Source organism: Saccopteryx leptura, chromosome 1 (assembly GCF_036850995.1).
Source record: "Saccopteryx leptura isolate mSacLep1 chromosome 1, mSacLep1_pri_phased_curated, whole genome shotgun sequence".
NCBI lineage: Eukaryota > Metazoa > Chordata > Mammalia > Chiroptera > Emballonuridae > Saccopteryx > Saccopteryx leptura.
Genome location: NC_089503.1, coordinates 380,905,357 through 381,411,736, shown reverse-complemented (window position 1 = coordinate 381,411,736; position 506,380 = coordinate 380,905,357). Strand labels below are relative to the sequence as shown.

Sequence of the window (506,380 nt, the reverse complement as noted above, 5' to 3'; positions counted from 1 at the left end):
ACTGTCTCTCCCCGTTTCCAGCTTCAGAAAAATACAAAAAAAAAAAAAAAAAAAAAAAATGAGGAGCTCGAAGGAGCCGGCAGCGTGGCTGGACAGCCACACACCCCGTTAAGACTGTCCCGTGTGATCCAAGCTCTGTCAGCCGGATCCTTTCTCAGAGGAATGATAACTGGGTTGAAAGGCTGGTAGGTGGAGCAGCAGAGCTGTTCACTTCCATGAAAAAATGTGATCTGAGAAACTGATTATGGGACCAGGATGCTGACCTGAATCGGGTGACTCCTCTCCCTGGTTCCTCTGCACAGAATCAGCCAGGGGAGCACAGACGGCAAGCGGGGAAACAAAAGTCAACTCCTGCCTGACCTGTGGTGGCGCAGTGGATAAAGCGTTGACCTGGAATGCTGAGGTTGCTGGTTCGAAACCCTGGGCTTGCCCGGTCAAGGCACATATGGGAGTTGAAGCTTCCTGCTCCTCCCCCCTTCTCTCTCTCTCTCAATCTCTCTCTCTCTCTCCTCTAAAATGAATAAATAAATAAATATTTAAAAAAAAAAGGTCAACTCCTTGTGTGGTGGCGGGGAGGGGGGTGGCAGGGATGGGGACGGTGGGTCTGTGTGGAAGGGGCAGACCTGGCCGGGCCAGAGGCAGTCCATCCCCGCGATGGGGAACAAACAGGAGTTCTGTGAGCCTGGCTCCGGCTCCTCCCAGTGCCCTGGGCCTCAGCAGCCACCCCAGCTGAGCTCCTAACCTAAGACTTGTTCTGCGCATGTGAGGTGCTTCTCATTTTCAGGTCCCTGCAGATCTCTGCCCACCCTCTTCCGGAGATCACTAGGTTGTTAAGGACTGACGTGGCCTTCCCCTCATTCACATGGCCTGATTGACAGGAATAGCTAATAGTTGCACTAAAAAAAAAAAAATACCCCTGAGACCAAAATAATAAGAATTTGAGGAACAGATCCATAAAACAAACAATGATTATAAAATTCAAACAGAAGAGCAAATATTAGACTGATGGACCGCGAAATATTAAAATATGTAAAAGTGGGCTGTGGCTGGCTGACTCAGTGGTAGAGTGTTGGCCCGGCGTGTGGAAGTCCCGGGTTCAATTCCCAGTCAGGGCACAAAGGAGAAACAACCATCTGCTTCTCCACCCCTTCCCCTCCCCCTCCCCTCCCTCCCTCTCTCTTTCTCTCTCTCTCTCCTTTTTCCTCCCGCAGCCAAGGCTTGAATGGATCGAGCAAGGTGTCCTTGGTTGCTGACGGTGGCTCCCATGTCCTCGCCTCAGGCACTGAAATAGCTCAGTTGCTGAGCAACAGAGCAGCAGCCCCAGATGGGCAGAGCATTGCCAGGTAATGGGCTTGCCAGATGGATCCTGGTAGGGGTGCATGCGGGAGTCTGTCTCTCTGCCTCCCTGCCTCTCACTTAAAAATAAAAAATATGCAAAAGTGATGAGGAATACAAAATATAACCAGTATAAAATAAGAACAAGAAAAGTTAAAGGAACCAAGCAAAACCGAGGAATCAAAATTATAATTAGCTGAAATAACACCAGAGATGAGAACACAAAAGGTGAACAGATGCATCTGAGGAAAAGTTAGCTAACTGGCATGCCAACAGTTTGAAGAAATCTAGAAAGAAGGCAAGAACAAAGAAATAACAAACATAAAACGCTTCTAGAACAAAACAGAAGCAAACATACAAAAGAACACAAATCAGACAGTAGACTTTTCAACAGCAACACTGGATGGAAAACTAAGACCATGGAGTGCTATTTCCATGATTGAAGAGAAATAAACCTAAAATTCTATATTCAGCAATATTGCCACTCACATATACATACAAGGCTGCAGACATCTGTCTCGCAAACCCTCGGGAAACAGTTTGGGTGGAGGTACTTAAAATCTAAAGGTACAGAAAATCTAAAAAATGCTGTAAGAGGTATATGGAGAAAAGGTGATCTAATACCTTGATATACAGGTGTGGGCAAAAACAGGTTTACAGTTGTGAGTACGTGAAACACAGTTTATTTTTGTATTATTATTGATTAATTATTGCATTGTGTATTTGTTATTACAACTGTAAACCTACTCTGCCCACCTTTGTATGTATTATAGTTTTTAAAAAATCAACGCTATCCCAGTCTGGGCAATAGTAACCCGATGGGAGTAGATGGTAGCATGTTCTTTGCCTAATGGGGAGGATGTCTGGGTATTAAATCCCATCACTGAAAAAAGTAGAGAAACGGCCCTAGCTGGTTGGCTCAGTGGTAGAGTGTCGGCCCAGCTTGTGGATGTCCCAGGTTTGATTCCCAGTCAGGGCACACAGGAGAAGCGACCATCTGCTTCTCCACCCCTCTTCTCTTCTCTTCTCTTTCTCTCTCTCTCTCTCTCTCTCTCTCTCTCTTCCCCTCCTGCAGCCATGGCTCCACTAGAGTGAGTTGGCACCAGGTGCTGAGGATGGCTCCATGGCCTCTGCCTCAGGTGCTAAAAAAAGGGCTCAGGTTGCAAAGGAGCAATGGCCCCAGATGGGCAGAGCATCACCCCCTAGTGGGCTTGCCAGGTGGATCCTGGTCAGGGCACATGCGGGAGTCTGTCTCTTTGCCTCCCCTCCTCTCAGTAAAATAATTTTAAAAAGTAAAAGAAAGAATTAAAATGAAACAGTGAATGTTTCAAATGAACACTGAAATAATGAATTATGACAGCAAAAACAGAGCTAAGTAAAATAAATTATAATACATGAACATCCAATAAAATTCAGCTACATACTATTTCAAGAGACATATATACAATACACCATAAGGACAGGCAAAGGTTGTAAAAGATGAAAAAGGGAGGCCAGGCAATTATCAGCCGAAGAGATCTGGTACACGTGTATCACAACACCTTCTAAGGAAGTGATTTCCAGTGGCTAGGCAACACCTGCGAGAGAGAAAGCTGGGGGCCAGAGAGAGACGTGGCGGGCTCGCAGGGTATGTGACAGGGCCTAGGTCTTCGATGGCTCCCACATCCTGTGTCTAGTCCTTGTGAAGCCACCTCGTCACGGTCTTTCAGTTCCCTAACATAGGCAGGTATTCGCCCAATAGTATCCATTCTTTCCTTAAGCTGGTTGAAGTAGATTTCTTCAATGTTACTTGCCCCAAAGGGTTTTACTCCAACAGCACCCTCGCTGTGGGTGCTGAGACGTTCTGTACCTGGAGAGGCCTGAGAAACACGGAGCAGACTCACCATCATCAGGTTTCTTCACAAACTTCACTCCCAGCTCCTCAAATCTTTTACAAGCGCCGTGAACATCAGGAACGGCAATTCCGATGTGACCTTAGCGACCACCCCCCGAAACAAGGCAGAGAAGGAAGAAATCATTACTACAGGGTAGCCAAGTGCCACAAATGGCTTCCAAAACTAGTATATTTCTAAAATAACCCAAAACACACTGAATCAAGTACATTCAAAAACTATAATATACAGGGTGGGGCAAAAGTAGGTTTACAGTTGTTTGTTTGAAAAATAATATGCTAATTCATTAATAATAATACAAGAATAATACAAGAATAAACTGTATTTCATGTACTCACAACTGTAAACCTACTTTTGCCCCACCCTGTATTAAAGAACAAGAATCTAAGTCTGTCTGTGTGTAATAAATTAATTAGTTGCTCGGAATTATAAATTATTTAAAATAAGCTCAATATCGGCTCATACCACTGCTCACAATAATTAGGGGATATTTTATAGCTTCATATTCCTTTTGAACTATCTCCTAATTCTGCCCTAAAAATTAGAGCAGATTTTATCGCTACACATTCATCTGGAAATATCCCCTAATTTTTGTGAGCAGTATATATAGTTCAATCCATTAAAAATTACCTACATCAAAGAAGAGTAATCAGCCCTGGCCAAGTAGCTCAGTTGGTTAGAGCGTCAGCCTAATATGCCAAGATTGCAGGTTTGATCCCCAGTCAGGGAACATACAAGAATCAACCAATGATGCAGACAACTGGAAAACAAATCACTGTTTCTCTCTTTCTCCCTCCTTCCTTCCCTCCCTCCCCACCTACAAAAAAAGAAAAGAGTAATCATTTCCTCATACTTAATAGGGCTGTGGTTGACATTGACTATAATATAGTAGCCAATTTAAGCCTGTAATCCTGTCATCTTGACTGAGAGGTTTTAATTCAAGCCAAAAGTGTATGCTAGCAAAAATCAAGATTATTATTAACCATAGTTTTTGTTTTGTTTGTTTTTTTTAATTAAAAAATCTACTGGAAATATAACACAGACTAAAAAATAAAATCACTGTGAAAGAGTAGGTGTAAAGTTTAGACTGAGACTGTGAGATTAAACAACTAAATAAAATTATCTGTGCAAGTAAAAATAACCCTACCCTAATAAATTAATTATACGTAATGTTTTAGATCTGTTACAATCATAAACAGGTACACAATGCAAAAAGCACTCAAATCCATATGTGCTGCTCACAAAAATTAGGGGAGATTTCAAAATTAATATGAAACATAAAATATCCCCTAATTTTTGTGAGCAGTCTGTATTACAAACAATAGGGAAACATACCAAATCCTCGAGGGTCTGAGTTGCCGCTGTGGTAACTCTGGGTCTCATCAGCTTCAGTGCCCCAATTGCTATGAAAGGAGGGAAAGGGTAATTACAAGTGACCTTTAGAACGAGATACTCTGAAAACAGAGTTGCAATAATCTGTCTTTGAAATCTTACCATATATATATATGCTACTTAATATACTTGGTCTAATCTCTGCTATTGTAAATATTAAGTTTTCAAGTATAGAAAGGGCAAATGGGTGAAGTATGATTTTAACTCGATTTAAGGAGACTAAACCAGTTATCTGGATAACAATAAGAAAAGCAACTCTCATTTATTGCGCTGAGGATTTTATACTTCATTCCATCCTCACAACAGCTCCACAGGCTATATTTGAGTATCTCCACTTTATAAATGAGACTGTCACCTGCGGAGGTGACAGAACGTGTTCAGGGTGGCAGAGCTACCGTCAGAGGCAAGACTCGTGTTTAGGTCCGATTCCAGAGCTGTTTGGAATCAGGGGACCCACTAAACCGTACATCCTGAAACAGATGCTGTTTCTCTGGTGGTTAAAGAGCGCACAGAAACAACGTCAAGAATAAAAAGAAAGGAATGCCTAGTTCAACATTTTACAGACCCTGGTTCTAGTGCCTAAACATTAGCTAGCTGTAGTTTGGCAAATATCTTGCCATTTCAGTCTTTGATTCTCTGTAAAAACCAAATGATCTCACTTGTCCCGCCTATGCCACGGGACAATACAAAGACCAAAAGATCCATGACAAAGCCACTTGCACATATTGTTACAGAAGCAGCCTGCTTAGGTAGACCAGGTATGAAAAAATGGAGACTATGTAAAAAGATGAAAACCCATACTCACTGCGTCAGTTCGAGCGTAGCCTTTCTGGAGAACACCCAGGCTACCTTTTCATCTTTATCTTTTGGGATGTCATTTTTATCCTCATAAGCCAAAAAGTAGAGTGAAAATTTCATAGTGGGAAAATCTAATTTTTGGAGTAGCCTGAAATTAAACAGCAATACGCCCAAGTCAGTTAACAGCAGGACAGGCTGACTCACACTAAAGTCAACACAACAATATTCAAGTTCTAAGAGTAAGACCCATGTGCAGTGAGGCCATTTTAATAGGAAAAGCAGGGGAAACCAATGAAAAAGATCTCATCAAAAAATCAAACACCTATTCATCTGTAAATATCAGTGACATAAAAACAATTTTTAAAAGCTAATGTTTGCAAATGCCATCAATTCTTCAAATATAATGAAATCCAGCGGAATTATGGTACTTATTTTTATATGGCAAAGGTATCTTTAGAAAATAATTTTATTTTTATTGAAAAATATAATATATTCCTTTACTGTCCTTTCAGATACATGATATTCTGTTAAATAAAAGATATGCCCTGAAAGCAGTTGATCAGCCACTAACCTGGACATCTGAAACTAATACAAAATAATATGAAATGGAAACTGTAGTTGAAAAATAAAATTTATATTAAAAAATAAAAATTAAAAAATAAAGACATAAATAAATGTATTGAGTTCTTACTAAGCCAAAGCCCCCAATAAAAAACTCCAATAAATATGTGGTAAGGACTGAACAGAAGATAAAATGTCAACAATACGGTGGTTAACGGTATCAGATACTGCAGAGAGGTCAAACAGGACTGAGACTGCGAACCCGTGACCAGATACAGAAAGGTCCTGCGAGGGCGGGGCCAGCGGGGCTACAGGAGCTGGACCGCCCGGACTGGGCGTGACGGGGGGGGGGGGGGGGGCGGGGGGGGGTGAGCCGGTCAAACAGTGGGCCTGGTCCCCCTTCCTAGTGGGGGGTGATGATGGGAGGGAGGGCGGGAGCGGAGGGCAAGAGGATCCTGGAATAGAGAGGACTGAAGCTTCTCGCTAGGTTGAGGGGGAAGAGCCAGTGGACAAGGAGAGGCTCATAGGAGAGAAAGGGTGGATGAATTACTAATCCTGAGGTTTTCAAAAAGATAATCGAAGTTACAGCCTATAAAGTGAGTCTGGGGTGTAAGATTTCTTCCCAAGGGGTAGGGTCGAAGGAGGATGCAAACCATACAATATTCTCTAGATGACTGCGGGTTAAATGCTCCCAGATGACCTGACCTTAGGCAATAAGAGGGAATGAATGACTGAGGCAGAGTGAGGAAACAGTTCCAAACCTTTTCGTCATCACCGCTATGGAACACGCCCTGGCCCACTGACAGCGATGCGCTGACTGATCAAAACTAAGATTCGCTCTCATCTGTTTTTTTTGTTTGTTTGTTTTGTATTTTTCTGAAGCTGGAAACGGGGAGAGACAGTCAGACAGACTCCCGCATGCGCCCAACCGGGATCCACCCGGCACGCCCACCAGGGGGCGAGCCACTCTAGCGCCTGGGGCAGAGGCCAAGGAGCCATCCCCAGCGCCCGGGCCACCTTTGCTCCAATGGAGCCTTGGCTGCGGGAGGGGAAGAGAGAGACAGAGAGGAAGGAGGGGGTGGGGGTGGAGAAGCAAATGGGTGCTTCTCCTATGTGCCCTGGCCGGGAATTGAACCCGGGTCCCCTGCACGCCAGGCCGAGCTCTACCGCTGAGCCAACCGGCCAGGGCTCATCTGTTTATAACAAAGCATCAAGCGCCTCACACAGTCTGCTATCTCTGCACCCAAAGCAGACTCCCAGCCTCCCAGCCCAATCAGACGGGAAATGCAGGCAGCACAGGACCTGCTGAACTCGCTTTTCTCCGCTAAACTTATCTTCCAGTACCAGGCAGGCCCCCTACTTGGGGGCTCTTTACAAACAAGGCCAACACTGGAGCCAGTCAGACCTGCCTTCCAATTTGGGGCCCGTCACTTAATGTCTAAGCTTTGGTTTTTTCCTTCACATGTGAAGAGGGGATAAGAGCTACGCCGAGGGCCCGCTCTGAAGACGGAATGAATCACACGTAAAATGCCTGCAAATGGCACCTCTGCCACTGGCATCTGTGCGCACCCTGTCCTTTCAATCTGCCGTAAATACAGGCACAGCGCTCTTCCTGAAAAAACCTACAGGAAACTGTTCACGCACTTATCCTTGGGGAGAAGAACTGGGAGAGGGAGGTTATTACTCTTTATTTTGTATTTTTCTCAATTGGTTGGATTCTCTAAACATAGACATACACTGTATTACCTGGATTTTTCTCTCGATGTCAGCGTAGGCTAGCTAGGCAGTAAATTAAAGATCTTTATCTATATTACCAAAAACAGACAAAAAACTCAAGAAAAATAAACAAATACATTTTGAGAATGACACGATCAGTGGAGAGTGTCTATTCCACAAAAGAAAACACACCCTATAAAAACGGGGCAGATGGCCAGTTGTAGGTCAACTCAACCATTTTTTAAGTAATATGTATTTATATCTTTTCTGAAGTAAGCAAGAGGCTAAAGGAGGCTATAACATCAAAAGGGTCTGGACACACTAAGGACTTAGGTGGCAGCCCTCGGAGAGAAGGGAGTGAGAGAAAAGACGAGTGTGGTGGCCCATGGTACAGTGAGCCGTACCTGGCTGGGACCGAGGGGAGGAAACTGACAAGAACCCCCGCCAGGCAAGCCTCGTCCCAGGTGGCTCGCCAAAAGGACTTTTGTGTTTTATGAAGTAAACTTAAACCCATTTTAAAAAATAGATCTGAAAACATTCCCTACGCTTGCAAAGCTATGCATTTTAACATTACAGGGCGCCAATAAATGGTTCACTTACGTCATTCCAAGAACTCTAGTATAAAAATCCAAAGACTTCTTAGGATCCTTAATTCGCAGCATGGTCTGCTGCAACAGAAAATCCTAAGGAGAAACAGCATACATTAAACACCTTTATAAGCTTTACTACTTGTTACTAAGAGTAATTGTGCTTTCTGTAACAAGATGCAAACAGCCTGGCACTGTAACACATAAGAACAAAACTTGGACCTCTGCCTACCAGGGAAATCACCTGGAAACAGTTTCCATAGCTACTACCTACAATTTGGACTCTCTGTCCAAGAGTTTTTTCTGGTGACAAGGGTGGGGCAGGTTCAAAGTGCCAGGGAGGTCATATCCCAGGAGTGACCCTCAACCAGTAATGGATAAAAACCCCTGGCTTCGTTGCCCCTTAGTGGGACGATTCTGAGGCGTGTTCCACACAGTCTCAGGGGTTTCTCAGCAAGACTGAGCCCAAATGCCCTCACTCTTATCATTGCCTCTGTTCCCCACCGCAGAGAGTTCTCTGACTCCTAAACGAATGACTGAGAACCAAGCCCTTATCTCTAGTCAGCTTTTGGGTGACCCAAACTAAGACAGTGACATCACAAATAGAGTCCAATCACTCTATCCAATCACTTGTTGAATGAATGCATACATGCCCTTACAGAACTATTTATTGGTAATCATAGCAAGGAGTTATTCAAAGATCCTAAACTCCTAAATAACTAAAAGGGTAAAAAGTTACTGGCTTGCCCTGGCTGGTGGTGCAGTGGATAGAGTGTCATCCTGGAGCTCCAAAGTCCCCAGTTCGATCCCCGGGTCCCTGGCTCAATCCCAAGGACACTTGGCTCGATCCCGAGGGCATAGCTTACTCGATGGTTGCCTGTTCGAGCCCTGGTAGGGCAGGTATGAGAGGCAATCAATAGGTACACAACTAAGTGGAGCCGCCAGCTGATGCCTCTCTCTCTTTCCCCTTCCCTCTCTCTTCCTCTCTCAAAATCAATGGGAAAAAACAGTAACTGTCTCTAATACCATTGTGAAACTGTCCAATTTAAAATTTAGGAAACAAAAGCCTAGAGTGACTGATAAAAGGGTAGGGAGTATAAAAGCTCATGGAGTTAACATTACTATTATTAGCATTAAAATTTTCCTAGGGTCTGACATCAGGGGGGTTATTAACTTCATTAGTTACATAACTGTGAGGTTTTACTATAGGTATTAATATCCCCATTTAATGTATGAGAAACATACTCAGGATGATTAAATTAATTTTCCCAGCTTCCTGATCTAAGTTCAGGTCTACTGCTACCATAGGTATCTTTGAAGTCAGGAGTCTGTTAACCACATCCGTGCTTCCTAACAAACTTTTATTGTCATACCCGAGGACTTGACAAGACAGGGCTGAAAATTCCAAACTCGCCCTTCGCAGACACACAGACACCTCTCCCCTGGAACTCAGATTGTATATAATACAAATATATTATTCGTTCAGCACCCTTAGCAAGTTATAGTTTTCTATTTTGCTAAATTCTAAGTAACCAAGATGTACTCTATTTCAAGCATTAAAACCTCATTTAAAACAAAACCAGACTAAAAAGTATCTTAATAAGCTGATCTTAATGACTGTAACAACACAATTCTTCATTCACTGTTGTTTATAATCACATATGAGGCAGTTGGCTCTGAAGTTACATTTCTAGAATATTTGGACTGTGTTTCTCAGTCAGGTGCTACGCTCCTAAAAGTCTCAGTTTCAGCAAACAGCTGAAACAGAGAGAATCAGCTCCTGACACCCAGGCTCAAGTGGGCCTTGATTTCTCCCACTGGACATAACTGCATGCACACGGGCAAGGTTGTTCTGTGACTGAGCAGACCACAGTCCTGGCAGCAGAACCAGTTCCGCCCCGGTGCTCTCCTCCCAGCGGAGATCAAAGCGAGGCGCTGAGAACACTACAAAAGCAGCAAATACTCTCTCCCTGCAAACACAACGGAGACACACACTATCAGTTACAATGTTTGCTGGAGGAGACGGGCTCCAGGCCAGACTACAGTCGGACTGCATGCGATGACAAAGGCTGTGCCCGGCAGGCCTCCAGGGCACAGCTGCCGTCCTCCCACGAGACCTGGTGCACGGCCAAGGCACCTTGGCCTCTGGAGGGAGCTGCCGGCCAGGCCTGTGATCCCGGTGATCCCACCAAACACTAACTGCTGCTGTGATGAACCTTGCGGATGGGATGAAGATTACTCAGCAGTTGACCTTAAAATAGGGTTATCCAGGTAAATCCAACGTCATCCTACAAGACCTTAAAAGCAAAAGAGGAACAGAGAAGACTGAGATGGCAAAGAAGTGTGGCAGAAGAGGAAGGCAGACCCCAAAGGTGAGACGGACCCAATGTGCCCCTGCCCTCTCGGAGATGTAGGGGCTCGTGTGCTAGGAGCCCCCGCTGACAGCCAGCAAAGAAACCGGGACCTCAGTCCTGCAGCCAAAGGAACCGAATCCCGTCAATAATCTGAAAGCCTCTGCAAGGACCCCCCCCCCCCCCCAGAGTCTCCAGTACGGAAGGCAGGCCTGGCAGCAGCAAACGAACGCATCTCAATGTTAAGTCCATACCTTGCCGAGGTAGGCTTCAATCTTTTTCACAGGGTTTTCAAATGATTAGAACTCTTTGAGATGTAAGAATATGGAAAACCTCTGCCATCTACGTTCCTGCCTTAAAAAATGTACAGAATTGAATCTTATTTTGATGATTCAACGACATGTCCATAAATATCATTGTCTCATGCTCTGATACAGGAGGCTACTACTGGTACAATCAGTACCGCTTGTCCCTATATTGAGTACATCTCCAACTCCTGTTTTTATTTTACTTTTAAAATGAGTTTTCTCTCTTCCCTCACCATTGAGCGATTAATTGTCAATTCTACCAGCAAAACTCTTCCTGGGACACACACAGGCTCCAGCTATGTCCCCGAAATTCTCTGACTCTACTTGTCACCGCCTCCCAGCTAGTGGCAGACCCCTGACTGCACCTCCCCCCAGGCTGACTCGAACTCCTCTTCCGCCTCCTGCTGCGGGTTCTCAGAGGGGCCCTTCCTGCCACATTCAGGCGCCAGGGCCAGTCCCCTGCTAAAATGCTCCTCCCCAGAGCGACTGCTAAATCTGTTCAAATGCCATCCTCTCCATGAGGCCTGCCCTGCCCACTTTATTTAAAATCGTATCTCTCCACTTCAATCTCCTTACATTAGTCCATTTTCTTTTTTCACACTTTTATTGTTTTTCTTTCCCCATTAGAATAGAAGCTACGTAAGGGCGGGGAGGCTTGTTTTGTTGACCAATGTATCTCAGAACAGAACCTGGCCCAGAGTGAGAACCCACAAATATTTGTTGAATGAGTAAATGAACTCTCACTGGGTTTTTCCTTCCAATCAGGCTGTAGCCAACACTACCAGTCTTTTCTTCAGTTAAAAAAAAAGTCTAGGCCCTGGCCGGTTGGCTCAGCGGTAGAGCGTCGACCTGGCGTGCGGGGGACCCGGGTTCGATTCCCGGCCAGGGCACACAGGAGAAGCGCCCATTTGCTTCTCCACCCCCACCCCTCCTTCCTCTCTGTCTCTCTCTTCCCCTCCCGCAGCCGAGGCTCCATTGGAGCAAAGATGGCCCGGGCGCTGGGGATGGCTCCTTGGCCTCTGCCCCAGGCGCTAGAGTGGCTCTGGTCGCCGGCAGAGCGACGCCCCGGAGGGGCAGAGCATCGCCCCCTGGTGGGTAGAGCATCGCCCCTGGTGGGCGTGCCGGGTGGATCCCGGTCGGGCGCATGCGGGAGTCTGTCTGACTGTCTCTCCCCGTTTCCAGCTTCAGAAAAATACAAAAAAAAAAAAGTCTAAAAAAATTATCTTCTAGAATCTGTTCTGTAATGACCCAGTTTACCATTCCACACTGACACGTTGGTCACATTCATACTTTCTCTCTGCAACATCTTTGTAGTACTAACATTCGTATTGCTAGACTACAGATGATTTTGTAATGACCTCTATTCAGTCTAGACCCAAATCCTTGTATCTTAGGCACATACGAGTGTCTGTTTGTTTTCCTATAGATGCTGTACCAGGTACCGTAAGATAACTTCAACAACCCTGCCTAGCCTAGCCCTATCCCGCAGTTCTTCTGGAAAGCAATTCGGATCTTAAGTGTCTTTAAAAGTTCATATTCTTAACTGAGATGTTCCCCTCCTAAATATATCTAAAAAGAAATACGTAGAAAACTCTTCAAAGATTTATGTACAAAGACATTCATCACAATACTTACACAGTAATTATGTGCCAGACACTATTCTAAGTGATCTACAGAAATTAACTCATATAATCTTCACAACAACCTATGAGCTATGTGTTAGTACCATCTCCATTTTACTGCCCAGAGAGTAAGTCAGCCCGAACAGCGTGATTACAAAGTCTTGGCTCCCAATCACCCTGGCTAAACTGCCTCTAACAACAAACAAACAGTTAGATAAACTATGACACAAGCCTACTCTGTAACTCTTGGTACTTCTGGATAACACTTGAATTATCTTGACAAAAAAGTTCCATTTATAAAAAGGTTCCTTAAAATTACCGTTTATTGCTATGGTTCTAAAATAACTACATCCTGTGTTTAAAAAGGCAGGCTTATGTTCATGTCTTACTGCAACAATTTTTTTTTCTTTTATTAATTTTAATTTTTTTTCAATTATAGTTGGCAGTCAATATTATATTTATTTCAGGTGTACATCATAGTGGTTAAACATTTATATAACTTTTGAAGGGATCCTCCCAATAAATTTAGTACCCACCTGGCACCACACATAGTTACTACAATATTATTAACTACTATATACAGTCGTCCCTCGCCATATCGTGGTTCGCTTTTCGTGGTCTCACTGTATGGCGGATTTTAAAATTGTATACATCTAATTTTGTATCGCGGGATTTTTTGCGGTATATGGGTATTTTTATATATTTATTATTTTAATTATTTCTTTGCGGTAAAATAAGCATTTTCTAGCCTAAAAAAATGAAAAGGTTTATAAAGCCTTAAAAAATATATAAATAAAATAAATATAAGGTCGCCACTTCGCAGATTTTTGCCTATCGCGGGGGGTTCTGGAACCTAACCCCACAATAGATGAGGAACCACTGCATTCCCTATGCTTCATCAGACAATTCTTAACTTTGTCTTTTTTTCCCCTATCATGTTCTAAAGTGGAAACAATACATGTAAGATGTTTTTTATACCTAAACTATCATAGGTTTTCTGGGATGACTATTGGGTAACAAAAGTTTGTTCTTTTGCCTTATAAAAAGAATAGAAATAATTAGGTTTGGGGGGGGGCATTCTCCAAATTTAATTAACTCAAAACTAATGTGTGAAAACTTTAGAGGTATAATCAAGGATGTTTCTAGTGCATGTCTTATGTGTCTGCAATATAATTCTGAAAAAATTAAAAAAGCAGGGCAGAAACGTGAACCAAAGGGTCAAAGTCCCTTTGAGTACCTCTTAATGGACTTTTTTTTTTAATAAGATGTGAGATGGCTCTAGCCAGCTGGCTCAATGGTAGAGCATTGGCCCAGTGTGTGGATGTCCCAGGTTCGATTCCTGGTCAGGGCACACAAGAGAAACGACCATCTGCTTCTCTACCTTCCTCCTCCTCTTTCCCTCTCTCTCTTCTCCTCCTGCAGCCATGGCTCGATTGGTTCAAGTGCATCAGCCCCAGGTGCTGAGGATGGCTCTGTGGAGCCTCTGCTTCAGGCACTAAAAATAGCTCTGTTGCCAGCATGGCCCCAGATGGGTAGAACATTGGCCCCAGGCAGGGGTTGCTGGGTGCAACCCGGCCATGGTGCATGCGGGAGTCTGTCTGTCTATCTTCCTAATCTTATTTGGAAAAAAAAAGAAAAAGAACAAAAAATGATGTGAGACTTAGGTAAAGCTTCATTTGTAACTACGGATCTCCAACCATTCCAGCACCATTTGTTGAAAACGCTATCCTTTCTCCATTAAACTTTCTCATTTTTGTCAAGAATCTGTTGGGCATAGGAGTATGGGTCTATATATAGAAATCTTACTTCTCTTTACATCTCTTTACTCTCTCCCATTTATAATTGCCTTAAAATATTTCCGCTGCTGGGTTGGTGTGGAATTTCAGGTCTCTGGGCATCTCCACTGCCACGGCACAGGGGGGAAGCTCGTTACTCCCTGGCGAGATGAACGAGAGGAATGTCCGGCTCCCTGCTCAGCCTTCCGATGCCACGCTGGCTGGGGGAGGCCGGCCACCTCCTCACAGCCTGTTGGGCAGAAGCCCAGGCTGCCCACCGAGCCTTTGCTGGCACGGGGGGGGGGGGGGGGGCGCAGCCCGTGTGTTCCGTGGAGTCTGGCTGTGGCAGAGCAGTCCTTGTCTACAAGTTTGTCTCATCGGGAAATACTGCCCATTTCCCAGCCCTGTGGCCGGAGAGAGGCCTTCATGGGGTCCCTTTTCTGTCTGGCTCCACGCCTGGGCTACAGACGGCAAAGATAACTGAGCAACCTCGCTACCACGTTGTTCTCAGGGTCTCGGGGTTCCTAGCCAGTCTGCCTTTCTCTTCACCTGTCAGAGTCTTTCTATGTCAGTTTTATATACAATGCGCAGAGTTTTAGCTGTACTTATCATGAGGAATGGGGAAAAGTATTCCATTCCCAAAAGAAGTCTTCAAATGGGTTTCATACAACTGTCCCCAACTACGCGATGTCTGTTTTCAGGATGTACCAAAAATTGTCAAGAAGCCAGAACAAGGGCAGAAAAGTTGCCTGACTCGGTTTCCTACCTCTCGCGTTCGCTTGCTCATGAACTCACTGCTCTAGACCTGTTACTACGGAGCTCTGGAAGACGGGTCACCTTACTCAAAATCGGACTCTCCACTGCCTCTGTCCCCGCCAGTCTTCAGGAAAGAGACATTTCAAACTTGAATTCAGCACTAGCCAAATTTTCAGGTAATTTTACATTTTTCTGGCCCAGAGTGTGTGCTGTGGCCTTAGTAAGGGTGATGCCAACGCCCTTTGGAGCCTGTCAACACTCTCTTCCCAGGAAGTTTTCAAAGGGGTCGCATCGCCCCCAGCAGGAAGTCTTCAGGCTCAGCTAAACATTCAGACTCACAGGACCGCCACAGGCTGGGAGGGTCTCATCAGGAAAACGCCCTGTCCGCAGAGCAGTGTTAGGTGGTCTCTTCAGAAGTCCTTAAAGGAGCCAGACAGCTCCTGTACAGAAAGGAGAGCCACACTGGGCAGGGGTGGGGACCACCCTGGTGTAGGAACCCTAAGTATCAGAGGGGCCAACATCCCCCCGTGTCAACTCCACAAAAGACAGCGTCAGAGTCACTGCGTTCGTGGCGTCTGATTAGGTATTTATAATTCTCTCTTCTCCAGATGCAATTTACCAATAGAGTTATTTTTACCATAAACAATATTCCCAAATAACAAATAGTATTTTTAATTGTTTCCTGGGAAACAAACTAGAGACAACTAAAGGTCAGATTCCTATCACGGGGAAAGGGGTGAACTCTTGACCCTTAGTGTTGCAACTCCTATAAAACAAAAAGTAATAGTTTTGTTTTTTCCTGACTTTTTAAAATCATGACTGCCTTCAGGAAAAGATCCTTTTGGAAACACAGGTGTATCTGAGGGGAACGAGATTGTTTTACTGTGTGACAGCTGGTGCAGGGTCTAATACGATCTATTGTTTTCCTACCTTCCTCCTTCTAGTGTTAATTCCTTGACTCAACCTACATCTGAATGTGACAAATGTCCCAGGAAATAATTCAGCCACTCCCTTCACATTCACTCTATCTTATCTAAATTGGGTTCACGTGATCCTTTCCTGCCCATTCTATACCTTAACAGCCAACACTTCAGGTATACTTTCCCTATCGATAAGGATGACAAATAGGCAAGATACACGAAGGACATTTCTTAAAATTTAAAAATTACCTGTGATATTAGCAAACACACAGGCCAGACTACTCTTGCAACAGATAAGAGAAACAGAAACATTCTAGAAGCCTTCAGTATCATGAGGCTTTTCAAATCTCAGGCAAAGGGAGAAAAAACATGTAAGTTTGAGAGAAATGGTTCTTTAGAGGCAACATGGCTCCAATGCTGGCTCTCCCACTGTTACCCTGAGCAAACCATGACTTCTCTAAAGCCTGTTTTCACGTCTTTAGAAGGGGGCAATTATAGTTCTCAGCTCCTAGGGTTCAGCTGAAAAGTAAACGGGATAATGCGTGAAAGTGCTTAGCATAGTGCCTGGCCCAGAGCAAACTACTTTGCTTATGATTGTTTCTGTTATTATTATTACAAAACACACCCAGAGTTTCCACTACCAACTACAGCATTGCTTTTGATTCCCAAATTGCATTTCCTAGGTCTTACCTCTACCTCAGCTCTGAACTGATGTCCCATCAACCACCGGGTCAAAATATTAAATCCATCACCGCCGAAACAAACACCCCTTTCAATATTCCCATCAGGGAGCGCCTCTAGAATCCCTTGTGAGCCCAAGTCAGATAGCTGGAATCTTCCTAGATTTATACCACTTTCTAACGACCATTCCCTTGATCATGTATGTCTTCATTACTTCTGGCCTGGGTGACTGCAATAGCCTCTCTGGTCTCCCCGCTTCAGCAGGCTTTTCAACACAGTCCGGAGTGAGCTTCCTATACTACTGCCAGAATGTTCTGTATCATGAAAACCCAACTGTGTCATTCCTGGATTAACAAATCCACCCGTCGGGGCGCCTCCCAGCTTTTCCAATCAAGTCTCAACAGCAAGGTCCTATGGTTGATAAATGCTTCCTTAACTTCATTTTTTGTCACCACTCCCCTAAACCGGTCGTCTCAAACGTTTCACACCCTTATCATTTCAAAAAGAGCATGCACCCACAATACATGCGTATATATTTTAATTATGTACAAGAACACATATACTAATAAAACACTACATTATAAAACATTTACCAAATAAAAATCTTTACAGGGTGAGAAAGGCAAGTGAACGTAATGGGAGCGCCCCCGACTCCGTTCAGCATCCCCTCGGCTGTTGTGTGGACTTCCCTCAGCCCGCCCTGCCTCCAGTTTCCGTCTCACTGTATTACCGGAAGTCCCTGCATCAGTCCTCTGAAGTCCTTGGGCTCTTATCCATACTATGATGCTCTCTGCCCAGAACAGTCGTTCGTCCATCTGGTTACTGTCCTGCTTCCCTCCTCCTTTCCATTCTTTCTCCCCTTACCTCTGCATCCAAATCTACCTGGCTACCTCCTTCGCATTTGGTAAAACTCAGCTTAAATGTCACCATTTCCCCAACTCCATCACCTAGCACTCCAAACTACTGTATGAAAGCACGCTGATGGGAACAGTAGAAAAACTGAATTTCAGATGACCACTTGGGAAAAGAAGCATTTGGCCTTGTGAAGGTTAGCCAAGTGAGACTGCCCAGAAGGCGTTGCAGCTGAGCCCTCCCTGGCCTGCCTTTGTGACAGACGCAGACCATCGGAGAGCGAGATGGCTTTCCTCCACTGCCGCTCTCCCCTCTCCAAACAGGCCTTCATCACTATCTCACTTCCTGGAAGAGCCTTCCAGGAGTCCTCACCAGCTCCGGCTTGGATCCTCCAATCTGCTCAGCAGAATGCTTCAAAACCCTGAACGGGCCCTGGCCAGCTAGCTCAGCAGTACAGCATGGGCCCAGTGTGTGGAAGTCCTGGGTTCAATTCCCAGCCAGGATACAGAGGATAAGCACCCATCTGCTTCTCCAACTTCCCCCTCTCCTTCCTCTCTCTCTCTGTCTCTCTTTCCCTCCTGCAGCCAAGGCTCCATTGGAGCAAAGTTGGCCCCGGGCGTTGAGGATGGCTCCATGGCCTCTGCCTCAGGCGCTAGAATGGCTCCAGTTGCAGCGGAGCAACACTCCACATGGGCAGAGCATTGCCTCCTGGTGGGCATGCCAGGTGGGTCCCAGTCAGGCACATGTGGGACTCTGTCTCTCTGCCTCCGTGCTTCTAACTTCGGAAAAAGACACACACACACACAAAAATAAATAAATAAAACTGACCGGGTCCTCACTGCCCGTATAAAATACAGCTTCCTTAGAGGTGACAGAGCTATCTGGAGTCGGCCAACCACTCCCGCCTTCTCCACCACTGCCCCACTGCTCAGATGGCCGGGGTATCAGCCCAAAACACATAATTTACCTCTCTAGGACGCGCGCACACTGCATCTCCCTGATCTCTCAGCACCTTTATGCTCAGATGTTTCCTCCACCTAGAATGCCCTCCCATGTAATTCTGTCTGCCTTGTGGTATTAGAATCCCCTCCATCTTTCAAGAAATGGGCCCACCCCTACTTTCTGCTTGAGCAGTCCCTTATCCCCACAGTTGAAATACAACCTTAAATTGTATCACTTTTCATAGTTTAGAGAAGGCCAATGCCCTGGGTCATCATAGCAGCTCTGTACATGCTGCTTTAACAAACTCAGCCCAAGTGCCCTGCTAACATCACTGCCGCCAACGTCAGGACCGGGGATTCAAAACAAAGACTCCAGATACCCTGTGCACACACCATTCCACAGGAGCCAACTTCAAAAATCTCTACCTCCTGTGCTCCCAGGGTGCTTTCTAATTTCAAAAGCACATTACTCCCAGTTCCACTTTTTTTTTTGTATTTTTCTGAAGCTGGAAACGGGGAGAGACAGACTCTCGCATGCGCCCGACCAGGATCCACCCGGCACGCCCACCAGGGGGCGTCGCTCTGCCGCAACCAGAGTTGGCTGCGGGAGGGAAGAGAGAGACAGAGAGGAAGGGGGGGGGGTGGAGAAGCAAATGGGCGCTTCTCCTATGTGCCCTGGCCGGGAATCGAACCCGGGTCCCCCGCACGCCAGGTCGACGCTCTACCGCTGAGCCAACCGGCCAGGGCCAGTTCCACTTTCTTAGTGTTGCTTTATGTTTCATGAAGGACTGCATCTTCTTCATCCCAATATCCCCAAACGTTCTTTACACATAAGCAGGAGATCAGGGTGAATTTAATTTTCTTTCCTTCACGTCAACTTCCAAAATCAGTGCTAAAAATCAGTACTCCAGAAGCTAAAGAGGGTGGAGGCTGGGTGTGAGGGCTCCTCCCTGGGCAAGTGACTCAACCTAAGTGCCCGAGTCTCATTTGTAAGATGGAAATAATCGCGTCTTCCTGAACGCAGCACACCTTCGACCGCTGGGCCATTCTGAAGGTGAGGCTAATTATGCCTTCCTCATAGGGCTGCTGTGAGGATTAAATCAAGTAATGTGCTTAAGACAACAACCCAGGGCCTGGCACGCTCAATATATACCAGCTACTAGTACATATTTCATTTTATGTCCCCCACTTAGAGTACCTCAAAGGCCAAGAATTACTGATCTAAAAAAATACTCCAAATCACCAACAGACACTTAGACTATATGAAGTGTAAATTATGAATGCAAGGACGTGTACTGAAAAGTGATATTAAAAAGGTCTTCCTGAAATCTTTTTCAAAAAAATAGCCCAGTACACAAAATATCAAGTTATCTGGGAAATAAACATATTTAATGACTCTATATTATGTGAAGTAACTATTACTATTAGAAGGTATACAAGTGAGATGAATGTGAGAGATTATATGTATATACATATATAAATGTATTTCTTCCCCTTTAGTTTTGCGGTGACTAAGGTTCTGCTAAGCTAAGTACCAGGTGTTAAGTCAAAGGCTTTAGCAGTTAGAGGAGTATGACTCTTCACCCTGAAGGCAAAGAGCAAGCAGGAACCAAAGTCATGAAACCCTTCTCAGAGGGCTGCACAGAGGACTTCAGGAATTCCCCAGCCCATTGAATAAATACACAGAGGCGTTCACTGACACGGATGAGCCGCACACTGGCATAAACTCGCCCGCGCTGCTGTGTCACCTTGACAATGCACGGCTGCACCACACCTCAGTGAGCTAGTAGTTCGTTACACTGACGCTTAGTACAGACACGTTAGACAAGCTGGAGGGATGCAAGCCTTCATATGCAACACCAGGTCATTCCTCTACTGGGTCTCAGCTGCAAGGAGGAGATCAGTGAAGAATAAGACTCCTTTCCGATCTAAGCTTCGTGAGCTGCCATGGGGGGGGGGGGGGCACCACGCACAGGGAGGGCAGACATGCGGTAGGAGCAAACGTAAAAGTCAAGGAAAAGTGAAATTCTGGGTGCGGTTAAACCCCAGCCGACCAAATTAGCGGGTAGGAGGTAAGCCTGGGGTCAGGGCAGTTACGGAATAGTGATGCAAGCTGGGAGAGGCTGGCACGGATCAGGGACCTTTGAACCTGAGCTGGGAGTTCTGAAGCTGCTCCTCTTATACGCCACGGTTACTGACCGGGGGGATCACGCACACCAACCCACAGGCAAGGGAACTGACTGTGAGTTAGCTGGACTTCCAGTTACCACCCCGAAATTAAAAAGTTAATGCAAGCTGGGTTTGCAGGCCTTGTAACGACCTGAAGAAATGGATGCTCTCACGGATCCCCCATTGGACACCATGCCCCCTCTTCCTAGCCCACCCGGCCCGTGCAAGGCGGGCGAATGGGCTTGGAATCCAGTCCGAGACGGGCCTGCCTGAGCCCGGGGGTCTACCCCCCGTTAGAACCCCAACTGTACCACGCGGGGGACCCGACGCGGAAGAAGAAGGTTCTGCGCCCACCTTGGTGCTGGGGTCCGGGTCCGAGCAGCACCCGAGGGCAGCCTGGTCGGTAAGGCCGCCAGACGCGGGCTGCGGTTCTGCCATGGCTGCACTGCTGTATCACGGACGATGGTCCCCGGGAACCCGGCTGCCTCCGACACTCCATCCAGGCCCTGTGGGCCTTCGCCAGCCACGCCCATGGGGCGGATGGCCGCTGACTTCCAGCCAATAGCCGTGCGCAAAGAAAGTTGGCTCCGCGCTGATTGGGTGTCAGTGCCTCCAGCCACAGAGCTCTGTGCCCAAAGACTACAACTCCCAAGGTTTGCCTTGCGCCTGAAGGAGGACCGCTTGAGGGCCGGAAAAAACAAACAAACACAACCCTCACACACAAAATAACGGAACCAAAAAACTTGCTGGCTAGAGTGGCTTCTCTGCCTTGTTTGGTGACCTCCTTTCGTTTCTATTTAACTGTTGAAGTTCAGTGACCACCCATACATACCTCAGGGCTGCACCTTGGTAGGAAATCGGAATCTGAAGGAAAGAGAATAGGGAGTTACTCTTTGAAGTAGAACAATCCCAAGATCTTTCTTAAATTTAAACAGAACAGGGTAACAGTCTGGGCACATGCGGGAGCCTGCCCTGCCTCTCTGCTTCTCCATACTGTAAAAAAAAAAAAGGCCCTGGCCGGTTGGCTCAGCGGTAGAGCGTCGGCCTGGCGTGCGGGGGATCCGGGTTCGATTCCCGGCCAGGGCACATAGGAGAAGCGCCCATTTGCTTCTCCACCCCCACCCCCTCCTTCCTCTCTGTCTCTCTCTTCCCCTCCCGCAGCTGAGGCTCTATTGGAGCAAAGATGGCCCGGGCGCTGGGGATGGCTCCTTGGCCTCTGCCCCAGGCGCTAGAGTGGCTCTTGTCACTGGCAGAGCATCGCCCCCTGGTGGGCAGAGCGTCGCCCCCTGGTGGGCGTGCCGGGTGGATCCCGGTCGGCGCATGCGGGAGTCTGCCTGACTGTCTCTCCCCGTTTCCAGCTTCAGAAAAATACAAAAAAAAAAAAAAAAAAAATACTAGTCAAAAACCTAGGTTCAAGTTTTGGTGACACTATTTATTATTAGCTTGGAATAGCTAATCCCGCTTCCTTGCAGCGTTTTGGTGAGAATCAGGTGAGATGTAAGTAATGATTTCACTATTTATGAGCAAAAGTTCCGTAACTTTCAGTGTGTTTTATGTTAATTTTAATAAGGCACATAATTTAATTGTCTTCAATGGAAGACTTAAGTCACCACTGTTATTAATGGAGCTGTTGGTGCCAATTCAACACCAACAAGAATCCCCAATTTGGGGGACGGTGAAGAAGCAAACTTTAAGGAAACTGTATTTGGTACAAACAACTCAACTGTGCTACAGCACTGCTGACAGCTGTGGAACAGCACTGATGTGAGGCAGCCCTGGGGCCAGTCCCCTCTCTGGATAGACAGCTCTGCTCCACTTGGCTCAGTTCTGTTCCTGCACTACATTCCAACGAGGGAAACACAGTTTGCACTCTACTTCTACAGTAAGCTTCAGCCTTCTGTGAAAAGCGAAAAGATGCTCTCTGAACTAGAGGGAAGCTGACTTTTACAGACAGAAGTCTCTACCCTTTTCCCTGATTGGTTTGTCCTCATGCAAATGAAGGCTCAAAATCCTCTAAATGAGATTGGTCCAAAGTGCACTGTCCTGATTGGTCAAAATGGAGCCTCTCCGATTGGCCAGTGAGAGTACTCATGGTAATATGAACGCAAAGCTGACATTGGTTGGGGAAAGACTCAGTCCTATTGCTTGAGGAAATACTTTATGAGGGCTGGCTCAGGGGGCAGAAACACAATGCAGCGGGACAGGTCAATGCAGGAGGCAGGAAGCTTAGTGCAGGATTCTCCCTGAAGGGCAGTTTGCGTGACAGAAATGGCTGTGTAGAAATGGCTGCTAGGCTCTGTTTTTTGTTGTTGTTTTTTTTTTTTAAATTTGAGCCCAGTCAGGTGACTGAGAGCCCTCCTTTGTAGGTATCTTTTTTCTCAAGGTCAGGTCTCAAGGTCTTCACTGTGCTTTGATGGTTAGAACATCGTATATGCTCAATAAATAGTCCCTGTTATTAAAAGACTAAGTGATCATTACTGGTGTATTCATAACTTAGAAAAAACTTCATGTTAATAAATGAGTAATAAGATTTGAAGGAGAGTTTTTAAGTAAATAAGTGATTCTATGTAAATTAGCAAGAAGATAGCTAGATGTCAGGAATGTTGCTTGCAAGGGGTTAGGCAAAATAAAAACCTGTGGGCTCACCTAATCAAACGGAAGCAGGGCAGGGGTGCATCTGGTATCAGGCATCTGGCACCATGTATCTGGACACCACCAAGATGTCTCCATCTCTTATTTTAGCTTCTTTCTTCGTCTCAGCTTCATTTTATCAGACACACTTGCTCTGGTCATCTAGGAACTTGAAGGTCTCAGCCTCTCAGCCTCTCACCGGAGAAGGAGTGAACCTCTTCCCTGAATTTCAATTTGATAAAAATTCAGGGAGAAGCTATGATAGGCCTAGGCTAGGACCTGTGCTTACTCCTGTGGTCAAGGCATTGACATTGGCAGCTTGGATGAGAACTACCTGGTTGGAGTGGGGGCAAAGCGGTTCCCCAAAAGAAGAGGGATGTTGTTCTTATAGGAGGAGGGAGTTGCTGTAAATGAAACCATAGATGTCCAGTATAAAAAGGTAGGCAGGATAAGAATATCAACAAATTTTGGGAATACCTAAAACTAACTTACTGAGAGAGATTTCATCAAAACTCCATGTACTAGAACTATAGAACTTTAACATGGAGATAGACCTTAAAGTTGCTAAACCCAGAAAGTGAGACAAACACACACCTTCTATACCCTGTGTATTCCACTGAATTTTTGCATAGCAAGCCCAGACAAAAGAAATTTCTCTGAGAGATTTTATTAAAAAGACATCTGAAAAATTATTTTTCGTTATCCCCTCTGGTGAACTTCCTAGAATATGTGAGAGATAAACCAGATGAATGGATAGGAAGACACAGTGTCTCAAAATATTGATTTGTTTACAAATTAATTTATTAATGTAAAGCAATTTCAACAAAAATCTTATGGGTTTTCTGTAAACTGGATAAACTAATTCTAGGTTCTGTTTTTAGAGGCCCCAAAAGGCAAGACACATTTGAAGAACAAAGAAGTAGGTTCCCCAGATAATAAGACTTAATATAAAACCACAGTAACACAATGTGTGACAATGGCACTCCTATAATCAATAAATGGAAACTGTTTTAGGCAGCTGTAAGATGGCCCCATTGATCCCCACATGCTTGTATTCACATTGTTGTTCTATCCCCTTTCCTTAAGTATGAACTCATCTCTAAGAAATAGAATATTGCACAAGTGATGGGACGTCACTGCCGAGATTAGATTATATTTATATAAAGACTGTGATTCTTTTTTATTTCTCTCACTTCCTTTTTCTTCAGTCTCTCACTCAGAAGGCAAGCAAGCCATCATGTTGTGAGCAACAGTACAGTATGAAAAGACTCCTGTAGCAAGGAACTGATATCTCTTCTCTAGGTAGTGAGAATCTGAGGCCACACGAGGAAGCTGGGAAGTGGGTCCTCTCCCAGTGGAGCTTTGAGATGGCTGCTGTCCCAGTTGACAACTTAATTTTGAACTTGTGAGAAATCTTGAGCCAGAACTACTCAGCTAGACCATTCCCAGATTCCTAACCCATAGAAACCATGAGATAATACACATCTGTCATTTAGCTGCTAAGTTTTGGGGTAGTTTGCTGTGCAGCAATACACAACACACACACGCACACGCACACACTTGATATACATCAGAACTAGTTCTGCAGAGGGGAAAAGATGAAGTTTTCAATAAACTGTGCTAGGACACTGTAGTTTATATTTATGAAAAAAATTTGATTTCTCCATAAAGAAAAACAAGAGTCCAAGTATATTAAAAATATAAATGTGAAAAGCAAAACTTAAAAACATAAAGAATAAAAATCAGAATATATCTTTATGAATTCATGGTAGAAATTTCTCAGTAAGATGTAAAAGCACAAAATAGAAAAGAAAAAGTATCTTAGCCAAAACACACCATAAAAAAAAAAAGAAAATGATAAACCAGAGTGGAAGAATGTAGCCCACAAAGGATCAGGATCCACACTATGTAAAACTCTTACAAATCAATGAGAAAAAGATAAACAATTCAACAGGAAAAAAAAAAAAACCTAAAGAGAAAAACAATATGCAAAAGAAGAAACATAGGCCCTGGCTGGTTAGCTCAGTTAGAGCATCACTCCAAAACATCAAGGTGCGGGTTCGATCCCCCATCAGGGAACATACGAGAAATGACCAATGAACTAAATGGAACAACAAAATGAATGCTTCTCTCTTTCCTCCTTCCTCTCTGTCTCTCTAGAATCAATCAGTAAGTTAAAAAAAAAAAAATAGGAACACAAATACCTATAGATAGATTTAAAAAATGCTCCTGGTAAACAGGAAAATGCAATTTAATATAAAGATATGTTTCCTGCCTGACCAGGCCATGGCACAGTGGATAGAGCGTCAGACTGGGATGTGGAGGACCCAAGTTCGAGACTCTGAGGTCGCCAGCTTGAGCACGGGTTTATTTGCTTTGAGCAAAGCTCACCAGCTTGGACCCAAAGTCGCTGGCTTGAGCAAGGGGTTACTCGGTCTGCTGTAGCCCCACGGTCAAGGCACATATGAGAAAGCAATCAGTGAACAACTAAAGTGCCACAACGAAGAATTGATGCTTCTCATCTCTCTCCATTCCTATCTGTCTGTCCCTATCTATCCCTCTCTCTGACTCTGTGTCTGTGGGGGAAAAAAAGTGTTTCTTTTCATGCCCTTCAGGTTGACAAAAATTTAAAAATTTACAGTCTGTCAATATCAGATGTTTGTTTGGATGTGGAACAACTGAAATTCACATTCATTTGCTGAGATAAACCTAAGTTATTATAAACACCTTAGAAAATAATTGACCAGTATTAGGGAAGTTAAAGATAGTACATCCTAGGATCCATTACTAAACTAAGTATATATCCATAGAGGATTATTGTGCCTATACCCTAAGAATGAGAGATTTAAATTAAAAAAAAAGTTGATAAAGCCTAAATGTCCAACAGCAAGAAAATAGATTGTGTTATTTTCATACAAAAGTGAAAATAAATGAATCAGCGGAACATATTCCAACATGTATATATCTCACAAATAGAAATGAAATAATTAAAAGTTGCAGAAAAAAGCCATATGGCACAGTACCATTTTTGCTGTTTTAAAACGTGCCACAATATAGCCTTGGCTGGATAGCTTAGTTGGTTAGAGCTTCATCCTGAACCTCAGAGGTTGCTGGTTCGATCCCGGGTCAGGGCATGTGCAGGAATAGCTTGATGTTCCTCTCTCTCTCTCTCTCTCTCTCTCCCTTTCTCTCTCACTGAAATCAATAAAAACTTTTTAAAAATGTGCCACAATATAATGTATTGCTTAGGGCCAAAGACACATCTAGTGATGGGATCAGGGAGTGCCTGGGAACAAACAAGTCCAAATTCAGGAGCACCATTTCCTCAAAGGGCGGCGGAGGAAGCAATAGGGCAGGGATATAAGTGTTCTGACATTGTTCCATAACTTAAGCTAGATGTTGGGTAAATGGATAGTTCTATTATTTTTATACCTCTCTATGGTACTTAAATATTGTATCATATATATATATATATTTCTAAAGCTTAATAAGTACCACATATGAAGGGTGATAGTGCAAAAGGAGTCCAGATGTTCCTCAACTTACAATGGAGTGATAAACTAATTGTAAATTGAAAATAAAATTAATATACCCAACCTACCGAACATCATAGCTTAGCCTACCCAGATTCCACTGCAAGTGTATTGCTTTCGCACCATCCTAAATTTAAAAAATCATAAGTGGCCCTGGCCGGTTGGCTCAGTGGTAAAGCGTCGGCCTGGCGTGCAGAAGTCCCAGGTTCGATTCCCGGCCAGGGCACACAGGAGAAGCGCCCATCTGCTTCTCCACCCTCCCCCCTCTCCTTCCTCTCTGTCTCTCTCTTCCCCTCCCATAGCCGAGGCTCCATTGGAGCAAAGATGGCCCGGGCGCTGGGGATGGCTCCTTGGCCTCTGCCCCAGGCGCTAGAGTGGCTCTGGTCTCGACAGAGCGACGCCCCGGAGGGGCAGAGCATTGCCCCCTGGTGGGCAGAGCGTTGCCCCCTGGTGGGCGTGCCAGGTGGATCCCGGTGAGGCGCATGTGGGAGTCTGTCTGACTGTCTCTCCCCATTTCTAGCTTCAGAAAAATACAAAAAAAAAAATAAAAATCATAAGTCACCATTACCAGTCAGGGGCTATCTGTGGTTTAGAACACTGTTCTTCAACTGCTGGTCAGCAGACAGGTGCTACCCTGTCAAATTGTGTGGTTTGCAAAAGAGTTAACTACCCTGATATTGTATGAAGATTACAGATATTGTCAACAGTACCATCCTTCTCTCAGTTGATGAGGCTTGAAACCAAACTCACAGCTTTTTGGAACAGGAAGGGAGCTGAGCAATCGCCTCATCTCTCACATTTCATTTTACAAATAAGAAGACTGGGACTAAAGCAGTTGAGTTCAGAACCAATTAGTTGAGTTATTGGGTAGCACAGTCCCAGGGTGGATTCAGGTCCTGTGGTTACCAAATCAGTGTTTTTTTTTCTTTACTACATCCACTAATACTAATACTACCAATAATAACAACTAGTATTGATTAAGCCATTATCAAGCACTACTGTGCTAAGTGTTGTCATATACATCTATCTCCTCATTGTATTCTTAGGGACATTTAATTCCCAGGGTCTTGGGCAGTTTAAGCACTTTTACGTTTTATATATGCTGAGTAGTGTTTTCTTTCTATTAAGCCTCAAGAGAAGTCTATGGAAGGTGTACTTTTTCCGTGTCTCACACACTCACGGGGCACTATTATTGGGAAGTATTTCATGAACTGTGGACAAGTCTTGCCGGGGGTGAGGACGATGGAGATGCAGAAACCTGACTCCAGGGACCAGGTTCAGTGATACAGATCCGCTTTATTCAGGAAGTAAGCTAGCTTATATACATGGGTTCAGCCAATAGGATGTTATGGCCAAAAAAGGTCAGGAGGCTGCCTGGCTAGCGCTGAGTCATTTCCGTATAGCGGGCGAGCTCCCTCCTGGGTGTGCCTAGGAGGGTTTCAGGTGCTGGAGTGTTCTCACAGCATTGCATCAGCCACAGCTGCTAGGAATGTGCTCTTTGTTCTACCTACAATGAACCCTGTTTTCTGCAGAGTTAATGAAATTATTGCATGGATCATGGTGCTCCAAACCCAACAGTACAATGCACATTTTTAGAACAAAACCTCTGTCCGTGTTTAGTATTATTCCTTAGAATATATTTTCAGAAGAGAAGTTTGTAGGTAAGGACACATGGATATATTTAAAGCTCTTTAAAGGGAACAATATTCTGTAATTTGTTTTCTACTGCATCAGAATAGTATGTAGATATACCTCTGAGTGCGAAGATGGCAAGGATTAAACCTATCACACTCTCGTGCCCAAAATAAAGCAGTCAAAAGATGGACCAGAGAGAAACTATTACCCACAGCTCAACAAATAGCAGGACTATCACATGGGAGGCTAGCTCTGCTCCCAGATCCCACTGGGCAACAGGATAGGCCGATTGGCCCGGGTACAGGCAGGGGATGGGGAGGCAGCTGAGCAACCCGGGGCTAAGGGGGTCAGCATCTTTTGTAGCAAGCAGTAAACCAGCTCACTCGGGAAGTGAGCTCCTTAGTCGCATGGTGGTTGCTGTCACTTAACTGTTTACACACTAGCTAAAAAAACCAACAAACAGCTCAGGGGCAGAAGTTAGGTATTGCAGCTTGGCATACTCAGCAAGATGTGCAGGGGCCGCCGTGGGGCCAGAAACCTCGCCGCCCTGTATAACCACTCTGTGTTATTTCTTAGTATGGGTGGACCATGGCTTGTTTAACCACGTCCATCTCTGGGCACCCGCCCATTCAGTGGCCCTGGCCGGAAACAATGCTTCACTTCTAGGCTGTGCAGGGCACGCGCCCCTCTCCGGGGTGCGCGGGAGCGGGGCAGGGTGGGCGCCGGGTCCCTTCGGCCAGCGCCCCGCAACCCCCCTCCCGGAGCAGCGCCCTTCCGAGCCTGCGCGGCGCCCGGGATCTAACCGGTATCGGACTCCAACGGCCGAGCGTTGGCCGCGGAGAAGGTCAAGAGCGGTTGCCCCGGGCGGCGCGGCGGGATAGGCCGGCTCAAGGCCAGCGGGGGAGCCGAGGGCGGCGGTGAGTGCGCGGGCACCGATGCGGGAGCGCGGGCGCCGGGCTCCGCCCCAGCCGCGATCTGGCAGGAGGCCGGCCCACTGAGGCCCGCCGGGTTTGCTCCCTTTTTGGGGGGACTGGAGTCGGTGCTAAAATTCAGTCTCCTGCCTTCCAAATAATCCTTCCAACCAGCCCAGTAACACCCAGCTACAAACCCGAGCCAAATCACCGCCCTTTGCGAAGCCCAGTATCTTCACTGGACAGTTGAATAACTTCACACCTAGTTCCCATGGATTGATCGATTGACTGATTGATTGATTGATTTTAGAGAGAGAGAGAAACATTGATTTGTTGTTCCACCTATTTATGCATTCACTGGTTGATTCATGTACCTGCGCTGACCCATGGACATCAGAACTATGCTCCAAACAACTGAACTACCCGACCGGGGCCACTTTTTAAGAATTTAAAAGTAAAATAGACAGAAGGACTATCCCTCCAGGCTCATTTTCTGCTCTTCTCCTCCACAGTCCCCTCCACACTGAACGCCTCCCCTGCACTGACCACTTGTCCCAAGGAAGCTATGCCCTCCCCTGCTTTTGTATCACCTTCTGCCTAGAATACTCCCCTCTCTGTCACGTGTTTTCCAGAAGTTTCTTCCACTGCCAGTCTCTCTCACTCCTTCGTTGATTCGCCCTTTCTTGCTCTTGTCTGCCCTGCGTGTATTTAACAGTCTGTCTCCTCACCTGTGCGTTTGGCTGTGGAAGGGCTCCTTAGTGGTTGTATACAGCCACAGCGGCCAGGCGCGCAGAAGGTCCTCAGTGACCGCGGCTTAAGGGCAGCGTTATATACAAACAGTCTGAGAGAAAGGGGTGCGGTTGAAGTGGTGGTCCGCTTAGCACACAAGTGTGCAACGGGCTAACTTCAGCATTCCTACGCCTGGAGGCAGCCAACACCTTATTGCTCCTGAAAATGACTAGGACTGACTTTGTGGACATCCACTGACCCTCCAAATTCAACTACGGGAGAAGGGGTGGTGAGAAATGAAAATGATGGCATGTGGCAGTAAGTTGTTGCGGAGGAGGGGAGGGAGGAGAGGAACAAGTGCTTATCCTACATTCACTCAGTGCTCTTAAGGCCAGGAAAATGTGTAAGGACTTCCCTCTTCATTGCAGAATTAGTCTCGCTACACCCTAATCCTTGCTAAATCACTAGGAATTTTAGGCTCTAGAGTTTAAGTCCTAAAACAGGGAAAAATATAACACTTATTGTATGTTACCGTGTATGATATACACATGACTGTATTTTTTAAAGAACCATACAGAAAGTTATAAAATTGTACGTGCAGTTCTTTTTCTACTTCCTCTGGTCTGCCTCTTTCAGGATGGATCATTGTGGGGGTTTTTTGTTTATTTTTTGTGACAGGGACAGAGAGAGATAGATAGGGACAGACAGGAAGGGAGAGAGATGAGAAGCATCAATTCTTCTTTGGGGCACCTTAGTTGTTCATTGATTGCTTTCTCATATGTGCCTTAAGGGGGGAGGGGTTTCCAGCAGAGCTAGTGACCCCTTGCTCAAGCCAGCTCCCATTGGGTCATTTCTGATCCCACGCTCAAGCCAGTGACCCCGTGCTCAAGTTGGATGAGCCCATCACAAGCTGGCGACGTCAGAGTTTTGAACTTGGGTCCTCTGCGTCCCAGTCCGATGCTCTATCCACTGCATCACTGCCTGGTCCGGTAATCATTGTTAATAATTATTAAATTTCTTGTGAATCTTTCTCTGGAAAGCTTTTAATATAATTTATCAAATCTAAACTATTACTGGCTTTATGTAATAACATTAATTTTATATTTTTAATTTTAAGCTTTTAATTTTAACTTAAATTTTCAGATTTTAGTGCATTTTATCAAATCTAAACTGTTACTGACTTTATGCAAATACATATTTAGGCAATTACTTAAATGCAAATTACGTATATGTAACTACATAAAGGAAAACTGTGAGGAAAGAAAAAAATGTTGCCTTTTAAACCTTTTATTTTTTAAAATTTTTTTATTTTTTTTGTATTTTTCTGAAGTTGGAATTGGGGAGGCAGTCAGACAGACTCCTGCATGCGCCCGACTGGGATCCACCCAGCACGCCCACCGGGGGGCTCTGCCCATCTGGGGCGTTGCTCTGTTGCAACCAGAGCCATTCTAGCGCCAGAGGCAGAGGCCATAGAGCCATCCTCAGCGCCTGGGCCACCTTTGCTCCAATGGAGCCTTGGTTGCAGGAGGGGGAGAGAGAGACAGAGAGGAAGGAGAGGGGGAGGGGTGGAGAAGCAGATGGCCGCTTCTCCTGTGTGCCCTGGCCGGGAATCAAACCCGGACTCCTGCACGCCAGGCCGACGTTCTACCACTGAGCCAACCGGCCAGGGCCCCTATTAAACCTTTTAAAAGTGCATCTTAGAATAGACAAAATGGTATATATATGCATATATTTTTTAACAGTTTTATACAGTTGGTATCACTATGCAATGTACTGTACCTTGCTCTGTTTTTAAAATAACAATGTGTTCAAGATCTTTCTACATCTGTATACATTGATCTACCTAATTATTTTGTGTGTGTGTATTTGTGTGACAGAGACAGAGAGAGGGACAGACAGGAAGGGAGAGAGATGAGAAGCATTAATTCTTCGTAGCGACACCTTAGTTGTTCATTGATTGCTTTCTCATATATGCCTTGACCAGGAGGCTACAGCAGACGGAGTGACCCCTTGCTTAAGCCAGGGACCTTGGGCTCAAGCTGGTGAGCTTTGCTCAAACCAGATGAGCCTGAACTCAAGCTGGAGACCTCGGGGTTTTGAACCTTGATCCTCTGTGTCCCAGTCTGACTCTCTATCCACTGTGCCACCACCTGGTCAAGCACCTCAATCTTTTTTTTTTTTTTTTTAAATTTTCTACTGAAGCTGGAAACGGGGAGAGACAGAGAGACTCCCGCATGCGCCTGACCGGGATCCACCCGGCACGCCCAGCTCTGCCCAGCAGGGAGCGATGCTCTACCCCTCCAGGGCGTCGCTCTGCCGCGACCAGAGCCACTCTAGCGCCTGGGGCAGAGGCCAAGGAGCCATCCCCAGCGCCCGGTCCATCTTTGCTTCAATGGAGCCTTGGCTGCGGGAGGGGAAGAGAGAGACAGAGAGGAAGGAGGGGGGGTGGAGAAGCAAATGGGCGCTTCTCCTATGTGCCCTGGCCGGGAATCGAACCCGGGTCCCCCGCACGCCAGGCCGACACTCTACCGCTGAGCCAACCGGCCAGGGCTGCACCTCAATCTTTTTATTGCTAATGTCTGCATTAAAGTTTTATTGAACAGGGTATCACAGTACAATGAATACTTCCTTTATTAAGAAACATTTGGTTGCTCTCAGGAAATATGTTTGTTTTCTTGCTTGTGTTTGCTATTACAATCATGTTGAAGTGAACAACCAAGTTATGCTATGTATTCCTACAGCTATAAAAAGTACAGTATATGATATGTATATATAGTAACCTAATTTGTATTTACTAAGATTTTGTTTTCCCATTTCAACTATGTAATGTATTCAAGATTTTTGCTATAGTTTTAAGGCATTCTTCTAAATAAAGTAACGTAGTTGTATACATTTTCTAACTTAAATAATTGCATCAGTGTTTGGAAGTGATAAGCTGATGCTTTATAATTAAGAATTCATTACTTGCCAAGTACAATTTGATATTTGAAAACCATGAAAACTGTGAAAAGTGCATCTGAAATTATTTCATTAGCGAAAGAAGTCTACAGTTCCCCTAGGCAAAATCTTCCCCAAATGGCAGTGGTTATTTATTTAGAAAGTCTTGGATACATAATTCAGGTAAAAAATTTTAAACCATAGAAATTATTTAGAATTTATATGTTTCTCAGTCATGATAGTGATTAATACTTAGTCATCAGTTTCCTTATAGTCAGTATTCACAAACTACTAACCATAAACATTCTTTATGTTCACAAAGTAAGAGCTTACGCTGTCCTTAGTTTAAATAATATATGCCAGCACTTGATTAATAGAGCACAAATTGAATTCTTTACCTAGAATGTGTGCTCTGTGAATAATATTCTAATAAGTTTCAGAAATGTAATGCTGTTCCAAGGAAACTGAGGAAAGAAGACACACATAGAGGCGGAAAGTGTGTGTGTTATATTTAAATATGTTTAACTGAATTGAGGCTACAGATCATATTCTTGTATTACCATGTGAGCAGAGTGACTCACAATGACCTCTTTCAGTGTATTTTATTATAAATTTTCCAAATTCTTGATTAGAAAATTTTCAAAAATGTCCTAGAAGTGCGGGGGAAAAGCACTAAGTAGAAATAGCCTAACTGACATGTTAATATTAATAATCTGTGCTTGTATAAGACTCCTTTTATTATTATTTCACTATTTTAACTGATTTTTGAATCTTTGCTAGATTTGTCCTTTTTGGAAGGATAAATACTATATGACATAATTTTAAGCCCCCCCCCCCAACTAAATTCTTCCCTTTTTGACTTCTTCATGGCTTTTCTCTCAAGATTTCTTCCCTCTGCTTCTTATTGAATTCTACTAATCCTTCAAGGTCAATTTGTGTCCAAATCCTCCATGAAATCTTTGTTTATTTTGTCCACACTCATTTTTTCTTCTCTAAATTCCTTTTCCAGCAGAACGCCACAATTTTACACTCTAGATTGATTCATGAAGATTACTTTATCTCCCAATAAGATTGTGTATATTTTAAAAAGATTTTATTTATTGATTTTGGAGGATAGCGGAGGGAGAGAGAGAGAGAAAAGAGTAGGAAGCATCAGCTCCTAGTAGTGAGAAGCGGGGAAGCAGAGACAGACTCCCACATGTGCCCGACAGAGATCCACCTGGCATGCCCACTAGGGGGTGATGTTCTGCCCATCTGAGGCGTTGCTTCTTTGCAACCAGAGCCATTCTAGCGCCTGAGGCAGAGCCCATGGAGCCATCCTCAAAGTTGGCCTGGGCCAACTTTGCTCCAATGGAGCCTTGGCTGTGGGAAGGGAAGAGAGACAGAGAGAAAGGAGAGGGGTAAGGGTGGAGAAGCAGATGGGCACTTCTCCCATGTGACCTGGCTGGGAATCAAAACTGGGATTTCCATATCCCAGGCCAACCCTCTACCACTGAGCCAACTGGCCAGGGCCTAGACTGTGAATTCTTGAGGACAAGAGTTTTGTGTTTATTTTCCTCCCAGAGTGACTGGCATGCCTGGGGCACGTAATACTCAACAAAGTGTTGAGTTGCTACACTGTTGTTTTTTCTTCTCTTCCTACTCTGTTTTCCTCCCAGCTTTCCCTCTTCCTTTTTTCTTTTCACTTACTTTCAGCTTTTCTTCTCTGAGCCTATGGATTCAGCCTGACCTTGGTAACCACAGATATTGTATTTTAACCTATTGGAGGTATTCAGGATTAACTTTCGCATTTTTAGCTTTTAAAGTTCCTCTATGCCTAAACTGAATCTATCTTTTTACCTTTCTCTTGTTTCAAAATGTTTTCTTGTTCTTCTTTTTTTGAAATAACATTTAAGAATTGAGATGTACTTCACATAACAGAAAACTCACCGTGTTAAAGCGTACACTTCATTAGTCTTTGTCATAACCACTATCTAATTCCAGGACATTTCCATCACTCAAAAAAAGAAGCCCAGGCCTATTAGCAGTTAGGCCCCATCCTGCCTTCTCCCCACTGCTGGCAATCAGCTGTCTACTCTCTGTCTCTATGGATTTGCCTTTTCTGGACATTTTATATAAATAGACCCATATACTGTGTGGCCTTCTGCATCTGGCTTCTTTCACATAGTTTGATTTTCAAGGTTCATCCATACTGTAGCATGTAACAGTCCTTCATTCCTTGTCATGACTGAAGGATGTTCCATTATATGGCTATACCACATTTTGTTAATCTGTTCATCACTTAATTTGACATTTGGGTTGTTTTCACTTTCTGACCATTACAAACAACACTGTTATGAATATTCATGTACAAATTTTTCTGTGAACATGTGTTATTCATTTTCTTGGGTGGAATTGCTAGTGGAATTCCACCTGGAAGTGGGATTACTAAGGCAAATGGTAATTCTATGTTAAGGGCCTGGCCGGTTGGCTCAGCAGTAGGGCATTGCCTGGTGTGTAGAAGTCCCATGTTCAATTCTCAGTCAGGGCACACAGGAGAAGCAGTCATCTGCTTCTCCACCCCTCCCCATTCTCTCTCTCTCTCTCTCCCCCTCCTGCAGCCATAGCTCAAATGGTTAGAGCAAGTTGGCCCTGGACACTGAGGATGACTCATGGCCTTACCTCAGGTGCTAAAATAGCTCAGTTGCTGGGCAACAGAGCAGTGGCCCCTGATGGTCAGAGTATCACTTGGTAGGGGGCTTGCTGGGTGCATCCTGGCCAGGGTGCATGCGGAAGTCTGTCTCTCTGCCTCTCACTTAATAATAATAATAATAATAATAATAATAATAATTCTATGTTTAACTATGAGGAGCTGCCAAACTGCTTTCCTCAGAGGCTGCACTATTTTACATTCCCACCAGCAATATATGAAGATTAAAATTTTTCTACATGCTTACCGACATCTTTTATTATCTTTTGACTGTATATACATATATATTTAAATGTACATAAAGTATATATTTATTTCAGTGGGTATAAAATGCTCATTGTGGTTTTTATTTGCATTTCCATAGAAGCTAACGATGTTGAGCATCTTTCCATGTGCTCATTGGCCATTTTTATATTGTCTTTCAGAAATATCATAGTTTGATTCTTTGCCCATTCTTAAATTTCCAGTTTTAAATTGGGCTGTCTTTTCACTGAGTTGTGAGAGTTCCTTATATATTCCGGATACTAGATCCTTATCAAATATATGATCTTCAAATATTTTCTCCCATTCTATAGGATTCTTTTCACTTTCTGATAGTGTCTTTGATGCATAAAAGTTTTAAATTTTGATGAAGTTTGTATTTTTCTCTGATTGATGCTTTTTTCTAAAAGTTTTATAGTAATAGTTCTTACATTCAGATCTTTGAACCATATTGAGTTAACTTTTGTGTATGGTGTGAGCCAGAGATCCAAATTTATTCTGTATGTATTCGTATGTTAGTCCAGCTGTCCTAGTACCATTTGTTGAAAAGGCTATTACTTCTTATTTGATCATCTTGGCAACCTTGTGAAAAATCAGTTGACCATAAATTTCATTCCTAGCCTCTCAGATCTGTCTCATTGATCTATATGTTTGTCTTTATGCCAATAGCACATTGTCTTGATTACTGAAGCCTGTAGTCAGTTTTGAAATTGGTAAGAGTGAGTCTTCTAACTGGTTGTTTATTTAAAAAATGAAACCCATTATCTTAGCAGAACATAAATGTTGCAAGATTGAAATAAATTAGGTTTATTAGTATTAGAAAAAAATGCTCTAAATAGTATATTGAATATATATATGTTGAATATTAAATATATTTAAACTTAAATATATTGAATATTAATATGTATATGGGGTGGGCAAAAGTAGCTGGTAGTACAAATAAATAATATAATAATTAATAAGTAATAATATAAGAATAAACTGTGTTTCACTTACTCAAACCTATAAACCCACTTTTTGCTTACCCTGTATGTTTGTTTATCAAACACAGTACTGTATCTCGGCAAGCACAGAACTTGCCATTTAATTGTTGAAAATTAATATTACTTCCTGAGACTTGGCCATGGAACTCATATGTATCCTACTATCTTAAATGACAGATCTTCTTGATAGATTTTCCTCCCGCACTTTCTCTTCGAATACTACAGGTTCTTGTGCACACTGTGGCCGACTTTGATGAAACTCTAAGTGTTTGTTGGTGCATTTGCCTTTCTCATTAGGCTCCTTGCCAATGCCTAGCGGTGAGAAGACAGTGCTTGTTTCAGAAGCTGCTGTAACTGCAGGCAGCATAAAGCGCAAAGGCAAGAAAAGAAACTAGAGAGTGATTTGAACTGAGTCAGGAAAGTCCTGGAAGACACAAGAGTTTGCATTTGGCACCCAGAGGAGGACTTTAAGTAGGGTAGTTATATGAAATCATGTGAAGTTTAGAAAGGTCATTCTAGGCTGTGTACTTGGGTAAGAACTATAACTTTTCTGAATTTTAGTTTCACCATTAGTAAAAAGTGAGAGTTGAACTTATGATTTCTAAGATTTTTTTTTCTAGTTTTGAACTTATGTGTCACGAATCTCAACTATCTGGAATCCTTAGGGAATGAATTGTGTTGGATCATAACGTTTTCAGAAAAATTTAATCTGTGCCAACACTTAAAAAGAAGTAGGCATTTTTAGATGAAAAACTCATTAAGGTTTATGGCATACTTCCCTGATTTCTTCAACAAAATATCATTATTCAGTTTTAATCTTTCCTTTATGACTTAAATAAAGGTGGCTCTGTAGTAGCTTAAATAACTGTGGCTCTAGAAAGAATACTGTTTGCCTACAGATGAGCTCTCTAGTCAATCAGTATATTTGTTTTACCATCATATTGAAATTAAATTTTGCTTTGGTTTTAGAAACCAGACAAGCATGGCTATTAATATCCTTTGAGAGATGTCACTATTTTCTTACTAAGTGAAGTGAATTGTTTTGCAGAAATCAAAAGCACAAATTTGAGCAGAGTGACAGGCAGTTGATATGACTTCACTAATATGTTCCATTTTACTCATTCATAACTTATTATAGATAGCATGAGCAACTCTTTAAGACCAATTTCAAGTGTAAGAATGTAATATACACCCAACTGCTGAGTATTGTAGATTGTTATTGTGTCCAGTAATGCCTCAGAGATGTTTCATTAGCTGTTTCCCAAGCAAATTTACTCACATGTAAAGAAGCTAGACATTAGATTGTGGCCAAAGAACAATGTAAAAGAACAAGATTTGTAAAAGAGAGAGGAGAGAGGGATGAGGAATAAAAATGCCTCCTTGCCTGACCTGTGGTGGCGCAGTGGATAAAGCGTTGACCTGGAATGCTGAGGCTGCCGGTTCAAAACCCTGGGCTTGCCTGGTAAAGGTACATATGGGAGTTGAAGCTTCCTGCTCCTCCCTCCCTTCTCTCTTTTTCTCTCTCTCTTTCTCTCTCTCCCTTTTCTAAAATGAATAAATAAATAAAAATAATTTTAAAAAAATTACTTAAAAAAGTGCTTCCAGACAGTTTGGGAACAATGATTCTTGTTTGCACATCTTGACAGTGGGTGGATGAGCTGTGTAGCTGGCAGCTAAAAGATAGGTCAGTGTGGGTGTTTCTGTTCTTGAGTAGGCCAATTTTGAATATCAGGGAAAACAATTTAGCTGTTGATGAGTTTTTTGGAAAACCTGGAGAGGGCAGTATGGAATGCTGGCTCTGTGTCATATGGAGGGCTGCTGGTGTCCCTCCATAAGAAGTACCGTCTTACTTAGGTCAAGTCTACAACAGTGTCCTCAGAATTTGGGAAGGGAGCAATGGGGGGGGGCTGTGACAAAGGGGAGGAGCGGCGGTGTCACTAACCTGATTATTGTTTCCTTTACTTCAGATTATATATTTCTACACATACAGTTGTATCAAGAGATCAAGCCTAAATAAACATCTTTTGTCACTCCCCATCCCCAATGGATTTCTCATTAGAAAGCCTTTTTCTGACTTCTTCTTTTGAAATATCTGCTTTGACATGTTCTGTTTTGTGCTTCAAGTATTTCCTACTATTTGGGTATCTGTAACTTAGCCATATCCCCAAAACTTGTTTATTTTGATCAAAGTTTCATTATTGTCCTACAATATGATTTTTTTTTCCTGTAGCGGACATTTCCTCCCATTCCACTGGTGTCCCCTAATTTTCCTGGTTATGTGTTCGTGATACTTCCATACTCCTTTATAACTAGAGCTTTTCGAAATGGCAGGTTGGATTTATACTTTATATGATACCATTGGTTCAGTGTATAGCCACAATCACATTTTAGCACAGATTTTAAGTTTTGGGTATTTATTTTGACTGCTAAGAGAATGTTTTATGCTTTTGCTGGGTCCTTGGTTATGCTCATAAATATGAGATATCTGGGTAGTTGAGTGTCTGGTTCGTGAATTGCCTTGTATCACAGCGTTCCTCCAAGCAAGGAACATTTCAGTCCTCGTAGTGTTTGGGTGGATTTCTTGGAGAAGTCAGTATTTCCCCGGTGATCACCAATCAGTCCGCTAATACAGCAGCTCTCAGTCTTTTTCTGGCTCTGAGGACGGGTGCCCTGCCATCAGTTGCAGGTTACCATGACAAGGATGGGGTATGTGTGGTGCAGCAGTCCCCTACGGTGGTATCATAATCAGGAGAAGCTCTTATAGTTTGAAACCCCCCCCCAGGAGTATGTGTGTGCGCGTGTGCACACGTGCGCACTCCTTAAAAAAACAAACATCTTTCTGTACACTTGCAACTCATACAAAGTAATAGCGAAAGTAAACTGTAACTGAAAAATAAAATAAATCATTTCTCTAGTCCTGTAAATTTAGCTTCTCTAGATAACATAGTGAGGGAGAAATAGGTGATTTTGCTATGTGTCCAGCTTCAAGGGGAGGAATAGAAGGGCACACAACACTCAGTTCATTGTACAGTTTTAAACGAAAACTTTTAAATTCTAGGTATCGAAGCGTAAGGTGCTCTGCAAGAGGAAGGCGGGGTGAACATGAGCGCTGAGCAAGATGGCCCACCCCCTCCGGAAGAAGAGGCCCCTCCCCCTTCGCGAGAGGCCGCCCCTCCTGGTTCAGAAGATACGGGTCCTCCGGGTCCGGACGACCAGGCTCCGCCCCCTCGGGGAGAAGAGGCCCCTCCTCCTGACGAAGAGGGCGGGACTGAAGAGGCTCCGCCCGGAGAGGCCACCTCTGCAGGAGAGCCAGTGTCTGCAGAAGACGCGGCCCCCTTTCCTGGGAAAAGCATTTCTCCTTCTGCCAGCGACATTCTAAATCTCCTGCCTTTGGATGAAAAAAGTCTTCCAGACCATGTTGAGTCACCTGGAACTCGACCTAGGCCTACGGCCAGAATGGTTCAGTCAGCGGTGCCTGAAGGGTTTACGCAGTCTTCCAGGAGGTCATCCCGATTTCTCCGAAGTATGAGCGGCATTCCCAATCTGCAGGAGACATTGAAAGAGAAACAGGTTTTGCTTTAGAATGAAAAATTTTTTTTCCATCTCTGTCGCTTCTATTTCAAATGAAACATCTTGTTACTTTTTCCTTATCATTGTAATGTTTACAAGCGGTTTTTATTCTTCAGGCAAGATTTAGAGATGCAAGGGAAAGCCGAAAACAGAAAATTGACCCTTCATACAAATATATATTTGAAATTCTATCAGAATACCTTGGTGTGGACTCTGCGACTATCGAAGATTTAATTTTGGACTGCCCATCTGTAAGTTTCTCTTAATCTTTTTTTTTAATTGCTTTTTGAGAAGTGATCGATTTGAGAACCTGAAGTCCAAAACATTGAGAAGGAGGAGGTTGGAACTTCAGTGACTAGAAAAGTTTTATAGAATTAAAGCCAACTGAATAATACTCAACTAGTTAGTTCTAGAAATATTATTCAACTGTCTTTAATTCTATAAAATAAAGCTTTTCTAGTCATTGAGAAGGAAGGAAGAAAAGAGTGACTAAAATTTGGCTAAAATTCTATCTCAAATGACTTTAGAAGTTAGAGGGATAGTCAAGCATAAGTAGAGTATTGTTATAAAAAAACAGGTTATATGAACTCCATATGCAGATCATCTGGATAGAAAGCAAACTGCATAAATGAGCTAGGGAACAGTGACTCTTGCATGAGCATAGTAGAGAGCAGTGAAGTGGTGACCATTCATTTCAGTGTGCCAGGGACAGTCCGGGATTATGCCTGCTTTCCTGGCATAATAACAGTCCCTCCTTTGACTCCTAAAAGGGTCTTAGTTTTTTTGTTTTTGGTTTTTTAGATTTATTTATTTAGTTTGAGAGAGAGAGAGAGAGAGAGAGAGAGAGAGAGAGGAGGGTGGAGCAAGAAGCATCAACACCCATACATGCCTTGACCAGGCAAGCCCAGGTTTTCAGACCAGTGACCTCAGTGTTCCAGGTCAATGCTTTATCCGCTGCGCCACCACAGGTCGGGCCAAGGATCTCAATTTTGGATGATGACTTTGTATGGCCACCCTGGTTATTATAACATATGATAAGCTATGACTTCCCTAGCATCTCTCAGAAGCAGTATCATAGCTTCCTTTCTGGTACCTCTGGTATTAAATTGATTTTCTTTTTCTTTAATTTTTTAAAATTAAACTCAGTGGGGTACATTGGATAACATAATCATACAAGTATCAGGTGCTTAATTCTACAAATCTCTGTGCACCGTCTTATGTGTTCACCCCCCACTGCCCAAGTCAAGACTTTGTCCATCACTGTTTATCTCCCCGTACCCTCCTCTACCCCGGCCCCCACTCCACTGACAGTCACCACACTGATGTTCATGTCCGTGAGTTTTTCCATTCTTTGTTTTCTGTCATATTTTTTGCTCAGTGTCTCCACTACCTGGTCCCCCACCCCCACAGCTGTCATCCTGCTCTCTGTGTATGAGCCTGTCTCTATTTTGCTTGATAGTTCTTTTGTTCATTAGATTATACGCGAGTGAACTCATATGGTACTTGTCTCTCTTTGACTGGCTTGTCTCACATAGCGTAATGGCTAGGCTCCATGTTTGGCTAACCCCACAGTTGGAATCCCAGCGGCTCTGCAAAAGGTTTAGGTGCAGACATTGGGCCTGGCCAGAGCCTTCAGGGGAGGAGGACCCCTGCGAGGAATGAGTTGGGGGACTGAGTCAGCCTGCAGAGCTGGTCACCTCACCTTTCAGTATTTGTCACCCGGCCTTCCGGGCTGGCCCTCTGTGCTCGGGGGAAGTCCAGGCTCCACTGGCCAGCCAGGAGGTGGGGCTGCCATGTGCCCGCACACCCTTCCATTCGTCTCCCTAGGATGGGGCTCGGACTCTGGGTCTGGGTGGTTCGGTTCTTCCCTTCAGGTCATCCCAGACCAGGCCAGATGCTGCCTGTGCTGCAAGGAAGGGGAAGTCCAGCTCTCAAGGGAAGGACCGGCCAGGAAAGGTGTCTTCTGAAGAGTTATTTGTGAATTGCAAAGGCACAGTGGAGGGAAGACAGTATAGCCAGGAGGGGAACCAGTGTCAAATCTGGGAGAGATTAGAAAGAACAGAACAAGGACAGATAGTAAATTGGCATCAAGACCGGTGGACAGGTGAGCACGACGATGAAGCAAGGAACAAGGGTGTCATGGGTTGGTGTGGTGCTTTAGAAAACAGGAAGTGTCCCATTTATGCGAAGTCTAGTGTGTAATCCAGAACGAAAGCAGCTTTTTAAAGGCACTGCCAACCCGTGGACAGCCCAGGGTGTGCTGGTTATTTCGTTTGCCTTCAGAGACCTTCTCCCCTCTCTGTGGTCTGGAAGGCTGACCTCTCTGGAATCGTCACCAGAGCGCCCGCCTGTGCTCTGTGGCTTCCGAGCGACTCAGCCCCTGGGAAGCACCGGCAGGGGACTAGAGGGTGGAAGGGGAGGGAGGTCCGACATCCCCACCTGGCCTTGTTGCTGGCGGGGTCGTGTCCTGCCATGACCACAGCCGCTCCGGAGCAGTCCCCCTCCCACAGCTGCAGGTCGCAGCCTGCTTTCAGCTCCCCCTTCTCCCTGCCGGGCCTGGGGGGGGGGGGCACTGGTTTTCCTCCGTTGCTAGTCCTGTTACATTGCTGCTCGTGCGCAGCTTCCCGGTCCCTGCTCTGGGCTGGAGAGGTAGCCTCTTTCTCACACAGTGTCTTTGAAAACTCCTGTGATGGGCTCTTTTTCTTGCCAGGACCTTCATCAGTACAGATTTCTGCCCTCTTAGCGTTCCTGTGTTGGCCCCTTGCCCTTCTGTGGTTCCCCTTGTTCAGCACTGGGTCAGGGTCATCACAGACCTTGCTTTCCCTACTTACATGAGAGCGTTTTCCAAAGTCAAGGTGGCAGCAAAAGGAAAGAACACGGATCTGGGGGCACTGGGCTGGCGTTGGGTCTGGGCGCTGCACTGTGGTCGCGCCTTTGACCCTTCACTCAAGTTCTCTTTAGCTCCAGTTTGCTCGTCTGCAAGAGGCGCGATAATGCTGCCTTACCCAGTGCAAGCTTGTGCTGAAGCTCAGATGAACTACTTATAGAATGTCACATATCATGAGTGAATTTTTAATCCACTGTCATGATCTTGGCCCATGACAACATTCCCTCTGTTGGTCTCAGGAGTACAATGTGTCTAAAATAGAATTCGTTGCATTTGATATTGTGAACTCTCTTTATCACTGTCAAGTGCTCTCTCTACTTTTGAGAATTTATATGCTTTCAAAGCTGATGCGTCATAAAAGTCAGACACAGCCAGAAAGTATTTATGGAACTGGGACAGAATAGCTGTGCTGACGGCTTTTGTATCTTTCAGGTGATGGCCTGAAATAATTGTGCAGGAGAGTCAGGTGTGTGTGTGAGATGGAAGAGGAGAAAATTAAGGGCTAGTCTCTTGCACATCATCGCGGCTCTGCTTCACCTCCTGGGGGTGGTTCCCAAACACGGTCCCAGGACCAGCAGTGTCAGTGTCACCGGGGACCTTTTGGAAAAACGAATCCTCAGGCCCAGCACTCTGCATTGTGTAAAAGCTCCCCAGGTTCACTGCCCACGCGTGGCCAGGAAAGTGAAGAGAAACTCACTGCCCGAGGGGGACACTTAATGATGAAATCCGTGGGACTCGGTGAAGCGGGGTCAGTAACTGTGTTTCCCAAATGAAGTTTGAGGGTTTTTGTGTGCGTGACCTATTTGGTTATCTACTTACTAAAATATTATGCTGACTCGTAATTGAATAAGAACTTCATTCTCATAAATATGGAAGACTTTCATGATAATAATTTGGCTTTATATTAGTTTGACTATAATATGGATCAAGTTACAATAGCTGAAAACAAAGTTACTCACCCGACCAGGCAATGGTGCAGTGGATAGGGTGTCGGCCTGGGACGCTGAGGACCCAGGTTTGAAACCCCAAGGTCGCCGACTTGAGCATGGGGTTGCTGGCTTGAGCATGGGATCCTAGACATGACCCCATGGTCGCTGGCTTGAGCATGGGATCCTAGACATGACCCCATGGTCGCTGGCTTGAGCAAGGGGTCGCTGGCTCAGCTGGAGCCCCTCCTGGTCAAGGCACATATGAGAAAGCAATCAATTAACAACTAAGATGTTGCAAAAGAGTTCATGCTTCGCATTTCTCTCTCTTCCTGTCTATCCCCCGCCTCTCTCTTTCTTTCTCTCTCTTGTTAAAAAGAAAGAAAGAAAGAAAGAGAGAGAGAAAGAAGAAATAAATAAAGATAATTAGTCAACCAAAACAGTTAATCAGGCCCAGTTTTCTGTTCTCCATGCCAGCTTTTAAGAATAGATTCTCTTAACAGTGATTATTTGTATCTACCTCCAGTTAGACTCACCCATTTACTTGTATGAGAGTCTATGAGGAGGGTCAGGTAAGTGGCTATCCACTTACACACATATCTTATTAATGTCGGTTCAGAAATAGAACTCACCCTATATTCCACACTCATTTTGAAATTAAATTAGTTCGGCTTCTAATCCTGCCTCTGATGTGCCCGTCACTGTGTATCTTGAATAAACTCTTTGAGCCTCATTTTTTTTTTTTTTATCTACAAAGTGATGAGGATTAAACTATGTAAAATGTGTAGCACAGGGCTTGGTTCATTTTATTGTAGTTTTGTTTTACTGATCATCATTTTTTTCTTTTACTTAACAGCTGGAACCATTTGCTTATTTTTTTATGAAAGATGGTTGTAAGACATTGAAGTTATTGTACCAGGAGGGAGATGCTCCAGGTGTTGGTAAGGCTGTTCACCAGGGTCATGTGCTAGCTAACAGTTAATGGGTGTTAACTTTTCTCTCATACAGGGGAGATCTTATAAAGGAAATTTATCAGAAGCTTGTGTGTGTGTGTCTCTCTCTCTCTCTCTTTTTTTTTTTTAGTAGAAGCTTCCATCTTAAAAACAATACGTTTTCAAACCAAATATATATTTCAAGTATTACTATAATGATTTAAGGAGAAAACATCCTTGTAGAAATCATTGACCTCTCCTGGGGAATACGAATTTTCACTAGAATTTAATTGGATTTTCCCCGGAACTGGTGGAGCCATTTTGCACACATGTGTTCAGAGGACTAGAAAGAGTCGTGGAAGGGCCCCGGAGCTCCGCAGCCGCTCCCTGAGGTCCCGGGTCACAGCTGTCTGCTGCAGCTGGCAGTCGGAATGGCTGGCTTCCTCTGCTGTTCACAGTATTCCTAGAATGATTAACACTTGACTAAGTTGTTGTCTTAATACTAGGCCCACGGGCCATGATCCTTTTGGCCTGAGACGCCTCGCCTTCTACACCCTCTGGATTTGACCTTCCATGTGTCCCTCCTATCGGTCCTTCCCGGCTTCCCGCCTCTGCTGCCTCACGCCTGGACCCATATTTCATAGTGTTCTCGTATTCCAGACGGAAAACCAGCAGCTCTGTTACCAGACTTCCCCTCTGAAGTTCGCACTACTTACTCCTGCCAAGGCAATCTTTTCTTGTGCTTGCTAGTTACCGGGTTGGGTCATTTATCCGCTGAGGCCCACAGTAACCTGTACGCACAGTACCTGTTCAATCTGATTTCCGGTTCTTCCAGACACGAGTCTTCTGCACCCTGGAAGCCAGGCCCTTCAGCATTTCCTGTTCATGCCTGCGTCATTTTTTGTCTGCTTTTCTCTGCCCTCCTGACTCTTCGCAGAATACCTTTCTTCTAGGGGTCTATTTTTCTCTCATCAGAAGAAAGGCAGTGGCTAGCAGTGGTTCAAATGCTCAGCAATGCCATCAGAAAACAGATTCTTTTTATTCTACCATTATTTTTCTTTAATTGATTTTTAGCGACAGAGGAAGAGAGAGAGAGAGAGAGAGAGAGAGAGAAACATCGGGCTGCTTCTGTATGTGCCCTGACCGGGGACTGAACCAGCAACCTTTGCACTTTGGGATGATGCTCTAACCAGCTGAGCTATCCGGCCAGGGCTGTTCTGCTATTCTTAGCATGTTGGCTTTGTGTTCATGTTTGCCTCGTGGAGCTTTGGGTATCATGTCCAGGTGAATGTCCTGGGTTTGATTCCCGGTCAGGGAATATTAGGAGAGGCAACCATATGCTTCTCTTCCCTCCTTCTTTCTTTCTCTCTCTCTTCCCCTCCTGCAACCAGGGCTTGATTGGTTCAAGCACATTGGCCCCAGGCGCTGAGGATGGCTCCATGGAGCCTCTGCCTCAGGCACTAAGAATAGCTGGGTTGAGAGCATGGCCCCAGTTGGGCAGAGTGTCAGCCCCAGACGGGGATTGCTGGGTGAGTCCCAGTCAGGAAACGTGAGAGAGTCTGTCCTTCTATCTCCCCTCCTCTCACTTGGTAAAAGAAGGAAATATATCATTTATCATGTTTTAAACCGGCTATTGTTGTAAATAGAAAAACTACTGACTTTTGCATATTAATATTACAACTAGCCATCTAACAAAATTGTATTCTTAATAGATTTTTAAATTTTAAAAAGTTTATAATTAAATGACTAGTTTTCAATGAACTTAGATCAAGGAAGAATTTCACATGAATTGGGTGCTGTGAGTACATTTAAGAGGCAACTGGATCTTGTCAGGGGAGTTAGTGCGGCTTCACCCAAGATGGAAAGATAAGTTGGAATGAGGTAGGCAAAGGCTAGGGGTGGGCTTGAAGATGGCCAGCGGGAGGCCCTGCGTGAGGCCTGGCTCAGAGAGGCAGATGTGTGGAGCTCAGGGAGAGGAACCAGAGGTGGCCACTATTTAAGAACGTCGAAACTGACAGCTTTTTGCAAACAGAAAACAATTTATCCCACACTCACATCAAAAACCTCTTATAATAAAGTGAAGCAAGAAGCAAAGGTGCGAGATGCAGGGTCATTTATCACATTTGATCAGCTATGTGGCCGTATGCTGAATTCTTGTCTTTTGTTTGCAGAATGCGGCCGAACCATTGCTGGAGTAACCAAAGGGTCCAAAATGATGAGACTGTACATAGACAGTGCAGCCCCCGAGAGCGTGAAAGGGCTGTGTCTCATTTTTGTTCGCTGTCACAGTGATGTTGCCATAAATATTAAAAACGTTCATGAGGTACGGTTACACTTGTTTTGAAACAGACAGTTAAGCATTTCCTCAGCTTTCTTGGGATATAACAGACATACGAGATTGTATAAACTTATTGTGTACGAGTTGATTTAATGCACTTATACACTGAGAAATAATTACCACGGTCACATTAGCAGCACCTTTGTCACCTCACATAATTACCCATGTTGGTGACCATATTTAAGATCTCCCTTAACAGCTTTAAAGGATATAACGTGGCCTTGTTAGCTATCAGCCTGCGCTGTACCTTGGAGCCCCCCAAACTTACTCAGAACGAGGTCTGTACCGTTGGACCAGTGTTGTTTCCATGCAGAACTGTGGGCAGAGGGATAGTTTCATCGCCCTTTCCCTGGGCTGACGGTCTGTCTGGCCCCCTCTTCAGAGGCTGGGCAGCTGTGGACTGAGGACTTCCTTCAGGCAGGAGGCTCAGCTTTGTTTCCCTGGCAGGTGTATGGGCTGCAGGCCGCATCTGCTTCCCTCCACGGAAAGCAAAGCGCCAGGGAAAGTGTGGACTTGAGAGACGAGCATGTACATGGTTAAAATGAGGGCAGCATGTACATCTGTTGATTTTAGAGCCCTGGCATTCACAGCCACTTCAGTTTTCCGAACAGCTTATGAAATGTATTGTCTGTGCTTATTGTGTTGTAAAATCGGCGACAGTTTTCAGTCCTCCGGTGGGATCAGCGTGGAGAATGACATCTGAACGCTGCCCTTTCAGGAAGTGCTGTTCACCGTTCTGGATGCCTCGCAAGGACTCCTGATTGGGATTAGGAATATGCTGGCGCAGATATTCCTACCGGCTATTCTTGCAACAGATAATTGGGGTGCTTTAAACCAATCCAAGCAAGGAGAATCTGAAATACACATTTTCACTGAAATCATCAACAGATACCTTTCATTTTTAGATGGTAAGAATAACATTTTATGTTCAAGAAGTTTACCAAAAATGAGAAATTAACTATAAGATATGTTATTAAAAACAAGCATTTGAGCCTGACCAGGTGGTGGGACAGTGGATAGAGCATTGAACTGGAATGCAGAGGACCCAGGTTCGAGACCCCGAGGTCGCTGGCTTGAGTGTGGGACATCAGCTTGAGCGCAGAATTGCTGGTTTGAGCATGGGATCATAGACACGAGCCCATGGTCTCTGGCTTGAGCCCAAGGTCACTGGCTAGGGCAAGGGGTCACTTGCTCTGCTGGAGCCCCCCCCACCCCCGCTCAAGGCACATATGAGAAAGCAATCAGTGAATAACTAAGGTGCTGCAATGAAGAATTGATGCTTCTCATCTCTCTCCTTTCCTGTCTGTTTTTATCTGTCTCTCTCTCTCTGTCACTGTTACAAGAAAAAAAATGCATTAGAGAAAAAAATTTTCATTTTAAAGAAGATGTTAAATTAATAATCTGACCAGGAGCTAAGTTATCAAATCATTAACGCCTCTCTTTTCAGGGAATCTTTGCAGGAGTAAGATAAGTTTGTGTTTTCCATTATAGATTGAGAGTTTTCTTTCTATATTATTTGTGAAAATTTTCACCATATTTACAAATATATACCTTATTATAAACTCTCCTTGAAGCATATAATTATTTCATATTGTTTTTTTGGGTTTCTTTGTGTGTGTGACAGAGCGAGAGACAGAGAGAAGGACAGACAAGAAGGGGGAGAGATGAGAAGCATCAATTGTTCGTTGCGGCACCTTAGTTGTTCATTGATTGCTTTCTCATATGTGCCTTGACCAGGGGGCTACAGCAGAGTGAGTGACCCCTTACACAAGCCAGCGACCTTGGGCTCAAGCTAGTGAGCCTTGCTCAAGCCAGATGAGCCCACGCTCAAGCTGGCGACTTTGGGGTTTTGAACCTGGGTCCTCTGTGTCCCAGTCTGACGCTCTATCCATTGCACCATTGCCTGGTCTGGCTATTTCATATTGTTAAAGCACAATTTTATTAACAAACCATCAAGTCACAATCTAGAGATCAATTAGAATTACATTTCTATAAAGTGTTAGGTCTCTGACATGTTAGTGCTTACAGCTTGTGAAACCACACAGGGACGTTTAACACATTAACACTAAACACTCTTCTAAATTCCTTTTAGGTGCTAGAATCAGTATTGAGGGAACAGTTAAGTTAAAGAAGATAGACAATGTTGATTTTTCCAAACTGCACACCTTTGAAGAGGTAACCGCCGCAGCTAGCAATTCGGAAATGGTTCGTCAGCTAGAGGACACGCTGATGATATGGTATAAACAGATTGAACAGGTGAGCTCACTCAGGTTCACGTCATCAGATGTGAGTCACGGCCGCCTCTGTGTTCTCGTCACTGCGGGTTATCCCCAAAAGGAAAGGGTAGAGGAGTCTTCCGGATTCCGTTATGGAACTCAGCCTGTTCTCGACTCCAGTGCAGAATTCATTGTTCTCTATGGACCACTTACAATCAATTTTAGGATATTTCTCACATTAAGGGAGAAACTGTAACCATATGGGTTGAGAGTGAAACAAGCAAGAACCAGGAGTGGCCAACATTTATCTCTAATTCTTTATATATTGTGTATATGCTTCAGAAGATAGAGAGAGGAAAAGAACACACGAAAAAAAACACACCTAGTGTTGCAGAGCTAGGCTCTAAGTAAATACCACTTGGCTGATCCAAGGAACTGTCTGTGCTGACAAAGAGGTCCAAGCCAGGCTCATTTATATCAGCGGTACTCCAGACAGACAAACTCTCTCTGGCAGTAACACAAGCAGTGTTGGGGGTGGGGTGTTTGTCAACATTCTGAGAAGGGCCGGCTTGTTTTCTAACACTACCGAAAGTCATGTAACTGCCCGACACTGAAGGAGGACTGTCGGAGCCAGCTCTCAGATCTCCAGTTTGTGAGCACAGGACAGCGCACCTGGAGAAGAAGGTCTTCAGCTAAGTGAGGCCTCGGGGAGAAAAAGCTCGACCAGGCAAGACTTAGAAAAAAGCATCTCTGACACCACATCTCATAGAACTATCGGAAGGAGGAAGGTGCGATTGGAGTGGAAAATGGAGGACTTAGTGAACTGCACCAAGGCCTGGAGTGCTGGCCAGAGAATTTGCTTCCACGTGTCACTAGGTAATCGAAGTGCACAGCTGCCCAGCAGAGAACTCCTGCAGCCACCATTGTGCCACTGGAGGGGAGGGGGGAGGCGGGAGGGGGGAGGCGGGAGGCGGGAGGGGGGAGGGGGGAGGGGGGAGGGGGGAGGCGGGAGGCGGGAGGGTGTCACCCCCTGTGAAAATCCAGCCCTGTGCTATGCAATGGCCAGGGAGAGCCTCTCCAGTTGTTATGTGCAATCAATACAGAGTTTCTCTCACAAAAATGAGCCAGCAAAAGAAAATGGTTTGATGTAGGAGAATTTGGTGACTTGAAATGAGGAAATGAAGTTAGGCAATTGCAGCAACTGACTTCCAAATTAACCAGAATCGATGCAGGAAATGGGAGAGCACTCTTTAAAAAAACTACATTGAAAATAAATGTTGACCTCTTGTCATACACAAAAATTAATTCAAGATGGATTACAGACAGAAATATGAATACTAAAACTAATAAAAGAGAACTTGAACCAACACGAATCTAAAAAACATGTTGTGTGAGAGAGGCCTGTCTAATGTGGGCCTGCGCAGGCGGTGGCAGTGGATCAAGTGTCAGACTGGGATGCGGAGGACCCAGGTTTGAAACCCCCAGGTGGCCAGCTTGAGCGCAGGCTCATCAGCTTGAGCACGGGGTCACTGGCTTGAGCAAGGGGTCACTCGCTCTGCTGTAGCCCCCCCAGTCAAGGTACATATGAGAAAGCATCAATGAACAACTAAGGAGCTGCAACGAAGAATTGATGCTTCTCATCTCTCTCCCTTCCTGTCTGTCTGTCCCTATCTGTTGCTCGCTCTGTCTGTATCTGTCACAAAAAAAAAGTAATGTGGAAAACAAAACAAAACCTGTCAATGAAGCAGAGCATAACATGCACTCTAGTAATCTTCTCTTACGCTAGATACAAAACCCAGAAGCCATGAAAGAAAAAAAAAAAGATAGATTTGACTACATAAAAATTTTTAAAAATTTCATAACTTCCATATGGCAGAAATTACCATAAACAAAGTTAAAAGATAAATGACCTTCTGGGAAAAAAATAGCAGCATAATATGTAAAGCACTTCTATAAGTCATTAAGAAAGGGACAATTTAGAGAAAAATAGGCCAAGGATTTGAACACCATCATTCAAGGAGAGTACATGGAGATTCTTGACCTGGGAGAAAAGGGAGCTTAGGGGTGCCATGGTATTTCCCACTATTTGAAGGGATTTAACGTGAAGTCGAACTCGTTCTGTATGACCCTCGAAGGCAGAGGTCAGACGGGACAGAGTGATGGTTGTAAGGAGAGATGGGAGTGGAACGGGCTGACTCCCCGGAAGTATTCCGTCGGAGGCTGGATTACCATCTGTGAATAATGTAACAGGAGTTCCACATCAAAAAGCTTGTTTGATTTAAAATTTAAAATGTAAGATGATTTTAAGGCCCCTTTTTATTCTTTAATTTGGTTATTCAAATTATACAGACTTTCAACCATTTAAAAAAGTTTAAATTACGCCTAGTATCCTCCATTTAAGGAGCTGGGCAAGTCTTGTAATAAGGTTAGGAAAGAGTTCCATAAACCATGGTTAGAATTAAAAGCATTTTGTGGATAAAAGACAGAACCTTTGTAGGTTTGAAAATCACCTATGTATTTTATTTCATTTGTATCCTTAAAAGTTCCATCACAATTAAAGTTATGGAAAACCAAAAACATTTAAAAAGTACCGAGAATCATATAATGAACACCTCAGTAACAGATTAAACAGATGTCGTTTGGCATATTTGCTTCAATTCAGATTTTTCAAATTGTCACTGAAGGCTCTACCCTTCCTTCTCCCTCCCTCTAATTCACCACTGTCCTGATGCTACTGACTCCACCTGTTCTCTTAAAAGTTTTACACTTTTATTGCGTTTACAAATTTATTAGTTTTATACTACAGATGTAAATACATTATATACATATACACATACTATGTTTTTATTTATTTATTTATTTTTATTTTTTTGTATTTTTCTGAAGCTGGAAATGGGGAGAGACAGTCAGACAGACTCCCGCATGCGCCGGACCGGGATCCACCCAGCACGCCCACCAGGGGGCGACGCTCTGCCCACCAGGGGGCGATGCTCTGCCCCTCCGGGGCGTCGCTCTGTTGCGACCAGAGCCACTCCAGCACCTGGGGCAGAGGCCAAGGAGCCATCCCCAGCGCCCGGGCCATCTCCACTCCAATGGAGCCTCCGCTGTGGGAGGGGAAGAGAGAGACAGAGAGGAAGGAGGGGGGGAGGGGTGGAGAAGCAGATGGGCACTTCTCCTGTGTGCCCTGGCCAGGAATCGAACCCGGGACTTCTGCACGCCAGGCCGACGCTCTACCACTGAGCCAACCGGCCAGGGCCACACATACTATGTTTTTGTGTTTAAAATCTTCACACCTAAAGGGTATAATACTATTAAAGATCCTTTTACAGTTGTTTTTTGTTGTTGTTGTTGTTGTTTCTCATTGAACATTCTCTTTCATTCATGTTGGTACAAATAAATTTAATTCAGTCACTGTCTGGTATTCCTCTATGAAGAAATCAGTTTATTATATAGATGTTCAAATATCTGGGAGACATTAAAATTATGTCTAGTATCCTCTGTTTAAAGAGGTACAGAAGTATATATTCACATGTTTTCTCAGGAAGATAGCTGTTTCTACCTTTTTTTTTTTTTTTGCTATTGCAAATAATAATAAAAATGCACATTTAATGATATCTCTGTTTAGGTCTCCTTTGTACACATTTGAGAATTTCCCAAAGGAACTGATGGGAGCAGTACTGTATGGATATTTTCTTGGGTATTGCAAAGCCTTCAAAATTAGTGGTTATATTAACTGTAACATATAAAATATCCACTATAATGTTTTTTACAGAAGCATATGACAGTTCCCATGACTTCGGATCTCCCATCATACTTGCGATTTGCAGATTTTTAGTCGTTGCCGGTATATTGGGTGTGAAATGGGGTCTCGGTTTATTTTGCATTACACTGAAGACAGCTGAGATTGAGCATGGTTAATGGCTATTTAGGTTTCCTCGTCGAGCTGTCTCTTCATATCCTTGAACTACTTATATTTCAGAGTGCTTGGTGGTATCCCACTGAATTGTTGGACTTTAAGCAGTATTTTCTGGATGTTAATCTTCCTTGGTCCACATTGGGTCCTGCATTTTCGTTAGGTGCCATGCCTTTAGTCAGATGAAAGTTGCACATTTTAATGTAAATATATTTAGTACAAATGGTAGTCCAGCCTCAGCTTAGCTACCTCCAGTGTCTAGGAACTTGGTGCTCTCTGTATTTTATTCAGGAAACTCATTTCTACTCCAGTGTTATGAAGATATTCTCTGACATTATTTATCTAAGTGGTGAAATATACAGGAATAAATACAATACAATCAACCAATGATTGCGAAATTAACACTGGTATAAACTTTGCACAAGTTAAGAAATGGAACCTTGCCAGCATCTTACAATCCCCTTGCATTTCTCTTCCCAATTTAAATTCCGTTTTCTCCCCGCGGTGGTACTGATATTCTTGACAATTATGGCATTTGGTTCCATGCTTTTATTTTATATTTATTTATTTTTTAGATTTTACTTATTGATTTTAGCCAGAGAGTAAAGCAGAGAGAGAGAGAGAGAGAGAGAGAGAGGAACATCAATCTGTTCCTGTATGTTCTCAGACCGGAGGTTAAATTGGCAACCTCTGCACTTCAGGCCAATACTCCAACCAACGGAGCTATCCGACCAGGGCAATTCCATGCTTTTACCCTCATATTCTATATTTTCTTTAAAAGCTTTAGCATTTTGTTTTTAACATTTTGGTTTTTACTCCATCTGGAATTATTTTTGTGTGCGGGTATAATGTGAGGCAAGAATCTGATTTTATCTTTTCCATATGGTCAGCCGATTTTGTCCCAGAACTGTTTGTTCTTTCCTAAATAATTTGTAATATAACCTCTGTAGCATGTCAGAGTTTCTGGAACTCCTTTTCTCTCACTGGTGTACTTATTTTTTTGGTACTCATATGATGCTGCTTTTGTTTCTGGAGCTTTTTAATGAATGAGCATTTGGTATGGCAAATCCCTTAGTGCAGTGGTAGTCAACCTGGTCCCTACCACTCACTAGTGGGCATTCCAGCTTTCATGGTGGGTGGTAGCAGAGCAACCAAAGTATAAATAAAAAGATAGATTTAACTATAGTAAGTTGTTTTATAAAGATTTATTCTGCCAAACAGCGAAAATTGACATAAAGTACTTGGTAAGTAATTATTATTATATGCTTTAACTTGCTGTAACTCTGCTTTATAAATTTTATAAAGTAAAGTGACTTCCCTACTTTATAAATCACCATTACTGTGGAACTGGTGGGTGGTTAGAAAATTTTACTACTAACAGAGATACAAAAGTGGGCGATAGGTATAAAAAGGTTGACTACCTCTGCCTTAGTGTATTTTTCTCTAAAATTGCATTGATTTTTCCTGGTTAATTGGTCTTCCAAATTAATTTTAAGACTAGTTTGGCAAGTATCATCAAAAGCTCTTTTGAGATTTTGATTGAAACTTTATTGAATGTATACATTGATTTAGAGAAAAGTGCTGTCTTTATATTATTGAATTTTTCCATCCATGAACATGGTATATCTCTCCATTTGATTAGGTCTTATTTTGTGTGCTGAAAGTAAGTTTTCTAATTTTCTTCAAAAAGATCTTGCACATCTTTTGTTAATCTCTTTCTGTCTTACCACTGTTATTTATTACAGCAAATGCTGTATTTTTATATTTACATTTTTAGGTTGTTAAATAGTTTGTAAATAAATGCTACTGATATTTATGTATACATCCAGCAACCTCACTTTTTTGTGTGTGTGTGACAGAGACAGAGAGAGAGACATATAGGGACAGACAGGAAAGAAGAGAAATGAGAAGCATTGATTCTTTGTTGCAGCACCTTAGTTGTTCATTAATTGCTTTCTTATATGTGCCTTGACCAAGGGGCAGAGTGAGTGACCCCTTGCTCAAGCCAGTGACCTTGGGCTTCAAGCTGGTTAGCTGTGCCCAAACCAGATGAACCCGTGCTCAAGCCAGCGACTTTAGGGTTTTGAACCTGGGTCCTCTGCATCTCAGTTCGACATTGTCCACAGTGCCACTGCCTGGTCAGGCACAATCTCACTTTTATTAAATGTAAAAATTTGTTCTTGAATATTCTGGAAGTTTTAGAATGTGGTCAACCATATCAGCTGTGATTATTCTTTTTTTTTTCCACTTTCAATTTTCTGTATCTGTAATTCTTGCATCCAAATCACGCCAATTCTAAGAAAAAAAAGTGTAAGAATTCTATAATACATTCAAATACACAAGTGTGTTAAAGTTGAATCAACAAATTCAAGCTGTCTTCCCTCATCATATGTGAATATTAGAATCTTTTGGAATTCTTTTGTCTACTTATCTTGATTTGGGATCTTTATTACCAGGTTGAATGGAAGTGGGTGGTGATAGTGACAAAAGTTGTCTTGTCCTTAGTTTTAGTGATATTCTCTAAAATTTCACTTTTAAATATGTTGCTGTAGATTTTTGGTAGCTGTATACTATTTATCACGTTAAAGAAGTTCTCATCTATTCTTAGTTTGCTAACAGTTGTTAGCATTATTCAGTGTTGAATGTCATTTATACTTTTAGCTTCCTTTGAGAAGATGAAAGTATTGAGCTTCAAGAATGTAACATTTCAGTATCCAGTGAATTTTTCTGATTGCAGGTACTTATTGAGAGTGAGCAGATGCGAAAGGAAGCTGATGACTCGGGTCCACTCACTGAACTGGAGCACTGGAAACGCATGTCGGCCAAATTCAATTACATCATCGAACAGATTAAGGGGCCGAGTTGTAAAGCTGTCATAAATGTGCTTAATGTTGCACACTCCAAACTCTTAAAGGTACAGGGCCTTGTATTTTAAAGTCTGGTATGCCTCAGAACAACCAACTGGAAAATTACCCTTTTTGAACTGCTTCTTTGCATCATATATGGAAATCATTTATTTAGAAGTATTGAACTTCTAAATAAATATGAGTAAGGCTTTCTCATATGCTCCACTTCATTCCGGAAGAGGAAAGGGCAGTACAGAAATGAAGATTTAGTCTTCAGTATTTCAGACACCAATTTGACAGTACTACTATGGGATGATTGCCATTCATTTTAAAATTGTTGTTGAAATTGTAAACCAACAGAGGCTCACTAAGGTAGAGATCTACATAGAAAGTCAAAACCAAAAATACTCTCTCATCATACGTCTCATTCCCACTATTTTATTTTATTTTTTTCCCTAGATGTCATCTTTGTTAATAATTTGGCTTGATTCCTTCCAGGCCCTTACCTTTTTCTTTACTCTTCCTTAAATATATATATGTTCTGTCTTCCTAACTTGACCCATACTTGAATACATAGAATAAAGTAAATAGCTGACCTGGAAAAGCCACTCCAAGTAGAAGCAGATCCAGTTTAAACCTACAGACAGGATGCTAATTGCAAATGGAATTAATCTTTAGTTTTAGGGTGTTTAAGGTGTTTATAACTTTGTCTTAAATAATAAAATAAAAATATATCGCTAGCCATTAAGTATCTCCTATTTAGTATACACACACACACACACACACACATATCATGAGGGAAGACAGTTTGAATTTGTTGATTAAACTTTAACACACTTGTGTATTTGAATGTGTCAGAATTCTTACTTTTTTTCTTAGAATTGGCGTGATTTGGATGCAAAAATTACAGATACAGCAAATGAATCAAAAGATAATGTCAGATATTTGTACACTCTAGAAAAAGTATGTCAGCCTCTCTATAACTATGATCTAGTAAGTATGCTTTTAAAAGTGTAATTTGAAAAATTACTGCATTTAAAAATAATTTGTGCATGGGAAAATTTATACTGCAGGAAAGTTATTTGTTGTTTATTTTTTTCCTGTCTGTTGAATTTATTGGGGTGACACTAGTTAACAAATCATGCAGGTTTCAGGTACACATTTCTTCCAAGGTATTCTCTTAGTTAAAATGCTCTCAAAATAATTTATATTAGTTTCTGATACACATGTTCAGCATTATCCAGTCTACTTTTTTTTAAATTTAATTTTTTTTATTTTTTATTTATTTATTCATTTTTTTAGAGAGGAGAGAGAGAGACAGAGAGAGAGAGAGAGAGAGAGAGAGAGAGAGGAGAGACAGAGAGAGAGAGAAGGGGGGAGGAGCTGGAAGCATCAACTCCCATATGTGCCTTGACCAGGCAAGCCCAGGTTTTCGAACTGGCGACCTCAGCATTTCCAGGTCGACGCTTTATCCACTGCGCCACCACAGGTCAGGCTATACAGTCTACTTTTTGAAGAGATAGTCAGATCCTCTGCATACATGGCACCACTGGCCACATGACATGGTTGACTAATCTCTTTTGGGAGTAGGGTGAATGCTGGTTCCATCCTAGAACAGGGAAAGGGGAAGAGTCTATGTCCCATATCACTTAGATTTGGAGGAGAGGGATGGATGTTCATGCCCATCCCAAGAGGTTACTGATAGCCAAGCAATTTAATGTGAGTGGGAGGGAAGGATGGTCAAGAATCCTGGGTAGGTGCAATTTTTAGTGCTGTGTGGAACCCCATTGTCCATTAGGAAGCACCAGGAAAGCAGTCTTTTAAAAGAAGAGTCACAAAGAGATGATGAACTTTATTTACCACGTGTTTTTGTTTTACAAAGAAGAATTATGACTTCCTTAAAATTCACTCTGTGTGCTTCTACCCCTAGTACCAGCACCTGGACTTCTGTTGGGAACCTTTTAAAAGCTGTTTCACATTAGGTGTTTCTGTGTATATGACCATGAATGAAACAAACAAACAAAAACCCCAAATTACATGGTGCTGGAGAAATATGGCTGTTGCTTGGCTCACTCTAGTTCAATGACTCAATCCCTCAGCTTTATAACATGCAAGTGGCTCTTGATGTAAAATACAATAGATGAAGTGAATATAGCAAAACGTTAACATTAGTCAAGTCTGGAGATGGGGAATAGATGATCATTAGAAATTATTCTCTTCACTTGTCTATATAAAAAGTAAACTTTTCACTATAAAAAGTAAACTTGGGAAAAAAGATGCAATGCTTTTTATTGTTATCAGGACCTCTGAATTTTAAGGTATACTAATTTCAACCTCTAGGTTCAACAGACTTGCTTAAATTCCCATAATTTCCAAGTCTTTTAGTTCTGGTGTTCTTTTCATCCTACGTAATTTATGAAGCTTTGTTCAATTGTTCTATAGCCATGGCTGTATATTATTATTATTACTATTATTTTATTGTGATTGAACTTTATGCATTCTCTGATACAAGAATATTTCAAACATTTTGCTTTGAAATTATAGAAGTACAAATAGTATTGAGTCATATAATTGCTTCCCCCTCTATACTCATTAATTTTGCAGTTTTACAAATTCTTTTTTTTCCCATTTAAAAAATTCTTATTAAAAGCAACCATCAATTTCTGTCTAGCTTGTCACTGTCATTTGAGCAGGAAAAGTGTGGAGGACTCATATTCCATTTCTCAATAAATTTTATGAATTTTATGTAGACCGTTTTATTTATTATCCTGGTAATGCACTTTAGGCATATCTGTTATTACATATTTTACATATAAAATGTCTGAGTACTGTGTATAAATAGGTGAGAACTGTGTACTCAAAGAGTTACTATTGTAAATAATGATGTTTAAAATTTAGGTGAGGCCCTGGCTGGCTGGATCAGTAGATGGAGCATCAGCCCAGCATATGGACGTCCCAGGTTTGATTTCCAGTCAGGGCACATAAGAAAAGCGATCATCTGCTTCTCTCCCCTTCCCTCTCTTGCAGCCAGTGGCTCAACTGGTTTGAGCGTCACCTATAGTGCTGAGGATGGCTCAGTTGGTTTGAGCGTCAGCCTCAGGCACTAAAAATAGCTTGGTTGATTTGAGCACCAGCCCCAGATGAGGGTTGCCAGGTGGATCCTGGTTGAGGCGCATGTGGGAGAGTCTGTCTTTATATCTCAAGTAAAAAAAATTCAGAAAGGCAGTTTTCCTGGTGGACCCATTTGATGCTCCCCCTGAGCCTTCTTCATTGGAGTTAGGGGTACATCATAGCCTTGTCTTATTGAGGGTGGCAAGGACTCCTTCTGGACACATTTTGTATTAGAATCTTTTTTTGAATCATAGATAACACATATACTTTGAATTCTGACATACAAGGTTAATTGTGAAATAATGTAAATTTTCATAAGCCACATGCAATTGATTTAATTGTGTCATACCCCATACCCAGGACATACAGTACATGAATTAATAGTTGTTCTGCCTGGCTTTATTTATTTCATCACCACTACTAAAATCGTTTATATATTTTATATTCTCCTAGCAATTAAAAGGCATGCTCCTTGAGGGCGGGGATGCCATTGAACTTACCTGTCTTTCCATCATGATTTGCACAGGGTGAAAAGCAGGCCTCAAAACCCGCAGGCACACAACTGTGGTTATGTTACAGCTTTGGGACCTTGAACTAGGTACTCAGCTTCCCTAACTCCCTATTTTCTCCTGTGCAAAATGGAAACAATAATATTTTATTTATAGATTCTAAAACGCATTGTTGTTTTTTTCATGTTAACATCTGTACTCCGAGCACAGTCCATTGAGTTGTATGAATCATGTGGATGCGACACCATCTTACATTATTCATTCCCTCCACGGGGGCTGTTTGTTCTTTTGCTTTTGTACCAGCGATGTGAATTCAGACTGCAGTGAATGAGAACCAGCTTGTGGTACAAGTTCTCAGGGGAATTTCTTTTCCCTCCCTCCACAAGGAGCGGGGTTGGGACATGTAAGTTTTGTGCCTGTCTTTTTCTCCAAGGCTCCTTTGTTTCATGTTTACTTTTACAGAGGGGTGTAACCTTTTGATGGCTTAGTTTTATGTGGGAGTGAGTTGCTCCATCTTGGGCGTTGTTTTTTTTTTCCTTTCTCAGCATCACCTGGAGTATGCTACAGGCTTGCAGCCAGTGATATCTCAGTGGTGATGAAATCAAGCCTACCTTAAGTGGTCATTGTCAGCATAAATTAAGATGCTGAGCGAAGCTCTTTGCCTAGTACCCGGCACACAGTGAACGTTCAGTGTACATTAGCGATTGTTCTATGTATGTTTGCACTTGTTCTGCCAGTTCAGCTTGTTCGTGTACACCTCTTCCACTCTGCCATGGCCTCCTCCAGGATAGGTTCCTTATGATTGGATTTCACTCAATAGTCTCAGAACCCAGTGGCAACAAGCACGTTTGCTGAAAGGTGAACTGAGTGGAATGCATGGAAATGAGTTGTAGTCTAATCTGACCTAAATTAAGTCACTCTACCCCTCAAGATATCAGTTTCTTCATCATTAAAAGGGACAGCTTGAACTATTAATCCTTAAAATCCCTGACACTTTTAAAGTTTTATTTAGTTTAATTTTATTTTTTTATTCACTGAGAGAAGGGGAGGCAGAGAAACAGACTCCCACATGCACCCTGACTGGATCCATATGGCAGGCCCACTAGGGGGCAATGCTCTGCTCATCTGGGGCATTGGTCCATCGCTCGTCAACTGAGCTCTTCTTAGTGCCTGAGGTGGAGGCCATGGAGCCATCCTCAGCATCTGGGGCCAACTTGCTTCAATTGAGCCATGGATACAGGAGGAAGAGAGAGAGAGAGAAGCGAAAGCTGGAGGGGTGGAGAAGCAGATGGGTACCTCTCTTGTGTGTCCCGACTGGGAATCGAACCCAGGATGTCCACACGTCAGGCTGATGCTCTACCACTCAGCCAGCCGGCGAGGACTAAATTTTTATTATTAAATACACTTTTAAGCAACAATAATACCAAATTATCTTCACCCAGTTTCTCCTGTCAACGTTTGAATTTTCTTGGCAAATTTGTTAAAGCTGATGTCCCTTTTCTGTTCCAGGACCCAGTCTAGGATACCACATTGCATTTAGTAAAATTTGACTTTAAGGCTAAATTGTTATTTATGTATGTTCAGAGTTTTGAATACTATCGGATATTGGTTATTAAACCTATAACTGTATAATGGCATTCACTAAATATATTTTAATTTTAGGTTTCTATGGCACATGGAATACAAAATTTGATTAATGCCATCAGGATGATTCATAGTGTGTCAAGATATTATAATACTTCAGAGAGAATGACATCATTGTTTATCAAGGTAAGTTTTCAGGGGCAGAAGTCACACATGTAACTCTGTGGAAAAGTTAACAATCGGCCCTGGCAGGTTGGCTCAATGGGAGAGCATCACCCAGCATGTTGACCGCCCAGGTTTGTCCCTGGTCAGGGCACACAGGAGTTGTTGAGTTTACTGCCTCTGTTGTCACGTTTGTTTTCTTCAATTGCTTGGTGATTCTTGGTTGTCCTGCCATCTTTGTATTTTAGACTCCTAAATCGCCTCCCTGTTCTGTTTCTGGTGAGGGAGGTGTTGGACTTATGTTGGGAGGGGAATGTGAGTAGCATTTTCTCTGATAGGTGCTCCTGGCTTGCAGCAGGCTACTGGGGACAGCCACGCCTCTCTGGGTCTGTGGTTCACACTCACGCTTTGACCTTTCAGCCTATGTCACTTTAAATTCAGTGTGCCAAGTCCCCTCACATCCTCTCCCATCCTGAAAGTTCTCATAATTGCTCCACACTAACATTAACCTTCTCTGGAACTGGGTTCTGGTTTTCTCTAGTCTTTTTTCCCCTATAGATTTGATCCCACTGGCTTTCCATATTTTAGGAATTCTCCAAAATGTCTGTGTCAACCTGCCATCTTGATCTAACTTCCAGACCATTTAAATAAATAGCTCTCTTGGCTTTTTTCACTATTTGGGGAGGGGGGAGTGAGAAGGGGTTAACTTGATATTTGGTTTGCATGTTGAAGGGTGGTGAAGAATCACACTTAGGCTGGGTCAAGAGCTAAGTAGAGGAGAAATTGACAAGTGGAAATAGAGTTGATTTTGAAAGTTATGGCCCCAATTACCTGGACTTAAATGTAGTAGTTAAATGTCACTTTGTTTTTTGTTTGTTTTGACTGGAATGTATATTTCTTTGTGTTTTATGTACTGTGATTAATTCATTTAATAATTTTACTGTTTACCATTTTTATGCTTGTGATTAAAATTTTTTTTTAAAAAAAAAGTCTTTCTTTATTATTTTGGACTACTGTTTATTTTAGGTAACAAATCAAATGGTGACAGCATCTAAAGCCTATATCACTGATGGAGGACTCAACCATGTGTGGGACCAGGAAACACCAGTCGTGCTAAAGAAGATTCAGGTTTGTACAAGCAAAGCTTTCACCGTCTGGTCCAATTCTGTTTACTTTGTGCATGCACAAAGCATGATAGTTTTTGATAAAACATTGAACAGAGTAGCATGAGAATATAAAAGAACTTCATTAAAATTACCTACTTCCATTTATACTTCGTGCTCCTTTTAGGGTGTAATTTAATCCCCATCTTCCCCATGGCTACCTTTATCAGACACCCTGTGTGCTACTTCTTATCCTCTGGCCCCCACCTCTCATTCCTACCCCTGTTCACTTCATTGTCTGGCCCCTCATTGGCTAGGTCTGCCTGCATCCTTGGTGTATAGACATGGTGACCGATGGCATCTGATTTTGATGCTTCTTTTGAGACAGACTATTTCTAACAATTACCCATTTAGTCTGATGCTTTCGTAAGTTTTTAATACGTGGTCTATTAGATGAAGGCAATTTTATTTTGAGTTTTAGTACTAGGAGATATTTTTTAAAGTTGTGAAAAAAATTTTTCTGCCCGTATATTTTGAGATGCTTATAAGATTTTTCTTCTCAACCTGTTAATGTGATGGATGGAATTTTTTAGGGTTTTCTAATATGAAACAATCTAATGTCCAAAGGATAAGCTCAACTTGGTCATGGTATAGTAATCTCTTTTTGAACACTCAAATTCAGTTCGCTACCATTCTTTTTAGGATTGTTCACAACAATATTCGTGAAGGAGCTGGCCTGTAATTTTTCTTTCTCAGACTGTCCTTGCCCGTGTTTCAGCACTAAGGAGTCAGAATGAGTGCGGGTGGAGAGGGAAGGAAGGATTGCCCCCTTTTCTGTTCCATGGAAAGGTTTGGAGAAAATTAGAGTGATCTGATTTTTAAAAGTCTGAAAGAAATGACCACACCAGTAAGGCCCCATCTGGAAGTGGTTGTCGGCCGTCTCCACGAGCCGGTTCCTGAGCTTGGTAGAGCCGAGGCACGAGGCTGGAGGCAGAGCCAGCAAGGGTGCCCACTGTCCTCGACCGAGGACGTGAGCTGCTGTGCTCAGAGCCCTGGAACTCTGGAGGGTAAGAAGGAGTTGTCAGAGGAAGCAAAAGATGAAGAGTTGCAGTCAGGACGGTTTCTATTGCTGAAAATAACTGATTTCAAACCCTGGAAGAGCTAGGATCATTATGGGCTTCTTGGAGTTGGCTACATACGACACGAAGTTACACAGAGACAGACCAAAGCAGCTCGTTAAGCAGTGGTCTGAAAACATCACTGAAAGTAGCTGGTGAACCAATAAAAGGAGGAGATAATGACTACCACACTCGCTGTCCTGGCTGAGTAGCCCCCTTGGTTAGGGCGTCATGCTGATATCCCATGGGTGTGTGTTCAGTCCAGGTCAGGGCACATACAAGAATCAACCATTGATGCATAAATTAGTGAAACGACAAAATCGCTCTCTCTCTCTCTCTCTCACTCTCTAAAATCAATAAATAAAAGCTTAAAAACATGACTACCACACTTGCATTACTAAAGCTTATGAAATGTGCGTGCTGATCTAGTGAAAACAGAGAATTTAACAATGTAGATCTTCCTTTGGATAACTCAGTTCCTTCTAAAAGTGAGGCAAAGAACAATTTCTTTGAAGCATTTCCCCAAGTGTTTGAAAGGAGTTCCAGATAGTAAAATAAACAAACAAAGAAACAAACAAAATAAATAAATAAAAAAGAAAGTTTCTAAACTTGGTGATATGAATTTACCATTTGAAGATGTAGAGACATTTTATTTCTTCTATGGTATAATTTTTATGCTTGGAGAGAACTGTTTTATTTAAACAGAGAAGAAAAAAAGCAGAACATCCTGATGAGAAGGGAGAGGTTGAAAATCTGAACAGAGAGACAAGGGCACAGAGGGAAAAAAAAGAAGAAATTAATTGGACTGTGGTTGATCATGCACACAGCTGTGAGGCAAGGGCAGAAGGGGTCAAAGAAAAAGCCAAAGCCAGAAGAAGCAGAGGAGGAAGCAAAAGCAGAGGAAAGGAGAGGAAACAAGAAGTTAAAGAAGAAGACAAGCAGAATTAGAAGCTGCTTGGACAGCAGCTAAGGAGAAAGGAGAGAAAGTCGAATAAGCATAATTGGCATAATTGAAGGAAAAAGACATTCAGAAAAAGTAGCCATTAAAAAGGGAAGGCAGGCCCTGGCCAGTTGGCTCAGCGGTGGAGTGTTGGCCTGGCGTTCAGGGGACCCGGGTTCGATTCCCGGCCAGGGCACATAGGGGAAGCGCCCATCTGCTTCTCTACCCCTCCCCCTCTCCTTCCTCTCTGTCTCTCTCTTCCCGTCCCGCAGCCAAGGCTCCATTGGAGCAGGGATGGCCTGGGCACTGAGGATGGCTCCTTGGCCTCTGCCCCAGGCGCTAGAGTGGCTCTGGTCGCGGCGGAGCGATGCCACGGAGGGGCAGAGCATCGCCCCCTGGTGGGCAGAGCGTCGCCCCTGGTGGGCGTGCTGGGTGGATCCCTGTCGGGCGCATGCGGGAGTCTGTCTGACTGTCTCTCCCCGTTTCCAGCTTCAGGAAAAAAAAAAAATACAAAAAAAAAAAAAAAAAAAGGGAAGGCAGTATTAAATCCTTGGGTTGTACACGTGAAACTAACATAATGTTATATGTCAATTATATCCCGATTTTAAAAAAGGGAAAGGCAGCAAGAACTTTGCAATTCATGGAAAAGCTGATAATGAGAGGGAGCAGGTTATAATGATGACGATGAGAACAAGCTTTGTGATGACCTCAAACTAGCTGGCTTTCCAGTGCTTCCGTGAAACATGTTGCTCCTACAGAAGCAGGAGGGACGGCTGCTCTGATAAATAAATGAGCAAATTAGACAAGAGCAAGAGGAAGCAAGGCTTGCAAGTGATAAGCATCTAAGAATGCAGAGAAGGTGGACATGGCAGTAAAAACTGGTCAGGAGAGGCTCAATCTACAATTACTAATTAAAGCTGTTGAACCTCTTCCTTGCTGGAACAAATTCAAGATGGAAAATTATTACCAATTATATGAATTACATATTCTTCTTCTGGAGTCAAGAGACTTGACATATAATAGAGTCTCCATGCCTGAGCAGGTGATGGTGCGGTGGATAGAGCATCGGCCTGGGATGCTGAGGAACCAGATTTGAAACCCCGAGGTTGCCGGCTTGAGCGTGGGCTCATCTGGTTTGTGTGAGGGCTCATCCAGCTTGAGTGCCGGGTCGCCAGTTTGAGCATGGGATCATAGACATGACCCCATCATCGCTGGCTTGAAGCTCAAGGTTGCTAACTTGAGCCCAAGGTCACTGGCTCGAGCAAGGGGTCACTGACTCTGCTGTAGCCCCCTGGTCAGGGCACATATGAGAAAGCAATTAGTGAACAACTAAGGTGTTGCAATGAAGAATTGATGCTTCTCATTTCTCTCCCTTCCTGTCTGTCTGTCCCTCTGTCTCTTTTGGTAAAAAGAAGAAAGGAAGAAAGAAAGAAAGAAAGAAAGAAAGAAAGAAAGAAAGAAAGAAAGAAAGAAAGAAAGAAAGAAAGAGAAAGAAAGAAAGAAAGAGGGAGAGAAAGAGAGAAAGAAAGAAAGAAAGAATCCTTCATCCTCATCAAAAGGATGACACACTACATAGAGTAAAGTCCATGCATAGATTTTACTTCTTGGACACAGAAAAACAGAAGATTTTGGAACAAGCTTTGAAAACATATCTAATAAATACACCTGAAAGATGAGGGGAAGAAATAGTAGAGGCAGTGCTTGACAGGACATAAAACACCACTACCTGAAATGACAATAAGCAACAGTAAGCAGTAAGTCGAGGTGGTAAAAGCAAAGAGAGATGCTCAGAAGAAAGTACAGTACTTAGCCCCTGGCCAGATAGGTAGTTGGCCAGAGCATCATCTGGATGCGCAGAGGTTGCCAGCTTGATCCCTGGGTCAGGGCACCTGCAGAAACAGATTGGTTTTTCTGTCTTTCTTTCTCCCTCTCTCTCTAAAATCAATAAAATAAAGTCTAAAAACAAGAGAAAGGATTTAATGCAAACAGAGCTGCAGAATGACTTCATGATAATTGTTGTGTATGCATTTAAAAAATAAAACTGAAGAATAAAATACCTAGGAATAAATTTAATTAAAGAGGTGAAAGATCTCTATACTATGAAAACTATAAAACATAATTGAAAGAAATTGAAGAAGACAGAAAGAAATGGAAAGTTATTTTGTACTAATGGATGGAAAGAATTAACGTTGTTAAAATGTCCATATTACTTAAAGCAATCTACAAATTCAATGCAATCCCTTTTTTCACAGAAATAGAACAAAAAATTCTAAAATGTATGGAACCACAAAAGACCCCAAATAGCCAAAGTAATTCTGAGAAAAAATTAAAAAGCCAGAGATATCACCTTCCCTGATTTCAAACTATCCTACAAAGCTTTAGTGATCAAAATGGTATGGTATTGGCAGAGAAACAGACACACAGACCAATGGGACAGAATTGAGACCCCCCCCTAAAGAAAACCCGTACAAATATGACAACTAACTTATGACAAAAGAGCCAAGAACCATGCTGAAGCACCGCACAACCATCTCCGTGAGTGACACACTAAAGGGGTGGTCTCAGCAGGTACCAGAGCCCTGCAGAAGCAAGTCTTGCTGATGTACCAACAGCAATGAGGGCTAACTGCAACAGGAGGGTGCACCCAGCCCACCCTGGGGTGCACCTGGAGCACCCAGCTTAGGTGACCAGGGAAGCTATGCCAATGGGCCCTACCTACTGGACACCTATGACATAAGTCCACTGTACCAGGACTGGGGGACATAGAAGCTCTACCTAACACAGAAACCAACACAGGGAGAAGCCAAAATGAGGAGACAAAGAAACATGTCCCAAATGAAAGAACAGAATAAGACAAAGAATTAGATAAAATAGTGGCAAGTGATCAACCAGATGCAGAGTTCAAAACACTGGTTATAAAGATGCCCAATGAACTTAGGGGAAAAGTAGAGGAATTTAGTGAGAATTTCAACAAAGAGATAGGAAACATGGAAATGGAGCCAGAAAACAAAAAAAGAACCAGACAGAAATGAAGAATATATTACAGGAAGTCACCAGTAGAGTAGACGATGCAGAGGATCAGATCACTGATATGGAAGATAAGGAAACAGAAAACACCCAGTCAGAACAGCAAGAAGAAAACAAAATCCTAAAATATGAGATTTAGTGTAAGGAGTCTTTGGGACAACTTTAGGTGTACCAACATTCTTATCATGGGGTGCCAGAAGGAGAAAAGAGAGAAAGGAATTGAAAACCTATGTGAACAAAATCATGATGGAAAACATTCCTAATCTGGTGAAGGAAATAAATGCACAAGTCCAGAAAGCACAGAGAATTCCAAACAAAATGAACCCAAAAAGGCCCACACCAAGACACATCATAATTAAAGTGCCAAAGGTTAACGACAAAGCAACAGAGAAAAGCAGTTAGCTACCTACAAGAGAGCTCCCATAAGACTGTCAGCTGATTTCCCAACAAAAACATTTCAGGCCAGAAGGGATTGGCATGAAATATTCAAAGTGATGAAAAGTGAGGACCTACAGCCAAGACTACTCTACCCAGCAAAGCTATCATTTAGAATCAAAGGACAGATAAAGAGCTTCCCAGACAAGAAAAAGCTAAAGGAGTTCATCACCACCAAACTAGTATTATAAGAAATATTAAAAGGCCTTCTTTAAGAAGAAGAAGAAAAGGCCCTAGCTGGTTTGCTCAGTGGTAGAGCATCAGCCTGGCGTGTAGAAGTCCTGAGTTCAATCCCCGGCCAGGGCACACAGGAGAAGCACCCATCTGCTTCTCTACCTTACCCCTCTCCTTTCTCTCTTTCTCTTCTCCTCCAGCAGCCAAGGCTCCATGGGAGCAAAAATGGCCCCGGGTGCTGAGGATGGCTCCAGGACCTCTGCCTCAGGCGCTAGAGTGGCTCTGGTCGCAACAGAGCAAGGCCCCAGATGGGCAGAGCATCGCCCCCTGGTGGGCATGCCGGGTGGATCCCAGTTGGGCCCATGCGGGAGTCTGTCTGCCTGCCCCCCATCCCCCGCTTCTTACTTTGGAAAAATACAAAAAAAATAAAAAGAAACATTTAAGAATGTGAATAATAAAATGGCAATAAGTACATATCTATCAGCAATTAGTTTAAATGCAAATAAATTGAATGATTCAATCAAAAGACTTACAGTGGCTGAATGGATAACAAAACAAGATCCTTACATATGCTATCTACAAGAGACTCACTTCAGATGAAGGACACACACGGACTGAAGATACAGGGATGGAAACAGGTATTTCATAAACATGGAAACAGCGAAACAAACAAACAAAAAATGCTGGGGTAGCAATACTTATACCAGACAAAATAGACCTTAAAATAAAGGCTATAACAAGAGACAAAGAAGGACCCAGCAATTCCACTTCTGGGTATTTATCCTAAGAAACCCACAGCAATATATCAAAAAGACACATAGATCCCTATGTTCATTTCAGCATTATTTACAATAGCCATGATATGGAAGTAGCCCAAGTGTCCATGAAAAGATGAATGGATAAAGAAAATGTGGTGTAGGTGTACAATGGAATCTGACTCAGCCATAAAAAGAACAAATTCTTGCCATCTGCGGCAACATGGGTGACCCTAGAGGGCATTGTGCTGAGTGAAATAAGTCCGACAGAGAAAGATGAATGCTACATGATTTCACTTCCATGTGGAATCTAAAACACAAAATAAATGAACAAGCCAAACAAAAAGAAACTCATAAAGGGAACAAACTGATGGTTGCCAGTTGGGGGTTGGGTGGAGGAAGTGGGTGAGAAAGGTGAAGTACGGATTGGTAGTTACGAAATAGTCATGAGGATGTCAAGTACAGCGCAGGGAATATGGTCAATAATACTGTAATACCATGTGTGGTATTAGAAGGGTACTAGATCTGTTGGCGTTATCACTTCATAAGTCTGATTATGGGTTTGTATACCTGGAACTAATATAATATTGTATGTCAACTGTAATTGAAAAAAAAATATTTAAAAAGAAAAAAAGAATTTGATGATTTATATTGTAATTTAAAATTAATATCCTCAAGGTTACTAGCCATTTATTGACTGAATTAGAAACGAGAGCTTGGTTTTTTAGATTCTAATTTAATGTGGGTTTTGTTAGATCTTATTTTCTTTCAGAAAACTTTTATGGTGTAGTTTTTAGGAATAATTTTTAGGTGATTTGGAGGAAACAAGAAGAATTGTTATTCAAGGCCTTATTGTCCAACATGAAGGAATTGGTTGGTGAAGAGGAAGTTCTACATAGTAAATCTGATTAGACGGCGCAGTCCACGAGGGCAGGGATCTTATGTGTAATCCTAGTGTCTCAAGGAGTTACTGACACGTGGCAGGCAATGAGAAACTTTTGCTGAATGAGTGAAAGGTGATCAGGGACACTCTCTTGCAGAGAGTAGCAGTGTCATTCTGAAGATGGAGGTAGAAGAGGGATGGGATGTCTCATCATTGGAAATAGGTACGAGACCAGCAATTTACAAATCTGAGTGTTTGTGGGAATTATCTGGAGAATTTATTGAAAGTATAGACTTCTGAGTCCCACTCAGGAATTCTGATGTAGCAGTGGTCATGATAGGCAGAAATAATGCCCCCTCCCCAAATGTCCACCTGGCAATCCCCGGAACCGTGCATGTATTATGTGAAATAACAAGAGGAAGTCAAGGTTGCAGATGAAATTAAGGTGCTAATCATCTGAGTTTGAGATGGGGAGATTATCCTGGGTTGTCTAAATAAGCCCAATCACTTAGTATAGTGCTTTCGAGGTTCATCTATGTTGTAACCATAAGGATTCTGTATATGAAGAAGAGTCTGAACCGGAAAGATGTCATTATGAACGATTTAATTGTCCACTGGTGGTTTTGAAAATGTTTGACATTTTTTTGAATTTATTATTATTATTATTTTAGGAAATGTTAGCTTGACATAACAGAGAATACCTGCTGGACCCAGTAAACATGTCCTATTTTTTTTTCATTTTTTTATTTCTAATAGGTCCATTAGCCTGGTTCAGCTGGTCAATAGTATGACTATAGTCAAGTATTAGGATTTCAGCAATGTGCTCATCAAAGACACATGATGCATTTATGATCTCCTTGTGCAGAAATGATGTTTGGATAAATTAGTATTGCAGAGTATTAATATTTATATACTTGTATATAAGGAATACTTATTAAAAGTCAGATGCCAACTAAATAGGTGGCTAATTAATTAATAATAGATAGAATCTAACCTCCTGGAGTTCTAATTAGCGATGAAAGTATACAATAGTGCATGTTATATTTGATAAAGAGAATAGTTAAAGGGAAATGGTGAGAATAAAGAAGTTGAAAATATGATGTAAATTTAAAAATATTATTTTTACAGGCCTTTCAATATGTAGGCAGAGAAGTTGAGTCTTTGATGTTAACAGCGATAGCCCCTACTGAGGGGCTGATGTGATCCGCTCTGTGGGGGGGTAGAAGTTTTGACTCCTGAACAAACGACACATCACTCTTTCCCTCCTTTTAAAATTTTTTCCCCCCACAGGATTGCATTTTTCTATTTAAGGAATATCAGGCATCTTTTCACAAAACGAGGAAACAGATTTTAGAATCCTCAGGGGAAAAATCTTTCGAGGTTTCAGAAATGTATATATTTGGAAAATTTGAAGCTTTCTGCAAAAGGCTGGAGAAGGTAAGCATTGTGCTGGCAGCGTCCGCGGCAGCCGTGCCTTCCTGGTTGGTTAGTGCCTTCCTGGTTGGTTAGTGCCTTCCTGGTTGGTTAGTGCCTTCCTGGTTGGTTAGTGCCTTCCTGGTTGGTTAGTGCCTTCCTGGTTGGTTAGTGCCTTCCTGGTTGGTTAGTGCCTTCCGCAGCACCGCGGACGATGACTGTTTCAGATTCCTCCTCTCACTGCTGACACGGCTCATTCGATAATACTGCAATTTATTATAGCTTATAGTTTATTCCTGATTACTATCTTCCGCCAGACACACAGAAACTATTTATTGCCTTTCTTCTTCAAATCTACCCCCACCTGTGGAGCTTGGACTCAAGAGCCTCTGCTCTTACCACTGCCTTAGGCTGAGAAGGAGTAGGAGGTGGAATTCCGCGACACCTGGCAGAACCCACGGTCGCGTCACAGCTGGGTGGAGGGCACCTGCTCTTTCTAGGCCAGGGCATAGGGGGCATGCACAGACACTGTGTGGCCGAAGTCTTTGCCGGGCAGACATGGCTTAGAAACTTCTGTACCTTTGATTTCACTTGCTAAGACTGGCTGGGGAGGATTGATACTTTTTTTCTGGGTATATAGGGCAGCCCATTCTGGAGGCGTCTTTGAGTCAGCCTTTGAAAAGCCTACAAAGATACAGTGTAGGTCACCCCTCCACTCCTCTACCACCTTGCCAACTCCTTAGGTCCTGGTAGTATTTAGGATTCTGTTCATCATGTGTGGGAAGTTGCTGAGGGCGTCACATCGTGCAAGGGCGTTTCGCAGAGGTATCCAGAAGCCTGACTTTCATTTGTAACCTGACCCCCTGACACAGCCAGGCTGGGCAAGTCTGGGTGATGGAGAGACCCAGGTGGCTGCGTGGATCTTTCGTACATACTTCCGTGGGGCTGTTTTCTGTTGGTATCTTTAACAGCTTTATCGAGCTATAATGTCACACACCATACAATTCACCCATTTCAAGTGTACAAGTCAGCATTTTCTAGTACACTCACAGGGTTATGCAGCCATTACTACCGCCTAATTTTAGGACATTGTCATTCCCACTGAAAGACATCCTCTAGCTGTTAGCAGTCATACCCCATTCCCCCCCATCCAGTCCTAAGCAACCATTAATATTTCTGTTTCTATAGATTTATCTGTTCTGGACATTTCATATAAATGGAATCTTATGTGCTCTTTTGTGACTTGCATCATGTTTTCAAGGTCCATCGATGTTGTAGCATTCCTTTTTATTGCTAAATAATATTCCCTGTATGGCTAGACCACATTTTATGTATCTGTTTGTTAGTTGATGGACATTTTTAATTATTTTACTTTTAAGTGAGAGGAGGGGAGATAGTGAGATAGACTCCCACATGTGCCCTGACTGGGGTCCACCTGGCAAACCCCATCTGGGGCCAATGCTTGAAATAAATGAGCTATTTTTAGTGCCTGAGGCTGATGCTTGGACCAACTGTGTTATTAGCACCCAGGGCTGATCCCTGAACCAATTGAGCCACTGGCTGTGAGAGGGGAAGAGAGAGAGAGTGAGGAGATGGAGGGGAAGAAAAACAGATGATCACTTCTCTTGTGTGCCCTGACCTGGGATCGAACATGGGGCGTCCACACACAGGGCCAATGCTCTATCCACTGAGCCAATGGGACAGGGCTCATATCTTTAGTCTTAAAGGGCTCATCATGCCCCAAGGGCTCAGCAACCTAGAACTAATGCAGCACCCCCTAGAGGCCTTACTTGTAGTACATCCTAACAGTGTTATTGGAACTCTCCTGTAGTAAGAATCCCTTAGCTAACCGGTCTCCCTCCCAGGTGTAATTGGTGGATGTTGGTTTCCAGATTCTTAAAGAATGGGCTATAAAACTTATCCTTGAAGTATGGCCACGATTTTGTGTAAGCCCCTAGAGATGGTGACTGAGTTGCCTGAGTGGGCTTCCCCTGAGGAGTGGGGCACAGCAACACCACTGCTGGGGTGCCCCCATAAACTCCTACAGAGCGGAAGAGGAGAGTGGGAAGGGCAAGCTAGGCCAGAGCCTGTGAGGGAAAGAAAAGATTCAGGTGTCAGCCTGATCAAGAGACAACGTCAGAGGGCAGACAGGACTGAGAGCAGGGCTGGAGCACCAAGACCTCGGAGCTGGGGAGGGATGTGGGAGATCTATCATGAGTACATGAAAAAGGTTCTAGTGTGTCAGCTTAGGGTGCCCAAAATGTACCCTTCCTTCTGGTGGGTGGTGACCCGAGGTGCACCGAGGGCTGGTCTGTCCCCGAGAGCCGGAGTTAAACGTGCCCACAGTTCTGTGCTGCTCCCCCCTCTTCCTGCCGTCTCAGTTCCCGTGAAGGACGATGTCGCCTGGAGCTCAGTGTTGTTTTGTGCTCACCCGGACATCACCCGGACACTGGTGGGAGAGAAGGGAGGGGCGGGAAGCTGGGACTGCGGGGGCGAGGGGAGGTGAGGAACTGGAGCTCAGAGGAGGGGCAGGGCCTTTACCCTGGAGACCCTGAGCTGAGGGCGTCACAGCAAGTTGAGAGCTAGACAGGATGCCAGGGCCGGTGAGCAGAGAAGGGACTGTAAATTGCTTGTCAGTACCGACGGGTCCGAAGGTGATAGAGAGAGAGCTGGTAGGAAAGCCAAGGCCAGGACAAACCGCAGGAGCATGGCCTCGTTTGATCCCGTGACTGGCTTTCAGATTTCTGTTATGTGTACGGGGTGGGTGGGGTGCACCGGCAGAGTTTGGGATCAACTGCCCTCTCTGTCTCCTGATCACCCATTACCCACCAGAGGACAGAGTACAGGACGTGCCCAGGACAGGAATGTTGTCCCCGTCTCTGGCCTTTGGGGCCCGGTGGCAAGGTGAAGAATAAGGCAGTCTTCGGGCGGAATAAGAGGCCAAGCGGGTAGTTTGGTTCTTCAGTTTGTTTTTTAAAGTTTGTTTTGTTTTTTTTTAAGGTGGGTGGACAGTACGTATTACTAGGAGGCCCAGCTATTTCTCTTATTTATATAGAACATTACAGGATACTATAAATCCCAGGTGGTCCATGCGTCCTCCAGGCTTGGACTGGCTTCTTGGGTGACAGCAACTTTGGAAGTGTATGCAAGTAGTGACACGAGCGACAGTTGTTCAGAAAAGGGTCACTTTGAATTGACATGTGACTTCTGGCTCTGTGGGAAGACCAGCGATGTCGTCTTCACGGTGCGTGGCACCTGGGGCACTCCCGAAGCCTTGTTCAGTGGCCACACAGAAGACAAGCCTGTAGAGCCTGGAGCATTGTTCTCTAAAGCAGGAGTCACAGCGGGCCGGCACGGGCAAGATGGAGGAACCGAGGAGCCCGTGAACGTGAGGATGTTTTTGGTGAAGGACGTGGAGCTGGTCCCTTGAGACGGAGCCAGCCATTTCTGCAGTAAAGTCTATTTTGAGGGTTTCCTGGGGCTCCTCAGGGGTCAGAGTGGCTGCAGACAGTCTTCAGTCGTCTCAGCCTTCCCTTCACCTGCATGCAGAGGAAAGAGGATCTATGCTAGTGTTACAAGTCAGAACTGCAGGGGGGAGTGGGCCAAGGAGAGTGGGAACCTCCCAGTTACCCCTGGGAGGGGTGCCGGGCGGCCGAGGGATTCTGACTACAGGAGAGTTCCACTAACACACAATTAGAGTGCACTTCTTTTTTTTTTATTTTTTTTTTTATTTTTATTTTATTTATTTATTTTTTTCATTTTTCTGAAGCTGGAAACAGGGAGAGACAGTCAGACAGACTCCCGCATGCGCCCAACTGGGATCCACCCGGCACACCCACCATGGGGCGATGCTCTGCCCACCAGGGGGCGATGCTCTGCCCATCCTGGGCGTCGCCATGTTGCGACCAGAGCCACTCCAGCGCCTGAGGCAGAGGCCACAGAGCCATCCCCAGCGCCCGGGCCATCTTTGCTCCAATGGAGCCTCGGCTGTGGGAGGGGAAGAGAGAGACAGAGAGGAAAGCGCGGCGGAGGGGTGGAGAAGCAAATGGGCGCTTCTCCTGTGTGCCCTGGCCGGGAATCGAACCTGGGTCCTCCGCACGCTAGGCCGACGCTCTACCGCTGAGCCAACCGGCCAGGGCTCTAGAGTGCACTTCTAGTAAGGCCGCCAGGGGGTGCTGCTGTAGCTCTGGTTGCTGAGCCCCTGGGGTGTGAGGTTGTTAAGACTAAAGGTAGGGCTTCTCCAGAGGTGGGTCAGGGGAAGTAGCTAATGCAGCTGGCCGTTACTGCCCACTCTTTCTAGCATCAAAATGCTTGGGCTGCTGCAAATGGACACCCAGCCTGCCCAGCATTAGACCAGCCACTAGAGGTCTCTACTGCTAATGGGCTTTATCCAGTGATCCAGTGTCAAGATTTTCAGAAAGTTCTCAAGAATAAAAGGATAAAACTATTCAGACATCTGCAAGGGCTTTTACTAAAAAAATTAAAAATATTTCCCCTCCTCTTGAAAGACAAAATGATCAAATTCCGAGAAAGGTTGTAAACTCTCTGGATATGTGAGAACATCGTCTATCTTTAGTTGAAGATTAGTACTGATTAGTGACAGAGGTTTACCATCTATTTTCTCTCTTCTGGTCAGTTTTAGCTAAATGAGTCTAGGGCCTGTTTCTTGGTCTGTTTTTTAATCACTGATTTGTTAAAAGCTTATTCCAGGGAAGGGTGCTAATATCTCATTTTAAAAACAAAATAACACTTCTCTTTTTAAGATTACAGAAATGATAACTATTGTGCAAACATATTCAGCCTTGAATAATTCCACCGTCGAGGGAATAGATATATTGGCAATAAAATTCAAAAATATATATCAAGGGGTTAAGAAAAAACAATATGACATTCTGGATCCAAGAAAGACAGAATTTGACACAGATTTCTTAGAGTTTATGTCAAAAATCAATGCCTTAGAGGTAAGTAACTATACATACTTTTACTGGAGTAAAGCTGAAATGTAATCAATAATATTGGAATTCACATATTTACTATTTATTTTGTTACTCTTGAAAATGGATCAAAATATTTGTGAGTGTGAATAATTTTTTAACTAGTTCACAAACTATTCTCCACCTTTTTAAAATGAAAAAAAATGGGCATATTCAGGAAAAGATGTCATTGAATAAACAGAACCCCGGAGGACTCTTATAGTTAAGGTTCACTTGTAGTTTACATTAAAATTGGTACTTGATTTTTGTGTGACAAAAAGGAACCAACATCATTTTTCCAGTATAAGGGAAAATTTGTAATTTTTTTTTAAGTGAAAGAAGGGGAGATAGTGAGACAGATTCCCACATGTGCCCGACTGGGGCTGATGCTTGAATTACCAAGCTATTTTTAGCACCGGAGACTGACACGCTTGGACCACCCAAGCCATCCCAGGGCCAATGCTCGAACCAATAAAGCCACTAACTGTGGGAGAGAAAAAGAGAGAGTAGGGGGAGAGGGAGGGAGAGAGAACCAGATGGTTGCTTCTCCTGTGTGCCCTGACTGGGAATCAAACCCAGGACGTCCATATGCTGGGCCCATGCTCTATTCACTGAGCCAACTGGCCAGGGACAAATTTGTCATTTGTCTCATTCTTTGTTTTAAGTGTGAAAAGATTTGAGGACAGATCTTTTCTCTCCTCTTGACCCTGCAATTTGCAGCAACATCCTTTCTGCTGCACAGCAGACAACTCTGCAGAGGCTCTCGTCCGATCTGTCATAGCTTCAGGGGCACCCGAGGGGTGAGGGGTCATTAAAAAGTATGTCTGGTGAAGCCCTGGCCGGTTGGCTCAGTGGTAGAGCGTCGGCCTGGCGTGCAGGAGTCCCGGGTTCGATTGCCGGCCAGGGCACACAGGAGAAGCGCCCATCTGCTTCTCCACCCCTCCCCTCTCCTTCCTCTCTGTCTCTCTCTTCCCTTCCCACAGCCAAGGCTCCATTGGAGCAAAGTTGGCCCGGGCGCTGAGGATGGCTCCATGGCCTCTGCCTCAGGCACTAGAATGGCTCTGGTTGCAACAGAGCAACGCCCCAGATGGGCAGAGCATCGCCCCCTGGTGGGCATGCTGGGTGGATCCCAGTTGGGCGCATGCGGGAGTCTGTCTGACTGCCTCCTCGTTTCCAACTTCAGAAAAATACAAAAAAAAAAAAAAGTATGTTTGGTGAGACTACACCATATTTTTCTTTCACCTTTGGGCTTATGTAACCTCAGTCAACTCTCATACTGGAAACTACTGGAAACCCAGGGCTCACCCCGACAAAAGATCACCTCTTTGCTACACAACGTCTTAGAGACAAGGAGGGACAAAAATATTCTCTGCTTACTGAGCTTATAGTTCTTTCCATGAAGGTGAAGAAAAGTGTACATATATTTTTTCATTTGTTTTTTAAAGATTCTTTAAAAACAACAACTATATTACATGTAATCTGGGTAAAATAAGAAGAAAGATCCTAAAATCCTAACAACACTTTTCCTTTTTGGCATAGATCTCCTTTCAGTTTTTGAAAATGAGACTCTGATATTAAGATATTTTATTTTATTTTTAAAATTTATTTATTTATATTTTTGTGACAGAGCCAGAGAGAGACAGATAGGGAACAGACAGACATGAAGGCAGAGAGATGAGAAGCATCAATTCTTCGTTGCAGCTCCTTAGTCTCCTTAGTTCACTGATTGCTTTCTCATATGTGCCTTGACTGGGGGGCTGCAGCAGACCGAGTGACCCCTTGATCAAGCCAGTGACCTTGGGCTCAAGCCCAAAGGGTCATGTCTATGATCCCACGCTCAAACCAGCGATCCGGCGCTCAAGCTGATGAGCCCACGCTCAATCCAGCAATCTCGGGGTTTTAAACCTGGGTCCTCTGCGTCCCAGTATGACATTCTATCCACTGCGCCACTGTCTGGTCAGGCTTAAGAGATATTTTAGTTATTACTTTTAGTGTTTGGCTAGTTGGGCAGTGTGAAGTCTGCTTCTAAAATGCTTTGCAAATTATGTCTTTATGGTGATGAGAACTTGTGGATTAAAAAAATTTACTGATGAAATTACTTTTATGATTGCTTCATAAAGATTATTTGTTGTAAAGGCTTTACTGTGGTTTTAGATACAGAGTTTAGCTTCCAGGATATTTAGAGGCCGTATTAACTTTTAAATATTTTTTTAAAAAGTGTCAGTGTTTCAACTTTCCCTCCTTTCCTAATGTGTGAGTAGCCGATGTGGTATAGTTTAGTAGATCATAACAGTATAATTATATTGTTATATAGGTTATAGATGGTAGATTTAAGATTATAGATTATAGATTTAATTATAGATTATAATCTATAAGCAAACATAGTTTGCAAGGAATGCTTCAGTTCCATTGGTTGGGTACCAGGAGTTTGGAATTCAGTGCTTGGGAGGGTGGGAGGGTGGGATATTTTCTTCTTGTTTCTCCTTAGCTTGGTGAGGAGGTTTCTGAGAGCAGCTGTGTTGGGAAGTGACATCTGTAGACCCTGGGTGTCTGTAGTGTCATTACATTGCTCTACTAATATACTTAGAAGTTCTGAGTATCCCAAAGACATGTGCTTTGTAAGGGACACTCAACTCCTTTCATAAATTCTCTAGGTTAGTCATTTCCAATAAATAATGAGCAAATGCAAACCACTTATGTAATTACAATTTTTCTGGTAGCCATAAGAATAATAGTTAAAAGAAGCAAGTAAAATTAATTTTTAACAAAACTTTTATTGAACTTATTGAATGACATTGGTTCATAAGATGATACAGGATTCAGGTGCACAATTCTTCCGCACGTCATCTGTGTATTGCATCATGTGTTCCACCCCCAAGACAAGACTCCCTCCATTACCATCTTCTCCATCCTTCCTCCACTTCCAAAATTAATTTTTTTTTTTTTTTTGTATTTTTCTGAAGCTGGAAACGGGGAGAGACAGTCAGACTCCCGCATGCGCCCGACCGGGATCCACCCGGCACGCCCACCAGGGGGCGACGCTCTGCCCACCAGGGGGCTATGCTCTGCCCCTCCGGGGCGTTGCTCTGCCGCAACCAGAGCCACTCTAGCGCCTGGGGCAGAGGCCAAGGAGCCATCCCCAGCGCCCGGGCCATCTTTGCTCCAATGGAGCCTTGGCTGTGGGAGGGAAAGAGAGAGACAGAGAGGAAGGAGAGGGGGAGGGGTGGAGAGGCAGATGGGCGCCTCTCCTGTGTGCCCTGGCCGGGAATCAAACCCGGGACTTCTGCATGCCAGGCCGATGCTCTACCACTGAGCCAACTGGCCAGGGCCCCGAAATTAATTTTAATAAAGTATCTTATTCAACTCAACATATTCCAAATATCACCATTTTGAACATGTCACCAGTATAAGAATTATGAAGATATTTTGCTTTTTTGTGTGTGCTGAGTCTTTGAACTCTAGTGTGTGTTGCGACGACAGAAACTACTCGGAGACCAGATGAAATGCACCAGGGGGCGCAGGGGAGGCAACATCCTGGTCAGCAGACTGAAGGACTGAAGGACTGAAGCCCCGTCCCCAGCCGTACTCAGACATCTGTTAGCAAGTACAAATAACTCAAGGAAGCAGAAAGAAGAAGTTTTCAAGGGGTGAGGTAGAGGACAAGAAACATGCTGACTCCTAATCTCTGTACTGAAAGCCTAAACATCTTTTGTTGCTACATCTCATCCTGCTATTTTGCTGTTTCCAGCATGGGGTCACGGAGGCCCCTGGACTCCTGTCCGCTCAGGGCTTTCACCTGGGGTGCCTCCCTGTCTCTAATTGTTATCCTGACTCTGCATGTTTTCACAGCGTGTTCCCACAGTGTGCATTTTATACTCACAGCACACCTCACTTCCACGCAGCGCCACTTCCAGCTCACAGCCACCGTACTGGACAGTGCAGTTTTAGGTGCTCAGATGGTAGGTGGGTTGAAGGCTGTTTTGATTCTGTAGGGAAATCATTAGTGGTTGTTAAAACTATTCTCTTTTTTAATGCCCCAAATGAATAAATATCAATATTTTATTTTAGATCCAAATACAGGCATTTATGAACAGCACTTTTGGAAAAATCTTATCTTCTCAGCTAGCTCTTCAGCTGCTTCAAAGGTATTTGTAATTCATTAGGCAGTATGATTTCTAGTTGGGATAACTTTGTATCTGAAATTACAACTTTAAATAAGATGTTCTTGAAAATCTCTTCTAGGTAAACTTTACACTCATAAGTGTTACTCTTTCCATTACCATTAAATAGAATGGCAAAAATTTGAAATATGACATTTTTCATTGCATTTTTTTTTTTTGTAGCAGAAAGTCTTCAATAAGAAAATGAAATATTTTACACGTTTTTCCCCCAGCTATATAATATAGTGAGGTTAATATCATAGGTGTTATTGGGAAGGAAACAAACGATGTTTGATTCTGCATACTGAAAGGATTTCTGAAAGTGAAGTGAAGAGCAGGAGACGCCCAAACTCCCATTTCCCCTCCCGAGTGCCCCTGCCCCTCCCCCTCTGTTCCTGCCCACAGAGCCCCGGGTTAGAGGGGGCGCTGGGCGGTGGGGGGGTGTTCTCTTCCCCCCTCAGAGTGGGCTCAGGACCATTGTTAGGGACCCTTTGGGAACCCTCTCCGGAGATCTGTAGATCTGGTCGTGGATCCAGCCTTGTTATAGTTCCATGTCTCTCCAATGACGGGAGACCTTCCCCTGTGGGACTGTCCTAAGAGTCTAAGCAGGTAGAGGACTGCGACGAGTGACCGTACTCTGCAGGCAGAGGGCAGGTTCCGTTCTCTTGGTGATTTCTCTCTCTGTCTCTCTCTGTCTCTTTCTCACCTATAGTATGCTTGTGTTAGTTCACTTTATTATCCGAATGCTCTGGTTCTGCCTCTTCCCGGGCATCCCTTGGTCTGTAAGTGAAAGTGGTATTTGGCTGAAATGAGGCTGATGATGACGACGACTGTTTGGAATCGTGTGAGCATCAATGTTGGCAGAGGGAGAGTCAGTGCGCTCCCCTCGTCTTTGTTTAGCCAGCTCCCCACCCATCTTTCCCATCTCACTTTACTGTCACTTTCTCAGGGAAGTCCTTCTTGACTCCCCAGACCTGGCTGGGTTCCCCGTCAACATGCATTTCTGGCACCCTTGTAATTTAAACCATGATTTGGGTAACTCCTGACGGATACCTCCCTTTTTCACACGAGGACTCAGGATCCCCGAGGGCTGGCACCACACCTGTCTCGTTCAGCACTGTGTCCTCTAGGGCAGTGTTTCTCAACCAGTGTGCCGTGAGACATGGTCAGGTATGAGTATAAATACAGTTAGAAACTATATTATTAACTATATGTATAATATGTACTGTGTTAGAGTGTCATTTTGGTAGGTGGTGTGCCCCAGGATTTTGTAAATGTAAAAAAATGTGCCGCGGCTCAAAAAAGGTAGAAAATCACTGCTCTAGGGGACGTGGGAGGGCTGCTAGGAATATCTGTCAAATGAGTAAATGAATGGGTTTTGAGGACTGCAGCAGTTCTTAGGTATGTTTCCCATTTGATGTTTAATATTCACCTTTGATGACTGTTAGATTCCAGAGGCTGAACATTCCCTGTCTTGAGTTAGAAATAAATCACACCATTGAGCGCATTCTTCAGTGTTACGTGGCTGAACTCGAAGCTATTAAGAAGGCAAGTATTGTGTTTATGAACAGAATGGTCCTTGAGTACAAGGACAAAAGCATCCCGAAAGTCCCTGCCACCAGGGGGCGGTGCTGCGCTCTCGGGGAGCAGTCCCCTCCCAGCCAGGGACCCCATGCTCCCCTCCGTGTGGGAAGGTGCTGCGATGTGTGTCACTGGACAGCCAGGGTCACACCCCCCCCCCCCCCGCTCTCTGAAGACCTTTCCTGTGTGACAGCATTCACCTGTGCGTAGGAAAGCCCATTTAAGCTCACATTTTTGTTTATAGAAATATGGGCTCTGGAGACGACCATGGCAGATAATGAGCTAGCAGGGTGTTCCCTCTTTTGAACACCTCCTTATAAATTGGGATCAAAGGCAGGAAAAAATATATACATGTAATGGGAAAGAAGAGTTAAGAGAGAATCACCATATATGGTAATCATCCTTGTTTCTGAACCTTCCATTATCATCTCTGTTGTGAATTTATATATCTATCGGCTACCTCCGCTGTATAACACATGGGAATCATGGTAAAACATCATTACAAATACAGCTTTACGTGGTTTCTTTTTGTCCTTTTTGTCGTATTGGATTTCAAACACTGATACCAGATCTTTAATTGCAGCTTTATCATTCTCAAAAGGATGACCCCCCTCTGGCTCGGAACATGCCCCCAATTGCAGGAAAAATCCTCTGGGTGAGGCAGCTCTATCGTCGGATAAGTGAGCCCATCAACTATTTCTTTGTAAGCCAGCGGTTACCTCTACACTATGGGGGTTGTGGTGGTTTTTAACGCGAGACATACATTCTCTAAAATTTATGTCCAAGAGAGTAGTCAGAGCTAATGATTTAACTGGTGAAGAAGATTTAGTTTATAAATATGGTGGAGCGAGATACTGAGCCGATTCTTTCCTCTTTGGTCGATAAGCCTGTTCAATTACAGTTATCTCTAAGCGGGTGAATCTTAAACTTTATGACTTTTAATAATACAGGACACTTTATAAAGGCTTTTAAGAATTGTTTTCAGGAACAATAAAGCCAAGTGCTGAAGCTTACCTCTGTGTGTGCACAGGTGGGTCACTAATATGTGTTAGTGAAGGTGAAGATATGCTCAGTCAACTCCTGTATGATGAAATGAGAGAGCAGGGGATAACACAGAACATTCATTCTCTGTGTTCTTAAGATTTAGACTTCTGGACCCTGGCTGGGTGGCTCAGTAGTAGAGAGCACTGGCCCGGTGTGTGAATGTCCTGGGTTTGATTATCAGTCAGGGCACACAGGAGAAGCAACCATCTGCTTCTACACCCCTCCCCATCTCTCTCTCTCTCTCTCTTACTGTCTCTCTCTCTCTTCTTCTCCTGAAGTCATGGCTTGATTGGAGTGAATTGGCCCTGGGTGCTGAGGATGGCCCCATGAGGTGCTATAAAGAGCTCAATTGGGAGCATGGCCCCAGATGGGCAGAGCACCGCCCCCTAGTGGGCTTGCCGTGTGAATCCCAGTAGGGGCACATGTGGGAGTTTGTCTCTCTGCCTCCCCTCCTCCCACTGAATTAAAAAAAAAAAAAGACTTAGATTTCTGAAAAACACGAGGATAATTTTAGGTCGGGTGGTGTTCTGAAATTGTCAGCTTGTCTTCTCTCTCTTTTTTCTTTTCTGTTGTTGTTGTTGTTTGTTTTTTATTTTTATTTTTTTTTATTTTTTTTATTTTATTTTTCGTTTTTCTGAAGCTGGAAACAGGGAGAGACAGTCAGACAGACTCCCGCATGCGCCCGACCGGGATCCACCCGGCACGCCCACCGGGGCGATGCTCTGCCCACCAGGGGGCGATGCTCTGCCCATCCTGGGCGTCGCCATGTTGTGACCAGAGCCACTCTAGCGCCTGGGGCAGAGGCCACAGAGCCATCCCCAGCGCCCGGGCAATCTTTGCTCCAATGGAGCCTTGGCTGCGGGAGGGGAAGAGAGAGACAGAGAGGAAAGCGCGGCGGAGGGGTGGAGAAGCAAATGGGCGCTTCTCCTGTGTGCCCTGGCCGGGAATCGAACCCGGGTCCTCCGCACGCTAGGCCGACGCTCTACCGCTGAGCCAACCGGCCAGGGCGTTGTTTGTTTTTTAAAGAGATAGAGCAACAAAGTGGAGACGGTTGGCTTGGTTTTGTGTCTTATGCCTACCTTCAGAACAAAATACTACCAAAAAGTAGTCTTGCAAGTGACATTATTATTTAAGCATTATTAAATATTAAGTTTTTTGTTGTGTGTGTTGGGCTACTATCGTTTGTTTTACTGTTCTCAATCTTGGCAAAAAAACAACGACATTAAGACAGGAGCCAAGGATGGGTACTCGACTGCTAACTGACTCAGTGGTGGCAGAGCAGAGACCGCCCTGTCATTGACACCTGTGAATCAAAGCAGGGAACTTTCCGTCACTTGCACAAAGAACTTTGGATGTTGTTATTTGGCATAGGGTTACTGTTTTTGGTGCTGGAGTTTAGGAATTTGCCCTGATAACCACAGCTCAGGGGGAATCGGTTCACTGTATCTTGTCCAGAAAAGTGGGGAGGGAACAGCGAGCGGAGGCTCAGTGTCCGGGCCAGCTGCAGGGCTAGGGGCCCTTCTCTCTACATCCGGTGTTCCTTTCTCCGGTTTCCCTTCCTACAGACAATGTTTCCCTCCCTCCGTCTCCAGCCTGTGTAGCCACCTTCATCTCTGTTTCACTCTGAGGTGAAATCTGAGTGGGCAGCGTAATCACTGGATGTCATTTTGAATACAAACAGCTTTGTGATTTGGGTGAAAACAAAGCAGCCGTCCTTTAAAATAAATCTTTCTTTTTGTCCCTTAAAAAACAGAAAAACTCCAAAATTTTGTCAAATGCAGAGGGTAAAGCTATCATTCGTCACTATAACAAAGTTTCCTACATGCTGGTGGAATTTGAGGTGGTCTACCACACAGCCTGGGTCAGAGAGATGGTGCAGCTTCAGTACGGTGGGTATGGGCCGTGGGGAGCCCCGCCCAGGGGTGGGAGGGAGATGGTGCAGCTTCAGTACGGTGGGTATGGGCCGTGGGGCGCCGCCCAGGGGTGGGAGGGACGTGGAAGGGAGATGGTGCAGCTTCAGTACCGTGGGTATGGGCAGTGGGGAGCCCCGCCCAGGGGTGGGAGGGGCGTGGAAGGGAGATGGTGCAGCTTCAGTACGGTGGGTATGGGCCGTGGGGAGCCGCCCAGGGGTGGGAGGGGCGTGGAAGGGAGATGGTGCAGCTTCAGTATGGTGGGTATGGGCCGTGGGGAGCCGCCCAGGGGTGGGAGGGGCGTGGAAGGGAGATGGTGCAGCTTCAGTACGGTGGGTATGGGCCGTGGGGAGCCGCCCAGGGGTGGGAGGGGGCGTGGAAGGGAGATGGTGCAGCTTCAGTACGGTGGGTATGGGCCGTGGGGAGCCCCGCCCAAGGGTGGGAGGGGCGTGGAAGGGAGATGGTGCAGCTTCAGTACGGTGGGTATGGGCCGTGGGGAGCCCCGCCCAGGGGTGGGAGGGGCGTGGGAGGGAGATGGTGCAGCTTCAGTACGGTGGGTATGGGCCGTGGGGAGCCCCGCCCAGGGGTGGGAGGGGCGTGGGAGGGAGATGGTGCAGCTTCAGTACGGTGGGTATGGGCCGTGGGGCGCCGCCCAGGGGTGGGAGGGGCGTGGGAGGGAGATGGTACGGTGGGTATGGGCCGTGGGGCGCCGCCCAGGAGTGGGAGGGGCCTGGGAGGAGCCCATGGTTCTGGGGGAGGCTTACACCCTTCCTACACCATCTTATGATGGTTAAATTTAGGTTGGGGGGGGGTGATACAACTATTTTTTATAGTTATTAATAATATTCTGATTTTATGAGCAAAAGTTGTCATATCTTCAAGTTGATATACTTAGATTATGACTGACTTCTCTCCAAAAAACAATATTTCAGGGTAAATATCAAGAATCTATAGATATTTCTCCATAGATTTAGGAAAATTTTCATGTTTAGTTTTGCCATGCTATAGATTCAAATCTCAGTGTCAATAGGGGAAAAGGAATTATAACTTGCTTGTCTCACTCCTTCCCTCTCTCCCTCTCTCCCTCTTTCTCACCCTTCCCTTCTCCCTCCTCCCTCCTCTCTTGTTCCCTTCCTTCCTTTCTTCCGTTTTCTATAACTTAATTTAGCTTCCAATTCAAGCCCCAGCAAATTAGGAGTACTAAGGCTGTGTGTCTAAGTACCTCTGAGGGGTGCTGAGGCCTCGGGCAGAGTTAAGTGAGCAGCGGGATGGGTGGTTCTAAGCAGCCAGCCATGCTGGCACGGTCCATGTGGGGCTACTGTGTGGGCTCTATTGTCGCCCCTGCCCTGTCCCATCTGGGCCGTAAGCCCTTGCCTGCAGCCGTGGTGGCCACCTGACTGTATCCCCTGGCAGGAACGTGTCTCCCTCCCGCCCGGGGATCTCCACTTCAGCAGAGCCCAGCTGCAGGCCCAGGAAGCAGAGATTCTGTGGGCGGGTCACCAGGAGTGACAGTGAGAGAGGCCACTCCTACTCCCGCCTCTTGGTTCCGGACCCCTGTATTTTCCCTGCTGGGGACACAGCATAGACAGAGGCCATCGATTCCCTGCACACCTACATCCTGAAGGCAGGGCCCTGGCCCCGCAGGGTGTCTTCCCCAGCTGGCACCTCACTGAAACCCTTTTAGGCCACGGCCATCGGGCCGGCTGTTCCTGGGATATGTGGGTGACAGGACCCTACGGATCTATGGAGCCACTCTCTCAAGGGAGGTCAGGGAAGCTTAAAGGTCACATTAGGGAAAAGGGCAAAAGAGAATTTTTAACTGAAACATGGAACATGTACCATTTAGCTTCCGAAATACCATGTACTTGCCTACTGTGTGTGTGTGTGTGTGTCTGTGTGTGTCCTATTGGCTTTCTCTTTTATCTGCACATGCTCTAAAACAAGTTTAGCGGTCAACTGTTCCACAAAGCCCTTTCTTAAGTTTTGTGGCAGAAGGTAATGTCCTCCTCCCCTAGAGTCCTCCACACATTAGTTCTTTCTCAGGACACTTATTGCTTTATAGAGCTGTCTTTTATCCCCTACACATTCCAACAAAACTCTCGGTTTTATCTTTGCATCCTTTAAATAACAGTCATAGCCAACATTTATATAGCGTTGACCATATGCCAAGCTTTGTCTAAGTACTCGACATACACAACTGCCTTTACTCCTCAGGGCAACCCTGTGAGGAACCATTGTTACCCTCATCTTACGGATGAGAAAACTGAGGCACTGAGAAGCCAGTTAGGTCACTTGCCCAAGCTTACGCCACTTGGAAGAGGCAGGGCGGGGATTCAAACCTGCCTTTCACAGGAACACCGGCTAAGGGGCGGGTGTTGCTCGGGAAGGCTTCTTGTTGTGACGGCGATGTGACAGTATCCAACTATAAAGGAACTCCGTAATAATTGGAGTTGGTTGCTCTGGGACGTTTCTCTACTGGTGACTCACGTGGAATGAAGGTTTGCGCATCCCTGGAGGAGGACTCCCGGCTGTTAACGATTGTTTGCGGTCTTGCTCACCATGTTGTCCTTTCAAGAAAGCTTAGTACAGCCTTAAAAAAAAAGACAGATTTTATTAAGAGAACATTCAAAGGTTAACCTGGGCTTTACTCATGAGGATAAATGATTTCTAGCCCCATTTAAAAGAGATTTTAAATCGATTGGGTCAAAGTTTTAGTTGAAATCCTCATGACACTAGCTAGCATCATTGAGAACCAATCATATCAAGAAAAGTTTTATGAGTATAAAAAGCCCACCAACTTTAAAGGGATACACAGACTTTTATTTAACTAGAGATTTGAGGCAGCCACATTCTGTGCAGTGACGTGAGGTTGGGAAGAGACGTGGGGAATTCTTGTTAGTGGTGTTTGTGAATATAAGCTGTAATTCGGGCTAGCACGTGCTTGTCATTGGGGTGTCCCTAGAATTTGTTACCACATTGCGATGCATGCTACTCAGCGCCAGCCACAGGGATGCGTAATAAAAGGCACCTCTGACAATGCCTATTTATATAAATGATGCTCATGTAGTAGTAGTTCAGATGTAGTGTGAACAAGTCTTCCTCTACATTCTAGGAGTTCACAGTGCAATGCTGTTCACCAATATTTCTTACTGATATTGAGCCTTGTGATCAGAGGTTCGGAATGGAGATTTCATTCAGAGAAACCTCTCTAAAGTGGTTTGGGGTCAGGCACGGAACAGGGTTTGAAATCTCATGAGGCGCGTCCCGTTTTTGTGGTTGTGCACACTTTCCAGTTCCCTCCTAGGGGCTGGATCACCCGCCGCCTGTGAAACGGACAGACGCTGTGTTACAGCTCGCTCCGCCCGCTCACAACAGCGCGGCAGCTCTCAGCGTCAGGGCGGCCCAGCTTCAGCCCATTTCTCGCTCTCTCGAGATGGCCTTACAGACACTCGCGCTTGCGTATCTAAATTTGTCGAAGTTTTGAGCACCGACTGTGTGCCGGCTGCCCCGCCTTAGAACCCGGGAGGATCTCCACAGCTAGTGTTCCGCTCCCACGGAGTCGGTGGTCCAGCAGGGCAGAGGGGCAGCGTGGGAAACGGGGCAGGAAGCAGGAAGGAAGGCCAACAGCCCTAACGGCGGCGGGAACGGTTTTGTTCGTAGCTTTACAAGCCACACTCCTGGTGCGACATCCAGAGTCCGGGAAGTTGATGGTTAACTTTGATCCCAAGATCCTGGAGATTGTCCGTGAGACGAAGTGCATGATGAAGATGCAGCTGGATGTGCCGGAGCAGGCCAGGAAACTGCTCCAGCTGGAGGGCCGGCTCAAGGCCGACAAGCTGCATTTGCAGGTAAGGGATTTTTTAAAACATATTCTGTTACTGTGCCGATCCTTTTTATTTAGTTTTTTTCAGCTTTATTGAGGTATGATCTACAAAATTGTAAGATACATATTTAAGGTGGACTGATGGTTTGATAGACATATACATTGTGGAAAGTTTTCTCCCATTTAGTTAATCAAAGCATTTATCACGGTACACACATATATACATATGTATATATGTATTGTTTTACAATTTTTTTTCGGTGAGACCATTTAGGTTCTACGCTCTAAACAAATGTCACTTACACAATAGAGTGGTATCGACGACAGTCACCACGTTCTACAGCAGAGCTCAGACTTGATTCTGTCTCAGCTGAGAGTTTACACCACTCACCAGCCTCCCCCTGTTCCCTTCTTCCCCCAGTCCCTGGCAACGACTTCTCTACTCTCCGTTTTTATGAGTTTGGCTTTTTTTATATTCCACGTATACTGTATAAGTGATATCATACAGTATTTGTCCTTCTCTGTCTGATTTATTTCATTTAGTGTAAGGTCTCATGGTCCATCCCTGTTGTCGCAAATGGCAGGCTGTCCTTCTTTCTCATGGTGGAATAGTAGTCCATCATATGACTGTATATCCCATCTCCTTTATCCATTCATCTGCCGACAGACACTTGGGTCATTTCCATGTCTTGGCTACTGTAAATAATGCTGCGGCGAACATGGGGGTGCAGCTATGTCTTTGATCATTTCTACTGGATATATACCCAGAAGTGGGATTGCTGGATCATATGGTCGTTCTATTTTTTAATTTTTCAGGAATCTCCATACTCTTTTTCCATAGTGGCTGCACCGATTTATATTCCCAGCAACAGTGCTCAAGTGTTCCCTTTTCTCCACGTCTTCGCCAACACTTGTTATTTATCTTTTTTCTTTTTCGATTGCAGTTTGCATTCAGTATTATTCTGTAGTAGTTTCCATGTGTTTGGCAAAATGGTTAGATCATGTCCTTTACAGAGCGGTCCCTCCGCTGCTTCAAGCAGTCGCCTGGCCCTGTATATGTTTGTCTCCGTGTCAGTGACTGTATTCTTTACGCTGTAATCTGTTTCTCGCTGTGATTTTGATTTGCCTTGCCCTGATTATCAGCAACGCTGAGCACCTTTACAGCACCTATTGGCTTTTTGTATGTCATCTTTGGAAAACTATTCCTCTGCCCCTGTTTGAATCAGATTCGTTATTCTTTTTCTTTTCTTTTCTTTTCTTTCTTTTTTTTTTTTTTTAACAGAGACAGAGAGAGGGATAGATAGGGACAGACAGACAGGAACGGAGAGAGATGAGAAGCATCAATCATTAGTTTTTTGTTGCGACAGCTTAGCTGTTCATTGATTGCTCTCTCATATGTGCCTTGACTGTGGGCCTTCAGCAGACTGAGTAACCCCTTGCTCGAGCCAGCAACCTTGGCTCCAAGCTGGTGGGCTTTTGCTCAAACCAGATGAGCCCACGCTCAAGCTGGCGACCTCGGGGTCTCGAACCTGGGTCCTCCGCATCCCAGTCCGACGCTCTATCCACTGCGCCACCGCCTGGTCAGGCCAGATTTGTTATTCTTATGTTTTGCCGTGGAGTGGTGTGAGTTCTTTGTATATTTTGGATATCAACCCCTTTCCAACTACGTGATTTGCAAGTGTGTTTCTCCATCCCATAGGTTGCCCTTCCACTTTGCTGAGGTTTCCTCTGCTGCAGAGGCCTTTTCAGTGTAATGTAGTCCCACTGACTTATTATTGCTTTTGTTGCCTATGATTTTTGGTGTTAAATAAAATTTTAAAATATCATTGCTAAGGCTGATGTCAAGGAGCTTACTCCCCATGTTTTCTCCTAAAAGTTTTACAGATTTAGGCCTGACCTGTGGTGGTGCAGTGGATAAAGTGTTGACCTGGAAATGCTGAGGTCGCCGGTTCGAAACCCTGGGCTTGCCTGGTCAAGGCACATATGGGAGTTGATGCTCCCAGCTCCTCCCCCCTTCTCTCTCTGTCTCTCCTCAGTCTGTCTCTCCCTCTCCTCTGTAAAAAAAAAAAAAAGTTTTACAGATTTAGGTCTTAAATTTAAATCTTTGCTCCATTTTGAGTTGATTTTTATGTATGGTACAAAATAGGTGTCCAGTTTCATTCTTTTGCATGTGGCTATCCAGTTCTCCCAACACTTTCTCCATTGTACCTTTCTTGACTCCTTTGTATATCCTCGCTTGTTTGTAAATTAATTGACCAACTACGTGTGGTTTTCTTTCTGGGCTCTCTACCCTGTTCCACTGGTGAGTCTTGATAGAACTAAGTACTGACATGCAAACGCGGCAAAGACTGAGTTGGAAAGCAGGAAGTGAAAAGATGATCAGAAACCAGAGTTAGACTTCAGGGTAGTGACAGTGATGAATAACAAGTTTTAAAACATATTCTTAACATTATAATTTTATAGATTAAGTACATTTTATTTTATGATATGTTTGATCCTGAGGATGCTAATAAGACACACCTTCCCTTGGCGTTCACTAAATTCACTTTTTGTCTATACAAATTTGCCTTGTTTGGACATTTGAAATTGGCTTCTTGAACCTAGCGTGATGTTTTTAGAGTTCATTCATGTTTTTCCGTGGATCAATACTTTTATTTCTTTTATGATCAAATAACATTCTGTTGTACAGTTATACAACATTTTAGTTTTCCGTTCCCCCATTTATGGGACGTTATTTTCCCTTTTTGGCTATTATTAATAATGTTGTTATGAACATTTGTATACAAGGTTTTAAAGAAATATATGTTTTTTTGCCTGACCAGGTGGTGGCGCAGTGGATAGAGCATCGGACTGGGATGCAGAGGACCCAGGTTCGAGACCTCGAGGTCGCCAGCTTGAGCGTGGGCTCATCTGGTTTGAGCAAAGCTCACCAGCTTGGACCCAAGGTTGCTGGCTTGAGCAAGGGGTTACTCAGTCTGCTGTAGCCCCTCCCCCTTCCCCCCCCCCCCCGGTCAGGGCACATATAAGAAAGCAATCAATGAACAACTAAGGTGTCACAACAAAAAACTGATGATTGATGCTTCTAAAAGAAAAAAAAAAGAAATATACGTTTTTATTCTCTAGGGCAGTGATTTTCAACCTTTTTCATCTTGTGGCACACATAAACTAATGACTAAAATTCTGTGTCACACAGAATTGCCGATTTAAAAAAAAATAAGTATAATTTTAATTGATTCACACTGGAAGTCTATTGTTATGCTGACTGTTGTCATTTTTTCTTTCTTTCTTTCTTTCTTTTGACAATCTCAGGGAAAAGGGGTCAGGTATCGCATGTTTCAACAATTCTTGCAACACACGGATTGAAACAGCTGCTCTCAGGGGGATACCTGGGAATGAAATTGCTGGGCTTCAGTAACTAGGTAGCTCTATGTTTAGTAACTGACAGGCTTTTTCAAAGAGGCTGTGTTATTTTGTATTCTCGCCCACAGAGTTTGAGGGTTTCAGTTTCTCCACCTGCTTGCCAACACTTGTTACTTTTTCATTTGAACATCATTTGGATGTAAAATAGCATGTCAGCGTGGTTTTGATTTGCATTTCCCTTAGAGACAGTGATGTTGAGCGCCTTTTCATGCCTGCATTGTTCATCTGCAGATCTTTGCAGGAATGGCTATTCAAATCCTTTGCCCATATTTTAATTGAGTTATTTGATTTTTTTTTTTTTTATTACTGAGTTGTAAGTACTCTTCATATATTTTGGGTACCTTATCAGATAAATGATTTAGAAATATTTTCTCCCATCCTGTAGGTTGTCTTTTCATTTTCTAGATAGTGTCCTTTGAATCATATTTTTAATTTTGGTGAAATTCAGTTTATTACTTTTCCTTTTGTCTCTTGTGTTTTTAGTGTTATAGCTAAGAAAGCTTTACCTAATCCAAGTCATAAAGATTTTTATGCATATGCTTTCTTCTAAGAGTTTAGTAAGTTTAGCACCTACCAAAATAGTATTTAATTGGAATATTTAAAAACAAACAAACATGGCCCTGGCCGGTTGGGTCAGCGGTAGAGCGTCGGCCTGGTGTGCAGGGGACCCGGGTTCGATTCCCGGCCAGGGCACATAGGAGAAGCACCCATTTGCTTCTCCACCTCCCCCCTCCTTCCTCTCTGTCTCTCTCTTACCCTCCCGCAGCCGAGGTTCCATTGGAGCAAAGATGGCCCGGGCGCTGGGGATGGCTCCTTGGCCTCTGCCCCAGGTGCTAGAGTGGCTCTGGTCGCGGCAGAGCGACGCCCCGGAGGGGCAGAGCATCGCCCCCTGGTGGGCAGAGCATTGCCCCTGGTGGGTGTGCCGGGTGGATCCCGGTCGGGCGCATGCGGGAGTCTGTCTGACTGTCTCTCCCCGTTTCCAGCGTCAGAAAAATACAAAAAAAACCCCCAAACAAACAAAAAAAACCCCAAAAAAACAAACAAACAAACAAGCAAGCAAGCAAACTTCAGAAGAACATTGGCATTGTTTAAACTTTAGCTTCAGAATCAAAAGGCTTGGCTTTGGAGAACTGAGTGTCAAAGTACTCTTATGATTTGAGGTTAATATTACTTGCAATGTGTCCTTCAGGATTTGGTTACTAGTGAATGATACTGTGAAAGTAGCAGGCCTTTGGCAAGTGCAACTACAAGTAAAAGAAAAAGCAGGAGAGAAATTAATAACTTTGAAACGACTAAGTAAACATTGAAACAATTTAATATTATTACTTTGGGAGAGGATTAACTTGAATCCAATCTCCTATCACTCAGTGCAATAAATTACAAAATGGTCAAAAATTGATTATATGGTTCATCTTTGAAAAATATATAAAAGAAGATAGGAAAGCTTATTAATTCTGATAGTGAAGGCAATGATTTTGATTCAAGAAAGCAAGTATGACCCTGGCTGGTTGGCTCAGCAGTAGAGTGTCAGCCCGGCGTTTGGAAGTCCTGGGTTCAATTTCCCGCCAGGGCACACAGTGCTCATCTGCTTCTCCACCCTTCCCCCTCTCCTTTCTCTCTATCACTCTCTTCCTCTCCTGCAGCCAAGGCTCCACTGGAGCAAAGTTGGCCCAGGCACTGAGTATGGCTCCATGGCCTCTGCCTTAGGCACTAGAATGGCTCTGGTTGCAAAGGAGCAACGCCCCAGATGGGCAGAGCATCGCCCCCTGGTGGGCGTGCCTGGTGGATCCCGGTCGGGTGCATGTGGGAGTCTGTCTCTCTGCCTCCCCATTTCTTACTTCAGAAAAATAAAAAGAAAGAAAGAAAGTGTGGCATCAGTCATACGTGTGCTTTAACAGGTCAGAGGACAAAGAACAGAAAGGCGGGGAATGTGTAATGGCAGAGGTCTTAAAAAGATAACAATCAAATCTATTAAAAGTAGCATAAACCTAGAAAGACAATTAAATAATTAATATGAAAAAGGCACATCTAGAAAGCTTCCTTGACTCACTGTTTAAAGGGGGTGCTCAGGTAACTTACAGGTGAGGGAAAAATACAGTAAATTAGTGTAAATTTAAATGAGCACACTCTTTGGTAGGATTTTGAGGGGACCGGTATTATGAAAACCTTTCTGGTCTGACTCAAAAGATGACTCTTTAAAATAAGTTACAGTAAAACTTGCCATTTTGACTTTTGACAGGATCTTCTGCAGTATTATGAAGACTTATGTCAAGAAGTGCCGTCTGTGTTTGTCAACCTGATGACTCCTAAAATGAAAAAGGTTGGTAATGCTGAAGGTTTATGCCGATTTTGTTGTTTAAAATTAGATTACAGTTCTATAGATATGGATTTTAGAACATCTATTCTTGCCTGAACCCTCTGTCTTTTTAGTTCACCCGTATAGCTCTATTATTCCTACAGAATGGTTTCCCTGTCTGAGTCTTGTTGCGTTTTAAAAACAACTCAATCTAAATAATTAGCACTTCCTAAGAGTCCATGAGTGCTTCCTGGGCAGCCAAAGATGATGAATAAAAAACAAAGTCACTGTTGTTAGGTATAATGGAGGAGAAATATAATTAAGGAAATATCACCTATAATCTTTCCAAGTAATAAAAGAAAGCCTTTTTAATAAATGCAGATGCTTTGATGGAAACTTACATTTTTTCCCTTTTCCTAGGTGGAGTCTGTGTTGAGACAAGGGCTCACAATATTAACATGGTCATCTTTAACACTCGAAAGCTTCTTCCAAGAGGTTGACTCAGTTTTGGATATGTTCAATCAACTTTTAAAGAAGGTAAAATAGATAAATATAAAAAAACTGTGTACACAAATACTCAGACTATGAGTAATAGTTTGATTACCTATGAAAGCCATTTGAAAGGTATAACTTTTAACTAAAATGATATCCATTAAGTTAAACAAAATAATGCTTTATGTTTCTTTAACTACTTTGGGCCAGTTTCATTTAGGATTGCCTGTTCTTGTCTCTGAATTACCTTGTCTTTAATATGTTAAAACCAATGGTGGGATTCAAATAATTTAACAACTAGTTTTCTGCCCCAATAACCATTTTAAGTATAAAAAAATGATATACTGGTAGGTAGTTTACTATTTCATGCATTTAATAGTTAGATAAGAACAATGAAAGAAGTACACAAAACTAGATTATGTTATAAGAAAGAGTTTTAAAATACTAATGAAATTAAAAAACAATGAAACTGTATTTAAGACATGTCCATATTGCTTCTTGATTGGTGTCCTCACTTGCAATGTTTTTCACCTGCGGACGGAATGAACATCACTACGGGTGCTTAGAATACACTGTTGCGCAGATGAATGTTAAAAAAGAGTCATGAATGTAAATTTGTGATCTCCACTTTGAGTGACTGCCCAGGCACCCACCTTAGAGAGAACCTTGATGACGATTGCCCACAATGGTTTGCCAAACTCAACCAAAAATTAGGTATCGGTTCTGCCCAACCGGTGCAAACCAGCCGAATCCCACCCCTAGTTAGAACCATGGCTCAACTCCACAGCGTAGTTTAGAAAATGGGATAATTGTAAACTGTGAAAAATGGCAGAAGAGAGTGCGTAGATATCCATGCATCTAATACTACTTAAACAAGCCAGTCATCTAGCTGGTGAGTGTTGGTTTCTGACATGTCTGCTCTCTATATTGAATAGAACACGCACACCTTTCTAGACGTGCTAGTCTGTCAGTGGTGGCAGCACGGTGTCGCTGTCCAGACTCAGAGGCTTGGGAGTCGGATACCCCTAGGTGCAATTCTCCGCCTTTCACTAGCTGTGTGTTTCTGCCCAGGTTACTCTACGTCTCTGGGCGTTGGTTTCTTTAGCTGTGAAACTGGAATAGTGATGGGTGATGGGCTGGCATGAGGATTTAAAAGAGGTAATGCACATAGTACCCATTGCTGCTCAATAAAAATTTGGTTCCATGTCAAGCTTTCTTTGCAGATATACTTCTAAAATTTCCACAAATTATGCTTGGCTCTGGACGCAAGTTTCCAGAGACAGCCCTCCTAATTGGTTTATAACTCAAGTACCTTTTGGGTGAAAGCAGAGTTTTCTTCCACGTTCTTTCTTGTTGGCAGATCAATGACTTGTGTGAGATGCATATTGACAAAGTTCTGAAGGAGATAGCCAGGACAGTGTTAATCTCCCTGCCGGACAGGGAGGCCACCAGAGTGGAGGATATGCTGGTGCTCAATGAGGTAGGCTTTCATGCATTACATTTTAGTCATAGAAATACTCACTCATGAATCTCAAATGTGAATTCACCGTCCGAAAGTAGAAATCTGTGTCAGTAGCACCGAGAGATCAGCGTTTTGGGGACCACCTCATCTCCAAAGACTTACAAGGCTTCATTGGTTCAAAGCACTGGCCACGCCCTAGACATCACTTGACAAACGTCCTCAACCTTGGGCTGGGGCTGTGCGGGTGTTCCCTGCTCCTGTCCCTCTGCGCGGGCCCCCGGGGCAGCAGCCTCCCCTCTCGGGGTCTCTCTGCGCGGGCCCCCGGGGCAGCAGCCTCCCCTCTCGGGGTCTCAGCTACCGCACCCTTCCCCTTGAAGTAGAGCAGACATCTGGGAGCCGACATCTGGGAGCCGTCAGGACTGCTTCCCTCGCCCCCCTTTCCCGAGTCCTGTCCGTCTTAAGTCTCAGTCAGACTGTGCTTCCTACTCTGATTTTGCTTGGCTTGCCTCTTCTGTTCCATAGCTGCTGCCCTTTCTTAGGTCTGGCCCTGAAGGCTCATTTTGAGCTTAGCCATTGATGTTGTGGTCTAACTAGTCTCTCTGCCTCCCTGTCTGACCCCATCATATCTGTCCTTCAATGTCCAGTTCCTACAGGATAAAACCTAACCTCCTCAACATCACATGATATCGAAGTTATTTGAATACTTATCCTCCATTGGCTGAAAAGCACAACGACAGGAGCCGTGTCCAATCATTTTTGAGGCTTGGCACATTATCACAGTCTCTCAGAAGCACTCCCTTATGTCTTGAACTGAACTCTTTTTTCCTTTCTTGTCTGCCTTGGCCTTCAGCTACACCCACCCTGCTGGTTTGAGTCACCGTGCAGGTGTCCCCTTTAAGACAACCAAGGTTTGGCTCTATCTCAAGGGATCCAGTTACCTGTGAAAAACAGATACCTTTGCCATTCTTTCTGTGGACATACAGTTTCTTCCCAGGACACGTCTTCTTGCCTTTAGGGGTTAGGGTCCCCAGCCAGCCTCTTGCCTCAGGACCACTTAGGCATGGGTCAGCCTGTCCATCCCCAAATTCTGGAGGGCATGGATCAGGGTATCTGAGTAGTTCTTCTGAAAATTTCTACACTTATTTCTACCAATGATCAAGCTTCCCTTCTATAACTTCAAGGTGGGCAATGGACTGAGGGTTGCCTTCCCTGCTACCGTTTAAAGAACTAACTTTTTCATAATGTGTGGGATCTGAAAATCATTTGTTCTCAGCACTGGGGCCGTGGCTGGAATGGAGACAACATTAAATGCCCCATTTTAACATCTTGTTCTCAGAGCATGTAGGTTTTAAGTGATTATATCTTTCCACTTTTTGGCCATGACAGATAATGCTGCTGTGAACGTGAATGGACACGTTTCCGTGAGGAGACACTTTGATTTTTCATGGGCATATGCCTAGGAGTGGAATTGCTAGATCATATGTTAACTGCTTGTTTAACCCAGGGGTAGTCCACCTTTTTATATCTACCGCCCACTTTTGTATCTCTGTTAGTAGTAACATTTTCTAACCGCCCACCGGTTCCACAGTAATGGTGATTTATTAAGTAGGGAAGTCATTTTACTTTATAAATTTTATAAAGCAGAGTTACAGCAAGTTAAAGCATATAATAATAATTATTTACCAAGTACTTTATGTCAGATTTTCGCCAAGTTTGGCACAATAAATCTTTATAAAACAACTTACTATTGTTAAATCTATCTTTTTATTTATACTTTGGTTGCTCCGCTACCGCCCACCATGAAAGCTGGAATGCCCACTAGGGGGCGGTAGGGACCAGGCTGACTACCACTGGTTTAACCTTTGAAGAGCTGTCGGACTGTTTTCCAGAGCAGTTGCGTTATTTTACATATTCAGTAGCCTTGTACGAGCGTTCCAATTTCTCTACATCCTTGTCAACACTTATTATTTGTCTTTTTATTGTAGCCATCTTGGTGGATGACGGTGTCTGGGTGTGACTGAGTCAGACGGATGTCAAAAACTTTGCATTTTCCCTCTGTCTTCTCCTTTCTTTGGCGTGGGCCTTCGCAGCTGCGCCTTTAGCCACGGACAGTTTTGATCTGATACAGTATGGCTGCCGGCAACTACCTCTAGTTATTTTCAAGTGGTGCTAACTGTAGCTCTATTAGTAATTTTCACAGTGTTGTTAAGTTACCTGGAAACTAACAGTCATTTCTTTATTTACTAGACGTACACAAAAGAATGGGCCGACATTCTGAACCACAAAAGTAGGCACGTGGAAGAAGCTGTCAGAGAACTTATATCAATATTTGAGACTATCTATGAAGTTAAGTATAGTACGAAGAAAGCCAAACAGACCCCAGGTAACTTCACCGGCTATAATGCGTGAGTCGCAAGAGTTAGGAATACGTTTGCAAGTGGGCAGGCTTGCGCTCAGCAGGGGCCCAAGTTCCGGATTTCCCAGGGGCAAGCCCAGCAGGAATTCAGCCTAAACCACGGGGTCTGCAGAAACTGCTCAGGCACAGTGAGCCCTTTCTGTCGGTCAGGGAAGGGTGGGAGCCCTTCTGACATCCAGGTTCCCAGATGCCACGCACGGACCAACCCTGCAAGCAGGCCTTTCAACGGACAGCCGTCTCAGAGCTGCTAGTCAACACGCACACTCTCTCCCTCTCTCTCTATCTCAGTCCCTCTCTTTGCGCAGCGTTCTAAAAGGCCTGGCGACATTTTTAGCTGTCACACAACAAGGGGAGGTGCTCCTGGCATCCAGTGGGCAGAGCCCAGGAATGCTGCTGAATCTGCTAGATGCTCAGGGCTGCGCCCAGCAACCGGGGTTGTCAGCGGTGCTGACGATGAGAAAGTCTGAGCTTACACCCCTGTCCACTGACAGTGACTCGCGTGTCTGCTCTCTCTTAGAACTTTCCCACTTAGCTCATGTCCCTCGGAAGTGTCAGGACACAGGACTCTCAGTTCATTAAGTTAGAAGACTCAAAAATAAATACATATTTTAGAAAGATACTATGTAAAGCACTCCTTAAATGTTTATTACTTCTAGCTACTAAGACAGAGTATATTAAAAGAGAATATTTCTCAGTAGCCTAACAATTCTGTTGAGATTGGTGATTTTAATTGAATTCAAGGATGATTCCTACAGAGGCAAATTTTGAAATTTCAGATTAAGAACTATTTTTTAGGAAGTTTTTTTTTTAAAGTCATTTTGGCATTATATTATATAATAAGCGAAGTGTTCAACATTCAATATTGTGTTTTTGTTTTGTCTTTTATCTGTAGAACCGAAGAAGCGTGTTGTTTTCGGCAGTGACCCAGAGGAGAGTGAAAACCAAGATTATGAGGGTAGTCTTGTGCCTGACGTCGCTGTCAATGATAAAGAAGATGAGTTTAAAAAGGTGTTTATTGGGAACCCACCTCATTGCATGTCACCGAGTCGCGACTCAGAATGGCAGACAGCCCCCACGGTGCTTCGTCTGGCACGTTCTGCAACCAACCTGTGTGGATTTTAGAACTAATTTGGATTTATTAACAAAATCCAGAAAATATAATTTTTCTATGCTACACTCTGGAATCTGGCAAGATAGAGCAGTTCTTACAGTTCTCCCAACTTCGACTTTTCATGTGATCTGTCCACTACATTTCTATAGCTCTGTCCTCTACTGTGATTGTCCACGTTTTCTGATGTAGGACACATCACTGCTGGGATTGTAGCCCGGTCCAGCTTAACTCGGGGTGGAGAGCTTTCTTCTCGGTGACGATGCTGAGTAGCGGGGCCTGTATTGCAAGCTGCCCGTCAGTTCCGCTCTCAATCCATGATCTTCTATTCATTCCTTCTCTATCTCACACCTTTTTACACTCTTTAACACGCACACTAGTGCGTGCAGTTTTGGAAACGGACGGCACACGTTTGTTCCCCTCTTGCACAAGGATGATATCCGCGGTCGACGGGGAGCACTGTCCTGCTGAGTCTAGATCTCAGCTGCAGATTTCTGGTCAGAACCACGCCCCAGGCCGCCATTCGCAGTCTGCGGGGTCCGCGGGAGACTGGGAGGTGTTCCCAGGTCAGCAGCCCTTCTCGTCCAGTTGCATTCCCTTCAACACCGATGGGGTTCCTAGAGCAAGACTGGGTGCCATCAGAGCGTCACAACCAGGGGGATCACTTGTCATAGAGTCCCCTCCTATACTACATAGCCTCTGCCTCTCAGCTCCAGCTGCCACATCGCTGTCAGAACAGTCTTAACAAGAGTACCGGATTATGGCACACCTGTGCTTCCGCCTGACCATTCACCGACCCTGACCCACTCCTCTTTGTTCGCCCCTGCTGAGCCTCCCTTCTGACCCAGCTCCACCCGACTGGTCCCCCAGCCAGAGGGGCGGGGCGGGGCGGAGAGTGGAGAGGAACAGTAGGGGCAGAAACTGGCCGTGGATGTGGAAGCAAGTCGTGGTGCCCAGAGCCCTGTCCGGGCTCGTTACGTGTCCTGTGCTCTGACCGTGAACTTGCCACTTCTCTGCCGGGAGAGAGGGTGTGGGGAGAGGGCACACCACAGACCCGAGACAGTGCACGTGTCCTCCCTTTGCTGTGGCGGTGGGCGTTTTAAAATACGTTTCTCTACCAAGACGAGCGTTCTGAGGATGGAGACCAAATACCTTCTTATGGCCACACCCCTAAGCATTGAGAAGTGCACCCCACTTTGATAAGTGCTTCAGTTTTGTTGAGTGAATTCCGGAGTATTGAGAAAACTGTGATTATTTCAAAGAAGCCATGTGTGGAATTTGGCTTTTCAGTAAGTTCTTATGGTTTGCTAGGGTGTTCATGAAAACACACTTTTCATATGTTGTTTTTAAAAATGAACAAGTGACTTAGGATTAAGCTTATTTCTACGATAGGATTGAAACTGTATCGGTCATTGCTTGTCCTCTTTCACTCGGCACTTCTAATACTGTGCTCTTGCTTTGGGAGTGTCAGTGGTTTTTATTCTTTGCACCAGATGTAACATGCTTTCTTGTTACAGGAGTGTAAAGAGGTCTACGCTTTCTTCTCTCATCAATTACTGGACAGTCTCCAAAAAGCTACACGGTTATCTCTGGACACGATGAAGAAAAGAATATTTGTGGCAAGGCAAGTTGAAAATATGCTTACTATGTCTGGTGATACTGTCGTAACATAATGCTAATAAGAGCACCTCTTTTTTTTTTTCTTTCTGAAGCTGGAAACGGGGACAGTCAGACAGACTCCCGCATGCGCCCGACCGGGATCCACCCGGCACGCCCACCAGGGGCGAAACTCTGCCCACCAGGGGGCGATGCTCTGCCCCTCCGGGGCGTCGCTCTGCCCCTCCGGGGCGTCGCTCTGCCGTGACCAGAGCCACTCTAGCGCCTGGGGCAGAAGCCAAGGAGCCATCCCCAGCGCCTGGGCCATCTTTGCTCCAATGGAGCTTTGGCTGCGGGAGGGGAAGAGAGAGACAGAGAGGAAGGGGGGGGTGGTGGAGAAGCAAATGGGCGCTTCTCCTGTGTGCCCTGGCCGGGAATCGAACCCGGGTCCCCCGCACGCCAGGCCGACGCTCTACCGCTGAGCCAACCTGCCAGGGCGAGCACCTCTTTTCTTAATTTAAAAATGATAAAAATTAAAATACAACATTGATGAAAAGACTGTATAAAAACCTAAGAGCAGCGATCAAATGAACAGCCAGGTTCCTAGCAGCCAGGCCAGATGAACACTGAACACGACCGGTCCCCTTACTGGTCCTCTCCCCCCCCCCCCCCCCCCAGCTAACTGCCATCCTGAACTTGATGTTGACCATTGTCTCGGTTTTCCTGGGAGCTTACCAAGTATCTGTATTCCTGATCAGTGTGTCATTTAATTTTGCTTGGTTTGGACCGTGTCCAGCATTAGGTGTTTGGGATTCATCAATGCTGATGTACTTTATTTTCACTTCTGTCTAGTTGGAGCATACTCACTCTGTTTTTCTGTTCTACTGGTGACAGTCAGCTGGGCTGTTTCCCGTTTGGGCTGTCGTATCGTGGGTGAAACCTCTGGGAGCATTCTCGTACTCGTCTCCTGCTGCAGCTGCCGAGAGTGGGGTAGCCGGGCCCTGGGGCGTGTGCGTGTGTCACTGTACCAGGCAAGGCCTCGCGTGACGGCCCACGGCGCCTCCTCCTCGCTCGCAGCTGATAATGTTCAATTAAAAAAAAATCTTGCCATGGGTCATTTCAAAGAGAGCTTATGGGACCCAAACCAGGAGCTCCTAACGCTGTGACCTAAGATTGACGTTCTCCATAGGATGTAATAGACACTCAGTAGTGCTATGTTTCCCTGAGGAGAATACATTTAGAAAAAAAAAAAAAAGAAAAAAGAAAAAATCTTGCCACCACAGGGGTGTAAAATGCCATCTCACTGGAATTTCACAATGATTTTCTCGGTCATTGATGAGGTTGAATGCATTTTTATGTTTATGAGCATTTGTGCTTTCTCTTCCTTAAAATGTGTTTCCTTTCCTGTCCTGTCCTTTCTTTCCCCTCCTTCCATTTCCCTGTCCCCTCCCCCTCTCCCCATACCTTCTTCTCTCTCTCTCTCTCTGCTTGTTTTTCTATTGGGTTGGATTTATTGATCAGTGCTTTCACTGTGTTAGTTGTTGATGATGATTTAGCAAATATCTTCTCTCAGCTGTGACCATCTTTTCATTCTCTTTATGGTATCCTTTGCTGAGTTTAAAAATACTCAAGTTTATCAATCTGTTCCTTAAAAATATTCAAATGTATGAGTCTTTTTCTTAGTAATTTGTGATTTTTATGTCTTTTGAAAGAAATCTTTTCCTACTTCACAATGTCTTCTAAAAGTTTTATAGTTTTATCTTTTACATTTAGTGATATAATCCACATGGAATTGATTTCTTTTTATTTAGTGTTAAGTAGGAAACCAGTATATTTTTTTCATATGATTAATTAACCAGGCAAAAATTGTTGAAAATTAATTTTTCTTTGGAGAGGGCTATCTAAATTATATTGAATGAATATATACATTTGGAGAGAATTAGCATTCTTACAATAGTGAGTCTTCTACCCAGAATCATGAATTCATTTGTCTTCTCTAATATTTTTGAATGAAGTTCTAGAATTTCCCATGTAGAAGCCTTATATATTTTTGTGAGGTTTATTCCTTGACTGTTCATTACTGAATTTTATTTTAATTGCACTGTTAAAATCTCTCTATGTGACTGTAAACTTACTACATTTTCCTTCAGTTTTTTGTTTTTTTTTTTGTATTTTTCTGAAGTGAGAAGCTGGGAGGCAGAGAGACAGACTCCCACATGCGTGCAACTGGATCCACCCAGCAAGCCCACTAGGGGGCGATGCTCTGCCCATCTGGGGCATTGCTCCATTGCAACCAGAGCCATTCTAGTGCCTGAGGTGAAGGCCATGGAGCCATCCTCAGCTCCCGGGCCAACTTTACTCCAATGGAGCCTTGGCTGCGGGAGGGGAAGAGATAGATAGAGAGGATGGAAAGGGGGAAGGGTGGAGAAGCAGATGGGTGCTTCTCCTGTGTGCCCTGACTGGGAATCGAACCTGGGACTTCCACATGCCGGGCTATCGGCCATTTTTAAAAAATAGAGTTTAATCTGCTTGCATTTACTGTGATTTTTTTATATAGTTACCCTTAATAATTTATGACATTTTAATTAGTGTTTTCTTCTTACTATTCTTTCTTTTTGGTTCATTTAAGTTTCTCTGTTATCTTTGGGTGGGAATTTCCCCCTTTCATTTTCTCTTTGATACTTCAGTTCTTTAGAGTACACATATCTAGCTCTAGCTTATAAAAGCACTGTCTAAGGTTTTTTAGTTTTCTGGTCTTGTTTCTAGCGACAAGGTTCTTGGGATGCTTTACTCACTGACCTGTACCTACCTTATCATTGTTGCTCGATGCTTTAAGTTCTACCTTTTCTTGAACACTCAAAAATAACTTTACTGGTATATTTTATTAAAATATTCAGGCTCTTGTGTACTTCTCCTCTCGCCGGTTCCATAGTGAGGATATGAGAGGGGTGAACTCCCTTATTCCTCATTTTAAGTCTAAAAATGCCCCCCCCTTTTTTTTTTTTTTGCTCTCCTCCTTTCACGAAACGTTTGGCTGGATTAAAAACTTCTGTTTGTCCCTCAGCACTTTGAAAGTGCCTCTCCATTTCTTTTCGGACCTATTTGTTGCTGATGAGAAGTCAGCAGTGAGTCTGGTGGAAGACCGTTTTTCCCTGGACATTCTGCAGCTTTCTCTCCCTGTGTGGGGTGGTCTGTTTAATCCGTCAGTGTTCCTTAACCCCGGGACAGCCCCAGCAGTTTCCTCTCCAGTTGTGGCCTCTGGGACCTTCTCTTCCTATGGAACCCCTAGCGGCTGAACATTGAATGAATCGACCACGTGATTTGTTGTTCCAGCCAGGACACTCTTTTCAGATACAGCGTCAGGACGGGCCTAGCCCACCACTGCCCTGGGCACACTGGGCTGGCGGTCATCTCAGATGTCGGGGCCTGCCTCCCTGCCTCCTAACTGCTGTGCCCTATGTTGCCTTTCTGGGCTTCGTCACGGGCGAGTAGCTCTGCCTCTCGTGTAAGGTGGTTTTACCTGTTGCATCTCAGATATTTCAGGCACTAGGTTCCTGGTCCTCCAGGCATCGCATCCTTTCTGCCTTTTCAGTCTACCCGCTCTTGACTGTTTTCTGGAGGAGAGCCTTCCTGTGCATCCCTGAACATTCTCATTCTAGTTACTGTAGAGTGTGTGTCGCACTTCTCTACGTTGAATTTTAACTGGAGTGAGTTTCCGGTTCAGTTCTCGATTTCTTTAGTTCTCTTTCTTACTGTCAGACCGAGTTGTGCTTATTGGGATTTTACTGGGTTCTCTTTGAACCAGAGTTTTTCGTTTGTTTGTTTGTTTGTTTTTGAGTGTTTGTCTCTCTTTCCCTCTCTCTCCATGTAGGAGTTTCACTTTTTTGCCTCCAGATGGCCGTGGGAACCTTGAATACTGAACCAGGTCCTATCGTTTCCGAGTTACCGCCCCCTGAAGAGGCGGTGGGAGGTGACGGGTCAGCCGGGGCGCTCCCCGGGGGTGCTGAGGCGTTGCTGCTGTCCCCCGGGCCCGTGTTTCCTGGAAAACCCGAGTCTGGGCCCGCGTCTCCTGGAAAACCCGAGTCTGCAGCCGTATAGCCTGGGTCGTGTTTGTAACTGGAGGTGTAGGGTTTCAGTATTGACAGCGTCTCTTGCTATGATGGTTGACATTTATTATAGTTTTGTCTGGGATGGGGACAGAGGTCAGGGCAGAGGGAGACAACCACACTCATCTGTAGCTCTGCTCTGTCCTTCATGACTCGCACCCAGGTGTCCATATGTCTGTGCTTTTGTCTGAGCACAGGTGGTACTGGTTAAAAAGGAAGAGTTTGGAAAGCTTTGACCAAAAACCTCCTGTTTAATCTTGCAGAATAGCCTACGTAAACAGGTATATGAAGGTATTCGCTTTCTGTTGATGATCTTGTCCCAGAATACTTTTAGTCAACATTATTAAATGGGTATCAATCACTAAGAGAGAACAAAGTTAAAATACTAGAAAATGTATATGAGACTTAATATTTTTACTTCTAAGAACTTAAATCACTGTGTTTTCTTAGTGCTCTGAAATTTTTGGTTTCATTGTAAGTAACATTCTCTTTATGCAGCTCAGTATTTTGAAAATGGTCTTTATTTTTTAGGACTAAGTGTTGTAGCATAGCAAGCTATTTATGAAATTATAGGTCAAGTGTCCTATTAATTATCAGCTCAGTGTCCATCTTCTTATAGCCTATATGGACGAAAGCGGTCAGAAGATATTATTTCCTTCATAAAAACGGAAGTCCACCTGGCGATTCCTAATGTGGTAAGTATCACCAAACAGTCAAGTTAACACAATGACATTTTGGTAATGTATTTGAGAAGTGAACTTTCATTTATGGTAACCTCTTGGTCCTATGTATTTTTTTTATTTTATTTTTCTGAAGTTAGAAGTGGGGAGGCAGTCCGACAGACTCCCACATGCACCCGACTGGGATCCACCCAGCATGCCCACCAGGAGGCGATGCTTTGCCCATCTAGGGCATTGTTTCATTGCAGCCAGAGCCATTCTAGCACCTGAGGCAGTGGCCATGGAGTCATCCTCAGTGCCCAGGCCAACTTTGCTCCAGTGAAGCCTTGGCTATGGGAGGGGAAGAGAGAGAGAGAAAGAAAGGAGAGGGGGGAGGGGGGAGAAGCAGATGGGCGCTTTTCCTGTGTGCCCTGGCTGGGAATTGAACCTGGAACTTTCACATGCCAGGCCGACGCCCTACCGCTGAGCCAACCGCTCAGGGCCAGTCCTGTGTAATTTTTTTACTTCACTTCAGTCTTTAATAAAAATCAAAAGATTATCATTTGTATCTGTTATAAGAAACTGCCCTGCATAGCCTATGGTGTACTGAAGGTTGGTGTGTCTGCTCAGCTCTCTATCCCTTAGCAAATATTCTAAAAATCTTGCCTTTTCTTACTTCAGGCATTACATTATCTAAGACCATCTCAGAAGTACAAATTCATACCCTATACACATGAGTGTGAGGCAACACACTAAGAATGGCGGAATAGGAAGGAAGGAAGGGAGGGAGGGAGGGAAGGAAAGAAAGAGGGAACCCCAGGCATGGAACCCTGGGGCTTGCTCGTGGATCCTATCTCGACCACCACCCCAGCTGCACATTGGCATCTTGAACCCAAAGCTACAAAGATACCCGAAGCCACACAGGATGACTGAGGTGCATTCTGCGAGGGCCATGGGATTAGGCCAGGCGGGACAATCTAGGGTTTGCCTAACACCACTTCTGCACAGCCGGGCCTCCGGGAAGACAGCTGCCTGGCTTATTTGGCACAGCTCAGAGAACTGCTGTCAGACTCTTGGCAGTGTGGAGTCTTCAGTTATTTTGCTTCGTGGACATCCAGCACATGGTCCACACTTGGCTGCATCCAGCCACCCTCACAGGGAGAGGGTGACTGGTCCTGTGTTTGTCCTTCTTGCTTACAAGAATTGGTAGAATAGGAGAATTTCAAGCAGAGAAAGTGTGCATGCAGTCCGCATCCCCTCCCACTGCTCTGCTGAAGGCAGCCTCTTCCTGGGCCTGCTGAGGCTTTCCCCACTCCGGGCGGGGAGAGTTGGAGGGACAGGCAGGGGGTGGGGTGGGGAGAGTCAGAGGGATGGGGTGAAGGGTGAGAGTCAAAGGGATGGGGTGGGGCAGGGTGGTGAGAGTCAGAGGGACGGGGTGGGGTGTGTGTGTATGGTGAGAGTCAGAGGGACAGGATGAGGCAAGGTGGGGCTGGGGTGGGGTGTGTGTGTGTGGTGAGAGTCAGAGGGACAGGAGCGGGTGGGGTGGGGGTGGGGGTGGTGAGAGTCGGAGGGACAGGATGGGGCAGGGTGGGGCTGGGGGTGGTGAGAGTCGGAGGGACCGGCTGTACGTACCAGCAGAACCAGAAACGCGTTTCTTCTTTTCACAGGTCATGGTTCCGAGTTTGGATGACATTCAGCAAGCCGTTAACCGTATGATCCAGTTAACCCTGGAGGTCAGCAGAGGAGTGGCTCACTGGGGACAGCAGAGCCGTCACATCAAGCCCCTCATTACCAGTTCCAGCCGCACCACTACTGACCAGGCCCATCCAAGCGCGGCAAAACCGTTGAAGAAGGAAGAAAGTAAGAGTGTTAGACCAGATCTCAGATCAATCGAAGCTTAGATTAATTACAGTTTATAAGTGCTCTCTCTCATCTTCCTGGGTATGACAGCATGTAGATATTTTTTAAGTCATTTTTATATATTTATTAGTTAAGTTTTGTATTTTAAAAAACTAGCGTTCTCCATCTTCTATCTTAAACATAACATGCAGATATTTCTTTTCAGATTTTGTCATGGGCGAGTAAGGATTTTTAAAAATCGCAGTTTTACTGTCATGATTTTAGATTCAAAGTGAGAAATGAAAGCAAGAGCATTGTAGTTGGTCTCACAGACTTAGTTTGCTAGAGAGGGAGGTATGAGAGGGAGGGGTGGAAAAGTAGATGGGCACTTCTCCTGTGTGCCTTGACCGGGAATCGAACCTGGGCCATCCACATGCTCAGCTGATGCTCTGCCACTGAGAAAACCAGCCAGGGTGGATATAAGATTAATATACAGAAATAAACTTTATTTCCAAATATTAGCAATGAACAATCTGAAAATGAAATTGAAAGAATTTTATTCACAGTAATATCCTAAAGCAGTGGTCCCCAACCCCCGGGCCACGGACCAGTACCGGTCTGTGGGCCATTTGGTACCAGTCCACAGAGAAAGAATAAATAACTTACATTATTTCCATTTTATTTATATTTAAGTCTGAACAATGTTTTATTTTTAAAAAATGACCAGATTCCCTCTGTTACATCCGTCTAAAACTCACTCTTGACGCTTGTCTCGGTCATGTGATACATTTATCCGTCCCACCCTAAAGGCCGGTCCGTAAAAAATTTTCTGACATTAAACTGGTCCGTGGCCCAAAAAAGGTTGGGGACCACTGTCCTAAAGAGTAAAATAAATTTAACGGAAGAAGTGTAAGGTCTATACCAGGGGTCAGGAACCTTTTTGGCTGAGAGAGCCATGAACGCCACATATTTTAAAATGTAATTCCATGAGAACCATACAACGACCCATGTATGTTACGCATTATCCAATAAAAATTTGGTGTTGTCCTGGAGGACAGCTGTGATTGGCTCCAGACACCCACAACCATGAACATGAGCGGTAGGAAATGAATGGATTGTAATACATGAGAATGTTTTATATTTTTAACGTTATTATTTCTTTTATTAAAGATTTGTCTGTGAGCCAGATGCAGCCATCAAAAGAGCCACATCTGGCTCGTGAGCCGTAGGTTCCCAGCCCCTGGTCTATACCATGGAAATCACAAGACATTGCCGAAAGATACACCATGGAGAGATCCACCATGTTCATGGATTAGAAGACTCAGTATTGTTGAGATGGCATGTCTCCCCACATTGATCTATAGGTTTAATGAAATCTCTGTCAAAATCCAAGAAGGCCATTTTGTATAAATTGGCAAGTTGATCCTAAAATTTGTATAGGGAAGAGGATGGTGGCCACACAGTGCCGTATACACATCATGCATCATAGAATTGTACACGTGAGACCTAAATGATCCTTTTAACTAATGGCACCCCAATAAATTTAATTAAAAAACAAAGAACATAGAATAGCCAAAACAATTTTGAAGAAAAAGAATTAAGCTGGAGGACTTGCACTGTGTGATTTTGAAACTTGCCATAAAGCTGGAGTAATCAAACCAATGGAGTCCTGACCTATGAATAGATACAGAGGTCACTGGGACAGAATAGAGAATCCAAGAATAAGCTCTTGGTGTCACTTGACTCTGCAAAGATACCAAGTCAGATTAACGGGGTAATGGAGACTCTTTTCATCCAATGGTGCAGTTATACGTATGCAAAAAAAAAGAAAAAGAAAAGTTGGACTCTTACCTCATCTCATGCATGAAATTAATTGAAAATGGATTATAGAAGAACTAAAACTACAAAATGTAGAACAGAATATCAGAGAAACTTTTCATGATTTGGAGTTACACAAAGATTTTTTTATATATGACAGCAAAAACGTGATCCATAAAAGGAAAAAAAATTGGTAATTTGAACTTCAAATGAAAAGTCTTTGCTCTGCAGCTTGCCCAGGCAGTGGTGCAGTGGATAGAGTGTTGGCCTGGGATGCTGAGGACCCAGGTTCTAAACCCCAAGATCACTAGCTTGAGCACGGGCTCATCCGGCTTGAGCACAGGCACACCAGATTGAGCGCAGGGTTGCAGGCTTGAACATGGAATCATAGACATGACCCCATGGTCGCTGGCTTGAGCCCAAGGTCGATGGCTTGAAGCCCAAGGTTGCTGGCTTGAGCCCAAGGTCTCTGGCATATGAAAAAAAGCAATCAATGAACAATTAAGGTTCCACAATGAAAAATTCATGCTTCTCACCTCTCTCCCTTCCTGTCTGTCTGTCCCTGTCTCTCTCTTTCTCACTTTCATTCTTTTCTCTTTCACTAAAAAAAAAAAAAAAAAAAAAAAAAAAAAAGGCTTTACTCTTGAAAAGACACCATTAGGAAAATTAAAAAGAGAAGCTACAGATGGGGAGAACATGTTTGCAAATCATACATCTGATAAAGTACTTGTATTCAGAATATAAAAAGAACTCTTACAACTGAATAATAAGATACTTGCCCCCTCCCAAATGGACAAAAGATTTGACGATTCAACAGAGAAGATAAACGAATGGCTAATAAACACATGAAGAGGTGCTCAGCTTCCTTAGTTATTAGGAAATTGCGAATTTCATAAACTATGATGAGATACCACTACATACCAGTTAGAGTGGCTAAACTAATTAAAAATAAAGATAAGTGACAGTACCATTGTTGTCAGTGAACTTGGAACTGTGATGGATGGCCGATAGGAATGTGAAAAGGCACAGCCAGTTTGGAACCGATCAGGCACTTACTTCAAAAGTTAAACACGATTCATACCCTTTGGCTCAGCAATTTCACACCTAGGAATTTAAGAGAAATGAAATCCTTATGCCCATGTAAATAAAGACTTGTCTGTGAACGTGCATAGCTAGCTGCATTATTCGTAATAGCCCCAAAATTCTAGCGACGTAGATATCCAAAGATCGGGCAAAATGTGGTATATTGACCCCGCGGACTACTTCTCTGCAACAAAAGGGATGGAATTACCCTGACATGTGACATTAGTTAATTAATCAACCTTAGCCAATTCCTTGTCATTTTCTTTTGCTTTAATTTTGATTAAATGTAAGATAAAAGAGAAAATGAGTGACTGGCCCAAGAGCGCTGATGGAGACCTCAGCTTCAGCTAATTGCTGCCGGGAAGCGTGTGCGCCCTGCACTATCAGGTTACGTCATTTCGAGAGAGAAGGTGAAATCTGGAATTTTGCATGAAATCCCTGATTTTTTATTATTAACCACAGTTTTGAAAAGTAAGGCACTGTTTGGGCTAAACAACAGTATCTGTGCAGTCTCCGATGGGGACACTTGAGGGTTTCCATCCAGGCTGTGACATGATCAGATTTTGGCAAGAAGTGTTGACAGTGGAAGTCAACACCGATCGGATGATCTCTGCATACCAGGTGCTGAGCTGAAGATGAGCACATGTCTCATTTCATTCTCACAAGGATCCCCGTGAAGATTAATACCCCGAGGTAATGTGGGTAATAAATTCAGTACCTCCCCTTTAACCACTGTGCTGTTTTGGAAGGTAGCAACTTCAACTCTTTTGACCTTACCTTGGAGGACTTTTAAAAAAATGTTTTTGGATTTTAATCATTGTCTTTCAGTTCTCCCCTCTGAATAACACAGTTTTTTCCACATTAAAGAACTCTAGCCCTCAAAATAGTTTAATAAGACACAATAGTTTGCTAATAACAAGTGAAGATAGCAAGAGAACAGCTCTTAATTGCTTAGATGGAGAGTCTTTTAAAAATACAGCTTGGGAAGTCTGGAAGGGTTGAAAGTGATATAGTTTTTTATATTATTTTTTTTAATTTTTAAAAATTTTTCTGAAGCTGGAAACAGGGAGAAACAGTCAGACAGACTCCCGCATGCGCCCGACCGGGATCCACCCGGCACGCCCACCAGGGGCTACACTCTGCCCACCAGGGGGCGATGCTCTGCCCCTCCGGGGTGTAGCTCTGCCACAACCAGAGCCACTCTAGTGCCTGGGGCAGAGGCCAAGGAGCCATCCCCAGCGCCCGGGCCATCTTTGCTCCAATGGAGCCTTGGCTGCGGGAGGGGAAGAGAGAGACAGAGAGGAAGAGAGGGGGGTGGAGAAGCAAATGGGCGCTTCTCCTGTGTGCCCTGGCCGGGAATTGAACCCGGGTTTCCCGCACGCCAGGCCGACGCTCTACCGCTGAGTCAACCGGCCAGGGCCAATTGATATAGTTTTTAAAGCTGACTGTAGACATTATCTATATTTAGAAACATCTGTTTTCAGGGTCTTTTGAAGAAATAATTCCCGCAAGGAAGCTGAAGAATTTTTACCCAGGGGTGGCGGAGCACAAGGACATCTCCAAGCTGGTCCTCCTCCTGTCCTCGTCTGTGAACTCCCTGAGGAAGGTGGCGCACGAGGCCCTGCAGGACTTTCAGAAGTACAAGACGCTCTGGACAGAGGACCGGGACGTGAAAGTGAAGGTGGTTTCCTCTACGCGGGGTGCAGTCTGGGTTGGAACTGTTCATAGCTGATGCGTGTGGGAGCTCCGCGGAGAGATCAGTGATCATGGCGGGGACTTGGGAGCAGAGGTGAAGAACTCAGCAGTGCCCGGCACCTAACATGACGTGTCGCGTGTAATTCTCGCATCGACCCTGAGGCAACAGATGGTGATGCGGCTCCGGCAGATTGCGTTCAGTTTGCTTAAACAATTGAGTACCAGTTATGTTCCAGCTGCTCCGGAGGCCAGGGTCCAGGGTACGGCACACTTACATAGGCTCAGATGCGCTTAGGTTAGAGACTCAAGGGAACTTGAGGACTCTGAACAGCCATTCCTGTGCCTTTGTGGAATTCCCTCACGTGGCCCCTCTCCCAGTACTGACAGTTAGCTCGGCCTCTCCTCACCCAGCCACTGGCCTCATGGCACCTACAAGTGGAGAAGTGCAATGAGCAGATGCGATTATCTAATGTAACGGTGGTAGGTGTAAGAGTTATACTGTCAAGCGCTGAAGAAAACATTGATCGTTTCCATATTGCAGGAGTTTTTGGCCAACAACCCCTCTCTGACTGAAATCAGATCGGAAATTCTGCACTATGCTACTTTTGAACAGGAGATTGACGAGTTGAAGCCTGTTATTGTTGTAGGACCCCTTGAGTTGCATACAGGTATTTTTAAAACTATCTATTTTCACATGAAATGTTAACTTTATTCAGAAAGCAGTCACTAAGCTACCTTGGCACAATAATATAAATATGATATTGTATTTCTGGACCGCCAATATTGTTTATATATGTATTATATATATATACAATATATGATTTGTATGTTATATAACATGTTATGTATTTTTATATATAATATTATACCAAGGTGGCTGAGTACACTTAGTATACTGTGCAGTTCTCCGATTGGTAGTCGAACAACTGAAAGTCCAGATGAAACTCTTGTTCAGGTTACCGTGAGGAGGGGTTGTGTACCTGAGGTAGGATCAAACAGTTTGGGGTCTCCTCAGAAGTGAATCCATTTAGGATTCAAGTATCACAGGATGATGAGACACCACTTAACGTCTGAAATTAAAAGCCCAAGCTAACTTTATTTATTTATTTATTTATTTTTAAGTTTATTGATTTGGAGAGAGAGACATCGATTTTTTTTGTTCTTGTTGTTGTTCCGTTCACCCATGCATTCACTGGTTGGTTCTTGTATGTGTCCTGACTGGGGATCGAACCCCCAATCTTGGCTCACTGGAACAATGCTCTAACCAACTGAGCAGCCTGGCCAGGGCCCAGACTGACTTTATTGCTTACTGTAGAGAGGGAGAGTTATGCTGGTCAGGCACGGTGCTCCCAGCAGAGCAGACTGCAGGCCTCATATTATGGGCCTGAATAGGTTAACATCATCTGTAGAAGGATGCTTGCTCAGGTGAGACTGTTGTTGATTGGATGACACTCAGAGGCGGGTTTATTGAGTACATTCTTCCTGATTGGTTGACATTCAGAAGGAAGGGGTTAACACTGGCTTGCAAAAGTATGTGAAGTAAGGAGAAATGGATTATGGTTTGGTTTTAAAACTGGTTGTGGTGGCTACGTGTTGTCATGGTTGCAGAGGTACAATCAGTCTTATCTTAATTCTGTAAGATTTTTATTCTCAGAAGATATTTGAGTAACCTATTTTACATCAACTATCTGCCTTACGTAGATTCTCAGGTTTGTGCTCAAGGAATCAGTATAACTGGCTCTCAAATTTGACTGCCAAGGTTACTATCCTTGTCTGCTGGTGCTAGACAGTGCCTACCTCATGAACTCCTTTATATGACACTTAGCATAATACCTGATGAATAGTTAATGTTCCACAAATATTATATACTGTTATATCTATCAAGAAGGGATTTGATTTGGAGAAGAATCACAAATACTCGAGGGGATTATTTAGCTAGAAACAGAAACTATATGTTAGGGGCAATAACTGCAAGAACTTTGGTAGTGTTTTGGAAACCGTACATTACCTTTTACTTTGATGTTCTATTTGTTTCCTCACAGGGGTTAGCCCTGTGATTCTTAACACGAAAATTAATTGTTGCACAGTGTTCTAATTGGCCAGGTACTTGCTCTTAGGGAGAGAAAACTGAAAAATGGAGGTGGTGACAATAACTCTAAAGAAAGGGGAAGTTGGGCTGAATGGGTCCCTGGGGCCCAAGGAGACGGAGTGGAGGCCCAGGAGGGGTGGACCTCACAGCCTCGGTCAGCACGCTGGCCGTGTGTCTCCTCTCCGGCCCCGCTCTCCTCGCTCCCCAGCCCTCTCCGGGTAACTGCTGGAGGCTGAGACGGGAGCAGTCATGGTCCGTGCTTGGCAGGGCTGGGGAGCTTAGGGGTACCGAGAGGAGACAGGAGGGACGGGTAAGGATCAATACGGCACAGTTGACTAGTTTCTGTTTTCCAGGAACAGAACCCTATTTGAGTTATGTTGAGGGGAAAATAGGTATATCCCAGAGTCCAAGATGCAACTGGCCTTTAGATATGGACCAGAGCTGAGGACGCTATAAGAAGCTGACAAGTCCTTTCTCTCTGACTGACTCATTTCTTCTTCCTTCTGTGCGTGACTTTTTCCTGCTTCCCTGCTGAGAGGGCTCCCCCTTAAGTCTTATTTTAAAACTCTGATTAGTACACGGAAGGTCGAGATTGACGGGGACAGTCAGCGAGGGCCAGGTTCAGAGTCAGCTTATACATCTTCCCGAGGTGGGAAGTGGAATAACAGAAAAAACGGGCAGGTTTGGTAGACAAAGCATACATTATACTGTACTGTCTGGGGTTGCCTAGAAGAAAATGGGGCGGCGAGAGAGAGCTGCTAATGGGATGGCCAGAGAGGGAGCGAGGCGCACATTGGACGTAGGAGTGACTTCTGAAAATCTTCTCCATGGACTTCCGCGTCCTCATGCACAGCTTAACATACTCCATGGGGAGAAGAATTCAGTCTTCGAGCTCTAGTAACCTTACAGCACATTTAATTCAGACTAACTACTTTTCATGTGTTCAATAGCCACATGTGGCTAGTGACGATCCCACGGTTCAGGGCCGTTACAGATGCTCAGACGCCACACAAAATGAATCATCTCAGAATGTCAGTTGTATTCTTTTCCTATCTTCGCCAGGGCCAATGAAACTGGCCTTATCCATTGAGGCTAAGGCATGGAAGATGCTGCTCTGTCGATACCTGAATGAAGAATACAAAAGGAAAATGTCAGACATGATAGCGTTTATTAACGAGTACTTGAAAAAGTTATCTAGACCTATCCGCGATTTAGATGACGTCAGGTTTGCAATGGAAGCCTTGTCTTGTATCCGTGACAATGAAATTCAGATGGACATGACTTTGGGACCAATTGAAGTAAGAAATGATAGCTCTTTCATTCTTGAAATGTTATTATTATTATTATAATTATTATTTTTTTTTTTTAAGCTGGAAACGGGGAGAGACAGTCAGACAGACTCCCGCATGCGCCCGACCGGGATCCACCCGGCACGCCCACTAGGGGCGACGCTCTGCCCACCAGGGGGCGATGCTCTGCCCATCCTGGGCGTCGCCATATTGCGACCAGAGCCACTCCAGCGCCTGGGGCAGAGGCCAAGGAGCCATCCCCAGCGCCCGGGCCATCTTTGCTCCAATGGAGCCCTGGCTGCGGGAGGGGAAGAGAGAGACAGAGAGGAAAGCGCGGCGGAGGGGTGGAGAAGCAAATGGGCGCTTCTCCTGTGTGCCCTGGCCGGGAATCGAACCCGGGTCCTCCACGCGCTAGGCCGACGCTCTACCGCTGAGCCAACCGGCCAGGGCCTATTATTATTATTTTTTAAAAAAACATTAAAAAATTGATTCTGTTAACATATTTATTTTCTGGCCCAGTCTACCTATTTCTCCGTTCTGATGTTGGTATCTTTGGAGTATTTAGGCAAATGCCAACAGTGAACGTTGTACAAAGGAATGTTGATTGTTAGTAACGCTGTACTTGTCTAGACAGTGTTCATTTTTTTTTTTTTTGCCAGCACCAACATTTTACTGAAGGGCAGGATTCCACGCTCGCATCAGTCCTAATGTGTTAGGCAAGTTCCCCAAATGTGTTGTCTTTTCTTAGAAACCAGTTACCGGTGTCATTTATGGCCAGTGGCACACACACCCTGGGCAGCACGGTGGCAGTGGTCCACTTAGGTCTAATAGTAAACTGGTAAGAAACTAAAATCAGCAGATGGTTTGAGGGAGGACTACTATATTCACTTTCTGTTGCTGGTTTAACAAATTACCGTAAACTAAATGGCCTAAAACAACATGAGTTGACTGTCTCCCCGATCTGGCGATGGGCAGTGTGGAGTGGCTCAGAGAGGCTACCGTCAGGAGGTCAGCAGGCCGCGCTTCTTCTGGAGGCTCCGGGAAGAAGCCATTGCTGCTTGCTCCAGCCTCTGGCGGCTGGCTGCAGTCCTGGCGCGTGCCCCGTCCAGCAGTGGCCTCTCTCCTGCCCTGCTTCTGTCCTCACGGCTTCTCTGACCCCTGCTCTCCTGCGTCCACTTGCCCTGGTGTGGACCTTTGTGACTACATCGCGCCCACCCAATTCCCCCGGGGGAGTCTCCCAGCAGGATTACTTTCTTTAACGTAATCGCACCTGTAGAGAAGAAGCCCGGCTGGCCGTGTCAGGTGACCGGTGTCAGTGAGACTCCAGAGGGTTCCTTCTCATGTCTAATACTGGAGACAAGTCTCCTGAGATGGGCGGTTTGCTAAGACATAGGGATGTTTTTCTACAGGCACCTAAGTCGTCAGAGGGTGGCTTCCCTTGTGCTGTCTCTGAGCTGCACCCTCTCTCCACAGGAAGCCTACGCCATTTTAAACAGATTCGAGGTTGAAGTTACCAAAGAGGAATCAGAAGCGGTGGATACCTTGAGATATTCTTTCAACAAACTGCAGAGCAAGGCGGTAAGCACAGACTTGATGCTCATTTTGTATCTATAAATTCTTATTTAACTCTTTTTTTGTGTGTGTGTGTGACAGAGACAGAGTCAGAGAGAGGGACAGATAGGGACAGACAGACAGGAAGGGAGACAGATGAGAAGCATCAGTTCCTCGTTGCGGCACCTTAGTTGTTCATTGATTGCTTTCTCCTATGTGCCTGGACTGGGGGCTACAGCAGACTGAGTGACCCATTGCTCAAGCCAGCGACCTTGGGCTCAAGCTGGTGATCTGTGCTCAAACCAGATGGGCCCGCGCTCAAGCTGGCGACCTTGGGGTCTTGAACCTGGGTCCTCCGTGTCCCAGTCCGACGCTCTATCCACTCCGCCACTGCCTGGTCAGGCTCTTATTTAACTCTTAAGTCAGTATCTCCAGAAAAAAATACATTTCACACTTTTTAAAAGCTAAATATATGTTATTTTAATAGCTTTATGAGGCCCTGGCCAGTTTTCTCAGTGGTTAGAGTGTCAGCCAGGCATATGGATGTCCCAGGTTCGATCCCCGGTCAGGGCACACAGTGGAAGCGACCATCTGCTTCTCCACCCCTCTCCTTTCTCTCTCTCTTCCCCTCTCACAGCCAGTGGCTCTGTTGGTTCGAGCCTCACCCCAGGCACTGAGGATAGCTGGTTTGATTAGTGTATCTGCCCAACATGGGGGTTGCCGGGTGGATCCCCGTCAGGGCACATGCAGGAGTCTGTCTATCTCCTCTCCTCTCACTTAAAAAAAAAATAGCTTTATTGAGATATAATCCACATACCATAAAATTTACCATTTCAAAGTATCCAACTCAGTGATTTTTACTGTATCCAGGGAGTGGTACAAACACCATCACTTATATATGTTCGAACATTTATATCCTCAAAGGAATCCCTAACGCCATTAGCTGTTACTCTTTATTTTCTCACGACAGCCTCTGGCAACCACCACTCTACTTCCGGTCTCCATGGATTTGCCCTTTCTGGAGCGTCGTTCTTGTGACTGACTTCTTTCCCTTACCATAGTGCTTTCAAGGTTTTATCTGTGTTGTCCATGTGCCAGAACTTGGTTTTCCTAATGGCTGACGATGTTGAGCATCTTTTCATGTACTTACTGGTCATTTGGATATCTTCTTTGGAGAAATGTGTATTTAAACCATTTGCTTGTTTCTAAAATTTGGGTTATGTGTTTCTTTATTTTTGAGTTGTAAGAGTTCTTAAATATTTTGGATATAAGTCTTTTTTTAAAAAAATATTTTATTTATTGATTTTTAGAGAGAAGAGAGAGAGAGAAGGGGGGAGGAGCGGGAAGTATCAGCTCGTAGTTGCTTCTCGTACGTGCCTTGGCCAGGCAAGTCTGGGTTTTTGAACTGATGACCTCAGCATTCCAGGTCAGCACTTGATCCACTGCGCCACCACGGGCCAGGCTGGGAATAAGTCCTTGATCAGAGAATTTGCAAATGCTTTCTCTCATTCTGTGAGTTGTCTTTTCACGTTCTTGATAGTGTCTCTTGAAGTAAAAGTTTTTCATTTTGATGAAGTCCAATTTGTCTAATTTTTATATATTTTTTGCTTGTGTTTTTGGTATCATATCTAGGAAACCATTGCCTGATCCAGGGTCACAAAGTTTTACTACTATGTTTTCTTAAGAGAATTTTATAATTTTAGTTCTTGCATTCAAGTTTTTAATACGTTGTGAGTGAACTTTTTGTATGTGTTGTGAGTTCTGAGTCCAGCTTCATGCAGAAGCCTGTAGATATCCAGTTGTCTCAGTGCCATTTATTGCAAAGACTGTCCTTTCACCAGCGAGTTGTCGTGGCACCCATGTTGACAATCAGTCCACCATAGTGGAAGGATTTTATTTCTGGACTCTCAGTTCCATTCTGCTGATCTCTATGTCTACTCCTATGCCAGTGCTATATTGTCTTGATTATTACAGATTTGTACTAAGATTTTTTTTTAAATTATGGTAAAATACACATTTCTTAAAATTTACCATTCCAACCACTTTTGAGTGTATATACTAGTTCAGTAGTGGTAAGTACTATATTTTTCGCTCCAAAAGACACACCTTTTTCCCCTCAAAAGTGGAGGGGAAAATGGCCGTGCGTCTTATGGAGCAAAAAATACGGTATTTTATTAAATATTTTAACACACCATTTGGTTCAGAATATATATTTTTTTATTTTCCTTTCTAAAATACTAGGTGTGTCTTACGGTCAGGTGCGTCTTACGGAGTGAAAAATACGGTATATTCACATTGTTGTGCAGTCAAACTCCAGAACTTTTTTTATCATGTAAAACTGTAACTCTATACCTATTAACCAACAACTCCCCATTCTCCCTTCCCTCAGCCCCTGACTGTCATTCTGCTTTCTCTGTCTGTGCGCTTGGCTGCTTCAGGTGCCTTATAAAGTGGAATCATGCAATAGTTGTCTTTTTGTGACTGGCTTATTTCAGTTAGTATAAGGTCTTCAAGGTTCATCCATGTCGTAGCATGTGTCAGAACTTCATTCCTTGTCCAGTCTGAAGAATATTCCATATTTTATTTATTCATCTTCCATCAGAAGCACTTGGGGTCCTTCCACCTTTAGGCTGTTGTGAATAATGTTGCTATGAACATGGATGTATGTATCTCTTTGAGACTCTGCTTTCAGTTCTTTGGATATCTACCCAGGAATAGAATTGAGGATCATATAGCAGTTCTATTTTTAATTTTTTAAGGACTGCCATACTGTTTTCCATAGCCGCCGCCCCATTTCACATCCCTGCCAACAGGGCACAGGGCTCCCGTTTCTCCCCATCCTTGCCACACCTGCCATCTTCTGTTTCCTTGGCAGTAAGCATCCTAGTGAGTGAGGTGGTCTCTAGTTGTGGTTTTGATTTGTATTTCTCTAATGATACACAATGTTGAGCGTCTATTCATATACTTATTGACCATTTGTGTATCACCTTTGGAGGAGAAATGTCTATTAAAGTTCTTTGCCTATTTTTTAATTGGGTTGTTTGTTTCTTTGTCATTGAGTGGTAGGAGTTTTTTATACAATGAATTCTGGATGTTAACTTCTTCTCAGCTGCATGACTTGCGATTATTTTCTCCCATTCTGTAGGTTGCCTGTTTACTCTGTTGATTATGTTTTTATAGTCCTTTTTATTTCTGTAAGGTAGGTGGTGATATCCCAACTCTCATTCCTAATTTTAGTAATTCGAGTCTTTTCTCCTTTAGTCTTGGTTAGTCTAGGTAAAGGTCTATCACTTTTGTTGATATTTTCAAAGACAAAACTTGAGATTTATTGATTTTCTCTATTGTGTTTCTATTCTCTATATCATTTATTTGTGCTCTTTATTATTATTTTTTCCTTCTGCTTGTATGGTTTTAGCTTTTTTTTCTTTGCCTAGTTTGTTAAGGTGAATGGTTAGTTACTGACTTGAGATCTTTTTTTTTAATGTATGCATTTGTAGGTATATATTTCTCGCTAAGCATTTTTGAAGTAAGTAAATATTTACACACTACAGATTAAAAATGAACTCCAAGGGAGGGTCCAGAGCCTTTAATTATACCAAAAATGTTTATTGACTATAAACTAAACTAACTGGCTTAAAATTTCTTGTTTACGGGAAGATCTGTCACTGAGATTGAAGCAAGGCAGAGTGGCGAGGATGCAGAGCTGAAATTGGGGTCGTGACTTGTGATGCCATCTCTGCCTTCAGCCAGCTGGGGGATCAGGCGCAAGTTAATAACCTTTATTGTTCGATTTCTTCAAGTGATCATGTAGGAGTATTTTAGGATTTTTTTATATATATGTTTATGAGGCTCTCTTGAGGCAATAATATATATAAAATATTTTTTATACGCATGTTTATTTCAGTTTATGTTAGATACTGACTAATTGCTTATTTTGAAAAGATGCTGGTTAGTCAGGAGAGTGACTCTTAGGAAGGAAATGGGGACTACTCCATGGAGATTTGGTGAAGTCCGACTTTCTCCCGCCCAGTGGGAAACACTCACGTGAATTGTTCTTCTGTCTCGGGAACTGTTAGCGTTAAGCCCACTGACCCATCCTTTCGTAGAGACAGACCGTTCCACATGGCAATCCCGGTGAGCCTGAGGGAGTCCAGTATATGTTCCAGCCAAGACAGGTGCTATTTTTGAGAGTGGGCGAGAGCAGGGGTCTTGGAGCCCCGTTGCCAGATTTCAAACCTTGATGTTGCGTTGTGCTGGTGCTGGGGCCTTGGAGAAATTACTTAGTCCCTCTGTGCCTCAGTTTTCTCATCTGTAAGATGGGTATACTATTAGCATTTACCCACACAGGGTTGTTGTAAGGATTACCTGCGATAGCCTGTCAAGAGCCTGGCCAATAAGGCGTGTATTAAGTGGCATTGTGATGGAAGGGTTTAGCAGACACTTTAAAGCAGGGGTCCCCAAACTTTTTACACAGGGGGCCAGTTCACTGTCCCTCAGACCGTTGGAGGGCCAGACTATAAAAAAAACTATGAACAAATCCCTACATATACTGCACATATCTTATTTTAAAGTAAAAAAACAAAACGGGAACAAATACAATATTTAAAATAAAGAACAAGTAAATTTAAATCAACAAACTGACCAGTATTTCAATGGGAACTATGCTCTTCTCACTGACCACCAATGAAAGAGGTGCCTCTTCCAGAAGTGTAGCGGGGGCCGGATAAATGGCCTCGGGGGGCCGCATGTGGCCCGTGGGCTGTAGTTTGGGGACCCCTGCTTTAAAGACTATTGTAAAGGGCATTTGCTATGTATATATTTAACACCCAGAGTAATATCACTTTCTTTTAGGGAACAGCTTCAACCACTGCAACTGTGTGAACATACTAGGGATCGCTAATTTCAAATCTTGGCCTGGCCCGGTCAGCACGTGACCCAGACTGGGCCTAGCGAAGTAACTGTCTCTCTGGCCACAGTAATGGCCTGAGACAGATCACCCAGGAGACTTTCCTGACTGCTGTTAGAGAAGATGTCTGTGCTTCGTGGGTCATGAACTGGAGTGATTTGAATCTCCTGTTGGTACATTTAGGTTGTTTATTCCTGTGGGGTTTTTTTTTTCCTTTTTATAAACACATTGCAGAGATGTCTTTGTTCATACAAGACATCCGTGGAATAACAAACGTACTGGAAAAGAATTGTAGTTTCTGGTTAATGTGTCACTTTAACTCTCACATTGAGTGCTCTTTTTATTCCAGGTTTCTGTACAAGATGAACTAGTTCAAGTGCAGCCAGACTTTAAAAGTAATCTACTTGAGGCTGTGGAAGTTTTTCGCGAGGATGTAACGAACTTTGCGGAGGCCTATGAGACGGTAATTTAAGCGTTTGCATGCCCTGTTAACGTGTTCACGGGTACGTGTCTATGAAGGGACATGATGAACCCTGAGAACTACACAGTGATTTGTACGTTGTATGTAACAGGCTATATTTACATATTCACAGCTATCAAAGAGGGAACAGCTACTCCTTCAAGCATGTTTTACAGAGTAAGAAAGAAAATTTTACACTAAAAGGAGCAACAACCTCCATATGGAAGGAGCCAAGGATCTAGTTTTGCCCTTTCTCAGGGCCAGAATTCTCATAGTTGAAAATGTAATACAGTTGTTGAAGTACTGTAGACACTCTAATTAATACCAGGGTATTACATGACTGATTTTCTTTTTTCACAAACTTTTAGAGAACCAAAAGTATCACTGAAATAATAAATGTCACACTGGGTCAGTCCCACAAACTCTTCAACCTGCTGTAATGACTGATAGCGGTCGACCTCCCTGATGGTAAACTCAGACGTTGGACGTATTCCCCTAAAATATTCTACTTTCTTATAGTGATCATAGCGGATCTGGATTCACAGGAGGGTTAAGCCCTCAGTGCTACTTGTGTAAAGCTTTCTTTCTTACACGTACTACATTTATATCCCTTGGCCAGATTAGTCAACGTTGGACTGCCTGCTTACTCTACTGCACTGAGAATCTGGTCTATTATTTTGCTCCTACATACCATTCATTACCGTGCGGACTCCGTGGGGTCCCTTCTGCAGCTCGTTTTCTGGCTCAGGCTAACGGAGACGGCCTACTGCTCCTTCCAAGTATTCACCCACATGCATCCATTTCCACGTGGGGTTGAGGAGTCAGCGAAAAGAGTCTCAGGACTCTTGTCAGTCATTCTAACACACGACCTCAGTGCCATTACTTACGATCATAAACGAAGTGACACCCAGCAGTGGCGCGGTACAAACTTCGGAGAGGGTACAACTGTCACATTTTTTATTACCGATGTCCAAGTCCTAGAAAATGAATAGAAGTCTGAGTGATGCAAACGTTCTGAAGTTGATTATGGTCGTGGTCACACACAACACAACTGCATTACACAAAAACCACTGAATTGTACATTTGAAATGAGGGGTTGTATGCTATGTGAATTATATCTCAGTAAAACAAAAATATGTGAAAACCTCATGTACAGGGCAAATTTAGGCCATTTAAATGAAAAATAATGTTTATTTGTTTGAAAGAAAATAATCCAGCAAATTAGTAAGTACAAATGATTAGGAATTAAAATAGAGATCATATGATTTATTATAGGAAGGACCCATGGTTCCAAATATACCACCCCAGGAAGCGAGCAACAGGCTACAGATATTTCAGGTAAAACTACATTTTTGTTATTACATATTTGAAAATGTGTTATTTTTAAACACTATTTTAAGGAAAAAATTATGTTTTCCCTTATGATAGAAATGTTAGTGTTTGAAGTACATACAGATGTTAACTGTATTTTAATTGCCAAGTAATGTAATTGCCGCCTCCTCTTGCGTCCCTCCATGACCACTCCCACAGAATAACTCTCTGTCTAGCTAGAGACTGAGACCTGGAGTTTGAACTTCAGTGTACGCTTTCTTCTAGTTCCCAGCATCTCATTTGTATGTCGAGTGATAACAAGTATAATAAAATGTATCTGAGAAGATTTTCAGTGTCAGTGGTTTCTCTGTCTTCCCCCTGTATCCGTTAATTTCTTCTTTCCTATTCATCACTTTCCACTTCCCTGCTCCTGGGTCCTGTCTTGGGCCGTAGGTATAATGCTCATTGGGTCAGGCCATTTATTCTCCCTCGTTCTCTGCACTCAGAGTGCTGAGCGCATGTAGGGAAAACCACACCCTCGTTAGGATGAATGTTGGCTGGTTCGTGGATTCTGCTGGAAGCCAGGTCCTCAGAGCATCGAGCAGTCCTGGGATGTGCTCCCGTCCTCGCTCCTGTTCTCTGCAGTGGCCGGACCATGTGTTCATGTTCTCTCTTGGTCCCCTATCCTCTTGGCATTCTTAGTTATTAAAAAAATACTTATTGGAGGTTTACTGTGCGACTTGGTAGCTAGAGAGACGATTAAGAAGTAGATCTTACCTCTAAGCTGCTGAAACCTGTTGGGCAGACAGAGAGCTGGAGCAATGATCACAACACTGTGTGACATGCCCTGGTATCCAGTCATGAGAACTTGTGGTGTGGAAACTGACGTAAGGAGATCCCGACCCCAGTCGGAGCTGGTGGGGGCAAAGAGGGCTTCCCGGAAGAGGAAGAGGAGGCATCCTCGCGGCATCCTGGAGGACTAATTAGAGTTAGCCAGGAGAAGGAGGAGGGAAAACCGGTTAGGCAGAATTGAGGCCCCCAAATGAGGAGACGAGCAGAGAGTCTCAGGGAGGTGTAAGCAGCACAGTGTGGGGTGCAGTGGGCAAAGATGGTGACGAGGGGCGGGCAGACAAGGGGGCTGCGGTCACTAACGGGAAGGCCCTGCAGGCTCTTATGAGGAGCTCTTAGCTCATCCCGAGGGTGGAGGACTCTGAGCAGGGACTGAGATGGTCAGATTGGGATTTTTACAACAGTTGTGCTTTTAAAAGATCTCTGTAGCCCTAGAGCGTAGAGTGGTTCGACGGGAGCATGGTCTGGCTGATGGCAGTTGCGGTAATACAAACAAGGAATCGTAAAAACCGGGCCGGGAAGCGGCACTTGGAATAAGGACAGCTGGATGGAGCGTGCGTTTGGTAAAACCCAGCTCGCAGCCCGGGCCGCTGAAGGTGGAGCCAGCGACAGGACAAGTGTGCGAGGCGCAGTTTTTGTATTTTTTCTCTTTTTCGGACAGATGATCTTGTCTCCAAATTTACAGAAGACATATGGGGTCTCTGCTGTGAATTTCAGAGGGTGTCGCCGCACTTCCTGTCCCCGGGGGGCTCTTCACTCTCTCCCTCGTCTTTTCTTAGGTCGACCCTTTTTCTTCTTTACTTTCAACCTTCCCCTCTACTAAATCTTCTCAATCAGCCTCTTAAAAAAACTGTTTGTTTTTTTTTTTTTTTAAGTACAGTGACAATAATAATAAACACCTCTCTGTCCCGCACCTCCCTCGGGACCTCCTTTTTCTCTTTTCTTTCCCTGGCCCCGGCTTCTGCCTGCACGTCCACCCGCGTGGCCCCCACGGGCTCCCACGAGGGGCTACAGAGTGGCTGTCCCGAAATCAGTGTCTTCCTCTTTACCAGGAATGCCCACGTTGTGCAGCAAATCTAGCCACGGGCAGGCTTTCTGTAGCGTCTACCTTAGTTTTGCCACATTCTGGTGGGTATTTCTGGATATCCCTTTACCTGTGTCAGAAGTTCCTGCATATCACGTGGTAATTGGGTGTTTCACCCCAAGCAAATAAGCGGAGGAGTGGGGTCACTCATCGTGTTCTTACTGCTTTACACGTGTGTTCCGTGGGCGCTCTGGGCTGGTTCCACGCAGCCTTTTGCTCAAAAGGGTTGATCAAGCTGGAAGGAATCCGTCCAGTTGCAGGACCTCCTGAGAGAGGGAAGAGTAAGTACTTCAGGCTTTTCCTGTCGTCAGCAGCCGGGATTTCTCATGCGGTGTCTGACTTCCCAGGGTCTCCCTTGGGGTGAGTGTTTTAAAGTAGAGCGTCTGTGCGCTGATAAGGAGAGTGTCTCCTCGGGGTCATTTGGAGATCCGGGCACTGCAGCTGGTCCCTAGTGGGGTAAACGTGTGCGGAGCAGATGCGCTCACCGGTCAGAGCCCAGGGTTCCTGCCGCCTGGCTCCAGGGAGGGTGGGCCAGCCCAGCCACGCTGTGGGTGCTCACACAGTAGGGGGCACGTGCGGGCAAGGGTTTGCGTGAGTTGCAGCAGGCACAAGCCTTTCACTTACACGCGATGTCCTCAGACAAGTAGTCCAGGTCCTTGTCGTCACGCTTCTCTCCCCAGACCTATATGGTGGTCACTCTTGGACTAAACCAGCTCCTCCCAAGACCCCTGCCGGCTCTATCTCCTGGCCCCTGGGAGAGGCTCTGATCCTCTCTGCTAACTAGAGTCCTCCCGTTCGGACCCGAAGTCCCAGGGAAAGGCCGTGTCTCTGGGGGAGCCGGGACTAACACCGGCCGGCTCACCTGGTGGCTGACAGCTGGGCTGAGCGAAACCCCCCGGCAGTCGAAGCAGAATGAACAGTGAAGAGCGATGATGATGATGTTGGGCGGAGACGGCGCTGAGGGTGGGGGAGGCAGGGGAGGGCCGTGGAGTGCTGGCCGTGCTGTGCGGGGTTGAGTGCATGCGGGGCTGAGAGATAAAACAGGGTCCCCAGAGAAGGCTTCCTTGCACAGGTGATAGGTGCATAGAGACCTGGAGAAGTGAAGACAGGCCGGGCAGACACCTGGAGGGGCAGACTTCCGGGCCGGGGGAGGGCGAGGGTCGCGGCCCTGAGCACGAGCGAGCGAGCATGTGTGAGGAGGCAGGGTGTCAGCGTGACTGGGGCAAGGTGAGCAAGGGGACAGCCACAGCGATAGGGACAGACATGCAAGGAGGGGCAGACCGGGAGCCTTGCCAGCCCCTGGAAGAGCACCGGGTTTGGTTCTGAGCGAGAAGAGTGACGTGATGGCGTTTGTGTTTTCAGCAGATCGCCCTGGGTACCGTGTTGAGCGTAGATTATTGGCTGTCCTTCCAGGGGGAAGCAGGGAGACTAATGAGGAGGCTGTTGCAGTAAGCCAGGTGACAGGTGATAGTAACTTGGACCAGAGTGGTGACATTAGAGTTGATAAGTGGTAGGAGCCTGGGTATATTTTGAAGATAGACCCACTTCCTTGTCTTTGCCTCAAGAGTTACCAATTTGCTGGTCAGCAGCTAGGACTTGAATGTGTCAGCCTTGTACCAGGGGTGTGGTCACTTTATTGAAAGGACAGCTCAGGGTCCATCTCTTGCTGTCTTGTGTCTGTTCTGCTTACTAGGCTCGGGGCTGCGAACCCAGCAGGCTGTGTGCCATGCATCCAGCTGGGTGTGTGACCTGGGGTTGGATTTGCAGGCCCAACTGTCCTCCAAACAGGTGCTCCCTTCTGCCCTCCAGAGGAAGCTGTGCCAAGAGCTAGATCTGGGGACAAGGCAGGACCTCACGGGGGGCCTCAGGTCCCAGGGATGTTCTTTGATTCAGTTTTATTTACTCTGATGTTGGGCATTACTGGGCACTTGGCCGGCCTGTTGACAAAGCCGATGTTCTGGTCTGCATTTGTCTGGGACTGTGTGTGGGTCCTTTTATTGCATTTGTGTCCTGACAGGGACAAGGGGTGAGTGATTGGCACCTGCCAATTCACCACAGTAACAAGATCTTAGATGTCATTTTTTGTTGTTTATTCAGTGAGAGGAGGGGAGATAGAGAGATAGACTCCCCTCATGCACCCTGACCGGGATCCACCCTACAAGCCCACTAGGGGGTGATACTCTGCCCATCTGGGGCATTGCGACCAAGCTCTTCTTAGCGCCTGAGGCAGAGGCCAGGGAGCCATCCTCAGTGCCTGGGGCCAACTCACTCCAATTGAGCCATGGTTGTAGGAGGGGAAGAAAGAGAAAGAGAGAGAGAGAGAGAGAGAGAGAGAGAGAGAGAAGGGGGAGGGGTGGAGTAGCAGATGGGTGCTTTCCCTGTGTGCCCTGAGCAGGAATCAAACCTGGAATATCCACATGCCAAGCTGAAGCTCTACCACTGAGCTAACCAGCCAGGGCTTGACATCATTATTTTAATGCACGCTAACTTTGAAGTTTTCATCTCTCCTTTTCTAACGCTCACGTAGTCCCACTGTACTAACCACCAGGGAACAGAAGAAATGCAAACATGGCCATGCCCTTCAGGAATGACGAATTTATCAGCGCCCCTCCGGTGTCTTCATGCCTTCCCACTTGGGCTCCTGTGGTGTATGCTAATGTGTCCCGCAGAACTAGGTCCCTCCCCTGCTGAGCACTGGGAGGGCCCGTGCCAGGTGTCTGCAGGTGTATGCTAATGTGTCCCGCAGAACTAGGTCCCTCCCCTGCTGAGCACTAGGAGGGCCCGTGCCAGGTGTCTGCAGGTGTATGCTAATGTGTCCCGCAGAACTAGGTCCCTCCCCTGCTGAGCACTGGGAGGGCCCGTGCCAGGTGTCTGCAGGGCTGGGGTGTAGCATCCTCACTGAGGTGTTACTCCGTGTAAGCAGAGCACACGTATCTTGTCACAGATGGATTATTTCTCTTGGCTTTTGTGCTTTAAACACTGTTTTGTCTTGTTTTTTTTTTTTTTTTTTTTTTTAATTGAAGGTATTGGGGTGACATTGGTTAATAAAATTATACAGGTTTCATTCTAGAATACATCATCTGTATATTGTAATGTGTGTTCAGCACCCCAAGTCCTGTCTCCTTCTGTCACCATTTATCCCCTTTCACCCCCTTCTACCCCCCATCCCCCTTCCCTCTGGTAGTCACCACACTGCTGTCTGTCTAAACACTGTGAATACTTAGCATTCTAACTGTGGGAGATTCAAATTTCTGTTCAGAGGACGTGCATTAACCTTGCCAATTTAAATTGTTAGAATTATCTCAAATTGTGTTAAAATGGAATCCTTCATTCCACAGACTCCTTGCCGCTCACAGAGGGAACAGGCTTGAGTGGCTGATGCTAACGCTTCGCGCATTTAAGCCCCGAGGGAAAGGTGGCCAGTCTAAATTAGTGAGAAGGCCTGAATTCTAGATTTTTTTTTTAAATACAGCTTTAAACACTACATTTCAGACATATTTATGGGAACTTGAAATATAGGTCTTCTGGGATCACTTACTTTATTTAAAAAATAATTTTATAGAAAATATGTCCTTTCAGAATGCTTGAACGTTGATTTTCTTAAGTGCTTAATTTTTCCTCTGATAGCTTGGTGTCAGCATAAATTTGCCTCAGAAATCCTTGTTTCATACATAGTATTAAATGTACCTCAGTGCAGCTTTTATTCCGGTTATAATACCTTCTAGTTTAATGGGATCTGAATTAATTATGTTTTCCCACAATTCAAAAACCCTTTTCCAGGCCAATTTTGATGATCTATGGAGAAAGTTTGTTACATACTCATCTGGCGAACAACTTTTTGGATTGCCCGTGACTGACTATGAGGTTTTACACAAAGTCAGGTAAGTTTAGACATTTTATATGTTACATGCAAATAATTAAATACTGTCCGTTAGAAGAACTGTGTCATCATTAACTCTGTTATTAGGCAGAGATGGGCCTCCCATGGAACACTCCTAAATACTACCCCCCCCCCCCATTCTTGACTACTCCGGACCCATTGTATATGTAGCCTCCAAATTCAAAAGCAATGTTCTGGAATGGGGGAAAATACAATGCAAAAATTGTGGTTATACATGGCCAAGGTTAGCCTGCACTTTATTTATTTATTCTTTCACTACTTTTTTTTCTTTTTTCTTTTTTTTTTTTTTTTGTATTTTTCTGAAGCTGGAAATAGGGAGGCAGTCAGACAGACTCCCACATGCGCCCGACTGGGATCCACCCAGCACGCCCACCAGGGGGCGATGCTCTGCCCATCCGGGGCGTCGCTCTGTCGCGACCAGAGCCATTCTAGTGCCTGGGGCAGAGGCCAAGGAGCCATCCCCAGTGCCCGGGCCATCTTTTGCTCCAGTGGAGCCTCGGCTGCGGGAGGGGAAGAGAGAGACAGAGAGGAAGGAGAGGGGGAGGGGTGGAGAAGCAGATGGGCGCCTCTCTTATGTGCCCTGGCCGGGAATCGAACCCGGGACTCCTGCACGCCAGGCTGACGCTCTACCACTGAGCCAACTGGCCAGGGCCCTTTCACTATTTTTGAATAGTGTCAACGATGGTGCAGAAGTACTGCCATTTTGGATAACTTCTGTTTATTTAAAGGGAAAGCCACCCTCAGTTCTCAGTCTCTTCTTACTGCATGCATGTATGCTACGTGCCCTTCCTAATTGGGCAGGATTAAAATTCATGGAGCGTGAAGGCCAGAGAACTTGATTGATTTTAAGCAGTGGTTCTAGAATTTAAACAAGTATATTTTAATAGGATTTTAAATATAATTTTCCTCAAAGGCAAAATTAAAACAGTGGTATTAGCTCATTAGGATCTCAACTTTAGGGAAGATCTTTGTGTTGACTTCTTTCAAAGTCATGGCATGAAACTGTCATGGCAAAATAATAGACCTGGAATTGTCCTGAGGATAAATTAATGCTTCAGCCATTTAGGGTAGATAGATAGATGGTTTGTATTCTTTTTCTAAAGTAGTCATTCTCCATGCTTAACTCCATGACCAGTTGTGTTAGAATCGCTGAGGTCTGGTCCTTGACCCTGACTAACTAAATCAGAAGCTCTGGGACTGAGTCCTAGAAAGCTATGTTTCGTATAAACTCTCTAGGTAATACTCCATTTGAGACTCAGTGTTTTATTTGAACCTATAGTATTCTAAAAACAAATAATCATCCTTATTTTTCCATTTGGACCAATAGACTCTTTTTATTTTCATATTTTAAGTAATTTGTAAATAATTTACAGAAGTAAGAATGAACAGATGGTGAAAGGCAATTTTATTAGAAAATTTAGTAAGAACTTGCACAGTGAAAACCTAAACTTTCGCTCCACAATGTCCTGGTTTTAAGATAAATATGCATGAAATGCAGCCCGACTTTTGCATGCAGCCGGCTGCTCGCCAGCTGTCTTTGTGAACCTGGGGCGCACCGTCCTGTGGACTCTGATTCCTGATGTCAGATCCATCTCCAGTACTTCTAGCTCACCATTCCTTCCGATTGTCTTACACTTGCATTGTTCAAACTCAGACACCCATCATTTTGTTGTGGAGAAGATCATTTTCTTTGCACTATAAATTCAAAAATCGTTACTTTGAGGTTTGAATGATCAATTCAATGAATTTTTTTCATATCTGTGTCATTTATTTTCTTTGAATGCACATCTACCTTCAACATTTGTCTTCTGAAGGAATGTATCAAATAAAACGTAAACATAATAAATAATGAAACAACATTGTCACATCGTTTTGGCAGAATGATACGGTCTATATACTAGTTGCAAAAAATACTGCATGGTGAAGCCCTTGCCTCTACTGAAATATATTGTTTATTCATAAGTCACTGACTTTAATAAAATTCATCTAGATTATCGTCATCTAAGCTAGTGATTTTCAACCAGTGTGCTATCAGAGACATGCTGGTTTTAAAACATGCAATGCCTGACTCTTTTTTTAAAACATGCAAGGCACTGACCTCTTCTTCCTGGAACTGTCAGATAAAAAGGTGGCAGGAGCCAACACAACAAACAAAGCCTTCCGATGTAAATGAATCAAAATTATACCTATTTTTTTGTCAGATGGGCAAAAAATATACTTTTTTGGTGTGCCACAGAATTTTAATAATTAGTATTTGAATGACATGAGATGAAAAGGGTTGAAAATCGCTGACCTGAAGACTCAGTCTGAGATCACACTCACACAGTGCGTTTCACTGTCATTCGGGTTTGATGCTGCTTTCTGTCTCTTTTCTGTTTAATACTTAGGAAGCACCTTCCTCTGTCAATTTTCTTCTTTGCTCTTTTAGGTTGAAAATGAGAAATTCTGAGTTCTTAATTATTTTAAATGAAGACTAAATAAATAAAAAATCAAAGATTATGAAATTGGTATCGCCAGAGTTCTTTGACCTTTTGTGCAAGATGATGCAATACTTTGGGTAACAGTCAGAAACCTGATGTGATTTTTTTTTTCATTATTGCATAATCCTTCCAGGAGATTTCATTGTTCTTCTTTCTTACAATATTAGTCATTTTTAGCACAGTTGGGAATACTCAGTAATGACTCTATATTCAATAATTATTTCAATAGTGAAATAATTCCTAGGATGATAAATTAGAAAGTGTGAAACAAACAAACAGACAAAAAGTGGAAAAACAAGGTAACTAGGATTCCAGAATGTGTTTTAGATGTATAAAAGGGTTTAGTGAACCCAAATGGTGATTGGAAAATGAGTTTTAACCCATTAAAAACACAAGCAGGATGAAGACAAGATGGTGATGGAGTAGGTAGACGTACCAACTTCCACCTCCCAAAACCAAAGTGGATTACAAACTAATTTTAAGAACCATCATCTGGAAAAACCAACTTTGGACTAAACTAAGAGGACTCTTCAACCAAGGAACACTGAAGAAGCCACACTGAGACTGGTAGGAAAAGCAGAAACGCAGAGAGGGCTTCCCAGCTCCCCAGAGCGAATGGCAGCCAGGAGAGACTTGCATGGTGGGAAGTGAGTTTAGCAGAGAGGGGAGGATCTTGAGTCCCAGGAACAAAGCCCCAGCCTGCAATGCCAGAGCCTAGAAGAGGCGTATGGACAGTATTTAGCTGGAAACAAGAAAGGATACTGTTTGTGAAAAAGAGACTGACTTCTCAGACCCAGAATTCTTCTTAAAGGGACCGCGCAGAAAACCTCTCTCACAACCACCCACCTAGGGCTCTGGAGGATGGGGAGCGGGGAGAGGACCAGAGTAGCAGGAAGAGAGTATAATCTAGGAGGCACAAGGAGAAACACTTTGAGGGACAGCCACCCTAACCCCTGGCACGAGTCACTCCCCAAATCTGAAGTGAATATTTCCCCTGGAAACAGCAATACCAGCAAAGGAAAGCAGGACACCAGCCAAACAAGCTCTACCACGGTGCTCAGAGCAGAGTCACTTAGAAGGAGGGAGCTTTTGGGACTACAGTAGTGAGTCTTAGGGTCTGAGCTGCAGCGCCCCCACCCACATGGCTGAGGGTTCGCCCAAGGGCGGGCATTGGCAGCATGTGGAAGTGTGGTTCTGTCAGCAAGGGTGGAAGCCAGCTGGCCACCACTGAGGCCCAGATGTGAGCTCAGTCGTGCCTGGCTGGGGAGGAAGGGACGTGCAAAAGTGGTCAAGCCCAGCTCCAGGCCGCCTGCAATCCAGCCTGCAGGGGAAGGGCAGGAGCCCTGGAAAGGGTGGAGACCCGCCCTTGAGCAAGGGCACAGGAGCACAGCCTTGCCCCGCCCACAGCACTGAGGCTTGTGGCCTGACTTGGGAGCCGGCTCATCCCTTGGGGGTGGAACCAAAAGCCCAGAACTGGCGGAGTCTGCTACTGAGCATGGGCATGCAGTCCCACCCAGCCTGTGGAGCCAAGGCTTGCAGCTGTCCCACGAGCTGGCTCCTCCTGCAAGGGCAGGGCCAAAGCCCAGAATCAGGTGGAGACCCGCAGCTGAGCAAAGGTGCTCACCCCTGCCCTCAGGGCCAAGCATAACGCCACCCACAGGGGCAGGGTGAAGGCCAAGGCCACCAAAGCTTGTACACCTGAGCACATGATCACAGCCACTCCCATGAAGGGGAGGCAGAAACTACAGCAACAGCCCCAGTGAGCAGGCATCGGCAATGCCCATACCCGAACGCCCTAGGCAGCAACAGCAGAGGGGGTGGCAGGCCTGCAGACAGACCACACCTAGGGAACACAGAGGCCACACCCAGTGGACTCCAGTGGCCAAAATCTTCTTTTACACAGACAAAATGAGAAGGCAGAGAAATGCAACACAAATGAATCAAGAGAAATCCCCAGAAAAGGACCTGAATGAGTCAGATATAACCAAATTACCAGATGCAGAGTTTAAAATAATGATTGTTAGGATGCTCAAAGATATTAGAACAACAATAGATGGTCATTACGAACACCTAAATAAAGTGATAGCAAATATAAAAAAGGACATTGAAATAATAAAAAAGAATCAGTCAGAAATGACAAATACAATATCAGAAATGAAGAACACAATGGGAGGAATTAAAAGCAGGATAGATGAAGCTGAGAATTGAATCAGCGAGTTAGAGAACAAGATAAAGGCACAGAAGCAGAGCATAAAAAAGAAAAGAGACTCAGAAAGTCTGAGGAAACTCTAAGAGAACTCTGTGACAACATGAAGAGAAATAACATCTGCATCATAGGGTTTCCTGAAGAAGAGAAAGAACAAGGGATAGAGACTTTGTTCAAACATATAGCTGAAAACTTCCCTCAATTAAGGCAGGAAAACACCTCACAAGTTCAAGAAGCACAGAGAACTTCGTTAAAGAGAAACCCAAAGAAATCTACACCAAGACACATCATAATTAAAATACCAAAGCTAAGTGATAAAGAGAAAATATTAAAAGCTGCTAGAGAAAAAAAGACTTATCACCTACAAAGGAGCCCCCATAAGGATGACTTCTGACTTTTCAACAGAAACACTTGAGCCCAGAAGGGAATGGCAGGAAATATTCAAAGTAATGCAGAACAAGAGCCTACAACCAAGACTACTTTATCCAGCAAGGCTATTGTTTAAAATTGAAGGAGAAATAAAAAGTTTTCCAGACAAAAAAAAAAAAAAAACTCAAGGAATTCACTATGACCAAGCCTGCAAGAAATGCTAAGGGGCCTGTTGTAAACAGATCAAAGGAGAAAAAGAATATAGCAAAAGAGGGAAACAGTTTTAAAGAATAAAATGGCAATAAACAATTACATATCAATAATAACCTTAAATGTAAATGAATTAAATGATCCAATCAAAAGACATAGGGTAACTACTTGGATAAGAAAACAGGACCCATACATATGCTGTCCACAAGAGACACACCTAAAACAAAAGATGCACATAGACTGAAGATAAAAGGATAGAAAAAAATATTTCATGCAAATGGAAATAAATAAAAAGCTGGGGTAGCAATACTTATATCAGACAAAATGGACTTTCAAACAAAGAGTATAGTAAGAGATAAAGAAGGTCACTACATAATGATAAAGGGAGCAATCCAACAGGAAGATATAACCATTATAAATATCTACACACCTAATATAAGAGCATCTAGATATATAAAGCAGATTTTGATGGATTTAAAGGGTGAGATCAACAGCAATACTATAATAGTAGGGGATTGCAATACCCCACTAACATCACTAGATAGATCCTCAAGAAAGAAAATTAACAAAGAAACAGCAGATTTAAAGGACATATGAGATCAACTCGATTTAATAGATATCTTCAGAACCTTTCACCCTAAAACAGCAGATTATACATTCTTTTCAAGTGCTCATGGTACATTCTCTAGGATAGACCACATGTTAGGGCACAAAAGCAGTCTCAACAAATTTAAGAAGATTGAAATCATATCAAGCACTTTCTCTGATCACATGGTGTGAAACTAGAAATCAACCACAACAGAAAAACTGAAAAATACTCAAACACTTGGAAACTAAATAGCATGCTATTAAATAATGAATGGGTTAACAATGAGATCAAAGAAGAAATTTAAAAATTCCTAGAAACAAACGATAATGAGCATACATCAACTCAAAATTTATGGGACACAGCAAAAGCAGTCCTGAGAGGGAAGTTCATAGCATTAGAGGCATATCTCAAGAAGCTAGAAAAAGCTCAAATAAACAACTTAACCCTGCATCTAAAAGAACTAGAAAAAGAACAGCAAGTAAAGCCCAGCGGTAGTAGAAGGAAGGAAATAATAAAGATCAGAGTATAAATAAATGACATAGAGGCTAAAGAAACAATACAGAGGATCAATGAAACCAGAAGCTGGTTCTTTGAAAAGGTAAACAAGATCAATGAACCTTTAACCAGACTCACCAAGAAAAAAAGAGGGAGGACTCAAATAAATAAAATTAGAAATGAGAGTGGAGAAATAACAACAGATACAACAGAAATACAAAATATTGTAAGAAAATACTATGAAGAACTGTACCCCCCAAAACTAGACAACCTACATGAAATGGACAAATTTCTTGAAACATATAATCTTCCAAAAATTAATCTGGAAGAATCAGAAAACCTAAACAGACCAATTACAATAAATGAGATTGAAACAGCTATCAAAAAACTCCCAAAAAAGAAAAGTCCTGGGCCTGATGGCTTCACAAGTGAATTCTACCAAATATTTAAAGAAGAACTAACTCCTATCCTTCTCAAGCTATTTCAAAAAATTCAAGAGGAAGGAAGACTTCCAAGCTCCTTTTATGAGGCAAGCATAATTCTGATTCCAAAACCAGGCAAAGACAACACAAAGAAAGAAAACTATAGGCCAATATCCCTGATGAATATAGATGCTAAAATCCTCAACAAAATGTTAGCAAACCGGATCCAACAATATATGGAAAAAATCATACACCATGATCAAGTGGGATTTATTCTGGGGAGGCAAGGCTGGTACAATATTTGCAAATCAATCAATGTGATTCATCACATAAACAAAAGGAAGGAGAAAAACCACATGATAATTTCAATAGATGCAGAAAAAGCATTTGATAAAATCCAGCACCCATTCATGATCAAAACTCTCAGCAAAGTGGGAATACAGGGAACATACCTCAACATGATAAAGGCCATCTATGACAAACCCACAGCCAACATCATACTCAATGGGCAAAAATTAAAAGCAATCCCCTTAAGATCAGGAACAAGGCAGGGGTGCCCCCTTTCACCACTCTTATTCAACATAGTTCTGAAAGTCCTAGCCACAGCAATCAGACAAGAAGAAGAAATAAAAGGCATCCAAATTGCAAAAGAAGAAGTAAAACTATCATTATTTGCAGATGATATGATATTGTATATAGAAAACCCTAAAGTCTCAGTCAAAAAACTACTAGACCTGATAAATGAATTCAGCAAGGTGGCAGGAACTAACATTAATACTCAGAAATCAGAGGCATTTTCATACACTAACAATGAACTGTCAGAAAGAGAAATTAAGAAAGCAATCCCCTTTACCATTGCAACCAAAAAAATAAAGTACCTAGTAATAAATTTAACCAGGGAGATTAAAGACTTGCACTCAGAAAATGATAAAACATTGATAAAAGAAATCAGGGAAGATACAAACAAGTGGAAGCATATACTGTGCTCATGGTTAGGAAGAATAAACATCATTAAAATGTCTATATTACCCAAAGCAATTTATAAATTCAATGCAATACTGATTAAAATACCAATGACTTACCTCAAAGATATAGAACACATATTCCAAAAATTTATATGGAACCAAAAGAGAACACGAATAGCTTCAGCAATCTTGAAAAGGAAGAATAAAGTGGGAGGTATCACACTTCCGGATATCAAGTTATACTATAAGGCCATTGTACTCAAAACAGCCTGGTACTGGCATAAGAGCAGGCACATAGATCAATGGAACAGAACTGAGAACCCAGAAATAAACCCACACTTTTATGTACAACTGATATTTGACAAAGGAGGTAAGAGCATACATTGGAGTAAAGACAGCCTCTTCAACAAATGGTGTTGGGAAAATTGGACAGCTACCTGCAAAAAAATGAAACTAGACCACCAACTTACACCATTCATAAAAATAAACTCAAAATGGATAAAAGACTTAAATATAAGCCGTAAAACCATAAGCATCTTAGAAGAAAACATAGGCAGTAAGCTCTCTGACATCTCTCACAGCAATATATGTATATTTGCCGATTTATCTCCACAGGCAAGTGAAATAAAAGACAGGATAAACAAATGGGACTATATCAAACTAAAAAGCTTCTGCACAGCTAAAGACAATAAGTACAGAATAAAAAAACAAACTACACAATGGGAGAATATATTTGACAATACCTCTGATAAGGGGTTAATAACCAAAATTTATAAAGAACTTGTAAAACTGAATGCCAGGAAGACAAACAATCCAATCAAAAATGGGCGAAAGAAATGAATAGACACTTCTCCAAAGAGGACATACAGATGGCCAATAGGCATATGAAAAGATGCTCAACATCACTAATCATCAGAGAAATGCAAATTAAAAGCACAATGAGATATCACCTCACACCAGTCAGAATGGTGCTCATCAACAAAACAACACAGAATAAGTGCCGGTGAGGATGTGGAGAAAAGGGAACCCTCCTGCATTGCTGGTGGGAATGCAGACTGGTGCAGCCACTGTGGAAAACAGTATGGAGATTCCTCAAAAAATTAAAAATCGAACTGCCTTTTGACCCAGCTATACCACTTTTAGGAATATACCCCAAGAACACCATAGCACTGTTTGAAAAGAAGAAATGCACCCCCATGTTTATGGCAGCATTGTTCACAATAGCGAAGATATGGAAACAGCCCAAGTGTCTGTCAGTGGACGAGTGGATTAAAAAGCTTTGGTACATATATACTATGGAATACTACTCAGCCATAATAAATGATGACATCGGATCATTTACAACAACATGGATGGACCTTGATAACATTATACTGAGCGAAATAAGTAAATCAGAAAAAACTAAGAACTATATGATTCCATACATAGGTGGGACATAAAAATGAGACTCAGAGACATGGACAAGAGTGTGGGGGTTACGGGGTGTGGGGGAGGAGAGGGAACGTGTTGGGGGAGGGGAGGGGCACAAAGAAAACCAGTTAGAAGGTGATGGAAGACAATTGGACTTTGGGTGATAGGAATGCAGCATAATCAAATGTCAAAATAACCTAGATATGTTTTCTCTAAACATATGTACCCTGATTTATCAATGTCACCCCATTAAAATTAATAAAAAAGAAAAAGAAAAAAAGCACAAGCAAAAGTTAGCTTTGGTGCATTATCTTCTATATAAATAAAAATGTAAATGTTTGTTCAAAATTTTAAATCTCTGAAAGTTCTTCACCAATTGCTTTGAAATTTTGACACAACGTTTCATTCGAATACACGCATTTTATATACCTACAAATATGCACATGATTTTATATACCTATTATTATATAGATGTCACACCTGTGACAGGTAAAAATATGTTTTTTTTAAAAAACAGTGCCATCTGTTGGACGTAAAAGCAACACGCGCTATACTAAATATTTTACGATTATATGTTGCTTGTTCTAGAGTTGGCAAACCAGACAATCTCTATTATCTCCACAGTCAATAGAACAACAAAAAATGTTATATACCTACAAGCATTGTGAAATTAAATATATTAGAAACATGTGCTTTCTCTTTTCTTTCTTTTCCATTTATCCAGAGTGAGCCACAGGAACACATGGCCTGGTACAGCTAGTCTATAATAAATAATAACAGTTGTGAACATTAATCCTTACAGATAGGGCTACTCAAGAAATAAACTCAAAAACTAAAATTGGGTCCATTGGCTCCCCTCATTGTATGCTAATGGTTGAGGAATTCTGACAGAATCCACAAACATGAGTGATTGGTCAATTTTTGGTGTTTGACACAATCAAGACTTTTTCTTTACATGGACCTGGGATCCCTTCTTTTATTCTTGCTTTGGATATAACTTCGTTTGGGCACGTGAGGGGAAAACTTTTGATAGGAAAGTGATATTTAATGTCAGACTTAAGGGCAGACATTCTTATAAAAATTCAGATTGCATCTGAAAGAAAAAAATCAAATAAAATCTTAGCCTAGGCTTTGACGTCATGATCAAGTTTTTTGATCACATTGTTTGCAATGACTGGTATGGCAATGATAATCAAACAATTTATTAATGTCAGGCCATAGTATGATTTGGAATATTTCAGAGCTGTGCACTTGACCTAATTTATGGAGCTTTTAATAAAGTCTTTGCAAACTGACAAGGTTGTTTGTATGCATGTTGGTATCTATAAGATTTCATACACATAGTGTATTTGGATGAATTCTGCTTATCGAATAATGAAATTTATCTTTAATATGTACGTTATGTAATGACTTAATTATTTGGTGTCCCAGAAAGGAACTCAACTTGCTGCAGAAGCTTTACGGACTGTATGACACTGTAATGGGCAACATTAGTGGTTATTATGAAATACTTTGGGGAGACGTAGACATTGAAAAAATTAATGCAGAGCTGCAGGAATTTCAAAACAGGTGAGTTTCAGTTAAATTAGGCTTACATTTTTACAGGGCTTCTGGTCTTAGAATTCTCTGGGTAGTTAATAAATGAATTAATCCTCTGTTACATTGCTGTAAATGTATAACACCTTCTTCAAAGAGATATGTAGATGAAATCATCTTTTCTTTTTTTCTGGAAGATGTCGTAAACTTCCAAAGGGACTCAAAGACTGGCAAGCTTTTTTGGATCTGAAAAAAAGAATTGACGATTTCAGTGAGTCCTGTCCTCTACTCGAAATGATGACCAATAAGGCCATGAAACAGAGACACTGGGACCGCATCTCTGAGTTGACCGGAACCCCATTTGATATAGAATCTGATTCTTTTTGTCTTAGAAATATTATGGAGGCACCACTCCTTAAAAATAAGGATGACATTGAGGTACGTAAAATTATAAGATAGTTTATTAAAGGAAATCTCACTTTTCTTTTATGGAAATTAAACAAAACGATACAAACAGACATTTGTACTCAAGGTCATGCTAATTGCCTCATATGATGCACCCTCAAATTTCGGAATGATCCTGAATATCTCTCGGTTTTGCAAAATAATGCTATTTAACTCAAGGAGAAAATAATGATTATTTGAAATATACTAGTTTTGGAGCACCTCAATATATCCTTCTTATGCCTTAACTACACTTCCATTTTTAAAAAATATGTTTATTTCTGTATTGTGTTCTTGGTGAATTCCTCAAAACATTTTCCAAATTTCTTTTTCTTTCTTTTTTTTTAGGTGAGAGGAGGGGAGATAGGGAGGCAGACTTCTGCATGCGCCCTCACTGGGATCTACTGGGCAACCCTATCTGGGACCATTGCTTGAGTACTGAGCTATTTTTAGCACCTGAAGCCAATGTGCTCCAACTGAGCTATCCTCGGCACCCAAGGCTATGCTCGAACCAATAGAGCCACTGGCTGTGGGAGGGAAGAAAGGAGAGAAAGGGGAGAGGAAGGGGTTAAGAAGCAGATGGTCACTTTTCCTGGGTGCCCTGACCTGGAATTGAGCCCAGGCAGTCCATTCGCCGGGCTGGCTCTCTATCCACTGAGCCACCATCCAGGGCCTTGGTTTGATTTTTCTTTCTCTGTCTGACTTATTTCACTTAGCATAACACCCTCTAGGTCCATTCATGTTGTCGCAAATGGCAAGATTTCATTCTTTTTATTACTGTGTGATATTCCATTTAAAATATATAAAACTTATCTTTTTCATTCTTTCATCTGTTGATGAACACCTAGGTTACTTCCATACCATGACTATGGCAAGTAATGCTGCAGCAAACATGCTCATATCTTTTCAAATTAGTGTGCTTGTTAGTTTATTGGAGAATAAATTGCAGAAGTGGAATTGCTGGGGCGTACGATAGATCTTTGGTTTGTTGAGGAGTTGTCGTACTGTTTCCCACAGTGGCTGCTGCGAACGCAGTTCTTCCAGCAGTGCACAGGGGCCGTGAGAGCCGTTCTAACTGGGCTGAGGTGGTGTCTCATTGTCTTTGTTATTCTCTTGCTTTTCGATAGCATGCTTTGTATATACCTATTAAGTCTATCTGACCTAATGTGTTTAGGGCCAATGTTTCCTTATGGATTTTCTGTCTGTGTGGTGTATCCGTTGAGGAAGTGGGGTATTAAAGTCCCATACTATTATGGTTTTGCTGTCTCTTTCTTCCTTTAGGTCTGCTAATATTTGCTTTATATATGGGTGCTCCCCTCTTGGGTGCATAAATATTTACAAATGCTCTGTCTTCTATTGGTGTGACCCCCTAGTGACCTCTTTGTCTCTTATTACAGTCCGTGTTGTCTGATATCAGTATAGTTACCCCAGTTTTGTGTTTTCTGTCTCCCTCGCCTTATTTTAGCAACATATATATGCCAATTTTTTGTTTTCAAAGAATTTTTATCTGTTTAATAAATGTCATTGAAACACTGTTGAAAGAAACAAAAGAAAAAACATTGGTGATCATCGAATTCTTATTAGTAGGTTTTTACACTTAAGAATAGAGCCATTCATAGGCTGTGCTTTGAAAACTTTAGGTTATAATTCCAAGGAGTTCTAGGATTTGGTTATTAACTACCGGTACCTCAGACCCTCTGTGCCGTCTTCACCAGATGCATCCTTTGCTCCGTCCCACAGGCCTTACTATTAGCCAAGCCCAATTCCCACCATTACTGGATCCACTTCCTCTCAAGGACGTCTTCACCTCACCATGGACTGTCCCCTCCTCCCCCGGGACCCTCGTTGGAATCCCACTCACTCAGCGGCTTCCTCCTCGGGGAAGCCTTTCCTCCCCTCCTCACTGCAGGCGGAAGTTGTTCCTCCCTCTTCAGAATTTATAACAGTTTATACCGCTCTTATGATACTTATCACAAACTAAATTTTATTGTAGCTACTTGCGGCCTTAGATTTCTTTCCATCACTGGGATCCTAAGTTTGAAAATAAACTGAGGCACGGTGGGGAAAGTAGCTTACTTTTGTTTCTGCTTGTGAGACTTTCCTATCAAGGACTCTCAGGCCAAACCAGAAGACCCATCAGATAAGAATGGAATTGACTTTTCAGCAAATGAGATGTTTGTATTAGGGCCAGAACAGACAGGAATTTAGATCGCAGTGTTTATAAGTTACTTCAAAGAGTTCAGAAGACTCTCCCATATGCTCTCATCTGTTTCTCATAGCAGGCTGCTGAGACAGAACAGCTGGGATTATCTCCATTTTGGCCAAAAAGTAAAAATAAAAAATCCAATTAAAATGTCATCAAGAAAAATGATGACTGAAGTTCCATTATCCCTTGTATGCGATACAGTAGTCAAAGTCTCAGAAGCTCCTTGTTTGAACTTGCAACACCCTGATCCTGAGCCTAGGTTTTCTTGGCTGTAAAAATGTCTAAATGACTTCTAGGCCCAGGCTCAAAGATGATACGGTTTTACAGTGCGCTTAATTTGTAACGGAGAACGTCCTGACGTGTTCTTGTGATCTCCCTGCGCAGGACATCTGCATATCTGCCATCAAGGAGAAGGATATCGAGGCCAAGCTGGCTCTGGTGATTGATAACTGGACCAACCAGAACCTGAGTTTCGCGGCGTTTAAGGGGAAGGGCGAGCTCCTGCTGAAAGGGAGCGAGTCCGGGGAAATCATCACGTTGATGGAGGACAGCCTGATGATCCTCGGCTCCTTACTGAGCAACAGGTGATGTTGTCACTCGCGGGGGAGGTTTTACTTTGGCATTGGGGGTTGATCCTCGGCTCCTTACTGAGCAACAGGTGATGTTGTCACTCGCAGGGACAGGTTTTACTTTGGTATTGGGGGTTGATCCTCGGCTCCTTACTGAGCAACAGGTGACATTGTCACTCGCGGGGGAGGTTTTACTTTGGTATTGGGGGTTGATCCTCGGCTCCTTACTGAGCAACAGGTGATGTTGTCACTCGCGGGGGAGGTTTTATTTGGTATTGGGGGTTGATCCTCGGCTCCTTACTGAGCAACAGGTGACGTTGTCACTCGCGGGGGAGGTTTTACTTTGGTATTGGGGGTTGATCCTCGGCTCCTTACTGAGCAACAGGTGACGTTGTCACTCGCGGGGGAGGTTTTACTTTGGTATTGGGGGTTGATCCTCGGCTCCTTACTGAGCAACAGGTGATGTTGTCACTTCGGGGCAGGTTTTACTTTGGCATTGGGGGTTGATCCTCGGCTCCTTACTGAGCAACAGGTGATGTTGTCACTCGCGGGGGAGGTTTTACTTTGGTATTGGGGGTTGATCCTCGGCTCCTTACTGAGCAACAGGTGATGTTGTCACTTCGGGGCAGGTTTTACTTTGGCATTGGGGGTTGATCCTCGGCTCCTTACTGAGCAACAGGCGATGTTGTCACTCGCGGGGAGGTTTTACTTTGGTATTGGGGGTTGATCCTCGGCTCCTTACTGAGCAACAGGTGATGTTGTCACTTCGGGGCAGGTTTTACTTTGGCATTGGGGGTTATCAAACACTGGGTGAAGCCCAGCTTGGTGGTTGCAGTAGAACGTGAGGTTCTGACCTGAAGTGCTGACTCTCGTCTGTCCCTTTGCGAACTACCTTTCTCCTCACTAATCATGGCCTCCATCTCCCTTTCACGAGACTTGTCTCCCCTTCCTGTTCTTTCTGGTGGTCCCCATAATTAGTCCCCCTCAGACTAGCAGCTTATCTCCTGAACATCTCGATTTCCCCCCCTCCCCAAGATGACCTCTTCATTTTATTTTCTCTCTTCCATTGCTCTGATTTGTCACCATTGCCCTTCTTGGCTAAACCCGCTCAAGTATCCACCCAATGGCCCAGGAGAGGCATGCTGGCCACTCGTGAAAGGAATGGACCATGAGGGGTTGGCACTTAAAATTTGCATTTTTTAATGGTGAAACACGGCCACATCTGTGCCGGGTCCTCTGTGGCCTGAATGAGGCCACCTGTCCATCACTGGGCTCCTGCACCAGCTCCACGGTGCCTGTGATTTCATGCTGCTGTAGGAAGTCTCAGTGGACTCAGGTTAAGTTTACTGTCAGCTCTAATCCCCTGGCTGGCTGTGTAGTGGTTATCAACTGTTCTTCACCCGAACACACCTAGGAAATACGCTACAGCCCCATCATTAACAGAGGTCAGTGTACAGGGTGCACGGGGGTTCTAACTCCCCTTCTCCAGGTTGGGGTCACTAGTTAATGAAGGACATGCTGCATGACCTCTGGCCCCAGAGGCAGTCTTGTGTTTGGATGATGTGCATTGATCCACACAGCTCCTAGTCCAGGGAGTCGTGGAGTTAAGATCTGAAAGTGCGTCCTCTGCTTTCAGGGTATCTGAATAACCCGAGCAAAGGTGACTGTATGATATTCGGTGGTTCTGAGACTTCATGGGCTACTACTTCCCCATAGTTCATTGCAGATTTTGCCATTCTGATTTCCTGGGTGATAATCTCTTGAAGAAGAATGGTAGCTTAACCTGAACAGTGTCTATGGCCAAGGAATTCAGGATTTGAGGGCATTTTAAAAAAAAATTCTTATATACTTACTTAACTGGCATGTAACCTGATTAATATAGAACCTATTTGTACTACTAGTAAACTCATTGTTGAGGGCCCTGCTAAAGAGTTTAAAGATACCTAAGAAGTCACCACGTTTTGGAAGAATCTCCTCTTAGAGAATTTTGCAACACTAGCAGATCTAGAAAGCCTTTTCCAGGGCTCATCACAGACGGCTCTTGTAGCAGGCAGGGACTTTTGTACCTCCCGGGCTCCCTGGATGACTCGGGAAGGAAACTGTGTATCTCCGTGGGTGAGACTTGACTTTAGATATTGCCTGGACTGTGTGGTAATATCTTTTCTCGTGGGTCCCTGATTTCATGGGGCTCCACGGGTGTTCCTGTCAGTCCTGACAGGGTCTTCCATGCACAGTGGTGCAATGTGGGTGCTTGGCCAAAGGACAGAAACTGGTGAAACTGGTAATGCTGGATTTTATTTCAGATCTCCCTTCATGTTGGGAACTTACATATAATCAGAGATAACTCTTTTCCCCCTCTGGGTAGGACCATTTTCGGCCCCAACTATCTAGATGCATCAACTCCCTGAAATGCCCATTCATGTGATTTGAGTGTGCATTGCTTGATTTTGAAGGTGCTTTTGGTATGTTGACTGCCTTTTAGCTATATACAGGCCAGTGGCCAGATGGACAATATATAAGGGGTGTTGAGAAAAATGCCTCTTAGTGCCTGAACAGCTTATCCACCTCCTGGGATCAATTTTAGCACAACCCCCTTTATCCGTCTATGGATAACAGGACTCCCAGGGAAGTTGTGCATTGCACTCAGGCATCAAACTCTTACAGAAGAACTCCATTTTGTAGGTGAGCACCTTCAAGTCATTCTGTCCTGAATCAAGGAGAGTTTTAAGACCATGGGCAGCATGCACTACTCACTAAGACATGCCACTAGACTACATCAGAACTACTTGACATCGCCACAAGCAGAAGTCAGCTTCTTAGTCCAACTGTAGGTAACTGGGTCTTTATCAGGTCGCTGTCCATCACTTCCTCCGTGGCATCACCTTTACCTGCGTCTTCCCCGTCTGCATTACCTCATAAACCCTCCCACTAGGCCTGATGGCCGTCGACTAGGACCCGTGCTGGTTTGGGGTCTTTGTCTTGGATCTCCAGCACTGTACAATCCAGGCACAGTGCCTGGAGCCAATAGCAGTCTGCGGGCAGGAAGAGCACACTTGCAAGTGGACATCAGACCTCAAGCTCGGCCCTGGCCCTGTCATAATAGTTCCGCATACCAGTAACAAGTAGTGTCCTAGGCGTTCTTCTCATAGGAGGTCCCTACTTAGACTTGCTTCACCAAGGGCTTGGAGAACAGTTTGGTTCCTTGTTTCCCCTTGATTCCTAGAGGGAACCAGCACAATTCTGTTTCCAGATGTCTGTGGCATAAAACTTGGCCCATTTTCCTATTGATTGACTGACACGTGGGAACAATAAGTAAAATCACTGTACGAGTCTTATTGATAAAAAAGCAAAGCTCTCATTAGCTATAAGAAATTTATTAGGGACTGCCTTTTAGGGGAAAAAAAAGTGCATTTCCAAAGGACTGTTTCTCCTGTAGTTTATTTTGTTAGGTCATACTATTTTCTGACTTGTCATTGAAATGTAATATTTTCTCATTCTTTTTAGATACAATGCCCCATTTAAAAAAAATATACAGAATTGGGTGTATAAATTGTCCACATCCTCTGATATAATTGAAGAGTGGCTAGTGGTCCAGAACCTGTGGGTTTATCTGGAAGCTGTCTTTGTAGGGGGAGACATCGCCAAACAGCTGCCTCAGGTAAGTGTTGTTTTACAACTACTCGTAGAACCTGGTGGGTGTTGTCTAGATGTCTCCGTAAAAAGTCTTCAGAAAGACCTATGGTTAGGTCTTGGTTATTTACATCAGGGCTGGCAAACTGTGGCTCTCTTGCCTGGTTTTATAAATAAAGTTTTATTGGAACACAAACACAGTCATGTCCATTCATTTATTTTCTATTTAAAGGCTTTAGTGTAACAACAGCAGGGTTGAGTAGTTATAACAGAGAAGTCTTCAGAAAGACCTATGGTTAGGTCTTGGTTATTTACATCAGGGCTGGCAAACTGTGGCTCTCTTGCCTGGTTTTATAAATAAAGTTTTATTGGAACACAAACACAGTCATGTCCATTCATTTATTTTCTATTTAAAGGCTTTAGTGTAACAACAGCAGGGTTGAGTAGTTATAACAGAGACTATATATTGTCTGCAATGCCTAAAATATTTGATACATATTTAGTCTTTGGCCCTTTACAAAAATACATTTTTAAATTTTCTTTTTAATTTTTTTTTTTTTAGTTCAGTGAGAGTAGGGGAGGTAGAGACAGCCTCTCACATGCGCCCTGACTGGGATCCACCTGGCAAGCCCTCTAGGGGGCAATGCTCTGCCTATCTGGGAGTTCTTAGTGCCTGAGGCAGAGGCCATGGAGCCATCCTCAGTGCCCAGGGCCAACTCATTCTAATTGAGCCACAGCTACAGGAGGGGAGAAGAAAAGAAGGGGGAGGGGTAGAGAGGCAGATGGGCGCTTCTCCTGTGAGTCCTGACTGGACATTGAACCTGAAACATCCACACGCTGGGCTGATGATCTACCACTGAGTTAACAGGACAGGGCCAAAAATTGTTATTTCTAAGTGACTTTTGATTTACATTAGCAGAAAGAAGAAATTCACATATTTTCAAACAGTGAAAAATCTCCAGGTTGTTTGAGGATGTGAGGTGCATTCAAGTATGGTACTATTAAATTACAGTAGTTCATCTCTTTCAAAATGAACCTTGTAATGTCCCCCCGGAGAGTAGAATTAAAATTAATCTGTACAAGTGCAATTAACCACTGGTTAGTCGACTAATGGTAGTTCAGAAACATACCATGGAACAAGGAAATATCACCTTAGGAGCATATAACAAAATCGTTAAAACAGCTCTATTGGAACCTTTTAAATAAATGCTAATGACTCACTAATAGCTTTACTCTGTGAAGGTAATATTATATAAAATGAAGTCTGATCTTTTAGAATTTCCACACCTACAAACAGGATCTGTAATGATTAAAACTCAAGAATAAAAGAGTTTTGAAAATGACAGATTTCACTTTATACTCCATTTTTAAAACACAAATCATTTTTTTAAATCAGAAAGTTGCACTTAAAAATGCACTTAAAAGTTTTAAAATATGCAAGGTTATGCCAATTTCTAGAGTCACATTTGCAATTGACTGCAAAGCTTATTATTATCCGTAATAAACAGAAGATTTTCATTTACAAAAATGTAAATGAAGTTTTATTTATTTTACTGTTTTCTTATTTCTTTTTTTTTCCTGGGGTATTATTGAGCTATAATTATTCCAAGGATCCTGCGATCAAATTACTTTCATGCTTTTTCAGTTTCTCATCAAACTGAAACACCAGGAGTGCTGAAAGACTATAGATTTGAGCTTAAAGTTGATAGCTTTGCAAATTAATCACACAGCACTTGGAAAAAAGCATTCAGTGTAAGGAAACAAGGGGTCAACGCTGTTGTAATAAAGCATTATTTCAGTAAGCGTTTTTATGACTTGTTCAGAATTAATTTTGTTGTTCAGAATTAATTCAGATTAAAAAAAAAAAAGGAATTGCCCCCCCCTTTTTGTGTATGTGACAGAGACAGAGAGAGGGACAAACAGGGACAGACAGACAGGAAGGGGGAGAGATGAGAAGCATCAACTTATTGTTGTGGCACCTTAGTTGTTCATTGATTGCTTTCTCATATGTGCATTGACCAGGGGGCTACAGCAGAGCAATGACCCCTTGCTCAAGCCAGTGACCTTGAGTTTAAGCCAGCGACCTTTGGGCTCAAGCCAGCAACCATGAGGTCATGTCTATGATCTCATGCTCAAGAGAGTGACCCCACGCTCTACCTGGTGAGCCCACGCTCAAGCTGGCAACCTCGGGGTTTCGAACCTGGGTCCTCCGAGTCCCAGTCTGATGCTCCACCCACTGCAACACTACCTGGTCAGGCAAGGATTGCCCCCTTTAAACTGTGTATCCTGAAAACTAAGAGAGGCTGGTTTGAAGAGCCATAGGAAATACTAGAGTGAGAGCTGGCCATATGCTGATTTTTACTGACTGCGGGTTTGTGTTTAGGAAGCAAAGCGCTTCCAGAATATTGACAAATCCTGGATGAAGATCATGCAGCGAGCTCACGAGAACCCCAACGTGATCAGCTGCTGTGTCGGCGACGAGACCATGGGGCAGCTCCTGCCTCATTTACACGAGCAGTTGGAAGTATGTCAGAAGTCACTTACAGGGTAAGTCTCATTTACAAAGGACCTACCATTTTACATGGGCCGGGGTTTTATTTCAAACAAGGTCATCTAGTTCTGGTTTGATAGTGGTGGTAGGGACATTTTACATAAACTTACTTTTTTCTGCCAAAAGAGGCACCGTCAACGAGGGGTTGGGTGTGGTGGTGTGTTGTGTTAGAGTCCTGTGGCCGCTGGAACAAACCGCCCCAAGCTGGTGGTGTGAAACCACCGAGCTGGACTTTCTCACAGTGCTGGAGGCCAGAAGTCTGAGAGGAAGGTGCCGCGGGGTCTGAAGGCTCTGAGGGAGGACCCGCCCTTGCTCCTTCCAGTGTCGGGTGGCTCTGGGGTCCCCTGGCTTGTGGCTCCACAGCTCCCGTCTCTGTCTCTGCGCTCACTTTGTCTCCCTTCCTGTGTTTCTCTGGTGTGGACACTGATTGGACTTAGGGTTTATCTCGTTAATCCAGGATGATTTCTTCTTGAGATCCTTAACTTCAATATATCTGCAAACCCCTTTTTCCAAATAACATCACAGGTTCCAAGGGGGACTTCCACTCAGCCCAGCGCAGGCACGGAACAGAGACGGGCACTAAGAGATCAATAAACCAGACAGATTCATGGGATATTATGTGTTTACACACACACACACACACACACACACACACACACACACACACACACACTTATATATAATTTTGAAATTAAGTGTAATGGGGTGACATTGATCAATAAGAGTTAAGCAGTTCCTGGCTGGTTGCCTCAGTGGATAGAGTGCCCAGTGTGTGGATGTCCTGGGTTCGATCCTGGTCAGGGCACACAGGAGAAGCAACCATCTGCTTCTCTCCCCCTGCCTATCCTGCTTCTCTCCCTTTTTCCCTCCCTCAGCCACTGGCTCAGTTGATTCGAGCATTGGCCCTGGGTGCTGAGGATAGCTCAGTTGGTCCAAGCATTGGCCTCAGACTGAGGATAGCTCCATGACTCAAAGATGGGCCCCAGACAGGGGTTGGGGCGCATGCGGAAGTCTGTCTCTCCATCTCCCCTCCTCTCACACATATAAAAAAAAAAGTAAAGCCATTCATTCTCAGTTTCTAATAGGGTGGACATATATTCTGGTTTGTCTAAGTTTATGCCTCTGTCTTAGCTTAATGGTTAGTTGTCCCCTCTTTTGCTCAAACTGTGCTGGTTTGCGGATAAATTACGTGCTCACTCTGGGTTTCAGCCAGACTAGGGGGTTCACGGTGCTCTTAGGTTACAGGGGAGCTCTTGATTATGAAGAAGATGCGGGATGGGGCAGGCTGGTTTCCCAAGTGACATCCGTGGTGTAGCACCGACCTTGGTTCTAACCGAACAGTTCAGAGGCGAAAGGGAAGTGACTGTGTCTTACTGACAAGGTTAGTGATCATGTCTTGCCGGAAAATAAATAATTCAGAAAGCTGTGGTTTGATAACATGACTTTATTTAAAGGTACTTGGAGAAGAAGCGATTGCTATTTCCAAGGTTCTTCTTTGTGTCTGACCCGGTTCTCCTGGAAATTCTCGGACAAGCCAGTGATTCCCACACCATACAGGTATGATCTGAGTGTCTGTTACATACACCTTTCGTCTCCACAGCATTCATAATGGGTAATAAAAAACAAAGTTAACATTTTAAAAGTAGGGGCAGGAAAGAGGAGTATTAAAAAGTAGGTTGATTGTAGAATGTCTTTTTTTTCTGTGTATTTGGAGGCTGGGATCATTGATTATGCCACTCACCAGCCTGATGTCCTTGGCCAGCTTCTTAATTGTCCTGCACCTCAGTTTCCTCATCTGTAAAACCGGAACGTCAGCGGTCCCCATGTCACAGGGGTGCCTTGAGCATCGTGCGAGATAACGCGCTGAAAGGGACCCAGCACACTGCGCGCTCAGTATGACTCGCGCTCACTCAGTGTGACTGCTGTTGTCTTTTTTTTCTTTTCTTTACAGGGACAGAGAGAGAGAGTCAGAGAGAGGGATAGATAGGGACAGACAGACAGGAACGGAGAGAGATGAGAAGCATCAATCATCAGTTTTTCGTTGTGACACCTTAATTGTTCATTGATTGCTTTCTCATATGTGCCTTGACCGTGAGCCTTCAGCAGACTGAGTAACCCCTTGCTTGAGCCAGCGACCTTGGGTCTAAGCTGGTGAGCATTTGTTATTTTGCTCAAGCCAGATGAGCCCGCGCTCAAGCTGGCAACCTCGGGGTCTCGAACCTGGGTCCTTCTGCATCCCAGTCCAATGCTCTATCCACTGCGCCACCACCTGGTCAGGGTGTTGTGAGTCTTTTACTCTGAATATTCTTAGATCAATATGGCTGGTGGTTTGGATTTGTCTTTTTTTTTTTAAAGTCCAGACTGCTTTCCACAGGCTTTCAGCCATTTCCCAGGGCAATCTTCCGGGAGGAAGAGAAAACTGGGAGCCACCCATCCCAGGGCCAGTTTCTGGTTTGGGAATGTGGGGCTCTGCTAATATCTCCCTCGCTGGTTTCTAGGAGGTTGTGGGGATGAGAAAAGAGAGAAGTAAAGGCTGCATCAGGGAGAAGGAAGGACTGAGCTGGGAGGGACTGTGTGGTTTGTCCCCATCTGCGGGAACGTGGCCGTCACTGGTCTCATCTCCCCAGTCTAAGAGGGGCACTGAGGACTGGGAGGGTGCGTCAGCGGGGCTGGACTTTAAAACGTGGGCCTCCGAGTCAGTCAAGGGGTGAGGGCAGGCTCTTTTATTTTTTTTTAATCAAGTCAGTTCTTTATCTTTTACGAAGATTGAAAATATTACGGCTTTTGAAAACGCGTGGTGGCCTTTGCGTTTCGGCTCCTGTGTGCTTCTGCCTTGCCCTGTGCTTCTTACAGCCTCATCTCCCCGCGGTCTCGGACAACATCAACGAGGTCACGTTTCACGCCAAGGACTACGACCGCATCCTGGCCGTCATATCCCGGGAAGGAGAGAAAATCATTGTAATTTAACTTGGTTCCACGTTTGTTATGAGGCTTTCTTTAAAAACCGAGGTCAAGGGGAATGTGGTTCTCTTAGGACGAAAGGGAGGCGGGGAGGACTCGGGTCCTAGTTCTGCGGCCCCATGTCACACGCTAGTCCGGATGACTCATTTACCTTCCCCGGACTCATTTCATCGCCTGTAAAGTGAAAGTGTTAGACCGGATGGTCTTTGTAGTTCCTTCCACCTATTGTATTATAGTTGGTTTTTACTCATGTTTTAAATATGTTGTCTAAAACATGAGACGATTTACTTTGCATTGAGGAACTGGGACTTACCAGGTTAAGTGTGTGACGTTTGTAGAAACACCAAATTCTGATCAAGTTGTAACATATTTGTAATATATTTTCTAGTTGGATAGTCCTATCATGGCCAAAGGTCCTGTAGAGATTTGGCTTCTGGACTTGTTAAAAATGCAGATGTCGTCATTACATAACATAATCCGATCTGCGTTCTATCAAATCAGTGACTCGGGATTTCAACTCCTGCCTTTCCTCAGCCACTTTCCCGCACAGGTGAGGACACACAGTGTTTAAATCATGGTTGTAAGACGTGGAAGTAAGGGGGAAGGGTACTCAGGAGGCAGCTGGTCTGACGGCGTGGAGGCCGTGGTAGCCTTGAGCTAATGAGGGGGGACTGCCCACCCGCAGCTCCCAGCCACCTGCCTGTCTGCCGCCACCATTCCCAGCCCACTGCCCAGCCCCCAAAGGGGACCTGCTGCCATTCTCTCATCATTAAGGATTTACACTGAGACTAAAACCACTTATGGAAAATTTGACCTTATGTGTAAAAAAACGTAGGTAGATCTAGAGACAGATATGAGTGTGGATATAGACAAAAGGAGTGAGCATATCATTTCCTGAAACTAAATTCATCTTGCCCCCCTCGAGTCCTGTGGCTCTCAGAAGTGCACTGTAATGTGCCAAGTATCTTTAAAACCAGATAGAGAAAATTCCAATAATCTCATCACATTTTCAGCCAGGATAAATGAAAAATGATGACTTGAGTTCTGGGTCAGAGACTGTATGAAATAGAAAGCAAGAGATAGCCAAGGAAAATGTAGGCAGTTCTTGGCCAAACCGTATTTCTTCTGTGCCTGCTTCTGCTAACCCGCACGCCACGTTCTGAATTAATGCACACGTGGTGGCAATGGCCGAAGGGATATGAAATTGTTTATTCAGATGGCACAAGTGCAGATATGGAAACCACTATTGGAGAGAATACTTGAATATGGTGATGTTTTAATGTTGCATAAAATCACCTTGGCAAGCTTTAATAGCATTATTATCTTCGTGATAAATGCTTTAAAAATACTTTATTTCATAAGCTGAGAAAATAGCTGCTTAGACCAAATCACCATACTCGCCATCTCCTGGGAAGGTGTGCTCCCCTGTGCATTCTGAAGGAGGGGTTCAGTCTAGTTGAGACAGAAGAGTCAGCATGAAATGTGGAGCAGTTGAAGAGCAAGTTCAAAGCCCTTGGAAGCACCTTGAAGAGGAGGTAGCAGGAAAGTCGACTAGCTTTCAGGATTTTCTTTAGTGTGCGTACATGTATAATACATGCAAATCAAGAGGTGAAATTTTAAACAACTTTGGATAAAAATCTTAACATTGTAGTGGACAAATATCAGTTCATTTGTTTTTACCCCTTTCCTGGGGCAGAAATTGTGAGTAAGGTGACATTCACTCACTGGTTTCCTTATGCCTTCCCCGAGAGACCAAGGACAAGCTTTTCCCCTTCTCACTTCCTGTCTCTCCTTTCAATAAATACAGAGACAGAAAAGCAGATGTAGGTAAAGATATGGATAGTAGAGAGCACAGAAGGCGAGAAAGGAGACAGACAGTGCATCTTTTTAAATGTTATAAAGAGATGTCTGGAAAACTATTTTTGGTAGTGGGAAAATACATGTCCCTTTTTTTGGGTTTAAAATGAGTAAGACCCTGTTTGCCTTCATGTGAATGAGTGATCACCAAATTTTGTTGTAGAATGGGTTTTAAATATTTGCCTTGTCTGCTGGATTTGTAGGTTGGGCTTCTGGGAATTCAGATGCTGTGGACACATGACTCAGAAGATGCTTTAAATAATGCAAAAGATGACAGGAAAATCATGCAAATAACCAACCAGAAATTTTTGGATATTCTAAATATTCTGATTAGTCAGACAACACACGACCTAAGCAAGTTTGAAAGAGTGAAATTTGAAACTCTGATTACTATCCATGTGCATCAGAGAGATATTTTTGATGATTTGGTAAAGTATCTTTTTTTCTTAATTTAAAGTGATTCACTGTGTACTAGTTAATAATTTAGCGATCCTAATAATGAAAAATTAACTATGATACGCATTCCCTAACTTACATGAACCTGCCATCTCCCTGGTCCTTTTTCACAAATGTCTTCGTTATAGACCATGTCTACTACATTTGGTGGGTTAAACAACCATATCTGTATATGCACACTTGTCATTCTGAAGGTCTGGAGCCAACTGATGTGATGTGAACTCTTTGTTCCATTAAACTAAACAAGAGGGACATGAGAAACTTAGGTGAGGCTGGTCATGAGTTCTGATGGCCTGGTTAGGAAAGAAGTCCAGATCAAATAGAATCAAGCTTCAGAGAACTCTCAGGGATATTTGTCCAGTGATGGCATCCAGCCAGGCATCATGGGCTTGATTTGGGCAAGGCTTTGTAGGGTGGAAGTAAGAGGAGGAGGAGTGTGTGAATGACCTCTGGAAATAGAATTCTCTGTAACCAGTGGCCTTGAGGCAAGACCAAGTTCTCCCAAAGCAGTCGTTATCTTACAGGGTAGGGGCCCCAGGTGGTTTTGATATACCAACATTAGACTATCTTTGTCTTTAACTACCATTGTTCTGGTCTATTCTTCTATTCTATTCTATTCTATTCTATTCTATTCTATTCTATTCTATTCTATTCTATTCTATTCTATTCTATTCTATTCTATTCTATTCATTTGTCTTAAAGGCACCTCTTTCTTTTATTAGAGGCACATAATTCATGCAACTCTGGACCTTTTTTTTTTAAAGAGAATATGATCCCAGGCTATCTGTCTCAAACTTATATCAAAAGTTCTGATCAGATAAGTTATATTTGAAAGACATGCAGCCAATTTTATTCCCCTAAAATCCAGATCCTCACTTCTCAAAGTATTGCATGCCAACCAGTTGTGCTGGTATCTCTGGGGAGCTTGTTAGGAAAGCAGAACCTCCAGCCTCCTCTTCCCCCTCCCCCCACCCACACACTGAGTCAGAATCGGCATTTCAGCAGGATTCCCAGGAGATCCACAGTGTACGGCAGTCCCAGAAACACTGCTCTAGGATTTATCTCTGGACCTAGTTGTTCATGGAACCCACTTAAACCTTATTTCTTTGTCCTTCCTCAGATTTGCTTTCACTGAATTGCAGTTACCCTTATACTTTGACTTTCATTGAAGCCCAGCTTAAGAAACTCCTATAGAACCCATTACTGTATCTGCTAAAAGCATGCTGTTGAGGCTGATGTCTGTATCTCTCACTACTCTTAAACTTGAAGTCCCATGGAAGAAATTTCTTTTAAATTTAACTGCTGAGCAAAGCATTACTTCCCATACAGAATGGATTTTTAAGAAATCTATACACAATTAAAACCATGAAACTGTTTTCTTTTTTGTCTTAATCACTGTTGAATCCATGATGAGTTTGTATCCTTACTTAAAGAGATTCCTTGGCCAGCATATTTGCATTTGATTCTTTCATGTATAATGCTTGAAACAGCCTGTTATAGAGTAAAATAAACATTAGCTCTTCTTTCTTCATCCTTTTTCATCTTCACAGATGGTTGAAAGGAGCTAGCTGACTGCATCCCCATGGGTGTAGGTCCCATGTTAGAGAGCAGATCTCTGGGGATGACACTGGTCATGTTGCCCAGAAGTAGCTCTTTTAGGGTGATGAATACAAACGGTGCTTTAGGACAGAAGCCAGAATTACCTGGAGGAGAGGCAAGGTCATAAACTATGGAACAATACAGCAACAAAAAGCAAGGTTGTAAAGAGGATAGACACTTGATTAGATGGAGATCTAAACATTGTACAATTACCAGAGGTCCATTTTTTTTTTTTTTTTTAGTGTCAGCTGAATGACTGGAAGTGGGCCCTTGGGTTTAAAAACATGAAGGGGACCATTTGCCATTTTCCTATGTTGATTCTTCTGAATGGGTAGGGCTGGAATTTCTCCAGTTTGCCAATGGAGTCTTCAAGCACCCCAGAATGTGGTTGTGGTGGGATGTTGTTCCACAATGTGTTTCCCTGGTTTCTGTCTCTTGCGTCCATTGCCGTGGGAGCCTGGTACTGCTTGCCCCGTAGGGATGCTCTGGTGACGGGGCAGGTGGAGTGGTTTGGCCATAGTGCTGGTGTAGGAAGGTGTGTGCAAATCTGAGCATCTCCCTGCGTGTTCCATTCGGTGACTTCCCACTGCCACGAGAACAGTGCCCAGCACCTTCCCCACACCCCAGGATGCCTCGCTCTTCTCTTCTCTCCAGAGCCCTGGTGCCTCTCCCCTGGCGACCTTCTGCAGTGTCTCGAACATGCCAGCCTGATGTTCTTAGCCTTTGCCTAAAACCTGCACCCTCTGACAGCCCTGTCACCCAGCCTCTGCTTTATTTCCCTGGCTGATTCCAACTGGTTAGGTGTCAGTTTGGGTGTTTCTTTTCTTTTCTTTCCTCCTTTTTTTTTCTTTTCTTTTTTGAGTACCCCTTTCAGACACCCTACACTAGGTTAGGTCTTCTTGCTTCATATTTTCATAAACCTGAATTTCTTTTCTTACTTGATCACAATTCCTTATTTATCTGTTTGTCTCTTGTCCTTTTCTGTGAGCCCCAGGGGGCAGGAACTGTGCCTGTGTCTGCTTACCCAGCACAGTCAGGCCCAGGGAGGGGCTCCATAAATACGTTTCAAATGAGTGAGAGTCGGTTCACGAACGAGTGAATGCAAATTGCCCATACGCTTGTGTATTATGCTGTTGCAATTCAGTCTGTAATCTCTGTGTATTTCATGCTTTTAAGGTAAAAATGCATATCAAATCAGTAACTGATTTTGAATGGCTAAAACAGAGTAGATTCTATTTTAAAGAAGATTTGGATCAGACTATAGTGTCTATTACAGATGTCGATTTTATTTACCAAAATGAATTTCTGGGCTGCACGGATCGACTTGTTATCACTCCATTAACAGATAGGTAGGAAACTTGGTTTTTGTTACTCCATTTTGTAATTAGGTAATGTGCTTAAAATTGTTTTTAAAATGGCATTTGAAATATTAACAAAAGCTCACTGCTGTCGTGTTAGGTCTGCGCTAGCTCATCAAAGTCAGTCTAACAGTGACATAACCATATAGTATGAATAGTTGTTACTTGTACATTAAATTTTAATGATGTAGAGAAATGTAAAAGAATGGAAGCGAGCTTGAATGTTGACTGTGAGTAATTTAGTAGTAAAGTTTAGATTGCAAGACTGAAAAACATCTCTAGGACCATAAAGGAAGTCTCCAGAATTGCAAAGGAGGAAGGCCCCTTGGAGATGGGCTCATTTAGTCTCCTGACGTATCAAATGTGGAAATTGATACCTAAAGCGAAGTTTCTTGGCCAGGTCTGAAGAATCAGTTAATGGTAGATCCCCTCACAGTTTTTCCCGCTATATGACACTGGACAAGAATTGGGTCCTTTTTATCTTTATATGTATATCCCAGAACAATTCAAGGTTGTGCATAGAAGACACTCAGTAAATGCTTGTAGAGGTGACTTAAATCGGACTGTAGAACAATTGATTCTCCCGTTACTTTACATAGGGCTGCCTCCAGGTAAAATTATAACACATTTAAATTTGGCCTTCAGCCTCCTCAGGATTCATCCAGGTTCCCTTTATAAGCCCAGTGTCACTGACACATAAATTTGTCAGTTTCCCCTTCCATTAATGTTTGCATATAAAGCTTCCTGTGTCATGTGTCACGTGTCACTCGGGTTTTTTTTGTTTTTGGTTTTTTTTTTTGTATTTTTCTGAAGTTGGAAACGGGAAGACAGGCAGACAGACTCCCACATGCACCCGACCAGGATCCACCATGCGTGCCCACCAGGGGGGCGATGCTCTGCCCATCTGGGGCGTTGCTCTATTGCAACCAGGGCCATTCTAGCACCTGAGGCAGAGGCCATGGAGTCATCCTCAGCGCCCGGGCCAACTTTGCTCCAATGGAGCCTCGGATGTGGGAGGGGAAGAGAGAGACAGAGAGGAAGGACAGGGGGAGGGGTGGAGAAGCAGATGGGCGCTTCTCCTGTGTGCCCTGGCCAGGAATTGAACCCGGGACTCCTGCACGCCAGGCCGATGCTCTACCACTGAGCCAACCGGCCAGGGCTCACTTGGTATTAGCTTAGTCTTTACACTCACCTAAACGAGGGAAACATTTCATAGCAAAACAATTTGCGCAATGACGTGTTGGAGATGGCTCGTACCAGCTTGTTGTAGAGTGTAGAAGTTTGTCCCAAGAAATATTTGCAGTCGCTTAACTGTTGTTCTGCTACTAACGAGTGCCAGGTACGGCGTGCAGCCCTGTTTGGTTGCCTGGCTCATGTGAGAGCTACTCAGATTCTAAAATAAACAGGCCCATTGCAATCACGCTGGGTTTTGCTTGCACTTCCCTGGAGTGCGTTATCCGGGACTCACGGTGCGTTATCTGATTGACACTTGCAGGTGCTACATCACTCTAGCACAGGCCCTGGGCATGAACATGGGAGGTGCTCCCGCGGGGCCTGCGGGCACCGGCAAAACAGAAACGACCAAAGACATGGGAAGATGTTTGGGAAAATACGTGGTCGTGTTTAACTGCTCAGATCAAATGGATTTCAGAGGGCTGGGAAGGATTTTTAAAGGCAAGTGTCAGACACTTAAATTATTTCTGCTGGTTTTTATTTTTATTTTTAATGTGCTTTCATGTTGTTTTCTGATATAGATCTAAAGTGAAAATCTCCCACATAACCAAAATTAGTATGAGTTGATGCATATGATATGGCCATTTTTTCATGGTCAAAAATGGCTTGGATGTCATCCATTTCATTGGTTCAATATTATTGCTGCCATTATAGTCCACGAGTTGAATGTGTATTGAATTATGATAGTGGAATCAACTTATTACTGCCCGAAACAACGATGGAGGAAGTGAGGTGAAGATAAACCAATGACATGTGACTCCCCTTCCAGCGTTAAATCCCACGGAAACGACTGACTGTTTTTTAAAAGCATAGCAATGCTGGAAAACAAGAAGGAGGGCCATCAGCAGATGGGTAATTCTGAGAAAATCCTGACAAATAGGTAGGAGGTGGTTGCAGCTGGACAAAGGAAAGCAGGTTAGAGAGCACTTCTGTCTCAGAACTCGGTGCCTGGTGGCTTTCCCTTTCCTGTCTACGTGCGTTGTCTTGGTGATCTCACGTAGGCCCCAACTTTAGAATACTGTCTGTGCGATCACTTTATCTCTCTAGCTTGGACTTCCTGAAATTTCAGATTCGTATGTGCGACTGACATCTGCGCTTACACATCTAATAGATCCAAACTTGTTATCTCCCCTCCCAACACGACTCCCTCCCCAGCCTTCCCCGTCACACTAAATAGCCGTTTCATTCTTCCAGGTGCTCAGACAAAAAAAAAATCCTTGACTTCTCCTTTACTCCCCTCTGTCTCTCATACCCACATCCGTACTGTCAGAAAACACTATTGCCTTCCAGATACACCCCAAGTCTGACCCATCACCTCGGATCCCACTGCCTCCGTGCTGGCTCCAGCCTGTCATCACCTCTCACTCACCTGGACTAGTTCCAGTAAGCCTCCTGACAGGCCTCCCTGTGTCTACCCTTCTCCCCTCCATTCTAGTCTCAGAACAGCACCACAGCAGTCCTGTCCCCTGCAAGTCAGATCACGACACTCTTCTGCCAGAAGCTGCCCAGTGGTTTCACCCTGAGCCAAAGCCGGAGTCCTTACCATGGTCCCGTGCTGTCTTATGCGGTCACACCCGGCCCCTCCACACTGTGTTCTTCTGAGCTTCCGAACCCCCCTCCTAGTACTCTCTGCTTGCCTCACTCTCTCTGCTCTGCTGTGGCCACACTGACCTTTCGATGTTTGGCAAATGTTCAGAGCACGTTTGCTCCTCACACCCCTTACTCCAGCTATACCTTAGATTCCCCGCCACCCCCAGAGTCGTTCTCATGGCTCATGTGACTGAGGGTGTCCACCGCAGACACCGTACTGGAACATTTGAAAGCGTTCTCTTTGAGGTAAGGTGTACAGCTAGAATTCCTGTGACTGCTGTTTTGTAGTCATCACTGTACTTCAGATCCTACCCAATGCAGTAAGAAACAACAACAGAAGCACAAGGAGTGGGAGGAAAGCAATACAAAATTTCATTATTTACAAATGATGTAGTACACTTAAAAAAAGGTAACAAAATCTATAGAAGAATAGAATTTAGCAAGTTCCCTGGAATATAAAATCAACACAAAATAAATTTTATTTTGATAAAATTTTATTCCAATAACAAACAAACAGTTAGAAAATAAAAACGTCAAGAGAGATGTCATTTGGAATGTGATTTAGCAAGCGTGGTACTGGTGCGGGGATTGCTGAGTGCACCAGGGTAATGTAACAGAGGACCCAAAAAGAGGCCAAGGGCACTCGCCAGATGGCACAGGTATTACTGCAAACCAGTGAGGAAGAGACAGACTTTACAATGAGTTGTTCCGGTACAACAGTTGATTGATAGGTAACAAAGGAAATGGGATCCCTACAAATATAAAAATTGGATGCTCAAACCATATGTAAAACTGAGTTCTGGGAATTAAATATCTAAATGTGGTAGGCAAAACTGTACAGATTTTTAGAAGGTAATAGAGGAAAACATCTTTGTTTTCAGAGTAGAAAGAAAATTTTAATCTGAAAGTCACGAACCATAAAGAAAAGGTTGCTACATTGCCTACCCTAAGTTGAAAACATCTGTTCATCAGTAGATACCAAAAAGAGAGAAATTTCATGCCAGAAACTTGGAAACAGCATTAGCAACAGATATTACCTACAAAGACTTAGTATCCCAAATATATGAGTAATGCGTATGAGTCAGTGAGAAAGGGATAACCCAACAGAAAAATAAGGGAAAGTCTTAAACAGCCATTCATTGCACAAACGAAGGAAACCAAATGACCCGCAATCGGGCAACTGCACATCATAACGAGATTCCATTCTGTACACGTCGGATTAACAAAAGTTTAAGTGGGACGTTTTTGAGCACTGGCAAGGGCAACAGAAGCAGTCACCCACCACTGTGGGAGTGTAAAGCTTGTTTGACAAAAAAGCCTACATGTGTGAGCTCAGCTCTCCCACCTCCTGGCGTCTGCTCAGATAAATGGCTCACACGCACTGGGAGTCCCGTGTGCCGCTGTTCACGGCAGCATTGCTTGTAACAGCAAACAACCGGCTACAACTCGAGTGTCCTCTGTGGTGGGCGAGGCACATAAATACATAAATGGTGCACATATAATTAATATAGCATATGTGAAGGAAAGAAAATATGTATGTGACTGCTATACAGTGGTAAAATCGGTAAAATTGAGTAAGTGTTGCATGACACACTGACGTAGAACGGTCTCACACATACGGCTTAGAGGGAGAGAAGCACATCTCATAAAAACATATAGCATGATTAAACTTATTTATTTATTTTATTATTATTTTTATTAAGTGAGAGGAGGGGAGGCTGAGAGACAGATTCCCGCATGCGCCCCTACCAGGATCCCCCCAGCGAGCTCGCTAGGGGGCAATGCTCTGCTGATCTGGGGCCACTGCTCTGTTGCTTGGCAACTGGGCTATTTTTTAGCACCTGAAGCAGAGGCCAGGGAGCTGTCCTCAGCACCCAGGGCCAACTTGATAAAATCGAGCCATGGCTGTGGGAGGAAGGGAGAGAGAGAGAGAGAGAGAAAGAGAGAGAGAGAGAAGGGCAGAGGGGTGGAGAAGCAAATGGTCACTTCACCTGTGTGCCCTGACCAGGAATTGAATCTGGAACATCCAGATAGGAGGCCTATGCTCTACCACTGAGCCAACTGGCCAGGGCCTAAATTTATTTGAAATTCAAAAATAGGTAAAAACCCTAGTTTGTATTGTTTGTTATTTATATATATATTTTGTAAAAAATGAAAAGGAGAGCCTGATAATGATTGTCACAGAGTTCAGACTAGCAGTCTGTCCTCTGGGAGGGAGGAAGGGGGTGCCATTGGGAAGAAGGACACTGGGCTGTCCTGCAATAAGTGTTGTGAGTCCATTCATCCAGCCCTTCCTTTAAGTGCAATATGAGGAATGACCCTATGACAGACATCATGAGATTGCACACCCAGCTCTTGCCTTTAATTACCTGACTGTTGGAGATATATGTACACACACAGACACATAACTACATAGTCTTTATGTTTCTCCATTTAAGAAAGGGAATAAAACATGGGCTTCAGGCTAGGGGGAAATATTTTAACGTGTATATCTGACAAAAGATTAATACCCAGCATTAAAAAAGATTCTCCTCAAGCCTTTGAAAAACACAGAATAAAACAGTAATGAGATGCCAGTCTCACTCCTGCCAGACCGGCAGGAATGGAAAGGTCTGACGACCACTGTGGGAGAGCTGCCTCAGAGAAGTTTGGCAACAGGTGGTGAATGTGAAAGCTCCGTGCCCCGAGCATGTCCACCCCTCACACGCACTTCAGGAAGATGTGAGCAAGACTGACATGCTGTTGTGACAAATTATTAGAAACAACCCAGATCTCCACTGAGCATAGAAGGGATTTTTAAACTAGTATGTTTCTGCAATAGACTACTACGCAGCACAGCATTTTAAAATAGTGAATTAGGTCTTCATATACCAGCATAGATAAGTCTCTGAAAAATAATATTGAGCTAATGATTCAAATTTCAGGAGGCTATGTACAGTATTTTATAGATAGCTAGAGAGAGATAGACATATAAATGCTGGTAGATACTCACATATAAATTTTGAACTGGCAGAATATATAGTGTTTATGAATACATGCAGAAGAGCAATAGTTTATAAACACAGAATAGGAACCACTGACATCAAATTCAGATTACTCTGGTCAAGGAGGAAGTGTGGACCCAGAGGGGTGTATGTGGACTTGCACTGCAGTTCTAACATTCATTGGAATGAAAGATGAAGCCAGTTGCCAAGATCTAATAGCTGGGCGCATGGGTATTCATTTATTCTCCAAACACTTTTGAACCCTGAGTGTCATATTCTAATCAAAGAGAAGGGTTCTCTGTGGATCACTCTCCGCTTGAGGGTTGCAGATGGTTGAGAGACACAGACTAGAGTGCAAGGTAAACCTCACTATCCCAAAATTTCAGCAGAAGGCAAAGAAAGAGGGTTTTTCCTCCATATAAAAGCCGCAGCACAGCTCTCTGAAGTGGAAAGCCTGACGAAGACCAATCTCAGAGAGGCCAACAGTGCACCAGACCTTGAGAGGGCCTCTCCTGCATCTCCGATCCCTTCCCTCCAGTCACCAGAGGCAGACGTGCATCCTGCCAACAGGACTTTGCATCCGGATGAGGCGATGCACACATAGGCAGGGATAACAAAGTGTCGTAAAATATTTGAAGGAATCAGGGAGATACCCCAAACAGCAGAGACCTCCTGACCACTAAACTGATTAAGAGAGAAGCAGAAGAAAATTCCAAAATAAATAAAAATTAATAGCTTACAGAGAGTCAGGAATTTATCATGTAAAACCCGCTTAAAAATACGCTGATATGAAAAAAATAACAACTGGAAAACTTTGATAGTAAAAATGTAAAGTAAAAGACCAGTGTCACCCTAACAAACTCAATTTAAAAGAAGAAAACTCTCTTGAATTGGAATATCTAGCCAAGAGAATACATTGCAGAAGGAAATGGAAAGTTGTACAGAAAACACTTAAGGTGATAGAGATAGCTACATAAGTTCCAACACCTGTATAATGGAAATTCCCAAAGGAGACAAGAAGACTAGAGGGGAGGAGGCAATAAGAAAAGAAAGAAGAGGATTTCTTGCAGCTGAAGATAATGAAAGTTTTCATCCTCAGAGGTTAGACAAGGGCGATGCTCACAATATCCTGGTCTGTCTTTGTGCTGGGTTTTGTAAGCAATAAACGGAAGTCCCTTTGGCCAAACTCTGTCTTACCCGGCCTCCTGACATTTCTCCCATTTTAACAAGAAAGGAACAGAGTGATCCGACTCAGACAGGGCATTTCTTATTTTGTCAGTTTCCCCCAACATTTCGGCTCCCCACTGGAGGTAGCCCTTCCAGATTCAATCAGGTTTTATCACCCGTTGCCACCCCTGAGTGTGTAATGACCAGTTTATGCTTTCGTTTTGACAGTGCACCGTTTTCATCATCTCGGTGATGATGTACAAATAATGAAACATCTTTTACATCACTGGAATTAAACCTATCTTTCTAAATAGCCAGATACGAAACTTCATATAAATTGTATTTCAATATATAATCATTTGTGAGCGCTTTGGAGAAATGATTGCTATTAAGAATTAAAAGCTTTCAAATTAACTGTTTTTCATACCAGGTCTTGCACAGTCCGGTTCTTGGGGCTGCTTTGATGAGTTTAACAGAATTGAATTGCCCGTCTTATCAGTGGCAGCCCAACAAATTTATATTGTTTTGACAGCAAGAAAAGAGAGAAAAAAACAGTTCATTTTTTCAGATGGTGATTGTGTTGATTTAAATCCAGAATTTGGAATCTTCTTAACAATGGTGAGAACATAGGTTTTAAATGCAGTTTGATCGGTTTAATTGTTGTAGACTTAAGTAGAAGAAAGTATCTATTATTAGTGGGTAAATGACTGACTATCCAGGAGTCAAGAACTATTCTTTCTTATCATATTTTTTTGAATAGTAAAAATAGCCCAGACAGATGATAAAATAGTAATACCTTAATAATAATATCTACTGTTAATAAGGCAATGGGATAAATGTTTTATGTATTATGTCAGGCAGGATAAATGTTTTATGTATTATAGTTACAGTCCCCAAATCTCACTGGCTTAAAATGTCAAAGATTTGTTTCTCTCTGTTGATGGGATTGGGTGGAGAGGGCAGGGTTGATTTCGTGTGTCCTTACTCCGGTACCATCACAACCTCTGCTGCTTGCTGTAGCAAAGGAAAAAGAGAACATGAAGAATTATGCTCTGGCTCTTAGACTTTCTGTCCAGAAGTGACACAAGTCACAACCATTAGTTAAAGCAATTTACATGGCCACACCGAAGTTCAAAGGGGCAGGGATGTGTAGTCCTGGTGGATATTTTACAACTGAGGTATTTGAGGCACAGAGAGATTTAAAACCTTGCTCAAGGCGCACAGCCAGTTAGAGAAAGTGTTATTGCCTAACATCAACACCGGACTACTTAACTCTATGCTTGGTTTTCTCTGAAACAGTGAAAGATGATGGAAGTGATTTACAATTTCCAAAATAATTTAGCAAGGTCCCACACCAAAGAATTGTGGCAGAGTCATTTACCATGTGATGGAGGACAGGGCTTTGAGGTACAATGGTGTATAGATGGAAGACCAAAGTCATGAATAAATAGGGGTTTCTGTGGATTGGAGAAGTGAAGTCAATGTTGACCCAGTTTTACTTAATGTGTTTATATGTTTTTACACTCAGTTGAATCTCAAAGTTGCAAGATACACAAAGTACTGAGGTGTAAGTGTCCCAGTGGATAAATGATAGTAAGCAAAATAAGGAGAGTTTTCAGTAAGTTTCATGGTAAGAAGGAAAACTATCCAGGAAAATTGTTGGGGTAAATAATAATCCTGAAGTGATCAGTTATAACTTAGAAAATGGGATGAAGACATTTACTCAGTGTGATTACTGTGGCATAGAATCATTTAAAAGAAGTTTAACATTCTCTCTGGATTAAGAATAATATTGGAGATATCATTTAGATACTAGATTAAGCTGTGAATAATTGAGACATGAACATTAGTGGCTTTAACACATAAGGATTTATTCTCTTAAGATTCTTTTGTGTTTCTACTCCATCATGGTTTCCAAATTCAAGGTCACCTTATGACCTAAGATGCTACAAAAGCGCCTCTGTTTTCTTGCAGTTAATTGATTGAATCAACTCCCGTCAAACAACGAGGTTATTTTATACAGTGTGTTTCTCTGTGTCTGACGGTATAGCATTTAATCACACCAGCTGCCAAAGGCTGGGAAATGTAGTTTGTAATCAGGATAGTGATACTTCCACCTTGCAACTGGGGTTCTGTGACTATAAGGAAGGAGAAAAGGAGTGTTGATAGGCAATCAAAAATCTCTGTATGCCCAGCATTTAGCAAGGTGTTTAGCCTATTGACAGTACCCAATACATAGTCAGGACGTGAAGGTTTACTTAGTGTACTTTCCTAAAACAACGGACTTTCTTTGCCTGGCTTGTCACTGAACCCTAACCTTACCCTTGAGACTTTTTGCTCGAACCTGTCCTCAACCTATAGCTACTAATGAGGACTTAGCTTCCTTCCCACCTCTACATTTGTCCTTTCCAGCATTTTTCTCATCGTTCTTGTCTTTCTTTCCCTTCACTACCATGGGTTTTTAATATGGCATTTTGTCAGCCAAAGAACTCTATAGTTTTGACTGAAGAGAGGAAATAAAAATTACCTAAGTAAATGTAATCAGTATAAAATCACGAATTCTCTTCTTTCAGAAACATATTTTCAAACATAATTATTTATTTATTTTTTCATTTTATTTTTTATTTTCTTAACCAGTAGATAAACAGATGCTTAGTGTTTGCTCTACAAAATGGTGTATCTTCATGAGTATCATGAAAATGGAAATGTGTGAAAGGGATATGATGTTAATAAATATCAATGGACTAGTACACATTTTTGAGACAAGAGGGAGGTTTTATGAATCTAATGTTTTTTAGATCAATGCCACCTTAGAATCTGAATTAGGGATTTGAAATGTATTTGTATTCATGAAATAAAATTTATATCAACAATTAAAAATTTAAATAATTTTAACTTTTAGAACCCTGGATATGCCGGGCGCCAGGAACTACCAGAAAACTTAAAAATTCAGTTTAGAACTGTTGCTATGATGGTCCCTGATAGACAGGTATGCACTGGGATTTTAAAGCCTAATATAATTAATGTTCTTTCCTTGTTTTTCACACAAGTTGTTGAATATCCCACTGTTAATTTTTTCAGATCATTATGCGAGTTAAACTTGCCAGCTGTGGTTTTCTTGAAAATGTTATCTTGGCTCAGAAGTTCTATGTTCTTTACAAACTCTGTGAGGAGCAGCTCACTAAGCAGGTACCTTCGTGTATTCATTTCCCCCCCGAGCTACAGAACCTGGTTTTTCACTCTGCGACTTTGCCTTGTTAAATGCTAATCAGCAAGCACAAGGAAAATCTCACTGACTCTTTCCTAAAATGTATTTATAGTTACTTTGCCCTGTTGGTTCTGTATTTTCCAAACCTGCTTATTTTGGAATAATTACAAATTCCCTAGAAGGTGCAGAGAGAAGTACTGGGAGGGCCCAGGTATTCAGCACCCTACTTCCTCCAGAGTTGACATCTTGTAAGGACAGGACAATAACATCGATACAACCCAGAGTTTACTAAGGTTTCAGCGATTGTGTATGCTCTCAGTGCGTGTGCGCGCGTAGTTCTGTGCGGTTGTACTATTATACATGTGTACCCACCAGCACAGTCAACACACAGAGCTGCTCTGTCGCTCCCAGGAGCCTCCGGCAACCCCTTGATGGCCACGGCCACTCCTGTCCCAGATCCCTGACCCTCTGCTGCCACTAATCTTTCCTCCATCTCTTATCATTTTATTTCAAGAATGTTATATCAATGGAGTCATATAGTGTGTAACCTGTTGGTTGTGTATTTTAAATCTGTTTGCCCAGTGGTGGGATTCAATAATTTAACAACCGGTTCTCTGCCATAATGACCGTTTTAAAGTATAAAAAAAAACACAATATACTGAAAGGTAGTTTATTATTTCATGCATTTAATACTTAACTAAGAACAATAAAAGAGGTACACAAAAGTAGATTATGTTATAAAATTTTTTTTAAATGTAATGAAAAAATAGTAAATATTACCTGACAAAGAACAATAAAACTGTTATTTAAGACATTTCCATATTGCTTCTTGATTGGCGCCCTCACTTGCAATGTTTTTCACCTACGGACGGAATGAACTGTTGCGCAGATGAATGTTAAAAAGAGTGAGGAGTGTAAATTTGTGATTTCCACATGGGGCGGCAGCCCAGGCACCCACCTTGGAGAGAACCCTGATGACAACTGCCATTTTAACAACCGGTTCGCCGAACTCAACAGAACATTAGGTATCGGCTCTGCCGACCCTGTGCGAACCGGCTCAATCTCACTACTGTTGGCCTCTCAGACCGCATCAGACTGTCTTACTCTCAGTAGAGATTTAGAGGGTGAGCGCTGCGCGGTACAGCTCGATTTGCCTGAGAGAATGATCATTTTTCAGGCAAAGGAAAGGTGGGGGAAGTCAGCTACGGAAACGCCGCAGCTCAGCGCTCCAAAATTACCGTCTAGACATCTCAGGATATCTATCTACCTTATTGTGTGTGGCGGGTCCGCATCGACAGCTTTTCAGTTAAATACTCCTTTCCCCTCTCAGGTTCATTATGACTTTGGGCTGAGAAATATCCTATCTGTACTGAGGACGCTCGGATCTCAGAAGAGAGCCAGACCGGAGGACAGCGAACTAAGCACTGTCATGAGAGGACTGAGAGATATGAACCTTTCGAAACTGGTATCTTTCCCCTCTGAATTCTCTCCTCTTTCGGGAGGCCACGGTTTCTTTCCACCTGGCTGACAAGTTGGGGGTCGGCTCACGTTAGGCTGCAGGCGTCAGAAACTGCAGCCACAGTGGGTGTGTGAGTCCACCACCGTGCTTCCAGAAGGGAGGGTCCCCACGGCCGGGGTGACCGAGGTGGCGGGCAGTGCAGCCTCTGGTCAGTGGTGTGCCGTAACACAGGCCTCACCGGTGGGCTTCGGCCCCGTGCAGCCCTGCACTCTACCGGTATTCATGATGTAACTAGCACATTCTAAACCTGAGGATCAGGACTCACAGGGAACCACGAGAACCTTTTGCCCTGTCTGTACGTGCTTAGCTTATCTCAGAGATGTCTCCCCGAAACATCAGCATTATTTCTGTTTTCCAAAACCGCATCAGAAGTTTGCTGTGAAGATTATGACCGTTATGACACACTGCTTTCATTCACATCGTGGCAGGCCCGCCTGTTTGGAACTAGCGAGCGGGTGGGCAGGTTCATGTGGTATTTATTCAAAGGACCCTATGCCAGTCCTGCCCACCAGAAATTTTGTGCTGGTCTGCAAAAGAGTTCACCACCCTGATGTATAAAGAGTATAGACCCAGGGATCTCAGTCGAATTCGCTTATGCTCAGGGTGATTTCTGCCGTATGGTTCCCGAAATAATTCTCCTATTTTTTTTTACCCAACCCCGAGTGAAAAAGTGTGAAAACCACTGCTTTATGCTAGATGTTGTGTCCATGCCTGGGGAGAGCGGGGGTGAGGAAACGGTTCTCAGGAAGCTCCCATTGTAGTTACAGAGACTGACCACGGACTTTCACTGTGTGTGGTCCGGACTTTCACTGTGTGTGGTCCGTTGCGATTGCAGAGCCTCGTCAGGGGTGTTGTCTTGCTTGTGTCTCAGCCGCCCTGTGGGACGGGGTGGCGAGTGTGCTTATCGCCGTTTACTTATGAGGGAACCAAGACGCGAAGCGTTTGGAGAACCCACCCAGAGTCATGCTCAGCTGAGAAGCTGGAACAAAAATCCACACGACTTTCTGATGCCAAATTCTCTGCTCCTTCCAGTACACCTCACTGCTCCCCTTAGACCAGGGGTCTCAAACTCAACTCAGCATGTGGGCTGCAGAGCAAGATCACAGCCGTTCGGCGGGCCGCACTAGGTCTACAAAAGGCAACTGTTAAACAACACTTTTCTCACTGCAGTTGAAAACAAAAAAAAATCAGTACAACAAGCACAATCGTACATGCAGTTTACTCAGTGTCACAAAACGACCAGAAACTGTAGTTCGCATCACAACTGCTGTTAACTAAGCTAATATCTAGCTAGGATGCTAGAGAAATGAAAAATACAAGTAGGCCCCTAGGCTTACTTAATTTTATCCAAAATATTTTGAACTTCGTGGATTAGTCTGCGGGCCGGACAAAATTGTTCGGCGGGCCACGAGTTTGAGACTCCTGCCTTAGACAATGGTGTTCTCGCAACTCCTAGGCAAGAACTCCAGAAAGCACCAGGGGAGCCCCGAAAAACAAGGGGAAACAGAAGTGGGCAGCAGGTGTGAGTGGGGTAGCTGAGCATTAAAGACACAGCTAAGGAGGACTGGGGTCAGTTCACTCGAGCCAACTGCTTATCAGAAGTCAGAATGCTGCTCGGATGGTTTCCAGTCGATGCTGGGTGAGCCAGTGTCGCAGGGCCATGGATATTTACCTTCTTTAAAGAAATATTGGCTCTGGCTGGTTGGCTTAGGAGATAGAGTGTTTGCCTGGCATATGGTTGTCCCGGGTTCGATCCCCAGTCAGGGCACATGGGAAAAGCGACCATCTGCTTCTCTCCTCCCCTCTCTCTCTTCTCTCATAGCCAGTGTCTTGATTGGTTTAAATGTCAGTCCCGGGTGCTGAGGATAGCTCAGTTGATCCAAGTGTCAGCCTCAGGCTTTAAAAATAGCTCAATTGATTTGAGCATCAGGCCCCCAGACAAGGGTTGCCAGGTGATCTTGGTTGGGGCGCATGCAGGAGTCTGTCTCACTATCTCCCTTCCTCTCACTTGAAAAAAAAAAAATAAAGAAATCTGACTATGCTGTTTTCATGGAGTTGGGACTATTAATTGCATGATTTAAGGTTACTTCTCACTTGTCTGTGAGAAGCGGAGCATTCTTATGATAAAGTAATGAGCTCAAACCTTGGAGCAGTAGACTGCCCAGGAACTCTGAGGGCGATGCTATAGGTAACATGGATTCAGTGGGGTGTCAGGAGCGAGGACTAGAGGGAGCATGTCTGGTGAGGAGAGTCTGTAGGCACCAAGTGTAAGTGCTGTGTGCTTCCTAGCTGGCCGGTGGACATTTGCTGACGGACTGAGTACATTTATTCTGTGTTGCTGTAGGTTGATGAAGATGAACCCCTGTTCCTCAGCTTAATCAATGACCTGTTCCCAGGATTACAGCTGGACAGTAGTACGTATGTGGAATTGCAAACTGCAGTAGCCAACCAGGTTCAGTTAGAAGGTTTGATAAACCATCCACCCTGGAACCTCAAGCTTGTGCAGGTAAAGCAATTTTAATCCATAATCAGTACAGTGATAAGCGTGTGTTTAAAGATCACCATTTTAAGAGATGAACTCATGATACTAGTCGCACTTGATGTAAATGTTGAAACTAAATTTAAAACACAGCAATGCAAGAAGTGTCCTCAGGGGAATGTGTTGGTCCTAGAAGGGTGACTTGGATGTACCCTGTCTGACAGTAAACAAGTAACAATTTACTGAGGCACTTAGTCCTGGCAAGAAGGTTGGGCAATAGCTAGAATCTCCAGAATGGTTGGGAGGGGATATTATTATAAAAACCCGGGGAGATGGGATGACCCAGTTGACTGCTTGCACCAATCAGGCAGTCACCCATGGCTGGGGCACGGAGCCCAAGGAATTGGTTGTGTTACTTTGCTCCTACTTCATGTGTGGACATGTCACACACCTACACTAAAATCTGAACCTTCGCATCTCTCTCTCTCTCTCTCTCTTTTTTAATTCAGTGAGAGGAGGGAAGGCAGAGACAGACTCTTGCATGTGCCCTGACTGGGATCCACCTGGAAAGCCCACTAGGGGGTGATGCTCTGTCCATCTGGGGTGTCGCTCCACTGCTCAGCAACAGAACTCTTCTTAGAGCCTGAGCCAGAGGCCATGGAACCATGGAGCTGGCATGAGGCCAACTTGCTCCACTAGAGCCATGGCTGCAGAAGGGGAAAAGAGAGAGAGGGAGAAGCAAGAGGGGGAGGGGTGGAGAAGCAGATGGATGCTTCTCCTGTGTGCCCTGACCAGGAATTGAACCCAAGACATTCACATGCCAGGCCAGCGTTCTACCACTGAGCCAACCAGCCAGGGCCTTCACATCTCTTCATGTTTTTCTGTTCATCACGTTTCACCTGCTGTGACAGCCACTATCACCAGAGTTAAGAAGCCGAACTAGAGGCAGGATTAAATCTCAGCAAGCTGATGCTTTGGGGGTATTTCCAAAGGATTTTGGAATATGGAGGAGCTGAAATTGGTGGAAAGTGTTAAAGACTGCATTTCAAAATTAAACTTTGTATTTTGACTTACTGTTTTTGCCAGATTGTAAGAAGAGCAAGTGTAAGAAACAGATCCAAATCTTACAAGGAAATATTTAAAGTTTAAAAGTTAAAGCTTTTTTTATCACCCATGTTTTGGAAACCATTTATAAACTTTTTAATTTCTGGGGAAACATCATTTTATAGAGGTTGTGCATACAGAATACTGAGTACTAAAATCCTAGTCATCTCAGTGAGTGGAGGACTAGAACATTGTGTTCTCTTTTGATGTGACATTACTCTTTAAAATAACGGCATGGCCAGCGTCTCTGCTGCTCTTGCACTACCGGTTAAGTAGTGATGTATTTCTATCTGAAACGCTATGAGACCTCAAATTCTGCCTCTGATCAGCGGTGAGACCTTTGACTTTTCATTCTTACTAACAAAACAATAGAGAGGATGTTGTAACAGACATTGTCCGTGTTTCAGTATGTCTCCTCGAATTTCTTCAGCTTCTGCATTGTTCTAATACATTCACCCACACTCCCCACTCCCGTCTGGAGAACTGGACCCACTTTGCTGGCAGTCACAGAGAGCAGGTTGTACTGGGCCTGGGAGTTTATCACACATTACTTGGCTTGTACCCATTCCCGTCCTGCTTCCCCCGCCCCCTCAGTTCCTCCTCAGAGCACTCCCTGTGTGATCATTTGCACAAGAGTCCTCACCTCCAGCGATATACTTTGAGGTGACCAGGCCAGGTGTGTTAACTTGATCCTCACTGCGATGGTTTGTGTTGCTGCTTCCCACCACTAGGGGGCGATATCGGAACACTGCAAGCCCAGAAGGTTGAAAACCTGCTCAATGTGTATCAGCAAAACAAAATCGCAAGGAATAAAACCATAAAATAAAATTCACAAGGTTTGAGAAGCAAGAACTTGATGCTGAATTAGTTCCAAAATGTAATTCAAGTTCCACATTGTCATTACTTTATCACAGATTTTATAACGTGGTGCTAATTTGTTATCCACACCTAGTAAAACAACAAAAAAATCTTTTTTTAATAGTGAACTAGTTACTTTAATAAAGCTTTATTAAAAGCTTTTTTTCAGCCCTAGCCTGGTTAGCTCAGTCGGTTAAAGGCATGGTTCTGAAACGACAAGGTTGCGGGTTTGAGCGGTGGTCAGGGCACACATGGGAAGTAAGCAAAGAATGCACGACTGAGTGGAACAACAAACGAATGCTTCCCTTCCTCCTCCCCTCTCTCCCTTTCTGACTCTAAAAATCAATATAAACTAAGCCCTGGCCAGATCAGTCGGTTGGAGCATCCTCCCGGAGTGCAGAGGTTGCCAGTTCAATTTCCCGGTCAGGGCACATACAGGAGCTCGATGTTCCTGTCTCTCTCAAAAAGACAAAAAAAAAAAAAAAAGTTAAGTAAAGCCTTTTCAATTTAAGCACGCTACGCTATGAATGTCAGGAAGAGACTTACAGGTTAGAGTTTTCCGATTGATTGATTTGTTTCATTGCTTAGTTATACGAGACGTCGCTGGTACGACATGGCTTGATGACTCTGGGGCCCAGTGGTTCCGGGAAGACAGCTGTTATAACCATCCTGATGAAGGCGCTGACCGAGTGCGGCAGGCCTCACCGAGAAATGCGCATGAACCCGAAGGCGATCACCGCGCCGCAGATGTTCGGCAGGCTGGACACTGCCACCAATGACTGGACAGACGGGATTTTCTCTACCCTGTGGAGAAAAACACTGAAAGCTAAGAAAGGTACACATACGCCCTCCTTTGTGACCAAGCTTTGTTCCCGCCAGTTTGTTATGAACAGTTATTTTCTTAAATTCCTGTTGTTTATTATTTGCTGGTGAAAAGCAATGCTCTGTTTTAATTATTTGCAGGTGAAAACATTTTCCTCATTTTAGATGGCCCTGTGGACGCCATTTGGATTGAGAACTTAAACTCTGTGTTGGACGACAATAAAACGCTCACGTTAGCTAACGGAGATCGCATCCCCATGTCCCCTAACTGTAAGCTCCTGTTTGAGGTCCACAACATTGAGAATGCCTCGCCTGCCACGGTTTCTAGGATGGGCATGGTCTACATCAGCAGCTCCGCCCTCAACTGGAGGCCGATACTGCAGGTGGGGACGGGAGACCCGCGGAGCGGGAGCGGGGGCGCAAGCGGGAGCGCGCTCGGTGTGCCTCCGCGCGCATCGCCTCCCTAATACACGGGGACCGTTTCTTCGCTGCAGGCGTGGCTGAAGAAGCGCACTGCCCAGGAAGCTTCTGTGTTCCAAAGTCTGTATGATAAAATATTTGATGATATCTATACCTACATGAAGCTGAGCCTCAACCCCAAAATGCAGCTCCTGGAGTGCAACTATATTGTGCAAGTAAGATTTCTTTTGTGTCTCCGCTACTTAGATTTGAGGTGGTTTTCTCCTCAGCTGCAGTGTAGAGCCGTCTGAACTGGGAAACGCGTGCGGTAGAAATATCTTTCTACCACGCGGCTGGGAAGGCTCTGAGGGGCTGGATTCCTATTAAAGAGCTCGCCGATGGCTCGAACTGCCATCTCTGAGTTCTTTTCGCTTCCGAGGGGATGGTTGTCAGTGGAAGAGGAAGGAGCTATCTTTCTCGTAGTCCAGCTTAGCGACCTTCCCAGAAAGCGTGTCCAATAACGAGAGTAGACCAGATAAATAAACAAAGCCCGCTGATCTACAGAAAAGTACAAAAGGAACTGGTGGCGATCAGGGAAACTTGAATGGCGTTCTTGGCCTTTGCAAATTTAATATGCCGCAGACAGGGAAACTTTTACACAATTCTCTAAGTAGTTTTTAGTGTTCTTCTTTTTTTCATTACTGTTTTCACTATTAGTCTTTAGGGGGGAAAAACAAATCTAGGCATAGATATCCAGGGCTGTCCTGATTCTAGTCCCTGGGTGAGCTCTCCTAGTGCTGTGCTTCTTAGTCTGTGAGAGTGGGTAGGTTAGAAATAATACATAAGGCCAAAATAAATAGTGATTACTTTAAAATGTGTAACATAAGTGGGAATCCTATCTTGAAATACTTTTGTTTTGAAGCACAGTAGATGTCTTACTGTTGGTACGTTTCTTTCTGATACCCAGTGGGGTCAGCACACTGCTCAAAGGGGCAGCTAGTACACATTCTAGGCATCCGGCAACCCTCTGTCTCAACCACTCAGCAAGACTGTTGTATTGCAAAAGCAGCCAGACACAATATGTCCATGAATGTGACTGTGTTTTAGTAACACTTTATTTGCCAAACAGGTGGCTGGCCCCTGGGGCCACAGTTTGCCTGAATCCTGCAAAATGTTTTAAAAAAATAAAAGTAAAATCTTGGTCTAGAAAGTTTGGGGTAACCAAACTTTTAGAATCGAAAACTACCTTAGAAAAAACATCTAGTCTAGGCTTTGGCTTTTCAGATCAGGCAACTGACATGTTAGTTCCATGAACTGGGAGTCGAAGCCACAAGCCACACCTCCAGATTCCTGTGAGCGTCTTCTGTAGACCATGCAGCCAGTCGGAAGCAGGCTGACCTTTCTTCTGAATGCTGCTGGTTGTTGGACAGGGACCCAGCAATGTCTGGAGATATCTTTGTTGTCTCTTTCCCTCTCTCTAAATGTATCCTTTAATACAGTGGTAGTCAACCTGGTCCCTACCGCCCACTAGGGGGCGTTCCAGCTTTCATGGTGGGCAGTAGCGGAGCAACCAAAGTATAAATAAAAAGATAGATTTAACTATAGTAAGTTGTTTTATAAAGATTTATTCTGCCAAACCTAGCGAAAATCCGACATAAAGTACTTGGTAAGTAATTATTATTATACGCTTTAACTTGCTTTAATGCTGCTTTATAAATTTTATAAAGTAAAGTTACTTCCCTACTTTATAAATCACCATTACTGTGGAACCGGTGGGCGGTTAGAAAATGTTACTACTAACAGAGATACAAAAGTGGGTGGTAGGTATAAAAGGTGGACTACCCCTGCTTTAATATATTTTATTTTAAACATTTAAGTATAAACATTTATTTTATTATATTTTAAATATTTTCAGTCTCTCACTCTCCTGGAAGGTTTAATCCCCTCCAAAGAAGAAGGTGGTATTTCATGTGTTGAACATCTTCATAAATTATTTGTGTTTGGCCTAATGTGGAGTTTGGGAGCCCTTCTGGAATTGGAAAGCAGAAACAAGCTTGAAGTCTTTTTACGAAGTCATGGAAGCAAATTAGACTTACCAGAAATACCTAAAGACACAAATCAAACCATGTATGAGTTTTATGTTACTGATTATGGTAAGCACAGTGACTTATTCCTGAAGTGAAATGACATTTTTTTTTTTAAATGAGAAAACGTATAACTTCCATCACTCTTCTAAACCAATTATGAATAAATATAACTGCTAATACATTTTTAAATGTCATAGGGTAGTCTAATTTTGCATATTGGCCATGCTGCGAACTGGCATCAGGACTCTTGTCTCCCTTTTGGAATGGCCCAAGTGAAAACTGGTGTAGATAAGCCAGCAATTCCTCTCACATGACCAACTTTCTAATGCTTGACAAGGAAAGGCCGCAGTGTGGAGAACACACATTCTTCATGCTATAGGAACATATCGGTCCCGCAGCTTCCCTGTTGGAAGTGTCAGAATAAGTGGAGAGTGAACCAAACATGCGGGTCTTCCTGACAAGTAGCAGACCTGGTCGCCAGTGTGTGGCAGGGCCCCGCTCACCTCTCTCTGAAAGGAGGATGCCCTTGAGCTTGATGCCTTTTTCCAGAGTAGCTCCCAGTTCTTCTGAGTCTCAGAGAAGAAAACCTTGTGCTTCCTACAAACTGTATTTTTCTCTGATTCTTTCTAAAATGCCAAAACAGCAAATGTATTTTTTTTTTAATGCACAAACTCAAAAGAACAGGAAAAAGGCCCTGGCCGGTTGGCTCAGTGGTAGAGCATTGGCCTGGCGTGTGAATGTTCCAGGTTCGATTCCTGGTCCGGGCACACAGAAGAACCCATCTGCTTCTCTACTCCCCCCTTCTCTCTCTCTATCTCTTTCTTCCCCTCCCGCAGCCATGGCTCAGTTGGAGCAAGTTGGCCTCAGGCCCTGAGGATGGCTTCATGGCCTCTGCCTCAGGCACTAAAATAGATCAGTTGCCAAGCAATGGAGCGAGAAGTCCAGATGGGCAGAGCATTGCCTCATAGAGGGCTTGCTGTGTGGATGTGGGAGTCTGTCTCTGCCTCCTCTCCTTTCACTGCATAGAAAAAAAAAAATTGTAACAATATGAATAGCTCTGACCAAGTTAGTCAGTGATTGTAAGGAATCATTCAAGAGATGTGTAAATAAATTTTTTTCTTAGAACTAATGGAGTGTGGTAGTAATTATTATTATTTAAACAATAATACCAATCAGGGTCCTGGCAGGTTGGCTCAGTGATAGAGCGTCGGCCTGGCATGTGGAAGTCTTGGGTTTGGTTCCTGGCCAGGGCACCCATCTGCTTCTCCACCCTTCCCTCTCTCCTTTATCTCTATCTCTCATTTTCCCTCCCGCAGCCAGGGCTCCATCGGAGCAAAGTTGACCCCCGACACTGAGGATGGCTCCATGGCCTCCGCTTCAGGCGCTAGAATGGCCCTGGCTGCAATGGAGCAATGCCCCAGAGGGGCAGCGCATCGCCTCCTGGTGGGCATGCTGGGTGGATCCCTGTCGGGCACATAAGGGAGTCTGACTCTCTGCCTCCCTGCTTCTCAATTCAGAAAAATACAAAACAAACAAACAAAAAAACAAAACACTAATACCAATCACTACACTAGTACTCTAAATCAGAGTATGAGGACTCTGTACTACAGTAGTGTTAGGGCCAGATTTGTTTTTCCCGTTCTTCATGACAAACGTCCTTGGTCCAGCTGTCAGTTATCCCAGTTGGTCTTTCCCATCCTTGCTGTCGGCGCGGCTTTCCTAGTAGGTGCCGAGCACAGCACTGGTCTCACCTCTAGCCGAGGCGGATTGCGTTTCAGGCCAGACCTCTCTGGATGCATGACTTAGCAACTGGAAAACTGTGTATGGATGCAAAGCATTTAATGACCAAGTGCCACATATATTGGCTAAGCAGATATTAGATGAGAAGTTAGATAAACATGTGTAAACATGTTTTAGGAAAACGTTTTAAATGTTTTTCTGATTCTGTTGATCGTGTGTATAGCACGTGCATCTGTGTGTTCTGATGACATTTGAAGAAGGCAGTTTTATGAAAATCAATCTTTGCTTATTGTACAGGTGATTGGGAGCACTGGAATAAGAAACTTCAGCCATATTTTTATCCAACTGACAGTATTCCAGAGTATTCATCAATTTTGGTTCCAAATGTTGACAATATTAGAACGAATTTTTTGATAGACACCATTGCAAAACAACATAAAGTAAGTTTGATATTCTTGGATGATTGCAAACCCTGTGTGAGACACATCCCTTTTCACGCACTACAGATAGGAAAAATAAATCCCAGCACCGCCGTGGGCTGCAGGCAGGGAGAGGAAATTGTTTGGGGAATGGGGCCCTGGCCCCAGGATATACTTCACCTCCGTATCCTCCCAACCACTGACTCCCAGCCCGCTAAGGAAAGGGGGTGTCCGCCCACAGAGCCCCCCCCGCACTCCTGTGGTCGCGTGACTACTATCTACCCTTCCTTCCTTCCAAGCACTTTTATAATATGCATCTTACCTTTACATCTTTAATTCAAACTGGATATATTTTTGTGCTGGTGTTAATTCTAAAAGGTGAGTTGTATTAATTTATAGAATGAAACACTGGCCACTAGAGCCACAGGACAGTGAAAAGTAAACCTGTATCATACTAACACCGTTCCCCGTGGTGATCCTGTGATTGCAGGCTGTGTTGCTCACAGGAGAGCAGGGAACAGCAAAAACCGTAATGATTAAGGCCTATATGAAAAAATACGATCCTGAAGTACAGCTATCCAAAAGTCTAAACTTTTCATCTGCCACGGAGCCAATGATGTTTCAGGTAAAACTCATCATTTGTTGTAGTAGACAACATATTAAATACATAGTTTAAGTGATGGGTATGAAAAGATGCGTATGTGTAGAAAACATTGATATGTATATATATATATAGTACATACATGCACACCTATATGTATCAAGAGACATGGTGTTGCAGGGGGCATTCAGTTATTTAACCCCTTTAAGGCTGAGATGAAAGCCAAATCCAAACAGCATACTTGGATTAGTAGTCTAATGTTTATTAATAGCCTGAAATTTGGATTAATAGCTACCATTCAGGCTGACCCCGAACTTTTGAGTGTATCTCTTTTAACCTTAAATTAATGATTAACATTCTAACACTTTTTTTTAATTCACAGTACGCATTTTCACGATTATGTTTATACATGTTAAGTAGATTGCGTTCTACTCTGGGCAATGTGCTCACCACTTTTAGAATGTGGCTTGAGCTCTGACCCGTGAAACGAACCCTTTCCTTTCCTCCAGAGGACGATCGAGAGCTACGTGGACAAGCGAATGGGGAGCACCTACGGGCCCCCGGGAGGCAGGAAAATGACTGTATTTATTGACGACATCAACATGCCCGTCATTAATGAATGGGGAGATCAGGTATGACCAGAATAGCCCCTGCAGATGATATTATATTTATTCGGTATTTTTAGTCATATGTAAAATTGTCAACCGCTTTCATCTTACTGAGCCTAGCAACAATTCTTAGTTTTCTTTGCACGGTTAGAGTAACATTCTCCCTTCCTGAATTTCCCCTGTGGTCTCCCACCACACACCCTCCTGTTGCTCTGGCTGCTGGATTCCAGTGCCCTGACCCGCCCCTCCCCTGCCCTGCCCTCCCCTGCCCTGCCCTGCCCTGCCCTCCCCTCCCCTCCCCTGCCCTCCCCTCCCTTCCTCTGCCCTCCCCTCCCCTCCCTTCCTCTGCCCTCCCCTCCCCTCCCCTCCCTTCCTCTGCCCTCCTCTCCCCTCCCCTTCCTTCCTCTGCCCTCCCCTCCCCTCCCCTCCCCTCCCTTCCTCTGCTCTCCCCTCCCCTCCCCTCCCCTCCCTTCCTCTGCCCTCCCCTCCCCTCCCCTCCCTTCCTCTGCCCTCCCCTCCCCTCCCCTCCCTTCCTCTGCCCTCCCCTCCCCTCCCCTCCCTTCCTCTGCCCTCCCCTCCCTTCCTCTGCCCTCCCCTCCCCTCCCCTCCCTTCCTCTGCCCTCCTCTCCCCTCCCCTCCCTTCCTCTGCCCTCCCCTCCCTTCCTCTGCCCTCCTCTCCCCTCCCCTCCCTTCCTCTGCCCTCCCCTCCCCTCCCCTCCCCTCCCCTCCCTTCCTCTGCCCTCCTCTCCCCTCCCCTCCCTTCCTCTGCCCTCCCCTCCCCTCCCCTCCCTTCCTCTGCCCTCCCCTCCCCTCCCCTCCCCTCCCCTCCCTTCCTCTACCCTCCCCTCCCCTCCCCTCCCCAGGGTTTCCCCCTGTTCTCCTGCCTCTGCCTCTGCCTCTGAATGCTCTCGGAGAAGACTTAGAAAACACTTGGTTTTTATAACTCTGCCGCACACCACTGTTCTTGTCGTGAGCATCTGTCAGTCCCAGAGTCGTTCCCTGTGAGGGAACCTCACTGGTGCCGCTGCAGTCCTGCCTGTTCCCTGTGAGGTCCCAGCCTCTCTCCCTGGCTCTGCGTGCAGCCCGGTCGGCACCCCACCCCCCCCAGCTGCCAGGGCCCTCCCCATCCCGCCCTTTATCCCCGTTCATCGAGACACCGTTGGGCAGTCAGGACTCCAGTCCTTGTCACCCAGAGAATCCCCCGACAGCTGTGACCTCATCTCCTGCCTCCCCACTCCTCTCTGTGTGATCCTGGACGCCACGGTTCACCCACAAAAGTCACTATAAATTCAGCCTTGTGAACTTGCCCATCACCTCATGCTCTCATGGAAACTCAGGTCACCACGTCCCCTGCAGACTGCCTGTGCCCGGAGGGCGGGGTGTCCTTGCTTCTCACTGCCCTTCTCCCTGACCTCCTGTCCTCTGAGCTTCTGCCCCTGCTGCTGTCGCCTCTGTGTTCACCCCTCTTTCCCCGGAGATTTCAGTTCCTGATCACTGCTGCTCTCCCAGGACTGTCCCTGTCACCGGGCCCAGCCTCGTGGGAGTGTGAACTATGCCGTCCCTCAGGGACTGGCGCTCCAAAGGGTCCTGCGTCTGGCTTAACGCTCTGTTGTCACCATCTTGAAATTCTTCATGATTTTTTTAGTCAGAAGGTTTGCATTTTCATTTTGCCTCGGGCCCTGCAAATTATGCAGCCTGCTCTCCTGCCCCTTGGTGATGCCAATACCTACCTGCCGGATCGTGGCCCCTTAGCCCCTTGACCGGCCTCCTCCGATGACCGTGCCTTCCACCCTGTCTGGGTGGCTCGTTCATGCAGCCAGACCCTACACGTGGTCGTCGTCAGTGTGACTCCTTTGCTATCTCAGTTTCTGGCATTTCGGTCTCCAGTGACTGTGTCCACTCACTGTAGCTCACTCCCTCTGCTGCCCCGGCTGCAGGTCAAGCTACTCTCCATCTTTCCTGCCATCAAGAAGCGATCCCCCACTTCCTGTCATTTCCACACTTCTTCTCCCAGCTAAAACCCCGGAACCGCCATTGTGACCGCTGCAGCATGCGCCCTCCGCGCGGTCGCCTCGCGCACTCACCGCCCTGTCCGCCCACCTGCACCTGGGCCGCCAAACGGGGTGGAGAAAACCAAGCCTGGCTTCGCGTTGGAATCGTGGTCACGGGTCTCCGCTGAGCTCTTCGTGCTGCCCAACCATCCCACTGCGTGTCTCACGTTTCATATCTTCGTCCTGTCTGTTCCTGTGCTGGGTCCGCTTAGACTCCTGCTCTGGGAAACGACTATTTCATGCTTTTTTCTTTTTCCAGGGCTCCCAACACCTCCATTTCCTCGCCCTCAGCTGAGCATAGCGGTGCTGCAGCTTCTTCCTGTTTCTCTGGGGAAACAGTTTTTCCCTTGTGTCTATTATCAATATCTGTATACTGTACTTAATTTCTGTGTTCCAGTGATTACCTGAGACAGCGCCTCCTGCATACACAGGCAGTCAGAATAAAGATAACCAACCGTTAACTTTCATCTTGCATGTCCAGTGACCTTTGAACACTTCAATTCCTTTATCTTTCTCCTGACTTACCATTTTCTTGTTGATTTTTGTTTTAAGTCTATGTATCTCTTTTTAAAACAACCCCACGAGGCATTATTTTTACTGTTTTAAAAATATGGCCACTCTTCATTTGCATTGCCCACACATTTAACGCTTTCTTTGCTCTTGACTTATTTTTGCATCTTGGGCCTTCCTCTGGTATTATGTTCCTTCTGCTTTTAGAATTTCCTTTAGAGAAGGTTTTTTAATGACCAATTCTTAGTTTTTGTTTGTCTGCAAATATTTTTATTTCATCTTGTTTATGCGAAAGACACCGCTGCAGGATGTAAAAATCTAGGTGAGCATTTTTTTTCCCCATCATGTTGAATATATTATTTCTGTTTTCCGTTTTCCTCATTGCTGTTGAGAAGTTGGCTACCACTTACGCAGTGCACCTCTGTGGTTAATCTGCCTCTTTCCACTTGCTACTAAGACTTTCTCTTTACCGTACTTTACTGTATTTTTTATTCTTTAAAATAATGTTTCTTGGTGTGGATTTACTTGTATTTATTTGCTTGGGATTCACTGGGACTCATGAGTCTGTGGTTTGGTGTCTTTCATCAGTTCTAGAAAATTCCTAGTCCTTATCTCTTCAAATACTGCTTCTGCCTCACTATCTTTCCTCTTTTCTCAGACTCCAGATGTGAAGACTTTCTTCTCTGCCCTCTGTGTCTCTGTGGTTCTCTTCCATGCATCCCATCCTTTTCTCTCTCTAGTGCTTATGTTCTAGATCAGTGGTTTTCAACCTTTTTACACTGGGGACCCGTGAAAATAGGAGAAGTATTTCAGGGACCACTAAAACAGAAATCACCATGAGCATAAGCAGATTTGACTAAGATTATTAGGTCTATAATCTTCATACAACATCAGGATGGTTAATTATTTTTTATTATTAAGTGAGAAGCGGAGAGGCAAAGACAAACTCTTGCATGTGCCCTGACTGGGATCCACTTGGCAAGCCCCTTATTGGGTGATGCTCTGCCTATCTGGGGCTTCTGCTCTGTTGCTCAGCAACCAAGCTATTTTGGTGCCTGAGGAGAGGCCCTGGAGCCATCCTCAGCATCCGTGACCAACTTGCTCGAACCATTCGAGCCATGGCTACAGGAGGGGAAGAGAGAGCAAGAGAGAGAGAGAGAAGAGGGAGGGGGAGGGGTGGAGAAGCAAATGATTGCTTCTCCTGTGTGTCCTGACCAGGAATTGAACCTGAGACTTCCACATGCCAGTCCGATGCTCTACTGCTGAGCCAAATGGCCAAGGATCAAGGTGGTTAATTCTTCTGCACACCAGCATGAAATTTCTGGCACAGCAGTCCACGGAAAAGCAGTTGGAAAGCATTCTTCTAAGATTATTTCCCCTCTCTGTCTTCCACTTCATTAATTTTCTTCTCTGCTTTGTACAACTTACTCTCACATTTTTAAAAATTGAGTTTTAATTTTGGTTACTAGTTATTTGATTCTTTTTTTTTTCAAAAATGTTGTGATTTTTAAAATAATGTTCTATTCCTTGCATATATTTTCACATTTGTTGTCTACTTCTTTAAACATGTTCAACATGGTTGTTTTGATCTCTGTGTCTGTCAATGAAGGCGTGTGAAGTCAATGCGGGCCCAGTTCTGCTCTTTATGATTTTAATAGCTCCTGTTCAGGTTCAAACCGGCCTGTCTCTGGATGTATCATTGGCTGCTTGGCAGGTTGTTGCCCTTGAAAAATTATCTGTGGCTGTTTCTTGAAACCGGGGATGGATGTGCCCTCCCCCAGATGGGTGTTGAGTTTTCTTCTGCCAGATCCTTAGGGGCTTACTGGAGGATCAGAGCATAGCCCAGGCCTGGGAGTCCCCGGCCCGCCAGGCTGTGTGACCCAAGGTGCACGTCCATGCAGGTGGCATTCTGGGGGCCCGCCCGGCTGTGTGACCCAAGGTGCACGTCCATGCAGGTGGCGTTCTGGGGCCAGAGTCTCCTAGGGTGCTTTTTCTTTTTCCTTTCCCTTTTCTCCCCCATTCGGCAGGGCCCCAAGGCAGACAGCCCTCTCAGCAGTTCCTGCAAGGCGAGGAGAGGGGAAGCATATTTAGATATCCTCTGTACACAGAAGAGCTCCTGAATTTCAGGCCCATGTATCCAACTAGGCATATCGAGTTGGATCTCATCAAACTTAACACGTCCAGAGCCAAATTCCTGTGACCCCCGAAACCTGCCCCTGCAGCACTGATCTCCATCTCAAGAAACAGCAAGGCTGCATTCGGTTTCTCAGAAAACCATCTTGGCTCTTCCTTCAAGCTACAGCCAAGATCTGACCACTTATCAACTCCACCGCTAACCCGTGCCAACCACCACCTCTCCCCTTGACCATCACAAACGTCTCCGTGTTGCTTCCCTGTTTCCCTTGCCCCTCTCAATGTGTTCTCAAGGTGGCAACCAATTAAAACATGACACACGTAACATGACACGCTCCTCTGCTCAAAATCCTGCTCGAGACTTATGGACTGTAAATGCCACTCAGCACCTCTGCATCTCCCGTTTACTCTGCCTGGAGTGCCCTTCCCTTAGGTGTGTGAATGGTTGCCTTTCTCACGCCCTTCAAGTCTTTGCTTATAGACCATGTGAGGGGAGGCCTCCCCTACTCCCCATATTCCATTGTACCCCTGAGCACTGCCTACTTCCTCTCTCTGCTTAATTTTCCCCCAAAGACCTATAATATACCACTTTGTTTACATGCATACGCATGTACGCTTTCTCTCCCGCCACGAGCATGTATGTATGCTCCATGAAGACACGAGCATGTATGCGTGCTCCATGAAGACACGAGCATGTATGCGTGCTCCATGAAGACACGAGCATGTATGCGTGCTCCATGAAGACACGAGCATGCATGCGTGCTCCATGAAGACACGAGCATGTATGCGTGCTCCATGAAGACACGAGCATGCATGCGTGCTCCATGAAGACACGAGCATGCATGCGTGCTCCATGAAGACACGAGCATGCATGCGTGCTCCATGAAGACACGAGCATGTATGCGTGCTCCATGAAGACACGAGCATGTATGCGTGCTCCATGAAGACACGAGCATGTATGCGTGCTCCATGAAGACACGAGCATGTATGCGTGCTCCATGAAGACACGAGCATGTATGCGTGCTCCATGAAGACACGAGCATGTATGCGTGCTCCATGAAGACACGAGCATGTATGCGTGCTCCATGAAGACACGAGCATGTATGCATGCTCCATGAAGACAGCGCCAGACACCTGGGAGTCCCCCGTGAGGCGTTTGAGCTGGAGGTGCTTGCCCGGCGTCTGCTAGGAGATGCTGCAGGGGTCTGGGTCCATGTACCCGTGTGGGTCTGAAGCTGGGGTTCCAGAGTTGAGGTTCTAGGGGTGTAGGCTTGAGAAAGAGCGCTTAGGGTGCTACCCAGAGTCACGAGATGAACCTGGAAAGAACTGAGCCTCTGAAACCAAGAGAGGGAACATTTTCAATAAGGGAGGGGGGAGTTTTAGCGACATTAGAATCTGCAGAAAAGGTGAGATGAGGACACAAAACAGAAACAACAAGCATTCAGTAATACAATACTGAAAGCTCAGGAGTAAAGCCGCCCAACACTCTGACGGAAGTCCTTTGAAGTGGTGAATTTTGAGTGTGAAAGATATCTGTAGTATAACTGGGAACTCTGGGTACTGTGGTAATTGTACCAACTGTCCCATAAGTCGCCTATCTATTATAAATTACTTGGAAATTGGTTTTAGCAATGTGATGAAGATCACACTGGACTCGCTCCAGACCTGTTTACCTTATGGTTCTGAGTTTGTGGGTGATTGTTTACATCAAATAACCTTATAGGTGGTCATCAACATTTATAAACATTTCATTGATAAGAGCTGAATATATGTCCTTCTCATCTGTCGTGTCTCAGAGGAGTTATGGAGGAATATGCTAATGATACGTTACAAAAATGTCACTGTGTGGCCTTTCAGATCACGAACGAGATCGTGCGGCAGATGATGGAGATGGAAGGGATGTACAGCCTGGACAAGCCCGGGGACTTCACCACTATCGTTGACGTGCAGCTCATCGCGGCCATGATCCACCCGGGGGGCGGCCGCAATGACATCCCACAGCGTTTAAAACGCCAGTTCACTGTGTTTAATTGCACATTGCCTTCAAATGCTTCGATAGACAAAATTTTTGGTATGACTCTTCTTGGTATTTAATTATAATTTTTTTTTGTGTGTGACAGAGACAGAGAGACAGAGAGGGGGACAGATAAGGACAGACAGATAGGAAGGGAAAGAGATGAGAAGCATCAACTCTTTGTTGCAGCACCTTAGTTGTTCATTGATTGCTTTCTCATATGTGCCTTGATGGAAGGAGGGGGGGTGACAGCAGAGCAAGTGACCCCTTACTCGAGCTGAGTGGCCTTGGGCTCAAGTTGGTGAGCCTTGCTCAAACCAGATGAGCCTGCACTCAAGCTGGCGACCTCAGGGTTTCAAACTTGGGTCCTCTGCATCTCAGTCTGACACTCTATCCACTGTGCCACCACCTGGTCACGGTGGTGTTTAATTTTTAAATTGCATTACATAACGGACATAAACCATGCAGAATTTTATTTAAGAGATGCAGAAATGCTCTGGTTGAAGGGGGGATTAAGTATCTGAAATAGAGAGCTCGATACCAGAATAGAAGGAGTAAATACTAAAAAGAATGTTGATAGCCCATTTTAAGATTTGGGAATATTTAGAAATATAGCTAGTGCTCGACTTACGACCATGATTGGTTCCGACAGACCAGTTGTAACATGAGTTGGTCGTAAGTTGAGTAGGCTATATGTACAGTACTATGAAATGATGTTATAAAAATCTTTAAGTCATATTTTATCATAATTTTCTTTCATTATTGTTATATATTATAATTTTCTTTGTTCATTTGATGCCATTTGTATCATCTCTACACCATTTTGTTTCTTATTTTTACATTCATCAGGTTTAAGTAAAACACTGCATTACCAGTACAACTGGTTTAATATTTGCAAAACATACAAAATTACAAAATACAGGTGCATACAAAAAATACAAAAAACAGGTGTAAAAAATACCATAGGAAACATTTTCCCAATTGCAAAACATATCAAAATATATAAACATGTACAAAACATTTTATTGGCCACTGGTGCTTGGCTGCGGATCGTTGATGTCGTCATCTGAGGCAGCAGTTGGGGTTACCGGAGTTGGTTTTTTCATAAACATGTGTGATCACATTCACTTTCTTTCCTCCTTTGTACTTGTTCATTGATTGCTTTCTCATATGTGCCTTGACCAGGGGGTTACAGCAGAGCGAGTGGCCCCTTGCTCAAGCCAGTGACCTTGGGCTCAAACCAGCGACCATGGGGTCATGTCTATGATCCCACGCTCAAGCCAGTGCCCCTGCACTCAAGCTGGTGAACCCATGCTCAAGTCGGATGAGCCTGTGCTCATTTTCGTGTCGAGATCGATGGCCTTTCTTTCCTTCTTGGCAGGCTGAGGCGTAGACAAAGACAATTTCCTCTTGGTAGACATCTTGGGAGGGGTTTGATGAAAAATATCCAAGACACAAAACACAAATTGCTGTACTGAGTCTGGGATAACAGTTGAAATGGTGCACACAGAGATAGTAGTGCTGCCAGAAGCTGGTCTGCACTGTCGTATGCCCAGCTGGGCAACGCTTGCGCTGCCAGACGCGGAGCAGTCGTGGCTAGCGATTGTGGTCATAAGTTGCATAGGTTGTAAGTCGATCAATATCTGTAACTTTGTTGAAGGCTGGCTTTAGAGGCACACGAAACTTTGTGTTTTGGCTTTCTTGGAATGATTGAGAGAAATTTCGGGCTGTGAGATTGTACATCGATCATAGGTTAATATAATTATACCAAGTCAAATGTAGCACTTCGATGTGTGAATAAAAATGAAAATTTTAATGCCAAGTTTAGGCTCACATAAATCATACCATCAAAAATTATGTTTGTGAGGACCTACAAGGGAAAGTGACTCATGCAGATGTGGACATTATTTGACATAGCAAGTACTGGCGAGCGGGAGGAAGGGCAGACTGTCCATAGGTGGGACTGGGGTACTTAGTGATTCTTATGGGAAAATCACTGCAATTGACCTCTACCTCACACCAACCAGAAAATCAGTGCAGATGGATTAAAGATCTAAATACGGAAACCAAAGCTCATCAAATGTTTGGAGAAAATATCTGGATGACTTCTGTGTAGGAAAGAAGTTTTTTTGTGTGTGACAGAGACAGAGAGAGGGACAGATAGGGACAGACAGACAGGAAGGGAGAGAGATGAGAAACATCAATTCTTCGTGTGGCACCTTAGTTGTTCATTGACTGCTTTCTCATATGTACTTTGACCAGGGGGCTACCGCAGAGCGAAGGACCCCTTGCTCGAGCCAGTGACTTTGGGCTCAGGCCAGTGACCCTGTGCTCAAGCCAGATGAGCCTGTGCTCAAGCTGGTGACCTTGGGGTTTCGAACTTGCATTCTCTGCATCCCAATCCAATGCTCTATCCACGGTCAAACCTCCTGGTCAGGCAGAAAGAACTTTTTAAATGAGACTCAGAAAGTATAAGCCATAAGGAAAAAAATGGTACATTTGACTAGGTTAGGAACTTTTTTGTTCCTCTACGAAGTAACATTAATATAGTAAAAAGACAAGCCGCAAAGTGGAAGAAAAAAATTTCAACCCATATAACAAAACAAAAAAGTTAGTACTGTATTCCAAATATTTAAAGAAATTTTATGAATTATTCATAGAAAAGCAAACAACTTAATATAAAAATGGCCAAAAGAACCCAACAGGTACTTTAAGAAGAGGTAATCAGCCTGACCAGTGGTGGCGCAGTGTATAAAGTGTCAACCTGGGAGGCAGAGGTCCCAGGTTCAAATCCCAAGTTCGTCAGCTTGAGTGCGGGCTCACCTGGCTTGAGCGCAGGCTCACCAGCTTGAGCACAGGGTCGCTGGCTTGAGCCCAAGGTCGCTGGCTTGGACAAGGGGGTCACTGGTTCGGTTGGAGCCCCTTAGTCAAGGCACAAAGGCACATATGAGAAAGCAATCAATGAACAACTAAGGAGCCGCAACTACAAGTTGATGCTTCTCATCTCTCTTCCTTTCTCTCTCTCTTGCAAAAAAAAAAAAAGAAAGAAAAGAAAAGTAATCAGATGGCAAGTAAAGAAATATAAAGGTGGTAAACATTAATATTCAGGAAAATGTGAATTTAAAATACCAAGGAAATGTCATATTATACCCACTAGCTTCGTAAAAATGAAAAATCCTGACAAAGTCAGGCATTGGTGAGACAGTGAAGCAACTGGGACTCCAGAGGTCGTGCAGATGGTCTCCTATATATTTTCCAAAGCATTGCATAGTTTTACCTTCCATATTTAAGTCCCTAATCCATCTGTCGTTGATTTTGCATCTGTACACCCAAAGACTCACACAAGAATGTTCATAGAACAATGTTCATGATAGCAAAACCCTTGGAATAACCCAAATATTCATTGCCAGTAAAATCGGATAAACAAATGGTAGGCACACCGTGTAGTGCCATGCGGCAGTGAATACCAACAAACACAGCCACGCACTTCAACAGGACAAAGCCCACAGGGTCGGAGCCCAGAAATCACCTGCTGAGTGAAAGCAGCAAGTCTGTTAAACTAAGTTCCAAAAATTAAGGTAAAAAACAAAGTTAAAATGCAGAAATGCTAAGTGGCAAAGCTATAAAGAAAAGCGAGTTGCCTGACCGGTGGTGGCACAGTGGATAAAGCATCGACCTGGAACGCTGAGGTCACCAGTTCAAAACCCTGGGCTCGCCCGGTCAAGGCACAGACGAGAAGCAACTATTATGAGTTGATGCTTCCCAGTCCTCCCTCCACCTTTCTCTCTCTCTGTCTTTTCTCTAAAAATCAATAAATAAAATCTTAATAAAAGGCAGGGAGGGAGGGAAGAAGGAAGAAAAGGAGGGAGGGAGGGAGGATGGGAGGAAGGGAAAAAGGAGTTGCCGATTCTCCGCGAGTTCGATTGGTGGCCACCTCTGGAGGAAGAACGGAGGGGCTGGATAGGGATGGCCAAACGGCATCTGAGTACTGGGGCCATGTTGTGTTTCTCAGTCTAAAGGTCTGTTTGTTTGCTTATTTGTTAAACTATTTTATATACTGTTTGGTGAGATTAATGTTGAAAGTAATAAATGGAAATAAAGTAGAAACTGAAGTTTCTCAGTGAAGAAAAGAACTCTATAAGGCTCAGGGAAGAAAAAGAACTACCCAGCCAAGGCTGTTTAGCCAGGACACGGCAGAGGCGTGGAGCCAGTCCTGTTTGTTGCTTTCAGGTCCGTGCTTCCCGTAGAACACGTGTGTCCCATAGGAAGGTGGTGTCCTAGAATCGTAGGATTTCAGGAAGCAGAGGGCCTTGCAGGCGTCTAGCACAAGCAACCCTGACTTTGGAGGATGCCTTCACGTTCCCTCAAGGCTGCCTTTCTTCTGTCTGTGCCACCAAGACTCTAGTGGCCTTACCTGCCTTTCGTGAACCCGCTCTGAGTCTCTGAACAGACCCTCGTGTGCCCGTTCTTCTGAAAGCAGCACGCTCAGACTGAACACATCACTCAACTTCCCGTCTCACTGGGGCGGAGAGCCTAAAACCCAGACCACGTCAAACCTGTCACTCAGCCCTTCCCGAGGGTGCTTACAGGGACTGCCACTGTGCTGGGTGTTTCCTAGGGCCCAGCAGGGACCCAGCCCAGGTCAGGGTGTTGACTGACTCTGCAGGTCTGATGGGACTGCGAGTTCCAATTGTATCAACAGCCAATTCTGGTGACCTTGAGCAATTTGCGTTATCTCCTGGGTCTGGTCCCCTTTTCTTTTTTAATTTTTTTTTTTTTTTTTTTTTTTACAGAGACAGAGAGAGAGTCAGTGAGAGGGATAGACAGGGACAGACAGACAGGAACGAAGAGAGATGAGAAGCATCAATCATTAGTTTTTCATTGTGTGTTGCAACACCTTAGTTGTTCATTGATTGCTTTCTCATATGTGCCTTGACCACGGGCCTTCAGCAGACCTAGTAACCCTTTGCTGGAGCCAGCGACCTTGGGTTCAAGCTGGTGGGCTTTTTGCTCAAACCAGATAAGCCTACACTCAAGCTGGCGACCTCGGGGTCTCGAACCTGGGTCCTCTGCATCCCAGTCCGATGCTCTATCCACTGCGCCACCGCCTGGTCAGGCTGGTCCCTTTTCTGTAAGAGGAGGGGGTGGTCTCTGAGTCCATCCCCAGCTCTCCTGCGCTTCAGGGTGGGTGCTGTTTCCCAGGCTCCAGAACCAGCCGACGCGGATTCAAGTCTCAGATTCGCCCTCACATGAGCTGTGTGACCTTGGGCGAGTTCCCAGACTCATTAAAATGGGAACACTAATAATTGTATCTGCCGCTTTCTTACAGGATATTGGGAGGTGATGCATATATACTGCTCACAAACATTAGGGGATATTTCAAAATGAATATGAAACAATAAGATAAAAAGAAGCATTTGACTTTTTTTTATTGAACAAGAACATCAGAAAAGCAAATGAGCCTGACCAGGCAGTGGTGCAGTGGATAGAGCATTGGACTGGGATGCGGAGGACCCAGGTTCGAGACTGCGAGGTCGCCAGCTTGAGTGCGGGCTCATCTGGCTTGAGCAAAAAGCTCACCAGCTTGGACCCAAGGTCGCTGGCTCCAGCAAGGGGTCACTCGGTCTGCTGAAGGCCCGCGGACAAGGCACATAGGAGAAAGCAATCAATGAACAACTAAGGTGTCGCAACGAAAAACTGATGATTGATGCTTCTCATCTCTCTCTGTTCCTGTCTGTCTGTCCCTATCTCTCTCTCTCTCTGACTCTCTGTCCCTATTAAAAAAAAAAAAAAAAAAAAGCAAACGACAAGTCAAAGAAAGTTGTCTGGTTATGCAAATGAGATGCAAAACCAACTTTTATTTCATTGGTAAAAATGCACCATACAGAAGGCTGAAAGTACTGGAGTATCTGACGTTCCCTGATCCCCTAATTTTTGTGAGCAGTGAATGCTTATCCCAGGATAATGAGCTTTGCAGCCCCCTGCTAACTTCCGGTCTCAGCTGAGAAATTCTTAACACCACATAGCCAGTCTTGTAATGACTTATTCACAGGGATAAGCACGCACCTTCTAATCTTTTAACAAGCTGGTACCTTTAATCTTGTTTTGTTTTTTTCCAGGCGTGATTGGCCGTGGATACTTTGATCCCTGTAGAAAGTTCAAACCTGAAATATGTGAGATGATTTCCAATTTAGTTACAGCGGGCCGAGTGCTGTGGCAATGGACTAAGGTACCGTCATCTGTTATCAGTAATAAAAAAAAATGTCATCTATTATTCAGCCTAGCTCTCACCTCGTGGCTCAGGAAATTATCATCACATTCTATGTGGTAATGCTCTTTTGGAAAAGACAAATGAGGTGCTCAGATAGATTTATGACACCGTTTCCTTCCAGGCAGCAAATACCCCGAGTGAACGATGCTTCCCATATGCATGAGGTGTCACCATAAACCAGGTCCGACGGCCAAGATGAAGTAGGATTTCGCTGAAATAAAAACACTGCGTTTCCACTTGTTACTCTGATTTGTAACCCTTTGTGTGTCTGCCACCCCACTGCCCCCAACCGAACTGTGTCATGTACGAATGTTTACGGACTGAGCGAATACTTGGCTTTCCAGACGTCCTTAGCTAACTGAAACTTAAAAGTCTCACTTGTGCGTTTTTCAGGGGTGGAGCGTGAGTTTTAGAGAATGGATGGGAATGTACTAGGCTAGATTTTCATGCACAAGTCACTGCCCTAAGTAAAGCTCAGCGGACGGGAGTTGTCACCAGATGGCTTTAAGGCAGACTCGTGAAAAAGCAATTAAAGTGTCAGTCTGAGATAAAAAGTTGATATATTTGCCAAAAAGTGGCAGTGAAGGGCATAAGGATTCGCTGTCATCGTTCACTCTGCATTCATCAGACCAATTACACACATCTGTGCGAGAGCTTGCACCCCGGGACACCTGGAGCACACCAGCTTTCAGATCTCTGGGGGAGGGGCTAGAGGCAGAATTATCAGAAGAGGAAACAGGTGTGTCTTGTGAAATGCTCTTCCTCGCGGCATCCCGCAGCAATTGGTTCCTTACCAGTGGTGGGATTCAAAGAATTTAACCACCGGTTCTCTGCCCCAGTGAGGTTTAAGTGATATACCGAAAGGTATATATTATTTCACGTGTTTAGTACTTAAATAAGAACAATAAAAGAGGTACGCAAAACTAGATTATAAGAAAGCATTTAAAAATATTAATGAAGACATATTAAATAATACCTGACAAAAAATACAATGAAACTGTTATTTGAGATATTTCCATATTGCTTTTTTTTTTTTTTTGTATTTTTCTGAAGCTGGAAACGGGGAGAGACAGTCAGACAGACTCCTGAATGCGCCCGACCGGGATCCACCCGGCACGCCCACCAGGGGCGCAGCTCTGTCCACCAGGAGGCGATACTCTGCCCCTCCGGGGCGTTGCTCTGCCGCGACCAGAGCCAATTTAGCGCCTGGGGCAGAGGCCAAGGAGCCATCCCCAGCGCCCGGGCCATCTTTGCTCCAATGGAGCCTTGGCTGCAGGAGGGGAAGAGAGAGACAGAGAGGAAGGAGGGGGTGGGGGTGGAGAAGCAAATAGGCGCTTCTCCTATGTGCCCTGGCTGGGAATCGAACCCGGGTCCCCCGCACGCCAGGCCGACGCTCTACCGCTGAGCCAACCGGCCAGGGCCCATATTGCTTCTTGATTGGCGTCCTCACTTGTAATTTTTTTCACCAATGGACGGAATGAACATCACTATGGATGCTTAGAATATGCTGTTGTGCAGATGAACGTTAAAAAAGAATTAGGAATGGCCCTGGCCAGTTGGCTCAGTGGTAGAGCGTCAGCCTAGCGTGCAGGAGTCCTGGGTTTGATTCCTGGCAGGGCACACAGGAGAAGCGCCCATCTGCTTCTCCACCCCTCCCTCTCTCCTCCTTCCTCTCTGTCTCTCTCTTCCCCTCCCGCAGCCAAGGCTCCATTGGAGCAGAGTTGGCCAGGGCGCTGAGGATGGCTCCATAGCCTCTGCCTCAGGCGCTAGAATGGCCCTGGTTGCAACAGAGCAACGCCCCAGATGGGCAGAGCATCGCCCCCTGGTGGGCATGCCGGGTGGATCCCGGTTGGGTGCATGCAGGAGTCTGTCGGACTGCCTCCCCATTTCCAACTTCAGAAAAAATAAAAGAATCAGGAATGCTGTGTGGCCAGCAGTTGCTGCCATCATGGCCAGGCACACACAGGCTCTTGTTGGATTCGGGCAGATGGGTAAAGAAACAATGGAGCTGAAAAATGGTGGGTCATCCCTTGTATTCAAGTCTCTCCCTGGCTGGCGAGCAAACACACAGGGAAAAACACTTCCCTCTTCATTCAGTCAGAGCTCCCAAAGTCACTGACACATTCTCAAGTTCCACAAGCAGGAGAATCTTCTCTGGTTCCTCCTGGACTCAGAGGCCCCCACCAGTCTCAGCAGAGCTCGCAAAAGCCCCTCACCTCTGTTCCCCATCTCCTTCTTCAGACTTTCTGCATAAACTCTGCAAACCCGGCTCTCTCTGCCTCTCCTCCAACAAACATTAGCAAGACAATGGCCTTTCCCAAGCAGGAAGGTAATTTGCAGTTTCGAAGATCACATACTAGGCACTGCCCAGCACCGTTTTTTTAACACTAAAAGTGAGCAAACTCAAAAAATACAAATTTTACAAACTCATTTGCCCAACAAATGCCAGTTTGTGACTTCCATACTGGGCAGCTGCCCGGGTGCCCACCTTAGAGAGAACCCTAATGACAACTGCTGTTTTGACAACTGGTTCTCTGAACTCAACAAAGAATTAGGCAACAGTTCCGCTGAACCCGTGCGGCTGAATTCCACCACGGCTCCTTACACAGGACAGCTCCCTGTTAGCACGGGCTCCTTGCACCTGCTGCTCTGCCGCTCTTAAACTCCAAAACGGTTGGCAAGGTCTGAGTGTCTGAGAATTTTCTGTCGTAAGACCCATCTGTTGTCCAGTGGGGCTGTTGTTCAATTGAATGTGCCTTTGGACATATTTTTCTGAGCAGCTTTGGTCTTCCTGGGGTCTCTTGTTACGGGGACGTTCACAGGATCCGCCTCCTCCCTTCTCTCTACTGCTTTAACCCACCGAGCGTGTGCTTTGTCTCAGCGCTCGCGCCGTTGTCGCCCGGGAACTCGGTCTTCCCCAGGCCATCTAGTGGCCGATGTCCTCTCCCTCTTACTTGACTTTTAGCAGCACTGGACAGAAACCATCCCTCTCCCACTTCCCTCTCTCGGCGTCAGAGGGGACCCGCCCTCTTGGTTACCTGGTCTAAGCCCTTCTTCTCCGCCCCCGCTAAGTATTGGGGTGCCCCCCCTCCGGAGGCCGGGACTGGTTTCTGCCGCCGCGTTTACGCAGGAAGTTCATGCAGCCGCAAGGCTGGAAGCAGCATCTCTGCACTGATGACTTGAGAAGCGTTTCCTGCATCCCCAGGCTCTCTGCTCGGCTCCAGAAGTCACCTTAAGTAGACATCACCATGTTGGTATTTAATAACCATCTCAAAGTGAATATGTCCAAACAGAACTCTTAGTCGTCCTGAAATATGGCTCCTCCTCAGATTCATGCATTTTAGTTAACAGCAACAACCATTATCCGGCTTCTCAGGCTGAAAAGCTGGGCGCCCTCTTTGACTTGACTTTATCTCTCTCGTCCCCTGTATCCTGTCTGTCAGCAAATCTCAGTGACGCGGCTTCTACAGTACAGCCCAGAGCTGAGAGCTCAGTGCCGCCCCCTGTGGGCCGGATAGGGGCTGCCGAACCCCCTGGCCCCTGCACCGTGCAGCGACTTCCCAACCAGCCTCCTAGCGTTTTTGTTTTTGTTTTTCGCCCTCCTCGAGCCTGTTTTTTACACAGTCCTGAGCTTCCCAACCTGTAAGAATTCGTATGAGTTTATTGGAGCCAAACTGTCGACACTTGCTGAGAAGCAAAGTCTCAACAGATTGAGAAAATGCTCCAGAGAAAATGGCAGTTTTACCACTTATTTTATACATTAGAAAAAGGAAGCCGTAAGGGGGGGAGGGGTTACGTGATATTGATAAGGGAGGTGGGAGAAAGCAAAGTGGGAAATCTCTGGGATCGGGTAAAAAGTAAAAATGTGCCTATTGAAACGCCTTTACAGAGGCAGGAACAAACAGTTAATTAACACGGTAATAGCAGCGAGGGGGCTTGTGGGTTCCTGCTCAGTGGGACGCTTGCCCTTGGGGGGCAGGAAAAGATGAACCTTACATTTCAAAGGCATGTTGTCAGGTACATTGTTGTAGATGAACAAGGACAGCAGACAGGTTCCATTAAGGTCAGCACTGACCTTTGTTAGCGAAAAATATCTCCCTAGGAATATGACTCCCCACCACGGACTGCTTTTAGTTAGGAAGTTTTAGTTCCAGACCATCCTCTGTGGTTATATTAGGTCTCCGAGTTTGTGAGACCACCATGCTGGCCTTCCTGGAGTTTGTCAGGTTCAGCACGAGGCCCTTTCTTTGTCCACGAAGTGCTTTTTAAAAAAGTAACGCAGAGATCATTCCTCCTCTTTAAAACTACTGGCAGACTACCAGTCGTATTTACAAGGAAACCCAGCCCCTTGCTCTGGGCTGTGCATGCCGGCCTGAGCTGCCCCTGCTCACCGCTGGGGGACGCTCGAACAGAGTCACTGAAAAATAAGCGACTCTTCCTCCCCCTCCTCAAAGATATAAACAGCCTCCTTTATATATTTTTTTCTTCCATTCACCTTGTATGTCTCTTCACCTTTGCATTAGTTTAGGAAGCTTGAAAGCAGACGCAGGTGAGAAAGAAGTTAACAAAAATGAAAGGGAAATACTAGAGGAGAAGGAAAGAAGCAGGTTAGTAAGTGAGAAGGAGAGGGAAGGAAGGGACTTTAATTCTCCTTCAAGATGGCTTCGGTCGCATCTTCCACAGCAAAGAAGGCGGAGCGATATTCACGCAGTGTAGGGATATTCACGCAGTGTAGGCCCAGTAGTCACGGCCGTCGCGGCCAGGCAGCTGCGGGTTCTCATTGAATTCCCACAGACAGTAAAGAAACTGCGGAGCCCGAAACTGGTGGGCCATTCCTTTATGCTAGGCTCGCACCCAGCCGGCGAGAAACACACGGAGAGAAAACACTTCCCTTCCCATTCAGGGCTCCCAAAGCCACCGACACATTCGGGTTTTCCTAGAATCAAAGGCCCCACCAGTCTTAGTCACCTCTGGTTCCCCATCGGCCAAAATGGCTTCTCACTCTCTGCACAAACTGGTTTCTCCTTCAGCACCCTGCCATCTTGGCTTCCTCTTCCTTTTCCTTCTTCCTTTTTCTTAAAAACTACCTGGGCCCACAAAGACCCCTCCTCCAGCACTCATTAGCATAGCAGTGGCCCTTCCCAACCAGGAAGGTGATGAGCAGTTTCACCTGGCAGCGCCATTTTTAACCAAAGTGAGCAAACCCAAAGGACACAAATTTTACAAACTTACTTGCCCGACACGTAGCCTTATCCCTCTATGTGTACGTGTTTGCGTGTGATTTACACCTTGGAGAGCAGAATGAACATCACAGCCTGGCATGAAACTGAGCAGAGGGGACTCACACGTCTCTTCGTTCTCCCTGCCTTGTACCTGCTGTTGGAACTTCCCCTGTGAATTAGCCTGTCAAAATCACTCTCCAGACTCCACAGGGTACTATTTCAGTAAAGAGAGGACATAGTCCATGAATTGGTAACTAAAGAAAGCATTTGCTTTCCTGAATTAACCGTGCAGAGAGTCTGCTGTGTATCTCTGAAATGATCGTTTCAGTTTAGAAAATGACGCTTAATGATACCAATTACGTGGCCGGCAGTGTTTCCCGCACCCACTGCATCTCAAGTCTATCCCTAACTGGCCACTATGACAGCTTCGCCTGTTTAGATTTTACACGTTGGCAGAAATAATAAGTAAATTAGTATTCAAAGAAACAAAACTGAAACACCGACTAATACTTCACAGCTGTGTGTCAGACTTGCCTGTCAACTTATTCTAGGTGTACAGATATATCATATAAAAGCATGTCGCCTGAGCTCGGATCCCTCAGCGACATTTAGCTTTCAGTATACAAATGTGGTTGTGGAGAAACGAGCACAATAAGGGCCCTGGTCAGAGCCATCTATGGAGCATAGATATTGACTTCAGAAGTGAAGTGATGTCTGGCTCACATTCAGTTTTTTGGTGTGATCTATTTCTGTATAACACAAATAAGGTTAATAACGATTAGGAATGTTTATTTCTACCATTCACATAGTTTTTAAGAATGTGACTTATTTCTAAATAACACAAATTAGGTTAATAACAATTAGGAACATGTATTCCTACCATTCCCATAGTTTTTAAAAAGTCAGGGGAGGTGACTTGTTCAAAGCCAGCTAACGGCAGTGGAACCGGGGCTGGGCTCTGCCTCGGGCACGTGATGAAAATATACACTTAGCTTTGACTTCATACCCAGCCTATTTCACTTAAGATAGGATTTGTCACATAAAATAGTTCTAAAGGCAGTTCTATGTTCAGGTTATCTGAAATAGCATCACTTTTTTTTCCCCCTTCATCTCTAGGTGAAGATGCTACCAACTCCTTCTAAATTTCATTACATTTTCAATCTCCGAGATCTCTCCAGGATTTGGCAAGGAATGTTGACCATAAAAGCCGACGAGTGTGATTCCATTTCTGTACTCCTGTCGCTTTTCAAACACGAGTGCAACAGGGTAATTGCCGACAGGTGTGTACAGTACGGCGCCTGAGAGGAGTAATGTGCTACATCAAAAGTTTATGCAGTGGATTACTTCCTGTATTAGCTGCTCGCATCAGCAGAGTGAAGAGTAGTGTCTTAATTCAGATTAAGTCCTGTGTTATCTACTCACACTGGTAGAGTAAGGAGTGGTGTTCATTCTCTCTGGGGCTTGCAAAAGCATTGATGTCATTTCCCACCTGCTCGTCACCTTTAGAAAATTGCTTTGTCAAAGTCAACAGGACTTCTTTTTAAGTCACCACATTGTCAGGGAGTTGATGGCATTCAGAGGCAAATTTTAGTGATGTGTATTTTCTGAAAGGTTTGAGCCCTGTGTGGGTTTCGCTTGGTGAAGCCCGGTATACAAACTCAGTCATCATTCTGAGCCTATTCCCTCCTCGGTGAAGTGTGGGTGGTAATGCCGGCCTCAGAGACTTGTAAAGGCCCGCTGCAGTGTCTCACACACAGGGGGCATTTGTCAGATGGTTGTCCCCACTTCCTCTGGTCTCCCTGACACTGTAAGTCTGGAAAGGTCCTTCGTGCACTGTGTGCCTGCAAGCCCAGAAAGAGGGCGCGCGCCCGTGACTGACCTTCACTTCCGCACGCTTACTGCAACTTTTAGGGACCTTTGACCTCACTCACTTGACTCAACTGTATTGTTAGAAAAAACAAATGTTCATGATGCTTGTTAGAATGAAAAGACATGGCCCTGGCAGGTTAGCTCAGTGGATAGAGCCTTGGCCCGGGGTATGGTTGTCCCGGGTTTGATTTCTGATCAGAGCATACAAGACAAGTAAGTGACTATATACTTCTCTCTCCCTCTCTCTCCCCCTTCTCTCTCTCTTCCCCTCCTCCAGCCAGTGGCTTGATTGGTTCGAGCCCCGGGCACTGAGGATAGTTTGATTGATTTGAGCATGGGCCCCAGACAGAGATTGCTGGATGGATCCCGGTTAGGGCACATGCGGGAGTCTGTCTCACTATTTCCCCTCCTCTCACTTGAAACATTTAAAAAGATAAGACACACAGTCTCTATTCAGGACTCTATGTCATGATAGGCTTAGGGACCGCAGCAGTGGGGTTTTGCAGAAGGGGACAGAGATTGGGCTCAAGTTCCAACTCAATAAGGAAAGAAGCCTGGGAATTGATAGCCAAGGAACAGGCTAGAGCAGGTCGGCGGATGGACAGTCAGCAGGAGGCTGCGGCGGGGACACGGGGACTCTGGCTGAACTGACTCTCCTGGGATTCTTGCGGGCCAGGTGCCAGCTGTTACCCCAGGGGGAGGAAGGAGAATGGGGAATTTGGCCACATATGCAGGTTGATCAGATATTGGGGGTGGAGGAGTCTGGCTAAACGTACTTGACAAGATTTGTGCTAAAGTTGGGGGGTGCAAAGAAGGGCCTGGAAGTCCAAAGGTCGAGGGAAGAGGACTCGGAGGAGCCTGAATTTGGTCAAGGAGAGACTCTTGGTCAGTGTTTTCTATAAGTAACACTGTCCATATGTCAGACGGGTTAGGTCCTTCCTGTCGGAAGGCCGGGCGTAGGGTTTTCCTGTTTGGACGTGACGCCGGTGCAGGACGGGGCCGAGAGCAGGCGGGGAGAGGTCGACACCATGCTCAGTCAGGCCCAGAGCAGGCGGGGAGAGGTCGACACCATGCTCAGTCAGGCCCAGAGCAGGCGGGGAGAGGTCGACACCATGCTCAGTCAGGCCGAGAGCAGGCGGGGAGAGGTCGACACCATGCTCAGTCAGGCCGAGAGCAGGCGGGGAGAGGTCGACACCATGCTCAGTCAGGCCGAGAGCAGGCGGGGAGAGGTCGACACCATGCTCAGTCAGGCCCAGAGCAGGCGGGGAGAGGTCGACACCATGCTCAGTCAGGCCGAGAGCAGGCGGGGAGAGGTCGACACCATGCTCAGTCAGGAGAGAGCAGGCGGGGAGAGGTCGACACCATGCTCAGTCAGGAGAGATGCCTCCGTAGTTACCTTTCTTTTTGTTTTTACACCTGGGTTTTTCTTCCAGGTTTATAACTCCTGAAGACGAGCAGTGGTTCAATGTACATGTAGGTCACGCAGTGGAAGAAAGCGTCAGCCCGGACGTGCTGTCCTATATTCATTCTGAGCCGTACTTTGTCGATTTTCTCCGTGAGTTGCCTGAACCAACGGGGGACGAACCTGAAGACTCTGTGTTTGAAGTTCCCAAAGTCTACGAGCTGGTACTGATTTTACTTCTAATGAGGGTTTTTTTGGAGAGGGGGAATCACTCCCCTCACTGGACCGTCCTTCCTGTAGCAGAGCCTCAGCACCGGGTTGCTGTCACTTCTCCATTGGGTCGTCCTCGTTTCATCATCAATTCATATTTTTCAATGAAGTTTAGCAGCAATCCCAGCAAAGTCGGGTATCAGACAGATATGCCTGGCCTGGCCTGTGGTGGCGCAGTGGATAAAGCGTTGACCTGGAACTCTGAGGTCACCGGTTCAAAACTCTGGGCTTGCCTGGTCAAGGCTTATATGGGAGTTGATGCTTCCTGCTCCTTCCCCCTTCCCCCTTCTCTCTCTCTCTCTCCCACTTCCTTTCTCTAAAATAAACAATTTTAAAGAAATGACAAATATGCCTAATATTATCCCTGTTGTTTAATATTGCTTTGAAAGTTTTAGGCACTGCAAAAAAAATGACAAAAAGAAAACAGATGTAATTACCAGCTGTGAGAAGACAAAAATAACATTTTATTCGCAGATGAGATGATTACCTTTTCATATAATCCAAGAGAATTTAGAATCTTTTTAAGTAGCAAGAGTTCAGTAAGATGACCAAGTATGATATAAATATAAAATTCAATAACTATCCCCTAGCCTGACCGGATGGTGGTGTAGTGGATAGAGCATCAGACTGGGATGCGGAAGACCCAGGTTCGAGACCCCGAGGTCGCCAGCTTGAGCAATGGCTCATCTGGTTTGAGCAGAAGCTCACCAGCTTGAGCCCAAGGTCGCTGGCTCGAGCAAGGGGTTACTTGGTCTGCTGAAGGCCCATGGTCAAGGCACATATGAGAAAGCAATCAATGAACAACTAAGGTGTTGCAACGCGCAACGAAAAACTAATGATTGATGCTTCTCATCTCTCTGTTCCTGTCTGTCTGTCCCTGTCTATCCCTCTCTCTGACTTTCTGTAAAAAAAATAAAAAATAAAAAAATAAAAAATTAAGCTTAAAAAAAAAAAACTATCCCCTAATACCAGAGATTAGTGAAATATATAGCCAGTGGGCCAGATCCAGCCCAATGCCTATGTTTTGTTAGATTTGTGAGCTAAAAATGGGTTTTTACATTTTTAAGTGGGTAGAAAAAAATCAAAACATAATAAAACTGTTGTAACTGAAAATTATTTGGAATTGAAATTGCCAACAATCACAAGATAGAAAGTGTAAAAGTGTTTTTATTCACCTGAAATATGTAAAATATGTAGGAATAAAGATGATAATAACTTCACTTGATTGCATGGCAACACATCATTCTTCCTAAATGAATGCATAGGTTTAGTGAAGTTTGAAACAAGATTTCACCAGGACTTTTTAAACGGTGTTACATGACAGAGTAATTCTGAAGTAGATCAAGAAGTAAATGGGAAGAAGGAATTTGCAGAGGAAATACATGAATATTTATTTCAGAACCATTTGAGGCCCTGGCCAGCGGCTCTGTGGATAGAGCATTGGCCTGATTTATGGACGTCCTGGATTTGATTCTCAGTCAGGGCATACAGGAGAGGCAACCAACTGCTTCTCGCCCTCTTCCTCTCCCCCTTCTTTTCCTCCTTCCTTCTCTCAGCCAGTGGCTTGATTGATTTGAGCAAAGCCCCAGGCACTGAGGATAGCTCTGTTGGAGTGCATCAGCCTCAGGCACTAAAAATAGTTTGGTACTCAAGCATCCAGCCCAGATAGGGTTGCCAGGTGGATCCTGGTCAGAGACATGTGGGAGTCTGCCTCACTCTCTCCCCTCCTTTCACCAAAAAAACCACACACAAAATAACAAAAACAATTTGACTCTATAAACAATGTTAAACTTCTGTATAGTTTTTTAAAATTCATGAACAATATTGAAAAGCAAATAAAAACTGAGATAAATGCTTACTATATTCCAGATTTCATTAGTGTGGATAAGAGAAGGTACTGGAGTTCTTGAAGGGAAAAGTCAGGAGTAATTGCATGTTGGAAAGTTAGGTTTCAGGCCTCTGAAAATGGAAATAACTAAAAGTCAACGAATTGGTGATAAATGATTGGAAATGCATTAGGTGTTTTTTTTTTAATGTGGAATTACTTTTGAATGTCTCTACAATTGCTACTTTGATAAATTTTAGATCTCACATATTATTTTTCTCTTTCCCCACCGTAGGTACCATCCTTTGACTTTCTGTGTGAAAAACTCCAGTTTTACCAGAGGCAGTTCAATGAAATCATCAGAGGAACGTCTCTTGATCTGGTGTTTTTTAAAGATGCAATGACTCATCTTATCAAGGTACTAAATGTTGACCATTTACTGGCATAAATCGATCCTGTGAAAGCTTAGTAATTTTCACAGATAAACTTCTTGAGAGAAGTCGGGTTAGTTCACCATCTCAGACAACAAAGGCTTACTCACAGACCTCTTGTCTGAATTCACCTACATGAGTGCAAATGCTTTTCAAGGGCAAACTGAGATAGGTTTTGTGCTCGAGATTTGGCACTCTGAGTTGGTTTTACCTTCCTGGAAAGTAAACTGGAGAGCCCTGGGAAGAAATATCCCCTCCTTAAATCATATTTTGATATCATGGAAATTCTGTTACCCACGGAAGAAAGGTCAATGCTTCTTAAAATATCAGTCTGATGATTGGCTTTCAGAGTAGAGGCAAACTGCTGGGGAAAAGGTAAAGCAGGTGGACAGGACTCCCGAGAAGTAGAATCCAGTCAGCGTTAGCGCCGGAAAAAAGTCTGCTTCGGTCCAGGTCTGGGAGGCTGCAAACAGGAGTTGTTCACTGGATACTTTGTAGACCAAAGCGGAGTTTCTGCAGGCGTCAGAGAGAGTGGAGGGGGGGGTTGGCTAGAGAGGAGGCATTGAACTCTGCGTTGCTGATACGGGGCGGGGCGACAGTGGCCGTGCAGGGGTGAGTTCACAAAACACAGAGTCGATTCTTGTGTTATTTTTATTAATTACTGCATTGATTTCCATAACGAACAGTTGGACAGTTGTCTTCTGCAAAGCTGGTGAATTCTTAGCTGTCCTGTGGTTGTTTCACATTTAGCCATTCAGCAAATAATTATCAAGTACTCACTGTGGCTGAGTCAGGGGGCCTGGGACCATGTTCTAGGCACAAAACCTTATAAGAGATGAACATATTTAAAAATATAATTTTATAATTCATGTATATCACGACAGCATCACTGATATGCCATCTATAAAACTTGCACTTAAAAAAATCTTCTTAGTGGTGATACTAGACTTGGTGATCCATCTAGACTTTCTTCCTCATTAGTGACATTAATGTTAAAGATGGCTTTTTAGCGTGTCTTCAACTGGCCTGCATAAAATTTGAACCACAATTCGAGCCTAATGCACACCGAAGAGATCAAACAGAGAAAAGCCACCCAAGACTGTAAATGCTATTCTCTAGTTATTTTTCCAAAAATGCCTTTCTGCCCCTGTTGCACGTAGAACTTCAGTACTTTCCGAGAGTTTCACTGGGGGAGATATGCTAGAGGTAGTTAGTACTCGTGGAAGAGCCAGGTGTCCACATAAGTCCGCGTGTCAGACTGAAGAATAACACGCCCACAGTTCTACACTTCTTTCCGCAGACTGACAGGAGCAGGCCCACAGTCCACTGAATTGAAAAATCTCTCTCTCTTTCTCTCTCTCTCTCTCTCTCACACACACACACACACACACACAATGGTTTTGAAATAAGACAGGAAGGATAATTTGATCTGTTTTTTTATTACAAAAATATAACTGGGCAGGGCAATCATTTGAATCAAATAAATCAACGTGAACTTTAATTTGTAAGAGTCTGAGATGTGTCATTAAAGGAAAATGCTTAATGCAGTCTGAAAGCACATGGTCAAGTCTAGGACCCATTTTCTGCAAGAAAATATAAAAACAGTTGAATTCTATTTTCAAGTAAATATTTTATTTCAAAACAGATTTCACGAATAATCCGCACATCGTGTGGAAACGCACTGCTGGTGGGAGTCGGTGGTTCAGGAAAACAAAGTCTGTCACGACTGGCCTCTTTCATAGCTGGGTATCAGATATTCCAGATAACGTTAACCAGGTAAGATAAAACAAAACACGACAATATGTTTTTCTGTAGTTAATTTACCTGGGGTGAAATGTTTACATTTAAAAAAATACAACAGTTTGGTTTATTTCTTTTTAAAATAAGCTATTTAAGTGTAACCTATATTAGGAAACGTACACAAGTCACGGGTGTCACAAAGTAAGCACACCTATGTAGCTGCCCGTAGATGAAGAGATAAAACATTACTAGCACCCCAGAAGTGCCCCTCGTAGCCTGTCCTGCTCACTCTCATTCCAAGGGTAACCATAGTTTGACTTTTTTTTTTTTTTAGGTGAGAAGAGTTCAGATAGTGAGGCAGACTCCGCATGCACACCTGACTGGGATCCACCTGGCAACCCCATCAAGGACCGATGCTTTGAGTACCAAGCTATTTTTAATACCTGAGGCTGGTGTGCTCCAGTGGAGCTATCTTCAGAACCAGGGGACAACGTTAGAACCATTGAGCCACTGGCTGATGGAGGAGAAGAGGGAGAGAAGAGGGAGAGGGGGAAGAAGCAGATGGTCGCTTCTCCTGTGTGCCATGACCAGGAATCAAACCTGGCATGTGCATATGCTGGGCCGATGCTCTATCCACTGAGCCACTGGCTAAAAATAGCTCGGTTATAAGCATGGGCCCAGATGGGCAGATCATCGGCCCCAGACGGGGGTCTCTGATGCCCACAGCACCCTTTACAAATAAGCATTAGCTTCACTTTGCAGATGAGGAAACAGAGCTGAGAAGTGTGAAGGAGCTTTGCTAAAGCTGCTTCTGGTCCAATGCCCACAGTCTCCCCTGCCCCGGTGGCCTACAGGAAGCTCCCTGTTACTTGCAGTCAACCTTCTTTCCAGCGAGGGTTTCTTTGTAGTCTTTGCCATCAACTTACTCGTCAAGATTTATACACAGCACTTGAGAAAATGTCCCATTAGCTCTGGTAGCACTCATATTTAAAAGGACACAGGAAGCAGAAAAACAGAGACCAAGATCTTTTCAATATCTCTAACCACATAATTATGGCATTTCTATTATTTATACCACATTGCATAATGCATCTTTTCCTATAGGCTTTCTCTGTATCTAGCCACATCGTGACATGCACAAATTTACCATGGTATGTAATTTATCAGTAATTTTATTCATAATTTATCTTGACTTTTTTTTTTTTTTTATCAGTTCAAACTCATTCAAATCTCAGATTAGTTTTCGATGTTATACAGGTTTATACCCTGGGGCAAAATCTGTTGCTGAGGACGGTCAGATTGCCGGGCATAGAAGTTATTTCCCTGTTCCCAGGCATTCTTCCTGAGTCACCTCTGGTAAACCGAGTCCTCATTTCTCAAGTTAAACAAAATGCGTGTTTCAGACAGTAGCGGACAGCTGTTCCACCCTGGCCTCACTGTTTCCAGCAGGCTTTATTATCTAGTATGTCTCAGAGCGGTTGTGGACTGTGCTCTCATCGTCATGGATTTTATTGTATGTTGAGATAAATTATGACTATATAAATATTAATTAAAAAAATTTTTTTTTACCATTTCTATTTTTAGGTCTTATAATGTGAGTAATCTAATAGAAGACTTAAAGTTTCTGTACAAAGTTGCCGGCGCTGAAGGGAAGGGAATCACCTTTATCTTTACCGACAATGAAATAAAAGATGAGGCATTCCTAGAATATCTTAACAACCTGCTGTCTTCAGGGGAGGTAGGTCTCAGAAGTAAAGCCAGGGAAAAGCACCTAGTTTTAAAATGTAAATTATATTTGAATGGAAAAAGCAGCAACCTTTTTTTAAAATTTTAATTTAATTTAATTTTATTATTATTATTATTTTTAAAGCAGCAACCTTTTAGCAAGTGAGGCCATTCATCGCATATGTTCTAGTTTAGAAATGATCAACATAACGAGGTTTGGTTAAGTTTTTGAAGTTCCTGAGAAATGAAGGCTGCCTTCCTCTAGGTTATTTGTCCACTCTGTTCCACTTTAAATACGATTGCTTATTTGTCTCTTCATTCTTCAGTTTGATCCTAAAATTTATTTTAGGAGGAGCAAAGTACCCTTCTATCTATCTATCTATCTATCTATCTATCTATCTATCTATCTATCTATCTCTCTACCTCCCTGTCAGATAGAAATATAGAAGGGTTGACAGAGCTCCGTTGGCTGTAAGTAGATGTCAGAGTCACCAGTAGACATCACTTCTGACACCACTTGTATCAGCACTGCCATGAGCACTGACACACATGGCACTACGTTAGAAAGACTCAGGGGCCCTGGCCAGGTAGCTCGGGGGTTAGAGCATCGTCCCGAGAGGTTGCTCGTTCCATCGCCAGTCAGGGCACACACAGGAACACGTGCTCCTGTCTCTCTCCTGCTCTCTCCCTTCCTCTCTCTAAAATCAATAAAATAAACATTAAAAGAAAAGGATTTAGGCGACTCGGCATATACTCGTACTCACAGCTAACATTTATTAAAGCAACACAATAGTCACAGCCAGATCGGCAAAGGAAAGGAGGCATGTGGAGGAGTATTGAAGAACCCGTGTGCAGGCTTTCTGCATTCTCACAGGGGACTGTCAGAGCGTGCCCCCTCCAGCAGTGAAGCATGGGACACACGCACTGGGTTTCTGTGTGGGGTGGCGGGCTGTCTGAGGCTCAGAGTCCAGCAGTTTTACTGGCCCTGGCCATGTGGTCACTCCCTTCCTCGCTACAACTGCCCAAATTCCAGACTCCCAAAAGGAATGTGGATGTTCACCATCTACCCCAGGTTTGTATAACTAGTCTGGGCACGGTGGCACGACCTTATCAAATTAGCAATGGAGGGAACCTCCCGAAAGCCGCGTTCCCAGATGCCAGCCTGGCAGGCACACCTGCTTAGAATCGGCTGCTGGCTTAGCTCTGCCCTGCACCCTGGTGTCGGGGTGCTCAGCGGTGTATGCGCCGGTCAGCTGCCCGGGAGTCAGAATTGAGACTGACTCAGAGAGCTGAAGGCATGACTGGACATTTGAAAGAAATGACTGCAGTGGTGGAGAGAGAGCATCTCAGTGACAGCTCTGAGGACCAAGGGGAACAACACAGTGTGCTCCTGCCTACACGGCTCCATCCGCTCCATAAATAGTTGCCCTCTTGGTCACCGCTGGCACCCCCGCAGTTTATCTGTGCGGGTGCAGAAAGAAAACACGGACAGAGAGGACACGTAGTGGGGGAGAGAGGGCTGGGCTCTGGCAGGGAATTGGCTGTGGGTGGGGACTCCATTAAAATACAGACCGGCGGCTGTCCTGTCTGTTCCGCAAAGATCTCCAACCTGTTCGCGCGGGATGAGATCGACGAGATCACCCAGGGCCTGATAGCGGCGATGAAGAAGGAGCTGCCCCGCCACCCGCCCACCTGCGACAACCTGTACGAGTACTTCATCTCCCGGGCCCGGAGGAACCTGCACGTCGTCCTCTGCTTCTCCCCGGTGAGCTCGGCGTCCGCTGTCTCTGTCTGGGCCGCGTGACTTATTTTGATGTAGTCAGGTAGTTTGTTTACCTTCTCTGATGAGATGTTCGGCTCAGAAGCTAATAGTTGTTTCCATTGGAACGAAGTGAACACTTGACCATCACCAGTCTCCTCGGTCCAAACTCACATATCAAAGTGTAATCATTGAGAATATAAATCTTTTTTTTTTTTGTATTTTTCTGAAGCTGGAAACGGGGAGAGACAGTCAGACAGACTCCCGCATGCGCCCGACTGGGATCCACCCGGCATGCCCACCAGGGGGAGATGCTCTGCCCCTCCGGCGCGTCACTTTGTTGCGACCAGAGCCACTCTAGCGCCTGGGGCAGAGGCCACAGAGCCATCCCCAGCGCCCGGGCCATCTTTGCTCCAATGGAGCCTCACTGTGGAAGGGGAAGAAAGAGAGAGAGAGGAAGGAGAGGGGGAGGGGTGGAGAAGCAGATGGGCGCTTCTCCTGTGTGCCCTGGCCGGGAATCGAACCCGGGACTTCTGCACACCAGGCCGACGCTCTACCACTGAGTCAACCGACCAGGGCCGAGAATATAAATCTTGTTAGAAGTTATTGCACGGACTACAGCTTTCATCACCTGAAGACACAGATTATTGGAATTCTAAGGGATTTGGTGGGAATTGTGTCCAGCCCCACCTCTGATGTAGACCTGCTACCTGGAATGTCCTGGACGCAGGTCTGAGTATCTGTAGCTCACTGCACCGTCCATTCAGTAGCCAGTCGACATGTATGGCTACTTAAATTTTTATTAATTAAAATTAAGTAAAAATAAAAATCCAGTTTTTCATCCCACTGGCCCTGATTCAAGTGCCCAATAGCTGCATGTGTGGTGGCCACCACGCTGAAAAGCACATACGGAAAGTTCTGCTGGTCGGCGCTGCTCTGGGGGAGGGGGTCTCACTCACTCACAAGGCACCTGCCTAGTGGGTAGATGATCTAGCAGCCAGATCGGTGGAATTCTGTCTCTGTCTTCTCCCCTGGGACCCTGTGTCTGTCCTGTGGGATGAACCGGCCCCTCGCCCACACACAGCACATCATATTTGCCGAAGGCTTGTACAGATCCCTGAACTGGTCCCTTTGTAGATCAGACGCCTCCTGCTCCTCCTGCTGGTCACACCTGTTCTAGTGTCCAGGTCTAGAAGAGTTCTAGTTCATCAGTTTCCTCTGAAGAGGTAGCTCCTAGAACGGACTCCAAGAATGCAGGTGTCCCTGTGGAGCAGAGAAGAATGTGGAAATGTTACCATGCTGTCGGCTGGACATTTTATTTATCAGCGCAGCCCCAAGATTTGTTTAAAAAATTGTGACGTCTCACACTATATGGCTCAGCATGCGTAAGCCTCTCTCTAGCCGGTTTTTATCATGTTTGTCTTTCGAATGCTTTCTGACTTTGCTGTCAACAGGTGGGTGAGAAGTTCCGTGCCCGGTCTTTGAAGTTTCCCGGCTTGATATCAGGTTGCACCATGGACTGGTTCAGTCGCTGGCCCAGGGAGGCGCTGGTCGCGGTGGCCTCCTACTTCCTGTCCGGCTATAACATCGTCTGCTCGAGTGACACCAAAAGACAGGTTGTGGAGACCATGGGCCTCTTCCATGACATGGTCTCGGAGAGCTGTGAGAACTATTTCCAAAGGTGGGTGACGTCGCAGAAGCGCGAAGGCTACGGAACCACCAAGTTCGCTCCGAAGGGGGAGCGAGCGGGACGTGGGTGAAGGACGCGTCACACTGAGCACCGGGGCCCCGCGGCACTTACACGTACTCTGGCTTTGATTTTCTAGTGGCCATGTCTTGAAAAGGTGGCAAAGAACGAGATTTAGAAACGAGCGCGCGTCCACGCTCACGCTCCTCTCTCCCTCCGGGCCTCAAAGTAACACACGCCTAACGGATCACGTTATTTTGTTTACTTAATTATTTTCCCTGAAAAATGACTTAACTCTTTGTTATAAACCATTTAAAATTAGTTTCTCATTCCAGTGCATCATTTAGCGTGATTAAAGCGGCGCCCTGTTTTAAAGCTTCATTGCTGCCTTCTGTTAAGGGGACATTTGGGTTTTGTATCTGCATCACTTGATCTGATCAAATGAAACCAGGTTTCATCCTGTTTTACGCCAAACAATTAAAAAACAAAATTTTAATTGGACCGTGGGAGAGTCTACTCACTAAAAGCAGCAATGATGTGGGTACGGGGACGCTGGTGTCAACAGTTTAAAAAATACACACTCGCCACCCAGAGGTGACGGTCACTGTGTATGACTGACAGATGTGAACGCAGTCGGGCCAGCGTGGGTTCCCGGATCCGTGGGCTTCTCCCTGCGGGCTCACGGCCGGGCTGCAGGTGCTCACTGCACCTGCCCGAGGGACCACGCCTCTGTCTCTGCACAGAGAAGCGGGGTGACATTCTCACTGATTTGCCAGGGGTCCCTGTCTTACAATAACTGATGAAAGACCTCTACCGACACCACCCCTCTTGAGTAGTTCGAGATGCTCTCCTGGATTCTTTTGCTGAATTCGTGTGTATTAAGTTTTACCACTAGGAAGATTTTCTTCCTACCCTTTTTGAACTCTTCTTCCTGCTACTATTATCGGTAGAGGGAAATTCTTATCTTCGTACAGCTTACAAAAACCCGTGTCTATTTTTGAAAATTTGATATATTTTTTGAATTTTTCATATCCTCTCAGGTTGTATATAAGCCGCCAAATCCTTACAGTACTTTTAATGTTAAAAGTCTTCTGAATTCCAAAGATGCAAAATGAATATAAAAGGTAGAATGATTTTCTGGTATGTGTGAGACTCTTCTTTGACTTGAATTCCTCCCGTATCAAGTTATTTTTAAAAACTTATTTCTATTGTTATGTACGATATGAAAGCCCATGGTGGGTTGGCAGTCGGATCCGGTATGGCTGCTGTGGTTGCCAGGACTCCAGGAGTCGGGAGCGGCCCCACCGGCCGGTCCCTCGCGGTGGGGAGCTGTGCATGGTGGCTTGGCAGTCGGATCCGGTATGGCGGCTTTGGTTGCCAGGACTGCAGGAGTTGGGAGCGGCCCTACCGGCCGGTCCCTCGCGGTGGGGAGCCGTGCACGGTGGGTTGGCAGTGGGATCCCGTATGGCTACTTTGGTTGCCAGGACTCCAGGAGTTGGGAGCGGCCCCACCAGCTGGTCCCTTGTGGTGGGGAGCCGGGCGGCAAGTGTCAGTGGAATGAAAGCCGGCGGCGGCACAAACTCACTTCAACCACTTATCCCTATTATTTGTGCAGAACTTTAAGTTTATAAAGTATATCTACATATGCTATTTATATATTTTTTATTTTTACAAAATTCTGGCAGGTTTAGAGCAGTGACTTTTTTTTTTTTAATTCAGTGAGAGGAGGAAGGCAGAGAGTCAGACTCTCCCATGTGTCCAACCGGGATCCACCCAGCAAGCCCACCAAGGGGGCAATGCTCTGCCCATTTGGGGCGTTGCTCTGTTGCTTAGCAACTGAGCTCTTCTTAGCACTTGAGACGGAGGCCATGGACCCATCCTCAGCACCTGGGGCCAACGCGCTCCAATCAAGCTATGGCTGCAGGAGGGGAAGAGAGAGAGAAGTGAGACGGGGAGGGGTGGAAAAGCAGATGGGCACTTCTCCTGTGTGCCCTGACCGGGATTAGAACCTAGGACATCCATGCGCCGGGCTGATACTTCACCACTGAGCCAACCAGCCAGGGCTTCAGCAGTGATTCTTTTCTCAGTTTTTTAAACAAGGAAACAGAAGCCCAGAGTGGGGGTAGGAGTGGAGTCAGGGACCAGAAAAAGGTCGAGATACCAGTTTAGTGTTCTCACTGCTTCACCTCAGAGTCCCTGCCCTCCTGCTAGAGACTCACTCTCGGGAACCCCAAGTGCGCAGCGGGGACAGCGTCTGTTCTGACGTGTTAGGGAGATGTACCAGGACTGCGGAGGTGAAGCTTGCTTTTATGTTCCCCTTTCAGGTACCGCCGAAGAGCACACGTGACTCCCAAATCGTATCTCTCATTTATAAATGGTTATAAAAACATTTATACCGAAAAGCTGAAATATATTCATGAACAAGCAGAACGCATGAATATTGGTAAGCAGAATGGAATTTTTAAGGGCTTCTTTGACAGGGATCCCAATAGTTTGTTTGATGGGTATTGTTGTGTTTAAAAAATGAAGTACTGACTTTGTTGTTAGTAATGGATTATTTTGAGGGAATGCTCTTACGGGTCTTTTGACCTGTCAGGAAACTCTGGCCAGAAGAAAACTAATCAGAGGTGGCCTGCGTTCTTTCTAGAATCATTTCTCCCAGCTGTTCCAACTCAGGTCCCCTGGGCTGGGTAGCAAGTCACCAAAATCACTTATAGACGGGAAACAGCAGCTCTTGGGAACTGACCACAATTTCAGTTATTGGTCTCATTACAATTTCCCTCAATTTGTATAAACTTGGTGGCATTCGTGCTTCTCAAATTTCTAACAAAGGAAAAGGCAAATCAGAAACGAAAATAAAGAGAGGTTGCCTGAGTGATGGTTTTCTGAGCTCCAGGGCCAGTGAAGAGATCGTGACATTGGAAATGGGGACAGGAATGCCCCTGGTTCTCGGGCTCACTTCCTGCAGCCCAGGGTCAGCGGTGTGCTGGGGCCACTTGTACAGGCTCATGGCAGCTGGCTGTTAAGTTCAGGAATTTTATGAGCTGGTCGCTAAACACAGCCTTTATTTAAAAATTAAATTATATAAACTTACAGTTAAATTATATTAAAAAATGAAGGCAATACTTATCCAAAACTTACCATTTCTTAATTATTTTTGCACTATTTTGCTACTATAATGTTCTTGAGGTTATTTCCGCTCGACCTGTTCGGTAGAAATATTATATAACAGTGTGCTGCTGAGAATCTCTTGGTAGCTTGAAATCAGCCGCGGTGGCGTATTTACACCGTGGAAAGTGCAAACACAGACACGAGTGCCGCCTTCCCCTTCCCTCTGAGAGACGGGAGGCTAAGCATTTACCAAGCACCTCTGTCTAAAACCCAGTTGGAGCGTGAGCAAGTCAGGTAGTTATTGTATTTTGCTCTCCAGTATTGGAAACCACCGAGCTGGTCGCACAGGGTTGAGCAGTTACTTTCGTTTTTATAGTGAAGAGACCAACACAAATGTTAATAAACGATCACATTTGCCATCTTAGCCGCAATATGATTGATTCAAAGGCCAAAAAATGACAGTTACAAAGTGTCTGCAAAGCTGAGGGGAACATATATTTTGTTAAGTTTCTTGACTGCTGTTTGTTGAGAAAAGTTTGAAGGTTAATGTTGCCGGGTGTGGCACCGGCCCTTTCCTCTAAATGTAGCCAGATGATATGCCTCAGTGGAGCCGTTTCCTCCCCCCATCCCTGCCGAAACTCGGAAATATAGTCAGTGTTTGTAAAGCTTGTGTCCACGATCAGTTGCCTTGTGCTTGCTGGAGTACGTTTATGGTGCCTGGTAAGGAGTAAATGGTAAATGTTGGGTAAAGGTCTGGTGAAGGGAGGCGCATATGCTCAGCGAGAGTGTGTGCGCATGCGCTTGTCCAGGTCTCGATAAGCTCATGGAGGCGAGCGAGTCCGTCGCGAAGCTCTCCCAGGACCTCGCGGTGAAGGAGAAGGAGCTGGCAGTGGCTTCCGTAAAAGCGGATGAGGTGAGTTTGTATTTCTTCTCTCTCGACTGGTGAGGAGCATTTCTCCGTATTAAAAAAAGAAAAAATCATTTAGAAACTTACAGGGTATAAACTTAGAGTTTATTTCTGGTAAGATGATGTTCCCAAAGACCATTAGATATTTTTGTTTAGGTGATAGCAAGACCTAACTATTATACCCTCTGTCGGACCCGAGCCTATGCTTTCTTCTCTGGCTCTCTCTTGTCCTCTCTCGTCTGTTTATGACATTTCTGCTTGTCTGTAAGTTTTCTTCACTAAGCTCCCCGCATGCTCTAGGTTTCTGGATGACCCGTGTCTCATCTGAGGCTTGTGTCGGGCAGGGAATGATTTGGGGGAGTAACAACCACAAAACAAAGATACTCCTCCCGAGACGGTGGTGTATGTATGTGTGCTGTCCCTTGAGCCACGGCCCCACCAGACTCACACTGCTTTTGGCTCCTGCTCCCTGAGGGTCAGCTAGAAATAAATATGTAAGTCTTTAGCCTTAGCCAGTTGCTGAAACGAGAGTTAGGAGAGGCACTTTGCAAAGTTCGGGCATGGGGGAGGCACTTAACAAAATAGGAGCTATTTTTATTGCTATTTACGTGAGGCTTAATGTAGTTTCTGACCTTATTCCATTACACTTACTTGAATTGTTTTAATATTCTAGAAATTACATAAAGTAGAAATACCACGTTCTTGAAAGCTTAAAAATATTTATTTATGTATTCTAAGCCTGAGAAAAGCTTAGGGAATACCAGACTGCAAGGAACTGCACAAAGGAGTTAATCTAATGCTTCTTAAAATACAGATGACTTAGATGGGGAATATATAATATATAACTAGTATTATATAATATATCATTACTATATAATACATAATTGCTATATATCATTATATAATATATACAATAATATAGAGATGACTTGGATGGGGAATAGATACATTATGTAATTATATACTACATATGTAATGTATACTATACATGTAATTATATACTATATATAATGTAATATAATATTACATAATGTAGCATATTATTATGTTGAATGAATATACTACTCAAATCTGTAAATTGTGCTCCAGGGTTTCTATTTGCTCTCATTTACCAGGTACTAGCAGAAGTCACAGTAAGTGCTCAGGCTTCGGCCAAAGTGAAAAATGAAGTGCAGGAGGTAAAAGACAAAGCCCAAAAAATTGTGGATGAAATTGATAGTGAGAAAGTGAAGGCCGAGTCCAAACTGGAGGCAGCCAGGCCCGCCCTGGAAGAGGCGGAAGCGGCCCTGAACGTGAGTGGCGCGCGCCTGTCCCTCCCGACCCTGGTCCTGCGGGCGCCACGGTTTAGTACAGCTGAACAGCTGTGGGGATTTTTGTGATCACAAAACTGAGCTGAATTCTTAATGTGACTTATAATCTTTTGATCTGGGAACAAATCATTTCATTGATTAGGCTTTCAAAGTTCTAATTTTTTTTAAGGCTTCACTTCCCAGAACTTGCTCTTTCCATTCTATCCGTCAGCTTGTCACAAGAACTGAGAGGAATACCAGTGTTTTATGGTGTGACCTGTAGCACAGAGGTCCAGATGACACAGAAAGCCTTCTCGGGGCCTCCAGCATCCTGTTAGGATGATGCCATGAGCCCTCGTGAAATCCCCACGCAGTTCCGGTTGCCCTTAGGATAAGTCCGGAGCTGGGTGTCCACAGCTCTGAGGGCACGGGTCTGAGGCAGGTCGCTCTGCACCTGCCTCTCACGACCACCACTTCTTAAGTAAATTGACTTCACTTCCGAGGGTCTCCATGGAGACTGTAATTCCCCATTGAGGTCTGAAGGGCCGATGGAAACCGGAAAAGTAACGAGTACAGTTTGCTGGGCCCGTGGAAAGTACTCAGTGGGTAGGAGTGCCGCTGCTGTGGCCACGGTGGCTTCCCCCACTCCCTCAGCTCCTGGCATTCGGTCCCCGCACACCGCGGATCCAGACACACAGAAAACCCTCTAGGCTTCTGGAAGAACCATATCTGTTTAAAGGAGCCTCTCCCCTGTCAGGAAAGTTTTTCCTAGCCCTGACTGCCTGATCAGTCATTCTTGAAGACCAGGCTCAGGCCTCACACCTTCCACAGAGTCTCTGCCTCTCCTTTCTTTTCCTGCCACCCGATGCCCCTCTCATGACAGATAATCCTAGTTTAGCGTGATTGTGCTTTCTCTCTCCTCCTTGGATGTTACCGAGGACAGGGCTGTTTTTGGTTTATATGCGAGAATGCCTGTAGTCATTATATGAATGAGTAGAATGATGATAATCATTTAATAAAATTGTGACAATGACCAGGACACACACATTCTTCATCCTCACTCCCTTAGTGAGCCCATGATAACAAAGAAGAGAGAAGAGAGGTTACTGAATCAGATGCGTTTTAGGAGATTGTCGCGACTTATGGGACGTCCCAGTCCTTCTTGGCTTGAGTGTCTAGTAACGGCCCATTCCAAACCCAGCTCCCATATAGAAACTTCCAAAAGATATTCTTACAAGTCCCGTGTGGTAATAACTTCTCTGGTCTCTTTGCATTCCTCCCCTTCCGTAGATAGGACAGCCCTCCAAACGAAGGCGGGGGGAGGGGGGCTTCTGCTGCGCAGGGCCTGGCTCCTCTTGTATTACTGATGCACAATAGAGACTGTGCTTTGAAGACGCTGGTTAGCTACTGTTCCTCATCAATGAGGCTGCTGCTAACACGGGTCTGCGGTGGTGGGCAATGAATGGTGCTGATATTCTAAAGAATTAGTTGAGGGCAAGAGAGGAAAAAAAAAAGAATTAAAACAAACAAAAATCCTTGAATCACAATGAGCTATGAAGGAAAAATCTCAGAATGCAAACCCTTGAGGCGATAACGTCGGGGTTTGGGGGAGAAAACACATTTTAAAGGTTTCTACTTTAGTTATTTTCAAGCATTAGATTTCTGTAGGACTCTGAATGCTACTCAACAACAACAAAAATATTGATTCCTAACCCCCAATACAGACTATCAAACCAAACGATATCGCCACGGTCAGGAAACTTGCCAAGCCCCCGCATCTCATTATGAGAATCATGGACTGCGTTCTGCTGCTGTTTCAGAAGAAAATCGACCCTGTTACGATGGATCCAGAGAAACCTTGCTGCAAGCCGTCCTGGGCAGAGTCATTAAAAGTAAGTAAACTCTCTTTTGCCGGCCCTGGGAGGTGTGTCAGCTGCCCTCAGCTAGGGACACTCAGTATAGACCGGACAAGCTGGCAGATAACCACGGGCCGTTGTGTATTGCATAGTTTATCTTAATCTGCATCTCCCAAAATGTAAGCAGGGAAAAGATTCTTAGGCGGAATGCTTTCTTTTTATGAAATCCTTTAGAACCAGCGGCCAGTGTTGGCACAGTCCTGGTGTCCACCTAACCCAGTCTCCAAAATGGGGCCTGTGTGGCTGGTGGCCTGGAGCTGCACTCGGTTGACAGTGCTCGGTAGCTTTTATTTCCGCTCTCTCACCGTGGAGAGGAGAAGACAGCTTGCAGTTTGGAGGTTTACGCCGACTCCTGCCATCGCCTCGATTTGTCCGGTTAGAGCAAATCAACTGCTCCTCCTTCAAGGAGACTCTGTTTGGAGCCCACGCGAACCCAGACAGGTGGTGTGCCTCCTCCGCGGCACTGACAGGCTGTGGGACTGTTTTGCAGCTGATGAGCGCGACGGGGTTCCTGTGGAGCCTTCAGCAGTTCCCCAAGGACACGATCAATGAGGAGACCATCGAGCTGCTGCAGCCCTACTTCAACATGGACGATTACACGTTTGAGAGTGCCAGGAAAGTCTGTGGGAACGTGGCTGGCCTGCTGTCCTGGACGCTGGCTATGGCCACATTTTATGGCATCAACAAAGAAGTGCTGCCCCTGAAGGTAAAGCTGCCCCCTCCCCTCCGTGAGTCAGCGTTTAGTAAAATCAAACATCAGTGCCACTGCCTCCATGTCCCTGTTACCAGAATGTTTCTTTTTCTCTGTGCGCCCTCTCTCTCGGCTTCTCACTCTGTTCATATCTGTCACGTGTTTTGGGCATCTCAGACAAGAATGACACCAGCTTGTTAACCTGACCAGGGAATGAATTTATTAGGAATAATCACCAAGCAGTCATAAAAAAGAAAAGAGAAGAAAAACAGCAAAACACTTGCCATTTCTTTCAAGTGTGGAGATGAGATTTGGAGACTGAACGTGGTTGTTATATTCCAAACAAAATTTATAGACGTCAGTCACCACACCTAGAACTGTTTCAAATTGCAAGCGCAGAAAAAGAAACTATGCATCTAAGAAACAATAACACAAAATTGGAAAGGCTGATTAAAAAAAGGAGAGAATTCAGGATGTCCCAGTGAAGGAACAGCTGCAGAGTATTGAGAGGGACGTCCCGGTGGTCCAAGAAGTCAGTATGTGACCACCCTGACCCTGGTGAATGAGGGAACAAAGAGACATTCTCAAGGATGCAAGCTAGGTATTGACGGGTAAACACAACACAACACACACACACACACACACCCCTGACCCTGGTGAATGAGGGAACAAAGAGACATTCTCAAGGATGCAAGCTAGGTATTGACGGGTAAACACAACACAACACATACACACACATACAAACACACACCTAGGTATTGACGGGTAAACACAACACACACACACACACACACCTAGGTATTGACGGGTAAACACAACACACACACACACACACACACACCTAGGTATTGACGGGTAAACACAACACACACACACACACACACACACCCCTGACCCTGGTGAATGAGGGAACAAAGAGACATTCTCAAGGATGCAAGCTAGGTATTGAGGAGTAAACACAACACACACACACACACACACACACACACACACACACACACACACACCCTGCACTGGGCCAGACTCTCCTCCGTGTCTGCTAGAACAGAGGGGCGTCCTCAGGAGTGCACAGGAGTCATAAAGTATACCACCCAGGCAAACTCAAACCCCGCTGCCCACACCCAGCTCCATAAAGCTAAAAAGCAGGGCTTACTGGTTTTCATTATAAGCTTTAACATGATTGCCTCTTTCAGCTCTGTGCTTCAAGACAAACAGAAAATAAAAATACCTGATCTGTGGTGGCAGAGTGGATTAGGTGTTGGCCTGGAACACTGAGGTCACCGGTTCGAGGCCCCAGGCTTGCCTGGTCAAGGCACATATGAGAAGCAACTATGAGTTGATGCTTCTTGCTCCTCCCTTCTCTCTCTCAAATCAATAAATAAAATCTTAAGAAAGAAAAAAAGAAATAAAAGTAAAGTTTTCTCAAAGAGAAATGGTGAGAATATATAGCAGATACACCCAAACAAAAAATACCAAGAGAGAAGTGTTACTATAAGTTCTACCGGAAAGTTCTGTCCGTTTCTATCACAACAAGTTTCGACACGTAAGCACGTTTATTTGGTGCATGTGTGCCTCTCTATTTTTATCACTTAATGTATACATACTGACGTAGCAAATTAACTAAAACAAAGTTGATTCACATTAGTCTTATGTGTGAAGCCATAGTGTTCCCATGGCTACTAATAAAGTTCATTTACGCCACTGTAATTTTTACGAATTTCAACAAGGAAGAAATGCTACAGAAGCATGTAGAAATTTATTGAAAGTGTTTGGTGAAGGTACAGTTTCTGATAGGACATGCAGAAGATGGTTCAAAAAATTCAAAACAGGTGATTTTGACCTTTCTGATAAGCCACGTTCTGGGCGACCATCTCTGATCGAAGACGATGTTGTTAAGACCATGTTGGAGCAAGATCCTTTTCTGACAACATCGGAGATCGCAGAAAGGCTTAATTCAGCTCAGCAAACCATTTTGGACCATATTTGGAAGATAGGATTGGTGTGGAAATATATTATTTAATAAAGTTTATTGACGGTAAGAAAAATTTGTATTTTGTTTTATTCCAAAAACGGACAGAACTTTCCGGTAGACCTTATATAATGTTAGAATTCAAGAAAAAACAAAGGCCTTACTAAAAGAGCTGTTACTTTTTATTGATAAAAATTTTGATTACTCACAATGAAGTCTATGGTGAGAATTAATTGTAATAATGTCATACACAATAAATAAAATAGTATTAAGTTACATAAAGCAAACTGTATTAATAGTTTAAGTGGAGTTAATAAAAATGGTACTATAACGTGAGATTGTTGCAGACAGTATCAGTCTACCACAGATCTGGTGGGCATGGGCCTGGCTCTATGGGTGTGTGACCCGTGTACACAGGGTCCTGTGCTAAGGGCCTTAATGCTCTGCTCTCACCCTCGTAAGGTTCTTAATACTATTTGAGCAAGGGACCCGCATTTCCATTTTGCACTGGGTCTTGCAAATTACGTAGCCAGTCCTGAGTAGACATAAATTAAAAAATCTATAGAGATTTTACACTTTGTTATTCTTTTTTTTTTTTTTGTATTTTTCTGAAGTGAGAATTGGGGAGACAGAGAGACTCCTGCATGTGCCCAACCGGGATATACCAGGCATGCCCACTAGGGGGCACTGCTCTGCCTGTCTGGGCTGTTGCTCCAGTTGCAACTGGAGTCATTCTAGCTCCTGAGGCAGAGGCCATGGAGTCATCCTCAGTGCCTGGGCCAACTTTGCTCCAATGGAGCCTTGGCTGCGGGAGGAGAAGAGAGAGACAGAGAGAAAGGAGAGGGGGAAGGATGGAGAAGCATTTGGGTGCTTCTCCTGTGTGCCCTGGCTGGGAATCGAACCTGAGACTTCCACACGCCAGGCCGATGCTCTGCCACTGAGTCAACCTGCCAGGGCCTACACTACATTATTCTTAAGTTTGAATCACTACACTGAGCTTTTAAACATATGAACAAAAAATATAAAATCGTTTCTATTGCCCAAGAAACATTTACAAAAATTGATTGTGTTCAATGCTAAAGGAAGACCTTGATTTAATTCCCAGAAGCAAAAGTTGCTGAGGTCTCATTCTTTGAGGATAAGCAATAAAATTAGAAAGTTTACATTTAAAAAGTTAGTCACTTCTCTCTGACCAGGCAGTGGCGCAGTGGATAGAGTGCCGGACTGGGATGTGGAGGACCTAGGTTCGAGACCCTGAGGTCGTGAGCTTGAGTGCAGGTTCATCTGGTTTGAGCAAAGCTCACCAGCTTGGACCCAAGGTTGCTGGCTTGAGCAAGGGGTCTGCTGTAGCCCCACGGTCAAGACACATATGAGAAAGCAATCAATGAACAACTAAGAAACCACAACGAAGAGTTGATGCTTCTCATCTCTCTCCCTTCCTGTCTGTCTGTCTCTATCTGTCCCTCTCTCTGATTCTCTCTGTCTCTGCCAAAAAAAAAAAAAAAAGAAAAAAGTCACTTCTATGTAGAAAATGATGAAAAAAAAAAAACAACTAGTTACCAAAGCTTTTGTGGTGTGGTAAAATGGTACATTCTTCGCCCTAAAGTGAGTCAAAGAAACAAAACCCAGTACATACTCCCTTATAAACCCACATACATACAAACTTTGCAGAAAGCAGAATGGCACTAATAAAAATAACATTAAAAGTTACAAAAGAGAATAGAATTAATGAGTAAGTCTGACAGCTGGTACTTTGCAAAAACAAAATATAAGAGACATGTCTTAGAAAATCTAATTAAAAGGAAAATGCAAAAGAACATATGAGAATAGAAAGATAAATCCTTATAATCACAGATGTGTAGATTTAAATAGTTAAAAGCAAATTTTACATAGTTATATGCCAATACATTAGAAAATCTAAATGAAACGAAAATTTCCTGGGGAAAATGGCTAAGTTCAAATAAATGAAATATTGAGAAATTAAATGAGAAAGTTATCAAAAAAACTGCGCCAGAAAGCTTTGGGCCTATCTTACTTTGCTGATCCATTAGTTTATATTTACAAGAAAATATAATTACCATTATTAAGAACTTAGGAAAAGGTAAAAAACTACTGTTACAGTAATTTCACTCCAAAAAATCGGTACCGAGGAAACCATCCAATATGTTTACACACCCCACAGTACTCATCACGGCGTTATATATAATAATTAAAGATGTCTACACACCCCACAGTACTCATCACGGCATTATATATAATAAAGATGAAAAAAAGAAATGTCTAAACCTGCAGAAAAGGTTAAGTAAATGATGACCCATCCAAATTGCAGGATATTATGCCGCCCCATAACTAATATTCATAAGAAGGTTTTTAGGATGAAGGAAATGATTATACTACATTAAGTGGGAAAAAAACAACAAGATGCCAGTTACCGACTTAACACAGTCCTCGCAGACTGTTACCGGGTAAAATCATGGGAAGTTTTTGTTCTCCTTCCTATACACTGCTGCATTTTTTTCATGTGAACATTAATACTTAAAAGAAAAGGAACTTGAAGGAAGCATCTTCACGACCCTCTGCTTCCCCAACTGAACACACTCGGAGGTGAGTGACCTCCAAAACCGTCAGGGAAAAAGGACGCGATACACTGTTGTTTACCGGGTCAAGTCCCAGATGTTCGCAGCGCATGGATATAGCGCGGTCCTAACCACCTCCTCTTCCGTCCTAGGCGAACCTGGCCAAACAAGAGGGCCGCTTGGCAGTGGCCAACGCCGAGCTGGGGAAGGCCCAGGCGCTGCTGGATGAGAAGCAGGCCGAGCTGGATAAAGTGCAAGCAAAATTCGACGCCGCCATGAACGAGAAGATGGTGAGCTTGAATGCCCCAAACCACTGAAACGACGTGCCAGAACCTTCCGTCAGTACCCCTTGTATTTAGAAGTGAAGTAACTGTTCACAACGAAAATGACTTGACCCGAATGCCCCTCCTCACTAGCAGTGTCTACTTACTTTGGATCTTTGACACTCAAATGTCTATTTTAAAATGATCATTTTCTGTAAGAGGAGTCTGTGATGTCACACCCAGAGAGGACTGACTTTGAAGTCAGACAACTGGGATCAGCTCGGGCACTTAATCACTGCGCGGTTCAGGGCAGTTGGCCCGGTGTTATCCGTCAGTGGGGATATTAATACAGCCTCTGAGATGTGTTATAAGGAGCGGTGGTCTGGTTCATGAGGGGCAGGGGCTGGGGAGGAAGAAAGCCTTGTTGGCAGGGTTTGCTGAATTCTGTGGTCTAGGGACTCCCAACACTGCCAAGTCTAAGCAGCCAGCATGACGACACTGAGCCCAGATTTGGACAAATGTGCGGCAGCACGCTGTGATACACAATTTCCGCCATGCTGACACAGCGGCCTTAGATAACCTCTCTCAGATTATGCTAAAACATAATAAATAGTTTGGAAGTAGTACGGTTAGGTTACTCATTACTTCTTTTCATATAATTTTTTAAAATTATATTTTATTAAGTGAGGGGTTGGTAGAGGCAGAGACAGACTCTGTGCCAGGACAGGATCCACTCGGGAACCCACTAGGTGGGGATGCTCTTCCCATCTGGGGCCGTCGCTCTGTTGCTTGGCAACCGAGCCATTCTAGCACCTGAAGAGAGCTGTGGTGCCATCCTCAGCGCCCAGGGCCAACTTGCTCAAATAAGCCATGGCTGAAGGAGGGGGTCAGAAAGAGAGAAAAAGACAGAGAAAGAGAGAGAGAGAGAGAGAGAGAGAGAGAAGGGGGAGGGGTGGAGAAGCAGATGGTCGCTTCTCCTGTGTGCCCTGACCAGAAATCAAACCCAGGACTTCCACACACCAGGCCAACGCTCTGCTGCTGAGCCAACCGGCCAGGGCCCTTTTAATATAATTTGTTTAATTACAAGTTTATATAACATAATTTTTTTTTTTTTTTTTCCTGAAGCTGGAAACGGGGAGAGACAGTCAGACAGACTCCCGCATGCGCCCGACCGGGATCCACCCGGCACGCCCACCATGGGGCGACGCTCTGCCCACCAGGGGGCGATGCTCTGCCCATCCTGGGCGTCGCCATATTGCGACCAGAGCCACTCTAGCGCCTGGGGCAGAGGCCACAGAGCCATCCCCAGCGCCCGGGCCATCTTTGCTCCAATGGAGCCTTGGCTGCGGGAGGGGAAGAGAGAGACAGAGAGGAAAGTGCGGCGGAGGGGTGGAGAAGCAAATGGGCGCTTCTCCTGTGTGCCCTGGCCGGGAATCGAACCCGGGTCCTCCGCACGCTAGGCCGACGCTCTACCGCTGAGCCAACCGGCCAGGGCTATATAACATAATTTTTAATAATGTCTTTTAACACCAACATACACACACATTCCCTAAAAATTGAACAGCTGGCTCTTGTGAGCAGATACAAGCCGCCTGCAGCTCATGACGATTGTGTGGAATTTTTCTGGCAAAGAAATCTTGGTAGACTGCAAAGAACTCAGAATCACTATTAAATCTAAGACTTAAAATGGATGGTGTGATTTATTGATTTCATTCTATTTTGATACATATTTAATAGAAATATATATTTTTTTTAATTTACGTGATTTGGATTCTATCTTACAAAATTGCTTTGCTTGAAATTTTGTCATGTAAAATAACTATATACTGAATACATTACCAGAATTTAATCTGTAAAGTTTCACTCACACTGTGTTTTAAATAATATTTATTTTGCACATTAAGAAAGTCCTGCATGTATTTTCATGTGTGAATCTACTGGATATTTAATTAAGCTATTTAAAAACATTCTCCCTTTATGAGTGTAGGATTTGCTTAATGATGCTGACACTTGCCGGAAAAAGATGCAGGCAGCTTCCACTCTCATCGATGGACTGAGTGGAGAAAAAGTCCGGTGGACTCAGCAAAGCAAAGAGTTCAAAGCTCAGATTAAGAGGTATTCATTTCGGTCTTTGTTATACCCGCTGTCCCTGGGCGCTGTCGCAAACGCCACCTCAGTGTGGCATTAGAGAATGTAAGATTCACGTCCCTGTGAAGAGCTTTGGCCCCTCATTTCCACCCACCTAAGAAGCTGCTTCTGGCTTTCAGTTACGTGCTCTGAGTAGATGGAGAGGGAAGAAAACTGGTGACACACTTTTAACCTCTGTTTTGGTTCAGCACGGTGGAGCTTTGAGTACGAGAGTGCTCCTGAAGGGTTTGGATTTTCCGGAACAACCTCTATAGCAGCGGTTCTCAACCTGTGGGTCGCGACCCCGGCGGGGTCGCCTAAAGCCATTGGAAAATACATAATGCATATCAGGTATTTACATTCCAAATCATAACTGTAGCAAAATTACAGTTACAAAGTAGCCACCAAAATTATTTTTTGGTTTGGGGTCACCGCAACATGAGGAACTGTATTGCAGGGTCACGGCATTAGAAAGGTTGAGAACCACTGTTCTATAGGCTTGCTCTGTTTGTCTACTCTTCCCTGTTTGTGCGCTCAGAAAACTCAGAGAGGGGCCTGAGAAAGGAAACATTGTTTCACCAAGACTGATTTTGAACAGGACCAGCCATAGGGCGGGAACAAGGCTCTTGTCCTGCGGGCTTCGGGAAGGAGCCCCTGTCTTGCTCCCTGACCTTCCTCAGATATGGCCACTGCTACTCCATTTTGCATGGTCTCCCCATGTCTGGCTGCCAAATGCAGGGAGCAAGAAAGGATTTCACCTAGTGACCCAACAAAGCAGCACTGTGGCCTTTCAGACTAACGGGAGAGCTGAACCCGGGCTGGCGACTCACTCTGTGGTGTTCCCTTAACAGGCTCGTCGGTGACATTCTGCTGTGCACCGGGTTCCTTTCCTACCTGGGCCCTTTCAATCAGATATTTAGGAACTATCTGCTCAAAGATCAGTGGGAGATGGAGCTGAGAGCTCGGAAAATTCCTTTCACGGAAAACCTGAATCTCATCTCGATGTTGGTGGATCCTCCAACAGTAAGCGTTCCTCTCCTCGCAGTAGCCTTTGAATTTCAGTCTCATTTTATTTCTTATTGAGAAATCAAGGCACACCGACTCTGTTTCTTTTTTTTCATGTAATTGAAAAGATGGTTTTGAAAATGCTCAAGAGTTCCAAAAATGAATTTTCTTTATTGTATGAAAGTTGCTTTGCATTTTAAGAGATCCTGCTTTCAAATTAATACCACTGGCGCTGCCGTGAACTAACAGACGGTTTGCGAGTTAGACTTGCCAAAAGGCGCCCTTCTGATATAACCCTTCAGTGTTTACACCGGTTTTTATTAACACCACACGCTCAGACATTTCAGGCAAATGTAGACATCAGCTAGGCCGCAAGTGAAAGGCAGAAACCGCGGGCCGAACAGAAAACACGAGGCTAGTGTATTCCAAAAGGAAAAATGTAAAATGCCTGGGTGCAGGAGGGCTGACACCAGCAGGGCGTGTCAGCCCCTAGGGAGAGGTGGATTGGGGTTATATGGATCTGTCCAAGGACCTTGGACAAAGTCAGCTGCAAGATGACTTCTTCTGTTTGTGGTTGGGAGTGGAGCCACAGTTCCTCAAAACTATCTGTACCCTGATCCAATCGTCCTTATCAGCATCCAGCTACGGGGGAGGTCTGAGCGGGGTTACTGAGTAGGCACGTCCTTCCTCCTCCTTCAGGCCTGCATTGTTCTTAAGAAAGATGGTGGTTGAGCGAAATAAGTAAATCAGAAAAAACTAAGAACTATATGATTCCATACATAGGTGGGACATAAAAATGAGAGAGACATGGACAAGTGTGTGGTGGTTACGGGGTGAGGGGGAGGAGAAGGAGGGGGTTGGGGGAGGGGTTTTCTTAACAAAGAAAACCAGTTAGAAGGTGACAGAAGACAGTTGGACTTTGATGAGAATGCAGCATAATCAAATGTCAAAATAACCTAGAGATGTTTCCTCTGAGCATATGTACTCTGATTTGTCAATGTCACCCCATTAAAATTAATTTTAAAAAAATTAAAAAAAAAAAAAAAAGAAAGATGGTGGATGAGTAGCCATTTTATCTATCAATAAGTTGTGTTATTAACCTTCTTTTGGTCATGAGCAATCCTTTATCAACATCCAGGAGTACCCGTTCTGTGTCATGAGTCAGAGAGGACATACCACAGGCATGTCCTCGCTGGGAACGGAGCCTCTGTCAGTTCTCAGTGTAGCCTGCGGAGTGGCCGTGGTACTAAACACTCCCCGGGCAGTTTGCACTCGTGAGCTGTGTTTCCGGCCCATGGATGTGCTCCCCGGCTGCCTCCAGGATGCCATGCTGTTACTTTCTTGTTATCTCTATTTAAAAGCTAAAAATTCATCTCCAATTCAGACAACGTTGAACTGGTCCCGAGAGGGACTAGATAACGTGTTGAAGATAAAATGGGTCGCTGGTGAGGCTGAGTGGGCCAGGTCATCTTTAGCAATTCTGGCTTTTGAACGTGCTGTGATAATTTAACAGAGGTGGAGGCCGGTTGGTTCATCGGATCTCGGGTGATTTTACTGACCATGTGGAGGCAGGCTGGCACTTCCCTCTTCATTTGGAAAGCAAATATGTATCTTATCTATTTTTTAATGTCCTAATTAGCCCCTGCTAATATGACACCTCACCTCCTCCAACTCCTCTGCCTCCAGCTACGCAACCCCCAAACTCCAGGAAAGCAGAACCATGGGGCAGGAAGGGGGTTTTTCAAAGGCTCGCCCCAGGCTCTTCTCTGACACCTCATCACCTGTATCATTACCCTGCTGACTCCAGCGAGTCTGGATCCCACCCACAAAGCAGTGTCCCCGTATCTTAAGCCCCTAGGACAGGGGTTGGGAATCTTCTTGGCTGAGAGAGCCATGAACACCACATATTTTAAAATGTAATTCCGTGAAAGCCATACAATATGTTTAACACTAAATACAAGTAAATGTGTGCATTTTATGTAAGACCAACACTTTTAAAGTACAATAAGTCTCTGAATTCTTTTTAATAACGTTGTTATGCTGTTGCTAACCAATGATGAATAAGTACTTCTTACCATTAATGTGACTTCTGGTGCTGCATGGTTTTGCTGATGGCTTTGTAGTCTGGATTATACGTGGTGAGGTTAAGCTTCATGCAGGCGTTGAGACTTCCATCCATTAAATGTGATTGTAGGTTGGTCTTAACGTTCTTTAGATGTGAGAAAGACTGCTCACATGCATACGTAGAGCCAAACATTGTCAGTACAGCAATACTCACATGCTGCAGTGTGTGGTATGTGACGGGAAGCGTGTTCCAAGTCTTGACAATCAGCTGGTCTGAGGAAGTTTTTTAATTTCTCTCCACTTGTGTTTGCTTGCCAACTCTGCTTGCTGTTGTGCAAGTCTTTCCAAATCTTCATTCAGTGACTTGCTTATTCACCCACATGTCTGAGGCCTTCAGGTCAGCAGCTTGTAGCTCAACATCTCTGACGGAGACACCGGGGATGTAACTCAGGTCGGCGCTGTCCACTGCACACTCGTGTGGATGGGTGATGAACTTAAAAAGACGAGTGTGCTCACGAAATTCTCCAAAGCGCGCTTTGAATGACTGCAGGAGATTAGATGTGAAGCCCGCTAGCTGCTGTAGATCAAGATGTTGAACAGGGTCACTTGCTGTGCATGCATCTTTAAACTCTCCCAGTTTTTCAAAGTGTAGTAAACGACCTGTTTCGATGTCAGCGATGAAGAGTTCCAGCTTGTTTTCAAATGCAAACACTGCTTGTTGAAGGGATAAGACTGTATTTCCAACGCCTTGCATTTTCACATTGAGCTGGTTCAGATGTTCAGTCATGTCCATGAGATAGTAGAACTTCAGGAGCCACTCAGTGTTAGCTAACTCAGGATGCTTGATGTTTTCATTTCAAGAAAAGTCTGGATTTCACTCGGACAAGCCGCAAAACGACTGAGCACCTTCCCTCTTGACAACCAATGCACATTGCTGTGCAGAAGCAGACCAGGATAATTATTCCCAATTTCATCCAGCAGTGTTTTAAACTGGCAATCATTTAAAGCTCGGGCAACAATAAAGTTGACCACCCGAATGACCAGCGACATCACCTCACCAAGCTGCTCGCCACACATCTGAGCACAAAGCACCTCCTGATGTAGGATGCAGTGAAAACTTAGGATGAGTCTCTTTTCATGTTCACGAAGAAGTGCTACGAATCCTCTGTTTTTCCCCACCATGCACGGAGCACCATCAGTACACACTGAAATAAGTTTATCCATTGGTAGATTTTTTTTCTTTAGTGAACTCAGTGAAAGACTTGAATAAATCCTCCCCTCTTGTCTCTTTCATAGGCAAAACAGCAAGACTTTCCTCACATAGTGTGTCACCAACAGCATACCTTGCAATCACGCCAAACTAGGATAAATGGCTTACGTCTGTTGACTCATCCAAAGCTAGAGAAAAGTATGGTGCTGCATTTATGTCCTTCACTTGTGTTGCCTCAATTTGATTTGCCATCATGATGGTACAATCGTGAACAGTTCTTGCCGACAGAGGCATGTCTTTTATTCGTTTGATAATCTTGTCTTTATCCGAAAAGTCGTCAAAAAGTCCATTGGCAACATCAAGCATGAATGTTTTGGCATATTCCCCATCTGTGAATGGCTTTCTGTTTCTCACAATTGCTAAAGCACCAGCAAAGCTAGCTGAATTCCAGTCACCTTGTTGCATCCAAACATGAAGTTGCTGCTGACTAGCTTGCACTCTGCACAGTAGCTCTTGACATGCTTTCTTCCTGCTGTCCCCCACTAGATATTTCTATGCAAATGTAGTATGGTGTGTGTCGAAGTGCCATTTTATATTTGACTGTTTCATCGATGCAATTTTATCATTGCATATTAGACACACTGCAGAACCCGCTCTCTCCACAAAGGCGAATTCCTCTGTTCATTCCTGCTGAAAAGTACGATACTCCTCATCTTTTTTTCTTTTAGCCATCTTCTTCGTCAAAAGGATTTTTGCAATTAGCTAGCTGACTACTTGATTAAAAGGAGGGAAGTTTACTTCCTGACCTCACAATGAGGTCCAATAAAAATTTGTTGTTGTCCCAGAAGACAGCTGTGATTGGCTTCAGCCACCTGCAACCATGAACATGAGCGGTAGGAAATGAATGGATTGTAATACATGAGAATGTTTTATATTTTTGTTATTATTTTTTTATTAAAGATTTGTCTGTAAGCCAGATGCAGCCATCAAAAGAGCCACATCTGGCTCGCGAGCCATAGGTTCCCAACCCCTGCCCTTAGGATCTCTGAATGTTCAGCAGCCATGCTTCATGCAATTAGTTTAATAATATTTCCTCATGAGCGTGAAAATACAGTATGCAGTACTCAGCCTAGTCTTGTGTTATTAGACAAAGGATTAATTAGATGATACATCTTTTTATTAAATTTAATATCACTTGGTTTATATTTTATAAGTTTGGGCTTTTTTTCTAACTACCTGTTGCATACCCTCAGTGGGAAAATATATGGGCAGATTAAAATTTTTTTTATATCGTGGCCCTTTTAATTACTAACAAAAGCATCCTGTTCTCCTTTGCATGGCCACATCCATTTCCTGTTTCTCAGATTGGCGAATGGGGACTACAGGGATTACCAGGCGACGACCTCTCAATTCAGAATGGCATTATTGTGACAAAGGCCACCAGATACCCACTCCTCATAGATCCACAAACTCAAGGCAAGACTTGGATTAAATCAAAGGAAAAAGAAAATGACCTGCAGGTATGTACCATTTGGTGCAGGGGAAAGTAAACTTGAAATCATAAAATTGTCTCCAAATCTCCATTGAATCTGCCAGTCATAAAGTTGTCATCTCTGTAATTGTTTGCTAACTTATACCCTTGAGGTTTGTAGCAGGGACTGGGCAGAGGCTCTGATATTTTCTCTCTTTTGTGGTCTCTCTTGATCTCACTCTCCCTCCACTTCCCTGGCTCTGTTGCTTTGACCCATGTTGGACGTGGCCTTTATTCTGGGCCCTGGGTCTGGGCTTACAGGAAAGCAGCAAAAGAAGAACCTGCAAGATGGAGGCCACTCATGCCAGCCTAGCTCAGACGCTTGGTACTGCATAGCCTACTGGAGCCCCGTCTAATAAAGTGTAAATTCTACGGCAGCGGCGGAGAAAGGACACGACTCCCTGGGGATCTCGGTTCCCATTGCTGTTTCAATTCAACCACCAATATATGGACTAGTCATTGTTTCCCAGACACTGTGCTAAGCCTTCTGCATCCATATTTTGTCTTGTCCTATTTCTACTACTGAGAGTGTCTTTGTCCACCCAACTGCCCACTCCACCTACATCCCAGATAAGAATCTTAAATACTCTTCAAAGCCCGCCATCCCCCGCCACCACCATCCCCCTGAGATGCTCCTGCCTTGTTAACACTCCAGGGCAGGATGGATGCATCGTGCATCGCATTGGTCTGTGTTTACTTAGACGACCGAAGGGAGGAGTCCTGGTTTGGGTCGAGTGCAAGCGAACGGAGGGGAGGAGCTGGGGAAGTGGAGGGAACGGAGCGTGGCTTCTGAGGCGCTGTGCTCACAGGAGTGCACCCTGCTCCTGGCACAGCCGACTGGATCCAGCCCAACGGTGACTTGTCCCTCATCTGGTCCTCCCGCCTGCCCTGGCTGTTACCTCCCTGCTCTTCTTCTTGCTTTCCCTGACCTAGCTCTGTGCCTCCATTTCAGCATTAAACTCATCGGCAGTCTTCAGGAGTGTCCCTCCTGCGGCAGTTCAGACCCGGGAACCCTCCTGAGGAAGTCACAGACATATGCTAGAGACACTTTTTCTTTCTTTTTTTTTTTTTTTTTAATGAGAGGGGGGAGGCAGAGACAGACTCCTGCATGCTCCCTGACTGGGAGCCACCCAGCAAGCCCACTAGAGGGCAATGTTCTGCCCATCTGGGGCTCTTGCTCCATTGCAACTGGAGCCATTTTTTAGTGCCGAAGGCAGAGGCCATGGAGCCATCCTCAGCATCTGGGGCTAACTTGCTCCAATTGAGCCATGGCTGCAGCAGGAGAAGAGAGAGAGAGAGAGAGAGAGAGAGGGAGAGAGAGAGGGAGGGACGGAAGTGAGAGGGGAGAGGTGGAGAAGCAGATGGTTGCTTCTCCTGTGTGCCTTGACCGGGAATCAAACCCGGGACATCCACATGCCGAGCTGACACTCCACCATTGAGCCAACTGGCCAGGGCCTAGAGACACTTCTGTATTCTAGAACCTGTCTGCCGCTGGAATATAGGCAGACTGAAGTAGGCTCTCCTTACCCAGAAGACAGGACTTTTCTGAATAAATGGATCAGACACATAAATGCAAATAAAATGAGACAAAATTACTTAGTAGTTATCGACTTGAGAAGGAAAACAAAATGAAAAATGAAGCACTTTATAAATGCTTTGTGTCCAGGGCTACACCCGACCTTGCCATCTTCAGTATCCTCTCCAGGACCTGCCACTTGGATGTCTGGTGTTCCCTGGGTTTCCCTATAAAGAATTCACTCATCACCTTGTAAAGACCCAGCACCTGGGTATCTGTGCAGATGACCCAGGCTCTGGCAGTGGCTGCTTCATAGTGTTTCTGCACAAGGAATGTCAAGTGAACTAAACCTGAAATTATGACTAAGATATGATTTCAAATTCATAAAAGATACTGAAGATGGTAAAAAAAAAATCTTAAATAGTTTGAAAATTATTATTTCTTAACTTGGTATATTAGGGTTCCCCAGAAAAACAGAAATGTAGGATATCTATATATGGACATACAGAAAGAGCTTTAATGTGAGAGATTAGCTCCTAGGATTATGGAGGCTGAGAATCCCATAAACTGGAGGGAAAGCTGGTGGTGTAGTTGTCGTTGAAACCCCAAAGGCCTGAGAACCATGGGAGCTGATGGTGTAAGTCCCAGCCTGGGTTTAAAGGGCCCGAGAATCAGGAGTTGATGTTCAAGGTCAGAAGATGGATGTCCCAACTCAATCAGGAGAGTACATTTCCCCTTCCTCCACCTTGTCCTCAACGGATCAGAAGATGCCCACCCAAACTGCTGAGGGGAAACTTCTTTACTCAGTCTACCGATCCAAATCGGTCTACTCATCCCTTCTGGGAAAGCCCTCCCAGACGCACCCTGAAATAATGTTTGCCAGCTAGCTGGGCACCCCTAGTCCAGTCGAGTGGACACACAGAATTAACCATCACACCTGGGAAGGAAGGCACAGAAGCAGAATTTGCTCCTTGGGAAATAGAGCAGGACAATCCCACTTATTCTTATTGAGACCTTGTTTCATCTTGTTTAATAAGCCAGTTAAAGCTCCTTGTTTAGATTCATTCACTCAACTCATAGTAAGGCCTTCACAGCATTTGTATATAAAAAAAAAAAAATCTCTTCATCTGGGGGAAAAGATTCATCTGCAAGATTTGTTGTTTTTAGTTATTTCCTTTTTAATCAAAACAGGACAAAGGTAGACTTATTTAATTTTTCAATTCCTCCTCTTTTTTTTTCACAGCAAGTGAGAGGTAACAGTCTTTACTTTTTTTTTTTTTTGTATTTTTCTGAAGCTGGAAACGGGGAGAGACAGTCAGACAGACTCCCACATGCGCCCGACCGGGATTCACCCGGCACGCCCACCAGGGGCGATGCTCTGCCCACCAGGGGGCGATGCTCTGCCCCTCTGGGGTGTCTCTCTGCTGCAACCAGAGCCACTCTAGCGCCTGGGGCAGAGGCCAAGGAGCCATCCCCAGCGCCCGGGCCATCTTTGCTCCAATGGAGCCTTGGCTGCGGGAGGGGAAGAGAGAGACAGAGAGGAAGGAGGAGGGGGGTGGAGAAGCAAATGGGCGCTTCTCCTATGTGCCCTGGCCTGGAATCGAACCCGGGTCCCCCACATGCCAGGCCGACGCTTTACTGCTGAGCCAACCGGCCAGGGCTGGTAACAGTCTTTAATTCCAGTCTCCTCATCACTTGCTGTCCCAGTGGGATCTCCTGTGTGTCAGGATGAGGACTCACAGTGGCGCTAAGGCAGTGGTGAATGCTGAGGACAGACTGTAAGGAGAGGGAGAGCTGGGGACTGGACCTTTGAGAATCCTCCCACTTAGGCTGGGGGAAAAAATCACAGGGGAAGTAAAAGTTCAAAGACAACTGGCTCATGCAAAGATCAACCGGCCCAGTGTGACTATTCTAACTAATGACAAATGTTGATGTACAAATGGGGGGAGTCGGTCTGACCTGTGGTGGTGCAGTGGATAAAGCATCGACCTGGAAATGCTGAGGTCGCCAGTTCGAAACCCTGGGCTTGCCTGGTCAAGGCACATATGGGAGTTGATGCTTCCTGCTCCTCCCCCCTTCTCTCTCTCTCTCTCTCCTTTCTAAAATGAATAAAAAAAAACTACAAAAAAAACCCAAACAAAAAAAAAAAAAACAAATGGGGGAGTCTTCCAGGCATTCACAATTCTCATCACAATTTTTTTTCTTATGCTTTATGAGAATACTCTTTATATTTTAACAAGAATGTAAAAAGTGGCCCTGGCTGGTTGGCTCAGCAGTAGAGCATCGACCTGGTGTGTGGAAGTCTCGTGTTCAATTCCCAGTCAGGGCACACAGGATAAGCGACCATCTGCTTTTTAATCCCTCCGCCTTCTCTCTCCTCTCTCTTCTCCTCCTGCAGCCATGGCTCAGTTTGAGCAAGTTGACCCCGAGTGCGGAGGATGACTCCGTGGCCTCATCTCAGGCACTAAAATAGCTCGGTTGCCAAGCAACAGAGCTGTGGTCTTAAATGGGCAGAGCATCACCTGTAGGGGGCTTGCCAGGTGGACCCTGGTTAGGCGTATGAGGGAGACTGTCTCTGCCTCCCCACCTTTCACTTAAAAAAAAAAAAAGTAAAAGTGAGTGCATAGTCTTTTGATTGGTTTTATTGCTAGTATCTATCACACTCCTCCACTGAGCCACTGTTAGAAACAGACTACATGGAGGGACCCTTGGCTTGACTCAATATATTATTTCGACAACCTTAAGCTTATTTTTTTAAAATCACTTATTTGTCTCACAGGAGTCCTGAGATGTTAAATAAATATCACAAATGTGCGAGTTACTTTGCTGTCTCTGGCTGACAGTACCTGTGGACGTTTAAAAGGGTTGTCCTTGCTTACTGCTCTTCCAGCAGCAGGAGCTTGACTCTGCACCTGATGAATGCCCCTCTATTCCCTTCCGATCACAGAGCCCTTCACACATCCAGGGCTTTCCCAGGTCATGACTCAGCAAGTTTTGAAAATTGACATTTGTTACTTTTATTTTTATAAACAAGTCTTTCTATATGGCCCTCAAAATTTTTAGTCAGCTCTTGGTTTCCACTGAGGAAAAGGCACGTTCTTTGTGCCATGTATGTAGTGTCCCAGTAGAGCCCAAGCTCTACATGGATCAGGCGTCCCTGATTCGACTTCCCCGTGCAGTGGGACACTCCTGCTTATCAGCAGGGCTGGCAACCTCTTTCAGATGACTCTTGAGGCTGCTATGATGATTCTACTTATCAGTGCCAACACTAACTGCCACCGGAGGAAAGACAGGACCGACACACAAGTTAGTTGCAAGAATCACACAGGCAGTTTATTACTCACAAATCCTTTTGGCGTGCCTGGGTACAGCTTAAGGGGACCCCGTCGGCGTGCTCCTCTCGGCTGTCTTTGGTCAGATCTCGGAGCAGCGTGGAGACAGTCCACATTCACACTGAAGTCTGGGTGACTACCTCAGCAGGGGGCCCCTTAGCTTTAGTATCTTTTCTGGCTTCCTTCTAACAGGTGTCAATCTACAGGATTATCACCTCAAACCACTTTTTTGGGAGTTCCTCAGAAGGGAGCCCTTTTTATGTTAATCTACTGAAATGTCACATCAAGCCACTTTTAAGATGTTCCTAGGGAAGCTTCTTGTTTATGTTAAGTTACAGAATTAGACATCAAGCCATTTCTTATCTATATGTACCTTCTCACACACACTAACTGGGCCCTGCTTGAAAGTCAGAGTCTGTTTATCACATCCGCACACACTGTATTAATTCCTACCCAGATGGCATAACTTTAATTTCTTTAATTACTTCTAATATTATATCTTAATTACTTTTATATATCTTCCATATTTTCATATTTATATATATTTAATTACTATAATGTTATATTACTACAACATGTAGTAACGAATTCTTTATTTTTAGGCGACGTCTCTGAACCATAAATATTTCCGCACACACTTGGAGGACAGCCTTTCCTTGGGCCGACCCCTCCTCATTGAGGACATTCGTGAAGAGCTGGATCCAGTCCTGGACAATGTACTAGAAAAGAATTTCATTAAATCAGGCACCGCTTTCAAGGTGAGCTCTGCAAAAACAACAACAACAACAAAGAAAGGAAGAAAAGAACAATGGTGACATCTATTCATCTCTTTGAGCATAGCAGTAAAGGCAATTTCTTTCAGGTTATTTGGTACAGTGGAAAAAATAATTTCCAAACTCATGTTCAGTGTTTCCTTTAAAAATATATAGTATACTGAAAAAAATACAGAGCGAGGGGGCAATATCTTTAGGAAGAGTGGCCATTTTGCTGAAACTAAATAATATATATATTAAGGAAAGACATTGTCTGGTCATAATAATAAGGTATTAGTCTTACACACAAAATATATATTTTAGCAACTCCAAGAAAATTGGTTTTGCAAGGCTTTTATTTCTATCTAGACAATAAAACCTGTATTTTCTCACTGGAGCAAATGACATTTTTAATAAAGTCTATGAACATTGATTTGTTCATTTCACTCTTTATTAACTTTCAGTCTGAACTCACGGACTTTGCTAGAAGCGATGGAATTGTATTTCTCATCATCAGTTATAATTGTTTTCAGAATAAGCATTTCTTTTTTAATTGGTGTCATTCTGTACTCTTAGGCTCCTTTGATTTTGTTAGTTTTTGATGAATGACAGCATTTTTAATTGAGTTGTTTTGTTTTAGACAACTTAATTTTATGAATATCAGTGAATAAGAAAAGCATGCAATGTTTTTTTCATCAAACAAACAGATTTTAGAAAAAAATTTCTTCATAATGTGAACTCTTTTACAGGCTCTGTTTACCATGCCAGAAATGGTTGCGGAATCACCATCCCCGAAAGTCTTTTAAAAGACCCCACATTCTTACCAGCAATGTGAAAGCACGCTGCTTGGGAATGTGGCAGTCCCTCTGGATGTGGTTGTCAATCACATCCAGGATTAAGATTAATTAAAAATTTAAGCTCCCATTGACATCAATGGATAGATTTTCCAGACAAAAAAATCAACAAGGAAATGGCAGCTTTAAATTTAGACACACTAGATTGGCTAGATTTAATTGCTATCTTCAGAGCATTTCAACCCAAAGTAGCAGAATATACATTCTTTTCAAATACACATGGAACATTTTCTAGGATAGACCACATTTTACGACACAAAACAAATCTCAAATAAATTTAAGAAGACTGAAAGCATATCAAACATCTTCTCTGAAATTAGAAATCAATCACAAGAAAAAAAAACCCCAAAAGCACACAAAGACATAGAGACAAAATAACATGTTACTAAACAATGAACAGGTGAACAATGAGGTCAAGGAAGAAATTAAAAGATAACTTGGAGATGATGTCAGAGTAATGGCGGGGTAGGAAGCGATTCCGATAAATCTCCCCCAAAACTCAACAAGATCTTCAACCAGAAACAGAAAAACCTATACTTGGAGCCTCCAGATGCTTCGCAATACACCCAAAGGTATGGTCAAGTGAAAAATTGGCTAAATATATAACCAAACCCCAAAGGAAATAGGGAGTAAGAAATGCTCCACCTTCCTCACTAACCTAAACAGGGCGGCTTTCTCTGGTAACTGTGAATATAGAAACTGAGGCGGGCAAAGGGGGTGAATAGATCCAGGCCACGGCACAAACGGCTGAACCAGGCTGTGGCACGGAGATCCAAGCCGAGGAAAAACTGATCCTGTGGCAACCCGGGCAATATAAGCTAACACTCGCACCAAACCCAAAGAAAGAAAGACAAGCGGGGCGGCCATTTTACCCGGTCTCCTGGTTGGTGCGCAGTTAGTGGGCGAGAGATTTCTTCCTAGGCCCCGAGAGTGGGTGCCCGTGTTGCCCCACGGAGAGGCAGGGTCAGAGGCCTTTCTGTGGGCCGAGGGCAGAGTCTCTGGGCAGCCCCAGCACCCTGGGAAAGCCACGCACGGGAGGGAGTGAGAACTAATTCCAACGGTGGAAATTTTCCGTGCTGCTGGGGGTTTCACTCAGAGGGAAACGCGGCCGGCCTCATATCCGGGTTTGCGCGCGCAGATAGTGAATGAGAGATTCCTCCGAGTGCCTCGGCAGTGCGCGCCCGTGTTATCGCACAGAGGGGCAGAGTCAGGGGCCTTTGTGTGGGCCAAAGCGGAATCTCGGGCCGCCCCAGCGCCTTGCAAAAGCCGCACACGGGGACAGAGCAAGACTCAATTCCAACGCTGCAACTTTTCCCTGCGGTTGGGGGTTTCACTCAGAGCGTGAGACTGCTGGCCGGATATCCTGGTCTGCGCGTGCAGCCAGTGAGTGAGAGTTTCCTCCAAGCGCCCCAGAAGTGGGCGCCCGCCTGTGTTACCGGACAGAGTGGCAGACAGAGCCAGAGGTCTTTGAGTGGGCGGAAAGCCCGCCTGATTATGCTAGCAGCTCTGACTGACTGAGCCTTACCCAGAGCCCTGTGCTGAGTGGAAATAGAGTGGGGAGTTGCCAGCTCTTTGAGCCTCTTACTATCCAGGCAGAGGCAGCAGCAACCCCATAGCTGGATTATCAGGCTACTAATTGAGGAAGGAAAGACTAGGAGAAAGGCTCCAGGAACACGGACTCTCTCACTGTCGGAGCCTATAAATGCTAATAGCCTCGACTGCCAACGAGACTAAAGCACAATACATGACATTGCCATAGAGACTTATCAATTGCAAACCTCTACCTGAGCATGCCAAAGGGGCAGAACCCGGGGTACAGAGTCACCGACCAGGAAGAGGGAGAGAAAAGAAAAAGCAAGAAGATAACCTCTCAAAATCAAGAATAATCTGCAGACTTTATAACCTATCCCATTTTATTATATTTGTTCGTTTGTTTCTCTTATCTTCATTCTTGATACTTTTTTTTTCCTCCTCCAATTTGGCCGATTAACTCTCTGCCGGTCTTACTCTCTCCTCTCCTTGAACTACACTACCCATAAGTGTTACATCTCCCATTATCTTTTCTCTTCTCTCCCTTTCTCTCTATGAGGGTTGCACTCCAAAACCCTTAACTCTCTCTCTCTCTCTCTCCTTTCTTTTTTCTTCTATTAGTGGTTCCCTCTTTTTTTCTCTCTCTCTCTTTCTTTTCTCCCTCTATATTAGTTTCTTCCTTTCTCCTTTACATCTCCTCTCATTCAAACCTCAATAACAAACAAATTATCTTATCTGGGACTCAAACTTATGTTTGTGGCATTTTGGGGTTTTTTTACTTCACCTTTTTAACTCACTAGCAGTGCTCCCATCCCTGGCTCTCCATTTTATCTAGTTCTTGTTCCACTAAATACAATAGTAATTTTTTAATTTGTCTCCCCATTTTTCCGTTTTCCTCTTATTCCTCTCATCATAACTCTTAGACAACCAACACCTAAAAGCAAATCATTTTATTCTTGACCCAAATTTTTTCCTTATTTGCTTTTTGTGGGTCCATACGCTCTTTTTTTTTCTTTTCTTTTTTTTTTCTTTTTCTCGTTTTTCTTTTTTTTTCTTTTCCTTTTTTTTTTTTTTTTTTTTGCCCCTTTATTACTTTTCCCCAATTCAGGCCCTCCATCACAGGCATTGTTTGTTATAATTCACAGTTCACCACAAGATTTTCTCAAGAAAGAGGGGAGAGGAGAGGAGAGGAAAAAAGGAGGGGGGGAATAATTTCCTTTTTTTAAAAAAATTTTATTTTATTTTATTTTTCTTTATTTCATTATTAATTTTTTAAAAAAAAAACAACTATTTTCAATTTTTTATTTTTTTTATTATTTTTTTAACTTTTTATTCTTTATTAAATCTCATTAATACTATCAACAAAACCACCCTCAGATGCCATTAAGGAAGAGAAAATCGAATATCATGGATACAAAAGAAAGAGAGGTAACACAGCTAGATGAGGAAAAATCTATGGAGAAAAAATTTAATATATTGGAAACCTTGGAGCTAAATGACAGAGAATTCAAGATAGAAATCCTAAAAATCCTCCGAGATATACAAGAAAACACAGAAAGACAATTTAGGGAGCTCAGAAAACAACTCAATGAACACAAAGAATATATGTCCAAGGAAATTGAAACTATAAAAACAAATCAAACAGAGATGAAAAACTCAATTCACGAGCTGAAAAACGAAGTAACAAGCTTAGCTAATAGAACAGGTCAGATAGAAGAGAGGATTAGTGAAATAGAAGACAAGCAACTTGAGGCACAGCAGAGAGAAGAAGAAAGAGACTCAAAAATTAAAAAAAATGAGATAGCCTTACAAGAATTATCTGACTCCATCAAAAAGAATAACATAAGAATAATAGGTATATCAGAGGGAGAAGAGAGAGAAAATGGAATGGAGAACATACTCAAACAAATAATAGATGAGAACTTCCCAAGCCTGTGGAAAGAACTAAAGCTTCAAGTTCAAGAAGCAAACAGAACTCCGAGTTTTCTTAACCCCAACAAACCTACTCCAAGGCATATCATAATGAAATTGACACAAACCAACAGCAAAGAAAAAATTCTCAAGGCAGCCAGGGAAAAGAAGAATACAACATATAAAGGAAGGCCCATTAGATTATCATCAGATTTCTCAGCAGAAACTCTACAAGCTAGAAGAGAGTGGACCCCAATATTTAAAGTCCTGAAAGAGAGGAACTTTCAGCCACGAATACTCTACCCATCAAAGCTATCCTTCAAATATGAAGGAGAAATAAAAACATTCACAGATACAGAAAAGATGAGGGAATTTATCATCAGAAAACCCCCACTCCAGGAATTACTAAAGGGGGTTCTCCAATCAGATACAAAGAACAAAAAAAAAAAAACAGAGCCACAAGTAAAAGCTCCAAGAAGAACACAATAAAACCAAATTTAAACTGTGACAACAACAAAAAGAAAGAGGGGGAGAAGATGGAGATTAACAGTAGCAAAGGACGATGGAGTGCAAAAGTACTCACAAAATAGTTCGCTACAATGAACAGGGTAGGGACCCTTTTCATTACTCAAAGGTAACCACCATTGAAAAAACCACCACAGAAGCACATGAGATAAAAATGATAGCAACAGAGGAAAGATGTATGGAATACAACCAAATAAAAACAAAAGATAGAAAAACGAAAGAGAAGGATCAAACAAGACACAAAACTAACAGAAAGCAAGATATAAAATGGCAATAGGGAACTCACAAGTATCAATAATTACACTAAATGTAAATGGATTAAACTCACCAATAAAAAGGCACAGAGTAGCAGAATGGATTAAAAAAGAAAATCCAACTGTATGCTGCCTACAGGAAACTCATCTAAGTAACAAGGATAAAAACAAATTCAAAGTGAAAGGCTGGAAAACAATACTCCAAGCAAATAACATCCAAAAAAAAGCAGGTGTAGCTATACTCATATCGGATAATGCTGACTACAAGACAGGAAAAGTACTCAGAGACAAAAATGGCCATTTCATAATGGCTAAGGGGACACTGAATCAAGAAGACATAACAATTCTTAATATATATGCACCAAACCAAGGAGCACCAAAATATATAAGACAGCTACTTATTGATCTTAAAACAAAAACTGACAAAAATACAATCATACTTGGAGACCTCAATACACCGCTGATGGCTCTAGATCGGTCATCCAAACAGAGAATCAACAAAGACATAGTGGCCTTAAACAAAACACTAGAGCACCTGGATATGATAGACATCTACAGGACATTTCATCCCAAAGTGACTGAGTATACATTTTTCTCCAGTGTACATGGATCATTCTCAAGAATTGACCATATGTTGGGCCACAAAAACAACATCAGCAAATTCAGAAAAATTGAAGTTGTACCAAGCATATTTTCTGATCATAAAGCCTTGAAACTAGAATTCAACTGCAAAAAAGAGGAAAAAAATCCCACAAAAATGTGGAAACTAAACAACATACTTTTAAAAAATGAATGGGTCAAAGAAGAAATAAGTGCAGAGATCAAAAGATATATACAGACTAATGAAAATGACAATACGACATATCAGAATCTATGGGATGCAGCAAAAGCAGTAATAAGAGGGAAGTTCATATCACTTCAGGCATATATGAACAAACAAGAGAGAGCCCAAGTGAACCACTTAACTTCCCACCTTAAGGAACTAGAAAAAGAAGAACAAAGACAACCCAAAACCAGCCGAAGAAAGGAGATAATAAAAATCAGAGCAGAAATAAATGAATTAGAGAACAGAAAAACTATAGAAAAAATTAATAGAACAAGGAGCTGGTTCTTTGAAAAGATCAACAAAATTGACAAACCCTTGGCAAGACTTACCAAGGAAAAAAGAGAAAGAACTCATATAAACAAAATCCAAAATGAAAGAGGAGAAATCACCACGGACACCGTAGATATACAAAGAATTATTGTAGAATACTATGAAAAACTTTATGCCACTAAATTCAACAACCTAGAAGAAATGGATAAATTCCTAGAACAATACAACCTTCCTAGACTGAGTCAAGAAGAAGCAGAAAGCCTAAACAGACCTATCAGTAAAGAAGAAATAGAAAAAACCATTAAAAACCTCCCCAAAAATAAAAGTCCAGGCCCTGACGGCTATACAAGCGAATTTTATCAAACATTCAAAGAAGACTTGGTTCCTATTCTACTCAAAGTCTTCCAAAAAATTGAAGAAGAAGCAATACTTCCAAACACATTTTATGAGGCCAACATAACCCTCATACCAAAACCAGGCAAGGATGGCACAAAAAAAGAAAACTACAGACCAATATCTCTAATGAATACAGATGCGAAAATACTAAACAAAATACTAGCAAATCGAATACAACAACATATTAAAAAAATAATACATCATGATCAAGTGGGATTCATCCCAGAATCTCAAGGATGGTTCAACATACGTAAAACGGTTAACGTAATACACCATATCAACAAAACAAAGAACAAAAACCACATGATCTTATCAATAGACGCAGAAAAGGCTTTCGATAAAATACAACACAATTTTATGTTTAAGACTCTCAACAAAATGGGTATAGAAGGAAAATATCTCAACATGATAAAGGCCATATATGATAAACCATCAGCTAACATCATATTAAATGGCACTAAACTGAAGGCTTTCCCCCTTAAATCAGGAACAAGACAGGGTTGTCCACTCTCTCCACTCTTATTTAATGTGGTACTAGAAGTTCTAGCCAGAGCAATCAGACAAGACAAAGAAATAAAAGGCATCCATATCGGAAAAGAAGAAGTAAAGGTATCACTTTTTGCAGATGATATGATCCTATACATCGAAAACCCCAAAGAATCCACAAAAAGACTACTAGAAACAATAAGCCAATACAGTAAGGTCGCAGGATACAAAATTAACATACAGAAGTCAATAGCCTTTCTATATGCCAACAATGAAACAACTGAGAAGGAACTCAAAAGAATAATCCCCTTCACGATTGCAACAAAAAAAATAAAATACTTAGGAATAAACATAACAAAGAATGTAAAGGACTTATATAATGAAAACTATAAACCATTGTTAAGGGAAATCGAAAAAGATATAATGAGATGGAAGAATATACCTTGTTCTTGGCTAGGAAGAATAAATATAATCAAGATGGTTATATTACCCAAAGCAATATACAAATTTAATGCAATTCCCATCAAACTTCCAATGACGTTTTTTAAAGAAATAGAGCAAAAAATCATCAGATTTATATGGAACTATAAAAAACCCTGAATAGCCAAAGCAATCCTAAAGAAAAAGAATGAAGCTGGGGGCATTACAATACCTGACTTCAAACTATATTATAGGGCCACGACAATCAAAACAGCATGGTATTGGCAGAAAAATAGACAATCAGACCAATGGAACAGAATAGAAAGTCCAGAAATAAAACCACATATATATAGTCAATTTTTGATAAAGGGGCCAACAACACACAATGGAGAAAAGAAAGCGTCTTCAATAAATGGTGCTGGGAAAACTGGAAAGCCACATGCAAAAGAATGAAACTGGACTACAGTCTCTCCCCCTGTACAAAAATTAACTCAAAATGGATCAAAGATCTAAACATAAGACCTGAAACAATTAAGTACATAGAAGAAGACATAGGTACTCAACTCATGGACCTGGGTTTTAAAGAGCATTTTATGAATTTGACTCCACAGGCAAGAGAAGTGAAGGCAAAAATTAATGAATGGGACTACATCAGACTAAGAAGTTTTTGCTCAGCAAGAGAAACTGATAACAAAATAAACAGAAAGCCAACTAAATGGGAAATGATATTTTCAAACAACAGCTCAGATAAGGGCCTAATATCCAAAATATACAAAGAACTCATAAAACTCAACAACAAACAAACAAACAATCCAATAAAAAAATGGGAAGAGGATATGAATAGACACTTCTCCCAGGAAGAAATACAAATGGCCAACAGATATATGAAAAGATGCTCATCTACTTTAGCTATTAGAGACATGCAAATCAAAACGGCAATGAGATACCACCTCACACCTGTTCGATTAGCTGTTATTAGCAAGACAGGTAATAGCAAATGTTGGAGAGGCTGTGGAGAAAAAGGAACCCTCATACACTGTTGGTGGGAATGTAAAGTAGTACAACCATTATGGAAGAAAGTATGGTGGTTCCTCAAAAAACTGAAAATAGAACTACCTTATGACCCAGCAATCCCTCTACTGGGTATATATCCCCAAAACTCAGAAACATTGATACGTAAAGACACATGCAGCCCCATGTTTATTGCAGCATTGTTCACAGTGGCCAGGACATGGAAACAACCAAAAAACCCATCAATAGATGACTGGATAAAGAAGATGTGGCACATATACACTATGGAATACTACTCAGCCATAAGAAATGATGACATCGGAACATTTACAGCAAAATGGTGGGATCTTGATAACATGATACGAAGCGAAATAAGTAAATCAGAAAAAACCAGGAACTGTATTATTCCATACGTAGGTGGGACATAATAGTGAAACTAAGAGACATTGATAAGAGTGTGGTGGTTACGGGGGGGGAGGGGGGAATGGGAGAGGGAAAGGGGGTGGGGAGGGGCACAAAGAAAACAAGATAGAAGGTGACAGAGGACAATCTGACTTTGGGTGGTGGGTATGCAACATAATTGAACGACAAGATAACCTGGACTTGTTATCTTTGAATATATGTATCCTGATTTATTGATGTCACCCCATTAAAAAAATAAAATTATTATAAAAAAAAAAAAAAGATAACTTGGACCAAATGAAGAGGACAACACAACAATCCGAAACATTTGAGACAGTGGGAAGCAGTCCTATGTGGGAAATTCACAGCATTATGAGCCTACCTCAAGAAACAAGAAAGATCACAAATAAACAAGCTAGCTTTACACTTAAAGGAAATCGAAAAAGAACAAGAAATAGCCCAAAGTGAGTAGAGGAAAGGATGCAATAAAGATCAGAGCAGAAATAAATGAAATAAAGTCTACAATATCAATACACAGGCTCAGTGAAACCAAGAAATGGTTCTTTGAAAAGATAAACAGGATTGACAGACCTTTATCCAGACTCATCAAGAAAAAGAAAGAGAGAATACTGAAATAAATAAAATCAAGAATGGAAGAGGAGAAGTAAAAACTGACAGCAAAGAAATACGAAGGATTTTAAGAAAATATTATGAACAACTATATACCCACAAATTGAACAATTTGGAAGGAATGGATAAATTCCTAGACACATAACAATCTTCCAAAACTGACTCAGGAAGAATTAGAGAATCTGAATAGACAGATTACAGCTAGTAAAACTGAAGCAGTTATAAAAAAAAAACTCCCAGCAATCAAAAGTCCTGGACCAGGTGGCTTCACCAGTGAATTTTACCAAACATTCAAAAAAGAACCAACACCTATTCTTCCTAGAAAATTCCAAAAAATGCGAGAAGAGAAGCCACCCAAGCTCATTTTACTAGGCCAGCATTATCCTTATTCCAAAACCAAATAAAGATACTACAAAGAAAGAAATTTAGGTCAATATTCCTGATGAACATAGGTGCTAAAGTCCTCAACAAAATATTAGCAAGCTGGATCCAGCAACACATTAAAAAGTTCATACACCATGGCCAATGGCATTTCTGGGATGCAAGGTTGGTACAACATCCCCAAATCAATAAACATTGTACACTACATAAACAAAATGAAGAATAAAAACCACATGATCATATTACTAGATGAAAAAAAAAAAAGCATTTGATAAAATCCAGCACCCATTTATGTTAAAAACTATCAGCAAAGTGGGAACAGAGGGAACATACCTCAGTGTAATAAAGGCCAGTATATGACAGATCCACAGCGAACGTCATACTCAAGGAGCAAAACTAAAAATGTTTCCATTAAGATTGGGAACAAGACAGGGATGTTCACTATCACCACTCTTATTCTTATTCAACATAGCACTGGAAGTCTTAACCACAGCAATCAGACAAGAAGAATAAATAAAAAGCATTCAAATTGGAAAAGAAGAAATAAAACTGTCATTATTTGCAGATGACATGATACTGTATATAGAGAATCCTAAAGATTACACCAAAAAACTATTAGCACTGATCAATGAATTTAGTAAAGTAGCAGGATATAAAATAAGTATCCAGAAATCAGTTGTATTTCTAATCACTAATAATAAAATTTCAGAAAGAGACACTAAGAAAACAATCTCATTCACAATTGCTTCAAAAAAATACCCAGGAATAAACTTTTAACCAAGGATGTAGAATAGCTGTACTTGGAAAATTACAAGACACTGAAGAAAGAAATTGAAAAAGACACAAATATGTGGAAGCATATATTCTGTTCATGGACAGGAAGAATTAACATCATTAAAGTACCCACATTACCCAGAGCAGTCTGTAGATTCAACACAATTCCTATCAAGATACCAATGATGTATTTCACAGAACTAGAACAAATACTCCAAAAATTTATATGGAACCATAAAAGACCCTGAATAGTCACAACAATCTTGAAAAAGAAAAACAAAGTTGGAGGAATCATGCTACCTGATATCAAACTATATTACAAGGCCATAGTAATCAAAACAGCATGGTACTGGCATAAAAACAGACATATAGATTAATGGAACAGAATAGAGAGCCCAGAAGTAAACTAGCACTTTTATGGTCAATTAACATTTGACAAAGGAGGCAAGAAAATGCAATGGGGTGAATATTCAATAAATGGTGTTGGGAAAATTGGACAGATAAATGCAACAATAAAAAAATTGAATTAGACCACTTTCTTCCACCATACATAAGAATAAGCTCAAAATGGATTAAAGACTTAAATGTTAGACTCAAAACCATACAAATTCTAGAAGAAAACATAGTCGACAAAATCTCAAACATTTCTCATATCAGTATTTTTTTCTGATATATCACCTCAAACAGGAAAGGAAAAGAAAAAATAAACAAATGGGACTACATCAAACTAAAAAGTTTTTTGCACAGCAAAGGAAACTATCAACAAAATGAAAAGACAACCCACTGAATAGGAGAACATATTCACTGATGCATTGGATAAGGGCTTAATATGCAAAATTCACAAGGAACTTATAAAACTCAACATCAAAAGAATTAAACAATTCCTGAGGTCGCCGGTTCGAAACCCTGGGCTTGCCTGGTCAAGGCACATATGGGAGTTGATGCTTCCAGCTCCTCCCCCCCTTCTCTCTCTCTGTCTCTCCTCTCTCTCTCTCTCTCTCTCTCTCTCTGACTCTCCCTCTCCTCTCTAAAATGAATAAATTTTAAAAAAATAGAAAAAAAAGGAAAGTCTAAAAAAAAAAAAGAATTAAACAATTCAATTAAGAAATGGGGAAAGGACCTGAATAGACACTTCTCCAAAGAAGACATACAGATGGTCAATAGACATGTGAAAAGATGTTAAGTGTCACTAATCATCAAAGAAATGCAAACTAAAACCACAATGAGATAGCATCCCACACCTGTCAGAATGACAAGCATCAATAAATCCACAAACAAGTGTTGGCAAGGATGTGGAGAAAGGGGAACCCTCATGTCCTGTGGTGGGAATGCAGATTGGTGCAGCCACCATGGAAGGCAGTATGGAGTTACCTCAAAAAATTAAAAATGGAGCTGTCTTATGACCCAGCAATTCCTCTTCTGGGTATCTATCTGAAGAAACCTGAAACACCAGTTTGAAAGAATATATGCACCCCTGTGTTCATGATCATTGCAGCGTTATTTACAATAGCCAGGATATGGAAGCGACCCAAGTACCCACTGGCAGACGAGTGGATATAAAAACCGTGGTACGTTTACATAACGGGATACTATGCAGCTGTAAAAAGGAAGGCAGTCTTACTTTCTGCAACAGCATGGAAGGATCTGGAGGGTATTATACTAAGTGAAATAAGCCAGTCAGAGACATACCAGTGATTTTACATACATGTGGAATCGAACGAACAAAATAAACCAACAGACAACATAGAAACAGACTCAGATACAGAGAACAGGCTGACAGCTGTCAGAAGGGATGGGGCTGGGGGCTGGGTGAATGAAATGAAGGGATTAAGCAAAAAAAAAAAAAAAAGAAAGAAAAACTCATCAGCACAGACAACGGCATGGTGATTACGGGAGGGGAAGGGGGATGAATGGTGATGGAAGGAGACTCGACTTGGGGCCGTGAGCGTGCAGTGCAGGGTACAGATGATAATATGAAATGGCACACCTAAAACATACACAATTTTATTCACCAGTGTACCCCAATAAATTCAATAAAAAATAAATCAATATTGAAAAAAATATTTAAGTCATTTCAAAATATTACCATTTCCACCTGTTTTCTTTTTTTTCAAGAAGATAAATTTATTTGAGAAATTGGAAGTAGGAAGGTGACGAACATATTCTGGATATGTTGGATGGGTTGTCAGCGAGACAATTAGACGGCAGTACAGGTGTGGGCAAAAGGAGGTCTACGGTTTGTATGGACAAGCACACAGTAATCAATAACTAATAATACAAGAATTATCTCTGTTTCGCATACTCACAACTACAAGCCGACTTTTGCCCCACCCTTTATGTAACTCACCCAAAATTTGGACTTTGTGGTGGTTCTAATCTTAGAAGCATTGTTAGGTTATTTGGGGAGGTGAGTAGCTGGATGTGTGCATAGCCACCACCTGATTTTTAGATCGCAAGAACCTGATGTTTTGCCGTAGACCGCAGATTGTATGTAGTGTTTAAGGTAAACATCATCTTTACGGGAAAATATGTGCGCATTTTTTCCTTTGAAAGTTTCATTGACCCTTTCTGTTATCAGATGTGCTTCAGTTATGATTGCGAAATGGAAAAAGAAATGCTACTTTCTATGTATAAACCTGACAGATCTCTATAGCAGGAAACAATGCTCTTCCAGTGGGGAAAACAGTCAAGTCCTGGACTGACTGTTCCCTTACTCCAGGGGTCCCCAAACTACGGCCCGCGGGCCGCATGCGGCCCCCTGAGGCCATTTATCCGGCCCCCGCCGCACACCCAGAAGGGGCACCTCTTTCATTGGTGGTCAGTGAGAGGAGCATAGTTCCCATTGAAATACTGGTCAGTTTGTTGATTTAAATTTACTTGTTCTTTATTTTAAATATTGTATTTGTTCCCGTTTTGTTTTTTTACTTTAAGATATGTGCAGTGTGCATAGGGATTTGTTCATAGTTTTTCTTATAGTACGGCCCTCCGACAGTCTGAGGGACAGTGAACTGGCCCCTGTGTAAAAAGTTTGGGGACCCCTGCCTTAGTCACCATTTGTTTTGGATACGTTTTTCGTTTAATTTGCTTGGTGTCATGGCTAAAAACCTCTTCCCTCAGGACCATAGATCTAAATTATTCTAAAGGAATAGGTTTTATTCTTCAAGACCAGCAAGTAAAATTTTACCACGTTTCTTTGCAGTTCCTTCAGGTTTTACAGCAGTGAGCCATTGGTAAAATTATCTTCTAAATCGAACCCATATTCTTTGTCCTGTCCATTAAGTTTTTTAAAACTTGACATTTGCATTGATGTAGGTGAAAGTTGGTGATAAAGAATGTGATATCATGGATACATTTAAACTTTATATTACGACCAAGTTACCAAACCCTGCCTTTACCCCCGAGATCAACGCTAAGACGTCAGTCATTGATTTCACCGTTACCATGAAAGGACTTGAGAATCAGTTACTAAGGAGAGTAATTCTAACGGAGAAACAGGTAATAAATCTTTCAAGGTAGAAAACTTTGACTTAAATGTTTCAAATTGTGTTGGGAACTTATTAAATATACGCATAAGAAAAAAGTAAGTGATATTTACTTTTGTTAACACACACACACACACACACACACACACATACATCTATTTCCACTTCCTGCATCTGTCTTTAAACCACTGGGTTTGATGGCTTTCATCTCTATAGTCCTATGGATGCATGGTCTTGGTGATACCCCCAAAATCAATAAAATAATGATCCTGGAGGAAAAATAATGCTCTTAATGAGTATTATTATCACTGCAGTAGTTGCAACTACTCTAACCTAATAATCTAATAATATATGGGGGCTCCAGCCAAGCCAGTGACTCCTTGTTCAAGCCAGCAACCTTGGGCTCAAGCTAGCAACCTTGAGCTTCAAGCCAGTGACCTTTGGGTCATGTCTGTAATCACGCCGCACCCAAGCTGGTGACCTTAGGGTTTCAAAACTGAGTCCTGAGAGTCCCAGGTCGATGCCCTATCCACTGCGCCACCATCTGATCACGCAAGACTGGATGGTTCTAAGAGACCGATACAACATTAAACTAATTGTTAGGGTAAATCTCAGAGAATATTAAACGTTATGCATAAAATATAATTGCATATATTTGCACATACAGAAATATTTGCATAAAATCCAAGAAAGTTTAAATTTGCTTAAATATAATTAATTTTAGCATTAAGGATTCAGAGAAAAGGCAAGGTTAGAAATAGTAAGACCAGGCCCTGTCCTGTTGGCTCAGTGGATAGATCATTGGCCTGATGTATAGAAGTCCCGGGTTTGATTTCTGATTAGGGCACACCAGAGAAGTGACCATCTGCTTCTCTCCCTTTCTTTCTCCCCCTTCTCTCCCCCTCCCCCTTTCACAGCCAGTGGCTTGACAGATTCGAGCATTGCCCTGGGTGCTGAGGATAGCTCTGTTGGTTTGAGCGACAGCCTCAGGTGCTAAAAAGAGCTGGGATTCGAGCATGGGCCCCAGGTGGGAGTTGCCAGGTGGATCCAGTCAGGGTGTATGCAGGAGTCTGTCTTTTTATATCTCCTTACCTCAGTTAAAAAAAAAAAAAAAAAAAAAACAACGTAAAAAAAAAAAAGAAAAGAAAAAGAAATAGTAAGACCAGAGAGGCATGAAAGGGGAGGGTGAGAAAAAGAATGTCAGAAGGCTGGACAAGGGAGGGAGGACAGGCAAGAGATCTGAGTACATACATGGTCATACATGGTCACCAACGCAGAGGAAATGCATTTGAAATCGGACTGAGAAAGGACCCTGACACCACAGAGACGCGAGACCCAGGGAAACGAGAAGTAACCCCCCCCCCCCCCCCCCCCCCGTCGATAGAGATGGCTCGCATGGCGCAGGCCTGGCAGGGCGGCCAGTCCAGCGGCGTGAAGCGGCACAGCTGCGTCCACTCTCCTTAGCTGTTGGGTCTTAGTTAGCGACACACAACGTGGGGCTTCTGCAATCCGGAGAGAGACCCGTTCCACTTCCACAGCCACTCCATCCCCTCCGAGGGCCTCATGGGGCAGCTGTTGGAAATCAGTCTTTCCTTGGTGGTCTGCCTGGTGCAGCTGGTCTGATCTGGGATGGTTCCTCACCGGTCCAGGTCCCCCATGCAGGCTGCATCATCTCTGTAAGGCGGGCCACCCCACCGTCTAAGCTAGGCTGCACTCCACGTCCCCAGAGCGCCCCACACCCGTTCTCTCAGCCTCAGCTTCCTCTTCGAGAGGTGTGCTAAGATGTTCACACCAGCCTTGCTGGAAACAGTGAGATGCACACTTCATCTGCAGGGGGCCACCCTGACCGTAATGTTTGACCCTCCCAATAATACTGCTCTTACACCCCCATTTCATACATGAACAAAAGGGGACCTGAGAGAACAGGGTCTTAAACTAGAAGAGCATGCGCACTTGCCACCCTGCCAAACCTCCTCGCCAGATGAACTGTGCAGGTCGTGCTGTAAAGCTCACAGGCGTCCACTGTACCATGATGCTTGTTTTCTCGTGTCATACAGAAAAGGAAGCGAACGGTTGTTCATTTCGTCCATGTGATCCTGTACTGCCACCCAGGGGTGACTATTTTAATGAAAACAATTTGTTAGCTATTCGCTTGCAAACAGCTGTGGTCTTCATGGCCCCTCATCAAATGCAGCGGACCTGGCAGTGCCGTGGTAACACATGCACTGGTCTTAGAGTTGGAGAACAGAGGCCTGTCTCTGCTAGTACCTAGCTGTGCACATTATATCGTGATGTTCTTTGGATTTAATATTTCTGGGTTTCTCCTGATGTAGAATGAAGTTGATAAACTAAATTCAGTACACTTCAATTTAACTATTTATTTATTTATTTATTGTATTTTTCTTAAGTGGGAAGAGGGGAGGCAGTCAGACAGACTCCCGCATGCATCCGACCTGGATCCACCCATCAAGCCCACTAGGGGGCGATGCTCTGCCTATCTGGGGTTGTTGCTCCACTACAACTGGAGCCATTTTAGTGCCTGAGGTGAGGCCATGGTGCCATCCTCAGCAGCCAGGGCGAACTTGCTTCAATGGAGCCATGGCTGCGGGAGGAGAAGAGGGAGATAGAGAGAAGGGAGAGGGGGAGGGGTGGAGAAGTAGATGGTCGCTTCTCCTGTGTGCCCTGGCCGGAATCGAACCCAAAACATCCACACACTGGGCTGACGCTCTACCATTGAGCCAACTGGCCAGGGCAACAAATATTTATTGGGTTGAGTCCATTCTCTGCCAAGCCTTGAGGTAAGTGCTGTCAAGAATACAGGAATCAATAGGGCAAGTTCCTGCCCTTTAGTTGTATGGAATCTATTGGAGGGACCCAGCTGCACACAGATTGTGATGTGAGTCATTGTAGGTCGACAGGTGGATACTGCGCTGTGGCTTTGATCGACACATTGGTTCAGGAATACTTTCTGAAAGTGGTGGAGTTTATGAAGCAGTTACTCAAGAAACTTTCTCAACTAAGTAGTTTAAAAACACCTTTTAACACAATTTAAGTACAAGCCGTGATTCTATATAAGTTTAGAAAAAAGTGCTGTAAAGAATGCTATTGAGGCCCTGACTGGTTAGCTTACTGGAACAGCATCTGCCTGGCATGTGGAAGTCCCAGGTTTGATTCCTGGTCAAGGCACACAGGAGAAGTGACCATCTGCTTCTCCACCCCTCCCCCTCTCTCTCGCGCGCTCTCTCTCTCTTCCTCTGCCACAGCTGTGGCTGAAATGGTTCAAGGAGGTTGGCCCTAGGCACTCAGGATGGCTGCATGGCCTCACCTCAGGTGCTAAAATAGCTCAGTTGCCAAGCAACAGAGAAACAGTCCCAGATGGGATTGCCAGGTGGATCCCAGTTGGGGTGCGTGTGGGAGTCTGTCACTCTGCCTCCCTGCCTCTCACTTAATAAAAATAAACAAGAAATTAAAAATAAATTTAAAAAAGAATGCTATTGAGACTTTTTCAGTTTACTCTATAATTAGCAAAAGTATTATTTCCATGTTAAATTTCTAGAGTTTGAAAATTGCACTGTGGCTGTGTAAGAGAATAACTTGTTCTAGGAGATATGCTGAAGTGTTTAAGCATAAAGGATCGTGACACCAGCAAATGGATCAGCAGTAATGATAAACATTAGAGGGAAAGAGTGACAAAGCAAAATGCTCTTTGGTGAATCTAGGTGACAGGTTTATGAGAGTTCATTGTATCAGTCTTGCAACTTTTCTGAAAGTTTGAAATTTTCAAAATAAAATTAAAAAAATACATCTATTTATGTAAGGTAAAAATACCTCCCATACTTCCAATTTAGCTCTACTGGTAGAAGGAGCTGCAAAATAATGGAAAGTGGATTTGTATTGGCAACTGGCGGTGCCAAGCGAGGTGCCTGGAGCTCCTATGGGCAGGTCGCAAGTGAAGAGAGCTCACATTTGGCTCGGGTTGCCTAGTGGCTTCTTGATATTAATTAATGTCTCTTTGTTTCACTGCTTCTGACTGCGAATAAAGTTAGCATTTCTCCCAGAGGCAATGTGGGAACAGGGCTAACAGCATGGGACACCCTAATTTAAATAAACTGAGAGCCGGAAAGACAGCTGGGCATAATTGGGCAAAATTATTTTAGCAGGGTTATCTCATGCATGCCAGTGTAAGAGCTATGGAAACTTAATGTGACTGGGCATCATTTTTTAAAGCTGTCCAGAGGAACAAAAATACAGAAAGATCGGTTTGACTAATGATAGTAATTTCTTGTCATTCGAAAGGCACTTGGGGTTAAACTTTTAAAAATTGATAATAAACACCCGTCAATTGGATTTATTGTAATTAGCTGGTAACACTTCGGTGTTGTTTTGTGTGTCTTAATAATAGGAGCTAGAGTCTGAGAGGGTTAAACTTTTGGAGGATGTGACTTTTAACAAACGGAAGATGAAAGAACTCGAAGATAACCTCCTCTTCAAATTAAGTGCCACAAAAGGTATTGTGTTATTCAGAAGTAATCAAATAATGGATTCGGAATTAAGGATGGCCTCTTTTTCAATGGCCTCATGATTACATATGTTAGGAAATAGTTGAGTTATCACTGCAGAAGCAAGTGAGGCAATTTCCATGCAGCCATTAAAGAGAGGCAGCAGAGAATCTGATGTTTGAATTAGCAAACAGAGTCTGAACATTTGAGAATAACCCGGTTTTCCTGATCTAACTGCACTCTCTTGAGAAAAATAAGGGCTCTCAATAGAGCTAGGTAACTCATAATAGGCTAATTTGCTTGCCCAAAGGAAACTAATGTGCTCGATCTATTTTTTATTTTTTAGATTGACCGTTTCATTTGACGTTGAAACACAGTTACCGCAGTGGGTTCTCAGGGGTGTCATCCGTGCTGGAGGCGCTGGAGCACCCGGAGCCCTGCTTCCTCTCGCTTTGACGGGACCTCCCACTTAGAAGCGGGTCACATTCTTCCTCTGGGCAGTCAGCTGGTCGTACCACACTCTGATTTGGACATAAGACTGTCTCTAAATATGTAAACATATTTTATCCTAAGGAAATAAAATCAGCAAACACTAAGGTGTTCTGTAGTAGGCAAATAATTGCACTGTAAATTCTACCATTAGTCTGATCATGAATACTACCCAGCATCACTCTAATCCTTGGATTCAAAAACAAGCACTTAACCTCCCAGAAGAACATTATGCATTACTCTCACTGCCTTTAAGGCAGGGGTCCCCAAACTAGGCCCGCGCGGGCCACATGCGGCCCCCTGAGGCCATTTATCCGGCCCCCGCCGCACTTCTGGAAGGGGTACCTCTTTCATTGGTGGTCAGTGAGAGACGCAAAGCATGGCATCGCTCACGTACAGTACTACTTCCAGTGGCGTGGGATGCACGCCTCACGGCTCCGGAAGCACGTCATATCCCTTGTTACATCTAGCAGTGACAAATATGGAACCGGACATTGACCATCTCATTAGCCAAAAGCAGGCCCGTAGTTCCCATTGAAATACTGGTCAGTTTATTGATTTAAATTTACTTGTCCTTTACTTTAAATATTGTATTTGTTCCTGTTTCGTTTTTTTACTTTAAAATAAGATATGTGCAGTGTGCATAGGGATTTGTTCATAGTTTTTTTTATAGTCTGGCCCTCCAATGGTCTGAGGGACAGTGAACTGGCCCCCTGTGCAAAAAGTTTGGGGACCCCTGCTTTAAGGTGACCTCAAGGAAGAGTCCTTCTTTCCTGCCTTCAGTGCTCTGCTCAGGCCAGTGAAGCTGTCTGTTCCTTGGTCCGGCCAGTTCTCCCACCACTTGGACACCTCTGGGATTACCTGCAAAGAGAGCTGAGGGCTCCTCCCCTGATGCAGCCAGGAGTGTGCTGGATCTAGGTCTCTTTCCTGTGAGGCCGGGCGCAGTTCGGACTTCTGGGGGAGACCTGGCGGGTCTGTGGTCAGAGTGATGGCCCGCTGCCCCGAGTTCTTGGGAGACCAGAACACTGCTTTGCAGACACCATGACCATTAGCTCAGCGTGTCCTGAGTGTCTTTCCATATCTTAAAGTTGAATTTACTGTCATTGACATGTTATTTCTATTAAAAATAATAATGAAGGGTGAAACTAAAAATAAAATGGAGATTTTTCTCCTGGTGAGCTGCTTCCACCAGAGGAAGGCCTGTTGGTCCAGAGCAGGGGTCGGGAGTGCACCGTTCGCCTGTGAGCTGGTGTGGGACGTCCGGGGCAGCCCCGCCGTGGCACGTGGAGGGGACCCGTCAGGGTGATGATGGAGATGGAAGCCACGTCACATAAGGAACGGCCGGAACCCTTGGGGCCGGATGGAGACGTGGTGTTTGTCTCCAGACATATGGAGGCCAGGCGTGTGGGCTGCCCCGGGATGCAGGGTCCTAGTCAGAGTGAGGGACGCCCCCTCGGCAGGAAACGTTAGAAGAATTTAGGCATCGGACGGCAGTTGGACTAGAAGTCCGCTGGTGTCTTAAGATCTGCCCTCCTACCCTGTGAGCTTTGAAGAAGCGGAGTTGAAAGTCAACGGGGTGATTTCTGAACCGAGGCGCCTTGCGTCCCAGCTCCGCCGTCCTGGGTCCTCCATGTCTGTCGCCTTCCTGTCTGGTTTTTAGGTTCCTTGGTAGACGATGAGTCTCTCATCGGTGTGCTCCGAACCACCAAGCTGACGGCGGCGGAAGTGAGTGAGAAGCTGCACGTGGCCGCGGAAACGGAGATCAAGATCAACCTGGCTCAGGAGGAGTTCCGGCCGGCGGCCACCCGCGGGAGCATCCTCTACTTCCTCATCACGGAGATGAGCATGGTCAACATCATGTACCAGACCTCCCTGGCCCAGTTCCTGAAGCTGTTTGACCAGTCCATGGCCAGGTGCGTCCGCTCCCTTTCCCCCAGGGCAGTCACTTAAAATTTCTGTTCGTATTCCTGCTCTCTTAGAAAAAAAAAGCGCCTTTTTATATTTTTTTGATTTTTTAAAATGCATTGCAGATCTGAGAAGTCTCCACTCCCTCAAAAGAGAATTACAAATATCATCGAGTATCTCACGTACGAAGTTTTTGCATACTCTGTCCGAGGCCTGTACGAAAACCACAAATTCCTCTTTGCGCTGCTCATGACCTTGAAGATCGATCTGCAGAGGGGAACTGTGAAGCACCGGGAGTTTCAGGCGCTCATTAAAGGTAAGTGAAGGGTTTGGACGACAGCCGTGGCGTGCAAACAACTTGCATGGCTTTTGGGGTGCTCTTTGGTACGCGGTAGGCTCGGTTTCATAGCAGAGTGGGGCAGTTATGTTCTAAGGATAGGGAAGCTCTCTGTACACCCATCTCCTTTCTTCTTCTTCTTTTTTTTGTATTTTTCCGAAGTTAGAAGCAGGGAGGCAGTCAGACTCCTGCTTGCACCCAACTGGGCTCCACCCAGCATGCCCACAAGGGGGTGATGCTCTGCTCATCTGGGGCATTGCTCCATTGCAACCGGAGCCATTCTAGCACCTGAGGCAGAGGCCATGGAGCTGTCCTCAGTGCCCGGGCCAACTTTGCTCCAATGGAGTCTTGGCTGTGGGAGGGGAAGAGAGAGACAGAGAGGAAGGAGAGGGGGAGGGGTGGAGAAGCAGATGGGCGCTTCCCCTGTGTGCCCTGGCTGAGAATCGAACCCTGGACTTCCACATGCTGGGCCAACACTCTACCGCTGAGCCAACCAGCCAGGGCCTGCCTGTCTTATTTCTAATTTCCATTTGTGGTGCTCTGGTTACTCAAGATCACTTAATTCAGGTCTGTGTTAACATTAGGATTTTTTTTTTAGTTATGTAATTAAATGAAGTTTGAGCATCATTCCCACGACTAGGAGACCCGATGGCAGAGGGAGGAACGGTGATGCTGGCCACTAGCTTTCTGTTGCGATGGAGCAGTCCCCTCAGCAAGGGCGGGCGATGACTCTTAAGACTATGAAAAAAGGCACACTTGTATTTCTTATTTGCAGTTACTCTCATTCATTGCTTATCTCCATGTGGAAAGTGTAATTAAGAGGAAAGTAGTTTCATTCGGTTTAGTAAAACAAGTATCTGCTGAACACATGCTGTACGAACCCGTCCTACTGGTATTTGGGGGTACAGAGATGAACCAGGCATTGCTTTAAAAGAAATAACCGTCTCATATTGGATATAAAAATAATTTAAAAAATAACCACAAAAATGAGGCCGAGTAACCCAGGTGTCAGCAGAGAGCTAAGAACAGAATGTTAGGTCTAAAAAAGGAGGGAGAGCTTACATGTGGTTGGTGAGATCAGTAAACGCTCCTTGGAAAATAGACTTTTGCAGGTTTAGCCATGGATTTTCCAGATTGATTCATGGGGAAAAAATGTGCCAATCTTTTCTTTATGATTTTTTTTTTGCCCTTTGTGTATTGTTTAATAAATCATTTTCTAGCTCCCCCACCAGTAAAGAAAGTGGCATTTGAAATGGACCCTGAAGGATAGGCAGGGACAGGGCACGAGGAAAGAAATGAGCGGAGCATGTAACCTGGTGAGCCTTGCTTCCTGGGGGGAGGGGGGGCGGGGTCCTGATCTCGCGAGAACAAGGCGCTGTGTGAGGTGGTGATGTGGCGCTCCGGGAGCCCTTCGCTGTCTGTGAGGACAGGACAGGTACCCCGGCAGACAGACGTGGATAGGGTTAGGGAAGGAGGGCCGGGAGTCTGTTCACACCCTCCCCGCTGCAGGCGAGGCCTTCCCCGCCTGGAGTGAAGACAGTGGGAACGGACAGGAAGACGCGGAGGGGAGGGACCGTAGCTCTAAGATGGACCGCGCGTCAGAGACAAGAGAGGGGGTCAGAGATGCAGAGATTTCCTGTCTGCTGGGCTGACAGAGAAGCCGGTTTGGGGGTGTCGGAGCAGGGCTGATGAATGTGACTTGGGCACCTAGTTTCAGTCAGCACAGGCTGGGTTTTGCAGTCATAAAAACAGTCCCCAAATTGCAGTGGCTTAACACAGCAGAGGCATACTTCTCCGCTCTCTCTCTCTCCAACATGCTTGTCACGGTCACCTGGGAATCCAGACTGCTATGTGATTACTATGGCAGAGGGCTGGGTGTGACAAATTGTGTGCTGGGGGTGTGACAAATTGTGTGCTGGCGCTTAAAAGTTACCCCCTAAGCGACACGTGCCGCTTACGCTCATATTTCATTAGCCAAAGCAAGACATGTGGCCACATGTAACTTCAAAGGGAGCAGGGAAATGTGACTCTCCCGTGTGCTCGGGAGAGGAGAAACTAGTTCCTGCACAGACGTGTTGAATTTGAGGCCCCAGCAGGCAGCAGAGAGGGCAGGTCAGGCCGTGTGCAGAAGGCCGACACTGGCAAAGACACAGAGGTAGGAACCGAGGTCTTGGGGCAGAGAGAGGTCACCCAGGAAGAATTGTGGAGTGTTTCCCAGTTCATGCCACCAGGAGAAAGGCCACGAGGCACTTGTCCTTGTCATCCCTGTCACGACAAGCGGGCGGAAACCCATAACCAAGTACTCGGTCGTTCTTCTTACTTTAGGTCGTTGCTCCCTCTGATCCCCGTGAGATTGCTGTTTAAGAAACAGTCATAAACAGTTTTGCATAATCATTGAAACCTCTTTGGCTTTTTTTTTTGTTTTGTATTTTTCAGAAGCTGGAAACGGGGAGGCAGTCAGACAGACTCCCACATGCACCTGACCGGGATCCACCCGGCACGCCCACCAGGGGGCGATGCTCTGCCCATGGGGGGGGGCGCTCTGTTACAACCAGAGCCATTCTGGCGCCTGAGGCAGAGGCCATGGAGCCATCCTCAGCGCCCGGGCCAACTTTGCTCCAATAGAGCCTTGGCTGCGGGAGGGGAAGTGAGAGGCAGAGAGGAAGGAGAGGGGGAGGGGTGGAGAAGCAGATGGGCGCTTCTCCTGTGTGCCCTGGCTGGGAATCGAACCCAGGACTCCTGCACACCAGGCCGACGCTCTACCACTGAGCCAACTGGCCAGGGCCCAAACTTTTTTGACTTTTTATTTCTTGTCATTCAAAGGAAATTGGAATATGTCATCTGGTTCACGTTATTTTTCTCAGATCTAATACACCAGGAGGGGTCAGTGTCGAGCTGTTTGTAGGAGTAAGTGCAGTACAGTAAGGCGCGTCAGGACTCGGAACCAGCCACGAGCTGGGACATGAGCCGGGCTCTGGCGCTGACTGGCAGCGGTGTGGTCTCCCAGAGCGATCGCGGGTACCTCCGTGTACAAGGGCTGCGAGGCCCTGGGGGAGATGCTGTGTACCCCCCGGGCGAGGCAGGGCTGGCTCTGCAGAGGAGGGTCCAGATGGACGGGTGCTCTCTGTGACATTTTAACAAGGTGAGTCTAAGCTTGCTATGTAGAAAGCTACTTGACTCACTTCAGTCACCTTGGAGCTCTCCCTTGGACTTGGGGCCACATCCTCAGTGTTGGGGGCACGGGCCATGGGGAATGGGGACATTGAACGTGAGAATCTAGGCAGCAGGGAGCAAAACGGGCCTCACAGCCTAGGAAAGCCTCCGCTCTGTGGGGTGTAAGTGGGACGGGAAGAGCACGTGTGGATCTTCCCTTACAGGGAAGCTGGCTTTGCTTCCTGGGTTTCATCAGCTAGAGTGACCCCGGGAAGGAGACAGCTGTGACATAGGAAAGGGTGGGAAACCTGGCACCTGGTCCACAGAGGGCCGTGGCACGGACAGAGGAGACAGAGGAAGAGGGAGGTCAGATGCAGAGACCTTTGTCCCTTCCCTGTCTCCTGAGGCTCAGCCTCGGGTGGTAGGGGGGGTGCTTGGGGAACACCGGGTGGGAGACGCCCCTGCCTTCTGCCCAGAGCGACATGCAGCTCAGAAGCTGCTTTGCCGCCTTGGCGGCGGGAGCAGTGGGACAGATGTACCCGAGGCCTGGCAGGCATGTGGACAGGGCAGTGTTGCAGGGGCTGGCACATGCCAGGAGTCTGGGGTATAAACCAGGAAGCTGCAGAGCAGGGAACTTGAACCGGAGACGAAGGACCAGTCTCTGTGGATAACAGCCCAACGTGCCTGTCGGTCAGACCGGCTTCACTCAGACGGTATGTACGCTGAGTACTGGGTACAGGATCCCAGCCTGCGACCAAGGCACGTAGAGACTAGAGGGCGGCATGCCAATCTGAGGGGGCATCCTCCCTGTCGAGACACAAGACTGTCCCCCTTCCTCCCCACCCAGCAAGCCCAGCCAAACTCGGGCTCTGACCTGAAAGAGACTGGGTGCTCTGGGACAGACTGTGTAAACCAGAGCAGACTGAGAAACAGCACAGCGGGGAGGAATCTGGGAAGAGACTTAGATTTGACTCAAAAAAAATAAAGAAGGCTGTACATCTGGGTTATGGTGAGAACATATCTGCTGCGGCCCCATTTCATCTAACCGAGAGTCAGGGAGAGCCAGGTTGTACGGGGCCAGGAGAGCCAATGAGAGGAGCTGGGATTTAATTCAGTGGCAATAGAGAGCCATCGAATGCCTGTGAGCAGGGAGGTAGCACGAACAGAGCAGTGCTTTAGGAAGATTAATTCAGGGTTGTATGATAGGTTGATTGACAGAACTATACAGTCAGCTCAGCAGTAAAAGAGGTGGTTTTCTTTGTTTTTTTTTTTTATTATTATTATTTTTTAATAACCCAAAGCTGGTTTATCATACAGGTTGTGTTAGTTTTGAGCTGGCTTCCATTTGATGAAATTATTTTTTTCAAAGATGATACAACTTTATTTTTAATGGTTTTTATCAAGTTAACCGGTATGATCCATAGGTCATTGATACTTTTTGTCATTTGGACCTCAGTGCTTACAGAGGAAAGAAGAAAGACTCATTTATCACAGCAGAGATGTTTGATTTCCCAAGAGCAGCTGTCCCTTTGTTATCAATTCCTACTTGTTTTCTGCAAAATTTGGAAAGCGCCTTTGACTTTCTGTTTCAACTGAGAATGTCAGAACGCTTTGAAAATTGAAATAGATACCGGGGCACTCCTGCGTCATAGAGTAATTGATGGAACTGTTTTCCCTGTCTAGTTATTTTAGAAAGATATCATCAACCTGTATGGTTCTGTGAACCAATGTCACCCCGACAAATTTAATAAAAAGAAAAGAAAGAAAGAAAGATATCCTCTTTCTTTTGTCATGAACCATGGACAAAAGATACCATTGGGGGTGTGCTCTTATTTTCCATGTTGAATTGGACTTGAGTTCCAAAACAGAGAGTGTTAATGTCAAACCACAGCTAATGATTACACGGCTTTTATGGTGGACCAAGACAGTCCTAGGCTTTCTACATACAACAATTTATTTAGGCCCTGGCCAGTAGTTCATTTGGTTAGAGTGTTGTCCTGACACGCCAAGGTTGTGGGTTTGAGCCCCGGTCAGGTCACATACAAGAATCAGACAATGAATGCATAAATAAGTGGAACAAAAAAATTGATGTTTCTCTTTTTCTTTCTCACTCTCTCTTGCTCTCTCTCCCTCTCTCCTTTCTTCTCTCTCTAAAATCTATCAATAAAAAATTAATCTGTTTAATTTTCATAGCAACCAATCTGGTAGATTTTATTATTACACTCATATGACAGAAGAAGAAACAGAGACATTGAGTTCTTTATCCAAGTTTACACAGCTAGTGAGTGTCAGAGAGAGCCAGAATATTTTGGGCAGGAGGGTGGGCTGTGATTGTTCTGGGTTAGATTAGGGGTGCAGCATGTTTGGAAACACTGATGCAGCCTGAATGCCCTCTCCCTCCTGAGGTCTGTGAGGCTTGTGGCCACATGGAAACACTGTTTGGAAACACTCAAGAAGGGCGGGGAAGACTGTCCCTGTGTCAGAGAAGCGGAAACCCCGAAGCCTGCAGGAGACGCCAGGGGCTGTGTCTGCGGCAGACTCGGGTTGGCAGCAGCGCTGGGTGTGGTGCTGAGCGGCCCCCACCCCACCCCGGGGGCACAGGGCAGGTGGTGAGGACCGCTGACAGGGCTAAAGGTGTGTGGCACTCAGGAGCCCTGACCCCGCGGGTGCAACAAAGGGACCACGAGTACTTCAGCTCGTTCTCGGTCTCTGGAAGGTGCTGGAGGGGGGAGCAGAGCCCCGTAATCCCCTCCACCCCACTTTTCTGTCCATGGGTCGGTATATGAAGTGGAGGGCTTGCATGAGCTCTTCAGGCAGGTGATGGGATTTAAAAGTTCCGGAATCACTCTTCGCATAATCTGAACTAAACAACAGAGCTGAAATTATTATGATAAAACGTTACTAAAGATGGGCAATAGAAGAATTTTGAAGTTGTGAATGTCGTCACGTGTCTGGGTGAAAGATTGTCACATTGGGTGTGCTCCTTTGACTTGTGATTTGCTTCAAAATGCGATCCAATGCTATAATTCCCGTTCTGAGAGAACAGGAGCCTTGCTGGTTTTCTCTGCTTTATTCCCGCCCGGTGCCTGGATATGCCAGATACACAGAGAACGCTCGCTAAATGTTTGTTGAATAAATGAATGAATAAGTGATTTGAACATTAGTTACCCCCTGAAAACCCAACAGCTGTCTTATATCAATCTATTTATTTACCCATCTTTTTGACCTGATAACAAATAGCACTGAATATCAAACTTCTGGAGGTGTGATGACTAAGAAGTGGTTTTTTTAAAAAAAATCACACATGAAAAGATCAACCTATTCACTGATATCCAAATTGTCCATTTCAGATTGTTAAAGAGCAATAAAAAGGCAAACAGACACATCCACCCAAGAGCAATTCTTTGCAGAGAAAAATGACAAGGAATTACCATCTGTATTTTCTAAGATGCTATAAATCAGTAACTAACACAGTAAGACTTAAAGGAAATGTACCAGAAAAAAAGAACACATTTTCTGTAATGTGACCATTTTTCAATCCCCCCCCCCCCCCCCCCGTAGTATGCTTATCTCGTTTTTATGGCTTGGACACTACATTTCTAAAAAACGAGGCCCCGCTGACCCGATTCCCGCCGACGCCCTCCCCAGGGGGAGCCGCCCTGGACCTGAAAGCCTGCCCTCCCAAACCCTTCCGCTGGATCCTCGACATGACCTGGCTGAACCTCGTGGAGCTGAACAAACTTCCGCAGTTCGCAGAGATTATGAACCAGGTAAGGAAGGGCCGGGCGAGGGGGAGGGGGGAGAGTGCAGGTCTGGACTCCCAGACACACCCGGGCCGTTTGACCGGGGCCTCCTGGTGACAGGTCTCTCCTTCAAAGGAGTCGACACCGGAGCGGAGCGCAGCTTCCAGGCTCTGGGGCTCTGCGGCTCTCCGGGGGCTTTGGGACAGAGGGCCGCGTAAGGAACGTTGGCGTCGGTGCGGGCTGCTGCCTGCGACTCCTGCGCGGTCAGCCTGGGTCATGTATGAGCCTGCAGGAACTGCGGGTTGGAATCAGGACCCCTGGGCGGACTTTTTGATTGTAGGCTGTGGGTGATCTTATGTTTTCTGTTTCTGAGTAAATAACTTTTGCAAATTCGAATTTGAGGCAAATTGAGCCCTTGAGGTTTCCTTTTTAAAAAGCAATCATGTGATGTAATGGTGTAGTATAACGTTGAAAATGACGAAACGGGTCCTGGTTTACTTGGGGTGCTCCTTATTTAAAAGTGTAAGTTTGATACTCTGAATTAGTTGTTGAGTCAACCCTCAATGGAAAATTACCATGCAAGTCAGAAGAGAGATCGTTGTTTGTTACTGGGGTCTGTTGGTCACAACTGCTTGTCACTGATGGGGGGGGGGGGTGCACTATCCCTGCGTCAGCGCTGACGGTCATCTTTCTTGTGGTTGCTGGCGGGGGACAGAGGAGGTGGTGGGTAGACTACAGGTCGGCAGGTGCCTCCTGCTGCCGTCATGTGACTCCCTCCCCTCCCCCTGCCCCCACCACCCTGCTCTTGTAAACAACGTGTGTTCATTTAGTGGTGTTTCTAGGACTCTCTACAGATAGATTCTTTACACATTCAGCCTCGGTTGGGTCAGACTCCACTGGATTAAGTCCCTGGATTCCACCTGGGGTGGACTGGAGCTTTGTTTTCTACTACAGCCAGAGATGAGTCCCTCACGTTCAAACAATTTCTTTGACCGAAAGAGTGGTCCTTGTCTACTAGGGGACAGGATAAGGGGGACCTTCAAGCACCACTGGAAAAGCCACTGGAAACTCAGGCCCTCCGCTGGTTACTTACATCAATAGCGGACTATGTGTTATCGCTCGCCACTGTCAGTTACATCTAAGTATCCATGGTGTTGAATCGGGTCGCTGCTGCTGCAGACTGTGGCCTGGACTGGGTTCCGGGCAGCACAGTCACCCTGCATGGGAGGTGATGTCAGTCCTGCCCTGTATAAGAGAGAACCGAGATTCAAAGGGGTGAGTGCTTGCCCGAGGCCACACGGACAGGGAAGTGTAGAGTGGTAATTTGGCCTCATGCTCTTTCTCTGACAACTTGAGTTATTTCTCTCCAGCTCCTTTCACACCACTGGATGGGGCCAGACACGCCGGGAGGCGCCATTCTCGGGAAAGTGGCAGAACTTCACTGGGAGCCCGCCATCAGGCAGCCCTGTCTGTGGGGAGGAAGGGAGGACGTACAAGGTGGTCAGTCTCCCAGCTGAGCGGGTGTTTGCAATTAAATCAAAACCAGCCTCCAACAGCAGCTGCCCTGCCCTGGCATCCCAGGACGAACGGTTTAGCACTTGGAAGTGGTGTTTGCTAGCACAGAGGGCAGGAAAGGAGTGGGGAAGAGAGGTGGGCAGCCAGGGGCTGGAAGTCATCCCACTGCCCATCACAGCTGCAGCTCACCCTGGAGGCTGTCCTGTGATAGAATCAAAATTAGCAGACGGAAGGCCTGTAGGCTGGGAATCAACACCCACTTTCTTCCTGTGCCTCCTGCTCTCTGGCCGCTAGTGTGGAGGAGGCCTGCAGGGGGCGCCATGGGTAACAGCACGCAAGTACCACTGCACTACTGTGGGGCTACAGTAGCACCCAGGCCTGCCAAGCCCTGTGCCAGGAAGATTTCTTTGAATCAAGAGTGAGGTGACACTTGTGAAATAGTTCAGAAATCTTCTTCCATCTTTTAGTGTCCCAGGGACAAAGTTGGAGTGACTGAGTTATTGTTGGTAATTTGCAGTCTCTCTCTGTATCCTATATGATGACTTGTTTGTGAGATGTGGACTTTGAGCAGCTGTTGAACCTCTCTGTGCCTCAGTAAAGAGTGGGGATAACAGGAGAAAAAGGACAGTGCTTGGGTCTGGCATGTCGTCTCTGCTTTATGGTCATGTGCTATTTGCTGTTGGCGCTTACCTTGGCTTTTCGGACACGCTTACAGACACGGTCTCAGTACCCAGGCTGGTCGTTGCTGGGGAGCAGTGTCGGGCTCGCCGATCTGTAGCGTTGTGAGTGGCTTTTCCAGCACCTGGGCTTCACAGAGCCCCTCACAGTGCCTCTGAGGACCTGCACTCCTCCCCTGCGTCAGGAAGAACGGGTGTTTGAGACCAGCTCTTGGAAAGACGTCTTCCATTCTTGGGCTTAAGGCCTCAAGGCAGGGGACCACTAGGAAAATGAAAGTTTTGGTGCTGCCTTCCATCGGTATTTTAAGTAGAAGGTCAACGTTGAGAGGTTAGCTTATCAGAACGGTCTCTGTCAGTGATTCTCAATCCAGGGCGACTTTGTGCCACTCCCTCACCCCTGCTTTAGAGAGCATTGGACAATGAAGTTTTTTTGTTTTTTTTTTTCTTTTTCTTTTTCTGAAGCTGGAAATGGGGAGAGACAGTCAGACAGACTCCCGCATGCGCCCAACCGGGATCCACCCAGCATGCCCACCAGGGGGCAATGCTCTGCCCACCAGGGGGCGATGCTCTGCCCCTCCGGGGCGTCGCTCTGCCATGACCAGAGCCACTCTAGTGCCTGGGGCAGAGGGCAAGGAGCCATCCCCGGCGCCCGGGCCATCTTTGCTCCAATGGAGCCTCGGCTGCGGGAGGGGAAGAGAGAGACAGAGAGGAAGGAGGGGGGGGGGTGGAGAAGCAAATGGGCGCTTCTCCTATGTGCCCTGGCCGGGAATCGAACCCGGGTCCCCCGCACGCCAAGCCGATGCTCTACTGCTGAGCCAACTGGCCAGGGCCATGCTTAGTTTTTTTTTTTTTTTTTTTTTTTTTTTTAATTTATTCATTTTTTAGAGAGGAGAGAGAGAAAGGGAGAGAGAGAGGAGAGAGAGAGACAGAGAGAGAAGGGGGGAGGAGCAGGAAGCATCAACTCCCATATGTGCCTTGACCAGGCAAGCCCAGGGTTTCGAACTGGCGACCTCGACAATGAAGTTTTTGATTGACACAAGTTGGGGGAAGGGTATTATTGGCATCTAGTGGGCAGAGGCCAGGGATGCTGCAAAATACCCCACAGTGCACAGAACAGCCCCCCAAAACAAAAAGTGATCTGGCCCTAATACCAGGCATGCTGAGGTTGACAAACGCTGGTCTACGGTTTTCTCCTGCCCAGTCATTTAGTGTAATGGATACATGGTCCTAACTTCAGTGACTAATGTAGAAAAGCAAAGGGGGAAACTGGAAGGGAATAGTAATACTCATGTTATTGGAGTCACTGATATTTTGAAAAAAAAAAAAAAGAATTGTGTGGTTATATTTAAAAAAGTGACAGGCCTAGAAAGAGTGACCCTCTGAGGTGCCGCAGCATCCTCTGCAGTATATTTCAGCTCGCTGATCGGCTCGTCTGTTTTAGATCTCTCGTAATGAGAAGGGCTGGAAAAGTTGGTTTGATAAAGACGCTCCAGAGGAAGAAATTATCCCCGACGGGTATAACGATTCTCTGGACACCTGCCACAAGCTGCTACTCATCAGGTGAGAACAGGGACGCGTCGTGTTGGCACGTTACAGCACTCAGCTCAGTGGGTGTACTGCGCTGTGTCCCAGGGGTTGTTGTAAGAAATGTGCCTGCTTCCCAGCTGCGGGTTTGGAGGGCAGGGCTTTGGTCCCTTGACAGACAGATAAGATGGGGATGGTGGAAATGGGGATGGTGTGTTTTGACAATGTATTAATGATTGTGCTTTTAGCAAAAAAACAAAACTAAGCAAAACATGAAAAATATGCTTGTATTATTCAATCTATTCTTGATTTATTATTGAATTTACTTCTTGAAAAAATAGAACTTGGATGTTACAGGGCAATTAGCTTATAAGCTGAAATTCATTTTCATCTGAGGGGAAAAGATCATAACTATTGCCCTAGAGAAATGTATAATGCAGGCCTGACTATTAACATAGGAGCAAAAGTTTGAAATTGATGTTAAGGACACTCTTTTTTTCTTTTCTTTCACACTTTTCACATTTTCTCACTATCAAGTAGCTCAAAGAAGGGTTCTATATTAGACAAGTGTGTGAGAGAGAGAGAAAGAGAAAGAGAGAGATCAGATTGGTGGGCAAGCAAGGAGGACGGAGTTAGGGGCAGACGAGACCACCAAAGGATTAACAGAAAGGTGTTGGATAATTTTGGAGTAGATTTTTGTCTTTCCCAATGTTAGATGCCGACCTGAGCTTGCATTTCTTACAAGAAGTTGTTTTCTGGGTATTGTCACTCATGGCGAGTGATCACAGCAGTCAGCAATGGCGACCTCATGGTCTACAGAGTCGGAAGGAGCTCCTTGTTTTTGTTGGAATAAATGTGTCGATGCTTTGCCCATTGTTTTAAACCCGAATCTTCATCGAATGAAGAGTATAATTCACAGAATTGGTCTGTGATTTAAGAGATCCAATATCAAATGAAATTATTTAATGCATCGTTGTGTTTAGAACCCACTGCAATGTAGGAGACCCAGGAGGTATTAAACCCGTGCTGATCAATTTTTAACACCCCAATTCTCCCCCTGAAGACTGCTGAGCTTCCTGGTGTGCAGCGGGTCGCCCCTACCGTGCACGGAGCGGACAGGGGCACCTTTCCTTGCTGCACTGCTGAGGGGGCCTGATGTGCAGTAGGCACTTGATAAATACCTGTCAGTGAATAACCAATTAACGTTTCAGAGTAGTTGCTGTTTCTTCTGAAAATGAGACACTTGGGTCAGCTGACTTCTAAGTCCCCTTCCCAGCCGACAACAGACCGTGGTTTTAAGGGCTCTGCTCTGCTTGCTGACCAGCGCCTAGCACCAAGACCGCCTGATTAAATTTGCACTCATCCAGGGGTGGACCACCTTGCACTCCCGCTTACTCAGATCTGCATAACGGAGACCGCTTTTTGTCCTTTGCTAATTAAATATGTTCTTTACATGCTTAGAATGAGATAGGGTACAAAACGAACAGGCTAAATGTTTCCCTCTAACTCATATTCATTTTCAGGTCTTGGTGCCCAGACCGTACTGTTTTTCAAGCAAGAAAGTATATTGCAGATTCTCTGGAGGAGAAGTACACAGAACCAGTTATCTTAAACCTGGAGAAAACCTGGGAAGAAAGTGACACGCGAACCCCTCTGATATGTTTCCTCTCCATGGGGTCGGATCCCACAATTCAAATTGACGCATTGGCCAAGAAACTGAAGCTGGGTATGATCAGCAGTCTGTGAAATTTGGTGAAACTTTCACACTTAAGCCACAAGTTTTATCTTTCATACCTTTATCACTGATTAGAAATATATCCATAAAACTGAGTCAGAAAAAATATTAAATTCCTTCCTCTTTGCTCTCTTTTCAGAACTTCTAGGGTGAGGTTGGGAGAGAGAGAGAGCTTTGTGCAGAGGGGAACAAACTCACCTGCCATATATATATATCACGCCAAATATATATATATATATACACACACACACACACACACACATATATATATATATTAACTTGTAAGCAGGTGACCATACTACATGGATAGTAGACTAGCAAGAATGAACATACAAGAGCAAATTTTATTGCCATGTCTATATAAAATTACAACAAAGTACTTTGCCACAAATTTTAAGAAACTATAGCCGTTGTGATACATAGTAATTGGGGATTCATTTAGTTCCAGCAGTGCGATAGACTCCGGGAGTACAGAGAGGAACGCCACACAGCTGCTGGGAAAGACAGACATGTCGATACTTAATTAAAGACCACGTGAGGACTGTTGTAACACAGTTACGTAGACATGTCTGATTACAAGATCCAGAGCTGCTCGGGCTGCACAGGGTACAGGGATCCCATGGATGACACTTTGAGTAGGAGCTAAAAAAATAGATACAATTTTGTTAGGTGGGATGGTGAGAAATAGAGGGAGAGTTATTCCAGGAGGAGGAGACAAGAAAAGGAGCTGTAAATACCCAAGTTGTGAGGGCAGAACTGAAGGACAGGGACCTGCATGATGCAGAGCCGTCCTGACTGGATAGAGCCATCCTCTCACAGGAAGGCTGTCTGTCTGCTCTTGAGCCTCTGGAAATCTGAATGTGGTTGGAGTTACCATTTGGGATCTTCCAGGTTCAGATGTCTTTATAAAGATTATAAAAGTGATTGATTATGAATCACTAATCCTACCCTATGAAATAAAGTTCACGTTGAATGTATTATATAGATACTATAAACATGATACATGATCAATTCAGTCATCTGTCCCTCTGCACTAAGAAGTTACTGTAAACCATTAGCTCAGGTAGCATGGGCTATGTTCACGCCCACCTTTCTCATCTTGACTTTGCTCTGTTCCTTGTCACCACACTATTCTATGTTTTATATGGCTCTTTTGGCAGTTGCTCATGGTTAAGTCTCATTAGCCATCTTTGAAACGGGCTGTTTTGCTCTGGTATTTTCTGCGGCGTGCTAGTCATTTGTACTTGTCTAGGAGTGGTGCCTCTCTCACAGCCTTGTAGCTTGCAGATCTTTCTCAGGTCTATTCCTCTGTGGGTCTTTGTCCAGCTGCTCCTATGCTCTGCTTTTCTCTGCAAAGAGGCTTCTTTATTTCTATCTTGCCACAACCAATCTCCATGTGACAAAACTCATGGCCTCTGGTGGCTCACAGGCTTCCATGTATTGTAAGTTCAGCACTCCCAGGGAAACTCCCCTTACTCTCTTGGTGCCAAGATAAAATAGCCAGGAAAGAAATTCATTGGCTTTGCTTTGGTCATGTGCTCCTTTCTGGGCCAATGAGCTGTTGCTGTGAAGATGGGCTCACAGCAGGAACCACATACATGGAGCTAGAGTAGGGGGTGTTTCTTGGGAGGGAATACTGTTTCTAGAAGAAGAGCATATTTCACTAGAGTTATCATTTCAAATATTAATAATGCTGCTGTCTAGGAGGAAGGTTTAAAAATAGAATTAATAAATTCAGAATCTTTGGGAGAAATTTTAGCTATGACAGTAAATATTTCAGGCCAGACTGGTGCTATCACCTTTCGTGTTATATTACATGTTATCATGCTACTTTGCTCGGCAATTTGGTGATTTCCATTTCTTGCTACTACTTTGTTTTTCCAACAATTGTTCAAGATTCTTTTGGCTACTTGATTAGGAGACTAAACTGAAGTAGATTTGGTTTTGACACTGAAGGTCTGGGGACAAGACCAGAGAGCCAGGTGGTGACAGATCTGATTCAGGGCTCACGGGGAAACCCCACTTCAGTGGTCTCTCTTTTTCATTCTCTCTCACTGCCTTCACTGGATGAATTAACCAGTTACCTGACAGTGACTTGAGGGATGGGGCCAAGTCAATTTTGAGGAAAAGAAGAGAAGGAACACTCATTATGGATACTGTTGAGTGCCTGCCAAGCTCTGCAGTGAGAGACTCAGAGCAGAGAAATTCTGCACCAAAGCACTGGGTGTCTGTGCAAGGGCAGCCGAGGCACAGGCTCAGCATGGAGCTCTCCTGGGAGCCCGGGTGAGGGACAGGGGGTCCCATGGGAAGGGCATATCTAAAAATAGAAAGTTTGAAAATAGAAGGGGGGGGTAAATGGTGATGGAAGGAGACTTGCCCTGGGGTAGGGAACGCATGGTGTAGTGTACAGATGATGTGTTATGGAATGGTACACCTGACACCTATGTAATTGTTTTAAATGAGAGGAGAGGAAATAGAGAGACAGGCTCCCTCATGCTCCCCAACTGGGGTCCCCACCCGGAAACCCCTCTCTGGGGCTGATGCTCAAATCAACAGAGCTATCCTCAGCATCTGAAGCCAATGCTCGGACCAACGGAGCCACCGGCTGCAAGATGAGAAGAAGGGTGGGGAGGAGGAGGGAGAGAGAAGCAGATGGTCACTTCTCCTGTGCGTTCAGACTGGGGATTGAACCTGGGACTTCCGCATGCCGGGCTGAGACTCTATCCACTGAACCAACTGGCCGTGGCGGCAACCTATGTAATTATATAAGTTGATGTCACCCCAATAAATTCAATTAAAAAAGTAAGTTGGAGACATCAAAAAAGAGAAAAATAGAACCCAAATACAAATAAAAGAGAACAAATGAAATACAGACTCACAAATATACAAAAGAATGAATGAGAAAATGAGTAAACAACATACAAATAAAAAATTAAGAGAATGACATGTAATTATGGTAATAAACTTTTAATAACATTGACACGTTTGTAGAAAAATACAAATTTTCTCAGAAGAGGTCGAAAGGTCTAAATAGACTAATAATCAAGAAGAGAAGAGTTAGAAGTTTGCAATGGTCTCCTCAGCAAAGGCTCTGGCTTTGTACGATGTTTTTGCTAAGTCATTTAAAATGCCCGTGTGCTGTATTTCATTCCAGCACACAGGAAAATAGGGTCCATTTCCTCCTCAAGGGAATAGCTTTATCCTGATACCAAAAACAGACCAAGATAATAACTGGGAAAGGAAAGAAAACCACAAATTGACCAACTTATCAATATAAATATAAGGATCTTAACTAATACGCGAGCAAGAGAAATTCGGTGTAACATTACAAAAAAAAAGAACATGCAATAAATAAATAATGTGTCTTGACCAAGTGAGAATAAATAGTTGAAATAAGAAAGCTATGATAATAAAAAAAAAAAAATCTCACCACAACAATAAGTGAAAGATTTTCCCTTAAGCAATTGTATTATTACCTTGATAGATGCTTAAAAACATTTTGTAAAAATTTAATATTTGTATTTAGCTGTTAAAATGTATAACCAGAAGATGAACATGAACTTCAAACATCAAACTGATTGATGAATGACTTGAGACATGCACATTCAAGTCAAGAAGAAGATAAAGATGTCAGCTGCCACCACTGTTATTTAGCATTGTTATGGAAGATATAGCTAATGTATTGTAAGGATAATAAAGAAAAGATATGACTACGGGAAAATAGGTACTCTCAGACAGTGTCATCGTCTAACTAAAAACAAATGAATCAACTGGAAACTATTAGACTTAACAAGATAGTTCAGTAAGGTGGCTGGTCACAAAACAAATCCATTAAAAAAATCAATGGAGCATCTTGTAAAATAAAATGTAAAAATCCCATTCACTATCGCAATAAAAGTAAACTGTGAAATAATTTTTAAAATACCCATTAGAAGAAAACTATAAAACTTTCTTAGAGACATTAAAGTAGGATAAAATAATGGAAAGTTAAACCACATACCCATAGAAAGATTCAATATTGTAAAGATGTCAATAGTCTCTAAATTAATCTATAAATTGAATGCAAGTCTAATTGAAATTCCAACAGTATTTTTTTTTCTCTAATGAGATAGGAGAGGGATCTTAGATCATTTAAAAACAATAAATAAACGAGAATAGCCAAGAAAGCTTGAAAAGGAAAAAGAATAATGGGGAGTAAATACCATCAGATTTTTGAAGCTCTATCAAATTGAGATAATTTAATCAGTGTAAAGAGGGCTCTGAGTAGATAAACAGATCAACGGAGCAAAATTAAAGGCCCCAAATTAGACTCGAATAGGTAATGGCTTAGCCTATGATGAGATTCACATTTCAAATCAGTGGAGGAAAATGAATTAAATAAACAGTGTTGGGGTAGCAGGTTACCTTTAGGTAAAAGTAACGATTTTTACCTCACATTAAACCCCAAAGTAAGTTCCACGTTGATTAAGGTTTTAAATGGTTTAAGTTAAGCTATAAAAGAATAAAAATGCCCTGGCTGGTTTGCTCAGTGGTAGAGCATTGGCCAGACATATGAATGTCCCAGGTTCGATTTCCTGGTCAGGGCACACAGGAGAAGTGCTCATTTTCTTCTCTATCCTTCCCCTACCACTTCTCTCTCACTCTCTTTCTCTCACCCCTTCCAACTCCTGCAGCCATGGCTCCATTAGAGTGAGTTGGCCCCCGCACTGAGGATGGCTCCTTAGGCACTAAAAAAATGGCTCCAGTTGCAACAGAGCAAGGGCCCCAGATGGGCAGAGCATTGCCCCCTAGTGGGCATGCCGAGTGGGTCCCAGTCGGGGCACATGTGGGAGTCTGTCTCTGCCTCCTGTCCCCTCACTAAATAAAAATTAAAAAAAAAGTAAAAAAAAAAAAAGGATAAAAAGAATCTATGAGTAGCGATATAATACTGTGGTGTGTAAGATTTCCTTGATCATAGTACCTGCGTTTAAAACTACAGGGACAAGAAAGATTATTTGGATAAAGTTTTAAACTTCTGTATATAGGAAGCTACGTCAGAAGCTCTGTCAGTTAAAGTATGTGTGTGTGTGTGTGTATATATATATATATATATATATTTTTTTTTTTTTGTATTTTTCTGAAGCTGGAAACGGGGAGAGACAGTCAGACAGACTCCCGCATGCGCCCGACCAGGATCCACCCGGCACGCCCACCAGGGGCGACGCTCTGCCCACCAGGGGGCGATGCTCTGCCCCTCTGGGGCGTCGCTCTGCCGCGACCAGAGCCACTCTAGTGCCTGGGGCAGAGGCCAAGGAGCCATCCCCAGTGCCCGGGCCATCTTTGCTCCAGTGGAGCCTTGGCTGCGGGAGGGGAAGAGAGAGACAGAGAGGGAGGAGGGCGGGGTGGAGAAGCAAATGGGCACTTCTCCTATGTGCCCTGGCCAGGAATCGAACCCGGGTCCTCCGCACGCCAGGCCGACACTCTACCGCTGAGCCAACCGGCCAGGGCCATAAAGTATGTATATTAATACAAGCAAGGGCGAGTGCAGGTTAGGAATCACAGCATTCCCGTTTCAGCTGGGGACCCCGCAGTCCTCTTTACAGATGCCACCAATCCTCTTTGAAAGTGTACGCTTTGTCCCAAGTAGTCTTCGCGTAAGAATGTCTCCTAAGAACACACTGAGAGATACACATCAAGATTTATATGCAAGAATGTTTAATCCAGTGCTATTTATAATACTGGAATGTTGGAAATGTCTTAAATACACAAAAGGGTCGAAGGCTGAGCTATCAGCATAATGGAACACACTGTCACCATTAAAAACTTCTCTCTGATGATATTTAGTGACAGTAAAATGCTCACAACATGCTGTTAGGTATCTGACCTATGGTGGTGCAGTGGATAAAGCATCAACCTGGAACACTGAGGTTGTTAGTTCGAAACCCTGGGCTTGCCTGGTCAAGGCACATATGGGAGTTGATGCTTCCCGCTCCTCCCCCTTATCTCTCTCTCTAAAAATGAATAAATAAAATATTTAAAAAAATAAAAAAAAACCTGTTAGGAAGTAGAGTGCGTTATTTCATATGTATATATGTGATATGTAATGTGTATAAACATAATATACATACATATAATACATATATACAGTTTTCAATATGGATCAGTGCACAATTCCTTATTCAATGCTTGGAACAAGATATGTTTCAGAAATTAGAATTTTCAAGCTTTGAGACAGGTAGTATTCCATATATTATTATAATACACATTACAGATAAGAGTATTAGTATTCATAAAGATAGTGATGAATAAGACTATAAATAGCCTCATATCCATTCAGGGCAGCTTATGCCACTAAAATAATTTTATAGCAGAACTTTCAGTGTTTAGAGCGTTTTGAATTTTGAAACGAGGGTGAGGGATTGCGCGTTGTGTCTATTAAAAAAGATGAGAATGAAGGTCTCTAGGGAGGGATAGTAGTGATTTTTATTTTCCTCTTTATGCTCGCCTATATTTTCCAAGGCTCTTACTATAAACATATATTGCTTAATTAGAAAAAAAAAAATTTTTTTTTTTAAAAGAGGCAAAGTGAAAGATTCACAACCTATTTTAGGAAAGAAATGGAAAGGCAGTTTAAAACTTACTAAAGTCTCTCAAATACAAACAACCAGAAAACAAAGACTAAAACCAAACCCCAGACCACCAGGGAGTGATTCTGCTACGTCACCTGCAGCAGCGCTCCCAAGACCCTCTGCAGCCATCCTCGCTGGAGAGTCCCCCCCGGAAGTCAATTTTGTTGATGTTTTCAAAGAAGATCATTTTGGTCTGTTGATTCTCCGTTGTTTTTCTAGTGAGCGCCAGGGTAGGAGGAGGGGGTAGGTGGGAAGAGACTGTAATGCAGGGGTCCCCAAACTACGGCCTGCGGGCCACATGAGGCCCCCTGAGGCCATTTATCTGCCCCTCCCCCGCTGCACTTCCGGAAGGGGCACCTCTTTCATTGGTGGTCAGTGAGAGGAGCATAGTTCCCATTGAAATACTGGTCAGCTTGTTGATTTAAATTTACTTGTTCTTTATTTTAAATATTGTATTTGTTCCCATTTTGTTTTCTTACTTTAAAATAAGATATGTGCAGTGTGCATAAGGATTTGTTCATAGTTTTTTTATAGTCTGGTCCTCCAATGGTCTGAGGGATAGTGAACTGGCCCCCTGTGTAAAAAGTTTGGGGACCCCTGCTGTAATGGATACCGGGTTTTTTTGGCAGGGGGGGGGCTGATGAAAATGTTCTGAGGTTAGATAACAGTGATGGTTCTATGACTTTATAAATGTACTAAAAACACAATTCAAATTGTATACTTTACTATGATGCGTGAATGATATGTCCACTTGAAGAGTTGAAGAAAAGAGTTGTGGAGCATCTGCTGAGTGCCGGCCACTGTCGAGGTGCTGGGAGGGACGCCGTGATCTAAGGCCCTTCTCTCGTGGAGCTGACGTTCTAGCGTGGGGCAGAGCAGACAACAGCTGATAAGCAAGCGAGGCTGTAATACGCTGGGGAAAGGATACCATCTGCTAAGAATGAAGCAGGATAAGGGGCAGAGAGATGGGGGGCGGGGTGCTGCTTTAGACCGGACGGTCTAGGAGGCCTCGTAGAGAGGGTGAGCAAGGCTGAGAGGTGGGGAGGGGAGTCTGTGCCCCTGACCAGGAAGCACATTCCAGGCAGCGGGAACAGCCAGAGCGTCTGTGAGGGGGCCCGTGCAGCAGGAGAAGAATGAGTGAATGAGGGGAGAGTGCCCAGGTAAGAAAAGGTGTGTGTGTCTGTGTGTGTGTAGAGTGTGGCCGCAGTGGGGACCGATTGTGTAGGGTCTTAGATGCTATAGTCAAGAACTCTGGATTGGTTTTGGATTTCATTGAGAATGAAATGGGAGCCATCAGGTGGTTCTGAGCAGAGAGGGTGGACAGAAGCTGATTTGGGGCTGGAAGGAATTCCTCTGTCTGCAGTGGGGAGATAAGCTAGCAGAGGATGAGAGTGGGAGTGGGGCGCCCAGTTAGGAGGCCGTGCAGAACTCCAGGCAGGCGGTGGTGGTCACTTGGACCAGGGGATGAGGAGTGGAGATGTCGAGAAGTGGTCAGATGCTGCCTCTGAGTCTCCTCTCGACCCCTTACCTGGATCGTTATAAGAAACTCAGGCCACCTGAACAAACACCAGTTCTTTTTAGAAGGTGTATTTCAGAAGAGTTGGAAGGAGAGGAGACAGGCTGTGACTCACACTCACGTGCTAATACTCTGCCCACATCAGCCTTCCCCCACTGAGCCACTGAGCATCTGAGCATGTGTGTGTGTGTTCAGTATCTCTTCGTACCCTCCAGAGCCACTTCCCACTCAAGTCCCACCTCCCTTCTCCTTTTATAGGTCGTGTGGGTTCTTCTGGGATGTCCCTGGCAGCAGAGACACCCTGTGGTCTTTGGGGGGGGGGGGATTCAGCTTTGTTCAGTAACCCTTGGCCTATTACATTTCCTGATTCTCCAAGAGAGCTTGTCAATCCTTCCCCCAGCGCCCTGAGTCCACAGACAGTCCCTACGTGGCACCCTGCAAACCCTATGGAATCTCTGACTATAGACCACACAGTGGTGTTTAAATGGTGGAAACTTCTTCTCGGGTTCCCTCCCCATCCCACGAGTCCTCCAGCGCCTCGTAGCCTCTCCGGGCAGTCCCCAGACCAGGCTCACTGTCGGCCCAACCTCAGCAGCCCATTCTCCTGAGGACCCGGACTCCTCCTGCAGAGCGGGCCAGAAGCACAGGCCGCCTCCCGGGGTCTCTGCCGACCCCCTGTCCAGGTGCCCAGGTCATGCCCCTCAGACTCAAGAAAATCCGGGTCCACAAAGGCGTGCCTAAAAGTCAACTTCCAGTTCGAGTTTCACTCGCACGATTCATACACTTCTTCAGTTTCGTGAATCCAGATGGCAGGACGCGAATGTGGCTCTCAGCCTGGGACAGGACGTTTCCCTGTGAGCCCCCGTAGTGTGTTCTCTCCAAACTCTAAGCACACTCCCGCCTCCCAGTGACCCCCCCCCCTTTGTCTTCACGCTCACTTCCAAGGTGGCGATTTAATCCGAGGGGCAGTTCCCCCTGAATGCAGCCCTCACAGGGCGGAGCTACCTCAAGTTCCATCTCAAAAAGCGAACGGACGTGCAAACAATAAAAGAACAGAGAATTCTGCAAGCCTTCATCCTAAAAGAATGAAAAACCAATGAAATCTCTGCTGAGGCAGCTGCAAAACACCAAAGGAGGTTTTCTAATACAGCAGCTTTAAAAGCCCTCTTTCCCTCCAAGTGTCTACGGTAATGTGTGCGGCCTCTCGCACCATCAGCCTTTCTTCTCGTTTCCTCCAAAGACCCCCACACGCTCTGAAAGTCCCCGCCTGTGCCTGTTGTCTCTCTCTCCTTTTCTGGTGGCTCCTCCAGTTTCTGCTCCGCTCATTTCTCCCATCCACACAACCTGAGGCCACACCTGTCAGAGTAACAGCCGTTCTTCTTTGCGAGAGGGAGACAGGGACCATTCTGAAATTAATTTCTTGTCCCAATCCGGTTATAAAATCTGCATTTTAACACAGTGAACCTTCTTCGTTGCAGAATGCCGAACGATCTCCATGGGGCAGGGCCAGGAAGTACACGCTCGGAAGCTGATCCAGATGTCCATGCAGCAGGTGCGCGGGGGACAAGCACCTCTAGGGCCACCTTCTCGATGTTGTTCCCCGGGGCCACCGGGGCTGCCTAGGACTGCTGGGAAGCGTTCCGCCTGTGGGGCTCATTCTTTCTCCTTTTGTTCATGTGTGTATCTAGTCAACCTTTGATTCCCTGTGAATTTTAAACCTCAAGCTAGTTTGCTTCTGACATCCCCACAAAAAGCGGGTTTCATTTTCTATGGAATACGCTCCATTTAGTTTCCACTATTGTGTGTGTGTGTGTGTGTGTGTGTGTGTGTGTGTGTGTGTGTGTGTGTGTGTATGACAATTTGGCATGTACGCTTTCTCCATCCTAAGGATGTAGCTCTTTAGCAGTCTCGGAATTTCATGATCAATATTAACAGATCGTGTTCAGGAAGTGACAGATGGAAACCGTTATGTTTCAATTTTTGGTTAAAATTAGACTTTCATTGTTCATTAATGGGTAGTTTCAGGCAAATAAGAAATATTTGAGGGTGTTATGTTTAAATATTGATAATGTTTTTTTTTATTGAAAATTACCAACTGGCTAGAATGTTGAGAAATGTTTTTCTGTCACAACCAACAATAAGCACACAGGACATTAATTTTTTAGAAGTGCTTGGCGGATAGCATTTCAGCTACAATAAGACATTGCAGCATTCATGAAAATAAAATCAGATCTTGGTTTAATATTTAAGCTTTTTTATCTCATACTGTTCGTAGCTACTTTGGTGCAGCTCTTCCCTGGGAATTAAGAACTGGACACTGGGTGGGCTGGGACTGTGCACGGGTCATCAAATTTCCCCCTACTCACTGATTCTCAAATGCCCTAAGCTTTCATTTTCAATCACTTAATCAAGTTCAGTAATATATTGTATTTAATTTATATATATGTATATATATATATATGGTCTATCAGAAAGTTCTGTCCGTTTCTGTCACAACAAGTTTCAACATGTAAGCACATGTTTATTTGGCACATGTGTGCCTATTTTTATCACTTAATGTATACATACTGACATAGCAAATTAACTAAAACAAAGTTGATTCACGTTAGTCTTATATGTGAAGCAATAGTGTACCCATGGCTACTGATAAAGTTCATTTACGCCACTGTAATTTTTACAATTTCAACAAGGAAGAAATGCTACAGAAGCATGTAGAAATTTATTGAAAGTGTTTGGTGAAGGTACAGTTTCTGATAGGACATGCAGAAGATGGTTCGAAAAATTCGAAACAGGTGATTTTGACCTTTCTGATAAGCCACATTCTGGGCGACCATCTTTGATCGATGACGATGTTGTTAAGACCATGTTGGAGCAAGGTCCTTTTCTGAGATCGCAGAAAGGCTTAATTCAGGCTCAGCAAACCATTTCGGACCATATTCGGAAGATAGGATTGGTGTGGAAATATATTATTTAATAAAGTTTATTGACGGTAAGAAAAATTTGTATTTTGTTTTATTCCAAAAACGGACAGAACTTTCTGGTAGACCTTATATATATATCTCAAAGCAGTTGTAGATAATTATTTTTACTCAGATCAAATGATTCACTCTATCGAGTGACTTCACAGTTGAGCTTTGGGCCTTAAATAAGTTCTGTAGTTTCCGCAGGGAGAAACTTTTTAGAGACCTCACTCACTAACATTAACCTCATTTGGAATACCAGCCTTTATAACTTTTGTGTCCTCTTTCTCAAGGTGGGCTAAGTGCTGATAAGAATGGCATTATTGGAAAAAAGTCATGACCAGGAGTGGCCACATTGCCACTTTGAGGGACGCCGGGTTTAGGACAGAGCTGACCCTGCAGGGTGCCGAGCAGGGACCGAGAGGAACTGGGTCCGTGAGGACACACACTAACTGTGAAGTCCCCTCCCCCGACCCCAGGTTTCCAGACCCACAGGACCTCTCTGCTGCTTAATCCAGGTCTGCGCCGTGTTTTCTCTTCACATTAGCAAGCGCAGCACACGGACCTTACCGTAGGGTTATATCTATATTGTGCTGCGTATTTTGTAGCTGTGTTTAAATCTGACCTTGTGATATAAGGACAGCAGAATGTTGTCTGGTTAATGAACTACTTTCTCACATAGCAGCGACAGTTAGGTGGCTTCATTGTTAAAGATGGTTTTATCAAGTGTTTAGATAGTGCTTACTAAGTTTTGTGCTTTCAGGAACTATGGGAAGAGTGATGACAAAGGATGAGGTTTAGTATTTATGGTAGCAAACATTGTCTCCAGCTTTCCTGAGGGAATGCGTACCTCTCTTTGTAACTATGGTTCGGGGTAAGTCAGTTCTGATTTACTGTAGCAGGTGGAACATTTAAGTTACAAATCTCAAAATCCCCAGTTCCACCATTAGATGGCGCACACAGCCTGACTCTGGGTTTTCTTTTCTGTTCCCGTCTGAACCAGGGGTGGCAGAACAGCATCATTTTGAGCCCACTCGCTTCCGAGTAGACAGCTTGACCAGTAGCAGAAGAAATGGTTGCGTTGACATATAATAACTTTATTAATAATATAGGCTCAACACAGAGTCTTCACATGCCCTAAGCAAAGGTTCAGAAAGAATTTGTCTTGTCCCTACATTTCTGTTTTGATTAAGGTCATAGTAAAAAAAAAAAAAGTTATAAGAATTTAACATGAGATCATTTTGGAATACAGGGTGGCTGGGTATTACTGCAAAACTGTCACCTGGGCCTAGAATTCATGGAAGAACTGCTGGAGACAATCACTACCACCGAAGCCAGCAACGATTCCTTCCGAGTGTGGATCACCACCGAGCCCCACGACCGATTTCCCATTACACTGCTTCAGGTGACCGTTTTTATGAGATAAGTGTCCTTTCCTTGAGAGTTACACCAACAAAGACAGCATCACTGGCATCATCAAAGGGTGGAAACACAGCGGGCCCGTTTGGTTTAGTCGAGTTGTCGATGCTGCAAAATCTTACCCTGTGATCCCCCAGATGGTACAGCGAGTGTTTCCACAGGAGAGTTCTAAGACTGGGTGCCAGGGCCACGTTGGAGGTGCCGTCAGCATACCGTTGTGTGATGTGTATTGCAATTTCTGTCTGGTCCTTTACAATCCTTTACGGGAACAAAATGACTCTTTTGCTTCTTACGACAGACTTCTCTCAAATTCACGAACGAGCCGCCCCAAGGTGTCCGCGCAGGTTTGAAAAGAACGTTTGCCGGAATTAACCAGGACCTCCTGGACATCAGTAATTTGCCCATGTGGAAGCCGATGCTGTACACGGTGGCCTTCCTACACTCCACTGTGCAGGTAACTTCGGGGCGCAGTGTGCACATTTCGGGGGTGCTCGTGGCGTTATGTGGCCTTACCGGAGAGTCCGTCCCTGAGGGCACGCTCTGCACTGTCTGTCCCCTACCCGTTTTTTTTTTTTCCTTCCTGGCACTTTTTTCTGCCTGCCAAGTGTATATTTGTTTGTGTACCTACTGTCTCCTCCCAGCCTTCCCGCACCCCCGGCCGTTGGACCGTAACCCTCGGGGGTGGGGGGCAAGACTTGGTCCTTGTGTAGCTGCTGCAACTCCCGTCACAGCCGCGGCTGGGGCATCGCCAGAGCTCAGTGGATATTTGTGGGGTGGACGAAGGGGTATTTCAGTGGGGGCTCGCTTTCCAGAGTGCCTGCGGTGGCCGGAATGGCAGGTGCACCATCGCCTGTAATACCTACAACCACGTTTCAGGGCGGGACCACCACCATTTTAAACATGAGGGGATTGAGATTCGAAGAGGTTAAGGTCACTTTGCAGGCGGTGGATCTGGGCGTCCAGCCCCAGCCCGGCTGCCTCCGAAGCCGGTTCTGACCCCGCTCCATACAAGTGAGGGCGGGGCTGGGGTGGGGGGAGGAGTCACCGTGGTTACCTGTCTTCTCTAGGTCCTTGGCTATTTGCATTTACCATGTGCTTTAAAAGTCATTTAATAATTTTAGGGCTACCCAACAACCTTTCTACCATGCCGTCATTACTTTGTTCTCCATTTGAATTGTGTGTGTTTGCTCTGCATTTGAAAGCTGTCTAATGTGAATTTACTTGACTTCCTCCCTGATTTCACAGAGAGGTGAAGAGGCTTCTTTGACACCTTGCTGTGTCCCCCCTTCCCCGAGGCTCGAACCCGGAGCCATGCCTCTGCCTGTGCACAGAGCACCCTTTCCACCACCCCGCTCAAATGAGGAGGGGATTGGGTGCCCACCCAGAACACTCTGGGCCCATTTACCCTCCGGTCCATTGTCTACCATTTCTCAGGGCTCCATACTGCCCAACAGAGAGGGCTGGTGTTTATCTGTCCCTCCCCGCCCCAGACCTGAGAGAGTTAAAATCAGGTAGACCTGTCTATGGGTGACTATTTTCAGCAAGACCCATTGTGGCCTTTGGATTGTAAATCACACAGAAGCCTGTTTCCTGCATTCTTATCTGGAGATTGTCCCCCTGGCTAGACCTTATCACACTCTAATGCAACTATTGCTTTAACTCTGCATTCCATTTCCAATTCACAAATCATACATTTTTATGATTTTGTTCCTTGTGGTGAGGATTCAACTCTCCCATCGTGCCTATCACAGAGAGATGACTGGGATATTTTCCATATGGTCAGTGTGGCAACCTGTGTTGTTAGTGGCCGTTGTCCAAGTATAAACAGAAGAACAGGACTGGGGTCCCGTCACAGGCTGAAGTGTGCTCACACTTAAACAGGACTTGTATTCGGGTTAAAACAGAAAAAAAAATCTCCATTGAGTTGGAATCCATAGGAGTCCGAAAGACCAGAGTCACAGGCTTTATAGAAAGGAAGAAAGGAACCCTGCCGGGCACTTCTCCCGGGGAGAAGAGCGCCCGTTACAGACTAGGGCGAGTTATATAGTGTTTGGGAGAGCCTGAGGGGATACTGAGGCAAAAGTCCTGGTATGTCCAGAATGCTCCTCCTTGGGGGGCTTCGAGCATGTGAGTGTTGAATCAAAAGTTCTGGTGTGTCTGGAGTCCCTCCTTGGGGCGGCTTGTCAGCTTTTTGGAATTCCTCTGTCTCAGGGTCAATAGTCCAGTAAAGGTGAGGTCTGACAGATAAGCGGAACATCAAGAGGGCAGTTTGGAATACATATATCTATCACGTTGCTAGGGCCATGAAGCTAACAGTGGCATGTCTATGTATTTTTTAAAAAGGTTGAATACCTCTTAAAATTTAATCAGGCGGCCTAGACTCTAGTACTTGCGGTAAAACCCATTAGCCTGTGTGAGTGAAGCCGGTCACGGTGGGCCCCCACCGGAGCCTGTGTGAGTGAAGCCGGTCAAGGTGGCCCCCACTGGAGCCTGTGTGAGTGAGGCCGGTCAAGGTGGGCCCCCACTGCCCCCACCGGAGCCTGTGTGAGTGAAGCCGGTCAAGGTGGGCCCCCACCGGAGCCTGTGTGAGTGAAGCCGGTCAAGGTGGCCCCACCGGAGCCTGTGTGAGTGAAGCCGGTCAAGGTGGGCCCCCACCGGAGCCTGTGTGAGTGAAGCCGGTCAAGGTGGGCCCCCACCGGAGCCTGTGTGAGTGAAGCCGGTCAAGGTGGCCCCACCGGAGCCTGTGTGAGTGAAGCCGGTCAAGGTGGCCCCCACCGGAGCCTGTGTGAGTGAAGCCGGTCAAGGGGGGCCCCACCGGAGCCTGTGTGAGTGAAGCTGGTCAAGGTGGGCCCCCACCAGAGCCCCACCGGAGCCTGTGTGAGTGAAGCCGGTGAAGGTGGGCCCACCGGAGCCTGTGTGAGTGAAGCCGGTCAAGGTGGGCCCCACCGGAGCCTGTGTGAGTGAAGCCGGTCAAGGTGGGCCCCCACCGGAGCCTGTGTGAGTGAAGCCGGTCAAGGTGGCCCCACCGGAGCCTGTGTTTCCCCATCTGTGCCTTTTGCAGCAGAAAGAGGTGATCTTTCAAGCTTTTCCTCATTTGTAAAATTCTGTTATCTAGTCCTATGATATCTATCCAGGGAGTGTAGACAATTCAAGCATATTTTCCTCTGTTCTTCTTTTTTCTTTTTTGAACATTTTGAAATGTTCAAAAACATTTCCTGTGCTATTATGTGGATACATTCATTTACTTGATTAGGATAGAGCTAGCTTGCTGGAAAAATCCAGAGCTCCGTAGGGGCTTGGGGTCCTGGGAAGCAGCATGGCATCACCAGGAGCTCGTGAGCGATGCCCCCGGGCCCACCCCGACTTGCTGGACCAGAGTGCCCCGTGGTGAGATGCCCAGGCGATTCCTGTGAACCGTGGAGTCTGAGGTGTGACTGCTGTGGGGACGTCTGTTCTGGATCAGATAGATAGTGACTTACTTCTTTCTAATGTTGGACACAATCGCCACAACCTGATTTGTTAGTGATTGATTCCTTCAAATTAACCCAGATAGCCCTTGCTTTATGGAAACATGATGTATCCTTGTAGAGATTGAAAGAGGAAAAGGAAATTGGCTTGTGTCACATAGTCTGAGGCTTCCGAGCCAGGGAGAGGTTCATGCGGGGAGTAGAAGGCAGAACCTCGGGGGAAGCCCATCTTGCCTGCAAAGTGATTTTTCTTACTGAGTCTTTTTTTTTTTTTTTTTTTTACAGAGACGGGGTTGGGGGGTGGCAGATAGACAGGGACAGACAGGACAGGAACGGAGAGATGAGAAGCATCAATCATTAGTTTTTCGTTGCACGTTGCGACACCTTAGTTGTTCATTGATTGCTTTCTCATATGTGCCTTGACCATGGGCCTTCAGCAGACCGAGTAACCCCTTGCTCGAGCCAGCGACCTTGGGTCCAAGCTGGTGAGCTTTGCTCAAACCAGATGAGCCCGCACTCAAGCTGGTGACCTCGAGTTCTCAAATCTGGGTCCTCTGCATCCCAGTCCGACGCTCTATCCACTGCGCCACCCCGGTCAGACCCTCTTACTGAATCTTGGTTGGCATCGTGCTATCACCGCAGGCCAGCTCTGGGGTGTCATGTGTTAGGGGGACCCGGTTCCTGCTGCAGAGGCCACACTGAGCACCCCTCCCCTCCCATAAGAAGGGGAGGTCGATTTGGCTGGCTGACTTTCTTGGGTAAGGAGTGATGGAGGGCACGGTTTGTTTTGTCGTTGAGGTGGGAGCAGACTTACCCCGTAGGAGAGGGCCACGGGTGCCTCCGCGGTAGCACGCGCACAGATGGAGTTCCTTCTGCACGAGGCGCTGCACGCGCACAGATGGGGTTCCTTCTGCACGAGGCTCTGCACGCGCACAGGTGGGGTTCCTTCTGCACGAAGCGCTGCACGCGCACAGGTGGAGTTCCTTCTGCACGAGGCGCTGCACGCGCACAGGTGGGGTTCCTTCTGCACGAGGCGCTGCACGCGCACAGGTGGGGTTCCTTCTGCACGAGGCGCTGCACGCGCACAGGTGGGGTTCCTTCTGCACGAGGCTCTGCACGCGCACAGGTGGGGTTCCTTCTGCACGAAGCGCTGCACGCGCACAGGTGGAGTTCCTTCTGCACGAGGCGCTGCACGCGCACAGGTGGGGTTCCTTCTGCACGAGGCGCTGCACGCGCACAGGTGGGGTTCCTTCTGCACGAGGCGCTGCACGCGCACAGGTGGGGTTCCTTCTGCACGAGGCGCTGCACGCGCACAGGTGGGGTTCCTTCTGCACGAGGCGCTGCACGCGCACAGGTGGGGTTCCTTCTGCACTAAGCGCTGCTCCTCCATACTCCCCGTTCCCTCCCTTCTCCTCCAGGAACCCACTTCCGTCCCACAGGCCAGGAAGTTACTGCAACAGCGGCGCTTGCTGCCAGGGCAGGCGGCGCACAAGCAGCGCGGTCTCTGCCTTTGTGGCCAGGCCTGCTGCCCACCCATGGGAGCCTTTCCTTCCCAACGCCCCGCGCATATGTCCGCAGCTCATTTGGCCGCTACCCGCCCCCTCCCCCCGTGAGAACATTTCCACGTCCTCCTGAAGAGGACTCTGGAGGAAGCTTCCCTCTTCCCTCTGGCCTCAGTATCTCCTCTCTCTGGTTTCCCAGAAGCTCCCCCATAGCACCACGCTGGGGTTCAGAGCAAGCCCACGTTTGCTTCAGGGTTTGAGGTTGACACAGATCGTCCTCCAAAGCCTTGGTCTTTGAAACTCAACAATCACATTTGTAGTCTCCTTGCAGCGCCTCCTGCAGGAGGTCCGAATAACGCTCTCTGGCTTTTCCCCATCACTAGGGTGACCCACTTTTTTACAGTGAAAAGGAGGACAAAAATAAATGGAAGAAAACAATATTGTATATAAAAGAAACATTTTATTCATTGCAACAATAATACCCTATAATATGATAAATGCATAATAAAAACATTTATAATATTTTATATTGTAATTATGCTTACATGCTTATTAATTTTTAATAATAGTTAAGAAAAAAGTACTCATTGAGATACAGATACGTTACATTACATGCAACGGATCGACTCTGCATCGATCAAATACGGACATTCACAGATTAGTCTTCCAATATCAAAAAGGAGGACATGTAGGAGGACACTTTTGAGGGAGGATGGAACTTACAAGGACTGTCCTCCCTAAAGGAGGACGATTGGTCACCTTACCATCACACCACCTTCCTTGCACAAGCGCACTGGGCCTTGAGAGCGTCGCAAGCAGTGGTTCTCAGCCATTACCTGGGCCCCAGAGACCCGGGGAGGCGGTGGCAGGGTGGGTGCTCAGTCCTTCCAAACGTTCCAGAGCGAGCCTAGTGTGCAGCGGGAACTGGGAGTGACTGCTCACGGCCACAGCCTGGGCCCCAGAGACCCGGGGAGGCGGTGGGCGGGTGGGGGAACTGGGAGGGACTGCTCACGGCCACAGCCTGGGCCCCAGAGACCCGGGGAGGTGGTGGGCGGGTGGGTGCTCAGTCCTTCCAAACGTTCCAGAGCGAGCCTAGTGTGCAGCGGGAACTGGGAGTGACTGCTCACGGCCACAGCCTGGGCCCCAGAGACCCGGGGAGGAGGCGGGTGGGTGACAGTCCTTCCAGACGTTCCAGAGCGAGCCTGGTGTGCAGCGGGAACTGGGAGGGACTGCTCACGGCCACAGCCTGGGCCCCAGAGACCCGGGGAGGCGGCGGGTGGGTGACAGTCCTTCCAGACGTTCCAGAGCGCTGCTCACGGCCACAGCCTGGGCCCCAGAGACCCGGGGAGGAGGCGGGTGGGTGACAGTCCTTCCAGACGTTCCAGAGCGAGCCTGGTGTGCAGCGGGAACTGGGAGAGACTGCTCACGGCCACTGCCTGGGCCCCAGAGACCCGGGGAGGCGGCGGGTGGGTGCTCAGTCCTTCCAGACGTCCCAGAGCGAGCCTAGTGTGCAGCGGGAACTGGGAGGGGCTGCTCACGGCCACAGCCTGGGCCCCAGAGACCCGGGGAGGCGGCGGGTGGGTGACAGTCCTTCCAGATGTTCCAGAGCGAGCCTGGTGTGCAGCGGGAACTGGGAGGGGCTGCTCACGGCCACAGCCTGGGCCCCAGAGACCCGGGGAGGTGGCGGCGGGTGGGGGAACTGGGAGGGACTGCTCACGGCCACAGCCTGGGCCCCAGAGACCCGGGGAGGTGGCGGCGGGTGGGGGAACTGAGAGGGACTGCTCACGGCCACAGCCTGGGCCCCAGAGACCCGGGGAGGTGGCGGCGGGTGGGGGAACTGAGAGGGACTGCTCACGGCCACAGCCTGGGCCCCAGAGACCCGGGGAGGTGGCGGCGGGTGGGGGAACTGGGAGGGACTGCTCACGGCCACAGCCTGGGCCCCAGAGACCCGGGGAGGCGGCGGGTGGGTGCTCAGTCCTTCCAGACGTCCCAGAGCGAGCCTGGTGTGCAGCGGGAACTGGGAGGGACTGCTCACGGCCACAGCCTGGGCCCCAGACACCCGGGGAAGCGGAGGCGGGTGGGTGCTCATTCCTTCCAGACGTCCCAGAGCGAGCCTGGTGTGCAGCGGGAACTGGGAGGGGCTGCTCACGGCCACAGCCTGGGCCCCAGAGACCCGGGGAGGCGGTGGGTGGGTGACAGTCCTTCCAGACGTCCCAGAGCGAGCCTGGTGTGCAGCGGGAACTGGGAGGGACTGCTCACGGCCACTGCCTGGGCCCCAGAGACCCGGGGAGGCGGCGGCAGGGTGGGTGAGGCAGGTGGGTGACAGTCCTTCCAGACGTCCCAGAGCGAGCCTGGTGTGCAGTGGGAACTGGGAGGGACTGCTCATGGCCACAGCCCCTGGGGCAGGAGTCCAGTCACTCCGAGGTCCTTCCCCTGGTGTGGAGTTTTCCTCCCATCACCTTGACTTGCACACATTCAGGACCCTGGGGATTGTTTCTACTCGGGACTCTATCTGAGACCATTGGGGACTTTCTGATGGCTCACATACAACTCTGTGAGGGTTTTTGCCGAAGTCATCGATTAGGAGCTCTCAGGGCCTGAACTGGCAGTTGCAAACTTGGAAATTTTAGCTATGATTTAACAATTCAGTAAAACGGCCGTAGCAGCAGGGCCCAGGGGTTCCGCTGTTAGCAGTTCCAGTGCACGGGGACCAGTGTTTCCTCCGCCTGCAGTTTTTCCTTCTCGGGTTGGAGCCTTGACAAACACCCCCTTCAAGTTTAATAGTCTATGTACAGTTCTCACTTTGGGGAGCGGTTATAAAGTTCTTAGTTTACATGTCCTCACCATAACTGCAATAACATGATACAGATTTTCATTATTTTATTATTATGATGATTACTATTTTTTGAGAGAGGCAGGGAGAGACAGGAACATGGAGCTGCTCCTATATGTGCCCTGACTGGAGAATCGAACCAGTAACCTCTGTGCTCCAGGACTGTGCAGTTCAGCAGTCCAACCAGGGCTTAATTATGTTTCTTTTTTGTCAGAGAGAGACAGGAAGAGAGAGAGAAGGGGTGGGGGCATCCATTTGTTGCTCCACTCAGTCGCGCACTCATTGGCTGTTTCCTGTGTGTGCCCCGCTGGGGTTGGGGGGAGGGTCCAACCCAGAGATGCTTGTTTGAAGGTGGAGGGAAGGCATTCTGCACTGGGAGGGGGGATCACGGGTCGCCGCGGAGTCTAACATAAAATTGGAACTAATTTTGACATCATCAAAACAATGACTCTGGGGAGCAGCTGTTCTTTAGTGTTGTAAGGAGAGTTCCAAGTTTTCCATAATTGTCTAGTGAATCTGTGTGTTGCATAAAAAGAGGGGGCTGTGTTGGTTAAATTTAGTGAGTAGACAGTCTTCCTCCATTCGTCACTCTCCAGCTTGGTAATGGATAACAACTCCCCTCTGTTGCGTCAGGTTTGGGCTCAGTACCCTGACCTGCAGGTCTGTCTGCATTCCAGTCCTGAGCCGCCACCTGGGCACGTCATTCCAGCCGCTCGCCAGAGGTCGCCCTCTGCTGCAGGCCACGCCTACCGCGGCCTCCTGGATGAGTCCACGAGCTGGGCGGCCGGCCCCCGCCCTCGCCCTCGCGGGGCCCGCGGTGTTTCCGCCGCCTTCCAGGGAGACCAGCGTCTGTTTCCTTCTTCACTTCCGTTCTTCCCAGAACGTCTTCCTCGGGCTTATCGTCTGTTACATTTTGACAGTTAATTATACCCACTATCACATTGCCCTTTCTTCTTTTTTTTCTAAGTCTTATTTTCTCAACGAGGTTAAAACTTCTTGAAAAGACATGGATTTTAATATTTTCCTATTGTGTCCCACAGGACTCATTCCACAGTTCAATAAAAACTAATTGAAATAATCCAATATTCCAGATTCTAGCAAAGCCTCTTGCTTTTGAGCTTCCAGATGAGTGATCGGGTTCCGCTGGTTTTGAGTCTATCCTGTTAGCATTCCAAGGTGATACTTCAGAGTTTTTTTTCTTTACTGTCACTTGGAGAGATCAGTGAATACAAAACAAAACAAAAAAAGCAAGAAAGTGAAATAAATTTATTTGTGAAAGAAAAGACATCCATCAAGATTCTTTTTTCCCCCTAAGATGAGTTAAACAGTCTACGATGTTAGTCAACCAACCGAAAAAGTAAATGCTTTAAATGGAAATTGATAGTAAGTGACAAAGTGAAGCAAATCTCAGCATTTGGGGCAGTTTTTGAAGATCACGTTTTAAGGAGCAACTGAACTGTAATTGGTCGGCGCTAATGAGGGTTTCCACAGAGCCAACTGATGCTGCCTCACTAATTGGAAGGAAAGAATTTTTCTTCCTTCAGCCTTCTAATTGAACAGTACATTTAAAAAATTAAGTCAAACATAGGTGAAGCTATTTTAGATTTGATTCTCTTTTTTTTTTTTTAAATGAGAGAACATTTGCATTTCACCCATAAGTGGTTAGCATTCTTCTCTTTGAAGACCTCAAGATAAGAAGAAATTCCAGGAACTCAAGGGTTAGCTGAATGCATTTTCACATCAAGATTCCACGGACCCTCGGAACCCACCTTTGCTTCTAGAATAACCTGGAAGAAGCTCAGGTCAATGTTTCTGGGATCTACTCAAGAAATTCAAAACCCTATGTCAGCCTTGGAATTGATACCACCCTCTCCCCCAGACGGTGAGAGGAAAAGTACCTTTCATTCTGATAATGCTCAGCTCGTGTTCAGTGGACAGCCATGATCCTTACCCCAAGGTCAGGTACAAAAAGGAAGACAGAAGGGGGAGACATCTTTCGCCCTCAAGTCTCAAAATCTGGGCATAGGACCAGATATTCAGGATGAGACAGCTAGAAACAGTCATCAAGGCAACATGGCAGTGGAGACCATGAGGCAGAGAGCCATCAAGAGAAACAGACAGCATTAAGAGCCAACGCTCCCCTTCCTGCCCCTGGGACAGCAGCCCGTGTCTCTCCTCCCATCCAGGCCGCGCCTCTGCTCCTCACCCTCCGTGTGTTCACGGTGGAAGGTGACGCTACACAGTTCCTGAGCTGATAAGTCTCCCGAGTTAAGTCCTGAGTAGGGTCGACACCAATAGCAGTTCTGAACCCTGAGTCCAAGTTCCTGGGAGAAGGAATCTGGTTGGCTCCCCTTGCACTGGCCTTCCACCTTTGATGGAATTAGCTAAGGGACAGGGGCGGTCATACCATCCAAACGTCTGATGCCTGACAACCCGCCCTAAAGCAGAACAGGTCTAGAAGAAGGAAGTAGATGGTTTGAAAGTTGTGTGTTTGCCCTCGGTGTTATCTCTGAGAGCTGGCTATCTGCACCCAAATTAATCTTCATGGTTTGCTTGGCATTTTTAAAGCATATCCCGAAAATCAGTAATTAAAATCTTTGTCCTTTTTTAAAATTTTATGTGACAGAGACAGAGAAAGTCAAAGAGAGGGGATAAGGACAGACAGACAGGAAGGGAGAGAGATGAGAAGCATCAATTCTTGGTTGCGGCACCTTAGTTGTTCATTGATTGTTTTCTCATATGTGCCTTGACCAGGAGGCTACAGCAGACTGAGTGACCCCTTGCTCAAGCTAGCGACCTTGGGCTTAAGCTGAAGAGCCTTGATCAAACCAGATGAGCCTGCGCTCAAGCTGGCGACCTCGGAGTCTCAAATCTGGGTCCTCCACATCATAGTCCAACGTTCTATCCACTGTGCTACCGCCTGGTCAGGCAGAACCTTTGTGCTTTCGGAATTTCTTCTCTGACCTGTCCATGAACTTGTCCAAACTATATAAAATTCAATTAGATTCTTATAAATGGTGGTGTTTTTTTCAGATTCAAAAGCATGAAGCAGCTGTAGAAAGGATTGGCCTAGTTTGTAAAAAGAACATGTTTGTGTGTGTATGTGCGCGTGCGTGTGTTGGGCTGAGGAAGGCAGAAGCGACAAAGAATAGAGTACATTTAGAAGTAGAGAAGTATAATTATATCTTCCCGGAGTTACATAAAGAGTCTACTCTCCACATGGGTCCGCTCCTCAGGTGGCCGGGGCAGAGGCCCAGGAGCTAATCAGTGGACGGTCCTTAGACAGACTGATTGTGTGCTGGGGCCAGGGAAGCTGATGGTAACATTCGAGCTCATCTGTGTGGCTGGCTAGGTGATTAGGGCCTGGAACTATCTGTTCTACCATAACGTACCTTCAAAACGGTCTCCCGAACATCAGGGCAATTGAATCACTTCGTCTGAGACCAGTTTGATTATTATGTGCAATTTGGCAATTGGAAACAGCCAGTGTTTCACAGGGCAGGACAAACGCAGGCAAAGGGAAAATTTTAAGACAGAAAGATATGTCATGTTTTACGATAGAAATATTTATAGTTTTCGATTGAAATTGCAAAATTACAAAGTGAAACCAGCAGGGTTCTAAATGCTCTCGAGTGCTAAAGTTATTTAATTTGAAAAACAAAAATTCAAAGCCTTACATTTAACATGTGAAACTTCCAAGAGTCCAATTTAGAATAAATGAATTCATTCAACAGACATTTAATGAGCACCTACTGCGTTTGTGTTTTGAGTCAGGAACGTAGACCAAGACTTCTCCCTAATCCCCAGAGCTCCAATTCAGCAAACGGTTGGAGGCCTGTTCCGGTAAACCGTCTTGGCTACAGAGCCAAGGAATAGTGTATTGAATGGTTAATATATCCAAAAGTATTCTATTACGTATGCTGTTCTGTGATGTCAATTTTGTTTGATATCATGCCTTAATTTTACTTACTTTATATTTTAATATAATAATAATAATAAGAAGGAGTCACCTGCATACAATGGTAAAATCTCACTATTTTTCTTTGATGTTTTTAAGGAGCGCCGCAAATTTGGTCCCTTAGGGTGGAATATTCCCTATGAATTCAATTCTGCTGACTTCACGGCCAGTGTTCAGTTTATTCAGAACCACCTCGATGAATGCGATATTAAAAAAGTAAGTGAATTTGTTTCTTTTTAAAATTTTTTTTATTTTCCCGAAGTGAGAAGGGAGGGAGGCAGACAGACTCCCACATGCGCCCGACCGGGATCCACCCGGCATGCCTACTAGGGGGTGATGCTCTGCCCATCTGGGGCACTGCTCGGCTGCAACCAGAGCCATTCTAGCACCTGAGGCAGAGGCCATGGAGCCATCCTCAGGTGGCCAGGCCAACTTTGCTCCAGTGGAGCCTTGGCTGCGGGAGAGGAAGAGAGAGACAGAGAGGAAGGAGAGGGAGAGGGGTGGAGAAGCAGATGGGCGCTTCTTCTGTGTGCCCTGGCCAGGAATCGAACCTGGGACACCCACACACTGGCCGATGCTCTACCTCTGAGCCAACCTGTGAGGGCCTCTTTTTATTGCTGTCCTTAATCAAGGTCCTAGAGCCATTTTCCATCTGATGTGCAGTGACCGTGCTGAGGTCCCCCTCCCTGAGAGGTGAGCGCTCACCCCGTTGGCTGTTTGGCGGTCCAGACCTTCCCACTCAGCCCTCTGCCCAAGGAGTGGAGGAGTGCGTTCTGCCTCTGTGTCTCTCACCTGTCCCCCCATCTCCTCTCTCCCCCCTACACGCACACGTGCACTCCGCCTTCCTCATATCACACCCGGGGGCCAAAGTGCACTTCAGGAGAATGCACACTTGAAACTAACTCTTCTCCCTTCCACTCACTCACGCTGCCTCAGAAGTGCAGATGTCGCCTCCCAGCCCACGGGGAACTTCTTCTTCACCTAAAGTCACATCTTAACAGGCGTTTAAGTGGACGCCTGTAAACAGCAACGATTTCAGATAATGGTCACTGGTCGCTGTAGAGCACCTCGCAGTTCTCAGCACATCAGTGTGACTCCCCCTTGACTGATGAGGTGATGGACAACAGAGAATAAGGGCCTTCCTCAAGGCCACAGAACTAAGAGTGTGACCTGGCGGTCCTTCCACAGGTGTTATAGGGGGCTGGGAGCTGCCTGACCAGGTGGTGGTGCAGCGGATAGAGCATCGGACTGGGACGTGGAGGATCCAGGTTCAAAACCCCGAGGTTGCCAGCTTGAACACGGGTTTATCTGGTTTGAGCAAAGCTCACCAGCTTAAGCCCAAGGTCACTGGCTCGTGCAAGGGGTCACTCGCTCTGCTGTAGCCCCCCCGGTCAAGGCACATATGAGAAAGCAATCAATGAACAACTAAGGTGCCACAACGAAGAATTGATGTTTCTCATCTCTCTCCCTTCCTGTCTGTCTGTCCCTATCTATCCCTCTCTCTGACTCTCTGTCTCTGTCACAAAAAATAAAAAACAAAATAAAAAATAAAGGGCCGGGGGCTGTTTCTTCTCTGACCTGGTGCAAGTGTCTGAGCCCCTCAGAGCCTATTTCCTCGTCTGTGAAACAGCCTTGGCTTCTGTGAAGAAGAGACGGGTTAGGACTTGTGACAGCGCCATGTGTGCGCACAGTGGGGCTCGCTAACACCAGTTTCCTGCTCTCTCCTCCCAGTAGATCTTGAAGCAAACTGTGGAGACTTGGTATCAGTGGGGATGGCGAGCCAGGATGAGTTTTTGTCTGGGCAGGTGGGAAATCTAGGATCAAATCATCATATTTCTTGAACTTACAAAGGGATAATATATAAATTGACTATGACATTTTTGATGAAAATTTATATTACATGGGCTCCTATTTTGTGATTCTTTATCATCTTGGTATATACACATAACAGTTCTCTTGAAATAGTTGCTTTGAAATGCCACAACACTGAAAAAGTTTTAACCAAGAGAAGATCAAGAAAAATCAACCCTCCTGACCTCTCCTCCTACCTCAACTGTATCAAAGTGATTTTTAAATAAAAACATAATATCTGAAATGGATTGCGAGTATAAAATTGCTATGGAAGTTAATAAATACTTTAGTTGCAGCTCCCAGAATGAGACACAAAAGGATTTCATTGTAGAAACACCTCATGCATGAATAACTTTCTAGCTGTTCTCATACTGATTCAGAAGATGCATTGCTGAGAAGGCACGTTAGTGGGTGACTGCCCGGTTTTTCTTTTCTTCACTAAATGCCACATGCGTCCCCCCTACCAAGGTGGCATTGCAGGTGACCACATCCACAGGTGAAAACTGGGATGTTTTCCTCTATTTTTAAATAACCAGTGAACAACACATTCACGGATGTTGAGTGTTGTTGGTTTTTCTTCAGTGAACAGGCCGCAGCTGCTCTAGTCACGACGCAATAACAAAGGAGCCGTTAATGGAACATAATGAGAATTTCAGTGCGATCGAGCTGGTGCTTCCCCTTCCAGGCCTTTCCTCTGAGAAAGCCCTGAAATGTTTAGAAGTACCTGCTTGGGTCGACCAAGAGTAATTCTTTTGTCTGTCTCACACCAGGGCGTGTCCTGGAGCACGGTTCGGTACATGATTGGTGAAGTACAGTACGGAGGCCGAGTGACAGACGACTTTGATAAACGTCTACTTAATTGCTTCGCTAGAGTAAGTCAGTTGTGGGGCGGGGCACGGGGAGAAGGCACGGAGACACATTTTACTGCCTTATCCTTTTAAATAAAAAAATTTTTTTTTTTGTAATAGGTAAGCTAAACTTAGAGGGAAAAGTAAGTATAGAGCCAAACTGTTGCAAAGAATTGGTCAACGAAACCAAATGAAAACCAAAACCCCAAACCACAGTGGCTGGCAACCCGCTGTGGTCCATGCATCTTCTCCTGCGTGGACGGCGGGCAGCTCAGCTCGCTGCTGCTCGCGCCCAGGGCCGCCCCTCCCTCCTCTGGGAGACGGTGGACGTCATTTCCCTGCTTCCTTCCCTGAAATCGCGCAAAGCGATGTCAAGCCCCAAAATAAGCGATTGGAAGATGAACCATAATTTGAGTTTTCTCATCTTTTTCCATTAGGAAAGACAATTGGAAATTGATGGAGTGTTTGTTGTTTTCTCTGTGCCCAGTAAAGCCCACATCTATCACGGCTGGTAAACGTTGCCCAGAGAGCATTACTCCTTAGCAATTACGGCTTTGGCACCAAGGCGGAGGGTTTAAATAACCCACCCGACTCAGACTCCTCTTAAAGTCTGCACACGTTAGAGACGCAGTCTACATTACCTAAGGGGGAGAGAATCAGAGGTGTATTTTATGGTTACTTGAATTCTATATATTAGAGTCTATATTGGTAATTCAGTGTTTCAGTGATTTTTCCCCCCTAAACAAAATCAAAACTTCAACAAAATAAAAAAGCACAAGCTTTGGGGGTATTTTGGTAAACTGGGGTTGACCAGAAAACTGATTTTTTTCTTCAAGCCTTGCTTTTACAAGTTTTCCTTAAGGCCGCATGTGGAGAAAGGGTCTGTGTGGTCAGGAGCCCGGCTCTGGGAGGTTATGGGAGGTTATACTGTGGAGAGAGGGTCTGTGCAGTCAGGAGCCCGGAGAAAGGGTCTGTGCGGTCAGGAGCCCGGCTCTGGGAGGTTAGACTGAGGAGAGAGGGTCTGTGCGGTCAGGAGCCCGGCTCTGGGAGGTTAGACTGTGGAGAGAGGGTCTGTGCGGTCAGGAGCCCGGCCCTGGGAGGTCAGGAGCCCGGCCCTGGGAGGTTAGACTGTGGAGAGAGGGTCTGTGCGGTCAGGAGCCCGGCTCTGGGAGGTTAGACTGTGGAGAAAGGGTCTGTGCGGTCAGGAGCCCGGAGAGAGGGTCTGTGCGGTCAGGAGCCCGGAGAGAGGGTCTGTGCGGTCAGGAGCCCGGCCCTGGGAGGTTAGACTGTGGAGAGAGGGTCTGTGCGGTCAGGAGCCCGGCTCTGGGAGGTTAGACTGTGGAGAGAGGGTCTGTGCGGTCAGGAGCCCGGCCCTGGGAGGTTAGACTGAGGAGAGAGGGTCTGTGTGGTCAGGAGCCCGGCTCTGGGAGGTTAGACTGTGGAGAGAGGGTCTGTGCGGTCAGGAGCCCGGCTCTGGGAGGTTAGACTGTGGAGAGAGGGTCTGTGCGGTCAGGAGCCCGGAGAGAGGGTCTGTGCGGTCAGGAGCCTGGAGAGAGGGTCTGTGCGGTCAGGAGCCCGGCTCTGGGAGGTTAGACTGTGGAGAGAGGGTCTGTGCGGTCAGGAGCCCGGCTCTGGGAGGTTAGACTGAGGAGAGAGGGTCTGTGCGGTCAGGAGCCCGGCTCTGGGAGGTTAGACTGTGGAGAGAGGGTCTGTGCGGTCAGGAGCCCGGAGAGAGGGTCTGTGCGGTCAGGAGCCCGGCTCTGGGAGGTTAGACTGTGGAGAGAGGGTCTGTGCGGTCAGGAGCCCGGCTCTGGGAGGTTAGACTGTGGAGAGAGGGTCTGTGCGGTCAGGAGCCCGGCTCTGGGAGGTTAGACTGTGGAGAGAGGGTCTGTGCGGTCAGGAGCCCGGAGAGAGGGTCTGTGCGGTCAGGAGCCCGGCTCTGGGAGGTTAGACTGTGGACAGAGGGTCTGTGCGGTCAGGAGCCCGGAGAGAGGGTCTGTGCGGTCAGGAGCCCGGCTCTGGGAGGTTAAACTGGCACAGACCTCCTGGAAGGCAGCTGGGCACACAATGTACTGAAATTAAGTGTCCCGGGTAGGCGCATCCCAGAGTTTTTCCAGAAAGAGTCCACAAATGGATGTGAATGCAGATGTTATGGTGGTATGTGTGGGGGAAGTTGCTGGCAACCTAGGAGCCCGTCATGGGGGAACGGATGAGTTCGACGTCGTGGGCGCCTGTTGTGGGATCCGGGGCAGCGCTCAGAAGAAATGGCCCGTGCGACATCGTGCACAGATCTTTAGAAATTTACTGTTGAGTGTGGAGCTTAATGAAATCAAATGTGATCTATACAGCAATACATGCTTATTTCACAAGGATAAACGCATATTCAAGGACATATGTCAAGTTCATTCACACAGGTGCTCTCAGAGGCAGGGAGACTGGGCGTGAATATCAGGGCTGGATGGGGGAAGTTTTAAGATAAAGGGGCCGAGACTCGTGAGAATAACAAGATAAAGAAATATGATAAACTCACCTTGTATCTGAGGTTCAAAGGATAAATGTAAAAAAAAGATATCTCAATCTCAGCCTCAGTCTTACCTTCTAACCAGCAGACCTAACCTCTTTGTTACCGCCTCATCCTGACCATGTTATCTAGTGTTGCCTGAGCGAGAATCAGCTTAATTGCATTTCAGTGCCTTCAAATTGGATCCTTCATTCCTATGACTTTCAACTTGGGGCTAACCTTTGAACCCCTGTTTGTCTTCCTTACTTTCAGCATATTATGGTGTGTCTCTCCTAACCTCCGTGATGGTAGAACCTTACTTCTTGCCTTTGGAGTATGACTGTTTATCTTTGTGAAGTACCTTCTAGAATCCCCAAAAGTTATTTCATGTAGACTTCATGCTCTGTATCTGACTATACTTCCAAAATGTCCTCCAGTTTGGGTGAAAGCCAGCTATTTGTGTGCCTATAAATAAAGTAATAGAGAGAACAGGAAGAAACTTCAATGTGCTTTTGTAGAGACATGTCACCTGACAACACAAAACTTACTGTGGCCATTTGTTGCGTACGTGCCAAAGACCAGTGGCCTTCACCTCCGGGTCATCCACATCACTAAAAACGTGTCCTTTCTGATGAATGACCATGACCAAAGCACTGTTCTCTTTAATAACTTCCAGCTGTTCCCCGTTTCCTAAATTAACACCGGTCATACCCTGACACCCATCGCCATCTGTAATATGGCCTCACTTTCCCCTTTCCTGTCCTCTCTCACCCCCGCACTATGTTTCCTAGAGACTTCTTCGTGTACTTGACCTACCTTCCATCTTGCATTAGTTATCCTGTGTCTTTGTGTTGTCTCCCCATCGCCAGTCCCACTGTCAAAATCCTGCCCTTCGAGGTTCACTGCCCAAATCGTCTCCTAGATAAAGCCTCGCCTGACACCGCTCTGGCTGTTCTTTCTTCCTGCTTTAAGCCTCTTCAGTACTCTGCTTCTTTTCACTTCCTCTGCACTTTGTATAATGGTTCTTATGTAATAGGCTTGGCCCCGTACTGGGTCATAGCTCCTGGAAGGAAAGGACTGTGTGTGTCTCCTCTTTGCATTCTGTTCCCTTTCTGAGCTCAGAGCCTTGTGCACAGAAGTTGAATAGGATAGAAGTGCAGCGAGTAATGCAAAAAAGAGAACGTGTACCGAGGGTGTTTCATAATCAGAGCAATCACTGGACCAAAAAGTGCTGGAAGAAGGATATGGTGGAAAGATACCGGCGAAGGTGTGGTTAGCCAGAGTAAGACACGGTCCCCACCTCTTTCCATGTCCAGTCCCCCGAGTGATTCAGACGTCCTGCCTGCGTTTCTGCTTCTCCTGTCTTCTCATTATTTCCCTTCCGATGGGGAAAATTGCTCTGTTAGATAGCAAAGTCAGTGCCTCAAATCTGGCTCATAGACATTCAGCATGCTTTTTTTTTTTCCTCCTCAGAATAGGTCTATTCACACCAAGTATATATTTGTTCTCTCCCTGTTACATTACAGCTAATCAGTTCATATGGAATGAGAAAAGGATGTCCTTAGGGCTGACAATAAGACAGTTGGATACATTTGCTTCTTGTAGCCAAGGAGAGAACTTAATTAACAGAGGGTGCTCTCTAGCCCAGGGTGGGAAGGGTGAGGTTTGGGAGAAGTTTCCCTGGCCCAGTGCGGGCTCAGTACTGCTGTGAGCCTCAGTGAGCACAGACCTAGCCCCCTGGCACGAGCCCCGCTTGGGGGAGCAGGGCAGCATTGAAGATGCCAGATACTGTTCTGTGCGTGTGTGGTTGTTGCCATGCCTCTTCAAAAGAAGGCCCGAGGGCTGTCCAGTTACTAGATCAGAGAGTGGGCTTGCGAGGCTGCCTCTGTCATCTCCAGTGTTAGCAAATAACCTGCCAGGCTGTTGCAGGGAGGCTGGGGCTTCCTTGTTTTTGTGTGCGGCCTCTCTCTGTGCTCACTGTTCTATCAGTGGTTGAGATTAGGTGCTTCAACCTCAATATTAAAAGCTATTAAAAAGGCAATAAGGTAACCCTCTCTCTTTTACAGTAGCAGTTTTCATTTAGGTGTTTATTGATTTCATTTTTATTTTCTCTCCTATATAGGTGTGGTTCAGTGAGAAGATGTTTGAACCGTCGTTCTGTTTTTATACTGGATATAAAATCCCCGTGTGCAAAACCCTGGACCAGTACTTTGAGTACATCCAGTCGCTGCCCTCCCTGGACAACCCCGAGGTCTTTGGGCTTCACCCAAACGCTGATATCACGTACGTTCCTGGCATTTTCTAAACTTGGAGTCGTTTCTAACTCAGCCTGGCAAAGACTGTGCATTTCATTTTCTCTCTTAATCTCTCTCCTTTCCCACTTTTTACTTTATTGTGAAAAATAGTGTCACTTTCTGTCTCCCAATTACGGCTCTGCCACATCTTGGCTGCTCTCCCTTCACTAAATCCTGATGCGCTGGAGCTTATGACAACGTTAAGGCTTTAATTTACGCATTGATGACTCCTCTGTCGTGTCATAAAACCAGTAGGTGTTATTGGTGCTGATGCTCTCCGCTGATGGGACAGGAGTCTCCCAGCTCCTTGCCTCTTACCTTAAAAAAAAAAAGTCATTACATATAGTGGTGGTACGCGGAATCTAATCTGGCCCAGGGTAGAGGGGGGAGGATGCAGAAATGCGTTTCTGCTTGGGCCTCTGTGTCCTGTCCCTCTGCTTCCTGGCTCCCCTGCATCCTTCTGTGGCTCACTGCGGGTGAGCGGTGCGGCGCATTCAGGCAAATGGGCGCAGGCCCGAGTGTGCAAGGCGGTGCGCGCAGGAGCACGGTGCGGGCCCGAGTGTGCAGGGCGGTGCGCGCAGGAGCACGGTGCAGGCCAGGGTGGCCAGGGCGGTGCGCGCAGGAGCACGGTGCAGGCCAGGGTGGCCAGGGCGGTGCGCGCAGGAGCACGGTGCAGGCCAGGGTGGCCAGGGCGGTGCGCGCAGGAGCACGGTGCAGGCCAGGGTGGCCAGGGCGGTGCGCGCAGGAGCACGGTGCAGGCTCGGGTGGCCAGGGCGGTGCGCGCAGGAACACGGTGCAGGCCCAGGTGGGCAGGGCGGTGCGCGCAGGGACACGGTACAGGCCAGGGCGGTGTGCGCAGGGACACAGTGCAAGCCCGGGTGGGCAGGGCGGTGCGCGCAGGAACACGGTGCAGGCCCGGGTGGGTAGGGTGGTGCGCGCAGGGACACGGTGTGGGCCCGGGTGGGTAGGGCGGTGCGCGCAGGAACACGGTGCGGGCCCGGGTGGGCAGGGCGGTGCGCGCAGGGACACGGTGCGGGCCCGGGTGGGCAGGGCGGTGCGCGCAGGGACACGGTGCGGGCCCGGGTGGGCAGGGCGGTGCGCGCAGGAGCACCGTGCGGGCCCGGGTGGGCTGGGAGGTGCGCGCAGGAGCACGGTGCGGGCCCGGGTGGGCTGGGCGGTGCGCGCAGGAGCACGGTGCGGGCCCGGGTGGGCAGGGCGGTGCGCGCAGGAGCACAGTGCAGGCGCGAAACCTGGGAGAAGGTTGGTACCCAGCTCCGCTTCAGGCCCTGCTGCAGTTATGGGGCAGGGGCAGGAGAACGAGTAAAGGGACAGGAAATGTATGCAGTTCCCAAGCCTCTTTTAGGACCCTGCGTTTGGATGAGGTCCCATCCCTCATCTCCCTGGAAGTTCTCACCTGATTAACAGGCCCACTGGCTCCACAGGAGGACCCCGGCTCAGAATCTCCTCCAGGTGGTCGTTGCCTCTGGCCCACGGATGAAAAACAAGGTCTGTGTCTAGGAGAGTGGTTTCAGGAAATAGAAAGAAACCAAGACTCCTCCGGTAGATCAGCTGTAATGGCTGAGGCGTAGTGCGGTGCGCCTCCCTCCAGCCGCTGGCCTGCAGCCGCGTGGACGCCTCGCCGCTCTGCCCTTGCCAGGCAGCCCCAGAGGCCCCGTGTGCTCCCACCCCTGAGCATGCGCCTCGTCCCTTCTCGAGGCTTGGCCTCCTGGCCTCTTTGTCACCCGCCCGTGTTGATTCTAACTTCCACGTTTCCTCTTGTCTCTCTCCGTGTTCTTTTCATCTTCAAAGATGCGGGTGTGACTCCAAAGACGCGGGAATGGGTAACACCCCCTGCAGGCCCTGTGGGAGAACCCGAGGGCTCTTCAGTGGCCCCTCTAGCTGCTACATTTGAAGAGTTAAAGCTGTCATGAAGTTAGCTGGAGACAGGAAGAAAGTGAAGAGATAAAAATTCCTCAGGGACTCGTTTGTGAAGCAACTCAAACATTATCTGAAAGAAAACAGAGAAATAGTTTTGCTTTAGCCGAAACTTTAAAAATGTGAGTCAAACCACATCACTCCTCCACCTAGAAACCTCGGAAGGCTCCCGTCTTACTCCAAGTCAACGTCAAAGGCCAGCGGTGACCTACAGGTGCCCTACCAGGCCCAGTAATTCCATCACCCCACCCCTCGCCGGTGGCCGCCAGCTCCAGCTCCCGCTGGCTTCCTGTCACTCGGGCCAGGTGGCTCTCACCACAGGATACTTGCACTTCCTGGCAAGTCCTTCCGCCCAGATGTCAGCTGTGGCTCACCTTTTCACCTCTTCCGAGCTTTGCTTAAATGTTAAGGAAGCCTTCCCTGGCTGCCCTAGTTAAAAACCGCAAACCGCTCCCCAACCCCACCTCAGACTCCATCCTCCTTGTCTGCTTTTATTCTATAGCTTTAACCACCTACAGACATGCTCTGTATTTACTGATTTGTTTGCTAGCGCCTGGCTGTCATCGTTTAATGTAAGCTCCATTATGTTGAAACTGTTGTCTGTTTTTACCCCTGCTCCTCCAGTGCTAACCTGATGCTCAGTGGGAATATTTGTTGAATCCAAACGCCATACTGAATTCTTCCAGGTTGTGGAGAGTCTAATGAATGGGGTAGTCTGTAGGGAGATCTCATGAGTTCATGCGAGTGGGCAGAAAATGGCCAATGGGTTTTAATGCACTTGTACACTAGCAGTGGACGTGGTACCCATACGAGGGCTCTGAACTTTGATTCCGTCCTCGGCAAGAGCCCGAGGCGTCACGAGAGCCGGTTCCTAGAGATCTGACCCTGACCTGTGCCACGCGATCCTACCTAGGAGGGCACACAGCAAGGCTGACACGTCTCAGCCTGACTTACGGGGGTGGCGTGCCTACGCCTGCATTACCCTGGGCAGTTTCACCAGCTCTCAAGAGAGGTAAACCCAAGCTCGAAAGAGCCCAAAGCAGGGCGACTAAACTATAATTCACGTGGGAAGCAATGGAGAGACAAAGTATTTTCCCCTAACTTTTATTTTGAGTTACTGCAAACCCTCGGAAAGTTGCAAGTACCCAGTAAACACTTATATATCCTTTACCAAGATTCACGGATTTTTAACATTTTGTTCCATTTGCCTTTTTCCCTCTATACTTAAACCTCTGTGTATTTATAGATCTACAGCTGGATCCATATATAAGCACATTTATTTCTGTGTGCGTGTGCGTGTGTACGCACATGCTTGCTTGTAGCCCCTGTCAGGGGGCAGATCTAGGAAATAAGTGATTTTCAAAACATCATAAGCTAGTACTGATAATTCTTTTTTATTTTATTTATTTTTTTAATTTTTTTTGTATTTTTCTGAAGTGAGAAGCGGGGAGAGACAGACAGACTCCCGCATGCGCCCGACCGGGATCCACCTGGCACGCCCACCAGGGGGCAACGCTCTGCCCCTCCGGGGCGTCGCTCTGTTGCAACCAGAGCCACTCTAGCGCCTGGGGCAGAGGCCAAGGAGCCATCCCCAGTGCCTGGGCCATCTTTGCTCCAATGGAGCCTCAGCTGCGGGAGGGGAAGAGAGAGACAGAGAGGAAGGAGAGGGGGAGGGGTGGAGAAGCAGATGGGCGCTTCTCCTGTGTGCCCTGGCCGGGAATCAAACCCGGGACTTCTGCACACCAGGCCGACGCTCTACCACTGAGCCAACCGGCCAGGGCCAGTACTAATAATTCTAATTGCAGTGGTACACCACAGGGCTGGTCCTTGTCTTCCCTTGTCCCATACTGACATCTCCTTTCTCCCATGGTGAGAATCTGATTCCCAGCAACTTCAACGTATTTACTCGCTGGCTCTGAGTAAGCCCGCCCACCAGTGCCCCCACCACCACCAAATGTCCTACGTGCAGGTCAGGATCTCCTTGTTGTTCTCTTTGCCCTTAGAATAGATCCCACTGAGGGTGCACAGAGCACTGTGTTCAAAAATCACTCAGTTTTTTATGTTTGTGGGGGTTTTTTGTGGGGGGGTGGTTATGCTATCCATCGATATATAGCTACTTTTGTTTGTTTCTGTTTGTATCATATTTTAGTTTTTTCCCCCATCTTTTTGATCATTTTAATTATGTGAAGCATGAACATGACTGAAAGTCACAACTAGTTACTAAGGTCTTCGAGACGTCTCATTCCCAACCCACTTCCTCCTCTCTTTGTGGGCAACCAGATGCATCAGTTTCTGTTTTATCTTCCTTGTGTTTCTTTTTTGCTTCGACATACATACAGGTGTACACATATATTCTGTTTTTAATTAGTGTGACACTGGTTAACACATTTATACAGGTGTCAGGTGCCCAATTCTACAACACATCTCTGTGCACCGTGCTGTGTGTTCCCCACCCCCCAAGTCACGTCCTCGCCCATCACCATTTACCCCCATACCCTCCTCCACCTGGTGCACGTCTCCTGATTACTCTTTCTGTCTTTCACAATGTTGCCGTACTATATATATATACCATGTAGATGTTATTTTGTGTCTTGCCTTTTTGCTTAACAGTGTATCTTAGAACCAGTCCGTACCAGCTTGCAGATGCCGTCCTCACTGCGTTCCCACGGCACGCTCCCCCACGGTTCACAATCACCATAGTTCCCGCATCCGTTCTCTGTGGGTGGCCATTTACGGCTGTTTCCAGTACTCCGCTATCCCAAATGCAGTTCCTCAGTCAGTAATCTCATGCATATGGTTTCTCAGTTGCCGCAGGCGTGTCCTCAGGGTCAGCTGGCGTGCGTTTTCGGCTTGCTAGATGGAAGGTTAGTGAATGTTGCCAATCCCCGTACACCGGCTGTGCTAGTGGTGTCACCGGCCCCGTGAGCCTGCCTGTTCCTTCCGTCTCATCAGCAGAGTATTGGTGAAGTTTGGAATTTTCGCGAATATGACCAGTGAGAAGTGATTCCTCAGCACAGTTTTATGTTCTCTCATCTTGGGCGAAATTGAGCACATTTTTCTGCGTTTAACGGCAGCTTAGGCTCACAGGCCATCCTGGAGACCCTGGGTGTGATGCTGCAGGCTGTCATTAGGAATGGGGACAGGGTGCAGAGCGGAGAGAGAAGCTGCAGGACGAGTCCCGAAAGGGGACTGAGGAGATGAAGTGAACACAGAGCAAGGGCTGGGGACCCTCTGCAGTTTCCCCTCACCGGCCGCTGCCACCTGCTGGGCGTGGCGGGCGTGGCAGCCCTTCCATGTCTGTGGGCAAGTTTCTCTTCACTGCATCGGCCTCTTCTATCTTTCTCCCACACGAGACCGTGCGGACCTGGCAAGCTCCCATCACCCGGAGTGAGGTCAAATAAAACGGTCCGGACCTCTGCCTCAAATGGCAGACTTTCTGTCGGAGATGACGAGCTGGCCTGTGAGACCCGTGGCCCTCCCTTCTGATTTCTCCTCGTCCTCAGCATCCCACTCGGTCTGTCGCAGGGTCTTCTCCACCCGCCCTGCTCTCCTCTTCCTGGAGACCCCGGCCCCTTCCTGCTCCCTGCTAAGGCAGTCGGCTCTGCTCCACAGCTCTGCGTTCAGTTATTTCCTTGGCCTCTGGGAGAGTTTTGTCCTAGGTCTGATTCTTCTTTCTTCTGGGCTCTGAAATACCTGGTGACCAGAAGCCGGGCCTCACTCCTCCTGGTGAGTGCCTTCCTGCAAGGCTGTGCCCCAGCCCTTCGCTGTTCCCTCACCAGCCACCAGGAGGCAGTAAGCAATAACGGACGCAGCTTCCCGGCTGAAACCTAACCCTGTCTCCTTCTCCCGTATACACCCCCTTCCCACTCCACCACGGGTAACTCCACATTCTGTGTGGACCAGAAGAAGTCGCCAAAGCTTCCTCTGTCGTTTCTGGTCTGGGAGATGGGGTGAGGGCGGGGTTGGGAACAGGAGTGTGTTTGAGGAGCAGTCAGAGTCCTGCCTGGGGCGTACTGAGTTAGGACAGCCTGTGAGATGCACCTGGGTGCCCAGGGCACAGCTTGGACTGCGTTTGTGCAGAAGCAACAGTTGAAGACAGGAGAGCGGGTGGACTTTCTGAGATGCACTGGCTAAGCCTATGTGACTGTCACAGCTAGAGGGGACCTTATTAATTTGTCTGACGGCCCACGCCGTGCAGAAGCACTCCTGCTTCCTGACAGACTCAGGGGCTGTAACTGGACCCTGGTGGAGAGCCTGTCCTCTTATCAGTCTGCACACTGACAAATTCGAGAGCAGAGGGAGGTTGGGGCCGGGGGTCCACACGTCTCTCCCCTCCGTCCTTGCTTAAGAATGCAAATCCCCGAAGTAGAGGAGGAAAATCAAGCTGAATCCATGCTGTAAAATAAGTACAATATCTGCCGAGGGCTTAGATACCTTGGTGACAGGCACCAGAAAAATGCATCGTGTAATCATTAGGCATAGTTTAAATGGTTTTATTATCAAGATTTATAAGGGACCAGGGACACTGCAGATTCAACTGTCTCAGTGTCAAAAACAGTTATGTGTTTTCACTTGTTTTCTCATTAACAGTGATATCTATTTTTCTATCTTCTAAAATTCATCAAATGTCTTATTACAGCTTTTGTATTCATTTCTATGCATTTTGAATTTAATTGTATTTCTTTTTGCATTAGCTGACACTGCTGAGTTTCAGATGTAAAAAAAATTATGCTAATGCACATGATTCATGTACAAAGGTAGGTGTGTGTGTGTGTGTGTGTGTGTTTGTGTGTGTGTGTAAATCTAGGCTGATTTGGATATGATAACGCACTAATATCTTGTTAGATGGTTAATCACTTATTTTCGAGACCGTTCTCTTTTCCACTTGTTTTGCATTTATGTGATCTTTGACCATACAACAGAAGTGACCTAGATGACTCCCCAAAACCACACCGAGCTACAAGACCGCTATACCATTATGAGCTTCCTCTCACGTGTACTTCAGGAGAAGTAACTTCTTCTAGAAGTAACTTGGGAGCAAAGCGAATGGAGCACTGCTGTTCTCTTTCTTCACCGCAGAGCATGTATCTGTGGGGGCTGTTCTCCTGAAGGCCCCTGGGTTTTCGAGGCGTGTAGAGATACTTGCGGCCCTCCATTAGGGCTAGTTAAGTAGACCTCTGCCTTTTCTATCTTTGCACACGTAGAGTCATACCGGGAAGAAGAACTGGGGTGGGAGTCGTGCACCCCTGGTGTTCGGTGCCGGGTGTGTGCGGCGGGGGGCGCAGGGGGGTGACCTGGGCGACTTGTCCAGCCTCATGCAAAGCGGGCCAGCTTTCCAGGGACCCTCCCCCACAGCTGTGCCTTGAGGACTGTTTCCAAATCACCTCAAAAAATTAATCAAATGACCTGCTGTGAAAGTGGTTTCTGAGGGGAGATCCAGTGGCAGCAGCCTCTTCACGGGCCCCTCCCGGGAGTGCTGGCGAACGTGGCCGTGCGGCGAGGGCGGGGCGGCCGTGTCCCCGTGTCCGCGGCGGCCGGCGTGTGCTGCTGGCTCCCAGCCGCGGGTGCAGAGCCTTCCCGACGGGAGTCAAGCTGGGGGTGAGCCGCCAGGGCCCCCGAGAATCCCAGGTTCGGGGTTGTCCCCCGTTTTTGTATGTGGTTGGAACAGGTAGGAAAAATAAACTATGATTTCCTTAGTGGGAATGGAAATTTACTGTGGTTTTCGTCTCTTTGACCTTTAAAGACCTGATATATATTTATATATAAATAATCTGTGTATGTGGAAGGGTGCCAGGAAACAGGGAAATGGTGGTGATAATATACTTTTACCACAAGAAGAAACAAATAATTAATTTTTCATGCCCTTTAAATATTGGAGAATTGCTCTCCTTTATAGTTGAGGTTTAATTAAATTCAAGCCAGTTGGCCTCAGTTCAGCAAACAAATATTTATTGTGAACTTACTCTTTAGCCAACTTGAAGATTAGTAAGACATAGCCCTTGCCCTTGGAGCTCATCAGTTTTTAGAGAAAATAAATGAATAGCAAATAGTTATGTAAGACAATACAGTAAACTCTTAAATCAGCGTGCTTGCACACACACACACACGTTGTTAGGAGAACAAAGGCAGAGGGGCTATAAATTTCAACTTAGGGCTGAAAGTAAGCCGGTGAGTGAGAGAGGCCACATCTGAGCTTTACCTTCACAGAGAGCAGGGTTCTCAGGCCGGGAGGGATGGGGAGGAGGCTGCAGCACTGCTGGGCAAGGAGGACGGAGGCAAGGAGAGGGGAGGGTGACGGGCAGGAGGGGTGTGCACGCAAGTCACATCCGCAAGCTGTGCGCCTGGAATACCTACCATTAAAAAATAAGACACACAGAGGCAGACTTAACAGCGGGGGGCACCGGGCACGCGCCCTGGGCCCTGACTTCTGAAGTGCCCTGCAAAACCCCAACTTCACACTTTTTTTTCTGATGATACCAAGTTTGGTTTCATACGTGCAATTTTATGTGAATTGTCACAGTCCATCCATGACAAGTCTGTTACGGGGTCCTCGAACGGGAAAAGGTATGGAATTAAATAAATGATAGACAGAGAATTAAAGATATATACATAAAGATGGGTTCGGGAGGACCACACGGCGAGCAGTCTCTGCTGCTCCTGAGCCGATGCAATGGCCGCCCCCAGAAGCACAACCGTCTTTTTTTTTTTTTTTTTTTTTTTTTTTTATAAATTTTTATTAATGTTAATGGGATGACATTAATAATTCAGGGTACATATATTCAAAGAAAAACATGTCTAAGTTATCTTGTCATTAAATTATGTTGCATACCCCTCGCCCAGAGTCAGATTGTCCTCCGTCACCCTCTATCTAGTTTTCTCTGTGCCCCTCCCCCTCCCCCTAAATCTCTCCCTCCCTCCCTCCTGCGTCCTCCCTCCCCCCACCCCTGGTAACCACCACACTCTTGTCCATGTCTCTTAGTCTCGTTTTTATGTTCCACCAATGTATGGAATCATGTAGTTCTTGTTTTTTTCTGATTTACTTATTTCACTCCGTATAATGTTATCAAGATCCCACCATTTTGCTATAAATGATCTAATGTCATCATTTCTTATGGCTGAGTAGTATTCCATAGTGTATATGTGCCACATCTTCTTTATCCAGTCTTCTATTGAAGGGCTTTTTGGTTGTTTCCATGTCTTGGCCACTGTGAACAATGCTGCTATGAACATGGGGCTACATGTGTCTTTACGTATCAATGATTCTGAGGTTTTGGGGTATATACCCAGTAGAGGGATTGCTGGGTCATAAGGTAGTTCTATTTGCAGTTTTTTGAGGAACCACCATACTTTCCTCCATAGTGGTTGTACTACTTTACATTCCCACCAACAGTGTATGAGGGTTCCTTTTTCTCCACAGCCTCTCCAACATTTGTTATTACCCGACTTGTTGATAATAGCTAATCTAACAGGGGTGAGGTGGTATCTCATTGTAGTTTTGATTTGCATTTCTCTAATAACTAATGAAGCTGAGCATCTTTTCATATATCTGTTGGCCATTTGTATTTCTTCCTGGGAGAAGTGTCTGTTCATGTCCTCTTCCCACCTTTTTATTGGATTGTTTGTTTGTTTGTTGTTGAGTTTTATGAGTTCTTTGTAAATTTTGGATATTAGGCCCTTATCTGAGCTGTCGTTTGAAAATATCAGTTCCCATTTAGTTGGCTGTCTGTTTATTTTGATATCAGTTTCTCTTGCTGAGCAAAAACTTCTTAGTCTGATGTAGTCCCATTCATTTATCTTTGCCTTCACTTCCCTTGCCATTGGAGTCAAGTTCATAAAATGTTCTTTAAAACCCAGATCCATGAGTTTAGTACCTATGTCTTCTTCTATGTACTTTATTGTTTCAGATCTTATATTTAGGTCTTTGATCCATTTTGAATTAATTTTAGTACACGGGGACAGGCTGTAGTCGAGTTTCATTCTTTTGCATGTGGCTTTCCAGTTTTCCCAACACCATTTGTTGAAGAGGCTTTCTTTTCTCCATTTTGTGTTGTTGGCCCCTTTATCAAAGATTATTTGACCATATATATGTGGTTTTATTTCTGGGCTTTCTATTCTGTTCCATTGGTCTGAGTGTCTATTTTTCTGCCAATACCATGCAGTTTTGATTATTATGGCCCTATAATATAGTTTAAAGTCAGGTATTGTAATGCCCCCAGCTTCATTCTTTTTCCTTAGGATTGCTTTGGCTATTCGGGGTTTTTTATAGTTCCATATAAATCTGATGATTTTTTGTTCCATTTCTTTAAAAAAAGTCATAGGAATTTTGATGGGAATTGCGTTAAATTTATATATTACTTTGGGTAATATGGCCATTTTAATTATATTTATTCTTCCTATCCAAGAACAAGGAATATTTTTCCATCTCATTGTGTCTTTTTCTATTTCTCTTAGCAATGCCTTGTAGTTTTCTTTATATAGGTCCTTTACATTCTTTGTTATGTTTATTCCTAGGTATTTTTTTTGTTGCAAACGTGAAGGGGATTGTTTTTTTGAGTTCGTTTTCTAATATTTCATTGTTGGCATATAGAAATGCTATGGACTTCTGTATGTTAATTTTGTATCCTGCGACCTTACTGTATTGGTTTATTGTTTCTAGTAATCTTTTTGTGGAGTCCTTTGGGTTTTCGATGTATAGGATCATATCATCAGCAAAAAGTGATACCTTTACTTCTTCTTTTCTGATATGGATGCCTTTTATTTCTTTGTCTTGTCTGATTGCTCTGGCCAGCACTTCTAGCACCACGTTAAATAAGAGTGGAGAGAGTGGACACCCCTGTCGTGTTCCTGATTTAAGTTGGAAAGTCCTCAGTTTTATGCCATTTAATATGATGTTGGCTGATGGTTTATCATATATGGCCTTTATTATGTTGAGATATTTTCCTTCTATACCCATTTTGTTGAGAGTCTTAAACATAAAATTGTGTTGTATTTTATCAAAAGCCTTTTCTGCATCTATTGATAAGATCATGTGGTTTTTGTTCTTTGTTTTGTTGATATGATGTATTACATTAACTGTTTTACGTATGTTGAACCATCCTTGAGATTCTGGGATGAATCCCACTTGATCATGGTGTATTATTTTTTTAATATGTTGTTGTATTCGATTTGCCAGTATTTTGTTTAGTATTTTAGCATCTGTATTCATTAGAGATATTGGTCTGTAGTTTTCTTTTTTTGTGCCATCCTTGCCAGGTTTTGGTATGAGGGTTATGTTGGCCTCATAAAATGTGTTTGGAAGTATTGCTTCTTCTTCAATTTTTTGGAAGACTTTGAGTAGAATAGGAACCAAGTCTTCTTTGAATGTTTGATAGAATTCACTAGTATAACCATCTGGACCTGGACTTTTATTTTTGGGGAGGTTTTTAATAGTTTTTTCTATTTCCTCCCTGCTGATTGGTCTGTTTAGGCTTTCTGCTTCTTCATGACTCAGTTTAGGAAGGTTGTATTGTTCTAGGAATTTATCTATTTCTTCTAGATTGTTGTATTTGGAGGCATATAGTTTTTCATAGTATTCTACAATAATTCTTTGTATATCTATGATGTCTGTGGTGATCTCTCCTCTTTCATTTTGGATTTTATTTATTTGAGTCCTGTGTCTTTTTTCCTTGGTGAGTCTTGCCAAGGGTTTGTCGATTTTGTTGATCTTTTCAAAGAACCAGCTCCTTGTTTTATTGATTTTTTCTATAGTTTTTCTGTTCTCTATTTCATTTATTTCTGCTCTGATTTTTATTATCTCCTTTCTTCGGCTGGTTTTGGGTTGTCTTTGTTCTTCTTTTTCTAGTTCCTTAAGGTGTGAAGTTAAGTGGTTTACTTCGGCTCTCTCTTGTTTGTTCATATAGGCCTGAAGTGATATGAACTTTCCTCTTATTACTGCTTTTGCTGCATCCCAGAGATTCTGATATGTCGTATTTTCATTTTCATTTGTTTGTATATATCTTTTGATCTCTGCGCTTATTTCTTCTTTGACCCATTCATTTTTTAAAAGTATGTTGTTTAATTTCCACAATTTTGTGGGTTTTTCCCCCTCTTTTTTACAGTTGAATTCTAGTTTCAAGGCTTTATGATCAGAGAATATGCTTGGCACAATTTCAATTTTTTTAAATTTGCTGATATTGTCTTTGTGGCCCAACATATGGTCAATTCTTGAGAATGTTCCATGTACACTAGAGAAAAATGTATACTCTGTCGCTTTGGGATGAAGTGTCCTGTAGATGTCTATCATATCCCGTTGTTCTAGTAATTCATTTAAGGCCACTATATCTTTATTGATTCTCTGTTTGGATGACCGATCTAGAGCTGTCAGCGGTGTATTGAGGTCTCCAAGTATGATTGTATTTTTGTCAGTTTTTGTTTTAAGGTCAATAAGTAGCTGTCTTATATATTTTGGTGCTCCTTGGTTTGGTGCATATATATTAAGGATTGTTATGTCTTCTTGATTCAGTGTCCCCTTAATCATTATGAAATGACCGTTTTTGTCTCTGAGTACTTTTTCTGTCTTGTAGTCAGCATTATTAGATATGAGTATTGCTACACCTGCTTTTTTTTGGGTGTTGTTTGCTTGGAGTATTGTTTTCCAGCCTTTCACTTTGAATTTGTTTTTATCCTTGTTGCTTAGATGAGTTTCTTGTAGGCAGCATATAGTTGGATTTTCTTTTTTAATCCATTCTGCTACTCTGTGTCTTTTTATTGGTAAGTTTAATCCATTTACATTTAGTGTAATTATTGACACTTGTGGGTTCCCTATTGCCATTTTATAAATTGCTTTCTGTTTGTTTTGTATCTTGTTTGATTCTTCTCTTTTGTTTTTCTATCATTTGTTTTTGTTTGTTTGTATTCCATACTTCTTTCCTCTGTTGTTACCTTTTTTAAGTAAAGTGTTTTTGTGGTGGTTTTTTCAAGGGTGGTTACCATTAAGTAATGAAAAGGGTACCTACCATATTCATTGTAGTACCCTTTCTTATGAATATTTCTGCGCTTCATCGTCCTTTGCTACTGTTAATCTTCATCTTTTCTCCCCTTTTTTTTTTTCTTTTGTTGTCACAGTTTAAGTTTGGTTTTATTGTTTTCTTCGTGGAGCTGTTACTTGTGGTTATGTTTTCTTTTGTTCTTTGAATCTGGTTGGAAAACCCCCTTTAGTATTTCCTGGAGTGGGGGCTTTCTGATGATAAATTCTCTCATCTTTTCTGTATTTGTGAATATTTTTATATCTCCTTCGTACTTGAAGGATAGCTTTGATGGGTATAGAATTCTTGGCTGAAAGTTCCTCTCTTTCAGGGCTTTAAATATTGGGGTCCACTCTCTTCTAGCTTGTAGAGTTTCTGCTGAGAAATCTGATGATAATCTAATAGGCCTTCCTTTATATGTTGTATTCTTCTTTTCCCTGGCTGCCTTGAGAATTTTTTCTTTGTCATTGGTTTGTGTCATCTTCATTATGATGTGCCTTGGAGTGGGTTTGTTGTGGTTAAGAAAACTCGGTGTTCTGTTTGCTTCTTGAATTTGAGGCTTTAATTCTTTCCATAGGCTTGGGAAGTTCTCATCTATTATTTGTTTGAGTATATTCTCCATTCCATTTTCTTTCTCTTCTCCCTCTGATATACCTATTATTCTTATGTTATTCTTTCTGATGGAGTCAGACAATTCCTGTAGGGCTTTCTCGTTTTTTATTATTTTTGAGTCTCTTTCTTCTTCTCTCTGTTGTGCCTCAAGTTGCTTGTCTTCTATTTCACTGATCCTGTCTTCTATCTGGGCTGTTTTATTAGCTAAGCTTGCTACCTCGTTTTTCATCTCTTGAATTGAGTTTTTCATTTCTGTTTGATTTGCTTTTATAGTTTCAATTTCCTTGGTAATATATTCTTTGTGATCGTTGAGTTGTTTTCTGATTTCCCTAAATTGCCTTTCTGTGTTTTCTTGTATATCTCTGAGTATTTTTAAGATTTCTATTTTAAATTCTCTGTCATTTGGCTCCAAGGCTTCCAATATGTTAAGTCTTTTCTCCATAGATTTTTCCACATCAATTTGCGTTACCTCTCTGTCTTTTGTATCCATAATGTTCGATTTCCTCTTTCTTATTGGCATCTGAAGGTGGTCTTGAGGATAGTGTTAATTAGAATTAATAAAAAATAAAAAGGGAAAAAAAAAAAAAAAAAAAAAAAAGGGAAAACACTCCACAAAATAAAAGTAATAATTTATTATTTCCCCCTTTTTTCTTTCTTCTCTTCCCCTCCTCTCACCTCCTTAGGGAAATATCGTGATGACCTGTGAATTATATTATGCTAAATGGAACAAAAACTGCCTATAATGGAGGGCCTGATTTGGGGTGAAGAGTTCAGGGGCAAAAAAGGGATTAGGGACCTACTAAATACAAAAACAAAAACAAAAACAAAAACAAAAACAAAAAAGAGAAAATCTTAGACAAGCATAAAATGATTTGCTTGTAATTGATGGTCGACTAAGAGATTTAATGAGAGGGATGAGAGGGAAACAAAAAAGGAGAGAAAAACTACAATTAAAGAAGAAAAATATAAAAATAAAAATAATAAGTAAAAATCTGTTGTATTAAGTGGAGCGAAGACTAAATACAATGGAGACTTTGGGTTGGGAGGAATGCTAGTGAGTTAAAAAGCAATGTAAAAAGTGCCCAAAATGCCACAAAAACAAACAAATAACGAAAAACCAAGAACAAAAGCAGAAGAAGAAAAAAAAAGAACAGCAAAAAAAAAAAAAAAAAAAAACCCACAAAAACTTGAGTCCCAAATTAAATAATTTGTTTGTGATTGAGGCTTAAATGGGAGGAAAAGTAAAAGGAGAAAAGAAGAAATGAATAGAAAGGAAAAAATATGAGTAAGAGAGAAACGAAGGAAGAAAAAAAGGAAAGGAAAAAAAAAACAAAAGGGGAGAGAGTGAGAGTTAAGGGTTTTGGAGTGTAACCCTAAAGGAGAGTTAGGATGAAGAAAAGAAATAAAATGTAACACTCATGGGTAGTGTAGTTCAAGAAAAGGGTAGCATAAGATGGGCAGAGAGTAAAAGGACTGAGGTAGAAGAAATAGAAATAATAATAAAGGCAATAAAATAGAAGAAAGAAACCACAACAACAAAGAATTAGTGGAACCAGTTATAAAGTCTGTGGATTTTTCTTGATTTTGAGAGGTTAACTTCTTCCTTTTTTCTTTTCTCTCCCTCTTTCTGGTCGGTGACTCTATACCCCAGGATCTGCCCCTATGTCACTCTTAGGTAGGAATTTGCAGTTGATGGGATTCTATGGCAATGTCATATAATTGGCTTTAGTCTCGCTGGTAGTCAAGGCTTGTTGGCGTTTGTAGAGTCCAACAATGAGAGAGTTTGCTTTCCTGGAGTCTCTTTCCTAGTCTCCCCTTCCTGAATTAGCAGCTTGATGATCCAGCTATGAGGCTGCCACTGCTTCTGTCTGGGGAGAAAGAGGCTCAAAGAGCTGGGAAATCCCCACTCTATCCTCACTCAGCGCAAGGCTCTGGGTAAGGCTTTGGCAGTCAGAGCCTCCAGCGTAATCAGGTGGGGCTGGGAGTCAATTGTTGTCAAGGTGACTGTTCAGCGCCTATCATTCAGTTGGATCACTCAACCCAGGCTTTCCACACTTGGTAGCCTGTTTTGGCTGAAGCACTAGTCGCTGTTTGCTTTATGGATCTTAATATCTGCCAAGTCCCTCTTGTTAGGAATATCCCTGAATATGGAGGCTCTGTCAATCAGAAGTTGCCCCCGCCCCTTTAGCAAAAGGCACTGAAAAATATCACGCCTCTTGTCTTGGATCGCTGAACTGGGAGAGATCTTATCAATTAGAGCCCCGTGGGTGCGTAGATTTCGTGGGTTAAGCTAATTTCAGTGATTGGATCCGCAGCTGTGCTCCAGAGATCATTTCAGGCTGCCTGTTCCGCCCCTCCCCCAACGCTTGATTGTTAGCTTGAATGGCTGGGTGAGGTGCCCCGCCCGCGGAGAGAATCTCCTGACTAGGAAGGACAGCCTTGGCGCCCGCAGGGCACGGGGCGCCCTCGCGGTTTCTCAGCACGCCAGTGGACGGGGACCGGGCGCGCCCGCTGTTTCTTAGCACGCCAGTAGACGGGGACCGCGGCACGGGGGGTGCGCGCGGTTTCTCCGCACGCCAGTGGACGGGGACCGCGGCACGGGGTGTGCGCGCGGTTTCTCCGCACGCCAGTGGACGGGGACCTCGGCACGGGGGTGCGCGCGGTTTCTCAGCACGCCAGTGGACGGGGACCGGGCGCGCGCACGGTTTCTCAGCACTCCAGTGGCCGGGGACCGCGGCACGGGGGTGCGCGCGGTTTCTCCGCACGCCAGTGGCCGGGGACCGCGGCACGGGGGTACGTGCGGTTTCTCAGCACACCAGTGGACGGGGCCTCTCTGGATCGCGGCACCGGGCGTGCGGTTTCTCGTCGCGCCAGTGGTCGGATCGCGGCACGGGGGGCCGCGCGCAGCTTCTCAGGGTATGCTGGGATGGCCGCCAGTGCCCAGGCTGCCGTCCCCGAGTGCGGGCGGGCAGCTGCACGTGTGGGTTAACTCACCACAGGTGTACTCCGTCCTGGGCAACAGTCCCTCTGCTTTCAGTGTGTGTGTGGAAGTCCAGAATGCTCCGAGGATAATTTTTTCTGTTTCTAGTTGATAAATTTGTTGAGATTTTGGGGAGATCTGTCGGACGCGCTGCTCACGGCGCCATTTCCGTGACGTCACTCACAACCGTCTTTATTCAGGGAAAAAAACATGGTCTATTAGCAATTCAGTTGTTTCCAAGACAACTCAGAGACAACCCTCACCATACCATTTAGATCTAACTTTACACCAATAAGAAACTAGCTTCCAGCCTCTTCCGGAGAACATGGGTGGGACAAGCAGTAATCAGGTATAGCTCTTTGTTAACTGGGCAGGTGAGATGGGTGGCTAGGCCCAGCACCTGTCCCCTGGATATAAAAACACCCTGTTTATATTTCGGTCCCCAACAGATCCCCCTTTTGTATTTATTAAACCTTCAAATTCATGTGTTGTGATTCATACTTATCTGAATTGCCATGTTCGGATTTGGAGGCAGACTGGAAAAATATAAAATAAACAACAATATTAAAATAGCCAATGCTAACAGATACTATAACAAGTGTCCTAATATAATGAAGTGATTAAAGCCTATTAGATTATCAAGCAAAGTCTTAACTAATACAACAGGATCTAAAATAAAATTCTTAGTCTTAAATGCCCTTAATATGTTAATATAATTTCACCAAGTCCATGTTGACACCATCACTACTTCATATTATTTGTAAATGTAACCCAACCCCACTTAGGTCTAAGAAGTGTCCCAAGGAGCAGGAGTCACACACATTCAGGGAAAGTCCACAAGGCACTGGAGTTGTGGTCACATTTCCATGCTTTGCATCTAGAGTCCAAGTCCCAATGGACTCTAGTCGGTAACAATTCAGGTAGACTGGAAAAGCCGTCTGCAGCACGTATGGAGACGGAGCTTCTGTTTTCTTTAAACTGGAGAGGTGAACCCAGGGTGCCTTTCCCTGGAGCTCTGCAACCATGGCATGGTGAAGAAAACCTGGGGATACACTATGCTGGGTGGCAGAGGTAAATTTGTCTAAATTAGGAGCAAGTCCCAGCCTAAAATAGGCATGAGGCATTGAGGCAAGAGGAATAAAGGAAACACTATATATTAAACAAAGCAGCAGAAAATAAGACTATCAACACCCACAACAGAGATCTTTGAGGGATGAATAAAAACCTGAATAGTCAGGCAAGGCATAGTAAGTGGCCCTTGTATCCATAAGAAAGGAGATCAGTTTACCTGCTACTTGGAAGAAATACCCTAGGCTCGTCCACAGCGACGTGAGATGGGGCCAATGGCCCTGGGCACCTTTAGTCTTCAGTGGCAAGCCCCAGTAGGCTGGCAAGGTCAGGTCACAGGTAGCCGGAGCAGGGCTGGAAGAGACTGAACCCTCCCTTGGAGGAATGAGGGGGCAGCGTACCTTCCAGTGTCTCTTTTTCCCATAGCAAAGGCATCTCCCTGGTGGGGGCCAAAAAGCCTGGCAGGCTTTAGCTCAATGACCTTCCTTTCCACTCTTGAAGCAGGGCCCTGATGGAAGTCCTATGAAGCCCCTTTGGGGCATTGGAGACTTTATGAGCGTATGCCAAATGCTGGTATTTTGCCTGATCTCTTTTTGGGCTCTGTCTGCCTTTTCTGTTCCTCTCTTGGTCATTATAGACCTTAAAAGCCATGCTCAGAAGATCTTGTTGAGAGGTTTGAGGGCCCCCATCTGCCTATATAAACTTTTCCCGTATATCTAGAGCTGATTGGAAAAAGACAAAACAGCATTATCAGCTGGATCAAATAAAAGAGGGTAGAAGTTTGCAGGAGAAAGAAAAGAAGTTTGGCATCTCCTATAGGATTCCAGAGTCTCTCAGCTGCTGAATAAACCTGTACCTCAGCATTCAAAAGAAAAAAAAAATTTTAAGTAAACAGCATGATAAAATAGATTTGCAGGAGTTCCAGGATATGACTCCTTCCCCCCTTTTTATGATTATTTATAATTGACCTTTAAGCATTTGTTGAGCACACTTTATAATACCTTTACTTCAAAATTGTAAGAAATACTTGTCTTTATGTTAACTTCTAACAAAATATAGTAAATGCATTTTTAAGTAACATTTCCATACTTATTAAAACATTTCTACCCCATTAATTAACAGGCAAGTTAAAGAGCACATTAAATCTGGAAAATTCTAGGGTGGCTTTCATTATTTTCCTATATTATTAACAAAAATCGACACCTTTGTTAGGTAAATCTCTGCTTCAAGCTCTGTAGCTGCAGTAGCAGCCTGCAGTTTGAAGCAGTTTAGTCAAAATTAGCAAGTCTTTAGGATCCACATTCCATTCTATTTAAATTTAAATTTAAATGAGCACGCTATATTTGTTCCATTTAAAATTAAAAATTTGTAGGGATGATATTATTTTATTTTTTCAATATTAAAGCCATCATTTCCAATGTTTGCATGCAAGAACTTAAAATATCACATTTAGACAACATTAAACAAAGACCAAACACAAACAAGGATCAGACGAGGTAGACAAATCAGAGAGAAACCAGGATTTTAGAGATTAGAACGTGGCCTGCTTGATTCTTATGCAGGGCTATTATGATAGGAACAAAAGGATAGAAACTAAACAGAACTCTCTTGAAAAGGTTTGAGAACAGCCGTTTATGAGATTCTGTTTAGCCACATCCAAACAGGCATTACCTTCGCTCTCATTTCAGGCATAGAACAGTAAAGAAATAAAATGAGTTTAGAGAAAGAGAATAACTGGAAAAATCTGTAATTTTCCCAAACTCTTAAGTAGTTCTATTTACTAAAGAAAATCAGATAATAGCAACTTTAAAAAGCATCTGTCTTCTAATCATTCATAAATTCTAATAGCTGCTACAACCAGCAGCCAAAATCCCTCATTTCAACCCCTGCTGAAAGGCAGGTTTAGCTTATCTGGGAGGGGAATATTTCCTGCTCCTCTCCTGGGGCTGGGGCTCCCAGGCAGAACCCAACCTCGCTCGCACAAAAATCAGCCTACGGTAGAGCCGCCACCCCCGCCACCACCACCACAGGGATTTGGGGCCCCGGGCCTTGGAGGCACTTCCTCTGCTGTTGCGCCTCGAGCTCGTAGGAGCTGCACTTTCCAGCAAAGGAGGCTGCGCTGTGCACCTGGCCTGTGCTACCGGTGAGACACGTCCCTTCTGCCACCTGCGCGCACCCAGGGGACACACTTTCTTTGACGCCCATGAGAGTGGCCACCTGCACGTCCAAAAGGGGACCATGGCCGGGCCACACAGGTGGCCGCTCGGACTCAAGGCGGTGGCTGCCACAGCTTCTCACGCTTGTGCTACCAGAAACTTGATGGCCTCTGGAGCCTTGTATTTGGGGCGCGCCTTCCCCGCCACACACCTTTTGTACGCGAATTCCAAGCATTGGGCAGAGCTGTCTCCTGCTCCATTTGTGTCTTTTTCGCCCCACTGACCTGGGAAGCCACCACTTCTGCCTCCGCCGTCGCCTGCTCGCTTCACCTCGGAGGCATGGGGCAGGGCAAGCTGTGAGGCCAGCGCGAACCCTAGTCCATGGGAGGCCTTGTCCCTGCCGCTTTACCGGCTTTCGGCTCATCGCCCCTGCCTGGCGAGGCCAGCCTTCTGCTCTTTGGAGCCGAGATTTCCAAGAGCCTGAGACAAAGGCTTTGGGAGCAGAGGGCTGCAGAGCCACAAAGTTTAAAATGGCCATAGCTGTGATATTCCCATTTTCCAAGTTACTCTTAGAATCCAAGCTCTTACATTTACATTCCTCTGTTTCTACCTCATTCTGATCAAACAACTTATTCTCAAATAAAAACATTTGTACAAAAAGAAAAAGGTTCCTCACTTTTGAACCTAGGACTCCCATAGTTATTTACTCCCAAATTATTACTATACTCTCCCCCCACACTGTACTTAAAAGCTTCACTCTCTAAAAGCTTTAACTTACTCAATGTGCTCACTTCTGGGGGAGTTCCATTACCTCTCCGCTTTCCCTTTTTCGATAGCCACACGTATGGGCACCAATTGTCACGGTCCAGCCACGACAAGTCTGTTACGGGGTCCTCAAATGGGAAAAGGTATGGAATTAAATAAATGATAGAGAATTAAAGATATATACATAAAGATGGGTTCGGGAGGACCACACGGCGAGCAGTCTCTACTGCTCCTAAGCCGATGCAATGGCGGCCCCCAGAAGCGCATCCATCTTTATTCAGGGAAAAAACATGGTCCATTAGCAATTCAATTGTTTCCAAGACAACTCAAAGACAACCCTCACCATACCATTTAGATCTAACTTTATACCAATAAGAAACTAGCTTCCAGCCTCTTCCGGAGAACATGGGTGGGATAAGCAATAATCAAGTATAGCTCTTTGTTAACTGGGCAGGTGAGATGGGTAGTTAGGCCCAGCACGTGTCCCCTGGATATAAAAACACCGTTTATATTTCGGTCCCCAACAGTGAATAGTACATAATATTTTTTTATTTATTTAAAAACATGGTTGGGAGACCTGAAGATGGCAGCGGAGTAGGCAGATGCACAGACTCCCAGCTCACACCACCGAACTGGATTATAAACTAATTTATGAACAATAAGTGTGAAAAACCAAATCTGGACTACAAGAACAGCTCTCAAAAACCAAGGAGCAAAGAGGAAGCCACAAAACCTGGTAGGGAGTGCCTGAATCTCCCTTGCTTACAGGAACGGGGGGGGGGGGTGAGGCTCCAAGGAAAAGAGCAGTAAATACTGCTCACAGCCACTTGCCTGGCGACCAGGGAATGAGCGGTATTGAAAGGGCCAGCTTGTTTTCCAAAAAGAAAGGGGAGAGAGAGAGACAGATGGTGAGGGGCAGAGGAATGCAGAGAACGACCTGAAAAGCTGACTCATTCAATGCTGGAATCGGCCATAGCTCGGGGAGGGGCTGATCCTTCCACAAAAGAGAATACAAAGTGCTTCCAGGTCACAGATCTCCAGACATCTCTCCAGCTCCAATCAGCACAACAAGGCACAGTTGAAAGTGAGGAGGAGGGGCAGTAACTCAGGTCTCCATGGAGATCTGAGATACACCTCCCCCTACTGAAGCTGAGAAAGCAGCCTGTCCCCAGAGAGATTAACTGGCAGAGCTCAGGTTACACCCACCCCATTCCTGGATACAGTTTCAAATGAGCCCCCTGCTGAGATCAGCAAACAAGACAATCACCTGTTAAGAAAACAAACAAATCAAGACTTCAAAGCAGCCCAAATCCGAAAGTGGATTACAAATAATAGCTGATGTCAACCTAAGAAGACCTAGAAATAACACAATTGAAAACTGGAGGCAGACAACACCAAGCCTAGACTCAACCAGCTCTACAAACAAAACACCCAAATACATAGATATGAGAAGACAGAGAAGTGCAAACCAAATGAAACCACAAGAGAAACATCCAGGAAATGAACTGAGTGATATGGAAATAACCAAACTTCCGGATGCGGAGTTCAAAATAATGATTGTAAGGATGCTTAGGGATCTTAGAACAACAATGGATGGTCATTATGAACACCTAAATAAAGAAATAGCACGTATAAAAAAGGATATTGAAATAATAAAAAAGAATCAGTCGGAGATGACAAATACAATATCAGAAATGAAGACCACAATGGAAGGAATTAAAAACAGGATGGATAGAGCTGAGGATTGAATCAGCGAGTTGGAGGACAACTGGAATGAAGGCATGAAAGAGAAGAAAAAAGAGACTCAAAAAGTTTCAGGAAACTCTTAGAGAGCTCTGTGATAACATAAAGAGAAATAACATCTGCATTATAGGGGTTCCTGAAGAAGAAAAGAAAGAACAAGGGGTAGAGACTTTGTTCAATCATATCATAGCTGAAAACTTCTCTAAATTAATGCAGGAGAAACTCTCACAAGCTCAAGAAGCACAGAGAACTCCACTAAAGAGAAATGCAAAGAAACCTACACCAAGACACATCATAATTAAAATACCAAAGCTAAGTGATAAAGAGAAAATATTAAAAGCTGCGAGAGAAAAAGAAGCTATCACCTACAAAAGAGCCCCCATAAGAATGATATTAGACTTCTCAAGAAATATTTAAAGTAATGCAGAACAAGAACCTACAACCAAGACTACTTTATCCAGCAAGGCTATCATTTAAAATTGAAGGAGAAATAAAAAGCTTCCCAGACAAAAAAAAAAAAAAAACACCTCAAGGAATTCATTACAACCAAACCAATGCTGCAGGAAATGTTAAGGGGCATGGTGTAAACAGATCAAAGTGGGAAAAGAATATAGCAAAAGAGGAATACAGCTTTAAAGAATAAAATGGCAATAAACAACTACATATCAATAATAACCTTAAATGTAAATGGATTAAATAATCCAATCAAAAGACATAGGGTAGCTGCATGGATAGGAAAACAGGACCCATACATATGCTGTCTACAAGAGACACACCTTAAAACAAAAGATGCACTTAGACTGAAGGTAAAAGGATGGAAAAAAACATTTCATGCAAATGGAAATGAAAAAAAAGCTGGGGTAGCAATACTTATATCAGACAAAATGGACTTTAAAACAAAGAATATAGTAAGAGAGAAAGAAGGTCACTACATCATGATAAAGGGAGCAATCCAACAGGAAGATATAACTATTATAAACATCTACACACCTAATATAGGAGCACCTAAATATATAAAGCAGACTTTGATGGATTTAAAGGGCGAGATCAACAGCAATACTATAATAGTAGGGGATTTTAATACCCCACTAACATCACTAGATAGATCCTCAAGAAAGAAAATTAACAAAGAAACAGCAGACTTAAAGGACACACTAGATCAACTCGATTTAATAGACATCTTCAGAACCGTTCACCCTAAAGCAGCAGAATATACATTCTTTTCAAGTGCTCATGGTACATTCTCTAGGATAGACCACATGTTAGGTTACAAAAGTGGTCTCAACAAATTTAAGAAGATTGAAATCATATCAAGCACTTTCTCAGATCACAATGGCATGAAACTAGAAATCAACCACAACAGAAAAGTTCAAAATTCTCAAACACATGGAAACTAAATAGCAGGTTGTTAAATGATGAATGGATTAAGAATGAGATCAAAGAAGAAATAAAAAAAATTCCTAGAAACAAATGATAATGAGCATACAACAACTCAAAATTTATGGGACACGACGAAAGCAGTACTGAAAAGGAAATTCATAGCACTACAGGCTCACTTTAAGAAACTAGAAAAAGCTCAAATAAACAACTTAACCCTGTATTTAAAAGAACTAGAAAAAGAACATTAAGTAAAGCCCAAATGTAGTAGAAGGAAGGAAATAATAAAGATCAGAGCAGAAATAAATGACATAGAGGCTAAAGAAACAATACAGAGGATCAATGAAACTAGGAGCTGGTTCTTTGAAAAGGTAAACAAGATTGATGAACCTTTAACTAAACTCACCAAGAAAGAAAGAGAGAGGACTCAAATAAATCAAATTAGAAATGAGAGTGGAGAAATAACAACTAACACAACAGAAATACAAAATATTGTAAGAAAATTCTATGAAGAACTGTATGCCAAAAAAATAGACAACCTAGATGAAATGGACAAATTCCTTGAAACATACAATCTTCCAAAAATCAATCTGGAAGAATCAGAAAACCTAAACAGACCGATTACACCAAATGAGATAGAAACAGTTATTAAAAAACTCCCAACAAAGAAAAGTCCTGGGCCAGATGGCTTCACAAGTGAATTCTACCAAATATTCAAAGAAGAACTAACTCCTATCCTTCTCAAGCTATTTCAAAAAATTCAAGAGGAAAAAAGACTTCCAAGCTCCTTTTATGAGGCGAGCATAATTCTGATTCCAAAACCAGGCAGAGACAACACAAAGAAAGAAAACTATAGGCCAACATCCCTGATGAATATAGATGCTAAAATCCTCAACAAAATATTAGCAAACCAGATCCAACAATATATGGAAAAAATCATACACCATGATCAAGTGGGATTTATTCTGGGGAGGCAAGACTGGTACAATATTCGCAAATCAATCAATGTGATTCATCACATAAACAAAAGGAAGGAGAAAAACCACATGATAATTTCAATAGATGCAGAAAAAGCATTTGATAAAATCCAGCACTCATTCTTGATCAAAACTCTCAACAAAGTGGGAATACAGGGAACATGCCTCAACATGATAAAAGCCATCTATGACAAACCCACAGCCAACATCATACTCAATGAGCAAAAATTAAAAGCAATCCCCTTAAGATCAGGAACAAGGCAGGGGTGCCCTCTTTCACCACTCTTACTCAACATAGTTCTAGAAGTCCTAGCCACAGCAATCAGACAAGAAGAAGAAATAAAAGACATTCAAGTTGGAAAAGAAGCAAAGCTATCATTATTTGCTGATGATATGATATTGTATATAGAAAACCCTAAAGCCTCAGTCAAAAAACTACTGGACGTGATAAGTGAATTCAGCAAAGTGGCAGGATATAAAATTAATACTCAGAAATCAGAGGCATTTTTATACACCAACAATGAACAGTCAGAAAGAGAAATTAAGGAAACAATCTCCTTCACTATTACAACCAAAAAAATTAAGTACCTAGGAGTACATTTAACCAAGGAGCCTAAAGACTTGTACTCAGAAAATTATAAAACATTGATAAAAGAAATCAAGGAAGATACAAACAAGTGGAAGCATATACAGTGCTCATGGTTAGGAATAATAAACATCATTAAAATGTCTATATTACCCAAAGCAATTTATAAATTCAGTGCAATACCAATTAAAATACCATTGACATACTTTAAAGATATAGATCACATATTCCAAAAATTTATATGGAACCAAAAGAGAACACAAATAGCCTCAGCAATCTTAAAAAAGAAGAATAAAGGGGAAGGTATCACACTTCCTGATATCAATCTATACTACAAGGCCATTGTACTCAAAACAGCCTGATACTGGCATAAGAACAGGCACATAGATCAATGGAACAGAACGGAGAACCCAGAAATAAACCCACAGCTCTATGGACAACTGATATTTGACAAAGGAGGTAAGGAAATACAATGGAGTAAAAACAGCCTCTTTAATAAATGGTGTTGGGAAAGTTGGACAGCTACCTGTAAAAAAATGAAACTAGACCACCAACTTACGCCATTCACAAAAATAAACTCAAAATGGATAAAGACTTAAATGTAAGCCGTGAAACCATAAGCATCTTAGAAGAAAACATAGGCAGTAAGCTCTCCGACATCTCTCGCAGCGATATATTTGCTAATTTATCTCCACGGGCAAGTGAAATAAAAGACAGGATAAACAAATGGGACTATATCAAACTAAAAAGCTTTTGCATAGCCAAAGACAATAAGAACAGAATAAAAAGACAAACTACACAACGGGAGAACATATTTGACAGTACATCTGATAAGGAGTTAATAACCAAAATTTATAAAGAACTTGTAAATCTCAACACCAGAAAGACAAACAATACAATCAAAAAATGGGAAAAAGAAATGAATAGACACTTCTCCAAAGAGGACATACAGATGGCCAATAGGCATATGAAAAAATGCTCAACATCACTAATCATTAGAGAAATGCAAATTAAAACCACAATGAGATATCACCTCACACCAGTCAGAATGGCGCTCATCAACAAAACAACACAGAATAAGTGCTGGCGAGGATGTGGAGAAAAGGGAACCCTCCTGCACTGCTGGTGGGAATGCAGACTGGTGCAGCCTCTGTGGAAAACAATATGGAGATTCTTCAAAAAATTGAAAATCAAACTGCCTTTTGACCCAGCTATCCCACTTTTAGGAGTATACCCCAAGAACACCATAGAACTGTTCCAGAAGGAGAAATGCACCCCCATGTTTATGGCAGCATTGTTCACAATACTGAAGATCTGGAAACAGCCCAAGTGTGTGTCAGAGGACAAGTGGATTAAAAAGCTTTGGTACATATATAGTATGGAATGCTACTCAGCCATAAGAAATGATGAGATTGGATCATTTACAATAACATGGATGGACCTTGATAACATTATACAGATTGAAATAAGTAAACCAGAAAAAACTAAGAACTATATGAACCCATAAATAGATGGGACATAAAAATGAGTCTCAGAGACATGGACAAGAATGTGATGGTAACGGGGGTGTGGGGGCTGGGGGGCGGGGAGGGGGGGAGGAAGGAGAGAGAGGGAGTGGGGGGAGGGGAGGGGCACAAAGAAAACCAGATAGAAGGTGACGGAAGACAATTTGACTTTGGGTGAGGGGTATGCAGCATAATCAAATGTCAAAATAATCTGGAGATGTTTTCTCAGAACATATGTACCCTGATTTATCAATGTCACTGCATTAAAATTAATAAAAATAAGATAAAAATAAATTAATAAATAAATAAATAAATAATAAGACACTTGGCCTGACCTGTCGGTGGTGCAGTGGATAAAAGCGTCGACTTGGAACTCTGAGGTCGCTGGTTCAAAACCCTGCACTTGTCTGGTCAAGGCACATATGGGAGTTGATGATTCCTGCTTCTCTCCTCCCTTCTCTCTCTCTCTCTCTCAGTCTCTCACTCTCTCTCTAAAATGAATTAAAAAATAAAAGAACTGTTTAAAAAAAGCACAAGACACTTGAGCACAGTGGGGGCGCAGGCAGGGACTCTCCAAGGAGGGGCGCGGAGACGTAGAGATGTGTGGTACGTCCGGGGAGCCGAGTCCAGTGTGCCCAGAGCTGGGTGAGCAGAGGCTGCAGAGAACAGCAGCCTGCCGGTGATGCTGGTGTGCGTGCAGAGACTGGCTTGGAAGAGGCGGGGCGTCATGTGAAAGAGGCTGGGACCGTTCTACAGGCAGTAAGGAGGAGGAGGCTGACATTCCTCGATGGATGCTAGACATGATTAGGAAATAGGACAGGACACCAGGAGGCGCCGGGAGGGACATCAAGGAGGAGGCCGGCTCTGAGGTCCGTGGGTTCGGCCGCACAGTGGAGACACTGGTGTCATTCAAGGACCCGGGACCAGGAACGGTTCAGGTGGAGGAAAAGGAGGAAATAACACAAGCTAGGTCTGGATTTGAGAAACAGAGCTCTAGAGGTCAGCAGATATTTGGATACATGGAGCTCATGATCAGGTCAGAGACTTGCCGTTATGCAGACTTGCCTGGTGTTTCATGGCTCTCCGTGAAGGTCAGCGGTGGTGTCACCTGCCCCTTCGCTGACATAGTGTTCACCCATATAATCGTCTTCACTGGATGCTAGAATGTAATGCCAGGGGGAGATCATGGAGTGGTGTGAATCACATACACATTGACATTTCTCAGTACATTTCTGTTGTGTAATCACGTGGATCCTTGACTGTTGATAATTTCATATTGTTGTCATGTCAGCTATTTTTTTTTAAGTGAGAGGAGGATAGATAGCGAGACAGACTCCAGCATACATCCCGACCAGGATCTACCCAGCAACACCCCTACCCCCGTCTGGGGCCAATGCTGAATTCTGAGCTGTCCTCAGTGCCCGGGGCTGAAGCTGGAACCAGTCAAGCCACTGGCTGTGGAAGGGGGACGGAAGGGGGAGAGGGAGGGGGAGAGAAGCAGATGGTCATTTCTCATGTGTGCCCTGACTGGCCGACACTCTGTCCACTGAGCAAACTGGCCAGAACCAGCTACTTTCATAAGACACCAGCTATTATTATACACGGGGTGGGGAAAAGTAGATTTACAGTTGCTCATATGGAAAATAATATAATTAATAAATAATAATACAAGGAGAAACTGTGTTTCGTGTATTACAACTGTAAACCTCCTTTTGGCCCACCCTGTATTATATCAAAGGGGGAAGCTGTGGGTCTGCACAGGACAATGTGATTTGTATTTTTTCTTTACTTATATGATCTTTAAAAAGTGGGATAACACCATACTACAAAAATCAGTAATGAAGAAAACAGTAGTGGATTGCAAAGGCCTTTGCTATTTTACACGAAGGTTTTGTTCTCTATTCATATGTTCAATTGTGTTTCAACTTTTTAAATAAATGTCTTTTGAGATATTTTAAAACCCCAACTTCTAAGTAAAAGTTGCTCACCAAAAAGTTATAAATAGCCCCTGGCCAGTGTCTCAGTGGTTAAGAGTGTCAGTCTGACATATGAACTTCCTGGGTTAGACTCCCAGTCATGGCACACAAGAGAAGCGAGCATCTATTTCTCTCCCCTTCCCTCTTCCCCTCCTCTCCCTCTTCCCCTCCTGCAACCAGTGGCTTGATTGGTTTGAGTGACCCCAGGCCTTGAGGCTAGCTCAGTTGGAGCACTCAGCCTCAGGTGCTAAAAATAGCTCAGTACTAGAGCGTTGGTCCAAGATGGGGTTGCCATGTGGATCCTGGTCAGGGTGCATGTGAGAGTCTGCCTCACTATCTTCCCTCTTGTCACCAAAATAAATAAATAAAATTATACAAAACAATTTTAACTTATTAAAAATCAGTTTTTAGGTTATTGGTCTTTACTGTAAAATTTTTAACTTTAAAAGTAATTGGAGTTAATTCTCCAACTCGGGTTGAGGTTATGAACATTTACTGGGTCTGACGCAGGACCCCCGTAATCACTGTGCATTATTTGACTGCAATCCCAGCATGTCGGGCATGGTGGCAGGCGTGTTAGCTTAGCTGGGACTTTGGAAAAGATGCAGTTGTTAGGGAACACAGGTTTGGGTCCAGATGCGTATTCTACCTGATAATCAAGTAAAAATACTGAAGACAGAAGCATCCCCTCCACTCTTAATCTGGTTTCCTAAATAAATGAAAGGTCAACTGAACAATTCAGAATTCCCCAGTTTGCACAAAACGCAGCTTTTTCATAAGCAAAGAAGCCTGGATGACGTTAACAGGAGCTCCTTAGTGTTCTGCCTGTTAGTAAGGCCATTCCCAGAAAAGGTTGTTTAATTCACACCTCGGGATAAAGAGAGAGAGGGTGTGACTGCTCCTTCCATACGCTGTGAGAAAGGACAGGAGGGGGCCCTTCTGGCAGGGCATAAAAATTAGCAGGGATTTGTAAGGTGCATTTCAGGCAACCTAAAACATTGGCCACTAATTCCTCTCTGCGGATGTTCTAAAGAGCAGTTAAGGATGAGGATGCTAGACATTTGCTTCTCGGGGTTTTCTCTTTATTTTTCAAAATGCAAATGGTTTCAGTCCTCTTTATTAGAAAAATCATACTTCCTTATTGAGAAGAAGAACCAGTACAGAAAATAGAACACAATCACTGAAGTAGAAGCTCAGCATACACAAAGCCCACTGTTAAAATGCTGTGGGTTTCCTCGGTGCCTGTTCCCACGGCATTCTCAACAACTGACCCTCCTGTAACTGGGTCTTTTTGTACCATGCTGCCTTAGTCGGTAATCTCAATTCAATAATGAACATAGAGCCACATCATCGTTTTTACTGCTGTCTAGATTTCTATAGTGCCTCACCAGGAGTTACTACCAATGCTGTGATCAACAGTCTTGGACATACATCTTTGTACATTTGTCTGATTGTTGTTTGGTTTTTTTTAAAATACCTATTGAGCCTGACCAGGCAGTGGCGCAGTGGATAGAGTGTCAGACTGGGATGCTGAGGACCCAGGTTCAAGACCCCGAGGTCACCAGCTTGAGCATGGGCTCATCTGGTTTAAGCAAAAAAAAAAAATAAAGCTCACCAGCTTGGACCCAAGGTCGCTGGCTCAAGCAAGGGGTTACTCAGTCTGCTGAAGGCCCGTGGTCAAGGCACATATGAGAAAGCAATCAATGAACAACTACGTGTCGCAATGCACAATGAAAAACTAATGATTGATGCTTCTCATCTCTCCGTTCCTGTCTGTCTGTCCCTGTCTATCCCTCACTCTGACTCTCTCTGTAAAAACAAACAAACAAACAAAAAACCTATTGAGTAAGTACAGAGCATTTGTAACCTGTGTATGAAATAGAAAGAATAAATAAATAATGTTGCTTTTTTGCCCCACTATTTCTGTTTCCTTTTTCCTCCATTTTGACTTTTCACTGAATAGTTTTTTTTCTTATTCTACTCTTCCCCCTCTGCCAGTTTATAAGATAGATGCTTTATTTCTATTTTTTTCTTTTCTTTTTTCTTTTTCTTTTTTTTTTTTTACTGGTTACGCCTAGACATTTTAACATGCATTTTAAATCAAGCCTAAAATCAATCTTTTCACACTCCTTCCAATCGAAACCTCTTAGCTAACTTTAACTACAGTCATTTCTGTCTTGACATTTCAGTATTTTAGTTTTATCTTTTTTCTTTTTACTAACCCCAATTAAGCATACAATTATTCTTTTACCCCACAGTGTTTATTTAGATTTGCCCATGCGTTGACCTCTCCTTTTTTTTAATGTTTGTTACTCTTTTCTCTCAGGGTTATTTTGTCTTGGTTTCAGGTGTACAGCTTAGTGGTCGGACAGCCACGTCCTTTACTCATTGTTCCAGTGTGAAATACACGCCCAGCATCTCCAGGGCCCCGCCTCGGACCACACGCAGTTCTCGCAGTAGTATTGACTACATTCCTTGTGCTTTACTCACCTCCCCGTGACTGTCCCGTGACTGCCAATTTGCACTTCTCAGTCCCTCCACCTCTCTCACCCAGTCTGACCCATTCTTTTCTACACCTCATGCCTCCGTCAGAGTTCTTCTCCTTTCTGACGTAGAGTCTTCGAGTTTTCTTCAGTGAAGGCCTGTTAGCGGTAAACTCCTCTGTGCTTCTCTGAAAGCATCTTCCTTTGCCCTCCTTTGACTGGAAACACAGCTTCATGGAAGTATAATTTCCCCACCTTAAGTTCACTCATTTCAAATAGATAGTTCGGTGGCTTTTAGGGACTTGACGGGGTTGTGCAACCATCACCACAATATAATTTTAGCACATTTCCGTCACCCCAAAAGAATCCTTGTGCCATTTGTAATCAGTTCCCATTCCCACCCCTAGCCTCAGGCTGCCAGGGGATTCTACTTTCTGTTTCTACAGATTTGCCTTTTCCAGACATTTCCTACAAATGGAATCACATACTGTGTGGTCTCTGTGTACAGAGTCTTTCATTCAGCCTAATGTGTTTGAAGCTCATTCATGTTGTAGCATGGATCTGGACTTCATTGCTTTTTATTGCTAAATAGTATTCCAATATATGACTAGGCCACATTTTCTTTCTTTTTAACCATGTTTTATTTTTCAATTACGTAGTTGACATGCAAAATTGTATTAGTTTCAGGTGTACAACCCAGTGATTAGATATTATATAACTGACTAAGTGAGCATCCTATTAAGTCTCATACCCATCTGACACCACACATAGTTATTTAGTTATTAGAATATTATTGCCCTGGCCATTTGGCTCAATGGTAGAGCATTGGCCTGGTGAGTGGATGTCCTGGGTTTGATTTCTGGTCAGGGCACACAGGAGAAAAGACCATCTGCTTCTCCACTCCCTCCCCTCTTTTCTCTCTCTCTCTCTCTCTCTCTCTCTCTCTCTCTTTCTCTCTTTCTTCTCCTCCTACAGCCATGGCTCAATTGGTTCGAGCAAGTTGGCCTTGGGTGCTGAGGACGGCTCCAGTGGCCTCCACCTCAGGCACTAAAAAAATGGCTTGGTTGCTGAGCAAAGGAGCAACCACAGAGCATCGCCCCCTAGTGGGCTTGCAAGGGTGGAATCCAGTGGGGCCACCTGTGAGGTCTGTTTCTCTGCCTCCTCTCCTCTCACTAAAATATATTTTTTTAAAAAGAAAAGAATATTATTGACTATATTCCCTGTGCTGTGCTTTGCATCCCATGTCTACTCTGTATCAACCAAGCTGTACTTCCTAATCCCATCACATTTCTCACCTGTTCCCCCACTCTGCTCCCATTTGGCAACTGTCAAAATGTTCTGTGAATCTATGAGTCTGTTTCTATTCTGCTTATTTATTTATTTATTTGGTTTTTTAGATTTAATTGTTGATATGTATTTATTGCCTTATTATTTTTTGTATAGTTTGTCCTTTTTTCCCCCTTCTTCTTCTGAAAGAGAACACTTTAACATTCAATGTAATACTAGTTTGGTGATGATGAACTCGACCTTCTTCTTGTCTGGAAAACTGTCTGTCCTTTGATTCTGAATGATAGCTCTGCTGGGTACAGTAGTCTTGCTTGTAGGTCTTTGATTTGAATATTTCATGCCACTCCCTTCTGGCCTGCAAAGTTTTTGTTGAGAAATCGGCTGACAGTCTTATGGGAGCTTCCTTGTAGGTGATTGACTGCTTTTGTCTTACTGCTTTTAAGAAATCTCTTTGTCTTTAACCTTTGGCATTTTAATTATGATGTGTCTTGGTGTGCACCCTTTTGGGTTCATTTTTGCTTACCTATACCTCCATCTTGACCAGAAGTAGACTGCATTTTGTTTATCCATTCACCAATTGATAGGCATTTAGGTAATTTTCCATTTTAGCTATTATAAATAATGCTGCTATAAGCATTCATGTCCAAGTCTTTTTGTAGACATGTCTTTTTTATTACTCTTGATAGATAACTAGGAATATAATTATTGGATCATATGATTAATCTATTCTTAACATTTTAGAAACCTACCAAATTGTTTTCCAAAGTGTGCACACCGCTTCACAGTGCCCTCCAGCAATGTATTGGGTTTGTTTCTCCGCATCTTTGTCAACACTTGTTATCGTCTGGGGGTTTTTTATTATAACCATTCTGTAGGTGTGGGGTAGTAGCTCATAGAGGTTTTAATTTGCATTTTACTAATAAATAATGAGGTTAAGTATCTTTTTATGTGATATTGGCCATCATTATAGCATCTTTGGTAAGTCTATTCAGATTTTTTTCCTTACCCTCATTCTTGAAAGATAGTTTTGATTGGAATACAACTCTACATTTGTAGTTATTTTATCCCAGTAGGTGGAATACATTGTTCTATTTTCTCCTGCTTCTTCTTGCTGCTACTGAGGAATTGGCTGTCATTTCTTTCTAGATAACCTGTTTTTCTTTCTGACTGCTTTTAAGATAGTTTCTTTATTCTTTGTGTTTACAGTTTTATTGTGATGTGTCTACATATGGGGTTCTGTTCATTTCTTTGTTTATTCTAGGATGCATTGAGTTTCCTCAGTTTGCGGACTCAAATCTTTCATCGATTCTCAGTGACCATTTCATCACTATTTCTTTTCCATTCTCCTTCTGTCTTTCCAGAACTTCTCTGGTGTGAATGTTAGAGCTTATCAGTTTAGCCTACATGCCTCTGAACCTCTCTTTCATATTTCCTATTTATTTTCACCCCTGAAACATTCTAGATAATGTCTTCAGACCTGTTTTCCAATTTTATCATTCTTTCTTTGGCTCTATTTAATCTTCTGTTTAATCCCTTGTTATCTGTTACGATGGCAGGCAGAATAATGGACCCCCAAAGGCATCTATATACTAATCCCCAGGCCCTACAAATGTATGACCTTATATGGTAAAAAGGATTTTGTAGATGTTATTAGGCTTATGGATCTTGAAATGAGGATGTTACCCTAGATTCCCAGATGGGTCCAATTTAATCACATGAGCTCTTAAAAGTGGAAGAGGGAGGCAGAAGGGTAGGTCAGAGAGAGGAAATGGAAGGAGGAGGAAAGACTCGAAGCAAGAGAGGCCCCTGGGCTAACTTTGCTGAAGCAGCCATGAGCCAAAGAATGCAGATGCCTCTGGAAGCTTGGAATACCCCTCGCCTGACAGCCAGCAAGGCATTGGGGACCTCAGACCTACACCTGTCAGAAAGTGAATTCTGCCAACAAGTCAAGAGAACAAGGAAACAGGTCTTTCCCTAAAGCCCATAGGAACCCAGTCTTCTTGGTACCCTGGTTTTAGCCCAGTGAGCCTGTGTCAGACGTATTAGCTATAGGATCGTAAAGTAGTCCATGTGTACTGTTTTAAGCCATTGATTTTGTGGTAATTTGTTGCAGCATCAATAAAGAACTAATACACATTTAAATTTTTATTTTTTAATGCCCAGAAGTTCTCTTTGGCTCTTTTTTCAAATACGCTGTCCATATTTACAGTTTCCCATTTCATACCTATATTTTCCATTGCCTTTTAAAATTCTTCAGTATAGTGAAAATGTTTCTAGACCGTGCATCGGAAAATTCATTCTCTGAGATCTTTGCGGGCTTGGTCTCACTTTTTATTGTTTCTGCGGACTCTCGCTCACGGTGCCCTGTTTCTTTGTGAGTTTTCTAACCTTTGCCTGTGAGCTCGTGTCTATCAGGAATTAACTGTTGAATTCCTTGAGGTTGGAGTGAAGGTATCGTGTCCCAGGGAAGATCTGTGTGCTTCCGCCGCGTACCACCTGGGTACTTCCTGCCACCTCCCTAAAAGAAACTTCTGGCTTGAGGTTTTTCAAATCACACAGGTGATATGAATAAATGTTCATTAATGTCACAAAGTCGGGGAATTAGAAGTTCTCAGGAAAGACTTTCTTCCCCACTCAATGCCAAGAAGGGGATAGATCAGTTGACCTCCTGTCCCCTTCGGACCTGTGGGTTTTGTCTAGTTCCCCCACGCACTGAGTGCACAGCCCTGGGAGGTCCCAGGCCCGTGCAGGGGTTTCCTGTTAGACTCTCCCCCAGGATACAGGGCTCCCCTCCTCCCCCAGCCTGCTGTCCAACACTACAGGGACTCGCCGACACCCTCCCGGGTGTATCTCCCTGTGTTCCAGCTTTCACTCTGGATTTTTGTTTGACCCTGAGGATGTCTTAGTTTCTTGCTCATTCAGTAATGTTTTTAAAGAGGTGTTTTTCATATCCAGCACGTCTAGTTATTTTTCAGAAAGGGGAAGTCTGATTCTTTGGGGTGAATTCTTGGATGTAGAATTGCTAGACTGAAGGCTTGCCCTTGAAAATCTGGATACATGTAGCCACATCACAAAGGCCTATCTTACGTCCAAGGAAATAAATCACTGTATGCACTGTCGTACACCTGAAAATAATATAATCTTTTATGTCGGTGGCACTTGAAAGATAAAATTATTTAAACTAATCTCAAGTTTAATCTAATTAGTTATTTAACTAATCTCAAGTCCTTTTAGACTTGCCTCTAACACCCGTGAAAGGAGATGCGTGGTTTACATCTGGACAGGAGACAAAATTCACAAACAAGACAAAACAGTAATCCCAAACAATCTAATTATGCAATGTTAATAGATGGTAAATTAGGAGTTCAGAAAAGAGAAACATTTCAATCTGGTCATGCCACGCCCCTGCCTTGGGAAGTCTTCAGTGGTGGCCTGTTGCCTTTAGGGCGGTGACCAGATGCTTAGAGTAGTCCCGTGACCTGCGTGGGTGGCCCCCGTCCTCCCCGTCCTCCTCTGTCCTCCCACTCCCTGCTCCATCCTCCCTGCTCTGCTCTCTGTTCCTCAGATGCACTGACTTCCTTCTCTCCTCCGGCCTTACCTCCGACCTAAATATCCTTTCTTACCTCCCACCCTCCCCGGTGCTGGGATTCAAATAATTTAACAACCGGCTTGCTGCCCTAATGACCGTTTTAAGTAAAAAAACAACAACAACAACAACACGATATACCAAAAGGTAGTTTATTATTTTGTGCATTTAATACTTAAATAAGAACAATAAAAGAGGTATACAGAACTAGATTATAAGAAAGTTTTAAAATATTATTGAAGAAATATTAAATATTACCTGACAAAACACAGTAAAACTGTTTATTGAAGACATTTCCAAATTGCTTCTTGATTGGCGTCCTCACTTGCAATTTTTCCACCTATGGACGGAATGAACATCAGAATATGTTGTTGCGCAGATGAACATTAAAAAAGGGTGAGGAATGTCAATTTGTGATTTCCACGTTGAGTGGCTGCCCAGGCGCCCACCTTAGAGAGAACCCTGATGACAAGTGCCATTTTTTTGTTTGTTTGTTTTTTGTTTTGTTTTTTTTTTCATTTTTCTGAAGCTAGAAACAGGGAGAGACAGTCAGACAGACTCCCGCATGCGCCCGACCAGGTTCCACCTGGCATGCCCACCAGGGGGCGATGCTCTGCCCCTCTGTGGTGTCACTCTGTCGTGTCCAGAGCCATTCTAGCGCCTGAGGCAGAGGCCACAGAGCCATCCCCAGCGCCCGGGCCATCTTTGCTCCAATGGAGCCTCGCTGCGGGAGGGGAAGAGAGAGACAGAGAAGAAGGAGACGGGGAGGGGTGGAGAAGCAAATGGGCGCCTCTCCTGTGTGCCCTGGCCAGGAATCGAACCCGGGACTCCCGCACGCCAGGCCGACGCTCTACCGCTGATCCAACCGGCCAGGGCCTACAAGTGCCATTTAATAACCGGTTCACCAGACTCAACAAAAAATTAGGTGTTGGTTCTGCCGAACCGATACGAACCAGCTGAATCCCACCACTGACCTGGCCCACCCACTCACCCTTCAGGTCTCAGCACGCACGTGATGTTTTGGGAGAGACCTTCCTCGATCTCCTAACGTAAAGCACACACTCACGTCCACTCACATGGACACACACCACAGGTACATCAGGACTGCTGGCTGACCCAGCAGCTCTGGGACAGAACTCAAGTTCCCGCATCTCAGAGCACCTGGTCGACCCAAAGAAAGCCAGAGAGCGAGAGTGAGAGAGAAAGAGGCAGGCTGTGCTCTCCTAAAGCACCTGTTGTTTTTCTCCACAAAATCTCTTCCAGTGGTGTTGACTGGTGTCCCCCTCCATCACCAGCGGAAGGGACCATGCAGAGACCAGCCTACCCCCCGATTCCACCCAGCAGCCAGCTCTGTGCCTGGCGCATAGTGACTCTTCACGGCCTACCTGGATGAGAAAGCTGGTGGCTGCCGTTAGACAGGTGGGGTGGGTGGAGGCCAACAGGTCACCTTGGCAATCGTAACGCCAGTGGGATGGTGAGGAGACAAAACAGAAAAGACCAAAGAAATTTCTAATCATTTGTAATTCATGGAGGCAATGTGAGTGGTGCTCTTGGATCTGACAAATTGTCATATGATAGTAGCTTCTTATGACCAGTGTATGAGCCAGAGAGGAGGAGAGAAGGGGAGTCCACGGTCCGGCACGAGGTTCTTAGGTTTGCTGCAAGCACAGCTGGGTGGCACTGCCCTGGGCGCTCGGACCCATCTGTGGTCTCTTTCCCTGGAGAGGGAGGGGTTCTCACCTCTGTGATGTCCTTTGATGGCCCATTAGGAGACAGTAAAATGGACCTCTAGTTTGTTTTAGTTTTTTTCATTTCTATAGGTTGATGGTAAAGTCCGCCACTCCCTTTTTTTTGGGGGGGAGGAGTCTGGATTTAAGTGATTCTTCATTTTATTTTAGCTTGGGTCATCAGCTCTGAAGGTCCATTTCCCTGCTGCATTCTGAACGGTTTCCTCTGGTTATCAGGTACCAGAGTAACACTGCTTCTGACGTTCTTGAAACAATTACCAACATTCAACCCAAAGAGAGTGGAGGAGGCGTGGGAGAGACCCGGGAAGCCATTGTTTACCGATTGTCTGAGGATATGCTGAGAAAACTGCCTCCTGATTACATTCCTCATGAGGTAAGCCGCCCCCCACCCCCCACCCCCCGGGCCCTCCATCCCGGTGGACACGGCTGACTTTGGGGTCCCCGGAGCTGAGCTCAGCCCTGGGACTGTCGTCTCCCTGTCCCCTTCCCTCTCTGCTCATTCCGTCTTTGTTTTCGGCTCTTCCCTTCCTTAGTTTCTCAAGCATCTTGCAGATTATGACCTGCACTTGTTCTGACACCTTTGTCAATTTCCTCTCCACCCCACTTTCTCTTTGGATCACCTTCTCCCAGCTTGGGTCCCACTGCCTCTGCACTCCCGGTGCCTCAGCCCTGGGGCTGGAAGCCCCCTCTGCCCCTCCTGCTCCGTCCAGCCTTTACATCTGCCCTGGGGTTTGTCCGCTGCCTCCATGCTGTCATCTCCCAGTCCGCTTAGTCAGCTCGCTAGGAAAACAGGCCACGCAGATGTTTGGATGGTTGGTAATAGTTTCCTTCCTGAACCTCCCAGGTGTTTGCTTGTTAATCTAATCCAGTTTTCCTTTTTTTTTTTTCTGAAATGAGAAGCAGGGAGGCAGAGAGACAGACTCCTGCATGTGCCCGACAGGGATCCACCCGGCATGCCCACCAGGGGGCGATGCTCTGCCCATCTGGGGCGTTGCTCCATTGCGGCCCGAGTCATTCTAGCACCTGAGGCGGAGGCCATGGAGCCATCCTCAGTGCCTGGGGCCAACTTTGCTCCAGTGGAGCCTTGGCTGCGGGAGGGGAAGAGAGAGACAGAGAGGAAGGAGAGGGAGAAGGGTAGAGAAATAGATGGGCGCCTCTCCTGTGTGCCCTGGCCGAGAATCAAACCCAGGACCTCCACACTCTGGGCCGGCGCTCTACCGCTGAGCTAGCCAGCCAGGGCTTCCTCCATTTATAATCTTAAAACCCCCTTTACAAAATGATTGAGGATCTCAAATAGCCTTTTTCAAATGTGGGTGAGTAGCTCTGTACTCAAGCATGGTCCCAGATGGAGTTACCGGGTGGATCTGGTCGGGGCGCATGCGGGACTCTGCCTCACTATCTCCCCTCCTCTCACCTAAAATGTGGCGGTAACGTGAATTTTGTAAATTGAAATATAACTATACTTTTGACTTCCATAGTAAAAGCGGAGCCGCATTACTACCTGGTCCCAGAAGCAGTGGAAGTCCTGTGTGAAACTACAGCAAATCTTTTATTATATTAATGAACAGATGATTTTAGGCTGGAGTAATAATCATACTCAAAATCAGTACTAAAATCAGATTTTCTAGCATCTTAAGTTTTTTCCTAAGCGTGACTCTGTTGCGGGTGAAGTTGAAAACCGAGGCAGGGCAAGGCCAGCTGTTTGGGGCTCCTGGCCTCCTAGAAGTTACTGGAGCTACTGATATGACATTGTCGCCAATACCTGGGCCTCATTTCCCACATGTGTGGGCCGCAAAAGCATTGCCCTGGTTTCCCTTTTTCCTTAACTGTGAATCTCCACAGAGTGGCTGTGATCTGAAAGGCTCACAGAAACCCACGTGCCAGAACCAGAAATTTAGGAGAATACCAGAAGGCCGCTGTGGCAGCCGGGTCAGGGGCCCCAGCCGGCACGCTGGGCCGGGGTGTCAGCAGGCCGGGTCAGGGGCCCCCGCCGGCACGCTGGGCCGGGGTGTCGGCGTGCCGAGCTCAGCCTGCCCAGGTGGTGCCGTCCGGGCCGCCCGGTTTTGCATCCCCGCTGCCCCGCGGGACGGCTGCCGTGGGGGCAGAGGTGCCCGCTGCTGAGCGGGGAGCTCCCGGGCTCTGCCCGAAGGCCTGTTCCGCACAGTGAGGACGGGGGTCCAGGTGACTCTGAAGCTGCTCGTCCCTCTCTGCCGGTCCGTGACTCAGAGAGGGGCCCTGGCGTCTCCGGCCGAGAAGCCGCGGTTTGCCGGCTCCGGTGACTCTTGCGGACGGGAGCATCGCTCGGTTCTCTCCCACGCCGTGTGTTTATCTGACCCCTCCGCTTCCGGCCAGCAGAAAGCTCACGTCTCTTTATGAGTTCCTGCCGGTGTTTGTAGTCAATCTGTTCTTGGGCAGATGTCACTAATTAAAGTGTGTGTGTATGTATTGACTCATTTTCCAATGATTGTTGTCCTTGATTGTCCCCATACCAGAGGCTTTTAGATTGATCTCTTCAACATGGTCAATAAATGGTAGACCAAAAAGAACAAATGACAGGTGCTTAATGACCCTCCCTCAACGTCAAATATCATTTTTTTGTTGGTTAAATGAGGAAAGCCTCCAAGCTTAGTCACCTGGCCAAGGCGCCAACGACCACAGGCAACGGCAGCGAGTCACACTCATTCGTAACGGGCTCTGAGAAGATTTCGGCCATATCTACTTTCCGTGACATTTCTCATAATCATTCTGTAAAAATAAGAAAAAAAGCATTATGAAAAAGAAACGTATTCCAACTATACTTTTATAAAGATTAAATTGCAAAAGAGCATTTAACTGACACTTCAGTCCTTCATCATTTGAAAAGGGGAGAAAGGTACAATTCTATTTCAGCTTTTTAAAGTACATTTCCAATTACCAACTAAGTACAATCAGTAGAAAATACAAATCATTGCAGTCGAGCAGTAATTTTCCAAGTCCAGAAAATGGGGGATTTAATAACAGGTCTAGTTCTGCAGGAGATATGTTAGCAATCACGTGGGCTGGAGGGCTACGTCCAGGGGACGGAAGGGACAGAGAAAGGGGGGGTCCCTGGGAGAGCGGTGACCCGTGACTCTGAAACCCCTCCCTCATTGCAGTGCCCACTTTGTTTCAGGTGAAAGCGCGCTTGATAAAGATGGGACACCTGAATTCGATGAACATATTCCTGAGACAGGAAATTGACAGGATGCAAAAGGTCATCTCAATTCTTCGCAGTAGCCTGAATGACCTCAAACTGGCCATTGAAGGGACAATCATTATGAGTGAGGTGAGCCGCTGTCGTCTCCACAGTTGTTTCCTTGTCTTGTGGGCTTTTCTTCTCAGATTTGAATGTTGCCCTGGCCGGTTGGCTCAGTGGTAGAGTGTCAGCCCAGCATGTGGATGTCCCAGGTTCGATTCCCAGTCAGAGCACACAAGACAGGTGTCCATCTACTTCTCCACCCCTCCCCATCTCGCTTTTCTCTCTCTCTCTCTCTCTCTCTCTCTCTACCTCTTCTGCAGCCATGGCTCCATTGGAGCAAGATGGCCCTGGGTGCTGAGGATGGCTCCATGGCCTCCACCTCAGGCGCTAAGAAGAACTTGGTTGCTGAGCAATGGCACAATGGGCAGAGCATCACCTCCTAGTGGACTTGCCAGGTGGATCCTGGTCAGGGAGCATATGGGACTCTGTCTCTGCCTCCCCTCCTCTAACTGAATTTAAAAAAAAAAGATTTGAATGCCACCTTTTTCAGAACCTGAGGGATGCCCTGGACAACATGTATGATGCTCGCATACCTTACATCTGGAAAAGAGTGTCCTGGGACTCGTCCACGCTGGGCTTCTGGTTCACCGAGCTTCTGGAAAGAAATGCGCAGTTTTCGACGTGGATATTTGAAGGGAGGCCCAACGTGTTCTGGATGACCGGTTTTTTTAATCCCCAAGGTATGTGCTTATGGGAGAGTGTGCCGGCCTCATCCCAGGCCAGTGCTCTATCCACTGCGCCACCGCCCGGTCAGGCTCTATCTGGTTTCAAGCTGAAGTTCGGTTCCTCCGCTCGGGGTGTCCTGTGTAGGAAAGCCCGGGGCCTGTTGGCACTCCCTACCCTTCACACACAAGCACGCACACGCACAGCTCAGCTACGACTGCTTTCTCCTGTAGCGTGGAGTAGAGTCAACCTTCCCTGCATACTCTCCACTTCTCCGCGTCCTCTTCTTTGTTTTGACATGGGGGACAGGTTATTTCCATTCTGTGTTTCTGGGCCGAGTCTGGAAACCAGGAAGACCCCGGCCTGTCCCTGCGCGCCCCCCGGCAGTGTGCACGCAGACAAAGCCCTTCGATTCGGAAGCCTTTCAGCCGCTACTTGACATCAGTCACTGATTTGTCAACTTGAATGTATCTCCTGGATTTATATTTTCTGAACCCGTCCCCTTTGATGAAATAATTTCTTTCTTCAGTTCAAAACATTGAAGTACAATTTTTTTAATTAAAAAAGCACACTGTGTTTGAGTCAAACACAGTGCAGTTTGCAAAAAGGCCATAGTTGCACCACAACTATGTATGGTCAAATCACCTAGAGTCTAGGAGGTCCTAGACTCTGAAACATTTGAAAACGTTCTGTTTGTAGGTGGCCATTTACCGGGCGTCCTCATAACGTAGTGCGCGCCTGACACCGGCCGCTTTGTGTCCCCTCCGGCCTCAGACCCGTGCCCTGAGGTCCACGCTGCTGCAAGGACAGGGGTCAGGCCTCGCCGGCCCCGCTCCGTGGCCGAGCTCGTGCTGTTTGCAGTGCTGCTCGGTCACACGGCCTGGCACTTTGTGTAACATTGGAAGAGGCTGACTCAGCCACCACGGAGCTAACCTGGTGTTTCCCTCCCCTTCACAATCACCGCTGCAGCAAGCGATGAGCTCGGTGTGTGTGTGGCGATTCGATTTGATTATTGAAATGGGCAAGCTCTCTGCACCCGGGACCCTATACTGTTTGTTCAATGGCGCAGTTCTGGGCACCGCATGGGTCTGGCTCCCAAGGGATTACTCAGGCCCAGGAGCCGTGAGAACTCCCCGGGGTTTCCCAGCGGTCACCAGCACACGTATCCACACACTGGTTAAGGTTGTGCTTCGGCCCCGGCTGGTTGGCTCAGCGGTAGAGCGTTTGCCCGGCGTGTGGAAGTCCCGGGTTCGATTCCCGGCCAGGGCACACACACAGGAGAAGTGCCCATCTGCTTCTCCACCCTTCCCCTTCTCTTTTCTATCTCTCTCTTCCCCTCCTGCAGCCAAGGTTCCATTGGAGCAAAATTGGCCCGGGCGCTGAGGTGGCTCCATGGCCTCTGCCTCAGGTGCTAGAATGGCTCTGGTTGCAACAGAATGATGCCCCAGATGGGCAGAGCATCGCCCTCTGGTGGGCATGCCTGGTGGATCTCGGTCGGGCGTATGTGGGAGTCTGTCTGCCTCCCCGCTTCTCACTTCAGAAAAATACAAAAAAAAAAAAAAGATTGTGCTTCTTGGGGTTTTCAGAGGCTGTCTTTGGTCTCTGTCCCACAGGTGTGGACTTTCAGAGCGTTATGTACTGGTGTGTGCGTGCATGCGTGCGTCTGTGTCGTATGTGGGGTTGTGTTTAAACTCAAAGACTGTGAGTTGTAAAGAGTGTGACCTCAGCCAGGGTCTTGACCGCCTCTCGGAACCTCGTCGTGAGGGCCACGCTGCCCCCTCTGGTGGTGTGAGCCGCAGGCGCTCCTGGTGAGCAGAGGCCAACGCCCAGCGCTCCAGCTCTCCACCTCTGCCTCCAGCTGACCACGCGGAGTCATGATTTTCAGATGTCTGCCCAGCCCGGAGCCTGGCGCCCTGGGAGGCTAGCCGCACCGGTTCCTCCGGTCTTCCCCTCGGTGTCTCGGCAGGCCACTCCGTCCGCTGGGGCAGATTGCAGGCACGGCGTATTCTTCACTATCAGTGCGTCGTGATTTTCAGTGAGACGGATTTCGCTGAAGCAGGTAGACGGGTCATTTCTGCCTGTTTTCCCATTGCCGTCTCCAGCCTCTTGCCCGTGTGTGTGTTTCTGGGGAGGCGCCGTCAGCGAGCGGCAGGTTCTGAGTGCCTGTTCTGAGGATGGTTAGAACAGCCTGGGGTTGGTCGGTGGGAAAGGGCACCAGAGGTGGACAGAGCTTTAGAATCGAAGGGACCAGGGCATTTCTTCTAACCCAGCGATAGTCTCAGGATGCCCCTTAGCTCCTTTTGCCACACCAGAGCTGTCCCTAACATCTAAGACATTCCAAGTGAATGGACCTCCATCTGAGGGACAGCACTCGGCTGCCTGTCCCCACATCACAGAATGGTAGAAATCTTAGAAATGCCTCCGGTGGCAGTAGCAGCCGTCTTCCTTGCCGTTCGGTGTGTGGCAGATCCTGGTGCACTGGCTTTTGTCACGCCACATCCTTTATCATTCCAGTCTCTGTCCGCAGCGCCTCCCTCCCAACCCCCGAGCCCTGTAAGCTGGCCAGCCTCCATCACCAGGCCGAGTGCCCTGCCTGCCAGCCCCATGCCCCTCGGCTGTCTAGGATGCCGACTCCGGAAACACTTTCTGTGTCAGCTTCCGTCCAATGCCTTCCTTGTTCCTCCTCCCAGCTCTAAGAGGGCTGCTTCTCGTCTTTCTGTGGGTTCTTCTCAGGCAAGTCCTGCCCTTGGCAATGAAGAATGGCCCCTTCATTGACCTCAGCCATTCTCATTGATGTAACTATTCATTTCTCCATATGACTGAGTCGTCCGGAGTCCCGGTGTGAGATTCCGACCCTTCACTTCCAAGTGCCCACGTGGGGCAGTCCATCCTCCTGTGGACTTCACCAGCATGGCCATCTGGTCATCTTCCTCCCAAATCAGGATTCATTTCCATTTGCTTGGGTAGCACTGTTGTCCAGATCACCTGAACTTTTGTGAATGGTCCCCTCACATCTGACCAGGGAGGGCATAGTGTCATGAAGACAGGAGGGGAGGGGAAAAAGTAGTGACAGGTGCCTCCAGAGGTCAGGGGAGACAGGGCCAAAGTGGGCAGAGGGCTCCACCAACAAGGACACTGTTGGCAGGAGACGTCTCTGTGGAGTGGGTGAGAAGGGAGAGGGGTCAGACCGGAGGGTGCGTGTGTGAGAGACCAGGAAATGGAGGGACGGGGGTGGGTGTGCACAACACGGATAATGCCAAATGGGATGCCAAGGAGACCCAGGTGATGGCATACATCTGGCTGGGAAGAAGAGAAGCAAATTGGAGGATTAGTTATAAGAAGAAAGGGTTTCTTTTCTTCTTTTAATGATCAGAGAAACTTGAGCTTATTGGAACACTGGTGAGAAGGGAAGGCGCTCGGAGAGGGGAGAAGCACAGAGAGGGAGAGGGAGAGGGAGAGGGGAGGGAGCAGGGCAGAGGTGCCCACGTGGGTGAAGAGTCAGGAGGAGGACGGCTCCCCCAGGGCAGCGACGCACTCCGGGCAGGGGGAGGGGCCCCCACCCGTGACAACAGAGTGATAAGGGGGGGATGGCGCAAATGCAGGAGACTTTGTAGGTTTAAGACATTGCTCACAAAAATGAGGGGGTCAGGGACCATGCAGATACTCCAGTACTTTTAGTCTTTTGTACAGTGCATTCTCACCAATGAAATAAAAGTTGGTTTGGCATCTCATTTGCATAATCAAACACCTTTCTTTGACTTGTCATTTGCTTTTCTGGTGTTCTTGTTTAATAAAAAAAATCAAACACTTCTCTTTTTTTTTATCTCTTCATATTCATTTTGAAATATCCCCTAATTTTTGTGAGCAGTATAGCAAGACGGTAAGGGAGTTCCCGTCCGATGTTTTCTGTTTCATTTTGAGGAGAGAGAAGCAGCGGTCTCGGTCTCGGGAGCAGGAGGCACTGGGAGAGGACAGAGGCGGCCGTTTGAGGAAGAGGCTGATGAGCGAGATGGGAGGGCTGCTGGGCGCTTTGGGGACACCGAGGTGGTGACAGTGAACCCTGGTGCTCGCCGTGTTGGTCTCAGGATTCACTGGTCAGCAGCCTGGTGTAGGAAGGTGTAAGAGGGGGCATTTGGAGTCCTTGAGATTGGGGGTTTGCTGGGCAAGTGACGATAAGGAAGCGTCTACCAGTGGTAGTCGGCCTGGTCCCTCCCGCCCACTAGGGGGAGCTCCAGCTTTCATGGTGGGCGGTAGCGGAGCAACCAAAGTATAAATAAAAAGATAGATTTAACTATAGTAAGTTGTTTTATAAAGATTTATTCTGCCAAACTTAGCAAAAATCCGACATAAAGTGCTTGGTAAGTAATTATTATTATATGCTTTAACTTGCTGTAACTGCTTTATAAATTTTATAAAGTAAAGTGACTTCCCTACTTTATAAATCACCATGACTGTGGAACCGGTGGGCGGTTAGAAAATGTTACTACTAACAGAGATACAAAAGTGGGCGGCAGATATAAAAAGGTTGCCTACCGCTGGTCTACACTGAACAGGAAAGGAGGTGAGGAAAGGGAGGGGGAGGGGAGGGTCTTTAGAAACGATGAAGTCAAAGAGCTCTGAGCTCGAGATGCTGCGTGGGATACCGGAGATACCGGAGAGACCCAGGTGGTGGCAGGACGTGCGGTGACCCGAGCCGACGGCCTTTGGCAGGGACAGTGAGGGCAGGGGCTTGTGGCCAGAGGGGGTGGTGGTCAAAGCAGTGAGACCCGCATTCAGGAGGAGGCAGCCGCTGGGAAGGGCAGTGTCTTCAGACTTGAGTCAGGTTTTAAGGTCAAGGAGATGAAGAGATGTTCAGCGACGAGGCGGAATATATTGAAGAGTTTGTTTGCCTTGGAACCACTCCAGGGAGAGCGGTGGGGAGGCTCAGGGGGGCGGGCAGCCGTGCGAGGCCGGGTCAAGGGAGAGGATTTTGCACAGAGCCGCCCACAGAGACGGCAGGGCGGTACAAGGGCTTGCGTGCGGCCTGCGAGGCGCAGTGGGCTGGGCTGACCCCGCCCGGCCCGGAGAGGTAGTCCCGGCTCTCCGGCTTGTACTCGGTTGTACCCGGCGCCCACCGTGTCCTGGATCAATGAGGTTTCAGAGAGCATGTGCGTCCCAGGGGACTCAGGAAACAGTGGTCAGTATTACGGAGATCCTTACCGTTTTGCTTGTATCAAGAGGCATTTCTCTTCCCACTGGTCAAGTTGGGTTTTGAAACACGTGTGGGTCTTCAGAGCGTGGCCCTCAGCCCTGCCTGCACAGGAGAATACCTGGGAGCTGTAAATACTTTCTCGTGCTCGGGGGGCGTGGACCGGGGACATCACAACGTCTGGGGAGGAGCCTCTAGAGTCCGTACAGTTAATTTTCTTAAAAGCCCCCTTGGTCATTGGAATGTGTGCGGCACCTCGGCCTTAGGCCTTGCTACCTGGTGATGTGGTCCCGTGGCAGTGGCACCAGCACCAGCACCAGCCAGGGGCTTGGTAGAGATGCAGAATCTCGGGCCACACCCTCGACCTACCTACTGAATCAGAACCTGCCTCATACACGAGCTCCTTCTCCGGTGACAGCTGTGAGCAGTGAAGCTTGAGGAGCCCTGCCTTGAAACATGCTGTGCCTGGGCCCCACCGCTGGAGAGTCTGAGCTTATTTTATTTTATTTTATTTTGTATTTTTCTGAAGCTGGAAACCGGGAGGCAGTCAGACAGACTCCCGCATGCACCTGGCAGCCACCAGGATCCACCTGGCACGTCCACCGGGGGGCGATGCTCTGTCCCTCCGGGGCATCGCTCTGTTGTGACCAGAGCCACTCTAGCGCCTGGGGCAGAGGCCAAGGAGCCATCCCCAGCGCCCGGGCCATCTTTGCTCCAATGGAGCCTTGGCTGCAGGAGGGGAAGAGAGAGACAGAGAGGAAGGAGAGGGGGAGGGGTGGAGAAGCAGATGGGCGCTTCTCCTGTGTGCCCTGGCCGGGAATCGAACCCGGCACTTCTGCACGCCAGGCCGACGCTCTACCACTGAGCCAACCGGCCAGGGCCAAGTCTGAGCTTATTGACCTGTGCCGGGGCCTGGGAATAGGGGCTTTTAGAGGCTGCCCAGATATTTCTAGTGTTTCACCAAGTCCGAGATCCCTGTCTGAAAGCACCTAGCAAAGCATCAGAAACGGTGCCCAGTGCATTTTTATTCGACTGGGTGGATCAACGCCATCTTTGTTTAATGATTTCTGACCTTTTATTTAACTTAACAATGAACTCCATTTGCTTCTCATTTGAGGGAAAAACTGCCTGTCATAAACCTGTGGCAGGAACATTATTTCTCCTCATTTTCTTTTTCTTTTCTTTTCTTTTTTTTTATTCAGTGAGTGGAGGGGAGGCAGAGACAGATCCTGCATGCACCCTCCCAGGATCCACCCAGCAAGTCCCCTAGGGGGCAATGTTCTGCCCATCTGGGGTGTTGCTCTGTTGGTCAGCAACTGAGCTCTTCTTAGTGCCTGAGGTGGAGGCTTTGGAGCCATCCTCAGCACTCAGGGCCAACTTGCTTAATCTGAGCCATGGCTGCAGAAGGAGGAGAGAGAGAGAGAGAGAGAGAGAGAGAGAATCGAGATGGGGAGGGGTGGAGAAGCAGATGATCACTTCTCCTGTGTGTCCTAACCGGGAATCAAACCCGGGACATCTACATGTCGGGCCGATGCTCTACCACTGAGCAAACTGGCCCGGGCTTGTCTCCTCATTTTCAAAGATGCTACTGGGAGGCTTAGTAACTGATAAGACAGGAAATACCGCACAGCCTAAGGCACTACATAAGGACTGGTTCATTTATTAAAGGGGAAAAAAAGGTGTTGCCTAAAGAACTGTCAGTACTGAAGCCTTTGTCGCAGGTGTTACAAAGGAGAGAATCTTGCTCACTTCTCACCTGGCACCCTATGGCATTGTCCTCAGAGCCATATGGAGTGAGGTTCAATTTGCAATTTAATTGGAATTTAAAATGTCATAGGGAAATGCAGTTGTTAAATTTGTGCAGATGGGTAGCTTAAGACTGGGACTCGTGTCCTGTGCGTTGTGACCTTGTAGAGTCACAGATCAACAATGAATTTTAAAATGTCACCAAATAGGGTCAATTGAATTCCAAATACGCTGCTTGGATGCAAGTGTCTAATACACGTGGTTAATGTTGGAAGATGAAAGTGACATTTTCATGAAGTGACATAGAAGGGAAAATTGGATTTTTTTTATTGGACATATGTACCACTGACTGCCACACACACAAAATGTATATTATTAATAAAATATGAGATGTCTAGTACTTAAAATGGAAATCCACATAATGACGTGCTGATCAAATCACCTCAAGTGACTCAACACAGAGAGCAAGGAAGTGGCTGCCAGGCTAACCTTGGAGTGGACTGTTTATGTCACAACATCACCCTTTCGTGCTAGGCATTCTTGGTTTCACGGAACTGTGGCTTTAGAAGAGTCACTTATAAAAGTCTTTCAATCAGCTACCCTGGCTGATTGACCGACTTTTTTTTCTGGATTAATGCAAGCACTTTTCTGTAGCCCCAAATCCTGATATAGTGAGCCCTCTGATAAACCTTATGAGGTGCAGATATGACCAAATCAGTTGCCTGCTTTCAGTATTCAGTGACTTCTCACCATCTACAAAGTCAAGTCTAAACTCGGACCCTGAAACATTCCACCTCTGCCTTTGTTTCAGCCTCATCCATCAGCATTGCCTCTCCCTTAGCCTAGAGCAGTGGTAGTCAACCTGGTCCCTACCGCCCACTAGGGGGCGCTCCAGCTTTCATGGTGGGTGGTAGCGGAGCAACCAAAGTATAAATAAAAAGATAGATTTAACTACAGTAAGTTGTTTTATAAAGATTTATTCTGCCAAACTTAGCAAAAATCTGACATAAAGTACTTGGTAAGTAATTATTATTATATGCTTTAACTTGCTGTAACTCTGCTTTATAAATTTTATAAAGTAAAGTGACTTCCCTACTTTATAAATCACCGTTACTGTGGAACCGGTGGGCGGTTAAAAAATGTTACTACTAACAGAGATACAGAAGTGGGCGGTAGGTATGAAAAGGTTGACTACCCCTGGCCTAGAGCCTTTGCACGTGCTATTCCTCCAGCTGGAACTGTCCTCCCTGGAGAACCCCTGTGTTATCTCTCAAGCATCACCTTCAGTTTCACCTTCTCAGTTCTTGCGTGGTCCTGTTTGTTCAGATCTCTGCTCCTACGACATTGTGTTCTGTGTCCTGCCTCCCTCCTCATTCCCTCTACACTGAGCTCCTTGAATGCTGGGTCCATGGACAGCCTCATCCTCTTTAGAGCCATCCACCTGGAGCAGTGCCTGGTACATGGAGGCCACTCCCAAGAGATGTCACGAACGAATGAATGAATGAGTGAATGAATGAATGAATGAGTGCCTCCCCAAAGGTCTCATTTAATCACCAGGGAAGAACTTGGCAACAAAGAAAACTTGACCTCTCAAAGCCAGGCTGGGGCCTGTTCTTTCTTTCCAACTCCAAGGGGTATTAGCTCTGTGCCTGTAATCATGCCCTGCAGTTTGGCGTGATGCTCGGTATTAACACGAAGGCCTAAATGTGACGTAAATCCTCCCAAGGTTTTTGAAGTCCATTCTGAAGTTTAGTTTCTAACATCAAATGCTACTCTCCAAGAAAGCCTTCTCTTACTGAATTGAATAGCATGGTTTGCAAATACTGCGTTTAAAGAAAGGCCACCATACGCGGAACCATGTATTATTTTAAGTAACCGCATTATGCATATTAAAACATGCAGTTTTCTTTTCCAGTGTGATTACTTTGTTTGATCAAATTGAAATTTGGGTTTTCTATTTTGGCATTATGACCAAATGAAATTGTTCCATTATAGCAGATAGAAGCTTGGTAATGGCTTGATTCAAGTTTTAATTGAAATGCTGTTCTCAGAATGTTTCAGCATTCCAGTGCCGTTCCTAGACATTGTGTCTTCCGACAGAGGTTGTGAGCTGGACTGGGTGACATGACAGCCCTGCAGGACTTGGTGGCTGGCATCCCAGGGGAACTCCGAGTGAAGGCTCCTGTCTGAGGCAGGGAGGGTGCCGTTTCCCTGCTGCAGGCTGGCGAGGAGCGTCCGCCCCTTGCAGGTCCCCATGGAAACAAACACGGGAAGAAATGTACCCCGGGGTTTGATCTCAACTCCTCTTGGATGGGCATGCCTTTGGAGATTGATAAGTAAATAACAATTAGCACTGCTAATTGTTTATTTTTTAATTTTTTAAAGACTTTATTCATTTTAGAGAGGAGAGAGAAGGGGAGAGAAGGGGAGAGGAGCAGGAAGCATCAACTCCCGTATGTGCCTTGACCAGGCAAGCCCGGGGTTTCGAACTGGTGACCTCAGCGTTCCAGATGGACGCTTGACCCACTGCGCCACCACAGGTCAAGCACTCCCTTTGTTTCTAAAGCGGACTACACCCAACCATCAACATTTTTTCTTCCTTTTCTTTTTAAGGCTTCCTGACAGCCATGAGGCAAGAAGTGACCCGTGCCCACAAAGGCTGGGCCCTAGACTCCGTGACCATCCACAACGAGGTTCTGCGGCAGACCAGGGAGGAGATCGCGTCGCCCCCCGCGGTAGGCGCTCCCCGGGGCGTGGTGGGGACATGCAGAGGCCGGGCCGTGGTGGGGACAGTGCAGAGGCCAGGCCGTGGTGGGGACAGTGCAGAGGCCGGGCCGTGGTGGGGACAGTGCAGAGGCCGGGCCGTGGTGGGGACAGTGCAGAGGCCGGGCAGTGATGGGGACAGTGCAGAGGCCGGGCCGTGGTGGGGACAGTGCAGAGGCCGGGCCGTGGTGGGGACAGTGCAGAGGCCGGGCAGTGGTGGGGACAGTGCAGAGGCCGGGCCGTGGTGGGGACAGTGCAGAGGCCGGGCCGTGGTGGGGACAGTGCAGAGGCCGGGCCGTGGTGGGGACAGTGCAGAGGCCGGGCCGTGGTGGGGACAGTGCAGAGGCCGGGCCGTGGTGGGGACAGTGCAGAGGCCGGGCCGTGGTGGGGACAGTGCAGAGGCCGGGCAGTGGTGGGGACAGTGCAGAGGCCGGGCCGTGGTGGGGACAGTGCAGAGGCCGGGCCGTGGTGGGGACAGTGCAGAGGCCGGGCCGTGGTGGGGACAGTGCAGAGGCCGGGCAGTGGTGGGGACAGTGCAGAGGCCGGGCCGTGGTGGGGACAGTGCAGAGGCCGGGCCGTGGTGGGGACAATGCAGAGGCCGGGCCGTGGTGGGGACAGTGCAGAGGCCGGGCGGTGGTGGGGACAGTGCAGAGGCCGGGCCGTGGTGGGGACAGTGCAGAGGCCGGGCCGTGGTGGGGACAGTGCAGAGGCCGGGCAGTGGTGGGGACAGTGCAGAGGCCGGGCAGTGGTGGGGACAGTGCAGAGGCCGGGCCGTGGTGGGGACAGTGCAGAGGCCGGGCCGTGGTGGGGACAGTGCAGAGGCCGGGCAGTGGTGGGGACAGTGCAGAGGCCGGGCAGTGGTGGGGACAGTGCAGAGGCCGGGCCGTGGTGGGGACAGTGCAGAGGCCGGGCCGTGGTGGGGACAGTGCAGAGGCCGGGGCTGAGAGTGGGAGTTCTGCCCGAAGCTGACCTACGAGGCCTCCGTCCGGCCCACCGGCGTGGCCGCCAGGGCTTACTTACTTGGCTGCCACCAGAAGGCCTCAGTGTCACAGCCCCCTCCGTTTGCTGGCGTGGGAATTAATGACAAGCCCGGGGAACTCCCCAGACTGCATTTCTTTACAATTACGAGTTACCCCTGTGCTTGCCAAGCGGGATTTTCCACACGTCCCCAGCTGCTGCTGCGGCCGCTCAGGAATGACAGTGTCAAGGGCACTCGTAGAAACTGGCAGGACCAGCGGTCCTGAGTGCTGGAGCAGTGCCAGCAGCGCCCCCCACCACACACACACACACACACACACACACACACACACACACGCATACACACACATACACACACACGTGCACACACACACGTGCACACATGCGCGCGCGCGCACGGCGCCGAACCCCGGGGTGCAATGGGGGGAGGGGCTCGTGATGAGCAGACACCCCTGGGAGCCCCTGTTTGGACACTTACCTGCTCTCTGAACTCGGGCCAGTTCGTTTTTTGAGCCTCAACTTCTTCAACTGAAAAATGAGAAAACGAGGGGGACCCATCAGCCCCGTTGAAGGTGGTTGTGAGACTTGAACGGGCTCAGACTTGGTGCCAGACCCCACACAGACACTCAGTGAGTCTTAGTCCGCTTGCCCCTTTCCCTGACTTCTGTCCCCTCACCTGTCAAGTGAGGGGATGGACCACATGGTTTCCGAGGTCCTGACCCTTTCTGCCAGCTTGTCACAAAGGTCGCCTTTCCTCCGCTTCCCAAAAGCACGGTCCCTGTTCTTTCTGAGACCTCACCGGAAGCACTTTCAACCTTACTTCCAGCAACTGTGCAGGCTGCTTCTATCACAGGTCTCAGAATTCTTCCAGCTCCTCCCCGTGACGCACTGCCACGGTCACTTCCACGATCTTAGGTATCCTGTTTCCAGGCACCAAGGTCTGTATTCGTCCCCGAGGCTGTTGTAGCAAAGTACCACAAACCCGAGGCTTAAAACAAGAGGGACACATCCTCTCGCAGTTCAGAGCCCAGAAGTCCGAAATGAAGGTGTTGGTGGGGTTAGTTTCTTCTGAAGGCTCCGAGGGAGGGTCTGTCCCATGCCTCTCTCAGCTTCTGGGGGGCCGCCACCAATCCGTGGCGTTCGTGAACTTGTGGTGGCTGTGTCACGCAGATCCCTGCCTCTGTTGTCACATGGCCTTCTCCCTGTGTGTCCTGGGCGTCCTCTGCTTGGAAGAATGCTGGCCACACAGGCATTTGCCTCTCCCAGTCCTGTGTGACCATGACTGATGGCGTCTGCAAATGTTCTTCCAAATAGTCACATTCTGAGGTTCTAGGAGGACGTGAATTTTGGGGTGATACTATGCAATCCACTGCACCTTCTAACTATGACTTTGTCAAGTTCTGAGACTGACAGAGGGCTTGAGGGGGTGACAGTTCACTGCAGGCTGGTAGCTAACTGGTTGTCCTGCTCATGTGGTAACTGCCATCCAGTGACTCATGATATTCCGATTTTCTGGAGTTGCCCGTGGTTTTACTGTCAAACCATGTGCCTCAGTTTTTTATCCCAAAAAATATGACCCTCATCCTATTAGAAAACACTTTGCAACTAACCTCACTCAATTTTATGACATATAATCTATACGGACTTCCCCATGCCCAGTCCTCCCTGGAAATGGGAAAATGGTCACGTCGTCCACACAGATCTGCTTTATGAGCCGACGTGATTACTGGCGTCTCCCCCACGATTCCCTGTAGCCTCTCTCATCTTGCTGAATCCACGTTCCAGGGCTCCCCTCTGCCCGCAGGGTGAAGGTCAGACTCTCCAGCTGGGCGTCTGGACTCTTCCCCGCTCGCACGCCAGCTTACTGTCTCACCACCGAGCCCTCTGCTGGGTGAACGCGGGGCCTCCCCCCACCTGTCCCCTGCCGGGGACGCCCACCCTCTCCGCTCCATCTTTCCAAAAGCAGCCCGCCCCTCCAGGACATACCCCCCCAGAGGCCCCTGAGCACGGGGCCTGGGCGCGTGCACCAGGCAGCCCCTCGCAGGTGTGTGCTGGGGTTAAATTCGTGGCTTACAACTTTTTTTTTTCTGTGTGTGGGTCTTGTCTCCTAATGTCCTGTGTCAAAGAGAGACACAAGATGACGGCCAGCCAAGTTTGAACCAGCTGTGTCCTCCCCGCCCGTCACAGCCAGTCTTGACCCACTACCCTGGCCTGGGAGGTCGGAGGGGTGGGTGGGCGTGGGGCTCGGACTCCCCTGCTCTCCAGGCCTGGTGGCACAAACCTCACTTCCTCCTGTGACTGAGACGGAGTTAGAGCCACCGGCTGGCTTGGCTGGCCCTGGGGCGATCCCACGTGGCCCCCAGCTCCAAACCCTGTTCTGTGCTCTGACCCTACACCAACTCACACCAGGCCTCTGGGAGACCTCTGGGTCCCGGCAGAGCCACTGTGGCCCCGAGAAAGCCACTCCCACGCTCAAACAGCTGACACCGGGAACGCGGCCCTGGGGGCGATCCCACGTGGCCCCCAGCTCCAAACCCCATTCTGTGCTCTGACCCTACACCAACTCACACCAGGCCTCTGGGAGACCTCTGTGGCCCCGGGAAAGCCACCTCCCCCCCACGCTCAGACAGCTGACACCAGGCACGCGGCCCCGGGGCTCGTAGCCTCCAGACGGGCTGCAGGGAACCATGGCTCCCAGTGCCGCTGCAGCCCTGTGCCCAGTGCCGTCTCCGGGGAACCTGGCTCCCGGTGCCGCTGCAGCCCTGTGCCCAGTGCCGTCTCCGGGGAACCCGGCTCCCGGTGCCGCTGCAGCCCTGTGCCCAGTGCCGTCTCCGGGGAACCCGGCTCCCGGTGCCGCTGCAGCCCTGTGCCCAGTGCCGTCTCCGGGGAACCCGGCTCCCGGTGCCGCTGCAGCCCTGTGCCCAGTGCCGTCTCCGGGGAACCCGGCTCCCGGTGCCGCTGCAGCCCTGTGCCCAGTGCCGTCTCCGGGGAACCTGGCTCCCGGTGCCGCTGCAGCCCTGTGCCCAGTGCCGTCTCCGGGGAACCTGGCTCCCGGTGCCGCTGCAGCCCTGTGCCCAGTGCCGTCTCCGGGGAACCTGGCTCCTGGTGCCGCTCCAGCCCTGTGCCCAGTGCCGTCTCCGGGGAACCCGGCTCCCGGTGCCGCTCCAGCCCTGTGCCCAGTGCCGTCTCCGGGGAACCCTGGCTCCCGGTGCCACTGCAGCCCTGTGCCCAGTGCCGTGTCCTTCTTCCGGGAGCCTCTTGAGACCGCTGTGTGTTTTCTTTCCAAACTGCCAACCTTCCTTCCAGTAGTGGATGCCCATCTCACGGCGCCTAATTATTTTTTTAAAAAATAACCCTATTGCCTTCCTCTTGACTCTCCCAGGAAGGCGTGTACATTTACGGGCTCTACTTGGACGGCGCGGCCTGGGACCGCCGGAACGGGAAGCTCACGGAGTCCACCCCCAAGGTGCTCTTCACGCCGCTGCCCGTGCTGCACATCTTCGCCATCAACTCCACGGCGCCCAAGGACCCCAAGCTGTACGTGTGCCCCATCTACAAGAAGCCCCGGCGCACGGACCTGACCCTCATCACCGTGGTGTACCTGCGGACGGTCTTGTCCCCGGACCACTGGATCCTGAGAGGGGTGGCCCTTCTGTGTGACATCAAGTGAGCTCGTTGCCACACGCGGAGGGCGCCGTGGCGTGGCGTCGCTGGCTCAGAAACCTGCGTGTTTTTCTCCCTGGCCGTGGCCACATTACCTTTCTGAATTAAAGAGTTGATATTCTACAATCGCATCTGGGTGGTTTTTCTCCACGTCAGTTTTCAAACACACAGTTCTAAAATAACGCTTTTTATTTCAGGCAACTGTATTCCATTATAGTTATTCTTTAGAGAAAGTCCTATCTCCAGGTTAGAACACTTCAGGAGGTTTGAATTTTAAAAAGAAAATCTGAAAGTTATTCATTTGTTGTATCTTTATAGGAGTCTAGTGGGTGGAAACTTTTCTTTCTAATAAATTCCACTCTCCCTTTAGTAAACACTGTCCATGTCTTCGTTTCTCCTGCTGGGTTCTTCTCTGCCCGCTGGAGTTCGGTCTCCTGTCCGCGCTTATGAAACGGAAGCTGGACGGGTCCAGCCAGTGCCCCCCGGATCTACAGCTGTGTGGCGTCGTCAGGGTTCCGAGGCCCAGCCCACGCCCCCTCTGCGGACGCCATGGAGCCCACATCTCTAGGCAGCACACGGGGAAAGGAAAACAAACTCCACCAAGTGAAATGAAATTTCACGCTTAATTCCTCAAAGAGCAAAGTCTTTACAGAGAGAAGCTGTTTCTCACGGGGTAGCGAGTCTGAAACTCCGTTTGAACCTTCATTTCCTGCTGAAGGAAATCGTCAGTTTAGCGAAAACAGATGGGGTTCCCGATTGAATTCTCCGGCAGCTTCAAGAAAGCGAGGCCGTGTCTCCACTGGTGTTCCCATCCTGAATCCACGTGCCGCCCCCAGCTAACGGCACAGGCTTCCTTCTTTTTTTTTTTTTTTTTTTTTTGTATTTTTCTGAAGCTGGAAACGGGGAGAGACAGTCAGACAGACTCCCGCATGCGCCCGACCGGGATCCACCCGGCACGCCCACCAGGGGCGACGCTCTGCCCACCAGGGGGCGATGCTCTGCCCCTCCGGGGCGTCACTCTGTTGCGACCAGAGCCACTCCAGCGCCTGAGGCAGAGGCCAAGGAGCCATCCCCAGCACCCGGGCCATCTTTGCTCCAATGGAGCCTCGGCTGCGGGAGGGGAAGAGAGAGACAGAGAGGAAGGAGAGGGGGAGGGGTGGAGAAGCAAATGGGTGCTTCTCCTATGTGCCCTGGCCGGGAATCGAACCCGGGTCCCCTGCACGCCAGGCCAACGCTCTACCGCTGAGCCAACCGGCCAGGGCCGGCTTCCTTTCTTCTGTCTGTTCTGAAGGAGGGCGACACCCTGTCATCCTCCTGTCCCCCTGCCCAGAGCTGCTGATGACAGAGCGACAGCCCAGGTGAGGTGTCCCGGAAAGACCCAGGAGGCCATTCCCAGCCCTGCTTGGTGTCCTTTCAAGTGGGAGGAAATACGCTATGAAATGCAAATTGAGGCAGTGGCTCTGGTGTGCTCCTGACACCGAGTCAGTGACATTGAACCAATGCCACTGGTTCCCGGTCAGGGCCGTGGAACTTTCCCGGCCCCGGTGTTCTGGTATTGACCTTGGCCGGCAGGCACACGGAAGGCCGGGATGGCGTGCTCTGCACAGACCGCCCCCTGCACTGAGCTGGAATGCGGCCCCACCTGCTGGGCTGGGCGGGGCCCAGAGCACGTGAGACGCACGAAACAAAGCAGAATGCAGGTCCCCGAATAAAGCACCCGCTTTCGTCCCGTGTCCGTCCAGCTCCTACGGTGGCCGGAGGCACACCGCCAGAGCTGCACCCCTGGACGTCACGGTAGGTCTTTCAGAGAATAGCAATTATGTTCAATGGTCCTTAATAACTTGAATATCTTACGGAAAATTGGGGAAGAGATGGAAAATATGCGTCCCTAGCGAGGAGGGGGCAGATCAGGCCGTTTAAAGTCACAGGCCATTTCCCAGGAGCGTTTCCACTGTGGCCGATTATTTTGCTCTGTGTCAACACAGAGGAGAGAGGTTGCGCGCCGGCCGCCCGGTGGGGGGGGGGCAGCGGCCCTGAGGGGGTGCCGCCGAGTGGTCTTCTTTGTGGCGGGCCCGTCTCAGCCGGCCGGCCCTCGTTCTGCAGAAATGGCTGCGGTCCAGTTCAGCTTTCTCCCTCCAGGCCCATTACCTGGCTCTCTCAGACCTTTCGAGCCATTGAACCTGCATAAACACATAACCATTTTCCCGGCAAAATTGTTGCCTCGCGCTAATTACATAATTTGCCGCACTTGAGTGAGGGAGACCTGGTGCGCATAAAAGAGCAAAGCACGGGGCGCGAGATGCTGAAGCCAAAGGAAGCGGGGAGAGAGTCCGAGCCGCGTTCTCCCCTCCGAGGACTCAACCCGCACAGCCTCACGTTGGGCTCTGCAGAACGGACGGCGAGACTTCAAATGTTAGGTTAGTAGGAACTTGGCGTAAAACAAAGCAGCCTTCTGAAGATCTAGCTCCTGAAGGGATCGGCCTCGCGGGTGATGTGACCTGAGCGAGCTGGCCACCCTCTTCTGTCCCGGGCCCGAGATGATGAGGGACTCCCCTGTCACGCGAGCCGCGGCTGGGGGACAGAAGGAGCTGCCGGGGCCCGGGGTGAGCTCAGAGAAAGGTAGCGTTCCGGCCGGACCTCGGTCTCTCCGTAGGCGCTCCCGTGTTGGCACGACGGCAGCAGCTGGCTAAGGAAGGGCGCAGGGCAAGGAGGAGAACGGCGTGGAGACAGGAAACCGCATGGAGCATCCAAAGACAGAGGCCGGGCCGCGTGGCCCCTTCTCAGGAGCTCGCAGTGAGTTTCCTTCGCCTCTATCAGACGTCCACCCCAGACACGAGCTAGCCTAACACAGAGCTGCTACCCGGGGCCCACCGTCGGCAACTGGCCCGTTGGCTTCGGTCCGGTGGGGCCATTTGATGTTTCCTGAACATCCTCACGTTGTCCCCTTATCAAGAAAGACTGTCCCAGCTAGAACAACTGGCCCTTCCACACACAGCTGGGACGACACTGTGGAAAGCAGGTGCACCGTTTCCTCAGGGTAAACATACCGTATGACCCATAGGCTTTCACTGCTAGACACTCCCCAAGAGAAATAAGAGCAGGTGTCCATACAGAGACTTCCATGGGAACGTGCTTAGAAACTGGAGCACAGCCGATAGTTGGAAGCAACCCAGATATCCGCCCGCCGACAGGTGAACGGGTGAACTGCTGGCACACCCATTCTGCAATCTCCTACTCGGCCACACAGGGAACCCACCGGTGCACACCACAGCGCGCCTGAGCCTCAGAACAACGACGCTCGAGTGAGAGAGGTCAGACGACAGGAGAGTGCGCGTGGACGGTTCCATTTACATATAAAACTCGGGTGAACGCACACTGATCTCTGACGGGGAGCAAACCAGGGGCTGTCTGGCGGAGGAGGGGCAGGGGAGGCGTGAGGACGATTGCGAAGGGGCCGGAGGAAACTCGGAGGGGTGACGGCTGTGTTCATTCTCTCCGTGTGGTGACGGTCTCCCAGGTGTCAAATGTTCCAGATTGTACACTTTCAATGCGTGCATCTTCCTGTCACCCCAGTGAAGCTGCAGAGCGCCCCCCCCACGGCCCCCAGTTCTCGCCTCGCCTCTGTGAGGACTTCCATGAGCCCTCACGACGCCCCCAGCGAAGATGTATGGCCCCTCCTGCATTTTGGTTGCAAGTGAATTGAACAACGTCAGCCCTCAGCACTGATAACACATGTCTGCCTCCTCGCTCCGCAGCAGGCTTCTCGAAAGCAGAGCCGGGCTCTCGGGCACCCCGACCAGTGCCGACTGGGGGAGGGGGTGGATGAACACGTGACCCAGTCTGACCGGCGAATGCAGGCACGTGGCGGGGAAGGAGGGGCCGTCAGGTGGGGGCCGTGTTGGGAGGGTCTAGAACTCCATGGGCGGCAGCGGGGATCCACGGGGGTGGGGGGGGAGCCGCTACAGGAGCGGAGGTGAGTAGGTCAGTGAGGAGGCTCCTGCTCTCTCCAGAACAGGGCGAAATGAGGATGGAACTAGAGAGACGACAGTTAGAATGGAAGCAGAGCCAGTCATCGGAGAGGGAAGCAGAGCCAGTCATTGGAGAGGGAAGCAGAGCCAGTCATCGGAGAGGTAGTGTGGAGGTGAAATTTGGAAAGTCAGCTATCAAGTCGGTGAGCTCAATCGTGGTGGGGGTGGGGGGGTGTTGAAAGGTGTAGCAGTGTCCAGCCTGGAAAATCTACTCGGACATTTCTTCTTCTGTCATGACAATTTGGGAAAAGAGCTATTTTCCCGGCCAAGTGCTTATCAGTAGCTGCCGGGGTCTCTGAAGAAAGGCCCAAAGGTCTGTGTGTTCGCCGTTGCTCCAGATGAAAGCCGTGACTTAAATCACTTCGTGTTACCATGTGCCGGGCACTGGTCTAAGCAGCTGACGTGAATTAACCTGTCTAATCCTTATACCAAACCTGGAATGTCTGGTATTATCATTTCTACTTCACAGATGAGGAAACCGAGGCACAAGACAGCAAAATAACTTGCCCAGGGCGTCCCAACGAGTAAGTGACGGAGCTGGGATTTGAACCCCGGCCGAGTGATTCCAGTCCACGCTCCGAGGAACTCTGCAAGGCAGCACTAGATGTCTTTTCCAAAGCCAGAGTCTGTCACATAAACCTCGAAAATTCAAAACTGTGTGTCGAGAGAAGTACCTCCCTGTTTCTCTGCCTTGTCATTTAAACAGCTGTGGCTATGTGAGTGGTAAGGATAAGGTGTGTAGAAGAGCGACTGCCAGGCCAACACCAGCATCTGTACCTGTGCGAACACACGCATCGTCACAGGCCAGGCATTCTGACAGGAATTAGTAGGTTCATTTAACGCACTTTTTTCTGGGCTTTCTTGAACATTCTAGACCAGCAGGTGCATTGTTAACTGGAAGGAGCTGGAGAATTAGCTCTGGATGCCAAGTGAGGAGACCAGGGGTCTAGTCTTAGGATGCAAGTTCCCAGTTATAGGTAGCTTCCTTGTCCACGGGCAATAAACAAACAAACAAACAAATAAATAAATGGAACTGAGATGTCATTTTGTCATGTTAAAGAACACAATTCAACAAAGAATAAAAGATAGCAAAAGTGTAAAACAATAATTCACTAACCGAAATGGAAAACAATGAACGAGCTATGAGATTCTCTCCATTTAGAAAGCCAAGAAGCCGCTCACAGTTACAGTAACTCCACAACTGACTCTCAGACATTGAATGGAATCTTGAGAAAGCGGTCCTGGTTTAGATATGGAAAGATGGCACATGACAAGACTCTGGTGTTAGGATATGCGGTCCTACCTCAGAGACGCACGGCTTTGGTTCCAGACCTCCACAGTGAAGTGAAGTGAGCCACCATAAATTTTTGGTTTCCCTGTGCATATAAAAGCTATGTTTATACCATAATCTAAGTGTGCAATAGCATCATGTCTAAAAAATTTACATACCTTAATTTAAAAAATGCTTTATTGCTAAAAAAAAATGCTAACCATCATCTGAGCCTTCAGTGAGTTGTAATCTTTTCGCTGGTGCAGGGTCTTAACTTCAATTTGTCAAACACTCAATATCTTCAAAGCACACTAAAGCAAAGCGCAATAAAACAAGGTCTGCCTGCGTAGCATAAATCCAAAGACGTGCCTAATATTGAATGGGTAACGATTTCACCAGACGTTATCCAGGGTTGTATAGATACTGGCTTATGAACCTCCTCTATATTCGATAAAAAATTGTCTACTCATTGGAAACACGGAAAATTTTGCCCCTCCCCCTGTGTTAGGTCCGGCTCTCTGGAAACCGAGTCTGGGCTGGAGATGTGTGTGCACAGCTCTTGGGACATCACCTGGGCGGGAGGGGAGGCACATGGGACAGGGGGGCTGAGGGGCCAGGCAGCTGTCCGCTCATCGCAGTGGACACTCCTGGTAGCGGCGGGAGGAGAGCCCAGGACCTGCGGGGAGACCTGGGCAGCACGTCCATATGCCCCCCTCCTCCCTCCCTCCCTCCCTCCCTTCCAGAGCGAGAGAGAGAGAGAGAGAGAGAGGAAGGGAAAGAGATGAGATGCCTCAAGTTGTAGTTGCATCACTTTAGTTCAGTGATTGCTTTCTCATATGTGCCTTGACCGAGGGGCTCCAGCCGAGTCAGTGACCCCTTGCTCAAGCCAGCGACCTTTGGGCTCAAGCCAGCGACCACGGGGTCATGTCTATGATCCCACACTCAAGCCAGGGACCCAGTACTGAAGCTGGTGAGCCCGCACTCAAGCAGGATGAGCCCGCGCACAAGCCAGTGACCTTGGGGTTTGAACCTGGGTCCTCAGTGTTCCAGGTCAGAGCTCTACCCACTGCTCCACCGCTGCCTTACTTCCTCCGCTTGTTCCCTGGTGTCCTCTCATCCTCTTTCTCTGCCTCCTTTGATTTGAAAACAAACCATGAACACTTTTCCCTTGCTTTTGCTTTATGTTCTCCTCGGAGGATCTTAACAGGTTCAGCCAGAGTATGTGTGACATCTGCATGTCCCTGGAATGAGGAGAGTTTTCTGGAGCACCTGACGTGGCGGGAGTCCCCGTGCCTCCCGTGTGGCTGGGGAAGGGGGGTTCCCGCCTGAGGGACTCCCAGCCCGACTGGAGTAACAGGGCAGATTTTTGAAAAGACCCTCAAACAGAAAGACAACTGAAACCTAAAAGCGCCGGAGCGTGATTGCTATTCTTCTCAGAGCCGTAAAGTCCCTAAGAATTTCAGGAGAGTAGTGTACTTCGCCTTAGGGGGAGAAAAATGTCTTTTGTAGCTTGAGCACGTGGAAGAAAATTAGTCAACTCCATCCCTTCTCTCTTCCAGCATCTGGCTTTGACTGCAGAAAGGAAGCATAATGTTTGAGCACTCAGCTCTTGACTGACACGCGACCCTCTGAGATGAACGTAAGTACTTTGAAGTAATGCTCAAGAAATGAAAACGTTCTTTGCCTAACACCCGTTCCTTAGAAGCTGTTGGTTTAGCAGCTTGCTCTAACCTGTCCCGTTCTCCCCAGAAGGAGCCAGGGAGGGAGGGAGGGAGAGAGAGAAGGAGGAGGAAGGGAGGGAGGGGCCCGCAGTCTCTTCCATTCTCGGGGCTCCTCTAAAATCACCTCCCTTGGGGATGTGGCAGGGTGACAGCAGCTTCTTCACAAAGTTTGAACTGAACAGGCGTCCTCGGGGAGCAGCCGTATTCCTGTCGGCCTCACCCGTGTGCTGGGCGGGCAGCACCCTGCCTTGCCTCTCGTCCTCGCTCGGGCTGCGCCGGGTCCTGAGACCCCCGCCTCTGCACTTCTGGGCAAAGCCCTCATTTGACCTGGTGTGGGTCTTCGATGCTTGAGCTTCTAACGTCCTGGTTCCCTCGTAGCTTCTTCAAGATGGTGTTGCAGATGCGGGGGTTCTTCTGCAGCCTCCCACCGGAGCAGATCCATGGGTATTTCTGTCCCTGGAACCCCAGCCCCCTCAGACATGTGGCCAGGGATTGCAAGCTGTGTCTGAGGAGATAGGGACACCCATCTGTCATGTGTGGTCCCCTGTGTAGTCCTTCCTGATTATGCAAACCCTTCCTCTTCTGTCGTCCCCCCCAGAGGACATCGAGTGTCCATCACGATAAGGAATGAGAGGTTGCCAGACAATAGCAAAGACCTCTCTCGTCCCCCTCCCCCGCCGGAGCCAAGAACCAACTGCCTGGCATTTAGCTGGGCCACGTCAGAAGCTTTGTCTTTAATGTGTCATCTCCTCTCCTGGGAAAAGTAGTCACTTTCAGTTTTTTTCCATGTTTATGGAATTTATTTATTTCTTTTTTGAGAATAGACTTGCTCTCTCTGCCTGGTCTGCTTTCTCCGGAAGCCCAGGCGGGTCCTCGGCTGCCTCCAGCCAGCTGTGCTGTGCGCTAAGTGGGTCCCAGGGGCCCCATTCCCCTCAGGTCCCAGCCCCGGCTGTGGAGCCCTGGGCTGTGGGATGAGCAAGGGGTCCTGCCCTTGTCTCTCGTGCCCACCTGCCCACTGAGCCCGTTCGGGGGAAGTTCCCCTGGGAGGAAGGTCGTGCTCACGTGACTCACCCTGAGAGCCACACCAGGGGTGGCAGATGGTCACTTGGTCACTGGGGATGGGCCATCCCCTCACCCCATCCCAGAGGGAACCCCTCTCAGGGCCAGTCTGGGATGTTTTTCCATTCTCTCCCGCCCATCCTGGAGGAGGGCATGGGTAGGAAGGGGCCAGGGTGCCGATGGTCCTTTGTCCTGACATCCCTCTCACAGCTGGAGCCAGAGGCAAGATGGGGCCAGCCTTCTGTACCACGTGTCCCTCTGGACGTGAGTGAGCAGGTCCCCTCTTTTGGGGAAAAGGCTGGCCCCTCTCAGGGCCGTCTGGATTAGAGCTGTCTTCACCCCCAGCATCTCTGTGGGAAATCCCAACTCGGCTGAGAGCGCTCAGACACCTGCCACATCCCGCGGCGAGACGCGAGAAGGGTCTCGGGCCGCTCCTCACTCCCGTCTGTCTAGGGGAGTGCGTGCATGTGTCTCTACGTCAATTTATGTATTAATTTGTCACTTGGCGCATACTATTTAGTACCGCCATAAAAAACAAATAAGCCAATCCTATGAGAAATTGATTTCCCTTCCACATCTGTTCAGGGAAGCATAAATCTCAAGTTTTGTTATTTTAAAAGCCTCCAATGCAAATATAATCTAAAATTGCTAGGCTTTGAAGTTGGACTCTTCTGTCAAAAGATGTTTATAGACCTGCTCCCTGGAGCTTGACCACACATCTTCTGCCTCCAGGCCCCAATCACATTGATTACCTCTTGAAGTCCTTTCCAACTGATCGCGACACACGAGGATGCTGCCAGCGCCTTCCGCGCAGGGCTCCCCGCTAACCCTCGGGCCTGAGGCGACAGGAACCCTCCGCACGCGTGCTGGTTCCCAAGGCACCGTCTCCAAACACCGTGTAAGTCAGCGAGGGATCGCCGCGTTCAAGGTGACGTGGGTAGGGGCGCAGAGGAGAGAGAGTTGGCTTTTCCTTGGAGGAAGTAGAATTCAGGCTGAGCCATGAAGGATGGGTGGCGTTTGACCGAAGGAAAGAGGGAAGAAGAGCATTCTAGGAGGGAGGCGCCGACGGAGCAGAGGCCAGACAGGGACCACGGCAGCCCCAGGCCCAGATTAAACCGCGACAGCGCATTCGGGCTGGCTGCACGCCACACGTGATGGGGAGAGCTGGGAGGAAAGCCTGACACCCCGGCGGCGCTGGGGGGCGGGGTCAAGAGCGATGTGCGGTCCCTTGAATCTACATGGCGTTTCGTCGATAGCAAAGCTTGCGCGCACGCGTCATCTCACCTGACTTTCACAACACACAGGTGAGCAGGCCACGCGGAGACGCTTACACAGGTGAGGAAACCAGGACTCGGGAAGGTGAGCCGGTCTGCCTTAGGGGACAAAGGAGCATAGTGGGAGCACCAGGAGCAGAGCCCAGGGCTTCCCGGCCCGACCAGGGCCTTTCCCCTAACTCAGGTGGAAACAGGCAGCCTGCCTGGAGGAGAATTTGCTCCTTATTGGACTGTAGGTTTGTAGAGGTTTTGTGGGTTTTTTCGTTTGTTTGGTTTTTTTCTTCTTCTTCTTTTACAAGTGAGAGGAGGAGAGATAGAGAGACAGACTCCTGCATGCACCTGGACCAGGGTCTACCCTGCAACCCCATCTGGGGCCGTGCTCACAACTGAGTTATTGTTCGGGCCTGAGGTGGAGGCTCCTCGGAGCCATCCTCAGTGCCTGGTCTGATGCGCTTGAACCAAGTGAGCCATGGCTGTGGGAGGGGAAAAGAGAGAGACAGAAGGGGAAGAGAGGTGAAGAAGCAGGTGATCGCTTTAACTGTGTGCCCTGACCAGGAATTGAACCTGGGACATCCACACGCTGGGCCGAGGTTCTACCACAGAGCCGACCAGCTGGGGCCAGGAGGTTTTGTTTCTTGGTTTGTTTTAGATTTAATCCACTGAGTTATCTTGCATAAAAGCACCACAAAGAGGCCACCCCTGGATGCCCTGGTGGGCAGGTGAGTTCCTGATAGGGAGATTTGGGGAGCAGTCTCTTTCCAGAGGTCAGGGCTGTGGGTCTCGGACATAACATTGAAGTGGCCTTGGCAGAGCTGGTGACGACCTGCCGTTGGCAGCAGCCTTGGGGGCCCAGGGGCCAGCGCCGTGCCCGTGCCAGGGCTCAGGGGTGATTAGCACAAAGCTGCAAGGTCAGCGTGCAGGCCTTGTCTCCCGGTGGTCCACTGCGCAGGGGGATGGACGGCGTGGCCAGGAGGAAGACCATGACGATGGCAGTGCTATCTTCTTGGGCCTTCCTTTCACGCCCGCACCAACATGACCGCTGTGGTCCCCGGTGGCTGCACTTGCCTTGAACCTGGCCTGCTGGCTGGCCTAGGTCTGCTTTTGCACCAGCATGATCTTGAGACCCTCACTTTGGAGGGGCGTCCCCAGAGAAAAAGCCAGTGATCTCAACCTCCTTGATGCGCAGAGAAAAGAGACCGACCACTGGGAACTTAATCATCTGCGTCCTGGCCCCGGGCAGCCGGGCGTGATGGTGAGCACCGCTCCTTGTCCTCAGTTTGCTGCCAGGAGTGTCAGGGTCTCAACCCCGGTGTGGAGCACCACTGAGTGCTCAGCCCTGTGATGCTGCTGCAGACTCGCCGGCCTCTCCTTCCAGGACGCCTGGGACTCCAGCCCCTGCTCCCGGGACGCCTGGGACTCCAGCCCCTGCTCCCGGGACACCTGGCACCGCGGCCCCTGCTCCCGGGAAGCCTGGCACCCCGGCCCCTGCTCCCGGGACGCCTGGGACTCCAGCCCCTGCTCCCGGGACACCTGGCACCGCGGCCCCTGCTCCCGGGATGCCTGGGACTCCGGCCCCTGCTCCCGGGACGCCTGGCACTCCAGCCCCTGCTTTCGAGATGCCTGGCACCCTGGCCCCTGCTTCCGGGACGCCTGGCACCCCGGCCCCTGCTCCCGGGACGCCTGGCACCGTGGCCCCTGCTCCCGGGATGCCTGGTACCCCGGCCCCTGCTTTCGGGATGCCTGGCACCCCGGCCCCTGCTCCCGGGATGCCTGGCACCCCGGCCCCTGCTCCCGGGACGCCTGGCACTCTGGCCCCTGCTCCCAGGACGGGACACCTGGCACTCCAGCTCCTCCCACAGCATCCGAGTCATCAGCTTTTGTCTTGGGGAAATGTTTGTTCATTTTCCTGTGGCAAAGCCGCCATGCTGGGAATGAATCCCGGGAACCCGCCCCCTGCGAGCCCCCCCTCCCGGAGAGCACCTGGGTGGCAGGGCGCTGGCCTTCTGAGCCATTAGGTGCTGAGTAGTTTCATCAGCTTTGTTTGCCATCCTGTTTGGCAAATGAGCCAGAAACCGGAGCATGGCTGAGTGCATTAGGCACGAGGCTATCAGAACAGGGCAGGAAGTGACTCTTGAGCCGGCCCTGTGAGGCCAAAGAATGAAATCGGTCGGGTCCTCGGAGAATGTCACCTGCCGGGCAGAGTTGCAGGCCCACTCGAGGCCAGGTCTAGAGGTCAGGACACAGCAGAGGGCGGCTCCTAGCTTCCCCTAAGGCCGTCCTCGAATTCTGGGGGTGTTACCATGTCACCAGTCAGACAGGACTGGGAGAAATGACTGGCGGTGGAGTGGAAACCTCTGGGCCGTGACGACCCTGGGGACATGAGGGGGCATCTGCAGGCTCAGTCCTGGATGGCAGCAGCCACTTCAGTCCTGCTCCCGGGTGTGACACTGCGGTCCTTGGTGGCTGGAGGTGACCACCGAGCCCACGCTCAGACAAACAAGGCATGACAGCGCGGGTTACAGGGAGGAGGTGGCCCGGACGCTTCCCAATGTTCTGTTTTGCGTTTGTCTCCTGGACAAACGCTAGGAATTGAGTGAGTTGTCACAGTCCCGTGCTGCGGAAGTGAAGGAGGCGATTTTGTCCAGCCTCAGGGTGTCAGTGACGGGGAGGTCCAGGAGGCTCCCAGACCAGGGTCAGGCTGTTGCCGGGGTCCTGCGTGCTGGTTCTGGTGGTTCCCTGTCTCAGGGGACTCTGAGGGGGCTTTGCAGTGACCTTGAGGCAACCCTGGAGGTGGCCCAGGCTCCTGGAAGCCAGGGTAGCTTCCCCGCCCGTCCTCTCCGGGGAGAAGGCTGGACTCCGCAGAGCGTTGCCCCCCCACCCCCGCTGGCCTGCGAGGCCGTGCCCGGCTGGGGTGCGCGGAGGACGGCTGCGGAGTTTCCAAGAAGGAGGCTGCTTGCCGGGGTGGGGGGCAGGTTAGCACGTCAGACAGCTCCTCTCAGTGTCGACTCGGGTTGACGGTCTGGGTTCCCATGCGGGTCCCAGCGGGCGTCTCAGGCACCGAGGAGGGCCGCGAGTTCCCGGTGAGACGGCCGGTGTGGTGCTTCCTCTCCTCTGACGTTTCTAACGGGTGAGATGTGGCACGTTCTTTCCCTGCAGAGCTTCAGTTCTGTGCGGGGACAACGTGGGCTCTGTGAGAACCACTCCCTGCCCGGCCCCCCGCCTTCTCTCCAGAGACAGAGGTTGCCAGGTAGGAGCAGCCCGAGTGAAGCAGAGAGAGGAGCCGGACGGATAAGAATGAACAGTCTGGGCCCTGGCCGGGGAGCTCAGGTGGTGAGAGCATCAGCCCAGCAATGTACTCCAAAGTTGCGGGTTTGATCCCCGGTCAGGGCTCATACAGGAATCAACCAATGGATGCATGAATAAGCGGAACAACAGATCAAATCATTGTTTCACTCTCCTGCTCCTTACCAGATCAATCAATCAGTCAATCAGTCAATAGAATGAATGGTCTGTCCTCAGGCCCAGGGGCCACAGCCACACAGACCCAGAGTCCCCTTCGCGATGCTGCCATCCACCCACAGAGGTGAGGGGGCTGGGGGGAGGGTGGGCCTGGAAAAGGGGTCCCATTCACCTAAAGGCAGCAACAAAGAGGAGGCCTTCGGAAGTCCTCTGCTCGGACGGACTAGCCCTGTTCTCAGACAGGCACAGGGCGCAGGCCAGTTGTGTTTGTCAGGGAAAGCTAACTGCAGTGACAAGCAGCTCCCAAATCTCAGCGACCCCCCCCCCCCCACGCCACAACTCAACACAGGTTAGCAGGAAACCGCTGTGTGCGCAGTCTTTCGGGAGCCCAGGCGCCCTCTGTCTTGTGGTTCCACGGTCCCCCGGGACCTAGGAGGTGTCTGCCAGGTCGTTCAGTGGCACCCAGCTCTGGGTGGGGCTCGGAGAGTGGTAGCTATTGCTTTTGTTCATGGCTGTTGTTAGTTTAGGAAACGATATTCTGTCTTCAAATTTCTTCCTTTGGCCCTGGCCGGTTGGCTCTGCGGTAGAGCGTTGGCCCAGCGTGTGGAAGTCCTGGGTTCAATTCCTGGCCAGGGTACACAGGAGAGTGCCCATCTGCTTCTCTACCTTTCCCCCTCACCTTTATCTCTGTTGCTCTCTTTCTCTCCCACGGCCAAGGCTCTGCTGGAGCAAAATTGGCCCGGTTGCTGAGGATGGCTCCATGGCCTCTGCCTCAGGCACTAGAATGGCTCCAGTTGCAACAGAGTGATGCCCCAGATGGGCAGAGCATCGCCCCCTGGTGGGCATGCCGGGTGGATCTCGGTCTTGAGCATGTGGGAGTCTGTCTGCCTCCCCACTTCTAACTTCAGAAAAAAAATTTTTTTTTCTCTTAGGGAGCTTCCTACCTCTGTGCTAAGAGCTTTGTCTTGTCCAGTTGTAACAAAATATAGACTCGGTAGCTTACAAAAAAACAAACATATATCTCTTATAGTTTCAGGGGTGAGAAGTCCAAGATCATAGCACGAGTAGACTTGGCGTCTGGTGAGAACCCACTTCCTGTTCATCCATGGCCGTTTCCCCTCTGTCCTGACGTGGTGGAAGGGGCGAGGGAGACTCCAGGGTCACCCCTATGGGGACACCAATCCCATTCACAAGGGCTCGGCTCTCGGGACCTAATCACCTCCTCAAAGCCCCACCGGCTATTCCCATTGCATTGGGGGTTAGGGTTTAACATGAACGGGGGCCACAAACACTCAGCCCACAGCAGGGCCTGAGCTGGGGGCCCCTGCTAACAGTGTGGGGAGAGGACAGGCCTGGACTCCCCAGGGCATAATCTGTTCTCTCTCCCAACACATCCTTCTTCTGATAAGCTTTTTTTTTTTTTTTTTTTTTTTTTTTTTTACAGGGACAGAGAGAGTCAGAGAGAGGGGTAGACAGACAGGAACGGAGAGAGATGAGAAACATCAATCATCAGTTTTTCCTTGCGACACCTTAGTTGTTCATTGATTGCTTTCTCATATGTGCCTTGACCGCGGGCCTTCAGCAGACCGAGTAACCCCTTGCTTGAGCCAGTGACCTTGGGTCCAACCAAGCTGGTGAGCTTTTTGCTCAAACCAGATGAGCCCACGCTCAAGCTGGCGACCTCGGGGTCTTGAACCTGGGTCTTTCCGCATCCCAGTCTGATGCTCTATCCACTGCGCCACTGCCTGGTCAGGCCTGATAAGCTTTTAAGCACCTACTATGTGCCAGATACTTCACTGGACCCCCCGGATTGACATATTTCCATTGGGACAACGTTGTGTAGCACCCACCAAGAGTCAGGGCTGGTGCCAATGATGGATGTCCAGTGATGAAGCTGGAAGCGCCCTTCCCTCTAACAAGGGAGAGTCCTAATGAGGCAGGGAAGGAGCGCGGTAAGCACTTCAATTCATTCACCAAATACCTAACGTGCCAAGCACGGCGCTGGGCACTGTGGGTATAGAGCTGAGCGAAACGACACGTTTGGGGGAACCAAAGTGTTGGTCAAATAACTTTGTAAAATGTGATTTTTATGTTTGCTTACTTATTCACAGATCCAGGTTTGTGATCTGTGAGATTGAAAGTTACCTTCCTGCTTGGGAAGGGCCATTGTTTTGCTAATGTTTTCTGGAGGAGAAGTTTTCCTGCCAGAAAGTTTTGAAGAGAGAGAGAAAGGAGAAGGAGAAGAGAAAGAGAAGCCATGGTTGCGGAGTGAGAGCAGAGAGAATGCAGGGTGCTGAGGGAGAAGCCATGTTGGCAGAGACAGAGAAGATATGCAGATGGGAACCAGAGGTGAGGGGTTTGCGAGCTCCGCTGAGACTGGGGGGGCCTTTGATTCTAGGAGGAACCGGAGAAGATTCTCCTGCTTGTGAAACCGGAGAATGTGTCAGGGCTTTGGGAGCCCTGAGTGCGTTGCTCGTCAGCTGGTGAGAGATTTTAATAAAGAAATGGCCCACCATTCTTTGGCTCCACTGTTTCTTTACCATCTGTCCAAATTCAATGAGAACCTGCATGTGAATGGCCGTGACTAGTGGCCATACACAAGCAATTAACCAGCAAGCACTCAAGTTTTCCAAAGTTCCCAGGTGGCAGTAAGCACCAGGGACCATGGCCTTGGGGCATTAAAGGAAGGGGGTGGAATCATGGAATGCTTCCAGGTGGAGGTGAGCCCTCCACTGAGGCTCCAAGAGGAGGAAGGAGGTGGAGAACCCTGGAAGAAAACCATGTTTAAGGGAGCCTTCCGGAGTTCTTGCAGCTGAGAAAGCACTTACGGTGCCCCTCTAAGGTTTCTTAGAGTGGGGCTGCCTGAGCTGGGTCCGGAGGCATGAGCAGGAGCTCAGCAGGCAGGGTGGGTGAGGGCGCCTTAAACAGAAGGGACCGTGTGGCAGAGAGATGGGGAAAGTGCCGTGCAGGAGGTCTGGTTGGCGGGTAAGCTGGGGGCAGACCCACGCGGACTCCTCAGATGCTAATGAGTTCGGAGCCCTTGGTCCTGGGTGATGGGAACCAATGGATAGGCTCGGAGACGGGGTCAGGTAAGGGTGTTGGGAAGCGAATCCTTTAGGAGACCAGGCAAGGAGGGAGGGAAGCTTACTCACAGGCTGGGAGACAGTGCTGCCAAATGTCTAACCTAGCCCCTGGCAGCTGCAGGGCACAGCCTGGGAAGCAGCAGGGCACGCACCAGCATCACCCCTCACAGCCGAGACAGAACCAGGAAGGGTCTGCGAGCAGGGGCACTCCTAAGGGCGGACCGGTGTCGGTGCTGCAGAACAGCAGGCGGCCCGCTCCGAGCCTAAGGAGGAGGCGGTTACAATCCAGGGTGGCACAGGCCGCGAGGAGAGGCACACAGAGAGGAGAGGCACACAGTGAGGAGAGGCACACACAGCGAGGAGAGGCACACAGAGAGGAGAGGCACACAGCGAGGAGAGGCACACACAGCGAGTAGAGGCACACGCCGCGAGGAGAGGCACACAGCGAGGAGAGGCACACAGAGAGGAGAGGCACACACAGTGAGTAGAGGCACACACAGCGAGGAGAGGCACACACAGCGAGGAGAGGCACACACCGCGAGGAGAAGCACACAGCGAGGAGAGGCACACAGCGAGGAGAGGCACACACAGCGAGGAGAGGCACACACCGCGAGGAGAAGCACACAGCGAGGAGAGGCACACAGCGAGGAGAGGCACACACAGCGAGGAGAGGCACACAGCGAGGAGAGGCGCACACCGCGAGGAGAAGCACACACAGTGAGTAGAGGCACACAGCGAGGAGAGGCACACAGCGAGGAGAGGCACACAGCGAGGAGAGGCACACACAGCCAGGAGAGGCACACACCGCGAGGAGAGGCACACACAGCGAGGAGAGGCACACACAGCGAGGAGAGGCACACACAGCGAGGAGAGGCACACACAGTGAGTAGAGGCACACAGCCAGGAGAGGCACACACCGCGAGGAGAGGCACACACCGCGAGGAGAGGCACACACCGCGAGGAGAGGCACACACCGCGAGGAGAGGCACACACCGCGAGGAGAGGCACACACAGCGAGGAGAGGCACACAGCGAGGAGAGGCACACAGCGAGGAGAGGCACACAGCGAGGAGAGGCACACACAGCGAGGAGAGGCACACACCGCGAGGAGAGGCACACACAGCGAGGAGAGGCACACACCGCGAGGAGAGGCACACAGCGAGGAGAGGCACACACAGCGAGGAGAGGCACACACAGCGAGGAGAGGCACACACCGCGAGGAGAGGCACACACAGCGAGGAGAGGCACACACCGCGAGGAGAGGCACACAGCGAGGAGAGGCGCACACCGCGAGGAGAGGCGCACACCGCGAGGAGAGGCACACACAGCAGGGAGAGGCACACACCGCGAGGAGAGGCACACACAGCCAGGAGAAGCGCACACAGCGAGGAGAGGCACACACAGCGAGGAGAGGTCACACAGCGAGGAGAGGCACAGGCCGCGAGTAGAGGCACACACAGCGAGGAGAGGCACACACAGCGAGGAGAGGCACACACAGCGAGGAGAGGCACACACAGCGAGGAGAGGCACACACAGCGAGGAGAGGTCACACAGCGAGGAGAGGCACAGGCCGCGAGTAGAGGCACACACAGCGAGTAGAGGCACACACAGCAGGGAGAGGCACACACCGCGAGGAGAGGCACACACCGCGAGGAGAGGTCACACAGCGAGGAGAGGCACAGGCCGCGAGTAGAGGCACACACAGCAGGGAGAGGCACACACCGCGAGGAGAGGCACACACAGCAGGGAGAGGCACACACCGCGAGGAGAGGCACACACCGCGAGGAGAGGCACACACAGCGAGGAGAGGCACACACCGCGAGGAGAGGCACACACCGCGAGGAGAGGCACACACCGCGAGGAGAGGCACACAGCGAGGAGAGGCACACAGCGAGGAGAGGCACACACAGCGAGTAGAGGCACACACCGCGAGGAGAAGCACACACAGCGAGGAGAGGCACACACCGCCAGGAGAAGCGCACACAGCGAGGAGAGGCACACACAGCGAGGAGAGGTCACACAGCGAGGAGAGGCACAGGCCGCGAGTAGAGGCACACACAGCGAGGAGAGGCACACACCGCGAGGAGAGGCACACACCGCGAGGAGAGGCACACAGCGAGGAGAGGCACACACAGCGAGTAGAGGCACACACCGCGAGGAGAAGCACACACAGCGAGGAGAGGCACACACAGCCAGGAGAGGCACACACAGCGAGTAGAGGCACACACAGCAGGGAGAGGCACACACCGCGAGGAGAGGCACACACAGCCAGGAGAAGCGCACACAGCGAGGAGAGGCACACACCGCCAGGAGAGGCACACACAGCGAGGAGAGGCACACACAGCCAGGAGAGGCACACAGCGAGGAGAGGCACACACCGCCAGGAGAGGCACACACCGCCAGGAGAGGCAGCCTCAGAACTGACTCAGAGCTTTGGACCCCCAGGTGTTAGAAGGAGAGGTTGAGTAATCTGCCACCCAAATGTCTCTGGGCACAGGGGACTGGCCCGCATCCCTGGATACTCCATATGCCCGCCATCTTCAGCTGGGATCTTCCAGAACGAGACCCTGAGACGAGGGTTTAAGACAAGTAATGTATATTTGTTTGGGAGGGGTCCCCGACTGTTGGAAAGGGAGACAAGCCAGGGAAGGAATGCACAGTGGGTGCGTTCCTGAGCAGGTTCCCACTGCCGCCGCTGGCTGGGGCTCCTCCCACCGGGACGTCTGGGAGACTGGTCCCCTCCTGAGTTGTCTGCTCAGCCGGTGAGTGAGGAACTGGGTCTTTCTCCACCCACTCCCATCTGTTCACGCTTGAGAGCCGCTCTAGAGCTGCCCTGCACTGGCACAAATCCCCTCTCACTCAGGGAGACCCCTGCAGAGAAGAAGTGCTCTCTAAGTGCTGAGGGCAGGACTTCTAAGCATCTGCTCCTCAGGACTGCAATTGTGATCTGTATGGAGCCAGCCATCACCTGTTTGCTGTCTCCCTCCTGCATTAGAGTGGACCCTCGCTGAGGATGGACTTTGTGATAGTGGCCACTTTACCACAGGTGTGGGGATGGGCATGTTGGGGGAGTCCAGTGTCTGGCACATGGCAGGTGTTCAGAGGATACTTACTGAATAAATGTCATTTGGAGGTTGATGAGTTCATAGTAAGGGCTCAGTCCTGTCTGAATACTTTCTCTAGCCCCTTATCTTCCTCAGTTCTCTCCTCCTCTCCCCAGCCGCCACCCTGGTACAGCAGAGCCTGCAAGATGTTTTTCAATAGCCAGTTTATCATCTATCTATCCATCTATCCATCCATCCATCCATCCACCCACCCACCCACCCACCCATCCATCTATCTAGATATGTATACACTTGACCCTTAAAACAACACAGATTTAAACTGCGCAGGCCCACTTACACATGGGTTTTTTTTTCCATGAACACACAGTTGGCCCTCCCAGTTCCTGAGTTTCCCATTTGAGGATTCAACTAACAGCAGATGGAAAATGCTAAGAAGGCACTGACTTTATGTCCCCTAATGCCCATGAGGAGTGGGGTGGGAAAGGAGAAATTACCTCCCCCATCCCAAGTAACTGTAATGTCACTGTTGGGAAGGGCGATGGTGCTCAGTCACTGAGTGCCCAGCCCTTGACCTGCCATGAGGCACATCTGGAACATTCCAAAGGGAAAGAGGTTGTGTTGGAGTAGCTTTTCCTCAGGGAGAGAACAGAACTCGTTAAAGCCCAGAAGGAGGTTGGCTCTGTCTGGGAGGAGGAGGGGGGGAGAGGAGGGGAGGGAAGGAGTGGGGGAGAGGAGGGGAGGAGAGAGAAGGAGTGGGGGAGAGGAGGGGAGGAGAGGGAAGGAGTGGGGGAGAGGAGGGGAGAAGAGGGAAGGAGTGGGGGAGAGGTGGAGGAAGGACAGAGAGGGATCCCGCCCTCCGGCCAGCTGAGCAGCCACTACCTGGGAGTCATCCATCCCTCCTCTTCCTAGAAGTCAGTCTATCGGTCACCTTCTGTGTGTCATTCAGGATTAGTTTGCTCCACCCTTTGTTACAGAAAACCCCAGTCTACAACGGCAGTAATCAAGGGCTCTGTCCTGCAAAGCGAGGCTGGAGCTGCAGCCCAGGGACGGAGCCTGGCTGCCTGCCTGGTCATCCGGCTCGGGCTCCTCTAGCCTCCACCAATCTCACGGTCGAAGGCTCCCGCCCGATGGTGCATGGTGGCTGCCCCAGCTCCAGCCCCAGCGGTGACATCCGCAGTCCTGCTAGCAGGGAGGAAAGGAAATTGCCGCCTCCCCTAAGAAGAACACACCTGGAAGATGCAGCTGTCAGCCCCACCCACTGGTCAGACCTTAGACACAGGGGCAGTCTTGCCTTCCAAGGAGGCTGGGAAAAGTGCATATTATTCCAAGCGGTAACTGGCAAGGTTAAGTGTTAGGGCTTTTATTACTCTGGAAGAAGGCAAATACAGTTGACCCTTGAACAACGCGGGGTTAGGGGCGCTGACCCCCTATCAGTTGAAAATCCGTGTGTAAATAACCTTTGACCCCCCCACTACAGTCGTCCTTTGATATTTGTGTGCCTTGGATTTGCTCCAAGACCCCCACAGATACCCAAAACCCTGGACGCCAAAGTCTCTTATATAAATAGAGTGAAACGAGGCACCACCGTCCCCACCCTCTGATCCACTCTGTGTTTGGGTTGGGGGTGGACACAAAGGCAAGTAAAAAAACTGGGAAACCAAGATGCAGGCGTCACAGGGAACAGCCACGGGCACAGTTTTCACCCGGGCACAGCGGTTCTAAGGGCCTGGGAATTCAGAGCAGGGCCGCGGGGGCCGCAGGCCTGGGGGAAACCTCTGGACCCTCCCACCTGGAGGGCTCCATCCATCCAGTCATCGTCCCCCCTGTCTCCCCAACCCTGGCTGCCCCGGGGCTGCCTCCGGGACCGAGGTCGGGAATAGGGAGAGGGCTTGGGAAGGACTTAACCCCACTGAGGGGATCTGTCTTCCTAGTCACTCGCAGCTCTTGGGGTTACAGTTTTCGGGAGAGGTCTGACGGGCGGGGTGACCTTGGACGAGTCCCATGCGCTCCTCCAGCCTCCGTTTCCTTTGGGGAGCCCCAAATAGGTGCGGGGTGGTTTGGTTTTCCTTAGCCGGGGACACCTAGGAGGAGGTCGGGGTGCGCGGGTGGCGGTGGGGGCGCGGGGCCCGGGACGGCCGAGCGGCGCGGCGGGGCTGCGGGCGGGACGGAGCGGAAGGCCGGGACCCCGCAGGCCCCTCCCGCGGGCGGGGCGGCCCCGCGCCGGCTCCTCCCCCGCGCCCGCCGCCCGCCGTCCGCCCGGGATCAGTCGCCGCGCGCGGTTCCGCAGGTGGCAGCGATGGCCCAGTCCTGAGCGCCCCGCCATGGCCGGCGCCCCCGGGCCGCTCCGCCTGGCGCTGCTGCTGCTCGGGGCGGTGGGCAGCGCCGGCCCCCGCCCCCAGGTGAGGCCGCGCGGCCGGGGAGGGGGCGGCGGGACTTGGGAGAAACTCCGCGGCCGCGGGCGGAGGGCACGAAGCCGCCCGGGGAGTCGGGACTGCGGAGTTGGCGCCCCGGGCGGGGTGGCGGGGGTGGCCTGGCCGGCGCGCGACCCCCGCAGCCCCGGCGCGGCGACGGCTTCCTGGCCCCCCGGGTCCCCTCTGCGCGGCTCCGGCTGCCCCGCGGCCGCCGGCTCCGACTTCTGCGCCGCGTCCCCCAGACACTTTCCAACTCCTTCTCCTCGGAAAGCAGGGCCAGCCGCCTGCCCCAGCCCGGCTCGCCCTCCCGGCTCCGCCTGTCCCACTGCGCCCCGACCCCCGGCCCGGACCCCTGCCCCCGCCCGCAGTGCCGGCCCCCAACCCGCCCGCCGGCTGGCCAGAGACCCCGAGAAGGTTCCGGGAGCGCGGGAGGGCCAGGGTGTGGGCACCCAGCTCCGGTACCCCCTCCCAGCCCCCCAGCGGCGCCTTTGACTCATAGCCCCAGGGACCCTGCGGTGGCAGCTTGTTGTCCTTCCTGGTGACCTCCCAGATGGAACTTGTCACCCCCCCCCCCACCCCTACAGCAAACAGGCTGGAGGCTCCTGCTCTGCTGGAAGAAGCCCGCGCCCCCTCCCGCGCTAGCTTGAGCCCCCTCCAGTACCCTGGGTGACAGCACGCACTAGAGCACTCCCTGAGACACACGGACACCTTGGCCCCAGGCCGCTGGAGAACAGCCTCAGGGAGGACCTCTGAAGCCCCTCCCCTGGGCCTTCACCGTCCTCCGGCCTCTCCCGTCCCCAGGCCCTGGGGCTGGGGGCTGCGGCCAGCCGGCTTTAGCAGGGGAGCTGTCCCAAGGTGCTGAGGTACTTGTACAGAAAGGAGGCACAGGCTTGGGCGGCTTTGCCTGCCTCCGGGGGAACTGTCCCTTTTCATCCCCTCCCACGCCTACTCCCAGACCCGAGGACCCCAGAGCTGTGGGGAGTGGACCTGTGTGGGCCTTGACAGCTGTCCCAGCACAGGGGGGAGGCAGGACGAGGGGCCATTGCCCTGGTGGTGCCCTACTTCACCCCTGAATAACCCAAATGGGAACAGATGTGCCTCCCAGCTAAGATACCGGCCCATTTTCAGCCCCCCAATTCCTTTCCAGATTCCTTCCTTCTCCCTGTCCCCCAGCCCAGCTGCTGCCTCTGGCCACAGAAGATCCCCTTCCCCCCCACAGCACCTTGCCCCAACCCCTCAGCCAGGGCCCTGGCTTCCCTGGTGCCCCGTGGGATCTTTCAGGAGCCAGGACTGCAGACCCATTTCCTGAGCCTCTCTCACTTCTCCCTCCCCCTCCGGGCTGGAATGAGGGGGTCCCATCCTGCTCCAGGCCAAGTTTGCAGGCCGGTTTGGATAGGGAAGAGGAGAGGTTCTGGAAGCTGCCTGTCTTCTCCCCAAAGCTCCTTCCTTTACCCCGAGGAGATAGGCCCCTTGAACCGCCCTTTCTTCTGACCCCTCACTCCTCAGGGCTGGGCCAAGGGCAATGCCAAGTATCCTGGTGGCAAAACCAGGCTGCGGGGCAGAGAGGGGCCGGAGGAGCCAGGGTGCGAGCAGAGAGGGTGGAGGCGGGCTCTTGTTGGGGGGCCCGGAGCATCTCTGGCTGCCATGGAGATCTGAGGGACAGGGACTTTGAGATTAGACTGCAGTGACTGTGATACAACCTCATGCCCGCCTGTAAGACCCTAAGATATGGTAATAATTTTGCAGTCTATCTTCTGTTCGTGAGGTTGGCAAGACTATAGTTACTTCCTCCATGCCACTGATGGGGGAACAAAGACTCAGATAAGAAGGGTTCAGGATCAGAGAGGAGCAGGGACGCAGGCCTGGGCTCGTGCCTAATGCCTGTCCACCCAGGTAGGACTGAGGGAAGGTCACAGAGCGGACTCTCCACGTCAGGTCCGGCCAGGCTGGGAGCTTCCTCCCTGCAGACAGGGGGACGGCCGGACGGAGCTCTGAAGAAGGGAACCTAGGTCTCTCCATTGCTGTGGGAAGGACCACCCCCAGCCCTATTCCTGTCCCCAGGAAGCTGTTCTACTGGGGACAGGCAGGCCTTTGCCACCTCAAATTAGAACCAGACAAACTGGGCTTCACAGATTGAGTGAGCTATTAGCTGGTGATCTTGGGTAGGACACCTGACTGGCCCAAACCTCAGTTTCGTCCTCTGTAAGCTAGGGTCACAAGCTCCACTGCACAGGGTTATGGAGAGGACTGAGACGCTGGTACCCCGAGATAGCGGCTCCGGTCACTTGGCAGAACTGACCCGTTTGTCCTCTGGGATCTGGAACCTTCCCCAGGGTGGCAGAATGGGGCTGGCCGAGGGGCTGGGGGTGGGGGCGGCCCTGCACTCCAGTGCCCGGCAGAGGGGGCCCAGGCCGCACAGCGGCCAGCGTGGACAGTGTTCTGAGCTGGGCTCACTCCTGGACACGGACCCAGGTGGACGCCTGGCAGGAGCAACCAGGAAATCACATCCTGCCCTCTAATGCTGTAGCTGCCACCTGCGTCTGAGCAGATTCGTGTGTGTGTGTGTGTGTGTGTGTGTGTGTGTGTGTGTTAGAGAGATACAGAGATATAGAAACACAGAAATAGAAACAGGTAGAAACAGAAAGGGACAGACGGGGGAAGGGGGTGGTGAGGGCTGTATTTCTTTCTCTGTGTATTTGTACATGACTGTGTGACAGTCTGCTTGTGTGTGAGTCACTGTGTGTGAAACATCTCCACGTGTAATTGTGCCTGACAGTGTAGATATGTCTGTGACCCATGTGTGATATTGCGACTCTGGGGAGGTGTGTGTGACATCTTCGTGTGTGACTGGGTGTCTGCCAGCGTGAGCCCGGGTGTGTGTGAGGGACGGAGTGCTTGTCACAGAATGTGCGGCTGTTCTCCGTCTGTGTGTATGCAGCAGTGTGAGGTGAGTATACGTCAGTGAAGGTGTGCGTGTCGGGGGGCAGTGTCTCAGCATGGGGGTGTTCCTGACTGTGTGTGTGTGTGTGTGTGTGTGTGTGAGAGAGAGAGACGGGGTCGTGTCTCAGTGAGTCAGCCTGTGCTCGACGGCGTGGCTGATGCTGTGTGTGACAGTGTACGCGTGTGAGGTTGTGCGTGTGAGAACGTGTGTGCAATTTTCCTTTCCCAGCCCTTTCGCTCACGTGTCTGAAGCCCTTAAGACATAAAAAAGGGGGGGCTGTCTAAGAATCAGGGGTTGGACAGCCGCACCCTCCAGGTCTGAGGGGCCAGGGGTTTGGGCTCCAGGAAGCGGCCAGAGCGGAAGGAGACTGGGTCCTGGGGGGGCCTCTGGGGAGGGCGGTTGTGTTCCGAGTTCTCTTTCTTGTCCTGGGGGGGCCTCTGGGGAGGGCGGTTGTGTTCCGAGCCCTCTTTCTTGTCCTGGGGGGGCCTCTGGGGAGGGCGGTTGTGTTCCGAGTTCTCTTTCTTGTCCTGGGGGGGCCTCTGGGGAGGGCGGTTGTGTTCCGAGTTCTCTTTCTTGTCCTGGGGGGGCCTCTCCCGTTTTCCCCACCTCCGTGACCCAGAGAGGCGAGGTCTGTCTCCTTCCCTCCCACTAGAACGGTCCCCGGAAAGGAGAGAATTTGATGCACTTATTCACAATGAGGAATAGAACCAGGAGGAATTCTTCAGGTTAGCTGCCAGTGTTTGGAGAGCGGGCCTTCCCAGGGCGTGGGGCACCCAGCACCCCAGGAGTGCCCGCTCCGCCTACAGCCTCCCTCTCTGCCCCTCGTCCTCCGCACGCTCACTGCCCGCTGCTGGCACTGCCCACTGCTGGCACTGCCCACTGCTGCGGGGCTCGCCCACTCACAGAGACTTTCACCTGCTCTAGTATGACATGCTGTTTTATGGGTGAGGGAACCGAGGCCCCCTCAAATTAATTGTGTCCCTTCAGTCCCAGCTGAGATTTACACCAGAGGTGGAGAGGCCAGAGGTCCTGATACCTGAGCCTCCTGCTCAGTGCTCACACACCACTCAGTGCTCAGTGCTCACACACCACTCAGTGCTCACACACCACTCAGTGCTCAGTGCTCACACACCACTCAGTGCTCAGTGCTCAGTGCTCACACCACTCAGTGCTCAGTGCTCACACACCACTCAGTGCTCAGTGCTCACACACCACTCAGTGCTCAGTGCTCAGTGCTCACACCACTCAGTGCTCAGTGCTCACACACCACTCAGTGCTCAGTGCTCACACACCACTCAGTGCTCAGTGCTCACACCACTCAGTGCTCAGTGCTCACACACCACTCAGTGCTCAGTGCTCACACACCACTCAGTGCTCAGTGCTCAGTGCTCACACCACTCAGTGCTCAGTGCTCACACCACTCAGTGCTCAGTGCTCACACACCACTCAGTGCTCAGTGCTCAGTGCTCACACCACTCAGTGCTCAGTGCTCACACACCACTCAGTGCTCAGTGCTCACACACCACTCAGTGCTCAGTGCTCAGTGCTCACACCACTCAGTGCTCAGTGCTCACACACCACTCAGTGCTCAGTGCTCACACAGCACTCAGTGCTCAGTGCTCACACACCACTCAGTGCTCAGTGCTCACACACCACTCAGTGCTCAGTGCTCACACCACTCAGTGCTCAGTGCTCACACACCACTCCCTCCTGCCGTCCTCCTTCTTACCTCCTGCTTCCTCCCCAAACTCCTGAGCCTGAGAGGTACCCCTCCTGTCGTCACCTCCGCCCCCATGAAGCCTGGCAAGTCCCAATTTAAGAAAGAAACTGCCAGCCTGCCCTCACCCGGGCCCTGCAGGGCCTCTCACCGCTGCCCTGTACTCTGGGCCACCTCTGCTGCCCCGTGAGGGGGCCGAGCCAACTGCCACCATGTCCTCCCTGCCACCCAGTGCCCCCAGAGCCACCTGAACAGGCTTGGAGCAGGGACTCTTACCCCAGGAGGAAGAAAGGGGACCCCCACGGAGCCGGTGGACAGGGCCCTGCCCTCCTCACTGCTCCTGGCCCTTGGCCATAGGGTCCCGAGCACCCCCCACTTGGCTATGGTGGCCGCTGGAAGTTGTCGCAAATTAAGCAGATAACTGGTTCTTGGTGTGAAAATATGTTTGTTTCCTCCTTTGGGGAGTTTGTTGATCCTAAAAGTGATGGAGGGTGGGGCCAACCCCCCAGGAAGTCAGGCTGCTTGCTCCACTCTTCCCTGGCATGAACCACAGAGTGCATGAGACCGGCTGCCCCCTGCTGCGCGGTTTCCCGGGCCAGGGGCCGTCCTCAGCATTAACGCACCTACTCCTCGCAGCAAGCCTGGCTGGGCCGGGACGGTGATTATTCCCGTTTTGCACATGTGTAAACTGAGGCTAGAGGTTGAAACTCTTGCACAAGGTCACAGATTTAATTTAGGGGGGATTGAATTCTTGATTCAGTGTCAGTCCCAGGTCTGAGCCCAAAGCCAGGGCCGTTCACCCTCCAGTGTGTGACTGAGTCCAGCTGAGCACCTGCGCCCAGCCGCCCTGGGTGGCCACCAGCCCTGTCCTAGACTAGAGCCTCACCTCTGTCCCCAATCCTGCCTGTGTTTCTCTCCGTGACCCAGAAAAGCCTCCTGAACATCTTGGCCCAAGGCTTTCCTCTGCTTCCCGGAGCATCAACACCCCTGCCTTTGTCCCCTTTGACCCTGTTCTTCTGCTGGAACGCCCTCCCTCCGCACTTCCTGCCCAGTCTGTCCCCCACGGCCCCTCGGTGCCCCCCCCAGCTCACATCCCTGGGGTTCTGAGTCTGTGCCGAGCCGGCCCCAACCCCTCCCCCTCCCTCCGCACTTCCTGCCCAGTCTGTCCCCCACGGCCCCTCGGTGCCGCCCCAGCGCACATCCCTGGGGTTCTGAGTCTGTGCCGAGCCGGCCCCAACCCCTCCCCCTCCCTGAGCACTTCTCCCCACTGCCTCCTCTGTTCCGTCCTGCAGAGCAGTGACCCCACCCCGCCCAGAGTGAAGGACACAGCCTCACCTGGTGATTCTCTCAGGCTAGCTCTGTCCCATCTCTGTGTTCCCCATTTCCGCCCCCCCCCACACACACACAGTCCTGCCATGACACACACACACTGCTACTCAGAGCCTCGCTCAGCATGACTTCCATACCCCCCAGGCAGGGGAGGCCTAAGGCCCAGGTCAGTTGTGCTGGGGGCGGGGCGGGCGGAGGGGAGACCAGCAGTACTTGGAGACCCTAAGCTGGCGCAGGAAGATGACGGCCCGTCGTCAGGAAGCTCTTTCTGAGGGGAGAGACACGGCCCCTGTCCTTATTTACCTGTGTGTGTGTGTGTGTCCTCATAGCAATTTGTTTCTTTTAATATATAATATGTTTAATTGTAATTGACATATGATATAATACTAGTTTCAGGTGTACAACATAGTGATTCAACATTTGTATGTCTTATGACATGCTCACCGTGATGAGTCTAGGGACTGTCACTGCACATGGTTGTTACGATATTATTGATGATGTCCCTTGTGCTGTACATTACGTCCCCGTGACTTAGTCCTCTTATAACTGGAGCCCCAGTTTGCAGGGGGACACGGCCATGTTCTCGGGGAGCCCCGGTCTGAGGGGGACATGGCCCTGTCCTCGGGGAGCCACAGTCTGAGGGGGACACGGCCCCATCCTCGGGGAGCCCCGGTCTGAGGGGGGACACGGCCCCGTCCTCGGGAGCCCCGGTCTGAGGGGGGACACAGCCCCATCCTCAGGGAGCCACAGTCTGAGGGGGACACGGCCCCATCCTCAGGGAGCCACAGTCTGAGGGGGACACGGCCCCATCCTCGGGAGCCCCGGTCTGAGGGGGGACACAGCCCCGTCCTCGGGGAGCCCCGGTCTGGGGGGGACACGGCCCCGTCCTCAGGGAGCCACAGTCTGAGGGGGACACGGCCCTATCCTCAGGGAGCCCCGGTCTGAGGGGGACACGGCCCCATCCTCAGGGAGCCCCGGTCTGAGGGGGGACACGGCCCCGTCCTCAGGGAACCCCTATCTGAAGACAGAGCAGGTGACAGCTGTCTTGAAGCTCGCAGAGGTGTTGGATGCCAGGCCGGCCTTCACAGTGCTGACCTTAGCCTTAACTCCACCCCCGTCCTGAGACCTCTGGTTTCCACGGGCTCCCGGTCCCTGCTCCGTGGCCCAGGCATACCTTCTGCCCCAGTTCCCAGCAGTGACCTTGCTTCCTGCCTGCTTTCCTTGGAGAAAGAGCGAGCGATCAGGGGAATCTCCCCAGCTTCCCCGCCCCCCCCCCCAGCGGCTGCTGTGTTCAGGGCTGGGGGAGAAGGAAAGGGATTGGGGGGGTTGATCCCCAGGCCAGCCCCGGGGAAGACTATAGCTACTGTCATGCCACTGCCTTTGCTGTCGTTGAGTTTGATTCCTTGCTCATTTCATTTATTTATTTAACAAATTACACTTGAACTTTGCCCTCAGGAGAGCTCCATCCTTCTGGTGGCCCATGTGGCCTCCGCACACTTATTCCAAGAATGTGGCCAGGGCTCAGGAAGCTCAGATAACCTGTGTCTTTTCTGGACGGTGCCTCAGAAACCAGGACTCATCTTATAAACGGGGGCAGGAGTTCTCAGAAGCCAGACCCGGCAAGTGCTCAGGGCGCCCAGGTCAAGGACACAAGCTTCCCAAAGCAAGCTGTTTTAATGTCAGCACGTGTGTGTGTTTCTGTGATTTCAAGAAATGAAATTTTGTTTTAAGTTATGAATAGGTCCTAGATTTTATACAAGGGGCTTCTTGGTCATTTTGAATTTGCACCTTCTATGTGAGGAGCATTTAAAATCTTAAACCTCTTCAGGAAAAACAACAACAACAAGAAGAGACACAGTGCCGAGATGTATCTAAAGGAAGTACACGAAAGTGTTGGGGAGGGCCTTTCTCAGTTTGGGGGGTCCGTTTGGGCCTCCGTACTAAAAAGTCAGTTGTGTTACCTTATTTGAAAACTGAGGGTCATGTTCCCCTTTACAGAAGAAGGACCCCTCCTATTACAGGCTGGGTCTCCATGTTCTGGAACTTTCCTGACCGTTCACCGCTTGTCGTCAGGACTCCGTCTCCAGCTGACCGAAGCTGAGCTGAATATCTGATCTGTGCTGTGTTACATGGGGACCCTAGGGGTCATCTCCCCCCCCCCAACCCCCATTGCTTTGTGCAGAAGCTATCCAATTACCAGGCTCTGCGGCTTTGAACCCCACCACACGCGGCGCCATGTCCGGGCACAATGAGTGATCTGCGGGCTCCAGGGCCTACCTTTGCTCTGCTCCGGGTGCTGTGTGACCTTGACTGAGTCTTGCGCCCACTCTGGGCCTGCAGCTCCCCTTCTGGGACGGTGGAAAGTGTGAGAATGTTATGGGCAGGCTGACTGGGCACTGAGGGAGGAGCCTGTGGCCATCACGAAGCCGGGGGTTCCCGGGAACTTTCTCCCCAGTGAGGTCAGAGGAGACAGACACACGCACGCTCCCTGCCCTCCCTCCCCCTCACCTCCCGCAGCGTCAGGTTCCGGGCACGTTTGCTGGGCACTGACTGCTGCACACCAGCCCGTGCACCTGGACCCGGGCGGGGTAAAGATGCAGAACCGCACCGAAGCGCACCTGGTTCCCTCCCCTGCTCAGAGACGCCCACGCCTGGTGGCGTCCGGGGCTCTAAGGTCCCCAGGACATCACGAAACCAACTGTGCTGGGGGCGGGTGTTGGAAGAGAGGTTGGCTGGAACCCATCTCTCCCCCCCCCCCAGGGTGCCACCGTGTCCCTCTCGGAGACGGTGCAGAAATGGCGAGAATATCGGCGGCAGTGCCAGCGCTTCCTGACCGAGGCCCCGCCCCCAGCCACAGGTGAGCGCCAGCTCTCTGCCCGGGGGCTGTGAAGGCCCCCACGCCTTGGTTGGGCATCTTCTGCCTCTCTAGGATGCCATGTCTGTCCTGGGGTGCTATCTTGTTGCTGTCTATTCCCCCTTGCCCCTGGCTTGGGCCCCTCAGGAGCAAAGGACCTGGCCTTTCTATTCTGTGTTCTCAGCTTTTCTCGGCCTGTGCCCAACCAACATATAGATAGAAATAGATTTTTTGGGGGGTGGGGGTGGGTGGGGGTAGGGTTTTTAAAGAGCACAGAATAGGAGACAGATAGGCCTGGGCTCAAATCCTGGTCCTGCAATCCCAAACAGTGAGTTTAGGAAGGTTCTAACAGCCATGTGAGCTGCCGTTTTCCCGTGTTTAGTGCAAGATTGTTTATTGAGCACATACTGTGCTCGAGTTATCTACGCAACATACACAGTTTGTCCCCACAAAGCCCTGTGGAACCAGGATTACCCCCATTTTACAGATGAGGGAACAGAGACGTTAAGTAACTTGCTCAAAGTCCCACGGCTGGTACGTGGCCCAGTCTGCTCGCCTGGCACCTGCTGGGTGGGTAAAGTGATTGGCACACAGGAAGCGCTCAGCAGAGGTTACGGGAGCGCAGGTCCCCGCCAGCGCTGTGGTGGGGAAGCGCCTCCAGGCGGGGACCCAGGACTGTCACCCCCTCCTCCCCTGCACCCAGGCCTGTTCTGCAACCGGACCTTTGATGACTACGCCTGCTGGCCAGACGGGCCGCCCGGCTCCTTCGTGAACGTCAGCTGCCCCTGGTACCTGCCCTGGGCCAACAGCGGTGAGTCCTCTCCCCGTCACGCGGAAGACCCTTCCCGTGTTCAGGGGGCTGAGGGTGGCAGTGGAGCTGGGGTGGGGTGCACACAGCTTCCTTTCCACTGGGACACAGCCTTCGGCACCCCAGAAAGTCTTCAGGCCTCCGTATGGGTGGTTTTGCCTGTCTTTCCTTGGTGGGAGCAGTGGGAGGGTACCGGGTGTAGCCTGAGCCTGAGGCGTGTGCTGGCAGGAGGGGTGGGAGAAGTGTGGGGTCCGGCTCCAGAGAGCAATGGGAGCCGTTCACCCCGGGGTCAGGAAAGGAGCCGGGGGGGGGCAGTGGGGGGTACCGGGTGTAGCCTGAGCCTGAGGCGTGTGCTGGCAGGAGGGGTGGGAGAAGTGTGGGGTCCGGCTCCAGAGAGCAATGGGAGCCGTTCACCCCGGGGTCAGGAAAGGAGCCGGGGGGGAGTGGGTCCCGGGGTGTCGGGCGGGGCACCCCCGAGCTGCCATTGCCCTGCTGTGTGCGAGTGTCTGTGCATGCGGTGGGTATTTGCAGGTGCCCCTGCCTGGTAGGGGCAGCGAGCCACCTCCTGACTCTCCGGGGCTTCACTGATCGGATGAACCCAATGGGAGTGGTGGCCAGGGCGTTGGTGCGGCTGTCTCTCAGGCCCTCCCCAGCCCACTCTGCCTGCAAGGGACACCGGCTCTGGGAAAGGTGTGACCTGGCGAGTGAGAGTCACTGGGGCACGGAGACCTGCGAGGCTGCTGGGGGAGCTCTGATTGCGTGCGGGGTCGTCAGTGCGCTCCCCGCCTCCGCCCCGTCCGTTGTCTGTCTCAGGCATCGGGGAAGCTGGCAGGAGCCTCAGGGAGCTCAGGATCAATAAGGGGGGAGAAGACACTCCCTTATAATAATCATTAGAATAATAGCGGGTATTTATTGAGTGCTTACTACGTGACCAGTATTACCTAAAAGCAGGCTGTTCAGTTATCCTTTACAACTGCCCCGTGGTTATGCTTCTCATACAGATGAGGAGACCGAGGCCCCAGGAAGTTTAGGCCACTTGCTCCAAATGATGTGGTAAGTGGCAAAGCCAGGGTTTGAACCCAGCCTGTGATCTTAACCACTGTGCCTTGAAGGTACCTGAGACCAAGTAAAAACCAGCCCAGAAGCAAGTGTGAGAATGAGGTTGTACTATGGGAAGCCAGTGGTCTTCCTGGAGGAGGTGGCCCTCCAGTGGAGCATCGGGGCCTGGCAGGAGTTTCACCTCAGAACTCGGGTCTGAGGTCATATGAAGCCCTGGCAGGAGTCCTAATGAGGCTCTCTCCTTCTCCACCCTCCCAGGACACCCACCTGCCCCTCAGGTGCGCAGGCAGAGCCTGGAGCAGGAGGCAGGCAGGCCCCTGGCTAAGGCACAGAGTGGCCCTTCGCACGGCACTTCTGTGGCCTGTTGGTGGCCCTTCGCACGGCACTTCTGTGGCCTGTTGGAGGCCCTCACATACCTGTAACACATTTAATCCTCACAGCAACCCTCTGAGCCCAGTCCTCTAATTATGTTCCCATTTTATAGTGGGGGAAACTGAGTCACAGAGATGCTAAATGACTTTTCCAAGCTCGCACGGCTTGTAAATAGCAGACCCAGGACTCGGTCAGGAGCGAGGCTTAGAGTCAGCGTGTTACATTGCTACACCAGGCTCCCGTGAGTGTGCACACGTGTGTGTGTGTGTGTGTGCGCACACGCGTGTGTGTTCCCGGGCATGGAGATGGGCGAGTGGCGGACCCAGCTTGCAGGGGGGCGATGAGCTGCCTGCCCTCCTTCCAGGGACAGGAAAGTTGTCTTACAGCCCAGCGGTCCCGCTCGCCGAGGTTCTGAGGGGGATTCTCAGCCCCCTCTGTGCCCTGGCTGGCTCACCTGGGACATGGGAGAGATCGTAGGTTGGGGAAGATCGTAGGTTCATAAAAAACGGTTGCTGTTAACTTTTTTTCACCCCCGTGCTTCCCTCCCCCTCCCCCCCGAGATGCCTGCACTTGGCCGGCCTCCCAGAGGTTCAGCCGGCCGCTTGTCCAGACCGGGCTGCGCCTCTAGACCCCCCGGAGCCAGAGTCCGGACAGGGCCCATCACTCAGCACTGCGCCTCCCCCAGCTCCGCCTGCCGCTCTGGGCTCCATCCATCACCTCTAATTTTATTTGAGCAGGAAATAGGTCCTGGTGGTGCCCGTTTATGAGCGAACAGTTTTATTGCTTTCTACACGAAGATAACGGCCCGGCGCAGGCCCCTGCCAGCCTCCGCCCGCCACCCCGACCCCCCCTTCCCCCCCCCCGCCTCCCTGACTCACCAAGCTAATTCATGTTCTTTTTTACACTCAGAATCACCGACCGGGTCGCCCCCTCCCCGCTTCCTGGGCTAGGGATCCGCAGACACACCCACCCCGGGCTCACAGCAGCCAAACCGCTCTCTCTAGCCTGGCCTGGCCTGGCCTGGCCTGGCCGTGACCCTGGGCACAGGCTGGCACCCTCGCCCCCACCCACCCAGGGCCTGTGGGAGCAGGAAGGGGGCCGCTCTGGGGCTTTCCCGAGCTGATCAAGGGAGTGGTCTGTGAGTACGGGTCGGGGTGGGCAGAAGGAAGGGGTGTGTCTTAGGCAGGTCCCGGCAGGTCCTGGGAATTCGGAGAGCGTGTAACGATGGGGTCGCTTACAGAGGCTGGGCAGGGCTGAGGGGCCAGTAAGGTATCTAAGACACCACGGACTGCAAGTGTGGGACGCTGAGCATCCCTAGGTCTGAGGGCAGGAAGGGGGCTCTGTGGCTGCGAGGACAGCAGGACGTCACAGCGGGCATGGGAGCCAGGGAGCAGCCCCAGCCCCTCCCTCTCCTTCCACCCCTCTGCCTCCTGCCAGTGCCCCCCATCGGGCAAACCCAGCAGCGGTCAGAGAGCCCAGGTGATGACGTCCACAGGGGTCCACCTGCCGGGGTGCAGAGGAGGGGAGAGGACTGAGTGACTAGAGAAAGAATTCGATTCAAATCAATTACCAGACATCCAGGCTAGGCCCGTGTCGGGAGCTGGGAATGCCGGTGAGAGCGTGGGGGTGTGTGAGTGTGTGTGTCGGGCAGAAGGGGTGACCCCCTCACCCCGGGACTGGAGCTCAGGGGCCCAGGAAGGTGCTGAGGGAGCTCAGAGCCACCTCTTTGGCCTGGGGTGTGGCTTCCAGAGAGAGGTGACACGGGGCCAGGCCTGAAAGAACAGGCAGGCGGAGGAGGCGGAAGGAAGGCCGTCCAGGGTGGGGGGATATGCAGGCCCCACCTTGGGGGTGGGGGTCAGGCCTCGGGGCTACACGGTGTCTCGGGGCAGCCAGCTTGGGAACTCTGACCCCTCTGGTTCAGAATTTGGGGACCCTGGCTCTTGCAGAGAGACAGGAGCAGATCAGTCAAGGGAGGAAGGTTTGTTCAAAGGGGACGCTTGCTGTCAGCAAGATTGTCTCTGCCGACCAGAAGGCTGCCCCGAGGGTCCCCAGCGGCCTCCGTGCAGCCACAAGCAGCTGATCTGCTTGTCACAAATCATTGTGCTCTCATTAGCTGCACCCCCCTCCCGAACTCTACCTGTTTGTTAGCTGAGTTCTAATTATATGAGAGTCATAAAATGCTTTTAAAATAGCCTATCACTCACAATTCTAGGAAACTGTGACAGCTGCCTCCCTCCCTCCAGTAACGTGGAACGTGGGAGCTCTCGGGGCAGGCCAGGGTTGCCAAAGGGAGACCGAGGTCTGAGCTGGGTTTCCGAGGGGTTCGGCTGAGCTGGCGTCCTGAGCCCCAGCCGCGGCCTCCGTGAAGAGGTGTCCTCTGGAGAAACTGAGGCGGGGGCAGGGGCGGGGCCTCCAGGGTGACCGTGTCCTGAAGGCCTCCCAGGCCCCAGGCTCTTCCATGCCTTCTGTCCCCTAACCCTCATCACGGGAGTCATTGCGGTTCCCCAGGGAGATCTGCTCAAGGTCCCGTATCCGGTCGAAAGCAGAAGCCGGATTTGAACTCGAGTCCGTTGCAGTTCGCAAGCTGAGCTCCTGCTCGTGGGGCGTGATGCAATGCACCACCCCGCACCCCTACCCCAAGCTGATGCCCTCGGCTCTGTTGGAGCCCTGCCTTCGGCCGGCCGGCATTCCACCACTTTGGGGAGGGCCTGTGACACCCTCTCTGGGTCTCCGCTTCCCGCTCTGTATGACGGGCCGCCCCTCGCCCTGGCTGGCCTGGCCGCTGTTGTTGCCAGGGTACGGGAGCTAATAGATTCATGGGCAGCTCTCCGCAGCCCCGGGTGCCCGCGTCCACGTGGAAGGGTGGCTGTTAGCTTGATTACAGACGCCGCTGCAGTTTCCGGGAGGGGAAGTGTTTAATTGGGGGTTTTATTTCCAGCACCAGGGTCTGACTTAATGAAATATCCCTAGGCCTCCTGGCATGCGGCCGGGCGGCCTCCTGCTGTTGACAAGGCTGGAGCCAAGCCCCTGGCTGATTTACCAGCAGCTCCTGGGCCAGATAAAGCCGGGCTGATAAGCAGGGCTGTGCCTGGATCCACTCCACCCCCAGCCGAGATGGGCGTCTGGGGATCGCGGCCCAGCCAGGAGCCAGCCCTGGCTTTTAATATTCGCTGCTGATGGAGGATGATTGACAGGCGCGCTCAGATAGACTCTCTCAGGGACGCGGTGCTCCCCGACACCCCGCCAGTAACCCACACATCTGTGCGCACACCACCTCCCCGTGCTCCCCGGGAGTGGCGTGGCCTGCCAGGAGCAAGAGGACCTGCTGGGCGGACACTGAGTGTTGGCCGACCCAAGCGTAGGAATGGCAGAGGAGAAGGGCCCGCGGCCAGCGTTGACTGTTAGCAGTGAGGGTGGCTGCTGACTTTGGCCTTTTGGAGGCAAAGAGCCGGAGTTAGGTCTTCTGCCTTCTAACTCTGCCGCGTCCCGGATGGCCGGCCGTGGGCAGGTCGCTTGGCCTCTCGGAGACTCCGTCTCCCCACCTGTAAAATGGGATGGACTGTGCTTACCTCGTCAAGTGCTCGTGAAGCTCAAAGGTGTCAGGCGTCCAGCAGGCGTTCAGAACAGATCCCGGGAGTGTGCGGCCGGCAGAGAGGGTGCGGGACGGGGCGTGATGAGTGGGCACCAGCCACTGTGGGGTGCCAGGCCCCGAGCCAGCTGTGGGGTGCCAGGCCCCGAGCCAGCTGTGGGGTGCCAGGCCCCGAGCCAGCTGTGGTATCATCAGGGTCACAGCAGCTCGGCCTGAGTCCTGGGTGAGCGGGGTTGCATGGTCTGTGCCCAGGGCTGTGTCCTCTCCCTCCCCCGGGTCTCTCTGCCTCCCTCCTTTCTCACCCACACGGGCTGCCAGAGAAGGCCCTGACAATCGGTCTCATTCCCCATGGGGCCGTCTCAGATCCCTGTCACTGCTCTGGGGGTTGTCTACCACTGGTGTGGCCAGAAAATGACTTGACTCCTGGTGAAGAATTCCAGACATCCACCCAGCCGATAAGAGATGCATTTGGGGTGGCCTGAGACCAGCCCTCTAGTTGCCAAATCAGACCACGCGCCTTCACTCCCCGGCGTCTGTCCTTCCCCTGGTTTTGCTCATAAACCCGTTAGCGGGGTGTTGGGGCGTGGCTCTTCCCACCGCCGGAGTCCCCCCATTAGACGTTCAGGTTTTCCTTCTTTTCCAGGGGAAGTCTCTTAGAAGGCAGGGCCTTCTTGAAGGAGTGATTCTGCACGCAAACGCACCTCTCTCCTGGCGGGGGCGCTGCTTCTGGGTGTGCATCGGCCTTAGGAAGGACCTGGGTCTGCCTGGCAGGCCCTGCAGGAGTCCTGACAGGGAGGGAAGGGGCCGTCGCCAGAGCCTGCAGTCAGGGTCTCCTGCAATGACCACAGTGGGGCCCGGGCCGGAGCCGACGGGGAGCGGGGACGGAGGGTTTACTAACTGGAATAGAGCCCCGTCCTCTGTGGCCGCGAGCCTCCTGGGCCCTGCTGAGTAGGCCCCAGGCCTGGGGATGCTCCCATAGATGGGGCTCTCACTGTCACCGCTCCACCTGGGACCCTGTCCGGCCACTGTCGCCCCGAGCCTCGGTGGCTTCTGCGTTCTTTCTCCTTCTACCGCTCCTTGGAAACTGGTCTTTAAAACCGTTCAGTCCATTAGAATTTTACAATCTCTTAAAACTTGTCCTGGTTCCAGCTTCCTCCTTGGTCCCCTCTGGTCCCGCCCCAAGACTGAGCCCAGGCTCCTGGCCCCGGGGTCCCACTCCTTCTCACGCAGGGAGATGGAAACCGCCTGTCTCCTCTCCTGAGCTCACAGCAAACCTGGGGCACCAGGCCTGGCGAGGGGACAGGGCGGCGTGGCCTGGGGACTGGGTCCGTGGCCGGAGCCCAGACAGGACAGGAGTGGATGGAGCTCGGCTGGCCTGTGTTTGGTCTCTCTTGGTTTGCATTTGTGCCCTTTCTTCCTGTATATATTTTTTTCCTGTGAGTCTTGACTCGCTAAAGCCAGGAGTGGGCCTTCTTCCCCCCTCACTCTGGGAGCTCCCTGCGACTTGGAGCCACTTGAAGGGAGGAGCTGGGTCTTCTGCTCTTTGCATGGCAGGTGTCCAGGGGCTGTGTCTCTGCCGCTCACTGTGAACTCCTGAATCCAGTGGTCTTGGAGAATAGGACTGTCTCCTCCAACAGATTAGGACTTCTTAAGGACGGGGCCGTGTCCCTCTCAGACTGGGCTCCCTGAGGACGGGGCCGTGTCCCTCTCAGACCGGGGCTCCCTGAGGACGGGGCTGTACCCCCCTCAGACTGGGGCTCCCCGAGGACAGGGCCCTGTCCCCCTCAGACTGGGGCTCCCTGAGGACGGGGCTGTGTCCCCCTCAGACTGGGGCTCCCTGAGGATGGGGCTGTGTCCCCCTCAGACTGGGGCTCCCCGAGGACAGGGCTGTGTCCCCCTCAGACTGGGGCTCCCTGAGGATGGGGCTGTGTCCCCCTCAGACTGGGGCTCCCTGAGGACGGGGCTGTGTCCCCCTCAGACTGGGGCTCCCCGAGGACAGGGCCGTGTCCCTTCCTTCCTCCTAGGAGCTTCCTACCCACTTCTTCCTCAGGCCTGCTCTCGCCCGGGGAGTGTTGGAGTGCGGTGGGCACAGTGGACCTTGTCAGCAGTGTGATGTGAGGCTGGAGACAGGGGCATGGAGTTGGGCTCCATTGTCTCCTCTCGGTGACATGGCTTCGTCAGATGGCTAGCAGCATGGCCCAGCAGAATGGTTGAGGGCGGGTGGTGGCCCAACCCTTTGCGACCGCCTTTCCTGTCCCTGGGCTTAATGGGCGTATGGCAGGGAGGAAGGCCCAAGTGTGTGTGTGTCGGTGTGTGCATTTGTGTAAGAGGTGTTACTAAATCCCAGAGGTTGGGCCTGGGGGCAGGGTGGTGGCCTCCAGGGCAGACAGGAGTAAGAGGTACCTCCCCCCTCCCCCCAGTGCTGCAGGGTCACGTGTACCGGTTCTGCACCGCTGACGGCCTGTGGCTGCACAAGGAGAACTCCAGCCTGCCCTGGAGGGACCTGTCGGAGTGCGAGGAGTCCAAGCGCGGGGAGAGGGTGCGCTGGGGATGGGGTTCCGGCCAGGGAGGGGCCCTGGGCCCTGGGCGGGTCGGGCTGCGGCCGTCTGTCCATCCCGCTGTCCTGGGGGCTTTGCATACCCTGCGCTCTGGGCAGAGGGGCTGTGTGCTCACCACTGGCTTTGGAGCAGGATCCCAGAAATCTGGGGACTGTCTCTCTGGGTTATTCTCTTTCTCAGTTCTGGGGTCCCAAGTGGGGTCCCACCTCCTCTGCCCTGTCCCGTGGGAAAGAAGGACGTGGGAGAGGAGGACCAGGTGTGCCTCACGTACACTGTGTCCCCGTGTGCACCCAGAGCTCCCCGGAGGACCAGCTCCTGTCCCTTTACATCATCTACACGGTGGGCTACGCACTCTCCTTCTCCGCGCTGGTCATCGCCTCCGCCATCCTCCTTGGCTTCAGGTACGGGGACCCCGGGCCCGGAGGGGCTGCCTCATCTTAACTCCCCGCTCTGCCCCCAGCTCGGAGAGGAGGCACCAGTGCAGCAGGCAGCGGGTTCTTCTGTGCAGAGGTCTGCAGAGAGCCCGCACCGCAGAGACTGTGAGGCTGGAAACGCAGGACCCAGGGCTACCTATGCACTTAGTCTGATCTCTACTACGCAAAAGACGTGCATGTGTGCGTGTGATACTGCGGACAGGGAAAAGCAAACTCCACCCCGCACACACAAAGCACCCCCGCCCCCCAGACCTTAACAGAGGGTGGTGGAGTTTGGGGAGGTCCTCTCCAGCGAGCATGTGTAGCTCCATCATCAGAGGCTCAGCATGGCGTTAGACAGGACCTCAGGGATCCAGAGGTTCTGTGCTCGTCGGAGCTTGTCAGGCCCCGTGGAGAGGTCCTCCTAGCTGAACCATTCCTTCCAGAGTGCCAGGTTCTTCCCGCTCCCACTGCACCCGGTGGGGCTGGCCCGGGCACTGGCTTCAAGGGCAGGAGGACTCTGAGCGCAGGGGGCTCGGGGTACCCATCCGCAGGAACGGGAGAGGTGGCGTTCCTCCTGTGTCGCCCTGCTACCTGGCAGAGTCAAGGTGGGGCGCACAGACACGGCGGGACACACAGTCAGGGCGGGGGGCGCACAGACAGGGCGGGGCGCGCAGTCAGTCAGGGCGGGGGGCGCACAGACAGGGCGGGGGGCGCACAGACAGGGCGGGGCGCACAGACAGGGCGGGGCGCAGTCAGGGCGGGGCGCACAGACAGGGCGGGGCGCACACGCAGGGCGGGGCGCGCAGTCAGTCAGGGCGGGGCGCAGTCAGGGCGGGGCGCACAGACAGGGCGGGGCGCACAGACAGGGCGGGGCGCAGTCAGGGCGGGGCGCACACGCAGGGCGGGGCGCACAGTCAGTCCTGGGCGCACAGTCAGTGCTTAATACATGCATTCACTCAAGAAATGCATTTTATTATGAAGTATTCAGTGATTTGAAAATGCTGTCTAGCCTGAAAGCCACAGTTATGCTTCCCGGGTAACGCTCACTCCCTGCCTCGCACCCCCACTCCCTGCTGAGGGAACCCCTCAGGGGCCTGCTTATAACTCCCACACATCTCTCTATACTTCTACCGCATTCGTAAGTCTCTGTAAAATACATATAGCCTGAGTTTTGCTTCCTCTTAACAACACGTTGTACATATATTCTTCTGCAATGTTATTTTTGGGGCGTCAATGTATTTGTGAGATTCATTCACGCTGAAATAGGTAGTTCCTCATTTTATTTATTTATTTGTTGGTTTGTTTATTTTTTGACAGAGACGGAGAGTCAGAGAGAGGGACAGATAGGGACAGACAGGCAGAAAGGGAGATGAGAAGCATCAATTCTTCTTCATTGAGACTCCTTAGTGACTGCTTTATCATATGTGCCTTGACCTGGGGGTGGGGGCTGCAGCAGACCGAATGACCCCTTGCTCAAGCCAGCAACCTTGGGCTTCAAGCCAGCGACCTTTGGGCTGAAGCTAGCGACCATGGGGTCATATCTATGATCCCACGCTCAAGCCAGAGACTCCGTGCTCAAGCTGGTGAGCCCTCTCTCAAGCCCGTGACCTCAGGGTTTCGAACCTGGGTCTTCTGCATCCCAGTCCGACGCTCTATCCACTGCGCCGCTGCCTGGCCAGGCTCTTCATTCATGTTAATCGTCACTCTGCACTCCTTGGGATGATATGACATACTTTATTAACCTCTTATTCGTTCAGTGGGCATTTGAAGTCTGTCTGTCCTGAACTGTAAACCTTGACCATTCTGCAGTGGACATTCCTCCCTGTGACCCCGTGCACATTCTCCAGGGGCACACACCTCCGAGAACGGCCCAATCTGAGTACCACGTGCTTTTGCAAACTTACGAGGAGCCGCTACGTTGCTCTCCAAAGTGATCGTACCCACTCGCCCTCCCACCAGTGACAAATGAGAGTTTCCTTCCCTTCATAGCCTCACCACTCTTCAGTATTTTAAGATCTGATTACTGCTGATCTGAAGTGTGTGGAATACCTCATTATGATTTTAATGTGCATATCTCTGATTCCTAGAGATATAAATTTTTTTTTTTTAATATTTTATCCTGTGACTTGCTTGCTCCTAGAACTGCTTACTTTTCAGTGGCTGATTTGGCTTGTTCATTTTTCTCTCAGGCGTTCATTCACTGTATATTCTGGGTACTGATCCAGGAAATACCCTCTCTTACTCTCTGGGTTCTTTTCTGCAATCACAGTGACTTTTATGTAAGACGACCTTCATTTTAATGGAATGAAACATTTCAATTCATCTGGGGTTTTTTTTGATAAACAAAATTTGACAAATGTTATTAATTGATAAAAAATAATTTTGTCAGTTGATTTAAAAAAAAATTTTTTTTTCCCCAATGACCGAATTTTGAGAAAATCTTTCCTGATGATCCTGGGTCATACGTTTTGCTCATCCCTCCCGGTTCTTGATGCACCTGGAATTTATTTTTGTTGATAATGAGAATAAAGATTTAGCTTTATTTTCCCATGTGTACATGTCGTTGTCTCAGGACCGTTCACTGCGAGCCATCCATTCCCCTCGGGCTGCTGAGCCTCTGCCGCCCGCCAGCGAGCGTCATCGACGGCTGGGCCGGTTTCTGTCACCTGTGTTCTTGCTTGTTGGTCTACTTGTCTGTCCTTCTGCCACTACTTGGGTGCCTCAGCTACTATAGTCATTAAAAATCTTGGTTCTCTTAGAGCAGGGGCCCCTACTTTGTGATCCTTATTGCAGGGGGGGCCTATTTGTGATTTTTATAGCAAGGGGACCCTACTTCGTGATTCTTATAGCAAAGGGACCCTACTTTGTGATTCTTTAAGACTGTCTGGACTAATCTTGGCCCTCGGCTCTTTTTTATAAGTTTCTAAATTTCATTTTTTTTAAATCACTGTTAGAATTTTTATTATAACTACATTGAGTTTATCAATTAATGTAAGGAGAATTGACACCTTCAAGACACAAAGTCTTTCGATCTATGAATGTGATATATCTTTTATAGACTTAAATCTTCTTTAATGATTTCAAGCAAGTTTTATAGTATTCTCATAGAGATCTCGCCACCTTATGTTAGACTTATTTCTAGGTAGCCAATTAAAAATATTGTAAATGAATTTCTTTTGTGTGTGTGTGTCAGAGAGAGACACACACAGAGAGGAAGGGAGAGGATGAGAAGCATCAAGTCTTGGTTGTGGTACCCTAGTTGTTCATTGATTGTTTCTTGTATGTGCCCTGACCAGGGGGCTCCAGCTGAGCTGGTAACCCCTTGCTCAAGCCAGCGACCTTGGGCTTAAGCCAGTGACCTTTGGGTTCAAGTCAGTGACCATGGGATCATGTTGGTGATTCCAATCTCAAGGTGGTGACCTCGTGTTCAAGCTGGATGAGTCCATGCTCAAGTTGGCAACCTCGGGGTTTTGAACCTGAGACCTCAGTGTCCCAGGTTGACACTCTATCTGCTGCACCACCATTGGTCAGGCTGTAAATGAATTTTTAAATTTATTTTTTAATTGTTTGTTGCTGATGTATATAAACATACATATCAGCATCCTTGCCGAACTCTCTTATTGGTTCTAATAATTTCTGTGTCAGTTGTCTTAGGTTTTCGATGAAAATGATCTATCATTTATAAATAATAAGAACTTTGTTTCTTTATTTCCAATTCTTACACACTTTTCCCTTGCCTTATTCCAGTGGCTAGGATCTGTCATGCAGTGTTGAACAGATGTGATGGTAGCTTCTTAAGTCTAGAAGATCCTTAGTTTTTTTCTTATTTTAAAGGGAACGCTTCTAACATTTCTTAGTTAAGAATGATGTCTGCCCCTGGTCTGGGTAGATAGCCCCCCTATCAGGTTAAGAAATACCCATTATATTTCTAGTTTGCTGTGTGTTCTGACAGGAAAGGGTACTGAAATGGTATCCAGGACTTTTTGAACGTTTACCGGGTGCTCTGTAAGACGTGGGCCCTGTGATCAAGACGCAGAGCACAGCCCCCACTGGGGAAAGTGGTCCTCACACAGTCATCACTTGGGCCACCTGTGACTTTATGGAGAAGATTCCACAGACAGAAGGAGCGAGTGGGGGTGGGGGTGGGGGTGGCGTGACCGCACAGCAGAACCCTTCATGGAGAGGCAGGGCTTGAGTTACACAAAAGGATTTTCAAGGTGACGGTGAAGAGGGGCGTTCTCAGAGGAAGGCAGACAGGAGCCCCGGCCCAGGGCTGGACACGCGCCTGTGGTGTGTGCTGGCCGGGGAACCGGAGGCAGTGGAGCGGCCCTGTGGGCCACCAAGCCAGCGCGGGGCCCTGCTCTCTCTCCCAGACACCTGCTCTCTCCCCCAGACACCTGCTCTCTCCCCCAGACACCTGCTCTCTCTCCCAGACACCTGCTCTCTCTCCCAGACACCTGCTCTCTCTCCCAGACACCTGCTCTCTCCCCCAGACACCTGCTCTCTCTCCCAGACACCTGCTCTCTCTCTCCCAGACACCTGCTCTCTCTCCCAGACACCTGCTCTCTCCCCCAGACACCTGCTCTCTCCCCCAGACACCTGCTCTCTCTCCCAGACACCTGCTCTCTCTCCCAGACACCTGCTCTCTCCCCCAGACACCTGCTCTCTCTCTCCCAGACACCTGCTCTCTCTCCCAGACACCTGCTCTCTCCCCCAGACACCTGCTCTCTCCCCCAGACACCTGCTCTCTCTCCCAGACACCTGCACTGCACCCGGAACCACATCCACCTCAACCTGTTTGCGTCCTTCATCCTCCGGGCGCTGTCCGTCTTTGTCAAGGACGCCGCCCTCAAGTGGATGTACAGCACGGCCGCCCAGCAGCACCAGTGGGACGGGCTCCTCTCCTACCAGGTATGTGAGCACCCGGGACAGGCCTGGGGGGGGGGGGCTGGGCGGCCGGGAATGCTGGTCTCCCCCACCTTGCCCAGGCCTGGCACAGAGACAGGCAATAGTGCCTATGCCTGGTCCTTAGGGAGTCCCCGGTCTGATGGGGGAGGCAGTCCGTCCAGGGGAGTCCCCGGTCTGATGGGAGAGGCAGTCCATCCTGGGGAGTCCCCGGTCTGATGGGAGAGGCAGTCCATCCTGGGGAGTCCCCGGTCTGATGGGGGAGGCAGTCTGTCCTGGGGAGTCCCTGGTCTGATGGGGGAGGCAGTCTGTCCTGGGGAGTCCCGGTCTGATGGGGGAGGCAGCCACCCTGGGGAGTCCCCGGTCTGATGGGAGAGGCAGTCCATCCTGGGAAGTCCCTGGTCTGATGGGAGAGGCAGTCTGTCCTGGGGAGTCCTGGTCTGATGGGGGAGGCAGTCCATCCTGGGGAGTCCCCAGTCTGATGGGGGAGGCAGTCCATCCTGGGGAGTCCCTGGTCTGATGGGGGAGGCAGTCTGTCCTGGGGAGTCCCCGGTCTGATGGGGGAGGCAGTCCATCCTGGGGAGTCCCCGGTCTGATGGGGGAGGCAGTCCATCCTGGGGAGTCCCCGGTCTGATGGGGGAGGCAGTCTGTCCTGGGGAGTCCCCTGTCTGATGGGGGAGGCAGCCACCCTGGGGAGTCTCCGGTCTGATGGGGGAGGCAGTCCGTCCTGGGGAGTCCCGGTCTGATGGAGGAGGCAGTCCGTCCTGGGGAGTCCCGGTCTGATGGAGGAGGCAGTCCGTCCTGGGGAGTCCCGGTCTGATGGGGGAGGCAGTCCATCCTGGGGAGTCCCGGTCTGATGGAGGAGGCAGTCCGTCCTGGGCAGTCCCAGTCTGATGGGAGAGGAAGTCCATCCTGGGGAGTCCCGGTCTGATGGAGGAGGCAGTCCGTCCTGGGCAGTCCCAGTCTGATGGAGGAGGCAGTCCGTCCTGGGGAGTCCCGGTCTGATGGGGGAGGCGGTCCGTCCTGGGGAGTCCCCGGTCTGATGGGGGAGGCAGTTCATCCAGGGGAGTCCCGGTCTGATGGGAGAGGCAGTTCATCCAGGGGAGTCCCGGTCTGATGGGAGAGGCAGTTCATCCAGGGGAGTCCCGGTCTGATGGGAGAGGCAGTCCGTCCTGGGGAGTCCCGGTCTGATGGAGGAGGCAGTCCGTCCTGGGCAGTCCCAGTCTGATGGGAGAGGAAGTCCATCCTGGGGAGTCCCAGTCTGATGGAGGAGGCAGTCCGTCCTGGGGAGTCCCAGTCTGATGGAGGAGGCAGTCCGTCCTGGGGAGTCCCGGTCTGATGGGGGAGGCAGTCCGTCCTGGGGAGTCCCGGTCTGATGGGGGAGGCAGTCCGTCCTGGGGAGTCCCGCTCTGATGGGGGAGGCGGTCCGTCCTGGGGAGTCCCCGGTCTGATGGGGGAGGCAGTTCATCCAGGGGAGTCCCGGTCTGATGGGAGAGGCAGTTCATCCAGGGGAGTCCCGGTCTGATGGGGGAGGCAGTCCGTCCTGGGGAGTCCCGGTCTGATGGGGGAGGCAGTCCGTCCTGGGGAGTCCCAGTCTGATGGAGGAGGCAGTCCGTCCTGGGGAGTCCCGGTCTGATGGGGGAGGCAGTCCGTCCTGGGGAGTCCCAGTCTGATGGGGGAGGCAGTCCGTCCTGGGGAGTCCCGGTCTGATGGGGGAGGCAGTCCGTCCTGGGGAGTCCCCGGTCTGATGGGGGAGGCAGTTCATCCAGGGGAGATCCGGTCTGATGGGAGAGGCAGTTCATCCAGGGGAGTCCCGGTCTGATGGGAGAGGCAGTCCGTCCTGGGGAGTCCCGGTCTGATGGGGGAGGCAGTCCGTCCTGGGGAGTCCCGGTCTGATGGGGGAGGCAGTCCGTCCTGGGGAGTCCCCAGCCTGATGGAGGAGGCAGCCACCCTGGGGACCCCTGGGAGGGAGACACTGAGGAGAAACTCCTCCTGCCCTGAGGGAGTTTCCAGTCTGACACAGGGCAGTGGTTTTTTGGGGGTTTTTTTGAAGTTGGAAACAGGGAGGCAGTCAGACAGACTCCCGCATGCGCCTGACCAGGGTCCACCCAGTATGCCTACCAGGGGGCGATGCTCTGCCCATCCGGGGCATTGCTCTGTTGCAACCAGAGCCGTTCTAGCACCTGAGGCAGAAGCCACAGAGCCATCCTCAGCGCCCGGGCCAACCTTGCTCCAATGGAGCCTTCGCTGCGGGAGGAGAAGAGAGAGACAGAGAGGAAGGAGGGGGGAGGGGTGGAGAAGCAGATGGGCGCCTCTCCTGTGTGCCCTGGCCGGGAATCGAACCTGGGACTCCTGCACGCCAGGCCGATGCTCTACCACTGAGCCAAACGGCCAGGGCAGTGGTCTTTGGAGAAAGACCTGGGACTTGAATCCCAGCTCCGTCACTTACCAGCTGCATAGCTTGGGGCAACTCATTTAACTTCTCTGAGCCTCAGCTTTCTTACCTGAATGGCAATAATATTAGTTTCTTTCACCCAGAATAGCAAGCATTCAATGAGCTGAAGCAGGTCAAGAGGTCTGGGCAGAAGGTGTTAGCTCTCTTGTCCTACATTCACCCCGGTGGCAGGTGGGCGGGCAGGCGGGCAGCTGGGGCCGCGGGGCTGGGGGGCAGGAGAGGCAGGAGGCAGAGCTCTTGGCCCCCGGGACCTGTCTCTGCCCCTAGGACTCTCTGGGCTGCCGCCTGGTGTTCCTGCTCATGCAGTACTGTGTGGCGGCCAATTACTACTGGCTCCTGGTGGAGGGCGTGTACCTGTACACGCTGCTGGCCCTGCCGGTCTTCTCGGAGCAGCGCATCTTCCGGCTCTACCTGGGCATCGGCTGGGGTAAGGCCCGCCGCCGTTCATCACCCACCCCCACCTGTGGCACGGCGGGGGGCGGAGGGGGGATGCTGACCCCTCTTGGAACTGCTGGCTTCAGGCTACCCCCACGAAGCCAACCTGGTCCTCAGAACACACCGCTGGGCCAAGGAGCAGGGCTCCCTGGGTAACTCCCTCCTGGGCAGAGGACTCAACTGCCCACGGGGCCGTCAGGGCTCTGCAGGGGCTACGGTGACCCTCCCGCCTTTCCGTGACCCTCCCCCTTTCATGGAAGCAGAGGCCTCCACTCTGTCTGGCCAGACTCACCGCATACACGGTGGGCAGCCCTGCACTCTCCTCCAATACCCCTGCTCCCGAGACCCTCTGGGGATGGCGCCCTGCACCCAGTCAGTCCTGGGCAGCCCAGGCCCAGCGGCGAACGGAGATCCTGGGTCTCAGGGTGGGGACTCACCGGGATGGGGGCTGAGGGCGGTGACTCTGTCCCAGGATGAAAAAGAGGAGCTCACAGGAGGGCAGGGTGGGTTGGCGGAAGCCCACTGAGGGTAGGTGGCCAGCGGACGTGCCTGCCTCTGCAGTGCGGGCCCGGGGGCCGATGGGCCGGTGGCCTGGCCTCTGCACTCAGCTCCCTGCTCCCACCCTTCCTCCCTCCTCTCCCAGGGCCCGGCCCTCCCTGGTGAGCCTTCCCGCTCCCCGAGGCCTCTTCATCTCGCTAGACCAGTCAGACAGGCAGTGGCCGCAGAGGGCCCTCCGCTGACCGGGGCGGGAGTCGGTTGGGTCATCGAGGAGGAGTGCTCTGGGAAGGCGGTCCTCAGGGTGGGGGACAGTGGCTGTCCATTCTGGGAAATAGCATCAGTACTGGTAGCACCTGTCACCATGGCGACCTGAGGACAGGAACAATCAGAGGGACCTTGTGACGTGTGCAGAGGAGTGGGGGTGGTTGGTGGAGGATTGTGGGGACACACAGTGCCCTGAGGTCTGAGTGGGAAGTGGGGGAGGGGAGCCCCTCATTTCCCACCACCTCACTCCCCCGGCTCGGGGCTCAGGATCTGTAGTGGACACAAGGGCGAGACCTGCAGGGCCCTCCCTCCCCAGTCAGAGCATCCTTCCTGGAGGAACTGAGGTGGGGAGATGCAGAGAGTGACGAGGGACACAGACAGCAGGACAGAGAAAGTCACAGAGAGCCAGGTGCTCTGTTGCAATGCCGGGAGTCCCCGCCCACCTCAGACAGGCTGGGGAAACACCAGGTAGCTTCCTGAGTGAGCGGAGGAATTAAAGTCAGGGCTCCCACACAGTTGGGGGAGTTCTCAAAGGGCATGTCGGTTGCTGCCACAGTCCATGGGCGGCTGGTGTCCCCAGGAGCCCCCACGAGGAGGCTGGCCAGGAGGAAGGCATTTGATAGATAAGGGCCTCCTTACTTCCTGGAGCTGGTTCTGTGTGTCTGACTGAATTCCAGCTTCTTTCTCCAGCCTGTCGTGTTGATGTTCTCAATGAGAGAGAGACGCAGCCTGCAAGGAGTGTGTGATGTTTACATGCAGCAGAGCTGTGCCTGTGTTTTTGAAAAAAAAAAAAAACAAAACTTTGTTAAGGAGAAGCTGATGAATGAAGGTCCCTGGGCCTGGTTACACAGAGGAGCTGCCCAGTCCTGGACTGGGCTTTCTGAGGGAAAGGATGGCCTGTGGCCGGGGATCCCCAAGAAGGAGGCTTCCGGACGTGTGTGTGGCCAGGAAGCTGGAAGGTCCTTGCCCAGAGAGCTTTCATTCATTCACTTATTCCATTCTCACCGAGCACCTTCCACGTGGCAGGCTGCGCACTGTGGGCTGGGGCCGGCGCCGGGCACCTGTCCCTTGTCCGGGCTCGTGAAGGCTGTTTCTAAAGCATCATGGGTGCTGGCAGGTCTACTGTATTCAAATAACTGGCCTGGAGAGAGCTATCTGAGGGAGCCGTGAGCGGCTCTGCGCCCTCCGCCCCTGTCCGCGCCGTCCGGCGTGCTAGCTGCGGGCACACGAGTGGCTCAGGAGCCGCTGTTGAGTGGACATCGTGTGTCGCACATCTGGGTGAAGGTGGCAGGAAGAGGTATGAAGGGTGTTCTGCCCTGGCAACATGCTCCTGTGGGAGACCGCCCCCCACGCCACACCTGCGTATACACGGACCACCCAGCACACTCACAGCTGTGTCCAGGCCCCTTAATATGCACGCTGTTCCCTGTCTCAGGCGCCCATGTCTCCCGCTCCGAGACGGGCACTCACAGAGACAGGCACGGAGAGAGAGCATATAGAAAGCCATTGAGGGTGGCCGGCACAGGCGTGGGGTGGCAGCCCTGCGTCCCAGTCCCACCTGTACCCTCCTCCTGAGCTCCCAATCCGTCTGCCTCTGTCACGTGAGGATGGACGGGCGGATTTTAAGTCAGCAAACCTGTCCTGAGCTCTCAGGGTGCGCTGAGCACCGAGGCTCTGAAGGTGAACGGGGCTCTAACCGGAAACCAGTTGTGTTAGTTGCCTGTCGCTGCAGAGAAATGACCCCACAACTTAGCTGCTTAAAGCAATTCTTACTTCGCAGTGTCTGTGGTCAGATTTCTGGGTTCAACTTAGTGGGTCTCCGGCTCAGAGATGCATCCGAGCTGTCGTCTCACAGCTTAACTGGGGTTGGGGAACCCACTTCCAAGCTCGCTCATGAGGCCGAGGACAGGAAGCTTAGGACCTGGCTGGCGGTTAAGGGGCAGCCTCCGTTCCTTGCCTCGGGGCCTCTCCGTAGGCCGTTTCAGTGGCCACTGGTGTCCCCGGAGCAAGTGAACCCACTGAGAGAGAGAGCCCAAGACAAGCCTTTTCTAATGTTTTAAGACAGTGTTTTATAACCTAATCTCAGAAGTGACATTTCTGCTGTGCAACACTGGTCCCACCCACCAACCCTGGTCCTACGTAGGCGGGCTGTGCCCGGATGTGAATACCAGGAGGTGGGGACCTTAGGGGGTCACCCCAGAGCTGCTACCACTCCGGCCAAGCCTCAGCTGAGCAGAAAGTGCTGTTGCTACTGCAGTTGGTGTTGAGTGCGGGCCACTGCGCCGGTCAGTGTGAGCTAGCCGGGCGGCCGGCATCCAGGACAGCCTCGTGCTTCTGCCCCAGGCTCTTTCGGGCCACCTGCAGGTGCGCGTGGACAGGGCACAGGCGACGGGCAGGGCTTCGCTGGCTGAGACAGCACCTGGGCTGCGGCAGTGGGGGAAGGGCGCGGGGAGCTGACCTGTTCCCGCCTCACCCGGCGTCTTCTCCCTGCTCCACGGCCCTGTCCCTCTGCTGCCTGGGTGTCTGTGGCTTTGTGTCTCAGCCAGAACCCCTGGGGCAAACCCTGAGAGCGTGCCTGGCCCACGGGAGGGCCCACAGTGAGGACTGGAGCACGGCCACGACGTGACGGGGACCGCTCTCTAAGGAAGAGTCCGGGGGGGTGCGAGGGGGTTCCTGCCGCCTCTGTTCTTCCTGCACCCCGACCAGCCTCATTCCACACCTTCTAGAAAGTGTGGCTTGGGGGCCAAGGAGAAGGGCTGGAGGTGGGGCAGGCCGGGGGAAGGAGAGGCTTCTGGGCGTGCACGGCGGTGGCTCTAGCCTGCCAGCCCTTGTCCTCTCCCTCTCTTTCCCTTTCTGCTCTTAGGTGTGCCCCTGCTGTTTGTCGTCCCCTGGGGCATTGTCAAGTACCTCTACGAGGACGAGGGGTGAGTGTCCTGACAGCCCTGTGCTCGAAGCCCCACGAGGCCCCTTGGCCCCCGGGGCACGCGGCTGTGACCTGCTGGGAGGATAAACTGAGGGACCAGAGCTTAACTGACATCTCAGTTCTCTACTCCCGCATCCACCTCCTGGGGTTGTGTGACAGATGGTGCTGAGCCTGTGGGGCGGGGCGGCGCCCCCTGCAGGTTCCCCTGGTGCCGGGCCTGTGGGGCGGGGCGGCGCCCCCTGCAGGTTCCCCTGGTGCCGGGCCTGTGGGGAGGGGCGGCGCCCCCTGCAGGTTCCCCTGGTGCCCGGCCTGTGGGGAGGGCTGGCGCCCCCTGCAGGTTCCCCTGGTGCCGGGCCTGTGGGGCGGGGCGGCGCCCCCTGCAGGTTCCCCTGGTGCCGGGCCTGTGGGGCGGGGCGGCGCCCCCTGCAGGTTCCCCTGGTGCCGGGCCTGTGGGGCGGGGCGGCGCCCCCTGCAGGTTCCCCTGGTGCCGGGCCTGTGGGGCGGGGCGGCGCCCCCTGCAGGTTCCCCTGGTGCCGGGCCTGTGGGGCGGGGTGGCGCCCCCTGCAGGTTCCCCTGGTGCCGGGCCTGGGGGGCGGGGCGGCGCCCCCTGCAGGTTCCCCTGGTGCCGGGCCTGGGGGGCGGGGCGGCGCCCCCTGCAGGTTCCCCTGGTGCCGGGCCTGGGGGGCGGGGCGGCGCCCCCTGCAGGTTCCCCTGGTGCCGGGCCTGTGGGGAGGGCTGGCGCCCCCTGCAGGTTCCCCTGGTGCCGGGCCTGTGGGGAGGGGCGGCGCCCCCTGCAGGTTCCCCTGGTGCCGGGCCTGTGGGGAGGGGCGGCGCCCCCTGCAGGTTCCCCTGGTGCCGGGCCTGTGGGGAGGGGCGGCGCCCCCTGCAGGTTCCCCTGGTGCCGGGCCTGTGGGGCGGGGCGGCGCCCCCTGCAGGTTCCCCTGGTGCCGGGCCTGTGGGGAGGGGCGGCGCCCCCTGCAGGTTCCCCTGGTGCCGGGCCTGTGGGGCGGGGCGGCGCCCCCTGCAGGTTCCCCTGGTGCCGGGCCTGTGGGGAGGGCTGGCGCCCCCTGCAGGTTCCTCTGGTGCCGGGCCTGTGGGGAGGGGTGGCGCCCCCTGCAGGTTCCCCTGGTGCCGGGCCTGTGGGGCGGGGCGGCGCCCCCTGCAGGTTCCCCTGGTGCCGGGCCTGTGGGGCGGGGCGGCGCCCCCTGCAGGTTCCCCTGGTGCCGGGCCTGTGGGGAGGGCTGGCGCCCCCTGCAGGTTCCTCTGGTGCCGGGCCTGTGGGGAGGGGCGGCGCCCCCTGCAGGTTCCCCTGGTGCTGGGCCTGTGGGGAGGGCTGGCGCCCCCTGCAGGTTCCCCTGGTGCCGGGCCTGTGGGGAGGGGCGGCGCCCCCTGCAGGTTCCCCTGGTGCCGGGCCTGTGGGGCGGGGCGGCGCCCCCTGCAGGTTCCCCTGGTGCCGGGCCTGTGGGGCGGGGCGGCGCCCCCTGCAGGTTCCCCTGGTGCCGGGCCTGTGGGGCGGGGCGGCGCCCCCTGCAGGTTCCCCTGGTGCCGGGCCTGTGGGGCGGGGCGGCGCCCCCTGCAGGTTCCTCTGGTGCCGGGCCTGTGGGGAGGGGTGGCGCCCCCTGCAGGTTCCCCTGGTGCCGGGCCTGTGGGGCGGGGCGGCGCCCCCTGCAGGTTCCCCTGGTGCCGGGCCTGTGGGGCGGGGCGGCGCCCCCTGCAGGTTCCCCTGGTGCCGGGCCTGTGGGGAGGGCTGGCGCCCCCTGCAGGTTCCTCTGGTGCCGGGCCTGTGGGGAGGGGCGGCGCCCCCTGCAGGTTCCCCTGGTGCTGGGCCTGTGGGGAGGGCTGGCGCCCCCTGCAGGTTCCCCTGGTGCCGGGCCTGTGGGGAGGGGCGGCGCCCCCTGCAGGTTCCCCTGGTGCCGGGCCTGTGGGGCGGGGCGGCGCCCCCTGCAGGTTCCCCTGGTGCCGGGCCTGTGGGGCGGGGCGGCGCCCCCTGCAGGTTCCCCTGGTGCCGGGCCTGTGGGGCGGGGCGGCGCCCCCTGCAGGTTCCCCTGGTGCCGGGCCTGTGGGGCGGGGCGGCGCCCCCTGCAGGTTCCTCTGGAATACCAGTGCAATGTTAGTTATTTTGTGTATGGTGCTAGGTACACAAATGGCTGTGTCCGCAGGTTCATGCAGGGCGGTGCGTGTCTCCCTGTGTGTGACTGTGTATTTAGGACTGTGTGTGGTGGGGGGCTGGGAGGGCTTTGTGTGGAGCTGGGGGACTGGTTGTCGGGTTGTCAGCTCTGGGTGGCAGTGTTTGTATGGCTCTGGGTGCGCCCACGCGTGTTTTGGGGCCCCCGTGGTGCTCTGAGCGGGGGGCTGCGTCCACCTGGGCGCCTGTGTGTCTCTCCCCTCTCCAGCTGCTGGACCAGGAACTCGAACATGAATTACTGGCTCATTATCCGGCTGCCCATTCTCTTTGCCATCGGGGTGAGTGGCGATGTGGGGGTGGCCCCGGGGTGTGCTGGGGGCGGACGGGGGCGGGAGGAGTGAGCCTCACGAGGAGGCCTCCAGCCGCCCTCCTGCCTGCCCGGCAGGTGAACTTCCTCATCTTTGTGCGAGTCATCTGCATTGTGGTGTCCAAACTGAAGGCCAACCTGATGTGCAAGACGGACATCAAGTGCAGGTGACGTCACCGAGCTGTTCTTCACCACAGCCCTCCTTCCTGACATGGGGATCCTGTCGTGCTGGGCTCGGAAGCCCCCCCACCTTCCCCCCCCCCCCGGGCCCCCCGGGCCTGGCCGCAGACCCCTGGCCTTGCCCGCACCCCTGTCCCGGGGCCGCTTCCGGGAGGGAGGGCCTCGACCTCTACCCCCCCCCTCCAAGCAGCCTGTCCCAGGGTACGTGGGGTGGGAGGGTGTCTGCGACCCAGATGCCAGGCCTTGGTGGGGATCAAGGGCACAGAAAGGGGAGGAGGGACGGTGGGAGAGGCCCCGAATCACACCTCCACTGCACCCCCAGACTTGCCAAGTCCACGCTGACGCTCATCCCCCTGCTGGGGACCCACGAGGTCATCTTTGCTTTCGTGATGGACGAACACGCCCGGGGGACGCTGCGCTTCATCAAACTGCTCACGGAGCTCTCCTTCACCTCCTTCCAGGTGACCCCACGGCCAGGACCCCCCCCCCATGACGTCCCAGGGTGGGGGGGGGCAGAGACCAGCGCCTGCCAGACGGGCAGCGCGAGGCCTGGGGGAAGGCAGTCCTCGCCCCAGTGTCGCGTGGCTGGAGCAGGGCCTGGGCTGGAATGCCCAGGTGTCCCAGGGCCCAGCCTTCGGTATGAGCACGTTGGACAAGGAGCCTTCCCGGATGGGGCCGTGGGCACCCCGCCTGGCATTGCAGCTGCCGTCTCCAGAGCTGCTTGGGTGGCACACGCGAGGGGGTGTTCCCTGCCGACTGCTCTACACACACTGTGCGTTTAATCCTCGAGGTGTTAGATCCGCACAGTCACGTGGTTTCCGAGGCCAGGAGTCGGCCCTCTCCACTAGCATTGGGCGGTGCTGCGGGGGCGTGAACGTCAGAGGGGGTGCGAGACTTGAGAGACGGGCCCGGCCCCTCGGGATGGCCACCAGCATGTGGGGCCCCTGTGTGCGCGCTTGCACACACACACACGCACGCACGCACACCCAGTGACGGCAGTTCTGGGGTGTGTGTCTCCCGAGGGAACAGGTGGGCCGTGCCGGGGAAGATGCCCACAGTCCCCGGCCTTTCTGGGCTCAGGCATCCTCGGGGGGTGCGGGAGTTGAGGAGCTCCCTTCTGTTCCCTGGGAGGGAGAGGAGGAGCCCACCACCCCGCCTCTGGGGCTGCCCGATCGGAGCAGGGGCTTGGGGGGGCTGGAGCCCCAAGGAGCCCGAGACGGGGGTCTGTCCGCAGGGCGCCTTGCTCCCGCCTCCTCTCTGCTGACGGGACTCCTTTGTTTCCAGGGGCTGATGGTGGCCATTCTGTACTGCTTTGTCAACAACGAGGTGAGGCCTGGGGAGGGACGTGGGCGCTCCGCTCGGCTGCTGCGGGGGCCGTTCTGGAGTTTTACGGTGGGGACTCCTGCCGAGACCAGCTCAGCAATGGGCGGGCACGAGAGGAAGGCACTGCAGGACTTAAGAAAAAACACACACAAGACGCAACATACAGAAAAGACGGTTACAGGGAACTCCCAGCCTCTAGACCTGAGAGCCCAGATCTCTGCGGTCTCATTGTATTTATTGGTCTCTTTGCTCATCAAAGCAAACTAGCAGAGCCTGGGCCAAATTAGGCTACGATGGATTCAGGTGCAGAGAAAGATGACCAACCGATGCCCCCCAGGCATGCAGGAAAATGGCTATGGGGACCAGCGGCTTCCTAGAAACAATCACAACAGTGCTTGCCAGGGCAGCGTTCTGCCCCCGCAGGACTGGGCGTTCCGAAGGCCACACCAAAGGCTTGTCTCAAGGCTGCAGTTTAATCTCTCAGCCATTTTCCTGCAGACTCCCTCAGTCATTTTCGCTCAAACCCCCTACTCACCACGTTGAGTCTCTAGAGTTGAGGAAGCGTCTTGTCCGTGTATTCTGTTTCCTGTGCGTGGGGCGCTCTCTCTCTCTCTCTCTCTCTCTCTCTCTCTCTCTCACACACACACACACACACACACACACACACACACACACACACACTCACACTTACTTGTGGGCATACCATAACCATAACCCTCTAGAGGGGTCCTGCATGAGCGGGTGGTGGTGGCTGTCACAGGTCACTTTAAGAGACATGTCCAAGTCACAGACTTCAGGCTTTAATGATTACTATCCCATTTCCTTGTCACAGCCTCTTCCCCCCCAAAAATTCTCTGCTAAAATTCTGGTTTCTAGATTCCCTTTCTTGCCCCATGCGAAGGCTGCAGATCAGACGGGGTAAGAAGCATGCCAGGCTTGGCCCGACCGGGTAGCAGGGCCAGGAGGGAAGTGAGTTCGGCCTGAAAGAGGAAAGCCACCTGTTCTCTGGGTGGGCGAGCCAGAGCCCCGGCCCTCCGTGGGGGCGGGCAGGAGTCCCTCTGGAGGCTCTGGGGGCTGGGGGCAGGGCAGCAATCCTTGCTGACCCCACACCCTCTCCGGCAGACCCTGCAGGACCACAGCCTCCCTCTGTGACAGCCCGCCCCTGGGGAGGAGGGCTGTCCGTGTGTCCGTGCCTGTGGGTGGCTGTGGGAAGTCCCCCGAGGTGTCCAGCTTTGTGCTGGGGCAGGCGCGCCCCAAGCCATCAAAGTGGACATCACAAAGGCCACAGCCCACCCCCCGGTTCTCTCCAGAGGAGAAAAAGTAATAGTCCTACAGACCACACAGGGTCACCAGGGGAAGTTTCTACCAGAGGAATAACCCCCAGGAGGGAAGAGAGTGTGAGATTCCCTGACAGCTTCGGGGGGAACTGAGGACTCTTGATAGCTCCATTCAGGCCAACATTTGCATCAGAGGGGCTGGAGCTCGTGACCCGGGGACACTATTCGTCGGAAACCCAGCACTCCGTGTGGCTTCTATGTCATTGACTCCGGGATCCCGGAGCTTAAAACTCTGCCTTCCTACTTTTGCTATGGGTGTGAGGGACAAGGGGGAGCGGTGGGCGGGGCGCTCGGTGCTTCAGGGACCCGGGCGATGGCTCGAAGAAGCAGTGGGAGGTAGCAGGAAGGATGCCGGGTGTGGGCTTTGGCGTCAGATCTCTGATCCAGGCCCCATCACTGAGTGAGCTGTGTGACTTTGGGCAAGTTACCCGCCCACTCTGAACCTCAGTTTCCTCATTCTATGAAATGGAGACAAAATGCAGCACGTAGGCTTCAGACCTCTAAAGGAGAAGGAAACATCTCCTGAGCACTGGTGCTCAAGTGTTTTATTAAATCCAATCCTGTGTAGCAGGCATTGTCCTCATTTTACAGATGAGAAAATTAAGACCCAGCAAAGTGAAACGAGTAGCCCCAATTCACTGGCTAGAAGGTGGTAGAGCTAGCAGGCTGTGTGGTGGGTGGTACTAATAGGTCAGGGCTGCTGGGGGGCAGCGCCGGGCGCAGGGTGACCCATGAATGGGTCTCCGAGGGAGAGGGCGGCCAGACTCAGTGTGAGGTGGGCCAGGGGAGGAGGGGAGGCGGGTGTAGAGGGCACTTAGAACCGTGGCGTTCCCTTCAGGAATGGTTCTCAGCCAGGGGGCTGGTGTGCCACCTGGCCCTCAGCTCTGCTGCTTTGTTTTCTGGGGGTCGGGGGCTGGGTGGCGGGTCTCTGTGTGTGGGAAGGGGGCCGAGGGGGGGCAGAGGCCTGTGGAGGGAAGGGGGCCCCTGCTGCCACTTTCTCACCTTCCTGGCCCCAGCCCCTGCTTCCCACTGATTCCTCCCCTTTCCCCAAAGCCGAGCTGTCAGCACAGGCTCAGCCCTCCCCCACCTCCCCTGCCCGATGAGCTGGTACGCACGTGTGCAACGGCTTCCCCTCCGATGGTGTCTCACCAGGCTCCCTCGCTTCCCTGAGTCCACTCCTCAGAGCCCAGTCACCAGGTCGCCTCCCTCGCCCACCTGCCCAGGCCGCCCAGCTGTCCACAGAAGGAGGGATGGGCGCCTGTCACCGCTCCGCCCTTGGCCGAGAACTTGGCCCTGAATGACCAGAGCCCCAGCTGGCCTCCTCCCTCAGCTCCCCCGGGCTTGTGCGGTGGGGGTCGGGGAGACTCTGCTCGGGGGGCCCAGAGAGCCCACCTGGCTGACGTGCACCTTTAAACCCTCCTGGAGACGCCTTGTGTGCTGGCTCCTCCGAGCACAGGGACAGACCCGTCACTGTCACAGGGCCACAGAAACACGCACGGCTCCCGGGCTGAGGCCTTTGTCCACAGAGCTGTTCTCCAGACCCAGGGTTGCCATGGCAATGCCAAGTACTCGTGACCCCAAGAGAAAAGATGGCCCGGACATGGCTGCCAAGGCCTGTACCCCCTGCCGAGGGGCGAGGAGGGGTCCCGGGGGACAGGGGTGGGGTGGACTTGCGGCCACTCGTGTCCTCTCACTGTGTCCACTCTTGACTGTGGACAAGAGGGCTGGTCCAGTTCCAGCACTGCCTGGCCCTGTCGCCCGGGCAGTCACTTCGACTCTCTCCCCAATTGCACATGGAGGGGACGAGCTTTAGCGGTTCGTCCCAAACGGCCGAGCCTGGCGTGGGGCCTGAGCAGAGGGGCTGAGGGTGAACTTAGGGGGTGACCAGCGCTGGCACGGCGCCCCGGTCCTCGCTGCTCCAGTGCAATGACCCGGTCACGAGGACCCCGGCGTCCGATTAGTTCCCCCATTCGGCTCACTTAGGAGACACTTACTGAGCACCTGTGTGCGGGCGGGCGCCGTGTCAGGGCGGGGCGGGTGAGATGAGGACGTGGTGCTGGCCCTCCCGGTGCTCCCGGCTGAGTGTCAGGGCGGGGCGGGTGAGATGAGGACGTGGTGCTGGCCCTCCCGGTGCTCCCGGCTGAGTGTCAGGGCGGGGCGGGTGAGATGAGGACGTGGTGCTGGCCCTCCCGGTGCTCCCGGCTGAGTGTCAGGGCGGGGCGGGTGAGATGAGGACGTGGTGCTGGCCCTCCCGGTGCTCCCGGCTGAGTGTCAGGGCGGGGCGGGTGAGATGAGGACGTGGTGCTGGCCCTCCCGGTGCTCCCGGCTGAGTGTCAGGGCGGGGCGGGTGAGATGAGGACGTGGTGCTGGCCCTCCCGGTGCTCCCGGCTGAGTGTCAGGTGGGGCGGGTGAGATGAGGACGTGGTGCTGGCCCTCCCGGTGCTCCCGGCTGAGTTCAGGGGGGACCAGCCTGTCAGGGGGGACGGGAGGCCAGTGGTTAGGAGACCGGCTGTGGAGTCAGCCCAGATCGAGCTTCAAGTCTTGGCTGAGACCTGGAGAAATACTGAAATACTCCGCACCTCACTTCCCTCCCCTCTGAGTGGGGATCCTAGCCGGGGCTGCGGAGAAACGTCACTGAGATAATGCAGGGAGACGCTGGGCGGGCGGCCGGCGCCCACAGCACGGTGCTTTGTAACGACAGGAACTGCCGCCGAGGTTCAGGAAGTGCCAGGGAGATGGGGACAGAGGGGACACGGGGTCAGCACTCTGAGAGGTCCCAGGCCTGTCTGCCTTCCTGCCGGTATCCAAGGGAACCTCTTCAGCCCCCGAGGTGGCTTCCCATGGGCGTGCCTCAGTTTACCATCTCTCTCCCCCTTTAAAGGCTGTCAGATGCAGAGGCCACCCTTGTCCTCAGATGTCCCCACCCTGGCCGTCAGCACAAGCACCGCACACGCTTCGCTGGGCAGGGAGCTGGCGCGTTGCAGGGGGAGGCTGCACGTGGTGTCCACGCGACCTCCCTCCCACGGCCACGCCGGGCTCCACGCCATGGCCTGGGGTGCTGGGCCCGTCCTGGGAGACGGGTGCCCGGTGGCTCAGCCACACTCAGCGTGGGAAACGTCCTTTTAGGGGCTGGCACGCGGCCACGCCAGACGTCTTGGTGGGCTTCACTCAATGGGTGGCAGCCCTTGAGCGGGAGGGGGCAGCAGCAGGAGGGTGGCCGGGTGTTGGTGCAGGGACCGGGGGGGCACTGTCAGTGAGCTGCCTGCCTGCCGACAGCTGCTGGCCGCTGGCTGTCCTGGTGGCCGGGGCCAGAAAGGGAAGAGTCAGGTCCTGGACACTCCGGTGTGGGGAGACCTGGGGGCAGGGCTGGGGGACATCAGAGGAGTTTGGGGAAGCAAACTTATGGGCATGTCGCTAGAAGAGCCCTCCAGACACCCTGGGCTGGACGTGCAGGTGCCAGCAGCCCCCTTGGGGGGACCTGAAACACCGTGGCATTACCACAGCCCTTAAGTGACCTGGGGTTCAGCAGTGTTGGTTGAATCTGATCTCTTTGCCCGACAACATGGTCTCCAAGCATCAGCCCTCTTGAGAAGGCTTTTCCTGGTGGGAGGCCTGAGCCCAGCACAGCCGGGAGTCCGGGTGACAGAGCTCACCTGGGCCGCCCACTGTGGGTTGGGACTAGTCCCTGGATGGGGTTAGTTTAAATACAGGGTGAGAAGCCCCTTGTCCCCAGCCTCCTCATCCCTGCTGCCACCCAGGCTCGGCCTCATTTCATCTCTTCCTCCTTCCTCCTGCGAAGCCCCCGGGGAGTTTAGCAGAGTCTGGTGTGGGCACCGAGAGGCAGGGGACAACGTCCCTCCTCGCCGTCGTCCGTGCGGAACCCGGAGGGTGCGCTCTGCAGTCGGACTCTCCTTTTCCTTTTCCGCTCTCTCCCCTCGTCTCCGTCTCCCTGCCTCTCTCTCTCCCCCGTCCTCCTCCCGTTCAGCAACGCTGTGATGGATTGTAAAGGGTGCTTAGCTGAGTCACGGAGTTTAGAGATGTGAGAGACCGGTTAAACCGTCAAGCCCAATGCTGCGATGGATTGTAAAGGGTGCTTAGCTGAGTCACGGAGTTTAGAGATGGAGGAGACTGGTTAAACCATCAAGCCCAACGCTGTGATGGATTGTAAAGGGTGCTTAGCTGAGTCACGGAGTTTAGAGATGGGGGAGACCGGTTAAACCATCAAGCCCAATGCTGCGATGGATTGTAAAGGGTGCTTAGCTGAGTCACGGAGTTTAGAGATGGGGGAGACCGGTTAAACCATCAAGCCCAACGCTGTGATGGATTGTAAAGGGTGCTTAGCTGAGTCATGGAGTTTAGAGATGGAGGAGACTGGTTAAACCATCAAGCCCAACGCTGTGATGGATTGTAAAGGGTGCTTAGCTGAGTCACGGAGTTTAGAGATGTGAGAGACCGGTTAAACCATCAAGCCCATCTCTCTCCCAAGGAGAGGGGGAAAATCGGAGACAACAATAAACGATTTTATCGGGATATTAATTTAGGTGCCCGAAAGCCTTGACTCGTGTCTCTTAATGTAATGTAGCGGATTTTTTCCCTTCCCTACTAATGCAATCACGGGGCAGTTCTGTGGGCAGTCGGTTTGCATGATGCCTGTTGTTTCCCCTCCTCTTCCCACGGAAGGTCCAGATGGAGTTTCGGAAGAGCTGGGAGCGCTGGCGGCTGGCGCGCCTGCACATGCAGAGGGACAGCAGCATGAAGCCCCTCCAGTGTCCCAGCAGCAGCCTGAGCAGCGGGGCCGTGGTGGGCAGCAGCGTGTACGCGGCCACCTGCCAGGCCTCCTGCAGCTAAGCCTCCGGCGTCCCCCTCCCGCCCGCGCTGCGCACGCGGTCTCTCCCGGCTGCAGGCGGGCCGGGTGGCCAGCCGGGCGGGGCAGACCCTCCCGGGAGGGCCGGACGCACACACGCACGCAGACAGCCCTGCCTCCCCTCCCCCCGACCCATCAGACAGGCAAATGGGCAGTGCCTCCCGGGGCCGGACTCGTTTCCTCTGCGGAGAAGCAGCCTGCTAATCTGATCACTGTGGCGGGAAGAGAGGAAAAGCTATTGCTGCTAAAATGAGGATTTCTTCCCGTTAAGCCACAGGCCCCTGGGGTTCCCCCAGACAGAGCAGCAAATCAGCCCCAGACTCACACCCAAGGTCAATGGCTTATTAGTGGGATGGTGGCCTGTCAGAGGAGGTGATGCTGAAGGGGGCCGGCGTCACCGCAGCCAGACGCTGAGCTTGGATCCGGGGAGCCGACCCCGCTTGCCTCTGGCTGGGGTCACCACCCCCCTCGGCCTCCTTGTTCAGGGGCGTTGCTCACGTGTCCGGGTCTCTCGTTTCCCTCAACCTGCCCCCTCATCTCGTCACCCAGCTTCTCTCTGGGGAGGGTTGTGTGGGCCACGGCCAGCAGCTATTTCTAGAAATGGCTGTGCGTGATGTTGAGAAGGTGCCCGAGGGTTTTCTTCGCCGCTGCCCGCTTCTCCCTGGGCCTCCTGGGAGTTGCTCTGGTGCCTGCCCCGGCCGTGCCCGGGCGACCAGGCAGGCTCACTGCCGAGAAGTCCCGGCCCTGGCTGTGAGCTCCAAGTCTCATTCTAGAGATGCTCAAGGACCCTCCGGGGCTCTCGGAGGGACGTCAGCGATGCCCACCCTGGGGGCTCCGACTGCCCGCCGCTGTCCGGGACCCAGAGGGCCGGGGCAGAGTGCCTGCACCGCACCACGGACGTACTTTTTATATCCCACCGGATTCTGTATCTTGCATGGGAGTCTGGGGGCCTCCTCTCACTTTAGGAAATGCGGCCAAGAAGAGACCCTTGTGGGACAACTGCCAAACCCCTGTTACCATGGAGACAGGCTTCCCCTGCTCTGCGTTTCTTCCCTCCGCGGTCTCCCTGCTTGAGAGCTCTCTAGACTTCGTTCCTTTTCCTCCGCGGCTGTGAATAGTCTGTATGTGCCAACGTGCCATTCTGATTGCCCCCGCCTGGTGAAAACAAGAACTGAATCCTTGTGGTGGTTGTGATGTTGTTGTGAGGGGTGGGGTGGGGTGGAGCCCTTGACAGGACTCCTGCATGCCTAGAGCTCATTAACGTTCGCCCTGCCTCCCATCTCATCCCATCCATCGTGACCAGCAGACACCTGTCAGTCCTGCCCCGGCCGGGATGAGAGCGCAGACACACGACAGCACTGTAGACTCCCAGGAAAGGGGGGATCTACCAGCCCACCTGGGGAAGGTGCACGGATGCCACGGAAGTTTCCAGAGAAGGAGAGGACATTGGGAGTCCCAGCCTCCTGGGAGTGCGGAGGCAGAGGCTTCAGATGAATTCCTTGATGAGTCTATCTCTCCCTTCTCCTTTTTAAGTGGTGGGGGACCCTCCCCCCAAACCTGGCACCAGGCACATCCCCTGGTGCCCCTCGGAGAGATGTGTGATGTGCAGGGAGAACAATAATGGGACATAAAACACATCAAGCAGGAAATTTCTTCCACTCCAGCTTCAGTGAAGTGCTGTGTCTGTGCTAATAGGGAGGTTGGCCCTCGGGTCACAGGAGAGAACTGGGCAGATCTCGCCTCCTCCACGGCCAGGGAGCAGAGATGTTCCTGCTGCCCCGGAATCAGGGCAGACATCCCGGCCGGCGCCACTCGGGGCGTTCTCTGTGGAGTGGGGTGGGGGAGACGAGCACTGGTGGGTTGATGTGGGGTGCAGCGCGGGCACAAGCGGAGAAATGAAGCTCTGAGACTTAATACACTGCACAGCAACACCTGAAGAGATACAGTGATTGTACCTGTGAGAAGTAAATTGTTGAGGGGAGGAGTTGTGGGGAGACCATCTTTCGTTAAGGAGGCACCTGGGAAGCTCGGGTTGTTTGGCTTAAACTGCAAGTAGGATTCTTTTCCCAGCGGGTACTGGTGGTTGCTGATTTCAGAAGGCTCATCAAACCCCTAAGCCCCAAGCCTTTTAGCACAGAGGAATTTTTTTTCCTTCTTGGATAAGTACCAGATACTAAACTGGAGGAAATATTTTCTTTGCTCCAAGACCCACACTATTAGTATTCATTTGAACTGCAGTGAACTTCCAAAGCTATTTCCCAAACTCTCCTAAGTGAAAAACAGCTCTGACAGATCTGGGGTCGATCCGATGCCATCTGCTCTGAAGCCCCGCCCGCTGTTTACACACCTGATGCCCCAGGTCTGGAGCTCGCTGAGGACGCCAGTCTGCCTCTGCCCTGGGGTGTGATCGCTGAGCGGCAGGCTGTGGGCGGCGTGAGCCGGGCAGCCCTCCGGGTCTGAGTTCAGCACTCTGGCTAGCTCCCTTGAACTTCTTAGGGGCTTAAATCCTATCACCTTGTCCTTGCCGTTTCAATCTTCCATGAGCTAAATCACAGACCTGAAACAAGCCACGCGTGGCAAAGTCTCTTTCCCTTTAAAGGGGACTTTACCGATTGTGGGCATGATTTTCGATGGACTCAATGCAATTCTTGCCGAAGACCACACCAGTGGAGTTCTCGGAGATCCCTCTGAGCAAGGAAAGATCTTGGAGAGATCCCTCCGGCCCTGATCTACAGAAGTGAGGAAAGAGGCTTGCCCAGGAGACCCGGCCAAAGTCACCTGGACCCACGCCAACTCCTGCCTCTCAGATCAGTGGGGCCCCTGGGATGGAGAGGCGCAAAGTATAAATAGCCACACGAGGTGCTGTAAGTAAAATTCAGCGGTGTCACCTGGCCTTTCCGTTCAAGAGCAAACCACAGGAAATGTTTGGTGACAGCACCATCTCCTCGATGATTTATTCTACTGGGAGGAGGGGCCGAGTGTGCTTTACTATCTGTACTCCAGCACTTCATTCATCCTCGTTTTAAAATTAAGACATGAAATGCCTAAGAGCATGCGTGTGCACAGAGAGAGCCTGCAAGCCGCTTCACGTAGCAAACCCAGAGCTCCGCCAACGGCTTGGCTTCCTGTTTTCCTGAGGCACCTGTGCTTGTTCCATACCCAGATTGGACTGGAAGAGTCTGAGGGGAGGTCCTGAGCCTCCCTTTTGATCCTGTAGCGCCCCCCTGAGGTCGGAGAAGACCCGCAGACTGGGCAGCGTCAGCTGAGAGCAAAGATGGCAAATAAGAGTCGGCTCCCGTCCCTGCCTGCAAGGGCTTGGTCACCGGCTGTGTGGGCCGTGTCTCAGCAGCTTCCGTCCCCGTCCCCTCCTGGCTCATTCTTCCACAAGGAAAGAACACTCGTGTGTGTGTGTGTGTCTGTGTGTGTGTGTGTGTCTTCTGTCCTGTGCGTAGCAGCATCAAGTGCAGTGATGATGAATCCAGAATCTTCCCACCCACTGTGAAGGTCGTGGGACCACACCGCCCGGCGAGGAGTGGGAGCCGGAGCGGTAGATGTGTTCTCTCCATGCGCAGACAGGGCTCCCATTACTGCTAATGCCTGCTACGTGCTCCGGGGAGGCGAGAGCCGTTCCAGAGGTTTATTTTCCCTCCACTGAATTGATTCTAATCTGCAGCGCTGACCCTGCTTTTGGCTCCTATGAGGCAAACTCTATGAAAACCCTCCAAATATGTCAGCTTACCCTGCTAAGATGACTAGGTGACATTCTAAATATTCAGCATAAACCAAATCAGTATCACCCCCTCCCCCCACCCAGCAAGTTTTCTTGGGAAACAAAATGCCCCAGTGTGAGGAACTTTTACAAACAACAGCACTGTATCGCTACAGTGTAACCTGCTGGGCTCGCCCAGCTCCCCAGCCCCGCCAGGAGGCCCGATGTCAGGAGTGCCCGTGAGGAGGCCCGATGTCAGGAGCCTTGTGAAGCAGTATAATTTGAAACTCTTTCCTTAATGCGGCAGTGTGTCCACAGTATCTGTAATTACTTCTGCTCTGTCAATGGATACAGATTGGCAGGAAGCAGATAAGAAGAATTGTTTTCCCATTTACTCCCCCAAGTCTCTTGGACTTGGCCTAGATCCGAGTCTGTCAGAGGGGACCGTTTTCTCCCCCACTCCCCACGTTTGGCCACGTTAGCCTGTTTCCAGGGCCTCATCCATCAGTCACTCATTTTCCTCGGATGCATCCAGCCTCCTCTCCACCCTCCTCCTATCCCCCTATCCCCACAGCGAGCTTCCCCACACACCCCCTCAGTAAGAGGTGACCCTGCTAGCCAGGCTGCGAATGCCCTTCTCTCAGCTGTGACCAATTTAGGGGCGCAGCTGAGAGGGTGGTGCTGCCAGGGCTGACAGTGACGCACGGCGCACCGCACACGGGCGCAGCGAGGAGCGTCGCCTCCGCTGGCGTGGATCTTTAACTTACACTGGGGTCCTGCCATCTTTCTGAAGGGGCCTGTCAAATCTCTCCGTAATTAGGCAACCCGGACAATCTAGCAGGACTAATTATCACTGATGTCAGAGCAATCCCGGGGAAGACAAACAAGTCAGAGTGTTTGGATGTGGGGAGATGAGAGCTCCCCGCCAAGTCTGGAGCAGAGCACAAGCCGCTGGCTTCTTCGCCCGGGAGCCAGTGGAGCAGTCAGGATGGGGCCCGAGTGGCCCCAGACAGACAGGACTGGGTCTTGCCAAACGGCTCCCACTCTTCTTCCAAACCTGCAGTTCTTCTAAAGCTCCTCCCACACAAAACAGTCACAGCCTCCAAGCAGCTAAACCTCAACCTCCCCTGGGTTTGGAGGGGGTTGTATGGAGAGATGCACGGAGAGGGAAGAGCCAAAGCTTGCTGGAGGGACAAAGCTAAATTTCCGTCTTCAGTGCTTTTCGGGAGGTCGTTTGCTCCTCATGAATGTTTAAACAAGATAATTTTCATGCTGTTTTCTTAGTGTAGAAATTCATGTGAAATATGACCTGCATCTCTAGGTAGCAAATGTGCAGGGCATACATAATTCCTTGTACAGATATGAATGGGGTTCAGGCTCTTTCTTCATTTGCCTTGTACGTCAAATAAAAGCCTGTCGTTACTGTTGCTTCCTGCTTGCTCTCGGGAGGGGAGGTATTCTGCAGGGCCAGCCTCGGTGACTCACGGTGCAGTGGGAAAACACAAAAGCTGCCTTTTCTGGCCCCAGCCAGAGACCTCCTGCTCATTACTCCCCTCGTGATTGCATCTCCAGAGCACTTACCAGGGGCTCGTTTACCCATCGCAGACTTCTCACAGGGACTGCGGTGTCACTTAATGAGAGAAGTTGGGTGGTCGAGTGGCTTAGACAAAGACGGACAGCCAAATGGATGTGTTTTAATTCCACTCATTCATTTGATGTTCCTGTCTAAGTGAACTAGTCCATTAAATCCATGGTTTTTAAAAATAATAATAATAAATATATAAATGCTTTAAAAGCACCAGCCATGTTTGCAAAGCAGCTGCAGGATGTGAATGGAGGGGGTCTGCTGGTGAGAGAGTCGCCTTCAGGAAAACATACATTCCCCACTTGAAATCTTTGCTTGCTCCCTGGATTTGCAATTCACTCTTATAGAAGAGCAGGTTCCCCCTAATTCCACCACCATTTCCAGTCACCTGTTAGGACCAGGGGTCGGGAACCTTTTTGGCTGAGAGAGCCATGAACGCCACATATTTTAAAATGTAATTCCGTGAGAGCCATACAACGGCCCATGTACGCTATGCATTATCCAGTAAAAATTTGGTGTTGTCCCAGAGGACAGCTGTGATTGGCTCTAGCCACCCGCAACCATGAACATGAGCGGTAGGAAATGAATGGATTGTAATACGTGAGAACGTTTTATATTTTTAACATTATTTTTTTATTAGAGATTTGTCTGCAGCCATCAAAAGAGCCACATCTGGCCCGTGAGCCATAGGTTCCTGACCCCTGTGTTAGACGATCAATGTATTTATCTGAAGGTCTCCTTAAACACACCTTTCTTTAGACAAGCTATGGTAATTGTCCCTCATACACAGAAAAAGTCTTACTCTGAGAGTCAACTACAAATACAGCCAACTCCTGATTTCTGCAGACAGAAGGGCTGCGTTTGGGCAGATCTGCACCAACCTTGCTTTTGACGTCACTCCCTCCCCTGTTGATATTGTCACCTTTTGGCTTCTTGACTTGGACCCTCAGCAGGAGCAAGCTGGATGGAGCCCGGAGCTGTTTCTATCATCCCCACCCCCATCCCCATTCCCAGGAAAACACCTGCGCAACCCAACACAGTTGACCCTTGTAAAACATAGGTTTGGACTGTGTGGGTCCACGTACACTTGGATTCTTAAAAACATAGAGTCAGTCCTCTCTATCCCTGGATTTCTAGTCCATCTGTGGAGTCAACCAACCATGAATCCAAAACAGTGTTTTCGATCCTGGTTGGGAATCCACAGGTGCGGATTGGACAGGAGGTCCAATTGTATGTGTTGTTCTACACCATTTTATATCAGGGACTTGAGCGTTCACGGGTTCTGATATCCGCGCCAGTGCTGGAACCAATTTTCTGCAGATACAGAGGGATGACTATAATTAAGATGTTGGGGAGTCAAAAATTATACATGGGGCCCTGGCTGGTTGGCTCAGTAGTAGAGCGTCGGCCTGGCGTGCAGAAGTCCCGGGTTCGATTCCGGCCAGGGCACACAGGAGAAGCGCCCATCTGCTTCTCCACCCCTACCCCTCTCCTTCCTCTCTGTTTCTCTATTCCCCTCCCACAGCCAAGGCTCCACTGGAGCAAAGATGACCGGGGCGCTGGGGATGGCTCCTCGGCCTCTGCCCCAGGAGCTAGAGTGGCTCTGATCGCGACAGAGCAACGCCCTGGAGGGGCAGAGCATTGCCCCCTGGTGGGCGTGCTGGGTGGATCCCGGTGGGGCGCATGTGGGAGTCTGTCTGACTGTCTCTCCCCGTTTCCGGCTTCAGAAAAATACAGAAAATAAATAAATAAATAAATAAATAATAAAAAAATTATACGTGGGTTTTGACAGGGTTGGGGGTGTCAGTCCCCCTAAGTCCCACGTTGTTCAAGGCTCAACTATAATAACCACATCTGTAGGACCCTGTGAGTCAGGTAGAAGCAACCTCGGGAAAAGAGGGTGTACTCTGGTTTAATAAGTGCTTAACCGGAAACAGGAAAGGGCAAGAGGAGCTGTCCTGCTCTGCGGAGGCCCAGCCAAGGGGTGACAAGTGAGCGTTCTTGGTCTCCAGACTCACCCGTGCTCACGTGCAATACGAAGCAGCATTCGCATGTTGATGCCCTCCCACACACACACTCGGCAGGAGCAAGCGGGAACTCAGAGCTGTTGACCCCATCCCCACCCCCCTGGGGACAACTGAGTCCCCCCTAGGATTTGTGAAGAGTCTCACTCACTCACATGCCATCTGTGTCGGCATCCCCAAGGGGGGGTCACCTCCCTCCCCAAATCTTCTCTCACTATTCTCTCAAAAGCCAGTGCCAGAAGCACGTGCAGATCACTGTCTTTCACTCTCTCCTTTTACATCTGTCCTTTTCACTCTCTCCTCCCTCCTCCCCCCCCCCCCATGATAAAGAGAAAGACCGAGAGTCACGGGGTCTCCCTTATCAGAAATCATGGCGGGGAGAACCAAGCAGTACAAACCGGAATGGATCACAGATGTAGCCAGACAGCTGGTGAAGATGAGAAACTAGACCTGGTACTGGGACGAAGACGCCTTAGCAGTTAAGTGTCCCCAAAGGTGGGGTGAGTAGGTGTATATTGATGATGAAGAGGCCAGAACTGGAGACAAGTAAATAAAGGAAAACAGCAGACTGTCTGTGAAAAAGAGCCATGTGATAAGAGAGGAGAGACACGCAGAGGTGGAGAGAAGAATGAAAATCACGAGGGGCCAGCCAGAGGGAGCCAAGGGGGGAGGAGCCTGCGACCAGTCAGCGCCATTGGCTCTTTCTTCCATCAATCTGAGCGATTTCCCTGCAGAGTCCCCTAATCCCAAAATGCGATACATTCTTCTCTTTGGTACAAAGGCTCGTTTTAACTAACCAAATGATTTTAGGAAGAGAAAAAGACTCACAGCCTAGAGTAAATCCAACAATTAACACCCCCCACACCCACACACACACTAATAGCAGGGCACCGGTGTGAGAATGAATTGCTATGGCTCCTCCTCACGCAGGACCAGCCGACCTCAGGATTGATCTGTTTTACAGCCTCTAGGAACAAAATCAATAGCTGTGAATTACAAACCCTGAGCATCCTGTGCTGGGAGATGGATTGCTCGGGGCTGGAGTAGGTGGGTAACACCTGAAGGCATTGTCAAGCAATTTTTTTTTCTTTTTTATATCCCCAGGGGAAGAGTCAGGATTTGAAATATACAGCTCACAAAAATTAGGGGATATTTCAAAATGAATATGAAGTGATAAAAAAAAGAAGCATTTGATTTTTTTTTTTAATTACACAAGAACATCAGAAAAGCAAATGACAAGTCAAGGGAAGTTGTTTGATGCTACAAATGAGATGCAAAACCAACTTTTATTTCCTTGGTGGAAATGCACTATACAAAAAAAGGCTGAGAGTGCTGGGGTATCACAGTCCCTGATCCCCTCGTTTCTGTGAGCAGTGTAGTAAATACTGTTTACAGGATACTAAGGTGGATTAGAAACACAGTTCAGGGCTTGGGAACATAACGACACAACTCTTAATAGCTCCAACGATAAGGCCACGGTTACATTACTTATTAAATCCGTGTTTCAACAACCCATAGCCATTTATGTACATTTTTTGGCTTAAGGAGACCACTATTTTACCACCATATGTTTTGCCTTCTAGAAAGCTTCAAAACCTTCAAAATTCCTAGGAAAGTGAATGTATGGAGCCCCGTGGGGACCGACCAATTAGATGTCACTTGACAAGGAAAAGCACCCTCAAGCTCTTAACATCGTTCAAATCCTGCTATGGGCCTTGGCTTTATTTGCTGGTCTCCAGGTTCTCAGTCTTCTAACCCGTGTGACAGCCATGTGCACGTCCGCTCGGTGCCCCTAGACCCAGGCCCCAGAGGCCCAGCCAAGTGGGGAGACTCACACAACGTAAGGGTAACCTGGCGAAATGAACGTTCACAAATCATAATGGTTGGCTACAAATTACTTTGATACAAACCTCATCTTTTAAAGTTTGTCCCCAAACACAGTGAGAACCACTGCTGTATTTTCCAGCTCTACTTTCATCCAAGCACAATTCCACAGACACAGAATGGATTCAGAGTCCTTGCCCCTCAAAGGGTTCCAAGGACCCGCAGCATCAGCACCGCCTGGGGGCTTGAGACAGGACTGTTAGGCCCCACCCCAGACTTCCTGAGTTTTAAGCAGATCCTCAGGAGAGAAGCGAATGTCACTAAAGTTTGAGACCACTCTCCTGGTGAGAATTGGCCTCTTTTCTGAGAGTTAGGAATAGAGTTTTAAACTTCAGAGGCTAGCCTGGTTTGTACTCTTCACGCGAGTGAACACTGGATAGAACTTAAATGTTTAATAATAGGGAGTTGGCTAAGTAAATAATGGTACATCGATCAACATAGAAATATGTGGCTATCAAAATCAATATTGTAGAAGAATCACATGAGAATATATTCAGTTTATCATTAAGTTAAAAAAATCAATCATAGGTATGACTAAGATGAAAACAAACAGAAATTATGATTAAAAAACAGAATGCGCACGCTATAAACCTTACCGATCGAGTGATGACAGAACAAACAAGGAAAGGAAGAGAAACAGGAAGTATAGAGCAGTGTCGGCCGGGTGGCTTCCTGACCTTTCAGCGTCACAAGTAAAAGTATATAATTTAAGGCTATCAAATCAAGTAACAGGTTGTAATTAAATGTAAAAATGTAAAATCGATAAGTCAATCAGTCAATAGAATTGAGTATCGAGGAATAGAGAGAAGCAGGGCGAAGGGGAAATACAAACTTATCACATTCATTTTTTTCACAAGTTATTCATTGTCTAAAATAATGAAGGATAAAATAATTTAAAGTTTAACAAATAACTTTGGAACAGAACATTGTTTTCCGAATTATCGAAAGAAGCACAAACACACACAATCTGTAATGAAGACCTAAAAACACGCTTTTGTATCTTCCAAAATCTGGAAAAAATACTTCATCCTTATAAAAATATAAATAAGGGTAATAACAAACAAATCTATTGGCATATTAAAATAGTAGGACCTTACAATCAAGAATTTTATTGCAGGGATTAAAGGATTCTCCAGTTGGAGTGAATCGATAACATAGTTAATTACATTAAATTGACCAAAGAGAATCAGTATCTACTACACTAAATCAGTATCTACTACACTAAATCAGATTCTACTACACTAAATCAGTATCTACTACACTAAATCAGTATCTACTACACTAAGTATCTACTACATTAAATCAGTATCTACTACACTAAATCAGTATCTACTACACTAAGTCAGTATCTACTACACTAAGTATCTACTACACTAAGTCAGTATCTACTACACTAAGTCAGTATCTACTACACTAAATCAGTATCTACTACACTAAGTCAGTATCTACTACACTAAATCAGTATCTACTACACTAAAGGAGATTCTGTGGAATTCAACATCCATTCTTAAGTAAGAAAGATCACGTAAATAGGAACAAATACACAGTGACGAAAAATGATTTGACTCTGGGTGACGGGCCCACGACATCAACAGTTCAAATGCTATAAGATGTTCACCTGTAACCTATGTACTCTTATTGATCAATGTTACCTTGTTAGAGTTCATTTTCTAACGTAAAATTTAAAAAGAAAAAGAAAACCTTTTAATAACATAAATACAGACAATAACTTAAGCTATCTGTCTAGCCACCCAGTTAGCCCACAGCCAGCATTATGTTTTAGTGGAAAGACACTGAGGCGTGCTCACTGCAGTCAGGAACGAGACAAAAATGGCATTGACTACTACTCTTTTGATTTGACATTTTCCTGAATATCCTAGTCAATATAATTAAATAAAGAGAAAAAACCCCAAGAAATATAAATATTGGAAAAAGAGGAGCTAAATATATAAAAAGAAAAGATCCCAGAGAATAGAAAATCTCAGAGAATCAACTTGAAAACCATTATAATCAGTAAGAGAATTCATTAACAGGCAAGAGCTAGTACAACATTCACATACTACAAGCAATAGTTCTAATATGTATATATACTAGTGGGAAGAAACAGCAGAGCTTCTCAGAATGCCTTGCTCCATCCTAAGGACGCTACTCTCCATCAGGATTACCACCTTATGCCAGGCAGTTTCCTGTGCCTGCAATGCTATCTCCTTGCCCCTGCCTTCTTCCTTAGGGGATGATGTTCCTTTGAACTCAGAACAATGTCACCGCAGCCAGGAAGCCCTCTCTGACCCCATAAGTAAGTATCCGACATCCTTTTTCTATGCTGTGGTTCTCGTTTAGACATCACGTTCTCCTAGTGCTGACCACACTTTACTACAACTATCTGATTATTGGCTGCCTCCCCCATTTGACTGTGGACTCCATTAGGAAAGGGTCCTGGACTGCGTGCTCTCTGTAAGCTCAGCTCCAGGCCTGGCTAAGGTTAGGTCAAAGCCCACAGAAGATGCTATGCTAGGTTTCTGATTCTCTTTATAAGAAATCATGGCCCAGGCTGGAACACTGAAAAAACAAAAAAAAGTTCTATTTTGCTCTAGAGAATATTAGTGGAACAATTGGCAAAATTTGAATAAAGTAGATTAGGTGATAGAATTGTATATATATGTATGGCAAAAACAAAACAAACAAAAACAGTGAGAAATCATGAACCAAACCCCAAGACACAGATAAACAGAGGAAGATGGACAGATAGGGAGAGATCCGATAGATTCACCTAAGTTGGAAAAGCAGGTGCTGGCTGGTAGATTGTCAAGCCTCATTTGGTCAGGTTTATGGATTGTGAAATGCAACATCCATTAATGTAAGGAATTCACTGACGAAAGAATGACTTCCGAAGAAAAAATTATTCAGTGAAATGCTGTCCAAAACTGTGAAATTGATGAATGCCTAAGCATATTTGTTCTGGAAACAAACGGTTACAGGTTTTATTTGGTTTCTTTTCTAAAACGTTTGCAATTTTTGTTGTGTTGACTTTTAGGATGTTCTGATTTAGTTTTTAATTATCGTGATCATTAATATTATTGGTTTTCTCCAAATTAAAATCTTCCACTTTAACATAAAAAGTGGAATGCCTAAATATACTTCACAAACCAATAATTTTGCCATCATGTCAATATCTGTCAATAAAAATCTTAAGAGATGGCTGAATAAAAATATGTAAATATTTTCACCAATGAAAAAAATAAATCAGATGCTCCATAAATGAATGGATAAGTGGACAGATGGGTGGATGGATGGATGGGCAGACGAATGACAGAGAAGTTGCTCTTCACACGCGAGCCCAGGTGATCTTTTAATCAGGAAAACTGGATCATGGCACTCTCTTACATGAAAACCTCAAGTGCGTGGAAATAAACCCCCCCAAACTAAAAAAGATAAAAGAACACAAAAGGCAGAATAGTGTGCAGAGTATGCTGTCACTTGTGGGCCTGAGAAAGGACAAGCAGGATATCACTGTCTATCCTGTGTACCTCTTGAATTCTGAAATAGAGTCATGGAAGTACAAAATTAAAACTTCATTCTGCTCTCTAGTTCCAAAACATGCTCAAATGAGCATGTGCTTCTGTTTTGTAATAATTGTGTATAAAGAAGGCTTCGGACACGCAGCACTTTAATCACCACACGGTCTTTGAAGTCTGTTCCTCGCCATTTTGAAGCCGGGTATGTATTTCTTTTGTTTGTCACTTTGATGTTCTGAACAAACAGTTTGAAAAGTGGCAAATTTTGTTTTCCTCTTTCGAAATACACACTTAGCCTGAGCCGTGGTGGCGCGGGGGATCAAGCGTAGACCTGGAACACCGAGGTCGCCAGTTTGCAACCTGGGCTTGCCGGGTCAAGGCACACATCAGAAGCAACTACCATGAGTTGATGCTTCCTGCTCCCCCCCATCTCTTTCACTCCTCCCTCTCTGTAACATCAATAAAGTCTGTTTTTTTTCAAGTGAGAGAAGGCTAGAGAGAGAGACTCCCACATGTGCCCCACTGGGATCCACCAGCAAACCCATCAGGGACCGATGCTCAAATCAACCGAGCTATCCTCAGCACCTGGGGCCAATGCTCAGCCCAATCGAGCCACTGGCTGTGGGGGGAGAAGAGAGAGAGAAGGGGGACAGAAACAGATGGTCACCTCTCCTATATGCCCTGACTTGGGATCAAACCCAGGATGTCCACACGCCAAACCAAGGCTCTATCCACTGAGCCACGAGCTGGGGCCAATGAAGTCTTTAAAAATAAATAAATAAATAAAATACACATTTTAACATTTACGATTTATGTCAGTGGCTTTTAACCTTTACTAAGCTAGAGACTCCCCTAGGGAGGTTGCTAAAATGCAGATTCTCAGAGGCCCTACCCCCAGACATTCTGAGTCAGTGGGTCTAAGTGGGACCTTTGAATCTGCAGTTTAGCACTTCCACAGGAGATTCCGGTGCAAGTGGTCCATAGACCACACTGTACAAACACTCATCCAAGCCGTTAAGAGAACAGCTTTTTCATATAAACATGACAGCATGGCGTAGCGTGGAATTTAGACTTGAAAGCGATCTCTTCTTCTGATGACTCCTAAACACACATCTGCATTATGTTGTATGCCTTACGGTGTGATTCTTGGTGTTCTCACCTTGCCTTCTTTCTTAGTTTTTGGAGGGTGCAAGTCAAGTCTTCATCTAACCCAGCGTTCCTATGCTGTGAAATAAAAGTCCGTGTGACAGAAAGCAAAGCACACCATTCAAATGTACTCTCTCGGCTCAGGGATTGAGTTTCTCTGCCTGCTGTGTAAGTTCCTAGTCCTTTATTCCAACATAAAGCTCAGATGTGAACAAGCACCGCGCTCTGCCCCTTCGACTGCAACGCTGCCTGCTAAGTCTAGAGAGGGGCTGCTGTTTGACTTAAAAACGTGTATAACTGACCTGTGGTGGTGCAGTGGATAAAGCGTCGACCTGGAAATGCTGAGGTCGCCGGTTCGAAACCCTGGGCTTGCCTGGTCAAGGCACATATGGGAGTTGATGCTTCCAGCTCCTCCCCACCTTCTCTCTCTCTCTCTCTCTCTCTCTCTCTCTCCCCTCTCTCTTTCCCTCTCTGTCTCTCTCTCTTTCCCTTTCTCTCTCCTCTCTAAAATAATGAATAAAAAATTTTTTTTAAAAACCCCACATTAAAAAAAAAAAAAAACGTGTATAAATCACTCTGGTAGCTCTCTGTGCCTTTCCCAGGACCTCTGCTGAGCTCTTTCCTCTGTGAATCTCAGAGTGAAAAGATGGCCTGAACAAGTGGCGGAGGTGGTGCAGATAAACATCCCGGTGGGTTTTCAACATTACAAAAATGATCTAGTGTGACGGGAAGACCCACGACGTACAGCAGCAGCTCTATGCCACCCCCTGCTGGCCAGATGCTGCATGGCATCCCAGGCCCGCCCACATCCCGGCGCTGACAGTGGACTCAGACTGCAGAAGCTCACCTATGTCCCCAGAAGCCACAAACCCAAGGCAACAGGGGGCACATTTGATGGCATTTTGGGGTCCCTTCTAGCCTGACAAGTAGAGGCTCACTTAAGAGTCCCCCTGAACAGGCAAGATAAGACAGTGTGAACAAGAGCAAAAGCCAGTTGACTTGTAGGTTTCGGGCAGAAAGGACTTCACCCGTGCACACAGCTATCCTGGAAACACAGCTCTGGGAGTCAAGACTGCTGATGGCCGAAGCCTTTTAACGGAAGCTGCTGGCTAGGCTAATAGTCAGGCCCTGAGTGCAGATTCTAAGATCAATAGGTTTTTTGTTTTTTGTTTTTCAGAGAGAGAGTAAGAGAGAGGGATAGACAGGGACAGACAGACAGGAACGGAGAGATGAGAAGCATCAATCATTAGTTTTTCGTTGCATGTTGCTATATATTAGTTGTTCATTGATTGCTTTCTCATATGTGCCTTGACCGTGGGCCTTCAGCAGACCGAGTAACCCCTTGCTGGAGCCAGCGACCTTGGGTCCAAGCTGGTGAGCTTTAGCTCAAACCAGATGAGCCCGCGCTCAAGCTGGCGACCTCAGGGTCTCAAACCTGGGTCCTCCGCATCCCAGTCCAATGCTCTATCCACTGCGCCACCGCCTGGTCAGGCTCAATAGGTCTTTCTAAATTTTGAAAATCAGGACTGCATCTAAAGCTTAGTGGTCTGATCAGAAGAGTAAATACATCCAGTCCTTTCCTCTCTCCCCTGCCAAGCATTAATTGGCTCACACTCCGCTTTTCCTAGAAGTTAATGCTGCTGTTATGAGACCTTTGGTGAGCAAGGAGAGCTGGCACATGGCTCCCAGAAACCCTCACGAAAGGGGAGCTTCCAGTGGCAACGGAGGCTCCAGCTCATTATAACACAGCTACGTTGTCGAAGGATGGTAGTGAGGTGCACTCCGAAGTTGATTCGCTTTTATATTTAAGAGCAGTCTCTGTCTTGTGCGTGTGTGTGTGGTGGTGGTGGTGGTGCGGGTTACTAATTGGATCCAATGTTCCTTATTTGGAACCATAGGCACTTTGTTTTAGGGAAAATTTTTGAATTATGCATTTTTCAAATGCAAATGAATTCTTTCCTAGAACAATGTTTAATTGAGTAAAGATATTTCTTCTTTGTATTTGGCTTTTTATAAGATGCAAAATCCCAAGTAAAGTATCAGGGAGATGAAGGCAGCCTTAAGAAAACAAATCAGAAGACCAAGTCTTGTACCTTCCATACAACCAAACCATGAACGTTGAGTAGGGATTCCTGTTTCCCATCCTCTCTGTAAAGCCACTTCAGACAGAAGTCACAGAAGAAAAGACTTCTTTGTGAGCTAAAGGGACCTTCTGCTCAACTGGGTGACTCAGAGGGACAAACTGCCAACCAGGAATGGGCTGGAGAAAGGAGCAATGCAGGGCCACATTCCCAACCAGGCTGAAACACACAGGGGTCGCTGGCCGAGTATGATGAGTGAGAAATCCCCTCCGCCCTCCTGTAGATAAGACGTGTCTTGCTCTAGTACGGGTAACACTTGCTTTGTTCTGTCCACCACCCCACTGCCGCTAGACCGTATGCTCGGAGAGCTGGGCACATGTCTGCCCTCCTCATTGTCACATCTCAAACAGCCTGCAGAGTGCTGGCGTTCAATGAATAAAAGCAACTCAAAATTGAGCTAAGATTTTGCTCTAATAAGTAAATCAGGCAAGAAAGATAAAAAGAAAGAGAATTACCATTAGTCCTCCATTACTTAATAACATCTCATAAATATCAAAGTTACTCTTATAGTGCAACTGAATGCTGAAGTGGGAAGCCTACAGAGGAATCATTCATTTCTCAAAAAAATCTTAAGTTTGGAAAACTATTGCTTTAAAACTAGATTCCTCTTACTCATTAGTATGATCCATAAAAAAAAGAAAAGAAAAAAGTTTAAGGGAGCGTTTTGCCCAACTTGGATGAACCCAAACTCGAACTTTGTCCTGGACACAGAGGCACGAGGCAAGCAGGCCTGACAGCCATTACTGGATAATTCCTCACCAAAGACCCACAGGCGATGTAAGTGATGCAGGAAGGCACCCAAGTGACCAACCAGCCGGGAGGTCCATCCCCAGGGCTCCCTCCGCACACACTCCATTGTTTCTGGCTTCCTCACTGAGGACTACTCACCAAACCTGCAGACCCCCCCCCCCAAGTGTCACCCTGCACTTTGACTCCTCCATCTGCTTTCCCCGAGTCAGGGCGGAGTCGGAGGAGAGCGGAGCTCGGAGACCGGCCATGGGATAGGTTTCTGAGACGTAGCTGTTTTAAAAATACTTTTATTTTTCAATACCATTAATGACCTAAAAAGCAAAACAAGACAGGAAGAAAAAACCAAACAAAATAAAACAAAACTTGCAACTTAAACTTTTCAGGGAAAAGGAAGCTGTAACTACGACAGGATTTTAAGAGAACATTGACTTTTAATGTACAGACCGGACCATTCCAACAGACAGCTGGGTAAACAGTTATCTCCCCAGTGCCTTTCTAGCATTCCAAAATCTTCTCTCTCAAAATGAGACAAACAGGTCTCCGCTACAGTGTGTAATTTTTATTTATTTTTGACAGAGAGAGAGAGAGTCAGACAGGAAGGGAGGGAGATGAGAAGCAATTCTTCGTTGCAGCACCTTAGTTGGGTCCTCCGCATCCCAGTCCGATGCTCTATCCACTGCGCCACCTCAGGCTACAGTGTGTAATTTTTATAAATTGCATGGGACCCACAGTGAGTGTCTTTCAGGGAGTTTCACCAAAACCAAAGAGAAGTTCAAGGACAAAAGCGCAGCAGAGTTCGGGGAAGCAGGTGGACCTGCGTGGTCCCAGGGCTATCCTCCACGCTGTCCTTAGTCCGGGGCCTGCGGACAAAGCCGAGTGCCGCTCCGGCCAAGGCTCTGAGGGTCGCGGTGGCGGAGGTAGCTGACGAGGGCCGGGCGGACCCTACCTCCCCGCCAGGGGTCTGAGCTGGAGCTCGCGCTCCAGCTGCTCTGCCGTCAGGGAGCCCTGGATGGCCTCGCAGCCCGGGTTGAACACGGAGTAGGCGCTCTTCTCTCCCTCCTTCTTCTCCCCGGGGCCTCGCATCCCGACATACATCCAGTAGAACAAGGACAGGACAAAATAAGCCAGGCCAAACTCCAGCTCCACAAACAGTCCCAGCAGCACCAGCCAGAGAAGAACCTTCAGGAACGTGAGGCTGGTCAGGAAGGGCTGGTCCTGCGGCGGGGGCGGGGGAGCGGCTGTCCTCCGCGGGGGCTGTGGCGTGCGCGCGGGCTCAGGGGCTTCCTAGGACACAAACAGCGGAGGTGAGAAGGAAGGGTGATGGGCTGGGAGGATGGAAGCCAATCTGGGGAGGCAGCGGGCATGCTCGGGAAGGCCTCCGGCTCACTGATCTCTCCTGGCCCTGCTCATTGAAAAGATCATCCATGAAGAGCTCACGTGTCTTGCTCCCACTGAGTCAGAGCTGATCAGCACTTGGTGAGATGACCCGATAAAAACCCTACAGCATTCCACAGGTTCCTGTTCCTGGGAGACATTTCTTCAGATCAGTCTTGTGCTAACAAGAGCTCATTTGTGGCCCACACAGAGGCTCCCCAGTAATTGACAATGCCATAGCCACGTGTATGCTTCACACAGAATCCATGTTTGCTGATTTGATTAGATGAGCTAAAATTCTGAGTGACAGGATTCTAAAATGAGGACTACAACAGGAACAGGAAACAAAACCCCCATCTGCATATTAAAAAATACAAATTGCTGCTGTAGCCACAATCTTCCCATCCCGTGACCACCCTGCACATCGCCTCACCCGCGCAGCGGCGCCTAAGGGGACCCTCTGCCTCCTGTCTCCTTCCTCCCCGCCATCCTGGGTACATACAGTTGCTAAATGACTCTCCTAAAACAACCATCAACCTCCTGTTTGCAAGCCCTCAACAAATTTTTATTGCCTACAGGTTAAAATTTAAGCTCCTTGGGCTGGAATCCAAAGCCTTCCATTTACTCAACAGCTAGAAATGCCGGTGCACAGGCCCTGTGCTGGGCTAGTGGAGCACGCTGGTATCTCGGGAGCTGTCGGGAGCGTGATCTCTAATATTTCCCAACATTTTTGGGTATGACCTACAATGAAAAATCCATTACACTGCAACCCAGCATGCATGTCTACACATATCTATATCTATCTATAGATTCTATCTTTGCAGTTTTATCTTTGAATCTATGGGTAGAGAGATATAGATAGATATAGATATAGATATGTAACAGAAAAAAAGTTTCACAAATCAACAAATACTTTCACTACCTATGAAGTTGTCATTTTCTATTTTTTAAAATTTACTTTTTAAAGAGGACTAGATTTGTCTAAATTGATTTCACCACTTGCTAAAGGGTTATGACTACCATCTGAAAAAAGATGGTCTAAAATTTTTCCTGTACAACACAATCTTTTGTGTGTGTGTGTGTGTGTGTGTATGTGTGTTTCCAAAGTGAGAAGCAGGGAGGCAGAGAGACTGACTCCCACATGAGCCAGACCTGGATCCACCCAGCATGCCCACCAGGGGGCAATGCTCTGCTCATCTGGGGTGTTGCTCCTTTGTGGCCAGAGCCATTCTAGCACCTGAGGCAGAGGCCAGGGAGCCATCCTCAGCATCCAGGGCCAACTTTGCTCCAGTGGAGCCTTGGCTACATGAGGGACAGAGATAAAGAGAAAGGAGAGGGGGAAGAGTGGAGAAGCAGATGGGCGCTTCTCCTGTGTGCCCTGGCTGGGTATCGAAACAACACAATCTTAAGTGCACCCTCTATGCCATCCCAGTGGTCTTACTACCCAAAGACACTGCCCGCTGGTGGCCTGGAGAGCTGTTTCCTCCCTGTTCCTCAGCTACTCGCCTTCCTTCCAGGCAAGCCTCACTGGTGACCTGGGTGTGCCCTGACCTCTGCGGCCATCACGGAGGGCGTCCCCTGCCTCCCCGACTGACTGGCTTTCTCATTGGGTTCCAAACTATTCAGCAGTGAAGTGTCTTTTATTTTTTTTAGTAAATTAGACTAACAACATAGAAACAGACTCACAGAGAACAGACTGACAGCTGTCAGAGAAGAGGGGGGTAGGAGGGGCTGGGGAAAAGGTGAAGGGGTTAAGCCAAGCATAAAAAAGAACCCTCCTAGACACAGACAACAGTGTGGCGACTACCAGAGGAAGGGGGGTGGGGGGGGCAGAAGAGGGAAAAGGGGGATAAATGGTGATGGAAGGAGACTTGACTTGGGGTGGTGGACATGCAGTACAACATACCGATGACTATTAAAAAATTGTCTTGGCCCTGGCCGGTTGGCTCAGTGGTAGAGCGTCGGCCTGGCGTGCAGGAGTCCCGGGTTCAATTCCTGGCCAGGGCACACAGGAGAAGCGCCCATCTGCTTCTCCACCCCTCTCTCTCTCCTTCCTCTCTGTCTCTCTCTTCCCCTCCTGCAGCCAAGGCTCCACTGGAGCAAAGTTGGCCCGGGCGCTGAGGATGGCTCTGTGGCCTCTGCCTCAGGTGCTAGAATGGCTCTGGTTGCAACAGAGCGACGCCCCAGATGGGCAGAGCATCGCCCCGTGGTGGGCATGCCGGGTGGATCCCTGTCGGGCCCATGCGGGAGTCTTTCTGACTGCCTCCCTGTTTCCAACTTCAGAAAAATACAAAAAAAAAAAAAAATTCTCTCAAAAAATAGACATGAGGCAAAATAACATTTACTGAAGTGTCTGTCTTTTAATATAGGTCACATGTGTCCCTAGATTGTTACCACTGAGCCACAGACTGCCACTGACTACCTTTCTGTGTCTCCAGAGCCAAACACAGCGCCCACACACAGGTCCTCAACGCACAGCAGGGCCTTTAGTTCACTTCTTCAATTATATCTCCTCCTATCTGTCACTTAATTTTAAAAGGGATTACTACGTATTATTTGGTCTCAATCAAAAAACACAGTTCATCTGATTTGTGTCGATCAGAAATTCTATCAATATTTTGATAGGATCTTCTTTTGTAGCACCAACATTGTAATTATTATCTTTTCAGTTATATTGGAAAGGCCTTTAACATATCATCATTACGGGGGGGGGGGCAACCCCCACCCCGACACACATTTATTAACCAGGTATACGTCCCTTTCAGATCTGACCAGGACACACAACAGGAAAAGCACTGCAGGTCGTGGCAGGGCTGACATACCGGGTCCACATTTACGGCGTCTCTGGCTGCCAGGAGGAACGGACTGCAAGAGCAGGAAGAAGTAGGGAAGTGGTCAGTGGTCACGCAGGAGGCCCAGCAGGAGGACCAGGCAGAGATTAGTGTGGTGACCCAGGTGTCAGAGAGGAATGATGCATGGATACAGAATACATTTTGAATGTGTGTGACCTAAAATTCACAGTAAACAGAATTTTATTATTGAGGGAGTATAAAAATAATGCTTATGGCCACCATTTATTTACTGAGTGCCTTCAGGATGTCTGACCTCCTGTAACCCAGGCAGACAGTACCGTTCCCAATTCTCCGATCAGGAATTACCGAGATGTTACGAACTCCCCTTGAGTCACAAAAGCTAGTGATAGGCAGACATGAGGCTGGTCTCCCTCCAAAGCCCTTGTTACCTATGTAGGAGCCTTTCCTGGAGATGGGAGGAGGGGGCTCGGAGCCCTAGAAGGGGGTGGGAGGGTTCAGAGAACTGCCACGGGGACAAGAAGGGAGAGGAGGGCACAGCACTGCTCAGTCCAGTGCACCTCCTGTTGGGGGCGGCGGGGCGTGTCAGAGGTCGCCACAGCACACACAGGCCTCTCCCCTCCCACCACATGGCCTCTGCACTGGTATTTCCCTCTGAAAGGAATGTCCCTGTCCCCTCACATCACCTGGCTGGCCCCTCTTCTACAAACCTCAGCCCTTGCGCCCACATTTCTGCAGAGTGGTTTCTTCTCATGAAACATCGCCTCCTCTGTGAGGCCCTCCCTGCCCGCCCAGTTTACAGCAGCACTCAGCACCCCTCACCCCAAGTCACTCTCGCAGTGTCTGGGCCTTCCCCCCTCCCGCAGTCATCACTCTGTGCTGTCGTTCACTGTCTGCCGTCCCAGACTCAAACGCCGGTCCTGTGAGAGCAGGGCGTTGTCCATCACAGTGTCCCTAGACTGAGGGTGGGGACTGGAACACAGTGGGCACATGGCAGGATTCTGCTGAATGAACGAGGGGAAGGAGGAAACTGAAAGGTGACTCCTGGATTTGAGGGGCTGATGCCAAGACTGTGCTTAGCAAGGCGACTCCACAGGAAAAGAGCATTTGAACAGCGGGCCAGCCTGAGCCTAAGGCGGGAGGTGAGGCGTTGCAGGACAGCACCGGGCAGTGGCCCTGGGCACTAGGTGGCGCCCTAGAGGCTGGTGTTGGAGACGCCCGTGGCGAGAAACAGGGGATTAAAAAAATTCAATCATTTTTGTCCTAACGTGGTGGAAGTTTGTCACCGAAGGAAATATTGTACTTTGAGGGCTGCATCTCCCCCAGCTAGGAGGAAGTGGGAGAGGAGGATGTGGAAGCTCCCTTATCAATGCCTACTGGAAAGAAGCAATGACAAATAGAAGACTTAAGAAATCTCTGACATGCCATGGTGTGTCACCAAAGTTATTAGACAGAGATGGATTAAAAATTAGAAGGAAAAAAAAAAACAATTTAATGAGCGTTGTCACACCAGAGCAAACCCGGTAATGATAACTGAGTCAATGAAAATGAGTTTAGGACAGAAACAATTTGATTAATAAGAACCAATTAGAGGTCCTGCATTTCCTCTCATCCTTTTGTCAAGCCATCAGCTCTTGGGTTTTTAAACAATGGGCACCTTCTCCAAGTTCAGCTTCTCTGGGTTCAGCTCAGTGATCTCATATTCCTTTAATAATGAGACATGCTGTCAAAAATTCATTGTATAGGTTAGACATTGTTTTTTAATTTCAGGGAGAAAAAACGGGTAGAGAAAGTGGATTCTAAAATCTTCAGCCGTCGTTGTGCTCAGTGAGTTCTAATCAATGATAAAGTTACCCTGAGACAGTGCACGCCAGGACATGGACTGCTGGAACCTACAGCAGTCTCTTACGCAAGGCATCTGGAACCCTGCTTGTCATGGAGAACAGTATCAACACTGAATAAAAATTCATGATTTAAAAAAAGTCCCTGAAACCTGATGCTGTACAATAATAAATAAACTTAATTAAAATAATTAGGGGAGTAAGGTACCCTTCTGCTCCCAGAATAATTTTCAAAAGGAACTTGTAGCTCTCACTACACTTTGAGGCATGAAGACCATGTCACAGACTGTCTCAAAGTACTGATTTCCCCTTGACGTTTAAGTCCTGTATTCCCACTTGGATGCTCTAATGTCATACGCCAGTCACCTTACCACTTTACCCATGAATAAGAACTAAATGCAGATACAGAGATGTAAATTAAGTTCATCTGCAAAATATGAGCTCACCAAAAGAATTAAAGGGTGAGAAAGCCCTCGTACTAACCTAAATATTGTTTTCACCTACGACATTCATTACTGAACTTGAATGCGCTTCTCCAGTTCAATAGCGACGCCCAGAAAAGCACATGCCACCTGCGGCGGTTACAGCTACCGCGCTTTTGCAGGTTTCTCTTACAACGCCATTTCTACAGCACAGGCTACGTGGGTTACTGGCTGCATGTGGTTCAAGTGCGAAATCAACTGAAGCTCTAATTACTGCCACTTTTTATCAGTATCCAATTAGACCTTTTAACCTCCATTAGCAGAGGGCTGTGGCTCAACACGGTTGCGGAGAGGTTTTCCAAAGCCACAGGGTGTCACAATCGGAACTCAACTCGCTGTGCATAATTCAGAGGGAGAGGCGCATTCTTCCAGGACCCTAGACCCTGGCTTCCCGCTGGAATCAGACGCTGCGTGGGAAAGAAACTGTCAAAGCCACTCATCAGTGTTGACACGTGTGGCAGCAGACGCGAGGCCCAGCCCAGGAACAGGTGGGAGGCGCCGGAAGCCCCGCCCCCAGCCTGCGAAGGCCCCACCGAGACCCAGAGGAGGCGTGGCCCGCGAGCTGAAGCGTGTGGGCGGGGCCTGCCCCGACCGGGGCGGGGCCTGAGGGCCACCACGTGAAGCGGGGGCGGGGACTCGGCCGGGGTTGGCTGAGATACCACGACAGCAGCCGGGAAACCTGGTCCCCGGGGTGAGGCCTCCCTCCTCTCACCTGAGCGGGGCTGGGCTGGGCCCGGGCACTCGCGGGCCTCGCTTTCCACACCAGGAACCGTGTTAGCCAGCTTGGGGCTGACTTGGGAGCCGCAGTTACTTCCGCTTTCTCTCCCGAGCTTTGTGCGCTCTGACTCGAAGTGCTGGGTTCGGCCGCCAGCCGGGCCCGTTTCCGGGCCGCCCGGAACTCAGCTAACCGCTCTTCCATGGCGCGCGCCCCGCTCCCCGTGAGCGCGCGCCAGCCCGCCGCCCGCGGGAACCTGCGCTCCGCTCAGCCGGCTCCAGGCCGCAGTGCGCCTGCGTACTGGCGGCTCTCTTACGCGTGCGCGCTGGGCCCCTGGGTTCCAGCGTGCGCCGGGTTTGTGACGTTAACCTGGGCTGTCCGTAATGATAGCCCCCTTCAAACGCGCGTGGATGCAGCGTCCACCTGCCTCCTCAAACACGGTAGTAAGAATCTAAAGCTTAAAGACTGCTCCGTTGTTCCTCCCTCTTGTCCCGGGCTCCTCTGGAGGAAGCGCTCCTGTGCTCCATCATGCTTTAGTGATCGGCTTCCCAACGGAGCATCCTTGAGCGGTTGCACACTCATCCTGGGGACCCCGATTGAGAAGTTGTCCCAGGGCATTGAAGAGGAGCCATGGCCTCTGGAAACTAAGACGGGATACAGCCTCCCCTTTTCCTTTTAACGAGTATGCCATGCTCAGCCCCTGGAGAGTGGCTTTCTCGCTGCTTACCTGGCAGGCAGGCCTTGCAGACCTTTCATTGCTCTGGCCAGAGCGGAAACTACCTGATGATGCTTCTACATAGGCCAGAGACTTAAAAACTTTTATTGGGGGTGGAGCTTAACATACACGAGACTTAAGTGTACGGGTCAGTAAGTTTGTACTTAATGTAAACACCTATGTAACTGCTACCCAGATAAAGAACATCTGGTACCCTGAGGACTCCCTCGTGCCCTCTCCCATCACTACTCATCCAGAAGGTCACAATTCAGGTCGGGGACTGTTAGATTTCTCATGTATAAGACGCACCTTACTTTTGGGGCCTGAAATTTGAAAAAAACAATATATTACATAAAATTATTGAACTCGTTTTATTCACCATAAAATTTTTACAACTCATCACTGTCAAAGCTCCCCTTCATTAGCTTGTCCTCATCTGTGTCTGATGACGAATCACTGCCTTCATATATTGCCTCGTCCTCCTTTCCATCTATGGCATTTGAAATGCCAAAACCACTGTATAAACACACCCAGTTTTTAGACCCCAAATTAAACAAAAATGGTGCGTTTTATACATGGGGAAATATGGTATATTTTAAAGCTCTAAACATTAAGTTTGGTGTCTACTCACATAATTGAAATGCAAATATTTGTTGGATCTTGCTGAGTTTGAGTCAAGAAACTAGATAGACTAGAATGGAATCTTTTTGTTGCTTAAACAATATCTACCAAGAGCCTGCTGTGTTCCAGGTATTGTACATGGCACTAGAGATGCTGGAGTGAATGATATCAGACCCTATTTTCTTAGTGCTTACATTCTAAATGGAAAGACAGACAACCAAATGCATATTACTACATATTTATATTTAATGTAATGTTGGGTGCTGATGAGCACTATGAAGAAGAGTACAGGAAGAGGAATGGTGGGGCTGTGTGGAGCTAATGACCAGGGAAGACTTCTCTGAGGAGTTGCTGTTTGAGCAGAGCTCCAAGTGAACTGAGTGGTGCATGTGGATATCTGAAGAAGAGTGTTTTAGAGAAAACACCAAGTGCAGGGGTCCTGTGATCTCAAGTAGTACGCTTGACCTCACCGAGCATCAGAGAGGCCAGTATAACTGGAGGAGAGGGACAGAGGGAAAGAATGGTGGGAAAGATGCACAGGTATCCAAGGGCCAGATCATGTGAGACCTTAGAGGCCGTGACAGAAACTGTGCATTGCATTCTGAGAGTGATAGTAAGTGATTGGGGGACTCTGAGCAGGAGATGACATTTTTGAAAGATTACACTGGCTGTTGGAGGTGGGACCATGGAAGAGTTTAAAAGTAGGAGGGAAAGCAGCTAGGAGCAGATACAGTACTATAAGAGAGACTATGGCTTTGGGGGCTAGTAGTGAGAATCGGTCAATTCTGAATATATTTTGAAGATTCGAGCAAGCATGGTGTGCAGATGGATTGAATATGGAGTGTGAGGAAAAAGAATCAAGGATGATGGATTTCTGCCACTTCCACTACCCTCCTTCACCATGAATGATGCTGGGGCCCTCTGCTGAAATAGGGGAAGATTAGGAAGAGAGGATTATGGAATAAACATGGATAGTTTTATTTTGGACATGCCAAGAGTTTGAGATGCCTGTTGGACGTCCAATGAAGGCAATTGGAGAGTAAAACCTAGAATTCAGGGGAAAAAAAAAAAAAGTAGTGATGGACGGAAAGCCAGGGGAGATGTGCCAGGTTCTATCACGGCAGCATCCAGGGCACAACATGGCCGATGGCTCTGTCCTGCAGCCTGCTGTGGAGCACCCAGGCTGGGGGTAGTCGGGGCAGAGCCCTCCACTAGAGGCTGGGCCAGCTCACCCCGCTGTGGAGCACCCAGGCTGGGGATAGTCGGGGCAGAGCCCTCCTCTAAAGGCTGGGTCAGCTCACCCCTGGGGGCAGAGGAAGCGGGCACAGACAGGCACTAGATCTGCTTCTCTCGAAGGACTAGAGATTTTTTCATTGATGTGTCTCGCATTTGAGAATCACACTGAGACTTCAGAGCTGTATGTATGGCTTCCTTGTGGTAGGCATTTAGACTTAAGGCATGCACTTTGTGGGCTACTGTAGTCACGGTCCCTGGCAGGAGGCATGGCACCTTCAAAAGGGTTATGCATGATAAATGAATTCAGCAAGGTGGCAGGATATAAAACTAATACTCAGAAATCAGAGGCATTTTTATACACCAACAATGAACAGTCAGAAAGAGAAATTAAGGAAACAATCCCCTTCACTATTACAACAAAAAAAATTAAGTACCTAGGAGTACATTTAACCAAGGAGACTAAAGACTTGTACTCAGAAAATTATAAAACATTGATAAAAGAAATCAAGGAAGATATAAACAAGTGGAAGCATATGCCATGCTCATGGTTAGGAAGAATAAACATCATTAAAATGTCTATATTACCCAAAGTAATTTATAAATTCAATGCAATACCAATGACATACTTTAAAGATATAGATCACATATTCTAAAAATTTATATGGAACCAAAAGAGAACACGAATAGCCTCAGCAATCTTAAAAAAGAAGAATAAAGGGGAAGGTATCACACTTCCTGATATCAAGCTATACTACAAGGCCATTGTACTCAAAACAGCCTGGTACTGGCATAAGAACAGGCACATAGATCAATGGAACAGAACAGAGAACCCAGAAATAAACCCACAGCTCTATGGACAACTGATATTTGACAAAGGAGGTAAGGGCATACAATGGAGTAAAGACAGCCTCTTCAACAAATGGTGTTGGGAAAATTGGACAGCTACCTGCAAAAAAATGAAACTAGACCACCAACTTACACCATTCACAAAAATAAACTCAAAATGGATAAAAGACTTAAATGTAAGGCGTGAAACCATAAGCATCTTAGAAGAAAACATAGGCAATAAGCTCTCTGACATCTCTCACAGTGATATATTTGCTGATTTATCTCCACAGGCAAGTGAAATAAAAGACAGGATAAACAAATGGGACTATATCAAACTAAAAAGCTTTTGCACAACCAAAGACAATAAGAACAGAATAAAAAGACAAACTACACAATGGGAGAACATATTTGACAATACGTCTGATAAGGGGTTAATAACCAAAATTTATAAAGAACTTGTAAATCTCAACACCAGAAAGACAAACAATACAATAAAAAAATGGGCAAAAGAAATGAATAGACACTTCTCCAAAGAGGATATACAGATGGCCAATAGGCATATGAAAAAATGCTCAACATCACTAATCATTAGAGAAATGCAAATTAAAACCACAATGAGATATCACCTCACACCAGTCAGAATGGCGCTCATCAACAAAACAACACAGAATAAGTGCTGGCGAGGATGTGGAGAAAAGGGAACCCTCCTGCACTGCTGGTGGGAATGCAGACTGGTGCAGCCACTGTGGAAAACAGTATGGAGATTCCTCAAAAAACTGAAAATCGAACTGCCTTTTGACCCAGCTATCCCATTTTTAGGAATATACCCTAAGGACACCATAGAATGGCTCCAAAAGGAGAAATGCACCTCCATGTTTGTGGCAGCATTGTTCACAATAGTGAAGATCTGGAAACAGCCCAAGTGTCCGTCAGAGGACAAGTGGATTAAAAAGCTTTGGTACACATATACTCTGGAATACTACTCAGCCATAAGAAATGATGACATTGGATCATTTACAATAACATGCACCTTGATAACATTATACGGAGTGAAATAAGTAAATCAGAAAAAACTAAGAACTATATGAACCCATACATAGATGGGAAATAAAAATGAGACAGAGACATGGACAAGAATATGATGGTAACAGGGAGTGGGGTGGAAGGGTGGGGAGGGAACAAGGAAGGAGAGGGAGACGGTGGGGGGAGGGTAGGGGCACAAAGAAAACCAGATAGAAGGTGATGGAGGACGATTTGACTTTGGGTGAGGGGTATGCAGCATAATCAAATGTCAAAACAATCTGGAGATGTTTTCTCGGAACATATGTACCCTGATTTACCAATGTCACTGCATTAAAATTAATAAAAATAAGATTTTAAAAAAAGGGTTACGCAAGGAGAGTTTTCTGGCGAAGTTAGTTAGAAAGGTGGGGGAGGATTAAGGAAACCAAAAGGACGATGGTTCACAGGACGTGTTACCATCCTCTGGGCCTCAAGCAGCAAGAGGACAGAGTGGTCATCAGGACCCGACAAGGCCTGTAGCTATAGGGCAAGCTGGAGTCGAGGGGGCAGAGGTGATGCAGGCAGGGGCTTGAGGTGAGTTTGTCCCGCTAAGTGCACCCTCTGCACCCTCTGCGCTGCCGTGAGGTGAGCTTGCAACAGCTAGCCGGCTGGTCCCAGAGTAACGGGAGTCACGTGGATGTAGCCACCCAGCCGACACGCAGGCCTGCGCTTTACAGCTGAGCTGCCCAGCGGAGCCCAGCCTAACATAGCTGACCTCAGCTTACCCCAAGATGCATGAAAAGCAAACGCTCATTTTATAACACAGGAGTTTTGCTACACAGAAAAGGTAGCCGAGACATAGCCACTACTCAGGAAAAAGAATGTTTCTTTGTGTGCCTGTGATCCATTCCTGACTCCTTCCCGCCTCTTCAATCTAGTAATACACTGAGTTACATGAATAGGTTTTTGGTTAAACCATCCCTGCATTCTTGGAATAAAACTTCATAAAATACAAAATTCAAAGCTGGATTCTGCTTGGTAATTTTTAAAGGACCTTTACATCTGTGTATGTTAACGAGGTTTTCCACTAGTTTTCTTACTTTCACGTGCTGCACTTGAAAGGCTTTGCTTAGGGTCGTACTGGCTTTAGGAAATGAGTTGAAGTGCACCTCCATCTTTCCCCCCACTTTCTAGAACAGTTTGAATGGAATAGGAAATAACTGTACCTTGAATGTTGATAGGACTTAGTAGTAGAACCTTCTAGGCCTGGTGTTTTCTTAGATCAGATAAGTAACTGTAAGCTACAGTTCAGTGGACCCATAGCTGCTCAACACAGCCTTTCCCCTGAGGTGCTGAGGCGGAGACCAACATCGGTCTGTGGCCCGGACGAAAGTGTCAGTGGCAATTTACCATATTTTCAGGTGATGAAAATTTGAGAGAATATCTCCAATTATGTCTTTTTTTTTTTTTTTTTTTTTTTTTTTTTTTAATTGTTGGCTCTGAACAGAGCCTCTGGCTTTTATTTTTTACTATTTTTTTTTTTTTTTTGTATTTTTCTGAAGCTGGAAACGGGGAGAGACAGTCAGACAGACTCCCGCATGCACCCGACCGGGATCCACCTGGCACACCCACCAGGGGCAACGCTCTGCCCACCAGGGGGCGATGCTCTGCCCCTCCGGGGCATCGCTCTGCCACAACCAGAGCCACTCTAGCGCCTGGGGCAGAGGCCAAGGAGCCATCCCCAGCGCCCGGGCCATCCCTGCTCCGATGGAGCCTTGGCTGCGGGAGGGGAAGAGAGAGACAGAGAAGAAGGAGGGGGTGGGGGTGGAGAAGCAAATGGGCGCTTCTCCTATGTGCCCTGGCCGGGAATCGAACCCGGGTCCCCCGCACGCCAGGCCGATGCTCTACCGCTGAGCCAACCGGCCAGGGCCTCCAATTATGTCTTGAGGGTTAGAAAAACAAATGTGATTAAATTTATGATGATTAAACAGTTGTGGAGATGCTCAGAGGGAGCTTTAGCTCCTAAATTTGCAATATATTATATATTTTTAAATCTTCATTTTTGTTTCTTAATTATTGGCTTAAGAGTTTGTCTCCGTAGGGCTTGGAACTTTTCCCTGACCACATGCCAGAGTGGAGGGGCCATAAGTGGTGGATGCTCCATTGTTATAGTGAGAAAAAAACCCTACCCTCACCCCATGGTTCCCTGCAGGGACCACACACCAAGTTCTGAGCACTGTGCTTTATACAACTCATAGAACATCTGAGGGCAGTGACCTAGATAATGGTGTATCTAGACATTTGGGGCTAGATAATTTGTGGAGGTTGTCCCGTGTCTGGTAGGATTCTTAGCAGCCTCCCTGGCCACACCCCATGGTTGCTATTAGCACTCCCTGCTAGTATGTTACAACAAAAATGTCTCCTGGGCACAGATTTTGCCCGTTGTGAATGACTAGACTAGAGACCATATTGTAGTAAGAATGGTGAAGGCGGTGGATTATTTGGGCCAGAGAAGAAAAGTTACAGTGAAAACATACCAGTTAGTAGAAGGTCTATGAAATGGGTTACTATTGAATGGAGACGAAAATCATTCTGTGGGGCTCCAAAACAGAACTGAAGCCAACAGTCGGGAAGTACAAGGTGACAAATGTAGAACCTATAACAATACTCAGAAACAATTATTTTTCAAACTCAAAATCCCGAATGGCATGGGCTGCCTTTCAGAGCGGTGAGCTCCCTGACACTAGCAGTGGGAGCAGAGGCTGACTGAGCGCTGGGCAGTCGGAATGTGCTGGACGGGATTTCAGAACTGAAGAGGGATTTCGTTAATCTGTGACTGCTTTGTTCCAGTCCCAGTAGAGTAGAGCACGCCGGGAGGAGAGAACGGAAGACTGTGGGTCACCAGGCCGGTGTTGGTGCCACGGCCCCTAGCCCAGTGGTTCTCAAAGTGTGCGCCAGGGCACACTGGTGCGCCCTAGATTTCCAGGTGCGCCCTATGGTATTCCAGAGAAATATGTGCCTGTTGGGGACCAAAAAACCAACAGGGATTTTGGAGTTTAGATTTTGGGGGGACAGAGGCGTGGGGAATTGGCTGTAAGCTGACAGTCTGCCCAACCCCCCACCTCACTTGCCTGATTAGGTTGCAAAAGACTGTTAAGCTATGGTGCTGGATTGTTTACACTACCCCCCATGTTACCCAGAAAGACTGGAGGCAAGTTTCTTCTATCCTTTGTTTGGTGTAAAGTTAAGATGATATGTATGGTGGGGGTTTTCTGCACTCAACACAATTAAGAGTAAAAAAGAGAGAAATTCTTCAATGTATTGATGAGGAAATGAGAGTTTGCCTTTCAAATATATGCCCAAACATTGAAGAAATAGCTAGGACACATCAGGCTCATGTTTCTCATACATACAAAAATGAAAAACCTTAACACATTCGTGCTGGGACCTGCCGAATTTACTAAATCTTACTAAGAATGCATCTATATATATATATAAAAGATAACTTTCTTGTCATTTTTTAATTTTTTAACCCCTCTTTTTTACGAATTCTAAAAAGCATAACAAAAAATGCAACATAAAAGTGTTTTTAATGTCAGAATAAATTTAATATTGTCGTATTTATTTCATTTAATTACCATAAAAGCATGCTTGGACTTTATATTTTTTTCTTTAATATTTGACTTAATTATTATAACATATTTCTCAGAAATTTGTATATAGTGCGCCTACGATTATTTGTAGAATTTTAAATGCGCCCTGACTTCAAAAGGTTTGAGAACCACTGCCAGAGCCCCTCAGATCTCCCTGTTGCTGCACGTGCTGATGGCCTGTTTCTCCAAGCCCCCGGGGGCTTCCTGGCTGCAGGAGTGTGCTCAACCAGTGCACGAGGCCGACGAGCAGAGCTGGGGGATTACTCCCCGTACCCCGCAGGAAGCTTTTAACCAATATTGGCCAGGAGTGGTGGCTACTCTCCCTTCTTGTGGGGGATGACATTGAGATGTGTTCCACAGAGTCTCCCAGGGTCGCCAAGAATGAGCCTGCAGCGTGCCTACTCATAACATCCTTTATCACCCTTCTTGCCTTTCCTGTCCTGCTTCCCTGAGCCACTATTAGCACCTCCTGGGATCTCTTCCCCATTTAACCCCTCTCATTCAAGTTATGTCAGAATCCACTTCCATGGCTGACCAGGCGGTGGCGCCAGCGATGCTGAAGACCTAGGTTCAAAACCCTGAGGTGGCTGGCTTGAGAGGGGGCTCATCTGGCTTGAACATGGGCTCACCAGCTTGAGCGCAGAGTCGCCAGCTTGAATATGGGATCACAGACATCACCCCATGGTCTTGGCTTGAGCCCAAGGTCGCTGGCTTGAGCAAGGGGTCACTGGCTCGTCTGGAGCCTCCCCCCCCCCTCAGTCCAGGTACACATGAGAAAGCAATCAATGAACAACTAAGGTGCCGCAACAAAGAATTGATGCTTCTCACCTCTTTCCCTTTCTGTTTGTACCCTCCCCCCTAAAAAAAAAAAAAAAAAAAAAGAATCTTCTTCCAAGATAATTGAAGATAAGACCTACGTAAGACCTAAGTGAGGCCTGTGGACTCATGGGTCGAAAGGGAAGTAAACTAGGGAGCTGGTTGGAATCTCAGGTTCATGAATCCCTTGTCTTGAAGTTTGAGGCTAGCAAAACGAGGCTTTAGACCAGGGGTCTCAAACTCAACTCAGCATGTGGGCCGCAGAGCAAGATCACAGCCGTTCGGCAAGCCGCACTAGGTCTACAAAAGGCAACTGTTACGCAACACTTTTCTCACTGCAGTTGAAAACAAAAAAAAAAATCAGTACAACAAGCACAATCGTACATGCAGTTTACTCAGTGTCACAAAACGACCAGAAACTGTAGTTCGCATCACAACTGCTGTTAACTAAGCTAATATCTAGCTAGGATGCTAGAGAAATGAAAAATACAAGTAGGCCCCTAGGCTTACTTAATTTTATCCAAAATATTTTGAACTTCGTGGATTAGTCTGCAGGCCGCACAAAATTGTTCGCGGGCTGCGAGTTTGAGACCCCTGCTCTAGACAGTCCAAGGAGAATGCTATCTGGAGATGGGAATGGAGAAGTGAAGGGAAGAGGGAGGAAGGGAAGGGGAGGGCTACAGTGCTCCAACCCAAGCAGCCTGCTCAGGGCAGCTGGGAAGGCGATTTGGCCCACACTTTATGCGGCTTGTGTGGAGGACAGAATCCAAATGACTGATCCAGTCATTCTGCGACTCTGTTCTCCAAGGACTTGAGAGACCATTCAGTCGGCAAATGTTGTTCAAACACCTGCTATGTGCCGGCCCGTGCCAGGCTTTGAGGCTGCAGAGATGAATAAATACAGTCCCAGCCCTGAGGAGTTTAAGGCCTAGTGGGGGGTGGCGGACTCCAGACAGTTACACGGGGAGATCTGAGGGAGCGAGGAGGGGCACCGACTCCCGGCCAGGAGTGTAAACACGGGGAAACTGAGGCTGAGAAGGAAAGCTGGCGAGGTGATGGAATTGCTGAGCCCTGCTGTAGACAATACATGCTGCTGGTGGTGGTTCATTTCTTTATATTACTATCTTAACATTTGCATCAGAAGGTGTCACTGCGTGACCCCTTGCCTCCATCTGCTTTTGGCTTGGTGTGACCACAACTGACAGCGACTGCTGGTTTGCCCCCCACGCCCCCTGTAATCATAGAGATCTTGTATTGCAGAAGACCTCAGCAGTCTCTGCTGGCTTTCCCACTCCCGCCTACTCCCATCGTCGGGTTTCCTCGTTACCCTCTTTCGCATCACCTACACCCCCTTTTGCTTCCAAGGCCTCAGGTTGTGACAGTCTCCTGCCCCTATGACTTGCCGCACCTGGTTCTATTTTGAGTTCTGCTGTGCTTAGCTCAGAGACATGCCTCCTGTGTCTTGCAGGAAAGACGCTTAGAATTACAGCAAAGATCATCTATATGTAAATCCCATCCCCAAACTTGCCTTAAAGTGATCTGAAAGTATTTAGAGGAGCTCTCTTTGCAAATGGAGAATGCTCATAAAGAGAGAAATAGGCGTTGTGTGTTCCAGATGAGCTTCTCCTCCACAGGTGTATACGGGGATAAAGTCGGAAGGAATGCAAGCTCTTTCCCTGTCAAGTCCTTTGAGGAAATGGGCTGTTGCACCAAAATACTTGCGCATAAACCCAGAGTGGAGTATTTTCTGATTTTTGACAAAGTTGGCTACTCAGCCTCTTCCTTGCAAACTCCTGATTCCACCCTCGCATTTCTCTCCAACCACTGACCTTCTAGAGTCTTGCCTGAACACTGGGGTTGGGGCCCAAAGAGACCCGTCTTCTGTCCTAACAGCACTGGCTGCGGCTTAGGCTCGTAGGCACAGCTGACCCCTTCTGCATGACTTAGCAACAGGAACAGTGCCCGGGCCCTAACTCTGCCTGGTTGCTGTCTGTCAGCTGTCAGTCATTTCAGTGCTCTGCCCACCGGGGAGCGTTACTGCTTCTGCAGTGAGGTGGAAGGGGGCAGTCCCTAACTCTGCCTGGTTGCTGTCAGTCATTTCTGTGCTCTGCACACTGGGGAGCGTTACTGCTTCTGCAGTGAGGTGGAAGGGGGCAGTCCCTAACTCTGCCTGGTTGCTGTCTGTCAGCTGTCAGTCATTTCAGTGCTCTGCACATGGGGAGCGTCGCTGCTTCTGCAGTGAGGTGGAAGGGGGGCAGTCCCTAACTCTGCCTGGTTGCTGTCTGTCAGCTGTCTGTCATTTCAGTGCTCTGCACATGGGGAGTGTCGCTGCTTCTGCAGTGAGGTGGAAGGGGGCAGTCCCTAACTCTGCCTGGTTGCTGTCTGTCATTTCAGTGCTCTGCCCACCGGGGAGCGTTACTGGTTCTGCAGTAAGGTGGAAGGGGGGCAGTCCCTAACTCTGCCTGGTTACTGTCTGTCAGCTGTCTGTCATTTCAGTGCTCTGCACATGGGGAGCGTCGCTGCTTCTGCAGTGAGGTGGAAGGGGGCAGTCCCTAACTCTGCCTGGTTGCTGTCAGTCATTTCAGTGCTCTGCACATGGGGAGCGTTACTGCTTCTGCAGTGAGGTGGAAGGGGGGCAGTCCCTAACTCTGCCTGGTTGCTGTCTGTCATTTCCATGCTCTGCACACTGGGGAGCGTTACTGCTTCTGCAGTGAGGTGGAAGGGGGGAAGTCCCTAACTCTGCCTGGTTGCTGTCTGTCAGCTGTCTGTCATTTCAGTGCTCTGCACATGGGGAGCGTCGCTGCTTCTGCAGTGAGGTGGAAGGGGGCAGTCCCTAACTCTGCCTGGTTGCTGTCTGTCATTTCAGTGCTCTGCCCACTGGGGAGCGTTACTGCTTCTGCAGTGAGGTGGAAGGGGGGCAGTCCCTAACTCTGCCTGGTTGCTGTCTGTCAGCTGTCTGTCATTTCAGTGCTCTGCACATGGGGAGTGTCGCTGCTTCTGCAGTGAGGTGGAAGGGGGCAGTCCCTAACTCTGCCTGGTTGCTGTCTGTCATTTCAGTGCTCTGCCCACTGGGGAGCGTTACTGCTTCTGCAGTGAGGTGGAAGGGGGGAAGTCCCTAACTCTGCCTGGTTGCTGTCTGTCAGCTGTCTGTCATTTCAGTGCTCTGCACATGGGGAGTGTCGCTGCTTCTGCAGTGAGGTGGAAGGGGGCAGTCCCTAACTCTGCCTGGTTGCTGTCAGTCATTTCTGTGCTCTGCACATGGGGAGCGTTACTGCTTCTGCAGTGAGGTGGAAGGGGGGCAGTCCCTAACTCTGCCTGGTTGCTGTCTGTCATTTCAGTGCTCTGCACACTGGGGAGCGTTACTGCTTCTGCAGTGAGGTGGAAGGGGGCAGTCCCTAACTCTGCCTGGTTGCTGTCAGTCATTTCTGTGCTCTGCACACTGGGAGCGTCACTGCTTCTGCAGTGAGGTGGAAGGGGGGCAGTCCCTAACTCTGCCTGGTTGCTGTCTGTCATTTCCATGCTCTGCACACTGGGGAGCGTTACTGCTTCTGCAGTGAGGTGGAAGGGGGGAAGTCCCTAACTCTGCCTGGTTGCTGTCTGTCAGCTGTCTGTCATTTCAGTGCTCTGCACATGGGGAGCGTCGCTGCTTCTGCAGTGAGGTGGAAGGGGGCAGTCCCTAACTCTGCCTGGTTGCTGTCAGTCATTTCAGTGCTCTGCACACTGGGAGCGTCACTGCTTCTGCAGTGAGGTGGAAGGGGGGCAGTCCCTAACTCTGCCTGGTTGCTGTCTGTCATTTCAGTGCTCTGCCCACTGGGGAGCGTTACTGCTTCTGCAGTGAGGTGGAAGGGGGGAAGTCCCTAACTCTGCCTGGTTGCTGTCTGTCAGCTGTCTGTCATTTCAGTGCTCTGCACATGGGGAGCGTTGCTGCTTCTGCAGTGAGGTGGAAGGGGGCAGTCCCTAACTCTGCCTGGTTGCTGTCAGTCATTTCAGTGCTCTGCACACCGGGGAGCGTTACTGCTTCTGCAGTGAGGTGGAAGGGGGCAGTCCCTAACTCTGCCTGGTTGCTGTCTGTCAGCTGTCAGTCATTTCAGTGCTCTGCACACTGGGAGCGTCACTGCTTCTGCAGTGAGGTGGAAGGGGGCAGTCCCTGCCTAACACTTGGCCTCTTTCCAACTTGTGTGTTACATTTCTAGATTCCTATTCTACGGGAAGGTTTTCTATCTGAATTCTTTCCTTTAAAGAAATTATGTTGGGGTGGGGGAAGATCCAAGATGGTGGCAGACGGGGTAAATGTTACACCCACCTCTTCCCAGAACTACATAAACAGAATTACTACTAAACTGGAATTACAGCTAAAATATAGAGTAATCAACCTGAATGACCAACTGAAGAATAGCTGAATAGACATCTTGTAACCCAGGATTCACACAAGCAGCCACATCGAGGCTGGAAGAAAGGGTGGAGGCGCAAAAAAGGGCTGGCCCTGCTCCTCTGGGCTGCAGCTGAGATCCAGGGGATATTTGAGCTGCAGGGGTCCTCCCTGAGGAGAGCACCCCACCCCAGAGCACCAGAGTCGGGAAGAGGCACCCAACTAGCATCTGGCTGTGAAAATCAGTGAGGACCATCTCTGCCAGAGAGAGCTGGGAGTCTGTCTGTAACCAACACACCAACACACAAAATCTCGTTTGCAGCTGCTCACCCTGGGGTCCAGTGGAGGGAGGGTAGAGCTGACTGGAGTCACGTGTAGAGAGATTGGAGTTTGTGGCTCTGGGGAGAGAGCTGAGGGCACAGCCATGGGGACCCCGGTGCTGAGTCAACTGCACTGAAGACACCATCTTTCTTGGGGGACATTCCCTTCCTTATGGTATCAGCCTGGGGTAATGCAATGAGCCCCACCCTCTGGACTCCCTGTCATGTAACCTGCAGAGCTCATACCCTGCTGAGGAGTCAGCTGCCTAGGCCTGGGTGTAGAGGACTGAGCAGACGGGGGGGGGGGGGGTCAGTGGACTGAGTGGTATGGCTTTGGGGCAGAGTCCATTCCTCCTGCTTTCCTGTGAGCCTGACTGGTGCCTCCCCATCGTGGGGGACCCTCTAACCCCACCCACTTGACTCCTGGTCACCCCACCCTGCCTAGGTCCAGGACAGCCTGAGTGGTGTGGCTCTGGAGTGTGAGCCACGCCTTCTGCCTGTCCCCAAAGCTGACTGGCTCCTCCCCCCACAGGAGATTGGCTAGCCCCGCCTCTGAGCTGCCAGTGGCCCTGCCCTCCTGAGCTTGGACTCTTGGCTGAATCTTGGGCAGACTGAGTTGTGTGGCTCTGGAGTGTGAGCCACTCCTTCTGACTGTCCCCAAACCTGACTGGCTCCTCCCCCCACAGGAGATTGGCTAGCCCCGCCTCTGAGCTGCCAGTGGCCCTGCCCTCCTGAGCTTGGACTCTTGGCTGAATCTTGGGCAGACTGAGTTGTGTGGCTCTAGAGTGTGAGCCACTCCTTCTGCCTCTCCCCAAACCTGACTGGCTCCTCCCCCTCACAGGAGATTGGCTAGCCCCGCCTCTGAACTGCCAGTGGCCCCGCCCTCCTGAGCTTGGACTCTTGGCTGAATCTTGGGCAGACTGAGTGGTGTGGCTCTGGAGTGTGAGCCACTCCTTCTGCCTGTCCCCAAACCTGACTGGCTCCTCCCCCTCACAGGAGATTGGCTAGCCCCGCCTCTGAACTGCCAGTGGCCCCGCCCTCCTGAGCTTGGACTCTTGGCTGAATCTTGGGCAGACTGAGTGGTGTGGCTCTAGGATGGTAGCCTTTCCCCCTTGCATGCCTGACTGGCCCAGAGCCCCTCCTTCACAAGTCTTGCTCTATTCGGGCCTGATCAGCTCCACTGGCCTCATCCTGATGACTCCTTGAGATCTCACCTCACCACAAAGATCTGTGGGCACCCTATGGATGGCAGCTAGACTTGGCATAACCTGGGACGTTTGCAGAGTGGCCTCAGACCCAGCACCAGCCCTGAGCTTGAGCCTGTATCAATCTGGTGAACACTACTCGCCCCTCCTTGGTAACTCACTGAGAACCTACCTCATGCAACTCGGGTACAGCAGGTCTCCCCCAATGCCTGGGCCTGGCAGGCAGCCGGCAGGTAGAGGCCTCATGCAACTCGGGTACAGCAGGTCTCCCCCAATGCCTGGGCCCAGCAGGCAGCCGGCAGGTAGAGGCAGGCAGTGGGGCCCCTACCTGGTAACTCACCGAGAACCTACCTCATGCAACTCGGGTACAGCAGGTCTCCCCCAATGCCTGGGCCCGGCAGGCAGCCAGCAGGTAGAGGCCTCATGCAACTCGGGTACAGCAAGTCTCCTCCAATGCCTGGGCCCGGCAGGCAGCCAGCAGGTAGAGGCCTCATGCAACTCGGGTACAGCAGGTCTCCTCCAATGCCTGGGCCTGGCAGGCAGCCGGCAGGTAGAGGCCTCATGCAACTCGGGTACAGCAGGTCTCCTCCAATGCCTGGGCCCGGCAGGCAGCCAGCAGGTAGAGGCCTCATGCAACTCGGGTACAGCAGGTCTCCTCCAATGCCTGGGCCTGGCAGGCAGCCGGCAGGTAGAGGCCTCATGCAACTCGGGTACAGCAGGTCTCCTCCAATGCCTGGGCCTGGCAGGCAGCCGGCAGGTAGAGGCAGGCAGTGGTGGGTCTCGGGGAGCCTTCAGACGTTTGTTAACCTGCCCCCGGGCCTGGTGCTGGTACAAGCCGGCCATGCTGTATACCTTGGTCCTTCCCAGGCACACCCGCACTCAGCACAGGCAGTTACAAATTACGGATCACTTCGTAGCTCCAAACAGGCTGTCCGGGGCCAGTCACAGGCAGCGTCTGACATTGGCCTGCCCCAGAGTCCCCCCCAAGAGGCCCCAGAACTGACACACCCAGTGGCCAGCTTCGGACATCAGAGCAGGATCTAATTAGCTTCACAAGCATCATATCCACGGGGAGATCTTGGCAGGCACCAAAACCGGCTAAGGCAAATGCCACCTCATGTGGTCAGCACCTGTGCAGAAGATCACACGCTGTGGTTGGGGTCAATCCTCACAGTCAATCAGCCTGAGGGTGGGCCCCAAACATGAACGGACAAATAGCAACTGAGACTCAATTACAATAGGAGGGCCCGTATAACCCACACAAGGGACATTCCTGGAGCAGCCAGCTCAGGTGATCCAGGAGACTGTGCCCCTCGACACTGGCTACCACCCGCAGGACACCTACTACGTAAGGCCAATATTAGGAGTCATAGCAGATCTACCTAGCGCACGGAAACACAGAGAGGCAGCCAAAATGGGGAGAAAGAACAGGAGAAATCATCAGGGAAAAAAAGAGCTAAATGAAATGGAGGCAAGCAGTTTGCCAGATTTAGAGTTCAGAAAAGATGGTTCTAAGGATGCTCAAGGAACTTAGTGAGAACTTCAACAAAGAGATAGCAAGCATAGGGAAAAAAGGACATAGAACCTACGGAAAAAAGAAACAGTCAGAAATGAAGAATAGACAGGAGAGAATAAACAGTAGGCTGGATGAAGCTGAGGATAGAATCAGAGATTTAGAAAACAAGGTAGCAGAAAACACCCAATCAGAGCAGCAAAAAGGAAAGTGGATTTAAATAAATGAGAATAGTTTAAGGCAGTGGTCCCCAAACCCCGGGTTGCGGACCGGTACCAGTCCGTGGGCCATTTGGTACCAGTCCACAGAGAAAAAATAAATAACTTACATTATTTCCGTTTTATTTATATTTAAGTCTGAACGATGTTTTATTTTTTAAAAGTGATCAGATTCCCCCTGTTACATCCGTCTAAGACTCACTCTTGATGCTTGTCTCGGTCATGTGATATATTTATCCGTCCCACCCTAAAGGCCGGTCCATGAAAATATTTTCTGACATTAAACCGGTCCGTGGCCCAAAAAAGGTTGGGGACCATTGGTTTAAGGGATTTGGGAACAACATGAAGCCTAACAACATCTGCATCACTGATGGTGGCACAGTGGGTAGAGCATCTACCTGGGATGCTGAGGACCCAGGTTCAAAACCCCAAGGTCACTGGGTTGAGCATGAGCTCATCCAGCTTGAGCACAGGCTCACCAGCTTGGGTGTGGGGCTGCCAGCTTGACCATGGGATCATAGACATGGCCCATGGCCACTGGCTTGAGCCCAAGGGCCACTGGCTTGAAGCCCAAGGTCGCTGGCTTGAGCAAGGGGTCATTGCCTTGGCTAGAGCCCTCTGGTCAAGGCACATATGAGAAGCAGTCAATGAACAACTAAAAGGATGCAACTACAAATTGATGCTTCTCATTTCTCTCCCTTTCTCTCTCAAGTCAATAAATTAAATTAAAACATTAAAGCCACAATTAGATAACACTTCACACCTGTCAGAATGGCTATCATCAATAAGTTAACAAACAAGTGTGGCAAGGACGCGGAGAGAAGGGAACCCTCCTGCACTGCTGGTGGGAAGGCAGACTGGTGCAGCCGCTGTGGAAAGCAGTATGGAGATTCCTCAAAACATTAGAAATGGAACTGCCTATGATCCAGCAATTCCACTTCTGGGGTATATCTGAGGGAACCAAAAACACTGGCTCAGAAGAATATATGCACCCTGTGTTCGCTGCAGCATTATTTACAATAGCCAAGATTTGGAAGCAGCCCCAGTGCTCATCAGTAGGTGAGTAAATAAAAAGCTGTGGTACATTTACACAATGGATTACTAATCAGCCATTAAAAAGAAGGAAATGTTACCCTTTGCAACAGCATGGATGGATCTAGAGAATATTATGCTAAGGGAAACGAGCATGTCAGAGAAAGACAAATACCATGTGATTTCACTTATATGTAGAGTCTAATGAATATAATAAACAAATAAAATAGAAACAGACTTACAGACACAAGAAATAGACTGACAGCTGTTAGATAGGAAGGAGTCGGGGCTGAATGAAGAAGTTAAGCAAAACAAACAAAAAGCACCTCCTAGACACAGAAATAGCATAGTGATTACTGGGGGAAAGGGGAGGTAGGAGAAGGTGAAAGGGGATGAATGGTGATGGAAGGAGACTTGACCTTGGATGATGGACACACAATACAACATACAGATGATGTGTTCTAGAATTGTATGCCTAAAGCCTATGTAATTTTATTTACAAATGCCACCCCAAAAAAATCAATAGAAAATTTAAAAAATGTTTAACCTTGAAGACTGGTTGAATAATTCACAATCAACAACAAATACTTGCTGGGTTTTAATAAGAGTTGCCTTTGTGGAGTGAGTAATGTGTGCCAGGCATTGCGCTACACCCTGAAATGTACTGTGTGGTTTAATTTTCTCAACAACCACTTAAGGTCTGACCAGGCAGTGGGGCAGTGGATAGAGCATTGGACTGGGATGTGGAGGACCCAGGTTCGAGACCCCAAGGTCGCCAGCTTGAGCACGGGCTCATCTGGTTTGAGTAAAAAGCTCACCAGCTTGGACCCAAGGTCGCTGGCTTGAGCAAGGGGTTATTCAGTCTGCTGTAGCCCCACGGTCAAGGCACATATGAGAAAGCAATCAATGAACAACTAAGGTGTCACAATGAAAAACTAATGATTGATGCTTCTCGTCTCTCTCTGTTCCTGTCTGTCTGTCCCTATCTATGACTCTCTGTCTCTGTAAAAACAAAACAAAACAAAACAAAACAAAAATCAACCACTTAGGAAGGCGTTCAGTCACAGATGAAATAACTTCATGTCACACAGCAAACAACTAGCAGGGCCAGAATGTGAACGTGAGTCTGACCCAAGAACCAGCAATCCATTCATTCTGCCTTCTCCTCTGCGCAGACTGCTTTCAAGGCTCTCTGAATACAAGCAGGTGTAAGTTGTGCTCTTTGGCCTCTAAAAACCGTACAAACTCATAGGGAAGAGGAAACAAGTATGTGAAATGCTAACTAATGCCAGACACTATCTAACAAGCGTCCTATCAGTGGAACAGACAGACAGGTGGGGATTTACCAGCTAAAAGAAAAGATCAGTGAGGACCGGGTGGTCTAACGAGCCCCCCGTGGAGGAGCACGGCATTTGATTGGCTGTGAAAGAGGGAAGAGCCTTAGGGAAGCTTAGAGGAGGAGACCAACCCCAGCACAGAGGACTTGGAGACATGGGTTCAAGTCCCAGCTCTGACATTATCTAGGCAACTATCATACAGTCCCTCAGCCCCTTTACTGCTCCATTTTCTTAACTATAAAGAGAAAGGCCCCGGGAGGTGATATGGAAGAAAGCAGAAGTTTGGGCCCCATAGAGGCTTAAGCGAGGCGGGGAGAGGGGTGGTAGCGATTTGAGGTGGCAAGGACGTCGACCTAGTTCTATCTCTATACTTAAAGGGTGGTTCCGTGAGTCATCACTAATGCTAATCTGTGATTGTCTGTGATAAATCTATAAAAATTAAAAAACAATGCCTCCCCACCAGTTTCTAATTTTTATTTTGCCTTTATTTTATTACTTTTTCACTTCTCTCTGTTTCTTCTTCTGCAAATGGCAATTATACTTCATAGGAATGTATCAGAATGAGGTGGGCTAATATGGAGTGTCCAGCAGCAGCTGGCTCATCGTAGACCCTTAATCAACGTGAACAGCTAAGACAGAAAGAAACCAGCCAGCATGGTCCAAACTTAGTGAGTGACCACGTACTTGGAAAGAAACGAGGAAAAGATCTTCCCAACTCAGAGAAATTGGAATGCACACGCGAGATTGGTACTTTGGTAGGTTGTTAGACTAAAGAAGACACTATTTATCTCAGATGGTTGAATTGAAATTGTTTACATAGCAAAAAACTGACATATGGCTTCTGATCCTGCCTTCTCCCTAACTCCCATCACACTCCAGAGCTTGTCTGAACCAAAATAAACCTCTTCCTCCCATCCCCTTAATAGGCTTGGGTTAAATTTACTTAACCAGTGACCTCACTTGAAGTTGCTTTGAGGTTGTATTGATAGGCCTCCAGCCGAGCCAGCCTCCCACACTCTGTTTATAGGACACTGGGGATTCCTGTCTGCTTCCTAAGATGTCCAGCTGTTAGGGACATGGACTGGGCTCCTCTCTGAATCTGTGATCTCCATCCGGAAGCTAATAGTAGGGAGAAAACCATATAGCACTTTACCTTTGACTGACAGTCTCCTCTCTTATTAGGAGCTACTAAAGTCATTGAGAGATTCCATGGTCAAGGAGTCTCTGAGTAGAGTTTTCATCATGTCACCACAGCCTCTTCTTCTCCCATACAAAACCCACTCCCACCCCCCAGTCTCATCACTTCCCACTGCCTGTTCGAACCGGACTCTAGCTCTGCTAAACCATTTTCCCAAATGTCCCGTCTTTCCTGCCTCTGTGACTTTGCCCATACTTTCTCTTTCATCTGGGACATCGTTTCCTTCCTTCCTCACTTCTCTAAGTGCCACTCATCTTCATACTTGACCTACATACTTGGTTCCCTGAGATGTGCTCTCCCAGCACCAAGTACATCCTCTATAAGCCACCTTGTCACCTGTACTACTGTGGTTGGTCACTCGTTAAGAGACAGTTTAAGATTTTTAAGTAAATACCAAAAATAATAATGGCTTGAACAATATAGAAGTTTATGTTTTCCTTCTAGACATCACCAGAGAGTGACATTGGGCAGTGACCCAGGCCCTTTCTATCTTGTTGCTCTGCCATCTGTAGGGCATTGGCAAGCATAATCAGGTTGGCTCACAGCCACACCAGAATTCCAGCCTGCCTGAACTCCAAGGCCAGCCTCTCAACCACCAAGGCATATTGTCTCTATAAGTGAAGCCGAACTCCTTGCAGAGGAAGGTGTAAAAAATGTTAGAAAAGTGCAAGACGCACTGAAGAACACTTTGAGCGCCTGGTGGGACGTGTTGGGAGAAAGTTAGATCTTATTCTACAGGAGTTGAATGTCAAAAAAGGATAATGACCATCACTTTTAGACAGTGTCATTTCTCAAGCACATACTCTAAAATCTCTAACTTTGAAATGGGAATCGGATCTCATATATCTTTCTTACATTATTTTGGGGAGACCTGGGCCAGATCTTTACAAAGGGGTGTAGAGAAGCTAATACTCAAGTGAATCACTTCTAAAACAGGAGCCCATGGGCCTGAGCCATCCACCTTTTGAGCTGTTTCCAGATCTGACTGATTATCAGAAATAGAAAAACAGAATCCTGAGCCCCTCCATGGCCCTTGAATCTCCATAGTAGGGCTCAGGAATGTATATGTTTTTGTAAAAATCTCCCAGTGATTCTGACAGAGAGCTGGGTGCGGGCACCGTCACACTTAGGAGACCTCTATCACAACCCTGTATTTGCTTTAACTGCAGGTTCATGACCTGGACTCCTTTTTCTTTCGTGATTGAAGCATTTTTCTCTGTTTAGACCCATGGCAGGGTGATTCTCATTTGGTGTTCTCTCTGAACTCTAAGCCCCGGGTTATTGAAATGTGCAAGAAGTTTTGGAACCTTCTCCATGTCTGCTCAGTACTTTAGAAACTTAAGTACAGAGTAGAGCAATTCAAAGTTTGGTTAACCACAAGCCCAACCATTTAACATCTTGTTAAGAGTTTTGAAAAATCATTAGACCTCAAAACTTCAAGTGTACCCCCAATAAAGATTTTTTTTCCTTATATTTGAACACCCATATCCCATGATTCCTCTCTCACTAATCCTCTGGACCAAACTTTCTGCCATTAGAAAATTGTCCTGGTAAAGCCTAAGCCCTATGGAGAAAGTAGAATATTATTTAGTGCCTTCATGAGCCATGTGCTTTGTATACATCATTTCATGTAAATCCCTCTGACAAGCTGGGGATAATAGCAGTATTCATCCCAATTTATAGGTGAAGAATTCAAGGCTCAGAAAATGAGCAGAATGGGCCTTCAGATCTAAACTGACTTAAGTCCACATTCTGAGCTGCTAAGCTACTTCCACCCACAGTGTGCATGTGTTCGTGTGTAGGGGTGGGTGGTCTGGAAGGCGGTGCAGAGGAGAGAAGGAGGACAAGGAATAGAGGTGGTGAGACGGCATTTCCTTGTCGGGAGGGGCTGTCCATTACCGTTTCCCACACCTGCCCCCCTTTCCCATTCTCTGGCCCGTAGCAGCCAATCGGGACGGGCTGTCCATTACCGTTTCCCACACCTGCCCCCCTTTCCCATTCTCTGGCCCATAGCAGCCAATCGGGACGGGCTGTCCATTACCGTTTCCCACACCTGCCCCCCTTTCCCATTCTCTGGCCCGTAGCAGCCAATCGGGACGGGCTGTCCATTACCGTTTCCCACACCTGCCCCCCTTTCCCATTCTCTGGCCCGTAGCAGCCAATCGGGTTGGGCTGTCCATTACCGTTTCCCACACCTGCCCCCCTTTCCCATTCTCTGGCCCGTAGCAGCCAATCCAGGCACAGCTCTTGATGCTCCAAGGCAAACTTCAGCCAAGAGAGGTGAGCTCCTTCTGCAGAAACTAGCTTCTCCTCCGCACCAGAGCTCAGTGGACTCACAAATATCACTTTTGGCTAATCACAAAGGCACCAGACACTTATGATCTACAATAAATGCTTAACACATTCAGCTGATTCCCTTGGAAACAATTCACCAAATTTATTGGAAGACACTTTTAGTTAGGATGCCACACAGATTTTATCCCCCTACATTTCTTCCTCTGCTGACTCGCCGTGTATTGGGCCGGAATCACTTGGCTTTTCTAAGTCAGCTGAGCTGAATGGGAGAAGTCCAGGCATGTGATTACTGCCGGGGGAATGGCAGGTTTGGCTCATGAGAAGGACGGTCAGGGCGCTCTTTGAGATCAGGGGCATGCTAAATCTGAGGCCCTTGAACCCTTGGAGATTGAGTTCGTCTTCCTCAATGCTATTGTTTGCTGATGGGAGGGAAATTATACTGGATCCTCTTAGTCTGTAGCAATTAGAGCAAATTCTCTTGGGGCAGGCTGGGCCCTTCAGAGCTTTAATTGGTCCTAATGCCGAGTGGCTGAAAATTAATTCACTCTTCCACAGGCTAATCTCTCATTTCCTGGAGAAGATTGAATTGTTTAGAAATGAGCCTTTGAGAGAACTCTTTCTTCTCATTCAGCCCTAGATTTATAACATAGATTTCCAGAAAGAAAGAGAGCAATGCAAGGGTGGGGTGGGAGGAGGCTGCCTATACTCATTCTGTGACTTCAAAATTTTTCTCTAGTCTTGTTCCCCAAATGCGATTGGTAAACCCAAGATAATGGGCATTAACAAAACCAGTCTATACCACTCAGAGTCCTGGATGATGGCTAAAAGTAATGTCAGCCAAGTGCAGCCGCGTGGAAAAGGTATCACGGTATGCATTTTTGTCTTGTTCTTACAACCAACTGGCTCAACTTCCACATCTGTAAAATGAGCCATTTGAACTCATTGCTCTCTGAAGACTCTTAAATTGATTAAATAAGATTAACCTATGTCATTATTCTTAAACAGAGTTTCCCAATCACAGCACAAATAATATATACTTTGGGACAGATAATTCTTTGCTGTGAGGACTATCCTGTGCATAGTAGGATGTTGAAAAACATTCATGGTTTCTACTTAACCATATGCCAGTAACATCCTCCCTCCAGCCCGAGTTAACAACAACAAAAATTATTTCTAGGCACTGCCAAATGTCTTCTGAGGGAATAAATTGTCCCTAGTTGAGAACCACATTCAATAGCTCTCCACTGTCTACAAAAAAATACACTCATTTATTAAATATTTAACATTATTTGTTGAGTACTTACCTAGACCAAAGATAACTGAGAATCAATCCCTACCCACAAAAAAATCTATAGTCTAGTTAGAAGAACAGATAAACAAAAAAACTATAATCTTGTCCAATACTGATAGATCAAAAGAAATGCAGAAGGCCTGACCTGTGGTGGTGCAGTGCATAAAGTTGTCAACCTGGAACGCTGAGGTCGCCGGTTCGAATTCCCAAGCTTGCCTGGTCAAAGCACATACAGAAGCAACTACTATGAGCTGATGTTTCCCATTCCTCCCTTCCCCCTTTCTCTCTCTCTCTCTTTCTTCTCTCTAAAAATCAATACATAAAATCCTTTTTAAAAATGCAGAAGGAACAGGAGAAAGCTTTTGAGGAGGTATGTAGAGGCAGCTCAGAAAGGTTTTGTGGTTTTTTTGGAGAAATTAATGATTAAATGAAACATCAAAGGATGAATAGACATCAGCCAGGCATTCCAGCTGAGGAGTAGCCAGCGTGAGAAAAGGCATTGTGGTGAGAACAGTGACCTCCTTCCTCAAAGCTCTTTGAACGGGGGAGTGGTGAGGATGACTCCCTCAAGGACAAAGGGACCTCCCACCCCAGTTATGCACGGTCTTTTCAAACAGTCCATTCTGGGGCAAGTAACTTGGAACCTTGAAGAACTCCCAGCTATTGGTGGGCCCAATCCCCAATAGAATCGTACTCTAGAGCTCTCCAGGGTACTGAAACCACAATCATCTGAACTGGCTTCTAGCAGCACCTCTCTATTTAGGGACTGGACAAGAAGCCTACTCCTTCCTGACCCTGACTCTTGGCCATGGAGTAGAAGGAGAATTGGTTGTCAACCTAAATGGTTCAAATTAGGAGACAGTTAAATGAATGATAAGTTATTATTATTAGAAATCGTGGTGTGTCCCTATGAATCTTACACAGTGTTTGGGTGGCCTTATATATTTTTAAAATGTGGATTTGGAATTTTACATAATTTCTAGGATAACCATAACAACATGTATTTCCTTACTCAGAAAAATATCTTTTAAATAAAATAATAAAAAACTTTGGAATCAAAGAACTGGAGTGCGAATCCTAACTCTGCCACTTAATAACTGTCTGACCTTGCATCAGTTAATTTAACCTTCATTGGCCATTATTTACTGCAAAATAAAAATATAAATTTTCAATAATTTCCCAGTGCCTACCTTGCAGGCTTCTTGTGGATATCAAATAAGCGCATGCACATGTATCTACTACCTGTGCTCCTTAAATAAGAGAGGCACTCAGCAAATGCTTGTTTATTATTTCCAACCCCATCACACTTGAACGCTCAGTTTTCCACTAGAACAAGGCCACGCTGGGTGTGTAACAAGGTAACAACAGGTTTTGTAGGCATGGGCTGACAGTGACCTGTCCACCTCCCATTCTTGAGGACTTTATTAAAGAGAGCTCTGAAACAGGACCAACTCTGAATATGTTTATGTTAATTCCACACTTGTATTCCATTATATTAACATAGAGACTCTTACCCTCATGGCAAGATACTGGAAGATCATTCTTTGGCTGAATGTAGGGCTTCTACTTTTCAGACTTCTGAAAAGTAAATGCCTATACTTGGTGTTCTCCCAACAAACGGCTGAACTAGATTTTACTACTTTGAATTGAATCTCAAAGTTGTCAGGGCCCGTACCCTGCTCAGAACTTCCAACTAATTCTTTCCCCATTCCCATGCATTATCCTGAGCATACAACCAAGTTTTACATTTAAGAGAAGGCTATATTATGGGAGACATAGGTAAAAATTATTATTTTGAAGGAAACAAAAACTCTGCAGGAAAAAAAATTTCCAAATAAAATTTATAACTAATATACCTTGAAAAATAAAAGAAGAACTTTCATGAAACAATAACACAATGTTATTTTTTTTAAAATCCAAAGAACATTAACAAGCTCTTGAAAATGAGCTACCTTCTAGGAGAAGTGGAAAACTCTAACAGGGTAGGAAGATACTATTGAGGGAATTTCATCTGACTCCCATCCCACCCCCAAAAGAGCAAACATACATAGAAAGAAACTAGGAGGAAGCAGAATAAAATTAAGAGAGGGTCATCATAAATGTCCCACATTAGAATACTGGTAGTTCTAAACAGAGACAACAGAGAAAATGGAGAAGAGTAAGGAATTCTCAGAAATAATGCAAGACATTTCCCAGAGCAGATCAAAAGGACCTACCAAGTACTGAGTGAAAGAAAGAGACTCACAAGGCCATATGTCATTGTGAAATTTCAGATCAGTGGGTACAAAGAAAAAAACCTACAAGCTATCAAAGGGGGATATATATTTTCCAAGAATCTAGAATCAGAATGGCTTTAGATTTCTCAACAGTAATATGCAAAACAAGAAGACAGTGGAGAAATGCCTTCAAAATCCTGTTGGAAAAGTTAACTTCCACCTGGAATTCTATACCCAGCACAACTACACTGCTCAGAAAAATCAGGGGATATTTCAAAATGAATATGAAGCTATAAAATATCTCCTAATTTTTATGAGCAGTATATAAATCAAGTACTATAGAATAAAAACATTATGGTCTTCACAAATTTCTCTCCCCGTGCACCTTTTCTCTGGGAATTATTGGAGTATATGTTTTACAAAAAAAAGAGAGATAGTAAGCCAAGACAGAGAAAGTCATTGAATGCAGGAAACATGAGCTGCAACACTGAAGAGGGATGAAAGAAAAATGCCCAAGAGGACAGAAACCGGCAGTCTCAGACTGACAGGTGTTCAGAACAACCAGTCCAGACGAGAACAGAGCACCTCAAAGGGTAGGTCTGTTAAGAGCTGTCGTCACCGAGATCCCCACTGCTCTTGACTGATACTTCGGGAGGAGGGGTGGGGGCAACCTGAAGACAGACTTCCTGGGTGAGGTTGCTGAGAGGGTCTGTTCCTGATTTGCCTTCATGATTTCTGATGAGGTAGCTGCTTTCCCTGCTTTAATGGGTCAGCTGAGGTTGTTTGTTCATGTCACCCCTCAAACCTGCTCTGCTTTGCTCTACTTCAGAAGCTGAAGGTAGGCTTTGATGAGGCAGAAAATCCAGACCGGTCCATGCTCTGGTCCCTATTTTCTCTGGATCCCCAAAGCATGGCCTCCACTTCAGCCCTACCAGATGCCCAACATTGGTGAGCCTCGTGCTTCCCGACTTACGACCTTGTTTCCCTACTTCCAGAAGGGGCCCTTGTAAACTCCTGGGGAAACTGAAACCAGACCGACCCAGAGACTCTGTTCAACTCATCTCTCTCCTGGACACTTTCATCAAACAGCAGCGACATTGCCCCTGTCACTCCCAGCTGGATCTGGACTTCTACTCAATGCACGTCGTTTGCTAATGCAAACCTGGTGGCAAACTGTAAAGAAAATCAAGAACAGGATTAGCACCAAGGTCAAGGCAAGGTTAGCTGTGGGATGAAGGGTGGAGGTTTTATTTAAAGAGGCGCATTTAGAGGACCTCTCAGGTCCTGGTTAATATTCTATCTCTTAATTTTCATAAGTACAGAGGTGTTACATGCACTGTCTTTTCAACTCTCTCTCTCTATTTAAAGCACGGAATATACACTTCACCGTAAATTGACATCACCGAGCAAAGCCACCCGGTGAAGTGATGAAATCATAGGTTCGTATACATCTTCCGGGCCTAAAACAGAGGGGACACGGAAACAACCACGGGGTGCTCCCTCTCTGGGAGCCCTAATCAAGAGGCAGCAGGAAGAGCCATCGTGTGCTCAACTGGCCGCTCGCTGCTGACGTTTCCCAGGCCAGTTTCATAGTGCGCTGTACAGCACTTAGAATCCCGCTGGAACGACCTGGCTGCAGAGGCAGACGGCTCTGCACAGGGAAGCAGTTCGGAACCACTCCCTGAGCCCTCGGCCAGAGCACAGGTGGCTGTGCGCCCCCCTCAGCCCTCCTGATCCGGCCTCTGCCCTGTCCGCCTCGCTCCACGCCCTGGGGCTGGCTTCTCTGGGGCTGGCTTCTCTGGGCCAGGCGTCTTTCTTCTTTGGCTGTTATTCGGGTCCCTTCGATGGGAGGCAAGGAGATTAAAGGGCAGGAAGGAGAGAAAGGTCAAGGGGATGTCTCACCCCCCTCGTTCCCTCCCTGACTCACCAGGCCTTACTGTCCCTTAACCGGCCCCCCACCCACTCCTATAAATAGTCCGTATTAAATTTTCTTCCATTAAACTTTTTTGAGTGTCTCTATAGTTTCCTACTGGGCTCCTGATTGATACTGTATTCTAATATTTAGGTGTTCCTGCCCAGGGTTACATTTTCACGTGAATATAGATTTCTGGGGACCAACAGCCCTTCGGACCTCAAATAAGTAGCTCTGGAATGGAGTGGAGCTCCGGGCAGTGTTCCAGAGACGTTCTCGTGTCAGCATGAGAACCAGTCGGACCAAGCAGCAGGTGGCTTTCACAAGCAGCCTTGTCCAAGGGAAGACACTCATTTAACAACATCCCCCTCCCTCGGGGCGCTCTGCAGCCCCGGCTTCTTGTGGGAAGGTTGCACATCGGTTTATCATTCAGCGCATTACGCTGCAGGGTCTTTGTTCCTCTCCGATTCTGCCCCCCGGGGAAACGGAAGCCCTCCATCCAGGCAGGATGCGCAGCTCTGGGCAGCATCCTTGCTTGCTTTCAAAGAGCCCTTTTTTCTTTTCCCCCTTCGCAGAGAGTGAGTCAGACCCTACGGACTTCTAGCATCTCTCAGCATCATCTTCCTGGTGCCCCCTCCTCTCTGAAGATCAAAGCTCACCTCAGGGGAACTTCCAGAGAGAAGAAATAGGCAGCGGAACCCCCAGGGCCGGGCAGGAAAAGCAAGTAAACAAGTGACTGACGCAAAGGCAGCCCGCGCTGGGGGCCGGGGCGAGCGGGGGAAGCTGAGGAAGCGGTCCCGGATGGGGACGGGGCCCCAGAGGACCCGGCAGCAACTCATTGTTCCTCAGGGTTCCCAGGGAATAAGGCGGCCTCCAACAAAACAAGCGTGCGAGGACCAGGACGTCAGGCTCTCAGTGTTGATAAACACAGAAAGCAGGGAAGTGACCAGCTGGAGGGCGGGGGTGGACTCGAGTGGCCTGTGATGCTCCTTCTCCCGGGCCCCTCAGGGACTTAAGAGAAAGAAGGAGAAGGTCAGATAAGGGGTGGGTGTTGGGTGTTGTTATGCACGTGAGACATAGAGGTGAGCAGAGCTGGGTTCAAATCCTGGGGCCTCTGTTTCCCCGGCTCGGTGGCTTGGCCCTATTATTTCATTTCTCTGGGCCTTGGTTTCATTATCTGGGAAATGAGAATGGTCAGGTTTCCTTGTGGGCTTAGTGAGATGAGGTACCTCCAGGTGTCTGACATACAGAGTTGTCTTTAAAAATGTGGACCGTTGTCGTCATTAGGTGTTGTCGTTATGAGCAGCGAGAAGAAGGCGGTGTGCTAATAATGCGCAACATTGCCGCCTTGTCAGACACCTGCGTTTCTGTCCAAGGTTCCGGCCCGAGCCACTGTGTGAACTTGAGCAAGTTACTCCCTGTCTCTGGTGCTGAGTCTCACCTCCCCGGGAATGAGGGCGCTAAACGAGGTCTCCCGGGTGTGCTCGGTGCCAAGATGCTGGGTTCTAAAGAACCGGATCTAAGGTGACTAGGAAATCCTCTGACTGAAAACTGAACAAACACACAAGCGGCCGCGTGGGGTGTTTGTCTGTATCGCACTGGTCTCCTTGGGAACTTGACTCTTAGGATAATGGTCCTGCCATTTCTCAAAACATTTTCGGATTCATTGTTTTAAAATTATCTGCAGAGACAGTTCTTGGAGCCAAATTAGAAAAGCATCTCATTGCTTTATGGCTGTGTGTTTCTTCCTTCTTTTCATCGTTTGACAAAAAACAAAATAAACAAACAAACAAACAACCCCCCCCCCACACACACACACACAAAAAAACCCATAAAAACCCTCTCATTCTCTTAAGGCAAATTAGGTTCCAGTCCCAATCCTGCCATTAACTAGTAAAGGATTGTCATTTTTTTCTCTTTGGCCCTGGTTTCCTCCCCTGGAAAATGGGGTAAGAGTAGCCACCTTGTAGAGTGGTCATTGATGAGTTAAGGACTGGTCAGCAGGTGTTTGGCTTAGAGTAGGCAGTAAGATACACTAGTACAGTCATATACGCATTCCTTCCCCATCCTGTGTACCGGCTTGCACACTGTATCCACTAACTTGACTCACAGCCCACTCAACTCTCAGGATCTACATCGGAAAACCCTAGGCCTTTCCCCTCTTATGTCTTTCTTCTTTCCCTGCACATAGAACATGTCATTTACAACAGGGCTGCCCACCACTTCTGGTCACCAAATGTGGGGTTTCTCCCCAACTAAGCAATTCTCTGTGATACCAGCTGCATGTCCTAACATTTAACTTAATTCTGACACTCTTGACCTGGACATCATGTCCTATCCCACAGTTTAAAAGCTCAGTCCCATGAGACTCTCCCCCACTTCAGATACCAATCTGATAATAGGTCCCCGGGCTACCCACCATTTCTGTTCAACTGCTACAAAGCTGAGGTTCCCGTGGCCCCATCTGAAGTTCCATTCATTTTCTAGAACAGCTCACAGAACCCAGGGAAACACCGACTTACACTCACCAGTTCACTAGAGGATATGATGAAGGAGACAGGTGCACAGCACAGGGCGAGGTCTGGGAGGGGGGGGCGGGCACAGGAGCCTCTGTCCTGGGGGACTTGAGCATGTCACCCTCCCGGTATGCAGGCGTTCTACCTGAGAGCTCTCCAGACCCATTCTATGGGGATTTCACAGAGAGTTCCTTATGTAAGCATGGCCGATGAATAACTCCGTTCGTCTCTCTTCTCCCCTCTCTGGAGAAGAGGAAAGGTGTGTGGGGGGAGCTAAAGCATCCAAGCTTCTAATCAAGGCCTGGTCTTTCTGTGACCAGCCCCCCTGGGGCCACCCAGGAGCCCACTAGTCACCTCTTGAGAATAAAATATGCTACCAGGGCTCTTACCACTGAGGAATTTCCAAGGGTTTTAGGAACTCTGTGTCAAGGACTGGAGATGAAGACCAAATATATATATTTCTGATTATAAATTGTAATATCACAGGCTCCAAATGATTCTCTTCCATTTCCAAAAAAAATCAAATATACATTCAGAGGTAAAGATTTGCTGCCATAAAGAATATTCAAAGGGCTGTGCTCATATTCTAAAGATTTCTCTTTAGACTATACACAAGTGGTTTTCAACTTTTTTTGCACTTGGGGAACGGTGAAAATAAGAGAATTATTTTGGGGACCGCTAAGGCAGAAATCACCCTGAGCATAAGTGAATTCAACTAAGATCACGGGGTCTATAATCTTCATACAGCATCAGGGTGGTTAACTCTTTCACAGATGAGCACGAAATTTCTGGCAGACTGGTCCATGGACCACCAACTGAAAAACACTGCTGTACACGACATATATGCATGTGTGCGTGTGTGTGTGTGTGTGTGTGTGTGTGTGTGTGCGCGCGTGTGTGTGTGTGTGTGTGTAGATTTGGTATTTAGTGAAATCTAGGCCCTGTGAGATCAGCTCATAGACCTGAAGCCGACACTGTGACGCTGAACCACTGCCGGACCGCAGACAGCCGGGGCCCAGGATGACACCCAGACGCAAGGAGACATCGAGGGCAAGGCCACACAGAGGAGCCAACCAGGCCTGGCCCCCGTCTGTCCATCACATCATTCTTTGAAGTTTGAGTTTATTCACGAAGGACATGGGAAAGATAAACAGTGTCATGAAGTTGTTCTGAGGATCATAAGTTCTTGTTTTTATGAACAAGCAAAGAAGAGGCACCAGGGGAGGGGACGTTGGTTATATGGATGGTGTACGGCATGGACATGCTTGCACCAGGTCCCGCGTGGCAGGAAGATGGGAGGAGAAGGCAGACAGGCTTTCTAACGCTGTCCCAGCCTCTGGGAGGAAAGCTGCTCTCTGGCGCTGTGCCGTCCCCCCGCCCTTCCTGTTTGGAAGCATGCTGTCTTTCTGTTTGTTTGTTTTGCTCCCTTCATGCCCTCTTCTTCAGCACTGGCCTCTGCGGTCCGTTCAGCCCCGAAGCTGCCAAACAAGTTTCAAACATGTTGATGAAATGTTTCACCTGAGGCTGCCAGATCGGTTTATCAGCCCTGGCCCTGGATCAGGTCCTCACAGTGAGCAGTGACATCCACAGCTTCGACAAGAAACATTTTTCTTGCTGACTCCTCTCTCTCTCTCTCTCTCTCTCTCTCTCTCTCTCTCTCTCAAAGGAAGCTGTCATTATAGTCTTTCAGAGGTAGGCTCTACAGTCAAGGCGTGCCAGACTTCCCATGGGAAAACACGGTAAATGTCAGAAACCTGATCGTTCCGTGCAAAGTGCACACAGTTAGCTGCTCGGAGATTGTCAAACGAGAGTCGTGTTTCTTCCTGTCCTGCAGCTGGGCTGGCTGGCTTCAGGTCGTGCGACTCGCCCGGTCACAACAGCGTCCTGCGCCCTGAAGGGGCCCTCCCCCGGGCTTTATAGTCTGCGTTTAAAACTGACACTGCACAGTATAGAGAAGGGAAATTTGTGCTTAACAATTCAAAAACTTTAATTTTTCTTTCTCTAGAAAAATTTAGAATAGCCAATAAACAAAACACCCCCACCAGCGAGGAACTGCAGAAGAAAAGGAAAAACTCTCTATTTTCTCATTGAACAACACTTTATTTTTTCCTGCTTTTGGAACAAGGAGTCCTGCATTTTCATCCTGCATCAAGCCCGGCAAATTAAGTAACCAGCTCTGTCTGTAGCAGTACAAAGAACAGCAGATGTTCTCATCACGAGGATAGAAAATAAAAATAAACACCAATTACCAGACCCTTGGCATCACCTAACGATGACTACTTTAGTGGAGATTTCTTTCCCCGGTTCGCGGTTTATTCACTGCGTGTACACACTTATTCTTGCCTACACTAAAACGTTATCTACTGCTGGACACGCAAATTTCTCTCCATTTCAGTTGCTGGGTATTTTCTACCGGGAATTGGATGTTGAATAGTTTTTTTAGGTAATCTTTCTATCTATGGCTGCTGTATGAAAAAAAAAAATTCTTCTTTCTCCCTGGCTATCTCTCAGTGATTCTCTCTCTCCATCTGACAGCATGTTAAAGGCTCTGAGAAGTCCAGCAGAAACAAACAGACACAACATCCAACCCATTTTAATTCATTTGATTAATCCAGAATTTTCGAACGTGTTATTTTCCAAACTGGTTTTGATCCCTTACCTTGGTCTCACACCTCTGATCATGCTTGGAGTCAACAGTATATAGCACAGTATTTATGAACCTCGCTCTGAGTTCAGATCTGATCCGGGCTCCCACCAGGGTCCTGGAAGACGTCTCTGAAACTCTCCAGAACTCAGTGTTCTCATAAGTAAATGGGATTAATAATCATAGCTCGTAAAATTATGAGGATTAAATAAGATCGTATATAAAATGTATACAGTAGGCACTTGATCGAGGTAAAAGCTATTTTTATTAAAAATCTTAAGGAAATCTTTCCCCTTCCATATGCCGTTCCTGCCCTCGGCCGTCATGCCGGTCTGTCCTCCTGTGTCTTCCTGTTTTATTACCCCTCAACTCTGGGCTCCTTACAAAGTCAGCGTTCCTCAGCCCACTGCTGTGTCTGCGGTTCTCACCCAGCACGCCAGGGATTGCTGCATAAATTTCTCTTCCCTTTCATCCTCCTGAAACTGGGCTGCAGTGGGGAGTAGGGCACAGGAGGGGAAGAGGCCAGTGTTGCCACCCCATGAGGAAGGGTGTGTGGTCTCTGTCCTTATTTGGGGGAAAAGAAATCTGAAGGAGATGATCCTTTAAATGCTTATAGCCATAAATATTACAATGCAACAAACTTCGCCTGCTGAGAGACTGACATGAACGACGTCATGCTGATGGAAGATTCCAGTTAGTGAAACAGTCTGCTCCACACTGAGCTCTTGACCCTAAAACAAGAGCACCAGTGCGACGAGTGGAATGCCCTGCGTTGGACTGGGCATCCCCTGATGCAGCCCCTGTTTCTTGCATCACTACAGCAGCTCTAACCATGGGGCCTGGCCCCGCTCTGAGAGGGGTTGTTGAGGAAGTCCCAGGACGCCTCTTGGACCCGGTGGGTAGCGTGCCAGGCATCCAACAGACCCTCCAGAACGCAGAGAGGGATGCATCATCAAGCCACCTGTCGTAAAGTCTTCTGTAGCAGTCAGGATTCAGGATAGGAAACAGAAATCACTCTAGGTATTCCAGGCCCAAAACAATTAGACTTAATGTAAGCAATTAGGTGCTTACAGGAGGAAAAGAAATCAGGAGCCACTTGGAAGGCTGTTGGTCCAAGTTCGTACCCCCCCCCCCAGCTGTAAGCCAGAGGTCAGGAAACCGCTGTTGCTACCATTGCTGTCCCCGTGATGTGAACCCAAGAAGCTGGAACCTGGCCTCTGACAGCAGCAAGCACTTCTTCTCAACCTTGCTTACTGTCTCCTTCCGAATCTGGCCTAAATTTACCTCAGCCTACACTTTCTAGCTGCAAGGGAGTCTAGCAAAGTAGATTTGGAAACTTCTAGCCCTTACTACCGAGGGTGGGAGAACAGAGAAGTGGACTGGGTTCCAGGAGCCCATAGCTGGCATAGCTTCCAAATAAAAACAAGAGCAGCTTTCACTTGGCAAATTCTTATGATTTGACAGATGATATGTGAAGTGGTTTACATAGGTGTCCAACTTGATTTTCACAACAATCCTAGGAGGAAGATATAACGATAACCTCATTTTAAAGATAAGAAAACTGAGGATCAGTGAGGTTGAATAAATTACTCAAGCTCTGTGATGGTTAATTTTATGAATCAACTCAGCTGGGTTTTGGTGCCCAGTGGTTTGGTCAAGCACCAGTCCAGATGTTGCTGCAAAGGGATTTTTTTTAGATGTGATTAAATCAGTAGTCTTTGCATAAAGCTTAGTACTGTCCATAATATGGCCGGGCCTAATCCAATCAGTTGAAGACCTAAGAGAAAAGATTGAAGTCTGTTTTCCCATCCACACAAGAAGAAATAATTCTGCCTCCACCTTGCCTTCAGACTCAAGACTGCAACATCAAATCTTGCCATAATTTCCAGCCTGCTGACCTGCCCTGAAGATTTTGAACTTGCCAAACCCCACAATCACATAAGCCAATTCCTTAAAGTCTCTCTTCAGATAGATAGATAGATAGATAGATAGATAGATAGATAGATAGATAGATAGAAGATAAGTATAGATAGTTAAAGAAGAAAGATGTAGTTAGATAGATAGTACCTCTACATCTATCTATCTAGCTATCTACCTATCTTCTATCTATATCTATCTATTATCTATCTATATATCTATTATCTATCTATCTATCTATCTATCTATCTATCTATCTATCTATCTATCTATCTATCTACCTATCTTCTATCTCTATCTATCTATCTATCTATCTATCTATCTATCTATCTATCTATCTATCTATCTATTATCTATCTATCTATCTATCTATCTATCTCCATCCTATTGGTTCTGTTTCTCTTGAGAACCTGATGAATGCAAAGTCCAAGTGGTAAATGTTATAGCTGAGTTCCAAACTCGGGTTTGTCCAACACAAAGCCCACACTTTTGGGAGACAGCCTCACGTTCAGACAGCCTCATATTCTTTGACATTCATCAGCTCTATGTGTGCTTTGGAAAGCTCCAGACTCAGTGGAGGAAAGGTCCATGTATCCCGGGACATCCCAAGTGGAGAGGAAGCAATGATCCTCCTCAGAATGCAGACCCAAGTTACGAGGGGGATTGCTGTATCTGTCTCACAGTCATTCTTCAAACATTTCTTGACACCTACTAGAGATCAGAGACTACATCAGGCTTAATGGAGATGCAAAAAATATACTCAAAACAATCACAGCTACAGCATGGTCCGTGACTTCCAGTGTGAAGACGATAGCCTCAAGTTGATATTTTCCTGTTCTTCTTGAAATCACCTAAAAGAAACAAGAACAACAACAAACAAACAGAAATTTAAACTCTATTTTTGTTAAAACTATAGAACGTCAACACTCTAAACAGATGGAAAGAGTGTCCAAAAATGTAGAAATCAGTCAAGAGGAAGTGGGGATGCGGATCTCGGAGTTTGCAAAGTAGACGAGGGGCACGCCTTAAGTTTTATATCTAAATCGTTTACTTATAAGAGTAAAATTGGGTTCCCAGACCAGGAACCAGAGGTTCCCTAGCTCTGGCTTGGTCTTGAGGAAGGAAAGGGAAGGAGTAAGAATCACACAGTCACGCCATGTTTGCAAGAAACTACCCGTGTGAGAGTCGGGAGAGCGAGGCTTTACTTTAGTGCCAGGCCTGCATCATACGGGAAATTCCCACTGGTTTGGAACCTAACTTCCTGGGTGAGCTCCTGCGAGTATCAGATAGAGGAAAAACATCCCTCACTCAAAGTTTATTCATCAAAAGTCTATGCAACAATGACTTCTACTTCTGAACAAGTAGAGTAACAGGGATTAGATTGACCCTGTTCCTGAAAAGAAAATAATAAAACAAACCAAAAAACTAAAAAGCAGAGAAAATTAATGAAGCAATGATGTTCAAAATACTGGATGTCACCAATGAGGTTCAGTGATCCCTGAGAGATGGAAATAAATGGGGCGAGTCCTACAACGGCCCCAGGCGACTGCTTAGCGAGTGAGTGTCCGGTCACAGCACAGAGGAAGGAGAGCTCAGTCAGAGTCTGGTGATTGCTCAGGGCAGTGGAAGGAGCAGGAGACCTGGAGGTTCCGGGACCAGACTTCAGGGAATGATATAAAGAGAGCAGAGGCGTGGGGTGAGAGAGAGGGGGAGAGAGAGGGGGAGAGAGAGGGGGAGAGAGCAGAGAGGGAGCTCCAGAGGTCTGCAGGGACCGCTTGAGGCTTCAGCTGAACTCTAACAGGTGCCTGTGTGTGAGGAAACTTCCTGAGGAGACAGGGGTTGGGGTTGGGAGGGAAAGGAGAATCACCTGAAGATGATGCTTCAGATGAAAACTCCGACATCAGATCAGGAACAAGGCAAGGCTCTCACACCACTTCTGATAACAACGCGACAACATGCATGACTCTCGGTAAGTGCACTGAGCAGAGGTGTTTTATATGATGCCATTTATTTACAATTTTAGAAAGTGCAAACTAACCCAGAGCGACAGGAAGAGCGGCGGTGGGTGGGCACGGGAAGGGGCGGGGAAGGACACGGGGAGGGAGTGGAAGGGCGCAGGAAACCTTTCCGGGTGATGAGTATGTTCGCGATTTGATTGTGGCAGTGGTTTCATGGGTGTGTACTTATGTTAAAACTTATCTATCAAGGCGTACACTAAATATGTACAGTTTCTTGTATATAATTACACCTCAATAAAAGTACAAAAATACTATAAAAAATAGTGAAGACAAGGGCCCCAAAAGTCAAGGAAACATAACACACACACACACACACACACACACACACTGGTGGCCTAAGGTAAACACCAGAAATCATGGAATAGAGCAAATGTTTAAAGATACAATTCATGGAAAGTTTTCAGAAAACAAGGAAGACCTGAATCTAATTTTTCAAAATGGATAGCTGATTCCAGAAAAAATGAACAAGGGTTCTCATCACCAAAACACATCCTCGCAAAGTGACTAGCCTTCAGCTCTTCAGCGATGAAGATCCTTCCCGGCGGTCAGGCAGAGAGACCACGGGCAGCGACTTGCGGACTTCGGGCTCCCTACCTCAACCCTCCATGCCAGAAGGCAGGGAAACAAATCCTAAAAATCCCTCGAGGAAAGAAAACGTGGTCTAAAATTTTCATGCCAACTATTTGCTTTAAAAATATAAACCTGAACATTTTTTAACGTGCAAGAATTTAGAAAAGACTGCTTTTTTTTAACTCGTACTGAAGAAACAACTAGAAGATCACCTTCGACCCAAACAACACTCAGAATGCAAGATCACAAGGAACTGCATGAGGAACACTTCCTGGTAGAGAAATGAACAGTTTGTCGCTGGAATAAAAATACCCTAAAAAGGATTTAAATACGTTGGAAATGTCTGGGAACTTAATTGTACAAGAGCTTGGCAGCGTCAGTGCCTCAGAATACGGCCAAGAAACAAACAGGAAAGCAACCGTGTCTGACAGCAGGAGAGATGAAGAATTCCTACACTGATACACTGAGATGCTGTTGGCCCCTCTGCCCAGGGCATTTCAGCCAGGATGGATTTTTAGAATGTGCCTGGGGGGGGGGGGGATTTTTACTTCCTTATTGAGAGTATGCATGTGCCAGTTTCATTGGGAGGGTGCGCTCCCTTTCATAAAGATTGGAAGATGCCCAGTGATCGAATAACAGTTTGCTCAGTGGTTTGAAATGATCTTAGCAGAGTTTTTAAAATGATTGCAATGTTGTTGGATTCATTTAGGGACAAATAAGAAATTTTTATTATTTGGGTTGCATTTTAGATTTTGGAATTATTATTAATGTTTCTGAGATGTGAGCCTGGTATTATGGTAATGTAGGAAAATGTCTTTATTTATTGGAAAATTATGCTGAAATATTTAAGGATGGAGTGTCACATCTGTGATTTGCTTTCAAATTATTCAGCAAAGAAAGTATACATCACAAAAAAGAAAGAAAATATGGCAAAATATTTAACAAATAGTGGATCTTGGGGAGGAGTATGTGGGATACTCATTACCCTAATCTCTCAATTTTTTATAGGTGTAAAATTTCCAAAATGAAAGGTTATCTAGTTAATAAATAATATCAAAATGACAAAGATTTTTTTTTAGAGAAATCAAGACCCCAAAACCATGTAGCTCAGGAAGTCTCTGGGCTTAAAGATACAATTGATGACTTAAAGGAAAAATGGACGTGCACAGGAAATGTGCTTGCTCTTTGGGGACCCAAGAAAGGGCAGAATATGAAGAATTCATTGGAAACCTGGAACTCTATGGAAAGGTTACACATTTTTACTAATAATTTCATGAAACGTCCAGAGGGGCACAGAATGCCTCACGAAGATAACTTAAATCAAGTGAAGATGTGCTTGTGCACTGTTAAGTACAAGAAAGGAAAACTCCAGCCTTCAGTTGTTATCAAAATATGATGAGGAAGATCGGAATGAATGAGATACCGAGCTTGGTAAATGAATCAAGATCCATTTAGGTTCTAGAAGGAGCTCTAGAAATCTCAGAAAGTTCTAGAAGAAGCTCTGTCACACGGAAGGGATGAAAGTCTCGTTCTGAGTAACTGTGCTGGGCTGCTGAAACCCCTGATGACCAGGGTGAGGAGAGAAGAAGCCGAGGAAGACAGAAGAATGATTGAAAAACGTAGAGCCCGTTTCCAGTCCAGACTGAGTGATGAGGCGTCTGCTAGCCAAAAGCTGGAAGCGCAGAGCTGTTGCACACGGACCGCAGGACAGCACAGCTCACCTGGGAAAATGGAAACAAGGGTTCTTAATGACCTGGACAGACAGATGCGGCATGGCTCTGCAGGAGAGTGGAGGAGTGGGAAGGGGGAGAGTGAGTGCCCTCTCTTGCAGAGGAAGTGAAAGCTTGTAAGCAGAGAATTTAAGAACAGGAGGATGAATTACAGGGTAGGGGAGGGGCGGGGATGAGGCGTAATAAACCCCAAATTGCTCATTTTGATCAGAAAGTCTGTAACAGCAGGTGCTTTCTGCTGGTGCTGCAGAAAGAGCTCGTTTGGAGAACAGAGGCAAGCTGTCAGCTGGGGACAGAAATTAGTGCTAGTAAAACCAAGACACCAATGCTCCAGACGCCGATGGCTGTAACTCCAGGGAGGCCTTCTGAGCCCAGACTGCCCGCTGGCCCACCTGCCAGAACCGAAGGTGTCGACTGCCCAGAGCCAGCAACACAATCTGCTGGGACAGTGCGAGCTAAAAATCCGTCCCTGGGTCAAAGAGCAAGGGAAAAAAATGCCATTAAAAGTATTAAATACACAGCTACTGTATTTCCTTTCTTCTGGAATGTCTCGTCTTGAGGTGGTGGTTTTTTATTTGTTATTTAATGTCAATATAAGAATTCCATTTTCTCATTACTAGCATGAATTCCACCACTCGTCTTTTATTTCATTCTACGGCGCCTTTAATAGCAAATTATAAGACCGTTAATCGCATATGCAGAATCTCTGAAATCACATAATTCTCATTCTGTCGTCTATATGTGTACAGGTGAGGAGGCCTCACCAGAACAGCGGAAATGCCGCACAAAACTGACTAAACTTAGAATGCTGCTTCTGGACTCCCGCACCGCCTACCAAGACCCCCCACGTTGGGCTTACTGATGAGTGCGGAAGGACGCAGGGACAGGAGCTAGTGAGCAGCCCTGCCCTTCCCTTTCCTTCCCGGTCATCAGTTTCTGTGCAAGAGGTTGACAAATACAGGAAAGTAAGTAGCACAGGTGAAAAGGGACAAATACAGGAAGGCAGCCCAGGTGAGAAGGGACATGGTAGAAGTCCTCGCTCATTCACGTTTCTCGGAGTGCCCTGCCTTCCTTCTGCTTTGGAAGCGAGGTCCAGTTCTCACGGAAAGCCTGACCCCTCCACCCGGCTTACTCAGTCACAGACCTAGCACGCTGCTTACCGCGGACCTCGTTTCACTCCAGTCCGCTCCTTCTGGGGTCCGCTGGGACTCTGTGCTCAGGAAGCCAACACACACGCCCAAAGAGAACATTATGAAGAATCTCAGGATGGGTGCGAGAGCAGAGCGTTGAGCCAAGCACGGGGCCGTCTGAGCGTCAGGCCCCCGCGCATCGCGAGCCCACGAAGCCAGCCCAGACACTGTCTCCCAAATCGTGATCAGTTTTACTGGGTGAATCCTTTTCTATCTCAAGTCTGGATCCAGAAGGGCACTTGTGTCTTCCAATCAGCCTCTCCCAGTTCTAGAAGCCTCTCTCCTCCAACCAGGATGGATGACATAGTTGACGTCGTTCGGGGAATGACAGCAGGATCTCGCCAATAAGAGGACGCCAGGGCCCTAAGTGGCAGGACCTAACCTGCGGTCACTTTAGGGGCCTCCACCCATTTTCCTTCTCGATTCTTACTGGGACCGCTCTTCCTGACCAAGAGCTTTCACCAGGGATAACGGGCCTTCAACTGTTTCATGGATGTTCATCGTCTACATCTTTCATTTCTCCGCCACTCCTGTCCACGGAGTGGCCTCCACATTTCAGCCTGTGCACTGCCCCACGCACACACCTGCCTCGTGATGCCACACACAGGACAGTCCCGGGATTTCTCTTAGACTTCCAGCCCGAGTCCCTGAATGGAACATTGGAACCATTTTACACACTTTGAAATGAAATGCGTTTGCTTTGAATATCAAACTTGTGTTTATCGTTTTAAAAGTTTTTTCTTTTCCTTCTTGCCTAAGCCAACTGTGAGTGTTTTAGGTTGAGGGAAAAATTGTCCTTATTCAAATAAATTTCACCTCTTAAGCTTTATCTTGTTACATACCTGTTTGGGGTAATTGATAAATGTTTTCAAATGTATAATATGCTTAAATACTTTTTCTTGCCTGACCCATGGTGGAGCAGTGGATAGAGCATCTACCTGGGATGCTGAGGTCTCAGGTTCGAAACCTCAAGGTTGCCAGTTTGAGTGCAGGTTCACCAGCTTGATCATAAGGTCACCGGCTTGAGCGTGGGATCATCGACATGACCCCATAATTGCTGGCTTGAGACCAAGGTTGCTGGCTTGACCCCAAGGTCGCTGGCTTGAGCCCAAAGGTCGCTGGCTTGAGCCCAAGGTCACTGGCTTGAGCCCAAGGTCACTGGCTTGAGCAAGGGGTCACTGGCTCAGCTGGAGGCCCCACCCCCACCGTCAAGGCACATATGAGAAGCAATCAATGAACAACAGAAGTGCTGCAACTATGAGTTGATGCTTCTCATCTCTCTCCCTTACTCTCTTTCTCTCTCTCTCTCAATAATAATAATAATCATAATAATCATAATAAATACTTTTCCTTTTCCAAATTCCAGAAAGTGGTCCCATCCTAACAGTGGGCGATGACTCCATGGGTGCGTCCCATACCAGCCCCAAACATTTGTCACCACTCACGGTGGCCCTGCTCCTGGCAGTGGCACCAACAGCTCAAAAGCACAGCTCCTCTCTCCCCGGGGCGTGGAAGGCCGGACCCCCGCCCCGGCTGAGCCTCGCACATCTCGCTGGAGACAGCCTGAGCCTCGGCTCCTCTAAGCGCCCCGGGTCCTGGCCCACCCCCCACACTGAAGCCCCCCACCCCTGGGCGCCCCCCTCCGGCTCTTCCATTTTCCCGTCTGCTTACTGCCTGCCTACCAATGAAGTGTTGAATTTTTTTCCCTGAAAATTACCTTGATTTAGAGTGTTTGGCCCAGAGCTTCTTGAAATATGTCCAGAGACCCTGACATCAGACTCCCCCGGGGGAGGGGGTTAGGGGGACTAGCGAAGCCCAAGCCCCAGCCCTGGGCAGACATTGAAAGCAGAACCTCTGGAACTTGGGGGCATCTGCAGCTTTAACAAGTTCTCCAGAGAATTCTAACGCCCGTGGGCTTTTAAAAACCACGGACCTAGTCCCACCACCCATTTTACGGCTGAGGAAACTGAGGCCCCGAGGCCCGCCTAAGTCAGAAGCAGCTGACTGGGAGCTACACGCCAGGTCGTTTCACTCCTAACCCTTCCTGAGTCCCCGCACCAGGATGCCTAGGTCCCCAGTGTCCTCATATACATCTTGATCCTCCATCACCTTGTAAACTCCTAAATGACTCACACTGTGTATCCAGCACTGCCCTGGGTGTGGCGGAGCAAATGGTTATTCCAGCAAGCCTGGCAGTGAATGAATGAGTGATGACTCCCTACAGGGAGGTTGTACAAAGCTCTCCAGCTCATTTTAAGTCCACTGTTCAGGTATCTTTATTGCCAGCAGTTGCAAACCCTCAATGGCAGAGGGCTGGGTTTGACAGATAAGAGGAAGCAGGCAGAGGAAAGAAAGGCATTCCTAAGGAGCAAAAAAAGTCCCAGCCTGCCTGCTCTGTTCCGGTAACGGTACCAGGGATGAGGTCCCCAGAGGAATGACTTTGCCAGCAGAGCCATCTCTCACTTCCTGCCTCGAGCCACCTCCTGCTCCAATGCTCAGCTATGGCTGTGTCCTCCACGGGCACTCAAGGTCAGTCTGAGCCAACGTTTATCATTGACTGTTGACTCCCATTTGGGCTCCCGGCGCCTTGATTGTAAAAACACCCACCGTCCCTCACGGGGTCAGGGACAGTGAGAGAAGAGTTCATTAGTCTTTATGGGCCGCGGTAATATTTCACGTGGAGGTGGTGGGTAGATCAGCCCACGCACCCTCCAGTCTCCGTGCCGCTTGGCTGGCTGCAGGCTGATCGAGTTGATTGCATCTATAATGACAAGATGGCTGCTCCCTGGAGTGAGACATGTAAACACCTTGACTTTCAGATGGGAGGGAAAGGAGCTTTGTCAAAGGCAGCCGTGTGTCCTCGGAGGTCATGAGAGTATACTTTGCTGGAAAAGGTCTCACCAGGTGGCATCTCTTTCCAACAATGGCTAACCCCGCCTGTCCTTCATATTCTTATGATGGATGGAACGGCTGGATGGATAAATGAGTGGAATCACTTCAGTTTGTGGAGGAAAAAAAAGAATTTTTTTTTTAATAAATCAAGATGTGGCTATGAACTGAACCTGACGAGCTCAGGGAAAGCCTACACAATGGCCTTGTGACCTCAGGGAACTAAGGTAAACACAGGATGGTCTAAATCAGGGGTCCCCAAACTACGGACCGTGGGCCACATGCGGCCCCCTGAGGCCATTTATCCGGCCCCCGCCGCACTTCTGGAAGGGCACCTCTTTCATTGGTGGTCAGTGAGAGGAGCATAGTTCCCATTGAAATATTGGTCAGTTTGTTGATTTAAATTTACTTGTTCTTTATTTTAAATATTGTATTTGTTCCCGTTTTGTTTTTTTACTTTAAAATAAGATATGTGCAGTGTGCATAGAAATTTGTTCATAGTTTTTTTTATAGTCCAGACCTCCAACGGTCTGAGGGACAGTGAACTGGCCCCCTGTGTAAAAAGTTTGGGGACCCCTGGTCTAAATCAAACCTAACTCAAAGCAGTGCATGCTGGGTAGTCGTGTCCTAGGGAGTTATTCTCTAACTGAATGAAGGTCAGTGTTTGCTTCGAAGCCTGTCTGTTGCCTTTTGCACCTGCAATAATGTGCCTGATAGCATGCCTTTGAGGGGTGGGGTCATCTTTCTCTGCTCCTTCAGGGCAGGCACCCTGCTAGAGCAGGAACCCACAATCCCTTTCATGTCATGATCATGTTAATTAACCTGCCTTGCGCCTCCCTGTGTAAGAGGTTTGAGTGTGTACGTTTTCACTTTTATCCAGTCCCAGAGGTCCCCGCCTTTGCTTTCTTCTGCCTCCTTGATCTATCACCAATTTCCTGTAACCCCCTTCTGTCTTCCCCTTTGATTCTAATGCATAAAATAAGTGCCAAAACCGCCTTTTGCAGGAGCATTTTCTCAATCCGTTGAGACTTTGCTTCCTGGCAATTGTCCACAGTTTGGCTCAAATAAGCTCATAAAAAATTCTTAAAGGTTTGGAAGTTTTGTTTTTTTGTTGTTGTTGACAAGTTAAATTTGACAAGTCATAGAGTGTCTGAAGTAAAAGGGCTCCCACAGGCCTCTGAATCCAACACCCTCATTAGACAGAAGAGGAAACCGAGGCTCAGAGAGAAGGAGGTCCAGAATATTAAGGACCAATCCTGGGTGTCTAGACTTCTAATTGGGTGTCTAGGATATTACTGTGCCTCTGTTTTAGTGAATCACGACTATATCCCAGGGGCAGGGCTGCTCCTAGCCCATGCGGGGCCTTCGTTTCCTCCTGGTGGACACAGCCCCACTCCAGAGTGCCTGGCCGGACAGGCAGAGTGGCAGTGCGACTCCAGTCCCCGCTGACTCATTGACCCGGCACCCTTGTACAATGAACAGCCTTCGTGATTCTTTTTTTTTGTGTGTGTATTTTTTCTGAAGCTGGAAACAGGGAGAGACAGTCAGACAGACTCCCGCATGCGCCCGACCGGGATCCACCCGGCACGCCCACCAGGGGGCGACGCTCTGCCCACCATGGGGCGATGCTCTGCCCCCTCCAGGGCGTCACTCTGTTGCGACCAGAGCCACTCTAGCGCCTGGGGCAGAGGCCAAGGAGCCATCCCCAGCGCCCGGGCCATCTCTGCTCCAATGGAGCCTCGGCTGCGGGAGGGGAAGAGAGAGACAGAGAGGAAGGAGAGGGGGAGGGGTAGAGAAGCAGATGGGCGCTTCTCCTGTGTGCCCTGGCCGGGAATCGAACCCGGGACTTCTGCACGCCAGGCCGACGCTCTACCACTGAGCCAACCGGCCAGGGCCCAGCCTTCGTGATTCTTGCTGGTAGGTCTGGCTGGGACAGGGAAGTCAGGACCTGGGCCGTGCCCCTCCCAGCACAGGAAGAAGAGAGATATTTACAGAAGGGAAGAAAGGGGCGGAGAGGAGGAACAAGACCAATAATAAAATATCCTTGGGAACCTCGTAAAACAAACTTTGGGAAGGAAGAGGACAAGAATGCCCAAACAACCGATTGCTAGGGCTGGCACAGGAAAAGAAAGCCAATGAAATAGAGCCCAATTAGTTTGCTTAAACAATATTAAACCCCAGATGTAAATGGAAAGCTCGTCCTGCTGACATTACTGTGAGCGGTGGAGAGAGGCCAGGCAATTATATTCAGGGGGAAAACAGATAAGTTTGTGAGTTGCCGAATAAAGAAGCAATCATAGAGATAAAAAGCAGGCACTTCTCCCGAATGGAAAACATAGCTAACTCATTTACCAGCTTCCCAGAGAGAGCTCAGGCAGCTGATCTGGAGACAAAGGGGCTTGTTTTCTAGACGGTGTTATCAGGGGTAGCCTGACTCCTTTGCCTCGAGCTGATTTGGATGGGTCTGTCTCCCCAGAAGGCTATAAAATTCTTCTGTAAACCTTTGGAAGGACAGATGGTCACTTATCTGCATTTGACTTCGCTCCTTACTCCCCAAGGTGGGAGAAAGGGGAAGGGTATAGAGTAGGGGTCTGTTGTCAGGCAGATCAAATATTTTATTATTTTAGGAAGTTTAATAGGGTCTTCTGTTCCCCTGCCTCACTTATTACAACAACAAGCCCCTTCTTTTAGGGTCAGATTGGCCTGTCACCTCCAAAGCAGAGATTTTATCATCTTTTTGGAATCACAGATCCCTTTGCAAATCTACTCAGGGGATATGAGCCTTCTCGGAAAAGACGCACATATGCGTGTGCTCACACACCTTGAGAAACTGTTTCAAAGGATTCATGCATGCCCTGTACCCATAGAAGCTTAAATGACAGCACCTAACATTGTCCATTTTGCATTTTAAGTGATTTAAGGGCCTCAATTGAATTATGAGGAGCTACTTAGACATGGTCATTCTTGGAAGCATTAGTGACCTTGCCAGCTGGGACCTTGGGGGGAAGGGGAGAAACTCTCAGAAACTTCAAGAAGTTAGGCGCTCCATGAAAGTTTAGCCTGCAATTTACCAATGCTGCCAGAAGGTGGCAATGCTGCAGTCACATGCCTCTTCTTCCAATGAAGCCTGTACATATACTCATATTTTTCAGTTCTAAAATCAAACCAGTAATTGTCCACTTAGCTTTTAAAAAATCAATCAAGAACAATACAGAGACCCAAATACTTGTCTACCAAGTCCCACTGCGAGTCTAGGTACCAGAGGTGCAAAGGTAAAGAAGACTCATCAGTGTCTTTTATTCTACTCATTACTTCTGGGAGCAATAGTCGGCCATTGATGGAGCTAGATTTTCATCCCTAAACCTCGTTCAACCATTTTTCCCTTTCAGAGGCAAGCGGTGGGTATCTAGATGCCTTCCCTCTTAATTTCAGAATGTGTGTATAAGCGATGCCTGGTATTCACCCCCCTCCCACCACAGAATTTCCCCAACTCTGAGATGATGTGGTTTCTTTTCTCTGAATAATCGAAATGAGAATTCTTCACTATACCAGCTGTTACACAGATGAAGAAGTATAACCAGTCACCAAAGAGTTCACTAAGCTTTCTTCACAAAGTACGGGTGGGCTTCCTAGGTGCTTCCAGCCCGCCCCAACTTTACTGCGTGTGCACAGGTGCGTGCATACACATGTGCACACACGCGCATATACACAGCCACTTTTTAGGCTGATAGGAGGTAGGTCTGCTTTCATGAGGAAGTTGAATTTGGCTTTCTTTCGCCTTGAAGAGAACTCTCTGATGATCTCTCAAAGTAAATTCTTCTCCGAATTCCCATGTCCTTACGACCTGGCATGTAGCATAAACCACCTAGCACCTCAGATACTCGTGCTCACATCGTGTCCTGCAGGACAGGGGTGTGTTCCCGTCTGCCGGGGTGTCTTCGGTAAAACGCTCCGTGAGTGACATTAGTTGACTATCCCAGGCAGCAGGAGACGAAGTCAGAGAAGAGTTGAGGGGGACGAGTGGGGGGGGGGGGAGGAGACGAAGTCAGAGAAGAGTTGAGGGGGACGAGTGGGGGGGGGGAGGACATGTTGGGCGGAAGGAGTAGCGAGTGCAAGGGCGCCCAAGTAGGAAACTCTGTGGCGCTCTCAGGGGAAGGTGACTCCTCCCAGGGTGACGGGGAGGAGGTGTAATGAGGGTAGAGGAAGAGAGAAGGCTGGGAGGTGCGGAGCAGTCGCACGGAAGGGACCTTGCACGCCAGCCTAGAGAGTCTGGACTTGCTCCGGTGAGCAAAAGGGAGCCGGTAGAGGGTTCCAGGTGGAGGAGGTTTCAGCAAGAGGCAGAAAGGGCAGCGTGGGCGAGGCAGGGGTCAGTAGAACCCACGCCTCCCATTCAGGAGGAAGACCATAGGAGAGCCGAACCCTCTCAGGCAACACCCTTGACCGTGATCGTGATGGGTGGAGTCCAGTGAGCCAGATAACGGAGGAATGAGTGAACAGAGCCTCGTGACTGCACGTGGAGTGAGTGGCCAAGGAGTGGCCCGGGCCGCCAGGGAAGTTAACTGCTGGACTTGGTTGGGGCCAACACTCATATTCAAAAGAGTATGGAAGGTGAACTTTTGATGTTATCTCCAAATGCATTTAAATATGAAAATACAAAGTCACACATAAACAAGATTCCTTGTAGATATATATTTTAAAAAGCTGGTTTCAGCCCTAGCTGGATAGTCTGGTTAGAGCACTGTCCTGACACACAAGGGGTGTGGGTTCAATCCTCTGTCAGGGTGCACACAGGAACAGGCTGATGTTTCTGTCTGTCTGTCTCTCCTGTCCTCTCTCTCTAAAAGTTAATAAACCCAGTTTGAAAAATAAAGAGCTGATTCCAAAAGTTATATGCAAAGGTAAAGAAACTTGAATAGTCAAAACAGTTTTGTTTGTTTTTTAAGAATTTTATTTATTATTATTATTATTATTATTAAATTTAATGCAGTGACATTGATAAATCAGGGTACATTTGTTGAGAGAAAACAGCTCCAGATTATTTTGACATTTGATTATGCTGCATACCCCTCACCCAAAGTCAAATTGTCTTCTGCTACCTTCTATCTGGTTTTCTTTGTGCCCCTCCCCTCCCCCCACCCCCTCTTTCTCCTTCCTCACCCCATCCCCCCCACCCCCACCCCCCGTTACCATCACATTCTTGTCCATGTCTCTGAGTCTCATTTTTATGTCCCATCTATGTATGGATTCATATAGTTCTTAGTTTTTTCTGATTTACTTACTTCACTCCGTCTAATGTTATCAAGGTCCATCCATGTTGTTGTAAATGATCCGATGTCATCATTTTGTATGGCTGAGTAGTATTCCATAGTATATATGCACCAAAGCTTTTTAATCCACTCGTCCTTTGAAATAGGAAATTAAAATTGAGAGGTTTGCCTTGATTTGAAGACATACTATAAGCGTCAAGTCAAGACGATGTGGTATTAGAGAAAACTAAACATATGGCTCAACGGAGCAAAATAGAAAGTCCAGAAAGGGACACACACAAATACAACCACTGGATCTTTCTGACAGAGGTGTCAAATGCAAGTTAGTGGGATGTTTTCAACAAATGAGGTAGGTCTGCTTTCATGGGGAAGTTGAATTTGGCTTTCGCCTTGAAGAGAACTCTCTGATGATCTCTCAAAGTATTTATCTTCTCCAAATTCCTGGATATCCACTGGGGCAACTGGATATCCACATATTTTTAAAAAATGAACCTCGACCTGCATCTTACACTGCATACAAAATGTAACCTACAGCGGATTGTTGAACTAAATATAAAACGCAATGGAAGTCTTAGGAGAAACCATCAGGGAAAATCTTCGTGGCCTTGCGTTTAACAAAGAGTTTTAGGTATGCTGCCAAAGTGTGACCCATGAAAGAAAAAGAAGGTCAGCGTAACTGCATCGACCTTTAACACTTTAGCTCTGCTAAGGATACAGTGAAGAGAACCAAAATTGAAGCCACAGAACGGGAGAAAATGTTTGCCACTCATGTCTCTGACAAAGGACTCGCATCTGCAATATAGAAAGAACCCTTAAAACTCAACAGCAAGAAAACAAACAGCATCATAAAAAATAGAAGGATTGAGCAGACTTCAACAAAGATGAACAGATGGCACATACACGGAACGAATCCTCAACATTCTCAGTCGTTAGGGAAATATAGAATTAAAACCGCAATGACACATTGTTACATATCTGTTAGAATGGTCAGAATTAAAAAAAAAAAAAAAAAAAAAGACAGATCATACCAAGAGCTGGCGAGAATGTGGGACAACTGGAACCCGCCATGTTTCCAGTGGGACTACCGAATGGTGTAGTGACCCTGGAAACGGTCTGTCAGCTTCTTACAGTTACACACGCACTTAGCACACAACCTAATAATCCTCTCCCCAGATTTTTACTCTAGAGAAATGAAAACTTATGTGCATACAAAAAAAAAAAGTCCATATGTATGTTTACCCGAAGTGGAAATAACCCAGATGTCCTTCAGCTGGTGAGTGGACAGACAGATCTGTGATCCACCCATACCGTGGAATACATAGAATGAACTTTGGACACAGGACACAACTTGCATAGATCTCCAAGGCTTTATGCCCAACGACACAAGTCAGTCTCGAAAAACAATTAGTACACGATTCTATCCATATAGGAGCCACTGAGAAAGGAGCTAGAGACAGACAATGCAGTAAACTAAGCTATGACCCCTCCCCAAAGAAGGTACCTATTTCTAATCCCTGGAACCTGTGAAGATTAACTTATTGGGGGGGGGGGGGAGAAGGATTTTGCAGAAGTAACTCAGTTAAGGAGGCTGAGATGGGGAGCTGGTCCTGGGTTATCCCGGCGGGCCCTATGTGCTGTGCCGTAGGAGGCAGGAGGTAGAGAGGCCCCACGCAGAGGAAAAGGCACCGTGAAGATGGACCAGAGCGAGGGGCTGACAGTGCTGGCCTTGGGGACGGAACGACGACGGGCACAGCCAGGGGATGCTGGCTGCCTCCAGACAGACCTTGGTGGCGCAGGGGGCGATTGCCTCCCTAGTCTCCACGAGGAGGCTGGCGGCCCTGCCAGCACCTCGGCTTCCGCCCAGTGGCACCGGTTTTAGACTCCCGGCCTCCTGCTCTAGGAGAGGATACATTTCTGTTATTTTAAGCCACCAGGTCTGTGGCCGTTTGTTACAGCAGCGGCGGGAAACTGATACGGACCGGACCGCAGACCGGGGCTTCCAGAGCTTGGCGCTCTTGTGAGGGTTCTGCATCCTGTTGGAGGTGCTAGTTGAAAGAAACTACGCATGTACCAAGATTCGTGAGACTGTACAACAAAAAAGAGTAAATATATTATATTTAAAATTTTAAAAATCAATAAATAACATTAAAAAAATTTTTTTAGCCTGACTTGTGGTGGCGCAGTGGATAAAGCCTCGACTTGGAAAGCTGAGGTCGCTGGTTCAAAACCCCAGGCTTGCCTGGTCAAGGCACATATGGGAGTTGATGCTTCCTGCTCCTTCCCCCTTCTCTCTCTCCTCTCTCTCTAAAAATGAATAAATAAATTAAAAAAAAAATTAAAAAAAAATTTTTTTTTAAAATAATCTGGAACTTCGAAGAAAAGTAGCCCAGCCTCCCTGGAGCCCTAGGAGGTATCAGAGCAACGCTGAGGGACAGGCAGGTCCCCAGCCCAGGTGATTCAGGCCGTGACAGGAAGTGGTGGGAGTCGCTGCCCGGGTGGGGGATGGGGGACCAGTCAGCTTGCCTTAGACACTGTGAGCTGCGGGAGACCTCAGGCTACCCAGGTGGGAGTGTGCAGTGGGCGGCTGGGCATGGTGGCTCTGGGGGGCCTGAGCCCGGGGTCGCTCTGGGCGCAGACTTTGAGCTAAGACAGTCCTGGGCCAGCAGCATCCCAGCTGTGTGACTTTGGCCAGTTACTCAGGCTCTCTGAACCCCAGTGTCCTCTGGGAGGTTGGGATGATGTTGGCCCTCATCTCACGTGAGGATCAGTGATGGGATGCAAGGGAAGCTGACCTGAGCCTGGCCCCCCGGGAAGGGCAGAAAACGAGAGCCACGGTGGTTACTGTCAAGAGCGTGACGGGGCCCTGACATGTGGGGCCCAGGGGGTCTGAGAATCCGATTTGGGGTCACCGCGGGGAGGCAGGAGTTAGGGGGGCCAGCTGGAGAGACTGCCGAGGAGGGAGGGGCCCGAGCCTTTGAGGGGGGACCGCCTTGTACCCTCTGAGAGGCCGAAACGCTCTGTGCCTGTTTGCCGGGGCTGCCGACACACGGTAACCACCAACCGGACGGCTTAAAACCACAGCAATGTGCCGTCTCGCAGGTCTGAGGGCCGGAAGTCCGAGATCGAGGTCTCAGCGGGGGCGGTTCCAGCCGAGGGCTGCGAGGAGGGTCTTTCCCAGGCCTCTCGCCAGCCTCCGGGGGTCGTGATGTTCTGCACCAGCAGAGGCCTGCAGGGGCAGGAGGGACTTCGGCGCTGGATAAGGGGCAGAGGCGGGAAGGGTCTGACGGTGGGCGGTAGGAGACGCCTGGCCTGCTGAGAGAGCCGGATGCTGGAAGCAGGTAAAGGGGAGGTCTCAGAATGAGGACCGCGTTACTGGGAACCCGAGGAAAGGTGATGCTTGTCCTTTGTACCTCGGGGCTGGGGGCTCAGCTGTTCAGCAACAGGAGGGCCCTGGTGTCGCATTAACCAAGGAGTCCTGCCAAGGGGGGGGGGGGGCGAGGCTAATGGGGGATATTGGAGGCTCAGGGCAGCTCCTGGCTGCAGAATGCCTGGGCTGTGAGAAGCTCTGCAGATGTGTTGCATGTCTCAAAGGCAAGGGAAGGCGGAGGAAGTCTGGGGTCGCCCGCTCTGGTATATCCCTCCTTCCCGCTTTCCTCGGCACCACTGTCTGCTCAGACTCCCAGGATTGCTTTCTCCAGCTGGTTTCTCCCAGCCTTGCCTCGATGAGGACTCGACTGTTTTCCAACCTTTGCACCTGCCCCCGGCCTTACGCAAAGGATGCTCCACAAACCCTTGCTCACATACAGACCGTGTGGGAGGCAGCCGTGTTCAAACCCCTGGCCTCCAGACTCCCAGCCCCGAGCTGGGTACACTTCCCTGTATGGCTTTGGTGTACTGTCCTGGAAGGCTCTGCCGGAGGGGGAAAGGGAAGCCCAAAGCAGAGATACTCTGAGCTCCCCAATCCTGACCCCAGCCGGAGAGAACCTGGCTTTGGGGAGGTCTTCATCCCCCTGGCGCTGTGAGCATCCCCCAGGGACAGAAACTGCTGCTGGGCTGTGGATGTGACCACTAGAGGGCAGTGGCGGCTGTGTGGTGACCAGAGCTTGCGTTCCGCGGAGCGGGGAGGGGGCTCTGCGTCTCCGCCAGTCTCAGAGCCCCCTCTTCCCCAGAGAGTCTCATCGGCTTTCCCGGCACTGAACTTTGACTCCCAACTGGTCGTGCCAGGCTTTCCTGCGTGGGGCTGAGCTTGGTGCTGGAGAAGCCCCCCATCTCCCACCACAGACACCCACATTCAGCGCCAACACCGTCGAAATCACTGGAACCCCCCACTCTGGCCTCCCTGAAGACTGAGGTACGATGGAATCCACCTGGACAGCCCTCCTGCTGCCCCCCGGGAACTGTGGGCAGAGAGGGTCCGCTTTGTCCTTCACGCCGCCCTGCCCCATCCTCAGAGATGGGGAACCTCTGGAACCTCTGGACCTGCCCTCACCGGGACTTCCTGAGTCCCGAGAGGGGACCCCGGGAACCCACGAGGAGAAGACTGAGGGAAGGAGTGAGCTGGACTCCGGCCCCCTCTCCCTGCCTAGCTCTCCCTAGGATCTGCTATTTTGTATTTTGAACTTTCTTTAGATTTCTTCTCAGGTGTGTTCCACTGATGGAAGGGGTGGGGGGAGGAACAGTTTTTGCAAACCATCAAGTAAACCCAGTCTCCTCAGTTTACAGATGGAAAAACGGGGACCCAGGATAAGCTGAGGGTCGGAAGCAGAGACGTGCCTGACTACATACCTCGAGAGGAGCAGAGTCAGTCCTGGAACCCAGGTCCCCTGGCCACCGGCCCGCCCTGCACAGAGCCTCCCACCCCCGTGGGGTGTGGCGTGGGTGCGGCTGGAGAGCAGGGGAACCTTGTAACTGTCAGAAACAGGACAGGAGAGTCCAAAAGTCACGGACCCTACCAGCTAGACTCTGTCATTCATTTAACAAGGTTCAATTGAGCACTTTACTATGTGTCAGGCTTCTAGATTCCTGGGAGGTAACAGTTAACTGAACAAAGTTGCCACCCTTCAAGAAGCTTAAATTCTTTATTATTTATTTATTTATTTATTTATTTATTTATTTATTTATTTATTTTCTGGTGGCAGAGTCTGGAGAAGACACACAGAAGAAATAGCATCTCAACAGGTCATCAGCCCCGGACCTCAGGTGGCCGAAGGAGGACCTGTCCTGGGCGTCTGCCACAGCTTTGCATTCTGCGGTGACACCTTTGTCCATGTCGTGGGTCTTTCTGGCAAGGAAACGTCTGCGGTGTGGCTGCTGGGGTGAAGGTCGAGGCTGACCGAGATGAGCTCTCTCCACATGTCGCCAGGAGGTGGCCCAGAGGTGCCAGGAGCTGGTCAGCGCTGTCCTCCTCACCAACCCCGGGCCACAGCGGGGGTGAGGGCCGAGCCAGGGTCCCAGGCAGTGCGCAGAGCCCCCGCCCGCTCGGGAGGGAAGAGCTTATGGACTGAGGACGTCAGTCACCCCTGCCCCCTCTGAAGGCACCCGCAGGAAGGGTTGGGTCGCCGTCTGTGAACAGCACTCATCCAACGAATGTCTTCTGTTAACAAATTGCCTTTGTGTGAAAATTTCAAAAATTTACATTCCAGTGGGACCTGTGTTTGTTCTGTGACAAAGCAGAAATGGCAGGATCGGTGATGAAACACCCCCCTCACCTCCCCAGTTGCGCAGTTACGGTGCCCGCTTGCTGCCCCTCCTGGTGATCTGTCCTGTTTTCTCTGTGTCCCTCCTCTGTCTCCTCCGTTTCTTTCCTGGGTCCAGAGTCCGCCCTCCTCTCCCTCCTCCAAGGAGGCACGAGGACAGGCAAGAAGGGGCCTGCCCCTGGCTCCCACAGGGCCGGCCCGATGAGCTCTGAGAGGCCATTCACCTGGGTGGCCAGCATGGAGGGGCCAAGGCCCAGCTGTGCCCAGCCCGCAGCAGGGGAGGGGCCAAGGCCCAGCTGTGCCCAGCCCGCAGCAGGCTGCCCTGGCCCACAGCAGGCTGCCCTGGCCCACAGCAGGCTGCCCTGGCCCACCTCCGGCGCCCAGCAGTCAGGTTTGCTGCCGCCCAGGGGAAGGACTGCTCTGTCAGTGACTGTCTTGGGTTGCGAATGTCAGAGGCCAGCACTCTCTGACCCATGCAGAGGGGGTGGGGAAGGAGAGCAAAGGAACGGGAGGGAGGGGCCGGAGTCAGTAGGAAGCCCCCTCACTGCCTCTCCCCCAAAGCCCTGGGGCAGGGTGGGATGGGGGGGAGCCCCTGTCTGAAGGCAACACAGAGTCTGGTCTTCAAAGGTCTGTGATAAGATAGCCCTCTTTCTCCCTGCCAGTCTGGCTGTTTTATTTCTCTTTCTTTTTCTCTCTCTCTTTCTCTCTCTCCCCCCTCCTTCTCTCTCTCTCTTTCTCATGTGCACATGCAGAAACGCACATATAAACACATGCAGACATTCAGAAGACTTAAAAAACAGTTTAAGTCCAAATGATTAAGTGCAAATCTTAACAAATGCCAAGAACACAGTCCAAACTCCAAGGCCTACAGGAGCCCAGACTCAGCGACGCGGAGGGAAGAGGTTGAGGCTGAGCTGCCAGGGGCGGGGCTGCAGACCTCACCTGAACCCGGGGGCCTTGAATCTATCTCCCCGACCCCTGCGAGGCTCGGAGAGGGACAGTGTGTCCTCCTCTCGTGGTAATCAGGACGGGGTATGAGCCTCACCCCTTTGGAGCTGTTCCCTCCCAGCCTCACACGGCCGGTACCTGGTCTAGCTGCTAAGGGAGAAGGGTTGGCAAGGACCAGGGAGCTCCTACAATGACGTTGGGACGTCAGGGGGACAGGGCGGGACCGGGAGCTCCTACAATGACGTTGGGACGTCAGGGGGACAGGGCGGATGAAGAGGGCCAGGCATGCGTGGTCCCAGCTCCAGATGGGAGGCCAGGCCAGGAAGCAGAGAATGCCCTCTACCCCCCCCCACACACACACACACACTCACACACACTCAGGCACCTTGACTCACAGAGCCCAGGGGAGAGAGAGCAAGCCGGTGGGGGTCAAGAGGTGGGCAGGAAGATGTTAATTTTCATCATCATTTGGAAAACATTCTTCTGTCGTTTGTATGATTTCAGTGAGTCACCTTCTTTCCTGAGGGAAGGGCCACTCCAATTCATTCATAAACACGGACCCTCGAGGCTGGGCGCCGGAATGAGCGCTGTGAACGAGAGCGGGAGGGAGGGAGGGAGGGAGGTCCTGGGTGAGCTGGGGGCGCCGAGACGCCGTGCGGTCGGTCAACTGTTCTCGGGCTTCTTGACAGTCAGGACCAGCTGAGGCTCTGTAGCTCAGGGGTTAGAGCACTGGTCTCGGAAACTCAGGACCGAGGGTCTTCCTTGCAGCTCCCTCAGTCTGGAGGCAGTCTGGAGGGGGGACGAATTTGACGTCAGTGACCGTAGAAGCTCAAGGTGGCACGATGACTCGTCCTCCAGGTAGGTCGCAGCTCCACCGATGGGGCGCTCACTTCTCTGACGGTTGCCCTGGCCTCCCCACTTCCAGGGAAAAGGGGTTTGAATTCCGAGGCTGCAGGGTCCCCTGCCCTCCACATGGGGCACAGCAGACCCTGGCACAGATGGAGATGGGGCACTGGAGCTTGAGCTGCACTGTAAATGTACACAGAGCCTTCCTGGCCGAGTCTGGGAGCTCCCGGGAAGACAGAGCTCGGGGATGAGAGTGTGCTCTCCAATGGCCCCATTGTGCTCCCGGGCGGCGCCAGGGCGCTGGGGGTGGTGCAGGGAGGAGGCTGTGTTCTGGGCCGCTGGGTAATGAAGGGACAGGCAGCCTGGGCACTGCCCGGCTCCCTGAACAGGCCGGGCCTGTGCCTCCCAGCCTTGGCACGTCCCACGCGGATTATTCAGACTTCCAGTGCAGGTCTAGCCAGTCCTGAGCTCCGGGGGGCAGCAGGCGGGGTGTGTGACCTCTGGCTACTGTCTGGTGGACAAACAAGATGTTTATTCAGCAAAGACAAAGGGGAAAGCTCAGGAATGGGACCGCTGGGGCCCTTCACTCCTTCTCCGGCCAACCCCACACAGAGCTAGAATTGGAGGTGGAGGCCAACACACCCGGCCATCAACACCAAAGGACCCGCCGACGAACGAACACAGACACAGCCACACAGCCACACAGACACACACACACACACACACACACACACACACCACATACATACCTACAGCCTTTGTGTTTTAAAGTCAATTAATTTATCTTGGAAAAATACAGAATTAAACAGATGGCTCTGGTCCAAGGGTGTCGTCACAGCTGCTGCCAAAGCCAAGATGGAGACTCGGCACAGAGAGGGAGCAGGTGGCAGCTGGCGGCAGGGAGAGGGCACCCAGGGCGCAGATGCCAGGCCAGTGGTCTGCACCTGGCCTCACGCCTCAGCCCCATCTTAAATGAACTGTAGACGGGATCTTGGGTCATGAGTTTCCTCTCTGAGACGTGCTGGGGTGTGCAGAGTGTCACATACTTTGCCTAGGCTGGTGGGAGTGGCTCGTGTAAGAGATCAGCAAGAAGTTATTGATATTTTCGGCCCTGGCCGGTTGGCTCAGTGGTAGAGCATCGGCCTGGCGTGCAAGAGGTCCCGGGTTCGATTCCTGGCCAGGGCACACAGGAGAAGCGCTCATCTGCTTCTCCACCCCTCCCCCTCTCCTTCCTCTCTGTCTCTCTCTTCCCCTCCCGCAGCGAGGCTCCATTGGAGCAAAGATGGCCCAGGCGCTAGAGTGGCTCTGGTCGCAATAGAGCGACGCCCCGGAGGGGCAGAGCATTGCCCCCTGGTGGGCAGAGCGTTGCCCCCTGGTGGGTGTGCTGGGTGGATCCCGGTCGGGTGCATGCGGGAGTCTGTCTGACTATTTCTCCCCGTTTCCAGCTTCGGAAAAATACAAAAAAAAGAAGTTATTTTCGGTAGGACATATGTGAGGCTGCTATTTAAAAGAAACCCCACTCCAAAGAGGACATACAGAGGGCCAACAGGCAGATGAAAAAATGTTCAACATCACTAATCATTAGAGAAATGCAAATTAAAACCATAATGAGATATCACCTCACACCAGTCAGAATGGCGCTCATCAACAAAACAACACAGAATAAGTGCTGCCGAGGATGTGGAGAAAAGGGGACCCTCCTGCACTGCTGGTGGGAATGCAGACTGGTGCAGCCACTGTGGAAAACAATATGGAGATTCCTCAAAAAATGAAAGGCCCTGGCCGGTTGACTCAGTGGTAGAGCGTCGGCCTGGCGTGCAGGAGTCCCAGGTTCGATTCCCGGCCAGGGCACACAGGAGAAGCACCCATCTGCTCCTCCACCCCTCCCCCTCTCCTTCCTCTCTGTCTCTCTCTTCCCCTCCCACAGCCAAGGCTCTATTGGAGCAAGGTTGGTCCGGGTGCTGAGGATGGCTCTGTGGCCTCTGCCTCAGGCGCTAGAATGGCTCTGGTTGCAACAGAGCAACGCCCCGGATGGGCAGAGCATCGCCCCCTGGTGGGCATGCCAGGTGGATCCCGGTCGGGCACATGCAGGAGTCTGTCTGACTGCCTCCCTGTTTCCAACTTCAGAAAAATACAAAAAAAGAAAAAATTAAAATTAAAAATAGAACTGCCTTTTGACCCAGCCATCCCACTTTTAGGAATATATCCTAAGAATACCAAATCACTGATTCAAAAGAAGAAATGCACCCCATATTGCAGCATTGTTTACAATAGCCAAGATCTGGACACAGCCCAAGTGTCCATCAGTGGACGAGTGGATTAAAAAGCTGTGGTACATATACACAATGGAATACTATGCGGCCATGGAAAAGGAGGAAATCTTACCTTTTGAGACAACATGGATGGACCCGGAGACTATTATGCTAAATGAAATAAGCCAGGCAGAGAAAGAAAAATATCATATGACCTCACTCATTTGAGGAATCCAATGAACAATGTGAACTGAGGAGCGGAATAGAGACAGAGGCAGGATCAAAGAGACCAGAGGGAAAGGGGATGAGAGGATGGGATCAGGGAAGGTAAAGAGATCGGTGAAATCATATATACATAACACAGCATTATAGAGAGCAGGAAAGCAAATCCTGGAGGGAAGGGAGGCGTGGGGGAGGGGGTCAGGGGGAGGTTGAGGGGAACACAGAGATGAGGGGTATGTACTCGGTGGGACAATTGAATCTAGGTAAACACAATAAATTAAAATAAATAAATAAATTTTAAAAAGTAAAAAGAAAAATAAATAAATAAATAAACCCCCAAAACATAGTGCTTAAACGGGAAACAATGTCATTTTTCTCTCTGAGGAGATGGTGTCCAGTTAGTGTGCAGAGAGCCGGGCATCTTCTACCTTGTGGCCCCACCGCCCTCAACACGTGGGCCCAAAATGAATGCTCCGGCTCCTGCCAGTACATTCTCACCCTCCTTTCTGTCGAAGACATAATCCAGGTGTGGTACCTGTCACTTCTGCTCATCTCCCATTGGCCAGAACTAGTGATGTGGCCACCACTAGCTGCAAGAGAATCTGGGAAATGTAGTCTTTTGCAGGGCAGCCATGTGCCCAGCTAAAAATGCTATTACTGTAAGAAGGGGAGAGTGAGTATCGGAGGACCACAGGGCGTGATGCAGAGTCTGAAGGCAGAGCGGGAGCTAGGGTCTCCCCAGGATTCTCCTCCTGGCCTTGAACTCCTGGCCTGCCTCGCTGAGTTCATCAAGGGCTGGGCTCCACTCTGCCCCACAGCTCACCCCTGTTCTTGCCGACTCCCGGGAGCAAAGGCGGCCCGTGGAGGCTGTGGCAGTGTAGGGTTACAGGCAGGGAGGTGCGCCCGGCCCTGGCCCGGACCACCATCATCGCATCGCACAGAGTCCGAGTGGAGTTTCTGGAAACCTTGTCAAACAGATCAGGGAAGAGGTGGGTTTCCCCTTCTCACTGTGCTTGTCCCAGACTACCCCTCCTGCCCGGGCAGTGCCAGGAGAGGCCAGTCTGCGGTGGGCAGGGGCCTGGGACCAGGGCGGGTCCCACAGCCAGGTAAACAGCTGGCGGCACAGTCGGAGTGGCTACGGAGTGTTTTCCCACCAGATTGTCTGACCCCGACAAGGCCAAAAGCAACACCAGTGGATTCCGGAGGCTGCCGCCCGCCCACTGTCTGGGTTGTTCACCCCAGCCAGCTGCTGGCCGTGGCCCCTCTCGGGGCCTCTGCTCTCCACTCTGTTTTCTCCGAGAGACCAGGGAGTGTGTGTGAAGTAGGGATTGCAGGAGATTGGGCTTTCTCGGCACTATTGGCATCTGGGTTCTGACAGTTCTTTGTCGTGGGGGCTTTCCTGTGCATTGTGGGGTGTTTGGCAGTATCCCTGCCCTCTACACACTAGGTGTCAGTAGCACTAACCCCCTCCCCAGTTGCCAGATGTTACCAGAAGAGGAGGGAAACCAACCCTGGTTGAAAACCGCTATTATAGATAGAAAATGTCCCGATTTACCGAAGGAGGAAATGAGGAATGGGTGGAGAGAAGGAAAGAAAATGGGGGAAAGGAATAAAGAGGAAGAGATGGAGACAGAAAAAAAAAAATACGGAAGGAGAGATATTGAGAGTGAGAAAATGAGATAAAAGAGAAAAGAAATAAAAGAAGCCAAAGAGAGAAGTGAGTTCAGAGACAGAGTGAAGGCCAGGCGCCGGAAGGCTGGGGAGGCAAGCAGGTGGTCAGGCCCCGACGACTGTGCTGGGGTCTGGAGACGCCGCGGGCCGTGTGGGGCTGGCTTAGGGCACAGTGACCATCCCAGGACTCTGGTGTTGTGGTCAAAATCGAGGTCCTGGCATTGCCACCCCCGAGGAGCCAGGCCACAGGGCAGAGTTTTCAGGGGTCAAGTTTTTCCCAGGTCTCTGGCTATGATGCTTTCTTAGTGATGTTGGAATCTGAATGTGGGTCCTCCCCAAACTTTTCTGTAAGCCTCACTTTTCACTTCCAGAAGTGGGTCGTTGATGAAAAGAAAGTATGGAGGACTGACCTTTTTCTTTTTTTTAATTGTATTTTTCTGAAATGAGAAGCTGGGAGGCAGAGAGACAGACTCCCGCATGCACCCGACCGAGATCCACTCAGCATGCCCACCAGGGGGCGAAGCTCCGTTGCAACCGGAGCCATTCTAGCGCCTGAGGTGGAGGCCATGGAGCCATCTTCAGTGCCCGGGCCAACTTTACTCCAATGGAGCCTTGGTTGTGGAAAGGGAAGAGAGAGACAAACGGAAAAGAGAGGGAGAGGGGTGGAGAAGCAGATGTGCATTTCTCCTGTGTGCCCTGGCCGGGAATCGAACTCTGGGACTTCCACACGCCAGGCCAATGCTCTACCACTGAGCTAGCTGGCCAGGGCCTATTGACCTTTTTTTTTTAACTTTCCTCTCCTGAAACCCCACTGAGAAGATCATGGTAAAGGCATAACCCACAAGGACAAGAAGAGGGAAGTTGCAGAGCAGTCAGCAAAATTCTGGAAGCTGTTAAGGAGTGGATAGTTGCGAAGTTCAGCAGAAGCTGCACCTTAACTGCTTAGGGTTGAGGGTGGGGAACTGGGGATCGGAGGGAACAGGAAC

The 506,380-nt window shown here is 47.5% G+C and overlaps 4 protein-coding genes, 1 non-coding gene and 1 pseudogene across 5 annotated transcripts in view; 4 read left to right on the top strand and 2 right to left on the bottom strand.

Annotated features, from left to right (window-relative positions):
* The window catches only part of GLO1 (glyoxalase I), a 23,244-nt gene extending 2,075 nt beyond the window's left edge, over window positions 1-21,169 (bottom strand). The window contains exons 1-5 of the mRNA XM_066359501.1: window positions 21,011-21,169; window positions 8,295-8,377; window positions 5,425-5,565; window positions 4,563-4,630; window positions 3,219-3,308 (exon numbers count right to left, since the gene is read on the bottom strand). Coding sequence (XP_066215598.1) covers window positions 3,219-3,308; window positions 4,563-4,630; window positions 5,425-5,565; window positions 8,295-8,377; window positions 21,011-21,094 — 466 coding nt within the window. The 5' untranslated portion in view covers window positions 21,095-21,169. The remainder of the gene's footprint in view (window positions 1-3,218; window positions 3,309-4,562; window positions 4,631-5,424; window positions 5,566-8,294; window positions 8,378-21,010) is intronic.
* Window positions 21,170-47,477: 26,308 nt separating this feature from the next.
* On the top strand, window positions 47,478-360,658 carry DNAH8 (dynein axonemal heavy chain 8). Its single transcript, XM_066361430.1, has 89 exons — window positions 47,478-47,603; window positions 48,337-48,526; window positions 49,711-49,874; window positions 56,485-56,661; window positions 57,473-57,586; window positions 61,876-61,983; window positions 62,986-63,087; window positions 71,685-71,831; window positions 76,571-76,768; window positions 80,849-80,925; window positions 82,389-82,488; window positions 83,105-83,224; window positions 85,319-85,454; window positions 89,136-89,323; window positions 94,958-95,038; window positions 95,435-95,551; window positions 96,867-96,986; window positions 99,216-99,351; window positions 100,277-100,392; window positions 102,010-102,116; window positions 106,814-106,889; window positions 108,521-108,713; window positions 113,078-113,274; window positions 113,830-113,956; window positions 116,440-116,675; window positions 118,140-118,244; window positions 123,473-123,586; window positions 124,859-124,921; window positions 130,608-130,708; window positions 141,306-141,443; window positions 141,608-141,848; window positions 144,445-144,644; window positions 148,134-148,287; window positions 150,643-150,806; window positions 152,265-152,367; window positions 153,664-153,768; window positions 154,160-154,321; window positions 155,832-156,056; window positions 158,860-159,032; window positions 160,537-160,715; window positions 166,446-166,633; window positions 168,918-169,004; window positions 169,097-169,204; window positions 170,554-170,688; window positions 173,087-173,248; window positions 175,772-176,018; window positions 176,147-176,388; window positions 176,500-176,640; window positions 178,320-178,557; window positions 180,529-180,671; window positions 181,141-181,275; window positions 181,761-181,883; window positions 188,411-188,624; window positions 194,687-194,796; window positions 201,177-201,340; window positions 203,363-203,555; window positions 205,722-205,844; window positions 207,503-207,633; window positions 209,182-209,335; window positions 210,923-211,087; window positions 212,536-212,762; window positions 215,093-215,211; window positions 216,689-216,792; window positions 217,902-218,078; window positions 219,800-219,967; window positions 220,482-220,697; window positions 225,380-225,517; window positions 227,478-227,605; window positions 228,469-228,640; window positions 233,261-233,416; window positions 238,878-239,033; window positions 253,010-253,192; window positions 257,582-257,687; window positions 259,828-260,080; window positions 260,198-260,388; window positions 267,211-267,332; window positions 270,939-271,057; window positions 272,545-272,747; window positions 282,359-282,432; window positions 285,093-285,245; window positions 285,558-285,713; window positions 297,119-297,235; window positions 299,641-299,742; window positions 304,341-304,501; window positions 342,516-342,672; window positions 345,451-345,603; window positions 346,067-346,256; window positions 355,787-355,908; window positions 360,297-360,658. Exons 1-89 carry the CDS (start codon window positions 47,493-47,495, stop codon window positions 360,582-360,584), a joined length of 13,479 nt encoding a protein of 4,492 aa, XP_066217527.1. The 5' UTR covers window positions 47,478-47,492; the 3' UTR covers window positions 360,585-360,658.
* LOC136387964 (dnaJ homolog subfamily C member 2-like) lies at window positions 63,958-65,175 on the top strand (annotated as a pseudogene).
* Window positions 103,200-103,326, top strand: LOC136389841 (small nucleolar RNA SNORA25). Its single transcript, XR_010748402.1, has one exon. It is a non-coding gene; the product is annotated as a small nucleolar RNA SNORA25 (small nucleolar RNA).
* Window positions 360,659-381,810: 21,152 nt separating the features above from the next.
* GLP1R (glucagon like peptide 1 receptor) lies at window positions 381,811-426,402 on the top strand. The gene is made up of 13 exons (XM_066359500.1): window positions 381,811-381,934; window positions 390,694-390,790; window positions 391,491-391,598; window positions 399,036-399,154; window positions 399,468-399,574; window positions 404,347-404,500; window positions 407,217-407,376; window positions 411,010-411,070; window positions 413,463-413,532; window positions 413,640-413,728; window positions 414,064-414,202; window positions 415,026-415,067; window positions 421,082-426,402. The coding sequence occupies exons 1-13, from the start codon at window positions 381,857-381,859 to the stop codon at window positions 421,247-421,249; spliced, it is 1,392 nt and encodes a 463-aa protein (XP_066215597.1). The 5' UTR covers window positions 381,811-381,856; the 3' UTR covers window positions 421,250-426,402.
* Window positions 426,403-438,594: 12,192 nt separating this feature from the next.
* Window positions 438,595-445,649, bottom strand: SAYSD1 (SAYSVFN motif domain containing 1). The gene is made up of 2 exons (XM_066361429.1): window positions 445,239-445,649; window positions 438,595-439,303 (listed from the first exon to the last, which is right to left on the bottom strand). The coding sequence occupies exons 1-2, from the start codon at window positions 445,443-445,445 to the stop codon at window positions 438,962-438,964; spliced, it is 549 nt and encodes a 182-aa protein (XP_066217526.1). The 5' UTR covers window positions 445,446-445,649; the 3' UTR covers window positions 438,595-438,961.
* Window positions 445,650-506,380: the final 60,731 nt, after the last annotated feature.

Excerpts from the sequence above, each read along its gene's own strand:
- DNAH8 (XM_066361430.1), top strand. The coding sequence starts at position 47,493 with ATGATGAGACTGTACATAGACAGTGCAGCCCCCGAGAGCGTGAAAGGG. Across the intron at positions 267,333-270,938 it reads TCGCAGAGATTATGAACCAG|ATCTCTCGTAATGAGAAGGG; the intron begins GTAAGGAAGGGC and ends CGTCTGTTTTAG. Across the intron at positions 346,257-355,786 it reads CGGTTTTTTTAATCCCCAAG|GCTTCCTGACAGCCATGAGG; the intron begins GTATGTGCTTAT and ends TTTCTTTTTAAG.
- GLP1R (XM_066359500.1), top strand. The coding sequence starts at position 381,857 with ATGGCCGGCGCCCCCGGGCCGCTCCGCCTGGCGCTGCTGCTGCTCGGG. Across the intron at positions 399,575-404,346 it reads GCCATCCTCCTTGGCTTCAG|ACACCTGCACTGCACCCGGA; the intron begins GTACGGGGACCC and ends TCTCTCTCCCAG. Across the intron at positions 411,071-413,462 it reads TACCTCTACGAGGACGAGGG|CTGCTGGACCAGGAACTCGA; the intron begins GTGAGTGTCCTG and ends TCCCCTCTCCAG.
- SAYSD1 (XM_066361429.1), bottom strand. The coding sequence starts at position 445,445 with ATGGAAGAGCGGTTAGCTGAGTTCCGGGCGGCCCGGAAACGGGCCCGG. Across the intron at positions 439,304-445,238 it reads CCCAGCCCAGCCCCGCTCAG|GAAGCCCCTGAGCCCGCGCG; the intron begins GTGAGAGGAGGG and ends TTTGTGTCCTAG.